General features: G+C 39.5%; 5 protein-coding genes and 1 long non-coding RNA gene across 7 annotated transcripts; 3 read left to right on the forward strand and 3 right to left on the reverse strand.

The window, feature by feature from the left end:
- Positions 1-14,781: 14,781 nt before the first annotated feature.
- On the reverse strand, positions 14,782-30,344 carry LOC127652189 (uncharacterized). Its single transcript, XR_007971676.1, has 3 exons — positions 30,126-30,344; positions 19,324-19,385; positions 14,782-14,917 (listed from the first exon to the last, which is right to left on the reverse strand). It is a non-coding gene; the product is annotated as an uncharacterized LOC127652189 (long non-coding RNA).
- Positions 30,345-64,576: 34,232 nt separating this feature from the next.
- Positions 64,577-74,297, forward strand: LOC127652188 (small kinetochore-associated protein-like). Of its 2 annotated transcripts, none has more exons than XM_052138260.1 (8): positions 64,577-64,637; positions 65,196-65,293; positions 65,395-65,421; positions 65,666-65,765; positions 65,940-66,054; positions 66,144-66,205; positions 73,440-73,514; positions 73,861-74,297. In XM_052138260.1, the coding sequence occupies exons 1-8, from the start codon at positions 64,635-64,637 to the stop codon at positions 73,990-73,992; spliced, it is 612 nt and encodes a 203-aa protein (XP_051994220.1). In that variant the 5' UTR covers positions 64,577-64,634; the 3' UTR covers positions 73,993-74,297. The 2 variants fall into 2 exon arrangements, with proteins under 2 accessions (XP_051994220.1, XP_051994221.1); XM_052138261.1 differs by having other exon boundaries at positions 64,579-64,637; positions 65,200-65,293.
- A 525-nt stretch (positions 74,298-74,822) lies between these two features.
- On the reverse strand, positions 74,823-356,767 carry LOC127651357 (protein sidekick-1-like). The gene is given in 48 exon segments (XM_052137130.1): positions 74,823-78,614; positions 80,091-80,220; positions 80,973-81,093; positions 82,004-82,141; positions 83,035-83,199; positions 84,772-84,897; positions 86,978-87,139; positions 87,263-87,400; positions 90,480-90,666; positions 97,830-97,945; positions 99,449-99,550; positions 99,995-100,051; positions 102,935-103,067; positions 105,764-105,834; positions 106,573-106,676; positions 120,482-120,683; positions 121,004-121,198; positions 130,765-130,863; positions 132,687-132,876; positions 134,265-134,380; positions 138,328-138,565; positions 141,068-141,218; positions 142,708-142,817; positions 152,653-152,774; positions 153,402-153,593; positions 153,828-153,926; positions 160,245-160,440; positions 160,649-160,764; positions 166,721-166,902; positions 168,349-168,489; positions 175,067-175,214; positions 178,907-179,043; positions 186,656-186,829; positions 188,651-188,753; positions 189,139-189,306; positions 189,421-189,537; positions 195,554-195,751; positions 198,696-198,779; positions 203,343-203,533; positions 205,138-205,249; positions 210,977-211,003; positions 230,148-230,281; positions 246,044-246,191; positions 248,670-248,776; positions 252,750-252,906; positions 356,035-356,220; positions 356,223-356,428; positions 356,730-356,767. Coding segments are annotated over 48 exon segments (6,804 nt in total). The 3' UTR covers positions 74,823-78,344.
- A 106,425-nt stretch (positions 356,768-463,192) lies between these two features.
- Positions 463,193-468,724, forward strand: LOC127651358 (guanine nucleotide-binding protein subunit alpha-12-like). Its single transcript, XM_052137131.1, has 4 exons — positions 463,193-463,441; positions 466,643-466,855; positions 467,999-468,049; positions 468,158-468,724. The coding sequence occupies exons 1-4, from the start codon at positions 463,193-463,195 to the stop codon at positions 468,722-468,724; spliced, it is 1,080 nt and encodes a 359-aa protein (XP_051993091.1).
- Positions 468,725-477,773: 9,049 nt separating this feature from the next.
- Positions 477,774-486,552, reverse strand: brat1 (BRCA1-associated ATM activator 1). The gene is made up of 14 exons (XM_052138254.1): positions 486,426-486,552; positions 485,814-485,978; positions 485,455-485,609; positions 485,118-485,265; positions 484,166-484,541; positions 482,828-482,947; positions 482,630-482,709; positions 482,442-482,545; positions 481,991-482,174; positions 481,743-481,816; positions 481,532-481,616; positions 480,391-480,489; positions 480,120-480,289; positions 477,774-479,159 (listed from the first exon to the last, which is right to left on the reverse strand). Exons 2-14 carry the CDS (start codon positions 485,938-485,940, stop codon positions 478,428-478,430), a joined length of 2,454 nt encoding a protein of 817 aa, XP_051994214.1. The 5' UTR covers positions 485,941-485,978; positions 486,426-486,552; the 3' UTR covers positions 477,774-478,427.
- Positions 486,553-499,780: 13,228 nt separating this feature from the next.
- LOC127652186 (carbohydrate sulfotransferase 12-like) lies at positions 499,781-504,078 on the forward strand. Its single transcript, XM_052138258.1, has 2 exons — positions 499,781-499,950; positions 501,127-504,078. Exon 2 carries the CDS (start codon positions 501,209-501,211, stop codon positions 502,526-502,528), a length of 1,320 nt encoding a protein of 439 aa, XP_051994218.1. The 5' UTR covers positions 499,781-499,950; positions 501,127-501,208; the 3' UTR covers positions 502,529-504,078.
- The last annotated feature ends 17,538 nt before the right edge of the window (positions 504,079-521,616 follow it).

The following is a 521,616-nucleotide window of genomic DNA, read 5'->3' on the forward strand; positions in this document are numbered from 1 at the left end:
TTGTTGATGCTAGAGGTCAGAGGAGAATGGGCCGACTGATTCAAGCTGATAGAAGAGCAACTTTGCCTGAAATAACCACTCGTTACAACCGAGGTATGCAGCAAAGCATTTGTGAAGCCACAACATGCACAACCTTGAGGCGATGGGCTACAACAGCAGAAGACCCCACCGGGTACCACTCATCTCCACTACAAATAGGAAAAAGAGGCTACAATTTGCAAGAGCTCACCAAAATTGGACAGTTGAAGACTTGAAAAATGTTGCCTGGTCTGATGAGTCTCGATTTCTGTTGAGACATTCAGATGGTAGAGTCAGAATTTGGCATAAACAGAATGAGAACATGGATCCATCATGCCTTGTTACCACTGTGCAGGCTGGTGGTGGTGGTGTAATGGTGTGGGGGATGTTTTCTTGGCACACTTTAGGCCCCTTAGTGCCAATTGGGCATCGTTTAAATGCCACAGCCTCCCTGAGCATTGTTTCTGACCATGTCCATCCCTTTATGGCCACCATGTACCCATCCTCTGATGGCTACTTCCAGCAGGATAATGCACCATGTCACAAAGCTCGAACCATTTCAAATTGGTTTCTTGAACATGACAGTGAGTTCACTGTACTAAAATGGCCCCCACAGTCACCAGATCTCAACCCAATAGAGCATCTTTGGGATGTGGTGGAACGGGAGCTTCATGCCCTGGATGTGCATCCCACAAATCTCCATCAACTGCAAGATGCTATCCTATCAATATGGGCCAACATTTCTAAAGAATGCTTTCAGCACCTTGTTGAATCAATGCCACGTAGAATTAAGGCAGTTCTGAAGGCGAAAAGGGGTGAAACACAGTATTAGTATGGTGTTCCTAATAATCCTTTAGGTGAGTGTGTATATATATATATATATGTGTATGTATAAATACCATGGTTCAACCATGCTTTTTGGTCATATACAAGAGTAATACCATATATATAGATATATACAATGATATCATGTAAATACAATTTTGTATTGTATATGTATATTGAATTAATTCAAAACCATGGCATTAACATGTTCCATGGTAACGCCATTTGAATTTTTTTTGATACCATGGTAATATTATGTGTATTTTTAACATGTACCATGTTGATACCATGGTATTATTTAAAGTACCTTTGAGTATCATGTAAATATCATGGTCTAGGAATATGCTAATCATTCAGAACTACAGCATATATCAAAGTGCCATGATATGACCATGTTTTTTGAATATATACCATGGTAATACCATGGTATTATTTGAGGTACCTTGGATCATTGAATTACCATGGTAAATCAACATGGTAATCATTCAGTGCCATGGTATTTGTTTTAAGTGCCTAAGAAACCAAATTCTAAAACGGCCTTAGAAGCCCTTATATTTCAGCAGTGTAACAAATACCATAATCTGAAGGGAGATAACATTACTGGCTCTGTACATAAACCACAGTTGGTTACTCTTATCAGATGATGAGCAGGAAAAAAAAGAAAAGAAAGGAAACTAGTTCCTGTACAGACAAGCCCATGACAGTCCACTGCAGATGTGCTACATATAAAATATATAATTGATGATAAAGTTCCTTTGGTGTGGTACTACCCTTGAAGACCCACCGGACAGATTGTGGGTCTGATTTCTCTGTATCGAGCTCTCCTACCTGCCAGTGGAGAATGATGCTCCAGATGAGACCCAGCGTCTGTTTATGATTCCCATCTACACTAGCTCAACCTAGAAATGGATCAGTGTAGAAGTAAGAACCTTCAATTACTAAAATCAAATAAAAGACATTGATTCGTACTTTAAGGAACGTTTCAGGTTGATCTCTACTATTTACTGAACAAAATTTCCATTCATCCCTCTGTATGTAAACAAACAAGAATTACATCAACACTAATACACTTACTATGGAAGTATATGGCGCAAGGCATTCTACAGTTATCTAAATCATCCTTTTAGCATTCAGACTACTGTTATAGGCAGATTCATTTCTTGTTACGCTACATGCAATTCCTGTTTAAACAGGAGGTATTTTTGTGGGATGCTTGTGCATATCATCCAAATGTTACCAGGTTTACTTGGTCATGATATGAGATAAAATACTAGATATACATTTATACAGACAAGTATGGGCTCTTCAAGAATATTTTCAAGCTGCATAAATATTTCATTATATTTTACCAAGCAAAGTAGCTTTATGGCAGAGAAATGGATAAGTGCAATTACCTTATCATACTGTATATTTTATTCTGGCATATTTTGCCTTGCATCTTTTTAAAAAGCTCTACTGAAACATTAATATTCCAAAACCCATAAATATCAAAACAGCCAGATGAGCCAATTAACTCATATTGTTTTCTGAAGGATCTGCAGGGCCCTGTTAACATTGTTGAGGGAGTGCACTCGAGTGTAATCACGCTCTTTAACCTGCAAATGGGGAATATATCAGATCTGAACTTTGGGCATTCATTGAAAACGAGCCCGAACATTTAAGTTCTAACCCTTATTGGAATAACTTGGAACCATGAGTATTTTTCTCCTTTATAAAAATAAACAATGGAAAGTGTCTCAGGATATAACCCAGCAGGGACAATTAATGGCCTATGTCGTATGTGTCTCCAATTTAAAGATATACCTACTAGTTCTTTGCCAACCAGGCCCTCCAGACGTTCAAAAAGGCATCAGGCATCGCATAGATTTGTGAAAAGATTGTCAATAGGGTGTCTTCCTGCCTGGAGGATAAACAGAACATGTAGGGTCTTTAGATTCTTGTAGGCCTAAAGAGATGGCTGTGTGAAAAAGACTTTGGCTTCAACTATGAAGCATTAAAGCAATGTTTTGTTACAATCCAAGCTCTATTGATAGCATCTGGGACATGCAGTTGATTACCATAGACTTTGACTTGGTCAAAGTTTTCTGAAAACACAAAACTTTTATTTAAATGAATGCACTTGGAATGGAAGACATTACACTTGAATAAAGGTTAAAGTACACATTGTTTCCTTACTAAATTTGTCTCTGTGGAAAGCTCTGTCCAATATTTCAACTCATGTCATGACAATGTTAAGTCTGTAAACCCCATAGCTTTCACTCAATCTGCATCAGGATACCAGAAAGGGGCTGTTTACATGGAGCAAACTACATCCAGAGGAATTATAACTAGAAGTTCATGAGCCTTAAAAAGTAGTCCCCCACAAAAGATGATTTAGACAACTTAAATAGCACACATTTTAAAGGGACAATTCAGTAAAAATTGAACATTATCTCATAATCACCCTCATGGCATCCCAGATGTGTATGACCTTCTTTCTTTTGCAGAACACAAACAAAGATATTTAGAAGAATATGTCAGTTTTGTGGGTCCATACAATACAAGTAAATGATGGCCAGAACTCAGAAGTTCCAAAAAGGACATAAAGGCGGCATAAAAGCAATCCATATGACTCCAGTTGTTAAATCCATGTCTTCTGAAGAAATATGATAGGTGTGAGTGAGAAAAAGATCAATATTTAAGTCCTTTTGTACTATAAATCCCCACCTTTGACCAGCCCCATCCAGCAGGTAGCTGAATGTGACAGCGAAACTCACTTCCACACCAGAATGTTAAGTGAAAGTGAACATTTGCACTAATAATTGAATTAAATATTGCACTGTTTCTCACCCACACCTAGCATATTACTTCTGAAGATATGGATTAAACCACCGCAGTCATTTGGATTACTTTTATGCTTCCTTTATGTCCTTCTTGGAACTTCAAATTTCTGGTCACCATTCACTTGCATTGTATTGATCTACAAAGCAGAAATATTCCTCTAAAAATCTTCATTTGTGTTCTGCAGAAGACAGAAAGTCATACACATCTGGGATGGTTTGAGGGTGAGTAAATCATGAGAGAATTAACATTTTTGGGTGAACCATCCCTTTATGGAAGAATTAATAGAAGTGATTTCTGTTTATAAACATTCCCGAATCCCTTTCCCAATAAACTTCCATTGAGGAATTTTTTTTTTTTGGGTGGGAACTGACAGCTCTCAATAATTGGCACAGCTTAATTTGTTCTGAATCATGAACATTACATTACATTATCCAGTGTTTGAGTATCTTTGGACATTTTGTTTTGGAACTTCTTCGACATAAGACATAAATAGTCATTCACAGCTCTACCTTGAAGCAAACACTTCTCTCTCAGTTTGAAGGACAAAGAATTTATGTCCTTCCTCTGTCATCATACTCTAAAAAGAAGCCAACAGATTTATAAAGAAGGTTGAAGGTTAGTATCGAACTGTATGCAAGAAATAATTTAACCCTAAGATAAACACTCTGTAAATCTTATAACTTTTAACCTTGAGTCTTGCACTTATCTGTGTGAATTTTTGCAAAAGGGTGTCACAGTGTGAAAGTGTTCATGGACTCCATCTTGTCAAAATTTTGACTTGGTGTGAATAGACCTCAACGGTGAATGGGCATTTTTTAAGTGGTCTTGGTTACGTAAGTATTTTTTCCATTCATTCACCATAAGCAATCCAAAAAATATGTAGCAATATAGAGTTCTAGGCCTTAAACCAAATCAACCAAATATGAAATGAATCACAACATCACAATTATATTTTCGAAGCAATGAACTGTTTCAGGACATTTCAGGACACAGGACATTTGCAGAGAGGAAGCAGAGGTCCATCAGGAAGAGCGTTTTGCCATCAGGGCCCATCAAGCGTTTCGCAGCTTAAATACGAGACAATAGGTGGGCTGTACGAGACACTTAATTTTTTAGATTAACACTTTTTTTTTTATTGATTCTTAGACAGACTACAAAATAAAACACAATACACTGTAACTTAAAAGAATCAACTGTTATCCCTTTTAAACCCCCATTAATTCCCTATCCCTCTCACAATCCCCAACCCCACCCTAACCCTCAACAAATGTCACTGTGGTCAAAGCCTGTTACACATACAATATAATCAAAGTTTTGTTTTTTGAGAAAATAAAAATGCAACAATCAATAAATTAAAAAAATAAAGGGAAAATATAAAGAAAGAAAATGAGAAAAGAAAAATACCACAAAGGATACAAATGTTTCTCGCCACGTGGTTCTCACTGCTAGCCTTTCAGAAAGGTCAAATATTTAATCAATTTCTTACCATACACATCTAATCTGCCAAGCTGTTTATGTGACATCTTTTCGAATGCCACCATCCTGCCCAATTCGGTGAACCATTCTTGAAATGAGGGAGCGCCATTTGACTTCCAACCTCTAAGAATTAGTCTGCCAATCATGACACTAGTTTGGACCCAGCTTTTTTTATATTTGCCACCTACTTTAATAACCACCCCATCCCCCAATATACATAGTCTTGGGCAAAATGAAATTTGAGGATCTAGACTTGAGCCTCACAGATAAAATTCTGGACTCTTGCCCAGAATTCTTGAATCTTAGCACAGAAAAATAGAGCATGGACTATATATCCATCATCCAACTGACATTGCCAGCAGGTAGCTGTGTCTTTTAAACCAAGCCTAAACAATCTACAGGGGGTCCAGTAGAAATGGTGTTAAACTGAATAAGGTGTACTCTTGCATCCCTAGACATAGTTATAATATTTTTGACAATTCTTTCCCAGTCCCCACTCCCCATCCTCCAATACCAAGTTAAAATCTCTTTCCCATAACCTCTTAAGAGCTGTTAAGGCTCCATCACCAAGACTCTGAATCAACGAGGAATAACACACTGACGCAACCTTCATGCCCTTTTCCAAAGGCTGTGAGCACCATACACAGAGTGTCTGCAGCCTTAGGGGGCTTGTACTACCACCAAAAATAGTCAAAAGTAAATGGCGCAACTGTAAATAGCTGAAAAATTGAGATCTAAAAATTCCAAATTGCTGTTATATTTTCAAATGATCTCAAAGCTCAAAACAAGTGTAGCAACACCCCTCTCCATCCATTCTTTCCAGCAAAAGGGGGACTTGTTAATACATATTTTGGGGTTCAGCCATATGCTTGCGGAAACATTTGGGTAAGTGTGGCAGGGCGGAGGGTGGGGCTGGTTCGTGATTCTACACACCCGGTCCCTTATCAGGCTAATCAAGCCTCTGAGACGGATAAAGGCTGACTGCGGAGGATTGTGTGGGAGAGAGAGAGATTGTTTACAGACATGTCCGTTATGTGTGTGTTGTTGTCTTTTGTTTAAGTTAAGCCTTAAAATATTATTTATATTGACAAGCCAGTTCTCGCAGCTTCCATTCCATCTAAATTAAGTTACAGTAAGTATCAGAATTGAACATACGGGAAGCCTTTGTCCATATGGAATGTAAGTGTGAAATAATAGGATGCAATTTTACAGTACTTCTCTAGGCAATTTAATAGAAATAATTTGCAATGGTGAGATTGGGACAAGGACTGCTTGTTCGATGTTGGAGGGGGAAGGGCTTTCTCTTATGGAAGAGTCCAATATTCCAGGTGTCTAAGATTTAAAGAAAAGTAATAAAGCAACATTTTGGGGAGGCCTAAACCTCCTTTGTCAATTGGTCTATGTAACTTAATGAAATGCAACCATGGTCATTTACCATTCTAAATAAAAGACTTAGATATTCTATCAAATTGTTTGAGATAAGAAAGAGGAACTTCTAGAGGGAGAGAATGCAGTAGATAATTGAATTTGGGGATGCAATTCATTTTTATAACATTGACCTTCCCAGCCATAGACAAATGTATTGAAGTCCACCTATCAAAATCACACGAGAACCTTTTCATTAATGGGTCAAAATGAACTAACTTATTCTCTCAAATTTGCTGGAAATTAAATACCTATTAAATACAGCTGCTAATGGTTCCAGGGCAAGACAGAACAATAAAGTGAGAGAGGACAGCCTTGCCGGATTCCCTTAACAAGATAAAAATAATCTGAAATGAATCCATTAATTTGCACTGCCGCTGAAGTTTGTTTATAGAGTAACTTAATCCACCCAATAAAAGTGTTCCCAAACCCGTACAATTCCAAAATCTTAAAATGATTGTCCCATTCCACCATATCAAAGGCCTTCTCTGCTTCAAATGAGATGGCAGTGATCTGGGTCTGATCATTCACTACTGACCACATAATATTTATGAAACATCCAATATTATCAGAAGAAATACAACCACAAATTAACCTCACTTGATCTAAATGTATAAGAGAAGTACTTTATTTAATCGATTAGCCAGATTGTTAGACCAGGGAAATTGGATGATAACTTTACAATCATTTGGTTCTTTATCATTTTTAAGAATGAGACTGAACAGGGCTTGAGTTATGGTTGGCGGTAGTTCACCTTTCTTTAATGACTTTGTGTAAACTTCTAACATACTCTAAGACAGGGGTCGGCAACCTTTTTGACATAGAGTGCCATTTTTTATTTTCCTGGTCAATGGCAGTGCCGACTGAAAGTATGTCTGTCTTGCCCTGAATAACCAAAACCCTTCCTTCTGTGACAAAATAGTATTGTACCTACCTACTGTATATTTTAGCTAAGTCAAGTCTCTAAGACCATTGGATGACATTCAGCACTTCAATTGAAGTAACCTTTTAATAACCTTCTCCAATTTTTTTTATTTTTTTTCTGATTAACACTTTTTATTGATTCACACAAACGACAAAGAAAATAAAAAAAGATATTCACAGAATCAACATTTAACACCCATTATTCCCTTTCCCCCTCCCAATCCCCCACCCTGACCCTCAACAAATATCCCCGTGGTCACACTTGGGTATATATTCACACACACACACACACACACACACACACACACACACACAAAAAAAAAATAATATAAAAAAAATATATATATATATATATATATTTATATATATATATATATATATATAATCACACAAACATTTAAACTACACTTATCTTTACACTGCTCCTCCCCCGATGTCTGCCGATTATAACACTGGCTAGGACCCAATTTTTTATGTATATATATCACCTATATTTTTTATTATTATTTGTTTAATTTAATATTTAGTCCTTTCAGAAGTAAAAAGTTATACATATAAATGATGCAATCCAAAGTTAATTTGAACAGTGGTGAAACACTTTCTTGAATGTGTTACATTCATACGAGTAGACAGAGAAGTACGTTTGAAGTAAGTTTGGAGCACAAGAAATAGAAATAAGCCTTGTGTAAATTGACTGATCCGGTCTCGTGTCATGGTTGGCGTATACATTTCAGTATAAATTCTAGCAAAAGTGGAGCCAGTTCTGTAGCATAAGATCAAGTAAATTCACAGTCTGGCCCCGGAGCCTTGCCTGTAGGCAAGGCCTTAATTACCTCACCAAGCTCCTCCAAGGTTATCTCAGAACCAAGAGAATTGTTTTGGTCAGTTCACAGTTTAGGAAGTTCTATACATTTGGTTCCATACATTTTCTAATATCCTCTTTAGTAGATGAAGATGAGGAACTCTAAAGATCAAGATAGAATACTATCATTATTAATATCAGTGGCCGAGGTAAATATTTCACCATTAGCAGATTTCACTGAGGGAATGGTAGACTCTCTCTGTTTTATATGTCTAGCCAGAAGCTCACCTGCTTTGTCCCCTGACTCGAAGTATGACTCTTGCCCTGAATATCCAAAACTCCAACTTCCATATAGTATTATATCTGTATTTCAATTGGGTCAATTCTCTGAGGCCATTAGATGACATTCGGCACTTCAGCTCTGCCTCAGCAATTTTAATATTCCCTTCCAATTCCACAAGTTTTGTGCTTTGGATTTCTTGATGAAAGTGGTATACTATATAATCCTGCCCCTAAGAACCAGCTTTAGTGATGCCCAAGCCACGCCTTCAGAGGATACTAAGGACCAGTTATAGACATTGATTACAGCCTTTAGCATTTGTTGGAATTCAGAATTTTGCAGGAGGGATACATTAAAATGGCAACTATATGATTTCCTTTTCTTCATATGTGTCAACATCTCTAAACACTCCAGGGCATGACCTGAGACTAAATGTTTCCAATTGAGCAATCAACAACAGATGAAATGAGGGACTTAGATGTTTTAAAAAATATATATTCTAGAATAAATCCTATAGACTAATGAAAAAAAATTATAGTCCCTACCAGATGGGTTTAAAAAGCAGTTGTTAAATATATTGACTCACTATCGTGCGCACTGCAGCCTGCATCTGGGGTCAACTGAACACATATGGAAGGTCAGAAGCACACACACACACACACGTGGAGCAGAATAGCATGTACAATTTCATATTTCTCACAAAAAGTTTTTTGCATTCCTTGAATCAATCACATTTCTCTCCTGTTGATCTCAGAAATTTGGCCAGAATTGATCAGGGTATTTCTCCTTCCGCAGATCACCGAGTCAGAACCCTGTGAGTTTGCTTGATTTACAGTTTATGGCATGCTATGTCGAGCAGTCTCTGAAAAAGCCCATCCAGGAATTCCACCATCTCCTGTCCCTTCACTCCCTCCGTGACTCTGGCATATATATATATATATATATATATATATATATATATATATATATATATATACACTGGCATTATTCCACCAGCTATGGTTTTCCATGTCCTCCAACTTCTCCCAGACATGCTCCAAATCGACCTTGGTTGCTAGCGGATTAGCAGATAATTCCCTCTCCGATGACTCCAGATAATCAATCCATTTCTGGACATCCCCCACTCATGTGACCACATCAGTAAACTTAGGCTCCAAGGCAGTGATCGATCGACATATCACAGCAAGATCCTTCAAGTCAACAACAACCTTCCTCAGCATTGCCGACATGTTCAGCATCTCTCGCCACATATCCTGCATCTCTCTGACCAAATCGAATCCCCGGCCCGCGGCCTACTTAGGGGTGTCAGCTTGAGCACATAAGTGTCTTTTAATGTTGATTTTGAATTCTTTGACATATTGTCCTCCTAGAACACTTATGGAACAGAGTATATTGAATATCACCGGATTATATCATAAAAGGTATTAAAACTAGGAAAGTGCGCAGAGCTCGTCGTTCACAAGTCCGATCCTCGCATGGCATCACGTGACTCATACTTTGATCTTTTTAATGAGTGAGGCATACTGTATGATCCACCCCCTAAGAACTGCCTTAAGCACATCCCATTACACACCCACAGAGGACACCGAGGACCAATTGGTTTCTACATAAACATCAACTTCTGTCTTTAACATTTGTTGAAATTCTGGGTTTTGTAAAAGTGATGTATTAAAGCACCATTTATATGATTTTCTTTTCTCTATATGCATCAACAACTCTGAACACACCAAAACATCTGAAACAAATTTTTTTTACAATTGAGCAATCAGTGGCAAAAGGAATAAGTAACTGATGAAAAGAAGGTATAATCCCTCCCAGAAGGATTCAGAGGTCTCAAAATATCTGTAAGATATTTCTAAAGGGTCTACACACTTTTGCTTCACTATGATCATGGACTGGATCCAATAACAGATTGAAGACTCCACCCACAACCAGGAGGATCCCAGCTGTTTGTAATTTTCCTTCAAGATCTATAAAAAAGTTCTGATCATCAGCATTGGGTGCATAAATATTAGCCAATACAAGATTTTGCCCCTGTATTTCAGACAAAACATTAATGATTCTTCCTAAATTATCTTTGATCTGTTTGAGACATTAACAGCTGCACGATGTAAGAATTTTTGGTTAAAAATGAACAAATTGTAATTATTGATTGCGTACATAAACAATCAGTGTTCAAAACAATGTCCTTACCTTAACCCAATTAAGTTTATGTATTAAGTTAAGCATATAAAATTTATTAGAATTTTGAGCTTTTGGGTTCGATTTGGTGCGGAAATGCTGGCTTATGACGTGCATCCTTGCATCATTACGTCATGTCTATACAGGAAAGTAGAGCCGGATGATGATATATATAGAAAAATAATATAAAAATAATAAGACGTCATGAGTATCACCTCTTAAACTGATAAGTGTAGTACAATACAAACATTATTGGTAGATAAAACACTTGAAAAATTATATTTATACATACTGAAAGTGATTGAGGTGATTGAGACCCCTGTTATTTATGTAAAAGCGCTTTGAGTGTCGTGTCAGAAAAGTGCTATAAAGGTCGATTTCATTCATTCAAAATATGTGAATATGAGTGTTGTTTATCTTCATCAAGACAAGTAATATTTCAGTTTACATTTTTAATAGTATAACATTATATCAACATGAAAATAGCATATTATGATTCCAGCTCTGAATATCTCCAGTCATGATCACACACAGGCTATATCCAGGTAAGCTTAAATCATGAGATTCATCCGTCAGAAGAGCAGTGCCGAAATACATTGCTTGCAATTTTAAAACACAGATGTCAACCACAGATGTCTTTAGAGAGCACAAAGTTACATAGTGTTGTTAAGGTGGTAAGTGAGGACCCAAAAAGCGATATAACAAAAACAGAGTCTTTTAATGAAGTTCAGGGAATAATGTCAAACACAAAGTCTTCTCCTTGAGAGGTATGCAAACAAACAACCCGCAGAGAGGGCGAATAAAAAAACAGAACAAATAAGTGATTCCTGGTAGTCTCAGAGCGAGTCCTTGGGTAACAGTCAGGGTAAGCGGGGAAGCAACTACAGGCTGTGGATCTCTCCCAAGGGCCGACCGGAGTCCAGGGTGGATAGCGGATACCAACTCTCTCGTAGCGTCAGATAACTGGGCACAAATAGTGGAGATGGTTAGCAGCGAACAGAGAGAGGTGACAGCGGATGCCAACAGGACAGGACTCAGGACAGAGATAACAGGATTGTAGTTTGCTTAGAGTGAGAGAAACTCTAGTGAGAATCCGACAAAGAATGCAGCGACAGCAGGGAGAGAAGTAGGGAGCTAATCAGAGGAAAGGGGGAACAGGTGGGAAGAGGATTAACGAGGAATTAAGGGGAGATGAGAAACAGCTGGAAGCGGAGGGAAAGGAGAGGGAAAGTAACATATAACGATCAGCAGGGGGCGACAGATTAGAGGGAAAGAACAGAAACGAGACATACCATGACAAGACGACAAGACATGACAGTACCCCTCCCTCAACGAGCGCCTCCTGGCGCTTCTGAGGAGGAGACCTGGCGGCCGCGGAGGAAATCATCGATAAGCGAACGGTCCAACACGTCCCGAGAGGGGACCCAACTTCTCTCCTCGGGTCTGTATCCCTCCTAATCCACCAGAAACTGATGACCACGACCCCGAGCGCGCATGTCCAGAATCTTGTGGACCCTGTAGATAGGAGCGCCTTCAACACGAACGGGGAGGGAAGGGGGACGGGTGGGAGCGCGAAGAGCGGGTTTAACACAGGAGACATGGAAGACTGGGTGGACACGGCGAAGATAGCGGGGGAGAAGAAGTCACACCGCGACGGGACTAATAACCTGCGAGATACGGAACGGACCGATGAAGCGTGGTGTCAATTTACGAGAGACAGACTTAAGGGGAAGGTTGAGAGTGGAAAGCCATACCTTCTGGCCGCGACAATATCTAGGGCTCTTAGTTCTACGTTTGTTAGCAGCTCTCACAGTTTGGTCCCTATAACGGCAAAGAGCTGACCTGACACCCCTCAAGGTGCGCTCGCAACGTTGGACAAAAGCCTGAGCAGAGGGAACGCTGGAATCGGCGAGCTGAGACGAGAACAGCGGGGGTTGGTACCCGAGGCTGCTCTGAAAAGGGACAAACCGGTAGTGGACGAAGGAAGCGAATTATGGGCATATTCTGCCCAGGGAAGGTGCTCGGACCAGGACGCGGGGTTACGGAAAGAAAGGCTGCGCAAGATGCGACCAACAGTCTGATTGGCCCGTTCGGCTTGACCGTTAGATTGAGGGTGGAAGCCGGACGAGAGACTGACGGAAGCCCCAATCAAGCGACAAAATTCCCTCCAAAACTGAGACGTAAACTGCGGCCCTCTATCCGAAACAATATCAGAGGGGAGGCCATGAATTCTGAAAACATTTTCGATGACAATTTGCGCCGTCTCTTTAGCGGAGGGGAGCTTAGCGAGGGGGATAAAATGGGCCGCCTTAGAAAATCGATCGATAACCGTGAGAATGACTGTATTGCCCGCCGACGCAGGGAGTCCGGTGATGAAATCTAAGGTGATGTGTGACCACGGCCGAGAAGGGATAGGAAGAGGTCTGAGAAGTCCGGCCAGAGGAGAGTTCCCAGACTTGGTTTGTGCGCAGACGGAGCAAGCTGCCACGAAACGACGCGTGTCACGTTCCCGAGTGGGCCACCAAAAACGCTGGTGAATGGAAGCGAGCGTGCCCCGAACGCCGGGGTGACCAGCCAATTTGGCCGAGTGAGCCCACTGAAGAATGGCCAGGCGGGTAGGGGCGGGAACAAAGAGAAGGTGTCTAGGACAGGTGCGCGGCGAGGGGGTGAGAGTGAGCGCTCGTTTAACCTGCCTCTCTATTCCACAGAAAGTCGACCCAACGATACGTCCCGCAGGGAGAATCCCCTCGGGGTCCGTGGGAACCTCGGAGGAATAGAGACGTGACAAGGCATCAGGCTTGGTGTTCTTGGAGCCTGGGCGGTAGGAAATAACAAAATCAAATCGGGCGAAAAACAGAACCCAACGAGCCTGGCGTGCGTTAAGTCGTTTAGCAGAACGAATGTATTCTAGGTTCCTATGGTCAGTCCAAACGACAAAAGGAACGGTCGACCCCTCCAACCACTGTCGCCATTCGCCTAGAGCTAGGCGGATGGCGAGCAGCTCGCGGTTACCCACATCATAGTTACGTTCAGACAGCTACAGGCGATGAGAAAAGTACGCGCAAGGATGGACCCTGTTGTCCGAGAGAGAGCGTTGGGAAAGGATGGCTCCCACGCCCACCTCTGACGCGTCAACCTCGACCACGAACTGTCTAGACAAATCAGGTGTAACAAGGATGGGCGTGGACGTAAAGTGGTTCTTGAGGAGATCAAAAGCCCCCTGGGCGGAAAAGGGCCATCTAAAGCATGACTTGACGGACGTAAGGGCAGTCAGGGGAGCAGCCACCTGACTGAAATTACGGATGAAGCGTGATAAAAATTGGCGAAACCGAGAAAGCGCTGCAGCTCGACGCGCGACTTAGGTACGGGCCAATCTAAAACGGCTTGGACCTTAGCAGAATCCATTCGAATACCCTCCGCAGAAATGACAGAGCCGAGATAACTAACGGAGGCGGCATGGAAAGTACATTTCTCAGCTTTAACGTAAAGACGGTTCTCTAATAGGCGCTGGAGGACGCGGCGAACATGTTGGACATGAATTTGGAGAGACGGAGAAAAAATCAGGATGTCGTCGAGGTAAACAAAAACAAAGATGTTCAGCATATCTCTCAGGACGTCATTAATTAGTGCCTGAAAAACAGCAGGGGCGTTAACGAGGCCGAACGGAAGAACCCGATATTCAAAGTGCCCTAACGGAGTGTTAAACGCTGTCTTCCACTCGTCCCCCTCCCTAATGCGTACGAGATGGTAAGCATTATGCAGATCTAACTTAGTAAAAAACTTAGCTCCGTGCAAGATCTCGAAAGCTGATGACATAAGAGGGAGCGGGTAGCGATTCTTAACTGTTATGTCATTCAGCCCTCGATAATCAATGCAGGGGCGCAAGGAACCGTCCTTCTTCTGAACAAAAAACCCCGCCCCGGCGGGAGAGGAGGAGGGGACAATAGTACCGGCATCGAGAGCTACAGATAAATAATCCTCGAGAGCCTGCCGTTCGGGAGCCGACAGCGAGTAAAGTGTTCCCGGGAGTGGTTCCCGGACAAAGTTCAATACTACAATCATACGAACTATGCGGAGGGAGGGAAGTGGCCCGGGACCGACAGAACACCGTCCGCAGATCGTGATACTCCTCCGGCACCCCTCGACAAATCACCAGGCTCCTCCTGAAAAACAGAGACAGAGGACACAGGGGGAACAGCAGACATTAAACATTTCACATGACAAGAGACATTCCACGAAAGGATAGTATTCTTAGACCAATTAATAGAGGGGTTATGTTGGACTAGCCAGGGGTGGCCTAAAACAATGGGGGCGAACGGGGAGTGAAAAAGAAAAAAAGAAATGGTCTCGCTGTGATTACCAGAGACAGTGAGGGTCAAAGGTAACGTCTCATGCTGAATCTTGGGGAGGGAACTGCCGTCCAAGGCAAACAGGGCCGTGGACCTTCTTAAATCCATGAGGGGGATACCGTGTTCCCGAGCCCAGATCTCGTCCATGAAGCAGCCCTCCGCCCCAGAGTCAATCAAAGCCCTGCAGGTGGCAGAGGAGCCGGTCCAGCGGAAATGGACGGGAAAGGTGGTGCAAGACCTCGAAGGAGAGACCAGGGTAGTAGCGCTCACCAGTAGCTCTCCTCTTACTGGCGAGCTCCGGCTTTTACCGGGCAGGAGGTAATGAAGTGAGTGGCAGAGCCGCAATAGAGGCAGAGACGGTGGGTGATTCTCCGCTCCTTTTCCTTAGCCAAAATGCGGATGCCCCCCAGCTGCATGGGCTTAGAAACCAAGGTGGAGGAGGAGGATGGTAGTGCAGCGGAGAGGGGTGCAAAGGAAAATGTGGACTCCTGGTCACGAACTCGGCGGCGACGATCGAACCGTCTTTCTATGCAAATGGCGAGCTCAATCACGGAATCCATGCTGGAGGGAACCTCTCGGTAAAGAATCTCGTCCTTAACCTCCGTGCAGAGACCATCCAGAAAGTGGGCAAGCAGCGCTGGCTCGTTCCAGTCACAGGAGGCTGCAAGAGTACGGAACTCAATGGAGTAGTCAGTAATGGACCGCTTACACTGACGCAAAGACGATAGGACCCGGGATGCCTCTTCGCCAAAAACAGAGCGGTCAAAAACCCGTATCATCTCCGCCTTGAAATCCAGATAACGGTTAGTACATTCAGCCTCCGCCTCCCAGATGGTCGTTCCCCACTCTCGAGCCCATCCGGTAAGGAGAGATATCACGTAGGTGACACGGGCTCTGCTGTGGGAATAGGTAGTGGGCTGGAGAGAAAAACGTCACACTGGGTGAGGAACGCACGACATTCAGAGGGCTCACCAGCATAGCACGGCGGGTTATTAATCCTGGGTTCCGGAGGCTCGGGAGCCCTGGGGGTGACCGGTGGCTCAGGGCGCAAAGGTATCTGCCTCGAGAGTTCGGAGACCTGAGCAGCCAAGCTCTCAATGGCGTGCCGCGCCGCAGACAGCTCTGCCTCGTGTCTGCCCAGCATCGCTCCCTGGATCTCGACGGCTGACTGGAGTGAGGCCGGGGTCGCTGGGTCCATCTTGGTCGGATTCTTCTGTTAAGGTGGTAAGTGAGGACCCAAAAGCGATATAACAAAAACAGAGTCTTTTAATGAAGTTCAGGGAATAATGTCAAACACAAAGTCTTCTCCTTGAGAGGTATGCAAACAAACAACCCGCAGAGAGGGCGAATAAAAAACAGAACAAATAAGTGATTCCTGGTAGTCTCAGAGCGAGTCCTTGGGTAACAGTCAGGTTAAGCGGGGAAGCAACTACAGGCTGTGGATCTCTCCCAAGGGCCGACCGGAGTCGAGGGTGGATAGCGGATACCAACTCTCTCGTAGCGTCAGATAACTGGGCACAAATAGTGGAGATGGTTAGCAGCGAACAGAGAGAGGTGACAGCAGATGCCAACAGGACAGGACTCAGGACAGAGATAACAGGATTGTAGTTTGCTTAGAGTGACAGAAACTCTAGTGAGAATCTGGCAAAGAATGCAGCGAGAGCAGGGAGAGAAGTAGAGAGCTAATCAGAGGAAAGGGGGAACAGGTGGGAAGAGGATTAACGAGGAATTAAGGGGAGATGAGAAACAGCTGGAAGCGGAGGGAAAGGAGAGGGAAAGTAACATATAACAATCAGCAGAGGGCGACAGAGTAGAGGGAAAGAACAGAAACGAGACATACCATGACAAGACAGGACAAGACATGACAAGTGTAGCTTTAAATGATAAATGCTTACTGATCAATGTGATGACAACCCTGCTCTTACAACCAGCACTGCAAAACACATACCCACCCCATGCCCTACCAAGATTATCAGCTTCCTGTGAAGAAAGGTGCGTTTCTTGAAGGAACATCATGTTTTTTATGCTTAAGGAAAGATACAACCTTCTTCCTTTTTATAGGGTACCCCAGCCCATTAACATTCCACGTGGAGAGAAACATTTTACCTATATTAAAGTGTGACATATTGATATGCAAAGATAAATTGGGTACCCAAGGCAAAATTATATACACATTGATGTAACCATAAAATCCTGAACAGCCCACAGAACTGAAAAAAGATGAGCTTCAACCCCGTGCACAACAGAATAAAAAACCCTCTCTGACTTCATCAGCAAAATGTACGATGTGTGGTCTAAATTATTGATTAAGTGCAGGCAAAGTTACCCACTAACACCACTGATTTAATGAAGGCCATAGCTTGTTGTGGGCATGTAAAAGTCTTGTCCATCCTTGGTGTCAATTCTCAGATTAGCAGGGTAAAGCTTCTGTTCATGCAGAAATTTCTTACACTCTTTGAATCTGTCCTGCTTTGCTTGTATAGCTTTGGCAAAGTCCGGAAAAATCATAATGTTGCAGTCCTCCCAGCACAACTAGCCTATATTCATCTTTGCTCATAAAACAAATTCTCTGTCTGCTGACTGCAAAAGTAGTCTGGATCATTCAAGCATCTGTGTGAGTGGTCTATTTCAAGATGACGGCCCGCTGTGTTGATCAAATTCGGAATGAGCCTCTCCAAAAACTTGATCATATATTGACCTTCCTTTCCCTTGGGGATTCCAATGAAACAAACATTATTATGTCTGCTTTGATTTTCCATATCCTCTATTTTTCCCTCACCTTGTCCATATCAGCCTTGGTGGCAGGCGGTTTAGCCTGTAGCTCTTTTCCAGCTGACTCCAGGAATTCGACTCGCTTTTCAACATTGTCTATTCTTGTAATCAGGGTGGAAATTTCGCCTCCACAGATATGGTCACTAGACGTATTTCTGCAAAGCCCTCAATATAGATCAAGATTTTTGTTAGTGCTACATAAATGTTCACAATATCTTGACCTACTGTCACGAACCCCGCTCCTCTGCCCCATCTCCGCGTCCACGAGCACGCACACATACACTCCGCAAGCATGCTCGCTTCCCGCTTCCTCTCTCCCCCCTCTGACTCACATGACCACTTGCACTCACGCGCTTCCTATCCCCACATATTAGTTACACCTGCCACAGTCCCAATCACCTGTCATTGTTCACACCTGCACTCGCCCCTATATAACTCACTATCCTTTCGTTTGTTTAGTGTTGGTTATTGTATGTTTAGTTTCCCGTACCTTTGCCCCGCTAGTCTCATCTAGTTTTGCCCCTGCTAGTCCCGTCTAGTTTTGCCCCTGCTAGTCCCGTCTAGTTTTGCCCCTACTCATCACCTCTTAGCTTGCCAACTTGTTCCCCTGTCTTCGTTCCCACTTGTTATTGTTATTCAGATTACCCCGGCTTTTGACCCTACGCTCCCCTTTGACGACTCTACACTGGATTTGCCCTGTTTTGCACTGTTGACCGCTTTGTTCAATAAAGCAGTTTACTCTGACATTGTGACTGTCTCGTCTTGTGTGTGCCCGGGTTACACCTACATCATGAGGCTCACTGTCATTATAAACTGGACCCCTGCCATCTTGATCCTGCGAGGCATCAGACTTGTTTGCACGTAAGTACATTTGAATGTCCCCACAGTCAGACATCCTACACTCCCAGCACATTTTAACAATCAAAATTATTTCAGTTCTCACCGGTTAATATCAATTAAAAGGAGAACTATAAATAGTTAATTATAAGTATAAAATACCAAATACAGAATTTTTGTTATGGTAGTTATCTTGGATTTGTACTGACATCTAGCAATGTGGATGTGGCATCACACAAAAGCTATAGTTTTTAGTAACTAATGCCACTGTACAAATGGTCTATTTGCAGTGAGCCATAATTAATTTATTCCATGAGTGAAATTGTCCAATAACAGTGTGAATACCAAGATAAATAAGTAATATTCTACTGGCCATGTAATCGCAATATGGCAGCCCAGCTTCATATAAAACAAAAAAAGCTTTTATTATGCTTCTGATATGACTGTCTTCAACTCATCATGTGAGTATACATAATTTTAAACTTATTTTTCAAAAGTACTATTAGTTTATTTAGGAGTAAAGCTTTTTTAATGATGATTTATTTTTTAAATAGTGACTCATAGGTGTCACTTCAACATGTGATTAATACAATACATAAGCAACACATTACCTTAGCAAACTGTGAATTCATCCATTTTGTGAAGGTTTTCTTCTGAACATCTTCTCGTTCACCTGCAAATTAAGAGAACATCATCAATACCAAAAAACGAACTTAATTCTGAATTAACCTTTGTCATTTAATTACAAAGGAAATATAAAGCACTGATTCTTAAGATAAGGGACAAAACATGTCCTACATAAAGTTCTCTTTGTATTAAAATTCAAGAAATACATAATAAAATACTGAAAGTTAAATCTAAAGGAAATGTGTATACTCCGGGAATTCATTTCTTGTATATTTTTTTTTTATAATATCATTACAATTTTGAATTTTGTAATGCATGCTCTATACATGAAAGCACATGTATCTTAATGTAAATGTTAATAAAGTTAATTTTAAATGATATTTTCCATATAAAACTGCCTGTCAAAGTTGTCTTCACTTTGCATCAACTCCTTCAAATTGTATTATAATCTTTAATATATTAGACAATGTTATGGTTAGCTATAACTCTGAGAACCCCTTTCCCACTTCCTGCTCATGGTCGATTCAACAGTAGGACACATGGTCAGGTAAGTTAGATTTTTTTAATATTTTAAACAAACAATGTTTTTAAGGCTCTATGGTCACAGCTGTCAACACTGTAATCCCATTGTGATGATTTCTGTTAAGAATTGTGGAATTTAAATTTAAAAAGTCCACGGTGATCAATAAAAAGACATTCACTATATTGTGGCAGTTGACATGAGGAAGGTTAAATATAAAGAGACTATGAGCAAAAAGCCTTTGAAAAAGCTGAGAGATAGGGTTGATAGTATATACAGATCAATGTTCTGCTGCATTCAAAAGAAGATTGATTCTAAGAGATTGAGGGTATAGTTCAGGCAAGCCTAACAAACACAATACCTTAGAGTTGTGAGAAATTGACCAGAAGAACCAAAAAAGCTACTCAGAAACCTTAAAGAAGAGATACCAAAATGATTTCTAAAACACGTAACATGGGATTATGCAGTGGTAAATTGTAAATGAATGTGGCAGGGCGGAGGGCGGGGCCGGGTCGTGATCATACACACCCGGTCCCGTATTAGGCTAATCAAGCCTCTGAGGTATAAAGGTCGACTGCAGAGGGTCGTGCGGGAGAGAGAGATCATTAGCGGACATGTCCGTCATGTGTGTGTTTGTGTCTTCTTTTAAGGTTACTATTAAACTATTATTTATATTGAAAAGCCGGTTCTCGCCTCCTCCTTTCCATTGAATAACTTTACACTGGTGACGAAACCTGGGAAGGAGGAGGGATACGCCGTAGTAGAGTTCTCGCCACTACCGTCCACCCCAACGGAGCAGCCGCGGCCATCTGCCGGGGGGCGAGGAGCCCAGCCGCCTGAAAGAGGACGATGGCAGCCGACCGCGAGGGGAGAAGGGGCTCCTAACCGACCACCTGGACCGGTCAGGGCCGCTGCCAGGGGCGCAGGAGTCGCCTACCGGCCGCTGAAACGCAACAGGGTTTAAGACCGCCGACCGCGAGCGGGGAGGGGCTCACTGGCGACCGCCTGGAGCTGGAGAACCGCTGCCAGGGGCGAGGGAGACCCCTTCTGTTCCCCGAGAACGCAGCGGGGCGTTCTGTCCGCCAGGGGCTGGAGGACTGCCTCTGATCCGCCCGGAGAGGCACGGCTGTCGTCCGATAGAGGGTGGAGGAGTGGCCGAGGAACAAGCTGCGGCGTATCGGAAAACCGGCTTTTCAATATAAATAATAGTTTAATGATAAACATAAAAGAAGACACAAACACACATGACGGACATGTCCGCTAACGATCTCTCTCTCCGCACGACCCTCTGCAGTCGACCTTTATACCTCAGAGGCTTGATTAGCCTAATACGGGACCGGGTGTGTATGATCAAGACCCGGCCCCGCCCTCCGCCCTGTCACAATGAACTATTAGCAAGATCAGTATACCAAACAAAAAAATAGCACTGTGGTGCTGCTAGCCAAATTTAATATTAGGCATTTTATAGGCTACCACAATGGAGCTAGACCTCAATGCGAGCTCGCTAAAACAATGCCTAAATAACTAAAAAGGTGAAGTGTTTAATATGCTTTAACTTTTCTGGGGAATGAACATACAAATGGCTTACTTATAGTTGCCTCTGGGAAAAAGGAAACTTGAAAATGTGTTATGGTGCTTTACTTAGAGCTGTGAACTGAGACTACTGTTGACAAAATGCCAAAAAGTCACTCTTGCATCTGCCAAGCAAGTGAAGCAAATGCTGGGCCTTGGAAAATTAAAAATCAATCTGTACCAAGAATATTTGGTTCCCATATCATACGAAATGCTTGTGTTGTTCCCTGCTCTAATATTTTCAAATTGCTGTGATTCAGATCTCTCTGCATTCCTCTCATGGGTATCTTAGGTTTAAGACTGATTGTGACATTGTCCAGTCTGGGGGGCGCTGATGATAAAACCTTTTCCAACAGCCTGGAACTATAGGAATAACTAATGTATTGTATTGATCATTTCTTGTGTACACAAAGCACAAGGTGGTGAATCCACACTCAGAATTGTGTGGATTCAAGTTGTAGGACAGCTCCTTCATGCATAATTGATTTCAATCTTCCAGTTGTTCTTTCTCCAAACAGAAATATTATCGAAATAATCATCATGAAATGGTTTCGATTCATTGTTCCCATTGGTCAACTTACGCTCCAACTGAGTGTATAATCACTGTAGCATGGCTCAGTTTTGCTTCAAGCCTCACTGCACCATGTCATGCTTATAATTGCAATAACACACACACACACACTCCCATTGTTGCTGTAATAATACAACAGTAGTGTCAATGGAAATTTTTAAGATCAACACTGCAAACATTAAATTAAAGTTCCATTGCTGTAAATGTCAAAATTTCATTCATGCCAAAATGGCAGTTCAAAAAGTTGATACAAATAAATAGGCTATTAATCCTTTAATGCTCGGGACTTTAGTGACTCTGGACCTCATTCCACCCACTGTACCCATTTTTTGGAATTATGCCCACACCTCTTTAGTATCCCTCAACCTTTCTCTTCTTAATAGTGTAACAATACATAAATACATTAAATAAAAATGGAAAAATTGCAAAAGATTTATTTTTTTTTATTACTGCTTTATTACCAAATGTGTATAAGGTCATAAAAGACCCATGATATTTAAGTATTGCTTTTTTTTTTTATCGCTTCCATAAATCATAGTTTTATCATTTTTGCATATCAATATAAGTTTACTATCACAGGATACAGTATTTCTTTGTTTATTACAAGACAAATGATAAAAAATAAGACTATATTCATACAAATGACTATATCACATTGATTTTATGTGTGACAATGGTGAACTATTTGTATTCCATTTGTGTGTACACATACATATTATACACGCAATTTTTTACTCAAGGTGTTGCTGATGTTTCAATCACTGACTTCATTTACATTTGACATTGTTATTTTATGAAGCAGCAACATGGAAGTAAACTATAGCAAGTGTAACACAGTATGATTTGGCTATTGTCATGAGGGTGTACTACTGAAATTTTGTAAGTTGTGTGTTTATTTAGACTCAAAATGTGTCTGAGAAAATACATATGTGTAGCTTATGTGTTATGTGTAGCTCAGTGTGTTTGACAGCCAGTTGCCTTTGATTAAACGTATCTGTTCTTTTTTAAATTTGGAAGTATTGAATCTTGTTTTATATTTGTTGCATCATCTCTTCTTTTTAAAAACTTGTCCATAATGTGAGTAAAGTTGTTTATTTTATATATATTTATAAATGTTTGTATCAAAAACAGTCTTGTTTTAGTTTTTCATGACAATTGTACTACCTCTCACTACGGAGCCCCTTAGCGGACAGGGATATTTAGTTTTTTTTCTGAAATAGTTTTGCGTTCCCTCGCAATAAATTTAGTGTTGCTTTGCAATAAATTAACTATGGTTTTACTATAGCAATACTTTAGTAACCATGATTGTAGTAACCATTGCTTCTAGTGTAAACCATGGTTTTACTAGTAATATTATAGCAAACCAACAACCATGATTGTAGTAACTGCATTGTATTTTTGAGGGAATCACAAAATTATGATTTTTATTACCACAGTTTCCTGTATTATTAATATGGTTTTACTACAAAAGCCATTGTTGATCTATAGTTACTTTAGTAAAAATAAGGTACATTTTGTGGTTACTTTGGTTTTACTGGAATCCATAGTTAAACTATATCCAAAACATGATTCATTTTTTGCGAGGGAACGTAAAATACTGTGAGGGGATAAATAAATTGATCAATTGTCACACAATATACATACATTTCTACATATACATGGTGAAATTATTTATTTTTCACATATCCCAGCTAAGCTGGGGTCAGAGTGCAGGGGCAGCCATGATACGGCACCCCTGGAGCAGATAGGTTCAAGGGGCCTTGCTCAAGGGCCCAACAGTGGTGTCTTGGTGGTGTTGGGGCTTGAACCTTTTCAAATTGTGGTTTGTGCAATATAGTCAACGCTTTCCAATTTTCTATATGTCTTTTGTTGTCCACTCTTGTTGTTACTGTCTGTTCTAACATGTTGTAATCACTGCTCTTGTGTGTAACATCAACCTGCCAGAGGGTCAGCAGATGGAAATTAGCCTAAGGCTGTAATCTGACATATTTACATTTGTGAAAATGTTCATTAATATGTATTGTCCCTTTTAAGAAATTAAATTAAATTAAACCCCTGACCTTCTGGTCAGTAACCCAGAGCCTTAACCGCTGAGCCACCACTGTTCAGGCTCACGTATATGCTTTCACTTCACATCCAAACGCACAATGAAATTTGCTTTAATTCTGCCAAGTAGACCAATTTTGGATGAAAGTTCCCAAAACTTCCAGTGCAATATATCAAGCCCAGAGCAAATTTCATTCCTTTGCTGTAAAGAACAATTTCTTGTAATGACATCTCAAAACTGCAATAAGCAGCAATTGAGAACATCTATTCTTATCAAGGATCACTAATTTCTGGAACAAATCAGATAACTGTAACGTTCCATGATGCCAAAAGTATCTGTAACTGTATACGGATAGGACCAAATATGGGTGTGGCTTAAACCAGAAATGTGTCAAACTAATATTAAAATATGACTCTTATATCTATAGATTCTGTATATAAAATATGCCTTGGATAGGCCTATATAAATAGTATTATTATAAATACTACTACTACGAATAATATAACAACAGTAATAGTAATAATTATTTTTATTATTTTATTATATTATTGATATATTCTTTATTTTTATTCTTACCAGATGAAGCAGAATATGATATTAATATCTGCTGAAACAGAATTTTTGTTCATGTCTGTACAGTGTGCACGTATAACAACATGAGGTGTCAAGCAATTGTGAAATGTCAAGCAAACATTTTGCAGCGAATATTAAACAAATAAAAACACACTCGTGCTCCTTGGATGATCTGTCTTCTGAATATTTGTTTCTATTATTCGGATGAATTTGTTATTCGTTTGGAAGTCATCATTAGTGGCTTTCCAAATAATGTATTCAGTTTCAGGCACATCCCTTTCATTTACACCCCTCAGTCATTCCAAACCTGTATTACATCTGGACACCAATGGAGAAGTTTGGTAGAATGGCCAAGCTGCTTACTTTCATACAATGAGCAAACTAATCTCACAGTGAATTCAGAAACAGTAGATCAGCTTTTCTTTAGCTAAAATCGGTCTGTGGTTAACTTAAATTGAAGCACTGTCCACAGTAGCCGAAGCGTGATGTGTTTCCCTTCTGTCACTCACTCGACGTTGTGTCGAATGAAGTGACACAAGGGGTCTTCCTGGGATGCCAAACCTGTATTACTTTAATTCATCTGGACACCTCTGAACCTGAGAAAAGGCCAATGTCAAGTTTGCAGACAGAATTTGCATGCCCTGCCCCGGACATACGGGTATAAAGGGAAGCGGGGCAGCGAGTGCCAGTCAGAATTTTTCTTTGGAGAGGAATGTTTGAGCAACAGCAAGCTGAGTTCACCACTGTTTCACTCACCTCTACTGGTGATAAGCACTGCTGTTGGATCTACGGCGCGCATCCAGCTGGCGTTCTCGCTCTCTCTCTGCACGCTGTGCAGTCTACGCCCCTGGGCGCTTCGACGTCGCTTTCATTGCCTGAAAAGTGTTTCTCCTCCTAAAAAGAGTTTATTTCCTCTAAAAGAGTTTGAGTTCCCACTCATAAAAGAGCAATACACAGCATACGTCGAACGTCCTTTTCAGGATGTGTCTTTTTAAAGATGTCTTTCTGCCTCTGTGTAGTGCCTGGATGCGGTTGAATTCTCTCCACTTCTGATGGTCATAAAAGCAGGCAGCGTTATATGAATGGTTCATGTTATCAGTGCGAGAACATAGCCATGGCAACATTGCGGACGCGGCTTTCTTTTCTCACAAGAGAAAGCCACTTCAGCCGCCCCCCGCGTCGTTCCTTCTTCCCACGGGATTGAAGACGACCCGCTGGCGATGAAGGCGATTTGGGGATGACGACGGGCTCGGTTTCGCCGGGTAAATCCCCACGAACCACCCACCCCCCGGCACGCTTGTTTGCTACTGTCCGAGCTCGAGATGAGTGTGGCTCGCCTCGCAGCCAGCTGGCATGCTCCCTTGAGCCCCCGGAGTTGGATGGCGACATCGCCGCTGCATCGGAGAGCGTCACAGTGGGTGATGCTGATGACTCATCTGGGCTGCCACCTTCAGGTCTGCTCACCCAGTCTGAGGCCGATGTGCAGATGTCCGCTATGCTTTCCTGGGCCGCCGTGAGTGCAAGGCTGGACTGGAAATCTCCGTCCCCCCTCACGGCTATTCGATCGGTTCCATGGCTCTCCTGCAAGTTCACCTAGCCAAGGCACTTAAAGATCTGCACCTGGGTAGTTCCGACCCCGACATGCTGCAGGAACTGCGCTCTGCTACAGACCTCGAAGCCACGAAGGTCACAGTGCAGGCACTCGGGCTGGCCATGGCCACCCTCGTGGTCCAGGAGCATCACCTCTGGCTGAACATGGTCAAGATGCGCAACGTTAACAAGGCACGCTTTCTCTATGCACTCGTCTCCCAGCTTGGCTTCTTCGACGACACCGTTGATGACTTCGCCCAGCAGTTTTCGGCAGTGAAGAAGCAGATGGCACATCTTGCCGCGGCGCCGCCAAACCAGCACGCCCCGCCTGCTCACTGAGGGCATCCCCCTGCGGCTAAACAACAGGTAACTCCGCCTAAACCCGGGCGCAGCTCTCAGCCCAGCGTCGAGCATACGCCCCCCCTCTCCAGGACCCCTTCCAGGACCAGGAAGGCTCCGCTGCTCCCCCCTGGTATGTCAAAAGCGATTGTCCCATTAGTGCCCCTCGTGCAGAGTTTCGATGCGTGGCTACGCAATTCAGTTCGCCCTGCTCCCGCCTCGTTTCAGCGGTGTTCGCTCCACTTCCGTTCGCGGCGAGAAAGCCAGCGCCTTACAAGCAGAGATCACGACCCTGCTCCTCAAGGATGCGATAGAGCCCGTCCCTCCAGCCAAGATGGAGAAGGGTTTCTACAGCCCTTACTTCATCGTACCCAAAAAATGCGGCGGGTTGCGACCAATCTTGGACTTGCGAGTTCTCATCTGGGCCTTACACAGGGTCCTCCCCTTCGGCCTGTCCGTGTCCCCTTGCGTCTTCACGAAGATCGCAGAGGCAGCTCTTGCCCCGATAGGGGAAGTGGGCATCCGATTACTCAACTACATCGACGACTGGCGAGACAGTTACTGTGCGCTCACAGGGACCAGGTGCTCAGGCACCTCAGCTGCCTAGGGCTTCAGGTCAACTGGCAAAAGAGCAAGCTCATCCTGGTTCAGAGCATCTCTTTTCTCAGCATGGAGTTAGAGTCAGTCTCAATGACAGCACATCTCACCAACGAGCTTGCTCAGTCAGTGCTCAGGTGCCTCGCTCTCTTCGAGCCCGGCACAGCGGTTCCTCTAAAACAATTCCAGAGGCTCCTGGGGCATATGGCATCCTCAACCGTGGCCGCGTGCTCGAGTTGATGCATATGAGACTGCTTCAGCAATGGCTACAGACTCGAGTCCCGAGATGAGCATGGCGCCACGGCATATACCGTGTGACGTGTATATACCCCTTCTTGCCGTCAGACTTTCAACCCTTGGACAGACCTCTGCTTTCTGCGGACCGGTGTCCACTTGCAGGAGGCGTGTCGTGGTGACCACAAACAAAATTATAAAGGCCACATTCCAACATTAGTGCAACAATCAATCCCCAAACTTCCCCCAAACCAAATAAACCTAAAAAAGAAAGACATGCACATTAACCACGAGCACGACAGCGCCAAATGCCGTCCATCACTCTAAACTCAAACAGTCCATGTACGCCTACGAGAGCCACCATGACAACTATGCCATCGGATTGCTCAAGTCCTGTGTTTCTATTCAAATTGTGTGAGACAGAATTACACAACAAAAGATAATCTGTAAAACAATCTCCAGCCAATATGCAGAATAAACACAAAGAACATGTAGATTCATCCACATAACTGTCCCGAAGGTGTGTTCCTCCACAAAACAAACTCCAGCCGCTAGGCGGAACAAGCACAAAAAGAAACAAAAAAGGCACTCAGTTTCCTTGGACAGTCAAGTGAATGTTCAGTGAGTCGGTCCTCTCAGCTGCAACATGAGTACCACAAAATAACTTACTCACTCCATTGACTTTATGAAGGACATTGCTTGCTGGGGACATGTGAATGTTTTACGGCCATCCTTAGCATCTATTCTCAATTTGGCCGGGAACATCAGTGCAAAAGCACCCTTCCGTTTATGTAAGAGTTTCTTGCATTCCTTGTATCGATTACGTTTCTCTCTTTTTGAATTTGCAAAGTCTGGGAACAAGAAAATGCTGTGGTTCTTCCAAGAAAGCCTTCATTTACTCCTCGCCTCGCATAACAACATATAGCATTATACTTTAGCTGATGATTCTCAGAAATTTGGCCAGAATTGATCTGGGCCTGTCTCCCTCAGTGGATCGCCGAGCTGCAAACCTGTGAGCTCTCTCGATTTCCAGCTTATGGCCTGTTATGTCGAGCAGACTCCGAAAGAGCCCATCTAGGAATTTCACCATATCCTGACCCTCTTTGGCCTTGAGCAAGTAAGTGTCTTTTAATGTCTCCAGAGCCTGAGGATTTTTAATTCTTTGACATATTGTCCTTCTAGAACAGTTATGGAACAGTTTAACAAATCTCACCGGTTTATGACATTAATATTGTTAAAACGAGCAAAGTGCACAGAACTCACCGTTCACATGTCCGAACCTCGCATGGTGTCACCATCCCCGAAACAGTGAGTATATTAACGTTTATGGATTGGCCCTATTCACTCCCTTTGTAACCCAGATTTGTACTTTTTTTTTTTAAGAAAAAGGAGGTACGAATCAAAATGAATGCCACATATGTTGTCAATTGAGCTTGACTTGTATTGAAACAGGAATATTCCTTAAAGCACAATTTTGTGCTACCACACATGAAAAAACTGATTTTTTTCTCCCCATGAGAATAAATATGTGCAGACAGACAGCTTACCCACAGAGGTGTATGAGCAATGACCTGCCAACAAAGGTCGATGTCTGATAAGAGTGGAGGCGTTAAATTCCTTGCATGAATGTCATCACCAATGCAATTTTAATCAACAGGCCATAATAGCTGTTATTTACTAGTTGTGACAATAATCATTTGTGAAGCCCCCTGATAATGCAAAGCTGTGAAATGAATAGGAATAAAGCATTGGCTCTGTAGGATTTGATTGCAATTGTGTTTAAATAAATAGACAGACATAAAAATAAATATGTGCAGACAGACAGGAGAATGAAAGCATTGCTTTGCCACTGATCGGGGGCGTGACTCCAGGCAGGTGGCAGCTGCTGCTTCTCCTGCGCTGGATTATATCCGCCCTTGTGCAAATAGGATGATGAGGTGACGGGCTTCAGTCGAAGCTAACGGGCAAATACAAAGACACTGGACGGACACACCTGAGGACGACGCTTTAAGCCATTTAATTTCAGCACACATATCCTAGGCAAGATTCCAGCATTACGTTTCACAAACCCAATCTGATTCAGCCAGTATTCAAATGCAAGCCATTGTTTTTATTTTAAGATCAAAAGGCATATCGATGCGTTTGGATGCGTTCTTCCCTCCCAGGATTTATATAAAATCACAACAGTGAACTGAGCGCACTCCACTGATAGGAATATTTAACTGCGTGTTTTAACAGTAGCGAGCGCCACCAAACTTTTCACAAATATCACGTCCAAATCTTTCTTAAATCGGAAATAACAATAAAATAGATCCATGCATGCTTTATACAAATACAATAATTGTTTATTATAAATTAATCAATTTAGAGACAAGACGCGCCCAGTGGAGGATCTAAGCGCTCTCGTGACACACCGTAGCCTAATAAAGTCGTCAATAGCCTTTGCTGTTTAAGGGGCCGTTCAGACCGAACTCGTCTTGCACTAAAAAAAACTAGACGCAGTGCAACGAATGTAACAGAACGCATGTCTCGAGACGCGTTTATAAATGCTGAAGTTCTTTTTAAGTTAACATGGCGTCTAAAAACGCGTCTCCCCGCGCGAGACGCGACGCAACGAGTCCGTTAAACGCAGGTTTCCAAATGAGAACAATTAAACAACAGCGCAAAAACGCATTCACTGTGAACGGAGCCTAACAATCACCTCACACTAGAAGAGTATTTCAGTATGTTAATTCAATCTTACCCCAATGAGGATCCGACACCATAACCAACTATTTCCTTGGTAATGGGTTTTGACTCACAGAGCCACGTTTATGATGTGGTGGTGTCCGTTACATGTATAAATAACAGAACTGGGTCTGATTATCCGGTTTCCTCGTTGTTAAACATACGCGCTGTTGTAACTCTTCATGCCCAGGAACGTAGCGATTCGGTGAAGAAACTGTGGGTGGACACTTTGCCGCTTGATTTTCCCGGACTCCCTCACTTGGGTGGCAGTTATACCGCCGCTGTGATCCGCTGATATGCCGTTAGGTGTAACGGTGCTCTGGCATGCGGGCTGATTTACTACTGTTCTATCTGTCTGTATCTAACGGGGACCGAGTGTCTAATAAAGAACACGGCCTATAGAATAATAGCTGACACCAGACAGGGATCAATAAGACATTAACAACTTAACTTTACAGTGTAATGTTGGACTACGGTGCAATTATATTAGTAAGCAGTAATACCAATTAATAATGCGACTTCAATATGAAATTTTGTGGATAGCCTACTTGGTTATTAATAATTTGTTTACATTTCTTGCTGTTATTGCAAATACAAATCATTATGTTTTACATTTATGTTTAGGCCTATAATGTAAAGTGTGTGTGTGTGTTTTAAGGAATAGGATGTTCAGCGTTTCATTCAAGTTGAACTCAATTTACAGCATTTGAAAATAATAACAACACCTTGTTTATTTAAAAAAACAAAAATCACAGTTACTGTGAGGCACTTATAATGGAAAAGAATGCACTGTAAAAATATCTAATATTTTGTCATTTTAACAAAAACTAAATAATGTAAAATACTGCAGTGAAAAACTGTTAATTGATTAACTGGCAGTTACTTTACCATTTACAGTGAAAAAGTATATATTCACAAATCAATACATGTAATTTTACAGGGAAAAAATCTTTATAGGTGATTGTGAAAATGTATATTTTGGTTAACAAGGAAATACATGGCTTTTTATGGTAAAACATTGTAAAATTACAGTGAAAACAATAATTGGGCATTCCCAGAGGTGCATGACCTATCACATTTGATTATATTTTATTAAAATATATGTTTCTTCTTAATTTTTTAGATATATAATTTATGTGCATTGGGGTGCTTTATGTTACATTTTACAGTATGTTGTTCAATTATTAAATTATTTTAGTGTCGTGTTAACCTGGTGATGTTTTGTCTTTGTGTGAGTGACAATGTGCATTGCGTAAATATTTTTTGCTAGACGAGTTTCTCTTGATTAATATCAAGTCATCATTTGGCCTTTTGCTTTAACACCTTTGTCATTATGGTGATCAATAGTATATTTTGTTGCATTTCCCCAGTAGGCTGGTAGAGTACATTAGCATTATATCATGTAATGATGAATACAGAAGTGAACTTAAAAATAAACGGGTGCCAAAATGATATCCAGTGATATGCTGCCACAGTGGCCAGTTTTTTTTACTGTAAATTTAATAGGATTCTTTGTAACAGTGTGGGTCCAGTCCATGTGCGCTAAAATACACATTATTTCAAAAGTGTAGCAACAAGATGTAAACATTATATAAGTTAACATGATTTTAGTGTGTTAAAGCCACTTACTAACCTCATCTGTGTAAAGTTATTCCCAATACCATGAATACATGGTCTCATTGTCACAACATTCATAATATTGGATATACCTTTACACAGAAGGGGTTAGTATGCAACTTTATCATACTAAAATCATGTTAAAACAAATCATGTTTATGTTTTATGGACATACTTTTGAAACAATGTGTATTTTATTTTTTATGGACTGGCCCCATTCACTTCCACTGTAAGTATAAATGGAATAGCTAAGCATATTCCTTTACTCTTTTCATTTACATTGCAATATACACTCACCTAAAGGATTATTAGGAACACCTGTTCAATTTCTCATTAATGCAATTATCTAATCAACCAATCACATGGCAGTTGCTTCAATGCATTTAGGGGTGTGGTCCTGGTCAAGACAATCTCCTGAACTCCAAACTGAATGTCAGAATGGGAAAGAAAGGTGATTTAAGCAATTTTGAGCAGGGCATGGTTGTTGGTGCCAGACGGGCCGGTCTGAGTATTTCACAATCTGCTCAGTTACTGGGATTTTCATGCACAACCATTTCTAGGGTTTACAAAGAATGGTGTGAAAAGGGAAAAACATCCAGTATGCGGCAGTCCTGTGGGCGAAAATGCCTTGTTGATGCTAGAGGTCAGAGGAGAATGGGTCGACTGATTCAAGCTGATAGAAGAGCAACTTTGACTGAAATAACCACTCGTTTCAACCGAGGTATGCAGCAAAGCATTTGTGAAGCCACAACACGTACAACCTTGAGGCGGCTGGGCTACAACAGCAGAAGACCCCACTGAGTACCACTCATCTCCACTACAAATAGGAAAAAGAGGCTACAATTTGCAAGAGCTCACCAAAATTGGACAGCTGAAGACTGGAAAAATGTTGCCTGGTCTGATGAGTCTCGATTTCTGTTGAGACATTCAGATGGTAGAGTCAGAATTTGGCGTAAACAGAATGAGAACATGAATCCATCATGCCTTGTTACCACTGTGCAGGCTGGTGGTGGTGGTGTAATGGTGTGGGGGATGTTTTCTTGGCACACTTTAGGCCCCTTAGTGCCAATTGGGCATCGTTTAAATGCCACGGCCTACCTGAGCATTGTTTCTGACCATGTCCATCCCTTTATGGCCACCATGTACCCATCCTCTGATGGCTACTTCCAGCAGGATAATGCACCATATCACAAAGCTCGAATCATTTCAAATTGGTTTCTTGAACATGACAATGAGTTCACTGTACTAAAATGGCCCCCACAGTCACCAGATCTCAACCCAATAGAGCATCTTTGGGATGTGGTGGAACGGGAGCTTCGTGCCCTGGATGTGCATCCCACAAATCTCCATCAACTGCAAGATGCTATCCTATCAATATGGGCCAACATTTCTAAAGAATGCTTTCAGCACCTTGTTGAATCAATGCCACGTAGAATTAAGGCAGTTCTGAAGGCGAAAGGGGGTCAAACACAGTATTAGTATGGTGTTCTTGAAATGCCACAATAGATAATGTTGATTAGATCATTGCATTAATGAGAAATTTAACAGGTGTTCCTAATAATCCTTTAGGAGTGTATAGGTATGTGTATCATGGACACTGTTTTTAAAAGTGTTCATAAAATAAATGGTGAAAGAATTTGGATGTTATCTTATCGGTTAGTTCTTATAAGGGAACATTGATTTAAGGAAGGGCATTAACAGATCAAAAGGAATCCAGCTTGGTTTGTGAAGGTAAACTTTGACTCATTTAAGTCTCACTTTTTCATAATTGTAAGGTTTAATTGGGCAGAAAGCCCCATCACATGGTTATTAATTATGTGCTGAAAATAAATGGTCAGTTCTTTATATTTGTGTCCACTAATTGTACAGTATATTTGATTATGTGTCATCCTGAACATGCAGTTACAAAATGGAATATCCTGTTTCACTTGGAAATGCGTCACATTATGCAAGTAAAATTGTTGTGACTGCTGTCTTTAAGTTTAGACTGCTGATTTGTTTTTTAAGCAGCATGTTGGCACATCAAATCACAGACACAAATACATCATAATTCCATCTGTAAATCTGCCGGGGAAATCTTAAATAAGTAACAGTCTGTACTGTTGCTCATTCTTGTGGGACTCATTAAAAAATAACTCTGCACTTGAAAGGGTGTCATCTATTGTGGCATTTCAAGAGAAAGTCCTGCACAACATGAGCATATTTGCTTAAGAAAATACATCAGTTTTTTTGTTTGTTTTGTCATATGAAGGTTCTCCCTAAATTTAATCTTTTCAGAAGTTTTACATTTGTAAACTATTCTGCCTAAATGTCACTTAATATCAAGGTCAACAGAAGCAGCAGGTAGGAGTGAAGTATAAAAAAAGAAAAAAAGAAGTGATACTAGAATGAGATTCTTAATAACAAGTGGCACCTTTGATCAACGGGATTTATCCAAACAGAACAATGAAAAACTCTATTAATTCAATCATTCATCTATTCAGCTTTTTGGTTGTACTACTATTGTAAGCATTTATTTTATGCCAGCCAGAGAGAAACAGTAAAGTTTCTTTACAATATTGATTTCCATTTTAACATTTACATTTATTTCCCCAAAGTTGGGAGACATTTGTCCCTGATACCATCCATCTATGATGCATTTAATAAATATCTGGTGTATAGTGTTAACAGCAATGTAATGTGTTTGGTCTCAGATTGTTCTTCCACTATTTGTGTTATTTGGGCTCCACACAAACAATGATCCTTTTGCTGTAGCGTAATGGTAACAGTGTACCATATAACAGTAACATAACATTTCACCTTCAGGGCCTGAAAGCTCACCTTAATAGAGTGCAGTAAACACTTCTCCATTTCAGGTCTACCTGTGCACTGATTATTTCTCTAGTAAAGCAATGAAGAAGTTATCAGTGGTTTGCAGTGACTCAGATTTCAAAGAGAGATGTTGAGTTGAGAATTTCTGAATGCTATAGCAGAACCTGCTCATCATTTGAACAGTCACACAGTTCTATTTATGACGGCTGATCTCATATATGACATAAAAATGAGTAGAAGTAAAAATGCAAGTATTGTGTTTACTGTGCCATGTAAAGGTTCAAGCAAAAATGGTATATACTCAATCCTACCCCTAGGGTTGGGGAGTAATGGAACACATGTAATGGGATTACATATTTCAAATACAAAATATTAGTAACTGTATTCCACTACAGTTACAGTTTAAATCATTGGTAATATGAATGTTTCATATTGGTTGCATTCAAAAAGTAGTTTGATTACTGAAGAGATTAATTTGCATTTTATTGTCATTTGTTTCGATTAATGTTTAGACTATTCTAAAACATTTATCCATACAAACGATGCGATCTAAGGAGCTTTCAAACAGCAGTGAAACACTTTCTTAAGATGTGTTACATTCATACAAGTTCATAAAGTTGTGAGTGAAAAGATGGATATTATGTAATTGAGGAATTTTCCCTTGGGAGCTTAACAGAGGAGCTACATCACGTTTCTTCAGCTTAACAAGAAAACAGTTAGAAACGCTTTGACAGATGAAACGTAAATCCAATAAATTACACGATTACATGCCTTGTCAATGTTTTTTATGAGGTTAGGCTATTTTTACAAGAAATGCTAACCAATGTAGCCTTTAACATTGTATAGAAAGCTACAACCAATATATCTATGATGAAAATGCACGTTGGAGCATAACTGTTTTCTCTAGTAAGACCTTTGATATTTAGAGTAAAGATGTACTGCAAAAATCTTATTCTTAGTGAGAATTTAAATATTGTTTTACTGTAAAAATATAAAGAAATCATTTAGGCAAGATAAATCTAAATTAATTTTCTTTTTTTGACTTGTTTATAGTCAAAACAAGTGAAACATTTGCCAGTACTGAAGAAATCCAAAGTATTTATATTTTGTTACTGACTTTGAGTAATCTAATGGGATACGTTACAAATGACATTTTACAGCATGTATTCTGTAATCTGTAGCAGAATACTTTATAAAAGAAACCTTCCCAACCCTGCTTGCCCCCTCGCCAATGGATAAAAAAACAGTTGTTAAAGCATTTTAAAATATATATATATATAAACCATAGTTAGTTCTGGTCCTCAAGTCTGATTGGACAAGAAACATTCCATGAGCACTGATGGTCTGACATCATCAGCTCTCGGACGCTTCACTGTGTGTGTATCACTCCACTTGTGTTCGTGCAATTCTAAACTAAAGTGTTAGAGCAGTACAGATCTGTTAGGAGTTACTGTCTTTATTTTTTAAATTACACATGTTAGCCAGCAGGTGTTGGCAAAGATAATTTTTGTGTGTAATATGAGCCAGTTGGTGATGGAAAGTGAATCTGTTAGTCATTGTTTACATAGAACAGCGCTCAGTGGTTGCTCGTATTAGTAATACATTACAAAAGCTAGGAAATAGCTTCAGGATTAAGGCTCATCACAGCTGAGAGACACAACTGATTTACTACAGAACTCAAGGTGCTTACCTTTTATCAGTCTTTTAGAGTTTTTTCTATAGGGAATGACTCTTGCACACTGGCTACCGTGAAATAGAGAGGAATACCCCCGCTTGGATGTCTATTTTCCACTGAGAAAGCTGACCTTCAGAAAGCAGACAGCATCTCTTCTTGGGTGTGGCAATAAGTGATCGCACACGCTCCCTCTCTCTCTCTCTCGCACACACACACAAACACACTCACACATCCATCCGTCTATCCATTGTTTATCCAATGACTTGTTAGAAACAGCACAAGCCGTGATACTTTTTTTTTTATGTACTTGTTCATTGAACTGTTGAATATAAGCAATATCACAATCGCAATGCTATATGGCCCTAAATCAGGACTGCTGTAATTACCTGCGGCCTTGTGCCCGTGGCCGAATCACAGCAGTGCTGATGTAAGGCCATATCACACTCTTGCTCGTGTGATATTTCTTAAATATATATATATATATATATATATACACTGTATATACCGTATATACACACTCACACTGTACATACAGTTGAAGTCAGAAGTCATTAACACTCATTTTTAACCACTCCACAGATTTGATATAAACAAACTATAGTTTTGGCAAGTCGTTTAGGACATCTACTTTGTGCATAACATGAATAATTAAAGGACGAGCCGAAGAACACCATCCCAGCCGTGAAGTATGGGGGTGGCAGCATTATGTTATGGGGTGCATTGCTGCAGGAGGGACTGGTGCACATCACAAAATAGATGGCATCACAAGGAAGGGAAAATTATGTGGATATATTGAAGCAACATCTCATTAGCCATTAGCCAGGAAGTTAAAGCTTGGTCACAAATGGGTCTTCCAAATGGACAATGACCCTAAGCATACCTCAAAAGTTGTGGCACTGTTGTGTGTGAAAATCCCAGTAGATCAGCAGTTACAGAAATACTCAAACCAGGGGGGGTGGCTCCTGCTGCCTTGGTCTGCTCATGCATGATTCTGTCAAACCCCGGTGCTTATACGTCACCAACTTGTATTATCACAAATGTGCACATGATAGAAAGCACAAATCAGGTTGCTATATATGTGTTTGATATTAATTTTGTCATTATGCACACCAGAGTGAACGACACTTGTGCCTCTGAGCTTTGCATGTTGTAATTTAGCAGTTGTACATGTCCAGGGGAAGGACATATATCTGATGCTCACAAACAATCATTTTTGAGGACATAGCTGGTTGCACGCTCACTCATTGTGTAGTGAACTCACACTAGGCAATCTGTACAGTGCCCGAGCACGTTTGGCCCCCAAAGTCCAGTTCGTTTGACTACTGTGATCACTGAACCTTGCCTTGGTTCGCTTGAAGAGGTTGGCTTGGGCACGGTTCAGTTGGCTCAGGCATGGTCCAGAGCATGGAACTTGAAACATGACTGTAAAGGGATCAGTGGAAAGGAGGAGGCGAGAACCGGCTTGACAATGTAAATAATATTTTAATTACCAACTTATAAACAAAAGACAAACACACACATATGACGGACATGTCCGTAAACTATCTCTCTCTCCCGCACGATCCTCTGCAGTCGACCTTTATCCCTCACGGAGGCTTGATTAGCCTAATACGGGACCGGGTGTGTAGGTTGTCAACATACTTAAATCATCAAAAATGCATGTGCAATTCATTTTACTTCGTGAACAAGTGCAGACCCGAGTACAGGTTGCTTTCTCACTCATGTAAACCGTGCCACAGTCCCAGTGCAACCAAACTCCTACTCGATACCATGGTATGCTTCCCGGTCTGCATGACAGCTTTCACATTAATCAAATGTTCATGCCAACCGTGCTCTGTTTCGGACTAAACTGCCAGTGTGAAACAAAACAAACTGATCTTTGACATTAGAACCCGGGTGCGCAGTGCTCATCAAAAGTGCTAGTGTGAAAGCACCCTAAAGTGCTTCCAAGAACCTTAATTTGTAAGAGTGCACTGATACAATCAGTGCCGATAAATCAATCCAAGATCTGACCATGTGGGACAGATAACAGGTGTTTTATCTCAATAATCTTTTCTCCCAGGTTTACTGTACTTTTTGGTCCTCTGGCTCATCTTCAAGCTGTTGACTTATTTGCCTGACTTTCACTGCTGCTCATGAACATGCCCACATGGAAGATACAAAAGATGAACGAGAGTGAGTATCCTGCAAACAAAATAAGAGAAGGCCAACAACAACACGACTAAATCTCAAACAAGGACTCTGAAACCCAACATTAGGCAGCTGCAACTATTTCAAGCTCTTTAAGACCTGTCCTATTTTCACCAGAGAGCATTTATAGATCACTCATACTCCCTACTGATACAGCATGACAGTGATGGGAAAAAAAAGACATGAACTCACTCAGGGTAGAGCACAGGCCTGAGATTTTTTTTTAAAGATACAGAATCATTCAAAATGCTTCATAACAAATGTCACCCTTGACTGACTGTATAATCACTCTTATAACATCGATACTTACAAAATAATGAATAAATGGACTCAAAACCCAAATTTTATGAGCTTAAATCATTTAATTAAGTGATAAGAAATAGGCTGCGGAGAGACACGAGATACATGAAATTAGCACACAGGAAATTGGTTGCCGGGGACAATGGTCAATTATACAGTTTTAAAAGTCATTATACAAAAACGACTGACCGCAAAACACTGCGACTGACCAATCAAAATAAAGTATTTCAGAACCATGTTATAAAGGGGTAGAAACATAAATTCACCAACAAATATAAACTGTCAATGTTAGTACTCATTTTATTTTTTGACTTTTTTGTTTCAGACTGAGTCTGAAGTGAAATGTGGTGATTGTGATGAATATTATAAAGGGAAAGAATACGTCGGCATCTGTCAAAATGTATTAAGATCTCCCAAGTGAAAGAAAATAACTGAATAATCATAATTTAATTGAATAAACATTGTCATATTAAGGTACAAGACATTTGAGTATAAGCAAACAAAAAAGGAAATGAAAACTCGAAAGCTACGAACAAGCTGGAATGCCAGCTGTGATTTTTAAAGTCGATGTTTTATGATGATGCAACTAACTTGATATGGCATAATATCATTTGAGTGGTGGTGGCGGCATAGTGCACATAACTGGTAATCAGAAGGTCGCTGGTTCGAACCCCACAGCCACCACCATTGTGTCCTTGAGCAAGACACTTAATCCAAGTTGCTCCAGGGGGATTGTCCCTGTAATAATTGCACTTTAAGTCACTTTGGATAAAAGCGTCTGCCAAATGCATAAAATGTCAAATGTAAATATCAACATCTAAAGCAATCATCAGGTTTTTTCCTACCTGATCGACTGTTCATGATTTCTCCAAATCCATCCTCAAAACCTTCCTCCAATTGGTCAATTGTGGGGTCACTGCTTATGCCATGACATCAGCTCTAAACCACTGGTGAATCTTTTAATCCTTTAGTATTAGAAAAGAAATGAGACACATAAAACACAAACACCCCACCAATGATGGGAATCACTGCCATCGGAACAAACCGAACCTCAATTCATGACTGAGTTTTCTGAATGACACCAAGGAAACGAGCTGTCAGGGTGTCCAGAGAAGCAGAGACAGTTAAGCAAATTCTATTTGCCCTAAAATAGAGTTTGTGAATCGGTATGAAGGCCTGCTTTATTTCACTCTCACACACAAAAAAGGATCTGTCACTATGCAATATGACAACAAATGATCAATAAATGCTTATACGGAGGGACAGTCCAACAAGCAGGTTACTGGTTCAGGCTGCATACATAAGACTTGGCAGAGATATTTATCTAGTTATTTACAGTACATTTAGGATAGTCCAAGAGGAGCATTCTAGGGTGCAGTGTCTTGCCCAAATGCTCAATGGTTACAGCTTTTGGAATACTTGTGGTATTCAAACATACTGTTCTATACAACCTTTGAGTGACATTCCTGAGCCATAACCACTAGGGCCATACCTCCTCTCAAGACCATGATCTGACTGTGTGAAGTGTGAAGACTGCATGGTCCAAACTCATTTAAAGGAATCTTCTGGTTCAACTGTTGTTGAAAGTATGGGTGCATGCTAAGTCCAGTTTTCTTGTGAAATAGTGAAATTGTGAATAGTCAACAGCAATGCATATTTAATTAACTATACCCCCTCAACCAAAACCCAACGCTAAACCTAAACTCTTTGAGTAAAAATGTAATCTAAGTGGGAAAATGCAACCTTTGAATCGTTCCGTTGTTTATGTGAATGGGATTACTTACTGGTTTCCACGGGACAAAAGCAGAGTCTATAAGGATGCTCGTGCTATAAGAAGCAACACAGGAATAGGTAAACACATTTGAATTAATGCAAAGATGCCTGATTTTGTCCCAAAATGATGAGTTTTTTCTTTTTGCATTATTGTAAACAGGATTTTTGCTTGTTAATACAAACTGAGGGTTGAGTCAGAATGATTGTCTGTTGTAACTGACAGCATGTCACAGCTGCTGTTGATAGCGATATGTATTGCACTGAACTTGGAACATTCCTTTAAAAGCAAAACATCTTTTGTATTTTTTGTGCATGGAGATATGATGCTTGTTACGATCCCTTGTTGTCTGCCCCGTGTTTTCTGTTTCACTCATCACTGATCACGTTCCATGTCACGTTTTCCTTGTTGTCCGCCCCGTGTTTCACTGTCCTTGTATAAACTACACTTCCCTTCATTCCTGGCCCTCTGTGTTATTGTCCGCACCTGCAACAAATGATCAATAAATGTTTTCCCTTTCCTTTGTCGATCGTTATCATTTCATGTTCGATGTTCACTCTTGTTCTGCTGATGCTCCTGATGTTTGCCCTAGATGTTTATTCGTGTTTGTTCGAGGTTTCCTTGCCCTTCGTGGATGTTCTCTACCTGTATACTCGTGAATGTCATTCCGTGCTTTAGTTTAATTTTCCCATCGTGGACTTTTATTTTGTTCCTGTGTTTGTTTCTTTGTTATTGCTTGTTAATAAAAACCGCATTTAGATCCGAACCTCCCGTCTGCCTTCTCCTGCATTCCACACATTCATAACAATGCTATTCTCACTTGATGTTTAAAAAGACAAGTTCCCTCCCACAACATCAAATTTGACTTAATTTTTTAAATTAAAGAAACCTACAGTATTTTGATAAAGAAAACATCCACATTACTTTCCTGCACAGAAACACATTGGGTTGCAAGGTGTATAGGCCAGTTAATATGGACATGCTCCACACGACATCTGTCTTTCCTAGCACCTCATTACTCAAGGTCCCAAATATCAACAGAAGACCACATAATAATAATTATAAAAAATATATTTATATATATATATATATATATATATATATATATATATATATATATATATATATATATATAAAATTAAACTCTATTTGGTGATTGTAACTGTTAACAAGTAAATAACATTCTACTGACATGAATAAAATATTACATCAAGGGGAATAAGCCTTTCTGTTTACCAGTACTCTGATTCAATTTAAGGTGCGTTAATAGATTTTTTCAAGGAAAAGTATGCAAAAAAATTTTTAAATAAAAAGTTCCTACTCCCTTTAAGATATTAATGAAGTTTCCTGAGATATCTCACGGTCTCTGTGACAGCTGTAGACTTTGTAAACAGCAACAAATAAATAAATAAAAACAACAACAAAAACCTTTGTCTGTGCGCTGCAGACATTGATGATTTTCAACTGTCAATCATTTTGCTCATTATCATAGAGTTGTTTTTGAAGAGGATCATTGAGGCTATGTTGAATTTGACAGCCACAGGAACAACGCTGCTCTTCTGCTCGGTTTTGTTCAAAAAATTATCTTCGGAGGGCGGGGTTTTGTAATGAGGGGTGTGGCTAATTCAACAGCTCAGTCACATGAAAGCTTCAGAACGCTGACAGCACCATAACAGAATTTCTAAAATAACAAAATATTAAATAAATCACATCCTGCTCTTTTTTCTCAGTTATTGTCTCTCTTTTAATAGTGTTTTAATACAACCAATAATACAAATAAAAAATGTATTAAAAAAAAAAAATCGCTAACGAAACAATCATTAGAGCAAACGTCTTGACGCTTGCTTTGTAAAATGATCTCATCATATGCTTAAACTGATATCATCTCAAACTCAAATGACTTGCTTTTTTCAACAGAAAACACATTTATTAATAGAGATATGATGTTGGTTTGTCCATAAAATGCAAGTGAACGGTGACTAAATTTTGAAGCTACAAAAAGGACATAAAGGACTGCATAAAGGTAATACATAAGTCTCCGGTGGTTTAATCCTTGAACTACTTGCATTTATTATACTTTTAATTCGTCTTGTTTAAATTCTGCCTACTTCAATTCTCCTATTAGGCCTATCATATCTGTAATTGAACAGGACATTCTCTGTGAATGAGCACCACAGAATGATGGCAGCTGTGACATTGTAGCACAGTCCCTGTCAACCATAGCAACTGGATTCCTCCACTCTCCCTATCTGTATCCAGATAGCACTGCAGAACTCAGGGCAGAATTCAAGATAACCTGAAATGGATACTGCTACAGCTTGAGCAATATAATAAAAACGGAGTACAAAATATCACATTGTTACTGTGGTTGAAATGACATGGACAGGGTAATTAAAGTTCACTTTAGTAAATTGCATTTTGAGTTTGAAGACTTACTTTACACATATGACTAATATAAAATGCCATTCAAAGATCTACATTGAAAATCTGGAACTCAACCCGAATGTTAACCTGGAGTGGGAGTGGTGTAGTGGCTAAAGCACAGGGCTGTTAATCAGAAGGTCACAGGTTCTAACCCCACGGCCACCACCATTGTGTCCTTGAGCAAGGCACTTAACTCCAGGTTGCTCTGGGGGGATTGTCCCTGTAATAATTGCACTGTAAGTTGCTTTGGATAAAAGCGTCTGCCAAATGCATAAATGTAAATGAAATAAAAGTAATGTTTTAGGATTTGGAAAAATTTCAAACAGAAATGTTATGATGCAAAATGAATAAGAAATATTAAAGATTCTGCACTACTTATAGGCCTCTAATCAATTATGCAAATGTTTGATATTGACCACATTTTGTGACATTGATTCAAGGACCCCCAATATAAAAAGCTAGTTAGGCCTACTGATTAATTAAATAAATAAATAAACATTATTCACATAATATCAGATCATTAGTTAAACGTTCATTCAAATTGCTAGAAATGTCATGTCTTATCAAATTGATATGCTTAATATTCTGTCCTCAAACTCCCTGCAGTACCTATACAAACCTCTATTATGAACACCCTGGCACTACACTTAAGGTAACAATTGCAGGTTACCACTTTTTTCAGTGTTTGACAAACTACTCATAATGTTTAAACAACTACACAAATAACTATGTTCAGGTCTTGATCTTTGAGGTTGTTGGTTACACTATGGTCAAACTATCCTTTTGAAACATGAAATTCAGAGAACAGTTACTTTTTGTTGACAATAGCAGAATTTGCTGTAGTTCCATGGCATCTACCATAAAGCTTATCAGAAAACAGAACAAAAAGTGTTAAATTGATGCAACAAAGTCAGGCAAGGATGTCCAGTACTGTCTCTATGATGCTGCCATTTAAATGTAGTCATTGAAGACAAATGAATACCAACTAACCTCGATATTACATTCACTTCATTTATAGCTGGCAGAGCACAAATGGAGATGAAGACAATACAATTTCTGCATCACTCAATCATAGAAAATGAATGTAAATACAGTCTAGTCTCTGATAGGCAACATTACCCTCATACTTCCTATGAGATTAACATCTGTAAAGGCACAGAGGCTCATTTTGTATCATATTTAATAGTCAAAAACAACAGAATAATACAATGTCACACAGCAACTAACAACACAGAAACTGAAAGGTTTTCCACAAATGACAAGGCCTTCATAAAACCAAAAGAGAAATTTTGAATAATGCACTGGCCTTTGAAGCTTCATAGATGACACAAAAGCACAATAAAACTCATATGACATGCACTTTCACAACTTCTGTATAGCTTTGTGTTGGGAACAAACTGAAATGTAATTATTTTAACTTTATAAAAATATTTTTCTCCAGTGAACTCTTAACTAGAAAACCACAGTGACCGGATGATTGAATCACTGAGTTGAATGGATCTGTAAGATTTGTGAATAAATCATTCAGGCCAGTTTTGTGAACAAGAACTGATTTATTAAAAAGAACAATATGCCTGCAAATCAGACACCACCAGTTCTTTCATTAATGTATAAGGAGAGCCAAGGCAAATGTAGAGGTTTACAGAATTATAATCTTAATTTCGGACTGTCCGTCACACAAAGCTTCAGAGGACTTGAAATATAGTGCACAAGTCCTAATTTATTTTGCTGTTAGTAGACTATAAGGAATGGCAAACTTTGTGTGGTTTGTATTAATGTTTTTTATTTCTTTTTTCATCATACAAACATTAATATTTCCAGACATGTAAAACACAGATAGGTACAGAGAGAGAGAGAGAGAGAGAGAGAGAGAGAGAGAGAGAGAGAGAGAGAGAGAGAGAGAGAGAGAGAGAGAGAGAGAGAGAGAGAGTAAAATAAGATGGCCTGATATCTTAACTTAGGAGGTTGTCATATATCTTCAGGACTTTTGTTAGATAGTTGTTGGCTGGTTTGACTGATGATATAATGTCTTTGATCTGATTGAACCTACACAAGATAAAACAAGTCAGCAAAAGCAAATGACTGACAACATCAACAATAATGTACTGAGAATACCTTTTCCATGTGAACATTATTGAAGTTGTTGGTAATATTTGCATTTCCTTGACCATGCACTATGGTAATTAATTAGTGATCTTGAGAAAATTGCTTTAAAGAAATATATGATTTATTCAAAATAATATTCCCACTCTTGGCACCATTGAGAATGGTATGTCAAGTCTTGGAAAACATCCAGGTATAAAAGTAAAAATCAGTTTGTGGTGGAGAGATGTTTTGTGATGCAATACTCCAGTCACAATCTTTTTAAAAAGACTGAATATTTCCAATTAATTCCTAATTGATTTTTTCTTGCCTGATTATATAAGGAAAGTTGTTGAAATTCACAACACGCTAGAGACCCAGAGATCTCACAACATTTCTGATCAGAGAAACCTCATCTAATGCAGAAGGTTTAAAAAGGAATGTTCCAGATTTAGTAAAAGTTAAGCTCAATCGACATTTGTGGCATAATGTTGATTACCACAAAAATACATTTTAAAATGAATTTACAATGGAAGTGAATGGGGTCAAATTTTTGGAGGGTTTAATCACAGAAATGTGAAGCTTATAATTTTATAAAAGAACTTGCATGAAGTGTTCTGTAAAAAAAAACAAACATATTATTTGAGCTGTAAAAATTTTTAAATGGTCATTTTTACAGTCATTTTATGGTTTGTTGACATTACATTGTCATGATAACGAAGTTGTAAAATTGGCTGTAACTGTAAAAGAGGAACGAGGCAAAATCAAATTTTGTGGTAATCAACATTATGCCATAAATGCTGTCGATTGAGCTTAACTTGTACTGAACACGGAATATTCCTTTAACTCCACCAGTTAAAAACATTCAAATTCATTGTCAACAAATAAAGTGAATTGCTAGCAAACCTTGTATTTCCTAAATGACTGCTGAAATCCTGTATATCAAGCGGTCCAAAGGGATAGTCTGGGGTAATCCTTAGGATTAACTTAAACTTTTCGAATGCTTTCACACTTGAAAAGATCATGTGAACTCTGAAATTAAAAGAAAAAAATCACTACAAGAACAAAACAGGTGCTTGCAACTGCATTTACCTGGCAACTTATATCATTACAAATGTCCTTAAAAATACAAATTCTTGATGTCCTTTGCACGTTCAGGAGTGCTATTAGAGAAGCTTGTTCAAAGTGGCTGAAAACTAGCATTCTTTAGCGATAAAAACAATGCAAGTTCTCACGTCAACATGCAGGCCTCTGTCAGCGAGCTCCTCTCATAGCACTCATGAACACAGACGACGATAAGCAAAACTTATCATATGACATGCAAGTCACTTTTATGATACTTTAAGAACTTTCTTTTAAGCTTTACAAGTGAGGCACTGCCATTCACAACACGAAAAGACATGTAAAATGTGATATTCAAAAAAAATATATATATATATATTTTTAAATCTACTTTTGTTTTCATTTTTGGCTGAACCATTCCTTTATAAAAGAGTAAAAGATAGTAATTGTCTGATGAAAGATGCAACATACTGTGTGTCCACACAGTTGATCCTCGGAATGCGAAGCTTCAATCCTCCACACTTCTTCAGCCGATGGATCTCCTCACCTAAGAGCCTCAGACGAGCCACCACCAAACTGATGTCATGGAGCAGCTGTTAAGAAATCAGACAACACTGAGACGTCTCACCTTGTTCTAATATTTTAGTCAGACTGGAATCGACAGAGACCAGAATACTTTTAACGCAGGGGAGCATGACCCCCTTAAGCCTACTGAACCAGACAGGTATACAGGTTGAAGTTAAATTCAAGGACTTTGAAGTGCTTTTCAAGAAAATTCTTATTTGTTTTCTAGGACTATGCTCGAGATGTCACTAAAACAAATTCTTTATTTATTCATTTTAAATAAAAACACTTATTCCTTCAGTTAATTTATTTTTATAAAACACCACTTATTACAAGTACAACGTACAACGTAATGTGCATCTTTAACTACATTTTCTCACAGTAACAATTATTGGTTCAATCATGACAAAATTAATGTGCAATTGTTGTGTGCTCCCTTAAAATGCGCCTCGCTTTTCAACAAAAGTGAATTACTGGGTCTGTAAACAGTAGTCCATATGACTCTTGTGCTATGTTCCATGTTTTCTAAAGTCACACAACAGATTTATGTGAGGAACTGACCGAAATTGCAAATGGCTCATTCTCAAAAACAATTTGACTTTCCAGCTTACAAAATATAAAAATGTTCCGTTCAGTTCAGTTTTTGCCTATAAACACTGAGGGTAAACATTTTATAACACGTTGACATTATTTTTATTCATAAAGGACAACTTATCTGTTGTTCTTTCTTTTACTATTCAATTTTGTTTCACGAATGAAGCAAGTTAACACTAAGGGGAGGATTAAATGGGTTACAACACCACAATGGGGTACAACACCAAATAGGTTTGTGTGAAAATATTAGTTCAAATGTGAATTAATAACTTTTTAACATGCTGGGGGAAAAAAAAAAATCACTAAATGCATATTACATTTATTTTATTAATGATTTTAATGTTAAAACGTACAAATAAAAATAAAAGTTTTATCAATTGGACACCAATCTGTTTCCATGTCTGGAAACATCAATGCCATGAAATTAGGGGACAAACATTATTTTTATATTATTTAAATGAATATTGATTTTGTTGAGCTTTTTTTGCCCACGTATTCGGCCTTGCACTAATGCTTTAATTAAAAATAATTACAAAAGAAATACCTAAATATCTTCACATATCATAGAAGTGGTGTAACAGATGAAGATTATAATTTTTTTCAGGCAATTGACAATTTAAAATATATTTTCTAAAACAATTGCAAACCACAGTCATTTCATATCATTTAAGGTTAGGTTATAGAATGATACCTTTAAAAAAATATATAATAATAAAAATATTGCTATTTGAAAGCTTTATCATGACTGAAAACGTCCAGGGACATGTTTGTCAACATATTTTGATATTGACCCAAATGTTGTCAGAAATAACCTATTTTGTGAGACACCAAGCTGTCTTTACACAAGGGGGCGCTAGATGGCTCACAAAACTGAATTCTCCATTGATCAGCATTCAAATCTCAGAATGTTTTAAATCTCATCTAATTTTTTCACACGCTGCCTACTTCAGCAGTGGTCTATCCTTTTATTAAACGATTTAAGCAACGTATTTAAAAAATTTCTATAATTTAAAAAACTTTTAAGCACCTCTTAAAGAAAATAGCCATTTTCAAGGGTATTACAGGACTTAAATTTGAAAAAGCCAAATTCAAGTACTTGAAGCACCTTGTACGAACCTTGGGTATTCTTGATTTAAGTAAAGAATGATTACTTACTCAAATGTACAGAGATTCCCTTTATATTTAAATGTTGCAAATGTCCTTTTGACAATGTTTATTGTTGAAAAAGATTTGCACATTTTATTTCTTATTGTAATTTGATGTTACATAGTTGACAGTATAGTTTTGAAGTCTCAGAGAAGAGAATGTAAACATATCCAATCTCCAGATCTCCATCTTGGACTACTGAGTTAGAACCACGGTTTTCAAACTGGGAGGCGATGAGATTGATGATAATTTCAGAGTAAAATCAAAAGATACATAAATACAATAAAAATGTATCATGAAGGTAAATGGCGTTATTATACGGTTCATGTCAAGAGAACATGCAGATCATGCAAGAGCACATCCATGTACCAGCTGAGCCAGCTCTGATCTCTCCGCTGGCACGCGGAAGTCCTAGACTCTCTCTCAAAAATGCGCTCTCAAATAAACTACGCTGCTCTATAAAACCCCCCTGTTCTCGCTCAGGGAGGGAGCTTAAAACGTTTACTATGTATTCGCAAATCTATTATAAAGCCACACAGCTCTGCCCCTGTTCATTCATAATCTGCTTCTGCAGACGTGTTATATCAAGGGAGAAACCATACAGGAGATTGAGTATTCAGTAATACATGGTTAAATTCATATTGTAAGAATGATATTCTGATGTAATTGGCATGAGCAAATAAATCCATCAATTAAAGATCTGTTGTGACTGATATCTTGTCACCTCAGTGGAAAACAGCTGCACAAATGTATCTAGGGCACAGAAAATCTAAAAATATGCGGAACAAAATCACGTGTGTCCATTATTACGAGTTCAACATGATATTGGGTTGATGTGTCATCATCTGTTTGTGACAAGTGAAGTTTCACAGAGATGGAGACTGACTCATGTGCTGTGAGTTTATCACAAATGTAAGCTAAAAATGTATCCCATTGTCATGAGGACAAACTGGCATTTGAATAAAAATTATACAGAATACGGTTTCATTTTATTAATAGAAACATTTATAGCTGTTAATCATGCATCAGTGTTTAACGCATTGGCCGAATGATTGTGTCAAGACTGAATTAAATGTTATTGATCATCATTGGTGAATTGCTCTAACACCTGAAATATGATGTAGCTTGATATTATTTTCAGTAGAGGAAAATACCTGATAAAACAAGTGGCCAGAATACACCAGCTGTCTTATATTTCGTTTTTTTTTTTTTTTACATTTATTTGTGATTTAGTATTTACTTTGCAATTGTAAAGGCCTATACATCATTATTGCATGTTTGTAAATCTGAAAGAAAAAACTATAATTCACCAAAAATTGTGTGTGGGCTGGTCAAGGAGGGCACGGTCTTGTAAATTTTCACAGAGGGGGGCTTACTGTCCAAAACTTTGAAAACCTCTGAGTTAGGATATGTATTTTTATAAAAAATTATCAAAACAATAAAAGCTTGTGTACAATTATGGGAGCAAATGTATAGCTAATCTGCTATTGCAAGTATGTAAACAGAGCATTAGTCATTACCTCTGGTATATGTCGTGTAGTAGGGTACTTCTGCGCCCACTGAGTTTGAGACTGATGGTGCAGTGCGAGTAACTTGTGAACCATGCTTGCATGACACTCAGACTTGTCCACTTAAAAAATTATTAGAAAAATAGATCAAATGGAATTCAAAAGATGCTCTGTAATAAATAAAACATTACAATGTTCTTTCACCATCCAACTGCATCTGGAAGGATATGTCTATATTTCGCACCACATCCTCAGTCATCCATTCCTTTCCTGACAGACAAGAGGGCATTTTGAGCTACTTTTATAACACATGATAATCAGATTTATTTAATTTTTTTGGGTGTAATTATACAACAATTGTGAACTCACCTGCAGATGTACAGTGTTGTGAAGGAAGGTAAACAAAACCCCACTTTCATCTGACTCATCCAGACGCCATTCATTCAAACTGAAAGACAGAACAAGATTAAACTCGAAGCATAGTTAAAAAAATTATTGTATAACTTATGAATATATAGAAATATGACCAGTTATTTAGAGTGTGATGTTAAAGGGCTGATTGGAACTGTTTGGAGAAAAAAAAAAAAAAAAACAGCACAAACAAAGAGATTCCCATTACAAATTCGTTATTTTTTTCTGCATTTCTGGGTTTGGAATGCAGAAAACGAAAGCAGGTAAAACTACTATAGTGGTCAATGGGAGAAACCACAGCAAATATTATGTTTGTGTTCCCACATGCTCTAACAGCGAATAGCCAAAGTGATCTTGCTTCTTTTCATATCAAACGCCATTATCATGTCAAATTAATGATTATGTTTTGAAACATTACCTAATTAAATGTATACTTACATTTTGGATTTTGAGCAGCTTGTGATTTCCAGACACATGTATAACTGGGGTTTAACAAAGTTTATTACGCCTCATTCGGTGCTTTATCTCTAAAGCCTTTTTTTTTTTTTTTTTTATCAGAATAAAACTTGCCCTCTCTCCCTTCATGAGAGCACATGCATGTTAAACAGACTATGCTAGACGGAGAGACATGAATTTTTAGTCCTATAAAATTAAACTGTTGATTTTTTTGGTTCCAATGTGTGGATTACCGCTTTTCTAGGGTGACCATATTCTGGTTTTCCAAAAAGTGGACACCTTTTATTTTTTGCAGCAGGGGTGGGAGGTGGAATAACAGGGTTCAAAACAGTGTTACTATGAATGCAAAGTTTAATACAGTGAAAAAGACACCCTATTAGCATAACATAAATATATATAAATAAATACAAATTTCCAACATTCTTTTGAATGTCTGTGTACTAAAATAAAATATTTGATGCCATGAGTGTACCTTCATTGACTATTACTATTATATTGAATGGCCATGGAAAATGAAGCAATGTGATAACAATTTTACCTGGTCACAAAAAGTAGTCAGTTAATTTACCTGATGAACTTTCACCTTTTGCTGACCCTTAAAGCTTGGCAGAGCTAATGTGCGTTTCTAAATCACTTGTACCTTTATTACCAACTGACAAATAAGTGCCAGCTTTACATGTCATACTTTCTGCTTCCCACGGATCTCGAACTGGACGAAAGCATGGGAATCTTTTGTGCAAGTCTTCTATAAATTTGCACTTTCGTTTGGGCATTGTTTCCACTCAGCTGTCATTTGCTGCTATTGTGAAGCAACTGTTTGAGTCCAAACACAACAGCTCTTCACGCGTTCATGGAGAGATTGACAGGCAGGAATTTGGCCAATAGTTGCTTCAAGCCTCTTATAATCAACCAATTGGTGTGCGAGAAGCCGGGACTTACAAAGAGGGGTTAAAGCAATGCAAATATGCCCACACACACACAAACACAAACAATGAAGTATTAGACCAGATGCACATCCGGGACATTTTAAGCAATTTTGAAATCCAGGCCGGATGCTTTTTTAAAGTCCGAAAAAGAGGACATGTCCAGAAAAAAGACGTATGGTCACCCTAGCTTTTCACCAACGTGTAAAAATGAAAAATGTGGGGATTTCACACACAATGTTGAGTAATACGTGCAATCCCTCTAAGAAATTCATTAAGTGTGTTTTTTTTACTTTCTATTTTCTACACATTGGTAATAGACAGTATCTGCTAAGACACTTGGAAACGAGCGAGGACAGTGCTAGGAGAGTGCATACTCAAGGACTGTGCCTTGGTGCATCCAGTATATTATGCGCTTGCGCATCTTTGAGAGCTAAATACACATGCGCTCGCTCCTTGGTTTGTTTGCTTGCTTGTTTGCTAGCACTAATGTTATAAATGCAGCACTGGCCCGATCGGCCAAGTGACAGTTCTAGCAACTGGCCCGAATCTCTCTCACACCAGCCCCGGGCCATCGGGCAGTCCTTATTGTCAAGCCCTGATGTTTCACACCTTTCACTGCTGGTTAAGACCTGCTGTTTTTGCCTGTCACTCACAACGCTTAGAGTAAAAAAGTGTGTCAACATTTAAAAAAAAAAAAAAGCAAAAACAAACCTGTTCAAAGTTGTGAGATTACTTTTAAGGACTCTGGTTTCCTCTCGCAGCTTCTCCTGTTGGACCTCCAAAGTCTTCAAATGAATTTCCATCTTAGCAATTTCCCTAACAAAATCAACAGAATTTACTCATCCTTATGGCATATCCGATGTGTATGACTTTCTTTTTCTGCAGAAGAAAACTTAAGAGTTTAAGAAGAATATCTCTGCACTGTAGGTCCACACAGTTCACGTAAATGGTGACCAGAAATATGAAAGTTCCAAAAAGCAAATAAAGGCAACATAAAAATATTCCATTTTCTCCAGTAGTGCAATCTTCTGAAATAATCAAAATGGGTTTGAGTAAAGACCGAAATGTCACTCCTTTTTCACAGTACATCTTGCCGTTGCAGTCACTAGGCATGATCATGATTTCAAGCTTGATTACACTTTCTACTGCATGTGCATGTTTTATGCATGTGCAGGCTGCTAGATGGCACTAGGAAGTCTATTCCAGCTTAAACTCATGATCCCCAAGGAGACTGCTGATGTCAAGATTTACAGTGAAAATTTTTATATTTTGGTATTTTCTCATTCAAAACCAATTGGATCGCTTCAGAAGATGTGTCTTGTGGATTACTTTTATACTGTCTTTATGTGCATTTTGGAGCTTCAAAGTTTTGGTCACCATTCACTTGCATTGTACAGACCTACAGAGCAGAGATATTCTTCTAAAAAACCTGTGTTCAGCAAAAGACAAAGTCATACAAATCTGGGATAGCATGAGGGTGAGTAAATTAATTTTAATTTTTGGATAAACTATTCCTTTAAAACATCACTTAGCGAACGATACACTAACAACGTAAAAATAAATCAAAGTTAGACATGAGATATTCTTATTTGTTATCTCTGGTAGCTGACCATATAGCAGTGTAATAATCGAAAGAGTATGCATAAAGCAAGAAAATTACAGCGCTACCATTTGTTGTGCAGATGTATGATTATGATTTCATCTTGAACATTTTTTACAGTGTGGACATAAAAGCACACCTTTCCTTCTCAGTAACAGCTGAATGAAGGCTCTGTAAATCTGTAGGTAGAAAAAGACAAACCATTCCATTTTCTTTCCTTATTTCACAGGTCTGTACAATTCCAAAATAAAAAGTGAAAGGTACCCTCTTCCATTGCTTTCAAGGCTGGTCTGGATTGGGGGGTGTTATGATGGTCTCCCATTATCACTGCTTCTACAGCTGTAAGTTCTAGTGTTTTATTTTACAAAGCCGTGTGATTACTCATGTAGATTTTCATGTAGCCATGTTCAAACTGGAGAGGGAGAAAAAAAAAACAATCCTTCCATACCAGTCTCCAAGTCATTAATGCATCCGTCCAACTCCGCCATCATTTCATCCGTCTCCTTGATTTTAGATATCAGGCTCTGTTTTGGATCCTAAATGTATTAAGGGAAGTATAGACACATCTTATATAATGTCCATGTATCTAAAATTTTCAAAAGTGTGCAGTTAGATGAGAAAAAGGGATTTTTTTTTGTTTCACACAGCATATTTTTGCAGCATATGCTTTTTCTTTCATGGACTACAAGTTGAAAAATACTGAAAATAGTGCAGACAAAAATCATCAGACTTGTTTCAGCAGATGACAGAAATCAACAACAACAAAAAAAACAGAGGGGAGGATTTAGAGAGACATTACCTGTGTTGTTTTAATGAGCTCGGAGTACAAGACTCCTTTCATTTCATGAGAAAGTGCTTTACTCCTCTTTCCAAAGTAAACTCGTCGCTCTTTCAACTTGGAGCCAAATCTTTTTATCTGAGGAAAACAAACAAGCATTAAGTCTTAAAACATCTCAAAGATTAAACCAGTACAACATCTGACAATTCTGAGACTGAACAACTGTTTACTGCCAAAGTTTGGATATACAAACAACATACCTGCTCTTTAGAGAGCGTAAATATCCCTTGCTGAAGAGCTCCATTGATACATCTAAGGGATTTTTCTTGTTCAGGCATTTGCTCTTTAAGTCTATGTGGAAATAAATAAATATTCAAGCTAATTCATCTTGATAATTCTGCAGTGATGTAGCTTCATTAAAGCCAGACTTCTACACACCTCTCCAGTGTATCCGTAAGGTTCTTGCAGTCTTGCTCATAAACTCTCTGCTTGGGGTGATGTATGTATTTCTCTTTGAGTAAATCTTCCATGGTAAGAGTCTCTCCAGCTCTGCACTGAAAAGAGAAAGAGAAATGTGCCATTAAAAGAAATGTAGTTACCAGGTGTAAACAGGGCCAAAGGGACAGACCAGGATAAAGTCTGACCACTTACATTCTCAGGCAGAGCACTTGGTCTAGATCTATGGATGACAAAGTTGATACCAAAGTGGTTTAGGAACTCATTTACTGTGATGCTTCCATCCTCAAGTTTCTGATGAAATACAATAGTGGAGATAAACAACGAAAAGACAAAACAAGTCATTCAACGCTAGAGATAATGTATGTAAAAATTGGTACCTTGCTGAAATCAAATTCATAATTCATTGTCCCATCCAAGTGAGAGTCACACTGGGAATTTCTGAAAGCTGTAAAGCAAATTGTAAGTTTTCTTTTATAAATAAACCATTTGCAATGCCTCTAAATGCTTTGATGTGCATAGATGTTTTACTATATCTAAGAATCGATCAGCTACTCATTGGATTCAGAAACTCCTGTTTCTTCTATTGTCTTTGCTTTGTGATTCTGAGTGGAATGACTTGGAAAATTACCTTCCCACTCTACGGCAGCTTCATGACAAGCAAGCCCCTAAGGAGACACAATTCTCAGAAATTAGCATAATAATGCACATAAATGGAGCCCACACTAAACATTTTATTACAGAACAAACTAACCATGTAGTAGGAAAATCCAAGCAAACAAAGCATTATTAACATTGTGTGCCTACCATTTCAGAGATGCAGGCTTTCTTGGTTGGTTCTTCTGTAACATAGCCTTCCTCTGTGTACAGCCTTTTCAAAACCTGGCTTTTGTTCATGTTTGACTCAAAGACATCATCATTAAAAGGCTCTTCATTTATATGTTCAGTCAAAGATTCACTACATTCATCTTTCTTATTTACTGGCCAACATTCAAGACTCCCTGACAAGTCCTCTTCACTGCTCATGTCAGGAAATTCTTCATCATTGATGTTGACTGTTTTGCAGTTGCTATTTTGCTCCTTGACGTTAAAATGTTTATCTAGTGGAAGACATTGTAAACCATTAGTAGTTATGGTCACAGTTTTGTTTGGAGTTACAGTAGTTTGTTTTGGAAGCTTTGGTACAATACCACACAATGATAACCTTGATGAGAAAGGCTTCTTTTTTAGGCTGAAAGGTGTGGTCTTCTCTTTTTTAACAGAATTATCTTTCCGTTTGTTCATAGGTGTAAAATTTGATGCTTGCTCCGTGGAACCAACAGTTTCAGGTTGCTCTTTATCATTGAGGGAAATCTCTTGGAGGGAACATGAGGGCAGGGGTGCAGTTGTACTACACCACGTAACATCTTTCTCTACATTAATATGCCGTGACATATTTAGAAGTTCCATCTGAAAGTCTGCTAAACTTCTCCGTCTTGACTTTGCTTGTTGCAGCTCTTCTTTAATGAAGGAATCGGCAACAGAGAGATTGGAGGAGGAAACGTCCAGTTGGACTGAGTTCGCACTTTGTTCTTTGGAAACCCAAGGACCATGACCCACATCTACGTTTCTAGTGCCAGATAGGGTCTCTATATTCTCCACTTCTTTCTGGTAAAATGAGACATTGTTCTGTGTTTCAATGGGCATTGTGAAAACCTGCATGTTGTTGACTTCGTTAGAGGAATCTGAGGTCATTACCAAAGATAAACTTGTCCTCATAGTAGTCACATTGTTTGATTGTGCTATGTCACAATTTTTGTCAGCTATGTCAGCTGAAACACAAAATATTGCCTCTGTATTGTTGCATTTGGGATTTTTCTCCTCAAGATCTGACTTCTGAGCAAATAGGACATTTTCTGGGGGAAAGATTTCTTGATTAATACCACTGCTGGCAGCTTCAGTCTTCTCGTTTTGTTCTCTCCTAGACACTGTGCTTGTAGTAACAGATGTCGATGCTCTAAGTATACTTTCATTTGCTTTGATCTCTGAAACACTTGCTGCCAATGTGCTTTTAGCATCAATTGCAATAGTGTTGCTTCCTGTTAGTTCCATTTCATCATCAACAGAGGGCATAGCTGTAAGTAAAGCACTGGCTTGAAGGGTCAGTTCCATACAGTCAGTTTGATCCTGCATAAGACAACTTTGTGCTGCAGGCAACAGATTTCTCTCAGTAGATATGAGGCTCTTTAACATGATATTGCCAGTGAGTGACTGGGTCATCTCCATACAGTCAACATCAGGACTGGAGGATGCAGATACAAGGTTCAAACTTCTCGATTTACTCACTGGTTTGCCCTCTCACAGTTTTTGGACTCAAGCACAACAGTCTGACACTGTGTCATTTCCATGTCACCAGTGTTTTCAGGATCACACAAAGACATCATCCCTCTTTCTGTCATAGTAGACTTTCTTCGAGTTATAAATGCTTCATGATTTCGCTCAATGATTGGTAATATTTGCACCTCAGTCATCTCCATGGGTTCAATTAAAGTGATTGTTTGATTGACAGATGATGGCACTCTTTTTGTAGCGGAGATATTTGTAGACATGTCCATCCCATCGCTGCCTTCGGTACCAGATACTGATGGATGAGGCAAGCTCTTCCTTGGCTGTTTGTTCTCGAGAATATTAATCTGACTCTGACTCATCTCCATATCATCAGAACCAGAAATTTGGGCTATCACACGATTGCTTGATTTGTTGTGATCCATTATCTCTCCATTTTCAATCATATTAAAGGAGATGTTACTTGTTCTGGGAACTGGAAGCAGAGCTTCCTCCTTCATACTTACTGTATACTCTGTATCTCGATATATTCTAGTTCTGGATACTGATGCATGAGGCAAACATTGCATGAGGCAAACATGCTGAATGACTGTTCAGTCCTGATTATAATAGTCTGGCACCGTGTCCTATCCATATCATCACAACTAGTTGTTTGGGCTATTGAGAGGTTGCCCGATTTGTTGTGATCCACGATCGCTCCATTTCCAATCAAATTAAAGGCAATCTTGCCAACATTGGCTGTATGGTCTTTTTCTTGAACAGCTTTGGATACTGACGCGTATGGCAAACATTTACTTGAGTTACTAAATGGTTTGTTTACACTTGACTGTTTGGTCTCGAGAACAATAGTCTGACACTGTGTCATGTCCATGTCATCAGAATGATCAGTTTGGGCTATCGAGAGATTTGCCCAATTTCCATTCACATTCATGAAGGGCATCTTAATTTCACTGGGAATTGTAAGGACAGCTTTGTCCTTCATCCTGAGCATGTGCTCTTTTCCTTGAACAGATACATCTAAAGTCTCCATCATCTCCATGTCACCAAAATTAGAAGTTTGGTTGGTTTCAGGTTGGTTTTTATCCATTATCTCATTAAAGAACATCTTGCTTACTATGGGAACTGGAAGAGGAGCATCCTCATTCTTACTGATTGCATGCTCTTTTTCTTGTACAGATACATCAAAAAACCCTGTCACCTCCATTGCATTGTCATTCTCAGCGAAATAATGGGATCTATTGTGATTCAGAGCAGACTTGATGTTTCGAGGGATATTTCCTGTAAACTTAACATTGATAGGAGCGGTCTGGCATTGAGTGAGCTCCATGTCATTGTCATCATCGTTTGAAAAAGGTGTTAATAGTATGTTTCCATGATTTTCAGAGACAGAGGTTTGAACAGGCTGAGCATTACCTTTTTCAATTACAACAGTGTGACTAGTGGTTGCCTCCATATCATTATCAACAAGAAATGCAACACGGGAACGTCTACGCTGAAGTCCCTGCGGTTGTTGTGGGTTACCCTTGCCACCTGGAGGTTGAACTTCCTTTTCTAAAAACGAAGACAAGACATTCTCCTTATCAATTTCTGATGAGCCTGTATTGACTGAACTGAAGAGGCCACAAAGACGTTTTTTTTTGTAGATGGGGGAGCAATATTTTTTACAGCAGGTAGTGATATACTGGCTAGTAAAGCATTGAATTCCGAGTCTACAGTAGAATTATTAGTCTCAATTTTTGCTTCACATGACACCAAAGTCTTACTTGGAACATTCTGATTCCCACCAACCACTTCTAGGTTTGGCTGGTCATTTATTTCACAATCCCTATCAATTATGATTGTGTTCCTTTGAGTTATATCCATGTCTCCAAGCTCTAATTTTGAAGATGAGGGCAAAATATTTTTAACATTGAGTTGTGATATACTGGTGAGAAAAGCATTGGAGTCTGGGTCCGTAGTGTTATTTTTAGTCACGACTTTTGCTGAACATGACAAACCACTCTGACTTGCAATGTTCTGATTCCTACGGAGCATCTGAGCCACTCTGAGGCCAAAATCTGGCTTTGGCTCATCATCATCATCAACTTCATAATCATTATCAATTGTGATTGTGTGACTATGAGTTATATCCATGAATCCAGTATCCTCTCCAAGCAATATTGTTCTATCCACACAGTCATTTTGTAACAATGGATCTGAGAAGAAATTCTCCTATAATTTGAAATCACAATAATTAGTCCATGTTAAAACACATGTTTGATTAAGATATTACAAAAACAATCAAGTACTGGAAGTTCACAAAACTAAATAAAAAGGAATGGGGCAGCATTTCCCTACTTTAATTATGGATGTCATGAACTGCAGCAAACAGTTAAACATGTACTGAAATGTACAATAATTTTGGAATTCCAGTGTTAGATCATTTATATACTCACCTTATTCAGGTGCTGGGATACATAAAGAGGATTGTTTAACAAAGTTTCAAGGCCTGAAAGAAAAATTATATTTGAGGGGTTCAGGGTCTAAGAGAAAAATTTACAAAAAAAAAAAGTGGCTTATATGAGATCAGTAGATACGGTTTTACAAAAAGCAGTAGACAACATACTGCATGTATGCATGCATGCATATACAGTATATACATATATTTATTATTATTATTTTTTTTTTATTATACACACTACTGTTCAAAAGTTTGTTGTCACTTGCCTGAAATGTTTCTCATGATCTTAAAAACCTTTTGATCTGAATGCTTAAATTTTTTTAATTATTTTTTTTAGACTAAAATATAATTGTTCCAACATATTAATTTAATTACAAAAAAAGAATTTTATTATTAAATCGATAACTTGGACCGAATAATTAAGAAAAGCTGCCACTAAGTGCCCAGCATATACATGGGAACTCCTTCAATAGTTTAAAAAGCATCCCAGGGTGATACCTCATGAAGTTGGTTGAGAAAATGCCAAGAGTACTAGTGGCTACTTTGAAGATGCTATTTTTTTTTTTTTTAGTCACAACATAATTCTCATATTTCCATTTCTATTATTCCATAGTTGTGATGACTTTACTATTATTCTAAAATGTGAAAAAAAAAGTGACCCTAAACATCTGAACGGTAGTGTGAAATATATATATATATATATATATATATATATATATATATATATATATATATATATATATATATATATATATATATATATAAACTCAGCAATAAAAGAAACTTCATCTCAATTTCAACTGCTTTTATTTTCAGCAAACTTAACATGTGTAAATATTTGTATGAACATAAAAAGACTCAATAACTAAGACATAAACTGAACAAGTGTCACAGACATGTGACTAACAGAAATGGAACGTGTCCCAGAACAAAGTGAGGATCAAAAGTAAAAGTCAATATCTGGTGTGGCCACCAGCTGCATTAAGTACTGCAGTGCATCTCCTCCTCATGGACTGCACCAGATTTGCCAGTTCTTGCTGTGAGATATTACCCCACTCTTCCACCAAGGCACTTGCAAGTTCCCCAACATTTCTGGGGGGAATGGCCCTAGCCCTCACCCTATGATCCAACAGGTACCAGACATGCTCAATGGGATTGAGATCCGGGTTGTTTGCTGGCCATGGCAGAACACTGACATTGCAGTCTTGCAGGAAATCATGCATAGAACGAGCAGTATGGCTGATGGCATTGTCATGCTGGAGGGTCTTGTCAGGATGAGCCTGCAGGAAGGGTACCACATGAGGGAGGAGGATGTCTTTCCTGTAACGCACAGCATTGAGAATGCCAACAAGCTCAGTCCAATGATGCTGTGACAAACCACCCCAGATCATGATGGACCCTCCAACTCCAAATCGATCCCGCTCCAGAGTACAGGCCTCATGTAATGCTCATTCTTTCGACGATAAATGCTAGTCTGACCATCACCCCTGGAGAGTCAAAACCACGACTCGTCAGTGAGGAGCACTTTTTACCAGTCCCGTCTGGTCTAGCGAGGGTGGGTTTGTGCCCACAGGCGACGTTGTTGCCGGTGATGTCTGGTAAGGACCTGCCTTACAACAGGCCTACAAGCCCCAAGTCCAGCCTCCCTCAGCCGATTGCGGACAGTCTGAGCACTGATGGAGTGATTGTGCGTTCCTGGTGTAACTCGGGCAGTTGTTGTTGCCATCCTGTACCTGTCCCACTGGTGTGATATTTGGATGTACCAATCCTGTGCAGGTGTTGTTACACGTGGTCTGCCACTGCAAGGATGATCAGCTTTCCTTCATGTCTACATGTAGTGCTGCTTTATTGCTCTATCTGTAGAGCAATTTATTGCCCTGGCCACATCTGCAGTCCTCATGCCTCCATGAAGCATACCAAAGCGTGCCAATTGGGCATCGTTTAAATGCCAAGGCCTACCTGAGCATTGTTTCTGACCATGTCCATCCCTTTATGGCCACCATGTACCCATCCTCTGATGGCTACTTCCAGCAGGATAATGCACCATGTCACAAAGCTCGAATCATTTCAGATTGGTTTCTTGAACATGACAATGAGTTCACTGTACTAAAATGGCCCCCACAGTCACCAGATCTCAACCCAATAGAGCATCTTTGGGATGTGGTGGAACGGGAGCTTCGTGCCCTGGATGTGCATCCCACAAATCTCCATCAACTGCAAGATGCTATCCTATCAATATGGGCCAACATTTCTAAAGAATGCTTTCAGCACCTTGTTGAATCAATGCCACGTAGAATTAAGGCAGTTCTGAAGGCGAAAGGGGGTCAAACACAGTATTAGTATGGTGTTCCTAATAATCCTTTAGGTGAGTGTATATATTTACATTTACATTTATGCATTTGGCAGACGCTTTTATCCAAAGGGACTTACAGTGCAATTATTACAGGGACAATCCCCCTGGAACAACCTGGAGTTAAGTGTCTTGCTCAAGGACACAATGGTGGTGGCTGTGGGGTTAGAACCAGCAACCATCTGATTAACAGCCCTGTGCTTTAGCCACTACGCCACCACCACTCCATATATATATAAAAGGTTGTGTAATACTTTTTCCCTTGAACACTTTACCTTTGATTTGGTGATTTCCTTCCTCAACAAAATGCAGAATCCTTTTTTAAGAGGAGAAAATGACAATTACAGATATATATATATATATATATATATATATATATATATATATATATATATTAGATTACAAGTATAAACAGCATTAACAATTAGTCAAATTGCATATATTTGTTTCATCAGCTAAGCTTAGAGAGCTCAGAAATGTTGCCAATGATTTGAACAGTGTGCCACTTAGGAAATAATGTCCCATGACTTACTTTTTATCTTGTCTGCCATCTCCTGTTAAATTCAACAGTGCAATGAATTAAATTATAGATTATCAATTCAAAATAAAAAAAATGCTTCAACAAAAAAATAAACAATGCTTTTAATGTGAGAGATCTGGTACAGAAAATCCTAACCATGAGCCACAAATGACACTATAAATAATACACCATATACTTGTCTAGAAACAACAATCTGACACAACCACCCCAAAACAGATAAACTACTTACTGACAGTTGTGTTCTGTATGGATGCTAGCACAGGAGATTCACTCTTTGCATCACTGTGAAATTATAATTTGTTTTAGGATATTGTCTGTACATGTTATTTATGCCTGTTTTTCACAATGAGTGGGGTGAGCTCTTTGATCTTACTTTGAAAAGACACAAACATTATTTGTAGTGGCAAAACTCACTCTACGTGAATTTCTCTTCTTCTCAATAGGCTTGGTAACTTCCTCCTGCATAAATACATAAAAAGGAAAATAGTAAAAGAAACATTTAATATAACGAAACAATAAACTAAAATACAGATATTCAAAGTCACTTGATCACCTGCTGTTTTAATTGTTCAGCTCCAACCTCTTTCATAGATGTCTGTGAAGCTTTTAAAATCTGTTTTGGAAAAATCGTTTAAACATTTTACATGTCTCTGGAGAAATTATGAAAAGGCACAACAATTCTCACAGCCTGATATGAACCTGTCTGCAATACTTCAATAACTGGATACATACCGAAGAAAATCTCCTTGAGGACTTTACTGCCTCACTGCTGTTAAGACAAAAGTGACAAACATTAAGTGACATTGGTTAATTTTTTGGTAAAATAAGATTTTAGTTAGTATTTAAATGTAGGATTGCATAATTTCCCATTAAGTACCATCTGTTGCATCATGACACTGCATGGCAGCTCTAAATTGTTCAGAGTCAATGCATTTGTTTTGTAAGGAGCTTTTCAGCTGCGACATCAATTTGTAGGTGAACCTGGATGTATCATTCGCCATGGGTTCTTTCAGGATTTTCCAATGGGGCTTTTCAATTTATGAGTAAAATAAGACCTATGGTAAACATTACTTCACAATATGTGGACGTTTTGTTCTACAACATTTATTACACACTTTCATACATCAAATGTGAATTTTGAAGCTGCCGTATGATTTAAAAAAAAAAAAAAGTATGCAATTCAGTATGCCGTCAAAATTCACATTTGAGATATAAATGTATTGTCAAATAATTTTAACCGCAACCCTTATTTTACTCATAAATTCAAAACTCCCATTATAAAACCCCATAGGAAAATCCAGAGGGAACCCATGGTATAAAGCTCCTCTCATCTCATGTTGTCTGGAGTTTTTTGTCTACTGAATGTTCTTAGAAAGATATTTTTTCAATACTACCAAAAACATTTTAAGAGACTGTAAAAGTATATCCCTCACAGCCTTGTTGTCATTCCTATTAAAAATCAAAATAGCGCTGGTGTGAATAAGGTCTATTGCAGGGGAATGAAACATTACTATAAACATTGCAGGTTTTATGGATGACTATACATCAACTTAACACTTAACTTAAGTTAAAAAAGGGTGCATTAGTTTTGTCATTGGAAAGGCACTATTGGTTATCAAAACTGTAACTGCTCTGAGAGCTATTAGTTTGAGGATGCTCTCTGGAATAAAACTGCAACACATCAGAGAAGGTTTGAAAATGTTGGACATGAGCAGACAGATTGAAGCATTCACATATGATCAATAATTGTATGCCTATATTATGAATAAAAAAAAAATGACAGAGAACCTTCCAGAAATCAACTTACCCCAAATTCAACTACTCCATGTTCAATGTATGAGGGAAAAACCCAGAGCATTTAACCCAAATAAGACAAAGAAACACTTTATTCAGGGAATCTCTACACGAAGGAACAAATGGAACACAAAAATACAATATTTAAGGATGCGTATTGTAATTACACAAAAAAAATCATCTACATTCTACACACACTTCTGAATTACTTAATATTTGTTACGAGCTCACGAAAATACGTCATCTGACAGTCAGATCGGTTACTTCGACTTCAACTAAAATATTAAGTAATTCAGAAGTGTGTGTAGAATGTAGATGATTTTTCTCTATTCGTAAAATTTGAACTCAACCGCCGCGTCTCTTCTTCCCGCTTAGTGACGTGAAACATTCATTGGTGCCATCTAGTGGAGCGGAGGTTAGCTTTAAAATGGAAATAATAATAATAAAAAAATATTTTAGATAGCATTCTTGTGGAGTAAATACATTTTTGATACTTTGGAAACACTAAACATTTATATTCATAATTTGTAGTCAGTCAAAGTTATATATTAATCTTGGTTGAGTCTGTTATGTATATTAACAGACTAAACCAGAAACGGGTTCTTATAATAGACGGAAGTGACGTGATTTATTTTGAAAATTAATGGCGGTGGTTTGAATCGTAATTTTTACAGCGTAATCGTTTGTTACAAGTTTAACTTTGTATGGTAAGTTCATTACATATATCATACTTCAACCGAAAATATTTTTTAATGACGTTAACGGCGTCAGACTGTTTCGTTAAAATTACATCCCATTTACCGAACTGGACAGTTGACATGACATGAAACTATATATATATATATATATATATATATATATATATATATATATATATATATAGCCCTATATAAGTGAACTACAAAAGCAGGGCTATATACGTGAACTATAAGTGAACTTAAAAATTGTGAGAAATGTTTAGATATGTGAGAATATTTATTCATATAAAGTTTTACCTAAAATCTGGATGTTGAAAAGCTAATGCTCATGTTATTTTTCAACTCCCTATTCCATAAATGCTATGTAATTTTTTTGGTATTGCAATTCTTCCAAAGTAAATAACTAAATACCTGATACCTTTATATAAATGAAGTTTAGAACAGACCTCTAGAAAGACACTAAATATGAGACACTGTAATTCCAAGTTTTCATACTTATTATTTGTACTTTAATTTCACTTAAATTGTCCCCAAGATGCACTGCATTTTAATTGTCTGTTTCTCCAGAAAGCTGCACAGCCAGACATGAAGAGAGTTCAGGTGAAAGACACAGTGATCCCTGCACAGCCCAGAGCGGCACATGTCAAAAATGACACAGACAATAAGTGGGTGTCTTTGTTTGAAAACCCCTATAACATGCCTTTTTATCTTAAACAAGTAGGTTTATATTAAAATAAAATGTATTATTTTATGTTTTTTTTTCCAGGAAGTACCAGCACAGATCTCTAAAAGCGTAAGTACCAACTTGTGAAATGATGATCTGTCTATCTATTCCTTACAAAAGAGTACTGTGGCAGTATCTATGTTCATATATCATGGTATTTACATGGCACTTCAAGGTACATCATAGAATACACTGGTATTACATGGTACTTTTTTGGTTTTGTTGTCTGCCTCTCTATCAGATATATAATTAGTGAAGAAGGATATACCTAAACCTATTTGAAAATGTAAATGCATTCTTTTGTTTCTTTTAGACCAACCACAAGATATGGACAGCAAAATGATTTAAAAGAACATAATCGGGTCTTGACCGCAACAAATGAAGACCTGCAGAAACAGTTTGAAGAAATGAAGGTGATTTATCTGATCTAGTGATTTATTGAAATACATTAATTAGGCCTGCAATTTTTAAAAGTGCTGGAAAGTTAAAACTTGTGAGATTTTTGCATATTTGTTTAAATGCATAAAATCCAGTGTATTTAATACTTCAAAAATTTAAACTATAATTCATTAATCATGCTTATGAAGGAAACGGTAACTGAACTGGAGCAGCGTTGCGCAGACATCCAGGGAGAAAACAGAGAGATTCAAAAACAGCTGAGGGATTGCCATGTCCTTCTTGTTGCAGAAAACCTTGACCCAGGTGATTTGTTTTTAACTGTCTGTTTGATTGTCAGTCCTGAGAAGATTCACTGTTTGTGTTCTGTGGTAATCTAAATGCCTCAATTTCAGTTTCAGGGGGAAAGTTGGGACAGACAACACAAAAGAAGGAAGAACAAAGAAAAGAAGTCATGGTATCTCATATTTTTCTTTATTCATACTGTAAATAAACTATTATAATGTGAAATTACAGAGAAAATGAATAATCTGTATAGTCTTGGTAACATATGTTTTAAATGGAAAAATGAGTTATGAGCAGTTTTACTTTATAAACATTGCAGATATATACAGTGTATATGTTTGTGTATGTATGTATGTGTATGTGTGTGTGTGTGTGTGTGTGTGTATATATATATATATATATATATATATATATATATATTCCTCTGTGTGGTAGGCACAGGATTCTACAGTATAACAGCGGCCTCTAGAGGTGAAATATAAACAATTGGAGATTTGTTGAATCTAAATCTTTCATCATTGACCATATTCATCCATATTTGTGCTCTCACTTCAAAATGCATTTTGTTATTTTTATTAAATAATCAAGTGTTTCAAATTAAAACAAGGGCATTCAAAGTGAAATGTGACAACGGTATATGGAAACGTCAAAAGTAACAGTCAGTTTCTGGTGTGGCCACCAGCTGCATTAGGTACTGCAGTGCATCTCCTCCTCGTGGACTGCACCAGATTTGCCAGTTCTTGCTGTGAGATAATACCCCACTCTTCCACCGAGGCACTTGCAAGTTCCTGGACATTTTTGGGGGGAATGGCCCTAGCCCTCACCTTCAAAATCAATAGGTCCCAGACATGCTCAATGGGATTGAGATCCGGGCTGTTCGCTGGCCATTGCAGAACACTGACATTCCTGTTTTGTAGGAAATCATGCACAGAACTTGCATTATGGCTGGTGGCATTGTCATGCTGGAGGGTCATGTCAGGATGAGCCTGCAGGAGGGGTACCACATGAGGGAGGAGGATGTCTTCCCTGTAATGCACAGTGTTGAGATTGTCTGCAATGCCAACAAGCTCAGTCCAATGATGCTGTGACCCACCGCCCCAGACCATGACGGACCCTCCACCTCCAAATCGATCCCGCTCCAGAGTACAGGCCTCATGTAACGCTCGTTCTTTCAGTGATAAACGTGAGTCAAAACCACGACTTGTCAGTGAAGAGCACTTTTTGCCAGTCCTGTCTGGTCTAGCGAGGATGGGTTTGTGCCCATAGGCTGCCTTAAAACAGGCCTACAAGCCCTAAGTCCAGGCTCTCTCAGCCTATTGCAGACAGTTTGGGCACTGATGGAGGGATTTTGCATTCCTGGTGTAACTCGGGCAGTTGTTGTTCTACAGGTGTGATATTCGGATGTACCGATCCTGTGCAGGTATTGTTACATGTGGTCTGCCACTGCGAGGATGATCAGCTGTCCTTCCTGTCTCACTGTAGTGCTGTCTTGGGCATCTCACAGTATAAACATTGCAAATTATTGCCCTGGCCACATCTGCAGTCATGCCTCCGTGCAGCATGCCTAAGGCACGTTCACGCAGATGAGCAGGGACCCTGGTCATCTTTCTTTTGGTGTTTTTCAGAGTCAGTAGAAGGTCTCTTGGTGTCCTAAGTTTTTATAACTGTGACCTTAATTGCCTACCGTCTGTAATCTGTTAGTGTCTTAATGACCGTTGCATGGATGCATGTTCATTAATTGTTTATGGTTAAGCATGGTAAACATTGTTTAAACCCTTTATAATAAAGATCTGTAAAGTTATTTGTATTTTTACAAAATTATCTTTAAAATACAATGTCCTGAAAAAGGGACGTCTTTTTTTGCTGAGTTTATATATATATAAGTGCATCCAGAAAGTATTCACAGCTCTTCACTTTTTCCACATTTTGTTATGTTACAGCCTTATTCCAAAATGGATTAAATTCATTATTTTCCTCAAAATTCTACAAACAATACCCCATAATGTCAACATGAAAGAAGTTTGTTTGAAAATTTGCAAATTTATAAAAATAAAAAAAAAATCACATGTACATAAGTATTCACAGCCTTTGCTCAATACTTTGTTGAAGCACCTTTGGCACCAATTACAGCCTCAAGTCTTTTTGTGTATGATGCTACAAGCTTGGCACACCTATTTTTGGGCAGTTTCTAAAATTCTTCTTTGCAGGACCTCTCAAGCTCCATCAGGTTGGATGGGGAGTGTCGGTGCACAGCCATTTTCAGATCTCTCCAGAGATGTTCAATCGGGTTCAAGTCTGGGCTCTGGCTGGGCCACTCAAGGATATTCAAAGAGTTGTCTCGTAGCATCTCCTTTTGTTATCTTGGCTGTGTGCTTAGGGTCGTTGTCCTGTTGGAAGATGAACCTTCACCCCAGTCTGAGGTCCAGGACGCTCTGGAGCAGGTTTTCATCAAGGATGTCTCTGTATATTGCTGCATTCATCTTTCCCTTGATCCTGACTAGTCTCCCAGTTCCTGCTGCTTAAAAATATCCCCACAGCATAATGCTGCCACCACCATGCTTCATTGTAGGAATGGTATTGGACAGGTGATGAGCGGTGCCTTGTTCCCATCAAAATTGAAGCTTGCCATTCAGGCCAAAGAGTTCAATCTTTGTTTCGTTAGACCAGAGAATTTAGTTTCTCATGGTCCGAGTCCTTCAGGTGACTTTTGGCAAACTCCAGGTGGGCTGTCATGTGCCTTTAACTGAGTGGCTTCCGTCTGACCACTCCTGATTGGTGAAGTGCTGCAGAGATGGTTGTTCTTCTGGAAGGTTCTCCTCTCTCCACAGAGAAATGCTGGATCTCTTTCAGAGTGACCATCGGGTTCTTGGTCACCTCCCTGTCTAAGGCCCTTCTCCCCCGATCGCTCAGTTTGGCCGGGCGGCCAGCTCTAGGAAGAGTCCTGCTGGTTCCAAACTTCCGTTTAAGGATGATGGAGGCCACTGTGCTGATTGGGACCTTCAATGCTGCTGAATTTCTGTACCCTTCCCCAGATCTGTACCTCGATACAATCCTGTCTCGGAGGTCTACAGACAATTCCTTGGACTTCATGGCTTGGTTTGTGCTCAGATATGCACTGTTAACCGTAAGACCTTATATAGACAGGTGTGTGCCTTTCCAAATCATGTCCAATCAACTGAATTTACCACAGGTGGACACCAATCAAGCTGTAGAAAAATCTCAAGGATGATCAGTGGAAACAGGATGCAACTGAGCTCAATTTTGAGTGTCATGGCAAAGGCTGTGAATACTTAAGTACATGTGATTTTATTTATTTTTATTTTTTATAAACAAACTTCTTTCACGTTGTCATTATGGGGTATTGTTTGTAGAATTTTGAGGAATATGTCTGTAACATAACAATGTGGAATAATTCAAGTGATGTGAATACTTTCCAGGTGTGTGTGTGTGTGTGTGTGTTTTATATATATTTTACATACAGTTGAAGTCAGAGGTTTACATACACCTTAGCCAAATACATTTTAACTCAGTTTTTCCACAATTCCTGACTTTTAATCGTAGAAAACATTCCCTGTCTTAGGTCAAATAGGATCACTATTTTAAGAATGTGAAAAGTTACCTGGGTAGCTCAACAAGTAAAGATGCTGACTACCACACCTGGAGTCACAAGTTCTAATCCAATGCTGAGTGACTCCAGTCAGGCTTCCTAAGCAATCAATTGGCACGGTTGCTTGGGTGGGTAGAGTCACGTTGGCTTAACCTCCTCATGGTCACTATAATGTGGTTCTCGCTCTCGGTGGGTCACGTGGTGAGTTATGCGTGGATGCCACGCAGAATAGCGTCAGCCTCCAAGTGCGTTAGGTCTCCGCAGTAACACGCTCAACAAGCCACGTGATAAGATGCTTGGGATGATAGTCTCAGACGCAGAGGCAACTGAGGTTTTAGTTACTACTATGCCACCATGAGGACTTGGAGTGTATTGGGAATTTGGCATTCCAAAATGGGGAGAACGTTTTTGAAAAAAAATATATAATAAAAATAATGTGAAATGTCAGAATAATAGTAGCGAGAATTATTTATTTCAGCTTTAATTTTTAATTTTAAATTTTTTTTTCATCACATTCCCAGTGGATCAGAAGTTTACATACACTTTGTTAGTATTTGGTAGCATTGCCAATTGGTAGCAAATTGTTTAACTTGGGTCAAATGTTTTGGGTAGTCTTCTGCAAGCTTCTCACAATAAGTTGCTGGAATTTTGGCCCATTCTTCCAGACAGAACTAGTGTGACTGAGTCAGGTTTGTAGGCCTCCTTGCTCTCGCACACTTTTTCAGTTCTGCCCACAAATTATCTATAGGATTGATGTCGGGGCTTTGTGTTGGCCATTCCAATACCTTGACTTTGTTGTCCTTTAGCCATTTTGCCACAACTTTGGAGGTATTCTTGGGGTCATTGTCCATTTGGAAGAAGCATTGTGACCAAGCTTTAACTTCCTTGCTGATATCTTGAGATGTTGCTTCAATATATCCATATAATTTTCCTTCCTCATGAGGCCATCTATTTTGTGAAATGCACCAGTCCCTCCTGCAACAAAGCACCCCCACAACATGATGCTGCCACACCCATGCTTCACGGAACGGGATTGTGTTCTTTGACTTGCAAGCCTCACCCATTATCCTGCAAAAATTACTATGGTGATTATAGCCAAACAGTTCAATTTTTCTTTCGTCAGATGAGAGGAAATTTCTCCAAAGAGTAAGATCCTTTGTCCTCATGTGCACTTGCAAACTGTAGTCTGGCTTTTTATGGCAGTTTTGGAGCAGTGGCTTCTTCCTTCCTGAGCAGCCTTTCAAGTTATGTCGATATAGGAATCATTTTACTGTGGATATAGATACATGTCTACCTGTTTCCTCCTGCATCTTCACAAGGTCCTCTGCTGTTGTTCTGGGATTGATTTGCATTTTTCACACCAAACTACATTCATCTCTAGGAGACAGAATGCGTCTCCTTCCTGAGCGATATGATGGTTCCGTGGTTCATGGTGTTTATACTTGCGTACTATTGTTTGTACAGATGAACGTGGTAACTTCAGACTTTTGGAAATTGCTACCAAGGATGAACCAGACTTGTGAAGGTTCACATTTATTTACTGAGGTCTTGGCTGATTTCTTTTGATTTTCCGATGATGTCAAGCAACGAGGCACTGAGTTTGAAGGTAGGCCTTAAAATTCATCCACAGGTACACCTCCAATTCAGTACACCTCCTATCAGAATTGGTTAATTGTCTAAAGGCTTGACAGTAATTTTCTGGAATTTTCCAAGCTGCTTAAAGGCACCGTTAACTTGGTGTTTGTAAACTTCTGACCCACTTGAATTGTGATATAGTTTTAGGCACTTTTCTTCTACAAAAATGCCATAAATCGTTTTCATTTATCAATTCACATCATACTAAGTCCAGTAAGCATAAAAAAGCTAAATCAAAATTGGGTGTGACTACCTTTGCCATCAAAACAGCACCAATTCCCATTGGTACACTTGGACACAGTTTTTCTTGGTTGTTGGCAGGTAGAATGCTCCAAGCTTCTGGACAATTCACCACCATTTTGTTTTATCTATTTAGACTGTGTCTGAAATGCTTCTGTCTCTTCATGTAAGCCCAGATTGACTCGATGTTCAGTAGTGGGCTCTGTGGGGGCCATGGCATCTGGTGCAGGGCTCCCTGTTCTTCTATTCTGTTTTCTTCTATTTGCAAAATAAATGGTTGAGTTTACATTTACATTTATTCATTTGGCAGATGCTTTTATCCAAAGCGACTTACAAAAGATGAAAACATAAGCAAATCATCTTAAGGAGACAGTGGTACGAAAAGTGCCATACTACAAAGTTTCACTATCATCAGAATAGTATACAAAACAGATTTAAGTGCAACAAGAATTGTAAAAAAAAAAGTTATTTTATTTTTTTTAGTGACTGGTTAAGTGCTTTTGGAAAAGATGTGGTTTTTAGCCGTTGTTTTGAAGATAGAGATGAGTCAGCTTCACGGATTGAGTTGGGAAGGTCATTCCACCAATGTGGTATGATGAAACTGAAAGTCCGGGAAAGTGTTTTGGTGTCTCTATTTTGGTACGACAAGGCGACGTTCCTTAGCCGACCGCAGGCTTCTGGTGGGAACGTAGCTCTGCGTAAATGTTTTTAGGTATGCTGGAGCAGACCCAGTGACTGTTTTGTATGCCAGCATCAGGGCCTTGAATTTAGTATGTGCATGAACTGGCAGCCAGTGGAGAGAGAGACAAAGAGTGGTGTAACATGCCAACGGGAAATGTATATTTCCCTTTGACACTCTAAAGCTGAAGATAACCATTTTTTCTTATTTGCACAGTTTTGTGTGTGTGTGTTTATATACATACAAGACAAAGACAAAGATCCCCATTTAGCCTTACGAGGGGGTGGGTGGCCAGCACTACGCCCGACCGCCTTTGTCTCCCCAGTGGCGATGTTTTACACACCTCACCAGGTACTCAATTTAGGCTGAGTCAACCTAGGGGAGGCTCAGATAATCGTCACTGGTGTTGGCCATGAGCGGGAATCGAACTCGGGTCACCAGGTTCGTAGCGCAGCGCGCTAACCGCTACACTAGCGGGAATCGAACTCTGGTCACCAGGTTCGTAGCGCAGCGCGCTAACCGCTACACTATCGCTCTGTATCATTTCATTTATTGGGATTTTGGTTGAACAATAATCTGCAACAAAGATTGTATTCATTTTAGACTCATTTAGCCTCTGTGTCTGTGCCCATCATAGTAAATAAAATAAATCTATCAGCCAATTAATCGGTTCTCTGCCTTTCCCACCATATTAGTTATCGATATCGGCAAAATCCACTATCAGCTGACCTCCTAGTATTTTTCCTAGTTTATACTGAACAATTAATGTGTTTCTTTTTTAGTAGATATACTTTGGCTTTTTATTTCTGGCTTCAAAATGTGTTTGTATTGGCTTTGTTACTGTAACATGTCCAGATAATTTACTTTTAGGATTCCCAAAATTTCCCATTGTTATGAATGATGAAAGGTAATTTCTTTACAGTAAAAATAAATAAATAAATAAATAAACTGCAAAGATTTTTAAAATTAAAATCAGCAAAAATGAAAGGCAGTACCGAGGGATTAGTACTATGATGTAAAAAATACTTCACAATTTAAAAATATATTTTTTCATGTTGCTGTAATGAGAATATCATATCAATCTTTTTTTATTATTATTACAGTGAATTAGGGGGGGAAAACGATGTCACAAAAAATCGTAATGGCCCAAAAAAGGCTACAGTTTCTATATGCAAAATATAATTTTTGTGCCTAACAACACCTTTTAACCATGATGAAATGACTGCTTTATCTTTGTAATGACAGACTGTTTCCAAAAATCTCTTGACTGAGCTGAAACTGTTTGGGGAGATGGCACAAGAGCAGGCTGCTAATTTTATGGTGAGTATCTGCATTTCTTCATGCATTTATTTTTAAAAACTAAACTACTGGGTTATTTATTCAGATTTAAATGTGCTGCAGCACTGACAGGAAATTTAATACAAATGTTTCCCTAAGACTGAATTACTATACGAGGGTGAAACTACACATTCTGCTCTGGCGGGCTTGAGACTGTGTTCTTAATTATAAACCCCATCACCAATTAAAAATTCATTTAAATGTTCTAAACTAATGTTATTAAGTATAATTCTCCAAAACTACTGCTCACACTCATGTAGAACTTTTAAGTGGGTTTTGTTTAGGATGTTGTCAATCTTGCGGTTTGCTCCATTGTGAATGCTTCCAGGAAGTGCAGAACACTATGAGGCACCTGACAGAAGCACATGAAAAGCTCCAGCAGGAGAAGGCATTGTTCAGTTTGGATGTGGAGGAAATGGAGAGTGCTTTAGTGGAGGCAGAGAGACTCTTGATGGAGTGAATCAAAGGAACTCCTTTCATTTGCCATAAATTCTGCTATAGCATATGGTACTCTGAGATCTGTCAGTTTGACAACTGAAGAAAACACTTGGACAGGTGTGACAATTTCTTGCTGTTAAATGAACATGGCACATACCAATTTCCAAATCCCCATTTCTAAAAATACTATTTCTTTACATGTAATATGCTTTACTATGACCTTCTGAAATCTCTTTGTACACATTGGTTTGTCTGTTTCTGAATGGAGATATTTATAAGCAACAGTTTATATGTTCTTGTAAAATTGCAAATAAGCACTTCTTGAAAAATGCATACTGTTTTCCATTTAAATGTTCTGTACACATATTGTAATATGTGATTAAATGCTAAATTTACTTGAAAACCAAGACTTGCCCTCCTTTACACAGTTTGGTGCTATTTAATGCTGTTGATGGATTGTTACACTTTGCAGTCGCTTGTGCGGTGTCCATGTGTTCAACATCGTGTCTAGACACTGTGACGTTCATAAGCAGAGAATAGTTTTGCAGCTTTCTGACAGTTCTCCTCATTCTGCCAGCTTGCATTCACTTGTAAAAGAAAGTCTTGTCAAGCGTGTTGATGCCTGCAGTACTATAGCAATCAATGCAGACATGCCAGCAATTGACTCTACTAATTTAACATACAGATTTTTTCATTTGCAAGAACAAAAAAAAAACAGTTCAGACAGCCTCTCCTAAAGATAAGATCTGAAATAAAATAAAATCATGTGAACAGCATGAAGTTTCTTTTAAATGGGTAGTGTGGTCAAGTCAAAATAGGGGGGAAAAGATTTTCTGTGAAATGTGTCTTGTCCATTTAATCATAGTAATCAAAACAAGTGCATTACAGTGATGAAGCCTCATAATCACAATGACATTATAGTGATGTTGTTCCTACAGTGAGCTCCAAATGGATTTGGACACTTAAGCCACAATTAAAAATGTATGTCTGTTTGATGACAATACATCAAACCAATTGGCATTTATTTTAAAGATTGCAAAAGCACACTTTCTAAGCATAACCATTATACAAAAATATATTTTTTATGTTTTAAATAATAAAACAAAATATATCATCTTTGGACACTTTGATTGTAAATGTGGTTATTAGGACACCTGTGTGAACTTGAGGGGAACTGACAAAAATCACCTTGGGACCAGCTGGTTACAAATAAGTTCTAAAATTACAAATAAAAGTAACGTTAGTTCTAGAAATAAAAAAAAGTACCTAGCATCATTTGTTTACACATGCCACTTGGTTTGATATTTTGTTATCTAATGTATGCATTTTATCAGTGAGCATGTTATAAGAGTACAGTCAGTACTGAGAGTTCTGCAGTCTGTGAACACAGCTAATTGTATTGTCTCATTTTGGCATTTAGTCACCAATATGTCATAAATAGAAGATCTGCCAGGTCTTTTGTTTAGGGAATAATGCCAGTAAAATATGATAGCTAATGCCATTTGAAGAAATAATACTTTAACAGTTAAGCTGACTATGACGGAGTTGTGTTTGTAATATTTAATATAGTGCATGTGTGGCTTATTGTATGTTCCTACTGTTTTTTTGGATGCATAGTTTGATTACACATACTGTAGCTGTTTTTCATTTAATGTTAAGATAAAAAAAAAAACATGAAAATTAAAAGATTCAAACTTTGAGTGACATCGCAATACGTTACGGTTAACTGAAATCAACATTTTTCATGTTTTTGCCCATGTAAAATGTACTGCCACTATCTGCTCTTTTGATACCACAAACAATTAAACAATCACAAGAGATATAGAAATAATAATGGCAGAAGAGTATTTTAAACGGGCTTGAAGGGTAACATAAAAATAGCCTTTTGAGTACAATGTAAGTTTTGGCTTTCATAGACCTTATTCACTGTAGTGCCATATTTGATTTATGATGGGGATGAAAACAAGGCTGTGAGGGATGGATATACAGTCTCTTCAATGGGTTGTACAGTTGTTTATACTTTTTTTATTGTTTAGCAGACAAATGCATGCCATTGAAGAAACTGTCAATCAATCACAACCTCGTTTTCATTCACGTCAAAAATAAAATATGGCGCTACTGTGAATAAGGTCCAGGGGCGTAACTACAGGGTGGGCAGCTGCCCTAGGGCCCAGAGTGAGAAGGGGCCTGCAACGGTCAACCAAAAGGAACCATAAAAATGACAGTGGGCCTGACAGGTGATGAATAATGACAGAGGTTCCCCTAGAAGGGGGTCCGACAGGTTCTTTGCACTGGGGCTGTAAGATCCAAGTAACGCCATTGATAAAGTCTATGGTTAGGTTTAGGGCTTTGGTTGTGATGTCAAGGTTTTGGACATTGAATAATCCTAAATGCCATTATACTTTGTGTTTATAAGTCATGAGGCACATACTCCACAGTCTGAACATTTTTAGACACAATTACTCACTTTAAGTTTGAGTATTGAAGTACAATGCATTATGATGCCTGCAAGTACAGTATGTGTATAATGCACTGTAAATAATACAGCTTAAGGAAGCTTTAATAACATTTCAGTTACAAGAACTCCCCAAAGCAATCACAACATCTTGTGAAAACTTACTTTGACGTGCATATTATACTCTCATTTAAGACGATAACACTTTGCATAGCCCTTCCTGTGTTTGGACTAACTAAGAAGTCCTTGTCTATCTGATATTTGAAATGGTAATTTAATGCATAGAACAGAATCACAATCTTTAGGCCAGAAATATACTCTACATAAGTATGTAGACGAGAATATTTGGTCAACATTGCAAGTGTTGTAAGTGCTTAATATGCGTTCTCATGTAACTGTCGTGGTAACAAACCTCAGAACTCAAGGGGGCGATAGAGTACTTTACAAATGTAAAGTTGAATTTTTAACAAATTTTAATTCCTTTCTCAGCAAAATCCTCTTCAAGAATCTGAAGATAGATTACTGCTAAGGCTCGATATAGCACCCCTTGTGGCAAGGCTGAGAATACAACACATTCTAGCACTGTGAATTGCGTTCTAACATATTACAGAACTCGATGTGTGAAATCGAGCTTGAGCTAGAAGCGTTTGCGTTTACATACTAGTGTTAAGTATGTTTTGGTTAAAGTTTTATTTGTTATTTATTTAATTCCATGAAACGTTGCCATGTTAAAGTATTTCAGGGACAATCCCTCCGGAATAAACCTGTTTGAAGTGACTTTGTAAAGGGCACAATGGCGTAAGATCATAGAATCACTCCTGTAAGGTTCAAACCTTAAACCTTTTGATTTCCAGCCTAGATCATTTACCGCTTGTCTACACCACCACAAAGACATATACGCACACCTGCAGCATTTCATCTAATAAACCACTGATTTTCTTTCACATTGTAATAAATATTTGTTCAACTTTATAGGAGATGGAAATCTGTGTCTATTTGGATTAGAAGGACTTCTTCTCACATCTCTTATTAGTTCTCTTGGTAACTGAATAGTAAATACACTGCAAGTCAGTCAAACAAACTGTGAATTGTGACTTGCTGAAATGAACATCACTAGGGAACTACATCAACATGGCACAAATCTATTCTACAGTAAAAACGTGGTTTGTACAAAATTTATCCTAAAAATATACACACACATACAGCATATTTTACATAGAGTATTGCTAACCTAAGAAATCACTTTGTTGCAAGCACACATTTCCTTTCTTTTTCGATTACAACATCAGTCTTTTGGTTTCAGAAAGCAATAAATGTTCAAAGGCAGTATTTTCAGTGCTTCTTGTCATCCAAAACAAAGCCGCTCACACCTGCTACAAAAATACACACACAAAACACATTGTTGTTCAAGTCGACCACACACTGTACAAGTCAGATTTCCTGTGATGTTTAGCAGAACTTTAATTAGAGTTTTATGAGGAAGTGATTCACTGAATCACTCAAGCGCTTGTTTGCCCACACATTACGACTAATCCCGGAGAGTTGCTATGGAACGGGAATCCATAACAAAGGAATTTCCTTCATCCTCCTCTGTGGGTCTTTAAGTCTTTCAAATTAATACTGCCTCTCGCTAAAGAGTCTCACAGTGCAAAGTCTCCACTCCTTCAGGGTCGTGGTTAATCTTCGAAAATCCAGCCAAAAATGATTAACACATTAACAATAAGATACTTTAATTCCCTCCATTCTTTGAAGAAAGATCTTAAATACACGTTTTAGAGGAATTGAGAGTTATTAGCCTCTGGGAAAACACATTCTTCGCCTTTGATGTTCCTCAATACTAGTCGCAACATCCAAGTCCATTTTGTCCCGTTTCCACTTCCTGTTTGTCAGCTTCTCATAATTTTGATATGAATGGTCCATTAGACAAACGAGGAGAAGCCAGTCACTGGAGTGCGTGTTCCTGTTGCGGGTTGTCCTGTTGGGGTGTAGACACCCCCTACGCTGTGCTGGGTCACCACAGTCTGATAATAACCCCCCTCTTCATCCGTCATGGCACATTCCTCGAAGCCTCCACCAGTCTTCACACCTTTGGGTTGTCGCTTCCACGAGTTGAAATAGGTGGGGTCACTCATGTAGTGATTGACAAACGAGTACTTGGGCTGCTCGTCCTCATAATCACTGTCGCTCACCTGTGTGCGAGGGTTGGAGGGATGGGACGAGACCAAAGAGAAGGACAACAGCAAGGTTAGAGCACAGACAAAAATGTTGCCTAATAGTGCACAAAGTCATTTTTGTTTATGTATTACTGGTCAATATGGCTACCGTCTTGGGATTTATATTGACACCAGTTGGTGTGGAAGCAGAATCAAGTAAAAGCAAACATTTTTGGTAACTAATGCCCTTGTAAAAACACAATAAGCAGGCGTTCTTTATTCTGAAAGTGTCCAATAATTGGGGTTTACAGAGATAAAGTCAGTGGTACTTAGCTGGTCATATGATCTTAACATGGCGGCCACAAGTACAATAAAACTAAGCCACTGTAAGGACTGGATGTATAAAATATTTAAGTGGAACATTTTATTAGTGCACCTTTACGTTTTTGGAGAATACATTTATTTTAAACAATTCACATCACAACAAAGTTTTAAATGGTTAAAGTTAATTGAACATTAGCCACTTTCACACATGAAACCTGCTGGTCCCACTTTACAACATTAGGTGTATATATATTGATGTGCTATGTACTAACATTAAACTACATACAATACAATGTATTTATTGTGTAACTAAATTCTCACAAGATGAATTTGCTGCTACTGAGGTTGAGGATACGGGTACGTTTAGGGGTAGGGTTAGGGTAAGGTTAACAGTGCAACTACAGATGTAATTAAATGCAGGTACTTTAAATGTAAATACAATATAACTATATTGTATGTACATTGTATCACACACTTAAGTACATACTGTAGTAGTTAAAGACACCAAATGAAATGTGGGTCCAACCTGTTAAATTGCAGTAAAATGTCTGGATTGCCTTTTCTGTTAAATGCACCTCATCTTCAGTTTACACATGTAACGGTTTTCTGTCTTTTATCCATTTTGCACACATCAGAAACAAAATGCTGTTAAACTTGGCATTTGTCATTTGCCAGAAATGACCTTTAAATGGCCGTGTCGAAAAAGAAGGTTTTCAATTTGAAAACATGGCGGGGTATGACTTATTTGTGTCTGAACATTTACAGTCCATTTTGTTGTTGATGCTTTTATATTTTCTGGTGTGTTCACAATTATTCGACCCATCAACATTGTATTCAACAACTTCAGGTGGAACCGACTAAATGTGCATTACTGATGCGCAGTAATGTTTATGCAAATCCAAAGCTGACTCATGTAAGTACCTCGTACATGCTCAGACTGTTAATCATACAACTTTTCGGGTTATGTTACAACTTCTCATTCCCGGAAATTGCTAAAGCACATTTACCAGCACTTCCCAACTGGTCCTGTTCACACAGAAACATGGAGCTAATTTTCCAGAAAAGGTGTGAAAATGCCTATAGCCGTCTCTATATTAACTCCATATTCCCTGTGAAAGTTCTGTTTTATCAGGCAAAACGTGAAAGAGGTGTAGTCATACAGTATTGGTGTACACTAGGTGTGTATACCTCAGACTCAGAGAGTTCTGTGGGTTTCTCTGTGAGGGTGGTGCTCTCTGTTAAAACAGCCCCATTGTAGTTGTTGCAGATGTCTTCATCAGAGTAGTGGAGCCCACCTGGACTGGGCCGTGGCGGAGATCTGTGAACCAATCACAAGAGTTAAAATTCCAACATCAACCCATGTCAGAACCATAAACCTAAAAGTAATTTTAGTGGATGTCTAAAGTCAGTCCCCTCAAGTTCACACAAGTGGGCTAGCAGAGTAACATAAGTGAAGTAAATCATATTAACTATGGACCTGTTCCACTAATGTCCGAATACTCTTTGGGGCCACATTAAAGGTGCACTCAGTAAGTTCTTTCCCCTCAATTAAAAGGTTTTACTCCAGAAATTAATAATAATTTTGAAACATAAAACCATGAGCACTCACATGAGATGAAGTCATATCAGTAACCTTATAAAAACTGTTTTATTCAACATAGTGAGGGTCACCTCATCGGGGCTGCCATATTAGGATCACATGACCAGCCGAATACTACTCGCTTCATCTCAGTAACTGCTTTGTTATTGGAGTTTCACTCAAATGAATCATTGCAGACTGTGAATAGTGAATTTCTAGAAGGGCATTGGTAACTTAAAAACTATTGCATTTGAATGATGCTGCATCCACACCCCCTGGTGTCAGTGTAGGTCCAAGACAACATAAAAATGAAACCAAAAAAATTACAGAGTACTGTTTATTTTTGACTAAATTTTCCTTACATTACAAGTATATTTCTTATTCAAACAGGCCCCATATTTGAAAAGTTTCACACAATGAAAAGGGACACTTTATTGTACCATAGTTCCTTGTATTTTACAATAATCTGACAATTTCCGTTTGTACCCCACCTTGTTCCATTCTTCTTGAGGAAAGAGTTTTTTACATTCGTATGTCTGCTGTTCAGCTCTAGGGCTGTGAAGCCGCCGTTGTCAAGGGTTACAGCCTCTTCCACAGTAGATATACGCTTTCCTGTGGGAAAGATTACATTTCAACCACATAATTAAAGCTAACACTGTGATAAGTTACTTGATTAGCAATGTCTTATCAAGTATTGTGGGAAGCCTTAATGACCTGGTTGAAAAAAGTAAGAAAATTAAATAAAAAAACAGAATAATCCATAAAGTAGGACTTCCATAAACTATCCTGGAAGCAAATGTACTGAGGCAGTACCAAGGTACTCTGATGGTATCAGATGGCAATTCAAGAGTTCTTTGACATATAATACTATATAATTACCATTTTCATTAAGCATAATATTTATACGATACTCAGGGTGACACGATAACAAATACAATAGTAATACTAGTACCAAATATTTTGTATAAAAAGTCCATGGTAATACCATGGTCCCTTTTGTTGAAGGACAAGGGTACTTAATATATATATATATATACACACACACAAACACACTTTTTTACATATACTTCATACAGTATATGCATAATAATATACAACATATACATCACAACATATTATTACCTTCAGTTACCATATATATGTGCAGTTTGCAAAGTTGATCTATAGTTTTCTTGTATCCCAGCCTAATATGTAGAGTAAATTATAAGTACACCATTTGTAGGTTAATTTCACCTTAAAGTGTAACACTGGCTCTGTGTTGCTTTCAAAACTTTGCTAAGTCTGTTTGAGCAGCTCATCGAGCCTGACACAGCAACACTGGGTCAACAAATGGCGTGAGTTTGGGGCGGGACAATCTCGCAAACAAAGGCGATTATTTTAGCAATTTTCTTCGGTGACGCTTGTGGCATCGAATTTAAACACTTTAGTTTAAGGGTGCTAAGGAATTTTAATTTAATGTGGGCTCAAATAATCATTAAATTAAAATGTTATTATTCATATTTTCTACTATTAAAAGTCTCACCTGTGCCACAGCTCCTGTATTTTTTGTTCTGTCCAAGCAATAGCAGACCAAACACAACCATCAGAATGAGAATGAGGCTGATCAACGCCATGACGATCAGGAACCACCACTCCTCATAGAAGGGCATTTCAGAAAGAGCTGCAACAACACAGCACAACATTTCAGAACAATGCATTTTATTTCCATCGTATTATTGACATTTTTTATATAATATCGGACAGCTACAGTTTCTGACAGATTATTCATAATTGAAGATAATGTAAAAGTGCTGCGCAGTTTTCATTTTTTTCCTCTACTTATGGATAAGTGAACGTTTAGCTGTTTTACACTAGATGGCAGTAGAGGCTGCAAAGGGAGTTAAAGTCCAATCTTCCTCATAGAAATCAAACACTTCTCAACTATTGGTATTTCACACTCCATAATCTCTGAATTTGTTCAGAATGGAATACATATGTAATGCACACATAACAGAACATTCTCGAGATCATGCCATTTGGTCAATGTATGTGATAGAATATGCAGCATGCAATATGTTAAAGTGATGCTAGATTATTGGTACACAACATCCTACTATGTTGCATCATGTTCACAAAAGTGAGAGGCCTCTCCCTTTAAATAAAAATTTCGCCACTGATTATTTTCACATGCAAATGAGCTTTCCTGCAAACGTGCGGCAAATTGTCCATTGTCGCCAAAGGTTTGCTGCAGGTTCACCACAACCGGTGAAGAGCTGCAGCATACTTCTGGCAAACATTTGCGGTGTTTCACAAGCTCATTTGCATGTGAAAATAACAAGTGGCAAAGTTTGCAGCTAGTTTGCCCAGAAATTTTAGGTTTTCTTGTGGATCCTCTTACAGAAAATCAAAAGTCCAAAACAATAAAATCCAATGAACTCATAACTTTGGCATTTCCATTGCCATGCTCTACCAATTAGAGCTACAGGAACTCCCTAGATATACTTCTAATCAACAAATGCTTTGTAAAAGCTAGTTAAATACAGTGTAGTGCCATGAGAAAATGAGGAAGATTACCAGACATGGCAGTAGAAGGTGGGCTGGGATGGCCGTAGCCGAAGCGATTGACGGCAATGACACGGAATTCATAGGCCACACCTGAGCGTAGGCGGTCCAGACTAATGGTGTACGAGAAGATTCCATGTGGGAGATGCTTGGCAAATGTGTCCCATAAACCTTCATCTGGAGATGTAGGATTCCAAAAGACAGAGGGGGAGTAATTGGTTGCCACAGAGGGGAAGAAAGATGGAAGAGTTGGAAGTGAGATAAGGAAGGTTAGGTTAGTTTGAAAGATTTTGTGATCACAGTGATTCTCAATTTAGGGAATGTTAGCATCAGTCACCATTCGTTTTCATTGTAAATATTTTTCTCAAAACAATGAAAGGGAGGGTGAATAAATTATAACAATAGTTACATTTTTGGGTGATCTATTCCATTAATAATAAATGGCTAGGAAAATGTTTACTTAAAAGAATAGTTCACCCAAAAATGAAAAGTATCACATTTACTCACCACACTTATGCCATCCCAGATGTGTATGACATTCTTTCATCTACAGTGCAAAAAGATTTGAAGATTATGTATGTCCACACAATGCAAGAAAATGATGGCCAGAACACTAAAGGTCCACTTTATGTTTAAGCTCCAAAAATCACATAAGTCAGCATTAAAGTAATCCATAAGGCTCCAGTGGTTAAATCCATGTCTTCAGAAGCGATATGATAGGTTTGGGTGAGAAACTGATACATAAGTGTTTTTTATACTATAAATTATCCTTCCTTCCATACATATCAAGCTCAATCAACAGCATTTGTGGCATGTTGATAATCAACATGTAATTGTTGATTACCACAAAATATCATTTTGAATCATCCCTCCTTTTCTTTAAGAAAATAAAACATTGAATTTACAGTGAGTATATATTTCTTTAACTTTCACTTTCATGTACTTCTTGTGTTTTTGTTTAAGCATATCACCCCCTATTTGGAAGGGAGAAGTATTTCTAGCAACTGAAATTACTTTAAAATGTATCTGTTTCTCATCCACACCATTCATATCACTTCTGAAGATATAGATTGATACACTGGAGTCGTATGGATTACTTTTATGATGCCTTTATGTGTTTTTGGCACAAAATGTTGGCATGAACCAACAGAGCTGAAATCTTTTTCTAAAAATCATAATTTGTGTTCTGCAGAAGATAGAAAGTCATACACACCTGGGATGGCATGAGGGTGAGAAAATGATGAGAGAATTTGTATTTTTGGGTGAACTATTACTTTAGTGCATGTTTAGGGGGTATTTAGTAATAATAAAGTCAATAATTTAAAACTACTTATTAAACTATTAACAGATTAATATTGTTTTTACCGCTCCTTTTTACAGAAAGAAAACAAAATACTTTATGCACGCTTGTATACATTTGTTTAAATGGCATTTTAGCACAATATACAGTATGTGCTAATTGGTGAGTCTGTTTTTTACCCAAAGTGACTTTATATCATTTAGAATTATTATGAATATTATTTACAATACAAGTATAATACGTTTAGTATAATACGTAATTATTTACAATAAAAGTATAATACGAGTTAAAAGAAACACTTTTATGGTTTGGTGTTGGGATATAAATATGTACTTGAGCCTTAATTGGGGGCCTTAATTGTAACAAATGAGAAAAAGAAATGGCTTTGAAAAAGTCAAGGGTAGATTTGAAGTAATGGCAAAAAAAGTGAGCTCAGGACCACAGCTTACCTGATGGACGAGCTTCAATGACATATCCTGTGACCGGCCCCGCCCCTCCAGCACCCTCTGACCAATGAAGTGTCAAAGCTGATGCTGATTTTGTGATTGAAGTCTGCAAGGGTGAACCAGGCGAGCCTATGAAATATAATGCACATTATGACTAAATACTTTTCTGAACAATCAATAACAAAAAGCTGATCCTAAAAATTGATCTGGCCATAATTATCACTCATAATGTGTCCGAGTGAAACACAGGTATTAAACATTAGGCTGAGGGATGGAAATTATTTGAAAAATTGTATAATTTAATAATTCTTAAAAATATTTTCTCCTCTTTCAACTTAAAGAGAGACAGCTCAATCCATTGGAAAGTTGTTTAGATTTCATAAAGGTCATATTGAAGCCTTAGGGATACACCCTCTTCAAAACATGTTCTTTATTGGTTACTGTGACCTTACAACATTCACATCCACTTTACTGTTAACACTCTTCATTTCTCAGAAATCCTTTCACCTTTTAAATAAACTAGATGGTCCTAAATGCCATGTGATTCAATTTACTTGTTCCCAATAAAATAGAACTTGTTTTCTTTGATGATAAATCACCAACCAAAATAGTCACGTCAATAAGAAAAATGTGCCAAGAAGTACCATGGTAATGCCATGTTTTTTTTTTTTTTTTTACAAATAACCCTGTAACCATGTTTTTTAGACATGTACCATAATACTGTGGTATTCTATCAAATACCATGGAGTGCCTACTATGCAAGTGTAAATACCATTAATAATAATTAAAAAAAAGCCAAAAAGTACTATTATCATGTTGTTGTTGTTTTTTTGTTTTTTTTGGGAACAATGGTAATATCATGCTTTTTAAACATGTATTGTAATAATATGATATTCTATTAAGTAATTTGGAGTACCACATAAATGTCACTATGAAAAAAGTGCCAAAAAGTACCATTGCCATGTTTTAGGGATAAGTACCATGCTAATATCATGTTTTCTGAACATGTACAACAGTGGTGCCAAGGTATTCTATGACCTTGGAGTACAATGTAAAGGCCATGGTGTATGTGTATAAGAATATATTCATTATTTAGTCCCATGGTACCCATGGTTTGCGCATGTCATCTTGGAACAGTGACACCTAGTGGTGTGGATGTAGCATCATTCAAAGTCAATAGCTTTCAGTTACATATGCCATTGTAGAAATTCACTATTCACAATCAACCATGATTAATCCGAGAGTGAAAGTGTCCATTAACAAAATGGTTATTGAAATTAAGTGAGAAGTATTCTGCCGGTCATGTGATTCTAAAATGGCAGCCCCCATGAGGGCGCCCCTACCCCATAGAATAAAACAGCTTTAATAAAGTTACTGATATGTCTAGAGTCCTCATCTCATGTGAGTCACTCTTAAAAAGCATTAATTGAGCATTTACTGCAAATTAGCCACAAACTTGCTGCAAATTTGCCACAGATCATTTTAAATGTACCCACAATTAAAAATGTGGGGACAGAAAAATGAATTCATCAATTTCTTACATCTAATATATTGACAAATATTCTATTCTGGGCCTGGGGATAAACATTTGACTTTCAAAAACATTCAAAAATATTGCAACTTTTGAGATTCAATGCAAAAGTTAAATTTGTACACTGCATGGCATCGCCATAGTACTTTTTTTAAGGGCTCAAAATTCTGGCCAATTACACAAGAGCTCATACTATGGAGACCACCAACATTATTCAACTATATCTAATTTGAAGAGCATTCTAGACTTGCTGCCTGCGGCCCAGTGTCCCACCACAATGAAGGCATTGAATCTTGATAATGTACTATTATTAACAGGCTTTATAAAATCACATTCTCATTTCAGTGCACAAATCAAAATAAGAATTTCACATGGCCTTATTTAATTTCCATCTCCAACTAGATTTAAGCACTGAAATAATAAAGGACAAGAATGGCATCTTCCTGGAGGGTTACAGGATGAGAGGCCTTAATGGTGTTTTAAAAAGCACTAATTACTACAGATACAATACTTTGCTCATTCTTCAATTCTTTTAATACTAAGAAAACCTCCAGCTGAAATCTTGTTTTTGTAACTGCAGGAGATATTTCTTTCTCGTCCAATCAATATGGAATTTATTACACATGGTATTTTGAATTATTGTTCATTACTATTCAGTATATTCATGGTATGCCATACCCTCCACTGGTCCTGCGGTAATATTTGCCTCCAGTTCGGGTCCGTAATCGATGGTTCGGGCCTGAACTTTGAATCGGTAGACTATGCCCCTCATCAGGTCTCGAACCTTTAGCCAGCGCTGCCAGTTCCCATTGATATCCACTGTTACTGTCTTACTGACTCCTGCCAAAATAAAGGTCAGAGTAGACTGAGTGTTTGTGGAAAATGTGGTATCAAGTATAAACATTTTGATTAGGGGATACAACATATGCGTTACAGTTTGATTATTCTCTTCCTTCTGCTCACCATGAACTGGTGTGGTGGGCTCATAGACCACTCGGTAGCCCTCCACCACACCATTGGGCTGCAGAGGAACTCCCCATGATACATTCAGTGAGCTGCCCATTACCTCTGAAAACACCACATGACTGGGTGCTCCAGGAGCTTGAGAGAGAGAGATAGAGAGTTAGTGATGCTATGTGGTAGAGGTATCAGAATAAAAGCAAAGCCATATCTCAGTTATGCTTGCCCAGACATCACTATTACTTTTGTTCATACTGACTTAAGCGTGTATCGCACAATTGACTAGTCGTGAGTTGCCTGAACAACTACTCAAATAATCTGTTTTTAGGAAGCCCTGTACTATATAATTAAGCGGTTTTCGGGTTCACCTGACCCATATCAGACATGTTTCTTAGGAGGTGTTTACATAAGACCCATTCTTACTTTCGAAATCAGCTATACAAAGAGCAACAGTCTTGAGATGCATATGTTTCATTTAAAAACGCAACACTTGTGGTGGGATGTTTAAAAACAGTGCAAGTTGCGACGCAATGTCAGTCTGAATGTGTAGCAGCAATGTTTTAAAAGGAAGTTTTCTGGGTTCAATACAAATTAAGCTCAATCAACAGAATTTATTGGATAATATTGATTACCACACACACACACACACACACACACACACACACACACACACACACACACACACACACACACACACACACACACACAAATATTTAGATTTGTATAAAAAAAAAAAAGGCCTGTTACAGTAATGCACTTACAATGGAAGTGAATGCAGCCAGTCAATTAATGCTAAAATACAAATTTTCAGAAGTATATGCAAGAAATATAAGCATTATATATGTTAACATAATTAGTGTGTTAGAATTGTTAACTTACTAAGCTTATATGTGGTAAGCAAGGGCGTAGATTTGGCATGAGTTTTATTCAATACCGAGATTACAGGTAGGCCTGTCGAGATTATTAAATAATCATCTTTTTGCGGTTATATAATCTAACCGTGGTTATTTGAGATGACCGTGATTATTGTGCACTTCAAATTCCAATAACATGGCAAATGTTCCTGGTCAAAGCGGTTTCATTCACACATTGTTAATGACAGAGTGACACAGAGGAGGTGACGCACCCAGCACACTTACTCTATTTTTGTAGAGTGATGAAATGATAAAATTATGAAATCTCAAAGGTTTTACCTCCTGCGTTTCACCAAAGAGCATTTTTTTATTTATTTCGTTTCTTTCTTTTCCTTTTTTCTCCCAATTTGGCATGCCCAATTCCCAATGTGCTTTTAAGTCCTCGTGGTCGCATAGTGATTCGCCTCAATCCGTGTGGCAGAGGACCAATCACAGCTGCCTCCGCGTCTGAGATCGTCAACCTGCCATGTGGCTTATTGTGCGCGTTGCCACGGAGACATAGTGCGTGTGCAGGCTTCACATCATCCACCGCAGCATCCACGCCCAACTCACCATGCACCCTACCGAGAACGAACCACATTATAGTGACCACGAGGAGGTTACCCCATGTGACTCTACCCTCCCTAGCAACCTGGCCAATTTGGAGACCTTGCTGGAGTCACTCAGCACGTCCTGGGATTAGCGAACTCCAGGTTTGGTAGCCAGCGTTTTTACAAGCGGCTTAATTTAACATAATATTCTATTATTTAAAAATAAAAAAAAATTTATATCTGAAAACATATTTTAATGTCATTCATATTTTTGAAGCCTTAAAAATAAATATTATTTCCCAGTTTTATTTTTGGATTTATATATTTGATGTTAAATATGTAAAAATGACTTCTTTAGATGTATGAAGCACACTTGCACCTTAAGAAATATGACAATTTATATGACAATTAATCATGAATTCATGATTCATAATTTATCATCATAAACGCAATTACTTGTTTGACAATTAATTGTCAGCCAAATGGCATAATTGTGACAGCCCCAAGTACAGGGTTTCAATGTCAAGACAACAAAGTTGTGATATTAGATACAATATTACACAGATATGGTTATTTTGTCGCAATTCATGATAAAGTGTACACAAATCATGTTAAAGGAATAGTTCACCCAAAAATGTTAATCCTCTCATCATTTACTCACCCCTATTCCATCCCAGATGTGTATGACTTTCTTTCATCTGCTGAACACATATGTAGATTTTTAGAGGAATTTACCAACACTTTTGGTCCATACAATGCAAGTGAATGGGTGCCAACATTTTTGAGCTTTAAAAATCACAAAAATCAGCATTAAAGTAATCCATAAGACTCCAGTGGTTAAATCAATGTCTTCAGAAGCAATATGATAGGTGTGGGTGAGAAACAGATCAATATTTAAGTCCCTTTTTACTATAAATTCTCCTCCCTGCTCAGTCATTCTCCACTTTAATTCCACTTTCACATTCTTCTACTTGTGTTTTTGGTGATTCACATTCTTCATCCATATCACCCCCTACTGGGCAATCATAAGAATTTCTAGCAAAAAGGACTTAAAAATGGATCTGTTTCTCACCCACACCTATCAAATCACTTATGAAGACATGGATTAAAACATTGGAGTCGTATGGAATACTTTTATAATGCGTTCGTGCTTTTTGGCGTGTCAAAAATGTGGCACCCCTTCACTTGCATTGTATGGACCTACAGAACGGAGATATTCTTCTAAAAATCTTCATTTGTGTTCAGCAGAAAAACGTTATACACATCTGGGATGGCATAAGGGAAACTAAATGATGAGAGAATTTTTATTTGTGGGTGAACTATCCCTTTAACAAGTATAATGTTTACATCCTGTCGCTATACTTTTGAAACTGTATATTTTAGCATTTATGGACTTGCATTGTAAGTGCCTTATTGTAAATAATTTTTTAACTCCTTTTTTATTTTTTAATAAAGGAGAGACAAGTTGAAATTAAATTAAAATTGTAATCCTTTGACACATTATGCAAGTATAAGGTGCCTGTTGCACGTTAACACTCGTGCATTATTACTTCAGTCTGTGTACTTTTATTTCTCAGATTCAGCCAACATTGTTCAATCAGACCAATTTTTATCTTAGCCCAAGCTAGTTTAGGGAGTCTTAACTGGGGACAAAGCATCAGGCTACACATTCTGTGTCATAATGGAAGCACAACTACCAGCAGACGGACACAGTTTGACAATGTTTTGGATGTGAGCGTTGGCTCGGAGTGAGTGCAGGTCCATAACGGGACTCACCAGCCTGCAGGGTGCATCCTTTCCGGGCTGCACTAAGTGGCCCATCCCCTGCTGTGTTAAATGCAGACAGTTGCACAAGGTAGGTGGTGTAAGATGTGAGGTTCTTCAGCTGTACAGATGTTTCTGGAACAAACAAAACCAGTTCTTTCTCCGTCTCATTCTGTTTGTTATTTTCCCAATAATGGATCTGTGGGAAGAAGTAAATGACAGATTTACAAGAAAAGTTCAAGTAAAAATTTGAATTCAAATCTGCAATTGAAGATATTACATTGATTCTATTGGAGTCCCTCTAGATTGTATAGGCTTGGTCTTAAAGACACACCTACCTGCTGGAAATGCTAATCAGAAGATGGAGACACAACCCATGCTTTTTGGTGTTAAGATCCAAAAATTTTGGTTGAAGGTTCACAGTTATGTATGACATATTGGGAACTCAAGTCGGCTAAAGCGCCCTCATTTCAAGAGTGGTGCACAGAGATGGGGAGGGTGGTGGCTTTTGAGGAAGTGTCATGTAGAAGGCTGGGGAACTTGGATTCATTTGATGGGAAAGGGAGCAGCTAGGGCTCTAAAGGAGGTGCAGTGGAGAGATACGTATAGTTTAAAATGTGTGTTATTATTTTATATTTTTTGACCACAGGGATGTTTGTAGAGGGTTGGGGATTGGGAAAGGGAGGGTAATAGTGGGGGTTAAATGTTGATTCTGTGAATATATGTTTTTCTTTTTTTGTTAATTGTATGAATCAATAAAATATGTTCATCAGAAAATTCAAATTATGTCATCATTTACTCACCATCATGTCTTTCAAGCTTGTATGATCAACAAAAAGTTCATACTGATAATGACTGTAAAGCTCCAAAAAGAAGAAAATGGCTTATTTTCCAGTAAAACTCTATATTCCAAAGCTGTGTATGAGGAACAGATTAAAACCATTATTGGCATCTAGCCTGTGATTCAGTCAAAAATGTAACAATGGCATGCCACGTACTGTTACTACACATGTAAGAGACATTTTGATGTGAATGATGTTGACGGGACATTTTTGCATCTGGACACGAGCGCAGACCAAACGCAAGCTATGCCACAGGTGAAGATTATCAGTGAATAACGGCTTAAATTGTGGTATGTTCCCTGCACAAAGCTATCATGTGGCTTCAGAGGATTTGGAATATAGCGCAAGAGTCTTATGATACTTTTTTGTCCTTTTTGAAGCTTGACTGATGTGTTCACTATAAACTCTCACTGAATGTCAAGAGCTGCCTCATGACTCTTAAAAAAGTCTACTTTTGTGTTCCACACAAAACACATAAGGACATGAGGATGAGTAAATAATCAAAATGTTCATTTTTGGGTGAACAATTGCTTTACATATGCAAATAAACAAACAAACAAACAAACAAACATACATGAATGTATGGATAAATGGAAATGTTGTGTATTTGTTGTCAGAACAGAAGGATTTATAATCAGTTCCTGTTCAAATGTCAAAATGAGACAGAAGTACAGATGGCGTGAAGAAGAAACCAAGAAGGATAGATAATAAAGTGAAATCAACAGATGACAGTGAGATAAAATAAGAAAGACTACAGATGAGCTACACTATATTTATGCAGGTAAACATATGGACTGCCACACTGATTTTGGAAATCTTTTTTATCCAGATTTATGTCAGGATTCGCAACCAATTAAACAATTGTGGATTGCACATATACTGCCCCTAGTGTGTAATGTGAAAATACAATGTGAAACACTTATGTCCTGTACATACATGCAGCGACATCCAGAGACAAAGCTACCACATCTTATTCATTTTCAATGAGGGCTGGCGACTTCCGGCGACTAGATGTAAGCATGTCCAACATCTTCAGAAAGTTGATAAAAGTTTTACTTTAAGCAAATGAGGAGCAACTTTGGGCAGCGACAACCAATAGGAGAGAAGTCTGTTCTATATGATTTGTCTGTAACCATAAACATGATGTATTAAAATGATGTGTGGAAAATAAACTGTCAGCAGTCTGAGTGAGTTTAATTCATACTTAGATAGATTGTTCAACTTGTTAATAATATGAAACTGCTGCAGCTCATATCAAAACACCGTCCCCTGCAGAATGCTGAATTAAAATTATTAAATTAGAATGACATCTTAGTTTTCCAGCCACACATCTCATCTGTGATCACATTTTCAATAGATATGGTCAGACGGAAGTCTACCAATAACGTTAGTGCGCCAGCAGTAGGAACGCCCACTAGCGACTTCAAACGATAAAGTCCCAAAAAGGACTTTACTTTATTTGCATTTACTCCCCCTCATGCCATCCCAAATGTGTAAGACTTTTTTATTCTGCTGAACATAAATAAAGATTTTAAGAATAATATTTCAGCTCTGTAGGTCCATACAATGCAAGTGAATGGTTGACAACATTTTGAAGCACAAAAACACACATAAAGGGAGTAAAATCCACATTTTCACAAGCGATATGAGCCTGGGTGAGAAACAGATAAATAAATTCTCCTCCCTGCCCAGTAGGGAGGAGAGTGATATGTGATATGCATGAATAATGTGAATCGCCAAAAAACAGAAGGAGAAAGTAAAAGTGAAAGAAAAAAGATCTGTTTCTCGCCCACACCTATCACATCACTTCAGAAGATATGGATTTATGGGGTCTTCTAGGGTATTTTTATGTTGCCCTTATGTGGATTTTGGAGCTTCAAAATGTTGGCACTTGCATTGTATGGACCTACAGAGAAAATATCCTTCCAAAAATCTTCATTTGTGTTCTGCAGAAGAACATACACATCTGGGATGGCATGAGGGTAGGTAATTGATGAGAGAATTTGAATTTTTGACAGGAAACTGCAAATTGGGCTCGGCACAATATTTGTGGGGTGTTTTTGCTTTGTTTCCTGATTTAGTGAATCGGGTAATAAAACAATGCAGACAGCATGTGAAAAAAAAAAAAATGAAAAGAACTACGCTATTAGTGGACACAATACATTTTTTAGTTATTGCCAAGTAAGCTTTCACATACAAGGAATTTGCTTTGGCCTTTGATAAACAAAGTAAGATAAATAATAAACTATATTTAAGAAACAATATATATAGAACAATTAAACTGACTGGTTTTAATAAAGAAGCTGTACAGTTATGCAAAATATGTGCAGTTGTGCAGGATGTGCAAATTATGTGCAGAATATGAACAATAGAATGTGCAAATGTTCACAGTTCACAGAAAAGTTCGCAGTTTGAGTATAATAAAAAGAACAATAGACCACAGAAATATTCTTTACGTTAACACAAGACAGATGTGGAAACTATGTTAATGTAATGTGTAGTGTCTATGGAGGTGGAATAAGAGACAGCGTCAGGGGGTCCTAGGCCTTGTTTATGAAGGCAGCTGCATAAATTGTTCCTGTGGCATGAGGTTTTGGTCCTAATGGACCGTAGCCTCCTCCTGGAGGGGAGTGTTTCAAAGAGATTGTGTCCTGGGTGTGAGGGGTCGGCCACAATCTTTTCTGCGTGCCTCAGGGTCCTGGAGGCATACAGGTCCTGGAGAGATGGCAGATTGCAGCCAATCACCTTCTCAGCAGAACAAATGACAATCTGCAGTCTGCTTTTGTCCTTGGCAGTGGCAGCAGCGTACCAGATGGTGATGGAGGAGGTGAGGATGGACTCAATGATGGAGGTGTAGAAGTGCACCATCATTGTCTTTGGCAGGTTGAACTTCTTCAGCATGGGCATCCTCTACTGTGCTTTTTAAATTAGAGAGCTGATGTTCAGCTCCCACTTGAGGTCCTGGGAGATGATGGTTCCCAGGAAGCAGAAGGACTCCACAGTATCAACTGGAGAGTCACACAGGATGATGGGGTTGGGTGGGCCTGGGTTCTTTCTGAAATCTACGACCATCTCCACTGCCTTCACAGCATTGAGCTCCAAGTTATTCTGACTGCACCAGGTTACCACATGATCAATCTCCCACCTGTAGGCGGACTCATCCTCACCAGAGATGAGCCCAATGAGGGTGGTGTCATCTACAAACTTCAGGAGCTTGACAGACTGGTGACTGGAGGTGCAGCTCTTAGTGTACAGGGAGAAAAGTAGAGGGAAAAGAACACAGCCTTGAGTGGAACCAGTGGTGATGGTCCGGGAGTCAGAGACATGTTTTCCTAGCCTCACGTGCTGCCTCCTATCAGTCAGGAAGTCTGTGATCCACCTGCATGTGGAGTCAGGCACACTCAGCTGGGAGAGCTTGTCCTGCAGTAGAGCCGGGATGATGGTGTGGAAGGTGGAGCTAAAATCCACAAACAAGATCCTTGTGTAAGTTCCTGAGGAGTCCAGGTGCTGGAGGATGAAGTTGAGGGCCATGTTAACTGCATCGTCTACTGACCTGTTAGCTCTCTATGCGAACTGCATGGGGTCCAGGAGAAGATCCGTGATGGCTTTGAGGTGGGACAGAGGTCAGAGCAACAGGTCTGAAGACATTAAGTCCTGTGGTCCTTGTTTTTTGGGGGACGGTGATGATGGTGGAGGTCTTTAAGCAGGCTGGCACATGTCATGTCTCAAGTGAGGTGATAAAAATGTCTGTGATCACCGGAGACAGCTAATCAGCACAGTGCTTCAAGGTGGATGGAGAAACAGAGTCTGGCCCGGCTGCTTTGCGGGGGTTTGGTCTCTTGCATAGTCTGTTTACGTCTCTCTTCATGATGAAGAGAGTCGGCATTGTAGTGGGGGAGGTGGGGTCCTCTGAGGTAAGGAGCTGTGGAGAGGACCAGGCCCCTGCTGTGATGGGGAGGTGGAGCAGGGCTGGAGCTGATCGATGGTGTCACAGGGGATGTTGCCAGGAATATCCCATTGTCTTTCAAAGCGACAGTAAAACTCATTCAGGCTGTTGGCCAGGCGCAAGTCATTAGTGGAGTGGGGGCTTTAGACTTGCAGTTTATGATTTGTCTGAGCCCTTTCCAGAGAGAAGGAGTGTCACTGGCTGAGAACTGCTGTTGTAGATTCTCAGAGTACAGCTGTTTGGCATCTCTCATGCCTTACTAAACTTGTACTTTGACTTTTTGAACCTGTCTCTGTTCCCACGCCTAAACACTTCTTTCTCTAATCTTAGCTGTGTGAGTTTGGCTGTGAACCAGGGTTTGTCATTGTTGTAACTCACCCTGGTGCATGACGGTACACAGCAATCCTCACAGAAGCTGATGTATGATGTCACAGCCTCTGTGTACTCATCCAGACTGTTGATAGTAGTCCTGAAAACATCTCAATCAGTACAGTCCAAGCATGCCTTCAGATCCTCCAAAGCCCCACAGGTCCACTGCTTTGATGTCCTCACAACAGTTTTAGATAGTTTTAATTTCTGCCTGTATGCAGGAATCAGGTGGACCATGACGTGGTCAGAGTGACCCAGTGCAGCACGAGGGGCGGCATAATAGGCACTGTTTACTGTAGTAACAGTCATCCAGAATGTTCTCCTCTCTGGTTGGGCATTTAATAAACTGTCTGTATTTAGGGAGTTCATCAGTGAGATTACCTTTGTTAAAGTAGCTGAGGACAACAAATAAGTAGTCCGGGTTTGACCGCTCCACAATTGGTGAGCACGTGCTGCGCATCCTGCACGTTGGCCTGCGGTGGAATGTAAACACTGACCAGTGTGAATGAGACAAACTCACAGGGGGAGTACAGTTTATGATAAAAGATTCCAGATCAGGAAAACAGAGCTGTTGGATCACTGTCACATCATTGCACCTGCCATGGTTAGTGTAAAAACAGATTCCTCCACCTTTCGTCTTGCCTGAGAGTTCTGTGTGGCGATCCGCTCTGAAAAGTTGGAAGCCTGCCAGCTGCAGTGCAGAGTCTGGTATCAGTCCACACAGCTGAGATTCCGTGAAGCACAAAATGGAAGATGACGAAAAGTCTCTGTTTTTCCCTACCAAGAGCTGAAGTTCATCCAGTTTTTTGCTCAGTGAATGTACATTAGAGAGGAATATTCCTGGCAATGGTGTGCGAGATCCACGAGGGCACCTTTGACCAGAATGTCCAGTAATTCCACAGATGTGGCGATGAAAGTAGGAAATAAATCTGCAGGAGTTGTGACCCTGATTTTCATGAGCTCTTGTCTAATTAAAGAGATCCCGGTATTCTGACAAAACACTGTATTTACAAACAAAACAAGACAAAATAAAGCGAGCACACCAACAAACCGAGGTGGCCATCCGCAGCACCATCTTTGATTGTTAAGATGTTGTTAACAATAATGGAGAACAAATCTCCATTATCTGCATGGGAATTATGAATAACTTCTAGTGGGTGTGAATATGCATCGATCAATCTGATTTTGCAAATGCAATGAATTGATAATTCAATAATAACTATAATTCATAATACCCAGGCGGAATTCACTAAAAATGAATTGCAGCCAGTAAATGCACTATTTATTAACATGCGCTCTCTGCGCTTGTTTAGCGACCCATTCACTAAAGATGTTATACAGATCAGCCAATAACGCAAAGGCGGCCACAAAGTGAACACAATTTGCATGTGCAATTGCTATTTTGCATCCGATTCTGATTGCAATACACCAGAGGATGGCACAGACCACCATATTTGACACAACCTGCCGGAACAGTACATCATCACTGTGATCCAGAAACCTAAATGATCCTTAAAACATGCTGAAATTGCGCTTTACTACACTGCACATCTGGATATATGCCAGGTTATAATGCTCTTCTCCATCATTTAATAATTATTTGATGAATTACTGTTGATATGATCGGTTGAAAATGTTTAAACATCTCTTTTAAATAAAATTAATTTGACCTCCTACGGTAAATTTGCGGTAATGGCGCAAGGCAATTTTTGTGAATGAAGCGCATTTTACAATGAGCCTAATTTACATAGAAAGGAGGCGAATTTGTGCATAAAGGAACGATGATGACTTTTAAATACTCAAGACGCAGCACAATATCAGTGCTGACAGCGTCTGCTAAAATAGATTGCAGGTGGTTAGTGAATAACTCTAGCACTGAACTACCACATGCAAAAGTGGTGCAACTGTTTAGTGAATCTGCCCCCCCACATGTATAACACATTAATTTATTTTCCAAAATACATACAATACAAATGATTGAAATATGTATTTTTTTTTATTCCCCACTATTGTGAAAATTGTCCCTGCAGCTTCATTAGTATATTCAAGATATTTATGAAAATAGTTGTCAATCATCTAAAAAAAATCAAAACAATCAAGCCAAAGTGTGACCAAATATCAGACGTTGCATCGTTCTGTTGCCATTGAACACACCAAATTATTTGACAAGCATAACAGATCATACTGGATAAAACGTTTCAGCACCTTGTATCCCAGAATATTCCCGTTCTGTGTCTCTATGGGTGGAGGCTGCCATTCGACGTCCAGTTGGGTGACAGACACAGACTTCACCTGTATGTTCTGAGGAGCCACCGAGGGAGCTATGAATACACACATTTACCATTTTAGGTTTGAACATCAAACAGGGGATGGAATGAGTTATAACAAGAAAATCATAGCAGGAAATAGGTGTCCTAGGTGGTTGCCAAGGTGTTCTGAGAAGTTACTTAGTGGTCTAAGTCTAAAAAGACCACCCTCAAGTCTCTAGATATGGCTCGGATCTCCCCTTCAATGTGAGTCTGTGGGATTATATCAATCGCCAGTAAAATCGATTGCTTAGAAAATCGATTGCTTGTCCTATTGCTTAGAAAACTAATAGCATGAGTTATGCAGGTTCATTATTAAGAATAAGGGGGTTAGAAAATCTCCTAACCTTAAGTATGAGCAATTAATATGGTGATGCTTGCCTCAGCAAGCACCACTAATAAATTGGCCCACAAAGCTTTATGTCATGATCTATGCGTCACTGAGAGCTGTTTGTGTCAAAATCTCATTTTAGCACATTCTACACTCTTATAATAAGCGATTTGTAATTTAGATGGCTTTGTTGTCTTTGAGTGTTAAAGTCAAGCAATGGTGACTCTGTATTAAATAACGTGATGTCTATCTCATTCAGATCTTTCAGAAAGGTCAGATGTGTGCACTGATCTGATTTGTGCACATGGCTAATTTTTTAAATTAGCTTGGGCAATGAGCTTTCATAATGCTCTACATATCAGATGAGTTTACAGTCAAATTAGCTTTGACATGTACTATGACACTCGCTCACACACACAAACACATGATGAGGGCTGATAAGGTCATATTTTTGATTGCACCCGATTTGACCTACATACAGTACAGTATTCAGGAAAAGCTCTAGTATGTGAAGCTATATCATTAAAACACTGTAATGCACAGATCTGATATTTTGACATATTTCAGATTTTTTTGTCTCATCTGTTTACATTCAATTAAGGGAAGGGTTGGCTGTGTCTCTATTAATATCCCGCCAGACAAATTGGAAGTCAAAATTGGTGTCCGCTGCGCAATCAATGGATCACACTAATAAATGGATCCACACAGCGACCAATAGGTCACGTGGATAATTGGTCCACAGTATGCAGTTCAGTTGAGTAGTGTAGGTTTGCCACATACATCTTGTAACTAAATAATAAAGACATTCTGGTTTCAAGGAAAGTTTACTGTCAAAGGTAATAAGACAAGCACATGCGAAGGAATTATTTGTCAATTTACTCCTTCCATCTTTTAAACACCGGTGAAACCAAAACAATAATTTGTCTTATTAAAATGCCACGTCAACACTTCCAATCTGATTTTTTGCAAAGTCCGACTGACAGACCAAGACAATATGATTGTAGCTAGGCTACCATTGTATTTATGGTACCATGATGGTGATATCAATATGGAAACCACCAGTACCATGGTATATATTAAAGTACCATAGCATTACCTTTTGATACCACCACTACTTCCACAATCCATTTTTTTTTTTTTTTGAACCATATGAGCAACTGTTATCTTTATAAGCTGTAAGACTATACCTGCTTCTCCCACAAACACTTCTATAGGTGCACTTGAAGGGCTCTCTCCAACAACATTAAACACTGTCATGATGATCTCGTAACGTCTGTACTTGCTGAGCTCTGAAAAACATAATTAAATCCATTAGAAGTTTTAGAGAGCAGATAAAAAATTAGGATGGAAGTAGCAATCAAACAAAAAGTTGGAGTGTGCTGAAGTGTGGAAGCACTAGTTAAGAGAAACGCAGAGAGAGAGAGACCAAGAAAATTAGAAAAAGGGAATTTTAAAAAATAGGCAACAACAAAAGGAAGTAGATGTGAAGTGAGGGATGTGGAGGGACAAAATAGATTTAGATTTTTGCCTTCCTCATTGCAGATCATGACAAGTCCAGAGGCTGAACAACAAACATGAAGACTAGCGGAAGTGTTTGTTATAGAGGTAGAGGAGATGAGAAGACAGTAAGGGGAGTTTGAAAGCCTTCAGGCTTTAATGTGACTGTGTTAACACTTCAAAGATTACAACTATTGAAACAGATCAGGAAATACAATTATATAAAAAATACTTACGTGTTAATTCAAATTCTGTTAATGAAGGGCTGCTCACTGTTTTGAAGGTGCTCTTGGCTGTTTGAGTAGAGAAATGAACCCAGAGAGAGGGAGTGATAGAGAGACAGAGAGAGATATTATACAAGGGAGACTGTTTAAAATGCCCTTGAGCACAGAAGACAAAACAGTTGTCTGGAATAGAAAGTAGCATTATACAGACAAAAATTTTTTATATATATATATATAACTCACCTAAAGGATTATTAGGAACACCTGTTAAATTTCTCATTAATGCAATTATCTAATCAACCAATCACATGGCAGTTGCTTCAATGCATTTAGGGATGTGGTCCTGGTCAAGACAATCTCCTGAACTCCAAACTGAATGTCAGAATGGGAAAGAAAGGTGATTTAAGCAATTTTGAGCGGGGCATGGTTGTTGGTGCCAGACGGGCCGGTCTGAGTATTTCACAATCTGCTCAGTTACTGGGATTTTCACGCACAACCATTTCTAGGATTTACAAAGAATGGTGTGAAAAGGGAAAAACATCCAGTATGCGGCAGTCCTGTGGGCGAAAATGCCTTGTTGATGCTAGAGGTCAGAGGAGAATGGGCCAACTGATTCAAGCTGATAGAAGAGCAACTTTGCCTGAAATAACCACTTGTTACAACCGAGGTATGCAGCAAAGCATTTGTGAAGCCACAACACGCACAATCTTGAGGCGGATGGGCAACAACAGCTGAAGACCCCACCGGGTACCACTCATCTCCACTACAAATAGGAAAAAGAGGCTACAATTTGCAAGAGCTTACCAAAATTGGACAGTTGAAGACTGGAAAAATGTTGCCTGGTCTGATGAGTCTCGATTTCTGTTGAGACATTCAGATGGTAGAGTCAGAATTTGGCGTAAACAGAATGAGAACATGGATCCATCATGCCTTGTTACCACTGTGCAGGCTGGTGGTGGTGGTGTAATGGTGTGGGGGATGTTTTCTTGGCACACTTTAGGCCCCATAGTGCCAATTGGGCATCGTTTAAATGCCACGGCCTACCTGAGCATTGTTTCTGACCATGTTCATCCCTTTATGGCCACCATGTAACCATCCTCTGATGGCTACTTCCAGCAGGATAATGCACCATGTCACAAAGCTCGAATCATTTCAAATTGGTTTCTTGAACATGACAATGAGTTCACTGTACTAAAATGCCCCCCACAGTCACCAGATCTCAACCCAATAGAGCATCTTTGGGATGTGGTGGAACAGGAGCTTCGTGCCCTGGATGTGCATCCCACAAATCTCCATCAACTGCAAGATGCTATCCTATCAATATGGGCCAACATTTCTAAAGAATGCTTTCAGCACCTTGTTGAATCAATGCCACGTAGAATTAAGGCAGTTCTGAAGGCGAAAGGGGTCAAACACAGTATTAGTATGGTGTTCCTAATAATCCTTTAGGTGAGTTTATATATATATATATATATATATATATATATATATATATATATATATATATATATATATATATATATTCTTATTTGCATTGATATCATCATCAACAACAAAAACAAATGTCATCTGGCAACAAACAATACAGTTTGAAAGCAATATTCTTAGTTGGAGACCAGACTTTATTCTGAAAGATTTGTAGAAAGATTTGCCAGTTGTTGTGAGATGATACCCCACTCTTCCACCAAGGCACTTGCAAGTCCCGGACATTTCTGGGGTGAATGGCCCTAGCCCTCACCCTCCAATCCAACAGGTCCCAGACGTGCTCAATGGGATTGAGATCCGGGCTCTTCGCTGGCCATGGCAGAACACTGACATTCCTGTCTTGCTGGAAATCATGCACAAAACTAGCAGTATGGCTGGTGGCATAGTCATACTGGAGGGTCTTGTCAGGATGAGCCTGCAGGAAGGGTACCACATGAGGGAGGAGGATGTCTTCCCTGTAACACACAGCGTTGAGACTGCCTGCAATGCCAACAAGCTCAGTCCAATGATGCTGTGACACACCACCCCATGATGGACCCTCCACCTCCAAATCGATCCCGTTCCAGAGTACAGACCTCAGTGTAATGCTCATTCCTTCGACGATAAACGCGAGTCCAACCATCACCCCTGGTGAGACAAAACCGCGACTTGTCAGTGAAGAGCACTTTTTACCAGTCCTGTATGGTCCAACGAAGGTCGGTTTGTGCCCATAGGCGACGTTGTTGTCGGGGATGTCTGGTAAGGACCTGCCTTAAAGCAGGCCTACAAGCCCTTAGTAAAGCCTCTCTCAGCCTATGCAGATTGTATGAGCACTGATGGAGGGATTGCCCGTTCCTGATGTAACTCGGGCAGTTTTTGTTGCCATCCTGTACCTGTTCCGCAGGTGTGATATTCGGATGTACCGATCCTGTGCAGGTATTGTTACATGTGGTCTGAAACTGCAAGCTGATCAGCTGTCCTTCCGGTCTCCCTGTAGTGCTGTCTTAGGTGTCTCACAGTACGGACATTGCAATTTATTGCCCTGGCCACATCTGCAGTCCTCATGCCTCCATGTAACATGCCAAAGGCTCATTCAGTCAGATTAGCAGGGACTCTGGGCATCTTTCTTTTGGAGTTTTTCAGAGTCAGTAGAAAGGTCTCTTTAGTGTCCTAAGTTTTTATAACTTTGATAACTTAATTGCCAACCGTATGTAAGCTGTTAGTGTCTTAACAACCGTTCCACAGGTGCATGTTCATTAATTGTTTATGGTTCATTGAACAACCATGGAAAACATTGTTTAAACCATTTACAATAAAGATCTGTACATTTATTTGGATTATCTTTAAAATACAGTGTCCTGAAAAAGGGATGTTTCTTTTTTTGCTGAGTTTATATATTTTTTCAGGTGACATAACAATTCTTCATATGATAATATTTAAATGAACTGGTTTTATTCAAATTATGGATAGATGGATGTAAATTCTAACCTTTAAAATCAGTACTAATTGCTGATCGGTTGGTTGCCGTCTTTGGTTCAGCTGCCTTGTTCTCATGTGGAAGCTCACGATAATACACACGGTAGCCCACAAGTATACCATTGACAGTTCCCTCCTGGGGTGGCTACAGACACAGGAAAATCCAGTTTAAATCAGTCTCCAAGTAGCAAACTAGTGCCTAATTTCTCCAGAACACAGACTCTGAAATATTCATCTGATTTTCCAATTTATGACACGTGATGATACTAAATGAAAGAACGTTAAAGACAGTGTCTTCACTGCTTGCTGCCAAATAATTAGCAGTTAGAGATGGTGACGGAAAGTAATTACAGCACAATACACATCAGCCTAGAAGATAGCATAGGTCAAGAGTGGACAAGTTAGCCGAAACCACAGGTCAGTGAAGGCCTGATCTGGTGGTCCTCGCTCACGCTCAGCCTAATATGTGTTTCAAACTATCCTATTCTATTATGGATATTTCTATTTAGTATGTGATCAGTGTTATAGGCAAAGTTAATTAAGATGGGGTCAAAGGCGACTTTGCAAATGTATCTGCTTGTGTGTGAATAGATAGAAGAAATACAGTTGAAGTCAGAAATTTACATACACATATGTTGAAGTTATTAAAACTCATTTTGTAACCACTCCACAGATTTCATATTAAAAAACTATTGTTTTGGCAAGACATTTAGGACATCTACTTGGTGCAGGACACAAGTAATCTTTCCAACAATTGCTTACAGACAGATTGTTTCACTTTTAATTGATTATATCACAATTCCAGCATGTCAGACATTTAAGTACACCAAGTTAACTGGGCCTTTAACCTCTTGTAAAATTCCACAAAATTATGTCAAGCCTAATTTAGCTTCTGATGGCTTGGAGACAACTGGAGGTGTACCCTTGGATGTATTTTAAGGCCTACCTTCAAACTCAGTGCCTCTTTACTTGACATCATGGGAAGATCAAAAGAAATCAGCCAAGGCTTCAGAAAAAAAAAATTGTGGATCTCCACAAGTCTGGTGCATCCTTGGGAGCAATTTCCAAATGCCTGAAGGTACCCCGTTCATCTGTACAAACAATAGTATGCAAGTATAAACACCACCACGCAGCCATCATACCGCTCAGGAAGGAGACACATTCTGTCTCCTAAAGATGAACGTAGTTTGGTGTGAAAAGTGCAAATCAATCCCAGAACAACAGCAAAGGACCTTGTGAAAATGCTGGAGGAAACAGGTAGACAAGTATCTATATCCACAGTAAAATGCATCCTATATCGACATAACCTTAAAGGCTGCTCAGCAAGGCAGAAGCCACAGCTCCATAACCACCATAAAAAAGCCACACTACAGTTTGCAAGTGCACATGGGGACAGAAATTTTTACTTTTTGGAGAATGCCCTCTAGTCTGATGAAACAAAAATGTTACTGTCAGGCCATAATGACCATCGCTATGTTTGAAGGATTGCAAGCCAAAGAACACAATCCCAACCGTGAAGCATGGGGGTGGCAGCATCATAATGTAGGGGTGCTTTGCTGCACAGGGACTGGTGCACTTCACAAAATAGATGGCATCATGAGGAAGGAAATTTATGTGGATATATTGAAGCAACATGTCAAGACATCAGCCAGGAAGTTAAAGCTTGGTTGCAAATGGATCTTCCAAATGGACAATGACCACAAACAAACCTCCAAAGTACAACAAAGTCAAGGTATTAGAGTGGCCAACACAGAACCCTGACCTCAATCCAATAGAAAATTTGTGGGCAGAACTGAAAAACCATGTGCGAGCAAGGAGGCCTAAAAATCGGACTCAGCTACACCAGTTCTGCCAGGAGGACTGGGCCAAAATTCCAGCAATTTATTGTGAGAAGCTTGTGGAAGACTACCCAAAACGTTTGACCCAATTTAAACAATTTAAAGGCAATGCTACCAAATACTAAGTGTATGTAAACTTCTGACTCACTAAGAATGTGATGAAAGAAATAAAAGTTGAAATAAATAATTCTCTCTACAATTATTCTGACATTTCACATACTTAAAATATAGTAGTGATCCTAACTGACCTAAGACAGGAAATCTTTTCTATGATTTAATGTCAGGAATTGTGAAAAACTGAGTTTAAATGTATTTGGCTAAGGTGTATGTAAACGTCTGACTTCAACTAACTCTAAGTGAAATGATTGCTAGCCAATTAGAGGGTAAAAAGTAAGGCTGAGAACCTGCTTGCCAAACTTAATTAACATTGAGAGTGCAGCTGGATACATTGCACACAACTCTGCTATTAGACGTGGTTAACCTTCAGCCCTTCAGTTAGACGAAAAACAGAAAATGTTTTTGTCATGCCTGCATATATAACCACACACATTAGCTCTGTTCCAAAACCTAGTGAGTGGCCTTTCTACAACAATTTAGGGAATCAGAGATTCACCTCCGAGGCAAAGGTAAAATGGACAATTACACCCAATAATTGTGTGCGAAGCAATTTCAGTGCTTATTAGAGTTTCAGTGTGATAGCTTAGCAACATGTGCTAACAGAAAACTATTGGAATCAACTGTGAGCATTAATTTAGTCAATTATGTGCTTCATGAAAGGAGCACAATTTAAGTGGTGAGCGTGAGTGACTGTCAACATAGTTTCTGTCTATGTAAAGCATTTCATTATAGCATTGAATCCCATAATTTATTTAGATTATGATGCTATTTAGAAGATAGCTATGGTCTCCCTATGTTGATCGTAGACAGCAAGGCAGCTCACTAAGGTTTTGGAAAAGATGCCATATACAGTAAGAACAAAGACTTAAGTTGGACAATGTTTCACCTGCCACTGGACAATCACAGATGTTGTGGTTGAAGGTTTGACATTCAAAATTATAGGAGATTCACCCGGCACTAAACACAGAGAAAAACACAATCAAGCAATCCATCCATCCAAATCTTGTCCAAGTAAACAAGTCACAAATAATTAGATCAAAAAGCACTCTAAATTATATTTTAATTCAGCTTGCAGTAGGGCTAGACAATATTGAGTATTAATACGGTGCCAATGATTTTGTTGGCAATATAAAATAAAGCAACATTGTGAATATCGCAATGACTTTAAATGACTTTTTATTTTGCCATTAAGATCCCTAATCTTTAGACTAGTTTTGCGATACCTCCCTGTCTTGCAAAATGCAAATATGAAAGCATAGATGTTTTAAGAGCATCCTTGATTTAAATAGTGTGATATTCAAGAGTTGGCAAGTCGATTTCTTTTTGTGAACCAGTTCAAACTGTCAGTTTTTATGAGTTGATTCAAAATTTTGATTCAACAATCCGTTTGCATCGTCACACCATAATGTTCACAGAAGTCATTGACAAAGTACTGCTATATTAATGCATATAAATGAAAAAGATGATCCTTTATTTCCTTTAAACTTCCTTTATTTCCAGTAATATACATTCCAGAAATGGTTTCTCTGATTGAAAAAAACTAAAACACCACAAAACAAAAAACCTTTCAAGCTATTTTAGAGCAAATTGATAAATATCTTGATACACATTCATGATTGTCAAAATGCTGAAAAATATTGAGATTCTTTTGGCTATATTGCCCAGCCCTACTATGCACACAGAATTTCACATTACCATCCTGCAGTGTGGTAACTGGCTCAGTTTCCTTGCTGAAGGCGCTGTCTCCTACATCATTTGTGGCCATCATTCTAAATTTGTATGAGGTGTATGGCTTCAGCCTACAATGAATTATATGCATTCCAGCACACAAACACACACACACACACACACACACACACACACACACACACACACACACACACACACACACACACACGATCATTCTCATAATACAAATGAAATCACAGGAAATGCATTTTTGGTCTTCTGTTGTGAAGCATAAATATACAAGCTCTTGCTAGCTAATTTTTACACTTTTTTTGTGCCATAGTTTTGGCCAAAAATGCCCTTTAAAAATCCTCTTGGAAATGTTTTTCTTGTCATATTCTTTAAAGGAATATTACGGGTTCAATACAAGTTAAGATCAAATGACAGCTTTTGCGACATAATGTTGATTATTACCAAGGGTGTTATTAGGAAATTACTTTTTGGCTTCAATAAAAATGGAAAGGCCAAAAAAGTTTTAACCAAATTTTCCTTAACAACAGAAAGGTAGCGCATTCAAACAGTTATTTAAAACTTTTTAGAAATCAGAATTTATGAATTTTTTAGACTATTATATAAATAAATATTTGCAGTCTATAAAACTTCTATAGTCTATAAAAATTATAGAATAATCTGTAGTATTCTGGGTGAACCTGGGTCCGGCCCACCATTGGCTATGCCACTGTTTACCACAAAAATTAATTTAGATTTGTCTCTCCTTTTCTTAAAAAAAAAAAAGCAAAAATCAAGGTTACAATGGGCATTTACAATGGAAGTGAATGTGGACAATTTTTGGAGGGTTTAAATGCAGGAATGTGAACCTTAAAATGTTATAAAAGCACTTATATTTATTCTTCTGTTAAAATCCATGAATAATTTGAGATGTGAAGTTGTTAAAATGGACATTTTAGGGTTTTAGGGTTTGTTGACATTACATTGTCATGGCAATGAAGTTGTAAAATTGGCTATAACTTCAAACAGAAAGGTTAGAAAGTGATTTTATCACACAAAAAAATCATGTTTACATGCATATTGTTTATAAATTGTTGGCAATACTTTTAAAAAATTATTTTAATGTAAAACAATTGGCCCCAAATCATTTCCATTGTAAGTGCCTCACTGTAACCCAGAATAAATATTTGTGGTAATCAATATTATGCCAAAATTGCAGTCGATTAAGCTTAATTTGTATTGAACCTGGAGTATTCCTTTAAGAGTTGTGAAATTACACAATTTTAGTTAACAAAAATAACAATTTAGATGATAATATGTGCAAAATGATAAATATAAAGAATAACAGACCAAACCTTTAAAAATGCTAAAGTGTTTATTAATTTAAATGTGTATCAAACTAAATAAAACATGTGAGAACTGTCCTTGTGGTGAAAAGACCAGGTCCTAAAATAATAGCATATAATAAGTATATTATGATATTGCATTATGCATTGGTGTGGCAATGGCACATTCACAATTAACACTTTTAGATTAACACATAATTTAGTTCCCTTAGCTCACCTGTGCATTCACATGATAATCTGTGCAAATGTATGTTGTAATATTAAAGGGGACCAATTATGCAAAATTCACTTTTACATGGTGTTTGTACATAAATGTGAGTCAGCAGTGTGTGTACACAACCACCCTATAATGATAAAAGTCCACCCAATCCTCTTTCTTTTTTTCTATTAATCAAAAACAGTGTGTCAAAATGAATGGTTTTCATTTCTGCTCTCACGTGACGTCATGTGAGAGCAGGCCTCGCACACGACTGGTGATGGACTCCACTGTATTATCATAGATCCTCCCCTGAGTGATCTACACACAGTCCGCCCTTTTTTACCACGCTGGAGCAGATACAGTGAGAAGAAGAATGTCTCAGCTTCGTAAGCGTCATAAGTGTTCTGTTGTTTGTTGTAAAATTTAACATAAGATTCTTCATGTACTCCCGGTATCACAGCCACTGAAGACGCAGTGGACAAGTTTGGTTTTGAAGGAAATGTGCCCCCAAAACATACCAAAATTAGTGTATGTTTGTGCAAATCATTTTACACCACAATGCTTTGTGAATGAGTGTCAATATAAAGCAGAATTTTCAAAAAAGTTTATTCTCAAGCATGGATCATTACCAACCGTTCATGTTCCAGCTTTATATCCTGAAGATGCAAGTATCGCACTTTATATTTTGTGAATGTTTGCAAATCTCCTTTCCTAATGTGCTTGTTAGCTGATTCCATGACTGATGCAGCTAAAGTTACCATTGTCTCTGATTGTATTCACGGAGACCATAGCTATGTTGGGGGGCGGGGAGCAGCAGCTCATTTGCATTTAAAGAGACACACACGAAAATACATTTTCCCAGCTGAAATCTAAAGCATTAATCACCAACTGTTGAGTAGACATGACTGCCTAACCCACAATGAAATGCTTAAATATTCCCCTGTAACCAGGAATGGACACATGGCACTTTGGCAAAACAGATTTGCATACTTATAGATGTACCAGGATATCTCATAATTAATTTATCATTAGTCAACTGCACATTTGTTTTTGTTTTTCAAACATTTGCATCTCAAAGTTGGAGGGGACACTAGAAGGAGACACGGCAGGGGATTGTGGGAAACATATATCAAAGTGGGCCATCAGGAAAACTGTGTGTGTTAGTGTTTGTGTGTGTGCAATTAGGGATTTGAGAATCAGGACTGTGAGGGTGCTTGTGTCGCTGTGAGTGTTTATGTGCATGTGTGTTTATAATTAGGGCATTGTAGACGAGGACTGTTAATGGCATTTCTGTTTTAATAGCTGGAGGCATTTGCTCCTCTGAGAATCAAGATGATTTGGTTCAAAACAATAATTATAAAAAAAAGTGCGTGCTTGTGTCTGTGTGTGTGAGAGAGACAGAGGCAGAAAGAAATTGAGACAAACTTTATGACTATCTACACACAAGATATTAAGGGAATGAATGGTAAAGATTGGCATTAAACTCAACATAAAACAGCATTCACAATCTAATTGTAGTCGCAGGAGAATGACATCATGACAATCCCCAGCTTTTCACTAGCGACTATCCAGAGCAGTGATGTCAAAAGTAGCAGACATGCAAACAGCCACTTCACATTTTTATGTGCGGGCATTGGTAAAACATCTGCTATAATTGAATGAAAGCAAACTATTTTGTCAGAGTATGATACTTTGAATGTGAGTGTAGAAAGATGCCTTTTGAACACAGAATTGTATAGTTATTATATACTGTATAGCATAATTAAATGTCAGGGTTATGTAAGGAATAATTGATGACGGACCATTGAATTGTTTAAAAATAATGCACACTCGAGGAGCGCGTCGTGACCGTTGCACCTCGGGTGTGCATTCTTTTTTAAACAATTCAACGGGCGGGGTCAATTATTCTGCTTATACCACGGTTACGGTAAGACATTGCTCAGGTTTTTATCTAAAAAAAAATGTTCGTCCCTAAAACACTCTTGTGAGTAGAACTACTTTCTTCCGCAACATATTCATAGTCTTGCTTTAATACAGTCAGAGCCTTTGTTGCTAATTTGAAAACATCATGTTAGAACCAGCAACGGAGGCTTGCACTGCTTTTCCCTCTCCCTCTCCCTCTCTCTCTCAATTCAATTCAATTTGCTTTATTGGCATGACAAAAGTACATTTTGTATTGCCAAAGCTTTTAATTAAACAACATATAAAATAGTTTTGAACAATTGAATTAGGATTTGATCAAGCAATATAAAACATTGAAATACATAAAAAAAAAAACATTAAAGAAAAACAGATAATAAAAATGATAATGATTAATTATGTTTCAAGTTAACTTAAACTAATAAACTATATAAACTGAATTAAACATTATCTACATTAATGTGTAATGAGAGGTTTGTGGTGTGAGTGGGGGATTAAATTTTTTATATTCTCTCTCTCTCTCTATCTCTCTCTGTGTGTGTGTGTGTAAGCAAAACAGGGGGCTGGGGGTAGCGCGGTGATTTAAACTACAGCTATGTGAGGCTGATTAGGGCGAAATATATTGAAACATTAAAAGTTATTTCGGATAATATAAATTGATGTATTGATCAAGTCACAAGTGTGCAGCTATATTTTTCGGTTGTAACTCGAGTCTCACACGTGTGTGTGTGTGTGTGTGTGTAAGTGCGGGGGAGACGAGGGCTCCTTTTAAATGAAATTGAAATATATGTAGAATATTTTAGACATATGTAAAACAGTTAAAGGATGGGAAAGGAGGAGGCGAGAACCGGCTTGACGATATAAATCATAGTTTAATGGAAAACTTAAAAGACAACACAAACACACATGACGGACATGTCCGCTAACGATCTCTCTCTCCCGCACAGCCCTCTGCAGTCGACCTTTAAACCTCACGGAGGCATAATTAGCCTAATACGGGACCGGGTGTGTAGGATCACGACCCGGCCCCGCCCTCCGCCCTGCCACAACATTGTTTGCTGTTCTTAAAGAATTTACTTTAACCAATGACGTTGTTTAGTATATGTTATTTTGTGTTGTAACTTGTATGGCTCTTTAAAGTAACTAAAATAAGTTGGTGAAGTGATATGGAACCGTTATGCGGTCAAGACCTGGAACTTCTTTATAGCCGTGCGTTTCTTTGAAAAATAATTGCACGCCTTAGAACGTCCGTTAACCAATCAGAATCAAGCATTCAACAGACCCGTGGTATAAGCATGTATATGATATGGGTAATTAAATGGTCAGGCATGTGGGTTGTAGGTAATCAAGTGGTACTGAATTCAGACATGTTCCAATGGTTCCATTACAAATAGGTTGAGAAAGATGGTGTTACGTGGAGGCATCTCCAGAAGTGATTTAGCTGAATAGATCCTTCCCCTTAATGCATGTGGAAACTTTTAGAGATATGAATGAAACAGATGGCTTGAAACAGGCACGTGAAGATGAGAAGAACTGGCAGGAGAGAGAAAGTGAAAAAGATAGCTGCAGTACTGCAGAAAACCGTTAGTGAGCGGGCGGAGCTGAATGGTTGTTTGATTAGACATCAGGCAACCGGACGTTCAGTTTGATTATGATTGCAGTTTGCTTCAGCCATGCTCTCTCTCTGTCTATTTTTCTTTCCTCTCCATGATGTCTCATCAGTGTCTCACTGGATGTCTATAATATATAGAGAGTACTACATGGTTTGTGTAATTGCATTTTTTTAATTGAAGAGCTTTAATTGTGGGTTGTTTTGTATGGACCCCTCCTGTCACCCTAACAAATATTAACCTTGGTGGTACCATCATAAAAAATACCATGGTACTTTGATATCTTCTGGTACTAAATTATTATTGTATTTACTGTATAAACAATGATATTTAGAAGGTACTGTGACAAATACCATGGTATAACCATAAGGGATTATTCTTTCCCCCTTATTCTCTTCATGTAAAACTAGAGAAGCTCACTCTTGCCATTTATTCTACTGCATTTCGCTAATTCTGTACATGTAATTTAACTCAATTATTATGTCCTCCATATTATGTTAAAATATGTGTGCACAAATCAGCCTCAAGTGTCTCATAAAAATATTTATGAGATATTTATGGGAATTTCACCTATTTTTAGGCTATATTGATTTACTCTAAATTCTTTTAATGTCTGTATTTAATTGTCACGATTCCCTTGTTGTCTGCCCGAGTGTTGTCTGTTTCACTTGTCAATTGTCATGCACTACATATCCCATAGTTCCCTGCCCTCATCACTGCCCATGCACTTCATTGTTCTCACCTGTATGTCGTTTAGTCATTATTGTGTCTGTGTATTTAAACCCTGTTTGTTCCCCTATCCCTTGTCGTTCTTTGATGTTTGTGGATGCTTGTCTGTCACTATTATCCGTGCTCTCCGTAATGTTAATCCTCCCATTGAATGGGTTAACATGGCGCCGCAGATGGCTGCTTCGGTGTGGAGCTCTCCAATTCTTTTGTTGTTTTTGTTAGTTTGTCCTGTGTTTAGCAATCTTTTACCAATCAGTTTTAACAGGGACGAACTGCTGAACATTCGGCAACACATACCAGATAATCTTTTCCCGGTTTTTCAATATTCAGACGTTTTGCTGGACATTTTAGTTGGAGGCGCTGCTGTGTTGTTTAGATGCACTACGAGACGCAGGCGAGGGAGATGGTTATACTCCGTCAGCGCGGCGTTCGAACAGCACTGCCGAGCATTCATCTCGCAAATCTCCGCTCTCTTCCCAACAAAATGGACGAACTACATCTCCTCACACATACTAATAAGGACTTTTCAAACTCTGCTGCACTGTGCTTCACTGAAACCTGGCTGAGTGAAGCCATTCCAGACAGCGCATTACATCTGCCGGGCTTCCAGCTGTTCAGAGCGGATGGCATCGTGGAGTTAACGGGGAAAACGAGAGCGGTGGAACATGCTTTTACATCAACGAAAGTTGGTGTACAGATGTAACAACACTAAAGAGGATGTGCTGTCCTAATCTGGAAGCGCTCTTTATTAACTGTAAGCCGTTCTACTCGCCGCGGGAGTTTTCTTCGTTCATTCTGGTGAGTGTTTACATTCCTCCAAACGCGTCTGGGAACTTAGCGCTGCAACAGCTGGCTGATCAAATCACAGACACAGAACAACAACACCCGGACTCAGTTATTATTATTCTTGGGGACTTTAAAAAAAACTAATCTCACATGCGAACTGCCCAAATACAGACAGCACATTACATGCCCCACCAGAGACAGGAATATATTGGATCACTGCTATACAACATTAAAGGATGCATATCGCTCTGTCCCACGTGCAGCTTTGGGACTCTCTGATCACTGTCTGGTTCATCTTCTCCCGACCTACAGGCAGAAATTAAAATCAACAAAGCCAGTTGTAAGGACTATAAGGAGATGGACTATTGGAGCAGAGCTGGAACTACAAGCCTGCTTTGACTGCACTGATTGGAGTGTTTTTGAAGCTGCAGCTACAGACCTGGACGAGCTCACAGATACTGTTACATCATACATCAGTTTCTGTGAGGATATGTGCATCCCTACTAGGACATTTTTATCATTCAACAATGATAAACCATGATTCACAGGAAAACTCAGACAGTTTCGTCATGCCAAAGAGGAGGCTTATAGGGGTGGGGATAGAGTCTTGTATAATCAGGCCAGGAACACAATGAATAAGGAAATCAGAGTGGCTAAAAGAAGCTACTCTGAGAAGCTGAAAAGAAAGTTTTCAGCTAACGACCCTGCATCAGTGTGGAGTGGCCTGAAACAACGTACTAATTACAGGACTCCTACCCCCAACCCTGTGGCGGACCAACGACTGGCTGACAACCTGAATGTGTTTTACTGCAGATTTGAAAGGCCCGATTTCACACCCCACATACACTCGGACCTTCATTTCACACAACCACTAACACCTCCTGCAACCCCCCTCCTCCCCCCTCCTGCTACACTACCTGCACTCAAGATCTGTGAGAACGATGTGTGCCGTGTCTTTCGGAAGCAAAGGTCAAGGAAGGCTCCAGGACCAGATGGCATCTCACCAGCTTGCCTTCGTTCCTGTGCTAACCAACTGGCCCCCATCTTCACTCAGATCTTCAATAGATCACTGGAGCAGTGTGAAGTCCCAGGCTGCTTCAAATGCTCCGTTATTATCCCTGTCCCTAAGAAACCACAAATCACAGGACTTAATGACTACAGACCTGTCGCAAACAGGTCTGTGGATGATGCAGTCAACATGGGTTTGCATCACGTCCTGCAACATCTGGACAGACCGGGGACATACGTAAGGATCCTTTTTGTGGACTTCAGCTCGGCTTTCAACACAATCATACCAGATATACTCCGGACTAAGTTAAACCAACTCCCTGTTCCCACCTCTACCTGTCAGTGGATTACCAGCTTCCTGACGGACAGGCAGCAGCTTGTGAGGCAGGGAAAATTCACTTCCACCACCTGTACCATCAGCACTGGTGCCCCCAGGGATGTGTGCTCTCCCCACTACTCTTCTCCCTGTACACCAATGACTGCACCACCAAGGACCCCTCTGTCAGGCTCCTGAAGTTTGCAGACGACACCACTGTCATCGGCCTCATCCGAGATGATGATGAGTCTGCATATAGAAAGGAGGTTGAACGGCTGGCTTTCTGGTGCAGTCAAAACAACCTGGAGCTGAACACGCTCAAAACTGTGGAGATGATTGTGGACTTTAGGAGGAACACCCCAACATTGTCCCCCCTCACCATTCTAAACAGCACTGTGGCAGCAGTGGAGTCATTCAGGTTCCTGGGCACTACCATCTCAAAGGACCTGAAGTGGGAGATACACATCGACATTGTGAAAAAGGCCCAGCAGAGGTTGTACCTTCGCCAGCTGAGGAAGTTCAACCTGCCACCAGTGCTGCTGAAACAGTTCTACTCAGCAGTCATTGAGTCTGTCCTCTGCACTTCAATAACTGTCTGGTTTGGTGCAGCTACGAACTCAGACATCAGAAGACTACAAAGGACAGTTCGGTCTGCTGAGAGGATTATTGGTTGCCCACTGCCCACCCTTCAAGAACTATACACTTCCAGAGTGAGGAAAAAGGCTGGTAAAATCACTCTGGACACCACTCACCCAGCCCACTACCTTTTTGAACTGTTGCCTTCTGGCCGGCGCTTCAGAGCTCTGAACACTAGAACCGTCAGGCACAGGAACAGTTTTTTCCCTCAGGCCATCCATGTAATGAACAATTAAATTGCCCCATTAAGCAATAATTATGTGCAATACACAGTTTAATTTTAATTTTAATTTATATTATCCAACATATCCACTTCTGCCATTACTTACATTGCTCTGTACATAATATACAGTTTTTTGTTCTTTATATAACAGATTGTATTCGATTTGCACTACGTGTGTGTATGTGGGTATGTATGAAGGTGAGGGTATGTACGTATATGTATAATTATTTATTTTGTGTTCTTTTCTGTTTTTAATTACCTATGTCTTGCTGCTGTTTTTGGTATTGTTTGTATTGTTGTAGACAGGAAGCTCCTGTCACCTAGACAAATTCCTTGTATGTGTAAGCGTACTTGGCAATAAAGCTGATTCTGAATGTCTTCCGTGTTTAGTAATAATTAGTATTATTAATTGTATTAGGCTATTATTATGAATAGACATATCAATGCATATTTTATAAAAGATAAGTAAAAAAACAATATATGTTAGAGTTACATAAAAAATAGTTTTGTTTCATTTCATTTTGATATGCTACCGGTTTAAGCTCCACCCACATTTGGTTCTATCCGAATATAGAGACAGATACAGATAATTTTGCGATAGTAACATATACAGATAATGGGTTTGCTGCACACCCCTAATTACCATGGTACTGTACACGTCACCATGGTACAACCATGGTTCATGTCCAAATAATAAAATTGGTAATACCATGCTACATTTAAAAAATAATCAAGGTATTACCATGGTATTTAAAAAATAAAACAACAAAAAAAAACATTGTATTACCACGACACACATAAAATAAATATAGTGCATGTCCAAAAAACATAATATTGCCATGGAACATTTCCTAAAAACATGGTATTATCGTGGTACATCTGAATATCAAGGTGTAAACCATGGTGCTTAAAAAACAACAACAAAACGTTTTTTTTTACCATAAAACATCAATATATGACCATAGTAATGTACATGTATGGTACCACCAAGGTACTTTTACAAATACCATGGTATAACCGTTGTACTGTGCATGTCGCAATGGTACATATCCCAAAAAATGTTATTATCATGGTACATGTCCAAAAATGAAGGTATAACAATGGTACTTGTCTATAAACATTGTTTGAACATGGTACATGTCTGAAAAACCATGGTAATTATATGTCCAAACACATGGTATAACGTCTAGGTTACGAATGTAACCTCCGTTCCCTGATGGAGGGAACAAGACGTTGTGTCGGAGAAGTGACACTAGGGGTCTCTCTTGGGCACCGAATATACCTCTGATCTATGAAAAAAGGCCAATGAGAAGTTGGCAGTCAGTATTTGCATACCCCGCCCCCGGACATACGGGTGCAAAGACAAATACTACAGTTCATTCAGAAATGCCCCCGGACATACGGGTACAAATGCGAGGCAAATACTAGAGTTCATTCAGGATTTTTCTGAGGAGCCGGAAATGGTTCTGGCCACTACAGCGGTTCGGCTCAGCGACGTGGCCGGGAAGACACAACATCTCGTTCCCTCCATCAGGGAACGGAGGTTACATTCGTAACCTAGACGTTCCCCGTCTGTCGCTCTCGAGTCCGAGTAGGAGTCCTCACCCTGCGGAGCACCTATTCCAGTACAGAGTAGACTGAGTACCCGCAGTGGATTGGGTTGGCAAGTTCCTCCGCTGAACTGCGGACCCATAAGGGCTAGGGAGGAATCGACCAATGATGTGGAATCTCCTGGGAAAAAAAGACCTCAACCGAGGGAAAGGGTGCTATATGCAAGCGATTCACCCGGCCAGCCCATCAGCATGTTACCGAGTTCTACTGGCTCAGACCTGAGAAAACACGGGATGAAACTGACTCAACCCTGAGACTGTAATATCTCGTGAAGGTGTTGGGTGTTGCCCAACCCGCTGCTCTATAAATGTCTGCTAGGGAGGTACCCCTGGCCAGTGCCCATGAGGACGCAACACTGCTTGCTGAGTGAGCTCGGACCCGCAAGGGGGGGCACGGCCTGGGTGTGATAGGCCAATGAAATGGTGTCTACTACCCAGTGGGAAAGCCTCTGTTTGGAGACAGCGTTTCCTTTCCGCTGTCCCCCAAAGCATACAAAAAGCTGCTCAGAATGTCCAAAGTTCTGCGTGCGGTCCAGATAGGTACGCAAAGCACGTACCGGACACAGCAACAAAGGGGCTGGGTCTGCCTCCTCCCGGGGCAACGGTTGCAGGTTCACTACCTGGTCTCTGAAGGGCGTGGTAGGAACCTTGGGCACGTAGCCCGGTCACGGTCTTAGGATCACATGAGTGTCTGCCGGACCGAACTCCAGGCAAGTGTCGCTGACAGAGAACGCTTGCAGGTCCCCGACCCTCTTGATGGAAGCGAGTGCGATCAGCAGGGCAGTCTTAAGAGAGAGGGCTGTGAGTCCAACTGATTCTAGCGGCTTGAAGGGAGGTCTCTGGAGGGGAACAGGCTTGGTCGGGAGGGATTTAACCTCCGGGCGCCTCTTAGGAACCTGATGATTAAGTCGTGCTTACCAAGGGACTTGCCGTCTACTGCGTTGTGGTGAGCCGCGATAGCAGCGACATACACCTTTAGGGTGGAAGGGGACAGCCTCCCCTCCAGCCTCTCTTGCAGGAATAAGAGCACTGACCTAACTGCGCACCTCTGTGGGTCTTCAGCCCGGGAAGAACACCAATCTGCTTAACAAGCACCACTTCTGGGCGTAGAGCTGCCTGGTAGAAGGGGCTCTGGTTTGGTTGATCGTGTCTACGATGGTACTGTTGAGATCTGGTGGCAGAGTGCCGTGAGAACAGCATTTGTGGGCCAGATGACCCAGAGACAAAAGGAAATAGCTCTTATATTGAGAATTTGGGTATCGCTGCCCCGGTTAAGGGGAGCGGAAAATGAAATAAATTCAAAAGAAGATTCTCCTCCCAGCCCTCCATCGGGGAACAGAGTGGTCTTACCATCTCCGGAGCTAACGTCTTGGGCTCTGGGTCGTCCGTCTCAGGAGCACCTGGGAGCCTTCCTGGTCCTCGAGGGGTTCCGTGAGACGGGGGGAGTCTACTTCCTGCAGAGCGCTCGACACGTGGGCTGAGAGCTGGGCCCAGGTTGAGGCGGAGCAGCTTGTTGTTTCATCACAGGGGGACGCCCTTGGGGCATGGCCCAAGGCGGCAGGCTTGCGGCGGGGCAGGATCTGAGAGATCGCCTCCGTCTGTTTCTTCACCGCGGAGAACTGCTGGGTAAAGTCCTCGACGGTGTCGCCAAACAGGCCGAAACGGGAGACTGGGCGTCGAGAAAGCGAACCTTGTCGGTCTCACGCATCTCGACCAGGTTCGTCCATAGGTGACGTTCCTGGACCACGAGGGTGGCCATCGCCTGCCCGAGTGACTGCGCTGTGACATTCGTGGCTCTAAGGGCGATGTCGGTCGCTGAGCGCAGTTCCTGCAGCATGTCGGGATCAGGGCTACCCACATGCAATTCTTTAAGCGCCTTGGCCTGGTGGACTTGCAGGAGGGCCATGGCATGCAGGACGGAAGTGGCATGTCCGTGCTCCGCCGTCGAGGGTAGCGAGAGCGGATGAGCGCGTGGCTCATCGTGCACGTCCGGGAAGAAAGGAACTGGGGGATGCCCGTGGAACCAATCAAGTAGCCGTGAGGGGGAGGGGACGGGATTTTCCAGTCCAGCCTCGCGCTCGCGGTACCCGGGAAAGCATAGCGGACCTCTGTGCATCAGGCTCAGACTGGGCGCGCAGACCCAAAGGTGGCGGCGCAGACGAGCCATCAACATCAGACGCCGCTGTAATGCTCTCCGATGCAGCGGTGATTATCTTCATCCAATTCCGTGAGCTCAAGGGACCGGCAGGTCCAAGCTCAGATGGGAGCAAGCAAGCGTGCTGGGGTGGCGGGTGTTTCGCGGGGAATTACCCGGCGAACACAGCCCGTCATTTTCCCTAAATCACCTCCATCGCCAGCGACGCCTGCCTCAATCCCGTAGGAAAGAGGCGAGGTGCGGGGGGCGGCTGAAGTGGCTTTCTCTCATGACAAAAGAAGCCGCGACCACAATGCTGCCTCAGCTATGTTCTTGCACTGAGAACATAACCCACTGGAGAGAAATCGTTCATCCTGAGCTCGGACGGAAGCCAGCAAGCGTGCCGGGGAGGCGGATGGTTCGCAGGGATTTACCCGGCAGCCCAATAACATGCCCCAATCCCATGAAGTGGCTTTCTCTCATGACAAAAGAAAGCCTGCGACCGCAATGCTGACATGGCTATGTTCTCGCCCTGAAAACATAGACCATTCATAAAAACGCTGCCTGCGTGTATTCGCAACCCAGGTACGCCAGGCAGTTTTTATGACCTTCAGAGGTGGGGAGAAATCAACTGCATCCAGAAACTACACAGAGGCAGAAACACGTCTTTAAAAAGAGGCGTCCTGAAAAGGAGAGTTCAACGCCTCTGTGTATTGCTCTTTTAGAGAAAATTACTCTTTTAACTCTCTTAGAGTTTGGGTTTCTGCACTGTCGAAGCGCCCAGGGGCAATTTGCACTGCCGTGCAAGAAGGAGAAATCGCCGCTGTAATGCGCCCTCAATCCAACAGTATGCAGAGCGTCAGAGGAATATTGGAACTGGTGTGATTTCAAGTGAACAACATGCACAACCATTGGCTCCGAAGAAATTTTTCTGAATTAACTGTAGTATTTGTCTTTGCACCCGTATGTCCGGGGGCGGGGTATGCAAATACTGACTGCCAACTTCTCATTGGCCTTTTTTCAAAGATCAGAGGTATATTCGGTGCTCAAGAGAGACCCCTAGTGTCACTTTTCCTACACAACATCTAAGAGAGCGACAGACGGGGAACCATGGTTTTCAAAAAAACATTACCATGGTACATTTCCCCCAAAAATTTTATTTTCACTCTACATTTTATATAACATGATATTTCTTGGCACATTTTTGCAATACAATAGATTTCATTTGTTGACATTCAATTAATGCTTAATTCTTTTTTCAAAGTCTGCATATTTAAATCCAAACTTCTAATGTGCACATATGTTATACTATCCTGTGTATTATAATATATGCTGTCTGTCAGCCCTAAAAAACATTTTCTGCACAGGCAGTTATGACGAATCAGAAAGAGATTTGTGTGCGTGCGTTACCTATCCACCTCCCAGGAGGTGTTGTTATGACCGATGGAGGATGTGTGGGTCTTCCACTCTCCGTCAGGTAGCTCTAATACCTGCAGGGTGAAGTAGCGCACAGGCGAAGAGCCGTCTACACCCGCTGCCCAATGAAGTCGCAGTTTACGGGACTCCATCGCTTTCTGAGGCACGTTTAGTCGACGAGGGGGTTGTGGACGGTCTGTGGGAAAATAGTAACGACTCACTGGTGGCCATATGCATGTGTCAGAGACCCTGCTCACGGCTAATTTTGAGCTGGAGATTAAATCCGGAGTCAGAAATAAAAAAGATATCATAAACAGCGCATCTATATGCAAAAATGTGTTCAGTGTGAATGGCCCTTTAGTCTGATAAATAACACACTGTTTTTGCATTTACTGTACAAAAATCAGCGATGGGACTACCAGCTGGTGGACCTGGTTTCGACCTGTTAGACCAGCAATTAAAGTGGTATGAGCTAAAGCTGACATGAGCTGTGTTTGTCCAGCCGTTCTAACTTACCTCTCTTTTCTGTTGTAATGACGATAGCCTCCTCCACTGGTCCCCAGCCCTTTTGTGTGCGTGCTGTTATTTGGAACACGTATGCCGACTCTGGGATCAGTCCTGTCACGGTGAACTGTCGTGTGTTGGACCCCACCTCCACTGTGGTAAACTTGTTGGGGTCATTGATATCCAGACGGTAACAAATCTGATAAGCTACAGTAATAAAGCCAAAAATAGGTTTGTATTGTTGTGGAATATCCTTGGTATAAAGATCATAGTCATAGTAGATGCTATACTTCATTTAAAGCAAATGAAATCAAGGCTGTGAGGGACTGAAATCCAGTCTGTACAATATGTTGTGCTTTCAGCTGACTAAACATGGAAGATACGTTTTTCCACATTACAGTTACATATTTCTGTGTGAATCATTTAATAATTTTTTTTACGTAATTGCCAATCCAACAATTTATGCAAGAATGGTATTACAATTTAAATGAGTCACCATGAACAGACTGTACTTCTAAGCCTTTGTGTTTCATGAATGAAGCCCATTAAACGGACTGTACTTCCATGTCTCACAGCATCATTTTCCCTTGCATAAATTTTGGAATGTGACAATTTACATCCTAGATTTATGAGCAATTTACACAAAACATGCATTCTGCTTGTGATTCATAAATGAAGCCCATTGAACGGACTATACTTCTGTCTCTCCTAGCCTTGTATTCATAAAATTTGTAACGCAACAATTTACGTAAGAATGGTTTGACAAACGATTAACATATGAATTTGTTTAGATTGTGTTTCATGAATGAAGCCCATACTGTACTACTGTGTCTCACAACCTTGTTTTATTTCAAATTTTTAACATGATAATTTCCATAAGAATGGTTTTAAAGACTGACAGAAAATCATTCAACTGAACGGACCATACATCTGTGTCACACAGATTTTGTTTAAGTAAAATCTGGAATGCGACAATTAATGTAAGAGTAGATTACCGAATAAATTGAATGAATGAAGCCCATTGAATGGACTGTACTTCTGAGTCTCACAGCCTCCTTTTCTTTTGCGTCAAATAACTTAAGAATGGTTTTATGAACTAATTCCTTCAACTAGTTTTTGAATGGACTGTACTTGTATTTCTCAAAGCCTTGCTTCTGTTTGTGTAAAATTTTTAATATGACAATTTGAGTAAGAATAGATTTATGAACAATTTACACAGAATTATACTCTCCTAATGTTTCATGAATGAAGCCCACTGAACAGCTTGTACTACTGTGGCTCACAGCCAGGGTTTTTCCTGCACTGAAATTTCGTGAAGGTACCACGTTCATCTGTACAAACAATAGTACGCAAGTATAAACACCATGGGACCACGCAGCCATCATACCGCTCAGGAAGGAGACGCATTCTGTCTCCTAGAGATGAACGTAGTTTGGTGCGAAAATTACAAATTAATCTCAGAACAACAGCAAAGGACCTTGTGAAGACGCTGGAGGAAACGGGTAGACAAGTATCTATATCCACAGTAAAACTTAACAGAGTCCTATATCGACATAACCTGAATGGCTGATCAGCAAGGAAGAAACCACTGCTCCAAAACCGAAATAAAAAGCCTGACTACAGTTTGCAAGTGCACACGGGGACAAAGATATTACTTTTTGGAGAAATGTCCTCTGGTCTAATGAAAAAATATGAACTGTGGCTATAATGACCATTGGGTATGTTTGGAGGAAAAAGTGTGAGGCTTGCAAGCCGAAGAACACCACCCCAACCGTGAAGCATGGGGGTGGCAGCATCATGTTGTGGCCGTACTTTGCTGCAGGAGGGACTGATGCACTTCACAAAATAGATGGCATCAAAAGGAAGAAAAATTATGTGAATATATTGAAGTAACATCTCAAGACATCAGCCAGGAAGTTAAAGCTCGATCGCAAATGGGGCTTCCAAATGGACAAATTACCCAGGACCGCCGGTGGCCAAATTGATGCCCTACGCAGAGTTCCAGGTTGACGGGGGGTGGTGTTCGTGTGATATGAGCGTGAAACGATCGTCTGTGTTCTGCAACTGCTTTCGAGTCATTGAATAATATATAACGTGCAAGTAAGAGCAGCCGGTGGACTTTCTGGTGCCGTCCTAGGGTAAGATGTTGCCCCCCTAGGGAGTTAGTGCCCTACGCAGGCTGCATAGTATGCATGTTGGGAGTGGCGGTACTGAAATTAGCCAAAGCATACCTCCAAAGTTGAGGCAAAATGGCCACACAAAAAAGGACAACAAAGTCAAGGTATTGGAGTGGCCATCACAAAGCCCTGACCTCAATCCGATAGAAAGTATGTGGGCAGAACTCAAAATGCATGTGCGAGCAAGGAGGCCAACAAACCTTACTCAGTTACACTGGTTCTGTCTGGAGAAATGGGCCACAATTCCAGCAACATAGTGTGAGAAGCTTGTGGAAGGCTATCCAAAACATTTGACCCAAGTTAAACAATTTAAAAGCAATTCTACCAAATACAAAGTGTGTATATACAATACAAAGTCTAAGTAAACTTCTGACCCACTGGAAATGTGATGAAAGGAATAAAAGCTGAAATAAATAACTCTCTGTAGTATTATTCTGACATTTCACATTCTTAAAATAAATAAGTGATCCTAACTGACCTAAGAGAGGGAATGTTTTCTGAGTAAATGTCTGGAATTGTGAAAAACTGTGTTTAAATGTATTTGGCTAAGGTGCATGTAATCTTCTGACTTCAGCTGTATTTTAAAGCACTATGGAACAATTCAACCATTTCAAACAGCTACAACACTTACATTCTGAACAGCACTGCCGAGGGGAAACACCTGCTCTTCACCAGCATCAATTACAAGACTTTTCACATCTACACATCGACAACACCCTATCTAACATTTATCACAGTAAACTGTAACAGAATTTTTCATTACAACTGCTCTGTAAAACAAATCCAGAATAAATATGTAATAAATAGATTAAAAATGTAAACAACTTTACAAGACAACCTGTACATTTTACAGTTTAAAACTGTTGTTTTTACAGTAACCACATTTGAACCTTTACGGGATGTAATTTTGATGCCTTTATATTTTACAGTGCAGTACCATCGTTTATATTATTAAATGATAAACGTAATTTATTTACCTTCTAAAACTGTAAAATCTGCTTATCACTTTATAATGTATTATTAATCACCGTATTAATTACAGAAGGGCACATGATGACATGAAGTTCATCAATAGTGGCCCTTCCAGGAGCAATGGCCAGTAAACATGCAGAGATAGTGCTCAGTCCCAATCACACAAACGTTTGGTTACGTATGTAACCTCCGTTCTCCGAGGGAGGGAACGACACGTTGTGTCGGAGAAGCGACACTAGGGGTCTCTCTTGAGCGCCGATATCCACCTCTGATCTATGAAAAAAGGCCAATGAGAGTTGGCAGCCGGTATTTGCATGTCCCGCCCCCGGACATACGGGTATTTAAGCGGCGCAAATACGGGAGTTCATTCAGGATTTTTCTGAGGAGCCGGAAATGGTCCGGCCGCAACAGTGGCTCGGTTCAGCGACATGGCGGAGGAAAGACACAATGTGTCGTTCCCTCCCTCGGGGAACGGAGGTTACATACGTAACCAAACGTTCCCCTTCTGACGCTCTCCACGTTGTGTCGGAGAAGCGACACTAGGGGACCCATTCCAATCTTGCCATGCGCTGAACCGTGTACGTGAACCGCCGATACAGAGACGGGCAGGGATTTCATCCAGTGCCGCGCATCGTCTGTACTTGGCTGCACGTACCCTTCCCCAATGCCCCATAAGAACATCGGAATCCTTCTAGTTACCCTGAGAGGGGAACAAGGCGATGTTTGCCAACATGGGAACGGGCCAGCCTGGCCCGTTCCCATGTTTCTCGCATAGAGCAATCACGGCCGGGGCCCTTACGCGCATATAGGGAAGGGGGTCTTACCCAGACCCTGCGGAGACCACACCTGCCCTTTTTCTTGGGGAGGAAAAGTGGTAGACACGTCACATGGCCGTCTTAGGGCTCGTGTGGAAAGTATGGTGCGGTGGTAGATCCAGCCTCGAAAGGGGGGAGTTGCTACAGCACGGCGACCGGGGCAGCTGTAACTGCCTAAGGGAGACACGGGGGTCCGCTTGTAAGGGGACAGAACCGTGGAATTACACACAGGGGGAGTCCGAGCAGGAGGCTACAGGGTAGCCATCAGGGTACCCGCAGTGGCTTGGGTCGGCGAGTTCCTCCGCTGAACCGCGGACCCGGAGGGCTGGGGAGGAATCGACCAGGGTCCCGACTCGGAGTGGGGCGCCCTGGGAAGAAGGCGCACTACTTTACCTTGACGTCAGGAAAGCGATCCACCCGGCCGGTCGGTCTACATGTTACCGAGTTCTACGGGCTCGGACCTGAGAAAACACGAGACGCAACCGACTCAACGCGGAGGTTGTAAAACCTCGCGAATGTGTTGGGTGTTGCCCAACCCGCGGCTCTACAGATGTCTGCTAGGGAGGTGCCCTTGGCCAGTGCCCACGAGGACGCAACACCCCTTGTTGAGTGAGCTCGGACCCACAAGGGTAGGGGCACGGCCTGGGTGTGATAAGCCAGTGTGATGGCATCGACAACCCAGTGGGCGAGCCTCTGTTTGGAGACGGCATTCCCTTTCTGCCGTCCCCCAAAGCAGACAAAGAGCTGCTCAGAGCGTCTGGTGCTCTGTGTGCGGTCCAGGTAAATGCGGAGGGCGCGCACTGGACATAGCAACGAAAGGGCTGGGTCTGCCTCCTCCCGGGGCAGCGATTGCAGGTTCACTACCTGATCTCGGAAGGGTGTGGTAGGAACCTTGGGCACATAGCCCGGTCGCGGTCTTAGGATCACAGACATATCTGCCGGACCAAACTCCAGGCAAGTGTCGCTGACAGAGAACGCTTGCAGGTCCCCGACCCTCTTGATAGAGGTGAGCGCGATCAGCAGGGCAATCTTAAGAGAGAGGGCCCTGAGTCCAGTTGATTCAAGCGGCTCGAAGGGAGGTCTCTGGAGTCCTGTCAAGACTACCGAGAGATCCCAGGAGGGAACTAGGCCTGACCGGGAGGGATTCAACCTCCGGACGCCTCTCAGGAACCTGAGGATCAGGTCGTGCTTACCCAAAGACTTGCCGTCTACAGGATCGTGGTGGGCGGCAATGGTGGCAACATACACCTTGAGGGTGGACGGGGACAGCCTCCTGTCCAGCCTCTCCTGTAGGAACAGGAGCACTGACCCGATCGCGCATCTCTGCGGGTCTTCAGTTCGGGAAGAACACCAATCTGCGAACAAACGCCACTTTAGGGCGTAAAGGTGCCTGGTAGAGGGGGCTCTGGCTTGGTTGTTGTATTCACAACGGTCGCCGGTAAGCCGGCTAGCTCTTCCGCATCCCGTCCAGGGACCAGACGTGGAGGTTCCAGAGGTCTGGGCGCGGGTGCCAGAGCGTGCCCCGTCCCTGAGAGAGGAGGTCCTTTCTCAGGGGAATTCGCCAGGGAGGAGCTGTCGCGAGAAGCCTGAGTTCCGAGAACCAAGTCCGAGTGGGCCAGTAGGGGGCCACTAACGTGACTTGCTCCTCGTCCTCCCTGACCTTGCACAGCACCGGTGCAAGAAGGCTCACTGTGTGCCAGCGCGTCTGTCCCGAGGGGAGCCTCTGTTAGGGTGTACCAGAGCGGGCAGTGGGAGGTTTCCTGGGAGGCAAACAGGTCTACCTGGGCCTTGCCAAACCGTTCCCAAATCAGCTGGACCGACTGGGGGTGAAGCCTCCACTCCCCGCCAGGCAGACGTTGTCGTGATAGCGCGTCCGCTACGACGTTGAGCTTTTCCGTGCGCAGGGAACTGACGTTGAGGGTCGCGATTTCCGTGCGCAGGGAACTGGCATGCTCGCCGTGTACTGCGGAAAAGCGGACGCCCCCGAAGGGGGGCGGGATCCGGGCAAACTGAATTGCGTAACCGAGTCGAATGGTCCGGTGCAGCCAGCGTGATGCGTTGGGAAGCGAAAGACACGCTTCCCAGCTCTGCGCTAGGGGTACCAAAGGGACGAGTATTTTGGACGTACCCGGCGGGGCCTCGCAGCGGGGCGGAACAGGTAATGCAGCGTCGGGCGGCTTCATTGTGGCCTGAGGCTGAGGTGCTGAGAATAGACTCAAAGCACTTACCTTGCTCCGCGCGCCCGGCAGGGGGCGGGTTCGTGACTGAGGAGGAGGTCTGATGCTGGCGTCCTCTGGACTCGTCTGAACCGGCCGGCCGGGGGACAGTCGTGGGCAGGCGGAAGGCGGGATCGCCGTGTCCGGTGTACCGGGACACAGTGAGAACATGAACCATCCACAAACGCCGTCTCGGTGTGATCGCGGCCCAAACACACGAGACAGCGCCTGTGGCCGTCTGAAGCGGAGAGCACTCTACCGCATCCAGGAACAACACAGGGGCGGAAGGGCATCTTGAAAAAGACGCACCCTGAGAAGGACGTTCAACGCCGCTGTGTTTTGCTCTTTTAGAGAAATTACTCTTTAATAGGAATTTACTCTTTTAAATACACAATGTGTGTGTGTGTCTGCGCTGTCGAAGCGCTCAGGGGCAACAATGCACACCGTGCAATGTGAAGGAGAAAGCCGCTGTTGTGCGCCGTCAAGATCCAACAGCATGCAGATTGTCAGAGGAAACAGGAACGTTTATAGTGGTGTGTAAACTCGCAGCAAACTGCAGACAGACCATCGGCTCCGAAGAAATTTTCTGAATGAACTCCCGTATTTGCGCCGCTTAAATACCCATATGTCCGGGGGCGGGACATTCAAATACCGGCTGCCAACTCTCATTGGCCTTTTTTCATAAATCAGAGGTGGATATCGGTGCTCAAGAGAGACCCCTAGTGTCGCTTCTCCGACACAACGTGGAGAGAGCGACAGAAGGGGAACACAAAACACCATCAGGGTAACAAATGTGAAATTAAAATTATGTAATAAACATTAACCTAAACTAATAAATATAACACAGAACACCCCAAAGTACATAACCGATATTAAAAATAATTTCTTCCGATTTTTACAACATTTTACAATAAAGCTACATGTATTGTATTTATGAATATATTTAAAAAAATTAGATTTATTTTAAGGTAACTACTTGTTAACCAATTTACGTTTCTTTACTGTAACATTTTTACAGTCTTTTAAAAAAGAAAAAAGTGATTATAAATAACCTATAGCACTCAGTGCAAGATCTGCCCCACCAACATCTTTGGTCACGAGCAGCTACTGAATGGTTGTACGAATGATTAACATTGAAATTCGTACAACTTGTATTTCATAAATGAGGCCCATTGCTACTATGTCTCATAGCCTAGTTTTTCTTTGAGTAAAATTAAATATGGCGTATACTCTAACTAAGGTTTATACTAATACTTTTTTACAGCAATTAAACAAAAAAATATGAGTTTGAATTCAAACATATTCTCAAAACATACCATACCAATAATACAATTCAGCATATAATAGTTCATCGGTTGTGGATCATTAGAACTGTCAAAACACATAGACGTTGGCACATTTCAACTGACTATCTAAAGGCACTACAAGAGTACATAATCCTCTTCTAAATGCAGACGTGGCTCATTTCATTGTAATGGAGATCCTATGACCAATGTGAAAGACTCTTCAAGTCTAAAAGCATGTTTCAACCTGGAAGAGTTTATTACTGCTAAAAGAGTGTTTCTGACAGGAGTTGCTGGAGAGATTGAGGGAGTTAAGTGCCTTGTAAATGGGGAAATCCAGCGAATGGCCGAGAGAGGTTTTTATCTTGCTCACATGGGGCGTTTGGTGTTAGCACACTCCGCTTGTGAGGATTAGCACAGTACCGAGAGCCGAGGCTGATTTTAATTCAATGGAAAACTTTTTCCTTTGCCTTGTCTTCTTAGATTCTTATTCTCCTATTCTTTTCTGTTTTTTTTTCTCCCTTCTCCCTCTCTCCGAATGCAAAGCTCGCTAAGCTCTCACTTTATTAAAAGGCCATCTCTAACCCAAAAAGCCTGAAGGGGCCTATGCAAAAATCCTCTTTTTCTCCCTCTTGTTCCTGAGCCCTTTCTTTTGACGGTTTTCCTTTTTTGTGCGATATGCTAGGGGCAGGAATCAACTCGAACACTTTTTTTCTTTACTTCACTGTTTTTAAGAGTTGCTTTTGGCTTGGAAATGGAGATAAGAGGGCAAGGGATAAAAAGCAGCCCACGGTCATCTGTGCAATTGTTTTCTTCAAAATCTACCATGCTAGAGCTGTGACCCATGCCAGGTGGTTCGGTACTCATTATTTAATGTCTGGGTTGCCAAGGTGAGAGCAGTAAGCCGTGTAATTGGTCGAATTGTCTCCCCCTCAGTCAGGCGCATTTTATTTGAGGGCCTTGTTGCCACAGAGATCACTGATCCCTAACCACAGCACACACATTACAGCAGACACTCAAGAAAAGAGAAGACAACCCAAAAAATTTATTGCCATAAAAATAATTAAAAAAAAACATGGTAATGCCATGTGTTTATGGACTCTACCAGGGTGGTAATTCCAATGGTATTCTATGAAGTAGAATATAGTAGCATTTAAACATTCATACTACAGCTGTATTTTTGCAATAAGAGGGTACATTTTGTAATGGGACACATGAAATGGTAATCAAACTCTCACAGTACCAAAAATACCATGGTACGAGGGATCAAAGTACCATAGTAATAACATCTGATACCATCTTTGGACCATGGTACCACCACGGTACTTTTTTCAGCAACTAGTGTCCCCAAATGAATAAAATATTGACCATTTACGGCGGAATCGACCTACAAATGACATGTGTTTTTTCTCTGCATATTAAGCTGGGATAGGATCATGTATTTTGACATAGAAAAATAAAAACACATAAACAAAAATTTACCAAATACCACATCATTTTACCAAAATTACCATCACTTTAAATTATATATGTTTTTACTCTTGCGACAAAGAATCTATAAGTGAATCAATGCAAGAGAGATAGATAGAAAAAAAGTGAAAGATCATTTAAAAGAGAGACAGACAAGGCACAAAAGAAACTGATTGACAGAAAATGAATGAGAATGATAATGTGTGTGAGAGAGAAATGACAAAGAGAGATAAAGAGAACCTGATATTAAAGGGCAATTCAAAATGAGACACCAGAGAGTTCTCAGTCTACCAATCAATATTCTCCAATGGGCTCTCGATTTTAATACACTGCCACGGCAACTCATTTAAAAGCCATATTAAAGGTTAAACTTCAATAAAGCAACAGTAATGTACACATATTACACAAGCGGCAGCATGGCACATCTATAATGCAATATAGTGATAATGCTCCATCAGAGATGTTCTTAAATGGTTTATAGGTTTGATGAGTGAAATTCCAGAGCCTGAAGGTCACTGCTTGAATATTGCAGCGATGCCTCATTCACAACATACAGTCAGATGCACAGTAATTGCGATTGAATTACTGCACATCTGACTGACTAACTCTAAATATATATATATATATATATTTAGAAGTTTTAGATATATATATATATATATATATATATATATATATATATATATATATATATATATATATATATATATAATACATCGGCTAAGGTTAATATGTAATAATTATAATTAGCTTAATATAAACAAAAACAAATGTGTGGTGGGTCACCATTTAAAAAGCCACATAAGTGTGTGTGTGTGTGGCGTTAATGTATTCTCTTACCTATAATGATACCGTTTGGCTCTGAAGGAGGTTGCCAGACAACCCGCACAGACGTCAAATGCACTTCTGGAAACAACAATCTGACAGGTGGACCAGGAACTGAAAAAAGAAAGAGAGAGAGAGAGAGAGAGAGAGAGAGAGAGTGTTAAGGGGGATCCACAGTTGAATGTGGCATTTAAAACAGATTATAGTACATTTGTATAGGTTTCTTCTACCAAAGAACATACTTCAAACACTTCAAAACATCTGTTTGCTGGGCCAAGCTTTTATCTCAACCAAAGCAAATATGACATATTAATCTCTTCATACACACAGACTCGCTGCAAACTTCTAATTCCTTAAATCCATAAATATAAATATTAGTGCTTTATAATCCTTCATCAAACACATTTAACTCTGCCAGTGGACACATGGCCAACAACACTGGTAATCCAGTAGTTCTGCTGTGTGAGTGTGTGTGTGTGTATGTAGAGAGAAAGAAAGAGAGAGAGAGAGAGAGAGAGCGAGAGAGAGAGTAATCACAGACATTGGAGTATCTGGTATCCCTGGTCTCCATGTACATTTCCAAATGAATGTTGCTCTATTGAGCCGGTTAAGAGAAATGACAGAAAGAGGGCATTTGTCACTGCGCTGGCAAAACTCCACAATCCACAACATATGAACACACTCGCTCATTTTAAAAGGGAAAGATAGCTGTGTTTACTTTCCTATGCTGTGGAAATGGATTGCATATATTCATATTAGTTCATATTTCTGAGGCAAACACTCTGAAGAAAAATGTTTGCTTAGAGGTTGCTCTAAGATAGGTTAGGAGACTTGAGAGTTCCCAGTTAAATGACATTTAAAATAACACACATACATATTGTGGGGTAACACACTTATATGAATTGCCGTCAAAATAATGTCACAATGCCAAAAATCTTAATGATACAAAAAATATAGAAGCAAGGGTCAGTGGTTAGCATTGCACTGATAATTTGGTCAGGGAAGACTTTGAGAAATGTTTGAATTCATATAGAAATCTTTGACTTTGGATTGCAGAATTGGTACCTTGCCAGATCTGAAACTCAACAGGAGACATGTGAGATTATTAATTATTATTGTTATTATTAAAATGTGAGATTATTATGATCGAAGACTTCACCCAAAGTATCAATTTGCTCTCCATTGACAGTAATTCCATTGCTGTCTAGGAGAAACAATTGAAATACTAAAGAGATCTCATTAGTGATTTTTTTTCCTTTGGAATGGTGAAATGGAAAGAGAAAGAGAGTAAGGTGGTCCATACAGGTGAATGAAGTGATGCAGTGATGCAGGATGTGGTTTCATGCAATGTGGGGACCAAGAGGGCAGGCGAGCGTGTGAGCGAGAGCACATGTGTGTTCATCTGTGTCTAGAGCCAGGTGGGAGGTGGAGGTAATGCCAGTCTGAATGCCGGGCACAGCTGGAAACCAGCAGAGCATGAAGCAAGACATAACTTTGAGCTACCTTTATGAATACAGTATTTGTGTGTGGGTGTACTGTATATGTGTGTGAGGGTGTGAAGGAACATCTGCTAAATGGGTAGCTTTCACTCAGTGTGGTTTTGACCCAATTTGTGATTTTTTTTTTTGCATTTGCATGCACGATTTGTCATAACTAATGTTTTCTATAAAGAAGATAATATTTATATGAAAATGAACACTGTGAAAAATTATCTCCTACAATTGTTACCTGAAGGAGCTATTTCTACCTGATCTAAACCTTTCAAATGGATTTTGTTGGAGTAACCTTGATGTAGTCATCTAATTTTTTACTTGAATAAGATCATTTATTTTAGATGTTACCACTGAAGCACTCCAATTAAAATTCCTGACAAAATATTATTAACAGATTGTAGAATTGCTGGGCTACAGAAATTCCTGATTTCATTGGTTCCTCACCGTCATCCTTGGTTCTCTCAATTGTTGGGGGAAGGCTGGGTGGTCCGTCTCCAACACATGTAAATGCAAGCACCTGAACCTCATATAGGATGAACTTCCTGAGATTCCGCAAAAGAAGAGAGTAGGTATGGTTCCAGTTCACCGGCTGGACCTTGGGTGCCTGCTGAGAATCATTTTCTTGGTACAATACCTACATATAAAGGGAGATCAGGGATATAGGTCACATACAAAGGGTTTTAATGGGTAATAGTGCTAGAAAATATCCTAAAAACAAAAAAGCTATGAAGCTTTGAATTTTGGTGAATGAAAAACTCTCATAGACTTACAAGCCATACTGAGGACCAGAATATAATCGAGATTTAGGGATGGGCTCTTTTTACTTTGGCCAGTAGGCAACCACCCAAAACAACCTTGAAACATCTTAGAAGCTGTCCAGAGCACACTGGCAACCACCCACAAAACCATTTTTGCAGGGGCAAGCAAAACGCACACACTTTCTTGAGCAAATGTAAAAATCTAGTTTAAATTAAGAGTTCAAGTTTTGCCTCGCTCGAGTCCTGACTTCAGAGGAGATCAATAATTAATGTAATTTTTCTACTTTTTAACCATCTAAGCATTTTATCAATTGGTCTCTTCCTACAGTGTGTAAAAGAAAAACTGTTTCAGCAATTTCAGGATGTTGCATCATGTCACTCTACACAGCTCAAGCAAAAACTTACTACAAGATTCATTCTACAAGTAAAGGTTCACATGGTCTTCACTAACCTCACATAGTTGTGATGTCATCAGTTTAAACTACATTCGGTTGAATGCTTGTGCAACAAACCATGAAAAAACAGAGGACCCTACATAGGTTAAGCGCATCAATGGTTCTTTGTGGCATAAAGTGCTGTTGGCTTATGATACAAGCATTACATTAGAAGATAGAGGTGCACTGCATGTACTTTTACAACATTTTTGAATGTTTAATGATTTGAATTTGTCATTCTGACATTTATGCTATAATTAAAAAAAAATTACACTGAACATCAAATTTCACAATCTTTATTCTACGCAAAACCCGCCAGTACAGTGGTTGCTAAGGTGTTAGGGCATTGCTAAGTGGTTGTTAATATGTTCTGGGTGGTTGATAATTGTTTTCTTCACAAGCGCGAGTCAAAACAGCCCACCATCAAGTCTCTATGATATTCTGGCCTTGGATTTACTTCAGTTCCTTCCTTTAATGTAAGTCTATGGAATTTTTTTTTGCCAGTTTTATCATTCACCAGGTGAAATTCGCACAACTCTCCATAAAAAGGATTTGGCAGGATTTGAGGTAACGTTCATGTCTGTTGCACAGATGTTGTGGGCTGAGTTATGTGCAGAGGTTTAATAATTAGCGTTCAGGATTTGGTCAAATTTCTTACCCTAAGTATGAGGAATTGTAACAGTGATGCTTGCCTTAGCAAGCCTCCAGTCAGAAGTCTCATATACAGTACAACTTCACTCTGTTCAATGTTCAGCAGGCAGAAGTCTCAATCCAAGCCTGTGGGGGATTGTAAGGTTCTTAAGGCATTCCCTTTGATATAGTTAACGTACCTTGTATCCAAGGATGTGTCCATTCTTCTGGTGTTCAGAGACTGACCCCCAGGTGACCAGTATACTTGTGGAGCTCATTGCTTCAGCACTCACATTCTCTGGGGCACCAGAGGGAACTGAAAACACACAGACACCAAAAAAAATTATATATTTTATTCTAAAGCAATAACAATGCAGTAGTATATCAAAGCAATGATTTTTACCACAGTTAAGGTGTTTTTAAGGTATATGGTATTATTACGTGGGATACACCAAAATGATCACCAATGTAGAATACTGTAAATTTTTCATGTATTGATAATTCTGAGCAGTGTTATGGGTAACATGATAAAAGTAATGCGGGTTATGTAATCAGATGACTTTTTCGAGTAATAAGTAAAGCAATGCAATATTTTTTATTTTAGACCATAATATCTGAGTTACTTTTTAAATAAAGTAACTCGTTGCTTTTGTACACCTCTACTATCCCTGTATTACAAGAAATCATGGAGTAAAAGAGTACAAATTGTGGGGAGGGGACATGGTGCATGATTGGCATTGTAGTTCTATTGAGTGTGAGGCTAGAGACTATTTAGCAGATAGAGTCACTTCTATTTAAATGAATGGGAGAAATTGAAACACCTAACCAAGAAGTTCTAGCACCCAACAGTCAATGGATGTAGAAAGAAAGTCCTGCCTTGCAAGTAAAAGTGCCAATCACATTTTAGATACAGACATCTCCTGTCAATCAACTCACTAACGTGCATGCGCATTTCTTGATTTAGAGTAATATAAGGTCAACATTTGGTTGAGTGAAACGCGGTTCATTCATGTGTTAATACACACTGCATTAAAAAAAACAGTAAACACGTTTGGCCAGAGAGATTATAAGACTAGTCTTCTACTGGCCACGACATGATACAAAAACTTGCTCAATTCACTGACTTATGGAGCAGAATTTCTCAGTGTTACAGCTCCCCGTAACTGGGAGAATGGGATGAGAAAAGACTCTGGATCAGCAGCTGCGAGCAAAGTTCAACATTGATTGAGTCTACAGAGAAAATATCTTAGTTTCTAAGATATCAGTAGTTTGATTCGTGAAACAAACCATTTTTATGCCATTTTGGTAGCATTAAAACCAATTCCATTCAAGTTGTATCAACATGCGCCTTTGCAGTTGTGGAGTCTGTACGAACCGTGGATCAACTCAAAACAAGCAGTCACTGTGATGACTTAAGTGAAAATGTTATATTGACATTTCCCACTGAATTTTATCCTGAGAACATCTCAAGTTGACTCTGGCATTGTTGATGAGCACAGAACATGATGACATATATTATGCAGGTTCAAGTGTTGGACTTTGCTGGTTTATGTAAGACAGTGCTTATTCTTATTCACATTGGCTGCCATGTTGATGGAAAAACAAATCATGCATATTCATGTTATTAATTCTTTACTATAAATATGACATGAAGACCTAATTTCTAAATATCTGTTTGTTTACTATTTTACTTTGACATGAGTGTTCTACTGTAGCTAGCATAACCTGTAATGTCTCTTTCTTGTATGCAATGCATGGCTTATTAGTATGGAATGCATAGCATTGCAGAAAAGAAAGTGGCTGTAAGAAAAAAGTAACGCAAAAGTACAGCAACTCTGTACTTTCCATAAAAATTACTGTAAGTATTGGTCGGTCGTAAAGTAACTCCAGTCATGGTCGGTCGTTCTGTTATGAAGGCAGACGAAGGAAGACGAGGGGTGAGGATCTATGTGCGGTTTTATTGAAAAATGATGAAGACAAACAAGACTGGAACAAATAAAACGTCCACGATGGGAAAACAAAACAAAAAAGACATCCAAGAAGAACACAGGCTGGAGAAACATCCATGGAGGGCAAAGATAACATTCAAACATCTACGTTCACATTTGCATTCAACGACCGACAATGACTGGAGAACAAACAGGGTTTAAATACACAAACACAATGATGACTCAACGACATGCAGGTGAGAACAATGTAGTGCATGGGCAGTGATGAGGGCAGGGAATTATGGGAAGTGTAGTTTATGACAGGTGACAAGTGAAACACGGGGCAGACAACAGGGGATCGTGACAAATCTCATGTTTTGTAGCGCAACAAGTTTGAAATGACCCGACATTGCCACTACATATATGTGTGTGGCTTTTCTAAACCTTCTCAACAGTCAACAATATACCATAACCATTTGTTGGCAATATAAAAACATAACAGGCATATTTGCAGTCACAACACTTTATTTAAAACGTGACAAGAAGTATATTTTATACAGAATGACTCGTGACGAATTCCATGTGCTCTCAAAGTGAATATCACTTCTGAAGACTTTAACTAAAGCCCTTGAATGCAATACCTTTATGACTATTTTACATAAATGTATCACGGAAGGGAACTGACTGTCTTCAGAAAAGTTTTGATGGCGTTTTCTTTTCATCTTACCTCCGTATAATGCCTAATAAAGTATTGTTTATAAGCGCAGGGCTGCTTTATGTACAGGCGTTACCAGGGTAACAGCTATAGTTCTGCTGTTCCATAAGCGCCACCTACTGTTAGAGAGTGAATTTGCATTTTCATTCAGTCAATCTGCCGTTTTTGTTAGATCAATGTGAAATCTGACCGCATTTTCACAACGCATACACGCAGTGTTATACATTTTAACCGGTTAATTCAAAAAATCTTTCAGATAATAATGTATCTAGAAGTATTCTAGAAGTATTTTTAACTGCCCATGATAAAAATACTGTGCATGTTCATAAACGCAATTTACTAATACACTACTAATATTACTAATATACTAATATATATTATATAGTGTAACACAATAATGTTTTACATTTCATATATAAAAAAATGAATGTAAATATATGTATATAAGTTAATCTTTTCAGAGCAAAAATAAATATTTATTTCAAAAATTAACCTCTATTTATTTTAGTACTGTGGCTTGACTTGACTTGAAACTCATCTGGACTCGACTTGACTTTCTTGAGGTGAGTCACTGACTTGACTTGACTTGACTGCACTGCGGTTGAGACTTGACTCGAGATTTTATGGTTAAGACTTGAGACTCGCTTGTGCCTTGAACATGTGTGACTTGCTCCCACCTCTGGTAAGTCTAATTGTACATTTCCAAGTTGGCAGTAATAGTACATTGTAAAAGAAGAAAAAAAAACCCATCAAAGTCAAAACAGTCTCTTTAAAACTGGGCAAGGATTAGGACATTGGGTCTCCAGAGCCAAAGCCAAATTAGTGGAGTTTGGGGGATCTTCTACCAAAAGATGAAAGTATTTCAATTAAATCATCAATCGAGAGCACTTTGCTATAAAGATAAAATCAAATGTTCATTTTGAAGCTGAATGACAACAGTCCAGTATTTGTGTTTGAATATTTTTAGATACTCAAGGGGCATAGGATGCCTTGTGACTATTAAGGAAATACATTGTTTGGGGGTTCAGGAGTGAGAAAAGTTGAAAATGTAGAAGTCTGAATGGACCATTTTTATATTTTCCTTAAAATGAAAATCTACCAACAACAAACAATGTACAGCACAATAGTGAAGCTTAAAAATTGTGTTAGCTAAAGTTAAGTAGGACTATAAATGGTCAGTCTATCAAATAATGTAAATGTTCTCATGAGAACTCCACTATGCCACTCGTAAAATCAAATTTCTGGTTGTTTTTCCTTGCCATTTATGCAAGAGATTATCTTAATTTTCACAAAAAGAATCTGTTTGTGAAAGGCTCGAAACATGCTGATTAATAAAGCTAATTTTAGATGGAAAAAAATGTTATAGTTAAAAGACGCTCTGGAAGCAACATTGTCCTGTCACAAACCTGGTTTAGCTGGTTTCTGCAGTGTGTTTTATGAAAGATGCCATAATCTATCATATGCACGCCATATGAGTGCATATATTTACAAAAACAATCATATTTTTCCCTACTGAAACTTCAAAATAAGCTTTTATTCTTATTTAAACGTCAATTAAATTAGTACAAAAGTTTAATCTAAAGCAAGCAATATTAAAGGAAAGTTGTGCTGATGTGGCACCTGACTCTTTAGTTTTGCCCAGAACTGGACTGCTCCAGGGTCCAGAACCGATGACGTTGAATGCCTGAACGCTCAACTCATAGTCCGTCCACTCCTCCAGGCCCTCCATCGTCACCTCCCGAGACAGCCGCTCAGAAACCGTCTCCATCCGTGTCTGTCCAAGCCCGTCCATTCTCTGTGCACGAACCCGGTAACCCACACTTTCAGGATTTCCATTGTAAGCTGCCTCTTGAAGCGGCTAAGGAATAGTCAAGGAGATCAGACTTAGAGTTCATTCTTAGTGCTCTAGAAAAAGTATACCATGGACTTTAAACGCCTACTAAAAATTAACTTGAGATCAGTTGGTTAATTGCAAAATGGCTAAGAAAAGAGAAGCTAGCTCAGAGAAAATCTTGAGCATCATTTGTTTTGTTTTGTTTTGTTTATAAATATGGTGCTAAACAATCAAACAAATTAAAGGTTTAAATAGTTTAACTATTGCCACAGAGACTTGTAATAAAATAAATCTTACTCTTCATTAAAGATATTAAAACTTGAGAGACATGCAGACTCTTGGGCTACTTGGTAAACGATAGAAATGTAAAAGTGTAACCTTTTCTTGAATGCCAATTGCTTTGGCAGCTACATGAAATTTTTAGTACAAGTGTAATAAATTACTGCCCATAAAGAAAGGTTTAGGAGGTCACTGTTTTCTTCTCCAAGCTTGCGAAGTAATGCATTAAGGCTCTTATGTGTCCTGAGGGTCATTTTCTGAACGAGCACCCCTCAAATGTGTTACTACAGCCAACAGAGGTTTTGTAGAAGTCATATATATATATATATATATATATATATATATATTTTTTATTAAAAAGAGTTCTTTCTCTCTTATGAAATGACAGCCTTCATGTTTTGTGCCTAAAAAACTAGAATTCTTCGATAGCTCTTGAGGCTTTGAAAAGGTGAGAGGCGAGAAAAGGAGACGTGAAGGAGAAAATAACTGCAATTACGTCTGATACTGACAGACACTATGGCTCGTCATAGCAGGAAAACGGACAGGAAAAATAAGTTGTCAACCTCTTCCAGCATATCCTTCACCTAGAAACTGTGCACATAAGAACGCCACAAAGTGTGGTTGTGTCCATCTCTTCCTGTGTTTGAGTGTGTGAGAGTAAATCTCTATAGCCTACTGAATACTTATAAATATTCCTGTATTTGTAATAATGTTAAAGCCTGTTAACACTAAAAATGAGTGCCTCTTTAAGTTCCTATGATACAACGGAAGAACCTTCTAAGTTCTTTTAAATACCATTTTTAGGGATATATCTTAAAATTATTCTTAAAAAAATATTATTTTGCTTTTTAGGCAAATATTGCTACTTATTACTATGTGCTGTAATATAGGTGCATATAACTGACAATAATAAAAAAATATCATTGAAAAAAATATAGATTTCTACCTCTTGGATTAAACTAAGGAAATTAAAATGGATTAAAATGGTTGTTTGGTTGAAATAAAACATTTATTGAAATAAAACAAATCACCCTTTTAAACAATTTTAGAAAAAATACAACAGGGCATAAAATGGAGACATTTATCGTATATTGTATAGAAGAATGAAAATATCATAATATATATGGGGTTTTCTTCAATTTCGTGCACTTTCGTTTCCCAGGGGTTGATTTGTATTCAAACAGATTTTTTTTGTTTTGTTTTTGTTGTTGTTGTTGTTGTTGTTGTTGTTGTTGTTATATGAGGGTCTCCTAAAACTGAACAGGAAACTTTGATCATGCCATCATTATTTATTGGGTCCCTGAACCAGACTTGAACATTAACCTATGAAAATACAAATAATTACATGTTTAACATTGTGGTAATCTAAACAAAGAGTGAAATAAACTTACTTTCAATACTTAGAGTGTGATACATACATATTTTTTTTTCATTTAAAAAAATAATGATTGTCATACAGCGTCATTTCCACCAAACCAAGCAATTTTGACCCTAATAAAAACATTTTCCCCCCAAAAGGTTAGTGTAATTGTTAACCAAGTCAGTGAAGAGCATGCTTGAGATGAAGTATTAAAAAAGTTATGTTTGAAGAAAAACTAAAGCTAAATCAAGGTAAATACCAGTTGTGAGCAGAGTATTTATTGGGCGTAATTTTCCAATCAAGCTGTAATTTTGCCAATAACACAAAAAGTGTGAAAATATTAATGAATTGTTTACATTTAGGATACATAAAATTTTAGCTAAAAAATTAGCCTTAGAAAGACAAAGGAGCTGGGCATTTTATTTATAAAATTATTTTCCATCACTGACATAATGCACTGTGGAATTTAATAAAACATAAAATGTGGTGGAAATGACACTAGTGAGAATTTTCATGACTTTCAGAGAAATGAAAAAAAAAAAAAAAAATCCTGTGGGCCATACACTGATGGATATTGTTAGTACACAAAAAAAAAAAAAAAAATATATATATATATATATATATATATATATATATATATATATATATATATATATATATAGAGAGTGTGAAAAATGAGACTTTAACAAAACTTTACTTTCAAGAAATTCACAGTAAAGTGCCTGAAGTTGAATAAACACCCATATATTTTTGCTACATTGCCTCAGCCATAGTTTTTGATGCATAGTTCGTTTTTAAATCATATTGTGTTGAAAATATAGACTTGGTGTAAATATACATTTAGTTTAACTGTCTGGTGACAGTAAGTGTGTATGCCTCTTTCTCACCTCCCAGTGAATCCTCAGGCTGGTTTCAGTGGCAGAGAACACAGTGAGGTCTGTCGGGGCCACATCTGGAATAGCCTGCAGGGTCTGCATCACTCGAGAAGGTTGACTGAAGGGACTTGACCCCACAATGTTCACCTGCTTCATCCTGAATCTGAAACACAAGAATAAAAGGAGGGTGGAAAAACTGTGTTTTTAATTCCCTGGTCTTGCGTGTGAGTAGTGGCAGAAAAGAGGGGTGGGGGGGGTTGGACAGGATAACAGATCTCTACAGCCCCTGATAATCTGTAATCCCTTTAGGACAAGATAGTGTGCAGAGAATCAGAAGACAATCTTTCTTCAGGACCTTGAGAAAATCAATTAAGGACAGAAATAGAATAGAGGAATGAGGAGAAAGAAATGGAGAAGAACGAGGAAGAGATGAAACACATAAAAAACTAAAGACAGAAGCAAAGATAATGGAGAGATGGAGACAGATACATGAAGGTTGGGAGATTTGGGATTGTGATTTGTGTTAAGTCAATACTAAAGGGTCATATAAATCGCACAGCTAAAATTTACACACAAAGACAGCAAGAAACCTGCTGGAAAGATCCGCATATGCACTACACAGAATATGTGTTTTTAGTAGGTTCAAAGCACTGGATGCTTGTGTACCCGTGAGTTTCTAAAAGGGCTAATTCACTAAAAAAGAAAATACTGTAATAATGTACTCACCCACATGTAGTTCCAAACCTATGATTTGTTTTTATTTAAAACTCAAAAAATATATACTGCAATGCAAATAAATATTTTTTTACTCACAATTTTTTTCTTGCTTTGCAGTAAAATTAGCTAAACATCCTTAAAACAAGATACATTTACTCGAGTACTACTGTTGTGTTTTCAGTATTTACTGCAAGTCATTATCATTCCTTTCCATGCAAACATGCCTAATTTCTATGTAAATAGGCTCCTTATAGATTGCGCTTCATTTACAAAAAAATGCCAGTGTAATTTACATTGTGCTACCAGATGAAATCAGATGGTAAAATTAATTGAATTTAAAAGATATACCTTTTATATTGATCATGGCAGCAGTAACAGACCTTATTCATAGAAGCACTATATACATTTTTTGATGGGAATAAAAGCATACTTTACTGCAAAAGAAGACATAAATTCTGTTAATTATATAAACATTTTATAATAATGTAATAATAATTTTTTAAATTATTATTATAAATTTTTTGTCCAGAATTTTGTCAATCCATTGCATCTCTTAAGTCTCGTTCTGTTCAAATATGCGTCAACACCTCAAGACAGCTCACACTAATTTTAAGCATCATATTAGAACTGAATACAATTTGAGAGCTACGACAGCAGCAGATAATGCCTTTGAATCATGTCATATTGGAAATGAGCATGAGCGCAAGTTATATTTGACAGCTACAGTGGAGAGGAACTTAAATATTGGTCTTTTCCATACACAAAGCTTTTGTATGCTTCAGAAGACTTGGAATACAGCGCACGATTCGCATGGACTACCTTTATGGTGAATCTTCTATCATTTTTTAACTTGACAGCCCCAGTCCCCATTATGGAAAATAGCACTTTGGACACTCTACAAGGGTTTCCAGCAGGCAAATGAGCGAGAGACTTACTTGTATTGGGTGAAGGGGATGAGGTTGGGGATCTCCAGAGTGTCGGAGGCCGGTGGACTGTCTCTCTCATACAGCAACTTCCACTCCTCTTCATCACCCACAGTCCCCACCTATGGCCACAGAGAGCATTCTAAAATAAATCTAAAATGCACAGCTTACTGCATACAACATACTTTGTATTACAACATACTATCTTTCAAAAAGCATGTAAAATAGTATGCAGTACATAACATTGCATAAACTCATTATTTTGCATGTAATACTATATCAGCAATAGACGTTTAATTGTCTGCCATTCAATTATCTCATTTTTCCTTGTTTTTTGGGATTTTTGCAATTTAATTGGTCAGACAATACTGAGATAACATGTGACCTTCTGGAGAATGAAGCTAGAAATTGAGTCTGGTTCTCAAATTCTCCTTGCCTGCATAGGAATGCATGTACAGCTCAATATATTGGAGCATGTGTTCTGAGCGCTAGGCCAATTCTCTGACAAACTACATGATTATTAATCAAGTTTGTGTAATAATGTCCTAATTTGGCAGCCCAATCAAATAATGAGCCACAAATTAGATGTTACAACTGCAGATGATAACGCTTTCAGTCCGTTGCTCTTGAAAAGGAAGGTCAAGTCGCAATCAACTGAATTGTGGGATACAGTACACTGCACATATTGGCAAGTGTAGCAGATAATCAGGCTATTCTAAGCACACTGTGCATAGTACACATCCTGAACACTGCATTCCTAGTAAGACAAGGGTAGTATCCTATTTCGACCATATCAAAGGTCATATTGAGTAGTCATAGCTGATAAAAAATTGACAGACAGGAAATGCAGTTGCAAACAAAATCAAGCTGCGTGCTGTGCAGACTTCATATCAGGGCTGCCGCCTTTGTTTAGTGCTTTGGAAATCTCTTTTTTTATGGGCTAATCAAAAGCATGCAACCATAGATTCTAAACACTGACTTCAAGGTGGTTACAAAATGAGCCCCTTCCATCTTTTTTTATCTTAATAAAGCCGTAATAAGAAAATGAGCTTATTAAAAAGAAAAAAATCAACATAAAAATAAATGGTAAAAAAAGGTGAATAATGTAACCAGTCATTGTCTTTTAACAAAAACTGCTGATCTTTTCCAACATTTCACAGTCATGTGAACATGTTTCCTCCAGGATCTCATTAAGAGCTGGTTCCATTGATTCATTGAGCAACCTGTGTTTAATACAAGTGTCAAAATGCTTAAAAGGCAAAAATTTAATATAATGTTAGTCACTTATTATGTTTATTTTAGTCACTTATTAACAGTCAAATTTAGTTGTAAAATTTTGTTGTAAATTTAGTTATCACTATTTTCCACCTTCTCTTTGATCCATCGAGTTAAAGGGATAGTTCACTCATGTCATTCCAAACCTAACTCTCTTGCACAGAGCAAAAAAGGACATGTCAGCCAGAATATTAGAAATTGACAGCTATAGTCACAATTCACTTTTAATGTATAGAAAAAGGATGCAATGAAAGTGAATGGTGACTGATGTTATATGTTATATAACATCTCCTGTGATCCACACTATCAAAAAAAAGTACAAAAAGTAAAATGTCTGGCAGCAAAAGTTGCCAAACAGTTCCCTTAAAATTACAGTAAAATACTATACATAATTCACCAATGAATTATTGTAAAATTACAGCTTTTCAGTATATATTCTTTGTAATTTTATGCCCAAATATTTGTTTTTAATACAATTTTTAACAAAAATTCTATGTTTTTTTAATAAATGAACACAGAGCAGGAAAAAGGTAAAAAACGATTTATTGTCTGTGTTTTTACACTGATATCTACTAAATTAACACTCAAAACCATAAAAAAATTGTAAAGGCATGTTATAAATGGTGAATTCTTATCATCTAAAGTTACAGACTTTGACTGTACTTTTACAGCAGATTTATTGAAAAACATGGTTTTCCTGTATTTTACAGTTATATTCTCTAATTATGAAAAGGAAAGAAAAAAAATCTGTATTTATTAATAGTAAATGTAAGTAAAAAAAAATTTTCAGTGCACGCAAGAAAATGGGTTAAATATTTTAATGGCTTAAAACAGCCTTTGCAACTTAAAAAATGGACATATTTCCATGTAAAACAGGATATTCAATGAGAAAAATGTAGAGCAGGACATGATTTTATTTACAGGATTGGATCATGAAAAGTGGGAGTTCCATATCACCATTGCGATTTTTGTTTTGTTTTGTTACTGTACCTTTAAGAGTTCTATATGTAAATTACCTCTGTCTGTTTTGATTGGCTAGCCTATACATATTGGAATAGTTTATGCTGAAATTAATCATTAAAAGTGGCTATATACTGAATAAACACTGATATATATAAACATATGTTAATTAACTCATGTATATGACATCATAACCACTGCAATTTCTAAATGGATTGTTTTTGCTTAGTTTCAAATAAACGTAGGACCTGGGAAAGGAGCTTTGTGTTGTGAACAGTAGTGTTTGTCAACATAGTACATCAAACTTCCAAAAAAGCAAGAAAAATTCCTATATGTCCTTTTTAATATCATGAACCATATGTTGAAACGAAGACACTCTTTCTACACAGACCTCTACAAGCCAGCATGTATTGTGCAGCTATGCTCTAACTGAGGAAAGGTAAAAAGATTACAAATGGAAACAGAATTGGCAGCCACCCTAGTCCAGCATAAAGCTGCAATGAAGTCAGCTGTACAAAACTCATCTACACAAGCTGATTTATAACCCATATTGATTTAAGATCCTATTAGTGCCACCTCAGTAACTCTAATCTTCTCCTCTCTAGAGGGGCAGACTTGCCATTGGGAGAACCTGGAATTTTCCCGGCTGCGAAACGAGGCCGAACAGGCGGTTATAAGCTGAAACGGGCCGCGACTGGCTAAAGGGGGCCGAAAAACGGCGCCACGATATGCTAAAGGGGGCCCAGCGACACCCCCCAACCCACTCAACCAGTGACAGTGGGCCAGTGACAGGTTGGGTAGGGATGGGAGGATCGATACTTCTGATACTGGTGTAGTATGAAGAATATCGATACTCACACAAAAATATTGATTCTGAAGAATAATAACAAGTGATTTTATTATTTAGATTACATGAATAAGTGGATTCGAAGTGGAAAAAATTTATTATATGAGTGAATGGTTGGTAGCACTAGCAGACAGACAGCGCTCATACTTTCAGTCATAGCGCTAGTTTAAAGATGGAGCAGCGCTTTCCTGAGGTAATGACAGCAAAACAGCATCTGGAGTTCCCCATCTGTCACTCACTCGACATTTTGTCAGTGTAGTGACACTAGGGGTCACTCTTGAGGGCCCCAAAACATCTCACATCTTTGAGAAAAGGTCAATGTGAATTGGCGAGTGGAATTTGCATGCCATGCCCCAGGACATACGGGTATAAAAAGAGCTGGAATGCCCACTCTCATTCAGATTTTTTCTTCAGAACCGAGCGGTTCTGTATCAGCGAGGTGATTCCCACTGCTGTTACATTCACCTCTGAAAGAAGCATTTACTGTTGGATATACGGCAATCCAGCAGCTTTCTCTCCTTCAGCACGATTAGAGAAGATTATACTCCTGGGTGCTTCGACAGCACTACTAAAGAGTATATATTTCTGAAAAGAGTATTAGAACAACACATTGACATGAATGTCTTTTTAAAGATGCCTTTCCGTGTCGATGCAGTCGTTATCTCTCCGTCTCTGACGGCCAATGGCGCTGCCTCACATGTCTGGGATCACACTGAGCCAGTGTTTATGGATGGTTCCTGTTCTCATTGCGAGGACATGACCATGGCAACGTTGCGGTCGTGGCTTACATTCTTCAAGGGGAAAGCCACTTCAGCCACCTGCCTGCAATGCGCCTTCTACCCTTGGGTACGAGGCTGGCCTGGCTGGCACTAGAGGTGATTTGGTGAGTTCAATGGGCGTGGTCTCGCCGGGTAAATCCCTGCGAACCTCCTGTTCCTCAGCATGCTTGTTTGCCCCCATTGAGTTCTCGATTACTGCATCAGAGAGCGCACTGGTAATGTCGGACACCGAAGACTCGACTGGGCTGCCACCTTCGGGTCTGCCCGCCAAGTCTGAGGCCGACCGACTCACTGCCGCGAGTGTCAGGTGGACTGGAACTCTCTGTCCTCCCCTGAGCCTTCGCGGCTAGATGATTGTTTCCTGTTTCGGGGCACCACTCAAGCCCCCCGGTCGCTTTCTTTCCGGAAGTACACGAAGAACTGACGAGGTCATAGAGACCACCTTTTGCTGCCCGAAACCGACTTCCAGGTTTGTCCGCTCTCACTACCCTCGATGGCAGGGCAACCCATGGGTACACGGAGGTCCCTCAGGTGGATAAGGTGGTTGTGGTGCACCTATACCCGCAAAATGCCACCACCTGTTGGGATCGTCCAGCGCTTCCCTCCAGGGCCTGTAGGACTACATCACATAATCAGAGTTTACGGCCACTGTTGTCTTGGCAGCCAGACACCAAGCACTTGCAACCAGGTAAGCCCCCCCCCACCCCCACCCCTTCACGTGCCCGGCAACGCCACACCTACAACCATGGCCAGCTGGTTGTGATGAGTCTCGAGGACAGCCCAAGAGGCCCTCCTCCTCAGTCGCTATCCCGCCCCATTCCGGGTATGCAGAGCAAGGTAAGTGCTTTGAGGTACCCCTAAACGCCTCGACGTGGCGTTGCCTGCTCACCCCCGCCTCGAAGCACCACCCCCATGCGATCATCCCCTTAGTGCCCCTTGTCTGAAGCTTGGACATGTGGCTAACGCTTTCCAACCCATCGTGGTTGCTGCCCAGGACCATCCGACTCGGCTACGTGATTAAATTCGCTCTGGCACCCGCCCCGGTTCAGCGGTGTCCGCTTCACCTCAGTGCATGGCGAGAATGCCACTACTCTACGGGACAGAGATTGCGACACTTCTGTGCAAGGGTGCAATAGAGCCTGTCCCTCCAGCCGAGATGAGGAAAGGGTTCTACAGCCCTTCATCGTGCCAAAGAAAGGCGGTGGGTTGGGGCCTATCTTGGACCTTACCCAGACTGCCGTTCAAGATTCTGAAGCAGAAACATATTATGGCGTGCGTCCGGCATCAATATTGGTTACCCGCAGTAGACCTGAAGGATGCGTACTTTCACATCTTGGTTTTACCTCGACACTTCCTACAGTTTGCTTTCGACGGCTGGGTGTATAAGTACATATTCGGCCTGTCCCTGTCCCCTCGCATCTTCATGAAGGTCGCAGAGGCAGCTCTTGCCCCATTAAGGAAAGTGGGCATCCGAATACTGAACTATCTCGACGACTGGCTGATCCTAGCATGCTCTCGAGAGTTGTTGTGCCCACACAGGGACCTGGTGCTCATGCATCTCAGCCATCTAGTGATTCAGGTCAACTGGGAAAAGAGCAAGCTCTCCCCAGTTCAGAGTATCTCTTTTCTTGGCATGAGTTAGACTCGGTCTCAATGATAGCGTGCCTCACAAGCGCACATGTGCAGCCAGTGCTGAACTGCCTGAAGTCATTCAGGCGCAGGACAGCGGTTCCACTGAAACACTTTCAGAGTCTCCTGGGGCACATGGCATTGTCCTGTGTTTTGTCAGGAACGAACAGGTAAGTTCGGTAATACGGAACAGCTGGCCAGGTATATCGCTTGCTTACAGTGTCTTTCCCCTCCGTGAGGCAAATGCGAGTTTGAGAACCCTGGATGTCCTTCCTCCCTAGCCCTGTGGCTCGCAAATTCAGTGGAGGAATTCGCAGTCGGACACACTATGGGGTTTAATATCTGTGTTTGTAGAGCTCCTCCCCTTCGAAGCAGGACCTAACACCACGCCTCTTCCATGTGTATCTGGTGAGCCCATGTGTCGTATTGCCACATGTTCCTCCCCTTCGGGCAGAATATGGCCTCCGTGGGGTCTTTTCCTCCTGAAAGAATAGGAAAGGAAAATAACACCTTCCCCAATAGTATTAGATGGCCCCAGCCAAATCTCTGTGGAGAGAAAACATATAAAGAAAAGGCTGTGGTTGGCATGGCCTGCTCCCACGCTAGTTATGACACTTCCCCCCTCAAGGGTGTGGAGAACTACGTGACGTCTTGTGCGGCATTGGGGGATGTTACATACAGACTGATGCACCTGCTATTACACACGCAGCAGCTTGCTTACACCTGCATTGGCAGTTCGTGTAACATGGTTCAGCTGTTGTGGTATTTTTCTATAGGGACCCCTAGTGTCACTACATCAACACAATGTTGAGTGAGTGACAGAAGGGGAAAGTTACTTTCGTAACCTCGAGACATTGTGTCCCTCTTGCCACAACGTTGTATTATCCACTGAAATAGCCGGGACGGTAAACAAAGCAGCCTAATAATTTTCTGCTTAGCCCCATAAATATCTAAAAAGGTATTGGTATTGGTATTGATATTGGCCTAAAAGCACTTGGTATCAGATCGAAAAGAAAATATGTGGTATTGCCCATCCCTAATTTTGGGCCAGTTTCTATGTAAAATCCAAGCCGATTTCTCTTCCCAGTTCGCCCCTGCCTCTCTCTTCTCTCATCCCTCCTTCTGACTCCCTCCTTCCTGCTCTCTCTCAATTAAACAGCATTAAGGACAGGAGTGTAGACAAACTGAGAGAAATAGGGAGGGATCTCATTAAGAGGAGTATTTTACTTCACGCTGCACAGAGCTGGACACCATCCAAGAGGGGATTAACACATATGCACACACACAAACACACACCACACCTAAAGGTCTGAGAGACACAGAGCTTGACATCTCCTTAGCCTCCTTGTACTATGTAAAATACATAGTTCCAGTGTGCTTTCACATGTGTGTTTGTGTGTGCGTCCTCTCCAAGGGAAGATGTTTTAGTGGAAGAGCAAATCTTTTTTTCCTCGGAGGTGAAGTATCTGCCAGACAACAGCATCCTTAATGGAGCACAGCCTGCCAGACAAGGGCATCACGCATCCACACACGCACGAACACACACACACATTCATTATGAGGACTTTCCATAGACATAATTATTTTTATACTGTACAAACTGTAGATTCTATCCCCTAAACCTAACACAACCCCTAAACCTAACCCTCACAAAAAACTTTCTGCATTTTTTACTGCATTTAAACTTTTCTACATTTTCAATAAAACGTTGTTTAATATGTTTTTTAAGCTATTTAAATTATGGGAACACTAGAAATGTCCTCATAAACCACATTTATAGCATAATATCCTTGTAATTACCAGTTTGTTACCTGAAGAATTTACCTCGTAAACCACATAAACATGCCCGCCCATTTGCTGCGCTACTCCACTGCAGGTTTCAACAGAATGTTAAGGAAACAAACACAGCAACAACTGTTGAATGCATCTAAATAAAGTGAAGCAACAGAGAGTAAAATGATAGTCTTTCTCAGATGCAGTGTTTGTTATTTACACAAGCATCGCAGGGATATTACGTTGCTATGAAGAGTGAGCTTTCTCACCAAGCCACATGTATACATGAGTTAAAAGTATGCTGCTTATACAGTGCATGTAATCAGGAATGCAGCTTTCTCTCAATAAGCCACATTCTCACAATACGCTGCTTTCTGGTGTCCATGCAAACGCACTCAGTTATACAGTATTCCATAGTTTTCTTGACAGAAAGAAAATTGCCATTCGTGGCAAACTGCACCAATAGGGCAATATTAGAGAGAGAAAATTGCCATTTGTAGCCAAGCTGACCATTTTGCATAGAGAACATTGCATTTTGTGGCAAAGTTAACCATTTGGCAGAGAAACAATTTCCATTTATGGCAAATTAAACATTCAGTTTAACAATTTCCATTCATGGCAAACTTGACCAATTTTGCATCTGCAAATTTGTATTTCGTGGCAAAGGTAAATATTTTCAAAATAATAATTGGCCATTCTTGCCAAAGTTAACCATTTAGCAGAGAAAAAAATTGCCATTTGTGGAAAGTTAACTACTCTGAATAGACAAAAGTACAGTTCGTGGCAAAGTTATCCATTATGCAAAAAGAAAATGGCCATTTGTGGGTAAGTTAACTATTCTGAATAGACAAAAGTACAGTTCATGGCAAAGTTAACCATTAAGGAGAAAGAAAATGGTTATTTGTGACAAAGTTAGTCATTTGGCAGACCGAAAATTACCATTTCTGGCAAATAACCATTCAGCTGATAGAAAATGGCCATTTGTGGAAAAGTTGACACATTTTGCATTGAAAAAATTGTAGTTCGTAGCAAATATAACAATTTTGCAGATTAATAATTGGCAATTCTTGGTGAAGTTAAACGTTTTTGCAAAGACAAAATTGCCATTTGTGGAAAGGCTAACCAATATGCAGAAAGGAAATTCGTGGAATTGCGGCAAAGTTAAAAATTTGTCAGGGAGAATATTACTATTTGTGGTAAATTTAACAATTTGATAGGGATAATATTACCATTTGTGGCTAAATTAACCATTTGGCAGGGAGAATATTATAATTTGTGGCAAAATTAACCATTTGGCAAGGAGAATATTACAATTTGTGGCAAAATAAACCTTTTGGCAGGGAGGATATTACCATTTGTGGCAAAGTTAAGAATTAGGCAGAGAGAAAATTGCCATTCGTGGAAAGTTAACAAATCTGCATAGGCAAAAGTGCAGTTCATAGAAAAGTTAACCATTATGCAGAAAGAAATGGTCATTTGTGGCAAAGTTAGCCATTTGGCAAAAAAACTACAAATAATTTGTGGCAAATTAACCATTCGGCAGAAACATTTTTGGCAAACTTGACCAATTTTGAACAAAATTGCAGTTCCTGGCAAAGTTAACCATTTCTCAGAGAGAAAATTCCCTTTTGTGGAAAGTGAAACATTTCTGAAAAGACAAAATTGCCATTTGTGGCAAAGTTAACATTTATTCAGAAATAAAATAGACACTTGTGGTAAAGTTAACCATTCTAAATAGATAAAAGTGCAGTTTGTGGCAAAGTAAACCATAATGGAGATAAAATGGAAATTTTTGGCAAAGTTGGCCATTTGACAGAGAGAACATTACCATTTGTAGAAAATAACCATTCAGGAGAGATACAATTTACATTTGTGGCAAATTTCACAGATTTTGCATTGACAAAATTGTTTTTGTGGCAAAGTAAACAATTCTACAGGATAATAATCAGCCATTCTTGGCAAGGTTTACCACTTGGCAGAGAGAAAATAGACAATGTGGAAAGATAACCATTATGCAAAAAGAAAATTGCCATTTGTGGTGAAGATAACCATTAACAGGGAGGGAAGATATTACTATTTCTGGAAAAGTTAAGCATTTAGCAGGGAGAATATTACAATTTGTGACCAAGTTAACAATTTGGTAGAGATAAACTTGCAAGTCATGGCAAATTAACCATTATGTATAGACACAAGTGTAGTTCATAGCGAAGTTAACCATTTTGCAAACACAAAATTACAGTTTGTGGCAAATTTAACCATTATGCCATTATTAAGTATTTTCAATTTAATTTTGTGTGGCTAAATTAATAATTACATTTTTAAAGACAAAAATGCAGTTACTGGCAAAGTTACCATTATGTAGAGATTAAATGGCAATATATGGCAAAGTTAACCATTATGCAGAAAGAAAATGCCTTTCTTGACAAAGTTAATCATTTAACAGAGAGAAAATTGCAGTTTGTGGCAAAGTTAACCAATGTGGCAGAGAGAAAATTGTAATTTGTGACAAAGTGAAATATTGTGCAAAGAAATATGGCCATTTGTGACAAAGTTAACCATTGTGCAGAAGGAAAATGGCTATTTGTGATGAGAGAAAATTATCATTCATGGCAAAGTTAACCATTTGCCAATAATGATTTGCCAGGACAGAAGGCTTTTGCCAATTCACACACATACACATATATGCCTACACACCTGTCCTTCCACGATCCATTTGGAGATGGCAGTCTTGCCGTCACTGCCAGGGCGAAACCTTATGGTGGCGGATCGTGGACTAATGTTAGAGATCACCAGATTGGAGGGTGCACCAGGAAGCTCTGTTCACAAGTAAACCAAAACATTTATTTTTGTTGCCATTTGCTCTAATTGAAACATTTCCACATTTCTACTGTTATGTTCTTCTCTGTTCTTCTGCATCCTGTGTCTTCATTATCCTTCAAAGCAAACTTGTGTAAATGGGCCCATAACTCACTTCAGAGTCGATTAGGTTTTGTGTACAGCAGTGCTCATTGTGTTTGGGTATATGATTAATTGGTAATTAAATGAATTGATAATGATATTTGGGTGGATCACAGTGGCTGGTTCAACAGTAGATAAAGCTCTCTCTCGTTCTCTCCTGACTCATCAGCATATCAGTGGGAGATAATGAGTGTAGCTTGGCTTTTGGTCATCATCATTTGTTTCATGTTCTCTCTAACACGCACACACACACAAACACACACAGCATCCCCAAGAGTTTCATACTGACTCCGTGTGATGTATTACAGTCTTACTGACTGTGTCTCAGCTTGCTGGTCTGTGTGAAATATGTGCCCCACTGTGGCATCCTCTTTCATGTGTTCAACATCCTTTAGATTTTGATTATGGCTGATTCCCCAGGGATAATTTGATGCATTAAAGTGCTGTTGGTGTTGAAGTGTGTATGCTTTTGTGGGTGTATATACCTGGTGGCAGTCCTGTTGAGATTGTCAGTGAGGTTGGGACACCGGTGCCGGCCTGTGTTATGGCCGCCACTTGTAGTGTATATGTGGTGAGTGAAGTGAGACCGGTCACTTTATGAGCCAGTGTGGAGTTAGAGAGGGATTGCGATACAAGAGTTTTGTTCTGCCCGGCCTCCTCCCACCACAAGATGTAACCTATTAAGTAATGAAGGAGAGAGAAGTCACAAAGAGAAATTCAGGCTTTGGTAATGTCTACATAGGTCTACCTTCTAAGGCAGCATACTAACCATCATAACCAGCATAGAGGAACTCTCTAAAAGTTAACTTACGCACATTACATAATGTAGTGTTCCATATTGCTATGCTGACAATGCGATTCTGCGGTTTAAGTGATTGATGTGTGTTCTAACTTTAATTGGATATTATCACCTGTGATAATGCCGTTCTTGTCTTCTGGTTCTTGCCAGCTGACCCTTAGAGATGTGTCCAGGATCTCAGTGAAGCTCAGTTGAGACACCGGGCCTGGTTCTGCAGCACGCACGCACGCACACACACACACACACACACACACACACACACACACACACACACACACACACACACACACACACAGTTAAATGTGCATTAGTAAAAGAGTGCATTAAAAACTGCCCAATTTTTCCCATTCATTTTTCCCATAGGGATTTCATAAAATCCTTCATAAAAAGCCATGACCCAAACCAGCCAGCTCTAAAGCGAATTGCATCTTTGCAAACTTTGATTTAAGACAAAAAAGATTTGAAAATAGGACAAAAAGACGAATGTTCAAGACTGTTAATAAACTACAATCCCATTAAGCATTGCAAATAACGCAAACAAAAACATGGAAATGTAGATACCTATTGATATAAATTTGTTGATTATAAGTACACAAACAATTCATAATCATATATATACAAATTCATTTGTATCTTCATGAGTCACATGAGTACATCAATTCAAATCTATTTTCAAAAGTAAAAATCAGCAAAATTATGCTAGTTGTTAAGTCTTTGAGTAGTAAAGACCACTGCATATCCAACTGCAACAATTTTAACATGCTTTATGGATGTGAGCATTAGACGTTTATCTGAATCTGTAAGCATAGAGTATATTTTTATTAGAAAAAGAAGGTCACCTATAGAGATAGAACACATAAGAAGATTAATCTTTAAACAACACTGCCGTACGATTTTATTATCTGGGGGGATATAAAAGCACAAATACACAGCATGTTTGTCAATGATCTTACTGAAAGCATATGTGTGTGGATGAGTGTGTATGTTATGTTTGAGTGGAACAAAGCTTATTATTTATTTGGCAGTACTTTATGGACACTTTAAAACCAGCTAATGGGAAAGGATTACCCTGCATCCTCAGTCCGCCAGTCCATAATACTCCCACGAATAGCTTGTTGCCGTGGAACTGTTCTATCGCAGATGCAAATAGGCGAAATCAAATTATGTGTTTGTAAGCAGTTACCTTGATGTGTTAGCAGTCATTTTGTGGTTAATCAATCATGCATACTGACCCCGGAAGACAATAAATGACAGACTTACATGACAGTTGCCTGAAAAGCTCTGCGGTTAATGTGTGTGGATGAAGCTTCAATCTCATTAGATCTAACACAAGCGTAGTAAACTCTACTGCCCTGACTGTCAAGCAAACCTTATCAGAGCGAGTCGTCAAGCTAGACTGGCAAATTAATCAATCACACATGCTTATGAGAATGAATGACCCCTACTGAACTGCTGTTGAATTCCCTATAGATACCAATTCTATTAAATATATATATATATATATATATATGTGTGTGTGTGTGTGTGTGTGCTTAAATTTAGTTACAGCCAAGGGGTCAAAGTTTGACTAGTTAGTATGGACCAGTTTTCCCCTGATGGTAGATGCCAACTACAAAATCTGGCTGCAAAAAGCATCTTTCTCTTTTGATGATCATTCAAAGTAGCCATGTATTCAAACTAAATATAATTAAAATTTTCTTAAGCAACAATATTTCATTATATTATAGTATATGTTTTATCAGTGCCTGATTTTTGGAGGTTGTTATTAAAGCGTAAAATGTAATTTATTTTTTGTATCTGCTGCCTATGATATCACAGGGGATGATAGCAGCTAGTGAAGAGCTTGAGACTGTGTGCGTTCTTGTGCTGACATCAGCCAATCAGCCTTGTTATATCATTATTTTCCTGCAACTTCAGAGTTATTAATAACATGACATTAATGGCTAAATCGATTGGTTGCAGAACAGAGTTTCCAAAAGTGCATTTCTGCAGGGTCACGAGCCAACCGAGCAACTGCCATTGAGATTAATGGAAATGCTAACGGATTGCTTTCTCCAGTTATTATAGACCACCTTAGTTTCCACAAATTTTTGCAACTATTTTTGTTAAACTGATTATTTTCATACTTGTTAATTTTAGTGTTGTGTTTCATTTCTCTTGAATTAGTTCCCTATCGTTCACTTACTCAACGTTGTGTCAATGTAGTGACACTAGGGGTCAGCCTTGGGAGCCCCAAACACCTCTGATCTTTGAGAAAAGACCAATGGGAATTGGCGAGTGGAATTTGCATGCCCCTATCCCGGATATACAGGAATAAAAAGAGCTGGCTCACTACCACTCATTCCGATTTTTTCTTCGAAGCTGAGCGGTTTTGTTTCAGCGAGCTGAATTCCTGAGAATTCCTCTGCCGGTCCATTCACCTCTGTATGCTGTTGGATTTACAAGCGCATTTCAGCGTTTTCTCCCCCTCGTGCACCGGTTGAGTGCAGAGAATGTCCCTAGGCACTTCGACAGCCTAAAAGAGTATATATTCTTGCAAATCAAAGAGTATATTTTCTCTAGAAAAGAGGCACTTACGGAGAGCATCTTTTAAAATATGCCTTTCTTTCTGTGTGTAATTCCTGGTTGTGGTCGTTACCTCTCCACTTCCGACGGCCACGATCACTGTCTCACGTGCTTGTGCACTGCCCGCGCGGAGACAGCGTTCGTGGACGGGTCATGTTCTCACTGCGAGAACAAGACCATGGCAATTTTGTGGTCGCAGCTTTCCTTCCTCAGAGGGAAAACCACCCCAGCGGCTCCCTGCCTCGGTCCTTTTACCTACGGGTATGAGGCCGCGTCGGTTAGCACTGGGGACCGTCAAGGATTTTGCCCAGCAATTCTCGGTGGTTAAGAAGCAGATGGAGGCTCTGTGTCACGATCATCAGACACCAAACATTTACGGCAGGTATGGCACTGCGGAGCTGTGACACACCCATGCCCAGGCGGTTGTGATGGATTACGAGGACGGTTCCCCTCCTCCCCCATTGCTGACCAGTCCTATAGTGGGTACACAGAGCCAAGTGCTTCGATGTCTTCCAACCAAGCAAGGCCACGAGCTCGGGCACGAGCCACCTCAACATGGCGCCTCCAGCTCTGCCATGAGGCCCCACCCGCTGGTACGTCCGACGTCATTCTCCCTTTGGTCCCCCTCGCCCGGAGCTTGGAGGCATGGCTTGCGCTCCCTAACCCATTGTGATGGCTAACCAGGACCCTCCAACTCGGCTATGCGATTCAGTTTGCCAGGCATCCACCCCGGGTTCAGCGGCGTCCGTTTTACCTCAGTGAAGTGCGAGAATGCCGCTGCCCTGCTTGTGGAGGTCCCTCCAGCTGAGATGAAGAAGGGGTTCTACAGCCCCTACTTCATTGTAACCGAGAAAGGCGGTGGGCTGTGGACAATCTTGGACATGCGAGTACTGAACCAGGCCTTGCTAAGACTCCGGATGGACAATACGGCGACAGTAGCATATACAAATCACCAAGGTGGTTTACGCTCACGTCACATGTCGTAACTCGCCCGCCTTCTCCTGCTCTGGGGCCAGCAGCAACTCAAGTAATTTTTAGCCACTCACATCCCGGGCGACCTCAACAGCATGGCAGACACGCTGTAGCGACAGGTCACTCTCAGTGGAGAGTAGAGACTCCACTCCTAGATGGTCCAGCTGATTTGGAGTCGATTTGGTCAAGCTCAGGTAGACGGGTTCGCTTCCTGCCCGCTCTGGTATGCCCTAACCGAGGCTCCACTCTGCACAGATGCGCAGGCACACCGCTGGCCCCGGGGCTGTGCAAGTATGCATTCCCCCCAGTGAGCCTACTTGCACAGACTCTGAGCAAGGTCAGGGAGGACAAGGAGCAGGTCATCTTAGTAGCTTTGTTTTACTTAAATATGTTTTAATTCACTATGTTCGCTAAATTGTTTCTGTTCGTAGTTAGTTTATCTTAAATCAGAATTTTTTTAATTCCATTCCATTCTTTGTACAATTAAACCAACCGAAATCTCTGAACAAAGAACTTCAATCAAAATACCAGTTAAATGGTTAAATTAGCATATTTTCAATATAATGCTTCCACATGCAAGTTTGTCTTTACATATCAAATAAAAACCTCTGTGAAGTTGGCACCCCATATAATTAAATAATCACCAAAACAATTTCATTATTTTGTGCTGTGTTTGTGCTGATTTGTGCCGCAAAAATTAACGTTTGTGCTGGTTTGGTGTTTGAGATATTAAGCATTCTATTTTGGGCTGTGTGACGTCACTCTCCACCCCATCTCGCTCAAATCGATCCAAACGGGTGCTGGACGTTTGTGCTCGGTTTGTGCTGTTAAAACAAACGTAACTATTTCCCTTCCATAGATATAGCAAAAATGTTTTCGGGAGTGGTAACGTCATTCTCCACCCCATGTTGTCTAAACCGCTCCAAACCAGTGTCATTCGTTTGTGCTCGATTTGTGCCGGATTGTGCTGTTAAAATGAACACTTTATCTATTTCCATTCCTTAGAAATAACAAATATGATTCGGGGCGGTGACGTCACTTTCCACCCCATGTCGTCCAAATCGATCCAAACTGGTGAAATTCGTTTGTGCTCAATTTGTGCCGGTTTGTGCTGTTGAAAGAAACAATATAACTAATTCCATTGCAAAGAAATAACAAAATGATCTCCCGGATCTGTGACCTCAGTCATGCATTTACATCATCTCGTCCAATGCTCTCATTTTCTGACTCGTTGGTTTGTGCTCGCTCGGTGCAGGTTTCTTACCGTTGCTGTCGTTGTTTTTTATTTATTTTTTGGCACAAATCAGCACAAACACAGCACAAACGAATGAAATAGTTTTGGTGATTATTTAATTATATGGGGTGCCAACTTCATGGAGATCAAATAAAACCCTTAAAATTGAGAGTGAGTACATGTGCACAGTTTGCATATATCTAACCTGTTTGTGTGATTGAGCTATTCATGGGAAACATGCTCCTGTGGCTCAACAGTACAGAGAGGACCACATTCTGTGATCGTTTGATGAAAATTCATTGTCTGTTAACAGCTGCATGTGCATACACACACATACCCATATGTACGCACACACAGTAGGCCAATCAATACTGAGCACATGTGCACTGACTAACAGGAGCGATCCTGCTTCAGTAATTGCAGGTTAGTGAAGGCCGATTATCTGTGCCTGTTGTGTGACGTGAAAACACACCTTGGGTGGCCAATACATATTCAGTCAAAAGACTAATTAATGGTGATGTAAAAAGCACAATTACGTGGCAAATTGTAGTATGCATAGTGAAAGGGCTCAATTTCTCCTATGTATTGATTCTGGTGTCTGAAATATCAAACAAACAGGCTTGTTTTTACAGATCTCAAAGCCTGCTGGACAGTTTTCAAGTGTCATGATCATACTGTTAGTCGATTGTCTCCAATTAAATACAGACAAATCTCTGTAAGTGTTTCTGGGTATCTGCAAGTTAGCATTGAGTGTAACATGCACTGATCAGCCACAAAATTAAAACCACCTGCCTAGTATTGCGTAGGTCTCCCTTGTGCTGCCAAAACAGCGCCAACCCGCATCTCAGAATAGCATTCGGAGATGCTATTCTTCTCATGTACAGAGCGGTTATCTGAGTTACCATAGACTTTGTCAGTTCGAACCATTCTGGACATTCTCTGTTGACCTCTCTTATCAACAAGGCATTTCCATCTGCAGAACTGCCCCTCACTGGATGTTTTTGTTTTTGGCACCATTCTAAGTAAATTCTAGAGACTGTTGTGTGTGAAAATCCCAGGAGATCAGCAGATACAGAAATACTCAAACCAGCCCACCTGGCACCAACAATAATCCATGTGATTATCTAATCAGCCACTCGTGTGGCAGCAGTGCAGTGCATTCAGATATGGGTCAGGAGCTTCAGTTAATGTTCACATCAACCATCAGAATGGGGAAATGTGATCTCAGGGATTTGGACCATGGCATGATTTTTAATGCCAGATTGGCTGGTTTGAATATTTCTGTAACTGCTGATCTCCTGGGATTTTCACACAGAACAGTCTCTAGAATTTACTCGAATGGTGCCAAAAACAAAAACATCCAGCAACTCAACTTCATGTTGTTTTCTTTGCAATCTGCAGATGGAAATGCCTTGTTGATGAGAGAGGTCAACAGAGAATGGCCAGACTTGTTCGAACTGACGAAGTCTACAGTAACTCGGATAAACACTCTGTACAATTAGGTGAGAAGAATAGCATCTCAAAATGCTATTCTGAGATGCGGGTTGACGCTGTTTTGGCAGCACGAGGGGGACCAATATTAGGAAGGTGGCTTTAATGTTGAGGGTGATAGGTGTATGCTTGTAACGGTTGCAAAATATTGCAAAGAAACAACATGAAGGTGAGTAAAGTGAACTATACCTTTAATTAATTTTAATTTAAGAGTCAACTGTGTGTGTGTGTGTGTGTGTGTGTGTGTGTGTGTGTGTGTATACTTACTGTCAGCATGCGTCTGGATGAGTTGTGGTGTGCTTGCTGGTCCATCGCCAGGCGTGGTGAAACACAGCACTGCCGTCTCATACCAAGTGAACTTTTTTAAATTGCTAATGTAACCATAGTGACGTGACCCATGAAACTCGGGGGCAATTGTCACCATGGTAATGCATTCCGGACAGTGTTCGGGCCACAGCAGCAGCTGTTGGATACAAGAATAGGACATACATTAAATGTTCTCAACTCAAATTAGAGCTTAAATTAAAACATTAAATCAAACCTGGTGCTTTGTTAGTTTAAGTCCATGTCTGTTAGCTTTGTAAATAATTTATATGCTAGTGCACAAAATAAACTAGATATTTGCATTTAAAATGCGTCTTTCTCTTTCAGGTCTCTCTCTATACTGTTACCTTGTATCCCTGGTTAATGCCGTTGATGAACTGTTGGGGTGGAGGCGTCCAGGTGAATTTGATGGTCGTGGAGTTAAGCGCAACAGCATCTACATCTTGAGGGGGTGCTGTGGGGACTGCACAGAGGGAGACAATTAGTCATTAAAATATTTCAGTTAGGAGAACTCTCAGAGTACTTTATAAAGGATTTTATTAATGTAAATGACATTAGAGTAGGTTTGATCTTGGCGGACTAGATCTATTTTACGCACACTGCTGCTGCTTTATATTAGTCAATATGCTGCTGCTGTTATACAAGAGAGAGATGCTGCTGCTGCTGCTACTGCTGCTTGACATAACTTAATATGCTTCTGTTGTTGTTGGAAACTTGCTGCATCTGAGACGAGAGACATGCTGCTGCTTCTGAACAAAATAACATAATACCCTCTACCTATAGCTGATCTAGACAGGTAACTGGAGAGGAGGAGGGTGAAAGAGGAGGGTGCAAGGCTGCGGTGCTGAACTTGAATCGAAGCCATTGAGGTGAGTACCGTTTTTATAAGTTTTGAGAGAAGGCCGTAATTGCCTGATTGGTTAACGTAGAGGCCTGTCAGGAATTGAACCTATTGGCCTGTTCCATGTAGTGCTTACAAATGGAAGGAGATGCATATACCAGGAGATGCATATAAATCAACAAACATAATTATGCAAAGTGTGCTGTTGCACTTAAAGCTAAATGTGAGTATCTAGTGTAGTCTTAGCCTCAGAAGCCATGTCCATGGTCCACTAGTTCACTGGCCGTCGGATACATTTTACATACAAAATTAGTAGAGCTAATTAGCAGAGTTTAAAGGAATATTCCGGGTTCAATACAAGTTAAGCTCAATTGACAGCATCTGTGGCAAAATGTTCATACCACGAAGATGAATTTCAATTGCCCCCATTCACTTCCATTGTAAGTGCTTCACTGGAACCCAGGGGCAAGTCCAAATTTTTTTTTGTGGTAATCACTATTATGCCATAATGCTGTCGATTGAAATTAACTTGTATACTAAAGTTGTGTTTAAAAGGTACAGTGTTGAAACTAAAAGTGCTCCTGAGAAGGAACTACTCACAAATTAAAACAAAATTTAACACTTTTTAAAGAAGATTTGATGGACTTAGTAGCAAGTACATTAGATATCTGCAGTAGTGTATTTTTTGCATCTTTCAACTGTGAAAAATCTGTACTTAGTACTTTTAAAAGTATTCTTCTTAAAGTCTTTACACATTTCACACTAATTATTCCAGTGTCAACTGCTGTTGCACTACTTGTTGAACTGAGGTCCATTACTGTGTATCTATTTCAGATTAACCTGCCTCTAAACAAGCAAACAACAAAAACTAATTTTGTTTGGTCAATTGAAATGTCTGTTATATGGTCTCTTCATATATAAGTGGGCAGGTCTTAGTCAGAATAAGCTGCAAAGTGGACCAGACTTTATTAAGACATTATCTGCCACATCTACATGTATACTGCAACACTACAGTACATCTATTGTTAATACACTGAAAATTTGTTTTGTTGTTTTTATGTAATCCAATTGTTTACATCGGTTCCACACAATGAAAATGAGTTTCCTTAATATAAATTGTAAATGTAGGCTTTACTCAAATATTTTGTGTTGAACTGAGTAAACCTCACTTCAATTGTATTTGTCCAGATAACTCCAAGGAACATTGCAGTTTGCTTTAACAATAATAGTGCTGCTAAGGGTTTACACTGATCTTCAATCAGCCTTTATTCTGATGATACATCAATCTATGCCTCATGACAAAAACAAAACACATTGTTATTTTTAGCATGGTAAACCACCTATCTAACCATTAGCTCCACACTTCTCCACAATGGTAACCTCCAAACCAAAGAACACCAACACAGAAACTTCTCGAAATACCAACATAACAGAACTTTAAACACTAACACGCCTGCTACTTGTTTCATTTTGTGTAGAAATACATTAAAATAACACTTAACGTCAAAATTTACTCTCCCAATCCAGTCCCATGCTAAGCATGCTGGGTAATGCAAATTCCCTGCCCGGTTTCAGCAATACTTTGATGCAACAAATATTAGTCACATTGTTCCAACACATATGGATTAAGTAAACATAGAGGGATGGTACACAATGAAATTAAGTTAATACCAAAGGATAAAGAAATGGGTTGGATTTAGTCATTTTAATTAAGGAAATTGAGTGAACACTATCCGTTAGAAGTCTAAATCCATTTATTAATTTCATAACAATGTAATCATCTCACTTTTTAATGACTGTGTTTAATTTTACTTGGACTTTACGCAATATGATTATGTTCTCATCTCATACATAAATGTATTAAGTTGATTTTAAGTGTAGTGGTTTAGTATTTTCAGTAGAGCTGCTTTAGCTTTTTTCAGTGTACCTGGCTTCTGAATGTAAATGTCTACTCAAAGCCTTCCCCGTTTTCATACATTCACACAAAGATTTATACTGTACAGTACATACTACATTTAAAATGACCATGCACACAGGTACAGATAAAGATAAACACATGAAGGAAATATGGTTAGTACCCAAAGCCTTCCTTTAGCCTATCAGTGTTCTGCAGCAGGCACATATGTGCAGTGGAAAGAGAGAGATCATATTTCCATAAAGACTCAATGCTGCTTACACTTAATGTGCTTAAGATGGCCTCTTTAAGGTCAGGCCAGGCGAATTGAGTACAGATTAAATATTGCTCAATTGGATTGGGCACTATGATTCGTCCTGCTACCCTATTCATTTTAAACACAATAACACATCGGCACAAGGTTACCTTAGAGTGTCTGTCTGTGTCCATATAACTGAACTGGTGCAGGGACAAAAATGCACTGCTCTAGAACACACACACACACATGCATACACACAAAGCACAAAAGCATGATGCTTTTTAGCTTTGAGGTCATCTATATGCTAATGCACTCCAACCAAATTAATTTTTAGAAGAAATATGCATTTAAAATGTACAGTCTTTCCCTTCTGGCAAAACTGACCAAAATATTAATGCCTCATCTTGGACTACATATAAAATGCACTGTAGAATGAGAATGTCCCTCCACACAATATCACTTGTCTCCAACTAGTAGCAAATCATGGTTCATGGTTATAGCATAAACTAAAGGCTATTGGGTATTTACAAAAAGGGACTACCTTCAGTATTTCCCTCCCAAATTAGAAATACATGGATAATCAGTTTGACCAATATTGTTTCACCGATAATCAGTTTTTTCTACTTAAACAGTCATTGTTTATTTAATATCGTGTCTAGCAATTAATTTAGTAATTTAACAGATTTCTATGTTTTCTTTTGTGTGTGATAACATTTAGACCTAGCTATGATTGTAAACAAAAAAGAAAGAACAATAATTAAATTAATCTGAATATAGAAATAAATGAATATTTGTTCCTACTTAATCGGTAATAGGTTCTTTAATATAAGGTCTAGCCATAAATTGCACCATTTAATGAATTTATATGTTTTCTTGCTTATTATGTTAACATTTAGGCCTAGCAATTCTAGTGTGAAAAAAGCAGAAAAAGAACACTAATTAAAAATTTGTTCTGCGTATCAGTTATCGTTCACTTAAACATAAACATTATTGGTATTGGTATCAGTCAAGGGTCAAAAACAAACTGTTTTTCATTTCACAGGTCTATCTGTGCTTTGTTGAACCGCTCCCAAATCAGCTGGACCGCCTGGGGATGGAGGAGAGATGGCGGGCAAGTTGTGACATATAACACATGCCGCCATGGCGATTTATGTATGCTATCGAAGCGGTGCTGTCTGAACGAATCAAGATGTGCTTGCCAGGTATTAGTGGGAGAAACCTCCGCTGGGCAAGGATTACAGCCAGCAACTCTAGGCAGTTGATGTGCCAACCCAGCCTGGGACCCGTCCCGGAGCCGGCGGCTGCGTTCTGAGGCTTTGGTGCTGAGAGAAGACTCCAAGCACTTACCTTGCTCCGCACACCCAGCAGGGGGAGGGTTAGTGACTGAGGAGGAGGTCCCGTGTAGGCGTCCTATAGACTTGTCAGAACCAGCCGGCTGGGGGCTGCAGTTGTGGGTACGGAGGCGAAAGGTCTGCGTCTGGAGAGCCGGGACTGCTGAAATGTGGCAATGTGGAAAATGTGGAAATTCGTGAGAACAGCATTTGCAGGCCAAATGACCCAGGAAACAAGGAATTTGCTCTTTTATTGAGCATGTGGGTACCACAGCCCGAAGGGGGTGCGGCAAAGAAAATAAATGTAAATAAGAATTCTCCTCTCAGCCCTCCACCGGGGGACGGAGTGGTCTGCTTACCAGCTCCGGAGAAAAAGTCTCGTTCCCTGGGTCTTCTGTCTCAGGATTGATTGCGAGACTTCCGGGTACACGAGGATGTTTTGGAGACGGGGGCATGCACTTCCTGTAGGGGGCTCGACGCTGGGGCTGAGAGCTGGGCCCAGATTGAGGCGGAGCTGCCTGGAGGGCGAGGGCAGTCGCCGAGCGCAGTTCCCGTGAGCCGCCACGCCATCGAGGGTAGTGAAAGCGGATGAGCGAGGAGGTCGGTTGCAGGCAGTGAAAGGTGCCCTCCACGACCTCGTCAGCTCATCATGCAACTCCGGGAAGAAAGGAACCGGGGAATGGAATGGCTGTGAGTGGCGCCCGGACCCACGGAAAAAATCATCTAGCCATGAAGGCTGTGGAGAGGACAGAGGGTTCCAGTCCAACCCCACACTGACGGCGGCCAGGGCAAGCATGTCAGCCATCTGGGCGTCAGCCTAAGACATTGGCATGCCGACCTTACGCGTCAGACGCAGGAACGCTCTCCGATGCAGCGGCGAACTCATCATCCAGCTCGAGGGCGAATCGAAGTCAACGAGCATGCCGGGGGGTAGGTGGTTCATGGAGAACTACCCGGCGAATCAGAGCCTGCTGCCATCCCCAAATTGTCTTTAAAAAGGAAAGCCGCGACCGCAATGTTCTCGCAGTGAGAACACGAACCATCCACAGGCAGCGTCTGTGACAGTCAGGAGCAGGAGCAGAGAGAAATCGACCGCATCCAGGAACTACACAGGGGCGGAAAGGCATCATTATTAAGACGAATCCCAGAAAAGGACGTTCAACGCCAGCTGTGAATTGCTCTTTTAGATAAAATATTCTCTTTTAGCAGTGCTGTTGAAGCACCCAGGGGAAAGCTGCACTGCCGTGTAGAGAAGGAGAAAGCCACTGATATGCAGTGTAGATCCAACAGCATAAGATCTGCAGAGGTGAGTGGAACAGTAAGTGATTTCAGCTCACTGATCGCACAACCACTCTGCTCCGAAGAAGAAATATGAATGAACAAAGGCATGATTCCCTCCCTTTATATCCGTATGTCCAGGGGAGGGACATGCAAATTCTGTCTGCCAAATTTTCATTGGCCTTTTCTCAAGTTCAGAGGTAACCAAGGCCTTCGAGAAAGTCCCCTAGTATAGCTTCACTCGACACAACGTTGAAGAGAGCGACAGACGGGAACAAAAACTACTGTAACCTTGTTCAGCGATTTCATGGGGTCTTTAAAGTAACTAGCAGGACTCTATTAATCTCTGCGGGAGTATTATTAAAATAGCTTAAAATAATATGTATAATCAAGCATCTCAGAACACTCTGCACACACACACACACTTACACACAAATTCACACCCATGAAGCAAATTAGACAAATTAATGGGCTACGGTCGCTGTTTGCCCGGAGTCCATAAATTTACTCTTCTTAGGAATAATCTTTCAGATGGCCAATCTGTGCAGTAAAGCCAACTAATGGATTTTATGGTTTCCTTGGTTACTGTAGATCCTTTATGATATCGGTAACTCAATGAGAATTAAGGTTCTTTTGGACCCCTATAAACAAGTGTCCCTAAAAATCAAAGGGTTTTAATCCCTGATAACCACCAGATTCAAAGAGCACCGTTTTGAACAATGTTCTGGCTAATAAGGCAGTGCTTGTGTATTTGCATATGTGTGTGTGTGTGTGTGTGTGTGTGTGTGTGTGTGTGTGTGTGTGTGATTGTCTAACCCCCTTGCAGTGTGTACTCCGTGACAGACTGGCTGAACAATCCCAATCCTGCTCCAGTGTAGGCAGCCACTTGGATCTCATACTGTGTCCAGATGATGAGCTCTCCAATCAGACAGTAATTCATCTCTGCACTGGTGATGTTCTTCAGCTGAAACTCACCAGGCAGACCCGCCAATCTATACCTGAGTGGGAGGGGGAGAGAGAAATGGAGATGTTTTTTTGGGAGTTGATTGTCGACCTATAACACAAACATACTCAAAAACACTTGCTAATTCAGCTCAATTTGGAAATTCCTTCTAAAAACATGCAAGTGGGTTTACATCAGATTGCTCATAGTCTATTCACTGACCATCTATATACAAAAATGGCAATAGTTGACTGAAATCACCAGTTTCAATCTTATTGGCTGGCTTCACACAACTTCTGGGAGTGGAGTGCAATTGCTATGTGGATCCCAAAGTGTTTTCAAGGATTTTTAGCACCTTACCTTCACACGAAAATAATTTCTCTGATTGGCTTAGAAAATAAATAGTCTCAGCTCAATGCACAATTTGAAGTGTCATTCTTGTACTTAACAAATTAAGCAAATGACAAGTTTGAAGTTTAATACTTGGGGTTAGGGGTGTTCAAAGGTCATTCCATCTCACGGTGGCATGGTTTGTTGCTGGCCGTTGGTGGTGTATCAGCTCTAACCCACTTGACCCTAATGTCTAATAGCATGTTGACCTCAGCCCAAACCACAGGCTTTCAACCATCTTGACCAGCTTGGACAAGTCTGGACCAGTTAATGGTCACAATTGACCAGGACAGAACAGCTAGATAAAATGTGAAATGTTGCTACCATCAGAAGCTGGTTTTAGAGGAATACTCAATAAGGTGTTAGAAGGTAATATCAAATCCATTAAGATGTTGTTGTTGATTTACAGCTAGAATTCAGTTAAAACAAAAGACTTTATTACAGTACATTAAAATATGTGTGTATGAGAGAGTGTGAGAGAGTAGCTCTATATAGGGTTCCCACATCTTTTGACTAATGAATTTCCACAACTTTTCCATGGTTTTACTAGACACTCTTGATAAGGATTTGAAAAATATAATCTTAGAGATATTGCACTCACAAAGAACAATGTAAAGCCAATTAAATACTCTAGAGCTGAGCAACTACAAAAATCTGTTTTAACTATATATATTTCTCTGACTTTTCCGCAACTTTTTAAGATTTTAAGAATTTCATTGACTTTTCCAGGTCTGGAAATCACAATTTTACCTGATATTTACAAGTTAACCATGATCGTGGGAAAGTTATATGTAGATGTTCCAGCATAGTCTCATGGCAACTTGTAATAATTTGTACAGTAAGGTGAAATCGCAATCCTACGACTTGGCTTGTACAGCAAAGTACAACGTTTATTCCCATAGAGACCAATAAATCAACAAACAGAATGAAATCGATACAATACACGCAAACACTTGGTTACTCAAGCCACATTTTATGCAAAACAAATGACTGATGTTGCTCAATAACCTGTAATACACTTCCCTTGTGTAGGGAAGGGAAGTCTAATTCTAAAATAGTGAAATCATATATACTATCACAATCATGCAAAACGTGCATAACAAACACTTGCCTGAGCACATAGCCCCTGAGAACTCCATTGAGCTGTGGTTCTGGGGGAGGCTGCCATTGAACCATAATGCTCTGGTTGGTTCGACCACTTGCCACAATGTTTTTTGGAGGTGCACTGGGTGGTTCTTCTCGCAGCATCAGTCTGACAGATAAAATAAGAAAAACCTCATCATAAAAGAGAACGATTTCAACCCTGGAATCTTATCTCAGTGTCTCTCACAGAGGCATCCACAGTAACTAAAAGTTTCCTTCTGGGCTTAGCCAGTATACCTAGAGTGAGAGAAATTGATCTTTCTGGCATGTCTGAAAAGTCTTTAAAAGAACAGGGATAACTTAGAGCTGACCCTGCTGTGGTAAAAGGGTTCGCTGAAATAACCTCAACTTCACTTAGTTCTTTAAAAGAATTGAAAACTGGAAAAAGAGCTTATTTCATTCATCAAACAAAACCAAACTAAGGGGAATCAGACCAGGTGATTTTCACCTTCAGCATTTTAAAGCCAGAAAAGCCTATTTCTGAGACCCCAAGAAGTATGGACACTTAAATGGGATATATTAAACTGCATTAGATAACAAAATAGCAAGTGGCATGCAAACAAATTATACTAGACCTTTTCTGAGAACTAATGTGGCTGAAGTCACATAAGTATACTAGTTACATAATTACATATACTTCATTCCTTCTCAGAAATGTGCTTGATGAACCCTGAAAAAGCCAAACAGGTGGCCTACCTTTGTTGCATTGTCAGTTGACAGAAATATTAACAATAACTCATGATTACTGAGAAACTTGCCATCAAGCTCTCTTTTTCCCTCTGATGTGAATAATTTTTCCAAATCAAACAAGAGCAAAATAAGCATTCAAATACAATCATATAGCAAAATATTTTTTTTTAAATAACATTTCAGTATATGAACTGGGTTTAGAATTTTATGTTTCTAATATATACTATAGAAATGGACAGATCTGTTTTAGATTCACCCCATTAGAGTAATTCAGCAAACTCTTTAATTTCATAATTTGATCAATAACATGGGCTTTAGCACTCGAAGTCTGACTGTAGGATTCAGGAAACTGTAGATTGCCAAAGTGGGCAATAAAAACTTCTTTGCGCTAATCTGCAGTTTAAAGGTTGTTAGCTTGATTAAGTGGTAAAGCCCTAAAGTGTCTCAAGTGTCCAATCTTGCGGTAAAGTTGTTAAGTCTGATTGATGTTTTGTCAAACAAACAATAAGCATTCTTATGGGGCGGCTGTGGTTCAAGTGGTAGAGCAGGTCGGCTGCCAATCGCAGGGTTGGTGGTTCGATTCCTGGTCCACACGACTCCACATGTCGAAGTGTCCTTGGGCACGACACTGAACCCCAAGTTGCTCCCAATGGCAGGCTAGCTCCTTGAATGGCAGCTCTGCCGCCATTGGTGTATGAGTGTATGAGTGTGTGTGTGTGTGTGTGTGTGTGTGTGTGTGTGTGTGTGTGTGTGTGTGTGTGTGTGTGTGTGTGTGTGTGTGTGTGTGAGCGTGTATTTATCACTTTGTGGGGACCAAATGTCCCCATAAGGATAGTAAAACCCGAAATTTTTGACCTTGTGGGGACATTTTGTCGGTCCCCATGAGGAAAACAGCTTATAAATCATACTAAATTATGTTTTTTGAAAATGTAAAAATGCAGAAAGTTTTCTGTGAGGGTTAGGTTTAGGGGTAGGGTTAGGTTTAGGGGATAGAATATAAAGTTTGTACAGTATAAAAACCATTATGTCTATGGAAAGTCCCTATAAAACATGGAAACACAACATGTGTGTGTGTGTGTGTGTGTGTGTGTGTGTGTGTGTGAGGGTGATTGGGACACAGTGTAATGCGCTCTAAGGTTAAAAAAAGTGCTATATAAGTGCAGACCATTTACCATTCTAAACCAATTTTAAAGGCTTAGAAACATTCATTTTATTCAAGAAATATTTTTATTTAAAAAATATTTTTTCACACTGCAGGACCATTTAAAGGCAAAAGGGTTATTAAACAAAAATGAAAACCTTAAAAGAAATGGTATCCAGTTACAGAACCTTAAATATTCCCTTGTACATTCATATAATTATTAATGTAGGCTCTTTAATGTATAGATAATGACTGTAGACCTTTCTTTGAAAAACAGCATTAAGTTGACCAATCGAGGTCAAGCTGTAAATATTATTAATAATAAATACATAAAAAAAAAAAGTTGACATCAACATTGAAGTGTGCCAAATACATATGAAACACATTTGAATGACAAGACCTTGTTCTTTTCTACATATTGTATGAGTTGCACTCTTCCTTTGATGGTACTTTGCCAAAAACTTAATAAGAAGTATAAAAGAAATAGTTATTTAAATTTTTCATATAAATGATGAAGATCCAGGCATTAATTGGAAATGAGGTCAAAGCAGATAGGTGCTCAAATTTTAATTAGTGCCCTCGCCATCAATATTTGATTTTTTGTGTTTCTGTTCCTCTTCATCTTTTCTCTCTCTTTCCTCTCCATCTATTCCTCTTGTTACCACTGATCATTTCAAATTAAACATTCAGTTTGAAAGAAAAGTGATTATAGACACAAGTTTGGTGATTTTAATTATGTTTAGCCACATTTAGTCACTACTTTTTTATCAACTAAAATGTGTAAAACTTTGGCCAAAAGTTTGGACTAATGTACAGATTTAGCTGTTTCTGAAAGAAATTGGTACTTTTATTTACCAAAGTGGCATTCAGCTGATTACAAAGTATAGTCAGGACTTTACTGGTGTAAAAAAACAGCACCATCACTATTTAAAAAAAGGTTATTTTTATCAAATCTAGACAGGCCCCATTTCCAGCAGCCATCACTCCAACACATTATCCTTGAGTAATCATGCTAAATTGCTAATTTGGTACAAGAAAATCACTTGCCATTATATCAAACACAGTTGAAAACTATTTGGTTCATTAAATGAAGCTTAACATCGTCTTTGTGTTTGTTTTTGAGTTGCCAAAGTATCCAATAGTCTGGCATGTCTTATGATCAATCATGATCACCATCATCGGACAGGCTTGTTAGGCACGACAATACTCTTCCACAACTTTCTATCCTCTGCCAATCAGGTGACCTCTTGAATTAGATGTTCTTTTTCCAATTCCAATTGTCCAACACACACACACACACAGTCTGAAATACTATGTGGAAAGCAAATCTGTCACTGAATTTACATTTATGTCTTCATTATGTATTGCAGAATATTGAAAAATTAAGCACTTGATTCCCATATATGGAAATGTATTATTTAATATATCACATTATATTTTCCAATATATTCACATGTCTTTTTGTTTTGTAAGGGAGCACAGGATCTAATGTGGAGAGGCAGACTATTCCAAAGGCGAGGGGCAGCAACAGAGAAAGCACGATCAGATAGCATAATCAGAAAACAATGAAAAGAAGCTTAAATTAAACACTATGACTAACTGGAAGCCAGTAAAGAGAGGACATCACAGGAGAAATACTGTCATGCTTCCTAGTTTCTGTCAGGAGCCTAAGCGCAGCATTTTGTACTAACTGTAGAAAATGAAGCGCTTGAAAGCCCCAAATACAATTAATTAAATTAATCCAGTGTGGATGAAATTAAAGCATGAATAACAGCCTCCAGATGCTTGAAAGATGGGAAGGGTTTTTGTTTGGCAATGGCCCTGAGGTGGAAAAAGCCACCTTTTACAACAGAATTTATTTGCTCATCCAATTTTAGTCCAGATTTTTCCCAAATGAAATAGAAACCAGAAATGGGTCCAAATCACAGTTTTGCAAATCAGAGTTAAGTTTGAAGTTGAAACTAGTCTTGGGTCAGGCATCAAGTCATGATGGAAAACAATTACTAATTCTACTGGATGGCTAATCTTTAAGAGTTCAAGTCTTAATCAATCAATATATTGTAAATTATTGATTGATTTCTTTGCAACTTCATTAAAAATCCACTGTACTTGGACTAGTAATATATTTTGCAAAAATGTATTTTCAGTGGGGTCCAAAATTAAGGGACTGTATTGAAACAGTGCACTGTCTCTTGCTCGCTAATCAAATAAGCAATTTGTGACATTGAACATTTTAACACCTTTTTACAAAATATCAGATTTTCATAGCTTCTATCGAAGCATGCAAGATGCTCTTTAGAATATTCTCAGATTAACTTGTGGAGTCCATGCCTGCTTTAGTGCATGCTGTCAATAAAACAAAAAAGGGACATACCAAACACTATCAAATCCTGAAGTTCATTTTCAGTTAACTTTTCACTCAAAATTGTTATGCTACAGAATTGCTATTCTTGTTATGCTGTATAGTACAATTTGTAATGAAAATGCAAAGATGCATTGAAGCATTTTCAAAAGTGGTCTCTGTATATCTCACAAATCCTATACTGTACATTTAAAACTTGACCTGAAATTAATGTTAAGCAATTCCTTTTGACTTGTTGCTCACTGAAGAGTAACATTAAGAAACTGGCCATATTAAAATTAATTGAGTAATTACCAAACAGCACACATTATCTGTTCTTTTAATAAATATGGCTTTATGTAGTCCGTTAGAAAGTGGATTACCTTTTTTTTTCTTCTAGTTTTGAGTTTAAAAAGTTGCAGAGATTTTGCCCCACTGATTCTGCATGTTACAAATGTCTTTCCAATGTTGCTAACATGCATGGTTGACTTACCTATTGGGACATTGTATATTGAGTTATTGTCAGTAATATTGCATACTTGTGTATGTTTCATCTGTAACAAATCAATGCATACTGCACATAGTCATCATCATAAAAAAAAAAATGCTTCCTTTGGTAACATTTAAATTTATTGGCTTGATTCAATTTAAAAAATATTAACATCAATAACTCAACCTGAATATATTAGGATAAACCAACAAATGTCATTTTAAGGGTTAGATCGAGTAGAAATAGCTCCTTGAGGCAACATTTGTAGGTTATCACTTATTACAGCTTTATATATATAGCGGCAGTTCAGTGGGCGAAAACGGCTTGTAAATGACAGAGGTCAGAGGAGGTGACAGTAACCCAATCTCTATACACTCTAGAGACTATTGTGTGTGAAAATACACAAACCAGCCCATCTGGCACCAACAATGATACAATTTTTCCCCATTCTGATGGTTGATGTGAACATTAATTGAAGCTCCTGATTTTATACATCACACTGCTGCCACACGATTAGCTAATTAAATAATCACATGGATAAGTAGATGTACAGGTGTACCTAATTAAGTGGCCAGTGTGTATATAATATATACTGTATATACTTTTATAATATATAATATATACTGTATATACTTTATTACTATTTTTAAAATGTACACACTGACATCCAATTAAACTGTTTTAATGTTTAACATAATTAAATTAATACAACTTAAAACTTTTAATTGTTTATTTTATTTTATTGAAGATTTTTGTTATGAAACAGAAATGCGTAAATCTTAAAATGATTATTTTTGAGTGAATGTATAAAATAATGCATCCTTTCTAATATTTAAAGTAAGTCTACATGAATCTTACAGAAGTTCTGAAGAATCTTACAAAAGGAAGTACCACCTGAAGTATAATATATTTATATACAGTGCATTTTCACGTAAAAAAAAAAAAAAAAAAAAACATTTTTTACATTGTGCAGTAGTTGTGTAGATTAGTCAATAAAAAAGAATCCAAAGATTTATGAGAGCAGGGAACACTTTAGCTGAACTGGCACTGTTTGAAATACATTGCCAGTGTCAGTTAAAGGAGAATGGCTTCAAATAGAGGCTAAGATCTAGAGAACAGCATGGCAACCTTTTTCAACATCTCCTTTATGATCGAGCAGACCTTCTGCCAGTCGTTTCACAAAGTGTGTTTGGTATGTGCATTAGCTTTACGCCTGTGGCTTGAAAAATAGCCATTTTAACTTTTTGGCCTTTAAAGTTCTTTAAGCGATTTGATTTAGAATGCACTCATTCTGACGTGTGCCAATTTATACAAGAGAAAAAAACACATGCACAAAAAACTAAATAAAGAACAAACAACAAAAAGGCCTGTATGTTGAAGTGTCCTTCCCTAGAGGCAAGTTTGTATATGACATTCTTTCCCTGTGATGAATAAGCTTTGAAAAAAGCAGTTTCACACACCTTTATAGGATGTATTTTTTATTTTATTGTTGCATCTACATTGTCATAATGGGTCACAATCAGAGGCAAAGATGGGAGCACTCATGTAATTCAATTACAATCAACCGTTCTTTTGATAGGGTTCAAATCTTGCCCTTCAATTTCCTATCTAACTAACTGACTAACTATGTGTGTGTCTGCCCATAGGAAAGAAAAATCACAACTGAGATATCTTCAATGTGCCAACTGTTTCTCCTAGACATCAATGAGATGAAATGAGGAGCAAATTAAGTCCTTTGCAAAAGTTTCAGAATAAATTCCAACAATAGCTCAAACTCTTATCAGATTTCCCAAGATACTATCAAAAGTCAGATTTCAATATGAACTCAAAATATTTCTATATTATCAAAAACTTCCATTATATGAGGTATGCTATTCACATTTGTGCCCACTTTTGTTTCTCCAACGTCATATTAGGAGAAACATCTAAGACAAAGGTTATACTTCAAAGAAACATAGAACGCCATTAGTTCTCCAGAGCTAAGAGCAACCTCGGAGCAATAAAAGTTTCTTCTGGGTTCTTACCTGTTTGTCTCTGAACTGTACTGTCCACGGCCCACCTGGTTGACAGCGCACACTCTGAACTGGTACGTCCTTGCTGGTGTCAAACCACTGACTAACAAACTAGTTAGTGCAGGACTAACATCAGCCATGTACACCTTCCATGGAGAATCTGTAAAGCAGAACAATAAGGACAAAATCTGGTTCTTCCACATTCTTTTAACATTGTGCAGCTGTGCTGGGGTTGAGCAGATGGATTATAATGTGAATTCAGTGACAAGAGGTTGACAGTCCTGCTGCTGAAATTGGTCTGAGCTTACTAAAATTTGAATCACTGCCCCCAGTGACCGAAGCAAAAAGTGTTGTAAGGTGAAATGGTGCCAAAAGCAAGTTGTATTTTTAGTTGTAAATTATGTTATACAGTCAACAGGAATGCATATATTTTTTAACCTTTCTCCCAAACCCCCAACCATAAACCTAAAAGTAAAATATGTAATTCCCAGAGTCGCGATCACCACTGGGTTTCTCCCATGGTCTCCGAGATAATTCGAACTACAATAACAAAACAATTATTCAACCAAAAACCCTATATATATATATAAGGTTTTTGGTTGAATAATTGTTTTGTTATTGTAGTATATATATATTAGGGCTGTCGATTTAACAAAAAATTACGCGTTAAAAAAAATTAACGCATTTAATCGCAATGCTTTCCTGAGAGATTCAATCTTGTAGTACCACCTGTTTACTCCAGAGGGCAGTAAGTGAAATTTCAGCTGTGTGAGCAACAAGCAGTTTATTACAGTGAACAAAACATTAACAACTCTTCAGCAGACACACAACATAAACGTGCGAGCCAAGGGATCTCAAAATGTGTTTAAAGATTGAGTATTAAACTATATTTAACTTGACACAGTGACCTAAACATTTTACTGTTATGACGCAACACACCCAAGACACGACACAAGCATGTTTGACGCAGGTCGTATGGTCTTTACCTCACAAATATTTAATTACCAACAAGGTTAAGGAGGTGTCCTTTAAACTGTTACACAGTTTTTTTACCCAGTCAATCTTTATTTAAGAAACATGCTCCCTGAAATAGATCCACTTTGCTCCTTCTGTAATGCTGTAGATTAATCTGCCCCTCACTTTTTTGGGAATGTGTCCACGCTGCAGTATTTTGGAGAAAATATTGTTTGTTTGTACGTACCTCTATTTTAACTAGTTTTTCTTTACTTTATAAAGACGTTTTATTTGGTTTTCACAGTTTTGATAACTTAAGTTGATATTTTCTGATTAATCTGTTCATTTTTCTTGCCAAGTTTTTTTTATACATAAGTGTAAATTTATGTCTATAAAGCCCCTAATTGCACTTTTTTGTAAAGACTTAAAATATTATTGAAATACTCTTTGTACCTCCATCAACTCCAAACCATTGAAAACCATTGCACTATGTAATGAATATAATGTCTTGGCATTATTGTAACATATATCTGTAGTATTGCATACTATGTATACCCCTGGCTTGTTTAAAAAAAAACAAAAAAACAATTCTATATATATATATAATTTTTTGATATTTAAAGATAACTATGTATAATTATTTCATCATTATATATTGAATTATTGTTATATGAGGGGCTTTCTCAGCAAATATTTGTACGTGTGATTAATCGCGATTAATTAATCGGGACACCATGTAATTAATTCAATTAAAAAAAATTATCGATTGACAGCCCTAATATATATATATATATATATATATATATATATATATATATATATATATTGCTGATTCGATCATGTAATACAAATTTTGACTTGTGGGACAGTACGCCTGACCCTAAGGACTTTTTTTTAAAGAATGTGCAAGAACATGTGTTTTTTCCTTTGACAAGGCATTGACAATGAAGATATCTCCAAATGGCTAAATATTAGCCATCCATAGCCAACAATTGTATATCTGTCACAGTCTTCCATGGTTTGTTCCATTTTGCATTTTTCCTCTGATGATTCAGGTGCTGCTGGCTCGCATGATCAGCATTGCCATGGGAACCCTTATTGTTTCCATGGGAATGCTGATCGCTCCAGCTTTCAGCAAGCCAGCGGCACCTGATCACTATTAGTTCCCTGCCTATATTTACCTCACTCTGTCTGCAGCCGGTGCGGGATACCCTTGACGCTTCACCAGCTCTTGCTGTATTTAATAAATAAATAAACTGTTCCTTGCCTCCTTTCTAGCAACATCTAACAACACTACAATGAATATTTATGAGATCCCTTTCAACATAGACACTATAATGTAAAGGGCTATATTTAAATGTAATGAAAAACCTTGCAGACAACACAAGACTTATTTGTTTTACACTAGACTTTTCTTGCAGCATCAAAGTATATATTTCTTGAATAAACTGCTATTTTTATTTTCCTTGTTGATTTATGGTCAGTTGTTTGAATTATCTCTTTCAACACAGAGGTTTAACAAATTATGAAATTATGACTGGGCTGTTTTTTTATTCGGGAGGTGTTACTACACACAACACTCAATGTGTGTGCGCGTGTGTGTGTGTGTGCGTGCGTGCGTGTGTATGTAGAACATAAAAAATTATGGGAAGCAGATCAATGAAAAATATAACTTTGAAATCATTCAAGCAGACCCAAGAGAAGACAAAAAATATGAGGAACTGTAGGAATAATTAATATAAAGTACAACTGGAACAGTACGTAGTCAGCCACAAGATACATATGAATGCCAATAAAGAGAAAATATGCATGCATAATACCACAAAGTATCAAATAGGTTCCTATACTTTCTTTTTCTTTCAAGCTTCAAAACAAAAACACCTTAATAATATAATAAAAGTGGTTCATACAACTTGTACGCTATATGCCAAGTCTTCTGAAGTCATATGATAGCTTTGTGAAAGAAACAGACTGAAATCTGTTTCCAAGAACAGTCATTCCAAGTCATTATTTACTGATGCTGAACTGAATTTTTGAACTGAATTGAAAACTGAATCAACGGATTCGTTGAAAAGATCAGACTCGTCACATACGTTCACAATCTCGAACATTGCTACTTCTGTCATGAATTCTCATGAGCGTGCCAAGGAAACACTACGGCAGCTGTTAATAATGACATACATTTACGTTTATTCCTCACACAAAAATATTGTATGGCATCCGAAGACTTAGAATACAGTGCACAAGTTGTATAGACCATTAATGATGCATTTATAATCCTTTCACATCCTTTTTGAAGCTTGGAAGCTTTACTCCCCATTCATTGTAACTGCAGGTGAAAAGAAATGGGCATGATCCTTTTGTGTTCCATGGAACAAAGACATTCTTATGAAACAACATGATGGTGAGTAAATGATTAGAGAACTTTTATGTTGGAGTAAAATGTTCCTTTAAAATGTGTGCATGAGGGAGAGAGAGAGAGAGATCTTGGTGTTTATTACAAACATTCAGCACCTCTGCCCAACCACATTTTTCAATGTCTTTCATTGACGATACACAAATCAATCTCTCTCTCTCATTGTTTCCCGTCACAATCTCTTCTTACATTCATCTTCATGTAGCAGTGTCTTGGCTCAATACAGCGAAAACAAACCTTCTCCCACTACCCTCGATTACAATACACTTCCATTTCTCTTCTGTTTTCACTAATTTCAATGTCTCTTGTCTGCTTTTAGAGCTCAGGAAGGAATAGAGTGAAAGGGAAATGGGAAAGGCCTTAGAATTAGTTGAACAGACTGGATGCAAAACAGCTTAATTGAAAGCTGCAGCTAAGGCACATTAACTTTAATAAACCATATGCCAAAGCTCATATAAAAGCACATGCACACACACACTTACTGTTCTCAGAGAGCTCAATGATGTAATGCAGAAGAGGACTGTTCCCATCAAATGGACGAACCCATGACAGAAGAACCGTCCTGCTGTCTGTCTCATTCAGAGCCACCTGCAAGTTACGCGGTGAGTGAGGAAGCTCTCTAAAAAGAGAAAGAGAGATAATCAGAACAATCTAATCTAATTGTAAATCTAAACACTATGAAACACTTTAATCTCTCCTCATTATTCATTTCCGTAGCACAACTGAAACGAGCTACATATGAATGTTTAATACTTATGGATAGGGGTTTGTTTAAGCACCTAACCGCAAGTATAAGTTATAGTAATAGCAAGCATCAATAATAAATATCAATCTTTAGTTCTATATGATCACATGAATGTGGAGTTGCTTTGTAGACGCGTGACTTTGTTGCAGTGTGCACTCTTATAATGGTGCTTTAGGGATTTTGTGAATGACAAATGGTTGATTTAGAGAAGCAGTATCCCTCTAAAATCCTTTGGAGGGTTCTTTATAGCTCCAAGGAGTTAAAACAGTCAAAACAGTCCTTAGCACATTCTAAAGCTTCTTGGTTACAAAATGATTCTTTGACAAAAAGTATGTGGAAGTGTTTTTGAGTTACCAATTTTGACTGTTTAATATGCAATCCTTGTGTCTGAGCTAACAAGAAGAAAAAAAAACAACAAGAAAAGCTTTCCTTCTGTTAACAACACAATTTAAACAAGACATTACATTCAATAATGAAAATGTAACTTTTAAGAAATAGTTTATAGTAAACTATAATATAAACTATATATAAACTATATATAGTAAAGTAATAATTATTTTGAGGTGAAGTAATATAACAAAAGATTAAGTACTTTCTATTGTAATGACACACCAACACAGAAACTGGAGATGAATCCAGGTGCGGGAGTTTATTGAACAGAACATAGAGGAAACAGGTAAGTAGCGTGAGGTGAGTATTCAGGCAAGTAAACAGTCTTATTAACACAGCCTTTCGTAAAACCAGAGAACATAGGCAGGAGGCGATCAACTGAGCCATTGTTTTCTTTTTCTTTTTCTTTTTATGTTTGGTAACTTCTTGTTTTGTGCCGTCTTACACCCTTTCTACTCCAGACATGAGTGGCGCGGTACGATGCAACAAAAGCAAATCACTCACAGTATAATCAACAATGCTGCCTACATTCTAAGTCGCATTGTGCCGACAGTAAACACCCATTTTGTGCTGAACGCACTGGCACTACAGCTAACAAGACAAATAAATGGTTTAGAATGTTTGCTTCAAAGTGTCCAGTGTAGTCAGCCTCAAGCTGATGTGTCGTGACGAGACCTCGCTTGTATCTATTGTAGACAGGGTGTATAGTTCATTTTCTACTCCAAATTACCCATTCATGATCAAAATAATTCTCTGTTGATTGTCACCATCATGGTGTTTTGTGCACCAACTCTATATCTTGTTTCAATCGCCAGTGATCCATAAAAAAAAGTCAGTGGGAGTCTTCCGTATGTTATGTAGTACATGATAACATGTTTGAAAGGAAATGTCAAAACATGTCATATTTTAATTTCATTTAAGTACAATGTACATCATATTTGTAAGTAAAAGTTACTGTATTTACTAAAATGTTTAAGTTAAACTTACTCTCTTTAATCAATATTATGTCATGAATTAGATTTTACTTTTATACCATTAAGATTTACTTATTTTCAGTGTGTCATCACTTACTGTCATGTTGTTCCATACTTGCATGATTTTCTTTCTTTCAAGGAACACAAACAGAGAAATTTAGAAAAAAATTTGATCAACTGTTTTCCATAAAATGAAATGAAACTATGATTTACAGTGTCGAGCTCCATAAACACTGTAAATGTAGTACATGTGACTCAGATATACAGTCAGGTCCATAAATATTGGGACATCGACACAATTCTAATCTTTTTGGCTCTATACACCACCACAATGGATTTGAAATTAAACGAACAAGATGTGCTTTAACTGCAGACTTTCAGCTTTAATTTGTAGTGTTGTTTAATACATCCAAATCAGGTGAACGGTGTAGGAATTACAACAGTTTGTATATGTGCCTCACACTTTTTAAGGGACCAAAAGTAATGGGACAATTGGCTGCTCAGCTGTTCCATGGCCAGGTGTGTGTTATTCCCTCACTATCCCATTAAATAGTTTGAGGAATAGACTGAAATATAGTGCACAGGTCCTATGGATGACTTTCATGTTACTTCAATGAGTTTAGTTTTAGTCCTTTGTGAAGCCTGACAGCCCCTGGTCACCTGCTTTCATTGTATTGAAAAGAGCAGAGTGAACACTTTGCTTTTATATAATATTTTATTAAAATATACATGAAGAGTATAATATACAAAACATAAAACATATTTAATGATCAGTGACAATAGTGATGTGTAGAGAAACTTTGGTAACACTTTACAATAAGGTGCCATTTGTTTAAAAGAGTTAACAGCATTAGTTAACATGAATGGTTAAATTATGGAATAGCTTGGGGCTTGAACTTAAACATTGTCAATGTATTCACCAGTTTAAAGAATTCTATAAACAGACGGTCTTGTCACAGACCAATCATTGTATTCATGTATTCATAGGCTTGTTATCTTTCTTGTAGATATTTTGATTATCATTGCGGGTATTACTTACAGATGTATTCTTGTATTTATTGGCAGTGCAGGTATTCGGATTACCATTGTTGATAGTACTCAAATTATTTACCTGAGGTAATATGGTGTGTAAATAAGATACGCTCTGTTTTTATTTTTTATTTTTTTTCCGTTCTTGTTTTTTCCTTTACTATAACAGATCGGGGTGGGTTTAAATAAGTTGGACTTCTTCCCATTCCTTTTCGAGCATTTGACTGATCATGTTGTTAAAAATCAAATGCTTCTTACTGCCATTGTTATATGTCTTATTGTTCGAAATAAATTATAAATAAATAAATATAAATAAACTAACAATGAACAACAATTTTACAGCATTTATGAATGTTTATTAATTACAACATTAACTGATACATTTTTTAAATCTAAAGTCATATTTGTTAACATTAGTTAATGCGATATGAACTAACATTAACTAACAACGAATAATTGGAATTTTACTAGCTTACATCAGCAAAGCTTAATAAATGCTGTAAAAAATATATTGTTCATTGTTAGTTAATGATACCTAATGCATTAACTAATGTTAACAAATGGCACTTTATTGGAAAGTGTTACCAAAACTTCTATATGAAGCTGCCTTTATTGCTATCTCTGACTATAGAGCATTATGATATACTATAGATTGTAACAAAGCAATTCACACTATCACACACACAGTGTATTGAAAGCCATCTGGTAGAACAGGGAGCAGCTGAATGGGTGCTGATGCCAAATATCTTATGGTAATCAAAGCTGAGCCAGTTTGAATATCTTGTGATGTCCAAGAATGGGAAATTGTCAATCCAAGTATACCACCAACTCCCTATTTACATGATATAAAGTAATCAATTTTATTGGATTTAGAAACACACATTTTATGTTATATTTAAGAAATAAATGTCTACGTGTTTGTCAAGCCGGCTCAAGCTTCCTCCTTTTCCATCCTTGAATTGTTACAGCTATTTACACAGAGTAAAAAGTAACGAAAGCATCTTCTTTGCACTAAGTACAAACCGAGTTAGATGCTATTTGCACTCTAGTGCAAATAGGGCAGATACTATTACACTCCTGTATAAATACTAACATACAGTATAATAGCATCTCTGCAGTGTTTTTATTGTCTTTATTCAGAGTCTCTCAGACACCCTACACCAACCCACTTTTATTTATCATCATAAGTAGTATTATAGAAAATATTAAGAGTGGAGACATGGGAAAAAGTATGACAATTCGATCCCACATTGTCCTCATGACAATGCATTTTCGCACCATTGTAAAACTCTGAGCTACTAAAGTGACACGTGCGGGCACAATTTGTCATACAGTTCTGTGTTTCCATCAGACTATAGTACAAATAGTCACTCCGTTCTCCGTTCTCTTAACCCACAAAACGTCTAACACCTTAACCAGTTCAACGTCTCTGCCCCATCATGAAAAATTCAAATACGCCCGCCTTCATTTCACCAGCAGTTGACCCCTAAGATATTTTGTCGTGGCTGTCTTGAGCTTGGTCTCATCAATGGTGGGCGGAGCTAGTGTAAATAGCCTTTGCCAACAAGATGGACCATTTGCACTTAGTGTAAATAGACACTACATTTATAAATACATATTACTTGTCTAGTGCATGATATTAATTTGCAAGTCTGTGAACTCACATTTACAATAATGTGTAATATACTGTATATATAATATTTAACCTGTCAACTACATGAGATTAATTTTAAAGTATGTGAACTCATATTAGCATGTGTAGTATTGCCTTCTATAAAAAAATTATTGGAGGAGTGCTCTGTTATTTTAATGCAACTGTCAAAATTATTGTTATTATCATTCAAATTGCATATATTTTCTGTTTATATCTCATAATTTAACAGTCAGTTATTAGGAGTCTTTCTAAAGTTTAGCCTAAAAAAAACTACTTTTTTGCTTTACAAATTACACCGTATTTACACTGAATGTTGGTTTATTTTCTGTAAGTAGCCTACTGCTAAAGCAATTAAATGAGAAGAAATGTAGATCCACACAGCAAGCACCTCGTTCACAGGGAGCTGCACTTGGGAGAATTTGGGGATTTATTCATTATAACTACATTTGCAGAACATAAAGTGTATTGTTAATAATGTTATGATATGTATGATTTATAATGTTTCTCAACTTACAAGGCATCCAGTAAGATGCTGGTCTTAGCTAGTTTAAGCTGGTCTCCCAGCCGGTGCTGAAAAATGCCCAAACCCCTCCAAAAACCAGCCATCAGACCAGGCAGATGTTTATTTCATCAGGGTAAAACCTAAACTGACCTAAATCTTTAACACTATTCGTGTGTTGCCTTGCAAGCACTTGTGTTTTCTTTTGGAAACGCAAATCTAGTTTAAAATGCATCCAATTAAACAAGACCTACAGTACATCATGTCCATCATCTGTGTTCCTCTTTGTCTCTCATCTACTCCCAAAGATATGTGGGAGCCTAACACTCAGCCGTCTCTAAATAATTAATATCTAAGTGTATGTATGAGTGTGTGTGTGTGTTTAATTAGTTACTGATGCCACAGAAGTCTAGAAACTTGGCTAGCCGTCAAAGAAGATGATCTTAGCCTTGGGCGTCAGGCCTATCTTAAGCCTGGTTTATACTTTGGAAGAAGCCAAACTTTTTCTCTTGGGTGAACAAACGAACCTTCTGTGAACAAAGCCTGTGTTTATACTTAAGGCTAATTTATACATACAGGGCGAACAGACTAGTTCACCTACAAATGATGACGAAATGCAGTGACGTTTATGTTCTGCCAGTCTGTTCGTTTGGTGAGATTTCTCATGTTTGCGCACATCTCTGAAATTCTTGATCTAGGAAAACTTGGCTGGTCGAAAGCTGATAATTGGTTAAAACGAATTGTAGGTATGGTTTGGATGAGATATGTTTTTATTTACAATCGCGTTTTAAAATGACGCCGCGCTTAAGTATAAATGCCAGCTCAGTTCGCCGAGGGTGCGTTTGTATACTTTTTCCAAAGTATAAACCTATCTCCCTGTGGTGATGGGGCCATGGCCGAGCGACGTCTGTGGAGAGCGAGGCAGAGAGAGGGATTGCGGTGAGGAGTGACACCTGTGGGAAATCACCTCTAACAGCTATTTTGTGTTTGCAGTGGGAGCGGGGAGGGATTTAAAGGGCAATCCAGATCACAGGAGGGAGATAGAGAGCCGAGCCTGAACTTTTGTTTGTGTGCATTTTTGCATGGGCTGAAAAGCATTGTAAAAATAAAGAATTATGAGAACTGTTCACCTGGCCCTCGCTTCCCCCCTTGAGAGAGTACAAGAACCTTGCCACACTGGTCCCGAAACCCGGGAGTTTGCTAACAGAGGATCACGATGCCGAGGGAGTGCTAGATCTGGTGCTGCAGGAGCTGTGCGTCAGCCGGCGGCCAAAAGGGACGGCTGAGGGTCCAGTGCTATCGCAAGGCATTACTGAGGACTGCTTTGCAGCTGGCTGAGGACCGACTGGTGGCGTGATCGGGGACCGGCCTGCTCTCTTTCTCTTTCCTGTTCTCTCTCTCTCCCCTCTCCTTCCCCTCATCCTGCTTATGTTCCCAGGAGGCGGGGAAGACCATCCGGCAGTGGGATGGCCAGAAGGGCTACATCTCCCCTCCAGAATTGGGAGGGGGTAAATCAGGCCGGAATCGATGGGGCGATGGGGGTATGTGATGAGGAGGGTTAGGCTGGGCCGTAAGGATGGATGCCTGGCGCCTAATTACCCCAATCAGCCGACAAACGTGTGCATTCTGTGTTTGGCCAGGAAGGCCAACAGTGTGAGCGACAAACAGCAAGTGTGTGCTGAAAAGCAGTTTTATGTTGTGTCCAAGTGAAAATGTTTCTAATAAAAGTCTTCCGTGAACTGTTCACCTGGCTCCCGCTTCGTCTTTCGTGGGGAAGGCAGAGATCTGCCACACTCTCTCTACTCATCTGTCGTGGCCACGCTGTCTTTGTAGAGCGTGTTGCAAATCATGTAAACAAAGTAAACTTCCATACAATCTCTAAGAGACAGGCTTCAAATGTATAAATTTTAACAACAGTAACCTAGGTAACAACTCCTCAGCTGGCATGCACGATTGTAAATAAAAAAAACTTTACATTCAAACCACACCCACGATTAGTTTTAACCAATCATCAATGCTCTCTGACCAGCTGAGTTCTCCTAGATCATAAATTTCAGAGATGTGCACGAATATGAGAAATCTCACCAAACTAACACATTGGCAGAACATAAACGTCACTGCATTTCGTCATCATTTGTTGGTGAACTAAGCGAAGCCTGTTACCCAATAATTATAAATTAGCCTTTATTCTACTCTCACTGTATCTTGTTCTCTCCACACACACACACACACACACACACACTTGCACAGCTGCTCCATCCTCTGTCCTATCATTCCAGCCCATTTTTGGATAGCTCTCTTGGCTCCAGAGTTGCTAAAGGGATCCAAGCATCTTCCTCCTACAACAGCACTCCAAAAAGACAATTTTGCACCCAGTCCGTGTGTACAAGCGTAGTGAAAGTTTTGCTTTGGGTGTGCATACTGGTACAGGTGCATGTATCTATGTGTATGTAAGGTCCAAATATTACCTTTTGCCATACCTGCCGACAGCAAGTGGACTGAGAAAAATAGATGCTTTTATTTCTTATCAGCCATAAAATTGTATTTGGCATGATTTTCATTTAAATGATAACAATTTTTGCGCCTGCTTTTACTGATGCAATTTGATCAGTCTTCATCTCTCAGTCAAAATTTAAATAGTGTAGATTTCACTAAATGTTGGGTCTGTTCCTTTTGTATATCTTTAGAATTGGAATATGCACTTATATGTGATATGTGATACTTTTATGAGGCTTTCTTTGGCATTTTGAAGCCTAATAGATCCAGTCACCATTCACTTTCATTAAAAGGAGAAGAGTGTCCAGGATATTTTATAATGTGTTCCATGGAAGAAAGCATATGGGTTTGGAACATCATTAGAAATAAATTAGAAAAAAAATGTTTTGGGTGAACTATCCCTTTTATTCTGAATACTGTGTGTATGTGTCAATTCCTGCTTACATAACTTCCAGGCGTGCGGTTTTCGAGTCATTTCCAGCTGGCGAAATGACCCTGCAGGTGTAGTCTCCAATGTCTCCCGACCATGTCTGGCTGATGTGGAGCGAACCTTCCTTCATTGACACTCGCCCACCAGTCGACAGGCTCAGGGGCCGGGTTCCTTTCTTCCACAAATATCTGAAAAGAATAAGAATTTTTATGATGCCTCATATTCCACCAAAAATATCACACTCCAAAGACCTGCAAAAAATTACACTTGGCATCCTGAAATAGAACTATAAAGAGCTATCCATATGACAGCTTTCCTTCCTTGTGTACTACTTAATGACCTGCAGTAATGATGATGGGTAAAGACTAAAAAAGGTATGCTCAAAATTCTGTTTATGATTTACACTTTTCAATTTCATAACAAGATTCCATTAAATTACATTTGAGCAATATTTAATAAAATAAATAACATAAGTATTTTAAGTTTAATTATTTTTATTTTGTTGAACATTACACAATTCAATTTAATGGAATTTTGTTATGAAATAGAAAAGCATAAATCTTAAAATTAGGCTTAAATATTTTTTGAGCGTATCATAAAACAAGATAAAATCTGTAAAAGGGTCTTTAACCACTTTAAATAAGTAAACATTTAAATAAATGCATTTCATCCAAAGTGACCTATTTTAAATTAAATATAAAAATGTTCAGGGTGATCTCATTTGATTGCTTAAGTACAGTATTCGTATGTAAATTGTACACATTGTGTACATTGTTGAATGTTTGGAGTGGACATATACTAAAAGGTACAATATCAGAATTTTGGCACCATCTAAATGTAAACTTTTTTACAAATGTACATTTTTAGAGATCTTTACGATTCCTCTGAACATTTTTTTGAGATGGACATGTTTAATGGCAAATTTATTTTCAAATTAAATCCAGATGGGACAGATAAAAGTACAGTTATTTAATATAAATGCAAATGAAACTATGTATTAACTATATTATTTAAATATTTCATGCACCTTAAAGGATTTATAAAAATTTGTATTCTAACATTGTTCATATGAGTCTCTATGATATCCTGGTCCCTAGATATGCCTCAGGTCCCTCCTTCAATGTACTATATGTCTATATATTTTTTTCCACCCATTTTATGAGCCATTTCATCAGCCTGATCTCATAAAATTAATGTGAACATGACGACATTTTTGCGATTCAAAGTTTACTTTTTTGCAGTTTTCCAGTGGAATGTCCAGCTGGGGGCGCCAAAAGCGAGTAAAATGTATTCAGTCGTATTCTGACGAGGTTTTAAGGTGAATTTTATATGGCTTTGGTTTTTAAAACATACCTCCCTAGCCTAAAACTTTTGCCTGAACCTAACCATCAGTGTTTTAAAATATAAATAAGGCATTTAAAAAAGACATCATTACCAAATCAATGCCTAAACCTAACCATTAGTGTTTTAAAATGCAGAAGTGAAATGAAAAAGCGCTTATTCTGAAGCAACCATATAATTTCGTGCCACTTCTAAGAGTCTGTCATGTCTTGAGTTTGGGACTTGAACCGCAGTCCAATGTTTTATCAGGTGAGCTACTAAAGTAAATGTATGTCCATATCATACAATGGCAGGGTCTGAGTAATAGAGAGAAAAATAAGTGTTTATAAAGTCATAGTCAGCCACTAAAGTCATGATTTGAGTGAAAGTGAATAAAACACACAGTAGTTGTAGTGCCTCTAGTGTTCTTATAACCTGGGAACTGCAGGGAATTGTAACTGGAGACACGTATAACAATTTTTGCAAAAAAATTAAAAGTCACGTATAAAGTCACGTTTTCACTATGAGACCAGGTTGCATTTCATAATCGTTAGTGGTTTTAAAATAAAACAAAATTAGCCAAATCCATTACACACATATTAAATAGAACAAATAAAAACCATTTAATTTAGTTCATGCATGTTTAAATAAGAAACAAAAGAAAGAAACTGCTCAGCTGAAGTTCTGACCTGACGGTGACTCTGGGGTCTTGAGTTGCAGCACAGTTCAGCACAGCAGTCGTGCCCTTGATGACACGTTGGTCCTCAGGGGGTGTTGAAATGAAGGTTCGACCTGATTAATAAAATGAAGAATAAGACAAAATCACAGCACAGTTTAATCATTTCCAGCATCGTTATGCACAGTTCTTTATTACAATATTAAGTAATCTTTGGTTTTAAAAGATGACACTATTCTGGTGTGAAATTACTGAAAAAGACAAAGATGAATTCATTAATATTGTTCTCTCCTCCACTTTATAATCAGCCTGGCTAATGAATGCAGTTATTAAGCAAACAGCGCCTGCTGATAAAAGGCATATTTTGAGATGCCTGTACTCCTGACACTAGTTTCAACAGCGTTCACGCTGAATTTTAAGCATGTTGTAGAACTGTTTTGTTTAACATTTAAATGTTTAAGTCATTAAGGATAAAATATTCAAAACATTATGCCTCCATACTCAAGACTGTCAGGTCTGCAGTGGCGTTGACCAATCCACCAGAGTTAGAAGCCGAACATGTAAAGTTCCCTGCGTCGCTCGGCATTATGGGCAGAATCTGTAAGCCTCCGGATTCCAGAAGAGTGAAACGAGGTATCTGAACCGATCCGCTTGCTAACACCTGAGAACCTGTGAAATCCAGATGATTGAGTCCGTTTTATGGTCGTCTCAGTGTGAGAAAAAACTTCAAACCAAATGTTTATATTTTAAAATAATGTTCATATGAATGTGAATCTTATGTACCTTTCCTCCAAACAATGGCAGGTTTGGGGGCGCCAGATGTTTCACAGCTAAAGACAGCGGAAGTTCCATCAGTAACTGTGATGTCAGAAGGGGGAGTGGTGAAGGATGGTGACACGCCTACAATGGAACGTAAACAATTCAATGTAAACAATTAAATCAGAAAACTGAAAACGATAAGTAATATACAACATGAACTGGCATTCTGGATTGGCCCCATAAAAGTTTCAACGCATATATATATATATACACTCACCTAAAGTTTTATTAGGAACACCATACTAATACTGTGTTTGTCATTGATTCAACAAGGTGCTGAAAGCATTCTTTAGAAATGTTGGCCCATATTGATAGGATAGCATCTTGCAGTTGATGGAGATTTGTGGGATGCACATCCAGGGCACGAAGCTCCCGTTCCACCACATCCCAAAGATGCTCTATTGGGTTGAGATCTGGTGACTGTGGGGGCCATTTTAGTACAGTGAACTCATTGTCATGTTCAAGAAACCAATTTGAAATGATTCGAGCTTTGTGACATGGTGCATTATCCTGCTGGAAGTAGCCATCAGAGGATGGGTACATGGTGGCCATAAAGGGATGGACATGGTCAGAAACAATGCTCAGGTAGGCCGTGGCATTTAAACGATGCCCAATTGGCACTAAGGGGCCTAAAGTGTGCCAAGAAAACATCCCCCACACCATTACACCACCACCACCAGCCTGCACAGTGGTAACAAGGCATGATGGATCCATGTTCTCATTCTGTTTACGCCAAATTCTGACTCTACCATCTGAATGTCTCAACAGAAATCGAGACTCATCAGACCAGGCAACATTTTTCCAGTCTTCAACTGTCCAATTTTGTTGAGCTCTTGCAAATTGTAGCCTCTTTTTCCTATTTGTAGTGGAGATGAGTGGTACCCGGTGGGGTCTTCTGCTGTTGTAGCCCATCCGCCTCAAGGTTGTGCGTGTTGTGGCTTCACAAATGCTTTGCTGCATACCTCGGTTGTAACGAGTGGTTATTTCAGGCAAAGTTGCTCTTCTATCAGCTTGAATCAGTCGGCCCATTCTCCTCTGACCTCTAGCATCAACAAGGCATTTTCAGCCCACAGGACTGCCACATACTGGATGTTTTTCCCTTTTCACACCATTCTTTGTAAATCCTAGAAATGGTTGTGCGTGAAAATCCCAGTAACTGAGCAGATTGTGAAATACTCAGACCGGCCCGTCTGGCACCAACAACCATGCCACGCTCAAAATTGCTTAAATCACCTTTCTTTCCCATTCTGACATTCAGTTTGGAGTTCAGGAGATTGTCTTGACCAGGACCACACCCCTAAATGCATTGAAGCAACTGCCATGTGATTGGTTGATTAGATAATTGCATTAATGAGAAATTGAACAGGTGTTCCTAATAATCCTTTAGGTGAGTGTATATATATATAAATATAAAATGACCTATTTTAAATTAAATATAAAAATGTTCAGGGTGATCTCATTTGATTGCTTAGGTACAGTATTTGTATGTAAATTGTACACATTGTGTACATTGTTGAATGTTTGGAGTGGACATATACTAAAAGGTACAATATCAGTATTTTGGCAGCATCTAAATGTAAACTTTTTTACAAATGTTCATCTTTAAAGATCTTTATGATTCCTCAGAATTTTTTTTTGAGATGGACATGTATAATGGCAAATTTATTATCAAATTAAATCCAGATGGGACAGATAAAAGTACAGTCATTTAATATGTTGTTGAAATGTTTTGTGTGTATTTCAATGTTTAAGTCATTAAGGATAAAATATTCAAAACATTATGCCTCCATACTCAAGACTGTCAGGTCTGCAGTGGCACTGAACAATCCACCAGAGTTAGAAGCCAAACATGTAAAGTATTGGCTGTCAAACATTAGTGGAACATATCCATAGTTAATGTACTGAACTACACCTTTAATTACTATGCAAGGACTCTTGTGTGAACATGAGGGGAACTGATGTCATACAGTAGTGACGTCCACTGAGAATCACTTCGAGACCAATTTTTAAAAAGTAATTTAGAACATTTAAATCTGAGAAAAGGTATCATTTCTAGTATTGTTTGCTTGCAGATGTCCAAATACTTTTTTGGGGTCACTGTACAGTATATACATACAAGCAGTATTAAGACAAAGGAAATTATATTAATAACTTTAATTTACATTATTCAAACTATTCCCTTCTTAATTAATTACATCAATTTGCCTAATTGTAAAACCTTAAACTTGAAAACATTTTGTGAAATCAAACTTGAGAGAGCAAAAGAGAGATGAAGATGACTAACCAAGAGAGAGGAGAGCTGGAGGTGTTGATTAAGTGGTGAGTGAGTGTGTGTGAGCGTGTGTGTGTTAATGGTTGATCTCACAGCAGACACTGATTAATTACACAGATCAATGTGGGGTCTCTGAACTCCCTGATCAATTCACAACCTTAGAGAAAGAGAGAGACTGAAAACGAGATCACAGACTTTAAGATGCATGACTGTATTTGTGAATCTTTTTCACATTAACTTAAAGGGACAGTTCAGCCAAAAATGAAAATAAAGAAATCTTTTAATCACCCTTTTTTATGTTTGAATTAATTTTTTTCATTTCTTCTGTGGAACACAAAATAACACATTTTGAAAAATGTGTAGGCTAATCTTTTCCATACAAGTAATGTATATGGTGGCCAAGAGTTGCTAAGCTCCAAAAAGTACAAAAAAGCACAATAAATGTACTTTAAAAGTAGTCAATATTACTCTTGTGCTATATTCTAAGTCTTCTGAAGATGTAAAATAGGTTTGTGTGAGGAACAATGCCCTGTTGCATAAAGCACCTTAAATGTAATTTTCCCTTAAGATCACCCTAAAGTTTCCCTTAAACTTAAGGGTGTTGCAGAATATAACCCTTAAGTTTTACTTAAAGATTATTATTGGTAAAATGTCATAATCTCTTACGATTTCCCTTAAATATATATTTTTTTACTTAATACACCCTTAAAAACCATTAAGTGTTGCATAATTCCTAATAACTGCCATTCCCTATCTGTCACTCACTCGAAGTTTTGTTGATGTAGTGACACTAGGGGTCGAACTTGGGAGCCCCAATCACCTCTGATATTTGAGAAAAGGCCAATGAAAATTGGCGAGTGGAATTTGCATGACATACAGGTATAAAAGGAGCTGGCTTGCATTCACTCATTCAGATTTGTTCTTTGGAGCCGATCATTATGAAAAGCTATTCCACTGGCGTTCCTTTCAACTCTGCAGTGGCTAGGCTATTGGATATATGCCGCATTTTACAGCAGGTTCTCCCTTCTCACACAGATAAGTGCAGAGAACGCCCCTGGGTGCTTCGGCAGCCACACAAAAAGAGTGTATTTTTCTAAAAGAGTAAGCACTGGTGGAAAGCATCTTTTTAAAGATGCCTTAACATATTTAAGCTCCCCAGGGCGAGCTACATGTCTCATTCGAGACTCAAGAAGAAGATGAGGTAATGATTACAGCATCGGAGAGCAGGCTTTTACAATCTGACGCCAAGGAACTGACGGACATGCTTGCTTGGGCTGCCGCGAGCGTCGGGTAGGAGTGGAACCCTCCACCCTGCCCTGAGCGTTCGCGGCTGGATGATTGGTGCCTGGGCTCAGAGCGCAGACAGCCATGTTCTACCCCTGTTCCTTTCTTCCCGGAGGTGTATGAGGAGCTCACGAAATCATGGCGGGCACCTTTTACTCCCCAGTCCAATTTTGTGAGTTCCTCCGCTCTCACTACTCTCGATGGCAGGGCAACCAGTGGGTACAAGGATGTTACTCAGGTGGTAACAATTTTATATAATAAAAATATTTAAACATTTTTAATTTTCAGTTGACCTTTTCCATAAGGAATAGAAATAGATAAAGTGTTCATTTTAACGGCACAAACCGGCACAAATCGAGCACAAACGAATGTCACTGGTTTGAAGCAATTTCGACAACATGGGGTGGAGAATGAGGTCACCACTCCTGAAAAATTTTTTGCTATATCTAAGGAAGGGACATATTTACAAAGTGGGGTGGAGAGTGACATCACACAGACCAAAAAATAATGCTTAATATCTCAAACACAAATCAGCAGAAACGTAAATTGTTGTGGCACAAATCAGCACAAATACAGCACAAACCAATGAAATAGTTTTGGTGATTATTAGGAAAACTTTGAAACTTGAAACCCTAGGAAAAGAGTTTCAAGGTTTCTAAAAATTAAGAAATAGCTAAGTTTATACAATCAATTGAAGAGTATAGTATGCAGAGGCAAATTTTTCGCCATAAGGAGAACTGAGTTTAGACAATTTTTAGCAATGAAATGCTGTTGCAGCAGTACAGATTTGACGGTCAAGCAATAAGAGAAATTGCTAACAATCTGGAGGACAATCTAATAGGAACACACACAAACCAGATGTGTGCCTAGTATCATTTGCTCTCTAAATCTATATAAACTGTACAAATGGACTAATTAAAATCATACCGCAAGTTAATTCGACATATATCGCAAATTGTTATATTCTGTACATTCTACACCCCTACTGACCACCACTAATATTCTTAATTTGTATGGCAATCAGTTCTCTGCACAGTTTTACAAGAATCTTAATGTCTTGCAACTCTAATCCACCTCTACCTGGCACAGTCTTTCAAAGGTGCCTTTCTCAAATAAGGGCACTTGCCGGCCGGCTGTAAAAGCAGAATCCTCTAATAATGGGTCTAAAAATATGTAGACAAAAATGCCTTTGAATCGATTAAATAAGAGGAATATCATGTCCATGGTAACAGTAGAATTTTATTATGATAAAACCTTGCTCACTCTAGTAAATACTTTAACGGTTTTCCCATCTTTTCCATGATAATCAGAGTTTTTGTCCTAACCTGCCACAACACCTGACGAGCGACAGCAACAGGGCTTTCTATTTTTGAAATGGCTTCTATTTCTGCGAAGTCATGCCAGGCAGCTCAGTCAACAAATAGGTCTAAAATTATTCTTATTGCAGTATATTAAAGCTGGCATCTCACTAGCTGGTTCACAACATCTCACTATCCGAGGGTGTCACACACCTAGCAAATGTTGTGCTTGAGGTCTCGTTCCCTTCAACCGGAGCTCTGTCACACACACACATACCTGTATACACACCGGCTCAGAATGGCATTGGGAGAAATACCAGCTCATTCTGACTTTCTATCGCTCCCCTGTCACGAGGAGATCAGCAAAATAACATCAGGAGTACCGCGTGATCATAATCAATTGTACAGACTGGATAAGGATGTGATTCATAACGTAACTTTGCCCTGAGTCAGCGTGTGATTATGTATTTATCCCCTCGGGGCTTGACGTAGAAAGCATTACGGAGCTTATGTGAGGAAATGAGTTGCATTCAATAAACAGACTGTTCCATCTGTAACTGCTCTGTTTTCTAAATGTTATTATCAATTATCCTCATTTTAGTGTATTCATATTGCAGTGTCGTGCCACGCCTGGTGTGGACAGACAGATTGCTTGTCACTTGAATCTTATGGCAATGCGTCTGGTTAGGACAAGCCAAGGTGTTACATGCAACACCCTCAAGTCATTCCCTCAGGTAAGGGGAAATCACGCTTCAAGTGTTATACTTAAGAGAAAAACTTAAGGAGTTTTCTGCAACCGAGCACAGACCCCAAAATTAAGTTGTTAGTCATTGAAAATCTTAGCTCTCAAATCTTATTTGTGCATGCTCTTATTCAAAGTTGGCAAGTTTGGTCATGTCATTAGGGTTCATTCACATTAAACCTGGTGCTATGGACTACTTTTATGTTACTTATGGTGCTTTTAGTGGATTTTTGTAGCTGAAAAGCCCCTGTCACTTTATGCTTTTATTGAATGGAAAAGAGAAGAATCCAAAATATCTTGTGTTCACCAGAAGAAAGTAAGTTATATAGGTTTAGATTGCCATGTGAGAGAGCAAATGACAGAATTTCCATTTATGGGTGAACTATTGCTTTAATTAGCTCCATCCAATCAACCAAACCCCATGTGTTTTACACTGATGTCAACCTGTTTGGTCATTTTGTTTGTGTTTTAGTGTGTCAGGTAGTTTGAAGGTCATCTTACTTGTGACAACCAAGTTGGTATATGTCTGGATTTCTCCTGCCATGTTTTCGGCAAAGCACTGGAATATTCCGGCATCATCTGGCTGAATTCTCCGCACTTGCAGAATCATTGAGGAGGATGTGAGCTTGTATTGTGGGTTATTCAGCGTGGAGAGGGGGACAGCATCCTTATACCACTTCAGCTTTGGTGTTGGAACCCCTAAATAATACACACACCATGACCAGTTGTTTTAGCAGCTTATCATATGCACTACCAGTACATGATTACTATTTTCCACATAGTAAAGTCAACCAAACTATGCAATAACTCAAATTAAAGAATTGGACATAGGTAGTGAATTACCCTTTGCCTAGATGGGCATTCTTTCAACCAACTTCATGAGTTAGTTGAATAATAAAATAAAAAAATGAATAAAAAAGCATGTTTGTTTGTTTGTTTTGTGTGGGGGGGGAGGGGGTAATTTTTTTGCATATGCAGAAATGTATAATATACAATGCATAAGAAATGTATATGTTGGTGAAATGTATATTATAATTACTAAAGTTATTACTAAGAAGACTTTAGACGAAAATGTAAAAAGGGACATTCTGGGTGCAAACCAAGTTAAGCTCAATCAAAGGCATTTGTGGCAAAATTTTGATTACCACAAATGAATTATTTTGATTAGTCCCTCCTTTTCTTTACAAAAAAAAAGGCTAAATCTGGGTTACAGTGAGGCACTTACAACGGAAGTGAATGGGGCCAATCTGCAAACGTTCAAATACTCGCTGTTTCAAAAGTATAGCCGCAAGATGTAAACTACATTCGCATTAACATGATTTTAGTGTGATGAAAGTTATAGCCAATTTTGCACTTTGTTGCCATGACGATGTAACTCCATAAACCTTAAAACCCTAATACGATGGGGGAAAAAATATGATATTAACATCTTTACAGCTCAAATAATACACACATTTTTACGGAACATATAATATAAGTGTTTTTATAAAATTATAAGCTTCACATTTCTGTCTTGAAACCCTTCAAAAGTGGTCCCATTTCACTTCCATCATATGTGCCTCACTGTAACTTTTATTTTTGGGTCAAAATGTATTTTTGTGGCAATCAACATTATGCCACAAATGCTGTTGATTGAGCTTAACTTACATTGAACCCAAAATATTTCTGGCAACATAATAAGCAAAATAATTCAGTCAAGTTTGTCCAGACTTGTGTACATATTGAAAAATATATTTCAATTTTCCAAATATCTTTAATCATGTACTCCAAATTTTTAAGCAGTCAATTTACATACATATGCACAAACTCCCTGTGGGATTTGGTATGAAAGATTATTAACAAAGTAGGCAAACACCCACACACACAGCTTGATTTATCATGAAGTTAACATTTCCATCAATAGACCTTCATCAGAGCATACTTTGGTTTAATTAATGGAAATTGTATCTAATAAATTGGCTTTGATTGATGAAAATTCCAATAAATTTCTGACATGCTTCACTGAGAAAAGGAGAAGATCTGAACAGGAGGACGAATGAGAGAGTAACCGAGAGAGAGGGAGAAATGGAAAAGGCAGAAAAATAGTGAACGAGTGAGAGAGCGAATAAAACGGCAATTATACGTATAATCAATAATTGTAAATTTAGTTCAACTGAAAGAGCTCATGATATGCTCATCAAGATATGCAAATCAGAAACACATTTAAGAACATAACTTATAAATCCTGCAGCTCAACTTTTTAAACAGTCACATAACGTGACACCATTCCTATGGAGGAGATTCGGCGTCGATAGTCTTGTCACACCCACGGGAGAATGCAAGGCAAGGATGTTAAAATAAGACTGCCAAAAACAGCCTAGCTGTAATTAAATTTCTGACAGTTTATGAAAATTGCGTGCAAACTCAGCCTCACACTCTTACGAATGTGCAAAAGAGAACAAGTCGAGATTCACAGCAAGTGTAAATTGCAGTGGTACAATCTCTGCAGCAAAAAAAAAAAGAACGAAAAAAGAAAAAGAAGTGTCTAAGTAGTTTTCAGAAGTTTCTTGACTAGGAAACTGTCCAAATTTACGTAAAAAAAAGAAAAGAAAAAAGGTAGAGAAAAAAATTACGTAAGAATGAAGGACAGAAAGAATAAATAACTGCTTGAGGTTTCTCCTTTCAAATATTCCTAGTTAGAAGTCAAGAAAAGTTACACTTTTAGACACTTGGCACTTTGTTGCTGAAATGTAGGTCAGATTTACGCAGCTTGTTAAAAGAATTTTCTAGTTGGATCCCACAATTGCATTGCTCTGAGCAGCCAAAGATATACCTTTTGTCTAATGTCCTAAAGTTCTTTAACTAGATCCTAACGTAGGAAGAACACTGAGGTCAATTAGCGACTAATAACATTAGCGCATGACTCGCCATTTCTAATATACTTGACCGCCCATTTCAGATCACACATTTAGTCAATTAAATAAAAATTAATTAAAATAAGGACACGTAGCACAAAGACAAGTGGGAGTCATTGTGATGTGCTTGGCGAAAAGGTCAATTTTGTGAGGCGACAAGTGAGACTATAGAAAAATGTTTATGATAAAAGCATCACATATTATGGTTGACTCAGCACATAAACTGACATTCTTGCAGTAGATTGCTGTCTAAAAGCAAACTGGTCACAGTTAAATGAGCCTAAGCATTATGCGCATTACGGAGAAATTGGTTCATTGTGCTATGACTGTGAGGGCTGCTTTAAAAAGCTATTGCACTGGAAGTGCCTTATTAAAGAAAGTGCTGGTACCTTTATATTCCTGACATTATAAATATATAGTTTCCTGGAGTCTTACAGCAGAATGATTGTACAACAAGCAGAATAAAAATTATATTACTCAAACTCAGAGGAGGTGCAATAATTTGATAGGCACAACACAGCTGCCTTTGTCTAAAAAAGTGTTCACACTAAAGCGATTAAATTGGTCAACAACTTGCTGTACAGTTGGTTGCTAGAAGGCATTTCAACTTGACTGCAGCATCCAGCTTGCCTCACATCTGCAGTTCTTATTGAAAAGAAGTGACTTCCATTGCTTTTAGCAGCAAATTTCTGTCAGTGCGAACGCCCCTCAAGAGTGGGAAAATGTGTACAGCAATAGACGGGGCTTACCTTTGGCCTGACATTGAAGTTCCACCGTTTTCTCAACTTCGGCTATGACTGTCCTTTTTGGATTTGATGTAAAGTATGGGGATTCTGTGATGATACAAACAACCAATACATATAAGTACAAATAAAAGGCAGCAATTTTGAACATTATATTGTGACTAGAACATCTACTATATCTTGGTACTATATCCCTGCTGAAAAACAAAACAACAGCAACAATCAGAAATTCTAATGGTTTTGATGTATAGGAAATGTATTGGTTTTAATGAAAACAACAATGGTCCCTGTGGGTCTCTACTGGTAATGTGTTTGCTCCTATAGGTGGCATGTTATGTTAAGTGGATACCATTAGAGACCAATACATATCTGTTATGAAACCAATACAAACCATTAAATCCTGATTGAATATGGCCATAAACAATCTACATTTGCAAAGGTATTTATATGGGAAACTAGAAGAAATATTTATTTTTTGTTTGTTTAAATTTATTTATTGAAGCAGTGATCTTAGCTACATACATACATTAAGCACTTTATCAGGAAGACCTGTACATCTACTTATTCATGCGAGTACCTAATCAGCCAATCGTGTGGCAGCAGTGCAATGCATAAAATCATGCAGATATGGGTCAGGAGCTTCAGTTAATGTTCACATCAACCATCAGAATGGGGAAAAAATGTGATCTCAGTGATTTCAAATCACCCAGATGGGCTGGTTTGAGTATTTCTGTAACTGCTGATCTCCTAGGATTTTCACACACAACAGTCTCTAGAGCATGTTAGCATGTTGCTAAAGGAATGATATGATACTCTTATAAGCTGAAACATACACAGTGCACTCAAATACTGGGTAAAATAGAGCTTTTAACCTTAATGAACAGTTTTTAATAATACTTATCAGTACTGACAGAATTGAATGTGAGTATATTTACAATTTATCTCTCTTACTCTGGTTTATATATATATATATATATATATATATATATATATATATATATATATATATATATATATGCTGCCTTAGAATTAACACAAAACGAGGTATCTTAGTAGGCATACTGTCAGTAGCTTGCACTATGACTCCTTAAAGTGCTGTCTATTGAGGCAGCTCAATAGGTTTTGGATCCTAAAAGTGAGTATGCTTGAATGAAGTATGCTAGTATGTGTGCAAGGGTTGGTGCTTGTTGGCGTAACAGTCCGATATTCAAGAAGTGTGTTTTGATATCATGATAAAAGAGTGAAAACATGGATGTGTACTTCACTAAACTACACATAAAAGCAGGGAGTGAGCCCACGTTTCTCAGCTGTCTCTGCTGCTGCACTTAGCTCATCATACAGGTAAAAAAATACAGTAACGAAAACCTTTTATAAAGACCATTTCATCCACTGCATTTTAATTCTCACCTTTATTTTTGGATTTTGTGAGAGGAATAGCGCGACTCCTGTTACCTTTTTACACACCTGGCCCTTTTTTCTCCCTTGCCTTGTATAACTCTCTCCAAATGAACGGAGACAAAAGATGTGTTAAGCGGGATGCAGATAACAGCTTTACACTTCCGAGAAATAATGACAAAAAAGAAGTGGGACGGGAGGAAAAACAAATAACAAATGTCACGATTTCTTTAATTAATTCTCTGTCTTTCTTCTTTTGTTCCTCTCCTCCTTTTCTTTATTCCCTAACAAATCAGCGCTTATTCATTCTCATTGTAAATTTATGCAGATCAGGATATCCATATTCAGATTGGGGCCTGGATTAGATTCAACAGCAGAAACAATACATACCTCCATGGTCTCGTCTTTCCCACTGCTGGTTGTTCTGACATGTTCACTTTATCTTTCTATAAAAGTCCTACTGAGCCTCCAACAGCCCCAATTTATTCATCACTCCATTGGCTGCCTCATGCATATGCATGGCTCCCTTTCGCCCAATCATGTTAGGCGCACACCTGTCAGATAAGCTCATTGCATGAATATTCGTTGCTCTGTCTAATAAGAGTGTGAGTCATGGTAAAAATATTCACAGCTCATCTTTGGTAAAAGATCTTGGGGCAGAAAGTAATATTTGTGTTTTTGGATCAAAGAATTCCAGGGATATTAGGAGGATATTTAAACCCGCTGACCTTTTGAAAATATTACAAGCTGAGAGCTGTGACACTGGATGATGAGAGCAAGGGGCAGGGGTGTCGTTAGACTTCAGTGTCATCCAGGGCTTAGCCCACAGGCCATATTATAATATAAAAATAAGAAGAATCCTTCCTTCCGTGACTTAGAAAAATGACCACCCTACCTGTCAAATATTAATTATGACACATAACATTGACACCAGTTCAGAACTTTATATAAGCAAACGTCAGACACACAATAAATGGATCAAACACGTTTTGAATTTAAATTGCGGAGGATCAAAGCGAGAATTACAACTTGTCGGCTCATTGTTCATTGCGCAGAAATTAACGCTAACAATAAAATCAAAGTAATTTAACTATTTAAATTTGCAATTGTTATTTCGAATAATATTTTGAGAATAAAGTCCAAATTACGAGAATAAAGTCGAAGTTAAAAGTGGTGATATTGCGAGAACAAGTCGATATGAAAGTAACATCAAAGTGATGTGGTGGACAACAGCAAAATGGAGCGTCTGGATCTTTACATACAGCATCGCTAATCAGGGAGATAACTTGGCTATGTAACCGAGCTTTCAATCTGTGGGTGCCTGTCAAGGGAGGCGCGAGATATAGACTCACACTCAAGTGAAGCGAAAAATAATTGGAACTGCTGTGAATTATATAAGTCCATATCAAGACATTGTATGTGGTAACATCCCCTCACTTACAGTACTGTTTAGAGAGGAAAACCCAATAACAACGCCGAGGGGGACTGCTCGAATCTGTCAGGTTCTTTCTCCTGAATAAATACAATTTCCTACATAACCGCTGAAGAGTCCGGATAATAATAACTGTGCTGATGCGCCAAAAAAACAAGGATTTCTTTATTGCAAATTCCTATCCTAAAGTATGATTTAACTACGTCCCCCACATCCATCTCTTGCATTAATGAAGCTGCTGGCTCTGCGTCCATTCTATCATTGTGATAATGACGCTCTGTTTAGCCTAATATTGAGGGGATTTTGACTTTATTCTCAAAATATTATGACTATAATATCAAAATGCTACGACTTTATTCTAATAATTTTGACTTTTTCCTCATACAAAATGTAATATAATTGTTCTACGACTACAACTTTTTTCTCGTAATATTTACTGATAGTAACGACTTTACTATCGAAATCGAAATGATAATTTTTTTATTATTTAACATGGCAATAAAACGCCATTGTGGGATCACCGAGTAAAGCTTTAATTTTATAAACGCATCTCGAAACACTTATTGGGTTTCATGACTGTTATTAAAACATGATTCCAGGTTGTTTTTAACAAAGCAAAGTTTCAACGCTTCATAAACAGTAAAGAATGTTTTTTCCCATTTGCTTTGTTGTGCAGACTTAAGTAAAATAATTTGACAAGTAAATAGAACTTTAACTTTTAAAAACACGTCTCAAGACACCTGCGTTCTACTCCAATCATGGTGCTGCATCTAGTTTTTTTTAGCGTAAGGACCTGTTTGGTGTGAATGGCCCCTAAAAACTATGTGTCTGCAATTAAAGTAAGGCCCGAAACATACTCTACACAAGAACATGAACGCAAATGCATCTAGTAATGCAAGGTTTCAAGTTTCACATGTCGTTGCATTCAGAAATGTGTCAAAATGCAATTCATAATGCAATGCAAATACACACTGCATTCTCAGCATTGATGCAAAGGGGCCCTGTAGCATACATTGGCATGTGAATTCTTCTATGAACCATTGCAACATCGTGCCCCAAATTTCTCGTATCGTACTCCGGTTTATTTGAGTAGACCTTCCAGCCCAATATAGACACACTGGCTCAACCAGTGGTGTGAATTTGTTGAGGGATCTGTTCTAACAACCAACGGAAAATGGGGGAGTTTTCTGGAATCTGTTTGAAAACAGTGATTAATTCAATTTGGTGATGCTAGTGGCGCAGAAATGAAAAAGAAATTGGATGTAGTGTGGAGTTTGGAGGTTGGAGACTGTTTAGCACAAGATGGAGCACTTTGGAACGCCCAATATGGTGATGTAGAAAAGAAAGTCCCGCCTTACAGGTAAAATAGCCAATCAACTTTTACATACAGACAACGCTTGTCAATCAATTTGAGAATCCGCATGCGTATTCACTGGACCAAGCTGAAAAACTGTTTATTTTAGTGTGATCGGAGCTAAAGATGCAACATTTATGAGACCACTGTTGTTACTGCTGATTTGAAATATTTTCTTTGATCGTAATATTGACCAAGCATTTTGGAGATTTCTGTCTTTTCCCATTCAAGCAGATAGGAGCTGCACATTTATGGCACTTGTGTACATAGAAAATAGCTTCCTGGGAGCATTCCAAAGATGGCCATTGAGAGGACTGCCTTGCCTTAAAGGGACTTTGGGTTCATTGTATATTCACATTCAAAGTATGTGAGTCAAACTACTGCTGTTTAAGCCATTTCAGTAACATAATACTAAAACCCTGTTGGTGACTCCTTTTAATGAGGTGTTACAGAGGAACACTGGTCTTCTTACCTAGGACAGAGAGATACGCTTTGGCCTCTGTGCTCTTGTGGCTGCTGTTCTTGAGCGCCGCCTCACACACGTACAGACCCACGTCAGCTGAGGTGGGGTTACTGATGACCAGTCTGCGACCAAACGAGTCCACTCCTGTTGTTAGTCTCACCCCATTACGCTTCCAGAACACCTGCAGCCTGTCAAGAGATCTGCTCCGCACACACATTCAAAACAGTGCAAATTAACTGCATGCTAAAATGACTTATACGACCAGAGCAATTATGCTTTAAATATGCAAGGAAAAATACATAGGGGAGACCGGAGCTAGTTGTCACAGGGGGATGTTGTCACAAGAGCTACTCAAGTCCAATTGTGTGTTTTCTCTTGCATTGGTTTTATAGGTTGGTTTCAAACACCTAGTTCAAAGTCATTGAATTATATCTTCCTAACAAAAATGTCACTACACTACACTAGTGTGCTAAAATTGTACCTTTACAGGTACAAATTTCTTTACATTTTAAGGTGCTAATATGTACCCTTTATAGAAAGATAAGGTACAGATACATTCCAATTGACATGTAAAGGGTACAGTTGGTGTACCTTTGAGAGTACAGGGCCAGTGACAAGCTGTTGTACCCCTAAACACCTTTTTTGCATATTTTCTGACAGTGCATCAGGATATTTTTGCTATAGCCATTGGGCAACCAAGGGAACACAATAAAACCACACTAGCATACATTTAGGCAAATGTCCTCAGGACAAGGTTATTTTGCTTAAATGTCAGGTAAATGTATCAGTTTTATTATTTACAATGTGTGTTGGCCAAAACAATGATTTGATATTATGAGTTTATGTTACTATTAAAAAAGAATGAATGAACTGTTTTGTGTTTCATGATTGTTTTACAGTTTGAACTTTGCCGAAAAGCCAATAATAGGCTATTTAACGGCAGGTTTCATTGTGACAACTTATCCCATTTAAGGGAATACTCTGGGTTCAATACAAGTTAAGCTCAATCGACAGCATATGTGGAATATTGAAAATTACTACAAATATTAATTACAACTTGTTCCATACAAAAGCAATAATCGAGGTTACAGTGAGACACTTACAATGAAAGTGAATGGGGGTTTAAATTAGGAGTTTAAAAGGCAGAAATGGGAAGTAAAAATTTTATGAAAGCACTTACATAAATTTTTCTTTTAAAACACATGTACTACTTCAGCTTAAATTTGTTTAAATTGTAATTTTTCATTAATATAGGGTTTGTTGAAATTACAACATCATGGCAACGAGGTTGTAAAATTTGCTAAAACTTTGAACAGAAAAGGTTAATAAGCGATTATATCACACTAAAATCATGTTGACACATATATTGTTTATGTCTTGTGGCTACACTTTTGAAACAGTGGGTATTTTAACGTTTATGGATTGGACCCCATTCACATCCATTGTACGACGTGTCTCACTGGAAATTACATTTTTGCTTTAAAGAAAAGAAGGTATGAGCCACATGTAATTTTTGTGCCAATCAACATTATGCCATTAATTAAGATGATTAAGAAATTAATCAAAAACAGTTTGATTTCATTAAAATCAAGATAACAGATTCGAAGATGTCAAGTTTTAATTCATGCGCAGTAATTTTAAATGGCAGATAAAATAACGGTTTCTGTTTCTGACTAATGCTTACAACATCACATAATTTCAACAATGTAATGATGGAAACCATCTTTGAAATGATAAAGGAAGTGCGAGAAGCCATTGCTAATGGAACCCTGGTGGTGAGTCACCGCTGTCGGGGGCAACCCACCTCGCATTAGCGACGCACTCAAGAGTAGCCTCACTCGCCCTGGCAACCACTGATGTGTTCTTAGGTGCAATCACTATCACCGGGGCAACCAATTCAGCGGGGGCAATAACATCTGAGATAGAGAAAGGGAGAGAGTGGTGAGAAAAAAAATAATTATTGGCACGATCAATCAGGTTAATATACTGAGCATCATGGGAGAGATAAGGCTTTTTGATGAGCCTGGAAGTTTTTTGTCTTCCTTTCATCTTCTCTGAATCATTTCTTTTTCTGTCTGAAACATAATACATGCAAAAGGGAAGAGTCAAATGACTATCCATTGTTGATAGATGATACAGAGGAAAAGACAGGAAGAGAGCCAAAAAAAGAGGCAAAATGTGAAAATGTGATGTGATTGCATCTTTAAAGGAAAATTTCTCACAAAAATGTAAATTCTATCATAATTTACTCTCCCTCGTGTCTTTTTGAAATCCGTATGACATTCTTTCTTCAATGAAACACAAAAAGAAACATTTTGAAGAATGCACTGGTTGCTCTTTTCCATGCAATTACAAAGAATGAGCTTTAAAAAAGGATGGTAAATCACCATAAAAGTGGTTCATACAACTTATCCACTATATTCCAAGTCTTCTGAAGGCATAGGATAGCTTTTTTTTGTGTGTGTTAAATTTTTTTTGGCATATCTGTTCAATGGAATTGATAGATTAGCTTCCAAAAATGTGTCTAAATGATTTGGAAAGATCTGAATCTTGAGTTTAACTCAGTGACTGAAGGATCCAGTTACAGAAGTCATCGAGTTAACTCAAAGGAGCGAAAGATCGTCAGTGAATGATGACTGTTTCTCACCCTAAACTTTCATTGACTTAAAAAGTTTCTTTGACTACATTATTGATACTTCAATGGATACTTTTGCATTCTTTTAAAAAATGGAAAACTTCCCATTCATTGCAATTGCAAACAAAAAAAACAGCACATTCTTAAAAAAAATCTAAGTCATAGCCTATGGGTTTGAAACAGCATGAGGTTGAGTAAACAAAGACAGAATTAATTTTTTTTGGGTGAACTATCTCTTTAACAGTTAATGTGAATGGTGTGAACGTCAGATGAAAATCAGCCTACCATTATAGATAAACCTGCAAGACTGCAGCTCGCACACATGCAAATACATACACATAAGCTTTGATCTCATCTTTGATCAGCGACTAGAAAGGTGTAATGCAGTCTTGCAACCGCCAAGTATAGCAGTGATAGATGCTCTAACTTTTGTTATCTCTGAAAAAATATGTGTAATTTATGCATTCATCTCGCTATGTGTCATGATTCAAAAAGATGACAAAAAAGCCCTGCAGAAGACTGCGAGCGAAAATGAATTAGAGTAGATCGGAGTGAGCCAATAGAATTGGACAGGAAAAGTCAATAAAAAGAGAAACAAGATGTATAGCAGGGCTTTTTTCTGAAAAGTTCTGAAAACTAAGTGCTTTTCCACAATCATGGTTCTGTGTGTGCACTCTAAATATAGCCAGCATGTGTTAAACTTTGGCACTTCAGGTTTGGATCTCATTACTTGGCATGCAATCTGATTTGCATTGGCTAGCAGAATCTAAATTGAATTCAAGTACTGACTACGCCAAACAAACTTGGACACGTATGGTGCTAAACTGTATCCTGTTTTGCTCTGGCTTATACATGTAAGTAGTATGCTTAGAAAATCCTGTCATCATTTCTGTCATCATTCATTCACTCGCTCTCGTGCTGTTTCAAAACTGTATGACTTTCTCTCTTCAGTGGAAGACAGATGGAGGTGTTAGGCAGAATGTGAGGGCATATCAGCCTCAGTCACCATTCACATTCATTGCATCTTTTTTCCACACAATTAAAGTTTCACCTAATATCTCCTTTTGTGTTCCACTGAACAAAGCCGTTCAGGTTTGCAACATGAGGATGAGTAAATGATTAATGTGATGATTAATTGACTGAATGTTGTTCCAGAACCAACAAAGGATGTTTATCCAGAAACATGTTCTACTTTTCTAAATTACATGTGCGAATATTAGTATTAACCTGGATGGTAAAAAAAATGGCATTTATACATTACATGTGGAATAATAGAAATAAGAATCACACTCTACCACACATCCTTCACCACTGCTGACAGTCTAATTTTACAAACCCATCTATTCTCACATAGTGCTTGAGGAAGTGCTGATTATAGCAGTATGTTATTTTTTCAGAGTGAGTTCAGGAGTACAGTAGCCTAGAGAATGCTACAAATGAAAGATGTTTTTCACTAAGGGGGAAAGACAGCATGTCACGCTTTTGAAGTAATTCTGCTGTCAGCCACTTAAAGAGGCTCATGCACTCAAGTCAGAATGGTGTTTGACATGGTGTTGCTTTCCTGGGTATGCTTTCATCAGGCACCGAGATTAGCTGCCTTGAGCATATCGATATGTTAGGAAAATAACAATGTAGGCCAGGGGTCGGCAACCTCGGGAGGGGAAAGTATTGCATGCAAGTGAAACGTGCGAGAGGGCTTGATATTGTATGCATTCATTTTATTTAGTTGCTTATTATAGAAATAAGCCTGTTAAACTCCCTCATGCGGTAATGCTCCATACAGTTATGTGCTGAATGATAAGACAAACACTCTCAAAGAAGGACGAAATAAGCAGAGCAGAGAGCTCTCTTCTAAATTTAACAAACCAACCCTTAAACTATATTTGTTTACAGCATATAAACATTAAATAATTATTAGTTAAACTTTATAAACACCTGCAATAGATATATGGTTTTAACTTTAGATTGTGTTCAGCCAAAATACAATCAGCAAATATGTGGCCTTTATAGACCTTGGTTATAAATTGACTGGACATTAATGATGGTGGTGGTGTAGTGGCCTAACGCACATGACTGTAACCAGAAGGTCGCTGGTTCGATCCCTACAGCCACCACCATTGTGTCCTTGAGCAAGACACTTAACTCCAGGTTGCTCCGGGGGGATTGTCCCTGTAATAAGTGCACTGTAAGTCGCTTTGGATAAAAGCCTCTGCAAAATGCATAAATGTAAATGTAAATGTAATGAATAATGTGTAAACATTTGCGAATGTAAAAAGTGAGCTCATTTATAAATCAAAGGTTAATAACATTTGTAAGCATTCAAATGTACAGTATATTAACAAATGATCTCTTAATCATTATACAACATTTGTTAAAATCGTTTGTAGATATTAAAAAGTACAAGAACGTATGAATGAAGGTTTAATAACATTTATAAGTAATGCATAACTAATGATAGGTTATGATTATGTTATTTAAGTTAAATTCATTTTAAAGCATTAACAAGCGCATTACCTCATTGTTTAACTATTTGAATATACATTAATTATTTGTTAATCAAAATATAATGTTTGTTAATGGTTTATTAATGAAAGTTATTATAAAGTGTTGCCCATATCTTTTTATTATTCATATGGCAAAAAACAACAACCTTTAGGAATGTTATCTATCTATCTATCTATCTATCTATCTATCTATCTATCTATCTATATATATATATATATATATATATATATATATATATATATATATATATATATATATATAGCCAAACCTGTTTCTAGTTTCTTGTAATTTTTGGCTAAAAATGAATAGGTAACCAAAGTAAGCCACACCCAAAATAATTTTCATTCAGAGGGTAAGCGAACAGTGTTTAAAGGTAATATTCTAAATTGCACTTCATTTTAAATAGATTGCCAACCTCTGATATAGGCCTTTGCTATGACATGCAAGAGCAGCCTGGTCTCGTGAACATTACGTGACCGTGGCAAAAGTTTTGCAAAATGAAATGACATGCATTACTATGCATTTTGCTACAGTGCCCTAGTGAAATGTCTAGTGGGGTGCGCCACTGAAATGGTGTTGTAATCAGACAAGGCTTTTAAGGTGAATATTAGATGGTTTATGGAATATTAGATTAGCAAAATGTACTTCCCTAAACTACTGTAAGCTAAACCTAACCAATAGTGATCAAAAGTTAAATTAGACACCCTTACCCTTACCCTTAACCAACTCCTAAACCTAACCGATAGTGTACAAAAACAAAATGAAAAGCACATTTTCTGATGCAATCACGTCATGACATGTTGCTTCTATGACACTCTTGTCTCATGTTTCTGCTCATTTGCTTGACTGGTCTCAAACCGTGTACTTTTCAAAGATTTCAAAGTCCAACACCCTATGAGGTGAGCTACAGCGGACGTTAATCACATAAGTGTGTAAATGTAGGTTGTGGTAGCGCCTCTGGTGGTAATTTCACACGGAAACTGACAAAATGTAGAATTCAGCCCGTAAAAGTCAGTTTGCAAAAACTTAGTTATAGAAATGTTCATTCTATGAGACTAAAAATGAGTGCAAAAATCTGTACACACAGTCTCACACACATGGATAGGGGTCATTCAGCAAAATCAGATGTAATAATCTTAATCCTGTGTCTACATGAGTAGTGAGTGAGATTATGACATGTGGGGATATTAAATATGTCTCTGAGGAGAATCCATTATCTTAAGCCTCTAACAAATCCATCCAAACACACAGCGGAGGGAAAATCACTCACACACGCACATACACGCACATGCACGCACATGCACGCACGCGCACGCACACGCACACACACACAATGAAACTGTGAAATGAGACTGCATGAGTGAGAATGGAAAGGAAAGAGAGAGAAAATGATTTTTTGTCAGGAATCTGAACTCTGATTGCCCTTACAAAAAATGTATAGTTCACTACTATCAAGTACAAACTTGCCACAAAATCGCCACAGATAATTTCAACATGTGGTACATTGTCCATTGTTGCCAAAGGTTTGCTGGAGGATCACCACTACCGGTGAAGTGCTGCAAACTTCTGTCAAACATTTGCAGCAAATCACAAGCTCATTTGCATGAGCAAATAACGAGTGTGTGTTGGGGGGGTGGGGGTGAGCATGTATTTATCACTTTGTGGTATTTTTGACCTTATTGAAATTTTCGACCTTGTGGTAACATTTTGTCGGTACCCATTAGAAAAACAGCTTATAAATCATACTAAATTGTGTTTTTTGAAAATGTAAAAATGCAGAACATTTTCTGTGAGGGTTAGGTTTAGGGGTAGGGTTAGAGAATAGAATATATTGTTTGTACAGTATAAAAACCATTATGTCTAAGGAAAGTCCCCATAAAACATGGAAACACAACATGTGTGTGTGTGTGTATGTGTGTGTGTGTGTGTGTGTGTGTGTGTGTGTGTGTGTGTGTGTGTGTGTGTGTGTGCGTGCATATTAACCAGTGTTAACACTCTATATATCATGCTGCGTGAATAAGTTTAGCTTAATGATTCACCATTTGCCAGGGCCTGCTAAATAATAATAATAAAGAAACATAATAACATAAATAGCTTAATTACACTGAGTGTATACATCTGTTATTTTGTAGCATATGTAAGTAAAGCAAAGAAATCAAAATAAAGGGAGAAAATAAAATAATATATAATGGCTATGTTCAGAATGGTGTACTAGTGCCATGTTTACTGCATAGTGTGCAGCATACATTGTAAACTCCATGCTATTTTTTATTAAAATAGTATGTATTCCATGCTTGTTTTCTGGCAGTATAAGAGTAGTGTGCTATGCAATCTGATAGTAAAGAGCAAAGAGGAAAATGTTTGTTGCATAATTCCACATATCAAATCAGATGATTATCGGATGTCATCAGAACAAGGAGATGGGCAAGAGAGCAATTGAATGAGAAAGCGAGAGAGGACAGGCGAAAAATACAGGCGTTAAGAGTTTGTTATTGTGTCTTACCAAGAGAACCACGATTCCTCTTGTTTACTGCTCATCAGGTCACACAGAGAGCAAAGAAAAAAAGAAAAACAATTATTCATCTTACACTTAAATTAAGCTTAAAGCTGCACTGCGGGATATTTTTTGGTTAAAAATGAACAAAATAGCTTTATTGACCGAGTACATAAAACGAGTTTAAAAAAATGTCCTTACCTTACCCCGATTCACTACTATAAGCCTACAAAAAGTTGTTGGGTCGTTCATCCTTATGTCATTATGTCATCACCGCAAACACAGAAAAGAACTAACGGCTGTCGTGTTCTGGCTAAGGAAACTACGCTGTTCAGTTCAGTTCAGTCAGTCACAAAGTTCAGGACAGCATCGCAGGAATCTGGATGGATGTTTATCTGTTAACAGTTTGGTGAAGTTCTTTACTTCTTTACTAAACTGTTTGGAGATGTTGTCTGGTAGGGTTGTTGAAGCTTATATTGCTTGTCATACTCATATTAATCATACAATACTCGTGTGTTAACTAATCGCAATGTATCTACTTTGTCCGGGGAAGTTACTGTAACATGTTTACTAATATTCGTGACTTCTGAGTATTTTATAACATTGTTATAGTTTCCACATTCCCCAAGAGTGTGTGTTCTCTTTCTTTTGTCCCTGTCACAAAAATGCACAAGCTATCACTTATTGTCCTTTTAAGGACCCATCAATGTACACCTGCGTCAGACGGATGCTTGTGTAGTGTCTCGGGTGCGTTGCGTCATAAACATAAAATGTTTAGGTCACTGTGTCAAGTTAAATATAGTTTAATACTCAATCTTTAAACACATTTTGAGATCCCTTTATTTGTGTTTTGAACGCAAGAATGTAACATTTGTGTTGTCCTGCCCATAGGTCCTGCCTACTGAAGTGTTTTCTTCACTGTATAAACTGCGTGTTGCTCATACAGCTTAAGTTTCACTTACTGCCCTCTGGAGTAAACAGGTGGTACTACAACCTTGCATTTCTCAGGAATCTTCCTTATTATGGTCCGGGGGCATTGCGATTAATTGCGTACATTTTTTAACGCGTTATGTTTTGTCAAATTAATCGCACTGAATAAACGCATTAAATTGACAGCCCTAATATATATATCACCAAATGTTTCAAAATAATCTTCACACAAATGACTTATTGTATAGTGCTGCGCATAGTGCTAGCGTTCTTAAAATAGTGGGCCCTGTTTTAAGAACACTAGCACTAAAAGTGCAGCACTATTCAGTAAGTCATTTGTGCAAACATGATTTTGAAAAAATGTATACATTTATTGAAAATGACAAAATTAAACCAGAAATATTTCTAAATTCAAACTGCACTTCAAATGAAATGAAAATATAATCAATATAATTATAAAAAAGAAACTGGTCAAAAAATCATACCAAATCCAAACTTCAGCCACTTCAAGAACATTAATTACACCCACAGTTTGCGTACAAACACCCACAGATAGCGCAACCACTTCAACCCATGCCAACTTGCGCTTTGTGCTGGCACAAAAATTGTGCTAAAAATAACTCTCTTACGAAAACGAGTAGTGATGAGACGTAGTGTACAGTATCTGACTGCTGTCTAGGATAAACCAATTTGAAATTGAGATACTAAAGAGATGCCATTTGTGATTTTATTTCCTACAGGTTCTCTCTTTCTTTTCCTGTGCTTGCTCTCTCGCTCCTTCTCTCATTAATTTCGTCCTCAAATTTTATGAACTCATACAAGGGCGAAGCACAGAGTGAGTGATGAAGTTTCTGAGAGGAAGACGATGTGCCAGGGCAAATGAAGAGCAGAGAAGAAAGGACAGAAAAAAGGGGATGAAAGGAAAAGAACAGGATGAGCGAGAGGAAGTGAGAATGAGAGTCAAGTCATGAAAGATTTACATCATCAGGAACTGACAGAGGAAACCCCAGCAGCATCACATACATGAGAGAGAGAGAGAGAGAGAGAGAGAGAGAGAGAGAGAGAGAGAGAGAGAGAGAGAGATGGATTATTCAAACACAGTCCCATGTTCATGCATTAAAAGAAGCCGCACACATGCATATGACTACATAAAATATTAGGATTGAAAATGCAGCATGTGCATATGTTATTCTGATCATCTTTCACTCTTAATCAATGGATCTGTAATTGAACAGCAGAAGGTAAAGCACCACAAAATAAACAGATGAACCCCAGCAGTAAACAGATGAGAGCTTTCTCTTCTTTCTCTCACAGTGTCTCAGTATTACACCCTTCCTTATAGTCAAAGAACTGAAATATTGCTTCACAAGTATGCATATTAATAATAATAAAATAATAAAAAACAAAAAATTGTTTGACTTGATTTGACTTTGTTAATTTTTAAGTTTTTTTTTTTGCTAATCTGGCAACAATATCTCAATGTTCTCTTTTTGCACAGTCAAACAAACAAGTGATAGCCAGTGCTGATGTCTTTTAACAATCAGAAATTAGTAAAATAAATACAGATTCAGAGTAATGGCCAGCATCGTCCAATCAATGCCAACCATGTTAAAATAAAATTTAGCATAATAAATTCTGAATCTATGTACTGATTACCATTGTACCATGTCTGCCAACCATATTGAGTGATGTAAACATCATCTGCAGTCTGAAACTGAACTTTTTACTGGAATTTTGGAGTATATGCAGCTTTGCTCCCTTGCTCCCTAGTTAGTGGATGACTTAAGTATCTGCACTGGCCTCAAAACAGTTTGAAATGCACCTTATTTTCATCTTAACTCTGTATACAGCATCTGAATGCAACAATTCCATTCCATGTTTTGAATACACCCATTGATTCTCAATGTGATAATACTTGTGAATCGACATCAACAACAAACAATTGGAGTAAGTCATGGAATCCGCTCATGTTATTGCTTCTTTCACTACATGCCACATGTTTACTATAGCTTCTTCCGTCAGCAGTGAGGGATACACATGTGATAAACACAAGGAATTAGTCAGGCTGACAGAGAAGGTTAATGAGCTTGAGGCAAGTATCCAAACACTCGAGGAGGTCAGTGAGAAAGAGAAGCTGGTATATACTGTTTCAGATGCGGGTAGAACACACACGGTTTGGTATACTCGCTCAGCAAAGCAACACCACTCTCTCGTTCCTGTTAGGGTTTCCAGTTGATTCTCCCCACTCAGTGATGCACCCACTGAAAATCATGTTGAAAGAGCCCAAATAATTGGTGATTCTACAGTAAGAGACTCCAGCCAACATTGTTAAATGCATTTCGGTGGCTCGGGCATTTGACATCAGATCAAATTTAGAAGTGCTGGCTAATGATAAACATAGATTTCCTAAAACTGTTATTCATGTCAGCACTAATGATGTCCGGAGATAATGATGTCTTCACTAGAGATAATGTTAAAGAGGTTTGTGAACTTGCAAAAAAAATTTCAGACACTGTAATATGCTCTGGTCCCCTCCCTAATCTTCATGGTGACGAGGTTTATAGTAGATTTGTGTCACTTGTTCAGTGGATGTCTGAGTGGTGTTTGATGAATAACACAGGATTTATAGACAATTAGAAGAATTTTTGGGGCAGAACTGACCTGCTAAAGAGAGATGGACTCCATCCCTCCAGGGAAGGTGCCACTCTTCTCTCCAGTAATTTGGCTCATAGTCTTAATAATGAAAGTATTTGACCAACTGGTGCCCAGGTAAGGAAGCAGAAAAACTGGTTAATCCGAACATCTGCTAGCTGCCTTGAGATGTCACATAGGTCACATAAACTACAACACGTAGAGACTGTGTCACCTAGATATCATATATATCTGGAGACTGTGTCTGTTCCCCGAACTACCAAACACAAACCTCTCACTAAATCATTTAGAAAAAAAATTATTATGGTCAAACTTGAAAAAATAAATACATTAAAAAAATTATGATAAACATCATATAAAAGGTAGAGCTACTAAACATTAGATCTCTTTCTACTAAAACCCTAATTGTAAATGAAATAATTTTAGATCATTTTGGATACGCTCTGTTTGACTGAAACCTGGCTTAAACCAGATGAATATATTAGTTTAAATGAATATACTCCCTCAGGTTATTGATATAAACATGAGCCTTGTCTGAAGGATCGAGGAGGAGGTCTTGCTGCAATTTACAGTGAAGGTGTTACTGAAAGGACAGGATATAAATGTAATGATAATATGACACCGTCAGATATAAATAAAAATGTTCTGTCGTCTTTTGCCCAGTATATAGATCATCGGGCCTTACTCTGGTTTCCTTGGTGAATTTGCAAATTCTATCTGATCTAATAGTTAATGTAGATAGAGCTTTATTTGTTGGTGACTTCAACATTCACACAGATAATGAAAATTACACATTGGGATTATCATTTATTGATATTCTGACTAGAACTAATAAACATGATCATAATAGCCCAATTTTATCGTTGTTACATTGTCTACCTGTACATTTTTTATACATTTTAAAATTCTGTTAACGAAAAGGAACACGTTTGACACGTGCACTACAACTGCTTTGTGATACTCTTTTAGAACAGTCAATGGCCAGCGCATGTGTAGACGATGCGGACAGCCGAGGACCGCATGCGCGAGTCAAGAAAATCTAGGCAGCGCACGGTCAAGCCACGTAGCTGTGCTTATGATGCAATTTTCTTCACACATACTACGTGTGGAGCGATCCGCAATGCGCACACTCAAAGTATACTTTGGCCTTAAGTCTATGAGTAAAAATGCAAATTTCTGAATTTCTTAGTATCTGGTATGCCAAATATATTAAGTATTTACATAATCCCATATCATTTGAGATTGTTCCAAAGAGCAGCTTGTGCGCTTCAATGGAAGCAAAGAAAAAATATTTTTAATACAAAGGTTAACATGGATAATGTCATCAATTTCCTTACATTTAATTAGTGACCTAGAAATAGTGGAATTTCAAGTTATGGCATGAAAAAAAAATACAAATTATTCTAAACGAATTCCTTTTCACTAACCAAATATGTTACTTTGGTAATAGGGAACAACTTTTGGAGTCAATGCCAGTTTGAGTGAATGCTGTCATTAAAGCAGTTAAACTATTTTCATGCTGATAATGTAATTTGTAATTAAATTTTCTGCAAAATAGAAGCATTTTCACAAAATAACGTTTTGCACATCGCTATTAATTTGTAAGTGAAACTGTGACAGAGGGCTCATTTTTGCTGGTGTCTGAGCGCATTCATAAAAGCTGGATCTCAGTCCCTTGAGAGTCATAACAGACTTAGCTATTAATATACTTTCAGGGCTCATTTTAATCGAATGCATCTTCCTGTTCTATTGGTGAAGAGCTTTTGATCATGCCAAGAATGCAGGAGGAACTCCAGTTAATTAAGGACGACCCAAAAGAACTTCACAGATCACCTTTGAACACTGTCGGTGAATGGCAAATCGCTCGATCAGACGTGTTTGAAACACCTTCACCTAGATTTTTTAAAGTTTCTGTCCTTTCATTTTATTTTCAGTTCACATGTCTGGTATAGAAAGCATATGTTTTTTCAGAAACGCCTGTTTAAAACCTTTTTTTTAAAAGTCAGTTTGGACAAAAAGACACTGGAAAAGACCAGCATACATTGTATTTTGGATACTGGTCCCAGGCATGAGATGCTGGTGTCCTCACAAGGCTTCTTAACTAGCTTAACTTGCAAGATTTATTTAATCAACCAGCTTCATCAGAAAATCCTATCATCCCTCCATCCGTCTGTCTGTTTATCTGTCTTTAAAAAAAAAACTCTCTTGGATTGATTGATTTCAGCTTTGTATTTCTAATACTGTATCTACTCAGAAGACATTTTTATTCACATATAAAAATGACCTTAAGCTATGTAAATATTACAGTACCTTGAATGGCACGTGCATGTTAAGTGAAGTGTAACAACATTAATTAATTAATTAATTAAAAGTGTCAAACCAATTTAAAGAGGTGACTCTCTGAGGGCTCTCAGTAATACCACAGATACAGCAACTCAACTCTTTAAACACTCAAACTCATTACAGCTGTATATGCATGAAGGTTAGAGTGTGATCAGAGAATATCTAAATATCTGAGGGCCATGTAAAGTTATAAGGTACAACTTATGTCATTGGGTAGTGGCATCTGTGACTCTCAGTCATGCCGAGAGAATAAACAACCATTTCAAATTTTGAAAGTTTTAAACAGCCACAGTTGTTTTAAGAGGTGCAAAGAGCTAAAACTCCATATTCATTCACATGTTCGCTCATACATGCATTTACTTATTCAATCATTCATTAATTCACTAACTCACTCATTCATTCATACATTTACTAATTACAGTATGTGCATTTACTCACTCACTCAAACCTTTACAAATTTAGGGGTCATACAGATGGAACGGGTACTTGTGCTAAAAAAAAGTTGGACAACGCAATGAATCAAACAGAAAGCAAGTGTCCCAAGATGTGATTTTACAGATGAATTTCTTCTTCTTTACAGATGAACTTGATCTGTCTCTAAAACACGGCATTCCAGTGCAAGACCCTAAAAAAATGCCTAGACGCAGCGCAATTGTCAAAATGTGTTCAGTGTGAACAGCCCTTTACTTATTCATCACTTAGTTACTTACTAATTTAATTATATATCATCTAAAAAGCACAGTGTACCTGCGCAAAACGTTGGTCTAGCACATGTTTGCATAGAAAATGATTACAAATATTGTCCAAACAAACACTAAACATGTTTGGTGTTAACTACCCCTTATTTATTCACCACTCGCTCATTTACTAATTCACTTATACAGCATCTAGAAAACGCAGCAATCCTGTGTGTAATCCTCAAAAAACAGCAAGATGCAGCGCAGTGGACAAAGATGTCCATGTAGCGCATGTATACCTATATATATATTTTTATTTTTTTTAAAGCTGAAGGCAACAAAAATGTGCATGTAGTGAATGGCCCCTTAGATATACATCACTTACTCATTTACTATTTGACTTATTCATACATTAACAATTAATTAACTAATTTATTAAACCACTCACTGACTTTTTCTCTTCATGTCTGACGTGTTAACACGTTTAGATTGATGAACACATCACAGATGCTTGGGATGTTGTTGCTATGAGGCATTCTGACACACAGGAAATAATCCCATTTCCTCTCTGACTACAGGAGTGACTCATAGGCGGCTTCACTCTGGGACATGTCAAATTAGACAACATTTAGAGTAAATAAAAGATTTCATTGTGTAAAACAACATATGGAGAGCAAGGACCAACACAAACAAGATGATACATATATTAAAATACTGTAACAAATATACAAACATATTGAAGGCCCTCAGAGTTGAGGACCAAATGAGTTCAATTTGACACACACTTGTGAATTTGACAAAAAGGCATGTAATTTTTAAACTTGACCCATGATGAAAGAGAAAAATGAATATAGATACAGCACTGCATACTCCATCATTTTTACAGTATATATGCAACCACTGTTAACATAATGTCGGTCTAAAATATCATAAACCGTAAATATTTTTTTCTTCCAAAAATGGCTGTGGTCTACATAACTCACTACTTGTTTCTACTTGCTATTTAATTAGTTTTTTTTCTCCATATAATTGTTCTTACAATAGACTGGCAATAGATTGAAATGACAGTTTAAAATATGTCTCAATATCTTTGCATTCTATTGCATTTCTTTCAGCTCAATCTAGATGTTATTGTATGCAAGAATAAGTCCTGCATTGCTCCTTAGACTTTAAGTAATGTTTCTCCACTTCTCACTCCCTCACCCCCCTACCTTCTTTATCTCTAATGATTTGGCTAATTCTCTTGAAGGAGACTTTGGCTCACGTTGTGAGAGTAGACTGCCATTGCGAGATAAAAAATTGGCCTGCATGTTGTAACTGGCAAAGACAAGATCCTGCCGTGGTCACAAACACACACGCACACATGCACACACACACACACACTGAATCAATGAAGCCTTGTGTTTGTAATTAAACATGACAGAAAAAAAGCTTCAAGTTAGGTTAAGGTGAGTAAATGCCTTTGAAGATTAACTTTATTACACTAAGACATGTACATGAGAGGAGAGGGACATAAATACACATGCACGCACACCATGTTTCAATTCTCAAGTCGCTTGCAGTATCAAGCCATCACACCCTGTAAAATATACAAGATAATTAACAGCTTATTGGTGTAAAAAAAGAATATGTCCAGTTGCTAATTGCATAACCTATGACTCGAGATCTTCAAAACAGTGAACTAAATATGGAGACGAAGAGAAAATATTAATAAAATCTCCAAGCAAAGAGTCTCCAAGCAAAACAAGTATATACTTGCCCACCAGCCATGCCCAGTGAGACAGAATACTTGATCTAGCCTGTCTACATGAGGGTGCACAAACCCAACAGAGCATATCGAAGAACTATGCTGCAGTGTAATGCAAAGTCTTTACATTAACAACATATCAAAACAAGTGGCATGTGCAAACAAATGGTGCTAAAGGTTTTTCTTTCTTTTTTGTCTTTTCTCAGAACCAGCTTTTCATGACATTGATTGTTTTTAACTAACTGAACTAAAGGTGATTTTAGAGGATGCATGAAGTTTTCAAGCAGGTGTCCTAGCAGAGTAACCACATGTGTAGTTCTACACAATAAATATGAACGTGTTCTTATACTGTTTAACAACCAGAGAAAGTTATTAATTTGAATTCTGAGTAAATTAATTTAGAGTATAATTGAAAAACAAACATCCTTTTCTTAAAAGTTTTGCTTCAAAATGTTGCGTGTGCTGTTTTTCTTTCAGGTAAATGTCACTTTGTTTTGTTTTCTAATGCAATGACATTCGTCTAGGGTTTTATTTTTTTTATTTTTTTTGGGGGATCACTGTAAGTTCAGGTCATGTCAAACTCAACATTAAATTGAAAAGACACATAGGAAAGGCTTTCATTTTTAACAACTGGGTGTATCTTCATTACAAAAGTAATTCTGATAAATTCAAGCTATTATATTTGTGTATTTCATTGGCAATTCTCAAGCATATTAAAATTTTACCTTTAAAGCGTTGGGGGAAAAAAATTGATAAACCATGTGGAGGTTGTTTAAAATGGCTGAGATTGATATATTCAGCAGATCTACTAAAGAGATGCAGGACTGAAGAAAGGCAATGCATACTTGCATACTAAAGTTAACAAAATCAAACTCTTATATACAGTACACACACACACACACACACAGTATAAATAATAGGGGTGAACAGCAGTATTTAACTAAATATTCAGCAACAAATAAGAAGCCATGAAATGATGCAGAGGGAATTCTGTGTATAACTCATTTTTGAGAGTTTTTGTTACTGAAAACTGTTCATTCACATGAATCAACTGAGCAAACTGATTCATATATATTTGGTGAACAGGTAATGACTTATAATACTCCATTATAGTACAATTCTTATAATAATTTGTATTTATTCAAATATCTATTAAAACATAACATCACAATTATAATGCAAAATATATTATAATCCTTCACTATTAATAGCTAACTTGGCACAATGCATTATAGCACACAATACAAATTGTTAAATATATACAGTGCATCTGGAAAGTATTCAAAGTGCTTCACTTTTTCCACATTTTCTTATGTTACAGCCTTATTCCAAAATTGATTAAATTCATTATTTTCCTCAAAATTCTACAAACAATACCCCATAATGACAACGTGAAAGAAGTTTGTTTAAAATATTTGCAAATTTATTAAAAATAAAAAAAGAAAAGAAAAAAAAAAATCACATGTACTTAAGTATTCACAGACATGACACTCAAAATTGAGCTCAGTTGCATCCTGTTTCAACTGATCATCCTTGAGATGTTTCTACAACTTGATTGGAGTCCACCTGTGGTAAATTCAGTTGATTGGACATGATTTGGAACGGCACACACCTGTCTATATAACATCCCACAGTTATCAGTGCCAAGGAATTGTCTGTAGACCTCCGAGACAGGATTGTAACGAGGCACAGATCTGGGGAAGGGTACAGAAAACTTTCCGCAGCATTGAAGGTCCCAATGAGCACAGTGGCCTCCATCTTCCAGAAGTTTGGAACCACCAGGACTCTTCCTAGAGCTGGCCGCCCGGCCAAACTGAGCGATCGGGGGTGAAGGGCCTTAGTCAGGACCCGATGGTCACTCTGACAGAGCTCCAGCGTTTCTCTGTGGAAGGAAGAGAACCTTCCAGAAGAACAACCATCTCTGCAGCACTCCACCAATCAGGCCTGTATGGTAGAGTGGCCAGACGGAAGCTCAGTAAAAGGCACATGACAGCCCGCCTGGAGTTTGCCAAAAGGCACCTGAAGGACTCTCAGACCATGAGAAACAAAATTCTCTGGTCTGATGAAACAAAGATTGAACACTTTGGCCTGAATGGCAAGCGTCATGTCTGGAGGAAACCAGGCACCGCTCATCACCTGGCCAATACCATCCCTACAGTGAAGCATGGTGGTGGCAGCATCATGCTGTTGGGATGTTTTTCAGCGGCAGGAACTGGGAGACTAGTCAGGATCGAGGGAAACATTAATTCAGCAATGTACAGAGACATCCTTGATGAAAACCTGATCCAGGGACCTCAGACTGGGGCGAAGAATCATCTTCCAACAGGACAACGACCCTAAGCACACAGCCAAGATAACAAAGGAGTGGCTACGGGACAACTCTGTGAATGTCCTTGAGTGGCCCAGCCAGAGCCCAGACTTGAACCCGATTGAACATCTCTGGAGAGATCTGAAAATGGCTGTGCACCAACGCTCCCCATACAACCTGATGGAGCTTGAGAAGTCCTGAAAAGAAGAATGGGAGAAACTGCCCAAAAATAGGTGTGCCAAGCTAGTAGCATCATACACAAAAAGAGGCTGTAATTGCTGCCAAAGGTGCTTCAACAAAGTATTGAGCAAAGGCTGTGAATACTTAAAATGTAAAATTTTATTTTTAATAAATTTGCAAAGATTTCAAACAAACTTCTTACATGTTGTCATTATGGAGCATTGTTTGTAGAATTTTGGAATAAGGCTGTAACATAACAAAATGTAGAAAAATGAAGCGCTGTGAATACTTTCCGGATGCACTATATATAATATAAATATATATATAAAGGAGTCATCAAAAAATCTAATGAAGCTGTGTGTAAAGTATATCTGTGTAAATGGATTTGATTTGATCGCTAAATGCACTTTCATCAAAATAAAGCTGCTTACTTTAGATCTCAGTATACTTCTCCGCTACACTCAATTTTTCATAATGCCATCAACTGTCACTCATCACTTTCATCATGATCACAGTAGGACTGTATTTCATGGAGAGCAAATCTTTCCATTTGATTTGATTTCATTAAATTGCATAAGAAACCAGGGTGGTATTATATTTACAGATTAATCAAAAATATTAAATAAAGATCTCTTTGAAAACACTGTGACTAAATCAACACCCAGATCCCTGGATGGTTGTGAATAACGTTAAACCATAAATCTAATCTAAGGATTAATAAGTATGTAATTTTACAGATGTGTTAATCCTGATTCGGATGTGTTGTAAGATAAGACAAAAAGACAAAACTCGACTGTATTATTAACTTCTAACTCCTTTATTCCGTACAAACACAGAAACGGCATTTCAGGGATTCACACCCTTATTTAAATGCACTTCCAAAATCTTTCAGTGTGTACATGACCATGTTGTAGTTACATATAGAGGAAGAGGGCTTGGGGAGAGAGTAAGAGAAAGAGAGAAATTAAAAGTTACAAATGTTCAAGCCGGAATGCTCTTTTCGGAGACACAGAGAAGCAGGAAGTTAAATTCAGTGAGACAATTAAAATGCATATGACACTAGGGACAAAAGGCTGATACATTTACTTTTAAACCGTGCATAATCAACATTGGGCACATAAACAGCAAGAACAGATATGTAGAAACTGTCAAAATACATCTAAATGTTTGTGTATGTGGGCAGCATATCACAAATTATGATGGATGTGATCAGCTGATCTTACTTAGTATAATCTTTGTCTAATAAACTTTCTCTCTGTCTCTCACTCTCTCTCTCTCTCTCTCTCCCCAGATGTCCTCTGGTCCAGATGGATCACAATCCTATCTCACTCGACTAGAGACATCATGCCGAGAGATGAGTCACACACAAATACACACTCACTGACACTAATCAAGAGCAAGAGAGTGCTGGAAACATTGAAAAAGTCAAGCCTCCATTTCCATGGTTACCAAAATATGGATACTCTTACTCACTATGAAAGGTGTGCATGTGATTTGTATGAGAGACTAAACCTCAAGGTGCAACATTCTTGCAACGTCTTGATATTCTGACATCATCTGTGTCTGATTGATCTACACTCATTAAGCACTTTATCAGGTAGACCTGTACTCCTACTTATTCATGCCATTTTCTAATTAGCCTATTGTTTGGCAGCAGTGCAATGCATAAAATTGTGCAGATACAGGTCAGAAGATTCAGTTAATGTCACATCAACCATCAGAATCAAGAAAAAAATGTGATCTGAGTGATTTCTACCATGGCATGATTGTTGGTGCCAGATGGACTGGTTTGAGTATTCCTGTAACTACTGTTGATGTGAGAGCTCAACGGAGAATGGCCAGAATTATTCAAGCTGACAGAAAGGCTATGGTAACTCCGATAAACCTACTGTTCAATTGTATTGAGCAGAATAGAATCTCAGAATGCACAACATGTCAAACCTTTAGGCAAATTGGCTACAACAGCAAAAGACCATGTCAGGCACTTTATTAGGACCATAGTGTTTCTAATAAGGTGCTTTGTGAGTGTATACAACACTCAATAAAGATAAAAGTGAGCAATGTTTTCGATTACAATACTATCTACTATCCAAGTTTAAAGGTGGTGTAAGTGATGTTAGAACTTCCTCCAGACTGCAGCTACTGAATTAGATATGCCCCCTCTTTTCAAAACCCCACCCCCAACAATACCAGTTTTCCAATGAGATCATTGTTATCAGAGATGGAACAGGAGAACACCTATCACAAAACATAATTATTGATAACAGCATTTTCACTCATAGTATTCCACAATTATCTGTCATTCGCTCTTTTAAAAGGCAATTTAAGATGTCAATAATTTCGTACTAATAGTTAAAATTCCAGTTTTCCTTATCAGCAATGTACAGTACAACTTGTAAAAAGTCGAGACAGTTTCTCTCTTTATGTTTTCTCTCCATAGAGTGTTAGATGCAGCTGGGGCCATCTAATGCTATAACACGCATGCTATAACACCTACGGTGGTAGGTCCTGCTTTGATGGGGAGGAGCTCTACAAACACAGCAGAAGGCGTTCTTTTCCCATCCTATTCTTTTCAGTAGGAAAAGACCCTGTGGAGACCACATCCTGCCCAGCAGGGGAGATTAACATGTGGCAAAGTATGTCACATGGGTTTACCAACCACATATGGAAGTGGCACAGTGGTAGGTCCTGCTTTGATGGGGAGGAGCTCTACAAACAAAGCGACCGGGGGGCAGAGGGTACCCTCACCACCTGCCGGCCTGGGGTGCACGTGAAGGCGGGAGGTCCACGTTCACAGGGGCCCGACTGCCAGTGCTCGGTGTCTGATCGCCGTGAGAACGGCGGTTTTGGGCACCGGCTAAGTGACCCAGGGAGTGAGGAAACTGCTCTTTGACAATGTGGGTACCGCTGCTCATTGGGGGTGCAGCAAACAATGAAAAGGAAACAAAAGATTCTCCACATGGCCCTCCACCGTAGGATGGAGTGATCTGAACACCAGCTCTGTGGCATATGTCTCTCTCCCTGGGTTGCCCGTCTCAGGAGCGCTTGGGAGACTTCCAGATCCGGGAGGTGGTTCGTTAGACGGGGGGCGTCCGTCTCCTGAGGGGAGCTCTACGCTGGGCCGGAGCTGCTTGGGGTTTCACCGCCGCAGGGGGATGCCCTCGGTGAGCAGACAGGACGTGGGATTATGATGAGGGGGGTGTGGCTGTGAGCGGCACCCCGAACCCAGGAACCAATCATCTAGCCGCGAGGGCTGAGGGGAGGACGGAGGGTTCTGGTCCAGCCCCACACTCACCCAGACAAGCATAGCGAACAGCTCGGTGTCAGTCTCAGACTGGACCAACACACCCGAAGGCGCTAGCCCAGTCAAATCCTCAGTGCCGGAGTCTGCCAAGACGCTCTCCGATGCAGGGGCGAAACTCTCATTCAGACAGGCCATAATGCAAGCCGGTCTCATCTCGGGACCGGACAGGGGCAGACCAGCGTGCTGGGGAACAGGTGGTCTGCGGGGATTTACCCGGCGAAACAGAGCCCGTTAAATTCCCAAAATCATCTCCAGCGCCAGCCCTATACCGTGGGTAAAAGACGTGACTTTCCCCTGGAAGAAGGAAAGTCGCGACCGCAACGTTGCCATGGTCATGTTCTCGCAGTGAGAACATGAACCACCCACAAAAAGGTGTGATCACGGAAAGGTAACGACCGCATCCAGGAATGACACAAAGATGGAAGGTCATCTTGAAAAAGACGAGTCTTTAAAAAGACATTCAACGTCAATGTGTCTAACTCTTAGAAATATATACTCTTTCATAGAGGGCTATCGAAACGCCCAGGGGCTTAGTCTGGCGTGCAGAAGAAAAGAAAAGCAGCTGAAATGCACCGTATCAACAACAGCATATGCTCTTTTAGAGGTGAGCGGAACAGCAGACCTTACTCTCGGCTCCGAAGAAAAAATCTGTCTGAACAGATGCACACTGCCCTCCTTTTATTCCCGTATGTCTGGGGGAGGGGCATGCAAATTCTGTTCGCCAATTCTCATTGGGCTTTTCTCAAAGATAAGAGGTAACCGAGGCTCTCAAGAGAGACCCCTAGTGTCACTACATCGACACAATGTCGAGTGAGTGACAGAAGGGGAAAGATATTTTTTTATGTCAAAAAATATTTTTACTAGACAGAAGAACATAGCTGGTGTGTGAAATTAGAAATTCAACTAGTAAGAAATTAATTATAGATATCTGTAATTGTGTTTTGAACAAGAGTGAATGACAGATCATTGTGACTTTCTAGTGAAAATTCAGTTACAGATATTACTGTTTTTTAAATTGGATACACACCGTGACTGAAACAATTCACCAATTCATCAATTTATCTAGCTAATGTGACAGAAACATACCCCTTCTGCAAAACATTAAACACTTTTTTCCTGCTTCCACACAATTTGCGGTTATCATGCATTCTGCAAAACTCTTCACATAACTCTCAGCAGTCCAGCACAATTGTCATTATGAATACACCTTCTTCAAATCTAAAACCAAGGGAGTCAAACAAACAAAACTGAATGAGATAATGTGGCGAACACATGTCACCCGTGCAAACACAATCAACCAAAATTAAATACTTCACTCCCTCAAATATATAAAAGTCCAAACATTGCTCATTGAAACATCAAAAACATGGAACAACGAAGAGCATGAGAAGGTAGAGGAAGACAAAGATGCAGAAATACATCAAATGAGATAAGAGCTACTGTGAAAGATAGTGTCATTAACTATAGTATAAGCTTTACGGAAGCTGGACAACGAGTGCTGCCACATCTGAATTGCTATACTTCAGCTAGAATAAATAACAGAGAACAGGTCAGTTGATGGATACAGGTATTTCATTTTAAGATGAACATTTTATTGATTGAAAGAAGACAAAGAAAAACAAAACATATATATAATGAATCAAAATGTAACTCAAACTACTACCCCTCCCCCTCCAAGAACCCCACCCTGACCCTAAACGAACAACCCCTTGGTCTCACATAAGTACACACATAAATAAATACATTTAAAAAAAATAATAAATAAAACAATTCTCTGTATATGGCAGCACCTCTAAACTCACCAGGGCATGATCTGAAGCTAAGATGTTTCCAATTGAGCAATACACAACAGATGAAATTAGAACTTAGATATAAAAAAATCGATTCTAGAATAAATATTATGGACTGATGAAACAATGTATAGTCCCTACAAGATGGATTCAAAGTCTCCAAATATCTGTAAGACCAAGATTTTTACACATCCTGTGAAGCGTCAATGTTGATCTAGAGGGCTTACACACTTTTGCTTCACTATGATCAAGGACGGAGTCCATCAAAAGATTAGTCTGCTCCTAATATTATATCATGAAGGGTGCCAGCAGCTTACAACATCCCTTCAAGATCTCTAAAAAAGCCCTGATCATCAGCATTAAGTGCGTAAATATTAGCCAAACAAAAAAAAACTGCCCCTAATCACTCCAATATTTTGCAAGACTCCAACCAATAGGAGGTGTAAGAACAAAGAACCTGCAGATTCATCCACAACTGATCCGAAGGAGTGTTACTCCACAAAACATACTCCAGCCGCTAGGCGGAACCAGCACAACAAAGAAGGCATTCAGTTCCTCGGACGAACAAGTAAATGTTCAGTGAGTCAGGTCCAATCGGCTGCATCACACATTGACTTACTCACTCCATTGACTTTATGAAGGATAATACTTGCTGTGGGCATGTGAATGTTTAACGGCCATCCTTAGCAACTGTAAACCAAGGGGGGCGGCGCTTAGTGAAGGGTCAATTATTGATATCAGGAATTACAAGATTTAAGACTACAAAATGACTATGGAGCTATTGGCTCCCAAACTAAAATATATCAATTATCACAAAATGATATAACTCAAAAGATGATACCTGACAAAACCGCATATTAAAGTGTTCCAAACCAATGTTGACTAGGTTTTAATTTGTAGTTGCAATTATTTATTTTTTGTAGCATTTTCGACCATTTTAGTCACAGTCTGAAGCACTGAATGTAGATATCTATAATGCATATCCTGCACATAAATGTCGAAAGGATGATGGAGCAGCTACACGTCATCTCGTTGTTGTCAATGTTGTCAAAAGCAACAGCAGCAAAATAGCAATAGCCCTAACAAGCATAAAGAAGCAATATGTTATATATTTACTGTAATAAAGCATAACATTATCATAATATGTTATCAGAGATTTAGAAAACTAAGTTATACTGGCTTCTCTGAAAACAATGCTACAGCCAGTATATTCTCCTTTGAAATGTCCATTCCGGGACGGAATTTCCATTTGTGTTTTGGCCTGTTTGATCCCGCCCACTGCTCTTTTCCCAATAGTATTTCGCCACCCTGGGTTGCTAGATTTGAAACAAGTTAGTGGCAGAGTCTGGGGAGGAGGGGGCAAGGGAAACAATCTCCAATATTTTGAATTTGGACTGCAGTACCTATTTTAAATGATTGATGTCAATGCTACATATTGCTCCTACAATGCTGAATACTGTCTGCCCTACCTGCCCAAGACTGCCCTATGAACACACAAAAAGACTGACAGGCAGAAATACCTCAAGTCTTCTGATTTGAGCGGTACTGTCTGTTTGTCTGAAAATGGTAGTTGGAAAGAGTGTTTGGGAAACCTGTTTCAGACAATAATTATTATTGCCATTCCACTTCATGATGCTAGTAGCACAAAAATTACACACCTCAGCTTTAAAACATGAACCCAAACCCCATGTCAACAAAAATACATGTACCTCTTAATCTATTTAGGTTCTTCCTGGTTTGTCAAAACTCAAAATCTTCTAAACAAGCATTGCTTAAAGCTCATAAACTTCTCAAAAGTCAATACGAAATGATGTATGAAGTAAAAATACTCAATCAATTAAAAAGCTGCTTTTTTTCAAAATCCCTCCTGCTGTCAGCTCTGCACCCTTTGACTCTTTGTTCTTCTCCTTCTTGTGTCCTTGTCACATTCATTCAACTCAAAAATATGTTTGCGGAAGATCAGATCCTTTAAAACTACTTTCAACATCTCTTTGCTTCTTCCTCTAAATTTTTTATTAGGAAAAATCACGTTTCTCTATACGGTTGATTCGACTGACAGCTGTGAACTTCGCATTCCCTGAAACACAACCAAGAAAACTAATAACTAGTGGAATGATTTTCTCTTCTTCGCCTTTTGTTCTGTAAGTTTTAAGCTTATTTGATATTAAATGCAGCAAAGTCTTCTGGACTGTACCTTTCTGTCAGTATACTATAAAAAAAAGAACTGGATGTTTAAATAAAATGTAGGGGAACAATTTGGTTTTAATAAAACAAGCTTCTACTTTCCTCCCGGTGGAAAGTTAATGTCCTTTATAAAGCAAACTGTGTCGTTTCACACAATGTGCACTAGTTTTTCTGGAGTGTGTACAAAGAAATAGGGTGGCTGAAAATGAGAAAGGTGAATCGCTAGGTAAATGTGCTTAATTTAAAAGAACATCCACTTTTTAAAAAAAAGTCAATATTTTGTCCCACGGGTACAGCATAATACATTAAATATTACGATTTCACACCATAGCTTTAATCACAAAATATAAGAAGAATATAAATGTAATATAATATGCAATACACGTATTGTTGTTGGTGCCCTAAAAATATTAATGGATATAATATAGAGCCTGCAAATTCTTTTTGTACACCAGATGCAACATTCAACTGATAATTTTCTTACTGTAATAACCAGATGATAAATTATCCCACCACCTCATTCTCAATCATTCAAAGCAACACTTTAGCAGATTAAAAGCTAGTAACACATTAGCATTATTTCATTTAATGATGTTTGTTAATGTTGTTAGTGAAATTAGTTTTATAAAGCAATGTCTTAAAGCTTAAAGTTGAAATGTGTAATGTTTTTTGATGTTTATATACTTTCTCCTATGCCATTGGTACATGCAGGGACGACTTTAAATAAGCCATGTGTACTGTAGGTTGATTTACAGATTTACACTTTTGCTAGCTTCAACACGTTTTTTAGTATTCTGACAAGCCTGGCATAGCACCGTTGACTCAAACAATGGTGTGGGTTTGGGGGTGGGACTATCTGTTTTTTCAGAGGGAGTGTTTGCCGAAATCAGTTTGAAAATGGTTATTATTTTTGCAATTCCTATTGGTGCCACTAGCAGTGCAGAAATGACACACTTCACTGCTTTTCTACATAAGATATAAAGTTAGCTATTAAAATCCACTTATAATAGAAAGAACAAACTGTTTTGAAAAATTCTACTTTTTTATTTTTTTTTATAAACTTACTTGCTATACTCAGGTAAACGGAAGGGCTGGTTTTGTTTTCTCCGTTGCGTTCATTTACAGCCTGTACGTAATATCTTCCTGCATCAGCTGCTGTCGTACCCAACACCACAAGCTGATTGTCCAACGTTATTGCTCTGAAATGAAAAGAGAAATATATATATATAACATATGAAAACGAGAACGTCCGCTCATGAGCACTTAGTTATTTGTACAATGATTTTGGTCATTTGTAAAATTGTCATGACTAGTGACATTATAAAGGGAGGAGACAGACCACTTGTATATAAATTGAAGAAAGTTTTACTCTTACTATAGCTTAGCCTCACAGTAAAAAAAACTAAAGTAAATTGCCTTTTTGTAGGGGAATCGTAACGTTCAATTAATGGAAGTCAACAAAAAGAATGGAAGAGAGGAGAGTATTTTGTGTTCCTCTGTGGTCTGTGTTCAATAATGCTCTTGTGAAAAACGTCAATAGCTCTTTCACATTTTCACATACATATGACACAATCACACCTTTAGATGAGGCAAGATTTCAAAAGCACTAAGAGCTCCACACTTTAGTGCCATGTGTCAGTGCCACAACTTGACATGCCACACCCACAGAACCTGTACAAAGCCAGAACAAAATTACATTCCTTCCCATGAGAAACAGACCGTTACTAAAAAAGCCATTTCCAAAAACAAAAACTAACTTTCAATAAAAATAGACTAGAGTTCCAATAACATCTTATCTGAAGCCAGTATCACCCTTATAGTGGGACATGTTGACCAGGCACCCCCATATATATGGCCCTGCTCATGCCATTCCAGATGTCTATGATTTTCTTTCTTTTGAAGTACACAAATTAAGATTTTTGGAAAAATATCTCAGCTCTGTAGGTCCATTCAATGCAAGTAATAGTGATCCAAAATCAGAATGTCCAAAAAGGATATGCTAGATTAAGGCAGCATAACAGTAATCACTATGACTCCCATGAGTTAAATCCATGTCCATTTTACTGTCTAATTTACAATTTTACTTTCACTTCCTCACTCTGGTTTAGAAGTGACTTGCACATTCAGCCACCTACTGGTCAGGGCAAGTAAAAAGGTGGAGATTTATAGTACAAAAGGACTTACATATTGATCTGTTTCTCGCCAACACCTATCATATCACTTCTGAAGAGATCAATTTAACCACTGGAGTCGTATGGATTACTTTTATGCTGCCATTATGTCCTTTTTGGACACTCTTGCGTTCTTGTCACCATTCACTTGCATTGTGAGGACCAACAGAGCTGAGACATTACTGTAAAAATCATTGTTTATGTTCTGTAGAAGAAAGAAGATCATGCACATCTAGGATGGCATGAGGGTGAGTAAATGATTAAATAATTTTAATCTTTGGGTGAACTATCCTTTTAACTACAGTGGATTCTCCTTCCTGTATGAATTTAGTGAAGTTACAATTTCAATTGCTTAAGCATAGAAATGTGTTAAAAACTCCCAGTGGAATGATACCTTAGGGATTACACACTGTTGTGCTTCTGTGAACTGAATAACTCATTCTGCACTGGTCCAACAACTCAGTCCCCTTTTTAAATTAATTATAAGTTAAAAATACTGTTATAGCTAGTCCAAAAATAGAATAAAACAAAGAAGAAGTGCAAAAACATCAGTATGAAATTATTAGTTTATGTAAGGGCAAAGTTCTCCTCGGCTACCCGCCAAATCCTGATCCAATAGCAGAACTCTGAAACGGTGGCCAAAATCTACAGTAATCTTCAAACAGAGGAGCTGTGTAATGTCAATAAAGTCAAGTCATGAGTGACTGTACTCATTTAAATATACAGAGCTCTTTGTCAAGATTTCCAAATCTGTGGATTTGCTTTCATTACTAGACACTTTCACACAGTTATCTATGCGCGCACATACACACACACACACACACACACTCAAGGTGAAAGAATTGTGTAGGGCCCAAGTATTTGTGCCAAACCAAAAAAGAGAACCCCTGTTTTAGCGCAACAATAGCAATCCTGAAACAAGCAAACAAGCAGTAAGACAAGAGAGATAAAAGGCAAAGCTCCTTAGCGATGGGCACTGGATGTTGTTCATATGGAGTTCAAGGTTAAATAAGTCAAAGACAGAGGGTTTGAGAGTGGGTGAGCGGAGACGTGGAGACCACATGAAAACGTCAAGAATAAGCATTTTAATCTATCTCCTGCGAGGGAAAAAAAATCCCTTTGAACTCTGAGTCCTTAATTCAAGCCTCTCCATCCAGGAGAAAAAAAAGAGGGAAGGGAAAGGAAATAAAAAAAGAGAAGTCTCGCACATGGGCTCAGTCCAAAATAAATCCACAGTGGAAAAAAATCACAGCATGGGATGTTTTCACACTTTCAGCTACAATATTTTTTAATAATGAGGTATTTCAGTTATGTATTTAACACATTCAGGCTATATTTAAGAACGTGCACCTTAAGAAATGTGAAGTGTGTAATTATTTCGATGTTTAAACACTCTCCTGTCCCAGTTTAATGTGAAGAGACAACTATAAATAAGCTATTTGGAAGCTTTCTCTGAAGAGTGTGAAAAATCTGGCACTTTCATAAAATTGCTCAAGGCAGAAGGAGTGTTTGGGAGACCTGTTTGGAAACGATCACTAGTTTTGCTTGCAAGACAAGCATCACTGCTATTGCTCATACTTTGGCATAATAAGGGGTTTGAACAAACACCGAACAAGTTTTAAACTTGCTAGTCTTGAAACATTTGTGCCACGGACACGAATGATTCCTCAAATCGAGCAGTATGTTGAGGAAATGTGTGCTGTTTTATAAGCATTAAGAAATTTTCACCTGCAGACAACAAAAGAGACAAAAAAATATTTGGTTTCTGTCTTGGCTCTTTTGATGAAAGTCAGTAAGTAAAAGCCAAGAACATCCTAGAAACTACCTACCAATGTCACAGCAACCACCCATAACATCCTAGCAACCACCTATAAATTCCCTAGCAACCATTCAAGACACCCTACAGTAGCACTGCACAGGCAAGCATCACTCATATTTTTGTCAGAAAATTAAAAAATCGTGTTATTTTTGAAGTTCCAATTGGTGCTGTTTTTAGTGCAGAACACAATCAATATCTCTGGCAGTAAATGTGTTAAAACTTACAATGATGGAAACCTGCATCCTAATATCTAACTCTAACGCGACAACTTGGGGAAAATGTGGAAAAAGAGACTCAATGAGATAGGCAGACAGTATATAACCTGAAGTGCCAAGAAACTGTACTTATGTGGAATTTGATTTGTCGAATCACTCGACCGCAATGATAAAGACGATAATGATAAATATACATACAATACACAAAGCATGCAAGATGTATCAAAGCAAAGAATGAAAAGTAGTAATGTTCACCAATCTTTTGTATATACTGTATATATATATATATATATATATATATATATATATATATATATATATATATATATATATATATATATATATATATATATATATGTATATATATATATATATATAGCACTATTATATTTATATACTGTATTTATACAACTAATTATAATATGTGTAATATGTAATATGTACCACATTTTTATGAAGCAATGCAGAATATAGACCTAATGATTGATCTGTAGAATTGGACCAATAATGCCAGTTCAATTCTATTGTCACATACATAAAATACATTCAATCTTGACCCTTCTTTATGACAGTATCAGTGTTTGCTTTCCTCTTAAGGGCACACTTAAGCACTTAAGTGTTGACAGCTGAGCCACTGATGTTCAGGCTGCAGGGGTTTGTTTGTCCTTCCTTTACTTCACAACCATTACTTCAGGCTTCTGTGCAGTCAGCTTCAGGTTATTGTGTCAGAACCGGGACACCAGCTGTTCACCATCCTGTCCTGAAGCAGATCTGTTGACGTTGCTTATGAGGACACAGTCTTATAAATACAAATTTCAATTAGAACCACAAAGGGTTTAAAAGACCGATGGCATAGTTCAATTTCATAATTTTTTTTCTACTTCTTTAAAAAAAACATTTGTGGTTGGAGTCATGGCCTAACATTTATTGTGGGCACTCTGAGAAGGGATTTAGGGTTGAAAGATATATTAAATATTCATGGCATATTCACAATTATTTGGTTGCAATATACAATTGAGCAAAACTGCAATAATGCACTTTTTATTTGACCACTAGTCGTGTCTTTTGTCCTTGTCTTTGACTTGCGACTTTGAGTTCATTAAGACAGCATCTTTGTTTAAACTTCAGGTGTAAAAATGGCATAAGTGTTGGCAAGTCTGATTCATTTTATTGACTCAACTATTCCTTTGCATCATTATTAATAATGTTCATGAAAGTCTCCACATGCCATTTTGCATATAATGTTTTAATAATTTATGTATATATTATAATGTTTATGTAGGTAAATACTGTTGTTTATGACTATGTATTGTTATATTTGTTAATTAAATAATTAATACAAATAATATATAATTTTTATACAAGGTCCTGCGAGGCACAAGCTTCCTGGAGTCCCCCTCCCAACTCCCTCCACTGCCTCGACATGAGCACCATGTATGAGACGGTATTTTAAGCAAATATAGAAATTCCATGAACGCTGCGTTTTTGTGTTGAATTTACCGGTGTTATTGCATTATGTCACACTCCAACTGGCTCACTGACTTGCACCGCAGACCGCACTCAAAGCAGCTCCTGAAGAGCATGTGAAGCTTAACTGCTTCTGAAGTGCTCCAAAATGCATGCCGACTGCAGAGGTTTGCTCACGTGAAAATATAAGCAAGTATTTTGATAGATAACGGAAAGCGCTCCAGTTATACTTCAATTTATCAATCGTGAAATTGCAAATGTTCTTGGCCGTTGGGAGTCCATACACATAGTGTACTGTAAATGAAACACAGTGACACAGAGGAGGAGATGTCCTTAGCTGCATAGAAAGCTATTTGATGCACCCATGCTCTTTATTTAGTGAATGACTTAACCTTCAGTGTGCTGTCTGTCTGCACTGGTCTCAGAACAGTTCAAAATGCACCTTATTTTCATCCTAACTCCATATAAAGCCTATGAAAGCAACATTTTCTGTTTTTGGATGAATACATTTATTCGCAATGTGAAAATGAATAGTAAATATATAGGAATGTATTTACTAATGTTAATGAACAGAATCATACTGTACAATGATAACAAAATTAAATATAACAAAATTAAAGTGAAGTGAAATGACCCACAGATGTGTAGTTTAAATTTATTCAAAATAACTAACGTTTTTTTTTTTACTTTTGAGGGAATAAGGTCCCATTTTCCACATATGTGGACTTCATCTTCATCAGAGCACTGATGCAAGAAAAATGTATGTATTGTTTTAAAGTAGCATACCAAACGAAACTAGAGATGATACTTTTTACAACCAAACAGGTTTCAATCAAAAAATGTAGAGGTGTCTTACCAGAGGCACTTTTGTTGGCGCTGCACCCGTAAGAGTGTTATACGGAAATCAACGTCACGCTGTTGTGTCATGTGACGCTGTGCACCAGAAGTTTAGTAAGAAGGTTTTGTGAAAAGTATTCAGTCAGTTTTAATTAATTTAAATTATGTGTTGCATATAGCAAAGCCAAAATACCACGTCCACACATGTGGACGCAGGATCGCATTAGGTTAAATCAGTTTTGCATTTAAAGTACAGAGTGTTATTTAAAGTATTTAGAGTGTTGTGCAACCGCAGGCCTCTCAGCCTGAGGCCCCGTGAGGTGCTGTGGGGTACTGGCCCCATTGGCCCGCTTCATAATCCATCCTAAATAGCGATTTTTAAGGCAGGCAAAGCACTTTACATAGTAGCGGGAGAATCTTCTCAACCACTACCAGTGTGCTGCATCCACCTGGATGATGCGACGGCAACCACAGAGCACCAGAACTCCCACCACACCAACTATTAGTGGAGAAGAGAGTGTACTAATGATGTCAATTCATATGTATAGGATATTACTAGGAAGCCATTATGAATAGAGACCAATGGAAGAATTTGACCAGGACACCAGTGGTTACACTCATACTCTTTTCGAGAGATACCCTGATATTTTTTAATAACCACAAGGAGTAAGGACCTCAGTTAAATGTCTCATCTGTGCCTTTTTACGATACAGCATCCCTGTTGCTATACTGGGGCATTTTGACCAACACAAATCACAGGGTGAGCACCCCGTGCAGGCCTCACTAATAACTTTTCCAGCAGGAACCATAGTTTTCCTCAGGAGGTTTCCCATCCATGTACTGAGCAGGCTAAACCCTGCTTAGCTTCAGTGGCCAACCAGGCGAGAGCTGCAGGATAATTTGCTGCTGGCATATAAATAAAAATGATTAAACATAATTCTTCCTTGTCTTCATTTAGTGAACAGTGTACACAACATGCCTTGATGACAGTGTGCACAAAAAAAAAGACACAAAAAAAAAGAGCATTTTTATGCCATTTCAGAGCAAATACATAAATATTGAGATTATCCAACATAATCAAAAGTTTGAAAAATATCAAGATTTTTCTAGTTACATTATCCAGTCCTAGTCAAAACCCATCCCTAAAACCAGCTCTAACATTAACCACCCCAAAAATCAAAGAAACATTTGTGGTCAATAAAAATGTTGATCAAGCTCCAACCACGGCCCTAAACCTATCCCTGACATTACCCATGTATGTACTAGTAGATCCCAAAAATTGTGCCGAAACCCGGGAAAGAGGAGCGATACGCATAGTGGAGTTCTCGCCACTAGCGTCAACCCCAACGGAGCAGCCGCGGCGATCTTCCGGGGGAAGGAGGAGCCCGGCCACCTGGAAGCGGAGGAACGGTCGGAAAGAGGGGGGGGGTGTACGTCATGCCAGGGGCTCCCCCGCCTGAGAGAAGGGAGGAATGTGATAGGGCAGAGTGTGGGGCCGGGTTGTGATTTTACACACCCAGCCCCTTATCAGGCTAATTAAGCCTCCGAGAGGGATAAATGCCGACTGCGGTGTGACAGAGAGAGAGCATTTACAGGCAGCTGTCCGTCCTATGTGTGTGCTTGTGTCTTTTGGTTTTAGTTCTATATTAAAATATAATTTATATTGCCAAGCCAGTTCTCGTCTCCTCCTTGCCCTTGTTCCCTTTACAGTTGTGTATTAGGCTGCAGGGTGGTGCTAGGGGGTCCCTCCAGAACATTTCAGAGGAAAAAAGTATTAAAAATGTATTTTAAAAAAGTAAAAAGTTACAAAAAGCCCTCTCTCTTGACAAAGGTGTCCTTACGTTGCAACTATTTAGAGTTTCTCCTTGACACTGTTGCCTTAAGCTAGCTCACTTGGGGTTGCAAGGCACTATTTTCTGTTAAGCTGCTTTGTAACAATGTTATAAAAAGCAGCATGCAAATAAATTGAAAATGAGTTTAATTGAAATAAAAATGCTCCTATTCAGTTCCCTTCCGAGGGAACTCGCACTGCGTCGTTGAAAACGACTCTTTGGGGAACGCTCCTTAGCGTGCGCCTCTGAATTATGAATGAAACTATTCCAATCTTGATTGGTGTTGCGTCATGACGTAACATGTGACGGCATAACCGGATGCATAAAAGTGACGCCGGTACACATACACATTAGCTTTCGCTCTTCAGCAAGCGCTCTATGTTGAAATTGTTTGTCTTATTTGGTGTTGTTTGTCTGATTTAAAAATATTATGGCCACCGAACAGCTCAAGAAGTGCGTGCACCCCTGCCCTCGCTTCATTACGGGTAGGGACACGCACGCTTTATGTGTGAACTGTTTGGGAGCATAGCACGCACAGGCAGCTCTCGAGGGATCTGCCTGTGAAAGTTGTGAAGCACTACCCATGAGAGTGCTGCGCTCCTGGTTGGCGTGCTTCGATGAGCACGGTCAGGCTCGCGTTCCCCACGGTTTTGGTCCCGCGTCTGTTGAGGCAGCGCGGCGATTGAAATCGCGGGGTTCGCAGCGGATTTTGCAGATGAGAATGAGACTGCTGCGCACGTTCTCATTCTTCGCTTGAGGATCCCGAGCCTACTGTGAGTGGTGCAGAAGCCCGCGTCGCGGCTTCTTCTGCCCATGATCAGGTCCCCTTGCTTGAGCTCACTGCTTCCGAGGAAGTGGATATGCTCAGCATCGATGTGGATCTAACCGTGAGCCAAGCACGCCAGTTTTTGGCCAAGCTTATGAGGAGCTGATTGAGGTTGTGACGCGTGCCGTGGCCAGACTGAATATCAGCTGGCCACAAAATGAGCAGGGAACGCAAGTTGAAAATTAGACGCGCGCTTCCTGCGGCACAGATCACAAACTCAGCGCCGGGTTTGCCGCTTTTCTCCGATCTCCACAAAGATATCTAAAACGAGATCGGGGTAAACCGCGATTCGTCCCGTGATCTCCAGCCCCAGTGTTTGATTACAGACGATGTTTTGGGGCACGGTATATGGGTTGAAACCTCGGCGCTGCCTAGTAAGCCCTGCAGAGATACATCTGCTTTAATAAGTAGGGCTTACATGGCCGCGACACAATCGGTGTTGGTTTCCCGCCGCCTCTGACGCCTGGCCACATCAATTTCCAGCTTAACGCACAGCTTAACGCTCGTGTCAAAAAATAAAAAAATATATAAAAATAAAATAAAAACAACAAGCATCAATTGTGGTCACAAGAACCGTGATCGACTAAATCCTGCCGGTTTCCCGCTCAGGAAGTCGGGAACACTGCTCGAAAAACACTCGAGACCAGCCTCGAGAGGCTGGTTCCCTTAGTTGAAGCTTCAGGAAAGAGGTCCTACCGAGGTGGTAGAACCTCGGAGGGCTGTCCCCTCGCTGCAGAGCAACCGAGGTTGCTCTCGGGCGGAGTCCTCAGGAAATCGGTGTCGGTTCCCGCCGCCTCTGACGCTCGGGCCACATCATTTCCAGCTTAACGCACACCGCGCCGCTCGTGGTCAAAAAATAAAAAACAAGCATCAATGGTGGTCACAGAAACCGTGATCGACTAAATCCTGCCGGTCTTTCGCTTCAGGAAGTCGAGAACAGTGCTTGAAAACACTCCAAGACCAGCCTCGAGAGGCTGGTTCCCTTAGTGGAAGCTTCGAAAGAGGTCCTACCGAGGTGGTAGAACCTCGAGGGTTGTCTCCGCTGCAGAGCAACCGAGGTTGCTCTCGCGAGCGGAGTCCTCAGGAAATCGGTGTCGGTTCCCGCCGCCTCTGACGCTCGGGCCACATCATTTCCAGCTTAACGCACACCGCGCCGCTCGTGTAAAAAAAAAAAACAAAAAAAAAAACAAGCATCAATGGTGGTCACAGAAACCGTGATCGACTAAATCCTGCCGGTCTTTCGCTTCAGGAAGTCGAGAACAGTGCTTGAAAACACTCGAGACCAGCCTCGAGAGGCTGGTTCCCTTAGTGGAAGCTTCGAAAGAGGTCCTACCGAGGTGGTAGAACCTCGGAGGGCTGTCTCTCTCGCTGCAGAGCAACCGAGGTTGCTCGCGAGCTGGAGTTCTCAGGAAATCGGTGTCGGTTCCTGCCGCCTCTGACGCTCGGGCCACATCATTTCCAGCTTAACGCACACCGCGTCGCTCAAGGCCAAAAAATAAAAAACACACATCAATTGTGGTCACAAGGACTGTATCGACTAAATCCTGCCGGTATCTCGCTTCAGGAAGTCGAGAACAGTGCTCGAAAACACTCGAGACCAGCCTCAGAGGCTGGTTCCCGTGAGTAGATTTTGTAGAGGCATGGAATCATCTTCCCAACATATCTGCATGGGTCCTGCATATAAAAAAAAAAAAAAAAGGATGGGGGTTGAGGCCGATTTTAGATCTCAGAGTTTTGAACCGCCTTTGAGGAGGTTCAGGTTCAAAATGCTTACCATTCCTGTCATCGTGAGTCAGATCAGATCCGAGGACTGGTTTGTCACGATAGATCTAAAAGACGCTCTATTTTCATGTACCCATCCTTCCATGTCACAGGAGGTTCCTGAGGTTCGCTGGGGCTAAGCTTACCAATATCGGGTTCTTCCGCTCGCCTAGCACTCTCTCCCCGCGACATTCACCAAATGTATGGATGCAGCTCCTGCTCCTCTGAGACTTCAGGGCATCCGCGATACTGAATTTTATCGATGACTGGCTCATTCTGGCCCAGTCTCGAGAAATGGCGGTTCGGCATCGAGATGTCGCCCTTGGCCATATTCGAAGTTTGGCATTGAGACTCAACACAAAAGAGTGTGTTACAACCATCCCAGTGCACAACGCTTGGTAGTTGTGTGGGACTCGGTTACGATGCAGGCACGCATGTCTCCTGCACGTATCGAGTCCGCTCTGGCGATGGTGTCCGGGTTAAAACTAGGCCAGGCCATCACTGTAAAGCAGTTTCAAAGACTGCTGGGCCTCATGGCAGCTGCATCCAACTTGATACCTTTGGGCCTTCTGCACATGAGGCCCCTCCAGTGGTGGCTGAAAGCCAAGGTGTTTTCCCCAAGGGGAATCCATTTCAGTATAATCAGAGTAACGCCGCAGATGCCTTCGTTCTCTGCTAATGTGGAAGAAACCTTGGTTCCTGTCCCTAGGGCTAGTGTTGGGAGCGCCATGTCGCCGAAAACCGCTTCGACAGACGCCTCCTCACTGGCTGGGGCGCGGTCATGGACGGCCGCTTTGCCAGGGGTCTGTGGCAGGACCATCATCATTCTTGGCACATAAACTGTCTAGAGATGTTGGCTGTGTTCAGGGCTCTGAGGAGCTTCCTTCCAGACATCAAAGGTTACCATGTCCTAGCACGCTCGGACAATACATCAGTGGTAGCTTATCTGAACCGACAAGGAGGACTCAGATCGCGCCTCTGTGCAGACTGGCGATCAGATAATTCTTGGTCCCAAGGGAAAATACTGTCTATCAGAGCATGTATATTCCGGGGTTCAGAATCAGGGAGCAGACATCCTGTCGAGGCAGGGGCTGAGGCCCGGGAATGGAGACTTCATCCAGAGGTGGTGAAGTTGATATGGGACAAATTTGGACCATCAGAAGTGGATCTATTCGCGCCTCGAGAGACGCCCCACTGTCCACTTTGGTTCTCCCTCTCACATCCAGCCCCACTGGGGTTGGACGCCATGGTACAGGCTTGGCCGAGGCTTCGCTTGCACGAGATTTCCCCGACGCTCTGCTCCCGGAGTCCTGGAAAGGGTCCGCCAAGAGGGCATCAGTCTACTTCTGGTTGCCCCCATGTGGCCGGCCCGAGTATGGTTCTCAGACATAATTTCACTCCTGATAGCTCGGCCATGGCAGATTCCTCTGAGGAGGGATCTGTTGTCTCAGGCGGGGGGCACAGTCTTCCACCCTCGCCCAGAGCTGTGGAAACTGTGGGTCTGGCCCCTGAGGGGTTCAGTACCTAAATGCTGGTCTATCAGCTGGGGTGGTTGAAACCATACTTGGCTCTAGGGCTCCGCCTACTAGGAGATTATATGGCCTCAGTGGAATGTGTTCTCCACTTGGTGTAGAGAACATGAATTAGATCCAGTTAACTGCCCGGTGGCTTCAGTTCTGGAGTTTCTTCAAGATCGCTTCTCTGCTGGTCTCTCCCTTCCACACTTAAGGTGTACGTGGCTACCATTTCGGGCGCTCCATGCACCACTGAGTGATGGGCCTCTGGGGAGGCACCAGCTGGTCATTCGCTTTCTCCATGGTACATGGAGGATGAGACCGACAACCAGGTCCAGGGTTCCTGCCTGGGACCTGGCGGTGGTTCTCGAAGGGTTATCCCTGGCCCCCTTCGAACCCCTTCAGTCGGCTTCACCAAGGACCTGACGCTCAAGATGGCTTTTCTCTTAGCTATTACCTCTCTAAAGAGGGTGGGTGATCTTCAAGCCCTGGCAGTGACGCCAGCTTGCTTGGAGTTTGCCCCTGGCGGAGTTAAAGCCATTTTACACCCGAGACCTGGCTATGTGCCTAAGGTGCCGCTCTAACACGGCACGGCCCACGGTCCTGCAGGCTTTTTATCCTCCACCTCATGTGTCGGCAGAAGAAGAGAGGCTCCATTTGCTCTGCCCTGTCAGATATTTGAGTGTTTAACCTCGAGAGGTCCTCTTCTTGGAGGAGGTCGGACCAACTGTTAGTGTGTTTTGGGTCACCTAAGAAGGGGCTCCCTGCCTCGAAACAAACCATTAGTAATTGGATTGTTCAGGCTATTATCTCGCCTACAAGGTGCTAATTTGCCTTCACCTTTGGCCGTGAGGGCTCATTCAACTAGAGGCATGGCGCCCTCTAGGGCTCTCTTTATCGGGAGTACCCTCCAGGAGATCTGTGAGGCAGCCGGTTGGGCTACCCCAAGCACACTTTCATCAGGTTTTACAGTCTGCACCTCCCTAGTACGCCTGGCGACGTGTGCTCTCGCCCTAGCTGAGTGCCTGAGTTCAGTTTCACCCTAGGGCAGGCCTTTTTTCGGCGCGTGGCCTAGTGGGCATTCGCTCCCCAAAGAGTCAGCTTCAACGACGCAGTGCGAAGTTCCCCGGAAGGGAACGCCTCGGTTATGACTATAACCCTTGTTCCCTGAGAAGGGAACGAGACACTGCGCCGCCCTGCCACGCCCTCAAGGCCTGAGAGCGGCTTGCTTCATCGCTAGGCTAATGTGTATGTGTACCGGGCGCCACTTTTATGCATCCGGTTATGCCGTCACATGTTACGCCATGACGCTAACACCAATCAAGATTGGAATAGTTTCATTCATAATTCAGAGGCGCACGCTAAGGAGCGTTCCCCAAAGAGTCGTTTTCAACGACGCAGTGTCTCGTTCCTTCTCAGGGAACAAGGGTTATAGTCATAACCCGAGACGGTTTCCTTAATTTAACTTATTATGAAATAAGTAATTTCATATTAAATTAATATTTTCATATCTCTTTTGGCTTCAGTACAACAACAAAGAAAATACAATTTTCAAAAAATTTATTTTAATATCACACTACTTTTCTCACACATAAATGAGTCTATATACACGACAATATATAGCTGCCTTTATATTTTATGCAGGGGGTCCCTTCTCATATTTGGGGATCCTTGGCCTCAAAAAGTTTGAAAATCCCTTGTGGAGTGAACGCCACAGAAAGAAAGTGGGTACAGCAAGTCACTTAGATGTGGGTCAGTACATCTAAGTTTAAGAAAGTTTGGTGTAATTGTGAGGTTGTATGTGTGGATGGAAAGCCAGATGACACTGTGGTCAAATCGGTGATGTTCTGCTGTGTTAGGATCTTAAAGAGTCAATTTAATTACCACAATCAGAGCAGCAGGAGGATACAGCAGCCAAAAACTGTCAAAACGTGGGAAGGATGGCAAAAAATCATTAGATGAAGGGAAGTGGAGTGCCTGTCTGGATATCTAAAGTTCAAAGAGTATTCAAGAGGAAATAGTAAGGATGGAAATGCAGAAATTTCGTGCAGATAAGAGCAACATGAACAGACTGATTTCAGCACTCTTTCTGAAATCACACACTTCAATTTAAATTCCAAACACATATCAACAAATAATGCATGCATAAACATCTTTGAAATTTTAAATCCAGTTTAATTAACCAATTCAAACCACTTTAGTCTGGGCATTCTATTTAGTTGTGGAAGTCTCATAACTTCATTGCAAAAAAAAAAAATGTTTCTTAATCAGTATTGCCAGCTTGTTTTCAAGCCTTTAAGATAAATTTATTTGAGAAGGAAAATTGTTAAAGATAATAGTTTGTTGTCATAGAATATAAGGTTAATTATGTTTATTTTTTAAAAGTCAGTGGCACATATTTTTTTTCTTCTTTTAATTACAAACCTCATTTAAATTTCTTAGACTGAAATTAAACTATTTTTAGATATTTTTTTTTTTTTTGCTTAGGTGTAACCAGGGCACAGAAACTCATTGTATAATTTGCCATCTGCTCACAACCTGTGTGCATGTGGATGGGTGGCTGGGTGTACTTCTATGCACATATATACGTGCATCTGTCTCTACTCTCTAGATATCGTTTCTCTGATAGAGTAACGCATTTCACGTATGAGTGGCCTTTGAATTTAATACCAACTTACAGGTGCCATGACAACCTTTTGACTGACAGCAGCGAGGTGAGCTATCCTCAAATGCTGTCTTGACGCTGACAGCAAGGCTTAATGAGTTAAAGTGTTGACCCTGTGACTAACAGTCAGAGAATGTGCAGGGTGGCGGCAACCACTGTGGGATGTAAGGTTTCATTTAGAAAATCAATGAATGTCATAACGCACATCATTGCCACGGGGCCAACTGATGCAATCGGTTTAAAGACGCTGTAGACAGTGATTGATGCAAAGTTATTCACAATGCGTGTATGTGTGTCTGTGTGTACGCTCCTGATTGTAAAGATGCAGATTGCTTCATTTTCGACAGATTATTGCATTAAGAACACATTAACATAATGAATCAGAGCAGGTTGCAGTCAATATCTAGCAATCTATATATAGAACAAGCCTTGTAGATCAAAATGTAGTGCTATTAATTTTAATGAAAACAACTATTGAAAAAAATTTTGTTAATTAAAAAAAAGAAGTAACATTACATGAGTGCAAAAGTGTTCAAAGCCATGAACCAAACCAACCAGCTCCAAGGTGAATCACAACATTGCAAACTTTGATTTGAAGCAAAAAATATATTGAGCATCAGACTTAAAGACAAAGGCTCAAGAATGTGTTGTGGCGGAACAACCCGCCCCTCCCTCTCGTCATTGTCGCCCCACCTCTGAGGGACATCCTTCTGCCATAAGAACGCCTCTCCTCAGGAAGTAGGCTTCAATCTCCTTGTGTGCACACTCTGCCGTCATCGCAGGTCCAGGAGTAGAGCGGGGAGGGTACCGGATGAGATACTTTAGATATTCCGCCAGACCGGATCCCCGGAATCCCGGCACGAGTTAGATATGGCTAGAATGCCAGTCTGCCTTCCCCCACTTAGACTCACCCCAGCCCCACGGAAGACTGACCACCACAGAAGCCGTCAACCCTCATGCCACAGAACCTTTGAGGGGAGCGTGGGCGGCCCTCGAACCCCGCCCACGTCCTGGACCATCACTTTGGACACAGATCACCCTTTATTTTGGACACTTTTCCCCCTTTAACACTATAATTTCCCTTTTTGAAAATGTTTATGTTTATTATAATTTCAAATTGTAAAGTGAGTTATGGAAAAGGATGAGGTGAGAACTGGCTGACAATATATACAACATTTAATTAAATAAAAAGACACACACAAAAACACACGGGGCAGCTGCCCGTAAATGCTCTCTCTCTCTCCCGCACCACCATCCACAGTCTGCCTTTATCCCAATCGGAGGCTTGATTAGTCTGATAAGGGTAGGTGTAAAATCACGACCCGGCCCCGCCCTCTGCCCTGTCACACAAATATATGCTTCTCTGAGGCCTGACATCACACACATTGTGTCTATCTCTTGCTCACCCTGCCACAGTGTACTTACCTTTTTCCACAAACTAATCTCATGAAGCATTGCGAATTACGTAATCAAATAAAAAAAATATATAAATCCTATATAAAACATCAAATATATATCTATTTATTTAATGTTCTGATTCTATGTATAGCAACAGTATATTTTAAGTATATAAGTAGTTTGAGGTTCTTGTGAGAGGCTGACTCGATTATAATTTTCATTTTGTGGGGGGTGGTCAGTGCAGAGCACTTGTGGTGCACTTTGTTTGTTGTGACTCACTGATTGGTGTTTTTTTACTGCAGGATCTTGGGTAGTGTAGTTCTTCTCAAAATTGTTGAAATAACAGACTGTCAGCATCAATAGAAGCATATACCATCGATTCAAATTATAAAATAATTAAAAAGCTAAAATTAAAACTATAATAACCCCATCATGAGTTGCAAAAATGCAACTTACACTCGATGGTTAGGGATGATCTTGTAGCCATCTCTGAACCATGTGACCTGAGGGCGTGGGTAACTGGCCACCGCGGGAGGGTTGAGGACAGCAGCCCTTCCCTGAGAAACTGTCTTCCTCTGTTCAAGATCAGCAAAGCTATCCATGTCTGAGAGAGAAAGAGAAAGAAACAGAAAAAAGAGATGGAGATGAAGTTTTCTACTTATGACCACTTGACTCATAAAAACTGTGCATGGAGTCAAGAAAAACAGTATGCAGGACCTGAAGCCTAAAACTACTGTAAGAATTGGAACATAATTTGGGTAACCCAGATGGTAAAATGTGGAGGAAAATATGAAAGCAGATTATTATTATGTGTTACACAGTTTTCAACAATATATAATATATATATATATATTTAACAACATTAATAATAATAATAATAATCATCATATATTTAATAACTATTTCATAATAATTATTTTAAAAAAGTGGTGTAAAAATTAAGTAAAAGGTATTAAAATACTTACACCTTGAATTCATGTGAATGTACAAAACTTGATACATTTCAAACAATTTCTAAAACATATATTTCAAGGTATATTTGTATGTATATATATATATATATATATATATATATATATATATATATATATATATATATACATACACACACACACACACACACACACTGGCAGTAAAAAGTTTGGAATAATGTAAATATTTTGCTCTTATGGAAAGAAATAAGGTACTTTTATTCACCAAAGTGACATTCAACTGATCACAAAGTATAGTCAGGACATTAATAATGTGAAAAATGACTATTACAATTTGAAAGAAAAATTACTTAAACTACAATCCTCCATGTGCAGCAATGTTGTCAGGCACTTCTCATGCACCTTACAGTTTGGCTGATCCCACAAAATCTCAATGGGGTTAAGATCCATAACACTCTTTTCCAATTATCTGTTGTCCAATGTCTGTTTCTTTGCCCACTCTAACCTTTTCTTTTTGTTTTCTGATTCAAAAGTGGCTTTTTCTTTGCAATTCTTCCCATAAGGCCTGCACCTGAGTCTTCTCTTTACTGTTTTACATGAAACTGGTGTTGAACAGGTAGAATTCAAAGAAGCTGTCATCTGAGGACATGTGAGGTGTCTGTTTATCAAACTAGAGACTCTAATGTATTATCCTCTTGTTTATTTGTACATCTGGGCCTTCCACATCTCTTTCTGTCCATGTTAGAGCGAGTTGTCCTTTGTCTTTGAAGACTGTAGTGTACACCGTTGTATGAAATCTTCAGTTTTTCTGGCTTTTTCAAGCATTGTATATCCTTCATTCCTCAAAACAATGATTGACTGATGAGTTTTTAGAGAAATCTGTTTCTTTTTTCTATTTTTGACCTCACATTAACCTTAACACATGCCAGTCTATTGCATGCTGTGGTAACTCAAAAACAAACACAAAGACAATGTTAAGCTTCATTTAACGAATCAAATAGCGTTCAGCTGTATTTGATGTAACGGCAAGTGATTTTCTAGTACCAAATTAGCAATTTAGCATGATCACTCAAGGATAATGTGTTAGAGTGATGGCTGCTGGAAATGGGGCCTGTCTTGATTTAATCAAAAACTAATTTTTTCAAATAGTGATGGTGCTGTTTTTTACATCAGTAATGTCCTGGCTATACTTTGTGATCAGTTGAATAGCACTTTGGTGAATTAAAGTACCAATTTCCTTCCGAATGTAATCCTTTACATTATTCTAAACTTTTGGCCACCTGTGTGTGTATATATATATAGACACACACACACAGGCACTTGTGAAAAATTTTGCATAGTGAGGATTTCTTTAAAAATAATCCCATAAATAGTGTTAATTTATCAATTAACATCATACAAAGTCCAGTAAACACAAAAGATGCTAAATCAACATTTGGTGTGACCTCCTTTGCCTTCAAAACTGCACCAATTCCACTAGATACACCTGGACACCGTTTTCTCTCTGTGGGGGCAATGCCATCTGTGGCAGGGCTCCTTGTTCATCTAGGCTATTCTATTATATTTGCAAAAGTAATGTTTGAGTGTCTAAAATGTTTATTTCCTATGACACACTAAAGCTGAAGATATAAATAACCTTATTAAGACAAATGTTTTTGTGAAACATCTTATGTGCCTAAGAATTTTGCACAGTACTGTATATATATATATATATATATATATATATATATATATATATATATATATATATATAGTAAATTCCTCAGAAAGCTCTGCAAATTTCCTAAATTTCAGCAGAAACGTCTACATATTCATATCTTGAATATTTGTGTCAGCCAATTGAATAATGCATTTAGCTACTAATATGGGTGCAGTTCCCCACAATCAGTGCAGAAAATGTTCAAAAGTGCAGATACCATGCAGGCCTTCTCATATGCTTGTTATATTTCATACAGTAAATAAAGTGTTCTGGCATGACAGCACATTTAAAAATTACTGGAGTGTTTCCAAATGTCACTCTCAGTTCATCCCTTATGGGACCCTGTGGTACATGCATATGTGTGTGTTCAAGGTATGAGTGATGATATGTTAAATCCATTTGTGGTTCAGCCCCCCCGACGTCTCTTCTGACAACACACATATGTACTTACAAGCCACACGAACATCGGCTCTCGTCTGGATCAGCGCACCCATCCTGTTCCTCACAACACACTGATACACTCCCGCATCCTCACGGTTTAGTGATGGAACCATGTACCTGAGAGAGAAAGAGAACGAGGGAATGCATGGAAAACCAACTACAAGAGTTTTCATAGTGCTCACTTGCAGAGTCAATAGCTGGGTTTCCATCCACATATTTTTATGCTAATTTTGGAACACATTTGGCACACTTTTTCTGTAAGAAGTCATGCACATAAACTACGATGGAAGCACATTTACTGAAGAAATTATTTGATACGTATCAAAATACAGTCGTAGTGTGCTCATTTGTACTCTGCCTCATTAAGCTATGTGACTAAAAAATTCACTCAACACTATGAATTTTTCCGGAAGCTTTATTCGCAAATGGTTTTTGCAATATTCAAATTTTTCACATAGAATCAACTCACAACTTTGATGGAAACCTGACTTATGACTATACAGTATAATGCAAGCAAACAAGCATGAGACGTACTGAATACTGTGTAGAGTATACTGTATACTGCACACAGCAGAAAATGAGGCTCATGCTTAAAAACATGAAAAACATTAGCAATGCAGTAAGAAACAAGCTTAAAGGAATTGTTCAACAAAAGATATTTCAATTCTGTCATCATTACCCTCATGCCATACTAGATAAGTATGACTTTCTTTCTTCTGCAGAACAACATTTTTTAGAAAAATACAGTATCTCAGCTCTGTTGGTCCATGCAATGCAAGTGAATGGTGGCCAGAACTTTGAAGCTCAAAAAAGCACAGAAAGGCAGCATAAAAGTAATCCATACAACTCCAGTGGTTTATTCCATGTCTTCTGAAGAGATCCAATAATTTATGAGTGAGATCTGACCAAACTGTAACTCCTTTTTAACTGTACATCTTTCCATTGCAGTCTCTAGGCATGATCCTTATTTCAAGCTCAACTGTACATCCTAGCGCTTCCTCAGCAGAGCGTTAGATGGTGCTTGGAAGTGTAAAGCTTGAAATCATTATCAACAAAAAGACTGCTGATGTAAAGAAGATCCAAAACTGAGTGGATCACTTCAGAGGACATGCATTAATCTACTGGAGTTTCAATGATTTGGTAACCATTTAGTTACATTGTATGGAACTAAAGAGCTGAGATATTCTTCTAAAAATCATAATTTGTGTTCTGCAGAAGATAGAAAGTCATACACATCTGGGATGGCATGATTGTGAGTAAATGATAAGAGAATATTCATTTTTGGGAGAACTTTTCTTTCAATCAACATATCCTCTACAAACGTTCAAAATAAGTTTTAAAGCGGTGTCTAACAAGCCTTCGAATTTATGAGCCGGTGAGTATGAGTGTGCTCTTTTTAACAAGAAAGATTACAAGCCCATAGGGTCAGAGCTGCTAAGATCTGTGTTGATTCAGTTTTAACAGATGACTGTTTAACGCAAAACTGATGGAACATTTCAGCAATAGTAAGAACGTAAGAACGTAAAAATCATTATAAAGGCTAGTTCACCACGAAATAAAAATTCGATCATCCTTTCCTCAAGCTCATGTCATTCCAAACCCCAATTATTTTCTACTTTCCATAGAGCACAAAAGGATTTTTTCCAGTCTCTATTGCAGAATAGAGTCAAGCCGCAATTTTTAACCAATATTTACACTTTACCACATCCAATCTCTTATTTGTTCCATATTATAAGGTCTGCCGGTAAAGTTTGACAGCCCAAAACAAACATTTTATTGTAAAGTCCTGTTTTACATTACGATAACTGGGCAAGTGCAATTTAAAACAGACAATGCACAATAACAGTCTCGTAAAGCAGACTGTTCAACTTCAGAGGTTAGTGATGAATGATTTATTGTACACAATAATGAGTTATTGCGTATAAAAGCAGATATTTTCAAAGAATAATGACTTACATTTCTGGATATGCCTCACACAAAGCTATTAGCTTCAGAAGGCTTGGAATATAGTATACATCAATAAATATATATATATTTTTTTTAAAGATTTATGCATTTCCATTTCATAGCAAACTTCCATCAGAATAATGAGTGTAATTTTTAACTAAATTAAATTAATAAAACTAAAAATATTTTGATTTTTAAATTTTATTTTGTTAATTTAGTGTAATTTTCTTATGAAATTAAAAAGTGTAAATGTTACAATAATTTTTTGAGTGAACGAGTCATCTAGACTACTTCTACGGATATTTTTTGTCCTGTTTGGAGCTTAAATCACCAGGGAAGAAGCAGCTTTGCCAATCTGTAAAACATTTCCAGAGAATAAAGAAAATAATACAGGTTTGAAGTGAAATGAGGGTGAGTAAATGAAGAAACCAAGACTTCAAATTTTTACCAAACACCAAGCCTCATCGCTTTCTCTTGTCCAGCTCAAATAAAAGGGATGGTTGATTCAGGGGTTAAATTGGGCTGGTAAAGCTCAGAACAGCGTTCCGGCACCTCCGATTCCAAAATGAAATCTTTTTTTTGTCAATCCAATCCATTTACTGTATTCACCAATGCGGTTTTTGTTACTGTCTTTCTACGTAGTGTTTACTTATGCTTCACTCTAGTCAGTTGCGGACACTGGTAGAAGCAGCATATTCGAGAGTCGCAGGAGACAATGTGCCCCTGTATACACATGCATGTTTATTTATTTATTTCAGATTTATTTAACAGGGACAATGCACACTAATGATACATAATTAAATGTACAGTGTGCCAGAATTAGCCAATAGGCTATTTTACATCTGCTGTCCCTGGACAGATCTTGATATGTCACATCTTAAAAAAAAAACCCAATATAACTGGGACAATAATTAACAACAAATGTTTCACCTATCTAAACACAAAAGAACACAATGAGCCAGCCAACCACATTGGCATAGCACAAGAGGCACAAACAAGCAAACAAACAAACAAACAAAAAGGCAGGACAAGGAAGACAGTGCAGCAGTAAGATTTCATGTCAAGTGTAATGTAAACAGTTCTGACTATCTATTAACCACTTCTTTAAGTTATGTTTAAAAGAAACGTACGATTTAAAATTCCTAATTTGAAAGGGAATGTGATTCCATTCACAAGCAGCCCTTACTGAAAAAGCTGTTTGACCAAGCGCACTCTTCCTAAACGGGACAATGCAGTCACCTCTTGCTGCACTCCTTGTAGATCTGAGAGCATTTGGTGCTGTGCTCACAAACTGGCGCAATACAGGAGGAGCCAGTCCATGCTGAATTTTGTACACAAGACAGAGATCTGCATATATAATCAAGTTTTCGAAATTCAATAATTTATATTTTTTTAAAACATGACAATGATGATAATATATGGATTTCCTATCGAGTACTTTAAGAGTTTTCTCTTAAAAGTTCTGCTCCTGTATCGCACCATGGTCCGTTCTCTGTTTCATAGGCAGAAGTGTTTTTGATTAGTTTTTGTTTTTGATTAGTTTTGTTAAAAATCTGTATACACAAATGGGGTTTGAATCCGGAAACACTCACATCCAAAGAGACATCTACATAGTTCAATATATCATGAGATCAAAAGACCACTTGACCTACACACTGTAAAAGGTTTTACTGTTATAGAAAAATGTGCATTTACTTTTAAATTATAACATAATTTAATTTCTTTATAAATGTCCTTGGTTGTAATGTGCATGATCAATCAGTGCATGTTATTTTTAAGTGAAAAATGTCTTAGAAATGTTGTTACAGTCGTTTTCTGATGTAACCAAGGCCGTCTGGGAGGGGCAAAATAATATTAACAAACAATATCATAGCCTAACAAATAAAAATAAAAATGAAATCCTGAAGAATAATAATCTAGTCATATCTCAGTAATATGTTGCATTATGGAACACACTGCAAATGTTATTTCATACTGTCTTTAAAGTCAACATGAAACACCATTTCCAAACCATTTTATTTCCATAATGTGACAAAATTTCTGAATGAGTGTGAATATTCAAGGAAAGAAATTGTTTGGATAGTGAAAAATGGGTGTTCCATATCAGAATGGAGTGAGATTTGAGAGTGTGTATATCCAGTACCTGTACTCAGGTGTGTATTTAGTAATATCTGTGTTGTTTCTGATCCATTTAAACTCCAGTGGCCAGCTTCCCTCCGCCAGACAGGTAAGCACAAGTCTGTTGCCCTCCAGGTGTGTCTGTGTGCCCCCTGCGTCAGTTTTAAAGTAAGGTGCAATATCTGTGGAGAAAACCCAAAAATTGAATTGAATTGTATGGAATATCAATCAATCAGTCTGTCTGTAATGGATCAATAAAAAGTAATCTTGCTTACTATACTTTTATTGGGCTCTTGCAAAAATAAAAATGACATCTACCTATGAGGACATTCCTGAGTACACACTCACTCTAAGATACACTGTGTAATGTGTAAGCAAACGATCAGACGATTTGTCAAAGGAGTAAATTACCTTCAAATCCACCTAAAACACAATTTTTGTGTTGTTTTGATACCTTTATACTGTATTCGATTGTTCATGTGTTTCAAATGTGTCCATCAAAATCTATAACCCACTGATAAACCCACGGTTATCGGCAAACAAATCCAGACCCTATTTTGAGACAAGAAATAATAAAACAAAAGAGTCTCAAAAGGACTTTCATTCATGTGCTGTCTGTGAACCTTGTGTGTTTTGGCCTTTGTATATTGTGTGAGAAAAATAAAATCGAATATCTCCATCTACAGTCAAAATGGCATCAGATGACATCACTAACCGTCTGATCCCATCTAGTCAGAGCAAAAGAAAAGAGGCCATATCACCTGAGAAGAGAAAACAAAATCCTAAAAAGTCTAAATAGAACTAGTCTAGGCATAGAAGCCCTTGTGACTGAGGAATGATACTGTATGGGGGTTCAGGGGTATCTCCAGAGAGAAACTTTTGAAAATGTAAAAGTCTGAACGGAACATTTTTCTATTTTCACTAAAGAGAGAAAGACTAGGCTACAAACTAGTAATTGTTTTGTCTTTCGTCCTTGTCAGAGATGATGACATCTGAATAATTTCACAAAATCAGTGAAGTGTGTTTCAGTGCTAGAGAAAACTTTTCAAGAATACAGCGCAGAATGATCAGATATGATGTAACCGGCGCAGTTGATTTGTCGCGCTGCTCACTAGAGACAATGAGAGGTCGTAACCGTTGTCATGATATCTTGCAGTCAAGATGGAATTATTCTGGGGTCCGGATCCGGAACGCCGTGACCTGCGTAGCGGGGGCAATAGCAACTTCATACAGTCTGAGGCTGCGTTTCCGCACAAGGCCACTCCCAACGCTAGGGAACCGCTTGTCCTGCGCTGCTGTCAATTTTACAATCCACCTTGCGAGCTTGACGCTCGGCTTCCATAGGAAGGAATCGAAAGCGCTCGCTCACATTCGCTCACCACGCACCAGTGGAAACATACAACAAGAAAGCAAAACTGCTAGTGTTTTTAGCAACACGCACGTCTAGATGTAGAACACAGGCTAAATATCGAAAAAAGCTTATCATCGATATCGTGGAGTTTCTTTTATCGCGATAATATTGATATTGTTTTATTGCCCAGCCCTAGTCCAATCGAATGTACACTCATGCAAGCTCTGTAATAATTTCTAGTAAAAGCATTGCTGTTTATTGCCTTAGTATCATAAATAAAAATCAGGGTTTCCACCCTTTTGACCAAATTCTAGCCAATGAGTGTCACATAGCAAGGACAAAATCAATTTATTTCACTATAGACATTTTTCTAACTGTTCCACATCAAGGATTTTATTAATTTTCATGTCTTTTCCAGACCTTGAAATATGTTTTTTAGATTTGATATTTAGCCTATGGTGGTGGATTTAGGCATGGGCATTTTGTTGGCGGGGGTGGGAGGGGGTACTGAATGGGGGTTCACCCTGGGTGCCATAAGCTAGAACTGCCACTGTGGCAATCCTTGAAATGGAGCCAGACATAAGTGTTTGATTTGGAACACATAGGCAGCAACACAAAAATAGCAATATTCATGTGAAGCACATGGGAGACGGGACTTAACACTGATTCCAAAAGAGCCAAATGCTAACATGTTGCTAAGCTAACAACTTGATGCTGTAATAGCTATAAAAATATATAGCACAAAAAAAGACAAATATTAAAGGGGCCATGTCATGAGGAATCACATTTTCCTTGATCTTTTGACATATTGTATAAGACGCACTATAAAAACATGGTGCCTCTCGTGTGACGTAAGCGTACTGGCATGTTCATGCGAGAAGTGATGCAATACAACAGCAGCTTGTTTTGTTTAGAACAGAACGCTGTTCACAGACTTTATTGGTCTTGCTTTAATTTAAATATGCCAGTCGGCTTACGTCACGTGAGAAGCAGCATAAACTGATTCTTCTCATGGACCGTAAGTAAACAATTATAGTGAAAATGACTTCAATATTGATCTTTCTCAGATCACCAAACGCAATCTTGCCACTTTTTAAGTCATTAATTTAACCATTTAACTTATGGATTACTTTTACTATGACTGCCTGTGCTTTTTGGAGCTTTGAAGTGCTGCTGATCAACATCCACTTGCATTGTGTTAACTTCCAGAGCTGAGATATTCAGCTAAAAATTTTAGTTTGTGTTCAGCAGAAGAAAGAAATTCATACACATCTGGGATGGCATGAGGGTGAGTAAATGATGAGAGGATATTCATTTTCCTTTAATGGATGTTTGCAGGGCTTGTCAAAATTGCCTTTTCCATATGTATTATCTCAGAAACAGCATCACATTTTTGTCTGCCTTTTGGAACAGCCATCGCATCAGGAGTGCACTTATATAGCCTTAAAATGCTACCTAAATAGGCAACTCACCAGGTTTTGGAACAGAGCTCCTGTTTCTCTGCAACACTATGCTTGAAGCACCCTGGGTCAACATTCAAATTCATTCTTACTATCTCTGCAGGACAAATTACTGACAGTCTGTTATTGTGAAGCTAAAGGCCATGCCTCAGTGCCTCCCAACTTGTTTGTAAATTACTCTCCATTTAGCAGATGCTTTCATCCCCCCCAATTTGTTTTGCAGAAACAGCCCTCCTGGAGTGCTTTTCTTAAATGCACAGAGGTGACGAAACAGAAATGTGAAGTATTAACTCTTAATAAATCAATTTCCTGTCTTCATTACTTATGACTGAAACTTTGCATTAACACCCAGGGCTCATACAATAAGGATGGCCCAGGGCCAGAGCGCGAGAGTCTAGGGCCAGTTGGCATACCTGTCTTGTGCTCTATTGGGCAACGATCCTACATTTGTAGATCATGTACATGTGTTTTTAAAGCCTCAAAAATTGAAACATTTGGTGATGTTTTGAATGTTGCTGTTGCTGCTAATGTAAATATACAACCAAGATCATTTTATCTAGCTGGCTGCAATAGATTAGGTTTTTTCAAAATGTGACTTGTGATATATACAGTCTTGGAAGCATCAGTTAAAATTTGTTGAAAATGATAAACAAATCAGTCAGGTTTTGCACCATATGCCACTATTTTTCAGCAAAAGTGTTATGATGTTTGTAGATGTCACAGAGTTACATTATACACAGCAAAAATATTTTCTTAATCAGTATTTTTGTCTTGTTCTTCAGTACAGAAACATCCCTAAAACAAGATGACTTTGCTTGACAAGTGAAACTGCTTACAATACAAAGACTTAATAGAGAAAATATTAAAAACAAAACAAAACATATAAAACTACACTAAACTAAATGAAATTAATATTTACACCAATATGCTGATATATGGCAAAAATCAGCTTATTCAGAAATCGGACAACGCAAGAAATCTCATTTTATATGAGACTTCAAATAATCAGGTTATTCTCTGCTTTTGACATCAAAAGGTAAATTTTCATGTGCACAACACAAAATCAGATTGCTGTGTACCAATCCCTTTCTTCTAAAACTGTTTAGGACCTTACCAAGATAAAGCAAAACCATTTAAAGGGCACCTATTATGGAATTTTGAAAATGACCTTTCATGTAGTGTGTAACATAGATTTAAGTGAACAAAAACATCCTGCAAAGTTTTATATATGAAAGTTCACCGTAAAAAAAGTTATTGTCTCTCAAAAGTAGGAGTCGACTCTGAGTCAATTTAATGAATAGTTTTTCCAATGAGTCATTTTCCTTTTCGTTGTGACGTCAAGACGAAAAATTATCAAATTGGCCGTGCCCAACTGTCGACAACAAGACGCTGTGTTCTGAAGTGCATATCAAAAGCGACCTTTTTTTCACTGCCCAGGGACGGGCATGTGAAGAATCAGTGGCTAGAGTTTATATTTACAACTATACCACACAAGTATAGCCCGAACCTTGTGCTGTGTTCGCGTCATTTTAAGGACGATTGCTTTACGAACGTGAATGCTTTCAAGTGTGGATTCGCGAGCCGGTTGATACTGAAGGAAGGTTCAGTACCAAGTTTATTTGGATCAGCTTCCTCCTCCGAATCACAACCTGTAAGTATTATTAATAATTGTTGCTTTTATGTGTTTTTTAGCATGCTTAATAAGTATTTGTGTGTGTTGTGTAAGTTACGCTCAGCGCAGCTTCTAGGTCTCCAATGTCAATTTTTTGGAAATATGTGAAATGTTTGTCGATGTTATTGGAGTTGTCATAAAGAATAGAGCAATAACTTGTAGTAATGCAGTGCTTTACCAATATGTTTATGCGTTGGGCTAACGCAAACAATAACTGATTGGGTGTTTACCACCGAACTTTGGGCTATGATCGCTAACATAAATCAACTCAAATTCCTTCTCTGATGTAGATTTTTTTACTAAAAAGCGGTGATGGGCGTTCCGTTTCCGACAATCTCTGCACAGAGTATACCAATCACAACTGACTGGGTCATCTGACCAATCACCACAGATTAGCGTCACGCAAAGGAGGAGTTTGGAAAAATGAGTCGTTGAACGAATCATTTGGGAGTCGGTGAGCAAATCAGGTAAACATAAATGCATATTATAAGACAACAAAAGTGTTTTTTGTCATTGCATGCATGTAAAACTGTTGTTGGGGACTCCCAAAACAATATTAGGAACATTTTAAATGCCATAATAGGTGCCCTTTAAAGGCGTTTACATGACCTTACACATTTTCATCTTATTAAGTGTTATCAGTGTAATATTGTGCACGTAAATGTGGGCTAGTAAAATTATGAACTACGTGCCTGACTGGGCCAGCATACAAAAATGAGCCCTGGCACATCTGATCATTAGCCAGTAGGTGATCTCTGCGCAAGATCTTGAGCCAAAACTTAATGAGGCGAAACTTAATTTCTTCCAGTGCCAATTCACAGAGTACAATTTTGTGGTTCCACAATAATGAGGCAGTGTGACAGCTGTACACACGTTGCACAGTCATAGAGTTTTGGGGAGTTAAGTGCCCCCCAACCCCACCCCTCCACCCATAATGCACCAATCTTTTCCTCACGCCTCGGGACACAGTTACCCACAGAGAAGATCTGAGCACAAAGACAGGTAGAAGCAAGCATGGATAATCAGGTGGAAGAAATTGGGTGATCAGTGACATTTACATATCAAACACACGCAAACATTTCAGTGAACTCCAGCACAAGCAATCCACAGACACACATATTTCAGCACTTACACATGCACAAACACATAACACAGACTAACACAGTGGAAGAGACAGGGTGATCAGTGACATTTCCATAAAGTGGAGGCAGAGGATTCTCAAAGTAATAGGAAAACAACATATGTACACAAATACACACACATACACTCTTCTTGAGTGGTCCTGTTTTTGACCAGAAGATCTCTGTGAAGGTCTACCGCTGATTTAGAAGAAATTTATAAGGTAGAAAGAGTATGAACTCAGAAATGGAAAGGAAAAACATTATTGGTGGGATCAACTGTGGTATTTGGACTGTGGAAACACCAGGGATTGCATAAGGCATGATCAACTTCATTTGTAAAGTACCTAAACTACAATGCCTACCAAACACCTAAATAAATACATAATAACAACAATGCCTAGCAAAATACAGGTGCTGGTCATATAATTAGAATATCATCAAAAAGTTGATTTATTTCAGTAATTCCATTCAAAAAGTGAAACTTGGATAATGTATACATTCATTCCACACAGACTGATATATTTCAAGTGTTCATTCCTTTTAATTGAAGTGGTCCAAAGTTATGTTCTCTGATGAAAGTAAATTTTGCATTTCCTTTGGAAATCAAGTTCCCAGAGTCTGGAGGAAGAGAGGAGAGGCACAGAATCCACGTTGCTTGAAGTCCAGTGTAAAGTTTCCACAGTCAGTGATGGTTTGGGGTGCCATGTCATCTGCTGGTGTTGGTCCACTGTGTTTTCTGAGGTCCAAGGTCAACGCAGCCGTCTACCAGGAAGTTTTAGAGCACTTCATGCTTCCTGCTGCTGACCAACTTTATGGAGATGCAGATTTCATTTTCCAACAGGACTTGGCACCTGCACACAGTGCCAAAGCTACCAGTACCTGGTTTAAGGACCATGGTATCCCTGTTCTTGCCAGCAAACTCGCCTGACCTTAACCCTATAGAAAATCTATGGGGTATTGTGAAGAGGAAGATGCGATACGCCAGACCCAACAATGCAGAAGAGCTGAAGGCCACTATCAGAGCAACCTGGGCTCTCATAACACCCGAGCAGTGCCACAGACTGATCGACTCCATGCCATGCCGCATTGCTGCAGTAACTCAGGCAAAAAGAGCCCCAACTAAGTATTGAGTGCTGTACATGCTCATACTTTTCATGTTCATACTTTTCAGTTGGCCAACATTTCTAAAAATCCTTTTTTTGTATTGGTCTTAAGTAATATTCTAATTTTTGGAGATACTGAATTTGGGATTTTCATTAGTTGTCAGTTTTAATCATCACAATTAAATGAAATAAACATTTGAAATATATCAGTCTGTTTGTAATGAATGAATATAATATCCAAGTTTCACTTTTTGAATGGAATTACTGAAATAAATCTTTAAAAGGTCTGAATGTAATTTGTTTATGTACAAAATGTAAGTATCCACATACTGTATATGTAAAAAATATATATTTTGAACTAAGAAAAAAAAAAACAATTTGAAGAAAAAAATGTTTTTTGTTTGCTAAAGAACCACAAGATGCCTTGTACTGATGGTCAGCGTTGGGGTAATGCTTTATAAGTAACAAACACACTAGCAAATGCCTAGCAATGCCCCAGAGACCACCCAGAACACTTTACCAATCGCTTAGCAACACCCTAGTGACAAACCAGAACACTTTAGCAACCACATAACAACGCTTGGCAATCCTAGCATTGTGTTGGAAACTTCTGCTAAGGCAAGCACCACTCGTCTCATTTAAAAACCACACTACAATACCAAATTCAAATATTTTGAATGTCTCATTACCCATTCATATTCAGGTAGACTTGTTTACAGCTGACAGATTTTGCTATTCTTCAGAGGGCAGATAAAACAATAGCACAATCATTTCTGTTTGCCGCTAGATAAGAAAGCAAGCGAAGCATTCACTGCGTTTTGTTTAATTTTAATCAGATTAACGTTCAGAAAAATAATAGATAAAATATCTGACAGCTCTGAAAATGAACTGCTACTGTAAATGAAAATAGAATGAAGAAAGAGAGAGAGCAAACAAAAACAACTCTAAAGCAGTTAAATGTCTATACTTTCTGAATGTCTGGACTTTCAGGTGTACCTATTACTTGATAATTGCCATTCTACTATAATGTTTTCACATGCATCCTCCCATTTCATTCTGTTCCTCAGTAATGTCTTTTTATACCCTGTACATTACCAGAGGTAAATGTTATTGCTCAGAAGTAGCTCTTTCATAACTCAGGAGTTCATAGTGAAATCTCTGACTCTTCTTTAAAGACTTGATATCTTCGCAAAATTGAGCAGAGTTTTAGACACTGTTGAGATGACTTTTGAAACTCTAGAGGATATGGTTATTACTAGGATAATTTTTCAGACTTTCATTTTCATTCAAATATTTGTGTAGACTATGCTTCAGGCTTTAAAATTGAAGTGTGTAATTAGGCACTAGTGTCACCAAATGGAATTTGGGAAACTCACACCATTGGTTGAGCCAATGTTGCTCAAACAAACAAACAGAGGAATGTTTTAGCCACAGTTAAACATTTTTGGTAAGATATGCTTAAAGGAATAGTTCACCCAAAAATGAAAATTCACTCATAATTTACTCACCCTTATGCCATTCCAGATGTGTATAGGACTTGTATCTTGTATCTGCTGAACTCAAATTAAGATTTTTAGAATACTTTCTCAGCTCTTTTGGCCCATAAAATGCATGTGAATGGGTGCCAAAGTTTTGAAGCTCTGAAATGCACACAAGTCTAAATAAAAGAAGTCCATAATACTCCAGTGGTAAAATCAATGTCTTCAGAAGCAATGTGATTTTGTATGAGCTTTTACATTCTTCTTCGTGTTTTTGGTGATTCACATTATTCATGTATATCGTCCTCTACTGTGCAGGGAGAAGAATTTCAAACAAAAATGACTTAAATATTGATCTGTTAATAATTACCCAGATCAGCTTTTAGTAAAAGTCTTTATTTGCTCTCGATTGATCTTATGGCCTTCTGTGAGATACAACTGAGATATTAAAAAGATTGTTTCTATTGTACAAGTTTTCATGCAACAAAATCCAAATACAAGCCATAAAGTGGGCTGTAGGCAATCACAGAGCGAGCTTGGTAAACACAGACACATATCTTCAAAAGCAGAACAGTTCTCCTGACAGTCCTGCTGTTTCACAAGGACAACACACCCCAGAAACTTCCAGACACGCTCTGGAAATGCTCTTTCAAGTAAAATGAGTGATGAGCTACATCCAAAGGGTTATCATTCTCCAAATTGGAGGTTTCTTGACATGCTTTATTAAGAGTAGAGTCATCATATGTTCCCCTGGCACCCCGGATATCATCAGCAAAGCTTTCAAAGGCCAAGAGGTGATTTTATTGAAGAGGTGGAAAGTTCTCTCTTTAAACCTTTTCTCAAGAGCATGTCAAATTCTGGCTCACTAGTTTTTTAATGGATTATTTCATGGTCTTCACCAGTGTAACCTTGGTGTGATTGTCATGTCTTGATGTGATGGACAGATGGATCTCCTTTTATTCATTATTCAGACAGGGTGAGATCAAACAGCATTCTCACCAAATTCAGTTTGACGATCAGAACCTTACAGATGGAAAAACACCAACCCTGTGCATGTGGAAGCTAATTCTTTTATATTAAACTGTAAAAGAGGTTTTACCAGATGTACATTTCTGATGAATTTGCACTGAAGTCCTGCACTGTTTATACTACAGACATGAATGATACCACAAATCAAGGGGCTTATTGAGAAGAGATGTGCTATTACTTTTCAAGGCTATCACACTTGCGATCAGTGGATGATAAAATGGCCGAAAACATATCTCATAGACTTACAATAGATGGGTGACTCAAACCATCTAGGGGCCATAATATGCCACAGACTTGAAAATGGGGTCTTTTGACTGACAAAGTAACCAAGCACTCATCCAAGCAGTGCACTGAAAACCACACAAATGTATCAAGTACAATAATAATACATACTGTAGACAGGTTGTACTGTACAAGACTATAAAAACAGATTAGCTTTTAAAGAAATTCTAGGAAATTAAATACAAACAAGCATATGAAACAGGTGTTAAGGGGATGAAGGTTTGATAAAAGATAAGTGTGACTTCTTGGGTAAGTTAGTCTTGATTAGGGTATGTCTGGCTTTATTTAGATGGAGCTGGTAAATCAGGTGTTCTGACAAGTTGAAATTTGTCCTGGTGACCAAATGATGCTAATTGTAGCACACTAAATTAGTGGTAACATCCAAATTAACTGGCTTTATTTGTAAAAAATATTACTTAGCATCACTGAATCAACATGACTACATTAGGTTGCCCCCCAAAAAACTAATTTTAGGGGTAAGTTTAGGTAGAAGCTGTTAACCTGTTAATGACTTTACTTTGGACAACAAACTTCCAAGTCTCTTCTCTCAAAACATACAACAATTATTCCTGTAGTGTAAAGGCTAACAAGAACTGCAATAATTTTAGTTTGGGTATGTTATTTCTTGTATTCTTGTTCAAAAAGAGAGGCAAAAAAAATTAGCGAACAATTGCAGGTTACAACTTTTTGCAGTACAGAAGAGCATACTGTATGTGAACAAACATTACAAATACAAAGTATAATGAGCTGTCTTACGGGCTGGAAGTAACACTTAGGCTACATAAGATCAACAGTGAAGCAAATTCCGTTTTCAATGAGGAAATCAATCACAAGACAAAACCAGAGAACTCTGCAAACAAGTATAAAATAATAGACAAAGTCTGTTTGGGAGCAACCTTGACTAGCCTTTTTTGCCTGAGATAGACAAATACCAGTGTTAACTTCTCATGCTTTTCCATTTTTCCATTTTCTTGTTTAGAGCATTAAGTGAGAAAAAATAATTATTGTTTCCAAATATGTTTTGCAAGCTGACCTACCGCTTCTGCCATTCCATCTATTGTCTGCTGTTATTCAGACAAATAAGTAGACCTGCACAAAACGATATTGTCCAATAGCAAGAATAAAGTCATTAGCTGCTTTTCCACTATCGCGCCAGAGCAAACCAGGGCCATAATATGGTCAGCTGAGGTCAATAGCCTTGGACCACGAGCCAAAAGACCAAAATTGCTCTGCATTCCCAGCATCGGGCCAAAAGTCCCGCAGCGTTGCCTCAAAACCTGCTTCTAATATGCCGCCCTGTTGCAAACGTCACACACCTCGTTCATTTCACAAGCCAAAACAAACATGCATGTTAACTAGTTAACTGGAATATCAAGTTTATATTGTTATATCGTTAGCTATATAGCAAGATAATTTCACGTTGACAACTCACTGACTTTAACTGCCATGGTGTCCCGAGTGGTCTCTCTAACAGCAGGAGGATATCCCAGCACAACGTCCATGATCTCGAACCATGGAAATTTCCTCCTTTGGGCACCACTTTGTCCATTGTGCATCTTAACGGATTTGTATTGTGTCCACATTTTTTTTTCATGTTCATTCAGAGAATTCAAGTAGGAATTTTCCACATCGGACTTGAATGAAACTCAGAACGAGTGCCTCGCTAAATTTTGCCTTTGACTTTGACCACGCCTCAATCCCCAGTTGGCCTTCTTTGGCCAAAGGTTAATAGGCGGGCCAAAGTCCATTGGCCCCAACAAATCCAGAGGAGGCATGATTAAGCCCCGGATGTGACAGTGAGAACATAACTGGCCTTGACACGCACTAGCACGCCGACAGAGGAAACGCCTGTGTTTAACAGCTAAATGCAAAAGGATTTTCTTTATACTGAGTGACAACAGTGGTCAAGCTTTAAAAAGGACTAAAACAATATTAAAGCACCATTAAAGAAGCCATATAAAAGGGTCGCATTGGTTCCTGCGTATGACATGCCATTTTTTTATTCTACTGTAGATGCAAACTTTTGGAGAAGGAAAGATTATCAGTGAAAAATGACTTCAATTTTGGTGTGTTCCTCACAGAAACCTATAATTTGGCTAGAATATAGTGGTCTCGTTGACCACTTTTAAGATTCTTTTACAGTGATTTTATGGTGTATGGTTTATGGTGTATTTTTTCTTATGTATTAAAAAAATAATATTATTTTCCACAGAAAAATGTAAGTACACAAGTTTGGAGCAACATGAGGGTGAGTAAATAATGACAGAATGTGTATTTTTGGGTGAACGAGAGTACAACTCTTCTTTGAATTGAATTCCCATCATTCATCATGATAACAAGAAGTGACAGATTTGCCTCCTCAAACTCTTCAAGACCTCTCACTGTTGTGACCTTGTGTAAGGCACTTATTACAAAGCACAGGTGACTCCAGGGGAATTAGAGTACTGAAAAGTAATCTTGGAAAAGTGTTGGCTAAATGACTATTTACATACACACACAAATAAGGGGTACTTTAAACATGCATCCCATGTAATTTTGAAGCATAATAGAGTGCTATATACTATACTCCAAATTCTAACATTTTTGGATTTCTTTTAAAAAATGTGAATGTTCTATTCTTACGAAAAGAAAAACTCATCATATCGACAGTATCGAGTTGTAAGAATTTTGGATTGCTTCTTACAATAATAAAAAGGTGAATGTGTATTTTCTAATGTTAGGAAAAGAAAAAAAAAGCATCACATATCATCACCAAATTTGTTTTCACTTAACAATGATAAGCTGTGCTTGTTTCTTAACAATAGTAAGGCAGAAGAGATTTCCTCAGAGATAAACTCCAAGGGTGGGGCATGGCTACTTGAATTAAGTCAAAGAAAGCTGGATTTTAAGTGCTTTAGTTGACTAGAACTAAGTGTGCGTATGTGAGTCATGTACTAGGGTGCCAACACAGGGTCTCTCCCATGGGACACACTGCAGTATGTGACCTCATTAAAGGGAGACAATTTAATATTTGACAACATCCCCTTTGGGCAAAGCATGACTTCCTGTCTCCCCAGATTGGCTCTGCTGTGGATGAGGGTGTGTGTGTGGGTGTGTGTGTGTCTACCTGCATATGTACAATTATATCTTCACTACAGGAAGCAAAGCACTTTCCCACGAGAACAGTCAAAAACATTTCTACCTGTCATATTTCTTCTTCGATCAAACAGAGCACTTTCTTTCTTACTGCATAATATTTCAAAACAAAGGATAACAAGTTAACCACATAACACATATCCATATTTTTCTAGCTCAGCTATTCTAGCTAAGTGTGTTCCCATCTCCAAAATGGTCATTTTTAAATTTTAAGAATTAGTGTTTTCTCATCATGCAGTTAAATAAAAGTGAGAAGTCTAATTCTGAAAATGATAAAGAAATGTCAACCCAAATGTAAAAGTCACAAGTGCAGCATAGAACAATACACAAATTCAACAATGCAACAAACCCATTCAATTTTTTTATTTATTTAGTAGTGCTTGCTGAGGCATGTGTCACTATTACTATTGCTCATACTTGTGGTTAATGGGTTTCACCATCCCAGATGCCATCCCAGATGTGTATGACTTTCTGTCTTCAGCAGAACACAAACAAAGATTTTTAGAAGAATATCTCAGCACTGCAGGTCCATACAAATCAAGTGAATGGAGACCAGACATTTGTAGCTCCAAAAATCACATAAAGGAAACATAGAAATAACCTATAAGACTCCAGTGTTTAAATCCATATCTTCAGAAGCAAAATAATAAGTATTGGTAAGAAAAAGCTACAAATGTAGGTCCTTTTTTTTAACTCTAATTCTCCACTTTCACGTTTATATCTAAAACTGGAGTGTGGCAGGACTCTACTACGGCACATCCCTCCTCCTTCCCGGGTTGCAGCACCAGTGTAACACAGTTCAATGGAAAAGAGGAGGCGAGAACTCGCTTATCAATATAAATAATAGTTTAATAATAAACTTAAGCAAAAAAGAAAAACACACACGTGTCGGGCAGCTGCCCATAACTCTCTCGCTGTTACACTGCCGTCCCCGGTCGCCTTTATCCCTCTTGGCTTAATCAGCCTAATTAGTGGCCGGGTGTGTGGAATCACGGCCCGGCCCCACCCTCCGCCCTGACACATCGAGTAACTGGAGTCTTATTGATTACTTTCATGTTTCCTTTATGTGATTTTTGGAGCTACAGTACAAAGGACTGATCACCATTCACTTGCATTGTATGAACCTACAGAGCTGAGATATTTTGCTAAAAATCTTTGTTTGTGTTCTGCTGAAGAAAGAAAGTTATACACATCTGGAATGGCATAAGAGTGAGTAAATGATGAGAGAATTTTTATTTTTGGGTGAACTATCCCTTTAAGGCCTGGGTATACAGTTTTTCTGCATCCAGGATCAGACGCATTTAGTCAATGGCAGGCGCATGCGCCGATGATGCACAAAGACAAGGACTGTCCACGTGACGAGAAAATCTGGGCCATAATGGAATATAGCCAACTGTTTTATTAGTGTTTGTAGTAAAAACCATTGTGACAGCAAGTTTTAGACAAGCAAAGCACCATTCATATTTTCTTCTGAAAATGTAAAAGAATAAATAAATAATAAGCTGGGTTAGGTCTCAACTTCACACTCATGTCTTACACTCCCTAGTGGAGACATGACGGACTGATATAAAGTGAATGCAGTTCAACGACAAGCTTGGCAGTTGCCATTGCAAGGTAAAAAGAGGTCTTTAATGAGAGCCACTTAATGGTAGCTTGGTCAAGGGACTAAGTGGGCCCCAGAGGGAAAGTCCAGGACTAGGGGGATATCCCATGGCGGTGGTCTTGCCCACCGGGGTGGTCGCAGTCTGTTCACTGCTTTGAGAAAAGCAGCTACCAGCTGATGTGAGCCCAGCGAAGATCCCTAAATGAAGCTTCTGTGACTAGAGAGTGCCACTACATATACCCTAAGACTGGATGTTGACCTCCCTGTTTCAAACAGTGATTGCAGGAACGCAAGAATCAACTCAATTGAGCAGCAAGCTGGGTTCAACTGGTGGTCCTTACACCAATCCTGAAATATCTTCCACCTGTTTTCATACATTGCATAGGTGGAGGAGGCCCTTTTGTTAAAAATAGTGTATCTAACTTCTGGAGTACATGAAGCTAGACTGCCACTGGTCTTAAGGGCCATACCCACAGCTGGATAAACTCTGGCCAAGGGTGCCATATTTGCCCTCTCAACTGTGATAGGTGGCCCTTCCATGGAGGGATCTCAAACGGAGTCCTCTGTAGGAGAAACTATGCCCGTGATGCCATCGTGGATCCACCAGGAGAATGAGGTGTCTCTCTCTCTGGCTGTCTAGAAGTGCATGGATAAGAGATATTGGTGGGAAAGATTGCAGCAATAGGTCTGGCCAGTTTGACCTAGAGAGCTGTCTTGACCCTGTTCCAAAAACCATAGATGGCAGTGAGTTTTATCTGCAGAGGCAAACAAATCCACCTGTGCCTTGCCGAATGTCTGCCAAATGCTCTTTACAACCTTCAGTGGCCAGGATTAAGTGCATTGCGAGACAGGGTGTCCACTGTGCTGTTCCTCACTTCTAGGTGCATTGCCCTTAAGGAGAGCAACCTGGGGTAAGCTCATGTCCAGAGCTTCAGTGTGAGAGCAAGTAGAGCTTGTGACCTGGTACCCCCGTAGTGTTTTATATGGAAGACGGTACACAGGTTGTCTGCTTGCACAAGTACATTGCGACCCCATAGGACAGAGAAGAAATTTTTTAGACCCAGCCAAACTGCCCGCAACTCAGATCTCGCAGATATATTAATATATTAATTAACTCACCACTTTAAGTAGCTTTCCCGAGCATGGCTCAAGGGGGAGTTACTCTGTTTGCGCAAGGGAAGGCTATTGCACTGCTTATGTACAGTGGCAGATCATTACTAAGCTACATTCAAAGCGTGGCTGCCATGCTTGATTCAGTGACAGCCAGCTCACTACCCAGCCGCACTCAAGATAGGGCTGCTACTCAATCTTAACACAAGCTTCGTTGATCGTTATCATCCAAAAAAAAAACTCTGATCATAAGGAGGGGATGCTAACAACAGCCCATGGAGGATGAACTAATTCGAAACTCCAACAAACAAGTCACCAGGCTGTAGTTGTTTCAGCTGTGATCTGATCAGTCGCGAGAAGAGAAATTAGGAAGTCTGTTGTGTGATACTCCGTATTATAACATCGGTGACACCACACAGAGAGGTCACGGAGTGACATCGGCAGTGTCTGTCAACAGTCATGGGCAGGGCCTGTACAAAGTGATGTCATTTTTGTACAGAATCTACGAAAGGCTTGTTCTGAGACAGTGCTTATGATTAATGGCTATTTAAAAAAAGGACTGGATGGATATTTAGCATTTTATCAATATATCATTATAGATTTTATATAATATTGTGTACATACACTGCCAACACACATTTATGTTCAAACACCATGTAAAAGTGAATTTTGCATAACAGGTCCCATTAAAACATTTAAAGCGCCTGGTCAAGACCTGAAAGAAATATTTTCTGAAAGAAAATTTTCTAGGATCCTTCATAAGCCCATAGTGGCATCTGGAGAGGTGCTTCATTAGCTGTGCACTTTCTGTGGTCATTCTAAAATAGCATTTCATGAAAAAAAAAAGTGGCAAATTTAGTTTTTGATTGCACCACAGACATGCAATTAGCATAAAACTGCAAAATATGTAAAACACACATACATTTATACTTTCCTCTATTTTTAGATTCCTGAAACCGTTCGGTTCACACTTCGAAGTGAACACAAGAACATCCAGCCAAGGTCAAAGAGGATACAGATCTCCATTCCACAATCTCCTTCTGGCATATAAACTTCAGTGTTATCCCCTCGCAGAGACTACGAGAAATTTAAAAGTCTCCCATGGGTTATGGGTTTCACCTCATTTGAAGTTCATTTTTTTCCTGCAGTTCCGTTCGTTTGTATTCCAAGTCACAGGCCACATTCTTATAAGGCCTTAAACACACACACACACACACACATGCACACACACACACACACACGCATTAGTGCAGCTATCATTATGAGGACTCTCCATAGACATAATGATTTTTATAATGTATGAACTATAGATTCTATCCCCTAACCCTCACAAAAAACATTCTGATTTTTTATAGTTTGAATAAAACATAGCTTAGTATGTTTTTAAGTGAATTAAATTACCAGTTTATAACCTCAAAAGTACTCGTAAACCATTTAAACCTGCCCACACACACACACACACACACACACACACACACACACACACAGGTAAACCAAAATCATTTCATCAGCACTCCTTATTTCCACCACTATTTTTCTTTCTCACACCTCCCTTTCTAGCTCCTTGTCATTTTCACTGCATATGATGAGGTGCTCAATCATGCACTGCTTTTTCATTCTAAACTTATTATGGCCCCACACACATACACAAACCCATTCACCTATAGCTGACTCATTATCACTTAAATCACACCTGTCAACACAACCAGAAATGCCAGATATAAAGATGCCCAAATGTGTGTTTGTGCGTGTGTGTGTGTGTGTGTTTTGTAATATTATTGTTATAATGATTATACTGCAACACATTATTGTTATAATAAATGTATCCTTTTCCAATTTAAAACTGATTTACTTTATATATATATATCGTTATTAATATTGTATATATTTTGTTGAGAAAGTAATTCCTTTTCCATTTTGAATTTTTTTCCATTTCTTTTTTAATTTAATACTGTTATCAGTATTATATAATTATTGCTATAATATTTGTTGGGTTGATTATTGTTAATTGATCCTTTTCCATTTGAACACTTACTTAATTTAAACAGATTTAATAATATTATTATTAATATTACATAATTATTGTTGAGTAAGTTATTCCTTTTCCATTATGAACATTTCTTTACATGTATTTTTTTTTACAAAAATATTGTTATGAATATTACATAATAGGCAAAAGAATTATGTTGGCATCTGTGGACTTGCATTAGCATGGTTTAGGTCCTATTTAGCAGACCGCTACCTACCACTATTGTCTGTGTAAACAAGGAATTGTCAAATCAAGCAAAAGTTGAGTGGCACAGGGATCAGTTTTAGGGCCTCTGCTTTTATCCTTATACTGTATATGCTTCCCCTGGGAGATATTATCAGGAATCATGGAATAAGTTTCCACTGTTATGCCGATGATACTCAACTTTATATTTCTTCAAAACCAGATGAAATTTCACAATCCTCCAAATTAGCAGAGTGTATCAATGAAATCAATTATTTATAAAGATGGACAGAAAATTTTTTCTACTTCATTCTGACCAAAAGCAATGTACCAAAAAAACTCAAAAAATAAGCTGCTAAAATATTGTTTGACTCTCGATGGATGTAGTTATCAGATTTCCAGTGTTTGTAGAACAGCATTCTTCCAAGGCAACAGCCAGAGTGCTGACTAGAACCAAGAAATATGATTGTATTAGCCACATTTTATAATCATTACATTTTCTACCTGTTAAATTTCATAGTAATTTAAATAGTTAACTACGTACTAAGCTTTGAATTGACTAGCTCTGCAGTACTTAAGTGACTTTCTACCATGCTATATTCCATCACGTTCATTACGATCACAAAATTCTGACCTAATAGTTAATCAAAAATCCACAAAAGGAGGTAGATCATTTTCCTATTTGGCTCCTAAACTATGGAACTAACAGTGTTCGGGATGCAGACACACTCACTCAGTTTAAGTCTAGACCAAAGACTCATCTATTTAGCCAGGCATACACCTACAATAATTTATCCATTAACTCACAATTAGGCTGCTTTAGTTAGGTCTGCCAAAACCAGAAACATTTATCATGCTCTATAACTCTTATAAAAAAATTATAAAAAGATTAATATCCTGAGGTTACCAGAGCCGGCCAGATCCACCTCCGTTCCTGCTTGGTGTCAAACTCCACTGCTGTGTCTCTGAGTGATGACGACTAAATGCAGCCAGTGCTAGCCAGACATCACTTCAATCTATTACGATGGATTGAAGTAGAGGATGATCTGATGCCAACTCCAACCATAAGACATGGGATACTTCATACACCACTGCCTGAAACTTGGACTTAGCTTAGACCTCACCAAAATGACCTGCTGATTGAACTTCATCACTTTGGTATAATGATGGACTACACTCTTAAAATGGAATACATAGACTTTCAATTATTTGCCAACAAAAGCCTACATCGGCCAACTAACAAAGGACAACACATCAATGTGAACTTCTGCAGTTAATCCAGGATGAACTTCAAAGACATTAGTCATTAATCTTACAGTTCTTACAAAATCTTTGCTTAAACACTGACCCATAACACTTACTTAGTTTACGTGATGATTAGGAGGGTGGGGCATACGCCCGGGCCCCATTTGGGCTAATCAGACGAAGAGAGGGATAAAGATGATCCGTATGCGACAGTTCGAGAGAGAGAGAGCCACACGCAGCTGCCATGTGTTTGTTTATGTTTGTGTCTTTTTGTTTAAGTTTTCATCAGAGCCATATAGAGAGAGAGTTGCGACAACGGAAGTTCTAAATGCTTGATCGTCACGTGATTCACGTAGACTTCAGATAGTTCCAGGAAGTGCTTTGGCGGGCATTTCAAACTGTTAGAGTAGAGTGACAGAACTACGATTTCTGGTAATTAGTAGTCAATAAATGCATTTATTTTATATATTTATGTAACACACCGACATATGTATGTAGCATGAGTATGTTGTTACAGCGATGTTGTTTTTTTAAAGATCAAATCAGCTAATATTTGAGGATTAGTGTTCGCTTACCGTTATTTGCCTCAACTTATTTCAGGCTAGGGTTTCTGTTGCCTTTTTATGTTACCTCATGTTCATTGTTTTCACTAATCTCATGGTAACTAATGTCATATTTATGACTTTTCAGATACAGGCTGGTGACAGGTGATTTCCAGCTCGCACCGCACAATGGGTCAATGAACTATTAACTATTAGCAGCAGTTACGTAAATTAAAAATTTAGCGAAATGAAGCTTATTGTTTACAATTCTTACAATTCTATATATAGTAATATAATTATTCATGTATTATAAATATTATATATCTAATGTATAATTCTTACAATACTTATTCATATACACAATATATTCAGCTTTAAAACAACTTAAGCATACTCGTATACTGCCGTTCAAAAGTAATTAGGCTGAAAATTCAGCTTGGCATCACAAGAGTAAATTACATTTTAAAATACATTAAAATAGAAAACAGTTATTTTAAATTGTAATAATATATTACGATATTACTTTTTTTTTAGTACGATGGACAATAGGGTGTTCGTTACTAACTTTATCCAGCTCCAATCCTTGCCTAATCTGTTAGTTATCCGATAACATCCCTTATCTCCTAATTTAATGAGTAATACTCAACTATAAGGTTTTAATTTACAAGTTATTTTTATTTAGACATACTGATAATATACAGAATAAGATAATATTATTCTTTAAACGTCTCACCTTTTAAAAGTGCATCGCAAACGGTTTGTTCTGATGCATCTCTACGGTGTTTGTTGCTACTTCCGGGAACTATTGAGAGGCTCCACGAGCCGCCATTGCTGTAAAAAAAAAACGTTCCATTGGAGTCAATGGAGTTGTCGCAACTCTCTCTCTATATGGCTCTGGTTTTCATTAAATGTTACTTTGATGGTTTTTCTGGTTCCCGCTGCCTGCTTGCCTGACCTTTAACTGTTACAGATTACTAATTTTAATCCATGACCTGTACTGCACATAAATAACTAATATTGGCACTATATTCATGGTTGCCAGAGGGGAACTGGCTCCCACTGTGAGTCTGGTTTCTCCCAAGGATATTTTTCTCCATTAACTAACATCTTATAGAGTTTTGCGTTACTTGCCACAGTCACATTTGGCTTGCTCACTGGGGTTCTAAATACAATTATTTAATTATCTAATTATTTATATTTATAGAAAAATTACAATCATATTTAATCAAACTACAAATTATGTGTGTTGTGAAAAGTGCAACACAAATAATAATGACTTCTTGAAAATGATTGATATCATTTTTGTTGAAAAAGTTTTTCTATTTCCATTTTAAACATCTATAAAAAAAAATTATTGAACAGTTACTAATACTAGAGTAAAATCGATTGGCTGTTTATAGTATAATTAATTCAGTTAACAATACTATATTTTTCAAATTATTAACTATGATATTCTAAACCTATTTTCTTTAGATTCTTTTCTTATTTCCTATCATATCCCTAATAATCCTATTTTATGTGTGTGGGTATGTGCCTGAGTGTTTAAATGTGTTTATATGCTCATGTTTGGCAGCTCATGAATAACTCATGGGCCAAAACAGAGGGAGCTCTGATTTGGTGTGAATACATTTTGGCTTCTTCTAAAAACTGGCCAACCATAAAAGGAGTGTACGATAAAATATTTTGCTTTAAAAAGTTAATGCATCACACATATCAAATAGGACTAAAGTAAAACGTGGGAAAGTAGCCTATAGAGACATGGAGACATTGAAAAGAGATTTCCCCCATTGACCTGGGGTTGCGCATGATGCATGAAATAAGTTTTATTTTGTTTCCTTGAGGCATTTTAATCTACTCTGGCAAGAATGGGACTATATTGATATGTTAAAGCAGAAGGTATTATCAAAGTTTAGCAAAGTCAAATTAAAAACAGCGACGGATCTTTCAGAGGCAAATTTTATGAAAAGTCCAAAAGTTTCATGGCTGGATTTCATACTTTCTAATTCAGATTGTGGAAAAATATGCATTGTTTTCATTTAAATGCAGATTACACACCTTAACATGAGTGTACAAAATCCAAGCAGTGTTAAGTGAACTGAATTAAAATGGGATTACTGGTTTACCACCAAATTTGTAATTTGGTGGTAAACCAATTTACATTAGCAACCCATTTTAATTTGATGACGTATTACAGAGTGAAACACGATATTCAACCAGATATTTTTTTTTATAATTCCATTAGCAAAACTTATAGTATGCCTTCAGAAGACTTTGAATATGATGCATGAATCACATTAACTACTTTTATGTCTATTTTGGGTCCATTTATAAGCTTTATAGTGAGTCACTATCAGCTCCCATTGTAAGAAAACTGTATGGACAGCAATATTCTTTAAAAGTTATCCATTTGTTTTCTGCAGAAAAAAGAAACTCAAATGGGTTTGGAATGACATATGGGTGAGTAAATTATGACATAATTAAAATTTGTGGGTGTACTATTCCTTTCAGCAAGTAAATAGGGGCAAAAAAAAGTGTGGCGAAATATGTCACATGGGTTTTCAGGCCAAATGTGGAAATGGCGTTGTGGTAGATCCTACCTGCTGCAAGGGAGGAGTTGGTACAAACACGGTGACAGGGGACATGCTGACTTCTAAATAATTAGGATTTCTGAGGTGTTTATTGCTCTTTAAATTCTAAGAAAGAATATTCAAAAGAATTAGAATTCACAAATAATGAATTATCACCAATCTGATATAAAAGACATAGGCTACATAAACATACATGAACAGTTGAAATTATATGATATATGCTGTGGTTATTACCATCCATTCTCAAAGTGATAAGATGTGGTAATTGGGTCTTGCATCCAATACACGCCCCCAGGCACCTGAAGAGCCTCGAGATATGTACATAGACAGTTCAAACATATCACACACACATACATATGCCCTCACTGAGTACTAAAAATCTGAGTTATAATTTTCCTCATCATGTCTTTGGCAAAACAAATAGTGACAGATACAGCCGCACAGACGTACACGCTCACTGAACGCATTGAGCAGTCGGCATGAGTGGCAGCCGTTCAGGGATGACAGCTCTGTCGGGTCCTGTCAGAGTTGGATGGTGACTGGAAAACTCTGGACAGCTGAACATCTGGGGCCTTTCTGAATCAAAGACATCACTCACCGTCTCTCTCTCTCTCTCTCTCTCTCTCTCTCTCTCTCGCTCTCTCTCTCTCAGAAACACACACACACAGAAACCAACAGAATCTGTACTTCCTTACTTATATTCATTAAATCCTATAACCTTCTGTCAGAGGACACCTAACAACACTGTCAAACTACATAAAAAATGCATTTTCATTTGCATTTGAAGCCATAGGAATTCATAGGTTTTTGATATGTTATTCTAAGGAAAAATTATTGTCATTATTAATATTATGTACAACAATTCTTATTATTTCATATCATTATTGTTAAATATTATTGTTATAATTATTTTTAAACATGTTATTCTATTTTATGCATGTTGTGCATTTTTATGTCCATTTTCCATTAGCATATTTAATAAAAAAATAAATACTATTTAAATTTTTTAAAAAAATTATCTTACCTATTACTGCAACCATTATTATGTTATTATTGTTAGAAATTATTGATATAATAATTGCTGAGCATGTTTGTCTACTTTTTATATTTATGTTCAAGAAATCGTCTAGGTTACAGTTGAAACCTCCGTTCCCTGATGGAGGGAACGAGACGTTGTGTCAAAAGAAGTGACACTAGGGGACTTTCTTGAAGGCCTCGGTTACCTCTGAACTTGAGAAAAGGCCAATGACAATTTGACAGACAGAATTTGCATATCCCTCCCCCAGACATACAGTTATTAAAGGAGGGAATTGTGCATCTGTTCATTCAGGAGCCGAAAATAATGATCAGCCGTTACATTGGCTAGGTTCAGCATCATGGCCGGGGGGACACAACATCTCGTTCCCTCCATCAGGGAACGGAGGTTACAACAGTAACCTAGATGTTCCCTGTCTGTAGCTCACTCGACATTTTGGGGGGTAAAGTGTGGCAAAATACGTCACATGGGTTTTCAGGTCACATGTGGAAATGGCGCGGTGGTAGATCCTACCTGCTGCGAGGGAGGAGTTGCTACAAACACGGTAACTGGGGGACAGCAGGGACTGCCCAAGGGAGATGCGGGTCCACCAGTAGGGGGACCGTACCGCGGAAATACACACAGGGGGATTAATCCACAAAGGCCCATCCTGTGGAGCACCTATTCCAGTACAGAGTAATTAGTACCAGTACTGGGTCTGGTCGGGGAATTCCTGTGCTGAATTCACGGACCAGAGGGCTAGGGAGGAAGAACATCCAGGGACTCTCCTGGGCGAAAGAGCGCTATATGCAAGCAGAGCACCCGGTAAGACGTTCCGCATTCCTGAGTTCTACATGCTCGGACCTGAGAGAACACGGGACAAGACCGACTCAACCTTGAGATTGTAAAATCTCGTGAAGGGGTTGGTTGTTGTCCAGCCCGCTGCTCTGCAAATATCTGCTAGGGAGGTGCCGTTGGCCAGTGCAACGAAAAGGCTGGGTCTGCCTCCTCCCGGGGCAGCAGTCCCTGGTCCTTGAAGGGGGTCGTAGAAACCTTGGGTACATAGCCGGTCGTGGTCTTAGGACGACATGGGTGTCTGCTGGACCAAACTCCAAGCAAGAGTCGCTGACAGAGAACGCATGCAGGTCCCCAACCCTCTTGATAGAGGCGAGCGCGATCAGGAGGGCCGTCTTCAAGGAGAGGGCTCTGGGCTCGACTAATTCTAGCGGCTCGAAGGGGGGGTCTCTGAAGGCCTGAAAGGACCATGGAGAGATCCCTTGAGGGGAACAGGCATGGCCTGGGAGGGTTCAGCCTCCGGGCGCCTCTAAGGAACCTGATGATCAGATTGTTCTTCCACTTACCTTACTCCACGCACCCGGCAGGGGGCGGGTTAGTGATTGAGGAGGAGGTCCCATGTAGACGTCCTCTAGACTCGTCAGAACCAGCCGGCCGGGGGGCAGCAGTCATGTGTCCGGAGGCAAGGGGTCCGGGGATGCCGGGACTGTGGCACTGGGTTGCCGTGAGAACGGCATTTGCGGGCCAGATGAACCAGGGAATGAGGAAATCGCTCCGAAGGGGGTGCGGCAAAGGAAATAACTTTACAAAGGGATTCTCCTCCCGGCCCTCCACCGGGGGACAGAGTGGTCTGCTTAACAGCTCAGGACCAAACGTCTCGTTCCCTGGGTCATTGTAACAAACGCCTATCCCCAAGTTCACCCCGCCCCCTCTAGCTCTCACACTCGCTCCCAATCACCGGAATATTAGTTTCACCTGCACTGTTCTATTCCTCTATTTATAAACTGCCCTTTCTCCCCACACTTGTTTGTTATTGTTTAGTTTACCCTTCACTTTGCCAGCTCTAGTGTTTCGCTAGCATCCCCTGTTTAAACTACTCGCTTGTCTTGTCTCTGTGTATTCTGATTCCCCGGCTTCGACCATACGCTCCCCTTTACTACGCTTCTTTGGATTTGCCCCTTTGCTATATTCTGATCTCCCGGCTTCGACCTTACGCTCCCCTTGACTACGCTTCTCTGGATTTGCCCCTTTGTACTTTTGCCATTCTGCCAATAAAGCTGTTTTACCCGACATTGTGACTATCTCTTCTTGTGCGTATTACATATTAACCAACCACACAAAATTTAGTCACAATGGATTCGGTGGAAAACCTCCACGGCTCACTAGAGCGGATTTGTGCGGCGATTTCTGCCCAAGGATCTACGGTTGGAAGACATGACCAAGCGCTCACAACCCAGGGGCAGCAGATACAGGAGATACTACAGACGGTACGTACGCTTTCTGATCAGTTTAACCCTGTTCCACCTGTGTCTGTCCCTGAACCCGTTGATTCTCCCAACGTGTTCCCGAGCGCCGTGAGTTTTCAACCCCCGAGAGGTTTGATGGCTCTTTGGAAGCTTGCCAAGGGTTTTTAATGCAGTGCAGTGTTTACATGATGTATCACCCCCTTTTACGCTCTGACAGTGAGAGAATTCAATTTTTGATCTCACTTCTCACTGGCAAAGCACGGCAATGGGCCACCGCGTTATGGACGGCCGATAGCCCACTTCTTGCGTCATACGACCAATTCTGTCACCAAATTGCCGTGGTGTTTGATCACCATGCAGCTGGTAGAGATGTGGGCAGCCACCTCGTGTTTCTCAAACAGGCGTCACGCACTGCCGCCGATTATGCACTTGATTTCCGCAACCTTGACGCAGGTAGCGGGTGGAGCGACCCCGCTCTTCTAACAGTCTACTGTCTGGGTTTGAGTAGCCAACTGCAGATGGAGCTCGCCTGTAGAGGAGAATCACTGTCGCTGGAGGAGTATATTCAACTCTCCATTACCGTTGATAATCTCCTTTGCGATCGCGCTTATCGAAGCTCTTCGGTCATCTCAGAGCGTACGGTGGGTGCCAACTCATCTCGCCCCCCACCTCTCGAAAGCTCTTCCAATCCGGAACCCATGCAGCTCGGTCGCGCTCCATTAACCCCTGCAGAGCGCACTAGACGTTTAACTCAGAGCCTCTGTCTGTACTGTGGCAAACCGGGTCATCGCATTGCCTCATGCCCGGCCTGTCCTCAGCCTTCTCTCTCCAGAAGCCAGGTTAGAACGTCCGTCATTCTGAGCATTACCCAGAAACAAGTCTGCCTCCCTGTGGTTTTGAATTTTAATGATGTCTCCTTTTCTACCCCAGCCCTAGTTGATTCCGGGGCAGCGGGGAATTTTTTGGACGATGGCTTGGTCCAAAGACTTGGTATCCCACTCAGTCCGGTCGTGCCACCTCTCAAGGTTAATTCTTTGGATGGGGCACCCCTCGGGTCGGGGTTCATTTCCTTCAGAACCATGCCATTGTCCCTCCAAGTAGGCTTGTTCCACAAGGAACATATTCAGTTTTTTATTGTTCAGTCACCCAGGGACCCAGTAGTTTTGGGTCACCCCTGGTTATCGCTTCACGACCCCCATATTTCCTGGCGCACGGGGGAGCTGTTGCGTTGAACTGACCATTGTCTGTCCCACTGTATCTCCCTTCCTGTCTTCTCAACCTCCGTAGAGAGCCCCGAGGTGAGATCTCCGGTCTCCATTCCCCCGGAGTATTCCTCTTATGCTGATGTGTTCGAGAAAACCCAGGTTAATCTCCCTCCACATCGTAGTGTGGACTGCACCATCGATCTCCTTCCGGGATCCCCGCTCCCTAAGAGCAGAGTCTACCCATTAACGCTGCCTGAAACCAAGGCCATGGAGGACTACATCGACGAGGCGCTTAGTCTCGGCATAATACGGCCGTCCACCTCCCCAGTAGCGTCTGGCTTCTTCTTCGTAGACAAGAAGGATGGCGGGCTTCGCCCCTGCATCGATTACCGTGCCTTGAATAAAGCAACGGTGAAGTTCGTCTATCCCTTGGCTCTCTGGGCTCCTGGGCTCCTCCATCTGTTGCCCATACCCGATCGGCCGTGGTCCCACATCGCCATGGACTTCATCACCGACTTACCTCCCTCCGACGGTCGAACGGAGATCCTAGTGGTGATAGACAGGTTTTCTAAGATGTGCCGCTTGATTCCCCTACCTGGACTACCCAACGCAACCCAACTGGCCGACCTCATGATCAACCACGTCTTCCGGAACTTCAGCATTCCTGAGGAGATTACGTCAGATAGACTCTATCTGATAGAGGGACCCAATTCACGTCTCGCTTCTGGCGAGCCTTCAGGGACAGACTAGGCATCCAGCTAAACTTCTCCTCGGGATACCACCCCCAAACCAATGGCCAGACTGAGCGCCTCAACCAGGAGATAGGGAAATACCAAAGAGCCTACTGTGCCCAGAACCAGGGTAACTGACACACCTACCTTCCTTGGGCCGAATATGCCCAAAATAGCCTGGTCAGCTCTTCGACTGGCCTCACCCCATTCCAGTGCGTCCTGGGCTATCAGCCACCCCTTTTCCCTTGGGAGGCCGATCCCAGTGACATTCCGGCAGTGGATGCCTGGGCCCAGAAGTGCACCCAGGTCTGGAGAGCCACCCATGACCGTCTACAACGCACCACTCAGACCCAGAAATCCAAGGCAGACCGCCGACGGTCTGCCTTGGATTTCCATCCAGGCCAGCGGGTGTGGTTATCAACCCGAGACATCCGTCTTCGTCTCCCGTCCAAGAATCTGAGCCCTAAGTATGTCGGCCCTTTTAAGATTGTGCGGAGAATTAACCCTGTCACCTATAAATTACTTTTGCCACCCCGCTACAAAATGTGTCCTGTGTTTCATGTCTCCCTCCTTAAGCCCGTATTCTACAGCCCCATGTTCCCGCCCACTGCATCCCAGACACCCCCTCCACCACTCGATGTCGGAGGTCAGCCCGCCTATAATGTCCGGGCCTTGTTAGACTCCTGACGTCGGGGTGGCCAGTTGCAGTATCTGGTAGACTGGGAGGGCTACGGACCTGAGGAACAGTCGTGGGTACAGTCGAGGGATGTCTTGGACCAAGCTCTAAAGCTCGATTACCATCGCCAGCATCCCGATCGTCCCGCACCACTTCCCAGAAGTCGCGCTCCTCGTAACCGAGCGTGGGCGTCCGGAGCCGTCCGTAGCAGAGGGGGGAGTACTGTAACGAACGCCTATCCCCAAGTTCACCCCGCCCCCTCTAGCTCTCACACTCGCTCCCAATCACCGGAATATTAGTTTCACCTGCACTGTTCTATTCCTCTATTTATACCCTGCCCTTTCTCCCCACACTTGTTGGTTATTGTTTAGATTACCCTTCGCTTTGCCAGCTCTAGTGTTTCGCTAGCATCCCCTGTTTAAACTACTCGCTTGTCTTGTCTCTGTGTATTCTGATTCCCCGGCTTCGACCATACGCTCCCCTTTATTACGCTTCTTCGGATTTGCCCCTTTGCTATATTCTGATCTCCCGGCTTCGACCTTAGGCTCCCCTTGACTACGCTTCTCTGGATTTGCCCCTTTGTACTTTTGCCATTCTGCCAATAAAGCAGTTTTACCCGACATTGTGACTATCTCTTCTTGTGCGTATTACAGTCATCCATCTCAGGAGTGCTTGGGAGCCTTCCGGGTCCTCGAAGACGTCCGTTTTCTCTTTAATACTACAAAAACTGTTACTATTATTTTTCATTATTGTAATAAGTTATTGCTTTATTGAAGAGCGTGTTTATATTTGCATTTTTAACTATTTATTCTGTTAAAGAGACCTTATTTCCATTTTAGTATTTACTCTTTTATATATAAAAAATTTATCGAGCTGGATAAACCATTCTAACAAACGGAAGAATGTTTTGATAGCACCACAGACAATTTTGTTAAAAGTTTTGTTGAACATGTTATTTTCTTTATATTTATTTATGTTTTTATAATATTAAATGACTGATTCTGATTACTGTTTGTTTTCATATGATTATTTTAATATTTGTATTTCTTTAACAGTAACATTTGAGCAGGAGCATGCAAGGCCTTTTTAAATAAACATACATCAAGTAAAAACAGGATAGAGACAGCAAGAAAGATCGAGAAATGGAGAGCTAAAGAAGGAAGAAGGAGTTACAGAGGAAGATGAGAAGGGAGGCTTAGAGAAAGAGAGAAAGGGAGGGTGGGATGTGGAAGGAGTTTTATTTAAAGGTTCTACTGACAGGCCTAATGAATAGCTGCAAATTAGAAATAGGAAATAAATACACCAAGCCAAACAAATCAATCAAACCTCTGGGCTGGAGCGCAATGTTCATTACATTAAACGCATACACAAATACCCTCAGTACGCCCACTTCTAAACACAAACATATTCAAACCACACCCAACAAACAGAAATGTGTAATTAATCTCATCAAACACCAAACAAAACAAAACTTGAAAAGATACTGACGAGTTTAAGAGCTTCGACGTGCCAAAATCACGGAGCAGCTGAAGGTTTTTATCTGGAACAAAGCATGTAATGGCCACTAGCCTCTTCAGGGTATGAATCTGTGCTAGTATTTCACCCTCTTAATCATCAGGCTGCTGTGTCAAAACGTAATTTGATGTTTTTTTAATGGCATTGAAATGCAGAGCACTCTGCAGCTGTTGTCTTCCTTCACGTCAAAACAATTATTGCTCAGAATAAAGTGCAGCACTGGGGCCAGATGCATCCAAACCAGAAAGCAAAAGGAAACAGATAATTCTTTGTAAGGTCATATGGTCCTTCACTTAATTTCACTCAGCATGAAATCAAAATGTACCCTATATACTTTTTAAAAGGAATAGTTCACCCAAAAATGATAATTATCTCATGCCAACTCATGCCAATTTGTGTGACTTTCTTCTGCGGAATGTGTATGGTGTGTTTTTGTCCATAAAATGCAAGTCAATGTGGTTCAAAACTTTCAAGCTCCAAAAAAGATGTAAAGGCAGCAGAAATGTAACCCATACAATTTGAGTGGTTTAATCCATGTCTTCTGAAGCTATACAATCACTTTAAGTGAGAAACAGACCAATTTCTTTTTTCATTCTTCATTGTTGTTTAAAGGAAACACTCATTTAGCAGACTTGTATCCAAAGCAACTTACAGTACATTACAATAGTGATCCCCTTTAAAAACAGGGTTAAGTGACTTAATCAAGGGCACAATGGAGATAACTTATTGCTCACTCTTTATGGGGTTCAAACCAGCATTCTTGTGTTTACCAAAACTGAGCTTTAGCCTCTATGCTCCACCAATGTCTTCAACACTGAATATTCAAGATTGTACAAAATGTTCTGCGTATGTTGTCATTACGTTTCTTAAGCAGAACTGATATTGACACCACAGACGGCTTTCATGGCAACAAGCATCTTTGATTATGTTCTCTTAAATATGTGGAGCAAGGAGTCAAGCACGCGCTGAATGCTCCGGCGCTTCAATGCACTTGAATTGACAACCTCAAGTTCAGTTCAGCCTTTGTCCATGCTTCATTCTTTATTTTCAAAGGCTATTTCATCATGTTTGAAGCATTTAATCCCTACAGTCTACCTACGTTCCCTAACGCAGTCGCATGGCGTCCACATCAGCTACTGACACAGTAGAAAGAGCTTAGATCTGAGATGAGACTGTGTTCTAGTCTCGTGTGAGTAGTGCTGGCACTTTGTTTTTCTGTATTATCAGGGGTAGGCACTCTCATGTTGATGAATTAAGAATTACGCACTGTTTTGTATTTAACCAGATCCAGTGTATAAAAGAAATACCAGAGCTCATTGACTTTCATTAAGTTTGGTTGCTTTAACGGTTCTTTAAGGTCTGCATTACTTCACCAATGCGAGCAGAATATTGTACTAAAATTAATGAGGTCTATAAAATTTGGAGAAAGCTATCTGGTAGTATTTCCCAGTTTCAGACGCTATTCACTTGCACTGCATGAACCTACAAAGCAGAAATATTCTCCTAAAAATCTTCGTTTGTGTTCAGCTGAAGAAAGAAACTCATACATCTGAGATGGCAAGAGGGTGAATAAATTATCAGAGAGTTTTCATTTTTGGATAAACCATCCCTTTATCTTTTTGAGGTTTAAAATGGATGATTTTACTTTGGGATGTGTAACAGAACTCATTTCATGACCACTGGTGGGAAAATCAATTGAGATAAATCAAGTTAAGCTAATAAACAAGTAAAAGTTAACTTAATGTTATGATGTGTAAGTGCAGAAGAAAATATAACAATTCATTTCAAATATATATATTTTCTAGATGATAATTTTTCCTCTGCCCCACTTTACCAGCTGCTTAACACGTCTGGATTTGGTCAAAAGAGGATCTTCTTAGGTTCTACTTCCCAGTATTGCATATTACTTCATTTTTGGTTTTGATGAGAAGACATGCTAAGCTTTCTGTAAAGGTATAATTTGTCAATTTGTACAAGTTTAAATAACTGCTTACTTGCATAATCGTTGCATCCATTGTTGTCGAAAATTTTAAATTATTTACTTTTAGTTCCATTGTTCAACGTTTGTTTTTTGTGTGTTTATTTGTGCACAACTAATAATTTATACAGTAAATGAGGATCTAATTAAGTTTATTTATTATTAATTTTGTATTTCCCAAAATTTGCATAACAATACATTGATGGAAACCCTCCTTATGTAAATGTTCCCCAATATCCCTCAAAACTCTTTGCGCTATGAAAATGGATGCGATAGATCTCTGATGGGATATCAAGGTTTAATTTTACGTTGTTAAATGATATCCCTATACTGCATAATAGCTACTGTACATTTCTTACTAGAAAAACATAAATTGAGATTGAGCTTCTTAATCAATCTGTCCATCTATCTACTGTCTCCCCCGATATATACAGCTCAAGACAGTAGTAATCAAGCCTCGCAGGAAGAGTGCTTCATACATATGTGAGAGACATGCTGACAGACATTAGCAAAGGAGCAGAGAGCTCCCAGGCCGCACTGATCAAGCAGTGCCTCCTTAATTAGCTCCAAAGCATCTCACTGATTACTGAAACAGCAGGGGCTGAGCAGTGTGTGTGTGTGTGTGTGTGTGTGTGTGTGTGTGTGTGTGTGTGTGTGTGTGTGTGTGTGTGTGTGTGTGTGTGGTCAGTATTATAAATCAAAAGGACACTCAGACATGAAGAAGTAAATTATTCGATTATTTGCTGTGCTTGTAACATGATATACCTTTTATGCTGCCTTTATGTAATTTTTGTTCCTTCAAAGTTCTGGTCACCATTCACTTGCATTGTGAGGACCAACAGAGCTGAAATATTCTTTTAAAAATCTTAATTTTTGTTTTGCAGAAGAAAGAAAGCCATACACATCTGGTATGGCATGAGGGTGAGTAAATGATGAGAGAATTTTCATTTTTGGGTGAACTATACCTTAAAGGAGCAGTTCACTATGTTGTTATTAACTCATGGCTCATATTTACTGGATATTCATTGAAATGTTTCCTTTTGTGTTCTGCATGAGAAATAAAGTCATACAGTTTTGGAATGGCAAGAGGATGAGCAACTTAAAACTGAAATTTCATATGCTCATGTCAATGAAGACCAATAACACAACATATACCTTATACAAGCACTAAGATTATTGATCAAGGGCAGCATAAAGCTAAACAACTACTCATCACCAAAAATCAACATGATGGAATGATGTACTGTATTGCAGCTCTCAAATAAACTGACAACTTATTACAACTCGCAAGACACAATTATCAAACACTTGCCATAATTCTAGTGCCCAGTAATGTTCTTTCAGATTGATCAGAACCTTGATGATAAAGACACATCTTCAATCAATAACATCAAATGAATGATGTGGGTCGTTGCACATCTATATGTCTCTGTATTTGACATCAATTTTGCAATCCTTTATTAAACATGGCCTTTGGTGAGCAATACCGAAACGTCAACGAGAGAGAAAGAGAGATACACCTATAATGCAATATGTCTGAGGTTGATAAAATGTAATATTTAACAAAATCTAATAAAAACACAAAAGATTATAATGCTTCCCAGGGTTCATGCCTGCTAATATTTCTTCTGGTTCACTATTGATTAAACTATTTGATTAAGACCACAAGTAGATTATATTTAATATTCTTCAGAAATATGGAAAACGTTTCAGGAGAATTAATAATGAAATCTGTGCTGAAAGAAAAATATATTTTCAACTTGAAACAGTCACAAGTGCAACAGTCCCATGGAACACAAGAGAAGATTAGCAGAATGTTGACACTGCTCTTTCCAAACAATGGGCCTTATTTATGAAATATGAGCAGAAATAAAAAACGTTTCGTAAATTTGCCTATTTAATGAAATTATACAATAAACATAAGAATGGATTACTGAACTATTTACATAAACATTTATTCTGCTCATGTTTCATGAATAAGGCCCAATGAGAGCATACATTGACATGGGCTGTTGAGCAACAAAAAGTACAAAAAGCACCATGAAAGTGTGACTGGTACGCTATATTCCAAGACATCTGAATCCACTCAACGAGAGCTATGATATGATAACTTTATGTGAGAAACAAACTGAAATTTAGGTTATTCACAGACAAATTGATTAATTTGCTTTCAAATGATTCCTCAAACTTGCCATATCGGGATCCTGTCACAAGTGTACGAGAGCAAAGCAGGACCCAAACACAAGAGGCAATTTCAAAGGCTTTAATGTCAAATAAACTGAAGTACAAACAAAAAAATCTCTAACCAGAAAACAAACTGAAGCAAGACTGGAACTGACAATTGGCAATAGACACAAACATTACTAACATAAAAAACGATTCGATAAAGAACTCAACACGAGGGGAGCTTAAGAAGGGAAGTGTTGACAGGGAGCAGGTGCCTCAGATGATTGTTAATTGGAGAATGAGAGAGATAGAGAAAGAGAGACTATTAACATGTAATGTATAACTACTATTTAAATGTAATAATCTAAAAGACAGACATTTTTCACAACTAGAGGACACAAGGAGAGCTTAAGAAGGGAAGGGTTGATAGGGAGCAGGTGCCGCCAATGATTGTTAATTGGAGAACGAGTTGTTGTCCAGGTAACAGAGCTGGCGTTCTCCACTTGCAAAACACAAGAGGGAGAGAGAGAGACAAAACCCAACACAGGAACATACCCAGACAAGACAAACAGACAGTCAGGGGAGGCAGAGTCAGGCCAGACTGTGACAGATCGGTCACATGACATGCAAGTAGACAAATGTCCTTTGATGGTGAATCTGGTGCTTCATGTCTTTATGTGGCATATCTGAATACAAGTTCAAGTGGAAGGCAAGAGTTTCAGTACATGCCTCATTACATGCTTCGCTTAAGTTTCCAAGTGAAATGTCCATCGGGATGCCAAAAGTGAGTGAAATGGCATTGTAATCAGACATGGTATTTAAGGTGAATATTAGATCAAGGTTAAGTAAAACCTTCCTCCCTAACCTAAAACTTAAATCTAAACATAATCAATAGTGATCCAAAATCAAATGAGAGCATTAACCCTCAACCCTTAAACCTAAATGATAGTGTCTAATAACAAAAAGATAAATGAAAAGCAAATTTTTCAAAGCAACCACATAATTTCGTATCACTTCTATTAAACTTTTGTCTCAGGTGTCAGCGCGCATGTTTAGCTGGGAGTTTAAAGTCCAACACTCTATGAAGTGAGCTACCATGGAAGCTAATCACAATGGAATAAGTGTGTAAACGTAGGTGAGTCTGTAATCTGCATAATTTGAAAAACGATACATTTTTAAGATTGAAAATGTATAATTTCAAAAAAATGTACATTATAGTACCTGTTTTGATATAATAACACTGCAGTGTGTGAGTAATAGTGCGAAAAATACGTGTTTATTAATTCATAATCAGCTGCTGTAGTCATGATTTGTGTGAACGTAAATAAAACACACAGTTGTTGTAGCGCCTCTAGGGTAAACTGCAACGGAACATATAATTCAGTTTGGAAAACATTAATTCTATGAGACTCTGGGTTTGGTACAACAAGTGGGTGACAAAATGATGACAAAAGTTTCATTTTGGGTGAACTATCCCTTAAATTGAAGCATAATTCATGAACAGCAGCACAAGACACATGAATGTATTAACAGTTAATGGTAAAAATATTTCTAATAGACCAGTATAGCCAATTTCAATCACACTGTGAGCAGGTACTTGAGGAGGGCCTGGTGTCACACACACCTTTGCCTACACACAAACATTAACACACACACCGTGTCACTGGCCATCTGTCATGTCTGACGGTCAATCATCAGTGGCATTAATATTTCATGTCTCTCCCAAATGACCAGAATCACACTCATAATACCCATACTCTGAGATAGCACAACTACACACTTAGCAAGGTAGCACATAACATGCCCACACACTCTTCAACGTGACAACACAGCCAAATCACTCACACACGCACGTACATACATACACCGTGCATTATGACATATTATAAATTAATTTGCACAATTACTACAAAGGGAGACGTTTTAAATAACGTTCATGCTGCTCACTTACATACAATGAAGGTGAATGGGGACCATGGACTGTCAGACCCCAAAAGAACAAGGGAGAACCATTAAAGCATTATTAAAGTAGTCTATATGGTTCATGCACTACATTCCAAGTCTTCTGAAGCCATATGAAAGCTTTTTGTGAGGAACAGACTGAAATTTAATTTGTTATTCACTGAAATCTTGCTTGTCAGCTGTGGTCACCATTCAATTTCATTGCATGGGAAAGAGCTTGAACATTCTGCTGTAAATAACTTTTTTGTGTTCTATAGAAGAAGAAAAAAGTAATATAAGTTTAGAAAGGCATGAGGGTGAGTAAATGACAGAATCAAAATTTTTGGAAGAATTGTAAATAAAGTGACCTTTTCATGGGGAGAATTTTAAAGAAACCTTGTGAATATATCTGACCTACACATCTTCCCTCAGCCTTTAAGAAAATAACATTTCAATAACACATCTCAATATAACATCTTCAATGATACAACCTTCAATAATACAATACTCTTTGAGCGCACTAACATAACGCTGCATCAAGCTTTAATACAAAGACAAGAAAAAAGCTACAAGAATGACATAACTCAAGCAAACATCTTTTCTTTGGGGAGATTTCTTTGAGATCTTAAGACTAAATGCCCAAACATAATATCAATCTTTCAGCACACACTCACATTTATTGCAACACACAGTCATTAAACCATTAATCATGTAATCATATTTAGATGTACGGACGGACCAATCCATGGATGGACGGACAGAGAGACAAATAAAGATAATCAAAGCAACTAACAAATCAGGAACATAAGCCATATGTCATACACAAGACAACAATATTGTAACAATAGCAGGCTGAAGAAGGCTAGATCCAAATGCAGTCCTTTAATGAAAAAACTCAATGACTCACAATACTGGAGAATACTGCAAAACACAGGAAAAAACGCAAAACTTGAACACCTATTATATGTGTGCTATATTACAGTCTGAATTAAACAGTACAAGAACTGACAAAGCCAGGTTAAACATGAGGGCATTTTATACACAATAACTAAAAAGGATACAACTGGGATGAATCAAATGGAACACAGAGGACAAAGGCACAACAAAAAACAAACCTCCTAGAGACCTCTAGGGGCCGCTAGGGAAAATATCCCAAATATATTACAGATATATATTACCCCGCAAAACACACATAAAAAAACAAAAAAAGTTAATGGGAGAAGCACAAGATAGAAGCTCAGTGGGAGGAGCCACAGGAGGCAGAGCTGCAGGAGGCAGAGGATCAGGGGCGGAGTTGCAGGAGACGGAGCCGCAGGAGGCAGAAGCGAAGGGGGTGGAGGCAAAGGAGTCTCAGGGAATGAGTCTCGGGGTGGAGCCACATTAGGCTGAGTCTCAGGGGGTGGAGGCTCGGGAGATGGACCTGCAGGAGGCAAAGGCTCAGATGTTATGGCATCTGGGGATTCAGAGGTCTCAGAGATCAAGGCAGCTGTGGACGGAGAGGGCTCAGAGGCCAGAGCATCTGGGAACTCAGAGGGCTTAGAGATCAAACCATAATAGGACTCAAAGGTTTCAGAGTAGCTGGAGACTTGGAGAGCAAGGAACTAGGGAACTCAAGCAACAAGGCACTATGGGACTGAAGCAATAAGGCAATATGGGACTCAAGCAATAAGGCAATGTGGGACTCAAGCAACAAGGCAATATGGGACTCAAGCAACAAGGCACTATGGGACTCAAGTAACAAGGCACTATGGGACACAAGCAACAAGGTACTATGGGACTCAAGAAAAAAGGAAACATGGAATTCAGAGAGAGAGGAATTAGAAGGCGAGGTGCAAGGGGAGTCAAGGAGCATGGAACTGGGAAACATATCACTGTGGAATAAGGCACTGGGAAGCATGGAAAAGGAAACCATAGTACTTGGGAGATGGTAGTAAGGATCAAGGCTCTACGGAACGAGGCAGCTGGAAACTCAGAGGTGTGAGCCACAGACTGGTAGCTGGTGTCTGATGGGTGCTGGCCACTGGACTGAACAAAGTGCTGGTTGACAGACGCTATGGACTGGAAAGCATAGTCAATAGCCTAAGGGAACTGGACAGACTTGTCAACAGCATCAGGGAACTGGATGGGCTCAATAACTACAGGGAACAGGACAGGCACATTGAGAGCCTTGGGGGAACTGGACAGGCTCTTCGACAGCCTCGGGGGAACTGCACAGGCTCGTCGACAGCCTCGGGGGAAGGCTGTGGTTAGGGTCAGCTGGACCAATGAGTTGGGGCCACTGAAGTTGAGCCAAACGAGGCTGGGACCACTGGGACCTCCGTTATAGGAATCTCTGAGGAGAGAGCCTTGAGAGCTGCCTTGAGAGCTGACTGGAACAGGACCCAATTGTGTAGGGGGAGGAACTTAGCAGTAGGGCATAATCTATGTACTGTTCTTAAGTAAAGATTAAGCTGCCTCCTGGCATACATGACTTGATGGGCTGGTTGAGCCCAAATTGAAATAGGTCCTTTAACACAAGCTCTCCCCAGTTTGCACAATCTGCTATGGCACAAAAAAGCTCAGTGAACTCTTCAATTTTTTCACCCTCCTGCTTCAGATATAACAGTTCCACTGCTGGATCCATTTCTTTGGTTGGTTCTTCTGTAACAATAGCAGGCTGAAGAAGGCTTGATCCAAATGCAGTTCTTTAATGAAAAAACTCAAAGACTCATAACACACAGTACAATATTGCAAAACACAGAAGAAAACGCAAAACTTGAACACATTGTTATAAAACAGTCTGAAATAAACAGAACAAGATCTGACCAAGCCAGGTAAAACATGAGGCCATTATATACACAAGAACTAACAAGGGTAGCAAGACTGATGAATCAAAGGGAACACAGAGAACAGTGGGACAACATAAAACTAATTTCAAAATAAAAGTCTTAAACCTCCTAGAGACCTCAAGTGGCTGTTAGGGACAATGTCCAAAATATATTACAAATATCTGCAGTATTGCACTGCGATGACGGATGGACAGACTGAAGGACGGACCAACCAACAGACAGACAGATATGGGAATGCAGATTAAAGAAATGAATCTTAAAAAAATCTGTCAATATCAATCTTAATCTATGTCAATGTGAAATTACCATGATATCACCAAGGTACATCACTGCGTGTACCATTGTACCACAGTTCTTCTTTGTGAGCGGGGCAGTATGAGTAATTTGCCTGATTATTAGTTTTGCATCAAACATTTTTCAAAGCATCTGTATGTCTGTCCTTTCCATGATAATACTTTTGGGAGTACATAATAAATAAAACTTTTTATTCATCACTCACCTGATGCAAAACAATCAGTCATGAATGCAAAAGAAAAGACAAAAATGCACTTTAGAATAGAATAACGCATGAAGTAATCTTCCATTAGCATTCCCATTAAATAAACTAACTCTGATATGATGGATGAATGGATGGATGAGACTTATCATAGTTGTTTTTTTGTTTTGTTTTTTGGCAAAGAATATATCAAACATAAATCCAGTCATAACACAAATTCCTTTGAGAATGCCAAGTACATTTTCTGTGAAACAGTTTCAAGAGTTCTTTCTGGAGCCAGCGCACAGACAGACAGAATTCCAATTGGGCACAACCCATAATGCGACAAAGCCCAACTTTCTCTCTATGTATCTGTCTATCTATCGATCTATATCTCCCTCAGCCCATTTCAACACCAACATAAACAAAAAAACGAATTATCCAACCACACAGAAATGAACACCAAGACAAGTTGTTAAATTTGGTTAAGTTTTCTGAAACCATTTATCTTTTCCATGAAAACCGCTAATGAGCTTGTTACAATACACTCCTAAGATGCAATTAGCACTACAGCAACATACTGTATAATACTTGAAATAGGAGTGCTCCAGAGATACCAAGAGAAAGTAAAAGAAAGAAGGGTAGTCAGAAAGGTTTAGACTGATCTCACTATGAATTATGGAACAGTAAGTTCAAAGTTCTGCTGCTGAAATTGGTCTGTGCTTGCCGAAATTCAAACCACCACTCTCCAATGGCCATACCAGGAAGTGTTGTTGATGCAATGGGCACATGTAAGCTTTAAGGTCAAAATATACTTTGGTTGTCTGTGTTGCTGATAGCTCAGCGCACAGTATGCGTGATGCAGATTTCATCATCAGCACAGTCTGTGCGGGCCCAGATATTCTTGACACGCATTCAGTCCTTGTCTGTGCGCATCATCAGTGCATGCACCTGCAGTTGACTGTACTTAAAATGTATGACAAATCAGTGGTAGTGTGCATGTGTCAAACGCATTTGTACTTGCTCATGGTCTGAAGAGTATACTTTGAAAGGCAGTGCAGTGCAGATCAAGTGCAATCCGGAATGCAGAAAAATTAAGTAAACCTTTAGTTTCCGGGTGAATTTTATAGAGTGGCACCAAAAGAGAGTTTTATTTTTTGTTATAAATAGAAATGCATATTTTACAAACCCTATGCCCAACCCCCAACCCTAAACCTAACCGTCAGGGGAGTAAAGATGAAATTTTACTCCCCTGACGGTTAGATTTAGGGTTGGGCATAGGGTTTGTAAAATATGCATTTCTATATGCAAATATGCATTGTTTATGTGAATGTGATTACTTCCTGGTTCCCATGGAACCAGAATCTGTGTCTCTGAGGTTGTTGGCACAATGCACTATGAGTAGGAAAGGGTGACCACTTTTGAAATTATGGAAAAATGTCTGAAGGGTAAGCCACTTTTCAGTAATCCGGCAGAATCTAGTTTATTATATCATACATGACATTCAGATGCGACATGTTGATGTGTTGAAAGGTTACCGACCAAAGGCAGAAGGGGAGAATACTCATTTGAAAACAATCCATATTTGTAATATTATGTTAGGTGACACTAGTGGTACAGAAATTAAACACTTCGCATTTAATCTCCTTCCAACCAGGGTGCAAACATAGCAGTTCTGTATGTTTTATAGTACGAATAGTGTGTTGAACTGCATCTTTGCACAAGAAGTCTCAGTTCCATGATGGGCAGATGGTAAAGGGTTGTGCCCTGAGTCTGATCATGTCCCCCACCATGAGGTCATCACACCTGCCACTGCCATAATGTCATCGGCAGGAGGGGCAAACCCCACCGGAGCCATTATAGTAACCTCTCTCCATCTGCTTTGTTAAAACTGAGCTAGCAAACACAAACCACACACACAAACACAAAGAAATATCACAAAGCCACACCGAACAACATGCACCCACTTGTTGTTTTGCTTTCGTGAGATGCAACATGATTCCCTCTTGGGACACAAGCTGTCGACTTTGTTAGTTTAGATGTTGTTTTCTAAAGGTTCAGATACCCAACCCAGATACACGCTCACACCTGTGGAGCTTGTGCTAAATCTTTTTAAATCCCTGCTTGATTTCAAAGTTTAGCAACTGTTGAGTTAATATAAATGGACATGAAATTTGTTTTGCTTAAAATGAGCAACTGACAGAGATGAGCCTATAATATTATTGATTACCTGTCAAATAGATGGGAACTTTACATTTACAGTAATGTTACCCTTCCTTATAATCTTCTATAATTCTCAATCCATTAGCACATTGTCGATTGCCAATATACAGTATAGTTAGAAAAATAGACAAATACACTACATATGCTGACATGTTGTTGACTTTGATATGCTATATAAATACATTTATATGATTAAGAAATGCTTATATAACATCATTTGGTCATCTTTCTCTCTTTTAATAAATCTAAACATAAAGTTAACAGTGGTTTATTGATTTTGTCACAGAAATGAATTGCATCTGGTATGACATACATTATCCACAAACCGGACGGACGGACGGACGGACGGACAAATGGATGAATGTACGGATGGATGGATCATTCAAACTTGATTGGATGGATGGATGGATGGACGGACGGACAAATGGACGGATGGATGAATAGATGGATGTATCATTCAAACTTGATTGGATGGATGGATGGATGGATGGAGCAATGGATGGATGGTACAGTCACAAACAATAACCATAAAAGTAAATTAATCTTACAAATTGTGGTGCAAGAAACCTTGACTAACATTATAAGTGGACCTCGGGGAAAGAAAAAATAAACACTACAAAAGCACAGAGTATGGCCACTTTAGAAGTTAGTGGCAGGCAGCACATGGAATAAGTTGTTGAATGGTTGAACTGAGAAGGGGATCTAATCTCCTCACTGCTGTATTTTTTTTTCCTTTAGCTGCCCCTCACTCCCTTTTAAGAAAAATGAACCACACACAACCTCCCCACATACATACCACAAATGAAGCCTGTGTTGTGGTAAATCATTATTACAGTGCAAAACAATTCTCCCTGATTCTAGCAAGCATTTTTAATGTGGAAAAAATGTGGTCGAAAGGAGCTAAAGAGAGAGAGAGAGAGAGAGAGAGAGAGATGTAAATACAGTGAATGGTGGTATAGGAAGTGACAGGCTTACACCTTGCACCAATTATCTTTTTCTCCCAGTATCTCTAGCAGCAGTCACAATATTCGCCTCTCTCTCAGTAGCACCACCTACGTCTTAGCGATATATCAAATGTTCACAATACATATTCACATTGATTTTGCTGGTTATATAAAGTTAAACAACATTAAATATTGCAATGATTTCAATGCACATTTAATTTGGCAATTAAGATCCCTAAAGACCACATTGTTAGATTAGTTTAGATTAGCATTAGATTTGGTAAGTTTGATTAATTTAAACTAATCGATTCAAAACTCAAGAATTTGAGTCGTCACTCAAAAATTGTCACTTTTTATTACAGTTATGATTTAAATGCAAGTATATTATTAAATATCATTCCATCTGGTGTTAATTTTGTGAAAAGCATGCCTTGATTATTTCAAATTAAAAAGTTTACTGTATTTTACCACTTGCTTAAACATTCTGAATGTATAACAACAATGGCTGTTCAGTCAAAGTTATGGTTCTTCTTATTGTAAAACAAATGCTTTTAGAAGCATGGCTTTGGAAGCGTCTGAGCTTGCTCGTTGGTTTTAAGAGGTGTGAGACCTGTACAGCTGGAATGCTGACTGCCCCCTACTGCATTACGGTAAATCAAGTTTGAATTGCTCCGATGGTAGGAAAATTCCTCTTCACGAAATGTACATGGGAATGAATAGCATAAATATTTTGTAAAAATTTTCATATACTTAATCGCACTAAATTAACACGTTAAAGCGACAGCCCTATAGATAAATATTAATATTTACATATTGCATACATAAATAGTATAAAAAGGTATGCACAGTTGGGATAATGTACAGTCAGCTGGTCGTTATGGCAAAATAAAACCAGACAGGGTAATCATGACCTCAACAGAGAGTGGAGTGGTCTTTTTTGCGATAATGAATGGCTTATTACATGGCTAACAATATCAAATAAATACATAAATTGACATTAAATATTGAATGTCGAAAAAAATATTATTACGTGATAAGTTGTCTCTAGAAATAACTGAAATCCACCTCCGGTTTGCATCAGATTTCTGAATGTGTTTTATTTACTAAAATAGTCATCTGACTGCTTTTTATCCCACAACTGCTTGTCAAATGAATCAATAAATGGACATGAAATCTTGATTATTACTTTACTTGATTATTTTATTAGCTTACTTACCAGTCTGATATCACTTAATCCCCAGATGTGTGGTCATTATTCAGAAATATTAGACAGCTAAATGATGCGATTGACCAGTTGTAATCGAGTATTCCAGAGAGATGTGAAATAATTAAATATAATGTTTAGCTATATCAGCCCTAGCGATAGATTCTGTTTTGGCTTGCAGGAAAATAAACCTGCTAGTCCCACTGAAGTTAAACTACTGATATGACAGTACTCACTGGTCTTTCCGCTGTATATTTACCCTAAACTTTTATTTTAGTCTCTTTTTTCTTTTTCTTCTTTCCAATGGGAAAAACTAAATGGAGCACATGGCACATATCCAGATCCATAACCAAATTTTCCTGGATTTCTGTATTGTGAACCAAAACTAAAAACATTTCCATTTCCAAGAAAGTAATATTTGGAAAAGGGAGTGTTGGAGTCTACATACTGCTACAAAAAAAAAAAAGAAAAAAAAAAAAAGATTATTAGTGCAGTAATAGTTTCATTAAATGTGGAAAAGGCGAGAGGCAGGGTCACTTATTGCCTCTTTGTACCTCTGTGTGGGCCTAACTCATTTATTATTTAACCACCAATGTATCTAGCAGGCATCTGTGTCCGTGTTTGCACAAACTTAACCCAGCACAAAGTCACTGACCTCTAAAACAACATCCTTGTCAAAATTTGAATCTAACTCATGCGGATCTCTGACAGTAATGTATATTTTCAAGAGTCATGTGTGTGTTTAATGTGTGTGCTTCACACTGTCTTTGTGCTTCAGTGTGGTACATTTCCCCACAAATAGAAGGACTTTTAAATGTATGACTCACAAATCACTTCAACACATCAGTTGCGACAAATGTGAACTGACTGTGAAGGGCAAGGGGGCTTCATTAACAGTAAAATGCAACCGAATGAAAAATCACCTGCATCTACTGTGTGACCATCTACTGACATTATAGACTTGCTTGTTATACCCAATTGCATTCATGTAGGTCTCTCTAAATTACATTTGATTAATGCCACTTTGGGTGTGGACCTAGATTTTATTGACCATAAAATTTGGTTCATTTGATTAGAGTGAAAGCCATCTTCTGAACTCGATACATGCCAAGGAAACACACTTGAGGCTGTTTGAAGCAAGAGATCGGGGGTTCAGTTCATATGGACTGCTGTACGGTTCCCAATTACTACTTCTGGTGGTGCTCACATTGAGGACAAAAACATTTTGCAAATACAGAGAATCATGGTTTTGAAACATCATAACAGATGCAGGGGGTAATCCGAGTTCAAGTTTGGAATTTAAGCTAACACATCAAATGTGAAAATAAGTCTTATAACAGTTAAACTCTCTAACTTTATAGAATGTTCAGTACTCCTGTTTTAACATTACAATTCAATTATTTACATGGACACTAACTGCTGAAATAGCATAGCTTCTTTAATACCGAAAATGGAAACAACACCTCACAGTCTAAAGAAAATGGCAGAAAAACTGATTTTATCCATCGGGAATAAATTGGATCTCTATGACAGTTGGTGGAGGTAGAGGTGGGTAAATGTAGGCGGGACATAATGAAGGGCTTGTGGTTTAATAACCAATAGGTTTCAGTAACGTCACAGCTGTGAACTATGATTTGCTACTTGCTAGTCAGTTGCATGGGTCTACGTTATCAATCTAAAAAGCATTTGATCAGAAAAAAAAAGTGCTAAATGAGTCGTCAATATATTTGATACGTTTTCCAAGGACGAGAAAGACTTCACATTTTAAATATTTATCTGCTTATCAACTTTGAGGAGTACATTAGCATCTAAATGGCGTAAAAGATAATACGCTTTAACTAACACCTAATTTATTGTTATGGGGTGTTTAAAATGCACACTGAAATTTTGACAAGACAAACACGTCTTTTACTCAGATGTTTTCACTGCCTTGGTTAACGCAAAAAACATTGAAAGCTCTGATTATGAGGTTGTGTATGCAAAAATATTTCAGTGGAGTTTCATGTGAAAATGTAACTATGCAATGTTCTTTCCAGTTCTGTGCTCTAATGGAAAAGCCTCAGTTTGAAAAATGGGCAGGTTTCTAAATCTAGCCATTGTCAATGTGTGACTGCTTTCAAAGGGTGCTTATTCTGACAAATGAATAAAGGATTTTAGATTTTAAATGTAGGAATCTATATATACTGTATGTACTCATATCGAATGTGATCCAAGTGCAGAGCAAGAGTGTAAAGAGCATTCCCGAGACAACCGTCTCTTTGTGGTCATTTATAAATGTAGCTGTATACATCATGACCATTGACTGTTGGTCTGGGAGTGTTTTGTGTGTAAGTGTGTACCTGAGAGTGCTGTGTGGGAGTTAAAGCGTGAAAAATCTAGACGGACTTGTTCCGCACAAGAACTGTGTTCTTCAACCACTATACCAGAAACGACCAACCGCCAGAAGTGGAAAGTAAGGTTGGGTAATTTACAGACCAGGAATCACTCAGAATAAACAAGCCTCTCAATGTGCGGCAAAATCACTATTACGACTGAAGGGGTTGATTTAGGATACCTAACTTATTATTTTATTATGCTTTTTTTTATTGTTTATTTGATTAGTTTTATTAAATAATTAACATTCTATTAATGATTTATAGTTTGCATTGTCAGAAGTACTGTATGTTTTACAATATAATTGTATTATATTATATGTTATATATCAAAAGTGTATATTTAATCTTTGAGAAGTTACTGAGTGTCTGACCCATGTAAGGAATGCATTAAAAGTGTTTACTACAGCTCAGCTTCATCCAGAGAATACAAACTGTTGTTGCACCATTTATATATTCAAGTTTATACATTACTTTCTTCTCATTTATTTATCTTCATATTATTATGTATATTATTTGCCTATTTGTAGTTTTCATGCAAGGAGTGTTAGATATTTAAGTGTGTGAGCCTTGAGGATGATTGCATCACACTACAAAAAAGTTGTGACAGTCAAGTGTTTCCCATTGTGCAACATCACCATTTTTTTCAAATAACACTAATAAAGCTACTACTAATGCTTGGTCACTCAAAGCACAAGTCTGTTAAATTTAGCAGGCAGAATTTCCCCCCATTCATTCATTATGAAGGTCTTCAGCACGCAAATATATATATCCTTCATTACCGTATTTTGCGCTTTATAATGTGTCACACATTCTCAATTGGAGACAGGTCAGAACTGCAGGCAGGACAATCTAGCACCTGCATTCTCCACTTACACAGCTATGCATTTGAAATCTGGGCATGATTTTGCACAGTCAAATGCAGAGACATACCAGCGTAATGACACACCCACAAACCATGACAGACACATGCTTTTGACCTGAGGCTGATAACCGCCTGAGGCTTGATGGTCCTTTTCCTCTTTGGCCTGGAGAACACGATGGATGTTTTTCCAAAAACTATTTTAAATTTGGACTCATCGGACCACAAAACATGATTTAACTGTTCTACTTTTCATCTCCGATGAGACCGAGCCCAGAGAAGTCTCTGACGCTTCTGGACGGTGTTGCTGTACAGCTTCTGCTTTGCATAGTAAAGCTGTAACTCTGATTCAGTGGTGAATGGTGTTGAATGACAAAGATTTACTGAATATTCCCAAGCCCATGTCATGATATGCAGCCATGTCACCCTGCAGCTTTCACCTGGTTACCCACTATAGCTAAGCAGGGTTGAGCTTGGTCAGTACCTAGATGGGGAACCACCTGGGGCCTGCCACAGTATAGTGATGGGGACACTATACTGAAAAAGGCACCATCTTTTGGATGAGATGTTAAATAGAGGTTCTGACTCTGTGGTCATTAAAAATGCCAGGACACTTCTCGTAAAGAGTAGAGGTGTAACCCCGGTGTCCTGGACAAATTTACCCTGATAGTCCTGTGGCATGGGGGGGCGTGATCATTTGTCTGTCTGCGGGAGAGGGAGAGTGTTAAAGCTCGACACCTGGGTTGTGATTACTCTTAACACCTGTCTCTCATTATAGTGATGGCGGAGGGAGACCTGATAAGCACGCCAGAGCATCAGTGTGGGAGAGAGAGTCAGCAGAGAGAGTTGTTTGCTGCATGTGCCCGCCAGATTATTAAAGACTTGTTTGTGTGTATATTTGGCCACTAAGTACCCTTTTTGTTAAAGTTTTTGCGTGACACTGAAGAGTAATAAAATACTCACGCTAACAGTTTGTTGCCTCCTGACTCCTTCATTGCCCACAAACCTAAACCTATCACAGGCCCTTATAAATCATGGCCTCCAAATAATCCACCTCCAAGAATTGGATTTATCACTCTACACTCTCCTCTCCACCAACAGCTGTTGTTTGGTGACTGTATGGACTGTATATTCACAATGTAAAGAGCTTTGAGTGCAGTTTCAGAAAAGCACTATATGAGTGTAACATTCATTAATTCATTCGTTCATTCATTCATTCATGATAACCATTGCAGATGCATGATGATTTTTAAGACAGTGACGTCTGACGGATCGGAGATCACGCACATTCAGAAGTGGTTGTTGGCCTTGCCATTTATGCACTGAGATTTGAACACACTGAGATTTGTTCTCAAAGTGTTGGATTATTTGTTAATACATCTGTGGGCAAACTGGTGAGCCTAGACCTATTCTTGCCCTTGAAGGACTAGGCTTGTTTTGGAGGCTTCTTACATACTTTGACACGATTGCCTCACCTGCTCAACAACTCCTGTTTCACATCACCTTTCAACTTGCAAGATTGTTATTAGTGCTAAATTGCCCGTCTCAACTTTTCTGGAGTGTGTTGCAATCATTAGATTTGAAATTAGTGTATATTGGGGGGAAAAACTATTAAATTCACAAGGTAGAACATCCAATAATGTGCTGTTGTAGAGCTTTCAATATTGCACAGGGTGAACCTAATTTACAATTCACTGCTTTTTGTATTTGCATTTTTCATACTGTCTTAACTTTTTCGGAATTGGGTTTGTTGAATTCTGTTCTGTTTCTTTATGTATTCCAAGTCTCCTTGCAGGTCCTGCATTCTATATAGGTCTGGTTGTCATGTAGCCTTGAATAAATAATACCAGTTTGTTCTCTCTAATCATCTTTTCCTTCATGGGAATGTGATTGTGTTTTTGTTAATGAGGTGCCTCATAGCCATTCAAGTTCCAAGGAATGTCTGCTTCATGGACATCATGAGAAAAGAGGTCCCACAACTCATGATACCTACCTCAGTACTATTTACTCTAGTTATATAATTAGTTATGGTTATGATAACAAATGTTATGTCTTCAATAGTACTGTTGTCATGCAGTCGAATGAACAAAATGTTTGGAGCTGTTTCTATAATCTTCCTATGTTTGTACCAATCAGAATGTTTTCCAATTATTTCTGTATTTTAAGTTAGTTCGCTTTTCTATAAACTTTCTTGCTAATTGTTGCCATTGGAATTGTGGAGAATGGAAAATTCTTTGTCTCATGTAAACTTTGTCAATTGATTGCAACATTGAATATAGATCTTTGTTCATATTGATCTTTTTACTGGGTTAAGCTGTATTCCACAACACTACAAACTCCTAACCCTAAGTTATCACTCAATTTGTGCAATGGACATAACTGATAACGCATATCTTGTGGCTTGTTGAGTAGATGTGTACTATTATTTTCTACATGACCAGATTTACAAATTTTGCCTGGTGGATGATAGAAACAGGCAAATAAAGCACAAATACTTAACTACGGACCATACTATTATAGAAACTCTGAGGTGGGCTCTTTTGACTTGGGCCAGTAAGCATCAACCTAGAAACCACCCAGAACACCCTAGCAAACACACAGCAATGCCAGAAAATCATCCAGAATACCTTAGCAACCACACAGAAACAACCTAATAAACACAATTCACTTTTTTTCTCAATGTATCTCACAAAAGTGAGTACACCCCTCACATTTTTGTAAATATTTGATTATATCTTTTCATGTGACAACATTGAAGAAATAACACTTTGCTACAATGTAAAGTAGTGAGTGTACAGCTTGTATAACAGTGTACATTTGCTGTCTCCTCAAAATAACTCAACACACAGCCATTCATGTCTAAACCGCTGGCAACAAAAGTGAGTACACCCCTAAGTGAAAATGTCCAAATTGGGCCCAAAGTGTCAATATTTTGTGTGGCCACCATTATTTTCCAGCACTGCTTTAACCCTCTTGGGCATGGAGTTCACCAGAGCTTCACAGGTTGCCACTGGAGTCCTCTTCCACTCCTCCATGATGACAGCATGGAGCTGGTGGATGTTAGAGAACTTGTGCTCCTCCACCTTCCATTTGAGGATGCCCCACAGATGCTAAATAGGGTTTAGGTCTGGAGACATGCTTGGCCAGTCCATCACCTTCACCCTCAGCTTTTTTAGCAAGGCAGTGGTCGTCTTGGAAGTGTGTTTGGGGTCGTTATCATGCTGGAATACTGCCCTGCGGCCCAGTCTCCGAAGGGAGGGGATCGCGCTCTGCTTCAGTACGTCACAGTACATGTTGGCATTCATGGTTCCCTCAATGAACTGTAGCTCCCCAGTGCCGGCAGCACTCATGCAGCCCCAGACCATGACACTCCCACCACCATGCTTGACTGTAGGCAAGACACACTTATCTTTGTACTCCTCACCTGGTTTGCGCCACACACACTTGACACCATCTGAACCAAATAAGTTTATCTTGGTCTCATCAGACCACAGGACATGGTTCCAGTAATCTATGTCCTTAGTCTGCTTGTCTTCAGCAAACTGTTTGCGGGCTTTCTTGTGCCTCATCTTTAGAAGAGGCTTCCATCTGGGACAACAGCCACACAGACCAATTTGATGCAGTGTGCGGCGTATGGTCTGAGCACTGACAGGCTGACCCCCCACCCCTTCAACCTCTGCAGCAATGCTGGCAGCACTCATACGTCTATTTCCCAAAGACAACCTCTGGATATGAGACTGAGCATGTGCACTCAACTTCTTTGGTCGACCATGGCGAGGCCTGTTCTGAGTGGAACCTTTCCTGTTAAACTGCTGTATGTTCTTGGCCACCGTGCTGCAGCTCAGTGTCAGTGTCTTGGCAATCTTCTTATAGCCTAGGCCATCTTTATGTAGAGCAACAATTCTTTTTTTCAGATCCTCAGAGAGTTCTTTGCCATGAGGTGCCATGTTGAACTTCCAGTGACCAGTAGGAGGGAGTGTGAGAGCAATGACCAAATATAACACACCTGCTCCCCATTCACATCTGACACCTTGTAACACTAACAAGTCACATGACACCGGGGAGGGAAAATGGCTAATTGGGCCCAATTTGGACATTTTCACTAAGGGGTGTACTCACTTTTGTTGCCAGCGGTTTAGACATTAATGGCTGTGTGTTGAGTTATTTTGAGGAAACAGCAAATGTACACTGTTATACAAGCTTTACACTCACTGCTTTACATTGTAGCAAAGTGTCATTTCTTCAGTGTTGTCACATGAAAAGATATAATCAAATATTTACACAAATGTGAGGGGTGTACTCACATTTGTGAGATACTGTATATATATATACAGTTGTGGCCAAGATATATAGACACACATCCTCTTCCAGGTTGATTCTTAACATCTCCAGTTGATTGGCACTTCTTAATTATTGCCCTGACGGTGGAAATGGGTATTTTCAATGCTTTAGCTATTGTGTTATGAAGCTCAACAACCTTTTGTTGCACATCATAAATTCATTATTTGGTCTTACTCATTGTGAAGAATGACTAAGAGAATTTGGCTCGTGTGTTACCTCAAATTTATACCCATGTGAAACAGGAAGTCATAGCTGAACAATTTCATGTTCCTTGTCAACCAGGTGTACTATAAAATATGAATGGGAATATAATTGTTTTGAAGAGAAATGTTTATTTAATTATGAGATTTACCCCCCCCTTCTATTAGTTTACTTCAATTAAAGGTTCGATTTTTGTGAATATTTTGAATGAAAGTTCAAAATTATAAACAATAAAGACATATTTTTCACAGCCTTCTTTGCTCATATTTACCAAGGGTGCCAAAACCTTTGGCCACAACTGTATTTATATAGTATATATATATACAGTATGTGTGCATACATAATGTGCAATGTTACTTTTGAAACCACTGTATATTTTGTTAAATCAAAAGATGTGTTTGAATGGTTCCTATCATGCAGTCAATTCATTCTTCACAAGCTCACCAAGCTCATTTATTAGCGATTAGCTTTTCTCATTGTTAATTACCTTACTGGCCACGACTGCCAACTCCTGACATTGCTGGCCGGCTTTATGAAAATGAATCTTTGACTAAGTAAAGATTTTTCAATTGCTCTAATAATTAAGATTAGCATATATCCGCACTCTAGCTTGTAAGATAATTCAAATAACACTGAATAAGCCACTTTCATTAAGATGTTTGTTTGATGAGTAGAGAGGTAGTCAAGTTAAATTTTAAATGATGCAAATGTGTGCAGCAGGTTATGATGATTCTGATTTATTATGCAGAATCCAGCCAGTATGTTTGGATAGACACTAAAAAGTACAATATGGACATTTGAAAGCATTTAACATGTAAATATTTTCATGTATTTATAGCTTTAGAAACGTAAAATATTGATGAATCCATTACAAATATATTTTAATATACAAATTGATATTAAATATACATATTTGAACATTTTGACTGTTTAATAGATCTTTTAGATACCTCAGCCCTACCCCAACCTCTAAACATAACCACATTTCAACAATATAAAACATGTAACAAGCAATGTATGCACTGTAGCAAACATTTTTATTACTATATATACATATATATTACAGCAGCTAATCCCACACCTACTCGCCATTTATTTATTAAGAATATAAAACACGTAACAGGAAGATACATTTAATCACAATAATTTATTCCAAAAATTGCTAAATTTCAATGCAAAAGTAAATATTCTACTGATGCACTCCATAACAGCACAGACATCATTCAAACATATACATCGCAGAATATGACATGTTGCAAATGGTGACGAGGCAATTGAGAGCCAATGAGCATCCAACCTCACTTCCGTAAAACCACTGGTCGTAATGTTTGAAAACAAAACCAATGCATGTTGATGGTTACAGCGGGCACGATGGTGCTGTAGCGGATGGAGACAGAGATCGTTGAATAAAAGGCTTGAATTTGGGTCTGTTCTTCACAGAAAGCAGTCTGATGATTTTAATTATAGCTAACAAATGTATAGATTAATTGAGTTGTATGACATATTCTGAAAAATCCTTTTATGTCCATGGAAAACAAAAATAAAATGAAATGCTTAATAAATGATTAAACGATTATAGAGTTTTTATTCATTTTAACATTTTAAAGTTTAATCTTGGTTAAAGTGATATAATCCTTTAAAAAGTTGTATAGGGCAGAAGAAATTACACAGAACTGAATGAAACCATTAAAATGTCATATTATTGTCAACTGAATTAAATAAATGTGATGGCATTTAACCAATCTCACTGATTATAAATTAAATGTAATTAACTGATTAATTCTATTAATTATTCTATATTAATATATTCATAAGGTACACATAAACATTTGTACATTTCTATAGGTATTAATAAGTAAAATGATGACATTTAGATGCTGTGAATACTTCAAAATTGTACGTTTTGGTTTCTATGCAAATGTAAGAGAATGTACGTTTGCCAGAAACAAACTTTACGTAAGAATATATACGCATTCTTTCAAGATCAAGTTGCAGAATCATGGTGTCTGATGAACTAGTATCTACTTATTAGATAGCAACAGAAGAGGCGTTTCCAATTTTGTAGAGCACTTATACATAGATTCCTATAGATTCTAAGATCTGTGTTACAAAACTTGAGTTGAAAACATTCAATTTAATGTAAATGAATGAAAATCGATTAATCTATATACTTTTTAAATTGCTGACAAATAAGAACTGTTGCGTTTTCATAACTTATGAAATATAATTAGTGTGCACCATACATGTCAAACATGGGCTTAAAACATCATACAGTTTGGCTGGAATATAACAGTCACAATAAAACGTGCACAATGAGCAGAATTTCGTAACATTTTTGCAATTATGCAGCAAAAGACAAAATTCTACACATAAGCTTGTGGACCCGTTCTCCCCCATTCATGCATATGAATGAAAGTGAATGAAACACAGAATCTAGTGTGACCACCCCTTAATCTGATTTTAGTAATAAATCTTACAAACTCAGTGTTGTGGCTTACATAATATGTTTCCAAACTGTCATTTCCTCAACTGAGTCAAAATCCAATAATTTTTGAACTGACATGAGCATATCATTGGATAGTGATAAATATCTTACATAGATTTAAATAAATAGCTGGTAAGTTAAAAAAAATAAAAAATAAAAAAATGATTGGCTGAATTAATTGAGAATTAAGATGTTCACAGGAGCACTGAACACTTTAAATGCATAAGCGCAAATATTCATGGGTGATGACACAATTATCTCTTTCACGTGCAAGAAAATTTAAAATATGCAGAAAAGGCACTTAAAACATGGCACTGTTTAATTCATGTAAAATCTGGTGCTATTCAGTAACATAATCCTTTAATTGCTTTGATATATGTGAAAGCTCCTTTTTGGAGTACCAACAAAAAGGGTCTTTGCTAATCTACCATTTAATACACACATACACAAAAACAGACCGAGCAAAAACCATAAAGAGGGCTTTGATTTCAGTACGTCATGCACAGCTAAAATGACCTGAATGCATGCTAAATAAATTTGTAATGACAACTTTAAATAGACCGAAACTAGAGGAAAAGCAAATGACTCACACTTGCAGTGAAAGTGAATGGTGACTGGTGACTGGTTAAAATAAATGCCACTTAGTTTAATATTTTGTTGTCTAATGGAATGGCATCCATACATACAAGTGACGCTTATGTGTCCAAATACTTTTTGTAGCCACTCGGTTACATTTTGCTTAGTTGGACAAACATGATGGTGTACATAAAAATCATACCAAACTCTTTATATCTCAGAAAGAAAAATATCTATACATTAGGGCTGCCCCTGATAGTCAACCAAATGTTAGTCGATGAGAAGATTCTTGGTCGACCAAGTTTTGATTAGTATCCTTCAAGGGAAACTGACGAACACGATATATATATATATATATATATATATATATATATATATATATATATATATATATATATCCAATTACATCAGCTGGATCTGTGAATATTCTTGCTTTAGTGATTTTACACTGAAAATTTTAAATCAAATACATTTCTAAATTCAAATTGCACTCCAAACGAAACAAAAAAGCAATTAAAAAAATTAAGTGATCAAAACAATAATATTATATATATATACATATATATCACAAGTGCACGATATGGCCCTACATCAGCACTACTGTGATTACCTACGGCACTCGGCCTGCGGCTGAATCACAGCAGTGCTGATTTAGGGCCACATAGCACAATAGCGAGTGTGATATTGCTTATATACAACAGTTGAATGAACAAGTACATTTTAAAAAATTAGGAAAAACTGCACACGGTCATGAAAATACATTTGTGCATGGAACTACTTTCTTACGTGCCGATCAGAATCTGCCGTTGCTGATTCAAAACAAATGATGCGTCCAAGCCTTCATTAGTAATTCAAAACTGTCACTTCAGAAATAGTATCATGGCTTGTGCTGTTTCGAACAAGTTATTGGATAAACAAGGATGGATGGATGTGTGTGTGAGAGAGAGAGTGAGAGAGACGGAGCGTGTGCAATCACCTGTTGCCACACCCAAGCAGAGATGCTGTCAGCTTTCTGAAGGTCAGCTTTCTCGATGGAAAAATAGCCATCCAAGCAGGAGTATTCCTCTATATTTCACGGTAGCCAGTGCGCAAGAGTCATTCCCTATAGAAACCGCAATGACCTCTGCAATTTTAAACAGTACGTAACCAATGTGGAAACTCCGGTAAGAGGTACGCACCTCTTACGAGTTCTGTAATCAATCAGTCCGTTGTGTCTCTCAGCTGTGATAAGCCTTAATGCTTAAGTTGTTAGTTTAAAGCCGTGTAAATCTATTTCCTAGCTTTAGTAATGTAATAGTAATATGAGCGATCACGGAGCGCTGTTCTATGTAAACAATGACTAATGGATTCACTTCACGTCACCAACTGGCTAATATTACACACAAAAATGAACTTTTACCACCACCTGCTGGCTAACATATGTAATGTAAAAAAACAATGTATGTAAAAAAAAAGACACATAGCCTACATTAGCACTTAACACATATGCACTGCTCTTACGCTTTAGTTTAGGACGACGAACACATGCAGAGTGATATACACACAGTGAAGCGTCCGAGAGCTGATGGTGTCAGACCATCAGAGCTCATGGAACGTCTCTCGTCCAATCAGATTCAAGGACCAAAACTAACTGTTGTATATATATCTATATAGATATATATAGATATATATAAATAACCAACTATAATTTACCATCAGGTAAGTATCCATCTAAACTTTTTACTTCAGAATTACTTGCACAAATGAAGACATAAAACAATTATAAATGTAAAACTAATAATTATAATGACGATAATAATCACTGAAATATAAATCATGGTTCGAGGTGAACGTGTTTGTATTATTTTATATTATTTTATATATTTTGTATTATTTGCTGCAGATTTGCATTCACAATGAATTGCTCTGTGGAAATAAAGCAAACTGAACTCAAAACATCTCCTGAGCTGTGATGTCTGAGGTCATTTACAGCACTCTCATTGACAATACTGTTCTTGCAACAAAATAATTCAGAAGACAGCAACAAAGAAAGAGCCTAAAAGAGAGAACCGACTAGGAAAATATTTGATCGGGGCAGCCCTACTATGCATAATACAAAAGATCAGCAAAACTGATTCTAAAACGTGCCATTCATTTGCATATATTTTCATCAGAATAGACAGCATGGAAATGTGTATGTGGGCAGGTTTGGGTGGTTTACAATGGCATTTATTTAGGTTACAAACTGGTAGTTACAAGGGTATTATGCTATAAATGTGGCTTATGAGGACATTTCTAGTGTCCCCATAACTCAAATTGCTTAAAAAACATACAACATACAAAAAACATAAGTATGTTTTTTGAAAATGTAAAAATGCAGAAGGTTTTTGTGAGGGTTAGGTTTAGGGTTAGGGGATAGAATCTATATTTCGTACAGTATAAAAATCATTATTTATATGGAGATTCCCGGATAGCCGCACCAACATGCTTGTAGAAGAACCAACGTGTGTGTGTGTGTGTGTGTGTGTGTGTGTGTGTGTGTGTGTGTGTGTGTGTGTGTGTGTGTGTGTGTGTGTGTGTGTGTAAAATCAACCCCTGAGAGGTTTAGGAGTAAAGAGGATTAGACTAAAGTCAAAATTTCTGGGATCGAATTGGGAACTGGTGAAGAGAGGAACTGGGAATTTAATAAAGAAAGGAATCTGAGAAGTGCTGCTTAATGACAATAGAGATTACACACACTCACTGGCATACACATGAAAACACAAACACACACACACACATACAGTTGAAGTCAGAAGTTTACATGCACCTTTGCCAAATACATTTAAATTCAGTTTTCCACAATTTTTCAAGATTTTTAGAATCGTAGAAAACATTCATCTGTTTTTGGTCAGTTAGGATCACTACTTTATTTTAAGAATGTTACATTTCAGAAGAGTAGAGAGTGATTTATTTCAGCTTTTAATTCCTTTAATTTCTTGTTAGTATTTGGTAGCATTGTCTTTAAATTGTTTAACTTGGGTCAAACCTTTTGGGGAGCCTTCCACAAGCTTCTCACAATACGTTTTATATATTTATATATTTAGTATAGTATATTTCCCTGCCCTATGTCAATACTTTTTTCATCAGAGTTTTTGAGGAAGCACTTGCCTCCTTTAGAGAAGTCTTGACACATGCAATACACACATAGAGAGCTACTACCAGCTCCAATTGTTACCACTTATGTTAAAACAAAGTTAAGTCTCCCAGCCAGAGTAGGCCCAAGGCATGCTTAGGGCCCTGGTGGACACCAGGGGCCCCTAAGAGCACATATATATATATATATATATATATATATATATATATATATATATATATATATATATATATATATTTTTTTTTTTTTTTTTTTGTGATTATACTGTCAATGGACAATGGTAATTATACAAAAGCGCAATATTAAATGCAATATTATGTTAACGGGCTGCAGGATGCAAGCACATTCAGACAACAAAACAGCAATGTCACAAAAAGGACATATCCTCTGGTGCAAAGAAAAGGAAAAAGAAGAAAACAGAGGAAGAGAAAAAACAGCACGATAAAGGTATGTTAAGTAGCTAGGCTAAGTTATGAGCTAACATTAGCTGGCTAGTTAGTTAACATAGCCTATGTAGCATATCTTCTTTTTTAGGAAAGTTTGATTAATCATCCGTAAATAGCCTTGACATCTTAATATAATATTAGTGCAACATATTACTTAGCAAGTTTTAGATTAAAGTTTTTGTCTTCTGTGTAAAAATAACTTTCATGGGTGTATAATTTTGTAATAAAAATAAGCTTCTGTTCCATAAACTTTGTACTGATAACTGACAACTTAACATTATTTAAATTAGTCTACCATTTTGGGGTCTTTGCTATTATATTCCAATATCATTATGGCTCAATTAGCTAGTTATAGATTAAGAGTTGTTGTTTTAGGAGCACATATGGCTTGCTGCTGTGTATAATAATTTGTGTTGAGAAAATAACATATTTTGTCAAATATTCTGTCAAATATGTACTCTTATGAAACTTCCCTAGGAGCACTGTTGAAATATTTTGGACGTGGGGCACAACCAACGCCACCTGCCCCAAGTTCCAGTGCTACAGCTGATGATGATTTTTCAACAATCCCAGATCATTATATTTATAAGGATAAACCATGCCTTTGTTTTTGACAGACAGTAGCATTACCTTCTAATATGACATCTAACATGGCTAGCTTTTATTATTATTTTCATCTTTCATCCGGTCCATCCTCTGCATGCGAGGAGCACTTCCCAGCACGTGCATCTACTGATGTGGTCATCTATCCTGTCTGACTCAGAAAGGACTGATCTGGTAAGCAGAGGGCCACTGCCTATAAAGGAAAACTTCACATTCCCTGAAAAACCTGATGGCCGAAGCTTCCACTACACCTACAGAAAGTTAATTAATGGAGAAAAAATGTAAGTGGAGCTGCTCACTTATTCAAAAAGAAATGATACAGTCTACAGCTTCTGCTGCAAATTGTTCTCTAGGAAGTACACAAAACTGGTAACAGAGGATCAACAGGATTGGGTAAATATAGGTGTGCTACTGTTACATTTAAACCGTAGAAGGGTAAAATCATGCCAGGCAGACATTGGTATGTTGTAAGCAACACAGCTACAACTAATAAAATTGAGTCTTACCGTTCTGAGGGGTGTGTTAGATTTTATAGTGTGCGAATAATCAAGCATTGACAATATTCAATCATATTGGCGGCACCGAGGGGCCCCCAAATCAAATTCTGCTTAGGGCCCCATAAAGGCTTGGGCCGGCCCTGCTCCCAGCATAAAACTGAAAACGCTGAGTTGTCTTATGTGTGCATTCAACCTGTGTCTATCTATGGCACCAGACAGATATATATCTATACAAACACTTCCAGTGAGAACTCAAGCAGACAACTGCTGACACTTGACACATCCACATCCACCCCCACATCCATTACTGCCATACGATACCACAGGACTCATGCCAACCTGATTAACACATATCCATTACCACACAGCTGTGGCCACCTGTAAACTAACAACTGTCGACACTATCATTGAGTAAACTGCTGTTTGACAGAAAGAGAACGATCAGCAAGTTATGCAACAGTTTTCCAGTTACATTTTTCTTGTCAAGTCACCACAGCTTCTTTTAAACATTAACAGAAATCTATCGTTACATTCACATTTTCCCAGACCATTAAATGTCAAGAGAAATACCACATAATTAAAGTGGTCCAATACTTTACATAATACAATATTATGTGATATTTACGTGTGTTTAACAACAGTTCAACAAATGACTTATTCTTACAGTATATCAAGAACAATATAGGGTGAATCTCAAGAAACCAGTTCGGGTAGAAATTTACAAGGAAAAAAACAACGAAAGTATATTTTGCATTAAGAAAAGGTAGCCTTTTTTAGTACCTTAAGAATATGTTTAATATGTGTTGTTTTGTTGCAATTTATTTATTATATGAATAATTGCATGGAGGGGCATAAAAAGCCCTTAAACAACATCAAATAACAACAATTATAATAAGCTATATGTTGAAACCTGAAATGAAATCATAAAGTTGCATCTGTTTATCAGTTAATGTGATGGCTCACAAAATGCTCTTTTCAGATGTCTTTAGTGTCCACTTCTGCTTAACGAAGCAATATATTCAAATTGTCAGTTCTGACCAGCCAATTCACAGTTTCTTCTTAAGTATAAAAGTCTCAGTTCAACCTCGGTTTACCCTCAGCAGTCCTGTCCTTCTCCACTGTTGCTCTCTGTTGTTGATAACCCTATGTCTGTCCATTCTCCTCTCTTGTAAACAGCAGACTACGAGCACTGATAGTGTGTAACAAAAAGAAAATCACACGCACACACACTATCTCTCTCTCTCTCTCTCTCTGGTTAACTCATCCGGGTGGCTCATTTATCTCAATGAAGACTGATAACAAGTCTCTCTACTATCACCCTAACCCTTTCGCTCTCTCTTCTTTTCACTTTTGCTCCCTCTACCTTATCTCATTCAGGTTAAGTGGTGGGAGGCAGGATGAAAAGAATGCCCTCTCTTCTCGCACTTTCTGTTTCTCTCGTCCATTTCTCTGAATCATTGACTCTTCTTAGTTGGATTGTGAAGGTCTTAAAAGGTTGTTACCAAACCAACACACACCAAATACAGATCGTGAAGTTCAACAATGGCAAAGGATGGTAGAATCTATTGTATAACATCATAAAAGTGTATGACATTCCATGCACGTTCATGAGCGTTATGACAGAAGCTCGTTCACAGCGGCATGCGTATTAACGCGAGAACTTGCTTTGTTTTTCCACAAATCAAAACTAAAGTCATATGGATTTGGGAGAACATACTGTAAGGTGTAACTGAGAACATAATGACAAAAAACAAAGAAGAGTAAATTAGAGGTCGATAGACATATCAATTTTACAAATGAATCTGTGTCGATAGTTGCTTTTTTGTAACTATTGGTTATTGGCAAAAGAAAAAATTATGAAGATAGTTGCTGAGAGTTGCCAATAGTTTTTTTGTCTGTGGCCAAAACAATTAATGTTGAGAATATATAGGCTACAAAAAGCTACATTTGGTGAATATTAACATAAAGAGCATTGTTACGGAGCCAAGACTCTGTCACCAATGCTGTTTTTGGACTAATTTACGATTATTAATGTGATGTCATAAAAAAACTAATTAATAATGGGATTTTACAAATTTTTTACTATGCCTGTGCCCATCACAGTAAGGAAACACTAAAAAATTATATTCAATAAATCGATTTTAAAAACTATCAGACGATTGATCAGTTATTTTCCTTTTCCACCACCATAGTAAACTGTATCAGCAAACTCCACTATTGGTCAACATAAGAGTTAAATGATATAAGAATTGTACATTTTGGGTGAACTATTTCTTTACAGGAATAGTTTATAAAAAAAATGAGAGTGCTTTTTTTGTGTCATTTTTGAAACTCAACAGCCGCTTTCACTTTCATTAAATGGAAAAGAGCAGAATGAACATAAAAACGTCCAGCAGTGTTTCACAGAAAAAAGTCATACAGGTTTAAGAAAATTATTATTATTATTATTTTAAATAAAGACCACTTCACCCAGGACGTGCTGGTTTCCCTAAACGAGCTCAGCGCACGTAAGAAAAAATTTAAATGAAAAACTAGAAGCACATCTTTTACTCTCAGCATCAGATGGAGTTGTGGAGCACAGAACCACTCTGTATTACAGGACACAGCAATGCAAATAAACTTTGAAGCTAACAGCACGAGCAGACCATTTATTTAATTAATTAAAATGCAGCCATTTGTGGTTTAATAATCGCACAAGGTAATATCGTGATTTTGATTTTATTTCGATTAATTGTGCAGCTCTACTAGTAACTGACAATGTTTGAGTTTGAGTTGATGTTGGTGAGGGGTGGCACTTCGCTGTTACCGGGACACATACAGGATGGAATAGCGTTTACACCTCAAATGTGATGTGGTTTCATGCGCTTTTGACCACATTCATATGTGGGTTTTTGTGATCCGATCACAAATTTTTTATACCCCATTTAGACCTGTCTTTAGCTCTTACCACATGTAATTGGACAACCAAAAATGCACCTTAATACCAGGTGTAAACGGGGTCTTAGTTTGGTCTGCAAACAAGGTATTTAGACATTCCAATGTGCAAACATTCAGGTAGCCCTCATTCTAATAACAGTTCCTAAGTGGATTGGACTGCCCATGAGTGAAAACTAGGTCAAGATCTCACATCTTCAGATAAAATATAGTTTACATTGCTGTAAACTAGCAGAGCATAAGGGGAATCATGGATGAGACCAATTGGTTCTAACTGCATCATAAGCGGGTAAGCGGTCTGCTTGCTCTCATTGTTCTCACTTTATTGTCCCTATTTTTTGTTCTGTTCATGTATGTATGTGCCTGTGTGTGTGTGTATTTATTTATGTATAAGGACCTGACAAGATAACAGCAAGTGGAGACACCTGGAGCCATGAACTGATGCAAGAAGAGAAGCACAAATCATAAACACACACAAACATTCAATAGTTAAATGCGGACAAGCAATGCATGTCTTCTGTTTATATATAAAGCTAATTCTGAATATTGCAGACCAGGGGTTCCCAATATTATTTATATTATTATATACATAATACAGTATAATAATGAAAGGAAGGTTATGTCAGATGGAGCCCCAAACTAGATCTATGTCCACCCGTTCAAGCATGCAATTTTATGTCATAATTCCAACAAGATTCTGATGAAATGGAATCATGTGCAAGAGGCAGAACAACGTTGAGATCAAGTTTCCGTCAAAAAAACAAGAATAATCACCAAAGTATAGATTACTTTTATGATGCTTTTATGTGATATTTGGACCATCAGAGTTCTGGCCAACATTCACTTGCATTGTATGGACCTACAGAGCTGAAATATTCTTCTAAAAATCTTTGTTTGTGTTCAACAGAAGAAAGAAAGTCATACACATCTGGGATGGCATGAGGGTGAGTAAATACTGAGAGAATTTTCATTTTTAGGAGGAACTATCCCTTTAAAGCCTACAGTAAATATACTACAAACCACAAAATTAGACATGAATTGTCTGAAATATTCTCCAAAGGGCCTCATAAACATGCAGTCAAACACACACACAAATAGAGTGAATGAGTGAGGGAGGGAGTGAGGGAGTGAGAGAGAGAGAGAGACACAAGCAAAGCACCTGGTGCAGAGCAGTTTCAATCAAGACAAACATCTGTTCAATGAGCATCAGAGTCACAAGAACATATAACAATGTGGGAGTTGAATCACAGACCCCTTCACACCTTGCTCAAACACAAACACATGCGTGCACACACACACACACACACACACACTTGCAACACAGATTTTTGTATAACAGTTACCATTCAAAATTCTTTCCCAACTGTTTGTGTGATGACTGCAGAAGTGTTACTCAAACCAAAACTCTGATTAAATAATAATTGTGTGGATTTTATTACAACTATAATATGTGCTCTCCTCTTATACCCTTTGTCTCTCATTTCAGTCCCTCTTCTCTCTTTTTTTGTAAAATACAAAAACATTTTCATGCCAAACCCCTGTGTTCAACATCACTACACATTATGGGTTGGCTATGTGATGGTTTATACAACAGTTAGCTCCACTGACTGGACAAGCAGTCTTCCCATGAGTGCTGATATATAATATAATTGCAAAGGGATGTTTCACTTTTTGTATTTCTCTTCTGTGTTCACAGCGCTCCAGACAGTCCTTCAGTTTGTGTGTTGCTCAGCGACAAAACGGTTGATCCTGCTTTGGCTTTGTTTGGGACTGTTTTTATATGGGTCTTGTAACAAAGTGTCTCGGTGTGTGGTTTGCGATTCGCTGGCTGAATCGAGTGAGTGAGTGAGTGAGTGAGTGAGTGAGTGGGTGGGTGGGTGGGTGGGTGGGTGAGTGAGTGAGTGAGTGAGTGAGTGAGCAGAAAAAGTAAAGACAAGTAAGAACTTATTATAAAGGGGTGTTGTTAGGTAAAGGGAAATTTAGTTGAGCTACTTTACAACACCTTTGAATATGGCTCATCTAATAAGAATTTAGTGTCTGAACTATCAGTTTTATGATATTAGCTTTACTGTCTTTTGTTTTTAACTAAACAATGATACATAATTTGAAGCTGTTTTTGCATAATTCCAATCAATAAACATCTTTTAGTTAGCGTCCATCAGTTATGGGTGTAATTTGATTGCAAAGTAATAAATCATTGTAATATAATTAGTTTTAGTCAGAAAGTATTTTAACACATTACATTTTAAATTATTGTACTCAATATTACAGTTACTGACGCTATAAAGGTAATTATTTTTAAGTATATTACTTGGGTTACACATATTTCCAAAATAATATGAATAATACTTTTAGAATATAAATTAATATGTACGTCTGTTTGCATTTCTGTGACATCTGAAGGCTGTGCGGCAATAAAGGAAATATAGTTATATAAATATTGGAATTATTTTCAGTTCATTGAGCGGAAAAAGTATTCTAGAAAGTAGGGCTGGGCGATAAAATAATATCGATATATATCACGATAAAGAAAATCCATGATAAGCTTTTGAGGAATTTTCGATATTTACTGCGTGTCGCTAAAACACAAGCAGTTCGCCTTTCTCAGGCTGCTTTTCCACTGGGGCGGAGGAAATCCGCTCAAAGGTGCTCACAACGCTAGGAGAGAGCTTGCTCCGCACCGCTGCCAATCCTACGATCCACCTTGCAAGCATGATGCTCGGCTTTCTTAGGAATTAATTGAAAATGCTCCCAGCTTCGCTCACAATGCGCCAGTGGTAACGTAGAGTCAGACTGGATGAACTTGCTAATGCTAGCTGCCTTGCTAACGATTAAGTTACGTCGGACACCGGATTGATTCCATCCGCACCGCAAGACTTCATGACAATGGTTGCACCCTCTCATCATCTTTAGTGAAGAGCGCGACAGAAATGGAAGTGGAGCGTAGTTCTAGCGGGAAGACCAGCAGGTGCACATCATCACATCATTAGCTGGGTAACTCCTAGCCAATCACACGTAAGCCAATGCTTTATAAGTCCGCTCACAATCTATCACATTGCTGTTTCGGTGTGCTAACACTGCAACCTCCACCTCCTCACCACCACCAGTTGAGCCCTGTCCCGCAGGGGGGTAGGCTCCTCGCCCCTGCCTCCTATCTCCAGCAAGACATGACGGTTCCGGGTACAACTACCTCGGACTGCCAGACGGGGCCTACGCCAAAGAGAGAGACATCACCTCCCGTTTTACATCTATCAAATAACTGGCATCTCAAACTTCACTCAAGCCTGCGTGTCTTCCCGATAGAACAACAGTGATGTGGACAACAGCTTTGATCTTTCTGCGCTGTAATCTTGAATATTGTTCTCTAGCAACAAACATGCATAAATTCTACCCTGTCCCGCTCCGCATGCATTGCCTGTTTTCCCTGCATGTGTGTAGACATGAAGCTCCGCATGAGTTAACGTGGTTTCAAAGCACCTTTTAGAACATAACGTTTTTCCCTTCTAAATGTATCTTTATTAATCAGCATGTTACGAGTCTTTAATAATAAACAAATTGATTTCTGTTCTAATTTTGTGAAAATTAATTAGATGTCTGGAATGGATAAGGAAAGACTAAAATTACTAGTTGGTATACTAGTCTCTCACTTTAATGAAAATATACAAATGTTTTTTAATTTTAACGTTTAAACGTTTTCTCTGGGGACACCCCTGAAACCACATTAAGCATCATTCCACAGTCACAAGGGCTTCTATGCTGAATCTAAAGAAATGTAAAAAATATTTCATTTTAATCAAAAAATATTCAAACAAATACTGGACTGCTGTCACTATGCTTCAGAACAAACAGATGATCTTTTAACATTAATTTTCAATTGATAAACAGTAAAATACAGTAAAATTAGTAAAAAAAATCCCACAGACCCCACTGCTTTGGCTATCTCTGGACCCCCCGTGCAGTTTTGTTGAGACTATTTTGACGGTTAGAATAAATTTTTTCTTCTTTTCTTCCTTCAACTTTGAAATAAAAAAAAGAAAGTGCAATGTGTAAATGTATATCATGATAAATAGCGATATCGAACAATATGAAAAAGATTATCATGATAACAATTTTGGCCTTATCGCCCAGCCCTACTAGAAAGTAAATTAAACGTAAAGTAATTATGTGTATAGTTTTTATGAAGTAATCAGTCAAGTAATCTGATTAAAAGCCTCAGAAATTAACCTTTGAATTTACAGCAAAATTAACTATATTGTGATATGTACTGTTAACGACATATTAAAATTACTCATACCATGATTATAAGAGAGATTGGTCATACAGCCCACCCTGACAGACTGCAAATCTGCTTTGTTAATTTATTGCTTATTTTTTTTCCTCTGCAAACACTTAAAAATGCACATCTGAGACATGCTATGGGTAGTGCAATTAAACTTGATGGATGTTCTCTTTCTCCCTCTCAAGTGTGTGTGTGTGTGTGTGTGTGTGTGTGTGTGTGTGTGTGTGTGTGTGTGTGTGTGTGTGTGAAGGATGAAAGAAATCATTAGTGAAATTCTTTGATTCTTAAGAGGATCTGAAGATTATTCTGAGAGCCCTTAATACCAGCGTCTACCTCCACCAAAAGTTACACAATTGACCTCTCAATAAATTCTCTCTTTAGCTTTTGTATCTTTTCGTAACACTACCACATATGCACAAATATACCCATAGGGAAGAAAAATAACAATTGTGATCTCTATATTGTCTCAATTGTTTCTCGTAGACAGCAATGAGATTACATTTGCTTAAGTCTCCTGCGTCTTAGATTTTTCTCCAGAGAAGAAGACCCGGTAATCTCATACGTGTTTCAGACTGTGCTCAGATTTGCTAAAATACCAACATCTAAAAAAGTCAGAGATTTATATATAATCTGAACTATGCAATCCAAATTAATTTTAATGATCTATAATCTTAACAAGAGATTCCCAAACCAGGGCCCATGGGCCATAGTTGGTGATTGATGACCTTTGATTTGGCCCACCTTGCCATATATGACAAAAAATTGGGGAAAAAATGCCATTGACACAACTCTTCATTACAATAGGTACGCAGTTTGCAGAGTAATGTTTAATTTATATATATATATATATATATATATATATATATATATATATATATATATATATATATATATATATATATATATATATATATATATATATAAAAGGAAATTATAAAGTAGGCAAACCGGAACAACTTTTCTATTTTAATATAAAATATAATGCAATGTTTACTTCAGGCCCATGTACCTAAATCAAGTTTGATTTTTGGCCAGTCATAGAAAATGTATGTGTACCTCTGCACTAAACTGCATGTCACAAAAGTTGTATTTCTCAATTAAACATCTACTTAATTACCTTACCAAGTCTGCAGGCTGTGTGTGTGTGTGTGTGTGTGTGTGTGTGTGTGTGTGTGTGTGCGTGTGTGTGTGTGTTATGTGTTCATAGAGAATGTAGGAACAGAGATGAGATTCTGATTCTGATTCTGAGAAAGGTAAGCAGAGAATAAGAGAGATAAAAACAGGGACTAAAAATGATTCAAGGAACAAAAACCGAAAACGGACGAACAAAGAGATTCTCAATTGTTCTGGAGTGAAAATGTTTTTTTAAATGCTGTAAACCAGTTATAACCGGTTAATTTTGTTCAGATAATTTTTTCCAAAAAGCCAAAGGGTTCATGTTGCCTGAAAAAATTAAACATGTACTTTGATCCTGAAGGAAACTGCTGTATCACACATTTCTTTGCCTAATTGCACGCTGTGGATGTGGCATTCTCTAAATGAAGACCTTTTTAGCAACTATGTATAATTATTGCATATACATGCATGGTTAATCCAGATACAAGGAAAACATTATTAGAGGTAAAACACAAATTTCTGTTGTTTCCAAGTCTTCACTGAATTATTGTTAGATATGATGAATGCTGAGAGACTTGATGCTGCTGGGTTTTGACTGAGAAGCAGATCCATAAATAACATAATTAACTGTTATTTAACTGCTTGTAATGATTTCTATTCCGATAAATCCCCCACACGGGAAATTATTTTATTTATATTCGCTTATTTTGGTGAGGCAAATGGCTTATTTTTGGGTTTGTTTTTCCAGACCGTGTAGCTTGTTTCTCTTGCAAGATCTGGCAACACTGCAGTTGGCATTAATACATGTCCGTCATGTGTGTTTGTGTCCTTGTTTTAAGTTTCTCATTAAAATATTATTTATATCGTCAAGCCGGTTCTCGCCTCCTCCTTTCCATTGATCCCTTTACACCGTTGTTTTATTTAGTTCTAACTGATAACCTTTTGGAAAGGAGGCTGAGGAACTTCTGAACTCAAATGAAAGAATACAGTTTTTAGTCCCTTGTTAAAAATGGCTCATTGATTTTCTCTACTTTTTCTCCCCAATTTGGAATGCCCAATATCCAATGCGCTCTAAGTCCTTCTGGTGGCGTAGTGACCTGGCTGGAGTCACTCAGCACGCCCTGGATTCGGCCTTGTGACTCCAGGGGTAGTAGTCACCGTCTTTACTCGCTGAGCTACGCAGGCCCCCAAAATGGCTAATTTTTAATCTTTTGAATCTTCAGCCAGCAAAAAAAAACTTTAACAGATGTGAAAAGGTGGAATTTGTTCACAATACATAAAGCCTTAGCGACGTCTGTGGAGAGTGAGGTCGGGAGAGGAAGAGCTAAGGATTGACACCTGGGAGAAAGGATCTCTAACAGCTGTTATGTGTTACAGTGCGAGCTGGACAGAGCAGCCGCAGTTGGGAAGAGTGAGTGACACGAGTCCTATGATGACAAGGACTGCAGTGTGAAAGAGAGTGCAACTTTATGTTTGTGTTTTTGAGCTGCTGAGTTTTTGCTGGTGTTCGCGCTGAAAAGCAGCACGAAATAAATAACCCAAAAGTGTGTACAATTCTTGACATTTAATTTTAGAAAGCATTCCCTGTCTTAGGTCAGTTAGGATCACTGCTTTATATTAAGAATGTGAAATATCAGAATAATAGTAGAGAGTATTATTTATTTCAGCTTTTATTCCTTTCATCACATTTCCAGTGGGTAAGACGTTTACATAAACTTTGTAAATATTCGGTAGCATTGTCTTTAAATTGTTTTACTTGGGTCAAATGTTTTGGTTAGCCATCCACAAGCTTCTCACAATAAGTTGCTGGAATTTTTGCCCATTCATCCAGACAGAACTGGTGGAGTTAGGTTTGTAGGCTTCCTTGTTCACACAGGCTTTTTCAGTTCTGCCCACAAATTTCCTATCATATTGAGGTCAGGGCTTCGTGATAGCCACTCCATTTTACCACAACTTTGGATGTATGCTTTTAGTCATTGTAAATTTGGAAGACCCATTTGCAACGAGCTTTAACTTCCTGGCTGATGTCTTGAGATGTTGCTTCAATATATCCATATCATTTTCATACATCATGTATTTTGTGAAGTGCACAAGTCCCTCCTACAGCAAAACACCCCCACAACATGATGCTGCCACCCTATGCTTCACGGTTGGGATGGTGATATGGTGAGAGATAAATAGTAGCCAGAACCTCAGTTGGAGAGAGAGAATGACCCGAGTCCTATGATCACACGGTCTGCAGTGTGAAAGAGAGTGCTAATTTACGTCACAAAATAAATACCCCAAAAGTATGTAAGCTATTTACTGCTTCCTCATTTCCCCTAAATTGACCTGAGATTTTCACAATGAGACTGCAGAATTGCTCAAGAAAACCATCAACTTCCAGTATTGAGTGAAATTGACAGGTTTAAAGTTCTCTAGCTCTCTCTGGAGAACTGAACTAGAAGCACAGAGATGTCCTAGTTTGGATGTTCTCAAAAACAAACACTTGGAGCATCTCAGAAAGTTTCCCTCACCCTCTCTCCCCATGCAAGTCCCTGGATCCACAACTACCATCAAAGCCCTCCATCACAAATTAGTCTTCTGAGTTTATGGATGACAGAGGAAATATCCACGCAAAACAAAAAGAAGACTGATCTTTCTCAATTGACAGCCATTTAAATTGAGAAACATTGAGACACACCCATCCCATGTATAAGCCCGAAGCCTAAGCTCATCTGAACTTTTAACACTGTTCCTTTTATTGCCTTGTAAACATTGCAATTTCCTTCTTGAAAAGCAAATATAGTTTTATTCATACCACACAGACTGGGATAGGCATATAAAACATTAGACAAATCATAATTACCAGTATGGCTGAATGGGCAGGTATGTGTGCACTGGTGCAAGGAAACTGTTCAATAATCACAATTCGTACAATTCATTATTCAACAGCACGCCTTATTTAACAAAAATGCAAACATTACTCTCTTTGTGTCTGAAAGAACTTGCTCCTGTTGCTCACAGTCAAGGGGCAAGAACACAATAGTTTATGCATGCACTGGGAGACTGGGACTGTAGACTGATGATTCAGTGAATGAGCCGCATGTGATCCATGAGTCACACTTCCTCATACTTTGCTGCTGCCAATTAATTACAAGTATAATCATGGAATGCATATTCCAAATTAAACACACATGTGTCCAAACCATCAAACACCACAAAATTATCGAGAATGCTTCTAGCTTGAGCATATGGTTAATGCATGAGGTGAAACATAGTGAAAATGAATTCTGATTATAATTATTAGAGCAACACATGTTTATTTAATTGCATTTGTGAATAATAAGGCTGTTCACAAATTGGTCTGCATATAAGTATATGCTAATTACCAGAGAGGTAATATGAATAAACAGGTTCTTAAAAGACTTAATAGGAAGTGTCAGTGTGTGTGTGTGTGTGTGTGTGTGTGTGTCCTGGTATTCCCTACATTATCCCCACAAGGATAGTAAAACCTTAAATGTTTGACGTTGTGGTAACAATCAGTCGGTCCCCATGAGGAAAACAGCTTATAAATCATAATAAATTATGTTTTTTGAAAATGTAAAAATTAAGAAAGTTTACTGTGAAGGTTCGTGTGGCAGGGCGGAGGGCGGGGCCGGGTCGTGATCCTACACACCCGGTCCCGTATTAGGCTAATTATGCCTCCGTGAGGGATAAAGGCTGACTGCAGAGGATCGTGCGGGAGAGAGAGATAGTTTACGGACCTGTCCGTCATGTGTGTGTTTGTGTCTTCTTTTAAGTTTATCATTAAACCATTATTTATATTGAAAAGCCGGTTCTCGCCTCTTCCTTTCCATTGATCCCGTTACAGTTCTGTTTAGGGGATAGAATATAAAGTTTGTACAGTATAAAAAACATTACGTCTATGGAGAGTCCTCATAAAACATGAAAGCCCAACATGTGTGTGTGTGACAATAAGATAAACAGCCACAATTACTATGAAGGCACAAGTTCAGTGAGAAACTGGGAGGAAGCACGTGAAGACAAAACAAATGGACAGAAATTAACCTGTAAAAGTCGCAATTCACCGCAAATCATTCACCGTTATGGCATGTAGGTCCCTCCCCTTGTCCCCTCCCTCATCCAGGTAGACGGGGATGACCTGCCGGCAGATGTGAGGAAGGCACGCCCCTCCCCAGGGAAAAGGGGGGGGTGTATGTCATGCCGAGGGCTCCCCAGCCTGAGAGAACAAGGGCGGAATGTGGCAGGGTGGAGACCGGGGCCGGGTCATGATTCCGCACACCCTGCCCCTAATCAGGCTAATTAGCCCTTGAGAGGGATAAAGGCCAACAGAAGACGGCAGTGCGACAGAGGGGGAGATTTATGGACAGCTGTCCGACACCTTTGTGTGTTTGTCTTTTTGTTTAAATTTCTTATTAAAATATTATTTATACTATGTTCCCTTTACTATGTGTATGTACTATGTAATCCTTTTTCATAAAATGTAACAGTCATGGGCTTTTTCAGTCAGTAGTTACTATAATAGTTGTTTATGACAAACATAACACATTTCTAAAAGTAAAAGCTAACCTGACAGAAGGGACTGTAGGGCTGGGTGATATGACGATATATATCGTGGCGACAATATAAAATGTCAATTGATAGACATTTTGCTATTTTGAGTATATTGCAATATGTAAATATTCATGTGTGTGTTGTGAGCATATTTATCAGTGGGCAGGGCTTCACGTGAAACTTAAATTGCGGCCGGTAAAAGTGCCAGTTATTTGCACACACTGGTTTAGCACCCAGTTCACTAAAAGGAATTATGCAGATCAGGCAATAGTGAAAAGGGCCCACAAATTAGTTGCTGAACGCAATGTAAATGTGCAATTCCGATCTTGTGGGGTGATTCTGAGCGATATATATAGTGGATACCGTGATCTGAAACACACTGCTGTGCAGCGTCACAGTGATCCAGACAGCTGGATTATCTCTTTAACATGCCAAAAGTGCGCTTGATGACACCCCACATCTGTACTTCTCCATCATTTGATTAATTATTGATGATATGATCGATGGAAACATCAAGAAAAAGAAAAGGACCTCATTGTTAAAACAGATGCAACATCTTTGGTGTTTGCTCACAAAAGCTGACACAGAGCAGAAAAATGTAAACTGCAAACTGTGTTGTGCGACGATAATCACTCATGGTAATACAAGCAATCTGTTTTACCACTTCAAAATGAAGCATGATAAAGAATAATATGTAAGCGAAAAGATGTGCGCTGAATTAATTAATTTCTATTCAGTTTTAGTTTTTTGCAAGAAGACTATTTTTATTTGATATTTATTTTGCAAGTGTTTACATCATTTTACCGTAGACTTCGTCAGTTCGAACCAGTCTGTTGACCGACATGGCGTTTCCATCCACAGAACTGCCCCTCACTAGTTTTTGGCACCATTCTAAGTAAACTAGAGACAGTTGTGTGTGGAAAATCCCAGAAGATCAGCAGTTACAGAAATACTCAAACCAGCCCATCTGGCACCAACAATCATCCATGCGATTATCTAATCAGCCAATTGTGTGGCAGCAGTGCATAAACCCATGCAGGTACGGGTCTGGAGCTTCAGTTAATGTTCAAATCAACCAGCAGAATGGGGAAAATATTTGATCTCAGAAATGTGGACCGTGGCATGATTGTTGATGAGAGAGGTCAAAAGAGAATGGCCCAACTGGTTCAAACTATAGTGACAAAAGTCTACAGTAACTCAGATAACCGCTCTGTACAATTGTAGTGAGAATAATAGCATCTCAGAATGCTATTCTGAGATGCGGGTTGGTGCTGTTTTGGTATATTGTGATTGATCATGCTATAAAATTACTCATATTGTGATAGAAACTTTTGGTCATATCATACTAATACATTGCCAAGATATTTATTTCATGTGTGCATTTTCACGTCAGGGCTCAACACTAAGGATTTTTTCTACTGGCCCGGTTGAGCCAGTTCTTCATATTTTTACTGGCCCTGGCAAACTTTTCACTGGCCCCAACAAAAAAATTACAAATAGCTGTTTTTACCATCATGACTTTAAAAAGTATGTCCGAAGATAAATATTTTTTTTACATATCTTGTGTTTTTAATACTAATGTGTTGTGATGTGTAATATACAGTAGGTAGATATTAGGCCTAATCTGTGAATTAACAATGTGTTTATAACATGAAATCAGACAACCCAATCAAGACCAACACTGACTGATATACAAAGAACAAAAACAAAAAATACCTGTATGGTCCAGAAATTAGACATGTAACAGGTGTTTTATGAGGATGATATGAAGCAGACAGTTTTAAATATTCATCTTCACCCTGCAGCTGAACAGCTCTGATAATAATAGCCTAATAGCCAAAGTGATCTTGCTTCTTATCATATTAAATGCCATTATCATGTCGAATTAATGTTTACATTTTGAAACATTATCAAATTAAACGTATACTTACATTTTGGATTTTGAGCAGCTTGTGATTTCCAGAGACGTGTATAACTGGGGTTTTACAAAGTTTATTACATCTCATTCGGCGCTTTATCTCTAAAGGCGAATTAATGAGAGAAAATGTGTTTGTTTTTTACAGTGGGAATAAAACTAGCGCTCTGTCCCTTTACGAGAGTACATGCATGTTAAACAGACTATGCTGCACAAAGAGAGATGATGATGAGACATGTACGGAGAGACATGGATTTTCAGACCTATAGAAAGAAACTGTTGGTTTCTTGTCTTCCAATTTTTCACCAACATGTAAAACGAAAAATGTGGGGATTTTGCACACTGTGAATACGGAATGTGCTTAAAATGTTGCAAAACACGTTATATTTACATTTATGCATTTGGCAGACGCTTTTATCCAAAACGACTTACAGAGCCCTTATTACAAGGACAATCCCCCTGGAGCAACCTGGAATTAAGTGCATAGCTCAAGGACACAATGGTGGTGGCTGTGGGATCAAACCAACAACCTTCTGCTTAACAGTTTAGTGCTTTAGCCCACTACGCCACCCCCACTGTGTTAAATCCCTCTACGAAATTCAATAAGCGGGTTTTCTTTCCTGCAATTTTCTACACATTGGTAATAGCTGCTGATAAGACACTTGGAAAAGAGCGAGGACAGTGCGCTCTGCACGATCTTTTCGACTGTGTTTTGGCGTGTCCACTATATTATGCATTTGCGAATCTTTGCGAGATAAACCTACATGCGCTCGCTCCTCGGTTAGAAGACTTTGTTTGCTCAGTGTAATTTTTGTGCTCTCTCGCTTGTTGTTTGCTTGCACTAATGTTATAAATGCAGCACTTGCCCGAACGAGCAAGTGACAATTCTAGCAACTGGCCCGAATCTTTCCCACACTGGCCCCGGGCCATTGGGCAGTCTTTATTGTCGAGCCCTGCATGTCCATCCAAAAGTGTGCTTGAACTCTTTCTTTTCAATAAATGCTACTTAGTTTGATGTCTTGTTATCTAATATAATAACATTTGTACAAATGTGGCAAAAGTGTAATACTTTTATTTGTGGCAAATACTTTTTGGGGCCACTGCTTGGTGGTTTTTATATAGCTAAAAAGGGTATTTTATAAAGTGGGCTACTTCGATGAACCAATGACTTTGGTATGACAACACTTCCAAATAGGTCTCTGCAACTCACAACCTAATTAAGAACAAAGACTATTAACTGACAAATCAAGACAAACTGGCATTTAACAAGCAGTCTACTTGCACTGATCTGCTTGTCATTAATTTGCCTGCTCTGTGAGATTGATGGGTGTGTGTTTATGTATGTGTGAGGTGTAGAAATGAAGAGGAATAATCAGCGTTCAAACATGAGTTATAAAAGCTTTGCAACCACAACAACAGTACAATGTATAATAGTATAATGGTGGGATAAACAACTAAGGGCAATAACTGCTATGTGTCTGTGGAATGGTGTTTGAAATGTGTAGCACACCTCTATCAAAAAACATTGGTAAAACTTTAGTTTAGGGATCAGAAATTAGACAGTAATTAATGACTAATAATTGGACTTGTAAGGGACTAGTTAAGGACTTGTTTGGAATTATATTTATTAGACCTTTGTTCAGTTGATTTCTTACCCTTGCCTAATAGCATCTTTAAAAAAAAAATTCCTAACAATTAACTTATTAGGCAAAAACAAAAGATACCAAAAGCTAGTAAGGTGCAAAATACATCGTTCTCATTACACTATGTGAATGTGCACCGTATAAGTATAAAACAAATATTGAGGGCAGAGACTTTTGATGCTTAGTGTAAATAGCAACAAAAAGCATTCTCTTTGCACTAAGGACAAATAGTGTTAGATGCTATTTGCACCCCTAATTAAATAGTACCATACAGTATAGGGGCATCAACGCAGCATGTTTATTGTGTTTATTTAGAGTCTCACAAACACTCTACACCAACCCCTACCCCTAAACCTTCCCTGTTTTGTTGAAATACTATATGCATTCTACATGTAGTTCATACTTATAAGCCTCATATACAGTACACACAGTACCTATAAAGGATGTATTTTGCATCAACCTAGCTATTGATGTTTTGTTTTTAGCTAAGAAATTCATTGTTTAGATAAAAGAAAATATAAAGGGGCTAAATATGAAATCAGCAAACAAATGCTCAGTAAATACTTTAGAATGCCAAACAAGTCCATAAATAGTCACTTACAACAAATGTAATCATTGGTCATGAACTATTGTCTAATTTCTGATCCCTAAACTAAAGTGATACCAAAACATGAATAACCATATTGTGTTATGTAATGTATAACGTAAGAACCACCCCCCTCTCGCTCTCTCTACGTCCGTGCGTGTATGTGTGTGCGTGCGTGTGTGGGGAGCGGTAGTTTAGCGGTTAACGTGCTGTGCTACGAACCTGGTGACCTCAGTTCAATTCCCGCTCATGGCCAACACCAGTCATGATTATCTGAACCGGTCCCGGGCCTCCCCTAGGTCGACTCAGCCTAAAATGAGTACCTGGTGTGGTGTGTAAAACATCGCCACTGGGGAGACAAAGGCGGTCGGGCGTGGTGCTGGCCACCCACCCCCTCGTGTACCGTTCCGGCCTTAATAGGTGCTCGCTAACAGCACTTGCCCCTACAGTCTGTTATGGCTAAATGGGGGATCTTTGTCTTTGTAGTTTGAAGCCAGGTGGATAAAGAGATGGGTGGGTGTATAGTTGTCTATCAGCCAAAAAGGCACTCTCACTTTCTCTCTCTTCCTCTGTCCCATTTCATACACACAAACACACCCTCCACTTAATAGAAGATTTTTTGAAATGGAACCAATAGACTTATTATTGCCAACTGAGACATAATTAAGATTTCAAAAACATGAATAAGCATGCATGCACTCTCACCCATTGAAGGTGTAATCTCTAAATTACCAGGACTGACGTTGAGTTGGTCCGGACATTAAAATATCCAATTTTACTTACAAAATATGACGCATTTCAGAGTGAAACAGAATATTAAAGCTGAAATGTGTCATTTCAATGACGTTAGCATCATGAAAGGTAATTACAAAAATAATTAGGCCTATTTCATGCAAACAGATTCCAGAAAACTCACCCTGTCCTCCATTGGTTCTACAAACAGATTGTCCCCAAACTGGTTGAACCAGTATTGCTGTGTCACATCCATCTTGGCACTGCAAGTATTTTTCCCATAAATTTTTTTTTTTTCATAGGGAATTCATTAAAGAGTTCTAAGTCAAGAACCAAATCACAACATTACAAATTTTGTAAGTGTAGTAAGTGCAGAATCAATATATTTAAAATATATTGCAAAATATTCAGATAAATACAAATATATTTTTAGATTGTAGGTAGACCTACTCATTCCAACATGATCAAGCGGGAGGTCAGCATGTTGTTTACAATACTTCCGGTACCCTAGGATTGGCCACATTATGCCAACTCACCGACAAGTGCCATCTCCTATCAGACATGCTTCCATCGGCTCCAGTGTGTTTACCTTCCCCTATGGTGTGACATGTATAGTGTCACATCAGCAGCATGGGCGACCAAGGCTCAGATACTATGTTAAAACTAGGAAGTAATAGCATTCGCCTAATCAGTGACGAGCATGATTCGGAGGATGCATTTTTCCCTTTAAGTTAACATTACATTTTTACTCCACTGATGGTTAGGTTTAGGTTTGGGTTGGGGGGTACATTTTATAAAACATGCATTTCTCTTCGTTGTATTACATCCTCTACAGCTAAAAACAACTCAATTCACAACTTGATTTTGGCACCCCTCTGTGGACATTTCACTCGCAAATCAAAGCTCACACGAGACCGTGTGGCCCAACCCTAACAGGTCCGAACGATACCGTCAGATTTTAAGCCCAAACCAGAGCCTGAAATTTCTTATTAGCTAATTTCTTCTCCAAGCAAATACTGTTGCAATCTACAGCATGTTTAAAGATGTCATACCAAGAGTTATGTAATGCCGTGATAAATATTATAAACATCCAGCTGAATGCTGAAACTTCACCTGGTGCAGAACAATCTGAAATAATATGAAACACTGCAACAGTCCCCTCTATGCAGCCTGAACTTGAATCTTTGTAACACCTGGTAGTCTCAACATGCGTTTTAAATAATTTGAAGTTCTTTTTAACTTGACACATGGTGTTTAAAATATGCTGGTCCTGCACGAGACACTGAAAAAGGCGAGACACGGTGCAAATGTCAAAGACATTCATCCAGCATGTGTTTAAACAATGAGAAAACAGAACAGATGCACGCAAAAACACTTTCGGTGAGAGCGGCCCCTAACTCTTCCATTCACGCATGAGTGAGAGCACGTGCATGAAACAAATTTGATAAGCCTGTTTATTTTTCATCAATAACAAACCCGAACCTAAAGTTCTACTTGAAAATCTGACCCAAACCCAGTCCTGTTGGGCCCAGGAAGGGTTGCAGACCTCTAGCCCATATTGGCCACCGGGGGAAGTGTTTCGAATTTTGTTAAGTAAGTAAGTAAGTAAAATTTATTTATATAGCACTTTTCACAGATAAACATCACAAAGTGCTTCACAGTAAAATGTAATACAAAAACAATTTAAATACATTCCCCAAAATACAAACAACAAACACTACAAACAACCATAAAAAACACCCTCGACTAACCAAAAGCCTGCTTGAAGAGCAAAGTCTTCAGTTGTTTTTTAAAAGAATCAACTGAGTTCGCGCAACGTAAAACAAGAGGCAAAGCATTCCAAGCATTTGAAGCATTTCAAGGTTAAGCACAGTCTGATTTTAGCTAAAGAAGTCAACCTACTTTTTTTCCAATTTCAGTCTGGTCATTCGGAGTCCATAATGGAAGTAGACGGTCACTGCTGGGCTCTTTTAATGTGGCTTGTTTGCAGCTATTTTCTGATTACCCTTGAGAAAATCACTCCATTATTTAATTTACTGAGTTGCCGTTAATTGAAGCCATAAACACTAAATAAATAAATTAACAAACATGCTTAATTTTAGTCTTGGAAGAATGTAATGAGAGCAATATGTTTGCCCATTTTATTCCATTTTAAGAGGCCAGTTACAATCAAGGTGACCTATTTCTAACAGTTATTTGACTAATTAAAAATGGTACCATGAATCAACTAGGAAACAAGATGAAGTCTGGACTGCAATCTTGAGAAAACCACATATGTGTTAAGGTTAATCATGGGCATAGCTTCAAGTAGACCAATTTAAATGTAACCTTTTCAATAAAAGACAAGTTTAGAGCTGGATGTTTATAATATTTCCCTTGGCATTACATAACTCTTGGTATGACATCTTTAAACATGTTGTAGATTGAATTCTAGTCTGTGCTTCCCCCAGCACAGTCCATGGAGTATCATATGGACGTTCTTTGAGCAGGAAGGCTGGTTGTCATATGCACCATATTACAAACTGTTACAAGCTATGATTGTCCTGCTCAAAACAGACTTGCCTTTGCTGAAAGACATTTCATTGAGACTGTGTTTTCGATGTTTCACAGCACCTAGAGCAGCACAAAATAAAGAAAGTTTGTCTGCAGGTGAACTTTTAAGATTGATTTTCTGCTTTAAACCAATGAGTATATGGCAATGGCATTCAAAACAGAGAATAGCAAAAACAAATGTTACAAAACTCCAATATCACCTATATATCACTCTCAATAAATGCTTTGGAGTTTCGTCAAATTGAATTCAGGGAATGCCTTAAAATGCCTTAAAAATTTGCAAAAAATAAAGCATAAACCCACAGCAATACAAAGTGATTAAACAGCTGAATGTATTACTTTATAACAACCCAACCAAGAAAACTCATTTTCCCAAGGCATAATTTGTTTTCGGTGGATACCAATTAAGCACTGATTGTGCAAATTAAGGTTTAACCAGCAGACGTATACACAGACACAGAGCTAAAATCTCTATACCTTCACCTGGAATGAAAGCCAGCATTTAACTTACCCAAACGAACGACTGTTAAAAGACTTAAGCATGAAAGGAAATCCTTTGCAAAACATCAGAGCTGCTCTTTTCCATAAAACAAAAGTAAATAATATATACTGTCAACACAAAAGTAGCCCTTAAGGCTTATGCAATACTTTATAAGTCTTCTGTGGCAAAATGATAGATGTGTATTGAACACACCAAAATTGAGGTAAAAACACATTCTCGATCGGTCACAAGAATCAATGAAGTTTGACATCACTGCGAGACACTTCTTGAGTTAGCATGTTTCAATGAGCACAAGAGCAAATGAGATTCTGCAAAAAAATACATTTATATATCTATATATAGCCCATATTGGCTATATATAAATATATCTACATAAAATGAAGCTTTAACAGCTTCATTTTATGTACATCCCAAAGTATTAGGGAATTATTAAAAAAAAAAGTAAATTCAGAAGCAGTCTCGTTGTGGAATAAGCGGAGCCGGAGCTCTTTAAAAGAAACATCCCGGCGTTACAAATGCAGTTATATTTAATGTGTTATAGCTTTATTAAAGTTCAAATAATACAGAAGCAGCTCAGGTTAATAACTATAAACTCAGAAACTGGCATTTCTCTGTGTGGTTGGTGCCTCTTCTATGAGTTGCGCGAATGTCCCAATCTAAGGGGGAGAGATTCAAACTGCACCCGGCTGAGAGAGACTCTGCCTTGGGGACGCTCATCCCTCGAGTGCGGACGCTTAAAGCAGCTAGATTCGAATGCGATGGCTCGCGACTTATTTAATCATAATATTTGTCACTGTGCATTTTTTATTGTGAAGAAAAATGGCAATATGCAGCTTTATTAATATGAGAGCACTTTGCACATTAGTTTGGAAATTGTTTTTATTCATTCTATTGTATGCTTGTTTATTTTGTTTTTTTTAGTACTTGGTAAAAACAAAGTCAAAGTTGCAAAAGTTGAATCTTATATAAGTGTTCAAAAATACTTTAAGCATACATTGTACAGTTTTGTTATAATTCAAAAATAATATATTTAAATTAAAGTTTTGCTCAATGGCACATTTCTGTTCTTAGTTCTGCTGCTAATGTTTTGTTAACTTTGTTAATAAAAGAGTTTTGTTTAGTAACCTGTTTTTGTGTTTTGCTTTGGTACCGAAAATGGTACCGTGTACCGTGAAATTTCAATGGTATTGGTATCGACTACTGAAATTTTGGTACCGTAACAACACTAAAATATATATAAATATATATATATATGCTATGGAGCACAAAAAAATATATATACAGTGCCTTGCAAATGTATTCGGACCCCTGACCAATTATCTCATATTACTATATTACAAATGATGCAATGAAATTTCATTCTGTTTGATATTTTATTTTAAAACACTGGAACTCAAAATCAATTATTGTAATGTGACATTGGTTTTATGTTGGGAAATAAAATTTTAAAATAATACAAAAATGTATATATATATATATATATATATATATATATATATATATATATATATATATATATATATATATATATCTTGCTTGCATAAGTATTCAACCCCAGTGCTGTGGAAGCTGCCAGGTTCAAACGTGACACTATACAGGTCACACCATAGGGGAAGGTAAACACACTGGAGCCGATGGAAGCATGTCTGATAGGAGTTGGCATAATGTGGCCAATCCTAGGGTACCGGAAGTATCGTAAACAACATGCTGACCTCCCGCTTGACCAACAATCACTTTGAAGGAGCTACAGATTTCAGTGGCTGGGAATGGATTAGTGGTGCACCAGTCAACCATATTAAGAGCACTGCATAACACTGGCCTGTTTGGGAGGGTGGCAAGAAAGAAGCCATTACTCAAAAAGTACCATCTGAAAGCACGTCTGGAGTTTGCCAGAAAGCATGTGAGTGTCCCAGCAGTGACGTGTGAGAAAGTTTTGTGGTTAGATGAGACCAAGACAGAGATTTTTGGACAAAACTCAAAGTGCTATATGTGGCGCAAACCTAACACTTCCTATGCCTCAAGACACACAATCCCTACAGCGTAGTATGCGGGTGACAGTATCGTGCTGTGGGGAGTCTTGTTAGACTGGAAGGAAAAATGCATGGCGCAAAATATAGGGAAATACGCCAAGAGAACCTGCTTCAGTCTGCTAAAAAAACTGAAGCTTGTGAGGAACTTCACCTTTCAGCATGACAATGGTCCCAAGCACAAGGCCAAAGTAACATTGGAGTGGCTCAAGAACAAAAAGATAAATGTCCAACATTTGCCCAGTCAAGAGTCCTGATCTCAATCCTATTGAGAATCTGTGGCACTATTTGAAAATTGCAGTCCACAAGCATCAACCAACCAACCTGAACAACCTGGAGCAAATCTGCCAAGAAAAATGGCCAAAATCACTTTTTCACTGTGATCAAATCTAGTGCATACATACCCCAAAAGACTTAAAAGCAGTTACTGCAGCAAAAGGTGGCTCAACCAAATATTAATGTGTGGGGGTTGCATACTTATGTAAGCAAGATATTTCAGTTTTTTATTTTTCATACAAATATTTCCGAACAAAAAAGGTCACCTGACAATAATTTATTTTAAGATTCAGTGTTTTAAAATTAAATATAAATCAGACTGAAATTTCAGTGTACATTTGTAATTCGGTAACACGTGAGAATTGGTCAGGGGTCGGAATACTTCTGCAAGGCACTGTATATGTGTGTGTATATATATATATATATATATATATATATATATATATATATATATATATATATATATATATATATATATATATATACATATATATATACATTAGGGCCGGGACTCAATTAAAAAAATTTATCTAATTAATTAGAGGCTTTATAATTAATTAATCGAAATTAATCGCATTTTAATTGCATAAATATTTGACCTGAGAACAGTGAGAAGTAATTTTTTTCACATGGATTTTTAGTATACCATTGAAAAATGACTGAATACATAAGCTTAAGCAACAAAATATTGTTTATTTTTGTTCAACCAAGTCCAGCAGACCAGTGCAATTTTTGCCATTAAGTGTAGCAATAGCATATTTAGAAATATAGTACATTTCAGAAATTCAGGTAGCCTATAGGTAGGTAGACCTTCTGTAAACTATGTTTTTTTAAGTAAAACACAATACTTTCAAGTACATTCAGAACATTGGAAACCCTGACTATTAGAAAACATCTCTCTGTTGCTTCAGAGGCCATAACAGACTAAGTCCAACTCTCAATAACCTTGGCCAAAACATAGGTCTGAGAGAGAAGGCGAGGACTCAAATGCAGCGAGAAGGATGGGCTTTATTTTATATATAAAAATAAACAAAACAAACAAAAACTACCCCAAAGGGGAAACTCCAAAGTCCAGGGCAGAACACTGCAGACAGACTGGGCTCAATGCAATGGGCTGGAACAGACGAGACAGGAACCGACAAGGAAAAACAGGGTGAACCAAACAGGGTGAACTACCACAACTAACTGGCACAGGACATAAAACAAAGGGAGGTTAAACAGGGAAGGAACTATGGAGGGTAACGAGAGAAAGAAGGTGAGGCAAATTAATTGATAACAAGGTAACAAGGGGGCAGGGCCAAGCCGAGAGACTGGAGAGCACATGGCATACAAACTTAACAGGAGCCATGTACTCACACCAAACACAATAGACAAAACAGAACAGCACATGGTGAACAAACACAATCATAAGCCATGTGTTCAAACAAAAAGCACAGCACACAAGACTGACAGAAGTACGCATGGCAACAGAACCGAATCAGATGCCATGCGCTCACAAAGACAAATCATGGAGCATGAATGTCCGGATCCCGACATCAGGACCAAAACTTAACTAGGCAGAAGTCTGGATCCAGACACCATGCTCCGAATATGAAACATAAAATAGACAGAAGAGCTCACGGCAAGGAAATCCAAATCAGAAGCTGTGTGATCACACAGAAACACAAACAAAGACTGACAGAGCACATGGCCAGGAAATAAACCCTGATCCATGTGCTCAACACAAACACAGAACATGGATGTTAGGATCCCATCACCAACCAATAAACATGTCTAATAAATGTGACAGGATCATGACAATCACACAGATATGGTTAGTAAGCAATTTTATCACACTAAAATAACATTAACACGAATAACGTTTACATCAAGTGGTTTTACTTTTGAAACCGTGTTTTAACGCTTATGGACTGACCATATTTACTTTCATAGTAAAGTGACTGTTGCTTTAAAATAAAATAAAAAACATTTTAAATAGGGATAAGTGATATTTAACATTATGCAACAAATCCTGTCGATTGAGCTTAACTTGTATTGAACCTGGAACATTCCTTTAAATGTGATGTGTGTTATTTATGCATTACTAATGGTAGCGGCATCAACCAGAACTGGAAAAGTAAATATAATTTCAAAGGCTCTCCTTGTCTGCTATTGTTCAAACAAACAGACAGTTCTGCCCAAATTTCATGCCATTGTCAATTTATTCCAAAGTTTACTTGTCAAAGTTTATTCATCAAAACAAACTCCTATTGAATTGATTTTCAATCAAGTCTATGCAAAAGAGTAAATAATGTTAGATTTCCATTCCAGTGTTCAGCCCTGGTGCTTGGAATAAAGTGTGAGTCATAGCTGAATAAATTCACCATAGCTTAAGAGCGTTGATTTGTGGCAGGAATGCTTCAACCTTCTCACAGCTAGCCTAAAAATGGGCTTCTTTCCTTATGGACAACAACCATGCATGTGTTCAATCAAAACAAAAAGGTAAACAATTATGAAAAATCTGCTATTAAAGTGGCAGATAACTGAGATTGATTCTCATTTGAGTCATTCTCTTACAGAGTTTTCCAAAAAGCATATTGCCACAGCAGATGTTTGAGTGCCGTGTGAAAAGTAATTTATAAAACACGCTGCTCTCTCCCATTCAGTCTGAAAAATGTGTTAATGACAAAAAGACGTCAAAAGAGATCACCTCAAATGTCCTGAAGTAACTTGACTTTAAGAAATGTCACATGTTTAAACTGTTTTGACCACAAACAAACCCAGATCTTTTCTCCGACAGTTGTTCAATCTGTTGGCTGATCAATGCTATCTGAAAACAAATGTAAATTAAACCAACTACAAATACAAATTAAATAGAATAAGTAAACAAAAATGTCACATTTTGAAAATATTATGGCAATCCCAGGGCTCTACGCTAACTTTTTTCCCAAGGAGTACATGCGCTCCTACATGAAAACATTTAGGAGCACACAAAGAAATTTAGGAGCACAGTGAAAATTAAATACAGAGTTTATTAACAAACAATTTATTACATACATATTTATACTGCATGTATGAGTGTGTGTGCGTGTACTAAGGGACAGCTCATACCTCCCAAATCACACATGACCCATGCCTACTAAAATCAAAGGATATCAGTTATCCAGCTGCTTTTGTATTTTGACTGTCTGGCATACTTAGAGGTCAGCCAGCGATCTCACATTGTGTCAGCAATTTGACCGATCATCTCCACACATTGTCGTATGTGGGATTAATGTAAACTCAGTTTTTGTGGTGGAGTCTGATAAGCGGCCCAAATTTGACGAAAGGTTCTTCTTCTTTCACAATGAAGTATGCAATGTTTATCTTTATTTTCAACTGCTTCCTCTTCTCCTCCTCAGACTGCAGCACTTACCTCCTCTAGGCTGCTGACACCGAGCCTGATGGTTTCTCCTCTCAAATACAGAGCACTGGATATGCCGCCATGAGATATACTTCTCTTTTCAGATTAACAATGGGCATTCCGACTCTTTTCATAATTGGTGTTAAAACAATTAAAATTAAATAATTAAATGTAATTACACTCTACCTTAACCACAATGTATTTAAAAATGCATTGATTTGTTAAGAAAAATAATACTATTAAACATTTGCATTTAAAGTATAACTTATTGTATATAAACAAAGTGCATATAAATCTAACCAATCAAAACGAATACAATCTGAACAGCATAACAGACAGGGCCACCGCTGGCCAAATGTATGCCCTACACGTGATATGAGCGTGAATCGATTGTCTGTGTTCCGCAACTGTTTCGGTCCTTGAATAACATATAGCGAACGAGTAAGGGCAGCCGGTGGACTTTCGGGTGCCATCCTAGGGTAAGATGGTGCTCCCCTAGGGAGTTTATGCCCTACGCTAACTGCGGAGTATGCATGTAGGTAGCGGCAGTACTGATAATAGAATAATGCACCATATCAAAGAAAAATAAATAATTTGCAAAACTGCAGCATCCCACAAATTGAAATAAATGTAAAAAAGAAGGATGTTATTTCAAGTGTGCATTTAAAGAATAACTTTTCAATGTATATAAACAAAGTGCATATAAATGTAACAATTCAAATACAATCTGAACTACATAAGTTGGCTCCGCCCTCCGCATCTTTGGTTCATTGGTTGACACTGTGTGTCTGATTGACAGGAACAACAGGTGATGCTTTTAGTCTGAGCGGACAGTCAGAACTAATGTGTGCACTTGAGCATTGAGGCCTATATTATTTTATTTGTTTTTTGCGTTATTTTTGAATCTTTTGATTATTCATATCTTAATTTTTTGGTATATTTGTATAAATAGATTCTGATATGCGAGCCGGCTCCCAACATTCACCTACAAGAGCTGACTCGTTCGCAAATGACCATCACTATTTCAGATGTGGGTTTCCTGACACGAAGGATGAGATGCCCACCTGTTTCTGCCCTCTACAATATTTGCAGAACATGACGTTGTTTTCGAACTCTAGCCATGGGAACATTTTGAGCCAATTCGCATTGAATCTATGTTCTCCCTCCACAGGGTTTCCTGACACGAAGGATGAGATGCCCACCTGTTTCTGCCCTCTACAATATTTGCAGAACATGACGTTGTTTTCGAACTCTAGCCATGGGAACATTTTGAGCCAATTCGCATTGAATCTATATGTTCTCCCTCCACCAGCTACAGTGGACGTTGAAGTGACAGCTGTGGTCACGGTAGCATCGCTAACGTTGTTCTCAGCATCCCTAACGTTAGCCGGTAAACCCTGTGAAGAGACTTCGTTAGTTGAACCTTGCGAATCCCCCTCGCCAAATTCCTCTTTCTCCTCATCTCTTTTTCGCTTAAAATACAAGTCTAATATCTTTCACCATAGACCATGTTTAAATTTCTATGTTTCTGGCCAGAAATACCAACATATTCACTTTATCTGGTTTTAATAAGCTGCGGATTGGAGTAACTACACTACCCGCTGTGCTGAAGACCCGCTCTGATGGAGTACTGGTAGCACATATGCACAGATATTTCCGTGCTAATCTTGCCATGAACGGAACCCTTTTGTCGTTCGTTTTCCACCAAGTCAGCGGGTCCTCTTCCCCATCAATGGCCATTTCCTGCAGGTACATGGTCATTTCTGCCTCGACCTTTTGCTCATCAGTGAGTAAAATAACGAAATTATAGTTTTTAAGTGGAAAATAGTATTTATGTAAAGAGATATATTAAAATATAAAGTGCACAACTCTTCTTAAGTGAAAGCTAAAAAAAAAATGCTTCACGTGTCGTGCAACCTACTGATAAAGCGCCGACGAGTCATTAGTTGGGTTAGTAAAATAACGAAATTATAAATTTTCATATAATTTTTGAAAATTATATGAAATTATATAATACCCCCCGCCCCGCCCCACCCCACCGACGATATCATCGTCCATCGCGATGTTTTACTGTCAACATCGTCAACTGCCAATTTAGGGGACATCGCCCAACCCTAGACTATATGTTAAGTCTTGCTTGCTGGTGATAATGGCAAAGAAGCTGTTATGCACAATTTAAACAGACATTTCATGTACAAAGTTTATTTTACCATTAAACACCTTTCCAATTGAATGAAAACATATGTGGCCATTTTGAAACTGCATTTCCAAATTTCAGCTGTCCAATTTTTAATTCCAGAAGTGCCAATGAGAATGCTTTGCTGTGTACCTACATTTACTTTTACATCAGTAACACTTTACAATAAGGTTCCATTCGTTAACATTAGTTCATGCAATAAGTATCACGAATTAACACTGATATATTTTGACAAAATTTTTTAATCTTTCTTAATGTTAGTTTAGAAAAAAATTATTGTGCATGTTAATTCATGTTAGTTCAGTAGTGCATCAACTAATGTTAACATGCAACTTTTGATTTTGACAATTAATTAGTAGATGTTGAAATGAACACTAACCAAGACTAATAAATGCTGTAAAAGTTTAGTTCATTGTTAGTCCATGTTAACTAATGTTGTTAACTAATGTTAACAAATGGAATCTTACAGTAAAGTAAGTCTCCTGTATTTCACACCAATCTCAGGATTCATTCCATCAGGCATCCATCTAATCACAATACAGCCTCCGCTTTATAGCCTGCTCAGCTGCCTCTCATTGTTTGTATACTTCTGTTTTTTACCCCCTCCACCCCATCACCACCATTTTAGGTCCAGTCCTGGGCAGGGGTGTGCTCCGCTCCCCTGCCATCATCGCCTCTAGGATCTGACTGTTCAAGCAAGCATCGGAGTGCAGAACCGTAGGACAGGATTACGCCAAATGATACAATATAATTATCCTTTCGTTTGCATTTATTCTAATAATCTTGAGTCTTTTAGATAGAAAACCTATTCAAAAGATAAAAACTAAACAATTCCAAACATAATGTTCCTCAAGTCTGAAAGTTACAAATTTTTCTTTAAACCACCCAGAAAAGTGAGGTCTGATCATAATCAGTAGGCTCCGGTCACCACATCGGGTCATGAAAGCGTGACAATTAAACATGTGAAAGCATGACAGGGCATATCATATTAAACATGTAAAACAAAATTTCATAACAGTAAATTGAAGCTCGCTAAGAGAGAAGAAACACCCCCCTCTTCTTCTCCCTTCTCTGTCTCCCTCTATATATGTCATTTAAACAGATGTAACCAGACACAGTGCACATAAACACTTCATTAATTTCTGCACCCTATTGAGTGTCTTACAGAGTCTTGGGTTTGCTGTTACTACAAAAAATGACCTCAATGCAAATTTACCAAGACTATAGCTCTGTTCAAAAATCTAGTGAGCTGCCTACATAGACAGCATTGTAAGGTATCATATGCGTGCTCCCAACACAAAGGCTGTGGGGGTTCCTCTCAATGTCTTTGGACCAAGGCAGCAACCACCAATGTAATAAAAATTGTTTTACCAAATATTTGTATTATAGAGTATATATACACTATATTTAGCAACATGCCAATGTCAAACTCTATTGAAATTGAGTTTCTGACTAGACAGTGCTCCAAAATATGTCAGACCGCAATTCATAACGCAACACAAGTACGGGTCAACATTGCTGCAAGTGGCGCCATTTTGGTCTTTAGTGTGAACTATGAACTATCCACTTCTATTGTTTTCTCATAAAAGACAACTACTGAGACAGCGGAGCAACACTTTGAAGAGATTATTGCTGAGAAAATAAGTTAAAGTCAACATATTTAAAGCAACCCACCTGAATGCCATCAAAAATGTGATTTTTTTTCCACCATAGTAATGCAAGAACGCAAGGTAAGCATGTTCAATGGTTTCCTGTACACTGCTTAACCACCATAGTATGATTCATCATTGGAGAACTTAACTAGCTAGTCAAGAATGTTTCTCGAAACCATAGTAACAATGTCGCATAGCCATCGTTCAAACCACATTGGTTCCCTTGAAGCACTTGAGCACATACGCACTTGCACGCTCTTCAAAAACATATGAGAACGCCACTTAAACTATGCACTAAAGAACCCATATTATGCTAATTTACAGGTTGATGACAAAACACAATTTTTCTCATACTATACATTTCTGCTAAACCTATTTTCATCTTCTGGCTTAAACGCTCTGATTTAGGTCCTGTCCCTTTAAAGCCCCTTTTCTGAAAAGCCCAGTCTGTTGTATTTGGTCAACCGTGAAGAGCGTGTGTCGGAAACTTTACACCCCTTACCACAACTGCTGAAAGCACTATAGTAACTATCGTAAAAATGATGTCAGTTTTAAGCTGGCCCACGGCTGAATAGAAAACTTTTACCAAAACAATAACATTACATAGCAAGATAGCCGAGCACTACTGTGGATTGCAGATGTAAAATGACCATTTGTAAAAAAAAAATAAAAATCCATCTCCACACTTGATCACTATTCATGATAGTAAAAATGACAAAAAATCTGCATAATTCTCCACAATTGTAGGTAAAAGTGGACCCGCAGCTGATTAGCAAAACTATTTCAACACAATAACATTAGCTAGCAGGTTAGCAGAGGCCTACAGCTGTGCACTGGGTGTACACAATAGCTACTACACAAAACTCTTGGTAGCAGATAAACCCACAAATAATCAAGCAGGTTGTGATCCTGAAGTGCAAGATTGTCCCAACAAAGTGGGAACTGCACCATCTTTCAGGAGTAACCATCTTGAAAATCCAGTATTGGTTGTAATGCTGAGGAATAGTGGTAAAAATAAATTTTAACCACTGATTTATCAATTTGTCTGCTTTTGGAAGTCCAAACAAAATGGTTTTGCTTTCGCAGTGAAGAAAACAGTGTCTTCTCGACATGGCAACAACACTAACCCAACTCATCCTGGCCTCGGTAATAACTAAGTTTGCTTGAGGGCGAGCCAAAGTAGCCCGTAGGCAGGCATTATGCAAATGTGTTAGATAGTGACATATATCTTTACGCAAGAAATGGCTGTACAACAATCCAGCCATTCCTTGTAGTTCTTGATCAGTGTTGTCTGTGGAAGAGAATAAATCCTTTTGCATGGACTTTGTGCTTTGTAAGTTTCCAGACATTTTACATGCACAAAGAGCTATATTACTCACTAAAGGAAACGTAAAATCCCAAAAACCATTATAGGGCATCTTTTACATAGACAAATAGCCATGTTTTCTGAGAGGAACTGTGTGTGTAACTTCTGGGGTCTGAGGGTGTTTTGGGGCCTGGAGAAGTTTTGACATGCCTTGACATTTGTGTTTTTTTTTTTCAGTTGCTTAAAAACACAATAATGGCTTAAGTCTGATAATACTGTATTCAACACAAACTGGGCTACAATAATATGTGAGCAACATGTGTGTACATGTTTGTATTTTTGAGAAAATAACGTTTATGCATGGTATTTGAAAAAATCGAAATGTTTTAAGTCATTGAAATAAGAACATATAACACATACTAATCATTTGTCCACAAGCCTTTTGAGAACTGGATCTTGTAGCCTGGAGTTTTTGCTACAAAATTATGTGAAATCCATCCTGATCACTCATTCATACAATATAGTAATTTAACTTTTGTAAGACACTTTTAGTGTTAGAAAGGTCATATGCAAGGAGGCGTGAATGATCATTAATACTGATTGTAATTCACACCTGAGGAGACAAAAGACCCCTCCCCTGGGACTATCAATGAGGAATGAGACAGAAAGAGAATGAATGAGGAGACTTGATCAAAATCAAGTTTTAAGTTAAAAGAAGTTATCTGACTATACATATTCTTTACATAAAGACTTTATTTAATTTTACACCTACACTACAGTTTAAAAGAAGTGTCTTTTGCTCACCAAGGCTGCATTTATTTGATCCAAAAGTTATATTTTGAACCAGTTTTACCATTTAAAAGAACAGTTTTTTATTTAAATATATTGTCAAATGCAATTTGTGATCAAAGCTGAATTTTCAGCATCATTACTGCAATCTTCAGTGTCACATGATACTATATGATGGTGATTTTCTAATATGGGCATATTTAAAGTGCATTTTACTAATTTAACCTGAACACATATTTGTAAGCACAAACTTTGTTGATGATAATGAGGCAGCATAAACACTAGTTAAAATATAATCTGAACATTCATATTATTTTAATATATTACACATCATTTATATCATACAGCATACAATTTAAATACCTGCTTTAGCTGAAACAGCATTTAAAAGTAACTAAAACTTGCTTATTAGGACATAATTCAAATTTCAATACCCTGAATCCTGGCTGGCAAGTCTGGAAACAGTCCCACCAATAAAATATGTACATGTTTATATAAAATAGCATGTCAACTAATGAAAACTAAATGACTTACTCGTCCGAAATTGTATCCTCGGCTGGAAAATGTCTCTCTTCAAATTACAAACGTTCATCAGAGTCCCGCTCTTCTTCTGAGGAAAATGTTAACTCTTCGTAACTATCCAGGAGTTCCCCTTCTGTGGCTCACATCGACGTTGTGTCGAAGAAGCGACACTAGGGTCTCTCTTGAGCGCCAAATATACCTCTGATCTATGAAAAAAGGCCAATGAGAAGTTGGCAGACAGTATTTACATACCCCGCCACCGGACATATGGGTATAAAGGCGGGGAAATACGTCTAGTTCATTCAGAAATTTTCTTCGGAGCCAATGGTTGTGTACGTAGCAAGCTGCGAGTCACACACTGTTCCTCCCACCTCTGAGTGTGATTGCTGTCGGATCTACGGCGTATATCAGTAGCTTTCTCCTTCTCTGCACGGCAGTGCAGTTTGCCCCTGGGCTTTTCAGGACGCGTCTTTTTAAAGATGTCTTTCCGCCTCTACGTAGTTTCTGGATGCGGTTGATTTCTCCCCACCTCTGACAGTCATAAAAGCTGCCTCGTGTGCCTGGGCTGCGATCACATGCAGGCAGCGTTTTATGAATGGTTCATGTTCTCAGTGCGAGAACATAGCCATGGCAGCATTGCGGTCGCGGCTTTCTTTTGTTATGAAAGCCACTTCAGCCGCCCCCCGCGCCTCGCCTCCTTCCTACAGGATTGGGGCAGGCGGGCGATTTGGGGATAATGACAGGCTCCGTTTTGCCGGGTAAATCCCCTCAAACCAACCACCTCCCCGAAATGCTTGCTTGCTTCCGTCCGAGCTCTGGAAGAGTGTGGCCCGCTTCACGGCCGGCCGGTCCCTTGAGCTCCCGGAATTGACGAAAATCCCGGATGACGAAGTCTGATGCTGATGACTTGCCTGGGCCGCCACATTCGGGTCTGCTCGCCCAGTCTGAGCCTGATGCACAGAGGTCCGCTATGCTTTCCCGGGCTACCACGAGCGTGAGGCTGGACCGGAAAACCCTGTCCCCCCCTCACGGCTACTTGATTGGTTCCACGGGCATGTGCGCTGCTCACAGACGCGCCCCCCGGTTCCTTTCTTCCCGGACGTGCATGACGAGTTGAGTAAGCCGTAAAGGGGGCCTTTTATCATCCGAAACCGGCTTCCACACTCCTACCGCTCTCACTACCCTCGACGGTATAGCGGTCCCAGACCTCTTCCGCCCTGCATGCCATGGCCCCTCCTGCAACCAACACCAGGACAAGGCACTTCAAACATGCACTTGGGTAGTCCTGTTCTTGATGTGCTGCAGGAACTGCGCTCAACGACCGATCACGCCCCCCCGGGCCACGAAGGTCAGAAGCGCTGGCACTCGAATGGGCGATGGCAACCCTTGTGGTCAAGAAATGTAATCTATGGACTGGACCTGGTCGAAATATGGGAGGTAGATAAAGCACGCTTTCTCGAAGGCCCCCGTCTCCCAGCTCCGTCCATCCGTTGACGATTCCGCCCAACAGTCTTCAGCGGTGAAGAAGCAGACGGAGGCCATTTCACACATCCTGCCCCGCCACAAACCTGCCGCCACAGGCCATGCCCCGTCTTCTCGCTGAGGGCGTCCTCCTGCGGCTTCCAAAAAAAAGAAAAAAACATGCTGCTCCGCCTCAACCAAGAGTGGGCCCAGCTCTCAGATCTCTCTCTCTCTCTCTCTGAATGCGAATAGCTAAATTGCATCACAGACGAATGGTTTCATATTAGAAATGGCTGGCGAGATAAAATAACTTTCTCTTTATAGCAATAATACATGTATTTTCTTAATTTCTCCAGTACCGACAGCAGAACCGATAACGTCCGAGCTTACCAAAGCCAGTCCTTCAATAGCCTATAGTGCGTTGGTATTTTTTTATTACTTATTTCTCTGCATTGAGTGACAACCCTCTCAAATATAAGACACACAAACAGAACAAATAAAAGTCTGTAATTGCAAAATTCTTGCTTACTTATTGTGACATGATAGCAACCCTTCTGCTGTGATAATGCAACTTCAACTACGCTATCAATATCCAAAGTAGGCGAACGTCGCGTTTGTCGCGTTTTTTCTTGAAGTTGGCAGTAACATATCAAAAGTTTTTAATTAAATATAAAGAATTTATACAAATGTAATCCTTACTGTTTTCTCCAAGGAACTTAGCTCCTTCCTTAGGCACTGGAACGGAGGTTACACTCTGCTAGAAAATGACTCTAGGGGCAGCGTGCGTCGAACACGTGTTCCACAACAACACTAGGCTGCCCACAGATGCACCTGCCTAATAATCGTCTTGATATAGTTGGATATTGGCCGATGCCGATTATGTTAAAAAACGTTTAAAAAAAAAATCGGCCGATTAATTGGCCGACCGATTAATCGGTCGACCTCTAATCCTAAAACCCCGACCTGGCTACGTGCCCAAGGTTCCTACGACTCCCCTCAGGGTCCAGGTAGTGAACCTGCAAGCGAAGTTGCCACGGGAGGAGGCAGGCCAAGCCCTTTGTTGCTGTGTCCGGTACGTGCTTTGCTTACATACTTGGACCACACGCAGAGTTCTAAATGTTCTGAGCAGCTCTTTGTCTGCCTTGGTGGACAGAGGAAAGGAAATGCTATCTCCAAACAGAGGCCTTCCCACTGGGTAGTTGACACCATTACATTGGCTTATCACACTTAGGCCATGCCCCTCCCATTGAGGGTCTGTGTTGCATCCTCATGGGCACTGGCCAGAGGCATCTCCCTGGCAGACATATGCAGAGCAGCGGGTTGGGCAACACCTAATACCCTTGCGAGATTTTACAATATCAGGGTAGAGTGAGTTTCGTCCCGTGTTTTCTCAGGTCCGAACTGTTAGAACTCGGTAACACGCTAACGGATTGACCTGGTGGACCGCTTGCGCCTAGCGCCCTTTCCCTCGGCCAAGGTAAAATTTCCTCGTTTTTCCTCCCAGGAGATCCCACTCACTCTGCTCCCTGGATGACTCCTCTCTAGACCTGTGGGTCCACAATTGAGCAGAGGAATTCGCCAACCCAATCCACTGCAGGTACTCAAATCTACCCCGCACTGGAATAGGTGCTCCTGCGTGGACATCCTCCTGTGTGGATTTTCTGTGGTACGGTCCCCTTACGTGTGGACCTGCGTCTCCCTTAGGCAGTTCCAGCTGCCGGTCGCCATGTTGTAGCAACTCCCCTCTCCTTGAGGCTGGATCTACCACCTTGCCATTTTCCAACATGTGACCTAAGAGGCCCATGTGATGTATTTCGCCACATTTACCTCCCCCTTCCTGGGCAGGTGATGTCTTCACAGGGTCTTTTCCCCCTGAAAGAATAGGAAACTGGGTAAGACTCCCTTCCCACGATGCGTGTAAGGGCCCCAGCCATTTGGCTCTATGCGAGAAACATAGAGAGAAAAGAGGCCCAGCTAGGCTCGGCCCGTTCCCAGGTTGGCAAGCATCGCCTTGTTCCCCTGTTTAGTGTAACCAGAAGGATTCCGACAACTTTTATAGGGCATTGGGGAAGGGTACGTGCAGTCTGACACAGCTGGTTGCCTTTGCACGTAAAATACCTGCCTGCTGTGTCAGCAGTACACGTACACTGCTCAGCGCATGGTGTGATTTAAATTGGACCCCTAGTGTCTCTTCTTCGACACAACGTCGAAGTGAGTGACAGATGGGGAACGTCTAGGTTACGGATGTAACCTCCGTTCCCCAATGGAGGGAACAAGACGTTGTGTCCTCCCGGCCACGTCGCTGAGCCACTGTTGTGGCCGGACCATTTCCGGCTACTCAGAAAAATCCTGAATGAACTGGACGTATTTCCTTGCCTTTATACCCGTATGTCCGGGGGAGGGTATGCAAATATGGTCTGCCAACTTCTCATTGGCCTTTTTCATAGATCAGAGGTATATTCTGTGCTCAAGAGAGACCCCTAGTGTCGCTTCTTCGACACAACGTCTCGTTCCCTCCATCGGGGAACGGAGGTTACATACGTAACCTAGACATTTACTCACTTGTGTATCGTGCTGTCTTCCAAACGTGCAGATAAGTGAATGAACTATATGTTTTCAAGGCACAGTCGGGGCATTTACCATTTGATTTAATAGTTTCAGTACATTAGCGTATGAATAGCACGCTCTGCTGGTGGGTGTGATCATATTAGAGATAATTCAAGATGAATTTCTCCGTTAGGAGACAATAAAGGCTAATCAATCAATCAATCAATTCGCCGAGCCAGTAAAAACTGTACATCGCTTTGTTTCATACATATTACATTGCAGGAGAATATTTTTTTTCAATTGTAATTATTTTATTTAAAAGTAGACATTTTAAGCTTTCTTTAGACATACGTTTCATAAATGTGTGATAAATATTCGCGGAGTTACAGTTCATTTTTGTGACGTGTTTCAGATATATGCTCGCGAACCCAGAGACTACTTACAGCTCACCCTTTTATTTTCTTTATTTTGAACAAGGTTTTGTTGTTATTGTGAGTGTACACAAATAAAAGCAGACCCTTTATAGTCTCTAATGATGTCTTACAGTTTTTAAGACAATTTTAGGAGAATTTTATGTTGTTTCCGCTGTAATGACGGAAAAATCTAGTAGGACGCGCTGGCGCGTCCGTCGACCCCAGAGGGTTAAAGCACTTTCTTTAATCCCTTAAAAGGCATATGTATGACGTTTCAGAACAGCACTTTCTGCAAAACCCTGGAATGAGCTAATTTCTTAACTATATACACATGGTCAGAATAAGAATAAAAGGTATATATGGAATTAAATACAGTATATAGAAGCCTCAGCAAAGTCAAATTATGTCCACACAGTAAACTAACAAGGAACTATACTGTAGTTTCAACCACACAACTTTGTGATGCTTTTTGCAAATGTTCATTGGAACTATGGTTTCAGGAAACACCAAATCATTGAACGATGTTGCGACCATAGTGCTATCGATGCTTTTGGGAAGCACACCCTTAACAGTGTCTTGCCAATGCATTGGCCAAGCACTCGCATCTGCGTATGTATACTTGCATTAAGCATGTTTCTGGACTTAAGTGTGAGTCTTAAAATGTCAAATGGAAGCTCTACACTCCTACAGCAAGTAAAATAAATGGGTGTTTGAGTCCCTATTTCCATTAACAAAACAGAACTACTACACAAACACCTTGCAGAGATGTAAAAATACTGCAGCAATATGTCTACGTGTAATTCTCTAACCTCTGGCTGTTTGAGAAGATTACAAGTGTGAGGAAGGTGGTTATAGTTGTTGGACAAACTAGTGGATGTCTATTGTTTGTCTGGGGTTGTAAGTGCATTTCCCTAGGTGAAAGAGCCTGCTAAATGACTTAATGTAAATATAAATTTCACTTGAATGAGAGAAGGGGAGTGTGGAGGTGGTGGGGTGTTTATTGTAATGCTTTTAGTCCCATGCTAGCAATGTTGGTCGTAGCGCACGTTCAATGGAGCAAAATGAAGATAAACAGCCTCTATTTTGAAGCTTTCTCAAAGCCACCAGGGCCTCTAATGCATCCCTAATGTGTGTTTGTATTTCTGTGTGCTATTGTGCTAGAGAAAAAACGAGGCCTGCCACTTAAAATTGAAAAAAAAAAACATGTTGAAAAAAATTTTTTCTTTTTTTTCCACATCTAATATTTTGGATCACAATAGTATGATATTTCTGAAAACTTTTGGCAGATGAATGCATAAATGTTTAGGCTATATCTTCATACACTTGACAGCCAGATGGTTTTCTGTAAGTTAAACACTAACAGCATCTCCCTCGCACACACACACAACATTAATCTCAATGTGCTAAATCAGCTGATTTTGACCAAGTTAGACCACATACCAAGGTCTATTGCATGCCCTTCTTTGCCCTCTCAAACAATTATTCAATCAAGCGTTAATAGGCCTGACGGCTTATTTATTGTTTATTTGTACCCAATGAATGTTGAAAATGATGAATTAATTCATTCTTGAATAAAATTACTCTTCAATGTCACATGACATGGTGGCAGGTTCCAGGGACCCTGCACCAACATTGATAGGACAATCCACAAACAGACTTGGTAGACCAGATGAAATCTCTGAATAAACCCAATTTTATATAGCAAGACTCACATCAGCCAACACAATCTATTCAGATATATTATTGATAAAAACTAGACATATAAACTGACAAAAAAGTGCACTGCAGCTTGGAGATTGCTGCTTTGCCTTCAGACTCTTCCTAAATATCTCTTAAAGGAACATTTCCCCTAAATAAAAATTCTGTCAAAATTTAAGTCATTCCAAAAACACTACAAACTTCTCTCTTCTGCAAAATATGCCCTTTTGTGTCCCATAGAAGAAAGTCAGAAGAATGAACGTTTATTTCTTGGTGACCAAACCCTTTAAATATAGTTTGAAAATGTATTACAATATGTGCAATCAATTTCAACACTTGAATATATATAGCATATATATATTAACTGTGTATATATATAGCAACTGTGAAATCACAAGGAATCTCTTTCAATTAAGTGTGTAAACTTTATTGCATCACAGGTTCTTCTCATCTAAACAGCCTGTGCAAAAACTTGTCTTTTATAAACAAGCCCAGGTCACATTTTATCACAGTCAAATAAACAGTTTTGTTTCTTTATATTTGCTGCAAATATTTGGAAATCTGTCCTGGCACAATCAGTTGAGGCCTTGACTCCAGGGGAAAAGAGACAATGATAACCGCTCCATTTTTTCATAAGCGATTTAGCTGACTGTGTAAACCGACATGTCACATTGCCCTAAATTTTATTTAATTAATTTTGAAATAATGAGCTTCCAATTCAAGTAGTGCATGGCACTGAAATAATTCCAATTCAGATAATATAATACAGTAGTTCTTACTGACTAAAATGAGATCAGTAACTTAATTGTAGTTCATATGACTTGTGTGCTATGTTCCAAGTCTTCTGTAACCATACAAGACTAAAATTGTATTATTCACTGTTGTGTTTTGGATGTTGGTCCACTGCATGGGATGTCCGCTCAAGGGTTTTGCCACTTAATATGGGACAATAGGCATTCCATACAGGACATCTTCATTTCGGCCAAAAAATATGTGAAAAGCTGGTCTTTTTAGCAGGTTGTGCCATAGTTCTCAAATCTAATTCTAATGTGTAGCCTACATACACACTGCGCAATGTTATGTGTCAAAGGAATTGAATTTAATGCATGCAAGCACAAATATGAAAAGTAGATCATAAACAATATTATTCAGATAATAAAATACAGAAGTTCTAACAGACTAATCTTGCATAAGTGATAATTCACTTGAGATGACAAGCAGAAATTGGAAAGATGTTAATGTGGTGCTTAAACAAGCCCGTAAAATATTAAATGTGGCCTTCTGGGCTTCTAGGCGCCAATGAAAAGTGCATTTTCACACATTTCTAAGGGTCGACATCTATTCAAAGGCAAAGTAGACACTCGAACGTGTAATGCTTTATAACAAAGATGAGTTAAATCGCATCATTTTTGAATGCAAAGAAAGAATCTGTTTGTGTAAAAGCTGATTAGCAAAGATGGATAGGCTTCAGTCCAAAAGCCAAAGCTGCAGGCATCAACAAGTGAAAAAGAGACAGTGAGAAGAAAAAGAAGCAGCTGAAACACATTTCAGAGGGAAGGAAGGGAACAGTACAAGGGAATTAAAGAAAGTATGAGGGCTTCATTTCTGTGTGAAAATGTTCATATGTCACATGTCTTTGATCTTATCCCAAATAAGATTAATTATTGTCATGGAAATAAACAAACTAAGATTGAGTTGGATAGAGAGTGGGGATGGAAATACAGAAAGTCGGGCATGTCTTGTGCATATAATGATTTCCTGATAGTACTTAAGTTCGTATGGCAGATGTGTTCAGACAGGCAGAGTGAACTAAATCTAAAGTGTTTATTGCAAAGCATTTTCTCAAAGCTCTTTTTCATCAGCTTGAAAATTAGCAATTATATTATTTTTCTTAATAGACCACCTGTCGACAAAACTGTAAAACTTATTTTTCATAATTTTTCAAGATGACTACTATAAAGAATCTTGGTTAGCAATAACCCAATTAAGCCACTTGTTTGCCATTGAAATGTAAGAGGTATGTACTCATTTGGCCAGTTAGAATAAAAGAGGCATAAAGGCTTTGGTTAATGAGAGAGTCTGGGTCATGACTGGGGGAGGGACTTGTCTACCTCTGGACAATACAACTCAACAATGAAGGCACAACGGCTTAAGGGGCCAGATACTGATGTTGCACTCATGCATGAACCCACACAAACATTCACACAAGGCCACTTCAAACTATTTAGGGGTGTTGAAGTGAGAAATGAGGTTACACACATGATGAAAGAAGGTAAATGAGCATTGAACAATTTAGGAAAGAGGGCAGAGAAATGCTATATGTAAATAAGGACCAAAACATATGCACTGAATCCAATCTGGGCCCCAAAAAAGAAATTTCTAAAAGATTTTCTTGCAAGGAGGGCATTTGGAGGGCAAATCTCCACAAAATCTGAATATGCAAGTATTTAAAAGGCTGTACACATTAGTCAGTTCACCTCTCCACAACAGGTCCAATGATCTGATGTATCATTCATTTTAGTAGCACAAACAGTACTTAGGGTTAATACTGAGGGTTGAAGTTTGTTCCCTGTACAGTATAATCAATATTATTAGTCATGCTTGTACTAAGTCTGGATTTACTTCAATTTGATAAACAATTTGGCAATGTGATTTGAGTATTTGAATGCATGTTGGGAGGTAGTATGTGCTTGAGAATGCCAGTGAAGTGAGCATGGCGGGGGGTTGTGGGAAGGGTGCAGTGTGTACTGCAGAGTGGTACGGAAGGGAGGCTAGATGTAATTCTAAGCAGGAGGACAGCAGTTCTTATTCAGACCCTGGAGGAGTTTGTCATCCGGGATCAAAAGCCCATCTGACCAGAGCGGCACAGAGAGAAGCTTCAGACACTAGGAGCAGTTTTCATGACGAGCTGACCCTGCCAAGACCCATGCACGTGGATTCATGTGCACATACAGACACGCAATCACATCAATCTCGATTCCATTCTACCATACTCTCTCCATCTGTTTCTATCCCTCCATCATTATGCTCTCCTTCATTATACTTTATAACCCTCTCTCCTCTGCTTTTGATCAGTGGTTCTCAACTGGTTTTGCTTCAGGACCCAGATTTAACATTTGAGTTATCATGTTGCGACCCAACACAATTCAACAGAAATGAATAAAAATGTCCATAAAATCAAACATTGAATAGTGATTTACCAATCATATTTACCATATTACCAAGTAATGAATATGAGCCAATATACTGTAAAGTTTGTTTGGATACATAGCTTTTGATATCAACAACAAAAAGCACAGGGCGCTTACTCCACCCTGTTAAAAGTTATTACGTTTATTTATTTTGCTATCATAACAATGCATGATAATGTGGTTAGTTGCATTTTATTATTTTTATTTAGCATTGTTTTTTCACTGGCTTTCTGTGATCCTACCTAAACAGACCTGCTCCCCATTTTTGGGTCACAACAGTTGACCAGTTGCAAAACAAGGCTTTAGATTACATGCATGCTTTTTCCTTCCTTTTTAACTTGATTGACATCCTGGTGACCCTAAAACAGTTATTCTGTTTCTTATGATGGATTCATAGAAGAATAAAATTGTAAAAAGATACCAGTGTGCTCCTCCACAGAGCCCATCCCAATCCACCACTCCATCCTTCCTCTTTCTTCTTTCTGCACTGCTTCCTTCCTTTCACACACCACTCCTCTTTAACATCTCCTCCTTCTCCCCTTGTTTCAGCCCACACCTCTTCTCTCATCCCATCCATCTCGCGCCTCTCTTCTTCATTTGATTCTCTACGCACTGAGAGCGTAAACACAGAAAGCCGCTCAGCGACTGACGTGCCTGAAAAGAGTCATAAATACAAAGAGCGGAGGCAAACAACTTGCGATGGCGTGTGAGACAGTTTTTAAAATTGTCATCTTTTGAGACTCAATGAGTTTAAGATCAGGTAACCCACCTCTGACCACCTCTTTCCAGAAGTCAACTGGTGGAAAATGGCACTAGCAAGACCAAGGACACTGGTTTGATTCCCTAAGAAGTGTATAACTTGAATGCATTGCAAGTAGGTTTTGTTAACTTAAAACATCTGCAAAAAGTAAATGCCTTTCTATTGACTGTAACAACTTAGTAACTGTAGTAACTTATTGGGCTAAGCATTGCTTTGCACAACGTGTGTATCAGATCAACAGAGCTTAATGTAGGAATTAAAAGCGCTAATGTTCACATTAGCTGTGATTGTCATATTAATTGTTTCCACCTCAGCAAAATATAAGAGGCTTTGAATGATTTTCTATTCACGGTCCTTGACAGTGATTTAAAAGCTGAGCATTTGTTGGACTATAACATTTCTTACAAGCAACCTACATCTAAATATACATTTTGAATCACAAATGTTCAATTTCTTTACAAAAGTTCTCACTCTCTGGAGAGATTATGGAGTTGTCAAGTTATAAAGAATAAACTTGGTTGCAAAACGTTGCATGCACTGGAATCAAACGAATACATTTGTCAAGGTAGGATGACTCTAGTGCTAATTCTGTCTTTTTTCTGCCAATTGATTGATGGGATGTGATCAATAACCTTCTGACCTTTTTATGGTTGGGGTTTGGGACACATCCAAAGCCATAGTGATACCTTGACATTAACACAGGGAGAAAGCGGAGTCTGCAAGCACACAAAGAAAGTGAAAGAGAGAAAAAAAAGTGCCAGCCACCAACACAGGAGAAAAGACACAGGAGTGGGTGTTTGTTCTCATATCTGTTTAGAGTAGAATGGATTCATGCATTTGCATTAATGCAACCTCGAAAAAGAAAGAGACAAATTTCACAGCCCCAACATTGAAAAGCCTGAGGCATCTCCATGCCACATGTGTTCAATACGGCAAAGCATAGCTTGCAATAATACAGTCATACTTTCAAATCTTTTAATCTTGCTACCATTTTAAAGACTGCGATGCTCCCACGCAAGGCACACAAAATCTGTGCTCTGCTTTAAAACATCCTAATTCAATAAAAAAGAAAAAAAGAAAAACAGCCTGTCGGGTACCAGTGAGACCTAGCTGGCACCATGTGCAGTCTAGAGCCAAATGAATCCGATTCCAGTGAAGGCTTAGCTGAATTCTGCTCTGAATCATAATTGTGAATCCATAATTCTGAGTGTGTCACCGTCCTTTCTCTTGCACCTTTTCACTTTCACAGTCATGCACATTAGAAATGCATGCTTGATGCTTCTTCTTGTCCTAATTCAATCTGTAACACGCACCCCCCCACCCCCCAACTTGTCAGTATGACGTTCAGTCAATACGACATGTGTGACCTGAGAAATTGTGCGTGTTGCCAGTATATGACCTTTACTGCTTTGTTTAGACACACGTAGGGATGAAATGCTCTCTTTCCATCCCTCTCTCTAGGATACCATCTGGATATAAATAATGTTTTTAATTACTTAGCATTTTAAAAATCACATTGCATAATATTATACAGTTTTGGCATCTTTCTAACACTTTAGTGAAAAATTAAATAAAAGGGAAAACCACACAACCAATTTGTCCAATTGATGATTCAAATTCTTGAATTAAAGAGAAAGAAGGACCAAACTCGTTTCATGATGCTTAAAAACTTGAAACTCACCTTGAGCGTGCAACATGTGGGTATTCCAAACGAACACAAGGGCAAAAATCCACCCCCACATCCCGCAGGCGCACCTCGTTTCCCCCATCATCACCTTCCTTTATATTTCCTTGGCGGTAAATAATCCCTTTAACTTTGCCTTTGTAAGAGAGCTCAGACCCCCGCTAAAACCGTAACTATAACCTCGGCAGATGTTGAGTATTGTGAGGACGGGTGAAAGTGCGCGCTCCTCTTCACCACATTTACGAGGTGCTTTTCATGCATCCAAGAGGCGGGAGAGTTCAGCTCAGAGTCCGCTACTTGTCCGGTCGTTTTACTTTCGTGTCTCACGGTTCGGAGAGAGCCCTTACCTCCCTCCTCACGTCTAGGACTGAATGAAACGGCGCCTTTAAACCTCCGTTCAGAGAGGGACGCGTACCAAGGCTCCAAATTTTAATGACACGCTCCGCAAACGTATCTGCGCTGAGCGCGAACAGCTTATCGGTGTCCCGAGACCGCTAGTGATGTCTCAGTATCGATTCCAGTATAGTATTAATACGTTGGAGTGTGCCGGATTTATTTTATCCGCTTAGTCCGTTGATATCTCTGAACATATCTGTAAACCCACGTTGTTTTGACGTGTTCGCAGTCGGACTGTCTACCCGATCATTTCGAGTATTTTCAAGGCGTTCAAAGACCCATGAAGACACACTTACAATCCATAAATGTGCTCATTAGCTGTGTCTTTATCCATTTGAAATACTCCCATGGGTGTGTTCTCAATTAAATTATATTATGAGATTTGGTTAAATGTAGCGTTACACTTGACCGGACGATTTTGTGTATCCAACAGGTTAACCGAGAAGCGAAATGATCGCGTGACCCACAAAAAACGTCCAGTACAAATTCCTCGTGAACGAATAAACACCTGTAAACTGAAAAGAAGACAACGATTACAACACATCAGCAAAAATAGCAAACTGTTATATATATATAAGTTAAATTAAATCACAAACCCCTGAGATGGCATGGTGGGACTAGCGATGGTAAACAACAATTCAAATAGCCTAACTTTAATTGCTTCATAAATTACTTTGATTAAACAGTTTAAAAATGACTTAAAGTTCCTGTTCTGTTACGCATCCAAACAGCCCGCCAATGTAAAGCTTTGGAGAATAAAATAAAAGCATAATATCTCACCTAACGCTCTCCGTTCTGCTGGATTGTGTGAACGAACATCTAGTAATGAACGCGAAGCTCTGAAGCGGTCATTGGACACCTGCTGCCCGGGAATTAGGTGAAAAAACTTGACATTAAACAACGTAAGGAAAAAAAAAAGTTTAAGATGGTGCTAACAAAATGTCATTTTCTTTTAAAAGGCTTTGAATTAGTCGTTCGAGTTTCCCCTCAGGATCAGTAATTTGCGCTGGGCACAATTTGAAGTTGTATTCGGCGTCCCGTCGCTCCGCCCCTCTCAGCGCTGATTGGTCAGCACGCTGTAGACTACAGGCTATATTATTTGTCATGAGGAGCACGTGGGAAAGGAAATACCTCTGAAACACGTGCCATGCGCCCACAGACAAAAAACATAGAAGCTCAATAATCACAAACTGTGTTTTCAGACTCTTTTTAGGAAGTTTTTGTCTCACCTTTGTTTTGGCATCAGAATATTTTTACTGTATGAATTAGGGTGGTTGAAAATGGCATAATGATATGGAGTATTTCTTTTTGTTCAAGAAATAGAGCAAAAAATTTTAATTAATTTACACAACCTCAACTTTTTTCTTCTTTTTTTATTTATTTATATTCGGAGTGTTCTGCCTGCTCTTTTTCATACAATAAAAGTGAATGGTGACAGGGGCTGCACCATCAAAGTGGTGTGGTGGTGTTGTAGTGGTCTAAAGCACATAACTGTAATCTGGTAATCAGAATGGTGCTGGTTTGATCCCCACAGCCACCACCATTGTGTCCTTGAGCAATGCACTTAACTCCAGGTTGCTCCAGGGCGATTGTCCCTTTAATAAGGGCTCTGTAAGTCACTTTGGATAAAAGCGTCTGCCAAATGCATAAATGTAAATGTAAATCAAAGTAACCCATACAACTTGTGTGCTATAATCCAAATCTTCTGAAGCCATACAACAGATTTCTGTAAGGAACAGGCCAAAATGTAAAACTTGAAATAATTGTTTGAATACCTTCAGATATGGCACTTCAAGATGAATCGTGTTAAGGCACGGTCACACGGTTGTGAATTTAATGCAAAGGACTTCCGGTGGCGTAAACATTCCCCTTGTGGTTTTCGCATGGTGTTAAAGTTTGGTGAACTTTGACAGGTGTATAAAGGATACAGTGTAAAGTGCAGCATTAAAAAGATACTTTTTTTTTTTTTTTTTTGCTGGTTTCACATGCACTCAACATCTGCCATCTGCGATGCACTTTTCACCACAGAATTTCACAGTGCGATGTTAAATGTTACCCTGCCTTTTAGATTTGACATCAATGACATTAAACATCATCTTTGTTTTATTGTGTCTCGTGACTGATCGCCCTTGACATCAAAGTTTTGGAAAAGATCATCCTTGACATGTTACATGGAAGAAAGTAAATCACACAGATTTGGAATGACATGAGAGTAAGAAAGTGATGACAGATTTTTAGTTTTGGGGTGAAGCATTCCTTTAAATCATATGGAAGAATGCATGGGGAAGCCATCCGATATACTGAACAAAATAAGGACCTGCATGAATGAATACAATATCGAAATTCAGAGCAGTTAGAGTGTCAAGGACAATATGCTCCAATATTGAGCCAGCATAATGGTATCCAGTCATAATTATCAAGGACTTTGCATGCTTTCATTAAATGGCACATTAATGATTAAAATATGGAAAATTATCTTAGATTTCACTGGCAATATATATATACAGTATCATGTCAGACTCAATCCAGGGTTTCTGCATTTATGGTAAGAGGAGGATGACAGCTCTTATAAGGTAATTAATATTGAGATTTTGGTTATGATCTTTTTATTAATTTTAATGATTTAATTCTGTTTATATTAATAAATTATTTGTAAGTTTTTTTTATATATATACCAATAATAAACTTTTTCATTTATTGTTTAATAAATTATAAAGTTGATTTGCATTTCATTTAATACCAATATTATGATTTAATAATTCATTTATTTTCTTTTTTATTATGTCTTATATTATCTATATTTCTTAAATGTATCTTAAAACTACTTTTGCTACCCACAATAAAAATGATGATTGCTTTTGTTGATTTTACTGTATGAGCAATAACAGGAGACTGTTAAATTATTAAAACAAAAGACCATAAGCTCTACAGAAGTAGCTTCTGTAGAGAATCTAATGAAAGTCAGTTGGCCATGGTGATTGACAAGTCAAAAGGGGGACTTGTGCTTTCTCCCAACATTGAGTGCACCTTCTTCATTTCTCAGTGGCAGAATGAGTTAATACTCTGGCCCCTGCCTGGGCTGGTCATTCCTCAGTTTCTATTAAGTATGTAATTGGAACAACTAATTCCAAAATCAATTTGATTCGCAATTACGTCCATCCCCATTCCAGGGCACTATTCATTTAAAGCCTGTCTTACCGAGACAGCGATAGTGGACTGACATGAGGACACAGGTGCAGCCACACACATACACGCAGTCGCGATACCAATCAGCTGCTCTGCCTTGAATTAAATGTTCCTCAAGTCACTTCTCTTAATGTGTGTTTTTCCCCCACTGTGTAAATGGTTTCCACTCACTTCATGTCAGAGATACTTGTTATATCCAGAAAGAAATATGAGTTTAACCAACCACTACCTCTTGAGACAACAACTTCTTGCTCATCTGATGAAAGTTTAACTTATAGATAATTAAATGTAAAGTAAATACATTCTCCTATTCCTGATTAATATCTGTGGAGCTTTTAACATTGCTTTGAGCATCCTGACAAGCACAACACTACAACAGCTACATTGAAAACTAAACAATGGTGTGAATTTGGGGAGGAATTTTGTCCAACTAATGACAAGTGGTGGAAGTGTTCAGTTGAATCTCATGAAACCTGTCAAGAAAATGTCCTGGTCATATATAACCCCAAATTAATATGAAAACATACAAATAAAATATGACAATCTGCATATAGAAAATGAAGTTTTGACAATTAAAAAAATAATAATAATTTGCATTATTGTGACATAATTTCTTAGAACTCTTAATAAGCACGTTTTTGCCCCAATTCTCATTACCGTAGCATGTCTGAACATTTTACTTTCACTTTTCCCATTGTTTCCAATGATGAGTCTCATTAACGTAACAGTATTTTTTGTTACTATTTTACAGTAAATGACACTGTTACAATTTTTTATATACATATTTAAATCAGTGAAATAGACAGGTTGTACCAAGGGTACTACTATGATGTATAACTACATTACATTTTAAATATATATATTTTTTTCCGTGAATATGACCAAATTTCTTCATATTGTGGTAATGAGAATTAGGAAGTAAAATATGCGTAACTGCCATGAAAATAATGTAAAAAAAAATAAAAAATAGGTTTATTCCGGGTTCAATACAAGTTTAGCTCAATCAATAGCATTTGTGGCATGTTGATACCACAAAAAATAATTTTGACTAATCCATCCTTTTCTTGAATAAAAGCAAAAAATTGTGTTACAGTGGCTCACTATGGAAGTGAATGGGGCCAATCTATACATGTTAAATTTTTCAGTTTCAAATGTATAGCTACAAGACACAAACAATATGCATCTTAACATGATTTTAGTGCAATAAAATTGCTTACTAAACATTTCTGTCCAATTTTACAATTTCAATGTCATGACGACGTAAATCTACAAACCCTGTAATCAAATTTAAACAATTTAACTGGTTCTAAGTTGTTAAAGTTGTTAACTGGTTTACATGTTTTGTTTTGGACTACACTGCTACGTGTCACTGAATGATGATGACTAAATGCAGCCGGTACCAGACAAACATCACTTCAGTCTATTATGATTGACTTCAGAGGATGAACTGATGCCAACTCCAACCATAAGACATTTGATACTTCATATGCCATTGTCTGAATCTTGGATTTAGGATGGACCACACCGAACCTCACCGAATTTACCGGCCAGGTTGAACTGCGATCCACCTCACTGAACTCTGCCTGCATCACCTCGGTCTATTGATGGACTACACTCTTGAAATGGAATTCATAGATTAACAATTTCCAACAAAAGCCTTCATCTGCCAATTAACAAGGACAATTGCATCTATGTGAATTTCTGCAGTTAATCCAGTATGGACTTCGAAGACATTGGTCATTAATCTTACAGTTCAAACAAAATCGATGTTTAACACTTAACACTCACTTAGTTTAATAATTTTAATCCATGACTTGAACTACACATAAGTAATATTTACATTATTCACAATGTTATCCAGAGGGGAACTTGCCCCCACAATGAGTCTGGTTTCTCCCAAGTTTCATTTTCTCCATTAATCAGCATCTTATGGAGTTTTGTGTTCCTTGCCACAGTCACCTTCAGCTTGCTCACTGGGGTTATTAATACAATTATTATTTAATTACTTATTTTTAAACACGATTTACAATTGTATTTTTACTAATTACACAATGATGCTTCATCAACATTATAGACATTACAGTTTTATCTTCTGTTGATGCCTGATCTTCTGTAAAGCTGCTTTGAAATTATGTGTGTTGTGAAAAGCGCAATACAAATACAATTGACTTGACTTGGTTCTGAAGCGAATGTTCACCCAAAAATGAAAATTCTCCCATCATTTACTCACATTCATGCCTTCCCAAGATGTGTATGAATTCCATTTTCTGCAGAACTCCATACGACTCCAGTGGTTTAATCCATGTAATAGATTTTGGATGTGAACAGACCAGAAGGTAACTCCTTTTTCAATATAAATCTTGACATCAGCAGTCTCCCTGGCGATCATGATTTCAAGACCGCTTACACTTCCTAGAGCCATCTAACGCTCAGCGCATGCATCAAGCACTAGGATGTGTAATCGAGCTTGAGTTCATGATTGTACCTGGAGTCTGAAATGGCAAGATGTACAGTGAAAAAGGAGTTATATTTTGGTATGTTCTCACACAATCTATTTGATTGCTTCAGACGACATGGATTTAACCACTGGAGTCTTATGGATTACTTTAATGCTGCCATTATGTCCATTTTGGAGCTTAAACATTTTGGTCACCGATCACTTGCATTGTCAGGACCAACAGAGCTGAAATATTCTTCTATTGTCTCTCTAAATCTTTGTTTGTGTTCTGCAGAAGAAAGAAATCATCCACATCTGGGATGGCTTGAGCAGGGATTCAAAACAGTTTTTTTTTTATTTTGGTATTCCGGTCCTACTTTCCAATTGGTAACCAGTTAGAACTAAATTAAAGAACAGTTAGTGATATATCAGTTGCAGTAAGGGACTTGCCTCAACCAAAATGAGTGAAAATAAGATTTTGTTTCTCCCCATGTGGGGGAACTATCTGCATAGAAATTATAACAAGTAAATTATACACTGTAAAATGTTCTTAATTTTAACGGAAAAAGACTGTAAAAATGTTACAGTAAAAAAACATAAATTGGTTAACCGTAAAATATATGTAACTTTCTTATATATTTAAAAAGACAGTACATGTAGTTTTACAATAAAATGTTGTAAAGATTACATTTTTATATGTAAAAAGTGTGATTTTACCATAAAATTAAAATGTATATTATGTTTAACAAGAGAGTACATGTACTTAAGGTAAATTATTTTTAAATGACGGTAAAAAACAGTAATCAAGTCATGTCAAGTGGTTTTTATTGTCGTTCAATCAAATACAGTTAGTACAGTACACAGCAAAACGAGACAACGTTCCTCCAGGACCATGGTGCTATATAAATCGTCTCGGGTTACATGTGTAACCCTTGTTCCCTGAAAAAGGCGGAACGAGATGTTGGCTGCTAAGTGCTGACAAGCAGCGCAACATCTCGTTCGCCTTTTCAGGGAACAAGGGTTACACATGTAACCCGAGACGTTCCCTTTACAAAAGGCTTCACTACGATGTTGCGCTGCTAAGCGCTAGGGGAACAGCTTTAGCTGTGAGCCGAGCTGAATAAATGTGTGGAACACGTCAATGAACATTGACCAGAATTTATAGCCTCGGCTGATGTAATCATTAGATGCACCTGAGGCCAGGCTATAAATGGATACGTCACCAGGTGTCGTCAGATACTTCTTTTTGAAGAGCAGTCCTGGGACGCCCCAGTGCGGCAAAGCAGCGCAACATCTCGTTCCGCCTTTTTCAGGGAACAAGGGTTACACATGTAACCCGAGACGTTCCCTTTACAAAAGGCTTCACTACGATGTTGCGCTGCTAAGCGCTAGGGGAACGCAATACCCACGCCGCCGCACTTGGGGCTGTCCGGACCCCTACGGTTGTGCAGTGTACTCACAAAAACGCGAGAGGTCTCAGACATGAGCTTCAGATGTCGACTCAAGGGCATAAGAGCCCGGAGTAGCATAAACATCTAAACCATTCAATTTTGATGAATGTGTGCGGAGAGGACCAGCCTGCCGCATCACAAACTTGTTCAGGCATGAGCTGAGATGTCGACGCAAGGGCATAAGAGCCCGGAGTAGCAAAGCATCTAACCCATAAAGTTCGATGAATGTGTGCGAAGAGAACCCTGTCGCAACACAAACTTGTCATAAAAACTGATGAATGTGAGCGGAGAGGACCAGCCTGCCGCATCACAAACCTGTTCAGGCATGAGCTGAGATGTCGACTCAAGGGCATAGGAGCCCGGAGTAGCAAAGCATCTAACCCATAAAGCTTGATGAATGTGTGCGAAGAGAACCCTGTCGCACCACAAACTTGTCATAAAAACTGATGAATGTGAGCGGAGAGGACCAGCCTGCCGCATCACAAACTTGTTCAGGTATGAGCTGAGATGTCGACTCAAGGGCATAAGAGCCCGGAGTGCAGAACATCCAAACTAAAAAGTCCAATGAATGTGTGCGGAGAGGACAACCTGCCGCATCACACACTTGTTTAGGCATGGGCTGAGATGCCGACTCAAGGGCATAAGAGCCCGGAGTAGCAAAGCATCTAGCCCATAAAGTTCGATGAATGTGTGCGAAGAGAACCCTATCGCACCACAAACCTGTCATAAAAACTGATGAATGTGAGCGGAGAGGGCCAGCCTGCCGCATCACAAACTTGTTCAGGTATGAGCTGAGATGTCGACTCAAGGGCATAAGAGCCCGGAGTGCAGAACATCCAAACTAAAAAAGTCCAATGAATGTGTGCGGAGAGGACAACCTGCCGCATCACACACTTGTTTAGGCATGGGCTGAGATGCCGACTCAAGGGCATAAGAGCCCGGAGTAGCAAAGCATCTAGCCCATAAAGTTCGATGAATGTGTGCGAAGAGAACCCTGTCGCAACACAAACTTGTCATAAAAACTGATGAATGTGAGCGGAGAGGACAAGCCTGCCGCATCACAAACTTGTTCAGGCATGAGCTGAGATGTCGACTCAAGGGCATAAGAGCCCGGAGTAGCAAAGCATCTAACCCATAAAGTTCGATGAATGTGTGCGAAGAGAACCCTGTCGCAACACAAACTTGTCATAAAAACTGATGAATGTGAGCGGAGAGGGCCAGCCTGCCGCATCACAAACTTGTTCAGGTATGAGCTGAGATGTCGACTCAAGGGCATAAGAGCCCGGAGTGCAGAACATCCAAACTAAAAAGGTGCAATGAATGTGTGCGGAGGGGACAACCTGCCGCATCACAAACTTGTTTAGGCATGGGCTGAGATGTCGACTCAAGGACATAAGAGTCCGGAGTAGCAAAGCATCTAACCCATAAAGTTCGATGAATGTGTGCGAAGAGAACCCTATCGCAACACAAACTTGTCATAAAAACTGATGAATGTGAGCGGAGAGGACCAGCCTGCCGCGTCACAAACTTGTCCAGACATGAGCTTGAGATGTCGACTCAAGGGCATAAGAGCCCGGAGTGGCAAAACATCCAAACTATAAAAATCCAATGAATGTGTGCGGAGAGGACAACCTGCCGCATCACAAACTTGCTGCAGAGGGAGACCTCTAGCCAAGGTTTTAGAGGAGGAGAGCCCTCTGGTAGAGTGCACCCTGAAACCTACTGGCGAAGCTTGACCGCGCGCCTCATAGGCCCGGGCAATAATGAGGATGCCTCTTTGAGGGCACCCCGCCCACCAAGCCGTGGCAAACCGCAGTGGCCACATAGAACCTGGCAGTGGCGAGGCAAGTGCCCGCTGACAGTTCTTTCTACAGAAAATCCAGAACTGAAACAAACTGGCAGTTAGCTGGTTCTGTAATAAGAACTTTAGTAGAAGGAAACGCATGCAGGTGCATTTGCGTTACTACGTTCAGCCCCTCCCAAGGGGAGGGGAGGGGGACTGGGCGACTCGGGGAGAAGTAGAGGAGACATTGCGCTATCAACAGAGGCGAAGAGGTCCTCTTCTGCCCTGTAAAATCTACCCAGATCAGTTCCAAGTGGAGGGAGCCCTAGCACTTGAAATGGTCTCAATAACCTCAAGAGAAAACCCTGTGAACCTCATTTGGTACCCTTAGGGGCCAGACATGAAAGGTTTCACAATTCGGGCCGGGGATGAAATATCGTCCCCTGTGCCTGAGACAGAAGGTCCCTCCTGTCCGGAATCGCCCAAGGCGAGCCGTCGAGGAGAGATATCATTTCTGAGAACCAAATCCTGATCGGCCAGTGAGGCGCTATCAGTAAGAGGCAAGACCCTTGCTGGCGAACTCTGGCTAAGACTCCCGGGAGCAGAGAAACCAGGGGAAAAGCATACCGACACATTCTGGGCCATGTATGCGCCATCGCGTCCAGACCCAGGGGGCTGGGTGACTCAGAGAGAAGTAGAGGGGACATTGCGCAGTCTCTTGAGAGGCGAAGAGGTCAACTTCTGCTCTCTAAAATCTCTCCCAAATTTGTTGTACTACCTCGGGGTGGAGTTTCCACTCGCCCCTCGGTATGTTCTGTCTAGACAGCAAATCTGCTCCCACATTTAGGCGTCCAGGGATGTAAATTGCCCTGAGTGACAGGAGCTTGCCCTGGGCCCAAAGGAGAATCCGACGTGTCAGAAATACAGCCGACAAGAACGTGGGTCTCCTTGATGATTTATGTAAGAGGCTACCGCTGTATTGTCCACCCGCACCAAGACATGGCAGCCTCAGGAGGAGGTATTTCAGGGCCAGAAATACAGCCATCAACCCGAGACAGTGACTGTGACAACCGAGCTGACGACCCTCCTATCCCCTTAAGCTGGACGACCACTTAAGGCCGCTACCCCGCCCGTCAGGGAGGCGTCTGTCGTTAGCAGTCTGCGACAACAAGACGCACCTAGAGTGGGACCCAAGGCAGAAAACCGGGGTCTGAACCACATAGAAAGGGAACGAAGCCTGAGGCGCGTAACCCTATTTAGCCCAGGGGTTTTGGCCCTTGGAAGAAATCCCCTGGCTTTTGGCCACAACAAAAACGGTCTCATGAGCAGAAGGTCCAGAGGGATCACCGTGGACGCGTTCGCCCTGAGACCTGGAAATCGTTGATACTGATAACAGTGCAACCTAGCCTGACTTTGCTCAGGGTGATCTGAATGGACTCAATCCTAGCGGGAGACAGTTGTGCCTGCATAGTGATTGAACTCCATACGATGCCCCGATAGACAGTGTTCTGAGTGGGAGAGAGGACGCTTTTCTTGGCGTTGAGCCTCAACCCCAGAGAAACAGATGAGCTAAGACGATGTCCCTGTGCTGAACTGCCAGTTCCTGGAACTGCGCTAGGATCAGCCAGTCGTCTACGTAATTCAGAATGCAGATGCCCCGGAGTCGCAAGGAGCCAGCGCTACATCATGCATTGTGAATGTGCGGGTAAAAAGGGCTAGGCTGGGTGAAAGAACCTGACCCTGGAAGACTTCGCCCCCGGAAGTGAACCTCAGGAACTTTCCATGTTGTGGCAGAACTTCTAAATGAAGTATAGAAGTGCATCATAAGATCGATGGTGACCAGCCAAACGAGTTGTAGGGCTTGAGACACGACCGTCTTGACAGGCATCATCTTGGACTTGAACACCCACGGGTAGTTCAAGCTTAAGATCTAAGCCAGACGCCACCCCTCACCCTCCATGGGAAACGGGAAGTATTTAGTGTAATAACCTAACTCTCTCTCTGGAAGGGGAACACATACCATGGCCCCTTTAACCAGGAGATTGAGAGTTTTTTTTTTTACAAAAAAAGAAATCCGGTTTACGGTAGTGAGAACACGCCGTTGAAACATGGAAAAGCGGCGAGAGAATTAAATCCTGACGCCCTTATAAGACCCACAGAAAAGGATATATCCGGCAGAAGTTTCCACGCTGCCAGGATCTCTGAGATGGGTATTATATTTTAATACTTCCTGTTGAGGGGTTGTCGGGTGTTTCTGCGTCCTGAATAAAATGCAATAAAAGAGGTGGCGGGAATGGAGGGGCTTCGAGGGGGTACCGGGAGGGGTGAAGTGAAGCACGCGCCCCGTCCCGAGGGGAGCTACCCCCTAATCTAGGCGCAAGACCGTCAGGGTCTTCTCTTACTAGAATTTATAGTCCTGAGGGCTGGCAAGGGTGGCGAGACTGTCCCCAATCCCTGGGAGGAGGAGCACGACTCGCCACGCTTTGCTTTTGAGCCTCCCTTCAGTCAGGACCGAGGTGGGTCTGAGGCTTGCTCGTCAAGCGCAGAACCCACACTCAGGTCGTCCAGGAGGTCAGCCTGGTATGCCTGAAAAACAGCATAGTGTGCAGAGCAGCACCAGCCTGACCTGCTGCTTGATAAGCCCTTCCCACTAAAGTGGAGGTTGTCCTATAAGGCTTTGAGGGGAGAGAGGGCTTCTTAAGTGACGATGTCGAGCCCGGCGAGAGATAGCCCGCAAGCGTCTCTTCGACCGGCGGCATCACTGAATACCCCGTGCCTCAGCACCCACGATAGTCGAATATAATGACGTCGAGGGTATGTGAACACGGGAAGAAAATATATATATATATATTTTTTTTTTTTTTTTTTTAGGGGTTCTCCATGAGCGAAAAAGCTCTTCAAGGAGGTTATCAAAGAAAGGGAAGGGACCCATGAGGCGTTCCCTTTCTTAGACTGGAAGATAAAATCTATCCCCTAATTGGAGCGTTTGGGGGTCTCTTTTCGCGTGGCCAGTCCAATCTGGCAACAGCACAAGTAACAACATCGAGCAATTCCTCCGTAGATTTTTTATCGCGGACGGAAAGCTCGGAGGCGGGAAGAGAATAGCGATCCACCTCATGATCCGAAGAAGCGTCGGAACGCGCCGAGATCATGTGAAGGACCAGCTGGGTTTGGGGAGAGAGTGAGAGAAAGGGATCAACCCGTCTCTTGCTCCTCAGCCAAATCCATGCACGAGCCCCACGAACGATCTTTTCGTGAGTGCTGACTCCCGGAAGCAAGCGAGGCGAGCACGCCCTGCTGCAACGCGAGAGCAGCGTGCTCTACCCCCAAACAAACAGCAAAAACTGATGTGTGCCGTCTTCAGCTATAGAGCAAGAAGAGGGGAACACGCACCGTTTGCTTTCAGTCATTCTCTCTTTCTTTTTTTTTTTTTTTTTAGAAATATATATATATATAATATTTTCTAAACAGAAGAGAAAAATAGAACAACGTTCACTGCACACTGCCTAACTGAATCTATCTCCTAACAGAGGAAAGAAAGTTTTGACAGGGTGTGTGAAACACACAGAAACAGAATCGCTCTGAAAAAAGAGTTTCTGACGACACCTGGTGACGTATCCATTTATAGCCTGGCCTCAGGTGCATCTAATGATTACATCAGCCGAGGCTATAAATTCCGGTCAATGTTCATTGACGTGTTCCACACATTTATTCAGCTCGGCTCACAGCTAAAGCTGTTCCCCTAGCGCTTAGCAGCGCAACATCGTAGTGAAGCCTTTTGTAAAGGGAACGTCTCGGGTTACATGTGTAACCCTTGTTCCCTGAAAAAGGCGGAACGAGATGTTGCGCTGCTTTGCCGCACTTAGCAGCGCAACATCGTAGTGAAGCCTTTTGTAAAGGGAACAACATAGCCCGGTTGTTCTAGTTCCTAAGAGTGATGGGTCTGTACGTTTCTGTGTGGATTATAGAAAAGTCAATGCGCTGTCTTTGATGCGTGCCCGATGCCCCGGGTTAAGGAGTTGCTCAATCAGTTTGGTACTGCTCGATTTTATTCGACATAAGATTTGACAAAGGGTTATTGGCAGATCCCCTTGACACCAATTTCCCGAGAAAAAACTGCTTTCTCCATGCCATTTGGATTGCACCAATTTGTGACACTTGTTTGTGGCCTCGGCTACGTATCAGCGTCTCATGGACCGAATCCTCAGACCAAATACAGCTTATGCCGCTGCCTATTTAGATGACATCATAATTTACAGTAATGATTGGCAGCAGCACATGCAGCATCTGAGAGTGGTCCTGAGATAGCTGCGGCGGGCGGAGCTCACAGCAAACCCCAAGAAGTGCGTGATTGGGCGGGTGGAGGTACAGTATTTGGGGCTCCACTTGGGTCATGGGCAGGTGCGTCCCCAAATTGACAAAACTGCGGTGATTGCGACCTGCCCGAGTCCCAAGTCCAAAAAGGAGTGAGCAGTTCCTGGGGATGGCTGGCTATTACAGGAGATTTTTGCCTAATTATTCAGAGGTCACCAGCCTGCTGACTGATCTCAATAAAAAGGGGGCTCCAGACCCGGTCCAGTGGACGAAGCAGTGCCAACAGGCATTCAGGCAGGTTAAAACTTTGCGGTGGGGTGCTTTTGCATTCACCTATTATCTCCCTACCTTTCCTATTACAGACGAACGCTTCAGACAGAGGACTGGGGGCCGTACTCTCGGTGCTGTACATCAGCCGTAAGCTCTCGAGGAAGACAAAGTACAGTAGCGTGGAAAAGTAGTGTTTGGCCATCAAGTGGGTGGTCCTAACTCTCCAGTACTACCTGCTTGGGAGGGCCTTCACCCACTGCTTGGATCACAATCCACTCCAATGGCTCCACCACATGAAGGATACCAACGTGCAGATTACCCGGTGGTATCTGGCTCTCCAGATCTTTAAATTCAAAGTGGTCCACAGACCGGAAGCGCAGATGGCTGTCGCTGAATTCCTTTCTAGAAATGGGGGGCGGGGGGTGGTAGGCTGGCCGGATGGTCCCCGGCCTGAGTTAGGCAGTGGGTAAATGTGGCAGCATGGGCATGGTCGAGCGCCTGTCCGGAGAGAGAGAAAGCAGTATGGGCGCTTGCACCTGAGCTAAAGTATGTCTAACAGCTGTCTCTAATTCCAGTGAGCATGGGGAGAGCAGTATATAAATGGCCACGCCACTGCCAGATGGGAGAGAGAGAACGATATGAGAGACCAGTGACTGGCGTGTCTTATTGAGTGTTTTTATGTAATTTTGAAGCTGAAGACTCAGAGAAGTTTATGTTGACAAAGTACCTGTTGTGAAGCTGAAGATTCAGAGAAGTTTATGTTGATAAAGTTTGTGTTACACTGATCTGATTAAACTGAGAAAAGCACAGAGAAGAGTGCATGCAGAGTGTTGAAGGCAGAGAAAGAGCCTTACTTGACTGCATCACCGCTCTCTGTCTCTTTCCTTCCAGCTCTGAGCTTGAATGTGTTACAGTGATGAGAGAATTTTCATTTTTTGGGGTGAACTATTCCTTAAAAAAAATTGGCCTTATTCACTTCCATTGTACTCTAAGTGTCTGACAAACCTGAATTCTCGTTATTTCTTTCTTTTAGGGACAAGTCTAAATACATTTTTGTAGTAATCAACATTATGCCACAAATGATGTTGATTGAGCTCAACTTGTAGTGATCCCGGAATATTCCTTAAATGTCCTGTTTGAAAGTAGACAATATTTTTTGCAATTTGTTTTGGTGTTGCTAATGCCACAGAAATTACACATGTCAGCTTTAACGAATAGTCATGATAAATCCTGAACCACACATGACCATATAGCCCACTTAGTCCACAAATAGCACCACCTAATATAACATCTAAAGAAACTCAACCTGGAATGTATTCAGTTGTTGGTCTTTGATCTTTCCCTGTTCTGTCAATCATCTTTATGAGCATGTATGCATGCACACCACACACACACACACACACACACACACTCATATACAAACATATAAGCATGTGTATACTCCTATCTGATGATCCCTATTCATGAAATTCTTAAGCCGACATTTTCTGAGACACCGCTAAATCAGTTTTGTATTTCAAGGCATCAGATCACTTTGTTAAGGGTACAAGTTCAACAGATAGGAGTATACACATGCTTATATGTTTGTATATGAGTGTGTGTGTGTGTGTGTGTGTGTGTGTGTGTGCATGCATACTGTATGCAACACCAGGTTCCTATAATAGAATAGAAGCCTTTATTTTGGTCACATATTATACATAAATGTTTGCATATATATAGTGAAATTTATTTGATTTCACATATCCCAGCTAAGCTGGGGTCAGATGCACTAAAGGTTGTCAATCAAACCAAAGCACTTAAGGAAATACTGTACCAAACAGGCTAAATCAATAGCTGGTTATAATAAGGTAAAATCCTCAGCAATGGAGTCTGATAAGCTCTGATTTAAGCAAAAGCCTATTTACTGATACATTAGGGCATTTTTTTACAGCCCAAAATGCATACATATTTCCCTGTGGGGCTATACATTTTCTCATAGGAAATACAATATATGTAAAGCGTTCGCTTGAAATGGCAAATTAAAATGGCAAAATGCTATTATTGTAGTATAGCTAATTTTGTCCGCAAATGTTTCACTAGGAACCAATGTTTGTGAATAATAGCCCATAGGAAAGGAAATTCACGTCTGAGGTCTCTTTAATAACTCAATTGTTTCTCTATGGTGAGATTGAGACTTCTTGATATTTCCCTTGAGAAAAAAACCCTATTAATCTCACAAGAGCCTCTTTTAAATTTTCAGAATAGATCTATAAAAACAATTGCAAACTGTGCTCAAACTTGCAAGTCTGAAATCAAAAGTAAAATATTTCAATATGAACTAAAATATATCAGACCAAATAATCAGAGCTCTATTACTACAGAGAAATCTGATGCCTCACATCTACCCATTAGCAAAATTGTGATGTTCTCGTTCTTCCATTTCCATTGGTAAAGAAAAACAAAAGGGGTAAAGAGGGGAGTACATGTATAAAACCAATATAATGGGCATACTTGAACTCATGAAAGAGAACGAGAATGAGGGATGGCTGTAGAGATAGTAGGGCACAGTAGAGAAAGATTATCAGTGACAACAAAGGAGAGAGAAAGTAGGAGTGTGAGTGAAAAGACACTTGCAGGTGTCAGAAAGTAGAGAGTGATGGATAGGCAGAGGAGGGGAGATAAGAGAGGTCTGTAGGTGGTACAGGTATAAAATATCCATGCATTACCTCCCAAGAGTGTCGATAGCCACAGAAAAACACTACTATTGTCTGTTGGATGGTCAGATGGAAAAAGATTGAGTTAACTAGTTTGTTACTGTGTTTATCAGTGGTGTTTGAGAAGGCAAGCATCACTATTGCTATTGCTCAAATTAGGGGTTAGGGACTTGAACAGACTCCTCAACTTGAGTATTAAAGGAATATTAATACAAGTAAAAGCAAATAATACAAGCAATACATGTTAAGCTCAATCAACTGCATTTGTGGCATAATGTTGACGTAAACGGTGAACATAATTATAGTGTGATAAAATCGCTTAATAACCTTTTCTATGTAAAGTTATATCCAATATATCCAACACTGTAAACCCTAAAAAGACCATAAAAACTGTGATTTAAACAACTCTGCAGCACAAATAATACAAAGATAGTTTCATATTCCAAGATTCAGATGGCTTTGTGTGCTTTAAACTGTTGGCTTCTTACCACTGCCTTCAATGACGGGTGTGTGTGTGTGTGTGTGTGTGTGTGTGTGTGTGTGTGTGTGTGTGTGTGTGTGTGTGTGTGTGTGTGTGTGTAGGCAGGTTTGGGTAGTTTATGAGGACATTTGTTTAGGTTACAAACTGGTCAATACAAGTTTATTATGCAATAAATGTGGTTTATGAGGACGTTTCTAGTGTCCCCATAATTAAAATCACTTAAAAAAAAACATACTAAGCATACTAAACTATGTTTTTATGAAAATGTAATAATGCAAAATGTTTTTTATGAGGGTTAGGTTTAATGATAGGTTAGGGGATAGAATCTATAGTTCGTACAGTATAACATAATTATTCTATGGAGAGTCCTCATAAGAAATGCCACACCAGCTTGTGTGTGTGTGTGTGTGTGTGTGTGTGTGTGTGTGTGTGTGTGTGTGTGTGTGTGTGTGTGTGTGTGTGTGTGTGTGTATAAATAGACTTTTGCTTTAGGTAATATGAAAAACCATGCGGTGGATATGAATGATCACAGGATTTGAAGCTCCAATGCCATTGGACACAGGTTGCTATTTGTCCGTGCTCAGCCCCAGAGGCTCAAAGCTGAGGTAAGCTCAGGTGAGCTGCCATTTCCTGAAACCTTATCTCAAGCTCTCATGTTCTCTCACTATAAATCACCAAATACTGCAGACACACCCTGGAAAATGCACAATAAGGACAAAAATTTGTGAAAGGGAATAAAGAGAAAAAGATAAAGCATGAAAAGGAGGGAAAAGAGGTGGAACAAGAGGAAATATAGAAGGTGAGTTACATGGGGAATATTTACTATATTGTTTGTCTGAAGGTGTATATGGATAAAATGTGCCAACAGTAAATCAAATAAAAAAAAATTTCAACCACTCATCATGCACAGGCTTTGCATGATTAAGACATTCAAAATGTAGCATAGCATTAAAACGAACAATAACACTAATAACAAAAAAAAACACTGTAACCACATTTTCCATCTGATATGTCCACAAAGTGGCACCTAAATAAATAGTTTTTAGCTGTAAATAATATAGTATAGATATATTTTAATCAACCCTGCTCCCTAAACTGAACCCCAACCCTAAACCTAACTGTCAGTGGAGTAAAAAATTTATAATACAGGAAAAATGCAACCTCTGAATTACTATATCATCTATATTGATTGAAACTTGAAAATGTAAATACTGACATAATTTAGTGGACATTTTCATCTAAAACCATTGTTAAAAAAACCAACAATGCTCTGAAGCTGCTCAGGTTATCAGTAGCTGCACAGGAAAAGCAAAATACATTTAAATGAATGCCAAGATGTCTGATGAAAGATGCCGCATGTCAGTAATTCAGCAGATGGGTCGATGTCAGGGTACCAGAACTTTCAGTAGCAACATGTTAAGATTATCGTTTAGACTTGGGGGTGGACTCTGTTGACATGAGCCAGTAAGCAATGTCCTAGCAGTCATCCAGAAAACCCTGAAAAACAACTTAGAAACACTCTAGAAACCATCCACAACACCCTAGCAACTTCTTAGCAACACTCTAAAAAACACTTTGAACACCTTAGTAACCTCATAGCAACGCCTTGGTAACCACCTACAACATCCAAGCATCTTGGCAGCGAGTGTTGCACATTTAGTTGGTAGTAACACCTGGAAGCACTTCCACTACAGGTGGTACAATGATTCAGTGTCCATTGTTCTACTGAACAGTACTAACATCTGGACCCTAAAGATCACCCGAAGTGCATGAAAAATTGAGAATCCTACAAAACCAGGAGCTCATTCCCCACACTAACAAACACCTATGCATAAACATTTACCTCAGACCGGTGAATAGCCTCCTGCAGCTTAGCTTACCCTGTTTAAACTCTCTCATCACAGCCCCCCAACACAGTGGAGGTGCTTAGGTAATGTAATCCTGTCCCTCTCCATCTCTTGTAATAAATGAACTCTGTTCACGTCAGCTTCTAGTGTAACCAATACATCACAGGTGTCTAACATTCTCCCCCCAACACACATACACAAATGCACAAACACACACTCACAGAGGAAAATAAATTTGAGCAATAAATAATGAAACGTCCCTATGTCTCAAACAGATGTATAAAAGAGACTGTCCCTTGCCAAATGCAAAAAAAAAAAAGATTCAGTACGACAGAGAGAGAAACAGGCATGGTAAGATTCAAATGAGGTTTTGTTGATAATAAATTTACATAACAGAGAAAAGCTCATGTTTAATTGATTATGTTTGAATCTGATTCTGCAAAGCCCTAAGCCTGAAAAAGCTGCTATGGGTAGATGCGACCCAGCAAAGCACCCCAGACTGCACAACGCAACAGCAAGATTAGGGCATTAGTTTTGGTTCTGCATTCCTTTTTCTCTCTGTCTCAATGAATGCCACTCACTGAAATATGAATTTAGAATCTTAACAGGTACACTGTCATGTTCTTACGAATTGCTTCTTTGCTTGGGGCAAGGCCTCTCAGACACAAAACAAAGTACTGAATCAACTAATTCACAGTATGGGAAGCCAAAAGGATTAGATTAGATGTAGGACACAGCTCATACAACGAAAGTAGGCCTACAGGTCCTTAAGTAGAGTGAAAACAAGTCTAATGACAATTGACACACAAACCCCAGCTTAAAAGTATTTCTGACCAGTTCTATTATACTGTAGCAACTCTTGTCATCTGTCATTTTGTACTTGAGTAGTTTCCATCATAATTTTATATAAATTATGCAAAATATATATATAAAAAAAAAACAGTGTTGCCGGATCACTTGTAATAGTCATATGAGTTACCTTGAGCAGAAACGCGTTATTTCTTCTCTTGAAAAGAGCATGCTATGAATTAAAGCCTGATCATTTCAAAATGAACATGCATAACATCAGCAAGGACACCTACTGTACATTTTTTTCATTAATGTTATAACTTATTAAAGTTATAAATTCAGATATGTATTGATGTTGTACTGATCATGTCTTCATTGAAGCAATGGTAAATGAAGAGTTCACAGAACCAGTCAGTGTGTCTAACACGTTATAAGCAGTTCTGTTCACTTACACTAATGTGATCAGCTGTGTAATCACTTTCAAGTGACCCCTTTCTCTTTTTCAGTGACTGTGATATGCCTTATTTCTGATTCACATTCTCCAGTCTTCCTATGAGAAGTTCAGACACTCTTTATATTATGTGTATTTAACTACTATGTACCTAAATGGATAGTTCACCCAAAAATGACAATTCTCTCATTATTTACTCACCCTCATGACATCCCAGGTGTGTATGACCTTCTTTCTTCACCAGAATACATTTGAAGATCAATATATCAGCTCAGTAGGTCCTTAAAATGCAAGTGAATGGAGATTTCTCTTTTGAAGCTGCAATAATCACACAGCATAAACTTCATCCATATGACACTGTAATGAACTCAGACTCAGGGTTAGAATCCATTGCAGAAGAGTTTAATGAACACATCCAAATTAGCAATCACAAAATTAGTAGGTAATACAGGCAGAGGTTGGCAACAGATAATCAATCCAATACGGCAAACAATACAAAAAGGGTAATCCAAGAACGTAAATCTAATAAACATGCAGAAGATCATAACATGAAGCAGAACAAGATAACAACAGCTAAACGCTTGGTAAGGCAGGTAAACTGGCAATACTTATGCAGTGTTTGAGTGACTGTGCATGGCTTATATACATGACAGACAGGAAGTGATATGGCAGGAAACAGGAAGTGACAGAGTTCAGTATTCAGGTGAGGGCTCCCTCTGGTGGACGGGAGACCACTCAGATGTTACAGAATCCCCCCCTCTATGAACACCTCTTGGTGTTCTATTCCTGGGGTGTCCCCTTGGTCTAGATGCAGGGTGATTGGGGTGGACAGGTTTTAACAATGATACATGAAAGGAAGGAGAGATGCGGTAGTTAGCAGGAAGCTCTAGTCTATAGGTCACAGGATTTATTTGTCTTATGATGCGAAATGGACCTACATACCTGGGGCTGAGCTTCCTGCAGGGTAGCCGCAATCGGAGATCCCTTGTAGATAGCCAGACTCACTGGCCTGGTTGGTATTTGGGGTGGGGACGCCTCCTACGGTTGGCCTGACTATGTTGAGCCCGGATGGCACGTTAAAGCTTGACATGAGTGCTGTCCCACACCCTCTCACTTCTCCTGACCCAATCGTCTACAGCTGGCACCGTCGAAGGTTCACCTGACCAAGGGAGCATGGGTGGTTGGTAGCCCAGAACACATTGGAATGGGGTGAGTCCTGTGGAGGAGTGAATTCTGAGCATATTTGGCCCATGGAAGAAAGTCACTAATTTTTCCTGTTCACGGCTTCAGTAAGATCTGAGAAAGTGACCAATCTCCTGACCGTTGGCCTGTGGGTGGTAGCCTGAGGTGAGACTGACGTTAATGTCTAGCTGTTTGCAGAAAGCTTGCCATACATACGATGGGAATTGGGGGCCCCGGTCCGACACAATGTCCTCTGGCAGACCATAGATCCTGAATAAGTGGTGAAACAAGGACTTAGCTGTTTCCATGGCTGTAGGCAGACCTTTAAGGGGAATCAGATGACAGGATTTAGAAAATCTGTCTATAATGACCAGAATAGTGGTGAAATCGCTGGAACTAGGGAGATCGGTGACGAAATCAATGGAGAGATGAGACCAGGGTCTTTGTGGAATGGGGAGTGGTTCAAGTAGTCCAGCAGGGAGTTCCTTAGGAGTCTTTGATTGTGCACAGATGGAACAAGCCACCAGAACTAGTTACGTACCAACCTTATCGTTCATTGGATACCTGGGTGTCCGGTGCTGAGAGACGTATGGACCCACTGGGTGATGCATTGTCTGAGAGTTCATGGTGCGTATTGTTTGGTAGGGGTGCATGCTGTAGGGATGGGGACTGTTTGTTGCTCCCGTTGTATTTCTTCCATAATGTCCTAATGGAGGGGGGCGACAATGACTGCTGGTGGTAGAATGGAGTCTGAGTGACAGGGGCCATGTGAGGGGTCATACCTTCTGGAGAGTGCGTCTTTTCTTGGTAAAAAAAAACAGGGACCAGCGTGCCTGTCTAGTATTCAGACGTTTAGCACTCTTAATGTATTCTAGATTTTTGTGGTCTGTGATTACATGGAATGGGTGGACCGCCTCCTCTAGCCAGTGTCGCCAGTAGTCTAACGCAGCTTTGATGGACAGCAGCTCCTTGTTGCCCACATCATAGTTCCATTCTGCACTGGTCAGTTTCCTAGAAAAGATACAAGGATACATTCTATCTGGTGTGCCGTGCCTTTGTGAGAGTACAGCTCCTATCCCACAGTCGGAAGCATCAACTTCTATGATGAATAGTAAATTATGGTCTGGATGTTTGAGAATAGGGGCTGTGGTGAACGTGGTCTTGAGCTTTTCAAAGGCTACTTGCGTTGCGTTAGTCCATTGCAACTTCTTGGGTTTATTTTTCTGGAGAGAAGTTAACGGAGCTGCGGTGATGCTGTAGTTTCTGATGAACCATCTGTAGAAGTTTGCGAAGCCTAGGAATCTTTATAGTTCTTTGATAGTTGTAGGACTTGGCCATTCTGTTACTGCTTTGATTTTAGACATAATCCATCTCTACTCATTGGTGACTGATAATGTAACCTAGGAACGTAGTACTAAGTAGTAAAAAGATCAATATTTAAGTACTTTTTAACTATAATCCAACGCTTCACGAGAGGGTGGATTCCAAGCAGTCTCTTGTGTGACATTATTCGGGTTGCATTGATATAGATGTAATTTCACGTTTTACACTTGGCTTTTGTAATTTTGGTGATCCCTTCATTCTCGGCATGGTTGAGTGATTGAGGCACTTTGTATGTTTGTGTTCATTGGCTATTTGGTTGGTGTGTGTCGCCCGCGTTGTTTCTTCAGCCAATTGAATACAAACATGGTTTGTATTGTTTGAATATTTGTACTTGTTTTGTGGGATATACGCATTGGATTTTTGAATATTCTATTTTTTTTTGCTGCCTTAATTAGTTTTTTGTTGGGAGGATATTTTTTTTGTTAAAAAGGTAAGTGATCTTTTTTGTTTAAACAGTGGAGGATTTTAGTAGCAGCTTGATTGCTCTTGTTGCCATTCTGTTCCCCTGTTAGGTCTTAGCGATTTCTTCCCTTTTGAGACAAGTTGAGCTCATCATAATTTGTTTGTTATTTTTGTGTGGTGACCGTGGGTAGAGCGGTTGTGTTGTGAGGTAAGTGAGGACCCAAAAGCGATATAACAGAAAGCAGTCTTTAATGAAGTTCAAAATTAGATCACTACAAAACACAAAGTCTTCTCCTTGAGAGGCGAAAAGGTTAACATAAACAATCCGCAGCGCGGACGAAGAATGAAGGGAGCAGTCCTCAGCGCTCCTTAGCGGGCCTCCCTTAGGCGGCTGCCGGGGCTTGCAGTGTGACGCCGACAGGCTGTGGATTCCCCTGGGGTTGGCAGGGATAGAGGGAGAGCGTAGGCACCAGACCTCTAGCAGCGAGGGCTGAACTGAATAGAACACAAATCCAGGTGGTTAACGGAGAGAGGGGTGCAGAGGAGCGGGAACAAATACAGGACAGGACTGGACAGCGACAATTCTGACGGTAGACAGAAACAGCGTGTAGCGTTCTCTAGTGAGACTCAGACAATGAAGGCAGAGAAAGCAGGGAAAGAAGTAGAGCGCTAATCAGCGGGGAAAACGGAATCAGGTGGGGAAGAATTAGACGAAGAATTAGGGGGAGACGAGAGACAGCTGGGGAGCGAGGGAAAAGGAGAGAAGTAACAAAAGAGGGCCAATAGATGGCATGAGAGTAGAAGGGAAGAACAAGAGCAAAACATACGATATGACAGGACAAGACATGACAGTACCCCCCTCAGCGAGCGTCTCCTGGCGCTCTCGAGGAGGAAACCTGGCGGTTCCGGAGGAAATCATCAATCAGCGAACGGTCCAGAACGTCCCGAGAGGGAACCCAACTTCTCTCCTCGGGACCGTATCCCTCCCAATCGACCAGAAACTGATGACCACGGCCCCGGGACGCATGTCTAGAATCTTGCGGACCCTGTAGATGGGAGCGCCCTCAACGTGAACGGGGGGGAAGAGGGACGAGTGGGAGCGCGGGCAGCGGGCTTGACACAGGAGACGTGGAAAACCGGGTGAACACGGCGAAGATAGCGGGGGAGAAGAAGTCGTACCGCAACGGGATTAATGACCTGAGAAATACGGAACGGACCGATGAAGCGTGGGGTCAGTTTACGAGGGGCGGACCTAAGGGGAAGGTTGAGGGTGGAGAGCCACACCCTTTGACCGCGGCAGTATCTGGGACTCTTGGATCTACGCTTATTAGCAGCCTTAACTGTCTGGGTTCTAAAACGGCGCAGGGCCGAACTAACACTCCGCCAAGTGCGTTCGCAACGTTGGACGAAAGCTTGAGCGGAGGGAACGCTGGAGTCGGCGAGTTGCGACGTGAACAGCGGAGGTTGATAACCAAGGCAACACTGAAAGGGGGACAGACCGGTAGCGGACGACGGAAGGGAGTTATGGGCGTATTCGGCCCAGGGGAGGTGCTCAGCCCAGGACGCGGGGTTGCGGAAGGAGAGGCTGCGCAGAATGCGACCAACAGTCTGATTGGCCCGTTCGGCTTGACCGTTAGACTGAGGGTGGAAGCCGGACGAGAGACTGACGGACGCCCCAATCAAGCGACAAAACTCTCTCCAAAATAGAGACGTGAACTGCGGACCCCTGTCTGAGACGATGTCGGACGGGAGACCGTGAATGCGAAAGACATTCTCGACAACAATTTGTGCCGTCTCCTTGGCGGAGAGGAGTTTAGCGAGGGGAATGAAATGGGCCGCCTTAGAGAAACGATCAATAACTGTGAGAATAACAGTCTTACCAGCCGACGAAGGAAGGCCAGTGATGAAGTCTAGGGCGATATGGGACCATGGTCGCGAGGGGATGGGAAGTGGTCTAAGGAGACCCGCCGGGGGGGAGTTACCGGACTTAGTCTGAGCGCAGATGGGGCAAGCTGCTATGAAACGCCGCGTATCACGTTCTCGAGTGGGCCACCAAAAGCGCTGGCGAATGGACGCGAGCGTGCCCCGGACGCCGGGTGGCCTGCCAACTTGGCCGAGTGGGCCCACTGAAGAACGGCTAGGCGAGTGGAGGTAGGAACAAAAAGGAGATGCTTAGGACAGTTACGCGGAGAAGATGTGTTACCAAGTGCCCGTTTAACCCGTCTTTCGATTCCCCATACCGCCGCCCCGATGACGCAACCCTTAGGGAGGATCTCCTTAGAGTCCGTAGGGACCGAGGAAGGAAAGAGGCGCGACAGGGCATCAGGCTTGATGTTTTTAGAGCCCGGACGGTAGGAGATGACAAACTCGAATCGAGTGAAAAATAGAGCCCAGCGAGCCTGGCGCGCGTTAAGACGTTTAGCGGAACGAATGTACTCTAAATTTCTATGGTCCGTCCAAACGATAAAAGGAACAGTCGCCCCCTCCAACCATTGTCGCCATTCGCCTAAAGCGAGGTGGATGGCGAGCAACTCACGGTTCCCCACATCGTAATTACGTTCGGACGGGGACAGGCGATGGAAAAAGAACGCGCAAGGGTGGACCTTGTTGTCAGCAGCGGAACGCTGGGAGAGAATGGCTCCCACGCCTACTTCGGACGCGTCTACCTCGACGATGAACTGTCTAGACGAATCCGGGGGTAAGAAGGATGGGCGCGGACGTAAAACGGCTCTTAAGGAGGTCAAAAGCCCTCTGGGCCGAGACGGACCAATTAAAGCGCGTCTTGACGGACGTGAGGGCGGTCAGGGGGGAAGCCACCTGACTGAAATTACGGATAAAGCGTCGGTAAAAATTGGCAAAACCGAGAAAACGCTGCAGCTCGACGCGTGATTCAGGAGTGGGCCAGTCGAGCACGGCCTGGACCTTGGCGGAATCCATCTCAATACCCGCGGCGGAAATAACAGAGCCAAGAAAAACTACTGAAGGGGCATGGAAGGTGCACTTCTCAGCCTTAACGTAGAGGCGATTCTCCAATAAACGTTGAAGTACGCGGCGAACATGCAGGACATGAATCTGGAGCGACGGTGAAAAAATCAAAATATCGTCGAGATAAACGAAAACAAAAATGTTCAGCATGTCTCTTAGGACGTCGTTGATGAGCGCCTGAAAGACAGCTGGGGCGTTGACAAGGCCGAACGGAAGGACCCGATATTCAAAATGCCCTAACGGGGTGTTAAATGCGGTCTTCCACTCGTCCCCCTCCCTAATGCGCACGAGATGGTAAGCGTTACGCAGATCCAATTTAGTAAAATATCTGGCTCCCTGCAAGATCTCGAAGGCTGAAGACATCAGAGGGAGCGGGTAACGATTCTTAACAGTAATGTCATTCAGCCCTCGATAATCAATGCATGGCCGAAGAGAGCCGTCCTTCTTCTTAACAAAAAAAAACCCCGCCCCGGCGGGAGACGAGGAGGGAACTATGGTACCGGCGTCGAGCGAGGCGGATAAATAATCCTCAAGGGCTTGGCGCTCGGGAACCGATAGAGAGTAAAGTCTACCGCGGGGGGAGTGGCTCCTGGGAGGAGCTCGATCTTACAATCATATGCGCGGTGCGGAGGGAGGGAAGCGGCTCGGGAACGACAGAACACCGCTCGCAAATCGTGATAGTCCTCCGGCACACCAGTCAGATCACCAGGCTCCTCCTGAGAGAGAGAGACAGAGGAGATGGGGGGAATAGCAGACGTTAAACACTTCACATAACACGAGACATTCCAAGAGAGGATGGTGTTCTTAGACCAATTAATGGAGGGGTTATGTTGAACTAGCCAAGGGTGGCCTAAGACAATAGGAGCAAATGGTGACTGAAAAATAAAAAAGGAAATGGTCTCGCTGTGATTACCAGAGACAGTGAGGGTTAAGGGTAGCGTCTCACGCTGAATCCCGGGGAGGGGACTACCGTCCAGAGCGAACAGGGCCGAGGGCTCCCTTAAATCAGAAAGGGGAATGCTGTGCTCTCGAGCCCAAGTCTCGTCCATAAAACAGCCCTCTGCCCCAGAGTCAATCAGAGCCTTGCAGGAAGCGGAAGAGCCGGTCCAACGGAGATGGACAGGGAATGTGGAACAGGACCTTGAAGGAGAGGCCAGGGTAGTTGCGCTCACCAGTCGCTCTCCGATCACTGGTGAACTCTGGCTTTTACCGGACAGGAAGTGACGAGGTGCGTAGCAGCGCCGCAGTAAAGACAGAGGCGATGGTTAATTCTTCGCTCCTTCTCTGTAGCCGAGATGCGGATACCCCCTAACTGCATGGGCTCAGACGGCGCGGCCAAGGAGGAGGATGGTAGAGCAGTGAAGAAAGGGGCTGAGAGAGAAGCAGCATCAGCCTTACGGGTCCGGCGGTGAAGGTCGATTCTCTTCTCGATGCGGATGGCGAAGTTCAATCGCGGAATCCACTCGTGTGGGAACCTCACGGGAGAGGATCTCGTCCTTGACCTCCGCGCAGAGACCCTCCAGAAAGCGGGCGAGCAAGGCAGGCTCGTTCCAGTCGCAAGAGGCGGCGAGAGTCCGGAACTCGATGGAATAATCCGTGACGGACCGCTTACCCTGACGTAGTGACGACAGGACTCGGGAGGCCTCCTCGCCGAACACGGAACGATCAAAAACCCGGATCATCTCCCTCCTGAAGTCCTGATAGTGGTTAATGCAGTCAGCCTCCGCCTCCCAGATGGTCGTGCCCCACTCACGAGCCCGTCCGGAGAGGAGAGAAAGCACATATGCGACGCGGGCCCTGCTCAGGGAGTAGGTGGTGGGCTGGAGAGAGAAGACAACATCGCATTGGGTTAGAAAAGCTGGCACTCCGTGGGCTCACCAGCGTAGCAGGGCGGGTTGTTGATCCTGGGCTCAGGGGTCCGGAAGACTTGGAAGCGGCCGAAGAGTCGAGGCGAAGAGTCTGGAGTTGACCGGTGAGGTCAGCGACCTGAGCAGCCAGGGCCTCAATAGCATGTCGGGCAGCAGATAACTCCCCTCGTGTCTGCCTAACATCGCCCCTTGGAGCTCGACAGCCGGCAGAAGAGGATTCGGGATCGCTGGGTCCATTTCTGGTCTGAGTCTTCTGTTGTGAGGTAAGTGAGGACCCAAAAGCGATATAACAGAAAGCAGTCTTTAATGAAGTTCAAAATTAGATCACTACAAAACACAAAGTCTTCTCCTTGAGAGGCTGAAAAGGTTAACATAAACAATCCACAGCTGGACCGAAGAATGAAGGGAGCAGTCCTCAGCGCTCCTTAGCGGGCCTCCCTAGGCGGCTGCCGGGGCTTGCAGTGTGACGCCGACAGGCTGTGGATTCCCCTGGGGTTGGCAGGGATAGAGGGAGAGCGTAGGCACCAGACCTCTAGCAGCGAGGGCTGAACTGAATAGAACACAAATCCAGGTGGTTAACGGAGAGAGGGGTGCAGAGGAGCGGGAACAAATACAGGACAGGACTGGACAGCGACAATTCTGACGGTAGACAGAAACAGCGTGTAGCGTTCTCTAGTGAGACTCAGACAATGAAGGCAGAGAAAGCAGGGAAAGAAGTAGAGCGCTAATCAGCGGGGAAAACGGCATCAGGTGGGGAAGAATTAGACGAAGAATTAGGGGGAGACGAGAGACAGCTGGGGAGCGAGGGAAAAGGAGAGAAGTAACAAAAGAGGGCCAATAGATGGCATGAGAGTAGAAGGGAAGAACAAGAGCAAAACATACGATATGACAGGACAAGACATGACAGGTTGTCTCGGGGGCACATCCGTGGCATGGGAGAGTCGCTAGCTTGCTGGTTACTTGTACTGTACCAGCGGGCTTTAGAGCAAAAACAACCTAACAGTAAGACTAGGATGAAGTTATTGTCTTTTATCTATTATTTATTAATTATGCTCTTTAATTTAATCCCTCCTGTTTGGGCTTAGTTATAACTTTATTTATTGCTTAAGTATAATCTGCACATTGTTTTAATATAATGGTTGTAACTTTATATTAACTTCATCATCTGAAGTGTTGCTTGAGTCGTGTACAAAAGAACAGTTATTGAAGATCGATGAGCATTATGAGATTGAAGTAGGCAACAAGCAATTGAAAGACACAGTTAAAGAAATACTTAAAGCCAATCTAATGGTGTCACGTTCCTGTGTTGTCTGCCCTATGTTCTCAGTTTCACCTATCACATTCCATGTCACATTCCTTGTGGTCCGGTCCGTGTTTTCGGTTTCACTCAGCACGTCAAATTCCATGTCACGTTTTCCTTGTTGTCCGCCCCGTGTTTCACTGTCTTTGTGTCAAAACTACATTTCCCATCTTCCCCGGCTCCCTCTGCCAGCACAGTGTTATTGTCCGCACCTGTTCGTGATTTTGTTATCACCGTGTCCTGTCTATTTAAACCCGCTTGTTTTCCCTTTCCTTTGTCGTTTGTTGAATGTATGTCACGTTGCACGTTCGTCATTGTTAAAGCTCTCATGTGTTCCTTGTTTTGGTTTTCTGCAGTTCGGTGGTCCGCTCGAGGGTAACCCTGGTTCGTGCGGGATAACCCTTGTCTGTTTCTTCATGTTTCAGTTTGCGTTTTCCCATCGTGGACCTTTTATTTTGTTCCTGTGTTTTGTTCTGTTTTTGTTACAATAAAACCCGCACTAGGATCCACACTCCTGTCTGCCTGCTCCTGCTTCCCACACAATCGTAACAGAACAAACGAAGCAAAACAATGGATCCAGCGGTCCAGCAGGCCAACTACCGGCTGCTTGGTTTGAGGCAAGGGGACCGACCAGTGGAAGACCACACCCGGGACTTCCTGGAGCTGGCCAATTTGTCGGACATCCTGGAGTCAGCCCTGGTGGTTTTCTTCAGGGGTAATTTGGACGCGTCGCTGAAGGAGCGCTTACCAAACTGCGACGCGCGGCCGGACTTTGCAGGAGATGGTGGAAGAGACTCTGCTGGTCAATCACGGTCAATCAGCCAGTGCCTGTCGCCTCGGTCGTCAGTGAGCCAGTGCCTGTAGCCTCGACCGTCCCTGAGCCAGCACCTGTAGCCTCGACCATCCCTGAGCCAGCGCCTGTAGCCTCGACCGTCCCTGAGCCAGCGCCTGTAGCCTCGACCGTCCCTGAGCCAGCGCCTGTAGCCTCGACCGTCCCTGAGCCAGCGCCTGTAGCCTCGACCGTCCCTGAGCCAGCGCCAGCAGCCATGACCGTCCCAGGGCCAACGCCAGTAGCCATGACCGTCCAAGGGCCAGCGCCAGTAGCCAGGACTGTCCAAGAGTCAGCGCCCCTCGAGCCTTCTAGGGCTCTGCCTCCCAAGTCTCTCGAGTCTTCCAGGGCTCCTCGTCTCGAGCCTCCCAGTGCTCCGCCTCCCAAGTCTCTCGAGTCTTCCAGGGCTCCTCCTCCCGAGCCTCCCAGGGCTCCGCCTCTCAAGTCACTCGAGTCTTCTAGGGCTCCGCCTCTCGAGCCTCCCAGGGCTCCGCCTCTCGAGCCTCCCAGGGCTCCGCCTCTCGAGCCTCCCAGGGCTCCGCCTCTCGAGCCTCTCGAGCCTTCCAGGGCTCCGCCTCTCGAGCCTTCCAGGGCTCTGCCTCTCGAGCCTTCCAGGGTCCGCTTCTCAAGCCTCTCGAGCCTTCCAGGGCTCCACCTCCAGAGCCTCTCGAGTCTTCCACGGCCTTTCTCCCCAAGCCTCCTACGGCTCCACCTCCCGAGCCTCCTACGGCTCTGCTCCCAGAGACTCCAGAGCCTCCTGGAGCTCCGCCCCTTGAGCCTCCTGGAGCTCCGCCTCCCGAGCCTTCTAGAGCTCCGCCTCCCGAGCCTCCTACGGATCCACCTCTCGAGCCTCCTATGGCTCTGCCTCCTGAACCTCCTACGGTTCCGCCCCCTGTTCCTCCTATGGCTCCGCCTCCTGAGCCTCCTACGGCTCTGCCTCCCGAGCCTCCTATGGCTCTACCCCAAGAGGCTACAGAGCCTGCCAGGACTTCGCCTCTGAAACCTCCCACGGCGCCACCTCCCTTGGCTCCGCCTCCAGAGCCTTCCAGGTCTCCGCCCCTAAAGCCTTTTACGGCGCCACCTTCCTCGGCTCTGCCTCCTGAGCCTTCCTCGGCTCCACCTCCTGAACCTTCCTCGGCTCCGCCTCCTGGGCCTGCCTCGGCCCGGCCTCCGGGGCCTCCCTCGGCTTCGTCTCCCGAGCCTCCCTCGGCTCCACCTCCTGAACCGTCCTCAGCTCCGCCTCCCGAACCTCCCTCGGCTCCGTCTCCTGGGCCTCCCTCGGCTCCATCTCCTGGGCCTCCCTCGGCTCCGCCTCCAGAGCCTTCCAGGCCTCCGCCTCTAGAGCTGCCTACGGCACCACCGCCCTCAGCTCCATCTCATGAGCCTCCCTCAGCTCCGCCTCCTGAGCTTCCAGAGCCTCCCTCAGCTCCGCCTCCTGAGCCTCCTGAACCTCCTTCAACTTTGCCCCTGGGACCTGTCCCTGTCCTGAGGCCGCCTCCCAGGCCTCCTGGACCTGTCCCTGTCCGATGGCCACCTCCCAGGCCTCCTAGACCTGTCCCTGTCTTGTGGCCGTCTCCTAGGCCTACTCGACCTGTCCCTGTCCTGTGGCCACTTCTCAGGTCCCCTGAACTGGCCCTTGCCAAGTGGCCAGCTCCCGGGCCATCTAAACCGGCCTCTGTCCTGTGGCCACCTCCCAGGCCCCCTGAACCGGCCCTTGCCTTGTGGCCAGCTCCCGGGCCACCCAAACCTGTCCTTGCCCGGTCGATAGCTCCCTGGCCTCCTAAACCTGTCCCTACCCGGTGGACGCCCCCCAGGCCACCGGACCCGGTTCCCTTCGCACACCCCCAGAGACTGCTTGTCTGCCCTCTCGGCCTCCCAGGTCTGCCTGTCTTCCCTTTGTGCCCCCGTGGACTGCCTAATTGCCCCTTGTGCCCCGTGGACTGCCTAATTGCCCCTTTTGCCCCCATGGACTGCCTAATTGCCCCATGTGCCTCCTTGGTCTGTCTCTGTGTCCCTTTGCCTCCTTAGTCTGTCTTTGTGTCCCTTGTGGCCCCTTTGGTCTGTCTGTTTTCCCCCTTGTCCAGCCCCCCTCTCCTTGAACCTTTGTTTATTTTTTCTATTCTGTTGTTTCTTAGGACCGTCTGAAATCCGGTCCTTTTGAGGGGGGGCTATGTCACGTTCCTGTGTTGTCTGCCCTATGTTCTCCATTTCACCCATCACATTCCATGTCACATTCCTTGTGGTCCGGTCCGTGTTTTTGGTTTCACTCAGCATGTCAAATTCCATGTCACATTTTCCTTGTTGTCCGCCCCGTGTTTCACTGTCTTTGTGTCAAAACTACATTTCCCATCTTTCCCGGCTCCCTCTGCCAGCACAGTGTTATTGTCCGCACCTGTTCGTGATTTTGTTATCACCGTGTCCTGTCTATTTAAACCAGCTTGTTTTTCCTTTCCTTTGTCGTTTGTTGAATGTATGTCACGTTGCACGTTCATCATTGATAAAGCTCTCATGTGTTCCTTGTTTTGGTTTTCTGCAGTTCGCTGGTCCGCTCGAGGGTAACCCTGGTTCGTGCGGGATAACCCTTGTCTGTTTCTTCATGTTTCAGTTTGCGTTTTCACATCGTGGACCTTTTATTTTGTTCCTGTGTTTTGTTCTGTTTTTGTTACAATAAAACCCACACTTGGATCCACACTCCTGTCTGCCTGCTCCTGCTTCCCACACAATCGTAACAAATGGATTGTGGTGTACTTTTAGCCATAGAGTGAGGGCAAGCAGTTACTAAAATAACTTCTACTTCTGGAAGTTTGGAGTGCTCTTTTTATTTACTTATCACTAAGAAAAAAACACAACATCTATATAATGAATCACATTTAACATTAAACCCCCACTACTACCCCTCCCAATCACCCACCCTGACCCCAAACGAACACCCCTGTTGTCCCAATAAGAATACACACACACAAAAAATAATAATAATAATTTTTATAATAAATAAATAATAAAGAAGTAAAAACAATAAGAAAAAATAATAGTCATGTATAATTAAACTAAACTAATCTCTCCCTGGCCCCTCCCCGAGAGTCTCACAAATACATTAAATAGTTGCCATATTTCCTGTCTAACAAATTCTTTATCCCCATCCTACTACATGATCCCTCCTCGAAAGCAGTCACACTCCACACTCCACATCTCCACACACCACCCTGGGAATGAGGGCGCTCTATCTGACTTCCATCTTCTTAAAATAACCTGCCTACCATTCATAACACTGGTCAAAACCCAATTTCTTTTAGGTCTTTATCCCCCAAATTTATGACCGCCCCATCTCTCAAAAAATTCTTGGATCTTACCACACCCAAAACATGGGTTGTGTCTCCATCTTCTGATTGCATCACCAGCAGGTGGGTGTGTCTTTAAGACCAAGCCTATACAATCTAGAGGGGGTCCAATAGAATCTAAAGGTGCACCCTTGCATCTCTAGATGTAGACTTGATGTTTTTTAGAATCCTAGCCCACACTCCCTCCTCCAATGCCAAGTTTAAATCTTTCTCCCATAATCCTTTGATAGAAGTTAAAGCTCCGACCCCCAGACTCTGAATTAGCAGGGAGTAAAACATGAACATAAACATGATTAGCAGGGAGTAAAACATGAACATAAACATGATGCCTCATGACCTTTTCCAAAAGCAGTAATAACCTCTCCCAGAGTATCTGCCACTTTAGGGTGTGTGTGCTACTCCTAAAAAGCAATACAGAGCAGGTATACATATAGAACTGAGATCTGGGAATCTCAAAATATTCATAAGATCTCAACACTCCACTCTCATATAGGACACTGAGTGTAGTAACCCCCCTCACAATCCACTCTGACCAGCAGAAAGGTGACCTATTATTACATAATTTAGGGTTCAGCCTGAATTAAACACTCTAGACACTTTTGTACATACCAAGTGCAATTGCAAGATAACGGGGTGTAACTTAACTTCTCCGATTAATTTGATAGAAAGACTTTGCAATGGCAAAATAGGGGCAAGAACTTCCTGTTCAATACAAAACCAGGGAGGGGCTCCCTCAGGTGGAAGTGACCAATGAACCAAATGTCTGAGACGAATGCATAATAATAATACACAATCTTGGGTGGGCCTATCCCACCATTGTCAATCAGCCTATGCAGCTTTCTGAAATATAATCTGGGATGTTTACCATTCCAAATAAAGTTCTTCGCTAAGCTATTAAATTGCTTGAAATAAGAGATGGGGACATCTACAGGGAGAGATTGAAGCAGGTAGTTGAATTTTGGAATATAATTAATTTTAATAACATTAACCTTCCCAAACATAGATAAATAATGAAGCCCACCTGCCGACATCGCTCAAAAAACTTTTAATTAAAGGGTCAAACTTAACTCAAATTTTCTGGGAATAAAACACCCAAATACTTTATGCCCTGTTTGGGCCTCTGGAAGGCGCCTGACTGAAAAGCCGTTAATGGGCAGTATGCTGTCAGAGACAAAGCTTCGAATTTAGACCAATTAACTCTAAATCCTGAGAATTTAGAAAAGGAATTAATAATTTTGTGGAGGCAAGGCACAGATCTAGTGGGGTCGAAGACGAATTATAAAATATAATCTTCATAAAGCAAAAGCTTATGCACCACAACTCCCACAACCACCCCTGGAAAATCATCTTCCCTTCTTATTGCATCTGCCAATGGTTACAGGGCAAGACAGAACAATAATGGGTAAAGAGGGCAACCCTGCTGGGTGCCCCTATCCAGAGTAAAATAATCCACCCTACCAGTTGTCTGTAAAGTAACTTAATCCATCCAATAAAAGAATTCCTGAACCCATATATTTCCAAAATCATAAAAAGATAATCCCATTCTACCATATCAAACCCCACCTGATCTATATGTATAAGAGTTGTCATAATATACTTAATTGTTTAGCTGAAAGTTTTACAATATTTTAACGTCTAGCTGGATCAGGGAAATTTGATGATAACTCTTGCACTCGCTTGGATCTTTATCTTTTTTAAGAATCAGACTGATCCGGGCTTATGTCATGGTTGGCAGAAGCTTTCCATTCTTTAATGAATCTGTATACACTTCTAAAAAAGTGAGGCCAATTCTGTAGCATAAGATCTAAAAAAACTGCGGCAAAGCCAACTGGCCCTGTTGGCAAGGCCTTAATTACTTCATCAAGGCTATCTCAGAATCAAGAAACTATAGAGATCAAGATAGAATTCTTTAAAAGCATTATTAACATCAATTGCCAAGGTACACATTTCACCACCAGCAGATTTCACTGAGGGGATGGTATAAAAAGACTCTCTCTGCTTCATATATCAAGTCAAAATATTCCCTGATTTGTCCCCTGACTCATAGTATGACTGTCTTGCCTTGAATAGCCAAAACTCCACCTTCCGCAACAAAATAGTTTTATCTCTGTATTTCAAATGGGTCAATTCTCTGAGGCCATCAGATTACATTCTGTGCTACAGCTCTGTCTTTGCACTTTTAACATTCCCTTCCAGCTCCACGAGTTCTCGTCCTTTGGATTTTTTGATGAATGAGGCATACTGTATGATTCGACCCCTAAGAAGTGCCTCCCAAGCCAAGCCCTTTAACATTTGTTGGAAATCAGGATTTTGCAAAAGGGCTACATTTAAGCACCAACTATATGATTTATTTTTCTCCATATGTAGCAACACCTCTAAACACACCCCTGGTGTGATCTGAGACTAAGATGTTTCCAATTGAGCAATCAACAACCGATGAAATGAGGGACTTGATATAAAAAAATCTATTCAAGAATAAATCTTATGGACTGATGAAAAGAATGTATAGTCCCTACCAGATGGGTTCAGAAGTCTCAAAATATCTGTAAGAACAAGATTTTTACAAATCCTGTGATTTCTACAAATCCCGGGCTTACACACTTTTGCTTCACTATGATCAAGGACTGAGTCCATCAATAGATTAAAGTCTCCTAACAATATTATATTATGATGGGTGCCAGCAGCTTGCAACATCCCTTCAAGATATATAAAAAAGCCCCAATCATCAGAGTTAGGTGCGTAAATATTAGCCAAAATCAACCTTTGCCCCTGAATTTCTGCTCAAACAATCTTTTCCTAATTTATCTTTACTCTGTTTGAGACATTTGAATTTGAGATATTTTCTTATCAATGTAATGACTCCCCTGCTCTTACTTGAGCACCACTAAAGAAAACATGCCCACCCCATATCCTCCCAAATTCTTCAGCTTACTGCAGGGAAAGATGCGTTTCTTGAAGAAACTCTGTATCATATTTCTTTCATTTATGAAAAGAAAAACTTTTCTTATTTTTATGGGGTGCCCCAACCCATTCACATTCCACATGGAGAAAGACAATCCACTCATATTAACATTTGACATTTTGACGATTGTGTGTCAAAAATAATATTATAAAGACTACATTCCAACATTAGTGCAATAGTCAAACCCCGAACTTCCCCCCAAACCAAACAAATTGAAAAAAAGAAAAACGTGGGCATTAACCCTTTGCACGACAGCGCCAACCAGCGTCCATCCCTCTAAACACAAACAGTCCATGTACGCCTAGTCCGCTCAAGTCTGGTGTTTCTATACAAAAACAGAATTACAAATGAGAAAAAATTACATAACAGAAGAAAATCTATAAAACAAACTCCAGCCAATAGGCAGAATAAACACAAAGAACTGTCCCAAATATATGTTCCTCCCCAAAACAAAGTCCAGCCTGTAGCGTAACCAGCACACACACACACACACACACACACAAAGCCATTGTGTTTCCTTGGACAGTCAAATGACTGTTCAGCGAGCCGGCTGTTTCATGAGTGGAGCAAAAGACCTAATCTTTCCAATTCCTGCAAAAAATACTCCAGCTCCAGCTAGTATAAAAAAAGGAGTGGTCTGGTCTTAAAACTGATTGCATGACACCTAAGAATGCTGTGGTAAAGGTTATTGGAAAAACAACTGTCAGTGCTCAAGTCTAAAGGTAAATATCCAAATACTTCTACGTGTGTTAAGCCTGCTGTGCTCGTGGTGCCTGTAACTATTAGTTCTTTTAAGTCTGCCTGTGAAGAACAGTCTAATGTCGTGAACACTGATAGAGACTTGGAGTACATTCCTTTTTTTTTACAAATGGCTGTGTCTCTGACTGGAAGTGACAAAAAGATTCCAGTCCAAAAAAAATTAAGAGATATGGTGGCTTCGGAGTCTTTTGTCTTACAGTTTTTCATGCTATTTCCCGGGTAATACTTGAACCAGTGTCCTTAATTGGGTATTTGGGTTAACCACTTTGTGTAAGGATCTCCCTTTTGGGATGCTATTCTCCTCCAGACCAGCAGAGGGCGCTCGTCCTGTACCTTCTGTGCCATGATCCTCTCCCCTCCTGCAGATGGCACTAACACCCCTAACCCAGTTCAACCATCCACTCATTAACCCTCATAACACCCTTCACCTTTGCTAAGTCCTATATAAGCCTGCTTGTTTTTCACCAAAGTGTTCAGTCTTGAGCCTTTGTACCCTGTTCCTCCCATGACCAGCCCTCAGTTAAGTTGCTCTCTAGTTGCATTATTGATCCATGTTTCTCAGTTTTGTGGAAGCTCAGCTTACCCAGTTTATTTGTACCTTTCTGACCCTCGTGTCTCTTTTGTTTATCAGTTTTGTGGAAGCTCGGCTTTCCCAGTTTATTCATACTTTGCAATTCTCTACAATTAAAAGATTATATTTTGTTGGAAGAAACACAAGTACCCAGACTCTTTGCATTTCTGCTCTTGGGTTCAACTATCGGGGAATTAGCTCAGTGGTAGAACACCATTCACCTGAGCACTACAGACCCGGGTTCGATCTGAGCCAACGGCAGCCGCGTCACACTTTGTTTGTTCCTTTACACAAAGTAGTGTAATTTTCTGATCTGGTGAATGGGGAAGACGTGGTTGTTATGCGTCCTTTACTGCCAGTTGAAGGGGTTGATGTAATCCTGGGAAACAACTTGGCAGCTGGACAGGTTTGGCATAATGGGTCTCCACCTCTTGTGGTTTCTTCTGTTCCAGTGTCACCAGAGGAGTCCGATGAGAGTGCACAGGAGTATCCCGAAGTATTTACAGCTTGTGCTGTAACTCAAGCTTTGAGTGATAACCGACATTCTCCCTGTGTACATAGGACTGTGAAGTGAAGTATGTGTGGAGACAAAGTTCTGTCTATGGAGTCCCTTTCTGTGTCCTGCCTTGACATGATAGCTGAACAGCGCGCTGATTCTACTCACACAGAAATGTTTGATTGTGTTTTACCTTCTAATCAAATCGGGGATGTTGCTCATGGCTATTTTTAGCAGGATGAAATGTTGAGGAGAAAATGGATTCCTCGTGACAGCATTTTTATGCAAGTGGCATAAAAGTTCTGTTTCAACCAAGTTCTGTTCTTTAGTACTGCAGCTTTCCCATGATGCTTTTGCTAGACATTTGGGTGGTGGCAAAGTCCACGGTGAAGCAGTTTATGTCCATTTTTGGCATTCCCAAGATCATACATCATGTTTTGACATGTTTTACGGCAGTTGCAGGTTAAGCACAATAAAGCAAGTGCCTATCATCCCCAAAGCTAAGGTGCTTTGGAATGTTTTCACCAAAAACTCTTAAGTCTTTATTGCATGCTTACTGTATGGAGATGGATGGTGTCTGGGAAGAGGGATTGCCGTGGCTGAAGTTGGCAGCCCGAAAGTCTGGTCAGGAGAGTACACGTTCAGTCTGAATGATCTAGTGTTTAGGCACACTGTTTGAGGTCCGTTAGCAGTGCTGAGGGATAACTGAGCCTCCTCAAAATGTTATAATTACGTGAATGATTTTAGGCTCAGATTTTATGAAGCATGTAAGTTAGCAAAAGAAAAGCTGCTCACCTCTCAGTCAAAAATGAAGTCTGTTTTTGATCAACAATCTGAACACTGTCAGTTTTTCCCTGGTGATCAGGTTTTGCCAATAGACGGTTCCCAGTATTAAGCCCAGTATTCTGGCCCTTTTTCTGTAGTGAAGCAGATTTATTATCTGAATTATTTGCTTGCAACTTCTAAGCAGAAAAATCCACTCAATTAGGTCATATTAATCTGTAAAAGCCTTACTATTGCCATTTGTCTGGGTTGTGGGATGGGGCCGCTAATAACGTTAAACCTGCTTTAGTGGTTTAGACTGCCTCACACTCTCCTTTGTGGAATGAGGTGGATGAGGGAGTCTCACTACCAGATGATGCTATATTGCTGGGTCATTTAAAGACAACTGAGTGTATGAATAATCTGGATGTTTTGCTGGCTCATCTGACAGACTTTAGACATGCTGAATTTATTTGCCTTTATTAAACAATATGCCACCCTGTTTGTTGACATTCTGTCTTGTACACACGGGGTAGAACATGATATTGGCCTTGCTGAGCCCATCTGCCAGAGTTTCTATCATGTTTCCCCAGAAAAGCGTAAGCATCTCGATGCAGAGGTTCAGTATATGCTTGATCATGCCATTGCACAGCTGTCGTTTTTACGCTGGGCATCGGCCTGTTTTTTGGTGAGTAAACCTGATGGCATGTTTTGCTTTTGTACCGATTATAGGAAGGTAATAAAGTGACTAAACCCGATTCCTACCCTCTCTCTCGAATGGAGGATTGCATCGACCAAGTTGGGGCTGCTAAATTTTTGAGTAAATTTGATCTACTGAAGAGCTGTTGGTAAGTCCCTTTGACCACATGCTCAAGTTATTTCTGTTTTTATTACACCTGCGGGATTATTCTTGTATAACGTTGAGAATTTTGGTTTATGCAACGTTCCCGCTACATTTCAGCGATTCCTGACAGAGATGTTTTTGGTAGGGAGTGGCTTTTTATTTGGACGATGTTGTTGTTGTTCGTGATTCCTGGGAGCAGCACTTGTGTCGCATCGCAGCCCTGTTCAGTTGTGTGATCAAGTGTGAGTTTGCCAGTTCAACAGTCCACAGAACAGCCCCTCACTGTATGTTTTTTTTTTGGTTTTGGCACCATTCTGAGTAAATTCTAGAGACTGTTGTGTGTGAAAATCGCAGGAGATCAGCAGTTACAGAAATACTCAAACCAGCCTGTCTGGGGAAAAATTTGATCTCAGTTATTTGGACCATGGCATGATTGTTGGTGCCAGAGGGGCTGTTTTGAATATTTCTGTAACTGCTGATCTCCTGGGATTTTCATGCACAACAGTCTCTAGAATGTACTCCGAATGATGCCAAAAACAAAAAAAAACATCCAGTGAGGGGCAGTTCTGTGTACAGAAATGCCTTGTTGATGAGAGAGGTTAACAGAGAATGGCCAGACTGGTTCATACTGACAAAGTCTTTGGTAACTCTGATAACCCCTCTGTAAAATTGTGGTGAGAAGAAAATCATCTCCGAATGCTATTCTGAGAGGTGGGTTGGCGCTGTTTTGGCGGCAAGAGTGTGACCTACACAATATTAGGCAGGTGGTTTTATTGTTGTGGCTGATCAGTTTATATAAAGAAAATGTTGTATTAACTGAATTTCTGTACCTGTTCCAGTGCCTTCCCATTTTATCCAAACAGTAGATAGAAAAATCTCATTTATATGGGGTGGCAAAACAGCTAGAATACACAAAGTGTTTCTCCAAAGACAACGCGATCAAGGCGGGTTAGCGCTTCACAATTTTAGATAGTATCATTGGGCATCAAATATATCTAAATGACTTTATTGGCTCCATAGCCCAAATGATGAAAGGTGTAAGTCAGAGGCAAACTCATGCTCATCATCATCTCTATATGAAGTTGCCCCATCCATTTCACAGTTCGCACAATGAACAGACCAAAAGTGATGATTTATTTAAAAAGTACTTAAATATTTATCTTTTTCATACCAAAAGCGATCATGTCGCTTTAGAAGACATTCATTTAACTGATGGAGTCCTATGGACGACGTTTATGCTGACTGATTTTTAGAGCTTTAAAGGGCACCTATTATGGAATTTTGAAAATGACCTTTCATGTAATGTGTAACATAGATTTAAGTGAACAAAAACATCCTGCAATGTTTTATATATGAAAGTTCACCTTAAAAAAGTTACTGTCTCTCAAAAGTAGGAGTCGACTCTGAGTCAATGTAATGAATCGATTTTCCAATGAGTCATTTTCCTTTTCGTTGTGACGTCAAGACGAAAAATTATCAAATTGGCCGCGCCCACTCATTGCGCGTGCAGACACCAGGGAAAACTTGAAAGCGTCTTGTTGTCGACATGATGTTGTGTTCTGAAGTGCATATCAAAAGCGACCTTTTTTTCACTGCCCAGGGACGAGCATGTGAAGAATCAGTGGTTAGAGTTTATATTTACTACTATACCACACAAGTATAGCCCGAACCTTGTGCTGTGTTCACGTCATTTTAATGATGATTGCTTTATGAACATGAATGCTTTCAAGTGTGGATTCGCGAGCCGGTTGATACTGAAGGAAGGTTCAGTACCAAGTTTATTTGGATCAGCTTCCTCCTCCGAATCACAACCTGTAGCCTAAGTATTATTAATAATTGTTTTTATGTGTTTTTTAGCATGCTTAATAAGTATTTGTGTGTGTTGTGTACGTTACGCTCAGCGCAGCTTCTAGGTCGCTAATGTCAATTTTTTTGAAATATGTGAAATGTTTGTCGATGTTATTGGAGTTGTCATAAAGAATAGAGCAATAACTTGTTTCAATGCAGTGCTTTACCAATAGGTTTATGCGTTGGGCTAACGCAAACAATAACTGATTGGGTGTTTACCACCGAACTTTGGGCTATGATCGCTAACATATATCAACTCAAATTCCTTCTCTGATTTTGATTTTTTTACTACAAAGCGGTGATGGGCGTTCCGTTTCCGACAATCTCTGCACAGAGTATACCAATCACAACTGACTGGGTCATCTGACCAATCACCACAGATTAGCGTCACGCAAAGGAGGAGTTTGGAAAAATTAGTCGTTGAACGAATCATTTGGGAGTCGGTGAGCAAATCAGGTAAACATAAATGCATATTATAAGACAACAAAAGTGTTTTTTGTCATTGCATGCATGTAAAACTGTTGTTGGGGACTCCCAAAACAATATTAGGGACATTTTAAATGCCATAATAGGTGCCCTTTAAAGGTCTGATCACCATCCACTTGCATTTTAAGGACCCACTGAGTTAAGATATTCTTAATTCTTTTTTTCAAATATGTTCTGCTGAAGAAAAAAAGTCATACACACCTGAGATGGCATGAGGGTGAGAGAATAATTAGATAATTACAATTTTTGGGTGAAGTAACCCTTCAAAGACACCTTACATAGAGTGGGACTATATGTTCTGCTAAGCTCGTCAGAGCAAGCAACGGTAACTAAGGGGGACAAAGCTTAGTGAAGGGTCAATATCATTTCAACAAAAAATGCCATTTAAAACCCACTATACAATGGATAGTTCTGACTCCAAATTCTGATTGGATAGGTCTCATTCGAAGTCGTTGTAAAATGTCTCGTGGCTTATTGGTTTATTAGTGCATTACTTCCATAATATGACATATTTCCAGTTGCAAAAGAACACTTAACAAGGAAAACAAAATAATGTAGGACAGGACTTAAGTTTATCCATCAGGAATTAATTTGATGGTGAAAAGCAAGTAATCCATACCAGAATGGAGCCAGGAGCACTACTCCCTTCCTGACACACAGCAGACACACGCTTTTAAGGAGACATTTTGGCCATGACATTGGGTTTGAAAAGTTCACTGTCAAGAATCTCTTAATATATACCAATGATAATACTTCTTTTTCAAATCTGTGGTTTTGAATTTATTGCTATAATTGTCATAACATTTAGCCTTAAATTCCTTGGCTATTTGTATACTTTGAGCGCGTTTGCATGCAAACCAATATGCAGATAACCACCAATAATCATCTTATTCGAAAAATCAGACCATACAAGAAAACCTAATTTAAGATTTGAAATCATTAGGTTACTCTCTACTTTAATGTTTACAGTCATCCACTCAACCTTTGATAACTGGAATAGCTGGAAATAATGTTGGTAAAGGCATTTACATCAAGAGCGAAAAGAAATTATTTTCATTAAATACAATCTTTTTGTCTAACTAATGATGAATCGTGCAAAATAAAAGCAGATATTTGTATTAAAAAAGAAAATGTGGTCAATTTTGATTCCATGTTTACTTTACACATTAAATATTATTGCGGCAAAAACCTTGCTTGAAGTGTTCTATATACTTCAAATTCTCTTTGTGAAATGACCTATTTAACCACTTTTCAGAAACAAATTTATATACACCTAATTGCCTCCAGTGTAAAATTCAATCACTGACACTTCATTTGGCAAGAATGTGTTGGTGTGTATGTGTGCCGATGGAGAGAGAGAGAGAGAGAGAAATGGAGGATAAGAGCAGATTCCCTTAAGAGCAATAATTCAGATAAAGAAAGAGTCTGATAAGGGTAGCAGTTTTGTTGGAGTAGTGCTAAAGTCTCGGGTGGGTGGGTGTGTGTGTGTGTGTGTGTACACATAATTTCTTTTAAATAATCGGTTTCAGTCAGTCTAAGCTGCTCCAGAATTAATATGTCAAGCTGACAGTAAGCGTCAGGACAACGGGGCTAAGGCTGCCATAGACCAACAAAAGCTATATATGTTTTCTTACACTTGTCTGTCCTTGCCTTCCCTCCATCATTTTGTTCCCCAAGCCCAAAAAGCATTTCCTGCTAAATCACGTTCGATAAGAGGGAATTCAGAATCTAAAACTACTTTCATTACGATCACATGCAAATGTTCTTCTTTGTATAACTGGAGTTCTGTGCTCTGTATGTGCAGAACACATACAAGCTTCATGTTGGTACCTTCACAACCATCATAATAAGAAAATACATTTAATTATTTTTCACCTTGAAAGAGAGACTGAGATGTGCTTTGAATTGTATTTATTTTTTTTAACACACAAATATTTTTTTCAGACCCAATACGGGTACTAACTACTCTGTACTGGAATAAGTGCTCCACATGGTTTGGCCATCACTGATTAATCCCCCTGTGTGTATTTTCCGCGGCGGACCCGCGTCTCCCTTGGGCAGTTCCCTCTGCACCCCTGTCACCTTCCGGGATGCCGGGACCTTAAAATGTTGATGTTTTTATGGGGCATTGGCAGGGCCGGCCCAAGCCTTTATGGGGCCCTAAGCAGAATTTTATTTGGGGGCCCCTCGGTGCCGCCAATATGATTGAATATTGTCAATGCTTGATTATTCGCACACTATAAATCTAACACACCCCTTATCAATTTTATTAGTTGTAGCTGTTTTGCTTACAACATACCAATGTCTGCCTGGCATGATTTTACCATTCTACGGTTTTAATTGTAACAGTAGCACACCTATATTTACCCAATCCTGTTGATCCTCTGTTACCAGTTTTGTGTACTTCCTAGAGAACAATTTGCAGCAGAAGCTGTAGACTGTATCATTTCTTTTTGAATAAGTGAGCAGCTCCACTTACATTTTTTCTCCATTAATTAACTTTCTGTAAGTGTAGTGGAAGCTTCGGCCATCAGGTTTTTCAGGGAATGTGAAGTTTTCCTTTATAGGCAGTGGCCCTCTGCTTACCAGATCTGTCCTTTCTGAGTCAGACAGGATAGATGACCACATCAGTAGATGCACGTGCTGGGAAGTGCTCCTCGCATGCAGAGGATGGACCGGATGAAAGATGAAAATAATAATAAAACCTTGCCATGTTAGATGTCATATTAGAAGGTAATGCAACTGTCTGTCAAAAACAAAGGCATGGTTTATCCATATAAATATAATGATCTGGGATTGTTGAAAAATCATCATCAGCTGTAGCACTGGAACTTGGGGCAGGTGGCGTTGGTTGTGCCCCACGTCCAAAATATTTCAACAGTGCTCCTAGGGAAGTTTCATAAGAGTACATATTTGACAAAATATGTTATTTTCTCAACACAAATTATTATACACAGCAGCAAGACATCTGTACACCTAAACAACAACTCTTAATCTATAACTAGCTAACTGAGGCATAATGATATTGGAATATAATAGCAAAGACCCCAAAATGGTAGACTAATGTAAATAATGTTAAGTTGTTATCAGTACAAAGTTTATGGAACAGAAGCTTATTTTTATTACAAAAATATATACCCAGGAAAGTAATTTTTACAAAGAAGACAAAAACTTTAATCTAAAACTTGCTAAGTAATATGTTGCACTAATATTATATTAAGATGTCAAGGCTATTTACGGATGATTAATCAAACTTTTCTAAAAACTAAGATATACTACATAGGCTATGTTAACTAACTAGCCAGCTAATGTTAGCTCGTAACTTAGCCTAGCTACTTAACATACCTTTATCGTGCTGTTTTTTTTCTCTTCCTCTGTTTTCTTCTTTTTCCTTTTCTTTGCACCAGAGGATATGTCCTTTTTTGTGACATTGCTGTTTTGCTGTCTGAATGTGCTTGCATCCTGCAGCCCGTTAACATAATATTGCATTTAATATTGCGTTTTTGTATAATTACCATTGTCCATTGACAGTATAATTACTAAAAAAATAAGCAAGCTGTCATTTCATGTGCTCTTGGGGGCCCCCTGGTGGCCACCGGGGCCCTAAGCAGCCGCTTAGTTCGCTTATGCCTTGGGCCGGCTCTGGGCATTGGGGAAGTTTACGTGCAGTCTGACGCAGCCTGCTGCTTCAATCAACACAACATCGAGTGAGTGACCGACAGGAAACATCTAGGTTTAACACCCGTTCCCTGATGGAGGGACAGAGACGCGGTGTCCCTCCTGCCACAACGCTGGATCAAGCCACTGTAACGGCCGAACCTCATTCTTGGCTCCTCAGTGCAAAACCTGAATGGACAGACGCACGATTCCCTCCTTTTATACCAGTATGTCCGGGGGAGGGACATGCAAATTCTGTCTGCCAATTTCTCATTGGTCTTTTCTAAAGTTCAGAGGTAACCGCGGCCTTCAAAAAATACCCCTAGAGTATATATTGTCTTACTGTACTGGCAGAGCTTTTATAGTCAAAACAAGTGAAAAAATCTACCAAGAAGCAATCCAAAGTATTTAGAATATGTTACTGAACTTGAGTAATCTAACAGAATATGTTACAAATGACATTTTATAGCATGTATTCTTTAATCTGTATCAGAATACATTTCAAAAGAAACCCTCCCAACCCTGTATGGGTATATATATATACACTCACCTAAAGGATCATTAGGAACACCTGTTCAATTTCTCATTAATGCAATTATCTAATCAACCAATGACATAGCAGTTGCTTCAGTGCATTTAGGGGTGTGGTCCTGGTCAAGACAATCTCCTGAACTCCAAACTGAATGTCAGAATGGGAAAGAAAGGTGATTTAAGCCATTTTGAGCGTGGCATGGTTGTTGGTGCCAGACGGGCCGGTCTGAGTATTTCACAATCTGCTCAGTTACTGGGATTTTCACGCACAACCATTTCTAGGGTTTACAAAGAATGGTGTGAAAAGGGAAAAACATCCAGTATGCGGCAGTCCTGTGGGCGAAAATGCCTTGTTGATGCTAGAGGTCAGAGGAGAAAGGGCCGACTGATTTAAGCTGATAGAAGAGCAACTTTGCCTGAAATAACCACTCGTTACAACCGAGGTATGCAGCAAAGCATTTGTGAACTCACAACAAGCACAACCTTGAGGCGGATGGGCTACAACAGCAGAAGACCCCACCGGGTACCACTCATCTCCACTACAAATAGGAAAAAGAGGCTACAATTTGCAAGAGCTCACCAAAATTGGACAGTTGAAGACTGGAAAAATGTTGCCTGGTCTGATGAGTCTCGATTTCTGTTGAAACATTCAGATGGTAGAGTCAGAATTTGGCGTAAATAGAATGAGAACATGGATCCATCATGCCTTGTTACCACTGTGCAGGCTGGTGGTGGTGGTGTAATGGTGTGGGGGATGTTTTCTTGGCACACTTTAGGCCCCTTAGTGCCAATTGGGCATCGTTTAAATGCCACGGCCTACCTGAGCATTGTTTCTGACCATGTCATGGAGTGGTGGTGGCGTAGTGGCTAAAGCACAGGGGTGTTAAACAGAAGGTCATTGGTTCTAACCCCACAGCCACCAACATTGTGTCCTTGAGCAAGGCACTTAACTCCAGGTTGTTCCGGGGGGATTGTCCCTGTAATAATTGCACTGTAAGTCGCTTTGGATAAAAGCGTCTGCCAAATGCATAAATGTAAATGTAAATGTCCATCCCTTTATGGCCACCATGTACCCATCCTCTGATGGGTACATGGCTACTTCCAGCAGGATAATGCACCATGTCACAAAGCTTGAATCATTTCAAATTGGTTTCTTGAACATGACAATGAGTTCACTGTACTAAAATGGCCCCCACAGTCACCAGATCTCAACCCAATAGAGCATCTTTGGGATGTGGTGGAATGGGAGCTTCGTGCCCTGGATGTGCATCCCACAAATCTCCATCAACTGCAAGATGCTATCCTATCAATATGGGCCAACATTTCTAAAGAATGCTTTCAGCACCTTGTTGAATCAATGCCACGTAGAATTAAGGCAGTTCTGAAGGCGAAAGGGGGTCAAACACAGTATTAGTATGGTGTTCCTAATAATCCTTTAGGTGAGTGTGTATATATATATATATATATATAATGGCTGTCGATTTAACACGTTAATAAGGTGCGATTAATTTTACAAAAAATTACGCATGAAAAAAAATAACGCAATTAATCGCAATGCTTTCCTGAGAAATTCCTGAGAAATTCAAGCTTGTAGTACCACCTGTTTACTCCAGAGGGCAGTAAGTGAAATTTCAGCTCTTTGAGCAACACACAGTTTATTACAGTGAACAAACATTAACAACTCTTCAGCGGACACACAACACAAACATGCGTTACGTTCTTGCGTTCTAAACACTTGATGGAGCGCAAATGCGAACTAAGGGATCTCAAGATGTGTTTAAAGATTGAGTATTAAACTATATTTAACTTGACACAGTGACCTAAACATTTTATTTTTATGATGCAACACACCCAAGACACGACACAAGCATGTCTGACGCAGGTCGTATGGTCTTTACCTCACAAATATTTAATTACCAACAAGGTTAAGGAGGTGTCCTTTAAACTGTTACACAGTTTTTACCCAGTCAATCTTTATTTAAGAAACATGCTCCCTGAAATAGATCCACTTTGCTCCTTCTGTAATGCTGTAGATGAATCTGCCCCTCACCTTTTTTGGGAATGTGTCCATGCTGCAGTATTTTGGAGAAAATTGTACCTCTATTTTAACTAGTTTTTCTTTGCTTTATAAAGACGTTATATTTGGTTTCACAGTTTTGATAACTTAAGTGGATATTTTCTGATTAATCTGTTTATTTTACTTGCCAAGTTTTTTTATACAAAAGTGTCAATTTATGTCTATAAAGCCCCTATTTGCACTTTTTTGTAAAGACTTGAAATATTATTGAAATACTCTTTGTACCTCCAACAACTCCAAAACATTGTAATGTCTTTGCATTATGGTAAAATATATCTATAGGATTGTGTACTATGAATACCCCTGGCTTGTTTCTAAATAAAAAAAAAAAAGTCTGACGCAGGTGTAAATTGACGGGTCCTTAAACAAGCCCTCATAATAAATCTCCAACTGATTGACAAATTCACTTGTGAAATGCATTGCTGTAAACTGTATACCAATGATTGTCTTTTTATCAATATTATGGTAGTAAACAATACATTGTATTCTAAAGCTGCTTTTTTAAATGTCTTATCAATGATTAACTGTTCTGCCATAAGAATTTGATGCATTTTAATCATCTGAATATTTTTTTATTTTATTTGTTTTTAATTGTAAAATATTTAAAGATAACTGTTTAATGATTTCATCATTATATATTGAATTATTGTTATGTAAGGGGCTTTCTCAGCAAATATTTGTATATGCGATTAATAGCGATTAATTAATCGGGACACCATGTAATTAATTTGATTAATAATTTTAATCGATTGACAGCCCTAATAATATATATATATATATTCTGTAATCATTTTTCTGTAACAATCTGTCAATGTTTGTCTCACACAAATGACCTTTTCTTTTTTTAGAAAACAGAAATCACTTGACTTCCTTTGGTGGGGCTTAAGCCTTACTTAGAGGGGATAAGACCCTCAAAATCTCCCCTGTAATTTGTACTCTGGGTATAAATAAATAAGATAAACATTTAAAGATGTTTTCTTTTATGGCAATTTATCAAATTTATTATAGAGTTGCTATTATTTTCTAATTCAAATTCTTATATGCCTGTTCACGAATCACTCAAACCCTCTGATCAGTACATTAATAGACACTGAAATACAATAGAGTGAGCATGTCAGCTCACTTTGAATTAGATTTACTGTGATATAAAGTTCTTTATTCAGAAGTGCCTTTATATGCACATTGCAGTATATATATTTTTGACCTATCATGTGTAAGTGTGTATGTTCACTTGGGTAATTGAGTAAACACATGCATTAAAATTACCGAAATAATGTGTGCATGAATAGTGGATTTTGTGTGTGTTGATCAGGCTGCTGTAGGTAAGCAGGTCACAGCTGTTTGTTCTGAATCTAATGTGATCTAATCATGTCAGCTACACTCAGCCACACACACCCCCTCATACTCTCTCTCTCTTTCCCTCTTGCTCACCTACCCTCCCTGTCTCTCTCTCCCTTTTTAACATGTTTCTCACTCATTTGAAAACCAATAAAGGCACGTTCTGTAATGAGAGATAGATAGACATCTAATCTATTCATACAATGTAATGTATAAGAAAGCTATGTAAACCTATATACAGTATACATACAGTATATATGAAACCACATTCAATAAATTCCAGTAGTGTAATGACCCTGGCAGTTTGCATGAACATCAGACTGGAATGGTGGCAGATACACAAATCTGTAATTAAGTTAATCTCATGAAACCTTCCATGAAAATGTCTGCATGGAAAAAAAAAAAAAAAAGAAAGAATCTAATCTAGACAATAAAACTACTAGTTTCCCTTCTGTCACTCAATCGACATTGTGTCGATGAAGTGACACTAGGGGTCGATCTTGAGAGCCCTTCAGATCTTTGAGAAAGGCCGATGAGAATTGGCGAGTTGAATTTGCATTCCACTCCCCGCGACATACGGGTATAAAAGGGAGGCCAGCAGGCAAGATCATTCTGATTTCTTCTTCGGAGCCAAGCGGTCGCACTACAGCATGCTGAAGTCGTCTGTTCACTCGTTCATCTTCCATATCTGAGTGTTGCTGTTGGCACTTTTCAGAGGTCTCTCTCCACTCTGCAGGTGCTCTGTCTTACCATGGCCGATGTGAGGAAAACTCTATGTAGAGTCAACCCACAGAAGGCTGCTAGCCAGACAACATTCTGGCAGAGTTCTCAGAGTTCTTCATCTTCAACATCTCTCTGAGCAGCGCCATTATTCCAACATGCTTCAAGGCCACCACCACCATCGTCCCCATGCCAAAGAAGTCTTCAGTGTCCTGCCTCAATGACTACCATCCCGTCACACTCACACCCATCATCATGAAGTGCTTCGAGAGGCTCGTCATGAGGCACGTTATGACCCAGCTGCTAGACCCACTGCAGTTTGCATATCGTCCCAACCGTTCAACAGATGATGCCATCGCCACCACCCTCCATCTGGCCCTCACAAACCTAGATAAAAATACGTTTGAATGCTGTTCATAGACTTCAGCTCAGCAATCAACACAATCATTCCTCAGCACCTGATTGGAAAGCTGAACCAGCCAGGCCTGGACACCTCCCTCTGCAACTGGATCAGTCACTCCGGATTGGGAACAGCATCTCCACCACCACACTGAGCACTGTGGCCCCCCAGGGCTGTGTGCTCAGTCCACTGCTGTTCACTCTGCTGACTCACAACTGTTCAGCAATGCACAGCTCAAACCACATCATCAAGTTCACCAATGACACGACCATGGTGGGTCTCATTAGCAAGAACGACAAGTCAGCATACAGAGAGTAGATCTTGCAGCTAACGGAATGGTGTAGTGCCAACAAACTGTCTCTGAATGTGTACAAAACAGATGGTTGTTGAATTTAGGAAAGCACAGAGTGACCACCGACGGCTCCTCTATGGATATCGTCAAGAGCACCAAATACCTTGATGTTCACCTCAACACCAACTCTATTACCAAGAAAGCACAGCAGCATCTCTTTCTTCGAAGTCTAAGAAAAGCACATCTCCCACCCCCAATCCTCACTACATTCTATAGCGGGACTATTGAGAGGATTCTGAGCAGCTGTATCACTGCCTGGCAGAGGATAGTGAGGACAGCTGAGAAGATAATCGGTGTCTCTCTTCACTCAATCAAAGACATTTACACAAAACTCTGCATCCGCAAAGCAACCAGCATTGTGACCCCACACACCCCTCACAAAAACTATTCACCCTCCTGCCATCTGGCAAGAGGTACCGAAGCATTTGGGCCCTCATGGCCAGAATGTGTAACAGCTTCTTCCCCCAAGCCATCAGACTCCTCAATACTCAGAGACTGGACTGACACACATACACACCTGTACACCATCCAACTTTTGCACATGTCCAGAGTTGCACTTTAATTCATTGTCAGGGCAAGCACAATTCATTCAGAGAAAGCACGTGTTGGTCCAGATGGACCAAACCTCGACAGTGGTCAAGGCAGTTTATGCTCCCATCTCAGGTCACTGCGCGCCACTCACATTCCAGGTGACCTCAACATCACAGGAGATGCTCTGTCACGGCAGGTAACGCTCAGAGGAGAGTGGAGATTCCACCCTCATGTAGTCCAGCTGATTTAGAGTCGATTCGGCAGGGTATGGGTAGACCTGTTTGCCTCCCAAGAATCCTCCCACTGTCCACTCTGGTATGCATTGACGGGAGTTTCCCTCGGCACAGATGCACTGGCACACACCTGTCCCCAAGGGCTGTGCAAATATGCCATCTCCATGTCTGGTCCCTGGACAGGACGCGGCGGACCTAACTGGTCTACCGACCGCTATGGTTAACTCGATCACTCAGACCAGAGCCCCTTCTACAAGGCAGCTCAACTCCCTGAAGTGGCGTATCTTCGCTAAGTGGTGTTCTTCCCGGAATGAAGAACCCCCGGGTCAGTGCTTGCCTTCCTGCAAGAGAAGTTGGATGGGCAGCTGTCCCCCTCCACTCTCAAGGTCTACGTAGCTACCATAGCAGCACACTACAACGTGGTTCAAGGTAAGTCCCTCTGTAAGGACAACCTGATCATCAGGTTCCTGAGAGGCGCCAGGAGGCTGAATCCTCCTAGACCGTGCCTCTTTCCCACATGGGACCTCTCCGTGGTCCTCTCAGGCCTATGGAGAGCCCCCTTCGCCATAGCATTGGCCTACCAGGTCCAGTCAGTGTCCGCCCCCTTGCAGGTTTCAAAACCTAAATGAACATGTCTGCTGGCCTCCCTTTTATACCTGTATGTCGGAGGGAGTGGCATGCAAATTCAACTCGCCAATTCTCATTTGCCTATTCTCAAAGATCAACTCAAACTCAAAAGTACAAGCTCTGTTCCAAACTCTAGTGAGCCTCACTGTCTACTATACACATCAGCTACCTTTTAAAGAGCTACCTTCTAAGGGAGCATTCAAACTGAAAAAAAATAAAATTGAACTAATGAAATCTAAACCTCAAAAGTAACTAATCTTCATGGGCATCAAGTCCATTAACTCATACACACCACACAAATTCTGCTTACAACTGAGTCTGCCGTTAGCATGTTGTTAAGATAATGCCTCAGCAAAAACCTTAAAAGTACATAGCACACAAATATTGGGTTAAATAGTGCATTGTAAAAGAGAAAGGATTATTTTAGTATTGACATTTTTGTGTACTGCATGAAATCCTGTATTTTCCATCAAGCCTCCATTCGTCCAGACAGAAGCACTTTCTTTTTTTACCAAAGGAACACGTTTGTGTCCCATCCTTCTCTTCTGGAGCAGAACTGCTCTGAATTTAACCCTCTGAACAAGAAAAACCAACCACAAGGCATTATAAAAGAAACAAGTAGTTATCCATTCAAGTAAGCCCATCTGGGACCTTGTTAGCAAATCTGAAACAAACGAGTCTCACTGTAGACTTGTATGTTTTGTGAATTTCTCACCATTTGCTTATTCTATCTCATTCTAATGATTCCTTGGTGGCTCCCTTGCTTGCTGTAGCAGAGAGGAGAGACTTGTTGCACTTATTTGCGAGCACACAGATGTATGACTTGTGTTGTTTTATCTGCAGGGAGAGGAACACTTCTCATAATTGAAGAAGCAGTGAATTCATTTTCAAAGATGTTTTAAGAATTGCTAGAGATCAAAGCAGTTCTGCTATCTGTCTTCTCCACCTGTTCTGTGTGATTTCTTCTTTGCACAGTTTTTTCACAATAGAATTGTGTGAATTGGAGAGCAAAGGATTAGCATTTTTTTAAGGTGATCTTTAAGCTTCTTGTCTATATGTTATCCTATATAGTCTAGGTCTTATTATGGATTCACATGGTCAAATGTATCATCATAACACTGAAAATATGATATAGGGTAAAATTATTTATTTTATTACATAATATATGATATTAATTGGTCAGGCGACATTCAGTGGAGAAAAATATTTTGTATAGTGACTACTACAATTTATAATTGATAACCCTAACCTTAATAAATCACAGTTAAGCTTGTTATGTTTTAAGATTAGATTACACATACACTATAAAGTTAAAAGATGTTCTGGACACTACCGATCTGTTTAAAATGAATATGATCTATTAGCTACCTACTTAGTTAGCTGCCATCTTAGACAGCATTTTCAATTAAATGGAACCTCAAAAGTGACTAATTTGGAACACACTACAAAGTAGAGTATTAGCTAAACTACAGACTGTCCTGTATTAGTCCCATATTTTGGCCAAAATCAAATAACTGATTTCAATGGAGTTTGTTGTTAGCATGTTGCTAAAGTAATGACAGATATAGAAAAAGGAGTCCCGCCTAATAGGTAAAAGAGCAAATCACCTTTTAGTTACAGACATAACCTGTCAATCAACTCGAGAACGCACATGCACATTAGCTAGCTGGGAAATAGCATTGCAAAGATGGCCGCGGAGTGGACTGACTTGCCTTGAAAGGGATTTTGGTAATACTCTCTTCCGAGTATAAAAATACAAAGCACACAACAAATTTGGGTAAACAGTTTAATCTCTCTGCAAAGGATACATGTATTAATGCTGCCTTAGAAATTGGAAAAAAAAGTTTTTTAGGATAATCTACCTTTTTTCTTTTGGACCTGCTGTCACCTGAATGTGAAGTATTTTTAAGGTGTGATTGATCATCTAAGACACCTTAAAAATGCTGCGCATACAGGTTTTTGGAACAGAGCAACTTGAAATTGAAATTTTTTTGAAGTCATTAAAAAAATAAGGGTAACTGAATAATTTTTTGGACCACATCTTTCCTTCCCAGCCTGATCTCCTGAAAATTATGTGACTGTGGTGACATTTTTGCAAAATGACATTATAGCCGTTACGAGGAGAAACTCAAAAGTGAGTTAGATATCCTTCCAAACAGTAAGGTTAATGCGCAATTCAGTTTTAAATCAGCAAACTTACCTTCCAGCACTAAAACGGTAGAGTCTTAAAAAGCAAATTCGAAATGAAAACGCAATTGCTGAAGCAACCAGGTCATTTTGTCACAATTCTATGACACTTTTGGTATATATGTTGTCTTGTGTGCTCTTCTGGACTCGTACCTCGGTCCTTTGCATTGCAAGTGCAACACTCTATTAGTTGAGGTACAAAGAAACATGATCAACCTTGAATAAGTTTGTAAATGTAGTTGAATTTAATGCAAACGTTAATATGTATTTTATTTATATAGCACCTTTCACAGCACACATCGTTTCAAAGCAGCTTTTACAGAAAATCATGCATTATCATGAAACTGTAATATCTATAATGTCTAAGAGTCATCATTGTGTAGTTTGATAAAATACGATTGTGAATTGTGTTTAAAAATAAGTAATTAAATAATAATTGTATTTAGAATCCCAGTGAGCAAGCCGAAGGCGAAACTCCATAAAATGTTGGTTAATGGAGAAAAATAACCTTGGGAGAAACCAGGTTCACTGTGGGGCCAGTTCCCCTCTGGGTAACATCATGAATATAATGCCAATATTACTTAATTATGTATAGTGCAAGTCATAGTTTAACATTTTTAAACTAAGTAGGGTTCAGGGTCAGTGTTTAAGCAAAGATTTTGTAAGAACTGTAAGATTAATGACTAATGTCTTTGAAGTTCATCCTGGATTAACTGCAGAAGTTCACATTGATGCATTGTCCTTTGTTAGTTGGCTGATGAAGGCTTTTGTTGGCAATTAACTGATAGACTATGTATTCCATTATAAGCGTGTAGTCCATCATTAGACAGAGGTGATGCAGGCAGAGATCAGTGAGGTGCACTGCAGTTCAACCGGCCAGTAATTTCGGTGAGGTCTATCCTAAATCCAAGGTTCAGGCAATGGCATTTGATGTATCCCATGTCTTATGGTTGGAGTTGGCATCAGTTCATCCTCTGAAGTCCATCTTAACAGACTGAAGTGATGTTTGACTGACACCGACTGCAATTAGTCATCATCACTCAGAGACACGTACGTAGCAGTGGAGTCCAACATGAAGCAAGATTGGAGCCCTCAGGATAGCAGTCCCTAGGTTGTAAGGGATACAAATAGAATAATATTAATAGATTATGATCAATGTTTCTTGTTTCTGGTTCTGGCAGACCTAGCTAAAGCAGCCTAATTGTGAGTTGAAGGTTAAATTAGATGTATGCCTGGCTAAATAGATGAGTCTTTAGTCTAGACTTAAACTGAGTAAGTGTATCTGAATCTAGGACAGTGTTACGGAGACTTTTCCATAGTTTAAGAGGTGATATATATCACCTGTGCCCCAGTTGAAGTGTTTTGATGTTATAAGATAGCATTCTGTGAGGAACAGAGTGAAAAGTGTTTATGAACTGATCATCTGCAGTTTACTTATGATTTGTGTGAAAACTAGTCAATAAGTGAATAGCCACTTTTCCACCATAGGAGTGAACATTTCTCATTGCAAAAATGTATTGTTCTGTGCCGATCCTGGTGCAGTTAAGGTTTCTTTTTCCATTGTGGTACATAACAGATCAGTCCAAGAGTTAGAGAAACTTGTTCATTCATTCATCACCATCAGGGTGGACTACTGTAATGGACTTCACACCGGGCTTCCCAAAAAGACCAATGGACATCTGCAGCTCATGTAGAAAGCTGCTGTTAAGATTCTCAAACCGAACAAAAAAAAATCTGAGCATATTACTGCAGTCCTCAGGTCTTTACATTGGCTTCCAGTTACGTTTAGAATTTATTTTAAGGTCCTATTACTTGTTCATAAATCAGTCAATTGCCTAGGACCTAAATATATTGCAGATATGCTTGTTGAAGATAAATCCAACAGACATCTCAGATCATTAGGATCAAGTCAGTTAGAAATACAGAGGGTTCAATCATAACAAGATAAAGCAGCGTTTAGGTATTATGACACCTGCAGCTGTAACCAGCTCCAACAATAGCTACATTCAAGTCCAGACTGAAAACACATCTGCTCAGCTGTGCATTTCTTTACTGAGCACTTTTATGAAAGTATATTTTGCATTTCATTTGGAAATCAATGTCCCAGAGTCTGGAGGAATAGTGGAGAGGCACAGAATCCAAATTGCTTGAAGTCCAGTGTGAAGTTTCCACAGTAAGTGATGATTTGGGGTGCCATGTTTTCTGCTGGTGTTGGTCCACTGTGTTTTCTCAAGTCGAGAGTCAATGCAGCCGTCTACCAGGAGATTTTAGAGCACTTCATGCTAACATCTTCATGTTCTTCTGCTGACAAGCTTTATGGCGATGCTGATTTCCTTTCCCAGCAGGACTTGTTACCTGCCCACAGTCCCAAAACTACTAGTAACTGGTTTGCTGACCTTGGTATTACTCTGCATGATTGGCCAGCCAACTCACCTGACTTGAACTCTATGGGGTATTGTCAAGAGGAAAATGAGACAATATAGACGAGCTGAAGGCCGCTATCAAAGCAACTTGGGCTTCCATAACACCTTAGCAGTGCCACAGGCTGATGGCCTCCATGCCACGCCGCATTGATACAGTAATTTGTGAAAAAGAAGCCCCGCACAAGTATTTAGTGCATAAATTAACATACTTTCAGAAGGTTGACATTTCTGTATTATACATTTTCTAATATTTTCATATTTTGAGTTACTGGATTTTTGATTTCCATGAGCTGTAAGCCACAATCATCATGATTACAACATAAAAAAGGCTCAAAATATTTCACTTTATGTGTAATAAATCTAGAATATATGAAAGTTCCACTTTTTGAATGAAATTACAGAAAAATTTTACTTTTCTAAGATATTCAAACTTTTTGAGATGCACCTATAAATCTTGTATTTTATATACCCTATTTACGTAAAGCACTTTGAATTGCCATTGTGTATGAAAGGTGCTATATAAATACATTTGCCTTGTCTTGCTTAGCTTACCGTGCCAAGAATTTCCTTCAAGAATGGTTTATAATCGTGCCGTGCCGAACCGTGTTCAAGTGGAAATGCTAATGTAACTGTTCTGTATCATCCTCAGAACTGTTCGGCCTGATGATGGAAACATTTATTTTGTTGCTGTAGCGCCTCTAGTGTGACACAACATGTGCAATGAGCCTCATAAAAATAATTTGGCAAAAATGTAGTTGTACTGTACTGATGTGATTCTCTGAGAGGTTGTTCCTTCCATTCCAAGATCACCACCATGATTGGTTATGAGGCGTAGTATGTATGGAGATCTATTCTACAATCTTTATTCCACCCAGACAAAATAAAATACTTCAGAGTAGATTCATGTACAAGACTCTTGGAGGACATTATTTTACAGTGGGACAATTGCTGCTCATGAAAAGGACATAGTCTCATTGACATTGACAAAGGTACATATTCTTGCATTTTCTCAGTCAAACCTCACCACACTCACTCACACACATACACACACAGGTACATTCTTAAATATAAATACATGATCTCTTCCGAAGGAGGACAGAGAAAGAAGTAAAGTTCATATCATTAGTGTGCATGCCACGACATAAACCATTGTAATTCTGTTTGATAAATCAATTGTCCTTTGAGTAATGCGATAGTCCCGCAGCTACGTCCTTCCAGTCGACCGCTTGTTCATCAGGAAATTAGGTGATGCTCAAATGATACGATGGGCTCATATCTGAAATGAGTCTGGGCTGTAGGAGAGTGGAAGGACGAGTGCAAATTAGTCTTTAATTGATTAATATGCAAATGTAATTTCTGGTTAGCTGTACTTCCTAGAGCCACGTATGATGTATCTCGCATGAAGTCCTGGCTGCGTTATTAAAACAAATGGTTTCATTTAGAAAATCCCTCCGCTATACAACCTATTTAACAATGAGGGTAATTACGTTGCTATCGCCCAACTATGGGAAGAAGTCGGGCGGGGAGATTGTGGTACTTAATTAACATTAAGTGTTTTCAATCCAGTCATTCCCCATTGTGGTGTGAGTTTCACAACTTCATAAAATTGCAGTCGAAAGACAATCTTGCATGCCTAATTTAAAAAAAAAAAAAACACTTTTAGCTGTAAAATTATTTGCTGCAGAGCAGAATTGCCATTTACATTTTTAAAACAGCAGGGGACCTCTCCTGTAAAAGTGTGTCAATGCCACTGTTGTCTGCTAATGTAGGCCCAACAATGACATTAGGTTTTCTGCTAAAGGACAAAAGTTTCCTAAGGCAAACGACACAGGGGCTTCAAGTGCACGTTAGTGGACAGTCTAATAATAATATCCCCCCCCAAAAAAAATTTGTTCATCAATATTTCTCTCTCATTTTCTAAAAATATCTAAACATCCTTAAAAAACATATTTGCTTCATATGTAAAATTGTGTAAGAAGATAAGAAAAATATTAATATAAAAATAAAAAAATATCTTGTGTTATAAAATATGTTAATGCAAAATTTGTGAGGTTTAGGCTTAAATCAAGGAAAGCTAAAGCTTTTAAAATAAAATAAAATTATGTATCTGCCCTAACTTCCTAACCATATCTAACATTGAATGTAATTGAAAAATAAAATAAACATATATATATATATATATATATATATATATATATATATACACACACACACACACACACACACACACACAAACATTTACACATAACATTTACTGTACATTCATAATTTATTAATTGTTTTACATGGTCTTTTTTACCCAATGAATAATGCAGGAAAAAGCATCGCCATCATTATAAGGTTTAACGAATGCATATCTTGTCTTGCTTTAAGACACGTGGCTCAGTTAGGCTAATGAAGTTTTCGCGTAACGAATTTCATTACTTAAAACTGTTTTCATGGTCATAACAATAGAGTGCAATAATCCCCTCTGCAATAATTCCAAGGTGAAACAATGAGCTGTATAGTGTAATTAATGCTGAGGGATTAGAGATTGCTATTATTATTGTTATTAATAATCTATCTGTGACAGGCTGAGTTCAGATCCAGCCATCTCTGACCCTAATCCGTTTGTTTTTTGTTGTTTTTTCAAATGTACTGTTAAGAATTCTGCACAATCTCTCCACACCCTAGCCGTCTCACTCTTTTTAACACACATATTGTCCCTCACTCTCGATGAATCCCACTCTACCTCCCTCTGTGCTTCCGACTTGTATCTTATCCGCTAACTTTGCTCTAGGCAGTGACTATAATGTTCAAACACTTCCCTTCTGTGCTGTTGAATTTGCAAAATGTCAAAGGTCCCCCTTTTCCGCCTAGCTCAGACTATACTCTCCCAGTATCTTTGTCCCATTCATCCCTCAGGTGGAATACGAACAAAACAACATCCAATGACAAATGACACTGAGGACAGTGATTGTGATGTTAAGATGAAAGAAATGTCAATCGCACACACATATACATAATAAACACCTACAGCCTGCAGGTAAACGTGGTTCTTGTTTTATAAGTCATATTACACTAAACATAAAGGATTGTCCAATTAAATGGCCTCTTTTTTAACTTCTCATCCTTTTATCATCAAAAGGAAACTTTTTTTTCTTTAATCCAATGTTATGGAGCTCTTTAGTGTGCATGAAAATTCTGTCTCTTGGGGATTGCTATTGGGTGCTGCAACTGGAAGGAATTAAATTTGCACATGGTCTCCAGAAGGAAATGGGCCAGAGAGCTACTTGTAATGCTTCGTGTGAAGTATTAATTCAGAATTTCTGATTTTCATGGCTTCACATGAGGGCGCTAAGTTTAAACACATAATTATACTAAATAATACTGAAGGTGGCATTTTGCAGTAACAGAAAATGTCCCTTTCAAGGCAAGTCAGTTCATTCGGCAGCCATCTTTGGAACGCTCCCAGGCAGGGGTGCATTTCCCATACAATGACGTAACTTACTGCTTAACCACCACCGTACGATGCATCTTAGGAGAAATTAACTAGCTAGTTCCCGAAACCCTAGTAACTTTGTCATACATTCATTGTTCAAACTACGTTGGTTCAACAACATAGGGCTGTCTATATTAATGGGTTACGCGGTTAAGTGGTTGGAGTAATAACGTCTGCAAATATAAAATTATTAAAGGTAATTTACATGTACACCAGAAAGCTGTTTTATGCAAGAAAGCTACTGAAAACACAAAGTCTGCATGCATTATGTAATGTGACAGACACATGCACTGAAATAGTGGGGTGTAGCAAGGTTAAAATGGGAAAGGATGAGGTGGGAACCAGCTGAACAGTCAAAAGTAATATATTAATAAGAACTTAAAAAGACACAAAACATTAATGCACACACAGCAGCTGCATGTGGCTTTCTCTTGAAATGCCACATCCCGATTAGCCCGATTGGGGGCTGGGTGTGCATAGCACGTGGTTTCCCGTCACATGGGGTCTGGTCACATGGGGTTTCCCTCTACATCAGATTTCAGTGTTCCCCTGATGCACACGAGCACATGCCCAATTTTCAAAAACATATAAACGGCACTGATGCATTAACATAAACACTTAAAAGCTGTGTAATCCGACAGAAACCATGTGTGATAAAGCGTTTTCTCTTTAACAGTCTTTAATCCCTTAAAAGCTGCATTCGAATATTAACGTGATGTTACAGAATGCCACTTTCCGCAAAACCCATAGTAAACCGTTTTCTTAAATACATGTAAACAAGTTAAACATTTTGACAGAATGAAATATACATGGAATGAAATAAATAAAAGACTCAGCAAAAATGAATGATGTCTATACAGTAAACTATTTAGGAACATTGCTTCTAACCACAGGTAAAAAGCTGTAGTTCTATCAGGAAACTCGCAGACTTGAGTGAAATTTAAGATGACATTTATTTGATGAATATAAAAACAGAAATGTAATGTCTCTCTTTGGTGTAAGCCCCGTCTGGCGGTCCGAAGAAGTTGTACTCGGAACTGTCATATCCTGCCGGAGATAGGAGTCAGGGGTGCACCGTGCAGTAAGGTTAGTGTGTGTTAGCACACTGAAACAGCAATGTGATCGATTGTGAGCAGACTTATAAAGCAATGGCTTACATGTGATTGGCTAGGAGTTTCCTAGATAATGCAAATATGTACAGCTGCTAGTCTTCCCGCTAGAACTACGCTGCACTTATATTTCCAACCACACAACTGTGTGATGCTGTTTGCAATTGTTTGTTGGAATCGTTGGACTAAGTTGGTAATGATAAAACTTGTGACCATAGTTGGCAAACGATGCTTTTGAGAAATAAACCTCTACTAAACCTCTAAATAAACCTCAACCATCTACTTGAATGGGGAAAGGCCGAAATCTCCAAAATAAGATTTCAATCAAAGAATATGTTTAAAGTCTGCAATAAAATCTGACAACAATGGTATCATAAATTGTGCTTCTAGCTCAGATCATTCAAACAAACACAAAACAATTTTTAGGCTGGTACAGACAATGTGCATGCACGTTCTCAAGTTGCCTGAATGGCTATGTCTGTACAGTGGCGGAGCTAAGAGACCACCCCATTGGCGACCCCACTCACTGGACCTAGGCACAAGTATGGTATAGATATAGAGGTCCACAGCATCTTGTTGTGGGGGTGCTTTGCTGCAGGAGGGTCTGGTGCAATTCACAAAATAGATGGCATCACGAGGAAGGAAAATTATGTGGATATATTGAAGAAACATCTGAAGACATCTGGCAGGAATTTGAAGCTGGGTCACAAATGGGTCTTCCAAATGGACAATTACCCCAAACACATCTCCAAAGTGGTGGTGAAATGGCTTAAGAACAACAAAGTCAAGGTATTGGAGTGGCCATCACAAAGCCCTGACCTCAATCTGATATTATTATCAGACAGAACTGAAAAAGTGATGGCCAAGAGCAAAATGTTGGGGAATACGGTTTAACCCAGTAAAAAGACTATTATGAACAAAGACCCAGAGTCAAAGTTGCAAACAATTGAAAGAGTTTACTTAAGACAAAGTTTTTTTCCACAATTCCAATGGCAACAATCAGAAAGACAGTTACAGATGAGTCAAGGAGCTAACTAACTCACTCGATGTTGGGTCGATTGTAGTGACACAAGGGGCTTCTTTCAGGAGCCTCGGATACCTCTGAACATGAAAAAGACCAATGCCAAACTGGTGAATAGAATTTGCATGTCCTGCCCCATACGGGTATAAAAGGCAGGGATCGTGCATCTGTTCAGTCAGATTCTTTCTTCGGAGCTGAGCGGTTGTGTGATCAGCGATCTGAGAAACACTACTCTTCCACTCACCTCTAAAAGCATTGCTGTTGGATCCTACAGTGCATTATCAGTGGCTTTCTCCCATCTCTGCATGCCAGTGCAGTCCACACCACTGGGTGCTTCAAAAGCATTTCCTAAAAGAGCATATTTCCTCTAAAAGAGTTTACACAACGTCTTTTTGTAGTTCCTGGATGCGGTAGATATCACGCTGTCCCCGACTCGGCTGGTGATGGAGGTGATTTGGAGAGTTCGGAGGGTGCGACTTTGCCAGGTAAATCCCCACAGACCACCCACCCCCTGCACGCTCGTTTGCTTCTATCCGGGCTCAATGTAAGACCAGCTCGCCCCACGGCCAGTTCGATGTCTCCTTCAGACCCCCCCCAAGCTGGATGAGAACATCGCCGCTGTATCGGAGAGCGTCGGGCCATCTGACGCTGAGGACTCGACTGGGATGCCACCTTCGGGTCTGCTTGCCCACTCTGAGACTGATGCACAGATGTCTGGCATGCTTGCCCAGGCCACCAAGAGCATTGGGCTGGAATGGATTACCAGCCCTTATGGTTAGACGACTGTACAGGTGATGGCCACCTTTGTGGTCCAGGAACGTCATCTATGGCTGAACTTGGTCAAGATGCGGGAAACTGACAAAGCCCGCATTCTCAATGCCCCATCTCCCAGCTCGGTCTATTCGGCGACACCATTGAACACTTTGCCCAGCAGTTTACAGTCATAAAAAAGCAGACGGAGGCCATCCAACACATCTTACCTCAGCACCGGACTACACCCAGCCGAACTCCGTCTGATCGCTGAGGGCATCCCCCTGTGGTAGCAAGAAACCAGCAGGTAGCTCCGCCTGAACCAGGGCCCAGCTCTCAGCCCCAGTGTATAGCTACTCGCAGGAAGCAGATGCCTCCTGTCTCACGAACTTCTTCAAGAACCCGGAAGGCTCTCAAGCATTCCCGAGACAGACCACCCAGGGGACGAGACGTTCGTGCAGGAGCTGGTAGCCAGACCACTCCTTCTCCTGGTGGAGGGCCAGGAGAAGAATCATTGGTTTTATTATTTTCATTTGCTGCACCCCCTTCGGGCTGCGGTACCTACTTTTCAATAAAAGAGCGATTTCCTCATCCCCTGGGTAAACTAGCCTGTGCCCGGAAACACCATTCTCAGGCGCCCCGACATCAAACCCCTACAGGCAAAGTGGCACACTGGATGTAGAAACTTCACCTCCACATCCACGTCTGTACAACGTTCACAACCGCGGCCGGCCAGTTCTGATGAGTCCAGAGGCTGCCCTTGCACTACTAAGGGAAGTGGGCATCCGCATACTCAATGACCTCGATGACTGGCTGGTCTTAGCTCACTCTCGAGAGGCACTATGTGCTCACAGGGACCAGGTGCTCAGGTATGTCAGACGTCTAGGGCTTCAGGTCAACTGGGAAAAGAGCAAGCTCTCCCTGGTTAGGAGCATCTGTTTTCTTGGCATGGAGATAGACTCAGTCTCAAAAACGAGTGTGCGCAGTCAGTGCTGAATTGCCTCTCGTTGTTCAAAATAGGCACTACGGTCTCACTAAAACAGTTCCAGAGGCTCCTGAGGCATATGGCATCCTCAGCCATGGTTGCGGCACTAGGGTTGATGCACATGAGACCACTCCAGCACTGGCTTCAGACTCAAGGGCATGGCGCCGCGGCACGTATCGTGTGACCTTAACCCCCCCTCTGCCATCAGTTATTTAATCCCTGGACAGACCTCCAGGGATTAACAATTTACAGATGCATAGTGGCCTCCAAACAGGGTTGGGGCGCCATGTGCAATGGGCACGCAGCCGACGGTTCGTGGTTGGGCCTGCGGTTACATTGGCACATCAACTGCCTAGAGTTGCTGGCTGTATTTCTTGCCCTGCGGAGGTTTCTCCCACTGATCCAAGGCAAGCATGTCTTGAGCCGCGACAGTAGCGTACATAAATCGCCATGGTGGCGTGCACTCTCGTTATATGTCTCAACTCGCCCACCATCTCCACCTTTGGAGTCAGCACCGACTGAGGTCGCTGAACGCCACTCATATCCCATGCAGCCTCAACACGACAGCGGACATGCTCAACGGAGAGACTCCACCCCCAGGTGGTTCATCTGATCTGGTACCATTATGGCAAAGCACAGGTAGACCTGTTTGCTTCCCAAGAGAAATCTTATTGCCCGCTCTGGTACTCCCTCAGGTCGGAGGCAAGTTCCTTCTGGACAGATGCGTTGGCACACAGCTGGTCCCGGGGGCTGCACAAGTATGCATTTCCCCCTGTGAGCCTACTTGCACAGGTGCTGTGCAAGGTCAGGGAGGATGAGGAACAAGTCACTCTAGTGGCCCCTTACTGGCCTACCCGGACTTGGTTCTCAGATCTTATGCTGCTCGCGACAGTACCTCCCTGGCAAATCCCCCTGAGGAAAGACCTTCTTTCTCAGGGACGCGGCACCCTTTGGCATCCGCGCCCAGACCTCTGGAACCTCCATGTCTGGCCACTGGACGGGATGCAGAAGATCTGAGTGCACTACCACCAGCTGTCGTAGACACGATCAACCAAGCCAGAGCTCCCTCTACCAGGCAGCTTTACGCCCTAAAATGGCATCTGTTCACAAATTGGTGTTCTTCACGATCTGAAGACCCGCAGAGGTGTGCGTGCTCTCATTCCTACAGGGAAAGCTGGAGGGGCGGCTGTCCCCCTCCGCCTTAAAGCTATATATAGCCGCTATAGTGGCCCACCACGATGCGGTGGACAGTAAGTCCCTAGGGAAGCATGACCTGATCATCAGGTTTCTAAGAGGAACCCGGAGGTTGAACCCTTCCAGGCCATGCCTGTTCCCCTTGTGGGATCTCTCCATGGTCCTTATAGGCCTTCAGAGAACCCCTTTCGAGCCGCTAGAATCAGTCGAGCTAAGACGGCCCTCCTGATTGCACTCGCTTCAATCAAGAGGGTTGGAGACCTGGAAGCATTCTCTGTCAGCGACACTTGCCTTGAGTTCGGTCCAGCAGATGCTCATGTTATCCTCGACCTATGTGCACAAGGTTCCGACGACCCCTTTCAAGGACCAGGTAGTGAACCTGCAAGTGTTGCCCCAGGAGGAGGCAGACCCAGCCTTATCGTTGCTACTGTATGTCTAGTACATGCTTTGCATACCTATTTGGACCGCACACAGAGCTTTAGACTCTCTGAGCAAGCTCTTTGTCTGCTTTGGTGGACAGCAGAAAGGGAACGCTGTCTACAAACAGAGGCTCGTCCACTGGGTAGTCGATGCCATTGCATCAGACCCAGGCCGTGCCTGATCCCTTTTTGGGTTCGAGCACACTCTACAAGAAGTGTGGCATACTCGTGGGCACTGGCCAACGGCACCTCTCTAGCAGACATCTGTAGAGCAGCGGGATTGGCAAAACCCAATACCTTTGCGAGATTCTACAATCTCGGTTGAGTCGACAGACCAGGTATACCGCTATTGAACAGGGACCCCTTGTGTCACTACAATCGACAAAATGTTGAGTGAGTGACAGAAGGGGAACGTCTAGGTTACTAGTGTAACCCCCATTCCCTGATCGAGGGAACGAGACGTTGTTTCCCCCTTGCGACAACACTGTACTAAGCCGCTGTAATGGCTGAACCTTATTCTCGTCTCCTCAGACAGAACCTGACTGAACAGATGCACGATCCCCGCCTTTTATACCCGTATGTCCGGGGGCAGGACATGCAAATTCTGTTTGCCAATTTGTCATTGGCCTTTTTCATATTCAGAGGTATCCGAGGCTCCTGAAAGAAGCCCCTTGTGTCACTACAATCAACACAACGTCTCGTTCCCTCCACCAGGGAACGGGGGTTACACAAGTAACCTAGACGTTTATTGGCATATGCAAAATTGGTTTATATCATGCAATTTACACATAACATTCTGATTGGTACAAATATAGGAAGATGACAGTAACTGCTCCAAGTATAATGTTCATTCGACTGCGTGGCAACAGTACTATTGACGACATAACATTTGTTATCATAAACATAACTAATTCTAGTACTTATGTAGGTATCATGACTTGTGGTCCATGTCCATGAAACATCCGTTCTGTGGATTTTTATTGGCTATGAGGTACCTCATTAACAAAAACTATTATTATTATTAGATTATTAGAGAGAACAAACAGGTCTTATTAACATTATTTACACTTACATGGCAACCAGACCTATCTGTCATGCAAATCCTGAAATGAGACTTGGAAAGAACACAGAGAAAACAATACACACATACAAACCAGAGTATATGAGAATTCAGACTTCCACTAATAAGTAAATCAATGAGTAAATCTAACTTATAATATATAATGATCAACAGACTAAGGGAGCTAGAAAGAGTTTACATTAACAGTAATGTGTTATCTTACTGTCACTGAACATTACAATAACCTAGGCATGGCCTTCGTTTTACCCACAAGTCCCACAGGACACATACACACTTAAATGTCTCACACTGCTTGTATGAATGTACTACAAAAAGGCATATAATATGCACAATAATATTAAGATTAAATACATTTGATGAAATTAATGATTAATAAACTTGAGAATATAATGAGTACAACATCAGTGTGGATCTACTCTCATGATGAATCCGATCTAAATGAGTAAACACTGTTATTGCACTGCTTCTCAATGAATATCTATACATATGTGACATATAATAAATATTATATAACATATAATTATAACAACATAAAATAAATATAATTTATAAGAATGATTAAAGGATTAATTTAGTAAAATTCATCAATAAACAATAAAAAAAGCATAATAAAAGGGTGGGGATCTTAAATCATCATCCAGTAGTTTAAGTGCACAGTGTATAATATGTTATTTAGGACACAGCTTAAGTGTAGTATCGTCTCAAATGGAAAACTAGTGTTTTTGTTTTGTTTTATACAATAAGGAAATATTTCCATTTTTCAGCTGATGGGAGTTACGTTTCAAATGTATGCAATATGTTGTTTGTCAAGTCATGGAAGGGTGGAATATTTATCAATCCTTTTTTCAGTACATTTTTTTCATGCAAGTGATGTAACAAAATGTGAGTTTATTTGTTTACTGTGTTTTTTTACGGCATATATGGATGTACAGAATGTGTGTTTACACTGTTCACATGAATGCATGTATGTGTGTTTATATGCATGTGTACATGAGCGAATTTGAGTGAAGAGTAAGGTGAGCGAGGAAGGACAGAACAAGACATTACAACATACTTCTTGTGTGAAAGACCTTGATGAGATGTATGTCCCTTCCAACAATGACAAGAAGCTCCTGTCAGGCTTTTAGTGATTCCATTTAATAGGAGATCAATGACATTACTTCTGCACTCTACCTTGATAAAAAGTTATATTGTGAGATATTTTCCAGTCTAACAAAATGAATCCTGAAAGCAATGAAATGTTCTGTGTCTTTCAAAAATAATATTGGAATTCAGAAAGCTTTGTCTGTCTTTAAGCATTCAGAATGTGTCCTTTCAAGGTTGAAAATATCTTGCAGCTCTCTCTCTCTCTCTGTATAAAAATATGATAAAGATATAAAGCAGTGAAGTTGGTAATTTTGTAATTTGTAAAAGTGTGCAATTTTGAACTTTTTTTGACATTTTTTGCAAAAAAAGGTGCATGATGAGTTGATGAGCTCGTGGAGGGCATTTCAGATGTCCCGAGAATACCGCCACCTGGTGGTATTGCCCGGTGCTCCCCTCCAAGGCCTGTAGGATGACGTCCTCACTGACCGCCAAAGCCTACAGCGTCACTACACAGGCCGCCTCTGCCCTGCATGCCATGGCCCTCCTTGCAGGAACTACGCTCTGTGACCGACCTCACCCTCAGGGCCACAAAGTAAATTTTGGGCAGGCGATGGCCACCCTCATGGTTCAAAAGCTTCATCTATAGCTGAACCTGGTCGGGATGCACCTCAGCCGTCTAGGGCTTCAGGTCAACTGGGAAAAGAGCAAGCTCACCCCGGTTCAGATCATCTCTTTTCTCAGCATGGAGTGAGACTCAGTCTCAATGACAGTGTACCTCACCAACGAGCATGCTCAGTCGGTGCTGAAATGCCTCACCTTATTCAAGCAAGGAACAGCGGTCCCTCTAAAAGAATTACAGAGGCTCCTGGGGCATATGGCATCTTCCGCGGTGGCCGCACTACTGGGGTTGATGCATACGAGACCGCTTCATCACTGGCTTTAGACTTGTGTCCCTAGATGGGTATGGCGCCACGGCACGTACCGTGTGTTCATCACCCCCACCTGCTGCCAGACTTTCAACCCCTGGACAGACCTCTGTTTTCTGCAGACAAGAGTCCCCATTCAGCAGGTGTCCCGATGCATTCTGGTCACCACATACGCCTCCAAACAGGATTGGGGCGCTCCGTGCAATGGGCACGCAGACGCCGGCTCCTGGACGGTGCCCCGGCTGGGTTAGCACATCAACTGCTGGACAGAGGTCTGACTGGACTTGGGTGGCTGCTGGAAAGGGGTCTGACTGGAAGTGGGCGGCCGCTGGACAGGGGTCTGTCTGGATGGCCGTAGGCTAAGTGTCAGGCTGGGCAGCAGCTGCAGCAGGCTCGGACCCCTCCTGGAACGCTGCAGCAGACCCTTATGCAGGGACAACTATTCCTCATCCTCCTCTTATGGGTAGAAAGATTAGCGGGCTCCTCTGCCTCCTGGCAGTCCTCAGCGGACAGAGCAAGCAGGAATTTGGCGGCTGCAGGAGGCTGGACAGACTGGATTGTGACCGCTGGTGACTGGACAGGATCATCGACGGTCACGGGGACTAGACAGGATCATTGACGACCACAGGGGACTGAACAGGATTGCCAATGGCCACAGGAGTCTGGACAGAATTGTTGACAGCCATGAGGAAATGGACAGGCTCGTCAACAGCCTCAGAGAACTGGACAGACTTGTCGACAGTCACAGGGAACTGGACAGACTTGTCGACAGTCACAGGGAACTGGACAGGCTTGGCGACAGCCTCAGGGAACTGGACCGACTCGTCGAAAGTCTCACCAACTTCCCCCTTCACCCGTTTCTGGGACACAAGACCTAATGGGCTTTCAGACCATCTCTAAACAATTGCATAAGTCTGGCCTAATCGTGACCCAGACCTGAGGACAGCACCAAAAACTCTAATGCATACACCCTCACCAACTTGTCCTCCTGTCAGAGTCTGAAGAGTTTCCTGGCCTGATTGGCTGTGCGTCATGTGGGAAGTACTGAACAAAAAGAAACACTCATTCCTGCTGGGTCCATGTTGGTCAGATCATTATGTCACGGAATGTGTCAGGAATGAGGACCCAAAAGTAGGAATGAGTGAAAAATAAAATATATTTTATTAAACACCTGAAAACAAAACAGCACTTACATAACAAGGACCAAACGAGGGAGAGTGACAAGGGTAACAAGGAGGCGGGGACAGGGAAGCACACAGCTAACACACCGCAAATTACACATACAAATGACCAACACAGACAAACAGAAAACAGACAGGGACCAGAGAGCAGACAGAACAGGATCATGACAGGAAATTATGAAAAACTAATAAAATATAATTAGTAAAATTTATATTTTCCTGAAGTACCTATTTAAAAGATCCCCTGTATAAAAAAAGCATTATCTTCGAGATCATTTATTTTATATGTAAGCAAAAGGCACAAAATAAACCCATATGAATCAATATCGAATCTAATCAAAATCGAAAGCTTGTGTTTGGGAAATCTTTAACAATACCCAGCCCTATATAGGAGGCTGCATAATGTTTCTACCAACCTTTTCATCAAGAATAGGCCTATGATGCTTTATAACGTTTGCACATACAGACCTACACACTTTGGTTTCTGTATACTGCATCATGCTTACTGTATCATAGACACTATATATAAACCTTTAGGTCTTAAGAACGTTGCTCAGATTATCTAAGACATGCACACACAAATAATTACATGCTCATAGACACATAGCCCATGGGCAGCAGTCACAGTGGACAGCATCCATCTTTGGGTTGATGAGGCATTTGAAGGACACTGTTGTGCGGCGAGGTTACATAACACACACCTTTAGCCAGCAATGACTCAACTAGATCCTGTCCACTCGACCTCAGAAATAATTTTCCTCCCTCACACATGTATACACACATATATTTTGATCATGTTGTCTGGAGATGAGACTGAGAGAAGATTATTATCAGAATGGCAGCAATGAAATTCTTTGAATCGTTCAAACTACCTTTGTCCTGTGTGACACGGATCCGCCATTTAATTTGAAATAATGTTCTTATCTGTGGTTAGGGAGACACAATCATGTTACTCATACACAAAAGTTGTGCCCATGCTGACAATGCAATGTCATCACACAATGAACACTTTTCAAATAGGTAATACGTCCATCACTAAAGAAAAAGAGCCCTGTAATAGAACTGTCACTGAATAATAGGGCTTTAGTCAATGGCCCTTTAAGATACACTTCTTTCTTATATTATCAGTAATTCATAGAACATTCTGAGGCATGTGTGGAAAACAAATTTTTCAGATAGGTAATTTTACCTTCAGTGGATGAATAAAAGCCTATTTTACACAAGTGAATCACAGATGAAAATCTTTGCAAAAAAACTATTCACACCAACACAAAATTTTGTTTCATTCACATGAGAAGTTATTTATGCGGTAAATACAGAAAATTAATACAGATTAATTTGCTCTAGAGGAATGGCTCACCCAACAATTCAAATTCTGTTATTGTTTACTCAGCCTCGATTGGAGACTTGGTAAACTCTGACAGGTAAGGTACACCATCCTGCATAGGAAGTGACAGGGCAGAAGTAATAACAGATACAGAGGATAGTAGGTCTGAAGAAACCAGAAGAAACTCAAGAAGAAGGAGCAAGAGCTTTTACAGAGGGCTTTATTAGCACGTAGATCAAGTTGCCAGCTTGAACAGGGCTATGACGATTCGCTTTCGGGTCGGAACCGGTGGCAACCTGCGATAGGCACAACATCAGTACCAATAGTACAGTCCTATCAGAAGACAACCATTCCCTTTTGATTGCAATTCCTCATCTTCTGTTTGCATTTATTTGTGAAATTAGCTATAAACACACATTTCTGTATGGAAACGTAAGGGCAGATTTCTTTTGTGATAAACCAAAGCTTATGTGACAAAGTGTTTTTTTAGGCATGACACACTCCATTTTATCGATAAAATACCATGTGAATGGAAACAGGCAGAAGACAGCAAATTTAGCAATTTTTTTTTACGCATTTTTACATTGATAACAAAATAGCGCAAAAAGTGGATGGAAACTAGGCTAGTGTGAATAAGTTGGGTCTTCTTTAGGGCTGAAACGATTAAATGCACAGTGTGCATTTTCTTTGGGGTTTCTGAAGGTAGAAGCATCCAGGATACACACACCAAGCCACCATTTTGAACAATACACTTTCACAAATACAAATCTACAGCAAAGTCAATTAAACTTTTGTACAGCACTGCTTCTCTTGTAAACAATGACGCGCTTCCTGCCTCCTCCTCCACGTGTGACTTTAAAAAAGAGCTTACGTCATCCCTCTCATGAGCGCGCATCACAGAGTTGTACAGAAGCGAACATTTGTAGTTAAAAAGTATATAAGTATAATTTTGTTCCTAAAAAAATAATCAATCGTTTGGGTTCAGAATAATTTTATTTGTCAACTGGAGTCATGTGGTTTATTTTGATGCACCCTAAATATGCATTTTGGACCGTCAAAAAAATGTTGTACATTCACTTGCAGTCACGTGCAAAGGGGGAGGACTGAAATGAAATCCTAAAAATCTTAGAGTAAATTCTCACCAAATTTTCATTTTTGGGTGAACTATTCCTTTAATTCTGTGAATGTCATTTAGAGGTATTTTTAAAAGATGATTATGTCCTCTTTATTGTTAGTAAGTACCTTTAATACAACCTTTTAAGTCGGGGCACAAGCTGAGAACACAAGATAAGAGCTAATGATTAATCGTTGCAATAATTGCAGAATAGTTGAGTAATCGTTCTAATAATCGTTAGATTAATCGATTATAAAAATAATCATTAGTTGCTGCCCTAGTGTTCTTTACAGATTCCTTTCATGAGGCTCCTGCTGATAAAACTACAGTCATGTCTTGGAATTTCTGAAGGCAAACAAAACAACAAATATTTTCCTACAATCAGAGAGCATTACAAGAATACAGATTTTACACAGATGGAAAACTGATGGCTTGGTCCATAATTATGAAAATGAAACATAGCTCTTCCATAGTATCCATAGTTTTAACAATGATGTTTGTAATAGTTCATGGGAACCATGCATGGCCCCTCACTACCATGGTTAGTAAATATGGTTTCTATCTAAAGAACTATCAAATGTTTGTATTGAAAAAGAGCAGTTAAAACACATATATAAAGTTTTTCTTCCACAACTACCATAGGTAATACAGTACAGTTTCTACAGTAAATCCATGGAAAAGCTTTGTAAGTGTTGTGATCTGAGAATTGAAAATGTTTCTCCTGTTTCTTTGTCAGTGCCATTTAGAATGTGGGGGCTGTTTGTTTTAAACTAGTTTCATCATCGAGACTGTTTTGCAACAGACAATTCTGTACCACATTCAAATGGGATTCACATTACCCACCACGTATCTCACTGGTTTAAAAGCGCATTTAAAATAGTCTGTTCATAGTCTGTTCAAGTTTCCACGCTGGAAAAAAAGTTAGTAAACTAACTTTAAAACTGGCGGGTTGATGTCGCTTGTCAGAAATCCAGTGACGCTGGTAGAGACGATTCTCCCTGACCAATCAGTGATCTGCAGCATTTTGATGTCACATTTAATATCGGCTCGACTCGCTTGCAACCTCGACCGAGGTGGTACTAAAAAAAGTATCAGGTACCAGGTACTATCCACAGTGGAAAACCCCAAAAAAGCAAGCAGAGTTGAGTTGAACCGTGCGGTGGAAAAGACCCATAAGTGGTATCGCCCATACCTACCCTGTAGCGCTGTTTCATTCCACTTTTGAAGTGAGCAAAATGAGCTCCAATACATACAGAGGACAGGGGAAGGCTCATTTATATTCATGAAGAAAGTGCTAACTGAAGTGAATTTGACACGTGATGTCACTGTCAGTAAGTGCGTGTATTTGTGTATGCGTGTGTGTTGGGTCTGGATGTTGGTTTTTGGCCTTCTATGTTTATCTGTCTGTCTGTGTCTCCCCCTCTGTGTTTGGGAGCTGGTCTGTTTCGGTGGCGTGGCAGTCCTCTCTTCTGATTATTTCTCACCTACAAGTCATCTTCTCATCACCAGCCTGCTCTATTTAAACCCAGAGTTCTTAGTACAAGATGGCAAAAGCATAAGAAGTCATATGAGATGGCTCATACAGAAAAGATTTTTACACCTATAAACCAAAGGGGAAAAAATTTACCAACGGAAGATGTTATTATTATTTTTCTAAGCTGAACCCCTAACCCAAACCTAAACCTTACCATGAAGTCAAACCCTTTACCCAAATGCCATACCCTAACCATAACCATTAATATAATAAGAAAGTATGTTTCGTTTTCCACGGAAGAAATGGAACGTCAGTCATTTGTATTGCATAAATAAATATGGATTGAGTAACTAAATTTGTTAACATGGTTAATGTCACAAATTTGCTTACTTTTAATTAGTGACCTAGAAACATTGCAGCATATCTTAAATATAAATTTTACTGTATACTATTTTTTGTTTACATTTTTTTTTAATCCTAAAACTGTCTATTTCCAGGTTTAAATTAGATTTTGAATCACAGATTTTCAATGCAAACCCCACTGTGTGTATTATTTATCAGAGACTAGCTTATGGACATTCAAAAAGACTGCATAGACCTGTCACAACCTGCATAGAGTCTTCTTTTAAAAGAGACAAGTTTATTTTGAATATGTCTGGTTTGTACTCAAAAAAATGGCCACCAGTTAGAGTAGTTCACGTAAAAATGGAAAATGTACTTTTACTCATTTACTTACTGTTATGCTTTTCAAACCCCATATGCTGTGGGGGTTGTTTTATACATAAAAATTGATTTTAAGCTTCATAAAGGACAAATACTATAAAGCACTATTAAAGTTTCAGTATAAAGACATCATAACAGTAGTCTAAGACATCAAACAGTGGTATTTTTATAATAATTATTATTTTTATTTTTTTTCTGACAACAGTGGTCAATATGAACAGTTTTTGTATGGAAAAGAGCAGCATTAGGATTCTTGAAGAAAATTTGGTGTTAAGATTCTACTGGGCGGAAAAAACTGGGAGGGACAACTTGAGGGTAGTAAATCATTTTGTGTATTTTCTTTTTGCTAGCCAGCAGACACAGTCATGTCATTTTACAGATACATCAATGATGAAAATAAAATCTAATTATATTCATCTTTTCTTTGAGACAGCACAAAAAAGAAAAGAAAAGATAACTGAAACAGGCAAATCACTAGCAATGCATACACAGTGTTTGTCTGTTTACTATATTAAAGGACCAAAGAGGAATATTATATTTGTGACCTCAACACCCGTGACCCACCTCCAAAATAGTTAGGTCCCCCACACCCCCATGTTCAAGACATGGTTACGGCCTTGGTCACAACACAAACAGTTGAGCAATGTTCAGCACTGACTGCATACTGAGCGGAGGGGAGCTGTGGCAAAACATTTCCATACAAATCAACTCATTCATCACTCACTTAGTCTCCATGTCACACCCCATACACATGCACAAGCATAATATGCATAAGGTCACACACAAACATGCTCGCGCTTCTGTGTACTGAACTGAACCATGCTGCCGGTATGATGAATGGTTTTTTAAAGAAAACTCTGAACTGCACCGCGCTTCCATGTCTTTCCCACTCACCCCTACCAGCTTGACTCTGTCTGTCTCTGCTTATGTATTTTGGAAGTCTCCCTGCTCATTAGTATTTCACAAGTCTCTCCCGAGGTCTTTTTCTACCCTTTTTGCAGACTGTCAGAGGAGCATGATGCCAATCATTTATCAGGTACTTGTAAAAGAGAATGTCTTTGACTCGATCATAGGGCTGAAGTGTGAAAAGCACTCATATTTAAAATAGCTCATGTAGGTGGAAAGAAAACTAGTTTTGATAAATGTGGGGGATCTCACATGATCACAGGAAGTCAAATATATTAGAAGTATAGTATATAATCTATTTCCTCATCAGTTATATGCGAAACTAGTGCAGAAATTGTTATTCTTTCTATACTGAATGATTGTCCTACTAAAATCACTGCCGTATAATACGATGCCAAAACATTATCTCAAAATAGCAGCTTAGACTCCTTAGTGTTCTCATTAATGCAATGTTCATGGCATGTATAAGAAACTCTACATTTAAAATCAACTTCACTTCAACTATAACATATAGTATCATGGAGTAAGTATCATGGTTTGCAGTGACTGAGGGAATAATGAATGGTAGTATGTAGAAGCCAATTACATTGGGAGAATGTCAGTGCGTCTTTATGAACTGAAGCCAAACAAAATGTGGGTTGTGCCAAAAAGCAATGATCTTTAACACATAGACTTTTCAATAAAGAAAGTGAATGTCGCATTAATGCACTCTGTACAGAGATAGCCAATTTTACATAAAGGTCAACTCTCATTTTTGTTTAAATTAATGAAGAATGTTTAATTCTAGAAGGTCATCAATTCAGCCATAACAGTTGTCCACAAGGCCACATTGACCAACTTTTGTTTCTTACAAGTATTAAAGGTGCCATAGACATTATAAAAGATGAGATGGAAATTATATTGCTCTATCTAAAATAAAACCGCTTTTATTAAGCTTCTGATACAGAGTCTAAAGTCTTCATCTCATAAGATTGTGCATCATTGTAAACATAGCCTACAGTATTTTTCAAAGGCACTATTTATCTCTTTTAATTAGGACAAAAATACTGAGTGGGTGCACCTTTAAGCAGTAAATCATACCAAAATCTATATGCTGACACAAACAACAATGATTTGCTGCAACCTAATTTTTCTCCCGAAATCGTTCTGCCCCCCTGCTGAGTTGATGCTTTCCACTTTTTCAGAGTCAAAGAAGCAGAAAAGAGACTTGCTAAATTATTTGTCTTTTAATGAAGGTATAAATCTGAACCGTACTCATCAGCAGCATAATTTCAAGCACTTTAAATATTCTTTTGATTTTAGACTAAATCATGTGCCTGTATGAATCCAGCTCCAGAGGCTTTGTGGTTGTACTTGCCATAGCATGCTGCAGATGATCAAACATCATAAGGAGATGTATAGAACACCTCCCTGAATCCATCTTACATCTCACATCTCACAAACCTTTTAGTGTCGAGTTGAAGTTCTCATTAAAAATTGACACTTTTTATATATCATAGGTTTGCTCATAAGTTTGCTCTTAAGATGACAAATCATTTTGCCAGCAATACTTTCTAATGCAGCAATGTAAGTCAGCTAATCTTTGACAGAGATAGTATGATGAAGAGGAGTATATGGACCACTTTTAGAACAATAAATGGTAGAAATCACAACGCATGGCAATATGGCAGCTATTGGAATGAAAATCTCACCATACAGTTAAAAGTTTCTATTAGCTTTTCGAGAAAAGGCTTTCTCTTTTGTTGTTGTTTTACTCTACAACACTTTTCTTAGGCCCTAAAATAGTTTTTAATCATGATTTGCGATAAATAAGCAAAACACAATAAAGTGCTTTCAGATTTTGTTGCTGACTGGATTTAAAACACTGACAGAAAAGGAATTTCAGAGAGCCTTAAGATCCTCACATTCTATTCCATTCTCTTGCGCTCCATCTTGCTTCCTCCTTGAACAGTCGCTACTGCAGTACTGAGCTCAGATACAAGCTGTTACCACAATGAGGTACTGTCTGAGCTGGAAATACCACTTCACAACTGAGTTCAAATGAATACCACTACTATTTGGGAATTTTACTACTGTGCATACAACTGTAATTAATTAAATATACTCAGCCTCAGACCTGGCCAAACTGTAGATTTCAAATTCAGAGTTATGTCTCTGAAATATTTGGTGATGCGCATGGTGATTTGTCAATGTGCCTGCAAAGCAATAATTATAAAGTATAATTAATTTTGGAACCTCACCCCTAGTGCTGCCCAAGTTCTGGTCCTTCCCAGAGGTACAGCAACTTTTGCACACCTTTCTTATTATAGTGGCAATTCATAACTATAATTCCTTGATGTTTTCGTAAAGGCTTACTGATATCCCAAGTTTATATGTTCAATGGTACAGCAACAATGCACAGATGCTGTCAAACATAACGTTGCCTGTGAATCAATTTCACTTTGGTCTTTACAACTTTCCAGAGAATGTTGGATTGTGGTATTCCTCTAAATATTTACAATTCACTCCGAAAAGAGGAGGTTAATACTCCCTGTTGAATGCAAAGTATCACATCTATAATTCATAATGCTATCACAGCAGAATCCCTGAATAAAGAGCTCTCTATAAATACGCATTGATGACTTGACGTGGCATGTAACTTGGATGGAGAAGTTGTGGTGGGGCTCTTGTTCCCCCATTCTACTCTCTGCAGTGGCTTATCAGCGATTCTGTAAGATGTTTTGAAGATGCGCTCACTGGCGGGGGGTGTTGTTGTCCAGTGTTCATTGAGGTAATCATTGCTGCTCATTCTGGGGTTTTGGTGATTGACATGCTTGGAAAAGAGCTTTGCAAATTTTGAGTGACATTTAATGTTTCATAAGGAGCTATATTCTGAAATATGGATAAAAAACAAACTCTGTTGAAGATGCTGGAGTTTGATGTCACCAAAATAGAATATTTTAATTATAAAAGTTTTTAAATGAAACAAAATGCAATCAAGATTTCTTTCCAATATAGTCTCATGCCATCTTGTAATACTTTGTACGAGATGGCAAAATTGTAAGGTATTACAACTTGGATCGAATTAAAAGGCACAACTTTTATTCCAACAGAGAGCAACCGATCAACAAACAGAATTTGAAAACAATACAATACAAATTTTAGCTAGCCTCCAATCCAATGGTTCATATGAAAGGAAACATCCATGTACACATTTTGCCCTGCTTTTTTTCTTGTTGAATATCCTATTTCACTCTAAAAATATGTCCAATTACGGAGGTAAAGTGAACAGCAAACCCAAATTCATGTTGACTTAAAACTGTGAATGTTTTATTTTTACAATTCTCATTTTTGAGACTTCTACAGCCGGGTTTCTACTGAGTCTCAAAGATATGAAAGTCAGGTTCTGAGAGATGAGGTCCTCAGAAGTATCTCTTCAAGAGAGACAATGAAGAACTTTTCATTTCATTTTTATCTTTCTATTTGAAGGATTATAAAATGCCTGTCTACTGAAGGGGAAAGTGTCTTGATGGATCTGGCTTAGGATTTGGCTTGGAACAGAAACTGATTATGTTCGTGATGGTGAATGTTCACTTTTATGTAAGAACTATGTAAGTGCTAGTGCTAATACAAGCATAAAGTAATGGATCATTGATCGTTTATGAGTCATGTTTAAAATGCTTCTCTTCAATTCAACAGCTGCATCCCAATCTTCCAGCAATTGATGTTAGGGAGCTGTTGTTATAATGATGCGCACCGAGTTCCTCCCCACCTGGAACAACCGAGTATGAAATCAAATATTTAAGATTGTGCATGAAAAAAAAAAGAGTAATGTTCTGCTACCGTACTTTAGAAATAATGCATTTTCAACTCTTTAAAGGGATAGTTCACCCAAAAATAAAAAATCTTGTTATCATTTAGTTACTCTTAATGTTATTGCAAAAATTTATAAAGGTGAATTTTTGATGCTCCAAAATGAAAAAAGCACCATAAAAGTATAATTAAAGTGGTCTATATTGCTGTTGCACTATATTCCTTGTCTTCTGAAGCCATACAATAGATTTGTGTGTGGAACAGAGTCAACAGACGAAAGTGTACATCTTTATTCCCTGATAATCTTCTTCCAATGCTCTGAAAGGAACTGTTAAAAGTCAGGGATTTCCAAAATGGTGCACTGATGCTATTGACGTCAAAGTCTCTTGACTAAATGACAGTAACGTCAAACCTGATGCAATGCGTCTAATGCCGCCATACATTTATTTTATTTTATTTTGGAACTTGACTGTCCCAGTCCCCTTTCAATTTCGTTATATGTCCAGTGTAGGCAGGATATTCTTTAAAGAGGTCAAGACATAAGGAATACAATTTTCCTTGATCGTTTAACAAATAAGAGGCCATTGTACTTTAAAAACATACTGTAAGCTTCAGAACTCAAAACTTCCTCCTCACTGCAAAAAGGGCATTTGGTGAAACCAAGCTGCCAAAACGACTCCTTATCTTCTTTTTTGTGCAAAAAACTACTAATTTTATACAGTAAGTAAACCTCAATGGACATATTAAAATAATAAAAAGGCATGTCATGTCCCCTTTAAAAAGATTTTGTGTTCCACATAAGAAATAAAGTCTTACATGTTTAAAACAACATGACAGTGAGTAAATGATGACAGAATACACACTTTTGGGTGAACTGTCCTTTTCAGAGCTTGGGTATCCATTAACATCCCATACTCGTTTTACAACACGTATCGTTTAGTTACGTATGTAACCTCCGTTCCCCGAGGGAGGGAACGACACGTTGTGTCGGAGAAGCGACACTAGGGGTCTCTCTTGAGCGCCGATATCCACCTCTGATCTATGAAAAAAGGCCAATGAGAGTTGGCAGCCGGTATTTGCATGTCCCGCCCCCGGACATACGGGTATTTAAGCGGCGCAAATACGGGAGTTCATTCAGGATTTTTCTGAGGAGCCGGAAATGGTCCGGCCACAACAGTGGCTCGGTTCAGCGACATGGCGGAGGAAAGACACAACGTGTCGTTCCCTCCCTCGGGGAACGGAGGTTACATACGTAACCAAACATTCCCCTTCTGTCGCTCTCTCCACGTTGTGTCGGAGAAGCGACACTAGGGGACCCATTCCAATCTTGCCATGCGCTGAACCGTGTACGTGAACCGCCGATACAGAGGCGGGCAGGGATTTCATCCAGTGCCGCGCATCGTCTGTACCTGGCTGCACGTACCCTTCCCCAATGCCACATAAGAACATCGGAATCCTTCTAGTTACCCTGGGAGGGGAACAAGGTGATGTTTGCCAACATGGGAACGGGCCAGCCTGGCTGGGCCTCTTTTCTCTCTATGTTTCTCGCATAGAGCAATCACGACGGGGCGAGAGACCACACCTGCCCTTTTTCTTGGGGAGGAAAAGTGGTAGACACGTCACACGGCCGTCTGAGGACTCGTGTGGAAAGTATGGTGCGGTGGTAGATCCAGCCTCGAAAGGGGGGAGTTGCTACAGCACGGCGACCGGGGCAGCTGTAACTGCCTAAGGGAGACACGGGGGTCCGCTCGTAAGGGGACAGAACTGTGGAATTACACACAGGGGGAGTCCGAGCAGGAGGCCTTACCTGTGGAGCACCTATACCAGTACAGGGTAGCCATCAGGGTACCCGCAGTGGCTTGGGTCGGCGAGTTCCTCCGCTGAACCGCGGACCCGGAGGGCTGGGGAGGAATCGACCAGGGTCCCGACTCGGAGTGGGGCGCCCTGGGAAGAAGGCGCACTACTTTACCTTGACGTCAGGAAAAGGGCGCTGGGTGCAAGCGATCCACCTGGCCGGTCGGTCTACGTGTTACCAAGTTCTACGGGCTCGAACCTGAGAAAACACGAGACGCAACCGACTCAACGCGGAGGTTGTAAAACCTTGCGAAGGTGTTGGGTGTTGCCCAACCCGCGACTCTACAGATGTCTGCTAGGGAGGTGCCCTTGGCCAGTGCCCATGAGGACGCAACACCCCTTGTTGAGTGAGCTCAGACCCGCAAGGGTAGGGGTAAGGCCTGGGTGTGATAAGCCAGTGTGATGGCGTCGACAACCCAGTGGGCGAGCCTCTGTTTGGAGATGGCATTCCCTTTCTGCCATCCCCCAAAGCAGACAAAGAGCTGCTCAGAGCGTCTGGTGCTCTGTGTGCGGTCCAGGTAAATGCGCAGGGCGCGCACTGGACATAGCAACGAAAGGGCTGGGTCTGCCTCCTCCCGGGGCAGTGCTTGCAGGTTCACTACCTGATCTCGGAAGGGTGTGGTAGGAACCTTGGGCACATAGCCCGGTCGTGGTCTTAGGATCACAGACATATCTGCCGGACTGAACTCCAGGCAAGTGTCGCTGACAGAGAATGCTTGCAGGTCCCTGACCCTCTTGATAGAAGCGAGCGCGATCAGCAGGGCCGTCTTGAGAGAGAGGGCCCTGAGTCCAATTGATTCAAGCGGCTCAAAGGGAGGTCTCTGGAGTCCTGCCAAGACTACTGAGAGATCCCAGGAGGGAACTAGGCCTGGCCGGGAGGGCTTCAACCTCCGGGCGCCTCTCAGGAACCTGAGGATCAGGTCGTGCTTACCCAAAGACTTGCCGTCTACAGGATTGTGGTGGGCGGCAGTGGCGGCAACATACACCTTGAGGGTGGACGGGGACAGCCTCCTGTCCAGCCTCTCCTGTAGGAACAGGAGCACTGACTTGATCGCGCATCTCTGCGGGTCTTCAGTTCGGGAAGAACACCAATCTGTGAACAAGCGCCACTTTAGGGCATAAAGGTGCCTGGTAGAGGGGGCTCTGGCTTGGTTGATTGTATTCACAACGGTCGCCGGTAAGCCGGCTAGCTCTTCCGCATCCCGTCCAGGGACCAGACGTGGAGGTTCCAGAGGTCTGAATTTGCCAGGGTGGAGCTGTCGCGAGAAGTCTGAGTTCCGAGAACCAAGTCCGAGTGGGCCAGAAGGGGGCCACCAACGTGACTTGCTCCTCGTCCTCCCTGACCTTGCACAGCACCGGTGCAAGAAGGCTCACTGGGGGAAATGCGTACTTGTGCAGCCCCAAGGGCCAGCTGTGTGCCAGTGCGTCTGTCCTGAGGGGAGCCTCTGTTAGGGCATACCAGAGTGGGCAGTGGGAGGTTTCCTGGGAGGCAAACAGGTCTACCTGGGCCTTGCCAAACCGTTCCCAAATCAGCTGGACCGACTGGGGGTGAAGCCTCCACTCCCCGCCGGGCAGGCGTTGTCGTGATAGCGCGTCCGCTACGACGTTGACTTGAGTTTCTGCTGGCTCCATAGGAGGAGACAGCGGGCGAGTTGTGACATGTTGCGGGAGCGTACGCCGCCTGGTGCTGTCCGATCTCACGAGGACATGTTTGTCTCGAACTAATGGGAGGAACTTCCTGAGAGAAAGAAGGACGGTCAGCAACTCCAGGCAATTGATGTGCCAACGCAGCGGGGCCCTTTTCCAAGGCCCGCTGCTGCGTGCCCGCTGCACACGGCACCCCAACCGGACCGGGAGGCGTCGGTTGTGACCAGAACGCATCGGGACACCTGCTGCAGGGGCACTCCTGCCCGAAAAAAGCAGAGGTCTGTCCAGGGTCGGAGTGTTTTGAGGCAGGCGGGGGTGATCCTTACCCGATGCGTGCCATGGTGCCATGCTTGTCTCGGGACTCGAGTCTGGAGCCAGTGCTGGAGTGGTCTCATATGCATCAACCCCAGCGGCGCGACCGCCGCGGAGGACGCCATTTGCCCCAGGAGCCTCTGGAAAAGTTTTAGAGGGACCACTGTGCCTGGCTTGAAGGAAGCGAGGCAGTCCAGCACCGACTGAGCACACTCGCTCGTGAGACGTGCTGTCATTGAGACTGAGTCTAACTCCAACCCGAGAAAAGAGATGCTCTGAACCGGAGTGAGCTTGCTCTTTTCCCAGTTGACCTGAAGCCCCAAATGGCTGAGGTGCCGGAGCACCTGGTCTCTGTGTGTGCATAGTAACTCTCGAGAGTGTGCTAGGATGAGCCAGTCGTCGAGGTAGTTGAGAATGCGGATGCCGGCTACTCGTAGCGGAGCAAGGGCCGGCTCTGCGACCTTCGTGAAGACGCGAGGGGACAGAGACAGGCCGAAGGGGAGGACTTTGTACTGAAACACCTGGCCGTCGAACGCGAACCGTAAGAAGGGTCGGTGTCGCGGCAGAATTGAGACGTGGAAGTACGCGTCCTTCAGGTCTACCGCTGTGAACCAATCTAGATGCTGAACGCCAGCCAGAATATTTCTCTGCGTGAGCATTTTGAACAGGAGTTTTAACAAGGCCCGATTGAAAACTCGCAGGTCCAGGATTGGTCGTAAGCCGCCGCCTTTCTTGGGTACAATGAAGTAAGGGCTGTAGAAACCCTTCCTCATTTCGGTTGGAGGGACGGGCTCTACCGCGCCCTTGGCTAAGAGAGTCGCGATTTCCGTGCGCAGGGAACTGGCATGCTCGCCGTGTACTGTGGAAAAGCGGATGCCCCTGAAGGGGGGCAGGAGCCGGGCAAACTGAATTGCGTAACCGAGTCGAATGGTCCGGTGCAGCCAGCGTGACGCGTTGGGAAGCGAAAGCCACGCGCTAGGGGCACCAAAGGGACGAGTATTTTGGATGTACCCGGTGGGGCCTCGCAGCGGGGCGGAACAGGTAATGCAGCGTCGGGCGGCTTCGTTGCGACCTGAGGCTGAGGTGCTGAGAATAGACTCAAAGCACTTACCTTGCTCCGTGCGCCCGGCAGGGGGCGGGTTCGTGACTGAGGAGGAGGCCTGATGTTGGCGTCCTCTGGACTCGTCTGAACCGGCAGGCCGGGGGACAGTCGTGGGCAGGCGGAAGGCAGGATCGCCGCGTCCGGTGTACCGGGACTGTCGTAATCTGAAAGCAGATTGCCGTGAGAACGGCATTTGCGGGCCAGGTGACCCAGAGGAAATAGCTCTTTTATTGAGAATGTGGGTACCACAGCCCCCGTAAGGGGGTGTAGCAAATGAAAAAACAAAGGATTCTCCTCCCGGCCCTCCACCGGGGGACGGAGCGGTCTTACCACCTCCGGAGCTAACGGCTCTGGGTCGGCTGTCTCAGGAACGCTTGGGAGCCTTCCGGGTCCTAGAGGGGGTTCGCGAGACAGGGGGCGTAGGCCGCCTGCGGGGTGCTCGACGCTGGGGCTGAGAGCTGGGCCTGGGTTGGGGCAGAGCAGGAGCTGGTTTCTTCGCCGCAGGGGGACGCCCTCGGCGAGCAGACGGGGCAGGGCCTGTAGCGGCAGGTGTGCGGCGGGGCATGATGTGAGAGATGGCCTCCGTCTGCTTCTTCACCGCGGAGAACTGTTGGGCGAAGTCCTCGACGGTGTCGCCGAAAAGGCCAATCTGGGAGACAGGTGCGTCCAGGAAGCGGTTCTTGTCAGCCTCATGCATCTCGACCAGACTGAGCCAGAGCATGGCGTTCCTGGACCACTAGGGTGGCCATCGCCTGTCCGAGTGCCTGCGCTTTGGCCTTCATCGTTCTCAGGGCGAGGTCGGTCGCTGAGCGCAGTTCCTGCAGCACATCAGGATCAGGTCCACCCCCGTGCATGCTTCTGAGTGCTTTGGCCTGGTGGACTTGCAGGAGGGCCATCGCATGCAGGGCGGAGGCAGCGCGTCCAGCCGCACTGTAGGCCTTCGCGTTGAGCGAGGATGTTGTCCTACAGGGCTTGGATGGGAGTACGGGGCGGCCATGGCAGGAGGTAGGGCTACCGGGGCATAGATGGTACGCAACTGCCCTATCGACCTGGGGAATCGCCCCGTATCCGTGGCGCTCTCCGCCGTCGAGGGTGATGAGAGTGGAGTGGGTGGCACCTAGACGAGCGGAGAGCAGGGCTCTCCACGTAGACGTCAGCTCGTCATGCACCTCCGGGAAAAACGGGACCGAAAAACGGGATCTTGAAAAAGACGCGTTCTGAAAAGGACGTTCAACGCAGCTTTGTTTTGCTCTTTTGGAGAAATTACTCTTTTAATAGGAATTTGCTCTTTTAAATACACAATGTGTGTGTGTGTCTGCGCTGTCGAAGCACTCAGGGGCAACAATGCACGCTGTGCAATGTGAAGGAGAAAGCCGCTGTTGTGCGCCGTGAAATCCAACAGCATGCAGATCGTCAGAAGAAACAGGAACGTTAGTGGTGTGTAACTCGCAGCAAACTGCAGACAGACCATCGGCTCCGAAGAAATTTTCTGAATGAACTCCCGTATTTGCGCCGCTTAAATACCCATATGTCCGGGGGCGGGACATGCAAATACCGGCTGCCAACTCTCATTGGCCTTTTTTCATAGATCAGAGGTGGATATCGGCGCTCAAGAGAGACCCCTAGTGTCGCTTCTCCGACACAATGTGGAGAGAGCAACAGAAGGGGAACCTATATTTACACTATATTTCATAAGAATCCTACAACCCACAACACCCCAAGATGTCCTGTTTTTTTGCTTTTTATTCCTGTCTATATTCAATTTGTCCACCCACAATCTCAATTCTGTCTATCACTCTTTCTATAGCATGCTTAGCTTTAGCCATAGAAGACTAGCGGTACTAATTAACCAAAAAATCTTTCAAAGAAGATTTGATATGAAAGAACATGGAAAGGTAAAAAAAAAACAGACATCTCTCCCTCTTCCTTTCTTCTCCAAGCCTGTTTAACTTTGATGCACCATATTCAGTATGTTTGACAAACGTGTGTATATCTGTGTGGGTTAGAAGAGTTTTGATGCTCCACATTAAGTTAAGAATGAGATCAAAGACGTTTGGTTGTTGGGACTGATCAGAACAGGCAGGCCAATGTTACAGTCATTCCCAGAACACTGTAATTGTCTGTTAACAACCCCTCTGTCTCATCTAATCTAAATGAATGCTGACCTAGTCTCCACTGGTAGAAATAATTCCTCTTGTGTGCATGTTATGCTTAAACATACAAGAGATGGAAACACATTATGCAATTATAATTAGTACTCTGATATTACTCGCTCACTGGCTGCCTTCAAGTCCTTCTGGAAAGTTCCAAATTATGAGTTTGGATGTAGTTACCATGTGAAAATAGATGCAATGGGCAATTATTTCTCTATTTTATGGCAAGCTTTATAGCCTTTCTTCAACAGTAAACAAACTACACTGTATGTAAAATAAATTTTCAATGGAAATTTAAGGTCATGTAATTTTTTCAATGTTTGTTTTTCTCTATCTCGCAATTTTTTCCCAAAGTTGGTGCGCTCTAAGTCCTCATGGTAGCATAGTGACTTACCTCAATCCGGGTGGTGGAGGACAAATCTCAGCTGCCTCCGCATCTGAGACTGTCAATCCGCGCATCTTATCACGTGGCTTGTTGAACACTATACCACGGAGACGTAGCACGTGTGGAGGCCCATGCTATTCTCCGTGGCATCCATGCACAACACACCACGTGCCCCACATTACAGCGACCACGAGGAGGTTACCCCATGAGACTCTACCCACCCTAGCAACTGGGCCAGTTTGGTTGCTTAGGAGACCTGGCTGGAGTCACTCAGCATGACCTGGATTTGAACTTGTGACTCCCTGGTCCCCTAATTTTTTCAATGTTAAAATTCTTCTATTCCAGTTTAATGTGCAGAGACAACAGTAAGTAATCCAATTGTTGGTTGATTCACTTAATAATAAAAATTCAAATCAATATTTCATATACAATTATATATTTATTCCGTATGTAGCTGTGTAAAAAGCAGAGTAATGTTCAGTCAATCGTTCATCACTGCAAATAAAGTCCTTAAAATGTATACAAGATCCTGAATTTGATCCCTTATATGTCACATGTGGTTGACTATGTTGTTTCAAAATGGGCCAATTCTGTTTAAAATCTGTGAAAATCAGTCATACAAGAATGCATTTTTGTCAAATGTTCTATAAAATAACCTTGACTATTTTTTCAAATCGAGTAGCTCCATGAAATGGCCAAAGCTTTAAATTTCAATATTTCCTATTAGGCTTTATTGCATTTCCTAAAGGGACAGATGGACGGCGAGTGAGACGAGTCTGAAAGAGATTGAGCGAGACATAAACAGAGGGAAAAAGGGAGCATAAATAAATGCTGAAATATAGGTCAGAGACTGGTGTCAGTCATGCCTTTGTCATCAGGGAAAACCAAAGCAATCTTCAAGTGAATGAGTGTGTGTGTGTGTGTGTGTGTGTGTGTGTGTGTGTGTGTGTGTGTGTGTGTGTGTGTGTGTGTGTGTGTGTGTGTGTGTGTGTGTGTGTGTGTGTGTGTGTGTGTGTATGTGACCATGCAGGAGGATAAATGCCCGTATATTCATGCAGAAAACTGAAGAATATAAAGAGTGATATTGAAAGCCCTAAACGCTGAAAAGTTCAGCTCTGTCAAGATCTACAGGTCAAACAGGTGGTTTCCAATTTGAAATGTAAAAGATGGAAGTTCCCTTTTTGTCGGTCACTTGACCTTTCGTTTCATTCCCTCCTTTCAGGGAATTGATGTTACAATATTAAAGGAATAGTTCACCCCAAAATGAAAATTCAGTCATTGTTTACTCACCCCTGTGTTGTTATAACCCTACTTTCTTCTCATTTTTCTTAACATAAAAGGAGAAATTATGAAAAAAAATTGCATACAAAGGCAGTTTATGTTGACCACATCTTCAAGCTTCAAAAGCACACAAAAATAAAATTCAGAAGTCTAATAAATTATTCCATGAGACTCATGGTTGTTTTGAAAGCATTCGATAAGGTTTGGTGAGAAACAAACCAAAATATAATGCATTATTTAATGAAACTGTTGACCAACCATTGCTCTCCTCTGCGCTTTCATGATACTACACAAGAGTAGTATCTGTCACAAGATGGGCCATTAAAGCGAAAACTTTTTTGTTTATCCAAAAACAGGTCACCACTGCGAAATTAACAACAGAACACAACACAGCTGCACACAAACCAAAGAACAGAACTTACTAAATATGTCTAATGAGATGAGTTTGTAGTTGGAGAATAGATGCATTTATATGTCCAGCCTTATTTTGTCAAGGATGAGACCAGAGATCCAAATGCGGAGGCAAAGTTAACAGAATTTAATAACAATAAACACAGCTGAGCTGGTGAAGTGTGAGGGAACCTGGCACCCACTGCAGTGTGGAGATGGAGAATGTGTTTTTAGGCTTGTGTGCATCATGGCAGTGTACAGGGAAAACCGATGAGGAATCCTCTGGTGAAGAGTCGAGGCAAGCGAAGAAACCAACAGGATGGTAATCCGGGCATTGGGGTTAAGACTGGCAACCAATGGAAAAAACACGTAGCAGGACCTACAGAGAGAGCAAGGTGAGTAACCACACACAACAACAATCTAGCTATGAACACGAACAGAGAGGGTTAATATAGGCAGGAAACAAACAAGGGGCAGGTGCCAACAGCCAGCTGAAGGTTGGCATGATCAGCATTCCCATGGGACAATCAAGGTTCCATGGATACGCTGATTCTGAATACCATCAGCACCTGAAACTCATGAAGGAGAGAATTTAAACACAATAGAACAAACCGGCGGACTCATTTAGAGACCGTGACATATTTAATTTAGTTCTCAATCAAACTGAGAGAGACAGACAGAGAAGGCAGAAAGCAGCTACAGTCACACCGTGTCTTAACGTGACAGCAAACGACACATGATAAAAGGTATATTTTCTATGTTAATAAGCGTTTTTGTCCTAACCAGCTGTGATGAGAGACGGTACAGTCTATCAATCACTTGGTTTCTATTTTTGTCATTGCGTCGTGCAGCCCCACCTGCTGTGAACTGGCAGCAATCCAAAAACATTCTCATAACAGTATATTGAAGCCAGCATATCACTAGCCAGTTAAAAACTACTTGATTTTGGCCAAGAATGTCATACCTGAATGTTTTCGCTGAGGTATTGCTTTCTTCAATAGGAGGTCTGTCACAAATGCTCACCCATTCAGGATGGAGAAAAATCAATCTTGCCTCCTCTATCTCTCGGTTTGATTGAGTAATCTGTTTCAAACAAATGAGGCTGGGCATAGAAATGCATCTATTCTCTGGCTACAAACTCATCAGACATATTTAGTAAGTTCTGTTCTCTGTCTTGTGTGCAGTTGTGTTGTGTGCAGTTGTTTCTATCACTGTGGTGGACAGTGGACCTGTTTTTAGATCAACAAAATTAGTTTTCGCTTCGCTTCTATGTTCACAACAGATACTGCTCTTGCAGTCTCATGAACGTGCAAAGGAGAGCAATGGTCAGTCAACATTTTCACTAAATAATACATTAGACTTAAGTTTGTTTCTCACAAAAACCTTATTGTATGCTTTCATTACAATCATGATAATTTCTCATGGGATAATTTATTAGACTATTAGAATTTTGCTGGTTGATGGTGTGTGATCGCTGTCCTTTTCTGCATATTGCGGCGCCATTTTGTGGTCCGTTCTGCATAACGCGGTAGCTCATTGTTGCTTTTCGCGGCCGAACCACTGGGAAAATGCCCGGTATGCCAGATTACCAGTCCAGCCCTGCAGAGCAGACACCTACTGAAGTCCTCCATAATAGCTTTATTTACCACATTTTGGTTTAATACTACATCATGATTTTGCTGCATATTTGATAAGTTACAGTAATTAGACCTTTGTTTATGTTGTCGTTAACACTGTTGTTTTCTAACACATTTTAACGAAAATGAGAAAATATGAACATTGCCATATGGTAATGCTGTACCACAATGGAAAATTGCTTTGTTGTCATATGGCAACTCTGCATTACAATGGAATTGAACTAACATAATTTCTCCTTGGGAATATTTATAGATAGTGGCATCAATTATATCATTGCATTTATTCATTTATTTGGAATGCTTGTCATAATAACTTTGCATTAATTCATAAATAACATTATTGTATTTCTTCTTGCAGACAAAAAAGTCAATGCAGCAAAGTTTTATGGAAAGGGCAAGTAGAGTGTACAGTTAGTTCTTCCAAAATACAACAGTAAGGATGAGCTAGGATTACATTTTTTTGTTATAAGAGATATTGTATGCCATAAAATAAAATGGAAAAATATTCCACTGTTAATATAATGCGTACCATACAGAATTAAAATGTACAGTGTTTTTACGGGGAAATGGACCAAAAATATCAATGACTCATCTTGCTCTTGCAGGTGTATCCAATATTCTTGTCGACTAAAATGCTTTTTAGAATGAGAATGCCACTTCCTTCAAAGGGATATTGTTATCTTTTACTCACCCTGCCATCCCAGATGTGTATGACTTTCTTTTTTCTGCTGAACACAAACAATGATTTTTAGAAGAATATTTCAGCTCTATTGGTCCTCACAATGCAAGTGAATGGTGACCAGATGGAGGAGTTGCTGCAGGCCGCCTGGACGTGGAGGAATGGCTGCCATCTGCGAGGGGAGGAGGAGCTTACTGCCGGCTGTCTGGAGTGGTGGAGACGCTCCAGGGGCGGAGGAGTTTCCTACCAGCTGCCAAAATGCGGAGGGGCATTCCATCCGTCAGGGTTTTTTTCTTCCCCTCGTCCACCTCCCTAGCCCTAGAGAGGCTGGGAAAAGCCTGCAGACAAGCGAGGCCAGAAGGGCAGCCCATTCTCTTCATAGAGTATCATGTAAAGTCTCCCAAAACCATAATGCTATGTCCAAAAAAACATGGCAATTTTAGGGTACTTTTTTGATATATATTAATCCTTTTTTTTTTTTTTTACCTGAATTAAATCAAGATTGTTTGAGATAACTTGAGAAATGATTACTTGAGCTAAACTGATTTTAACTATCACACATCATCATATTAAAATGTCAACATGAATATTTAATGCTTTTCAAAATTGGGATGCAACCAAAGACTCTAATACTTAAGACTAACAAAAACTTTATCAAAGTTTAGGGGCTTTCATGGATCATCAGTAGCTTGCACAAAAACATCCATTAACTTCCTGTCTGTCTTTCTGCACACAGCAGAATACTAATGAAATGATAATGAAAGGGATTCCAAAATCTGCTTTACAACCAAGGTGTCATTCACTAGACACTGGGTAAAAACTAATCAGAACAACTAAGGTAGAATCCTGTGTAAGTATGCAAGGCAGCATGCTTGTAAATACAGAAATATACACACACACACACACACACACACACACACACATACATATCAATGTCTCAACCATTCTCTAACCCCAAGCATAGTAAACTGAATATAATAAGTCTGTAATGCAAAGTGATATTCCTTATTTATTTATTTTCACCCAAAATCTGGTGCCTCTTGGGTTTATCGCAGACAAACAGAACGGGTGGTAATTAGTAGGGGTGGAAGTTTGGATGGGGTTCCCTCGGGTGTGTGTATCTGCGTTTCTGAGTGTGTGCGTGTACCAGCCTTTAGAGTAAACTCACATGTGATCTTGGAAAGATATTTACCTTCTGTAATTGCCTTTCTTAATCAGCCTTCTTTCTCAGTCTGCTAAAGTAGAATGAGAATAGACCTGATCTTTGGCGATACACAGATACAAAATTGGGCAAATAAACACAGACACCCCCACATGCATAGCTACAAAATTCAGTAAACATCTAATAAAGTTTCAGTGTCATTAATTGGGTTAAAAGATTAGGTACACAGTTACAGTGGGAGATAATTTACTCACTCTCATGTTGTATGAGGGTCATATGACATTCTTTCTTCGGTGGAACACAAAAGGAGATGTTCAAGAGAATGTTAACCTCAGTAAACATTCACTTTGTTTTCAGATTTTTTTCTCCATACAATGAAACGGTATGGTAATTTATGGGTTGGTTCATTAGAATCTACATGAGCAAAATATACAATGTGACAAGTGTAGACTGATTCCCTAATGATTGACTCTAATGAGCAGGTTCCTTTGAAAATGTCTAATTTTGTATGAATTTAACTGAAAAAAAAACAGTATATGGGTTTGGAATGACATGATGGTGAGTAAATATTTTTTATTTATTTTTTGGATGAACTATACTTTTAACCCCAGGAAGCTCCAGAGAAATAGTCCCTATAAATTAATACTTATTAAAATGCCACCACATACCACCTGCTGTTTTCAAAAAAGTATTTTTTTTTCCCAACATGGATATCAGGTAACTAAGATATATGCAGACATAGTGACAGAAAGTCATGCAGACAAACCAAATGCCCTAACACATTTCTGTGACATCCATTGTGTATGTGCATACACAAATAGACACACACAAAAAGGAGTCTGATGAAGTTCATAGAAGCAGGAAAGATGAGTGACTAAATTTAACAGCACCTTGCTGTGCGCTCAGCGCAAGCAGCCACACAGAGTGCAAATATCTTGCCTGCAGAGTGCTCAAAGCAGCCTGAACATTACCTTACATTGCGCTCTTAAACAACATGTGGCACTTGATGAAAAAGACACAAGTTGCCATGAAAAATGCAGCTTTGAAAATGAGCACATTGTGCGTTTCCTAAAATATGTATTTTCCCTGAGCACATCATATCATAATCAAAATGCGACAGTAAAATTCAAGTGGTGATTCACAATAGTATAGCAGAGATCTGTTTTCGATGCCTTAAAAGTCCTTACCACTCAAAAACAAATAAATAAAATAATTAACTTTCACTATAGTCAGTTTTACTCAATCCTCCCATGTTCATATTACAAAAAAAAATAAAAAAGAATCAGGAAACCAAGAAAACAAGGATAAGGTGTTGGAGTGATGGCTGCTGGAAATGGGGCCTATCTAGATTTGATCTAAAATGACTTTTTTTTCAAATAGTGATGGTGCTGTTTTTTACATCAGTAATGTCCTGACTATACTTTGTGATCAGTTTAATGCCACTTTGGTGAATTAAAGTACCAATTTCCTTCTGCAACAGCAAAATCTGTACATATTTCCAAAACCTTTGGCTGTCAGTGTATGTGTTTTTGTGCAAGATGTATATTAAATTAAGGGGGAGCCTTTATCTGTTAGTGTCTAACGTTTTATGTCAGGATTTAGAAGCATTTCTGCTATGTTGAAGTTTTGAGGGTTACCATCATGGTGAAGAGTGGAACATGAGCCTAGATTGAGGACCAATAAAGTAAGTTTGATTTATCTAAATATTGCTTCATCCTTTCATCAATTACTGTATTAGCTACAGCGTAATGACAAAAAAGATGTACTCAGTAGTACACCAGCATGTAATTAAAATGGTAACATTTCCTGTCACTAACTAGAATGTCACTAAAAGAGTTTCATTTAAGTTATTTTGATATGTAAAATGTTGTTTGGTTTACTGTATTATGTTAGGTTCCCTCCTCTTGAAGTATTCAAGTTTAAATTAAATGTTAAACTAATTTTAAACATGTGGAACCACTGTCCATGATTAAATCAAGGGCATTTTATTTTCATTTTTATTTATTTATTGAGTGCATAAACATGTCAAAACACCAGGGTTGTTGTAGGCCATTCAGAATTTAATCGAGAATATATTCGTAACTTTTTCAATCTAATTCCTTAACCCTTGTGCATCAATAAAAAAAAAAGTTACTTAGAGATTATATTATTTTCCACTTTCAACAACATCAGTCCTGATTATAACTACCAAATATTCATTAATTTTCAGGATTTTAACCCTTTAAATGCCAGTTTGTTTACATAATTCCACAGTTGTTTTTTTACAAACACATACAAACAAATATTTCAAAACACACTCTGATATCCATACCAACACACCCACATAATTTATTCAGTTGGCCTGCAGTGCTCTATAATACAGTAAAAAGAAAATAGGAAAAAAGCATGCATTTGCTCCATAGGCTAAACATGAGAAAAATGGCGCCATCTGATGGAAAATAAAGCCAGGGCTCCAGAATAAAAGCATAATATCATAGAATTCATGATTTTATGCTTTGATGGCACTAGGATCAAATATTGCCATTTAAATGGGTTTCAATGGGGACATTTTTGTCTTTTAGTTCCTGAGTGTAACTATTTTGTGTACACAGTGTATTAAAGATGTATTATAGGAACTGAGGTTGAAATATCATATAAATTCCCCAAAAATACACACCTTTAGCAAAATTTACACCATTGGCATTAACAGCCAAAATTATAAAAAAAAAACGAAATGAAAAAGACAAAAATGTCCCTAAGGTCGCACAAGGGTTCATTAGAAATGAGGTAGCAAACGGAATGCTCCACACCCCTTGGTTGGTTGCTCACTCTGACAAGCTCTGCAGAACTCCCCATCGGAATGAAAAGAGAATTGGTCAGAAGCACTTTTAAGGCGGGACTTAGCGAAGGGTCAATTATTTGTATTTAAAAGGATAGTTCACCTAAAAATGAATGTGTGATGCAAATCTCATCCTCAGTAGTGTGCTTGAGCACTGAACGTGAACAGCCCGATTTTTGTAACTACGCATCTTTGAATGCGAAGAATGCACATGCACCTGGAATTATTTGCACAAATTAGTTGATCCACAAGGTGGCAATATGTGGAGAGCCAAAGGGATCACAATCCATTTTACCAAATGCATTTTGTCCAAAAAACACTTCTTTTTTCAGCTTTCTTCATGAAAAGATGCCACAAAATATACCGCTTTCAAAACAAAATGTTGTAAATATCTGCGTTTTACATCCAGTCCAAAACGCAGGTTTTGCTTTTTGGCCTTCCCTAAGATGGCGTAAAAAGCAGCATTTTCGATAATATTTCATTTATCCCTGCCTTTTTCTACATAGCCCAACCCCATCATTGACGAAGGCGGTAAGACTTCATTAGTTGATTATCAGGAGTTGATCTGTTAAAGCCTCAAGGGCTTTGTCTCTTAACGTTGCTGCCACTAATGTTTGGATTTTAATGTGAGTTCATCTTTGATCATATTAGGCCCTTTTGTGGCCTTTTCATCCATTTAAATAATATATTTACCTGGGTGTTTGTCAAGTCCACAAAAAGCAAGACACTGCCATTCAGAAAAGACTGCTTCTGCCCCCTGGTGTTTTGACCATTAAGTAAAGGATATTGAAAGAGGCAGAGACAATGAACACTGCCTGACCACGATTTATTTGTATTCAGTTGTTTGTTTTTATTATTCTTATAAATATATTGACTTCAAACTATTGCTTTATTAGAAGGAGAACCTGTGTAAGGCTTAATAAATGTAGGCTAACTGTTAAGTTGGCTAGTCGACGTAAGGTACAATTCTCTCCACCATTGCTAACATTTCTCTGCATGAGTTTCTCTTATCCCAAGATGCTTGACAAAAATGTTTGAAAGCCCCTCATTTGCTATTTTATTTTTTTTTACTTTAAAGTGTGACTGTGGAGTCAATTTTGTAGATGCTGTTGAGTTTCACAAATATGTTATGCTTTTACAAAGTGTCTCTTTTGGGTTTAAGGTGATTAAAAATGTATTTCCTTTTGGATGTGATGTACTTGCTTGTTGTCTTGCCTGTAACGAATGCAGCTAGTGTATCATAAAGATGTCAAAGATAGTCTAGACAAGCCCAATTTCCAGTGAGTAATCATGCTAAATTGCTAATTTGGTACTAGAAAATCACTTACCATTGTATCAAAAACAGCTGTAAGCTATTTGGTTTGTTAAATTAAGCTTAACGTTGGCTTTGTGTTTGTTTTTAAGTTGTCACAGTATGCAATAGACTGTCATGTCAAGGTCAATATTAGGTAAAAAAAGGCAAAAAAGAAACAGATTTCTCTAGAAACGTGTCAATCAATAATTATTTTGAGGAATGTAGGTATACAATGCTTGAAACTGCAATAAAACCAAAACTAAATATTTCATACAAAGGTGTACACTACAGTCATCAAAGACAAAGGACAACTGGCTCTAACAAGGACAGAAAGAGATGTGGAAGGCCAGATACAACTAAGTAAGTGGATAAGTACATCAGAGTCTCTAGTTTCATTGAATTCTACCCGCTCAACTCCAGTTTCATGTACAACCGTAAAGAGAAGACTCGGGGGTGCAGACCTTATGGGAAGAATTGCAAAGAAAAAGCCACTTTTGAATCAGAAAAACAAAAAGAGAAGGTTAGAGTGGACAAAGACACAGACATTGGACAGATAATTGGAAAAGAGTGTTATGGATCTTAACCCCATTAAGTTTTGTCAGATCAGCCAGACTGTAAGGTGCGTGAGAAGTACCTGACAATGTCACCTGCGTATTTGGACAAACTGACAGCTACAACACCAAGGATCTGCAAAGCTGTCATTGCTGCACGTGGAGGATTTGTAATAGTAATTTTTCATTTTATTAATGTCCTGACTACACATTGTGATCAGTTGAATGCCACTTTGGTGAATAAAAGTACCTTATTTCTTTCCATAAGAGCAAAATCTGTACATAATTCCAAACTTTGGGCTGCCAGTGTGTGCACATATATATATATATATATATATATATATATATATATATATATATATATTAGGGCTGTCAATTTAACGCGTTAATTCAGTGCGATTCATTTGACAAAATATAATCACAATTAATCGCACCATAATAAGGAAGATTCCTGAGAAGTGCAAGCTTGTAGTACCACCTGTTTACTCCAGAGGGCAGTAAGTGAAATTTCAGCTGTGTGAGCAACGCACAGTTTATACAGTGAAGAAAACACATCAGTAGGAAAAACAACACAAACATTACATTCTTGTGTTCAAAACATTTGAAGGAGTGCAAATGCTGACTTAGGGATCTCAAGATGTGTTTAAAATTGAGTATTAAACTATATTTAACTTGAAACAGTGAACTAAACATTTTATGTTTATGATGCAACGCAGCCGAGACGTCTGACACAGGTGTAAATTGACGGGCCCTTAAAAAAGCCCTCATAATAAATCTCGAACTGATTGACAAATTCAATTGTGAAATGGATTGCTGTGAACTGTGTGTCAATTATTGGATTATGATCAATAATATGGTAGTAAACAATACATTGTATTCTAAAGCTGCTTTCTGTATTGTCTTATCAATGAGTAACTCTTCTGCTACAAGAATGTAATGCATTTTAATTATCTGAATATTTTTATATATATATATATATATATATATATATATATATATATATATACACTCACCTAAAGGATTATTAGGAACACCATACTAATACTGTGTTTGACCCCCTTTCGCCTTCAGAACTGCCTTAATTCTACGTGGCATTGATTGAACAAGGTGCTGAAAGCATTCTTTAGAAATGTTGGCCCATATTGATAGGATAGCATCTTGCAGTTGATGGAGATTTGTGGGATGCACATCCAGGGCACGAAGCTTCCGTTCCACCACATCCCAAAGATGCTCTATTGGGTTGAGATCTGGTGACTGTGGGGGCCATTTTAGTACAGTGAACTCATTGTCGTGTTCAAGAAACCAATTTGAAATGATTCGAGCTTTGTGACATGGTGCATTATCCTGCTGGAAGTAGCCATCAGAGGATGGGTACATGGTGGCCATAAAGGGATGGACATGGTCAGAAACAATGCTCAGGTAGGCTGTGGCATTTAAACGATGCCCAATTGGCACTAAGGGGCCTAAAATGTGCCAAGAAAACATCCCCCACACCATTACACCACCACCACCAGCCTGCACAGTGGTAACAAGGCATGATGGATCCATGTTCTCATTCTGTTTATGCCAAATTCTGACTCTACCATCTGAATGTCTCAACAGAAATCGAGACTCATCAGACCAGGCAACATTTTTCCAGTCTTCAACTGTCCAATTTTGGTGAGCTCTTGCAAATTATAGCCTCTTTTTCCTATTTGTAGTGGAGATGAGTGGTACCCGGTGGGGTCTTCTGCTGTTGTAGCCCATCCGCCTCAAGGTTGTGCATGTTGTGGCTTCACAAATGCTTTGCTGCATACCTCGGTTGTAACGAGTGGTTATTTCAGGCAAAGTTGCTCTTCTATCAGCTTGAATCAGTCGGCCCATTCTCCTCTGACCTCTAGCATCAACAAGGCATTTTCGCCCACAGGACTGCCGCATACTGGATGTTTTTCCCTTTTCACACCATTCTTTGTAAACCCTAGAAATGGTTGTGCGTGAAAATCCCAGTAACTGAGCAGATTGTGAAATACTCAGACCGGCACCAACAACCATGCCACGCTCAAAATTGCTTAAATCACCTTTCTTTCCCATTATGACATTCAGTTTGGAGTTCAGGAGATTGTCTTGACCAGGACCACACCCCTAAATGCATTGAAGCAACTGCCATGTGATTGGTTGATTAGATAATTGCATTAATGAGAAATTGAACAGGTGTTCCTAATAATCCTTTAGGTGAGTGTATATATGTAACGGTTACCCTGTCTTGTTTCACTGTTCCCTCTTGTTTACCATTTTCGTCACCTTTTGCATTCCTTAGTTTTCACTTTTGTCCCTTATGTAACTCCTTAGTCTCTTTGTTAGCGTTCGTGTTTTCCGTCATTGCTTTCACCTGTCCCTCGTTAACTTGCTACTTGCCTCTGTTTCTTCCCTCGTTATCTTGTTTGGTGTTCTGTTTGTTCATTGGCCCCTTAGTTCTATGTTCATGTATATATATCCTGGTTTTTGGTTTAGTCGCTGTCTTTCGTTGATTGTATGTGACGTTTCATGTCCGTGCCTATGTTACTCCCTGTCATTCATGTTCGCTCGTGGTTACCCTGTTCCCTGTCTGTTCTTACGGAACAGACAGGGAACAGGGTAACCACGAGCGAACATGAATGACATATATATATATATAATTTTTAAATATTTAAATATAACTATGTATAATTATATATTGATATAAATATGTATAATCTTTATATATTGAATTATTGATATATGATGGGCTTTCTCAGCAAATATTTGGATATGCGATTAATCGCAATTAATTAATTGGGACACCATGTAATTAATTTGATTAAAATTTTTAATCGATTGACAGCCCTAATATATATATATAAATGACTGTTGAAAAGTTACTGTACATCAGTAATGTCCTCACTATACTTTGTGATCAGTTGAATGCCACTTTGGTGAATTAAAGAATCAATTTCCTTCCAAAACAGCTAAATCTGTACATTATTCCCAATGTTTGGTCACCAGTGTATATATACATCTTTGACATCTTCATGATACACTAGCTGCATTCGTTACAGTCAAGACAACACATCCAAATGGAAAATTATTTATACCATAATCACCAAGGTTCTCCTTCTAATAAAGCATTAGTTTGAAGTCAATATATTTATAAGAATAATAACAACGAACAACTGAACACAAATAAATCGTGGTCAGGCAGTGTTCATTGTCTCTGCATCTTTCAAAATCCTTTATTTAACAGTCAAACACCAGGGGCAGAAGGAGTCTTTTCTGAATGGCAGTGCCTTGCGTTTTGTGGACTTGAACACTCAGGTAAATATATTATTTAAATACACTGTATAATAATGGATGAAAAGGCCACAAAAGGGCCTAATATGCCCAAAGATGAACTCACGTTAAAGTCCAAACAGTGGCAGCAACGTTAATAGACAAAGCCCTTGAGGCTTTAACAGATTAACTCCTGATAACTCTAATCGACTATTCAGGTCTTACCGCCCTCATCATTGATGGGGTTGGGCTGTGTAATGAATATGGCAGGGATAATTTAAATATTACAGAAAATGCTGCTTTCTACACCGTCTTTATCAGTTTACAACGCCTTAAATGACGGCATCTTAGGGAAGGCCAAACGGCACCAAAACTAGCTTTTTGGACAATGTAAAACGGCTATATTTACAGCATTTTTGTGTTGAAAGCAGTGTCATTTGCGGTGTTTGCTCAACGAAACGAAAATGTTGGCGTTTTTTGAATGAAATATATTTTGTATATGGCGAATTGTGATCCTTTTGGCTCTCCACAGTAATACTCACATTTGAGACGCAAGATGTAAACTGTCGCATATGTGCCAACTGCATGTGTATGCAGGGATTTCACTTATGTTCAGAAGCAGCCCTGATTATATCGATCAGTAATCTTCATTTAAATGCTTGTCTATATACAATGCTTTCAATAAACTATCCAAAAGAGCAGGTTTAGAGAAGAAGCTGCTTTTTAAACAGTGTCTTTCTGAGCCATTATTTAGTAAGTGATGCACAGAGCTGAAATTGTAATCATGCCATAGCTGTACGATGCCCTTGGGTCACACCGAGCTGCCATCTGACCTGCAGAAAGACTGGGAGTGAAATCATGCTGCTCTTCACTCATCAGTCATTCAGTGGTGAAAAGAACATGATGAAAATGCCATTAAGGCTCAACAACAGTATAGGTGCATATTAATATGAAAGGCATTTTTAAAAATGTTTTTGTGGTCACCGGAGTTGTGTTTGTCTGGGAGTCATTAAAAAAATCGTATTTAGGTGGTGTATTTCACACATGCGCTCACGTGAGCATGCACACACACACACACACACACACACACACACACGAGTGAGAGAGTATGAGAGTTCACAAAAGCACTCATACATGCTAATTAGCCTCAAAGCTTTTTCATTAGCCAAGCTCTTGTCTAAAATGTAATAAACCAGTGAATGAACAGTTAAAATACCCCTTTTCACTCTGATAAGCATCTTACTGTTCATTCAAATTATTTAAATTAAGCTTAGACCTACAGAAAATGTTACTGAGTATGTTTATTATTTTACATCTGGTGTTAATAGGGAACACCTGTACTTGGAAACAAGTCTAGGTTTGGATAAGGCATAAATTTAACAAAGAAAATAAATTATGCTAAATATAAATAAATTAGACCATATTTTATTCACTCCAACAGATACACATTAAGGTGCTTTGACTAATTTAGCTAATTCTGGTGTGATAGAATAATCATGTGTGAGTAAAATCTCATGGGTAGGTGAATAGCTGGGCAGAGATGTAGTATAATGGCAAGGGGTTTGTTTTGTGCTCTTCCATGACAGTGAATGGATCAGTTGGCATATTGCTCTCTCCACTGGCAAAACTGAGGTACTACAGCAATTCATGACTAAATATTGTGAAGTTAATTAACAATGTGGGAGTATTAATGTGATTAGTCACTTGTCATTTACATTTGATCAACTTAAAATAAATGACTAAATAAATAAATTAAATCTGCAACTGTGCGCCCATGGAGGGGGGAGGGGGAGGGGGGAAATCACACACAAAAAATGTATGATGAATCTGAGGTGAAAATAAATAGAAAAATTTCAAGCTTTGATCTTAAGCACAAACAGTACATAAAAGTACATAAAGACAAAGGTACAAGACTGTGTAAATATATAGAAAAATCTAATTCTCATAACATGAAGCTTTGCACATACTGCAATCAAATCGAAAATAATGGTACAAAATAAAACTAAAAATTAACAATTTACATGAACACATTTACATTCACCCTTTTTAAAAGTTTATATAAAGGGGGTTATTAAGTCCTAGTTATTAGGACTTATTAGGAAACATTTGTTTTTTTATAGGACTATCGTATACCAGTCTGACTACACCCATGAGTAGACCACTTTACTGAGTTTCGACAGTGATGATGAAATGTTTTATTTCTTACTTCATAACAGATATTATTTTCTTTTCATCAGGCTCTTGATGATTTAAGTAATCTTTAGGAATATCTGAAGGCAAACGATGACTTTTTTTGTTTTTTATCAAACATTCAAACATATATTGCAAAGGAGAAAACTTTGTCAATAATCTATCCATAAGTCCTGGAGGACCAGACTTTATAGTCCATTATGTGTTTTAAATGTGGACCGTTAAACAAACCGTGACTGGTCGTTTATAGGTTTTAGTCACTTCACATGCAAGTAGGCGATTCTCTGCACCCTCAAGAAACAAATCGGCCAAACAGGAAAATGTATCAGCCGATGATTAAAAAAGTCAGAATACTAGAATAACATTTATGCAGTGTACTAGATGTCTACTGCCTCCTGGTGAAAATTTCCATGCTCTTCTGGAAGTAGAAGACCTTGTAATATAATTTCCAAAATAGCTACCTTCATATTTTGATGCACTTGTCTTTTTGATGTAATATCTTTGCTGATTTTGATAAAGTAAAATTAACAATAACATTTATATTGTTACTGATATTTCAAAATTAGAATTTATTGAATAAAAGCAAAATGTGCTTACTTAAAATTTCATTATTATATAGAAAAACATATATAATATAAATAAAATATAATTTTCGGACTATTATTTCATATGTTATATGGCTTTATACGGTTCAGCTGTATGCTTTGTATGAAATTGTCTGTAGAACAAAAACATTGATTATACTATTCATTGCAACTGTATGCTTGCACTTCGTTACAAAATATAACTGGGCTTAAGTGGTTGGGAAAAACAAGATATCGATATTATGTTTTGTGTGGTACAAAAGTACTGATTAAACTAGATACGTAAGGTTTGTCTAGACAAACTCTAATGTTGGTTTGATAAAACCTTGTCTGAAAGTTTAAAATAGTTTTAAATGTTTGAATGCTAGACAATTTTAAAGATCTATAATAGAAAGAAAGAAACATGAAAACCAAGCTTTAATCGTGCAGTGCATATGCACCTTTCAGAGGAGAAACATATTCAGCACGTGTAAATGAATACATTTACATTTATGCATTTGGCAGACACTTTTATCCAAAGTGACTTACAGTGCACTTATTACAGGGACAATCCCCCCGGAGCAACCTGGAGTTAAGCGCCTTGCTCAAGGACACAATGGTGGCGGCCATGGGGATCAAACCAGCGACCTTCTGAACAGTTCTGATTAACAGTTATGTGGTTTAGCCCACTACACCACCACCACTTTCTTGCATTTTGTGAATAGCACAAAATGCAAGATGAATATATAATTTAGTCCACTCAACATCTGGGTAGTTGATCTGAAAGACGTATATTCGCTGCGCGGCTGAAGCCTGTTTTGAAGAAAAAACATTCTGGGCTAGACTAGAATCATTCAGGGCTCGAGCCCCTGCTTCAGGAGTATGGGTAATTAAATCTGCAATTAAACAAGCTTATGCACAATTATTGTCTTATTTTCAAGAAACAATTACAGTTATTTATTTCAACAAAATAGTTTTAGATATACATTCAATATAGATAATATTATCAACAGACACATCTTTACTGGATTTATAAACTCACAAACGTTAGCTAGCCAACATAACAGCTACTGTAGCTGACAAACAGGTCCATGAATTACTAGTCATATACATCTGTATTTCTCTTTCTTTTTCTCTTCCTGCTTCTTCTTTTTAGGAAATTGTAAAATCAGGTGGTGCCCTAGGTGACCGCCTAGTTCTCCTGAAATGGCCCTGACAACAGCGTTTTTAGTTTCTTTCTGACTGACGAAGACAAACATCAGAGAATTAAGAGGAAATAAAAGAAGTGGAACAGAAAGATTGGGCCATTGGCAACCACTTTAAATCACAAAGAATGAAAGAAAAACTAAATAATTATCAGCACTAGGACACTGACTGTTAGAGCAGCCTACATGTCTGGTATATTATTCCCTTAGGTTCAGGCATACAGTATGCACAGTACTTACATGAAAACGTGTTGGATATGCGTGCATGTACATGGATATAACCTGGTTTATTATAACATGGACATTGGCATTAAGGAAACCATATACAGGTAGGATTATTTTAAAAGTGGTAGAGTAGACCTACCATATGCCATATCCTACAACTGATATTATAAAATCTTATTGAATCTCCTTCAAAATTATTGTTTTAAAACAAGATTGATTTTGGTGTAGAGTTGAAAATAGTAATGGAAAGCAGCCCTTGTTGATGTACTCTCAGCTGTGTAAATTTAATTCTATTGATCAGAGTAAATATTTGTAATTTTGGTAGACAAGTCATTTGGTAGACTATGCTCACAATGAAAAGATTTGAGATAAAAATCATGTTTATGAGAAACTAAATCATAATAATGCAATAAAAAGTCACAAATATGATGCATGCAGGCTCCGAAATTAACAGCCGCCAAGCACCAAATGCCGGTAATTTTTCTATTTGGCTGGTGATGGTGTATCCGGCCACTCTGGCAGGTGGTTTCTGTCAGTTTGTAAAATAAATTTAAACACATTCAAGTTTTTTCCTCAATGGGGCACTGTAGGCAGGGCTGGACTAATAATCTGGCATACCGGACATTTATCCAGTGGGCCGACGCACTTTGGGTGCGGACTGGCCATCGAGAGAACCGATAAGCTAAAATGAGCCGCCGCGTTATGCAGAACGGACCACAAAATGATGCTGCTATATGCAAAAAACCACACACTCAACAACTTTTGGGCAGGTTGCTATGTAAAATCCCAGGCCAACCCTGAAGCTGCAGTTCTCTGCTGCGGTGAGCTGATTTTTTCATGCCAGTGGGCACATACCGATAAGAGCCCGTTAAGAGCACGACCGATGTGGGATTTTTGAGACCGATACCGATTTTAGATGGGGAAAATTCACTGATTACTAAGGGTGTGACGAGATCTCGCGAGATTAAAACGCGACGAGATTTCTCGTCGAGGTGAAAAGTTGTCTCGAGAGTTGTTGTGATGTCAGCGTGATGGAGCGTGAGGGTGAACTTAGTATTGAAGATGCCCCTGCCACTTTTAAATCATTTGTGTGGCAACATTTTGGTTTTCCTGCGGAAATAAGAAACGGCGAAAGAGTGACAGACAAGACGAACACAATATGTAAACATTGTAAGAAAATAATGCCGAACACCGCGGCTAACACGAGCACTATGCAAAAAAACATTACAGAACCACCACAGCTCTCTACTAAAACTAGCTGACCATATCTTAGGCTGTTCTGTGTAGTTAATTTATCTCTTTTTCATGCTTGAAGAAAAAATTTGTTTCTGTTTGCACTTGTAGTTTTGAAAGAGCAGTGCTTTGATTATGGATACACTTACTAATTGCATTTAAAGTGTTATTTCAGTTATTTATATATTTATTTTATTTATACTGTTATTTTTTTTTTATGTTCGATTTGTGGAAAGGAGTTAGATTTCTCATGTGAAATCGTACAGGGGAGAAGCCAGTCGGTAGAGTTTATAGCAAAACATTTTGCAGTGTTTGCATGTCCTTTACTGCATAGAATTCATTAAAATAGAAGTAAAATAACATTCATTACAAGTTGATTTCAAAATGCACCTAAATTGTTTTGCATTTTGTGATTTTCAGTTGAATAAAAGACTATTTTCCATTCATATATTTCATCATTGAGGATTTCTTAAAAATTTTGTAAAAATCTCGTCTTGTCTCGTTCTCGTGAACCCAATCTCGTGTCGTGTCTCGTCTCGTGGAGTAAGCGTCTCGTCACACCCCTACTGATTACCGATATGGTGGCCAATATAGTTAATTTCTGAGCTTGAATGAAAACATTTTCTATGTGGACTGCTCACCAATTTTGAACCGATATTACTATATGCAAAGGTACTTAAAAGGCTGCTTTCTTAAACAAATATATTTATCAAAGAATACATTACATTATTATACATTGCCAACAAATTCTAGAAATGAACACTGAGAAAATAAAGAATAAATTCGAATCAAATAAATAGGTAAATAAACATCAGTAGTTTTGTTTAGTCGTTCAGTATGCTGACTATTTTAATACTGCCAGTCAATTAGGGGCATGTTGTAAAAACAAGAAGCATTTACACCTGCCGAATAAGAGAGCACTCTTGGATTTAAAGTGGATGTGCGATTAAATTTTAATAACCCACCACCACACATACAAATTCACTGGTAATGACTACATTATAATAAAAACCTAATGATTTTCATGACGTTCGGTTTTGTTAACGGTTCTTAAACATGCATTATTACGGTGATGTGGACAGAAAACCAGACAAATATACTCAGATGGTGTTTCCTGTATTACTATTAAGCACCACAGCAACAACGCTACTGAATCTACAGCATGTGATGAGACAAAAAGCACTCTACCAGTAGATTGATTCCATAAGAAATGACTCTTTTGAGCAAGTTCTTCATACTTCAGCTGAACATGCACTAGATTGTCTTTGATTTGTCTTTGATTTGTTTTATTATTTCACATTTTGCTCATCATTTAATGTGAAAGAATTATTAACTATTACTTCTTTTCCTTAATTTTCCCCCCAGTTGATTACCAAAAGGAAAAAGTCTTTGGGGGAAAAAAACCCTAGGATAGTATAATAAAACCGTGAAATCGTACTTTTGCACAACACTATGAATTGTTTAAACTGTTGTGTTCTACCGGCCGGGGAGCAAGATGCACGTGGGAGGAGCCACGAGATTGATGTGATGCTGAAGCGAGACATACAAAGCAACAAGCGACTGTTGAGGATCATGCTGACGGGCACATGCGAGTGTGGCATATCTGCTTTCCTCCGACTAGTGCGGCTTAATAACAAAGAAGAATTCAGCCATAATGAGCTGCTTGAATTCAGAGAAGCCATTTATGAAAACGTAATACAGGTGAGTTAAAAAGGAAGAAATTTAATTAAACATTTTAATCATAAAGATATCATAAAATGCGAATGGGTGCCAATATAGCACATATAGCCATCATAAAAGTAATCAATACAGCCAAATGACTACCTCATTTGGCACCCTAGGCAAGAACCTCCAGTCAACTACAAAACATACTCTAGGGCATGCTCCCCCAGGAGATTTTATTGTTTGCAAAAACAGCACCAAATCATTAATTTCAGGTGATTTTAGGAGCATCATTTGAGCATTTTCTTTAGTAGCCTATATATTGTGTAGTATTAATGAAACTATGGACTAAAACATATTGACACCTTTTCACATTACTCCGCACAAGATGATGTTTATCAAAGGATCTTTCTCAAAAGCCTGCTGTGGCAGTATCATGGTACAGTGATGGTACAATACGGTAAAACTGTGGTATTTTTACAATATATCATGGTATTTATATGGTAGGCTACTCCAAAGAACATGTCCAATAAACATGGTTTTGCTAGGTAATTTTTGGTACTTTTAAGAGCTTTTATGTAATGCTAGTATTTTTTATATACTTTTATTTAGAAAATGTGTTTTACCTGCAGTAGACAATCGTTCATAGGCTGCACACTCACTCGCACATGATGATTGAATGCAGCTGTAGGTTTGTTTCAATCAGTGGTGGAGCTAGGGGGTCACCAGGGGTGGTGGTGGCCACCATGGACATAGCCTGGCCACCCCATTGGCCACCCCACTCGCAATTGCTGTTTTAGTAATTTTTTTGGTCATACAATGACATCCTCCCCAACAGTTGACGATATAAAAATGCTGCCAGAACATTTCTGTGCCACCACAGACTGATTGCTTGCCCATGCCTGGCCACCCTTTTGAAAAACTCCTGGCTCCGCCCCTGGTTTCAATTCATTGTAAGTTAATATCCACTTCATGTTTTTGTCTTCTAAAGCATCCTGTTACTGTTTTACTGCGCGACAAAGCACTTCAAATGATTCAGCCCACATGTTAGACAAATTAAATTAGGCATCGCTCTGATTCATGAGCCCAGCACTCGTGAGTCTATGGCTGTGTTCACAATGGTATACTATCCATAATTCTCTTGATGTTTTTGCCAAACACAGATATAACAGAAACAGTAAGTGTAGTATGGTAGTGAGCCATTTAATACACGTTCTATATGTTCCGTGGTGGGTGCCACAACATGTAATCGGAACATACAGGACGAATTTTGTTCGCCACAGATTCGACACATGCTAAAATTGGATCGATAGATCGGCACCCCTGAAGCGATGCCATCCTAGAAAATCACCTATGTCGCCTAATGATTTAACCGGCCCTGCATATGACTCCATTGTGTATGTCAAGAATAGATCAGTATTTAAAACGTATTTTTCAGCTTGTTTGGATACGTCAACTGTGGCACCATTTTGGAAGGTTCAACAAGGAGAGCTGTTTGAATCATTTTAAATGCAAGTGAATGGAGGAGATGTATCAGACCAAGCTCTTTGCTCAGACCGCTGCAGAGTATCATGGCCCATAAGAACATCTGCTAATAAGGTATCTATGTATGAATTTCTATGCAGAGGAATCTTTAGTGCTTACATAACATGTGAGGCAGTTTGAACTCCACTCTCGTCTACGAATTGGCAAGAAGCAAACATTTTAAGTAAAAAATATTGATCTATTTCTTACACATACCTAGCATTTAGCTTCAGAAGACATTAATAAATCCACTTGAGCTGTATGGATTACTTATATGATGGCTATATGTGCTTTTTGTAGCTTCACAAATTTGGTACCCATTCACTTGCATTTTATAGATCAAAAGAGCTAAAACAATGTTCCAAAAATCTTCGTTTGTGTTCTGTTGAAGAAAGACATTATCACATCTGGGATGGTATGAGGGTGAGTAAATGATGAAAGAATTTTTTTTCTTTGGAATCAAAGAGGAATAGTGAGTCATTGTTACCGCTAAACCAGATGACGGTGGTGAGAAGGGGAAAGAAAACTTTTGCACTTGCAAAGCTATGATTGTGCAGAAGGACTCGCACCCATGAGCATCACCTGCCTGGTGGTTATGCTAACCCTGATTGCTGTCCATACTGCAACCTCCTGTTAAGGGCATGAGTCCAAGTCGTGGCCTCTAACAAAGGGGACCCCTTTCTCTCTCGCTGCCTGTGGAGACTGGAGAGGGAATCCCCCAAGTGACCACATGAGTCCTGTGCCTGGGGGGTTATTATGGAGGAGGCCTCATCCAAGCTTCCCCCTCTCTTCAAGTCGCAAGGAAAGGAGAGGAGGAAGGTGAGAAGGATGAGTGGAGCATTCATCTCTCAGAGGATGATCAGGAGGATGACTTGGAGAGTGCTATTCTCCCTCTTCATCAGTCCAGGTCCACTAGTGCACAGAGCAGGGGCACCCCTCCACCCTCAGCATTTGTCTCATAGGGTGGTGGAGGCTATTATATTGAATTATAATAGTGCCTGTCTGCAGCCTCTGGAGGATTTGAGAGCTCATTCCACCAGAGGCACAGCCACCTCATGGGAGCCGTTTAAGGGCATTCCAGTCCAGGACATTTTTGCTGTGGCGAGCTGGGCATCGCCTCACACATTTGTGAGATTTTACAGACTAGACGAACCGAGCCTCTGCTGGCCCATAAGGTCCTTAGCGTAAATAGGCCTGATACTGATGTATAAGCAAGCTTAGTTTTAATCTGGTTTATAAGATTACGTTCCATATCTATTCCCTGGTGGCAATATGATTTGGAGCTATTATCATACAATACTGTACTTCTAAACCGTTGGTCTGCTTTGGACAGCATATCTGCAAAAATGAATTTGTCCACATCCCATAGGGAGATGCCAAATGGATGTTAGAAAGAGAAGGGTTATATATGTAACCCCGTTAGGTTATGTATGTATCTCACCAAACTGACAGCGGCTTGTGGACAGACATGGTGTTAATAATTGCTTCCATGACCAGTCACCCCATCCTAACTTATGGCAGTTTAAAAGGGATTAAAACCACTAGGAATCAAGCATTTTTGCAGTTTAACTTTTTTATCTAACCCTTTTTAGTTATTGAGATATAGCCACTGTGACAACTATGACTCCTTGAGAATCCTGATGTTGTTTTGAACTAAATTTAATATGCATTTCTTTTCAACATTTCTTTTTTCTCTCTCTCTTTCTTTATATATAGGGTATGCAAGTGTTGATTCAAGAAAGAACTATGTTTGGCACTCCTTGGCAGAACCCTGCCAATGAGGTGAATGAGATTTTGGTGAGGTCTGTTGAGATCTGTGGCATGCATATAGAGCCGTGTACATTTCAGCACTATGTTAGTGCTATTGTCACTCTTTGGAAAGATTTTGGGATTCAAGAAACTTATAAAAGGAGAAGTGAATTTCAGTTGGTAAGTGTTTTTTTTGTTTTTGTTTTTTTGTCTGTTTGTTTATTTCTGGTGTTAACTTCTTTCAGATTCATCTTTTCAGCTGTATTAAGATCTGGAGCAGATATAATCATGTGTTTTACAATTTGCAGAAGATTTATGAGTGCACATGAATAATGAGGCAGAATTCATTATTTTTATTTGTGCACAATAAGTCCAAGAAAATGTAATAGGATCAATATTGATTTAATGTTTACTTTAACATACTGCAAAGATCAATGTTTTGTCCCTACAGACAAAATATAATCCATATGTATCTATTTGTATATATATATATATATATATATATATATATATATATATATATATATATATATATATATATATAGATATAGATATATAGATATATAGACCCAGCCGTGTATGTTATTCCAAAGTGCCAAAATGTTTCATCAAAACGTAATAAATTGCTCCGCCAATTAAATCACTTTCCCCTATTTTGTTCCTGTTTTAAATATTAAGCCTGCTGAGAAGACCCAAGTTATCAATACACAAGTTAAAAATGCTAAATATATATATATATATATATATATATATATATATATATATATATATATATATTACTATTCATCTTGCAAATTATGCAACTGTGACACATTTTTTGCGATCATATTTATAATTTGGCTATTTTGGTCTGATTTAATTCACAGATTTATCATGTAAACTATTTAGTTAAACATTAAATAGTGATGTATTTATTCATATTCAGTGCCATGATAATTAAATGTAAAAAAAATATATTATTCTTTTTTATGTGTTAGTGAGAAAATCAAACTTTTTATATTGAGGGTTCCTGGGTCTGCAAAGGTTCAAAACCCATGATGTTGCTTTCTCGAATGATTCTGCATTAATGCACAAAAAAATCATAATCAAGAATTTTTATTATTTTGGATTATCTATTTATGTCTTAGCATGGGCAGGACAAAACACAGTAGATGCAAAATTATGATAGTAAGATACAGTATGTGATAATGTGATAACAATGAATTTCAGTGTTTATGTGCACTGACCTGGTTTTGGAGTATTCAGTAATCGCTTTTAAAATGAGATCAAACAATAATGGTCATCATGCCATTTTCTGTATTTTTCTTTTTTTTTTTTTTACAGTGTGAATCAGTGCAATATTTCATTAACAACATTCATCGAATTGGCCAACTGGTGAGTTTTTCCACTGACTTCATCATGTTTAGGTGATGTCCATGGTGTGGATGGGATTATGTCTGTTATTTTTTCATTCACTTACACACAATTTCTGTCCACATACAGAATTACTTACCAAGCAGTCTGGACATACTTTATGCACACAAATCCACAAAATCGATTGAAGACCATTATTTTGTGTTAGAGGATATGTCCTTTATGATATCTGATGTAGGTGACCTATTCTTTCGGAAGCCAAAATTGTCTCATTACTTTAATGACATCACTTTTCTCCTCTTTATCGCATCCTCCATCGAGTTTGATCACATACGAATTGAGGATGACTGTACTAACAGCCTGGTTGAGTCCTTGATAATGTTTGAGACCACTGTCAACAACAAGCACTTCTTCAATACCTCTATCATCCTCTTTCTCAACAAATCAGACCTGCTGGAAGAGAAAGTGAGAAATGGAGATATCAGGAAGGACTTTCCTGAATTCCAAGGTGACCCCCACAGGCTGGAGAATGTGCAGGCTTTCTTAGTCCAGTGCTTCAGACAGAGATTGATCCACAGCCAGATGCTTTTCCATCACTTTACCACTACAGTGAACAAACAGAACATTTGGTTTGTTTTCCATGATGTTAAAGCCACAATAATGCAGTTGAACCTCAAAAGGACCATCTTGATTTAGTGAAAAGCATATGCAAAGCAGGCAGTTGACCACACTTGGTGCCGTTGACAGCTCCCCAGTAATAACCAGAAAATGCAAAAGATCCCTACAACCAGGTTGTGTCTAGAAGGTATGCCTAAAGTCTTACATTTGCTGCTAAGGTTAGGGTTGGGTTTAGGAGTATGATTAGGGTTAGAGTGGTTAAGGCATGCAGCTCTCTCAAGACTTTTTGCAGATCGGGGGGTTCCCTTCTTGATAAGACCCTGCAACCACTGTAGTCTTGCACCTTGTGTTTACAGCATTGTTCGGATTGGATGTGCTACACAAAACAAAATATGTAAATATGCAGACTACAGTCAGGCCCCTGTCTTCTCAGTGGATGAAGAAACTGATTGGAAAAGAAACTGAAAAGAAACTGATTGGATATAAAGGTGCTTTAAGTAATTTTTTCACATTAAAAATGTTTTATACCTAAATAAATTAATAATACTTTTGACAAATATGTTTAAACTGCTAAAATAATCCAGTAAGATCAGTGGAAAAATTATTTTATTAGAGCGTGTCACCCCCTCATTTCCCTTAAATTATGTGAAATATGTCACATAATGGAATTAAAATAGTTTGTGAATGCTATTTAATGTTGCTTTTATATATTTTAATATGTTCCAAGTTTTCCTTTCATGCCATAAAGTGTTAAACAACTTGTCAAAATAAAGAAAACCTTTTGAGTAAGATGGCAGTATAGTCCTTATGCTTATGGGGGGCCTGGGTACCTCAGCGAGTAAAGACGGTGACGTCCACCCCTGGAGTCACAAGTTCGAATCCAGGGTGTGCTGAGTGAGCCAGGTCTCTTAAGCAACCAAATTGGCCTGGTTGCTAGGGTGGGTAGAGTCACCTGGGGCTACTTGTGGTTGCTATAATGTGGTTCACTCTCGGTGGGGCACATGGCGAGTTGTGCGTGGATGCCGCGGAGAATGGCGTGAAGCCTCCACGTGTGCTATGTCTCCACGGTAACGCAGTCAACAAGCCACGCGATAAGATGTGCAGATTGATGGTCAACTGAGATTCATCCTCCACCACCCAGACTGAGGCAAGTCACTATGCCACCACGAGGACATAAAGCTTATTGGGAATTGGGCATTCCAAATTTGGGAGAAAAATAACTGCTTATTGATTAGCTTTTGTGCCTAAGCACTGTTCTGATCTTATAATGGTTATTAAATCTGATAAAAAAAATATAAAAACAGATCATATCAAAATGGCAAAAACCCATACAGTAAAATAATGTTTCTTTTCTATAGCTCTCTCTCTCTCTCTCTAAAGTAATATTTTTTATTTTAGTAATAAATTACACAAGTGACATTAAAGGGTTAGTTCGCTCAAAAATGAAAATGTATGTGTATGACTTTCTTTCTTCTGCTGAACACAAATGAAGATTTTTAGAGTATCTCATCTCTGTAGATCCATACAATGCCAAATGTGTGGCAAAATTTTTGAGCTCCAAAATCCAAAAAAAAGGGACAAATAAAAGTACTCCAGATGACTCTGGTGGTTAAATCCATATCTTTTGAAGCGATTTGATAGGTGTGTGTGAGAAACAGATACATAGTTAAGTACTGTTTTACTATTAATTTTCCTCCCTGCTCAGTTATTCTCCATCTTCACATTCTCCTTCTGTTTTTGGTGATTCACGTTGTTCGTGCATATTGCCAAATTATCGTGCAAATTCAATTTAAAGTAAATATGTTCAAATTCAAGTCCTAAAATTCAAGTCCCAAAGGCACATATTTCAGTCCATTAACAGATGATAGCAAGTTAAATTAATAATAAAACATGTGGTTGAATATGCAGACATCTGAAAGTAACCATGGTTTTATGTGTTCCCACTTGTGGACTTGTGTCCCATGTCATGTTATTTCCTGTTTCCCTGCCATGTCATGTGGTCCCCTGGTCATGTGATTTCATGTTTCCCTCCATATTCATATGTCATGCTTTCAATGGTTTATTGTCTTGTTACCTTGTTATCAGTTTTGTCTTGTCATTGGTTAACATTGTCATGTTTGTCCCTTGCCCATGTATTTAAGCCTCATGTTTGCCATTGTTCATTGTCAGGTATTGTGTTTATGTAACGTTGTTTGGAAGTCAAGTCAAGTCAAGTCTAGTTTAGTTCATGTTTATGTTTTGAAGTCACATTTTGATTTTCAAGCTTCATGTAAATAAACTTCACCTGGGTTCTTCACTTCATCGTCATTGTCTGCCTGTCATTGCCAGCATGGTTACAGAATACCTGACCACAAAATGAACCCAGCTGTTGTGAGTTTAGCTTCTTTGTTTACGTCAAAGGACACGTCCTACCTAGCACGCAGCCTTCGAAACGAGACACAGACGGAGATTGGATCCAGCAGGCACTAGGACCCCGGAGCAGCCGCTAGGCCTCCATTCATTGGTTCAGATGTCAAAAACACCCTGAAGATTTCAGTACCTCAGAATCTTTTAGACTTGTTTAAAACTGGAGAATTTGCTTTTAGTAATCGGAGGTGCGTGGATGCCAAGGGGGAAGTTTTACATCCAATCAAAGCAATCATGTTGACAAATAACTCAGGTAAGTTAGTGATATCCCCGCAGTTGTGGTCTGGACTTAAAATCCTGAGTCCTCTTTGTCTGAGACCGAGACAAGACAGAGTAAAAATGCGGTCAATTTCGAGACGAAACCGAGGTCTCAAGAGTAAGACCGTTCTCGAGTACTACAACACTGCAAGACGCATATCATTTGATGATCTAAGAGGCCTGGAGGGTTGATACACAGTTAAGAGATCGGAAATATGAGGAGGAGACAGTCCAACTAATAAAACCATTTAACAGAAATTAAGAGGAGCCATTACAGGAGATATCCTGTCTCTTCATGGCTGCAGTCAAGAGCCTGGCAGCAACATTTTGCACCAAATGAAGTCATGATACAGATGATTGAGAAACTTCCATGTACAATGAATTACAATAGTCCAAAATAGTACAAAAGTCAAGAGATTTTAAAAAGACAGAAATTATTTCAATTAAGCAATAGCCCTGAGTTGGAAGAAACTAGCTTTTACAACAGAATTTATTTATAGACTTCTTGTCTAAGTCTTTAAGTTAGCAGAAAAATGCTCAAGGTTTTTAATGAAGAATTCAGTAAAATCGTTAGGGCCAAAGATTAAAGGGGTCATGACATGGTTTTTTTTTATTGTATTATTATGTTCCCTTAGGTGCAATTATAGTATTAATATATATTTTTTTTAAGAAAAACTTTTAAAATCTAGTGATTTATGACCTTTTCCCACCCTGTTTCTCATCCTCTGATTCAAACAGTCTGTTTTGGGGGCGTTTTCCATTTAAGACTTCAGTGTTAACGCCCACTGTTATGATTGGCTAACGTCAGTGCCTATGTATCAATTATTGACGCCCCCAGCCAGAACAATATGCAAGTAAACTAAGTAAAAACACTGTGATTATTCATAATGAATGAAATTGCGCTTTAAAAAGTAGTTTAAAGTTTAAAATAGATTACTTACAGTTTGCGTCGATATTGAGATTTGTTCTCAAAACAGTCATCCTTAAAATGACTGGGACGTCCGCAAAAAATAAACTGCATCCATTTTTCCCTGACGTCTGGATCTTTCGGCAGCTTATTCAGAGGTTTTGTTTGACCACAGCCAGGAACAGCACATCTGTGTGGCATCGTAATTTTCCTGTGCACAAGTAGTCTCTGTCAGAGCTCGCTGTCCATCGACTGAACACTTGTGAGGCGCACGGCGATACGAAATGAGCGTAGTTGTCTTGCGCTTAAAGCGTAGTTATCTTGTGCTGGAGGCGGTCATATGCAAACGCTGGTACGTCACTTCTAACCGACACGTCACTTCTAACCATGAATCCAGAACGAGCTGTATTTTGAGCTTGATTAAATAAATGATTCGTTTAGAATGGGGAGGACGTCTTAAAATATTAAACTTGCAGGACGTTTTAATGATACAAAGACCTCTTATATACCAAAAGATCAAGGCAAATTTGGTTTCTCATGTCATGACCCCTTTAAGACTTCTGTCTTTGAGTGATTAAGCTGGAGAAAGTTGGCATCTATCCAACTTTGAATATAATTTACTGTAAACACTCAAACAGAGATAACATGACAGAATTATCACTGGGAGATACAACTGGGTATCGTCGACATAACAGTGGTAAGAGACATTCACATATTGTAAGAGCGCTAACGCTAAGCGCAGCGCTTTAAGTCATAAGTCAAATGGGCATGTCCATGAAGTTTTGATATTTTCGTGCAAGCATGCGCTAAGTGTAGGCGCAATTGGGTTTGGCTAAATCACCCGAGCAATGCGCAAATGAGCTGGATCAAGTGCAATTTATTTTGGAGGTTCTTCTATGGTTATTCCACCGTCTGCGTCTTAATATATAGTCCATTCCCTCAAGCACCAGTGATATATACAAAGACATCACATTCATAAGAAGTTGGTCGTGTAAATGGACTGTATGCAGTAAATTAGAAGAATTTAAAATTATGTTCTTTTGTGCATTAACTGCATCCTTGATGAATGCCAGGCTATGATATTTCCATGACAGTGACATGCTCCTTTCATATGCATGGAAAATGTGATTGTCATCAGAATTTGGATGTACGCTTCATTAAATTATAATGTAAGTATTATTAATCCTTTTCATCTTCTGACAAACAAATCATGGCTAGGATGAACAGTGATTGAATCGGCACAAACTTCACTTCTAGCGGTCGAATCTGAAACAAAAATATAATTATAATAATGTAGTCAAAAAATCATACCAAATCCAAACATTTTAATCTCTCCAACTTCTTCCACCATCTCGACTTAAAAATTACTCTGACAACAGGTGGAAAAATACCAATGCAAATTAATCATATATTCAATTGTAAATATAAACAACAATAATAATAATTGAAAAATAAACCACGACCACTAGATAGTTTAACACAAATCTCTCTTTTTATCTTCTTCTTCTTAAAAAGGTTATGACAGTGATAGTCACGGACTTAACCCTCCTATTGCGTTCAAAATCTGCATACACCTTTTGCATTCACGGGTCAGTTTTGACCTGGTGGAGTTTTCATCTTATAAAGCATTTATACTACAACTCTTTTCATCAAAAAACATATTGTATCTCTTTGTTACCTTCTTAGCTGTACATATATATAAAAGATCTATATTTTTGGCATGTTAACTGAAAAATATAAATGCTATGTATGATGTCAGTTTTGTTTTTATTAACAATTTAGGATCTTCAAAATATACATTAACTACAGATAAACCACTGTGATACATGTGAAGATATATGTTTTATCAAGGTTTTCTTAACATTGCATTAAATTTATATAAATATTTAAAATGAGAATTTCTAGTAATTCTCCTATTAACTTCCATGTTAATAAATTATTAATTACTGCTGGTAGTCAAAAGCTACGCAACCAAATAATCGTTTTTCCCAAACAAACATCATCAAAACAACATCTATACTTGTATAAGTTTTTATTTTCACTGCACTGTAGCACCAAAGTGCTGTACATTGAAAATAAAATATAAAAAAATATATTTTAAAATATAAAATATAAAAACAACTATAAACACATCACAGAATGACCAAAACCGTAAAAAATGTAAAAAAACAAAAAAAACAAAACACCCATTAACCCATCAATTATTAAATGCCAATGAAAACAACAACAACAAAAAGTTTTTAAATGCGAATAGAAATAGAAGATCTAATCTCAAGAGGTACTGTCATGTTCACTGTTGTCTTTTGTTTTGTGTTTTTATGTTGAAGTTTAGTTCCTGTTACCTGTTTTGGTTTTTGTAGTCCTTTGTAGTTTCTTTTATTACCTTGTCTTGTTTCACTGTTGCCCTTTGTTTTTCACTTTTGTCACTTTTGTATTCCTTAGTTTTTACTTTTGTCCCTTTTGCACTTCCATAGTTTTCTTGTCAGCCCTCGTGTGCTCTGTTCATTGTTTTCACCAGCCCTCGTTAGTTGTCGTTGGGTTTTAGTTTATCACCTTGTTATCTTGTTTGAGTTCTGTTTGTTCATTGGTTCCCGTCTCCCTGTTCACGTATTTAAACCCTGTCTGTTTGTTCAGTCTCTGTCTGGTTGTTGTTTGTTCATGAGTGTATGCTGTTGTCCTGATGTTCGCCCTGCTGCCCGTCTAGCCATGTTTATCCGTTCCATGCTCCTTTTGATGTCTCCCTCTTTTAGTTTTGTTTTACCCATCGTGGTTGTTTCATTTGTTCATGTCTGTTTACCCTCACCGTTGTGTTCATTAATAAAGCCGCATTTGGATCTTACACTCTGTCTGCCTTCCTCCTAACTCCCCATACTGTGACAGGTACAGTGGATATGAAAAGTCTACACACCCCTGTTAAAACAGCAGGTTTTTGTGATGTAAAAATGTATGCACCTTTAAATGTAATAATTGCAACATATGCAATGCCACTGAAAACCAAAGTGACATTTCAGAGAAAAAAATTAATTAAAAAAACTTAAAAATAATAACAACTGCATAAGTGTGCACATCCCTGAACTAATAATTAGTTGAAGCACCCTTTGATTTTATTACAGCACTCAGCCTGTTTAGATAAGAGTCTATTAGCCTGGTACATGTTGACTTGTTATATATTCCTATATTATAGGAATATTTTCCCACTCTTCTTTGCAAAAACGTTCCAAATCTGATAAATTGCGAGGGCATCTCCTGTATACAGCCCTCTTCATGTCCCCCCACAGATTTTTCTATAGGATTCAGGTCTGGGCTCTGGCTGGGCCATTCAAAACATTCATCTTTTTTGCTGAAGCCATTCTTTTGTTGATTTGTGCTCCTTTGGATCACTGTCATGTTGAAAGGTGAAAGATCTCTTCATTTTCAGCTTTCTATTAGATGCCAGAAGTTTCTGTGCCAAAATTGACTGGTACTTGGAGCTATTCATGATTCCCTCCACTTTCATTAAAGCTCCAGTTCCAGCTGATGGAAAGCACCCCCAAAGCATGATGCTGCCACCACCATGCTTCACCATGGGTATGGTGTTCTTTTGCTGATGTGCGGATGTTTTACAATTTTGGCCAAAATGTTTAATCTGGGTCTCATCTTGGTTTGCAAGAGCAAATCATTTTTCTAATATAATTTTTTACACTAACTCTCCCAGAGTGTTGTTCAACACCATTAATAGATTACTGAACCCAGGAGTTATCATGAGTTTAAACCCCTCTGTGGATATTTGTGATTTTTCTTTTTTTTTGTGTGTGGATAAAATAAAGGAAATTAGGCTGAGTTTTCCTCCAGTTTTCTACCCTGATTCGGTGATAGTGACGAGATTTTTTTATTAGTTTCACCTTGTGTCTCTTTCTCAGAAGTAAAAGACATTAGTTCTCATCTGAAGCCTTCTACTTGCCCCTCTGATGCTCTTAATGTGTGTCTTCTCAAGAAGATTCTAGATATCATTAGCCCTAGAATCATGTCTATCATCAATAGCAGTCTTGTTGACAGTGTGGTGCCTCTCTGCTTTGAAGAATTATCGTCCGAACTCTAAGCTGCCAAGTCTTTCCAAGATTATAGAAAAAGTAATTTTATCTCTGCTGGAGTCTTTTTTAACAATGTCTTAGACAAGTTTCAATCTTGATTTAGGGCTGGTCATAGTGTACCCTCTGTTAAGGGTAGCGAATTATTTGTTACTCATTGGTGACTCAGGTAATCATGCTGCTTTAAATTTATTGAACCTCAGTGCCTCCCAGACCTCTTAGAGCTGATCAACATGAAATATTCCATTACAGATCATTAAATGTTAATTTTCAGTCTGTCCACTACCAGTTTCAGAGATCCAGTGGCATGCAAAAGTTTGGGCACCCCTGGTCAAAATTTCAGTTGCTGTGAAGAGTAAAGTGAGTAGAAGATGAACTGATCTCCAAAAGGCATAAAGTTAAAGATGAAACATTCTTTTCAATATTTTAAGCGATATTAAAAAATATAATGTATTATTTTTATTTTGTACAATTTTAGACTGGGAAAAAAAAGGAAAGGAGCACCATGCAAATGTTTGGGCACCCCAAGGGATTTGAGATCTCAGATAAATTTGACCAAGGTCAAAGGTAATAAGCTTGTTAGGGCTATGGCTTGTTCACAATCATCATTTGAAAAGGCCAGGTGATGCAAATTTCAAAGATTTATACATGTCTTTTGGAAATCAGGCCATCTTTTGCTCGCTTAGCTATTCCCAGCTACAGAAATTTTGATCAGAGGTGCCCAAACTTTTGCATGCCACTATCGTACTGGCTCATATGGAGGTCAGATCACGGCATGTAAAATAAAAGAGGTAATTCTGACTTTATATCTCACAATTGTGATATTAAGTCACAATTGTGTGATATTAACTTGAAAGTCCATGACATAAACTCGCAATTATGAGATATAAAAGCAAAATCGCAATTTTAGAGTATAAAATATAAAGTTGCAATTCTGAGAAATAAAAACAGCAGAAATTGCAACTTAATATCTCTTAATTACAATAAATAAAGTTGCAAAATGCAATTGCACAAATTAAACTAACATTTGTCAATTTATATCTCACAATTGCAACTTTATATCTTGGAATTGCAAGTTCTAACGTCACAATTTAAAAAGTCAGAATTTCTTTTTTTTTATTTATTATTTCATAGAAGGATCAAAGCATCACAGGACCAAGAGAAACGAAAACAAATTCTTAAACAAGTGTAAAGAGGCGTTTCGGTTTCATTTTGAGTTTTATAATACATTGCATTTTGTAACTTAGCTACAGTAGACTCTACTTATGTTAATAGCTGCTGTCTGCTTCCATATTATGTGACCCTTAAACATTTTTAAATGGCCTGTTCTTAAAGGGATAGTTCACCCAAAAATTAAAATTCTCTCATCATTTACAGCACTCACCCTCATGTCATCCCAGATGTTTATGACTTTCTTTTGCTTTTTTTATTTTTAGAAGAATATCTCAGCTCTTTATGTCCATACAATGCAAGAGAATGTGATCAGACCTTTGTAGCGCCAAAAATCACATAAAGGAAACATAGAAGTAATCCATATGACCCAACCATGTCATTTCTTTACTCTAAATCTCCACTTTAACTTTAACATCAAAAAGTCACATGTGGTGCCTGTTTAGTTTTACTTTCACATCTAAATTTAAAGTGGCGATTTAGAGTAAAAAATATAAGGGACTCACCCACACCTAATATATTGCTTCTGAAGATATGGATTTAACCACTTGTGTCATTTGGATTACTTTTATATCCTTTATGTGATGTTTTGGAGATACAAAGGTCTGATCACATTCTCTTGCATTGTATGGACATACAGAGCTGAGATATTCTTCTAAAAATCTTAATTTGTGTTCTGCTGAAGAAAGAAAGTCATACACATCTGGGATAACATGAGTGAGTAATTTATGAGAGAATTTTCATTTTTGGGTGAACTATCTATCCCTTTAAGCGACACAAAATATACTCATTTAAAAAGCTTCTATAAACAGAATAGGTGTATGGCTTTACCACCATTTTACCAGTTAAAAGTGATTTTTTTTTTAATGTAAAACATGAGGCATCATCATTTTATATAATTTATTAAATTGTTTGCTGAGTATTGTAAAGCTTACACTACCTTAACAAAGTTTAGCAATATTTTTATATTTTATCAATAGCAATCTACAATATTCTCCTCACTCTGTTGGGCTGCAGTAATAATGTCCTCCATTAGTGATCGGGGTGAATTGATCACATGATCACTACTCAAGGACAATGTCCTCTGCATCTCGTTGAGATCTAGTAACTGGAGTATCCTGGTTAGGCTTATGTCTTTGATGGCATCCATTCTCTCACCAGATGCGTTGAGTCCATTTGCTACACATGGAGACCCTTCTGCATGTAGTTTGTTGAGGTGTATACTTTGAACTTCATCTCCCCATCTGCTACCACATACAGCCAATACAAGAACACCTTGATCAAAGTCTGCAGTCTCAAATAGAAGTGTTCTGAGTTTAAGCAAGAGTGAACAGGCTCTCTCACACACTGGTCTGTCACAGTCAAACAAACTGTTAAACAGTAAGTCAAACAGCCCATATTCTTTCAGTTTGCTCAACGCTTGCGTCAAGTGTGTCTTCTCAGAGGAACCATAGATCTGGACTGTGTATGGACAGCAAGACAGTGTCTTTTCCATTAGCACCTCTGCTAGCTCCAACGTGTGTATTTTGACTTCCCAGTCAAAGTCGTTGCCTCCCAGTGACAGGACAGCACTCAAGGATTGGTCCAAGGCTGTAACAGGGTGTGGCCCTTTGAGCCATGATGTGAAGACTTTGACCACAGCTCTACGTGGGAAGCCCTCTGTGTCCTCAGAGAGAATGGTCATCATTTGGGTCAAAGCCTTGCTCTAAAGTCATAAAGAACATGAGATTAACTAAAATGGCGATGCTAACAAGCATCCGATAATTCAGATGATCAATGGGCTAAAATTCCATCACTGAAATAGAAATAAGGGTAGAATGGATGTTCACACTAGTGACCTAAACCCACATGAAATTTCACATAAAATTTTACAAAACCAAAAGTCTAAATTAAAATTTGTTTAAGCCAGAACTGTTTTTTTTTTTATGTATATATTTTAGCATACAATGTGTATTCAAAGTAGGGCTGTCAATATATAATGTATTTAATTAATTGCATGATGTGCAGACTAAGTTTGATTTAATAAATTATTTAATATATCATTATTTAAATAGTTGAATTGCTCCGATGGAAGAAGGAATTTATGTATGGTTCATGGGACATGATTGTGTTAAATTTTTTACATTATATTTTCATATATATAACCACACTAAATGTGTTAAAGCACAGTATTTTTCTATAAATACTATGGCGCCATAAAATTATATTGTTTGGAGAGGCCTGTCCAGCCTTAAACAACAACATTGGCTCAACCAATGGTGTGAGTTGGGGGCGGGACAATCTGTTTGTTAAATTAACAGCAGACGGGGGCTTATTCGTAATGCTGTTTTGAAAACATGGTTTATTTTTATATATATAAAAATATATATAAATGGTTAATTTGCACTTGTGGTGCCAAAATAACACACTTCAGTTCTAATTCAAAGTTATACACATTGCACAGAATATTTTAATATATATATGCAATAACACCGCCTCATGAGTTCAGCATCATAATGTACAGAGAAGAGACATTTTTCAGTTGCCCTTTTAATTTCAACACCAAACCAAAATAGATTACCAAACAAATGATTGCAGTTTCAGTTGCAAAAGTACAGTGTGGAACTTCAGTCCAAAAAATCTAATTGTGCGCAGTGTGAACTAAGCCAATGATTTGCTGTCTCACCTGCAGGTTGGTATTGTTAACAAGTTCCCCCTGCTGGAAAGAGGAGGTAACTGCCTCTCCTACAGCAGTGACAGCACTAGCTCTGACATAGCCTTCTACGTCTGCCAATAAGGAGAGAAGAACAGAGACCATGCCACTGGTGTGCAGAGCTTCAGTGTAACCACTGTTACCTGAGAGAAGGAAAAATAGCTTTGATGAACAATATTATTATGAAATGAATAAATGAAATGTTAACTGTAAAGAATAGGAGGAATAAAAATGCTTGCTATACCATAAAGGGCTGTGGTCAAATGGGTGATGAACTCTAGTGTGGAATCTCTCACTTCCCACCGCAGATCACACATGCGTTTCTCCAATACAGGGAAGAGGTCTGCAGAACACACACACTTATTTCATGACCGTATATTAGAGGTGTGAGTCTTCACTGGCCTCACGATTCGATTACGTTTCAAAGGTTAACGATTCGATTCTAAAACGATTCTCCTCCAATTTCTTCCAAATTCATTTTTTAATCTATTTTTTCCCTTTCAGCTTTTTATTTAAGAGCAGTTTTGAAAAAATCAGAAAGTGTCACATTACATAAACTGGCCTTTTTCATTCATTATGAACTGTGGACATGACTTGGATTATCCACAAGATTAAATAAACGGTTCTATAGTTTAGAAGAGTATCACAATTTTTGGTTTCTTTATTTAGAACCTTGTAAAACAAGTCTCTTAAAAACACAATAATAAAAATATTTGTTCAACAAAACCCACTGAATACTATTACTTCAACTGATTATATATATTTTTATGTTTGTTTGTTTAAAGCATTGTAAATCATTTAATAGTATTTCATTTTCTTTTCAAATGAATCTATGCCATGCCTATTTTTTTTTTTTATTTGAACTATAACCACAGCTGGAAGATGGTCCAGGATGAGAGATATATCTGCTTCTATTAGTGTGTAGCTAATCAGCTGTTTAGTGAAGCAATTTAAACGGTATTTGCTATAGAAATGTATCAAGCATCTTGAATGCATTGTTCCATCGGTTTTCTCTGCGAGTAGATCACACGACCCCGTCTCAAATGCTGCAATGGATTTCAACCTCTTAACATCAGGTGTGTGAACTGACCTGGTCAGCGAGTGACCGGCAATAAGCGGGGGCGTGACCAGGATTTTTTGTCCAGGGTGGCAAGAATAGGGTAAGGGGTGAAATCCAGTAATTTCATCTGATGCGTGGAGGGTTCCGGAACGTTGTTATAGACAATGTGCAACACAGATGGGTTAAGACATTGCAGAGGTTGGTCTCTTGACACAAACATTTATGTAAATTGTAATCGTGATCGATTGTACAGAGATGATTTCAATAGTCTTCAAAATTGCGGGAATTTCGTTTTATAATTTTGTAACATTGAAGCGCTTCTCACCATGACTAATAAACTGCAGCAGATCTGGGAAAGGTGAACACACACCAATCCACCTCAGAGTGGCCAAAAATGCCTTCTTCAAGACCTTGGAATCACATAAATCACAGTACATAAGGGGTTTTAACAGCAAATGAGCTTTAATGGCAAATATCTAATATCAATTAATATTGATGTGACTTAACATATTATTAAAGGCTGTGTTCATACTCACTGTGGCATGCGAATCTGGGCTTTGTAGATACTCAAAGAGGACAGCTAATGCCTCCTGCCTTATATCCATATTTTCTATGCATAGAGAGATTCAAATATTAAAGCCATTCAATATGAATCATCACTGATGCCAGATTTCCCTGGACAAAACTAAAGTGATGACATAAGAAAGCAACAGCATATACAACACTACCTGATGTTGAATGTTAATTAACAAAGTTATATCAGACATCAACATAAAGTCCTCACCTTCATATACGCTGAGGGCACCTAATGTATCCAGGCCACACCTCTGAACCTTGAAGCAGCCAATCATGTGAGTAAAAGCATTAATATGCAGCGTAGAGGAGGGGCAATGTCCAAGGCAAATCTTCAGAAGTACCATCACAGAGGAGGTGACTGATCGAATGGAAATGTCTTTAAAGGTGTATTTCTTAGAAAGTAAGAGGAAACAATTTAAAATGACATACAAGCACATTTAGACCAAACATTTGGATAATTATCCATTTTTAAAGGTAAGGCTTTCAATGCTGATGCAAGGTGTCAAGGAACGGCAACTTCTGAACTTACTCAGGAGTTACATTTACAAAAACATGAGCAAATTTAAAGGAATTACTTTGAGGACTGAAATCTGTTAGATCAAACTACTTTGGTAGAGTGTTAAAGGAGTTACAGTAGAGTGAAGCAGAGATCTACTTACATTGTGTGCCAGCTCTTCTATGCCAGATAAACTCTGCATGAGCAGGGAAATACACGAGGCCTTCTGGGATAGCTGCTCCTCTAGGACTAAATGTAGCTCCTTTGCTGCAAGAGATATAAAGACTCTCTTAAATGCAACAGTATGGTTTCAAATAAAACATAAGGCACAATTCTAAGAATGTGTGATACCAGAATCTTGAGATTGTGTTGACACACATAGCAGGGGATGTAAGATTATATTGATTGCCTTCCGCATTAAAGCTTCAGGACTGAGGGAGGAAGGAGAAAGAGAAATAAAGAGAATTAAAAATGGCATGAAAAAATACAATAATACTTGTTCAAATAAGTGGCTCTATGCAAGTGTGAAAATGTGTCTACTGTAATTACCAGATCTCCATCTTTATGATTAATGCAGCACACTGGAAACATTCCTTTCCATTTCCAGAACCCAGTATGATTTCCAGTAGTTCCTCCACTTTACACTCAGATTGGCTGAGCAAAGATGTTCTGTTGCAGACAAAACAATTTACAATAAGTGTATAAATCGCAATGCTACGATTACTACGGATACCCTTGAATGTAACAATGTAACAATATAGAGCTGCCAAAGTAAACGTCAATTTAGAAGATCCCAGAACCGGGCTTTCATTTGTCAGTAAATGAAGAGAAACATTCTTAATGTCTAATTCATACTAGTTATAGACCGATATATCGGTATGGCTGGTTTATCGGTCACGATGATATTTCATACTAGTTATAGGCAGTGTAAATTCCAAAAACGTTGTCAATGAATAGATGCCATTTTTGAATTTAAGGTGTTTGGATTTTTTGTTATATAAGATTTTTGTGAGGTTTCAGAAAATATTCTGTAAAATAAGTGTGCATTTAATTCAGCAAATGTGTTTACATCTTATTTGCTATCATTAAATCAAATTTTTTATGTATTTATATGTTGGCAAAATCTGTATTTGATTTCTAAATTAAAATATCGGTCAGGCTGATTAATCAGCAGATTTGGTAAATGGTCTGCACTTATATAGCGCTTTTTTTAACCTTAGAGGTTACCAAAGCGCATTACACTGTGTCCCAATCACCCATTCACACACACACTCATACACCAATAGCAGCAGAGCTGCCATGCAAGGCGCTAACCTGCCACTGGGAGCATCTTGGGGTTCAGTGTCTTGCCCCAAGGACACTTCGGCATGTGGAGATCACCAACCCTGAGATTAGTGGCCGACCCGCTCTACCAACTGACCCACAGCCGCCCCCATATTTGATACTTGATAACTATCATGAAATATCATATTGACTAATTAACAGAACTGATCAATATATCAGTCTATAAATAGTATGAAACATCATATCTGTAAATTAATTCGCTTGACCGATTGGTCGGTAACTAGTATGAAATATCAGATCAGCCAATTATAGGCCTGACCAATAGATCAGTTTGTAACTAGTGAGAAATATACAATCCAATTAATCGGACTGACCAATATATCGATCTGTAACTAGTATGAAATATCATCTATGAGTGAAACACAGTGTCGATGTACTAATATTACTACTAAAAAGATCAAAGAGGGACATCAAGAGGAAAGAAACACATATAGAGGCAATTCGTTATTGTGAATTAATATCTCAATCTCAATTAATTATTGTAATCTATTGACAGCCCTTTGTTAAATTTTGTAAATCATACAAGTGTCCTTTTTAACTCACTTCACAGCAGCTTGGAGGACAGTCATAAGAGGCTGCGTCAATGATTCACATCCCCTGCTAATCAAGATCTCCAGAGGTCCTAACACATCTTTCCATAGCATGCTTCTCATAGGTTCTCCACACTGAGAAAGAACCAATGAGAGTAGCCGTAAGCCCTGGAGGACCAGAGGATGCTCCTCTGAGTTCAACGACTCAACCACGGCACCATTAATCTCAGAGGTGACAGAGACCAAACCGGGGCTCATAGAAGCATCACAGCTGTTGGTAATCTCTGAGGACGTGAGAAGATTTAGGATATGCACTAAAACCAGCTTTGCCAAAGAGGAGACAAATAAACTCCTGTCGTTCTGCAGATGGAGAATCACTTTGATGAGTACTGTGGATAAAAACGCATGTGATTAAACAAAAGGCTGAATTCCCAAAATTGTTGAACAGACTTTAAACTGAAGTAAAATATAACATATACACTCCAGGATCTAATTAATTTAAAGTATCCACTGCTATTGAATGTGTTTATGTGTATGTAAAGAACCTAAATGCAATGTATGTATGCATGAATGTATGCAGGCTCACTTGTCTTTTTTTTTTTTTCTAATTTGGCTCACTTGTCAATGGTTGATGAATTAATACAAATATTTCTTTATGCCAAGAAACTGTATTTTGTACTATTTCAAAACATTTGGCTTCCTTGCCAAATGTGTGATGGTAAGTTTTTCACTGAGGTAAAAACTAGTAAAACACGTGGAACTATCACTGATCTTTTCTTTGGTGGAAGGTTTGTCTTTTTAAATAGCTCACGCCAGATAAAAGTAAAACATTCTTACTTTGCGATTTAAACCATCTATAATGTTGTAATGTTGTAAAAATCAGTTGCTGGACCATAACTCTGTCTTATTTACTCGCTTTTAAGAACGTTAATACTGAACTATGTGTGTATGTTTTTGTGTGAAACCTTTTTCACAGATGAACTCCACGGCTTGCTGATGTTTCAGCATATTCAACAGTCCCTGTAGCCAACTACTGCGCACTGAGGCATCTTCCCATATATCACACAAACACCAGCCTTCCCGCTCAAACACACACACCAACAGATCTGCCTTCTGATCAATCCCAAAACAAAGAACACAGAAAAACAAGAATTCAGAATGTACCTGGAGACCATGTCGTAAATGCAATGCCTTTTTAAACAGCAAACAATGGGGAGGGGGGGTGCAAACAGGAATTTATGGTTAATCTTTATGTTATCATGGGTCACCAAAGTCATGATTAAATACAATATTGTTTCTCACCTCAAGCAAGTCAAAGCCTTTTTTGGTGGCCGCCAAAAGACCAGTGAGTTTGAGGGTGAAAGACAGGATAGAAGGATCTGTAGTTTTACATTTAAGTACACTGGATATGAAGTCCAAGAGGCATGGCTGCTGCTGAACAAGACACTCTCCGTTACCTGAAGTAACACATATCATATAGATTAGGTGTTTGAGCACTATTAGTATATATATGTGCAATAAAGCCACTAAAGTTTCTACATGAATAGCTTGGCAATCATTCAGGACATACCAACAAAATTTGTAGAAGGTTTTATTTTACAATATACATCTCTTAAATCAAAAGTTGATAATTTGTGTCAGTTTAAGTGAATGTGACTCACTTTGGCTGGGCAGCTCTTTAAACCAATCCAGCAGCTTCTCTAAAGAGGTGTCATCGGGTGGAGACTGCTTTGAGTCGGCCAGGACCACACAGACCGCTGGCAGCAAAGATATGTTGTCACTGTCCATAGTACCAAAGTCCCAGGATGATTGCTACATAGGATCCCCTGAGAAGTGCCAACAACATGCAAGAATCAAGATTATATATTTTACTGCCGTAAAAAATAGTTTAGGTTCAGTGTGCTCAACAACAAAAACATAGCAACATATGAATATTACTACATAAAACATGACAAATGTATCAGAATCTAGTCAGAGACAATGAAAAATAAGACTTTGGCCTAGTACACTAGTAGCAGTCCACAGAACAAAGAGACATTAAGTGTAAGAATTTAGTGTACTTTCACGGGATATTCTAATAAATAAAGTTACGTTTTGGAGCAGAAATATTTTTTATCCATGTGTATGTTATTGAGGTTGAAGTCTTACAAACTATGATGAGACAATCACAATAAGTTAAAAGTGCCCATAATTCAAACGTGTTAGTAAGCAACAAAACAATAGTAAAACATCTACAAATAATACTCCTAATTTTACTATGAAAGAATACATACGTTTTCTAATGTTTACATTTACAATAGCGCCGTAGCACACGTTGTCTGCACTTCCGCTGTGTACAGCGTGCTGAAAATTGCATTGGTGCCTGCGATCTTAGCCTTGACGTCTCTTCCTATGTGTGCGCAAATGCCGCGCACTTTAATGTTCTCCAACAGCGTAACCCAAGCATGGTTACATTGGACGCTAACTGCGCAGTGCGCGCTCAGGAGGTATCCACAACTTACGCATTTCCACTAGTTCTCTTTTTTTTTTTTTATTAACTAAGATTCAAACAAAGTCACTGTACAGTCAAAACTACAATAAAACATACATAAATTCCACTAGTTCTCTTACTAAAACGAGAACCGACTCCAACACGTCACATGCAAGATACGGTAAACATGGCAGATGAACCTTAAATTTGATGTAGATGAGGAGCATTCTTTCAGCGATCTGGAGGATTTTCTTGATGACATCGATGAGTATTGTAAATCGGCTTCAGTCACCGCTGCATCCATTGGCCAGACTCTGCACTTAAAGTTACAAGCTCATATTGCAAGGCATTGCACTTGAACATATTTTTCCTATGCAATAGTATTCTGTTAATAATATTCATTTTAGTGTATTTATCATGCATATTGAATAAAATCTGTCTCAGCAGACCATCCCTCGTCTAATGCATGCCTAAATATTGTCAAAAATAATTAATTCTGAGATTAGTTTTACTTGTATTTAATTAAAGTTTAAGGCCTTACTTTCACCATGGTAAATTGTTCTCCTTCAACTGTTTTTAGTTCCTGCTTTAAATTGTAAAAAAAAGCACCCAAAAGTATCCTGAAAATTAGTCTATGCAACTTGTGCATCATATTTCAAGTCTTCTGAAGGCATAGGACAGTGGTTCTCAACCTTATTTTGATGAACGCCCCCCTACTTCATTCCCTTAACCCAGCCGTTTGCAACCTCAATATATATATATATAAGTACAAAGATAACACCTAATTTGTGTGACTGAATTATTTTAACAGTGAGGCCAAGTTGGAACTCCTTTCATCTGGTTATTATTGATTCAAATGAGTGGAATTTCTGAAGGCAAACAACATCAGTTAAAGTTATTACCAGATACTTCAGATGCGTCTCTAGGCTTCAGAATCAGAACCGGGGTACAAATGCATACTAACCCGTATAAGAGAGTTTAGATAAACATTTTAATGCAAACAGGAACTTGACGATAGATTTGATTAACATGACTGACTTTTATATTCCATTTGTATTTTTTGGGGTGTGTCAAACCATTTGGCATTAGTAATGCAATGACGAGATGATCCGCACTCTCAGGGGGTGTAGATTCCAGGGGGGATGGGTGGTAGGTAAATGCCAAATGCTAAACCTTCAAATCTTCCCCACAAAACCTCTTTTTCTCTCTGTCTTTTTCATCCTAATCTAACAATCTCTGTTTTACTTTTTGTAATATATGAATTTATGTTTTCTATGCTTGCACAGGAATACTGCATTATGATTATGGCCAGACAACTGAGACTTGATGATGTCATCTCAGATTTAGACTTTTGTCAAGAGGTGAAAACACGGCGACAAAACACTAAGTTCAGTCCTTTAGATAAACATCCACTTGATTCCACCTGATGGACTTGATTATGACAGGTAAACTAATGAAAGGAGAAAAGTAGACTTGTTTATTTATTTAGTTAAAATAGAAGTACGGTTTCTGATCGTGTTTGTATCTTATCTTCTTTATTGTGACAGTAATAGAGTCTTCAAGACCATTAGATCATTTATAATTCAGTCGCAGAAACAGCACCACTTATATTCCAGCACACCTCCTGCCATGAAGGTAAACACATAGAAGCACTCATAAACACTGAGCCATCTTGACCATGTGAGATTTATTTCATCCTCTATTAGATACATAATATATTGATTGTTAAACTATACTTTGATGTTTTGGATTTGTACAGCACGGATGAAACTATTAAGCCAGTTGCATGTAGTACAATACAGTAATGTTGCTGAACGAGTTTGAGCAGGCCTGTGCTGTTAAGGAATCTGCACTTGTATGTCTTGCTGAAGCTGTAAGTCCAGACACTCTGAGGGAAATTGTGTGACACCAAAAGTATCTCTGTCATTGCAGCAGAACGCTGCTCCCGCCTTCAAGTAAATTAGTACAGCTCCAGGCTGGCCAGTGTGACTTTGGTATATCCGGCTCAAATATGTTTAGCTGTCTTTAGATTTAGAAATGTAATTTTTACCAACCCGATAAACCACATTTGTATGTTTTAATATCTAATTCAAATCAGATTTTTGGAACAGCTTTTCTGAACAGGATGTTTATGTTGTGTCTTCCACGATTCACATTAGTATTTACAACAGTGTTTCTATTTTATTTATTATAAATATAATATAAAAATAAATATTTTATAATAAATTATTAAATCAAAAGAATTCATTATAGTTGCGTATAATACAATATTACTAAGGATCCCAGATAAATATGTTAATGTTTAAATAACGAGCTGTCAATATAACAAAATCAACTTTAAAATATAAGCTTTTTAATAGAGCGTATGATGAATTATAACCTAATTAAATAGTGAAAAAATTGGTTTCTGTGTCAAGTTACATACATTCTTGTGGAGTTGATATTTAATTTAAACCCAAACGGCCTACAGTACTTTAACACACTACTGCTTTGATTTTGCCATAGCAGGTACAAAAACCAAGGCAAAACCCATCCAGGTATCCAGCTTTGGAGAGCATCTCAGACATCCGTCTTCTGCGACCAGCACTGAATGTGATCCAGCCGGTAACTGGCAGTGCTGAAAATTGTTAAACTCCCCCAGCAGCTAAAACTACTGTATTCAAAACTACTGTATTCTTAATTATATTTTAAATTCAAGCAACAATACATTATTCATCAGAGCATAGGAGTTGATTTGTATGGTGTAAAGGGATATAAGGGAAAGGAGGAGTCGAGAACCGGCTTGACAATATAAATAATATTTTACTGAAAAACACAAACAAAAGACACAAACACACACATGATGGACAGCTGTCCATAAACGATCTCTCTCCCTGTCGCACCAACATCCGCAGTCGGCCTTTATCCCTCTCGGAGGCTTAATTAGCCTGATAAGGGACCGGGTGTGTAAAATCACGACTCAGCCCCGCCCTCCGCCCTGTCACACATGGTAATTTATGATCTCTTTGAAAATATAATTTTGATACAAAATCTTTAAAGGATCAGAAAGGGACAATGCACAGCCAGCTTGATATTGCAAAATAAACCCTATCATCCTGAAGTGGTAATAGGGGCGAAGGGGTCATTATACAAACGTATTTGACCACAAATGAAGTATCAGAAATCTTCATAGCTTTCGATATTGATTATGAATAGTTTCTATTTTGCAGCATATTTACAATATTTTGCCATTCTTGTTCCATTTCAGAGTTACAGTGTGTGTATTTTAAGAGTGTACTAATGTAAAAAATTATAAATTGTTTATATTTTGGCAATTTGACTTTAGGTGAAGTGCAGTTGGAGAAGTTGCAGAAGTTGGAGATCAGGGGAACACCACCCAGTACCATCCGTCAAAAACACACAGATATCAAAGGAGGACAAAACATCTTTAAACGAAGAGGTGAGTAGTACTGTCTCATATTTTGATGTGCACATTTTTTTTTACTTTGCTTTAATTATGAATTGACATTTGCAGGATTGTTGTGGAATGATTTTTGTCCCACCTAAAAATAAATAAGCAAAACTGTTTACTTTAGGTCTAGCAGATGTTTCTTACACCAGCACTCTCCTACAGCAACCGTGCAATTTCAAGAAGCCGACCAATGAAAATGCAAGACAAAAAGGAATGACCGAAGTCAACAGGAAGAATGAAGCATGGCAAAAATACAAACATACTGTAAAAAGTAATAAGCCTGAGTTTTTGGTAAAATAAAGCAAGAGAAGCAAGAATTTTGTTTAACTTCAAATTCTTAAGGATGTTTTGTCTATTTTGATCATTTTGCATTCAAATGCTTCAGCTGAGATCATAGTGAAGTGACATAATTACATAACATTGTATTTTTAGTATTGTACATTGTATTTTATTTTTCATTGTAAATCTAGTACAATAGTCATTTTGGGGCACAAATGGAGTCAGGAATCATCACTGGCTGCACTATCTCTGTGATAATGTTCACTTGGGCAACGAACAACCTATTTCCACTTTTACGAACAATTGAGCTTGGATGCACCGGATGCTGAAAGACCTGAAGAACCTCAGGTTACATCACTGATGATGTTCTCTCTGCATACTATTTTACGTGCATCAGTAAAACTATCATGCCAGTAGATGAGTAGCTACACTGTATCCCAGCAATATCTTAACCATGTGATTTTAAGGGAGCCAGTCCAGTGAATGATGCTATCTCAGTCATGAAATTTCAGGCCAAGTTTATTCATTTAGACAGGCCATTATTTAAGAAGTTGACACTAATATATTAATTAATTATTTTGTCCAAAGTTATAACGTAAAATGATCTGATATGGCCTGGCTGACATGCAACTAAAATTCTCTCAGATTTTCTCGCTCCCATGCCATTTCAGATCAAAAGGACAAAGGTGGAGATTTATAGTAAAAAAGGACTTAAATATTGATCTGTTTCTCAAACACACCTATTATATCACTTCTAAAGGCATTCATTTAACCACTGGAGTCTTGTGGATTATTTATGTTCTGCCTTTATGTGCTTTTTGTGAGGACCAACAGAGCTGAGAAAAAAGAAAGTTATACAAATCTAGGATGGCATGGAGTTAATGATGGGAGAATTTTCATTATTGGGTGAACTATACCTTGAAATATTGATCTGTTCTGGTCTATTGATTGAAGTTCTGGTCATCATTCACTTGCACCTACAGAGCTGAGATGTTCTTCTAAAAATCTTAATTTGTGTTCTGCAGAAGTGATGGCATGATGGTGAGTAAATTATGAGAGAATTAACATTTTTGGGTGAACTATTCCTTTAATAATATGTGTAAAATATACATATAGGGTTTACACTAAGGTGATCAGATTTCTGAAATGAAAAATGGGGACTTTTAAGTTCAGTGTTCAATAGGTCATTAAAATCTCATGTTACTTGTTAAAATGGGGACAAATCAGTTTTTATGTTTTTTGATCATGATGAATGTGGTAATGTGCTGAACTATGCACTGTAACAAATTATTTTGGTTAAACTTAAAAAAGTTACCTGTTTGCCTTAAATTTTGAGTTCATTTAAAATAAAATTATCTAATAAAATTAAATAAATAAATAATTTTAATAAAAAGTTCTAATAAACTAACAAGTAGCGGAATTAACTTTTTTTATTATTTTTTTTTACATTTATGCATTTGGCAGACACTTTTATCCAAAGCAACTTAAGTAAAGAGCCCTTATTACAGGGACATAGTAATTGCATAGTAATATTCATTATGAATGATGTTTTGAACACAAAAATGGGGACATTTCCTGGGACAGCTCCAGTCGGGGACAGACCACCAAAAACCAGGGCTGTCCCCGGAAAACGGGGACATCTGGTCACCTTAGTTTACACATCAATCATACAGCGATTGCATAGGATTTCAATAGTGCTTTTAGCCAATAGAATAACTTTATTATCCAAACGGGGCTGTTAATTGGATTGGGCCAGGGCTGGGTTGGGCATTTTCCTGGTGGGCCAACACACTTTGGAGCCTATCAGGGGCGGACTGGCCATTGGGGGAACCCGGTTGGCCGGTGCGCAGACATTCTGACCTACCTCTCAGAATGTGCTACCCACACGCACTGCGCATGCACAATACGTTTTCTAGCTTGGAAATTGCATATCTGAAGACATACCTATAATTTTGAGCTACCTTACCTTTGGGTGAAAAATTGAAGTAAGGGGGCTTTCACACTAGCACTTTTGGTGCGCACCCCGGTTCGAATGACGTCAGAGTTCGGTTCGTTTGGATGATGTGAACACTGTCTTCCGAACTCGGGTGCGCACCCGCGAACCGTACTCGAGTCCGCTTAAAAAGGTGGTCTGGGGTACGGTTCATGTGAACTCCAGTACGGTTCGCTGCTGATATGAAGGCAATCGAACCAAACCGCGGAAGTGAACCACTATTGTTGACGTATAATGTGGTCGTCAGTCTCACACTAAAATGTGATGTAAAATCCGCTCACTTTCAAAATGAGCGGAAAGGGTTTACTTTCGTGCGTGCGTGCGTGTGTGCGTGTGTGTGTATACACTTACCTTGACGAAAAGCGGGATTGACGCACACGCTTGCCTTCGCAAAAATTTCTGCTTGCCTTCGCAAAAATTGTCTTCGGCGGACAGCCCGCTGTCTTTTGAACGATTTCAGCATTTTTGCGGCAGACAGACGCAAGTGTGTTTCTGTATCTTGATGTTGAAAACAAAACCAAAGGTTAAAAAAAAGAAGAACAAATGTGAACCTAGCAAGTCTATTCATTGAATTATGACGCCTTTTCATTTCGCGGTTATCAAGCAACACGATTACGCACCAGCTGCAGCTTGATGACGCAAGCGTACCGCGGTTCGGATACAAATATATAATGTGAACACAGTCCATCGGGGGCAGGGGGGAGGGGGGAGCAATCGAACTCGGGTTCGGAACAGGCAATTGAACCAAGTGTGAAAGCCCCCTAAAATCTTGCTGAATAATAATACAATTTTATGGTAAATACAAATCTCAATAATTGTAATAATTTCTGTATTGTCTGTGATACAAATATATGTGGTAGGAAATTGACGGTTCAACACCAACTTTACATAACTAGCGTACGTGTGTTCAAAAAGGGATCTAAATATATATTTTTTAAATACTCAAGAGCGATATCTGAAATCTACTCAAATGGAACTTTATTTAGTACAAATAAATTGTAGAATTGTGTAACTGACAAGACATCATAAATGAAATAACAACCACGTTTTTATGCTAGCATATATTAAATTGGCTATAGTCTATGTGGTGATGTTAAATGAATTTTTATGGTCATAGACCAGTGCTTCCCAACACTACATTGTCTCCTTAATGAAACACACCTGATTAATCTCATCAGCTCGTTAGTAGAACGAATGTGTAGAAATCACGATAATCATTTTTCATGCTTTGTGTGCACATATTATACAGTGAGGAAAATAAGTATTTGAACACCCTGCTATTTTGCAAGTTCTCCCACTTGGAAATCATGGAGGGGTCTGAAATTGTCATCGTAGGTGCATGTCCACTGTGAGAGACATAATCAAAAAAAAAAAAAATCCAGAAATCACAATATATGATTTTTTAACTATTTATTTGTATGATACAGCTGCAAATAAGTATTTGAACACCTGTCTATCAGCTAGAATTCTGACCCTCAAAGACCTGTTAGTCTGCCTTTAAAATGTCCACCTCCACTCCATTTATTATCCTAAATTAGATGCACCTGTTTGAGGTCGTTAGCTGCATAAAGACACCTGTCCACCCCATACAATCAGTAAGAATCCAACTACTAACATGGCCAAGACCAAAGAGCTGTCCAAAGACACTAGAGACAAAATTGCACACCTCCACAAGGCTGGAAAGGGCTACGGGAAATTGCCAAGCAGCTTGGTGAAAAAAGGTCCACTGTTGGAGCAATCATTAGAAAATGGAAGAAGCTAAACATGACTGTCAATCTCCCTTGGACTGGGGCTCCATGCAAGATCTCACCTCGTGGGGTCTCAATGATCCTAAGAAAGGTGAAAAATCAGCCCAGAACTACACGGGAGGAGCTGGTCAATGACCTGAAAAGAGCTGGGACCACCGTTTCCAAGGTTACTGTTGGTAATACACTAAGACGTCATGGTTTGAAATCATGCATGGCACGGAAGGTACCCCTGCTTAAACCAGCACATGACAAGGCCCGTCTTAAGTTTGCCAATGACCATTTGGATGATCCAGAGGAGTCATGGGAGAAAGTCATGTGGTCAGATGAGACCAAAATATAACTTTTTGGTCATAATTCCACTAACCGTGTTTGGAGGAAGAAGAATGATGAGTACCATCCCAAGAACACCATCCCTACTGTGAAGCATGGGGGTGGTAGCATCATGCTTTGGGGGTGTTTTTCTGCACATGGGACAGGGCGACTGCACTGTATTAAGGAGAGGATGACCGGGGCCATGTATTGCGTGATTTTGGGGAACAACCTCCTTCCCTCAGTTAGAGCATTGAAGATGGGTCGAGGCTGGGTCTTCCAACATGACAATGACCCTAAGCGCACAGCCAGGATAACCAAGGAGTGGCTCTGTAAGAAGCATATCAAGGTTCTGGCGTGGCCTAGCTAGTCTCCAGACCTAAACCCAATAGAGAATCTTTGGAGGGAGCTCAAACTCTGTGTTTCTCAGCGACAGCCCAGAAACCTGACTGATCTAGAGGAGATCTGTGTGGAGGAGTGGGCCAAAATCCCTCCTGCAGTGTGTGCAAACCTGGTGAAAAACTACAGGAAACGTTTGACCTCTGTAATTGCAAACAAAGGCTACTGTACCAAATATTAACATTGATTTTCTCAGGTGTTCAAATACTTATTTGCAGCTGTATCATACAAATAAATAGTTAAAAAATTATACATTGTGATTTCTGGATTTTTTTTTTAGATTATGTCTCTCACAGTGGACATGCACCTACGATGACAATTTCAGACCCCTCCATGATTTCTAAGTGGGAGAACTTGCAAAATAGCAGGGTGTTCAAATAATTATTTTCCTCACTGTATATATATGAATATTCTGTAAGTGGTTTGTGAAAGACAGGTTAGTTTCCATCTTTTTGCTGGGTATTAATGTAAAACCTTATAACCGTTATATTATACTGACTGTAAACAAGTGGGACAAAAATTGGATATGCGTCTGTCAATGTCAAGTCAAATGTATTTGTATTGCGCTTTTCACAGTTTTTGCAATGTTTTAAGACTAACAGATATTAATTGTAACATGAGATTACAATTAATAGTAAACAAGTGGGACAACAACAAAAAATGTGACAAAAGTTTGTTCATTAAGCCTAGCAGTGTAAATATAGCATTGTTGTTATGAATAGCTGAGTTCCTAACAGCACCTATAGGCTTACTCTGCATATTATTTAGCACTGAGTTATGTTAAAGGTGCACTTACTATTTTTTTACCTTTAACTGTCGCACATTGTTCTCCCCCCACACTTTTGAATTCTTTGTTGAAACCAGAGCAGAACAGGGGGGGTAGACTCCAGCCAGACTTTTCTGGGCCCTACTCCATTTCCACTATCACAGGGAAGACAATTGTACTAAAAAATCAGGAAGGACTTATTTTGAAAACCACATACAATGTAAACCTTCTAAAACCATACAGGGAAGGACACAAAAAAGGGTACACAAAAGAAACGTTAGTTGAACAGTGGCAAGCAGTGCAAGGCCAACTTGAATTGCATGTTTACCAGGTGAGACTGGATGAGAAGTACATTGAATTGGAAAGGTCTCAGTCACATTCAGTGAAAGGGAAAGCCGTAGAGTTGGAAGTTGACCATGTGCCACTTGAAGATAAGTCCAAAACAGTGGAATGGGAGGGAGGTCAACCTTTTAAGAAAGAAGAAAGTTTACCTCAGAAATGGAAAGAGAGAGGAAAGAAAAAGACATCAGGACAAAAAACAAATGTTTCAGATTCTCAAGTTGTCATAGAAGGTGATCATGATTTCACAAGGCAAAGAAGATGCTTACAAAAGGAAGATACATAGAAATTGCTCACATTTTAAAACTTAATTTAACTTTTGATCAATTTAAGAGTGCACCAAATAATTTCATGTTTGTTTTACTGGCCAGTGAAGTGAAAAAATTACTTAGCACACCTTTAAGAAAACAAATCACTGTCACTAATGTAGTAATGATGGCTGACAGCGAATAGAGCAGTACTACAGTAACACTGGTAACCAACCAAAACTCTTTTTGTGTAATGCTCCACCCACACTTTGTAAGGGATAATGTACAGGCCTGTCAGGGTTTATTATGTGATAACAACCCACTGTCTGTGCATAATCCTGCTTATTACACAGCTACTGACCAAATAAATGAATACATAGACATAAAATATTGATTTGCATTGAAATTATGTAATTATGTAAAATAAATAAATCACTGAACAGCTTAAAGTATATCCGCCTCAGGTTCGTGTCTGAGTTCAGCTTGTGTTTTTTCTGTAAAAATGTCCATCTGACTCTTAATTATTCCATGTTTTACGAGACTACTTGCAAATAAACAAATGCATGTTCATGAAACATTAATCTGCGTTGAAATTATGTGAGAACAAATATGTAGTTGAACTGCTTGAAACGTTTTGAGCCTGTTATAAGACTACATGCCAAATTAATTAATACATGCACATGAAAAATTCATTTGAGTTTAAAATATTTTATTATCTTACTTGTGGAGAATGCAAAGATCCGAGAAGCAGTAAAGATGGCGTGCAGTACCCGGATGACCGGTCTGATATGTCTTTCTCAGGTTGTTACAAGGAGATATCAGACCACTAGACTGCCATTGACCAATCAGAATTGAGGATTCCAGACCACCATGTAATAGGTGTTAGTATAGGTCCAAGACCACTTTCATATTGGTCAGTGAAACCTAAACAGTTACTGAGGCAAAAAAGTATTGCATCTTTAAGATTTACTTTTCATAAGCAGTAAAATTGTCATAAATTACCTGTGCTCTCAAATATAAAATATTAGCTTTTAAAGGTTACATTTTTAAACATGCAAAGTCACAATCTGATGCTTGCGACTACACATAGTTTACAATATGAGCAACAAATGGATGGTAGCAGTTGTGGAGTCTCAGTTTTAAAAGTTGGGAAATAAAGTATTTAAAAATCAGCAAAGATTTGGTTTACATTATGTATAATAATGTTCTCGCTTAACCTTTTTTTGTTAGTTTTAACAAAGCTTTACACATTTACACAGCTTTACCATGGTAAATGACACACAGATTCACCATGTTCACAGGATAAACTTGAGTTGATGTATTGTTGATTTAATTCACTTGACTCTTTATAGGTGCAGTGCAATTTATGTTCAAGGTGGGAACACTTAACTTGCATCCCTGATGTCACGACTGTAGAGGAGCTGCCAATAGAATATAATTGCACCCATTGCAAATTATAGCATTTAATTTTTTTCAGCTGATCTGTTGTTTCACTACTTGATTATTGGGTTGCTCTTTGTTACATCCCTGGATGTTTGTTTGTTTTTTGTGATTAATGTGTTTTTATTGATCCATCTATTAAACAAGAACAGCAAAACATTAATTAATAAACAGAATCAATTTTTAACCATAATTGGTCACATAATTATAGACACAAAAAAAAATTATATGATAATCACACAGATCCACTACACCTCTCTCTCCACTGTCCATCCCTGAGAGCCCTCCAAAAAATACATTATTTGCCCCATTTATCTACAAACAGGTCTAAACTCCCCAGTCTTCTGGATGCCCCTTCCTCAAAAGCTGCCACACTGGCCATCTCCGAACACCACTCCTGAAATGGGTGTGCTCCAGCTGACTTCCAACCCCTAAAAATGATCTGCCTGGCAATCATAATACTAGTTAGGACCCAGTTTTTATGTGCTTTTTTTCCAAATTAACGACCGCCCTATCTCTTAAAATACAGTCTGGGGCAAAATAAAATTTGAGACCCCAATACCTCACACATAAAACTCTGAATCCTCTACCAAAAATCTTGAATAAGGTGAACCCTTGCATCTCTAGATGTAGACTTGATCTTTTTTAGAATCCTAGCCCACACTACCTCCTCCAATACCAAGTTCAGATATTTCTCCCATAATCTCTTGAGAGAAGCTGAAGCTCCATCACCCAGACTCTGAATTAGCAGGGAGTAATCACTGATGCCTCATGACCTTTTCCTAAAGCAGTAATCACCTCTCCCAGAGTATCTGCTGTTTTAGGAGGGTGTAAACTACTCCCAAAAACAGTACAGAGCTGGTGGCCCAGCTGTAAATTCTTATAGAACTTAGATCTGGGAATCCCAAAAAGTTTAACCAAATTTTGAAAGGATCTAAACACTCCAGTCTCATATAGGTCACCGAGTGTAGTAACCCCTCTCACAATTCACTCTGACCAACAAAATGGGGACTTGTTGATAATTGTTGATACATAATTTGGGGTAACCAACTTGTGCTACAGAATTAAATTTCCATCGCAGTAATTGATCAACATATTACAGCAACAACTTTCGGCAGCATCACAGACATGCTTGCCAGTTGCCGCTGGATTTCTCCCACCGCACCGTCCAAACGAGTCCATGGTCTACCGGCCAGTCCGAGACACCAGCTTGAGCACATAAGTGTTTATAAATATCTCCAGAGCCCGAGGACTTCGAATTCTTTCCCATGTTGACTTCAAAGAACTGATATGTAGCAGGGTGTATCGAATCTCACCGGTTTATGACATAGAAGTAATTAAAAACTAGCAAAGTGCGCAGACCTCACCGTTAACACATCCAGCTACCACCGTATCTCAAGCTAACAAGATGTGCTACTCCTGTTTTTACATCATTTATTAAGGTGGTAGTTCATTCTGATGGGGTATCTTAAGCTGACAGGATGTGCTTCCCCTGTTTTTACATCATTTATTAAGGTGGTATTTCATTCTGATGGGGTATCTTAAGCTGACAGGATGTGCTACCCCTGTTTTTACATCATTTATTAAGGTGGTAGTTCATTCTGATGGGGTATCTCAAGCTAACAAGATGTGCTACCCCTGTTTTTACATCATTAATTAAGTCAGTAGTTCACTATGATGGTATCTCAAGCTGACAGGATGTGCTACCCCTGTTTTTACGTCATTTATTAAGGTGGTAGTTCATTCTGATGGGGTATCTCAAGCTAACAAGATGTGCTACCCCTGTTTTTACATCATTAATTAAGTCAGTAGTTCACTATGATGGTATCTCAAGCTGACAGGATGTGCTACCCCTGTTTTTACATCATTTATTTAATAATCCATCCATCCATCCATCTTCATATGGTTTTTAATATAAACTTAGCTCATTCTGAGAAAGAAGCACATTGTGTCACACATTGACAATATGACAGCTTGAACTACCGGTAGCACATACTTAGCGGGTAGGACAGATTGTCAGAACACCGGCCGCGAAACGAGCATAATGGACCGCGATAAACTGAAATTAGCCACCGCGTTATGCAGAACGAGACAACTTTTGGGCATGTTTCTATGTAAAACCCCGGCCCGATTTATCTTAACAGTCCACCCCTGTATTGGGCGTGTCATTAAGTGAGTGTCCCTTGTCGTCCTTGACGAATTCACAATTCACACAAGCCCTGTAAAATCTCACAAGAGGACCATCGCTGGTATATTTTGTTTGGATTTTTTTGTAAACTACCCTGTCAACCTTTGCTCCGCTCGTCCGCTAACTGTAGGCAAAATGGAAAGGACGTCGTCATCACAAATTTTAACTGTGAGTAGTCTACGCTAAAGATCATATGAAACTTCCAACAGTACAGTCGGCAGACAGGCGCTATAATTACACACGCGATGTTTGTCATTTTAAACCCTACTGTTGCGTGCAACTCTGTTTTGAAATGAAGTACAACATGAACATGGTAAAGAGTTTACATTATTCAGCTGTACAACTGAAGGGCATGACTGTATATGGGAGGCCGGGGCAAGTTGTCACATAAGGAAGTCGTCAAAGGGTATCTTCTTAGGTATACCTTAGTAACTATAAGGTTTAAAATTAAATATAAGGAGTCAAGTGAATAAACGTTTAATTCTTGGGGCTATGTTGGTTCCAAACACCTACTTCTTAATAATAAAAAAGTAAACAAATATATAAATTATGGGCTGTTATCCAGAAATGTCAGATTTGGCACGTTGTCAGGTGTTTTATTGGTTGTGTAAATGTTTGATTTAAAACATTTAATGCATTCATTAGTTATAGTTTCTGTTGTCCATTTATATATATATATATATATATATATATATATATATATATATATATATATATATATATATATATATATATTATTCTGACCCAATTTGAATTTTATGGATTGTTTTTTGTTTTGTTTTTATACATTTATTTTATGTACATTTATTTATATAATTTTAAGAATGAAAAAGTTTTTTGTTTCTTTAGCTAATTGTTATATGTATATTTGAAGGCTATATTAAGTTTCTATTTTTATTGTTTCATTAATAGTTTTATAATTTTACTGTTTAAATTTAGCTGAAAGTCTTTAAAAGTATTTTAAATATATTTTAAATGCAGTAATATGTTGTGAAAATGCTTTTTTTTTTTTGCCTTTGGCCAAAATTTTGTTTCACAAAAAATAAATAAAATTATAAAAGTCAATAAACTGCAAGACAGGTTCCAATTGTGATAACTTAGCCCAAATGACTAATCCCACCCTGAAAATATATTTATTGTTCTAATATTAAATAATTAGTTTTAAAAACTGCAGCCCTGACAGAGAGGACTTTCGTGTCCTCTGTGTTTACATGTAGAATATTGTGAAATGTAGAGAACAGGGGGACAAGAAACTGTTGAGGGATGGATCATATTTGTGGGAGTAGATTTTAAGTTCAGACTTCAACCTAAATATTATGTCTTTATCTTTGTATTATTTTCCAGAATTCCAGAACTTGATACATTCTGGAGATGATAATGTTGCACATTCAAGTTGGGATCTGCTATAGACTTGGTTCCAGTGAAAATGAGATTGCTGAGACGGTTTATGTGTTTCCTTCTGTTGGGGACAGTGTTCATCTTATTCTTCATAAAAGTTTTCTTGGATGATGATGGGAGAGATGGCACTTTTTACTTGCACATGGCCTCATCACCTGCATTCCCCACTAGCATGATGTCCACTGAACATTGGATGAGTGGGAACAAGAGATATAAATTTATCTGGAACACTGTTTTGAAGGAGCCACCTGACTTGAACTTCAGTTCAGACCAGTCCAAAAAGTTAAGCTTGTCCAATCCAAATCAGATGCCCATCACAGCTTTTTTTAAATACCCCTTAGAGGATCAGGGACCCTACAAAGTAAAGCTCAGCCCCTCACAATCTTTCCCCGCACACCTCAAACTGCGCCAAGCAAACCGTAGACGTATTATAAGAGAGATTTGCTTGGCCAATAGTAGCCTAAATTTCCCTGGGAAATTTAAGACTTTTGACCAGATTCCAAAACAAGCCCTGGATCATCTCATTGTGGATGATCGGCATGGTGTGATTTACTGTTTTGTGCCCAAGGTTGCATGTACCAACTGGAAACGAATCATGATTGTGCTCAGCCAAAACCTCAAAACATCTGATGGAGCTTCATATCGTGATCCTCTTACCATAACAGCAGAATTCAGCCACAGTCCTACACATCATCTGACTTTTAACAAGTTTCAGAGACGCTTTGGTCGTGCCTCACGACATTTAATGCTGCAAAAGCTGAAGAACTACACAAAATTCCTTTTTGTACGGGATCCTATTGTACGACTCATGTCTGCCTTCCGGAACAAGTTTGCTCAGCCAAATGAGGATTTCTATAAACAGTTTGGCACCATAATGCTTCAGCAGTATGCTAATCTTTCAACACCCCCAGGATCTGCTCAAGAAGCCTTTGCCGCAGGTATCCGACCCTCATTTCTGAACTTTGTGAAGTACCTGTTAGATGCTGACACTGAGAAGAAGGAACCATTCAATGAGCATTGGCAGCAGGTTTACAGACTCTGCCATCCTTGCCAAATTGAATATGACTTTGTTGGGAAGCTGGAAACTCTTGATGAGGATGCAGAACATTTGTTGAAGATACTTGGGATTGATAATCAGATTAAATTTCCCCCAGGGTTCCGCAATAGGACATCAGCAAACTGGGAACAAGAATGGTTTGCGAACATTTCTTTAGATGATAGGAGAAAACTTTACAAACTCTATGAACCTGACTTCAAGTTATTTGGATATGACAAACCTGAAACTCTTTTGTGTAAACCAGGGTTAAACACCAATGATAAAACTACAAATTGCTCTAATGTTTCTTAAATATTTACTGGATCTCATCTATCACAAAGCAACAATAATCTCACCCGGGGTAACTAAAAATGAACCCCTTGCAGTAGTTCTAAAACTCTAAATGAATTTAGACCTGTTGCTCTCACTTCAATTTTAATGAAAAATTTTGAAAAATTGATAAGGTCACATATTTTAAGGATAACTGAACATGCATTGGATACCATGCAATTTGCCTACAGGCCACGCAGGGGTGTAGAAGATGCCACTCTCACTCTGCTTCATTTGCTCCTCAAACATCTTGAGGGAAGTAGGTCCCATGCACAAATTCTTTTTATTGATTTTTCATCTGCTTTTAATACAATTCAACCGTATATTTTAGCCAACCGTCTTATTGAGCAATTCGATTTTTGTCCTAATCTTGTTGGTTGGATTTTGGATTTTTTTAACAAACAGGACACAGAGAGTAAAGGTGAATGGAGCTCTGTCTGGTCAGCTTTGCTCTTCAACAGGTTCACCACAGGGGTGTGTACTTTCACCCCTTCTGTTCATTTTATATACAAACATGTGTCAGAGCAAATATGTAAATAGGACCATTATTAAATATGCGGACGACTCCGTCATAGTAAGTCTGCTCCATAAAAATTATAGAAGCCATGGTCCAATAATTGAAGACTTTGTCCAATGGTGTGAGGAGTCGCACCTTCAATTGAACATATCCAAAACGAAGGATATGTACATTAATTTTGGAAAAACTCCAGGATTTGAGGCAACTAGTGGATCAAGTACAATCCTATATATACCTAGGGACAATTATTGACTCTAAATTACATTTTCAGGAGAATTGTGGGGCTGTCTGTAAAAAAGGACAACAATGTCTATACTGTTTGAGAAAATTTTAACATTTTAATAGACAAGACTTTGATGACATTATTTTATCATGCTTTTATTGAAACCATCATATCTTTCTCCCTAGTGGCATGGTTTGGTTGTGTCTCAGTCAAGCACAAGAATCGCTTAAACCAAATTGTAAAATGGTCAAATAAGCTGACTGGGGAGCCCCAGCTGCACCCCGCATCCCTGTATGCTAAACAGTTACAGCGGCTAGCTATGGCTATCAAAAAAGATAGCCTACATCCTCTGAATAGGGAATTCCAGTATCTCCCCTCTGGACGGAGGTTAAAAGTTCCTGGTTACAGAAACACAAGGTTTAAAAACAGTTTTGTACCAGCAGCAATCACTCTGTTAAACAAACGGTAAAATTATTTGCACAAAACGCAATCTGGTCATGTACTGTTTTCTGTTCCTCCTTTTTTTTTTACCTGTTTTTATATGTTTTAATGTTTTGTATGTTGCATGCTATGTTGTGGTCAACAAAGTTGTAAGGATGTCCTGACTCTCAGACTGTAAAACTAGTTTACCTACGGGTACCAATAAAGTAACCTAACCCCTTTTCATAAAATAAATTGTCATATTTAAAATTAAGCTGAACTCAAAACATAACTATAACCCCAATTACTTTTAAATGTTAGTTAATAAAAAACCCAAACAGTCCCCGAAACCTATACATATCTACCTCATTAATTATGCAAACACAACAGCCAATAGCAAGTCCTCAAACAGATACATCAACATGCGTTTCAGGACATTCCTGGAAAGGACAGTAATTCTATGTAGTTTTAACACCTGCCATTTGATTAAATTTGGTAAATGTTCCATTTTGCCCCTGGCACAAAGAAAAGTGAAAAAATCCAGAAGTCTGATTGGTCCATCTAATCACTGATCAGCATTAGACAAAGTAAGATAATAAACAAATATTGCTTTGTGTCCTATTATTGGGGATGAGGAAATTACTTCAGCCCTTACCTCTTCAAGTCGCACAATGTCGATTGTGATATGCTGCATTAAATATTTTATAAAAACACAGAGCATACTGTACTTGTGTAACGTTGTTGAATGCAGGCACAAACAACAAAAGACAGATTGAGACTGATTTAATAGATAAATAAATAGGAGGAATCCATGCATAAGATCCCGCAGCTGAACCAATTCAGTGTTTCAGTAGTATCATCATCAGTGGCTTAACAGACAGCATTTCATTTGGTTGAGTGTTTGTGTAAACTGAAAATAATCACAAGCTCATAGCCAGTCTCTCTCTGTGGAAGCAGATTTAAATCTTTTTAGTCTGTTTTCGTCAACATTCAAACTGTGTAAGGGGACAGTTTTTGACTAATATTTATTTAGATAAATAACTAATTACTGTGATCTTGGAAGCTGGTCTGGTATAAATTGGGTGTACAACACACTCTGCACACTGCCTACTTAATGTTGTTGTGATGATGTCACAACCAGACTGTTTGAGGGTCCCCCACTTCAAAACTGGTTCTGGCGCGGTGACTGCTGCACATGTAAATTTTGGATCACTCTTATATTTTAAGGATTGTGCTTTGTGCAATCTCAAAATAATGTTTTAATGATCATTTTTAAATTAATACGTCTTCAGCGTTAGTAACCTCTTGCTATAAGACATCCGAGTTATAAGACAGACAAATAAAGAGTTTGTTCTCAGTTAATATGATAATAGGATGTTGAAATGCAAATGAATTATGCGGTTATATATATGTATATAAAAAGAAATCCTTAAAATTCCAATTAGGTCAGAATAATATTATTTAATAATAATTAATGCTCGTTACTATATTCCTTCTTAACGAATAAAGAGATGAAAAGGTCTCTACACAAAAAGTTCAGTCACTCCCTCTTTCTCCATTTCTCTTTAGTTCAGTCAGACTGGGACTGGACTGTTTGAAAGGTCAAGGGCAAATTCACAGCTGAATCAACCCTGGCCTACACTTATGACAGCTAGAAAGGTTCTGTGACAGGTTCTTTTAAAGTTGTCTACTCAAAGATGAGCAGTGATGTTTTAGAATAAAGGTCACTACTAATGGCCCACGAGCACTGGATGCAAGTACATAACCTTCCTTTCTGTGACCCTTGTTAATGCTGACTTATGTCTATTATTTCTTTTAGTTCATCACATTCTTTCACCCCCTCAAGAGGGACTCTGCATGTTGCGAAGAATGTAGTTCTAAGATTAGCCAAAAACAGATGCACGTCATACTGGTTACAGAGTTATGTTTTGGTTTCATCAAGTACCTTTAGCAAACATAACTAACACTAAACAATTTAAAAGCTTTGCCTAGTGAAATATTGAATAATATACAACAGTTAGTTCCGGTCCTCGAATCTGATTGGACGAGAGACGTTCCATGAGCACTGATGGCCTGACACCATTTGCACTTGCACGCTTCATTGTGTGTATTACTCCGCTGGTGTTCATGCCATTCTAAACTAAAGTGTAAGAGCAGTGCATATGTGTTAAGAGCGTCAGTTTGTCTTTTTTTTTCACATTACATATTTTAGCCAGCAGGTGGTGGCAAAAGGTAATTTTTATGTGAAACATGAGCCAGTTAGGTGATATGAAGTGAATCCACGTCAGCTAATGTTCACATAAAACAGCTCTTACGTGATCGCTTGTATTACACTACTAAAGCTAGGAAATAGCTTTAAACGGTTTTAAATGAACAACTTCAGCATTACGGCTCATCACAGATGAGAGACACAACAGACTGATTAATTACACAATGGATGCTGTTTAAAGTGGCGGAGGACATTGAGGTTTCTATAGTGATCAACACTTGCGCACCAGCTACCGCGAAATAGGGAGAAATACCCCCGCTTGGACGCTATTCTACCACTGAGAAAGCTGATCTTCAGAAAGCTGACAGCATCTTTGCTTGTACGTGGCAACAGGTGGTTGCACACACACACACTCTCTCTCTCTCTCTCTCTCTCTCTCTCTCTCTCTCTCTCTCTCTCTCTCACACACTCACACACACACACACACACACACACACATCCATCCTTGTTTATCCAGTAACTTGTTCAAAACAGCACAAGCTTTTATACTATTTCTGAAGTGACATTTTTTAATTACTAATGGAGGCTTATACGCATCATTTGTTTTGAGCCAGCAACGGCAGATTCTGATCCATCGCGAAAGTAGTTCCTTGCACAAATGCGTTTTTATAACTGTACTCAGTTTTTTTTTTTTTTTTTTTAAATATACATGTTCTTTGAACTGTTAATTAGATTTTAAAATGTCTGATGGCATTTATGGCAACTGTTTGGTTATATATTTAAGCAATATCACACTTGCAATTGTGCTATATGGCCCTGCAGCCAAATAACAGCAGTGCTGATGTAGGGCCATATCACACTCTTGCTCATGTGATATTGCTTAAATATATAACCAAACAGTTGCCATAAATGCCATCAGACATTTTAAAATCGAATTAATACAAATTCATTTAATAAAACAATTCCTTGGTAGGAAAACACGTGGCTCTTTTCAGAGCCTCAATAAAGACTTCCTCTAGACAGCTTTTTGATGTAAAAATGGCCTCTGTCGCTGAAATAATGTATGTTAAAAGGGCTTCAAATAACCTTAATCAAGAAACATTGTTCAGTGCCCTCAACCCCTCAATTAACGTGAAATATCAAAATCATAATATAGATTTATTTGTATTTATTTATTTGCCAATAATGAAGTCAAGGTAAGGGAACTACAGTTGCATCATGGTCACATTGATGGACACATGGGCACATTCAAGTTCATATTCAATGTATACTTGTAAAGGAATAGTTCACCCCAAAATGAAAATTCTCAAATTACTCACCCCCATGCCATCCCAGATGTTGACCCTCTTTCTTCTGCAGAACACAAATTCATTAATGTCTGTTCTCTTCCAAAACTGACTGGATGACTTCTGAATACATGGATTAAACCACAAAGCCAGCACTTTTATGCTGGCTTTGTGAGATTCAAAGTTTTGGTCACCATTCACTTGCATTGTATGAGCAGAGCTGAGATACATCTTAATTTGTGTTCTACATAAGAAAGAAAGTCATACACATCATGAATGCATGAGTTTGAGTTAATGATGAGAGAATTTTCATTTTGGGGTGAACTATTCCTTTAAAGGGGTCATGACATGGGTTTTTTTATTGTATTATTATGTTCCCTTAGGTGCAATTATAGTATTAATATATATTTTTTTAAGAAAAACTTTTAAAATCTAGTGATTTATGACCTTTTCCCACCCTGTTTCTCATCCTCTGATTCAAACAGTCTGTTTTGGGGGCGTTTTCAATTTAAGACTTCAGTGTTAACGCCCACTGTTATGATTGGCTAACGTCAGTGCCTATGTATCAATTATTGACGCCCCAGCCAGAACAATATGCAAGTAAACTAAGTAAAAACACTGTGATTATTCATAATGAATGAAATTGCGCTTTAAAAAGTAGTTTAAAGTTTAAAATAGATTACTTACAGTTTGCGTCGATATTGAGATTTGTTCTCAAAACAGTCATCCTTAAAATGACTGGGACGTCCATAAAAAATAAACTGCATCCATTTTTCCCTGACGTCTGGATCTTTCGGCAGCTTATTCAGAGGTTTTGTTTGACCACAGCCAGGAACAGCACATCTGTGTGGCATCGTAATTTTCCTGTGCACAAGTAGTCTCTGTCAGAGCTCGCTGTCCATCGACTGAACACTTGTGAGGCGACGGCGATACTGAAATGAGCGTGAGTTGTCTTGCGCTTAAAGCGTAGTTATCTTGTGCTGGAGGCGGTCATATGCAAACGCTGGTACGCCACTTCTAACCGACATGTCACTTCTAACCATGAATCCAGAACGAGCTGTATTTTGAGCTTGATTAAATAAATGATTCGTTTAGAATGGGGAGGACGTCTTAAAATATTAAACTTGCAGGACGTTTTAATGATACAAAGACCTCTTATATACCAAAAGATCAAGGCAAATTTGGTTTCTCATGTCATGACCCCTTTAAGATATCAAAACATGCAGTATATCTGAGGCGGCTGAGGATGGAGGATCTAAATGCAGCTTTTTAATTTAAACAAAAGATGAACAAGGTAACTCAGAATAAAATAAAAACAAAACACTGGGAATCAGGTACAGAACATGAAAATACATGTAAAGACTGACAAACTAACCAGGTGAAACAAGGGCTTAAATACACAAGGGAAAACAAGGAACACCTGGGGAAACCATCAGAGAGAACAAATTATGAAATAAAATAACAAAAGGTCTACAATACAAACAGGAACGTGGGAACTAAACAAGAATTTCAACATAATTGCACAAAAACGGGAATTCATGACAATATCATGTAACTTGCCAATAAAAGCCAAGTGGTACCATTATAACATACCAATGACATTTATTGTGTTTTTCAATCTAAAACAGATCTCTTGTTATTTATTTGTGCTTTTTAGAGGAAGTAGCAAATGAGCATTCTTGTTAGTCCAACCTAAATAGATTTAGCCTCACTTAAACCATTTAAAGAAAAAAAACAACCCTGATTTCAGGGCAACTAAATGCGCACTGACAGGATCAATACCTCACTCTTAACCTCTTCAACCTTGTGACGTAAGTTTCTCGTGCTTTCCTGCTTATGTGCCAGTAACAGGTAGAACAAGTGTGTGTGTTTTGTGTGACTGAGCCCTGGCCTCAGAGGCCCTTTTCTTTTTTTCTGGGAAGCATTAATGTGTTAATTATTTCAAAAATAGCCAGCAGAAACCCTTAGCTAGAAGCAGTGGTGTCACAAGCTATCTAAACCAGTGGCATGTATTGGTGTTCTTCCACAAAACATTTTTATACGGTATGTATATGCCTGCTAATGCTATTGGATAATTTGCCAGAATCAATAATTTTTCCATGAGCATGTTAAAAAAAAGCACGCTTCTTCAATGTTTTCCTGGTATATGTCGTCTCTTTGTATTGTTATACAGTACTTGTATAAAATGGATGCTAATCATAGTTTAGCTTTTTACCAACTGCAAAATGATATCATGTATGTGAGATAAGGGCTATGTTCAGAATAGCATCCTACCACTCTACGCTTTCTATTTCTGTAGTATTTACTGTATATTTCACACAGTATACAGATTTCCTGCATGCATGGAATACCTGAAAATGCAGTGTACTTCATTTGACCTTCCATTTCCCATTTAATTAATGAACCTGAAGTATTATCAGCCACGATTTAAGCCTTCCGTTACACACAAATCTGGTACGCAAAAATGGCTGCCGGTATTGTGATGTATTTTCACATCATTCCGGTACCAGATCATAAAGTAAAGTAGTACTGTGTGATGAAGATATAATCTGAGCAGTGATACCAGCATACCGGAATTTATTTAATACAATTTTTGCTTGGATTTAATAGTTATTTTAAAAAGATTTTGTGTTTTGAGTTCGAATGCTTTGCTTGAGCAGTCATGAAGATTAGAGCGCAGTGTCCTATCTTAAGCCTGAGAGTTCTGGTGTCTGTTAAAATGATCATAGGATTTTCCCCACTGCTTAGGGTGACCAGATTCCTGCTTGTGGAAAACGGGACAGCCCCCTCTCAGCAAAAATGAAATTGACGTATCCTTACCTAGGTGCAGATCAATGCGAAGTAGATGGTGCATCCGCATCTGTATCTGTTGTCACCTTGTACTTTTCACTGGCAGCAATTTTTCTCAGTGTGCGCTCATCTATTTAGGAGCATATATTTATAAAATGCAGAGCAGTCCAGTCCAAAATTAAGTTGTATGAAAATAATTGCCTTCATGACTGTTACACTGAGTCGAGATTTATCCAGTGTCCATGCTGCATTCATTAATGAGAACACACACTCCACAGATGCAGATGTACCAGGCAGGCATAAAACAAACTCCACGACCTTGGCTAAGACTCTGAAGTTGATGGTCTTGCTCTCCAGCTCACGAATAACATCTGTCCATCTCTCAGACACGGCCGTCTTGTTCATGTTCCACTCAGTGATGCAACGAGTGAAGATGTTTTTCACGCAAGCTCACTCACCGAAGAGTGTGGTTTCATCAATCAAACTGAGAGCGGGAATTCTGGATTAGGAATGTTCGAGGCTGCTCTGAATGTCTTTCCACTCTGGAATGTCTCTCAGAAGGGCCCACCTGAAGTTTTTCCTATGTTCTCCAATGAGCGGCTCTGATTTTGGTGGCAATCCACCGATGCTGAATACTGCACAAAAGAAATCATCCACTCGCATGTCACCAGCTTCAACCAGTGCGTCCAACTGCTTTTTAATGTCAGAGGGTATGAATGATTCCTCCAGCCTGGCCTGCAAGACATTTCTCAGGTCATGAATGTGCAAAGCTATGGCCGTGGCTGGAAAAAGTCCTTCACTTGCATGCACCTTGTCAGATTTTGAACTTTGCTTCAATAAAATCGCTAACACTTGGTGCGGAAACACTTACTTTTAGCAGCATACACATGCTTTTTTGTATGAACATGTTGCCCAATGTCGGTGCAGCCCTCATGGGCAATGGAAAAGCGAGCTCCACAAATCTCAGACCTCACTTTACTAGGCTCTGTCTGTGACTCCTTTTTAGAAATGTAAACTCTTTTTGAAGATCCTCATTAAATATACATGCACGCTTCCGCAATTTCATCTGTGTGCTCTTTCAAACTGACTCTTCAATCAGTTCACTAACTGGGCATCTATTGATAAGTGATTGGATAGTTTAATCCAATCATGTATTTCAAATAACACGTGTGATTTTATTGGTCACCGTATAAGCCGTATCCTTGACTACTTTGGTTAGAATACTCACGTGACTTAGAAAGCCACATAATAGAGAAATTTTAGGAGATTGGATTGGAAATATGAGACAATGATCTTTTCAGAATATGTCAGAACACTTGAAAAAGTGCTTATATACGGAACCTCCACCACTGCTTCCTGTCCCTAACGGTTATCACTGGTGAGTCAGGCGACTGAATGTCTATGTGGAAAAAGTGTGCAAGTGTCTTGAAGGAATGTGTGGGCAGTGCTGTCTCACGGCTGTGTGTGATGGTTGTTGAGTTTCTTCAGGCTGTGATTAGACACACACCCTTTTAAGATGATAAAGCAAGTAGCTGAAGGTTCATTCTTACACAACAAACCAGCATTACAGGAAAGAGAAATAGAAAGAATGGGAGGAGGGATCATCAGTAAGTGGGGGAGAGTGTGGTAAATCTTTGAATTTTAGGAGACTGGAAGGAAAAAAGATTTCCATCAAATTTACTGTAGATCATGCAGTATATCAAGTTAATCTTAAAACAAATAGAAGCAATTTAATGATTCATAAACTTTAACACTTTCATGCCTTGCCACTCTTTTACCTCTGCTAAAGTGCTTTCATTTGGAATTTTCTCCATATTGAAATGCTTAATTCAGATCACATGAAAGCTTCTTCTTTGAGGTTCACTTATGTTAAACGTGTTTTGCACAAAAACATTCATCAATTTGTTTTTCCTGTCCCTTCACATGAAGTTCCAAACATAATTTTGGGAGTTTATTTAGGCCTGCCAATCATATCCCGAGCATATATAAATGACTGCTTCCCTCGCACCGACAATTCTTCCAACATCTCTCCACCTCCACCATTCATAATGCCTATATCGATGATTTAAATTTGTATATATTTTTACCAGTGAACTTGTGAAATGTGAACAAGAACTAGACTTACAAACAATGTGGGTTAGCTGTCATTTCCAATTAGTTTTTGACTTATATGACCCATTTTTTTCCTAATAGTTTGAGATACCTTGCAATTGCATGACTGTGAGTCTTTCATAATCAGACAAAAAACTGAAGTCTCCCCTCTGAGATGGTATCACTCAACGATTGTTGTGTAATCCCCTCTAGCGTAGACAAAGGAATCTTGTGGTACCTGTTACTTTTCTCTGAGCTGGCTAGGATGGGACAATTACAGATGTTTATTATTATAGGATGACGATTTTTATAATAGTTCTATAAATACTGCTAGGGTGGATTTCCATTTACAGGTATGAATTTTTGCAATTATCATTTTTATTTAAAAATAGCTATCCAGTGTGAAATGTCTGCAATAAGATTTAAAACGATCTGAGATTTAAATGCAGATGCATGAAGGATTCGGTTTTAAGAGCGTCAAGTGCCCCCTACAGGAATACAATTTGGTCTCATACAGTGTTGGGTGTAATGCATTACTAAGTAATTAATTACTGTAATTAAATAACTTTTTCATTGAAAATGTAAAGTACTGGATTCATCTTAATTTTTCAGAAATTAAATTAGTTACTTCTGATGTAATTGCATTACATAATGTATGGACTTCTATATAAAACAATAGTGAATTTATTTATGTCTACTGTTAAAATATATTTTTTCTAATTTAATGCAGCTCCCTTAAATTCTTTGGACAGTTCATTAATAATTTATTTGATTTTATATGATTTATGTGAAAGAATGAAAAGAAAAGTTTCATGTCTATCCTTTTTTAATTTTTTATCTGGTCGAGGTTGATCAGAGTTTTAGAAAGTAATTAGTAATACATAATGCAATTACTTTTCAGACAGAGTAATTAGTACAGTAATCTAATTACACTGTAGAATATGTAATTAATAGTTAGTGATTAATTACTTTTTTAGATTAACTTACCCAACACTGGTCTCATAAGACACAGTCAGTAGCTGACAAGTAGGTATAGCTGCAGGACAGAGATCTTAAAATGTGGGCGTGGTTCCTCCAGAAGAGGGTGGGGTTACTACAAAAGGGGGTTGTGCCAATTCCAAAAGGGGACGACACCTCCACAGACGGTTAGGGTTAGGGAAAGGGTAAGGGGCTCCCTACCCACCTTATTTTTCAGTAAATCTAGGGCACTGCCATTGTCAACCTTGAAAGTAGACCACTTCTGCTATCAGCAGAGGTGAGTAGTAACACGTTACATTTACTCCGTTACATTTACTTGAGTAACGTTTTGGGGGAAAATGTACTTTTAGAGTAGGTTTAAAAGTGGGTAATTTTTACTCTCACTCAAGTAAATTTCAAATAAATTTTTGTAATTTTTACTTCTTTACAATGTGTGGCTTTACTATCGTTACATTACTGGGTTTAATTTGAATTAATGTGTAATTTTACTGAGATATTATTGAATGGGACTTTTACGAGAGCGTTTTTCGAGAGAGTTTTTTTAAGTTCACAGCTATGTGCGATGAGACGCTCTCACAGACTGTCACTCAATCACAGCAGCAGCATCAAGCTCTTCAAAGTTAAATACTTTCTTCGCTCCAACAGTGGAAAAAAAAGAGTAGTTTCTTCATGCTTTGCCTTCATTTAATACCAAGACAAGCGGATGTTTCAAGATTAAAGTTACGGCTCCAACTTCAGGCAGCACGCTGAGGTAAGGTTTGGCTCTAATTCTAATGCAGGCTTTTCTGTGTAAGTTAAATCAGTGTAGCAATATATCAGTGTGCTTTGTCCCACATGTCATAAGCAGTATTAATTTACTCCATGCCCTGGCGGGGGTATTGGAAACTATCGCAGCTACTTCAGGCAGATTAGCTGTATAAATCCATGTAAACATCCAAGTTGATCATTCGCATGATCAACAATTGGAGCACGAAAAGACAGCATTTCTGCGCGTGTACAGCGTTGTGCGCTGTTTCTGGAATCGAACAGCCCTACTCAAGAGGACCTGCACAAGCTCTGATGATGATGACACATATACAGTTACACGTGTTTCATGGGCTGCGTTCGCAATTGCATACTTCACATACTACTCTTACTACTTCTATATCTGTCTATGGCAGAAATACTAGTATGGTAGTATGCCATTACCATGGTGTTTATTCTGACACAACTCTCACTACTGTGTTTTTATAAACATACATAATGTTTATATCATGCTATATTTGTTTGTCATGGTAATATTAAGTTTATTCATAAAAAAAATCATAGTGAGTAAAAATACTGACTCCTTTATTATAATAATACAGGCTTTTATTGGACTTCCTTCTTATACAAGCACTGTGTTAAGCAGCACATAAACTTTTCAAATGAACAATGTTTCTGGTTATTTTTTTATCTAAATTCCACTTGGTCTGCAATAAAGCAAACATCACGTGATCTTCCGTGACTGGTGTAGTTTCAGCAGAGAGTGTCTGGCTTGAGGGCTATCAACTCCTCCCCCGACTGCCGCAAATCTCACCGATCGGCAAATCGAGATGCAGTTCTAGTCGAACACACCTTATATATTTGCTGCCGATTTGGAGCTCCCGCCCTTTTTTGGAGCTCTGGCAGCTATACCCTTCTCGTGGCTGACAACATGTGCAATTTAGGTCTGGAGGTCTGTTCCACACAAAACTATAATATGAATTTTGAAAACATTAAATATGTTACATGAGTCATATGTGGAGTCAGTGGAGATGTTAAAGGCCCATTGAAATGATCAATTGTTGTTTTCTGAGAGATGAAAGCATTTCCTGAAAGGGAAGTGGAGATGTTAAAGGCCCATTGAAATGATCATTTGTTGTTTTCTGAGAGATGAAAGCATTTCCTGAAAGGGTTAATGTTTCTGAATGAAACCTTTTCTGAATGTTTTATATGAATATGATTTTCTATTTATCTGTGCATTAATTTGAACTGTTATTATGCACTATGTAATGTGTTGTAATGAAACAATCTTTTGATCATAAATGCTTGGGAACTAATGTAGTACAAGGATGTGCTGATGACTGACATTGTTTGGCCTACACTGTAAATATTAATGCACTACTGTTATAATTACAGCATAAGGATATGCTTTCATTATTTCCCAATGTCAGTACTAACTCAGGACAGATGGACAGAGAGACTGGCAGATAGAAAAGCAGAGGGAATTTAATCAGAGACATGAAAGTGTGTCTGTCTTCAGGTGTAATATTTCTACATCCTCTCTTCTTCTGGGATTCACTTTAGACATCATCTGGGATTCACTTTAGACATCATCTATGACAGGTAATCTACATAAATTTCCAATAATAAGTAACTGACAGGAGAGAAAGTGTTCCCAAAAGAATATGATAATCAATACCTTAATATTCTTTCCTGCAAGGAAGCACATCTGTCACATTAGTCAAGGTAATTTCTTATCACTGTTGCAGTTGTGTTTATTAGTAGTACAAGTTACATCGATCAGCCACAACATTAAAACCACCTGCCAAATATTGTGTAGGTCCCCCTCGGGCCGCCAAAAGAGCACCAACCTGCATCTCATTCTGAGATTATATTCTTCTCACTACAATTGTCCAGAGCGGTTATCTCCGTTATCGTAGACTTTGTCAGTTCAAACCAGTCTGGCCATTCTCCGTTGACCTCTCTCATCAACAAGGCATTTCCATCCACAGAACTGCCCCTCACTGGATGATTTTTGTTTTTGGCAGCATTTGGATTAAATTCTAGAGATTGTTGTGTGTGAAAACCCCAGGAGATCAGCAGTTTCAGAAATACTCAAACCAGCGCATCTGGCACCTACATTCATGCCACGCTCCAAATCACTAAGATACATTTTTTGCAATTCTGATGGTTGATGTGAAGATTAACTGAAGCTCCTGACCCATATCTGCAAGATATTGTGCACTGCACTGTTGCCACATGATTGGCTGATTAGATAATCGCATGGATGATTGTTGGTGCCAAAATAGGCAGGTGTTTTTAATGTTGTGGCTGATTGGTGTATATTGTGCAATGCGTAAGTACACTCACACACACACTCAAACACACAAACACACACACACACACACACACACACCTGTCGTCTCCCAGGAATCAAGGATGGATGAACAGGTGGGAAGGTGTCTCATCTGAAAGTGTGAGGAGGGGGTGTGACAGATCATTCAGACGTGACTTGTTTGAAGGTGCATTGAAGGTCACGCCTGCATAGACTATATATATTTCATGTGTGTCCTTTACTCATTCTGATGTCTGTTGAAATAAACTGGAGGATGTTACATTTTGAATAGAAAACTAAAACATAAAAACAATATAAATGAAATGCTTTTTTTGCCAGTTTGGACACATTTTAAATGCTTAACATCACATTATCTGCTTAGACATGCCAATGCAAGTGAAAAAAATAAATGAAACAAATAGCATCTTTCCGCAAGTATGTAAATGCAGATGCGAGTGCTTGGCCACCACACTGCCAACACGCGGTCCGGTTGAACATGCTCAACGTGTGTTCTTGCGTTACCATGGCAGGAACATACCTCAGTACTCAAAGGTGTGACCTTTGAGTACTTCAAACGTATGTGCCATTAAATTGGATGTTATTATTTTGTTAAATATATTGAATATAACTTACTTGCTCAGCAAATGCCTCTTTATATTGTTTCTCCACCATGATGGAAGTTGGTAAAAGAATACTCATCGTAGAAGAGGACAAATCTCGCTATAGCACAGGGTGTAATACATTATCACAACTTGCGTTTTTTATTAATTGCGGTAAAAAACATTTTGGAACCCAACTATTCAGCCCCCCACCCCCACCCCCCACCCCCACCATCCCCCCTGGAATCTATGCCCCTGTCATTAGTCATCATCATCAATGTTCATTTATCATCTCATCAGGCTATTTAAACATGTATTTGCAGTATTTTCAGATATAGTCAGGCGGCATAAGAAGGTTTTCACATCTATTTTCAGATACGATGCTGATGTTTAGTGAACTTGGCAGCCTGACAAAAAGTTGTGATGGACTTCACAGCTTTTTCTTTTTTTTTTTTTGCACTCAACCAATTAAACAATAACATATAGAGTCTTGAGACAATCTGTTAAAGTGTAACATATTTCAAGTTGCATTTATTGAATGCATTCTAAATTATCCGAACAAATTTCTGCTCTCTGTACATTTCATATTCACTGACTCATAATATCTGCATATTTCATAAGTGCCTATGTTTGGCAGTGTATGCTTTCAGTCGTGCTTCGGCCTCATGACACCTGAACCTTTAAATGGCATTGCAGCTTTTTGTTCTCATTGTGGAAAATACTTTGGAAACAAATATGATTGTTCTCAAATATGCAGTTATGCAGTGAAGCCACAGATATTCAAAGGTTTGAAATCAAACACAGTCATATACAGTACGTGCACATACACAGTGCCTCTAAATATCCAACCTTGGCCAAACCATCTTAGATTGTGCTCAATCTACAGAGTTACACAACACTGGCAGTTTGATGCTGAGACTGGAAGGCAGATTTAGGTCTGCAGCAGGTACACCATGTACACACACACACACACATAGACACGCATGGCTATTTTCAGATTCTAGTAATACTCAAATAATACTTGCATCTAGTATAGGTGACATATACATTTATTTTATGTGTAATCAACAGTTTATGTATTTATTTACAGGCCAACATACTAAAGATTACCCACAATCACATCCATTTGTCACTATAAATCTATGCAGTCTGTGCTGATGAAGATGAACTCATTAATAATGTATGAAAGCAGCAGAACCCAGGATTGTCAGCACACAGAATTCACAGACCGTCATTAAGCTCAAGATGCAATACGCAAGTGCATGCTTTACAATATAAGTTAAGATGACTAAATGAATCAAACTAAAGACAACACTGCAAACTGGTTTTCAAGATCACTTCATGGACTCATCTAATTTCCAGTCTAGAATTCTTAGTACTTAATGTTGTGTGTTAAATGGAATGTGACATGATGGGACCATACTGCGAGACTGTCAACATTACACAACTGTTGCAATAGAGATGCCAATTTACAGGTTTACATCAGTGGCAGCCAGTCGGAGGAGGTAACAGAAACTGAGGTTCCTCAAAATGGTATTCAAAATGAATGTAACAAAAACAATTAAATTAACAATTTTAATAAGATTAACCTATTAATCTGTATAGTACAGATGCATAATGTATATAAATAAAATGTGTTAATGCGCTGTAGCCCAGGTGAGTTTAATCACTGCATGAATCAATATGAACGCCAGAGGAGGCCAAAGGCATACAACCTCCTCTTGAGAAAAGGCCAATGAGAAATTGGTAGACAGAATTTGCATGTCCCTCCCCCGGACATATGGTTATAAAAGGAGGGAATCCTGCATCTGTCATTCAGATTTCTTCTTCGGAGCCGATTCGGAGCTGATTTCTTTCTTCTAGGGCTTCAGATCAACTGGGAGAAGAGCAAACTCACCCCGGTTCAGAGTATCTCTTTTCTTGGCATGGAGTTAGACTCAGTCTCAATGACAGCGCGCCTCACTCAACACCTTATTCAAGCCAGGCACAGCGGTTCCTCTAAAACAATTCCAGAGGCTCCTGGGGCATATGGAATCCTCTGCGGCGGTCAAGCCACTGGGGTTGATGCTTATGAGACCGCTCCAGACTGGAGTCCCGAGATGGGCATGGCGCCGCGGCACGCACCGTGTGTTCATCACCCCCGCCTACTGCCAGACTTTCAACCCTTGGACAGACCTCTCTTTTCTGCGGACAGGATTCCCCATACACCAGGTGTCCCGACGCGTTCTGGTAACCACAGATGCCTCCAAACAGGGTTGGGGCACCGTGTGCAACATGACAAGGTATGCTCAGCAGAGAGTGGAGGCTCCACCCCCAGGCGGTCCAGCTGATTTGTGAGCGGTTCAGCAAAGCACAGATAGACCTGTTCACTTCCCATTGCCCGCTCTTGTACTCCCTAGCGGAGGCTCCCCTTTGGACAGACGCGCTGGCACACAGCTTGCCCCGGGTGCTGTGCAAGGTCAGGGAGGATGAAGAACAAGTCACTCTGGTGGCCCCCTACTGGCCCACACGGACTTGGTTCTGAATCTCATGCTCCTCATGACAGCCTAAGACCATGACCGGGCTACGTACCCAAGGTTCCTACGACCGCCTTCAGGGACCAAGTAGTGAACCTGCAAGTGCTGCCACAGGAGGAGGCAGACCCAGCCTTTTTGTTGCTGTGTCCGGTACGTGCTTTGCGTATCTATGTGGACCACACGCAGAGCTTTTAGATGTTATGAGCAGTTCTTTGTCTGCTTTGGTGGATAGCGGAAAAGGAACGCTGTCTACAATCAGAGACTTTCCCACTGAGTCGTTGATGCCATCGCATTGGCCTATCACACTCAGGCCGTGCCCGCCCCCTTGCGGGTTCGAGCACACTCGATAAGAAGTGTGGCATCCTCGTGAGCACTAGCCAACGGCACCTCCCTAGTAGACATATGTAGAGCAGCGGGCTGGGCAACACCCAATACCTTTACGAGATATTACAATCTCAGGGTTGAGTTGGTCTTGTCCCGTGTTCTCTCAGGTCTGAGTCCATAGAACTCGGGAATGTGGAATGTCTGACCCCTCCATTGAGGTGATCACATGCACTCTTTCCGCCAGGGGAGTCCACTAGATTCACGCTCCCTGGAAGTTCTTCCTCCCTAGCCCTCTGATCTGCGAATTCAGCAGGAATTTCCCAACCAGATCCACTACAGGTACTAAAACTACACTATACTGGAATAGGTGCTCCACAGGATGGGCCCTTGTGTGGCTTAATCCCCCTGTGTGTATTTTCTGCAGTACGGTCCACCTACGGGCGGACCCACATCTCATTTGCGCAGTCCCTGCTGCCCCCCGGTTGCCGTGTTTGTAGCAACTCCTCCCTCACAGCAGGTAGGATCTACCACCACGCCATTCCCACATGTGGCCTGAAAACCCATATGACGTATTTCGCCACTCTTTATCTCCCCCCAGCCTGGGCAGGTGGTGGTCTCCGCGGGGTCTTTTTCCCCCTGAAAGAATAGGAGTTGGAAAAGAACGCTTTCCCCGATGCGTGTGAGAGAGAAAAGGCATGGCCTGCTCCCATGCTTGGCATATCGCTTTGTTCCCCCCTTCGGGGTGCCGGGAACCTAAAATGTTTATGATGATTTTATGGAGCATTGGGGAAGGGTACGTGCAGTCTGATGCAGCCTGTCGCTTTGGCACAAAACTGTCTGCCAGCACCTGCATCAGCAGCGCACCTACATGGTTCAGCGCTTGGCGTGATTGAATAGGGACCCCTAGTGTCACTTCATTCGACACAACGTCGAAGTGAGCGACAGACAGGGAATGTTTAGGTTACTGTTGTAACCTTCGTTCCCTGATGGAGGGAATGAGGTGTTGTGTCCCCCTGGCGACGACGCTGAACCAAGTCACTGCTATGGCCGGACCTTACTCTTGGCTCCTCAGTGCAAAACCTGAATGGACAGACGCATGATTCCCTCCTTTTATACCCGTATGTACAGGGGAGGGACATGCAAATTCTGTCTGCCAATTTCTAATTGGCCTTTTCTCAAGTGGGTTATAGTACTGAAGATCTTCTCCAACCATCAGATGGCTTAGACATGTACATGGTTGTGCTAAATACACTGATGGCAACCCTCCTGTTTAGCTAACAGCACTACAGTTTGTCTCTGTTTGATCATGTTATCAGCTATCAGTGTTCACTCTGTCAGATCAATCTATCAATCCAATAACCTAATTTCCCTTGACTCAACTTAAGGACACTTAAGAGCTTCTGACTGCTCAAATGAATGAGATGAAGAGGCACAGAAAAGGAAGGATAAAACACAGGGCCGGCCCGTGGGTTTGTGGGACCCTAGGCTAAATTATGAAAATGTGAACAATTTTCATAACTTTAAAACATCCATATAACCACTGCAAACACGATAAGCAGATTTTTTTTTAAAATAGAAACCACTAATAAAATAAGCATTATACTGTATAAAGCTCAGCAGCTTTTTTTTCCCAACATGAAAGGAATATGTGTACTTTAGGTGCTTTGACAAGTCACCATTTGATCGCCTTACTCTGATCACCTTTCAACTTTTTTCTAGAAGTACAACTAAACTACTGTCTCAATTAAAATTAGACCATTTAAATTGCAAATATGATAAATACTGGGTAACATTTTGCAATACAGTTTGTATTAGGTATCATTAACAATGCATAATACAATTTTCCAGCATGTATTCATCTTGGCTAATGTCAATTTATAAAAATACAAATGTTTATTGTTTGTTCATGTTCATATTATATTAACTAATTAACAGCAAAAGTTAATAAAAGTTACTGTAAAACATCAGGGAAAATAAGGTAACTGCAGCAATGTATAGTTACTTATAAATAAAATTACATATTTAAATGAGGCCTATTAACACAACGAAATATATATTT

The sequence above is a fragment of the Xyrauchen texanus genome, chromosome 11, assembly GCF_025860055.1.
Source record: "Xyrauchen texanus isolate HMW12.3.18 chromosome 11, RBS_HiC_50CHRs, whole genome shotgun sequence".
NCBI classification, from domain to species: Eukaryota; Metazoa; Chordata; class Actinopteri; order Cypriniformes; family Catostomidae; genus Xyrauchen; species Xyrauchen texanus.

Coding starts and splice junctions, on each gene's coding strand:
- LOC127652188 (XM_052138260.1), top strand. Junction 65,422..65,665: donor CAGCACAGATCTCTAAAAGC/GTAAGTACCAAC, acceptor TGTTTCTTTTAG/ACCAACCACAAGATATGGAC. Junction 66,206..73,439: donor AACAAAGAAAAGAAGTCATG/GTATCTCATATT, acceptor TTGTAATGACAG/ACTGTTTCCAAAAATCTCTT.
- LOC127651358 (XM_052137131.1), top strand. CDS start 463,193: ATGAATTGTTTAAACTGTTGTGTTCTACCGGCCGGGGAGCAAGATGCA. Junction 463,442..466,642: donor TTTATGAAAACGTAATACAG/GTGAGTTAAAAA, acceptor CTTTATATATAG/GGTATGCAAGTGTTGATTCA. Junction 466,856..467,998: donor GGAGAAGTGAATTTCAGTTG/GTAAGTGTTTTT, acceptor TTTTTTTTACAG/TGTGAATCAGTGCAATATTT.
- brat1 (XM_052138254.1), bottom strand. CDS start 485,940: ATGGACAGTGACAACATATCTTTGCTGCCAGCGGTCTGTGTGGTCCTG. Junction 485,610..485,813: donor TAAAGAGCTGCCCAGCCAAA/GTGAGTCACATT, acceptor GTGTTACTTCAG/GTAACGGAGAGTGTCTTGTT. Junction 482,948..484,165: donor GTCCTCCAAGCTGCTGTGAA/GTGAGTTAAAAA, acceptor TGTCTGCAACAG/AACATCTTTGCTCAGCCAAT.
- LOC127652186 (XM_052138258.1), top strand. CDS start 501,209: ATGAGATTGCTGAGACGGTTTATGTGTTTCCTTCTGTTGGGGACAGTG.